The sequence below is a fragment of the Hemitrygon akajei genome, chromosome 8 (assembly GCF_048418815.1).
Source record: "Hemitrygon akajei chromosome 8, sHemAka1.3, whole genome shotgun sequence".
In the NCBI taxonomy this organism is placed as follows: Eukaryota; Metazoa; Chordata; class Chondrichthyes; order Myliobatiformes; family Dasyatidae; genus Hemitrygon; species Hemitrygon akajei.
In genome coordinates, this window is record NC_133131.1 from 172,725,292 (window position 1) to 173,302,007 (window position 576,716).

Here is a 576,716-nt window from a genome sequence, read left to right on the forward strand (position 1 = left end):
TAGTGTCATGTAACACCGTGGTCCTGAAAAACGTCGTCTCATTTTTACTGTGTATTGTACCAGCAGTTATGGTCGAAATGACAATAAAAAGTGACTTGGCTTGACTTGACTTCTTTTTGGAGAGGAGGAGGATGTGAAGTGACTTGATAGAGGTGTACCAGATGATAAGAGATGTAGATACAGTGAACGACCAGAGACTTTTTCACAGGGCAGAAATATCTAATATGGGCATTATTTTAAGGTGATTGGAGGAAAGTATAGGGGAAGTCAGAGGTAGGTTCTTTACAGAGAAGGTGGTAGATGCATAAAATGTCCTACCAGGGGTGTTGATAGAGACGCATTAGGGATATTTTAGATACTCTTAGACAGGCACATGGATGACAGAAGAATGGAGGGCTATGTGGGAGGGAAGGGTTAGATTGATCTTGGAGTGGGTTAGAAGTTTGGCACAGTATCATGGGCCGTAGGGCCTGGACTGTTATATGTTCTAAAATGGCACAATAGTCTGCTTCTTGCTGCTGATTGAGGGTGATATTCTGCATTGATTTATTAACCTAACAATATTGAGAATGAATTTCTTTCTCCTTGTTTCACAAAAGATCGTGCCGGTGCACCTGCCCACATTGCCAGGGAAACCTTCTCTCTCCAGGCCAGGGACGTACCGGATATCAGTCCTCAGCCCATTCCAGACACCACTGTTGGTGAGTTTCTAGAAGGAATCAGAATCCGGTTTATTATCAGTGAAATTTGTTGTGCAGCATCAGTACTGTGCAAAGGCATGACAATATTATAAAGTCAGAAGAATCGGGGCAGGGGAAAATCTCCTTGAAACCCACTGAATATTGAAATTCCTAGATAGAGTGAATGTGGAGATGATGTGCCCTGTAGTGGGGGAGCCTAGGACCAGAGGGCACATATCCAGGATAGAGTGACGTCCATTTAGAATGGATATGAAGAGGAGTTTATGTTGAAGGGTAGGGCTGTACCAGTTATGGAGCTGGCTGAGTCTACAGCCCCTTGTGAGCTCCACGTTGGAGCTTCGATCCCAGGCAGGGGTGCAGCCAGTCAGAACCCTCTCCACGTTGGAGCTTCGATCCCAGGCAGGGGTGCAGCCAGTCAGAACCCTCTCCACGTTGGAGCTTCGATCCCAGGCAGGGGTGCAGCCAGTCAGAACCCTCTCCACGTTGGAGCTTCGATCCCAGGCAGGGGTGCAGCCAGTCAGAACCCTCTCCACGTTGGAGCTTCGATCCCAGGCAGGGGTGCAGCCAGTCAGAACCCTCTCCACATTGGAGCTTCGATCCCAGGCAGGGGTGCAGCCAGTCAGAACACTTTCCACCATGCATCTCCAAGAAATTTGTAAGAGTCTTCTGGAAACAGACCAAAGACATCCATTTCAAGAAGACCAGAATAGAAAAACAAGGATTTATATTGCATTGGTCAGACCACATTGGAGAGTCGCAAGCAGTTTTGGGCCCCTTATCTAAGAAAGGATGCAGCACCAATCCATTTAGGACAGAGATGAGGAGGAATTTCTTCAGCCGGAGGGTGGTGAACCTGTGGAATGCTCTGCCAGAGATGGTTGTGGAGGCCAAGTCTTTGGGTATATTTAAAGTAGAGGTTATTAAGGAGTGAAAGGATCCTGCCCCGGAGTAGGCAAGTGATGCACCATCAATAACTCTGAGACGTGGGTTAAGGTAGGCTTTTATTGGCTGGAAGAAAGCACAAGCAGCAAGTGACCATCACACGACATCTCGGAGACTGAGGGAGGGTCTGTGGCTCCAATCGCCTTTATACCGGGGTCTGTGGGAGGAGCCACAGGAGCAGTCAGCGGGGGGGGGGGGGGGCGTGACCAGACAGGTATATGTAGTTCACCACAGCAAGAAAATGGGTTTGAGAAGGGTCATAAATCAGCCAATAAATCAAATAGTGGGGCATACTCAGTGGGTCAGCTCCTATGTCCTACAGTTTTACAGTATCATTTATGAAGCACTGGAAAGTTACACGCAAGGGAGTGCTCTGGACGAATATAGGTACAACTCAGGAAATTAGGACTAGCTATGACGAGCGATGGTGATTGGCAGCATGGGCTAGTTGTGCTTTCTGTCAGGTTCTTCCCTCAGCATCCTCAACTCTGAGGAAATCAAACACTCCAGTCTCTCCTCAGAGCTGAAACCCTTCATCCCAGATAACGTCCTGGTGAGTCTTATCAGCACCTTTTTAGCTTTTCAGTTACAGAGAGAGATTTTACATGTACGGTGCATGTAAAAAGTATTCATACCCCCCCCCAACCTTGCCTTAGAAATTTTCATGTTTTATTGTTCTACAACATTGAATCACAGTGGATTTAAATTTGGCTTTATTTGAAATTAATTAACAGAAAAGACTCTTTCGTGTCAAAGTGAAAACAAATTTCTACAAATTGGTCTAAATGTATTACAATTGTTAAAACACAAAGTAATTGATTGCACAATTGATTACATCACCCCTTCAAGTCAGTATTTAGTAGATGCACTTTTGGCAGCAATTACAGCTTTGAGTCTGTGTGGATAGGTCTCTTATCAGCTTTGCACATCTGGACACTGCAATTTTTCGCCATTCTTTACAAAACTGCTCAAGCTCTGTCAGATTGCATGGGGATCGTAGGTGAACAGCCCTTTTCAAGTCCAGCCACAAATTCTCAATTGGATTGAGGTCTGGACTCTGACTTGGCCACTCCAGGACTTTAACTGTCATGTTTTTAAGCCACTCCTGTGTAGCTTTAGCTTTACGCTTGGGGTCATTGTCTTGCTGAAAAACAAACCTCCCAAGTCGCAGTTCTCTTGCAGACGGCATCAGGTTTTCCTCCAGGATTTCCCTGTATTTTGCAGCATTCATTTTACCCTCTACCTTCACAAACCTTCCAGGGCCTGCTGCAGTGAAGCATCCCCACAGAATGATGCAGCCACCACCATGCTTCACCGTAGAGATGGTGTGTTTTTGATGATGTGCAGTGTTTGGCTTACAGCAAACAAAGCGTTTAGTATGATGGCCAAAAAGCTCAATTTTGGTTTCATCAGACCATGGAACCTTCTTCCAGCTGACTTCAGAGTCTGCCGTAAGCCTTCTAGCAAACTCTAGTCAAAATTTCATGTGAGTTTTTTTTTCAACAGTGACTTTCTCTTTGCCAATCACCCATAAACTTGCAACTGGTGAAGCACCCAAGGCGACAGTTGTTGTATGCACAGTTTCACCCATCTCAGCCACTGAAGCTTGTAACTCCTTTAGAGTTGTCAGAAGTTCCTTGGTGGCCTCCCTCACTTAGAGTCCCCTTCTTGCATGGTCACTCAATTTTTAAGGACGGTCTGTTCTAGGCAGATTTACAGCTGCGCCAAATTGTTTCCATTTCGTTTCAATCACCTTTTCATGGAGTTGCTTGGAGTGTTCTTTTGTCTTCAATGTGTAGTTTTTGCCGGGATACTGACTCACCAACAGATACAGGGGTATTTTTACGACGGTCAATTGAAACACCTTGACTGCGCACAGGTGATCTCCATATAGCTAATTATGTGACTTCTAAAGCCAGTTGGCTGCACCAATGATGATTTGGTGTGTCATATTAAAGGGGGTGAATACTTATGCATATCAATTATTTTGTGTTTTATATTTGTAATTAATTTAGATCACTTTCTAGAAATCTATTTGCACTTGGTCATTAAAGAGTATTTTTGAACAATGTTAAAAATGCTGAATTAAATCTACCATGATTCAATATTATAAAACAATAAAACATGAACATTTCCAAGGGGGGTGAATACTTTTTACAGGCACTGTACAGTGTTTAGAGTACAGTGTCAAAAGCAGGATTCTTAGTTGTATGGAGGTACAGAGGAGTATTGGAATCCATGTGTGTAGATCCCTCATAGTTGCCGAGCAAGTTGATAGGGTGGTCAAGAGCGGCCTATGGCGTGTTCATCTTCATTAGTGGGGGATTGAGTTCAACTTCAAGTTCAAGGTCAAGTCCAAGTTTATTGACATTGAACCATACGCAGGTATACAGCTAACCGAAATATCATTCTTTTGGGGCAAATATTGGAGTATTGTGTTCAGTTCTGGTCTCCTCAGTGTAGAAACGATGTAGAAGCTTTAGACGGGGTGTAAAGGAGATTTACCAGGATACTGCCTGGATTAGAGAGAATGTCTTGTGAGGAAAGTTTGACTGAGTTAGGGCTTATCTCTTTGAAGCCAAGCATGATGCACAATAACTTGATAGCGTGTACAAGAGCATCAGATCCATAGATTGAGTGGACAGCTAGAGACGTTTTTACAGTATGGAAATGACTAAAACAAGGGGTTATAATTTTAAAGTGATTGGAGGAAAGTGTAGCAGGGATGTCAAAGGCAGGTTTTTCACACAGGGAGTGGTGTGTACATGCAACATGCTGTCAGGCACGGTGGTAGACACAGATACATTAGAGACATTTAAGAGACTTTTAGATAGGCACATGGATGACAGAAAACTGGAAGGCTATGTGAGAGGGAAGGGTTAGTTTGATCTTAGAGGAGGTTAAAGTATCACCACAAGAATAGGAGTCAAAGGGCCATAACTGTACTGCACTCTATGTACTGTACACCTTCCACAATTACAAACCCCATTTCCAGAAAAGTTGAGATATTTTCCAAAATGCAATAAAAACAAAAATCTGTGATATGTTAATTCACGTGAACCTTTATTTAACTGACAAAAGTACAAAGAAAAGATTTTCAATAGTTTTACTGACTAACTTAATTGTATTTTGTAAATATACACAAATTTAGAATTTGATGGCTGCAACACACTCAACAAAAGTTGGGACAGAGGCATGTTTACCATTGTGTTACATCACCTTTCCTTTTAATAACACTTCTTAATCGTTTTGGAACTGAGGATACTAATTGTAGTAGATTTGCAATTGGAAATTTTGTCTATTCTTGCTTGATATAAGACTTCAGCTGCCCAACAGTCCGTGGTCTCCGTTGTCTGATTCTCCTCTTCATGATGCGCCATACATTTTCATTAGGAGATAGATCTGGACTGGCAGCAGGCCAGACAAGCACATGCACTCTGTGTCTACAAAGCCACGCTGTTGTAGCCCGTGCAATGTGGTCTGGCATTGTCCTGCTGAAATAAGCATGGACGTCCCGGGAAGAGACGTCACCTTGATGGCAACATATGTCTCTCTAAAATCCTAATACACACCTCAGAGTCAATGGTACCTTCACATACATGCAACTCACCCATGCCATGGGCACTGATGCACCCCCATACCATCACAGATGCTGGCTTTTGCACCTTTTGCTGATAACAATCAGGATGGTCATTTTCATCTTTGGCATGGAGAACTCAACACCCGTTTTTTCCGAAAACTAGCTGAAATGTGGACTCATCTGACCACAGCACACGGTTCCACAGTCTTTTGGTCCATCTGAGATGAGCTCGGGCCCAGAGAACTCACCGGTGTTTCTGCATAGAGTTGATGTATGGCTTCCTCCTTGCGTAATACAGTTTCAAGTTGCATTTCTGGATGCAGCGACAGACTGTGTAAAGTGACAATGGTTTTCCGAAGTACTCCCGAGCCCAGGTGGCTATAATTGTCACAGTAGCATGATGGTTTCTTAGGCAGTGCCGCCTGAGGATTCGAAGATCACGTGCATTCAACAGTGGTTTCCAACCTTGCCCTTTACGCACTGAGATGTCTCTGAATTCTCTGAATCTTTTCACAATATTATGTACTGTAGATGTTGAAAGACCTAAATTCTCTGCAATCTTGCATTGGGAAATGTTCCTTTTGAACTGACTAACAATTCTCTCAGGAATTTTGGCACAAAGGGGTGAGCCACGACCCATCCTTGCTTGCAAAGACTGGGCCTTTGATGGACGCTACTTTTATACCCAGTCATGATACCTCACCTGCTACCAATTAGCCTGCTTAATGTGGAGTCTTCCAAACTGGTGCTACTTGAATATTCTGTGCACTTTTCAATCTTATTTTAACTCTGTCCCAAGTTTGGTTGAATGTGTTGCAGCCATCAAATTCTAAATTTGTGTATATTTACAAAATACAATTAAGTTGGTCAGTAAAACTATTGAAAATCTTTTCTTTGTACTTTTGTCAGTTAAATAAGGGTTCACGTGAATTAACATATCACAGATTTTTGTTTTTATTGCATTTTGGAAAATATCCCAACTTTTCTGGAAATGAGGTTTGTAGCTTTAGGATGACTCACTGCACTATGTCACTGCCAGAATGAAAGGGTAGTGCAATTTCCAGTGACTAATGTACCATGGTAGCATTGACTTTGAAACAATGCTATTGCAGTTTGGGGCATCGGAGTTCAGAGTTCAATTCCATCATACTCTGTAAGCAATTTTGTTTGTTCCTTCCCGTGTGTGCGTGGGATTCTGCCAAAGTGTTCTGGTTTTCTCTCACAGTCCGAAGATGTGCTGGTTGGTAGATGAATTGGTCATTGTAAATTGTTCCATGATTATGCTCGGATTAAATTGGGGATTGTTGGGTGGTGCAGCTCATTGGGCTGTTCCATGCTGTATCTCAAAATAAATAAATAATAATAATTTTAAATCTTGACTTTAATGCAGATTATGGCAGAGTGTACACAGATGTTCATGAGATACTGAGAGGATCGGAGAGACGAAGAAAAAGGAAACTCCCTGTCCCAGCCAGTGTACAGCACGAGTCAAGCATTGTGAACAGAGGTGAGGTGGCTCAGTTGTACAAGGCAGCAGTGAGACCCCACTTGAAGTACTGAGGATAGCTTTGGTCACCCTGTTCTAGGAAAGGCATCATTGAACTGGAGAGAGTGCAGAGAAGATTTACAAGAATGATGCCAGGACTGGACAGACTGAGTTACAGGGAGAGATTAGGGAGATTAGGACTTTAGTCCATGGAACGAGGGAGACTGAGGGGTAACCTTAGAGAGGTGTGTGTATAGACAGGTGAACACACAGTCTTTTACCCAGAGAAGGGGAACTAAAAATGAGGGGGCAAAGGTCTAAGGTAAGAGAGGAAAGATTTCAAAGGGATCAGAAAGGTCACTCTTCAAGTGAGTATATGGAACGAGCTGCCAGAGGGAATAGTTGAGGAAGGACATTAACAACATTTAAAAGCATTTGGACAGGTAGATTGGCAAATTCTTGTACCTGACATTAGCTTCCTGTGACATTACACCACCCCTCCACAGTTACCCATTGCATCAGACTCCTGCCTCATCGCCCTTGTCTCTAGACTTTACAACGGCAACCTCCCTCTCTCCTCTTGATCCTGATGCAGGGTTTGGACCTGAAACAACAACAGTTCCTTTCCCAGTTCCTCAGTGGGTCAGATGCAGCCCAACCCATAGAGTCCCCGCAGATGATTCTCTGATGTTCCACATCCCTATTCCCTCTGGTGGTGGGGTGTGAGGAACCTGTGATGAATGGGTGAAAGATCTACGCAGGGGACTTCTACCCACAATGTTGTGCCAACCATGTAACCTACTCGAGAAACTGCCTAGAATTTCCCTACTGCATAGCCCTCTATTTTTCTAAGCTCCATGTACCTACCCAAGAGTCTCTTCAAAGACCCTATTGTATCCACCTCTACCACTGTCATTGGCAGTGTGTTCCACGTACCCACCTCTCTCTGTGAAAAACTTAGCTCTGACATCCCCCTTGTACCTACTTCCAAACACCTTAAAACTATGCCCCCTCGTGTTAGCCATTTCAGCCCTGGGAAAAAGCCTCTGACTATCCACATGATAAATGCCTCTCATCATCTTACACACCTCTATCAGGTCACCTCTCATCTTCAGCACCTCTAAGGAGAAAAAGCTGAGTTCACTCAACCCATTCTCATAAGGCATGCTCCCCAATCCAGGCAACATCCTTGTAAATCTCCTCTGCACCCTTTCTATGGCTTCCACATCCTTCCTGTAGTGAGGTGACCAGAACTGAACATAGTGGGGTCTAACTAAGGTCTTATATAGCTGTAATATTACCTCACAGCTCTTGAACTCAGTCCCACGGTTGATGAAGGCCAACACATCATATGCTTTCTTAACCACACAGTCAACCTGCGCAGCTGCTTTGAGCATCCTATGGACACAGACCCCAAGATCTCTCTGATCCTCCACACTGCCAAGAGTCTTACCATTAATACTACATTCTGTCTTCAAATTTGTCCTACTGAAATGAACCACTTCACACTTGTCTGGGCTGAACTCCATCTGCCACTTCACAGCCCATTTCTGCATCCTATCAATGTCCCTCTGAAACCTCTGACAACTCACCAGACTATCCACAACACCCCCAACCTTTGTGTAATCAGCAAAATTACTAACCCACCCTTCTACTTCCTCATCCAGATCATTTATAAAAATCACAAAGAGGAGGGGTCGCAGAACAGATCCCTGAGGCACTCCACTGGTTACTGACCTCCATGCAGAATATGAACCAGCTACAGCTACCCCTTGCCTTCTGTGGAAAAGCCAGTTCTGGATCCACAAAGCAATGTCTCCTTGGATCCCATGCCTCCTCACTTTCTGAATGAGCCTTGCTTGGGGAGCCTTGTCAAATGGCTTTCTTGAAATCCAGATACACTACATCCACTGCTCTACCTTCCTCAATGTGTTTTGTTACATCCTCAAAGCATTCAATCAGGCTCCTTAGGCACGACCTGCCCTTGACAAAGCCATGCTGGCTATCCCTAATCAGAATATGTCTCTCCAAATCCTGCTCATAAATCCTGCTTCTCAAGATCTTCTCCAACAACTTGCCTACCACTGAAATAAGACTCAATGGTCTGTAATTTCCTGGGTATCTCTATCCCTTTCTTGAACAGGGGAAGGAGTACAAGCTAACAGGTGATAGGTGAGACCAGGTGAGGGGTGAAGGTGGATAGGTGGGGATTGGGGAATGAAATGGGAAGCTGGAGGTGAAAGGTGAGACTAGGTGAGGGGGAGAGGGGGATATTGGATGGGTGGGGATGGGAGAATGAATTAAGAAGCTGGGAGATGATGGGTGGAAGAGATAAAGAGCAGAAGAAGGAATCTGATTGGAGAGGAGAGTGGACCATAGAATGAAGGAAGGAGGAGGGGCACCAGAGGGAAGTGATGGCCAGGTTGTTGTTTCATAGATAGATAGATAGATAGATACTTTATTCATCCCCATGGGGAAATTCAACATTTTTTCCAGTGTCCCATACACTTATTGTAGCAAAACTAATTACATACAATACTTAACTCAGTATAAATATGATATGCATCTAAAATCACCCTCTCAAAAAACATTAATAAATAGCTTTTAAAAAGTTCTTAAATAGTTCACTAAAATACATTGAATGGTAACTTAAGCTCAGTCCTAACCCCGGCACTTTAACATATCTTGCCCCTGGCGGTTGAATTGTAAAGCCGAATGGCATTGGGGAGTAATGATCTCTTCATCCTGTCTGAGGAGCATTGCATCGATAGTAACCTGCCGCTGAAGCTGCTTCTCTGTCTCTGGATGGTGCTATGCAGAGGATGTTCAGGGTTTTCCATAATTGACCGTAGCCTTCTCAGCGCCCTTCGCTCTGCTACCGATGTTATACTCTCCAGTACTTTGCCCACGACAGAGCCCGCCTTCCTTACCAGCTTATTAAGACGTGAGGCGTCCCTCTTCTTAATGCTGCCTCCCCAACACGCCACCACAAAGAAGAGGGCGCTCTCCACAACTGACCTATAGAACATCTTCAGCATCTCACTACAGACATTGAATGACGCCAACCTTCTAAGGAAGTACAGTTGACTCTGTGCCTTCCTGCACAAGGCATCTGTGTTGGCAGTCCAGTCTAGCTTCTCGTCTAACTGCACTCCCAGATACTTGTAGGTCTTAACCTGCTCCACACATTCTCCATTAATGATCACTGGCTCCATATGAGGCCTAGATCTCCTAAAGTCCACCACCATCTCCTTGGTCTTGGTGATATTGAGACGCAGGTAGTTTGAGTTGCACCATATCACAAAGTCCTGTATCAGTTTCCTATACTCTTCCTCCTGTCCATTCCTGACACACCCCACTATGGCTGTGTCATCAGCGAACTTCTGCACATGGCAGGACTCCGAGTTATATTGGAAGTCTGATGTGTACAGAGTGAACAGGACCGGAGAGAGCACGGTCCCCTGCGGCGCTCCTGTGCTGCTGACCACCGTGTCAGACCTACAGTCTCCCAACCGCACATACTGAGGTCTATCTGTCAAGTAGTCCACTATCCAAGCCACCATGTGAGAGTCTACTCCCATCTCCGTTAGTTTGTGCCTTAAGATCCTGGGCTGGATGGTGTTAAAGGCACTAGAGAAGTCCAGGAATGTAATCCTCACAGCACCACTGACCCCATCCAGGTGAGAGAGGGATTTGTGCAGCAAATACGTGATAGCATCCTCCACTTCCACCTTCTCCTGATACGCAAACTGAAGAGGATCCCGGGCGTGCCTGGTTTGTGACCTCAGATTCTGTATTATCAGCCGCTCCATGGTCTTCATCACGTGTGACGTCAAGGCAACAGGTCTGAAGTCATTCAACTCCTTTGGTTGTGGTTTCTTCGGTACCGGGACAATACAGGATGTTTTCCACTGTCTGAGTACTCTTCTCTGCTCCAGGCTCATGTTGAAGATGCGCTGTAGGGGTTCTCCCAGCTCAGTCGCACAGGCCCTCAGTAATCGTGGGGATACTCCATCCGGTCCCGCCGCCTTGCTGGTACAGATCTTCCTCAGTTTGGTAGCTAGGATTGGATCGATCTTCGTCTGGCATCTCATCCACAGCCATTCCAATGTGGTGGCCCTGAGTTGGCATCACCTGATGGAGTTCTTGAAGCACGCAAGCCTCCACACAACATCAGTGATAGCCAGGTAAGGAGAAGAGAAAAGATGAGAGAAGAATCAGAATGGCGAATAGAAAAAGAGAGAAGAGCATGTGGGGAGAAATTACCACAGATGTTAGAGAAATCGATGTTCATGACATCAAGTTCGACTCCACGCAGACAGAATATGGGGTATTGCTCTTCCAACCTGAGAGCTGCTAGAATATACAGAACTCAAAAGCATTTTTTTCCTGAAAAGACATTTATTTACTTCATGAGACTGCACCTATTCTTGTTGGCATCAGTGTTCTGTCTTTGACTGATCAGGGTGGTGAATCTGTGGATTTCATTGCTACTGACCCCATGGAGAGCAAATTATTGAGAATATTTAAAGCTGAGATTGAGAGGTTCTTGATTAGTCATGGCACCAAAGGTTATGGGCAGAAGGCAGGAGAATGGGGTTGAGAGGAAAATAAATCAGACATGGTAGACTCAATGGGCCAAAGTAACAGGTATGATGGGTCGGATAGTTTGAAGGGTGTATATTTTTTGCTAGGGTCCATTTGAGTAGAACTCAGGGGTAGGAAGGATGGAATCACACTGATGGGACTGTACTATAGACCACCCCCCCCCCTCCAGTAGTCACCAGGACATTGAGGGACAGATACATTATCAGATTAAAGAAATGTATGAACATAATAGGGTCTTTGTCATGGAGGATTTCAACTTTCCTAACATAAACTGGGACCTTCTAAGTGCAAGGGGTTTAGATGGGATAGAATTTGTTAAATATATCCAGGAAGATTTCTTAAATCAATAAGTGGGCGGTCCAACAAGAGGAAGAGCCACTGGACCTGGTGTTGGGTAATAAGTCTGGCCAGGTGACTGACCTTTCAGTGGGTGAACAGTTTAAGGAACAGTGACCACAATTTCTTAACTTTCAGGATAGCTAGGTTAGGTTAGGTATGGTCCTTGTGGGAGAGTTTTAAATTGGAGTATTGGAGTAGGGCAAATTCCAGGGCATTGGGCTGGAACTAAGAAGCATTAATTGTGAACACCTTTTCTCAATGCAGGTTACATCAGACATATGGAGGGTGTTTAAATATCAAATACACAGAGTACAGGAAAGTCATGTTGCCGTTAGATGGAAGGACAGGGATGGAAAGATAAGAGAACCTCAGATGCCTAGAGAGGTGATGGATCTAGTCAAGGAGAGTAAGGAGAAGTATGTAAAGCTTCAGAAGTGAGGATCAGATGAAGCACATGAGGAGTATAAAGAACCTGGAAAAGAACTAAAGAAGGGAATTAGGAAAGCCAGGAGAGGTCATGAAAAGACCTTGGGAAGTTGGATTAATGTGAATCCCAAGGCATTCTATACATACAACAAGAGTTAGAGGATAACTAGAGGACCACTCAAGGATGAAGGGGGGAATGATTGCTTGGGTCCAGAGAATGAGATGTGTATAAATGACCTGGATGAAAATGTCGATGGATGGGTTAGTAAGTTTGCAGATGAAACCAAGATTGGTGGAATTGTGGATAGCATAGAAGACTGGTGAAGAATACAGCATAATATAGATCAACACACACAAAATGCTGGTGGAACGCAGCAGGCCAGGCAGCATCTATAAGGAGAAGCACTGTCGACGTTTCGGGCCGAGTCCCTTCGTCAGGACTAACTGAAAGGAAAGATAGTAAGAGATTTGAAAGTAGTGGGGGGGAGGGGAAAATACGAAATGATAGGAGAAGACCGGAGGGGGTGGGATGAAGCTAAGAGTTGGAAAGGTGATTGGCGAAAGTGATACAGAGCTGGAGAAGGGAAAGGATCATGGGACGGGAGGCCTCAGGAGAAAGAAAGGGGGGAGGGGGAAGCACCAGAGGGAGATGGAGAACAGGCAAACAACTAAATATGTCAGGGATGGGGTAAGAAGGGGAGGAGGGGCATTAACGGAAGTTAGAGAAGTCAATGTTCATGCCATCAGGTTGGAGGCTACCCAGCCAGTATATAAGGTGTTGTTCCTCCAACCTGAGTGTGGCTTCATCTTGACAGTAGAGGAGGCCATGGATAGACATATCAGAATGGGAATGGGACGTGGAATTAAAATGTGTGGCCACTGGGAGATCCTGCTTTCTCTGGTGGACCAAGCATAGGTGTACAGCGAAACGGTCTCCCAGTCTGCGTCGGGTCTCACCAATATATAAAAGGCCACACTGGGAGCACCGGACGCAGTATACCACACCAGCTGACTCACAGGTGAAGTGTCGCCTCACCTGGAAGGACTGTCTGGGGCCCTGAATGGTGGTGAGGGAGGAAGTGTAAGGGCAGATGTAGCACTTGTTCCGCTTACAAGGATAAGTGCCAGGAGGGAGATCGGTGGGAAGGGATGGGGGTACGAGTGGACAAGGGAGTCGCTTAGGGAGCGATCCCTGTGGAAAGCAGAAAGGGGGGGAGGGAAAGATGTGCTTGGTAGTGGGATCCCGTTGGAGGTGGCAGAAGTTACGGAGAATTATACGTTGGACCTAGAGGCTGGTAGGTGAGGACAAGGGGAACCCTATCCCGAGTAGGGTGGATGGGGTGAGGGTAGATGTGCGAGAAATGGGAGAGATGCGTTTGAGAGCAGAGTTGAAGCCCCTTTGTTTAAAAAAAGAAGACATCTCCTTCGTCCTGGAATGAAAAGCCTCATCCTGAGAGCAAATGCAGCGGAGATGGAGGAATTGTGAGAAGGAGATAGCATTTTTGCAAGAGACAGGGTGGGAAGAGGAATAGTCCAGGTAGCTATGAGAGTCTGTAGGCTTATAGTAGATATCAGTAGATAAACCGTCTCCAGAGATGGAGACAGAAAGATCAAGAAAGGGGAGGGAGGTGTGGGAAATGGACCAGGTAATATAGATCAGTTGCAGATGGAGTTTAACCCAGATAAATATGAGGTATTGCACCTCGGTAGGGCAAATCCCAGGAGACAGGACACTGTTAAGGGAAAAATCCTTAACATTGTTGCTGAGCGGAGAGATCTTGGGATCCAAGTTCATAGCTCTTTGAAGGTGGCTGCACAGGTCAATAGGGTGGTTAAGAAGGCTTATGGAATGCTTCAATTATCAAGGCATTGAGTTCAAAAGTCAAGAGGTTATGTTGAAACTTTATAAAGCTCTGGTTTGGCCATATCTGGAGTATTACATACAGTTCTGGTTGCCTCACTATAGGAAGGATGTTGAGGCTTTGGAGAGGGTGCAGAAGAGGTTTACAGGATGCTGCCTGGTTTAGAGGGCATGTGCTATCACTAGAGGCTGAATAAACTTGGGTTGTTTTCTCTGGAGTGCTGGAGGCTGAGGGGAGATCTGATAGAAGTTTACAAGATTAACGGAGGCGGAGATAGAGTGGATGGAGAGTGTCTGTTTCCCAGGGTGGAAATGTCTAATACCAGAACGCATGCATTGAAGATGAGAGGGGGTAGGTTCAAAGGGGATGTGAGGGGTAAGTATTTTTTTACTTAAAGAGTTATGGATGCCTAGATTGTGCTGCCTGGTATGGTGGTAGTGATTTGGATAGGCACATGGATATGAGGAGGGTGGAGGGATATGGACAGGAGGTGAGTAGCTGGGTGACCGTCAGGAGAAATGGAAATAGGCATTTAAAGCAGAGCACCCCATTGGCTATTCCCCTCAAAGCAAGTATACCACTTTAGATTCTTTCATGGGGGATGAACTCCCGGGAGAATGTACAGCGACCGGGTTACATGCATTGAGCATGGGTCCATGGTGTAGAAAGGAAAGAGAGAGAAGAAGGGAGCAGTAGTGAAAGGGATCTCAGTAGTGAGGGAACAGACAGGTGATTCTGTGGACGTGAATGGGACACCCAAATGGTTTGTTGCCTCCCAAGTGCCAGGGTCAGGGACGTCTCAGATCATATCCACAACATTTTGAAGAGGGAGGGGGAGCAACCGGATGTCTTGATACATACTGGTACCAATGACATAGGAAGGAAAAACAATGAGGTCCTGAAAAGAGAATTTAAAGAGCTAGGCAGGACCTCCAGGCTAGGAATTTCTGGATTGCTGCATGTGCAATGCACCAGTGAGGGTAGAAACAGGATGATTTGGCAGATAACTGCATGGCTGAGAAGCTGGTGCAGAGGACAAGGCTTCAGATTCTTGGATCATTGGGATCTCACTTGAGGGAAGTATGACCTGTTTAAAAGTGACGGGTTGCACCTGAACCCGAGGGGGACCAATATTCTCACGGGCAGGTTTGTTAGAGCTGTTGGGATGGTTTAAACTAACTTGGCAGGTGGGCGGCAACTGGCGTGAAGGAACTCAGGTTAAGACAGATGGTAAAAACTAAAGAAAGCATGCAGTCAGATTGTCAGGAAGGGCAGGGAGGTGTGGGTCTTAGTTGCAGCCAACAGGCTGAGTTTCAAATCATTAGGGATGCAAAATCAGAAAGGACTGCAAATATGGTACTCAAGGTGTTCTCTCTCGGTGTGCATGGTATAAGTAATAAGGTGGATGATCTTGTTGCAATATTACAGATTGCTAGGTATGATGTTGTGGCGATCACTGAATTGTGGCTGAAGGATGGTTGTTAGGAGCTGAATGTTCAAAGTTACACATTCTAGTAATGTGATAGCAGGGGATTTTAATTTTCCTCATTTTGATTAGGACTCCCATACTGTTAAAGGTCTAGATGGGTTAGAGTTTGTAAAATGTGTTCAGGAAAGTTTTCTAAATCAATATATAGAGGTACCAACTAGAGAGGATGTAATATTAGATCTCCTATTAGGAAACGAGTTAGGACAGGTGACGGAAGTGTGTGTAGGGGAACACTTTGGTTCCAGTGATCATAACACCATTAGTTTCAACTTGATCATGGATAAAGATAGATCTGGTCCTCGGGTTGAGGTTCTAAACTGGAAAAAGGTCAAATTTGAAGAGATGAGAAAGGAACTAAAAAGCGTGGATTGGGACAGGTTGTTCTCTGGCAAGAATGTGATTGGTAAGTGGGAGGCCTTCAAAGGAGAAATTTTGAGAGTGCAGAGTTTGTATGTTCCTGTCAGGATTGAAGGCAAAGTGAATAAGAATAAGGAACCTTGGTTCTCAAGGGATATTGGAACTCTGATAAAGAAGAAGAGAGAGATGTATGACATGTATAGGAAACAGGGAGCAAATAAGGTGCTTGAGGAGTATAAAAAGTGCAAAAAATACTTAAGAAAGAAATCAGGAGGGCTAAAAGAAGTCATGAGGTTGCTTTGGCAGTCAAGGTGAAGGATAATCCAAAGAGCTTCTACAGGTATATTAATAGCAAAAGGATAGTAAGGGATAAAATTGGTCCTTTTGAAGATCAGAGTGGTCAGCTATGTATGGAACCAAAAGAAATGGGGGAGATCTTAAATGGGTTTTTTGTGTCTGTATTTACTAAGGAAACTAGCATGGAGTCAATGGAAATAAAGGCAAACAGGTAGTGAGGTCATGGAACCTATACAAATTGAAGAGGAGGAGGTGCTTGCTATCTTGAGGCAAATTTGAGTAGATAAATCCCCAGGACCTGACGGTATTCCCTTGGACCTTGAAGGAGACTAGTGTTGAAATTGCAGGGGCCCTGGCAGAAATATTTAAAATGTCGGTATCTATGGGTGAAGTGCTGGAGGACTGGAGGATAGCTCATGTTGTTCCATTGTTTAAAAAAGGCTCTAAAAGTAATCCGGAAAATTATAAGCTGGTAAATTTGACATTGGTAGTAGGTAAATTATTGGAAGGAGTACTAAGAGATAGGATCTACAAGTATTTGAATAGACAGGGACTTATTAGGCAGAGTCAACATGGCTTAACAAATCTATTACAGTTTTTTGAGGATGACGGGAAGGCAGTGGATGTTGTCTACATGGACTTCAGTAAGGCCTTTGACAAGGGCCCGCATGTGAGGTTAGTTAGGAAAATTCAGTCGCTAGGTATACATGGTGAGGTAGTAAATTGGATTAGACATTGACTCAATGGGAGAAGCTAGAGAGTGGTTGTGGAGGATTGCTTCTCTGAGTGGAGGCCTGTGACTAGTGGTGTCCCTCAGGGATCATGCTGGGTCCATTGTTATTTGTCATCTATATCAATGATCTGGATGATAATGTGGTAAATTGGATCAGCAAATTTGCTGCTGATACAAAGATTGGAGGTGTAGTGGACAGTGAGGAAGGTTTTCAAGGCTTGCAGAGGGATTTGGACCAGCTGGAAAAATGGACTGAAAAATGGCAGATGGAGTTTAATACAGACAAGTGTGAGGTATTGCACTTTGGAAGGACGAACCAAGGTAGAACATACAAGGTAAATGGTGGGGCACTGAGGAGTGTGGTAGAACAGAGGTATCTGGGAATACAGATACATAATTCCCTAAAAGTGGCATCACAGGTAGATAGGGTAGTAAAGAGAGCTTTTGGTACATTGGCCTTTATAAATCAAAGTATTGAGTGTAAGAGTTGGAATGTTACGGTGAGGTTGTATAAGGCATTGGTGAGGCCGAATTTGGAGTATTGTGTGCAGTTTTGGTCACCGACTTGCAGGAAGGATATTAATCAGGTTGAAAGAGTGCAGAAAAAGTTTACAAGGTTGTTGCCAGGACTTGAGAAACTGAGTTACAGAGAAAGGTTGAATAGGTTAGGACTTTATTCCCTGGAGCGTAGAAGAATGAGGGGAGATTTGATAGAGGTATATAAAATTATGATGGGTATAGATAGAGTGAATGCAAGCAGGCTTTTTCCACTGTGGCTAGGGGAGAAAAAAACCAGAGGACATGGGTTAAAGGTGAAGGGAGAAAAGTTTAAAGGGAACATGGGGGGGGGGGTGTTCACACAGAAAGTAACGGGAGTGTAGAATGAGCTGCCAGATGAAGTGGTAAATGCGGGCTCACTTTAAACATTTAAGAAAAACTTGGACAGGTACGTGCATGAGAGGTGTATGGAGGGATATGGTCCAGATGCAGGTCAGTGGGACTAGGCAGAAAAATGGTTTGGCACAGCCAGGAAGGGCCAAAAGGCCCATTTCTGTGCTGCTGTAATGTTCTATGTTCTATCAGAGGGCTAGGAAGGTAGGCAGAGGGTGTGGTTTGGCTCTACTGGTAAAGAATGGCATCAAATCAGTAGAAAAATGTTACAAAGGATCGGAAGATGTTGAATCCTGTGCGCTGAGTTAAGAAACTGCAAGGGTAAAAGGACCTGGATGGCAGTTATATACAGGCCTCCCAACAGTGGCTGGGAGGTGGACCACAGGTTAAAATAGGAAATAGAAAAGGCAAGTCAAAAGGGCAATGTTATGGTCATCATGGGAGATTTTAACAGGCCGGTTGACTGGGAAAATCAGGTTGATAATGGATCTCAAGAGAGTGAGTTTGTTGAATGCCCAAGAGATAACTTTTTAGAACAGTTTGTCATTGAGCCTACTAGGGGATCAGCTATACTGGATTGTGGGTTATGTAATGAACCAGAGGTGATTAAGGAGCTTAAGGTAAAAGAACCCTTAGGAACCAGTGATCACAATATGATAGAGTTCAACTTGAAAATCAATAGAGAGAAATTAAAGTCTGATTAGCAGTATTTCAGTGGAGTAAGGGAAATTACAGTGATATGAGAGAGGAGATGGCCAAAGTAAATTCTAAAGAGCTGCTGGCAGGGATGTCAGCAGAGGAGCAATGGCATACATTTCTGGGAAAAAATGAAGAAATACGCAAATGGAAAAATAGTACGACTGTGGCTGACAAGAGAAGTCAATAGACAATAGGTGCAGAAGTAGACCCTTCGAGCCTGCACCGCCATTCTAAGATCATGGCTGATCAACTACTATCAATACCCGGTTCCTGCCTTGTCCACATATCCCTTGATTCCCCTATCCATAAGATACCTATCTAGCTCCTTCTTGAAAGCATCCAGAGAATTGGCCTCCACTGCCTTCTGAGGCAGTGCATTCCACACCCCCACAACTCTCTGGGAGAAGAAGTTTTTCCTTAACTCTGTCCTAAATGACCTACCCCTTTTTCTTAAACCATGCCCTCTGGTACTGGACTCACCCAGCATCTGGAACATATTTCCTGCCTCTATCTTGTCCAATCCCTTAATAATCTTATATGTTGCAATCAGATCCCCTCTCAACCTCCTTAATTCCAGCGTGTACAAGCCCAGTCTCTCTAACCTCTCTGTGTAAGACAGTCCGGACATCCCAGGAATTAACCTCGTGAATCTACGCTGCACTTCCTCTACAGCCAGGATGTCCTTCCTTAACCCTGGAGACCAAAACTGTAACAATACTCCAGGTGTGGTCTCACCAGGGCCCTGTACAAATGCAAAAGGATTTCCTTGCTCTTGTACTCAATTCCCTTTGTAATAAAGGCCAACATTCCATTAGCCTTCTTCACTGCCTGCTGCACTTGCTCATTCACCTTCAGTGACTGATGAACAAGGACTCCTAGATCTCTTTGTATTTCTCCCTTACCTAACTCTACACTGTTCAGATAATAATCTGCCTTCCTGTTCTTACTCCCAAAGTGGATAACCTCATATGGAGCCAGTGATCATTAATGGAGAATGTGTGGAGCAGGTTAAGACCTACAAGTCCTACAAGGGAGTACAGTTAGACGAGAAGCTAGACTGGACTGCCAACACAGATGCCTTGTGCAGGAAGGCACAGAGTCGACTGTACTTCCTTAGAAGGTTGGCGTCATTCAATGTCTGTAGTGAGATGCTGAAGATGTTCTATAGGTCAGTTGTGGAGAGCGCCCTCTTCTTCGTGGTGGCGTGTTGGGGAGGAAGCATTAAGTAGAGGGACGCCTCACGTCTTAATAAGCTGGTAAGGAAGGCGGGCTCTGTCGTGGGCAAAGTACTGGAGAGTTTAACATCGGTAGCTGAGCGAAGGGCGCTGAGTAGGCTACGGTCAATTATGGAAAACTCTGAATATCCTCTACATAGCACCATCCAGAGACAGAGAAGCAGTTTCAGCGACAGGTTACTATCGATGCAATGCTCCTCAGACAGGATGAAGAGGTCAATACTCCCCAATGCCATTAGGCTTTACAATTCAACCGCCTGGACTTAAGAACTTTTTAAAAGCTATTATTAATGCTTTTTGAGATAGTGATTTAGATGCATATCATATTTTTTACTGAGTTAAGTATTGTATGTAATTAGTTTTGTTACAACAAGTGTATGGGACATTGGAAAAAAAGTTGAATTTCCCCATGGGGATGAATAAAGTATCTATCTATCTATCTATCTATCTATCTATCTATCTATCTATCTACTTATTCACATTAAACGTCATCTGCCAAGTATCTGCCCACTCACCCAGCCTATCCAAGTCACCCTGAATTCTCCTAACATCCTCATCACATGTCACACTGCCACCCAGCTTAGTATCATCAGCAAACTTGCTGATGTTATTCTCAATGCTATTCTCATTCTCAAGTCAAAGCTATTGTAAAAGCAAAAGAAAGGGCATACAACAAAGCAAAAATTAGTGGGAAGAAAGAAGATTGGTAAGTTTTTAAAAACCTACAGAGAGCAACTAGAAATCATTAAAAGGGAAAAGGAATATGAAAGCAAGCTAGCAAATAATATCGAAGAGCATGCCTTATGAGAATAGGTTGACTGAACTCAGCCTTTTCTCGTTAGAGTGACGGAGGATGAGGTGACCTGATAGAATTCTACAAGATAATGAGAGGCATTGATCATGTGGATAGTCAGAGGCTTTTTCCCAGGGCTGAAATGGCTAGCACGAGAGGGCATATTTTTAAGGTGCTTGGAAGTAGGTAGAGAGGGTAACAGTCAGGGGTAAGTTGTTGTTGCTGTTAAGAGAGTGGTGAGTGCATGAAATGGGCTGCTGGCGGCGGTGGTGGAGGCGGAAACAATAGGGTTTTTTAAGAGACTCCTAGATGGATACATGGAGCTTAGAAAAATAGAGGACTATGGGTAAGCCTAGGTAGTTCTAAGTTAAGAACATGTTCGGCACAGCTTTGTGGGCCAAAGGGCCTGTGTTGTGCTGTAGGTTTTCTATGTTTAGATAGTAAAAATTTTTTTCAAGTATGTTAGAAATGAGAGGATATAGGTCTGCTATAAAATGAGTTAGGAGAAATAATAATGGGGGATAAGGAGATGTCTGATGAACTAAATGAGTATTTTACGTCATTCTTCACTGTGAAAGACACTAGCAGTATGTCTGATGTTGTAGTGTGTAAAGGAAGAGAAGTGGGTGCAGTTACTGTTACAAGAGAGAAGGTGCTAAAAAGCTGAAAGACGTAAAGGTATTGAGGAACTGCACCTTTGGGTTCTGAAAGAGGTAATGTTGGAGATTGTGATGGCATTAGAAATGATCTTTCAAAAATCATTGGACTCTGGCATGATGCCAGAGGATTGTAAAATTGAAAATGTTACTCCACTCTTTAAGAAAGGAGAAAGGCAGCAGAAAGGAAATTATAGACCAGTTAGCCTGACCTCAGTGGTTGGGAAGAAGTTAGAGTCGATTGTTAAGGATGAGGTGAAGGAGTACTTGGTGGCACAGGACAAGATAATACAGTCAGTATGGTTTCCTTCAAGGAAAATCATGCCTGATGAACCTGTTGGAATTCTTTGAGGAGATTACAAGTAGGATAGATAAAGGGGATGCTGTGGATGTTCTATATCTGGACTTTCAGAAGGCCTTTGATAAAGTGCTTTTACCAAGTTACAGGTATTACAGGACAGTTACTAATATGGTTAAAGCATTGGATGATTGGTAGGAGGCAGCGAGTGGGTATAAAAGGATCCTTTTCTGGTTGGCTGCCAGTGACTAGTGGTGTTCCACAGGGGTTGATGTTGGGATCACTTCTTTTTCTGCTGTATATAAATGAATTAGATGATGGAACAGATGGTCTTGGTGCCAAGTTTGCAGACGATTTGAAGACTGGTGGAGGGGCAGGTAGTGTTGAGGAAATAAATAGGATGCAGAAGGACTTAGAAAAATTAGGAGACTGGGCAAGAAAGTGGCAAATGAAATACAGTGTTGGAAAATGCATGGTTATACACTTTGGTAATAGAAATAAATGTGTGGACTATTTTCTAAACAAGGAGAAAATCCAGGAATCTTGGGAGTCCTTGTACAGAACACTCTGAAGGTTAATTTGCAGGTTGAGTTGGTGGTGAGGAAGGCAAATGCTATATTAGCATTCACCTCAAGAGATCTAGAATACAAGAGCAAGGATGTGATGCTGAGGCTTTATAAAGCACTGGTGAGGTCTCACCTTGAGTATTGTGAACAGTTTTGGTCCCCTCATCTTAGAAAAGATGTGCTGGCATTGGAAAGGGTCCAGAGGAGATTCACAAGGATGATTCCAGGAATGAAAGGGTTATCATACGAGGAATATTTGATGGCTGTGGGTCTTTACTCACTGAAATTGAGAAGGATGAGGGGGGATCTCATTGAAACCTTTTGAATGTTGAAAGGCCTAGCCCTAGACAGAATAGATGTGAAAGGATGTTTCCCCTGGTGGGAGAGTCTAAGACAAGAGGTCATAGCCTCAGGATAAGAGGGGTGCCCTTTCAAAACAGAGATTCAGTGAAATTTCTTTAGCCAAAGTGTGGTGAATTTCTGAAATTTGTTGCCACATGCAGCTGTGGAGGCCAGGCCATTGGGTGTATTTAAGGCAGATATTGATAGGTTCTTAATTGGACGTGGCATCAAAGGTTACGGGGAGAAGGCCGGGAACTGGGGTTGAGGAGGAGAAAAAAAAGGATCATCCATGATTGAATGGTGGAGCAGACTCAATGGGCCAGATGGCCTAATTCTGCTCCTATGTCTTATGGTCTTATGGTGTAGGTAGGAGGGATTAGTGCTTGAGTGTTTTTAATTTGCTTTTTAGCTGGTTCAGCACAGCACTGAGGGCCAAATGGCCTATCCTGTAGTGTTGTACCATTTTTTAAAACTTGTCGAATTCTGCTCCTATGTCTTACAGTCTTATGGTATAATTTAAGAAGCCTGGATAGGTACACGGAAGGGTGTGAGCCGGACGGAGTGGGAAAACTCAAAAAATTGGGACTAGCTTTGAGTGGCGCTGGTCAACATGGGCTGGATGGGCCGAAGAGCCTGTAGTCAGGTTGTAGTGGTCTATGACTCTATGGGTCTATCTCCCTAAACCTTTTATATCTTTCCTTAAGTATTTGCCTGCTGATTTATTCAGCCCTGACATTGAAGAAAGGTTTGTTAAGATATATTTTACCTGAGTTTCCTATTTTGTGTTTTCTGTCAGGTCCTTCCCTCAGCCTCCTCGACTCCGAGGAAATCAAACCCAGCCTCTCCTCAGAGCTGAAACTCTTCATCCCAGGTAACGTCCTGGTGAATCTCATCTGCACCTTTTATACCATCTCCAATGGGATCCCACCACCAAGCACATCTTTCCCAATCCCCACCCCAGCTTTCTGCAGGGATTGCTCCCTCCCCAACTTCTTTGTCCATTTGTCCCTTCCCACTGATCTCCCCCCTGTTACTTATCCTTGCAAGCAGAACAAGTGTGACACCTGCCCCTACATCTCCTCCCTCACTACCATTCAGGGCCTAAACAGTCCTTCCAGCTGAGGTGACACTTCACCTCTGAGACTGTTGGGCTCATCTACTGTGTCCGGTGCTTGCGGTATATCGGTGAGACCCGACATAGATTAGGACGCTGCTTCGCCGAGCATCAAAGCTCCATCTGCCAGAAAACAACTGGATCTCTCAGTAGCCACCCATTTCAATTCTACTTCCCAATCCCATTCCGACTCGTCGGTCTTTGGCCTCCTCTACTGCTGCGATGAGGCCGCACTCCAGTTGGAGGAGCTACGCCTTATACTCTGTCTGGGTGGCCGCAAACCTGCTGGTATGAACTTCTCGAACTTCTGGTAATTGCCTCCCCCCCTTCACCATTCCCCATTCTTGTTTCCCTCTCTCACATTATCTCCTTACCTGCCCTTCACCTCCTTCTGGTTCTCCTCCTCCTTCCCTTTCTTCCATAGTCTTCTGTCCTTTCCTTCAGATTGTTTGAGGAAGGTACATTAACAACATTTAAAAGGCACGGACAGGTAGATTAGTAAATTCTTGTACCTGGCACCATCCCTCCTCAGTCTACCCATCACCTCAGACTCCTGCCTCTCCAGTTTCTCTCCCCACCTTACACCAGCCCTCTCGTTTCTCCACTGTCGGCCCCGATGGGTCTGGACCTGAAACAATACAGCTCCTCCACCCCCCCACACACAGATGCTGAGTCCCCCCAGATGACTCTCTGATGTTCCACATCCTTATTCCTCTGACGGTGGGGAGTGAGGAACCTGTGATGGATGGGTGGTGGATCTAAGCAGGGGACTTCTGTCAGGAAGCTTCATAAATCCTCAACACAAGAGATTCTGCAACACACACGTTAATGATGGACTCTGATTTCTTGATGCACCACCACATGAGGATTGTGTCTTTGATGGAGCTGAGTGAGTCTGCAACACTCTGCAGCCTCATGCAATGCAGAGCAACGCACATGAAATGCTGGAGGAACAAACCAGGTCCGGCAGCATCTATAAGGGGGATTAAACAGTTTATGTTTCGGATCAAGACCCCCCCCCCTCCATCAGAACAGGCAGGGAAGGGGGGAGAAGCCAGGATCAGAAGATGGGGCAGGGAAAAGAGTACCCGGTGGCCGGTGATAGGGGAGAGCAGGTGAGAGGAGAGGGTGGGTGTGTGGGGATGGGGGAACAAAGTGAGAAGCTGGCAGGTGACGGGTGGAAGAGGTAAAGGGATAAAGAAGAAACCTAAAACAAGAGGAGAGTGGACCTTAGAATAAGAGGACAAAGGAGGGGCATCAGAGGGAGAAGATGGGCAGGTAAGGACTAGAGAAAGGGTGAGAGGGGAACCAGAATAGGGAATGGAAAAAGCGAAGGAGGGGTGGAGACATTTCTGGGTGTTAGAGAAATCGATGTTCATGACATCAGTTTTGAGGCTACATAGACAGAATATGAGGTGTTGCTGCTCCAGCTAGAGAGTGGTTAGCATATACAGAATCTAAAAACATTTTTTTTTACTGCAAAGACATTTATTTACTTCACGAGACTGAATCAGTTCTTGTTGTCATCAGTGTGCTGTCTTTGACTGGTGAGGGTGGAGAATCTGCGGAATTCATTGCTACAGCTCTGTGCAGAAGAAGTCATTGGGTATATTTAATGCGGAGGTTGATCAGTTCTTATTAGTAAAGGGATCAAAGGTTATGGGGGAAATGCAGGAGAATGGGGTTGAGAGGGATAATAGATCAGTCATGATGGAATATTGGAGCAGACTGAATGAACTGAATTACCTAATTCTGCTCATATGAGTGTTATGGTATCATTTAAGAAGCACTAGATAAGTACACAGAAGAGAATGGTCCTGATGGATATGGGAAAATTCAGGAAATTGGGACCAGCATTGACTAATGATGGTCAGCATGGGGTGGATGGGCTGAAGGGCCTTTCCCAATGTTGTATTACACTAAGGTTCTATGAGTCTGTCTCCCTAAACTGCTTATACCTTACCTTAAGTATTTGCCTCTAGATTTATTCACCTCTGATATTGAAGGAAAGTTTTGTTAAGACATATTTTATCTGAGTTTCATATTTTTTTGTTTTCCGTCAGGTCCTTCAATTGGCCAATTCAAATCCGAGGAAATCAAACCCAGCCCCTCCAGTCTCTCCTCAGAGCCGAAACTCTTCATCCCAGGTAACGTCCTGGTGAATCTCATCTGCACCTTTTTTACCTTTTCAATTATAAAGAGAGATTTTACACGTACAGTGTAAATGGCAAGATTCTTGGTAGTATGGAGGTACAGAGGGAGTGGAATCCATGTGCGTAGATCTCTCAGAGTTGCCGGGCAAGTTGATAGCGTGATCAGAAAGGCCTATGATGTGTTTGCTTTCATTAGTAGGAGGACTGAGTTCAAGAGCCACAAGGCTGCAGCTCTATAAAGCTCTGGTTAGACCACACTTCAAGTTCAAGGTCAAGTCCAAGTTTGTAGTCATTCCATCGTACACATTATATAGCTAAATGAAACATCCTTCCTCTGGGGCCAGGTATAGGAGTCTCCTCAGTATGGGAAGGATGTGAAAGCTATAGGGAAGGTGTAAAGGAGACTTGCCGGGATGCTGCCTGGATTAGAGACCTCATCTGGTGAGGACAGAGTGAGCGAGCTAGGGCTTTTCTCTTTGGAGCGAAGGAGGATGTGAAATGACTTGATAGAGGTGTATAAGATTATAAGAGGTTTAGATAGAATGCACAGCCAGACATTTTTCCCCAGTATGGAAATAGCTAATATGTGGCACATAATTTTAAGCTGATTGGTGGAATGTAAAGGGGAGATGTCAGAGGTTAAGTATTTTACATGGAGAGTGGCAGATGTGTGGCACTGATGTTAGTTACAGCAGGTAGTGAAGAAAGCTAATGGCATGCTGGCCTTTATAACAAGAGGAATTGAGTATAGGAGTAAAGAGAGCTGTACAGGGCCCTGGTGAGACCCCACCTGAAGTATTGTGTGCAGTTCTGGTCTCCAAATTTGAGGAAGGACATTCTTGCTATTGAGGGAGTGCAGCGTAGGATCACAAGGTTAATTCCCGGAATGGTGGGACTGTCATATATTGAAAGATTGGAGCGACTGGGCTTGTATACACTGGAATTTAGAAGGATGAGAGGGGATCTGATTGAAACATATAAGATTATTAAGGGATTGGACATGCTGGAGGCAGGAAGCATGTTCCCGCTGATGGGTGAGTCCAGAACTAGAGGCCACAGTTTAAGAATAAGGGGTAGGCCATTTAGAACTGAGATGCGGAAAAACTTTTTCACCCAGAGAGTGGTGGATATGTGGAATGCTCTGCCCCAGAAGGCAGTGGAGGCCAAGTCTCTGGATGCATTCAAGAGAGAGTTAGATAGACCTCTTGTAGATAGCGGGGTCAAGGGATATGGGGAGAGGGCAGGAACGGGGTACTGATTGTGTATGATCAGCCATGATCACAGTGAATGGCGGTGCTGGCTAGAAGGGCCGAATGGCCTACTCCTGCACCTATTGTCTATTGTCTACTGCTGCCAGTGGCAGTGGTAGAGGCAGATCCTATAGGGACATTTAAGAGACATTTAGATGATAGAAAAATGGAAGGCTATGTAGGCGGGAAGGGTTAGATTGATCATGGATGAGGTTAAAGTGTCAGCACGAGATTGTGGGCAAAAGGACTTGTACTGTGCTGTGCTGTTCTCTGTTGTAGATACAGTACTGTGCATATATCTTAGGAATATGTATCCTCGGTGCCTAAGACTTTTGCACAGTGCTGTAGTAATTTTATGTATTGCACTGTATTGCTACCGCAAAAAAAAAATTCATGACATGTGAGTGATGATAAACCTGATTCTTATATGGGACTCTATTGTGGACTGAGAGAGGGGAGGGGAAGGAGCAAGAAACACCAGAGAGACATTCTGTGATGATCAATAAACCAACTGTTTGGAATCAAATGAGCTTGATTGGTGTCTTAGGGTTGGGTGCACCTCCACTGGCCCTGACACTTCTCTGTCACCTGTCCCACACCCCTCCCGTGGTGCTCTGCCCTCACCATTCCAAACGTTCTTTAATCCCGCTAAATTCACAAACTCATTCTCTGCTCCACATTGGCAAATACAATTCTGTGCAAAAGCCTTATGCGCCCTGGCTATATATACGTGACACCCCTAAGACTTTTAGGCAGAACTGTACACCTGTCACAGTTAGCTTTGGGATGTCTCACTGCCAGAAATGATGGAGTGATTTCTAGTGACCACTAGGCCACGGTAGCATTGAGATTAGAAATCTCTATAATAGCTCGGAGCCTTGGAGTTCTGTGTTCATTTCCATCGTTCTTTGTAAGCAGATTAATACATTCCATCCCATGTGCATATGGGATTCCTCCAGCTCTTCTGGTTTCCTCCCATAGTCCAAAGGCGTGCTGGTTAGTAGATTTATTGGTCATTGTAAATTGTCCTGTGATTAGCCCAGTGTTAAATATGTCGTTTGCTGGGCAGCGCGGTTCGTTGGGCCAGAAGGACATGTTCTACACAGTATCTCCAAATAAATGAATTATATTTACTTCTTTGAATTTTGAATTCCATGCAGATCATGGCAGAACATACACAGACAGTGATGAAGCACTGAGAGGATCAGAGAGACGAACAGAAAGGAAACCCCCTGTCCCAGCCAGTGTACAGTACGAGTCAAGCATTGTAAACAGAGATGAGGTGGCTCAGTTGAACAAGGTAGCAGTGAGACTCCACTTGAAGTACTGAGGATAGTTTTGGTCACCCTGTTCTAGGAAAGGCATCATTGAACTGGAGAGAGTGCAGAGAAGATTTACAGGAATGATGCCAGGACTTGAAAGCCAGAAAAAGAAGGCAGGGCAGGGGAAAGAGTACAAGCTGGTATGTGATAGGTGAGGGGTGAAGGTGGGTGTTTGGGGATCGAAGAATGAAGTGAGAAGCTGGGAGGTGATGGGTGGAAGAGGTAAAGGGTGAAGAAGAAGGGAGGAGAGGAGAGTGGACCATAGAATGAAGGGAAGGAGGAGGGACATCAGAAGGTGTTTGGGAAATTGAAAAGTCTGAAGTTAGATAAATACCTGGACCAGATGGTCTACACTCCAGGGTTCTGAAAAAGGTGGCTGAAGAGATTTTGGAAGAATTGGTGATGATTTAAAAAAAAAACTAGATTCTGGCATAGTTCTGGAGAATTGGCAAGTTGCAAATGTCACTCCACTCTTCAAGAGAGGAAAGAAGCAGGAGAAGGGAAACTATAGGCCAGTTAGTCTGACCTCAGTGGTTGGGAAGATGTTGGAAGTGATTGTTAAGGATGTGGTTTCGGGGTACTTGGAGGCACATATAAATGAATTGGCTAATAGAATTGTTTCCTTTGCGACCATGTTTTCAGGCAATACAAAGACAGGTGGAGTTGAGGAAGCAGAGAGGCTACAGAAGGACGACAGATTGGGAGAATGGACAAAGAAGTGGCAGATGGATTACAGTGTTGGGAAGTGTATGGTCATGCACTTTGGTAGAAGAAATAAAAGCATAGAATATTTTCTAAATGGAGAGAAAATTCAAACAACTGAGGTGCAAAGGGTCTTAGGAGTCCTTGTGCAGGATTCCCTAATTTGCAGGCTGAGTTGGTGGTGAGGAAGGCAAATGCAATGATAGCATTCATATCGGGAGAACTAGAATACAAAAGTAAGGATATAAAGTTGAGGCTTCCTAAGGCACTGGTGAGGTCTTACTTGGAGTATTGTGAGTAATTTTGAGCTCCTTTTCTAAGAAATTATGTGAGCGAATTCAAAAGTGGTTCGTGAAATGATTCCGGCATTGATAGGCTTATCATATTAGGAGCGTATGATGGTTCTGGGCACACATTCACTGGAATTCAGAAGAATGAAGGGGGATCTCATTGGAACCTATTGGATGTTGATAGAGTGGATTTGGAGAGGATGTTTCCTGTGGTGGGGGAGTTTAGGACCAGAGGGCACGGCCTCTGAATAGAGTGACATCCATTTAGAGTGGAGATGAGGATGAATCTCTTTAGCCAGAGGGTGTTGAACCTGTGGAATTCATTGCCACAGGTGGCTATGGAGGCCAGGTCATTGGGCATATTTAAGACAGAGCTTGATAGGTTCTTGATTAGTCAGGGTGTGAAAACCTTTGGGGAAAAGGCAGAAGAAAAGTGTTAAGAATCATTCTGTCCTCTCCTCTCCTATCAGATTCCCCCTTCTCCAGCCCTTTATCTCTTTCACCAGTCGACTTTCCAAATCTTTACTTCACCCCTCCTCCTCTCCCGTTTTCACCTATCACCTACCTCCTTGTACTTCTTCTTTCCTCCCCCACCTTCTTCTTACAATGAATTCTCATCTCTTTTCTCCTGTTGAAGGGTTGACTGTTTACTCCTTTCCATAGATGCAGTCTGACCTGCTAAGTTCCTCCAGCATTTTGTGTGTGTTCCCTGATTTCCAGCATCTGCAGATTTTCTCTTGTCAGCCATGATGAAATAGCAGAGCAGATCAAATGGCCTAATTCTGCTTCCATCTCTTATAGTCTTATGATCTAAATTACAAATTAAGTAAACAGTGCCAAAGGAAGGAATAATGAGAGGCTCCTAGAGAGGAAGAAGCTTTTCCTGAATCATTGGATGTGGGTTTTCATGCTCCTGTACCTCCTCCCTGGTGATAGTAATGAGAAGAGGGCATGTTCTGGATGGTGAGGGTCCCAATAATGGATACTGATTTCTTGATGCACCATCTCTTGAAGATGACCTCGAAGGTGGGTTGGGTCAGATCAGTGATAGAAACTGCTGAGTCTACAGCCCTCTGCAACCTCTTGCAATCCTGCACATCGGAGCTTTGATACCAGGCAGGGATGCAACCGGTCAACCTCTCCACCTTGCTTCCCTAGAAATTTGTAAGAGTCTTTGGAGACGGACCAAAGACATTCATTTTGAGTGGACTGGAATATAAAAGCGAGGATGTAATGATGAGGCTTTTATGAGGCACTGGTCAGACCGCATTTGGAGTATTGTGATCAGAAAGGATGTGCTGGCATTGGATAGGGTCCAGAGGAAGTTTATGACCCAGGAATGAAAGGGTTAATATACGAAGACTATGATGGTTCACGGTCTGTACTCGCTGGAGTTTGGAGGAATAAGTGGGAGGGGGATCTCTGAATCCTACCAAATACTGAAAGGCCTAGATAGAGTGGATGTCGAGAGGTTGTGTACAATAGTGGCAGAGTCTTGGACCAGAGGGTACACCCTCAGAATACAAGGATGTTATTTACGCAAGGGGGTCAAAGTTTATCTGGAGAAGGCAGGAAAATGGTGTTGAGAAGTATAATAACCAGTCACGGTGTAATGGTGGAACCTACGATGGGCAATTCTGTTCTGCTCCTATAGTTTCTGGTCTCCAGGTATCATTTTAGGAATGACTGGATAGGTATACGGAAGGGAGTGGTCTTGGCACGGATGGTCAAAGCTCTGGAAATCGGGACTAGCTATGTCTAATGATGGTCAGCATCGACTGGTTGGGCTGCAGAGCCTACATCCATGCTGTATTGCTCTATGAGTCTGTCTCCCTGAAGTCTCTGCCTCTAGATTTATTCACCTCTGATATTGAAGGAAAGGTTTGTTAAGATATATTTTATCTGAGTTTCCTAATTTGTGTTTTCTGTCAGGTTCTTCCCTCGGCCTCCTCGACTCCGAGGAAATCAAACCCAGGCCCTCCAGTTTCTCCTCAGAGCTGAAACTCTTCATCCCAGGTATCGTCCTGGTGAATCTCATCTGCACCTTTGAGCTTTTCAATTACAAAGAGGGGTTTTGCATGTACAGTGTTTAGAGTACAGTGTCAATGGCAGGATTCTTGGTAGTATGGAGGTACAGAGGGATAGTGGAATCCACGTGCATAGGTCCCTCAAAGTTGCCGAGCAAGGTGATAGTGTGATCTGGAAGGCCTATGCTATGTTGCTCTTCATTAGTTGGGAATTGAGGAGAGCCAGAAAGTTGCAGCTTTAGAAAACTGGTTAGACCTTCAAATTCAAGGTCAAGTCCAAGTTTATTGCAGTTCAACCATACACCTGTATACAGCTAAATGAAACATCATTCCTCAGGGGACAAGTGTTCGTTTCTGGTCTCCTCAGTATAGGAAGGATGTGGAAGCTTTTAGAGAGGGAGTAAAGGAGATTTACGAGGATGCTGCCGGAACTTGATAGAGGTATACAAAACTATGAGGAGTCTAGATCAGTTAAATGCAAGCAGGCTCTTTCCACTGAAGGTGGTGGGACTACCCATGGATTAAGGGTGGTAGGTGAAAAGTTTAAGGGCAACATGAGGCAAACCTTCTTCATTCAGTGGGTCATGAGAGTGTGGAATGTGCTGCCAGTGCAAGGGGTGCATGCGAGTGCAATCTTGATGCTTAAGAGAAATTTGGCTAGGTACATGGATAGCAGGGATGTGGAGGGATGGCTATGGTCCATTAGTAGGTCAATGGGAGTAGGCAGTTTAAATGGTTTGGCATGGATGAAATGGGCCGAAGGTGACATGATTGAGGTGTAGAAGATGATAAGGGATTTAGATAGAGTGGACAGTCAGAGACTGTTTCCCAGGGCAGAAATAGTTAATACGAGGGGACATAATCTTAAAATGATTGGAGGAAAGTAAAGGGAAGACTGTCCGAGGCAGGTTTTTTACACAGACAGTGGTGGGTGCATGCAATATGCTGCCAGGTGTGCTAGCAGAGGCAGATACATTCGGGACACATAAGGGACTGAGATACTCAGGCACGTGAATGATAGAAAAATGGAGGGCTATGTGGGAGGGAAGGGTTAGATTGACCTTGGAGATTGATCATGACAACTACGACCGCGAGAAGTGCATCCAGTTGCAGCTTCTAGCAAACCACGTTAAGGAGTTGGAGCTGGAACTGGATGAACTTTGGATCATTCGGGAGGCTGAGGGAATGATAGATAGGACAGATAGAGAGATAGTTACACCCAAGGTGCAGGACACAGGAGACTGGGTGACAGGAATTTGAAAGAGGTTAAACAGCCAGTGCAGAGTATCTCTATGTCTATCTCCCTCAACAACAGGTATATCACTTTGGATACTGTTGGGGGGGGAATGACCTGACTGAGAAAAATCTTTGGTACTGAGTCTGCCTCTGTGACTCAGAAGGGAAAGGGGAAGAAGAGGTGCACTGTGGTAATAGGGGAATGGACATGACGTCTGTGGTCAAGATCGAGATTCCCAGATGGTATGTTGCCTCCCGGGTGCCAGGGTCCAGGATACCTCAGGTCGAGTCCTCAGCATTCTTAAGTGAGAGGGTGAACAGCCAGAAGCTGTGGTTCGTGTAGGTACCAATGATATAGGTAGGATGGATGAGGAGATTCTGCATAGAGAATTCGGGAAGTTTGGGTGCTGAGTTAAAGGGCAGGACCTCCAGGGTTGTGATCTCAGGATTGCTATCCGTGCCACGTGCTAGTGAGGCCAGAACTAGGAAGATTATACAGTTTAATATGTGGCTAAGGAGGGAGGGCATAAGATTTTTGGAACATTGGGCTCTCTTCCAGGGAAGGTGGGACCTGTACAGATGGGACGGTTTGCACCTGAACTGGAGGGGGAGCAATATCCTAACAGGAAGACTTGTTCATACTCCATGATGAGGTTTAAACACGAGTTGCAGGGGGATGGGAACCAGAGTGCCAGAACAGTTAGTGGAGAGTTTGTGGAGGCAGATGTTGATAAGACCTCTGACAAAGTTAGTGCAAACCCTGATGGGAGTTGTATACAGACCCTCCAAGCAGTAGTAAGAATGTGACCCACAGATTACAACAGGAGATAGAAAATGCATGTCAAAAGAGCCATGTTACAATAGTCATGGAGGAACTCGGTGTGCAGGTAGATTGGGAAAATCAGGTTGGTGCTGGATTCCAGGAGGGGGGAATTTCTAGTGTCCCTATGAGATGGCTTTTTAGAGCAGCTTGTGGTTGAGCACACTAGGGGATCAGATATTCTGGGTTGGGTTTTGTGCAATGAACCAGAATTGATTAGAGAGCTAAAGGTAAAAGAACTATTGGGGGAAAGTGATCATAATATGATCGAATTCACCCTGAAATTTGAGAAGGAGAAGCTAAAGTCTTATGTATCAGTATTACAGTGGAGTAAAGGGAATTACAGAGGCATGAGAGAGGAGTTGGCCAGAATTGATTGGAAAAGAACACTGGCAGGGTGATGTTAGAGCTGCAATGGCTGGAATTTCTGGAAGCAATTTGGAAGGTGCAGGATACATACATCCCAAAGAGGAAGAAGTATTCTAAAGAAAGATGACATAACCATGGCTAACAAGAGAAGTCAAAGCCAATTTAAAAGCCAGAGGGCATGTAATAGAGCAAATTCTAGTGGGAAGTTAGAAGAATGTGAAGCTTTTAAAACCAACAGAAGGCAATAAAAGGTTGTTTAGAAAGTGAAGATGGAATGTAAAAGTAAAGCTACCCAATAGTATTAAATGGGATACCAAAAGTTCCTTCAGATACATAAAGTGTAATAAAGAGGCAAGAATGGATATCAGACCATGCTGGAGAGGTAGAAATTGGAGACAACGAAATAGTGGATGAACTGAATAAGTATTTTGTATCAGTCTCCACTGTGGAAGGCACTAGCAGTATGGTGAAAGTTCCAGGTGTCAGGGGTCATGAAGTGTGTGAAGTTACCGTTACTAGAGAGAAACTTCTTCGGAAACAGAAAGGTCTGAAGACCATAAGACATAGGAACAGAATTAGGCGTTTTGGTCCATTGAGTCTGCTCCACCAGTCAGTCATGGCTGATCCTTTTTTCCCCTCCTCAGTCCCACTCCCCGGCCTTCTCCCCATATTCTTTGATGCCATGCCCAATTAAGAACTTATCAAGCTCTGTCTTAAGTACACCCAATGACCTGGCCTCCGCAGCTGTCTGTGGTAATAAATTCCACAAATTCACCACCCACTGGCTAAAGGTACACAAGTCAACTGGAGCAGATGGTGCACACCCCAGGGTTCTGAATGAGGTGGCTGAAGAGACAGTGGAGGCATTATTAATGGTATTCTAGAGTACCGGTAACTAGATTCTGCAATGGTTCCGGAAAACTGGAAAATTGAAAATGGTTCTCCACTCAAGGGAGACAGGCAAAAGAAAGGAGACCACAGGCCAGTTTGTGTGACCTCAGAGGTTGGGAAGATATTGAAGTTGAGGTATCAGGATACTTGGAGGCACATGATAAAATAAGCCACAGTCAGCATGGTTTCCTCGAGGGAAAATCTTGTCTGACAAATCTGTTGGAATTCTTTGAATAAACAAGAAGCAGGATAGACAAAGGAGAATCAGTTGATGTTGTGTACTTGGATTTTCAAAAAGCGTTTGTCAAAGTGACATACATGAGGCTGCTTCACAAGCTATGAGCCCATGGTATTACAGAAACGATGCTAACATGGATAAAGCAGTGGCTGATTGGCAGGAGTGTTGTGAGCAAAGGGAGCCTTTCCTGGTTGGCTGTTAGTGACTAGTGTGTTCCACAGGGGACTGTGTTAGAACCGATTCTTTTGACGTTATATGTCAATGATTTGGATGATAGAATTGATAGCTTTATTACAAAGTTTACAGATGATATGAAGATAGTTGGAGGGACAGGTAGTTTTGAGGAAATAGAGAAGCTACAGAGGACTTAGACTGATTAGGAGAATGAACAAGAAAATGACAGATGGAATATAGTGTTGGGAAGAGTATGGTCATGCACTTTGGTAGAAGAAATGAAAAGTTTTACAATTTTCTAAATGCAGAGAAAATACAAAAAACTAAGATGCAAAGGGAGTTGGGAGTCCTTGTGCAGGATTCCATAAAGGGTAATTTGCAGGTTGAGTCTGTGGTGAAGAAGGCAAGTGCAATGGTAGCATTCATTTCAAGAGGATTAGAGGATAAAACTAAGGAAGTAATGTTGAGAATTTATAACAGACAGACAGACAGACATACTTTATTGATCCCGAGGGAAATTGGGTTTCGTTACAGTCACACCAGCCAAGAATAGTGTAGAAATATAGCAATGTAAAACCATAAATAATTAAATAATAATAAGTAAATTATTCCAAGTGGAAATAAGTCGAGGACCAGCCTATTGGCTCAGGGTGTCTGACACTCCAAGGGAGGGGTTGTAAAGTTTGATGGCCACAGGCAGGAATGACTTCCTATGACACTCAGTGTTGCATCTCGGTGGAATGAGTCTCTGGCTGAACGTACTCCTGTGCCTAACCAGTACATTATGGAGTGGATGGGAGACATTGTCCAAGATGGCATGCAACTTGGACAGCATCCTCTTTTCAGACACCACTGTCAGAGAGTCCAGTTCCACCCCCACAACGTCTCTGGCCTTACGAATGAGTTTGTTGATTCTGTTGGTGTCTGCTACCCTCAGCCTGCTGCCCCAGCACACAACAGCAAACATGATAGCACTGGCCACCACAGACTCATAGAACATCCTCAGCATCGTCCGGCAGATGTTAAAGGACCTCAGTCTCCTCAGGAAGTAGAGACGGCTCTGACCCTTCTTGTAGACAGCCTCAGTGTTCTTTGACCAGTCCGGTTTGTTGTCCATTCGTATCCCCAGGTATTTGTAATCCTCCACCATGTCCACACTGACCCCTTGGTTGAAAACGGGTCACCGGTGCCTTAGCCCTCCTCAGGTCCACCACCAGCTCCTTAGTCTTTTTCACATTAAGCTGCAGATGATTCTGCTCGCACCATGTGACAAAGTTTCCCACTGTAGCCCTGTACTCCGCCTCATCTCCCTTGCTGATGCATCCAACTATGGCAGAGTCATCAGAAAACTTCTGAAGATGGCAAGACTCTGTGCAGTAGTTGAAGTCCGAGGTGTTGATGGTGAAGAGAAAGGGAGACAGGACAGTCCCCTGTAGAGCCCCAGTGCTGCTAACCACTCTGTCTGGCACACAGTGTTGCAAGCTCATGTACTGTGGTCTGCCAGTCAGGTAATCAATAATCCATGACACCAGGGAAGCATCCACCTGCATCACTGTCAGCTTCTCACCCAGCAGAGCAGGGTGGATGGTGTTGAACGCACTGGAGAAGTCAAAAAACATGACCCTCACAGTGCTCGTCGGTTTGTCCAGGTGGGCGTAGACACAGTTCAGCAGGTAGACGATGGCATCCTCAACTCCTAGTCGGGGCTGATAGGCGAACTGGAGGGGGTCTAAGTGTGGCCTAACCATAGGCCGAAGCTGCTCTAGAACAAGTCTCTCCAGGGTCTTCATGATGTGGGAGGTCAATGCCACCGGTCTGTAGTCATTGGAGCCACTGGGGCTTCGGTACAGGGAAAAGGCAGGATGTCTTCCACAGCACAGGAACCCTCTGGAGACTCAGGCTCAGGTTGAAGACATGGTGAAGTACTCCACATAGCTGGGGGGCACAGGCTTTGAGCACCCTGGGGCTGACACCATCTGGGCCTGCAGACTTGCTTCGGTGGAAATGTTTCAGCTATCTTCTCCCCTTTTCAGCTGTGAAGCCCACCGTGGTGGTTTCAGTTGGGGGGGGTGTATTCATGAGAGCAGGGTGGGGGGCTGTGAGGAGGGGTAGGAGGGGAGAGTGGAGTATGTGTTGGTTGGGGCCCGACAACAGATGAATCATGTGGGGGTATGGGCAGGGGCCATAGTGTCAAATCTGTTGAACAGGTTTAAGTTCGTTGACCCTGTCCACACTGCCTTCAGCTCCTCTGTTGCTAGTTTGCCGGAACCCAGTGATGGTCCTCATACCACTCCAGACCTCTCTCATGTTGTTCTACTGGAGTAGATAGATAGATAGATAGATAGATACTTTATTCATCCCCATGAGGAAATTCAACTTTTTTCCAATGTCCCATACACTTGTTGTAGCAAAACTAATTACATACAATACTTAACTCAGTAAAAAATATGATATGCATCTACATCACTATCTCAAAAAGCATTAATAATAGCTTTTAAAAAGTTCTTAAGTCCTGGCGGTAGAATTGTAAAGCCTAATGGCATTGGGGAGTATTGACCTCTTCATCCTGTCTGAGGAGCATTGTATCGATAGTAACCTGTCGCTGAAACTGCTTCTCTGTCTCTGGATGGTGCTATGTAGAGGATGTTCAGAGTTATCCATAATTGACCGTAGCCTACTCAGCGCCCTTCGCTCAGCTACCAATGTTAAACTCTCCAGTACTTTGCCCACGACAGAGCCCGCCTTCCTTACCAGCTTATTAAGACGTGAGGCGTCCCTCTTCTTAATGCTTCCTCCCCAACACGCCACCACAAAGAAGAGGGCGCTCTCCACAACTGACCTATAGAACATCTTCAGTATCTCACTACAGACATTACCCACTCAAGCTTCCTCCTATACCTGTCTTTAGGTTCCCTGACCTTGGCTTTCAGGTCCCTCTGTATTGTCCTCAGCTCCTCCCTATTTCCATCACTAAACGCCCTCTTTTTAGCATTCAGGATGTCCTTAATGTCCTTTGTTACCCATGGCTTGTTATTTGAATAACAAAGGACAGTTCTTGCTGGAACATTGCAGTCCACACAGATGTTAATGTAGCCAGTGATGCACTCTGTGAGCCCATCAATATCCTCTCCATGTGGCTCACAGAGGGCCTGCCAGTCTGTTGCCTCAAAACAATCCTGGAGTGCCTCATAAGCCTCCCCCGACCATTTCCTCACTGTCCTCGAGGTTGCAGGTTTACTCTTCACCAGAGGCACATAGTAGGGTTTGAGATGCACCAGGTTGTGATCTGACCTTCCCAGTGAGGGGAGGAGAGAGGAGCTGTATGCATCCTTAACGTTAGCATACATCCAGTCCAGGGTCCTCTCCCCTCTGGTTGTACAGCTCACATACTGCGTGAAGTTGGGCAGTGTTCTAGCCATGGTAACATGGTTGAAGTCACCCGAAATGGTAATGAGGGCACTCGGGTGCTGGGTTTGTAGTCTGGCTATGACGGTATGAATGATGTTACACGCCGACGTCGGGTTGGCAGAGGGAGGGATGTACACAACAACCACGATTGCATGTGAGATTTCCCTTAGCAAATAATATGGCCGGAGTCCAACAGCAAAAAGTTCATTATCTGGGCTACAAACACATTCCCTGATCGTAATATGACCAGGATTGCACCAACTGTTGTTAACCAGAACAGCAAGCCCCCCCTCCTTTACGCTTACCGCTCTCAGTGCAATTCCAATCAGCCCGAACGGTCTGGAATCCCTCAATGGAAACGTTTTGGTCGGGTATGTCCTCCTGCAGCCACGTTTCAGTAAAACACATAACACTGCTCACCCGAAAAGTCCTCTGACTCCTGACTAGCGCTGTCAACTCATCCATTTTATTACCCAGCGATCTCACATTGCCCATAATGAGAGAGGGGAGACACGGCTTATAACTCCTCTTCTCCATGAGTCTCTGTTGTCTCGACCCGGTCCTCCTCCCTCACCTTTTTGACCCCCCTCTGCATCCTCTGTGTGTTTTCCTCCAGATTTCAGCAGGGGTATCCGCCGCTCTGTTCGCTAAACTGGTCGGCTTAAGGGTGATCAGCTGGTCCCTGGAATAAACAATGCCACCATACTGCTGCTCCGCTAATGAGACATGTCCGAATGTAAATATTTCCAGTGCTAAAAACCAGAATAAAACTCTCTCCACCAGAATGTAAGGGACTGGTGAGGCCTCTCTTGGAGTAATATGAGCAGTTTTGGGCCCTTTATCTCAGAAAGAATGTGCTGAAACTGGAGAGGGTTCAAAGCAAGTTCACGAAAATGGTTCCATAGAACCATAGAACATTACAGCACAGAAACAGGCCTTTTGGCCCTTCTTGGCTGTGCTGAACCATTTTTCTGCCTGGTCCCACTGACCTGCACCTAGACCATATCCCTCCATACACCTCTCATCCATGTACCTGTCCAAGTTTTTCTTAAATGTTACAAGTGAGCCCACATTTACCACTTCATCTGGCAGCTCATTCCACACTCCCACCACTCTCTGCGTGAAGAAGCCCCCCTCAATATTCCCTTTAAACTTTTCCCCCTTCACCCTTAGCCCATGTCCTCTGGTTTTTTTCTCCCCTAGCCTCAGTGGAAAAAGCCTACTTGCATTCACTCTGTCTATACCATCATAATTTTATACACCTCTATCAAATCTCCCCTCATTCTTCTACGCTCCAGGGAATAAAGTCCTAACCTATTCAACCTTTCTCTGTAACTCAGTTTTTCAAGTCCCGGCAGCATCTTTGTAAACCTTCTCTGCACTCTTTCAACCTTATTAATATCCTTCCTGTAATTAGGTGACCAAAACTGCACAAAATACTCCAGGATTGAATGGTTGTCAGATGAAGAACGTTTGATGGCTCTGGGCCTATATTTGCTGGAATTCAAAAGAATGAGGGGTGACCTCATTGAAATCTATTGAATGGTGATAGGCCTTGATTGAGTGGATGTGGAGAGGATGTTTCCTATGGTGGGAGAGTCTAAGACCAGAGGACACGGCCTCAGAATAGAGGGGCGTCCTTTTAGAACGGAGATGAGAAGGAATTTCTTTAGCCGGAGAGTGGTGAACCTGTGGAATTTTTACCACAGGCAGCTGTGGAGGCCAAATGTTTATGTATATATGAGGCAGTGGTTGATAGATTCATTGTTTGGTCAGAGCATGAAGGGATATGGGGAGAAGGTAGGAGATTCAGGCTGAGAAGGAAAATTTGCATCAGACATGATGAAATGGTGGATGAGAGTCGATGGACCAAATGGCTTAATTCTGCTCCTATATCTTATGGTCTTATGTCACTGTCAAAACGAAAGGGCAGAGTGATTTTGAGTGACTGTACAACAGACCCATTGCAGTTAACACTACTAGAGCTCAGTTCATAGTTCAGAGTTCAATTCCATCAAGCTCTGTAAGCAAGTTTATTCTTTCCTCTCTGTGTGCACACGAGTTTCTTCCGGGTGTTCTGATTTCCTCCCACAGTCCAAAGATGTACCAGTTAGTAGATTAATCAGTCATTGTAAATTGTCCCTTGCCATTCCATCATACATCTGTATACAGCTAAATGAAACATCGTTCCTCTGGGGCAAATATTACAGTACGGTGTTCACTTTTGGTCTCCGTATAGGAAGGATGTGGCGGCTTTAAAGAAGGTGTAAAAGAGATTTGCCAGGATACCGCCTGGATTAGAGAGCATTTCTTATGAGGACAGAGTGAGCGAGCTAGGGCTTTTCTCTTTGGAGAGAAGCAGGATGAGCGATAACTTGAGAGGGGTATACATGAGCCATAGATTGAGTGGACAGCCAGTGACATTTTCCCAGTGTGGAAATGGCTAAAACAAAGGGTTGTAATTACAAGAGGTCCTGACGAAGGGTCTCGGCCCGAATCGTCGACTGTACTTTTTCCTATAGATGTTGCCTGGCCTGCTGCGTTCCAACAGCATTTTGTGTGTGTTGCTTGAATTTCCAGCGTCTACAGATTTCCTGGTAGTGGGTTATAATTTTAAAGTGATTGGAGGGAAGTGTAGCGGGGAAGTCAGAGGCAGGTTTTTTTACACAGGGAGCCAGGCGTGGTGGGAGATGCCGATACATTAGGGACATTTAAGAGACTTTTGGATAGGCACATGGATGACAGAAGACTGGAAGGCTATGTGAGAGGGAAGGGTTAGATTGATCTTGGAGGAGGTTATAATGTCAGCACAAGAATCGGAGTCAAAGGGACATAACTGTACTGCACTCTATGTACTGTACACCTTCCACAATTAGCTTTAGGATGACTCACTGCACTATGTGACTGCCAGGACGAAAACAAATTTGTTTTACTTTCCCGTGTGCCCTTGGGATTCCTCACACAGTCCAAAGACACACCGATTAGTAGGTGGTTTGGTCTGTTGATTATGCTGAGATTAAACTGGGGGTTGCTGGACGGTGCAGTTGAATGGGTTGTTCCACACTGTATCTCAAAATAAGTAAATTTTATTAACGTCTTTGAATTTTGACTTTAATGCAGATCATGGCAGAGTATACACAGACGATAATGAGACACTGAGAGGATCGGAGAGACGAAGAGAAAGGAAACCCTCTGTCCCAGCCAGTGTACAGTACGAGTCAAGCATTGTGAACAGAGGTGAGGTGGCTCAGTTGTACAAGGCAGCAGTGAGACCCCAGTTGAAGTACTGAGGATAGTTTTGGTCACCCTGTTCTAGGAAAGGCATCATTGAACTGGAGAGAGTGCAGAGAAGATTTACAAGAATGATGCCAGGACTGGACAGACTGAGTTGTAGGGGAAGATTAGGGAGACTATTCCACAGAATGTTGGAGATTGAGGGGTGACCTTAGAGAGGTGTATATAATCATGTGGGGTATAGACAGGATGAACACACAGTCTTTTACCCAGAGAAGGGGAACTAAAAATGAGGGGGCAAAAGTCTAATGTAAGAGAGGAAAGATTTCAAAGGGATCAGAAAGGTCACTCTTCATGCAGAAGGTGGTGAGTATATGGAACGAGCTGCCAGAGGAAATGGTTGAGGAAGGACATTAACAACACTTGGACAGGTAGATTGTTAATTTCTTGTACTGGCACCACCTTCCTGTCACCTCACACCATCCCTCTTCAATCTGCCCATCACATTTCACCATCCCCCTCTCTACACCTCACACCAGCAATCTCCCCTCTCCCCTCTCGACCCTGGTGCAAGGTCTGGACCTAAAAGAACAACAGTTCCTTTCCCAATTCCTCAGCGGGTCAGATGCAGCCTGACCCACTGAGTCCCCCCCACATCTCTGATGTTCCACATCCCTATTCCCTCTGGCGGTGGGGAGCGAGGAAGGAACCTGTGATGGATGGGTGATGGGGCTAAGCAAGGGTCTTCCAGCAGGAAGCTTCTTAAATCCTTCACACAAGGATTCTGCAAATGCTGGAAATCCAGAACGACACACACAAAATGCTGGAGGAATTCAGCAGGTCAAAGGGCATCTACAGAGGGTTTAAACAGTCACTTTTTCAGATCAAGACCCTTCATGTCTACAGGAAAGGAGGAGGGAAGAAGCCGGGATTAGGAGGTGAAGCAGAGAAAATGACACAAGCTAGCAGGTGGTAGGTGAGACCATGTGGTGGCGGTGGGTGGGGATGGGGGAATGAAGTGAAGCCTGGAGGTGACGGGTGGAAGAGGTAAAGGTCTGAAGGAGGAATCTGATAGGAGAGGAGAGTCGACCATAGAATGAGGGGAAAGAGGAACACCAGAGGGAGGTGATAACCAGGTAAGGAAAAGAGCAAGGGTGAGCGGGGAACCAGAATAGGGAAGAGAAAAAAATAGAAACGAGATGGGGGAGAAATTGCCAGAAGTTAGAAACACTGATGTTCATGACATCAGTTTTGAGGCTATGCAGAGGAATATGAGGCATTGCTCCTCCGACCCGAGAGTGGTCAGAATATACTGAATCCAAAAGCAGTTTTTACTGAAAAGGCATTTATTTACTCCACGGGACTGCATCTGTTCTTGTTGGTATCAGTGTCTGTCTTTGACTGGTGAAGGTGGTGAATCTGTGGAATCCATTGCTACTGCTCTGTGGAGAACAAATCATTGGGTATATTTAATGCAGAATTTGATAGGCTCTTAATTAGTAAGGGCATCAAAGATTATAGGAAAAGTGCAGGAGAATGGGTTTGAGAGGGATAATAGATCAGCCACAATCGAATGGTGGAACAGACTCAATGGGCTGAATGGCCCAATTCTGCTCAGGTCTTACAGTGTCATGGTATCATTTAAGAAGCACTGGATTGGTACACAGAAGGGAGTGATCTGGATGGATATGGGAAAATTCAGGAAATTGGGACTAGCTGTGACTAGCGATGGTCAGCATGGGCTTGATGGGCCAAACTCTCCCCAAGTTGTATTACACTATGACTCTATGAGTCTGTCTCTCTAAACTTCTTATACTTTACCACCTTAGTAATTGCCTCTAGATTTATTCACTTCTGATAATGAAGGAATGGTTTGTTAAGAAATATTTTATCTGAGTTTCATATTTTTTGTTTTCCGTCAGGTCCTTCTGTTGGCCAATCCAACTCCAAGGAAATCAAACCCAGCCCCTCCAGTCTCTCCTCAGAGCTGAAATTCTTCATCCCAGGTAACGTCCTGGTGAATCTCATCTGTACTTTTTTTAGCTTTTCAACCACAAAGAGGGATTTTACACGTACAGTGCAAACAGCAGGATTCTTGGTTATATACAGATACAGAGGGATCTTGGCGTCCATGTACGTAGGTTCCTCAAAGTTGCCGAGCAAGTAGATAGCGTGGTCAAGAAGGCCTATGGTGTGTTAGTCTTCATAAATTGGGGGATTGAATTCAAGAGCTGCAAGGTTACAGCTCTTAAGCTCTGGTTGGACCACACTTCAAGTTCAAGGTCAAGTCAAAGTTTATTGCTATTCTACCATACACCTGTATAAAGTTAAATGAAACATCGTTCCTCTGGGGCAAATATTACAGTACGGTGTTCAATTCTGGTCACCGTATAGGAGGGATGTGGCGGCTTTAGAGAAGATGTAAGAGAGATTGGCCAGGATACTGTCTGGATTAGAGAGCATTTCTTATGAGGACAGAGTGAGCGAGCTAGGGCTTTTCTCTTTGGAGAGAAGCAGGATGAGCGATAACTTGAGAGGGGTATACATGAGCCATAGATTGAGTGAACAGCCAGTGACATTTTCCCAGGCTGGAAATGGCTAAAAGAAGGGGTTGTAACTTTAAAGTGATTGGAGCAAAGTGTAGCGGGGATGTCAGAGGCAGGTTTTTCACACAGGGAGTGGTGTGTACGTGCAACATGCTGCCAGCACGGTGGTAGATGCAGATACATTAGGGACATTTAAGAGACTTTTGGATAGGCACATGGATGACAGAAGACTGGAAGGCTATGTGAGAGGGAAGGGTTAGATTGATCTTGGAGGAGGTTATAATGTCAGCTCAAGAATAGGAGTCAAAGGGACATAACTGTACTGCACTCTATGTACTGTACACCTTCCACAATTAGCTTTAGGATGACTCACTGCACTATGTCACTGCCAGGACGAAAGCAAATTTGTTTTACTTTCCCGTGTGCCCTTAGGATTCCTCCCACTGTCCAAAGACACACCGATTAGTAGGTGATTTGGTCCGTTGATTATGCTGAGATTAAACTGGGGATTGCTGGACGGTGCAGTTGAATGGGTTGTTCCACAATGTATCTCAAAATAAGTAAATTTTATTAACGTCTTTGAATTTTGACTTTAATGCAGATCATGGCAGAGTACACACAGACGATGATGAGACACTGAGAGGATCGGAGAGACGAAGAGAAAGGAAACCCTCTGTCCCAGCCAGTGTACAGTACGAGTCAAGCATTGTGAACAGAGGTGAGGTGGCTCAGTTGTACAAGGCAGCAGTGAGACCCCAGATGAAGTACTGAGGATAGTTTTGGTCACCCTGTTCTAGGAAAGGCATCATTGAACTGGAGAGAGTGCAGAGAAGATTTACAAGAATGATGCCAGGACTGGACAGACTGAGTTACAGGGAGAGATTAGGGAGATTAAGACTTTATTCCATGGAATGTAGGAGATTGAGGGGTGACCTTAGAGAGGTGTAGATAATCATGTGGGGTATAGACAGGTGAACACACAGAGTCTTTTTCCCAGAGAAGGGGAACTAAAAACTAGGGAGCAATGGTAAGAGAAGAAAGATTTCAAAGGGATCTGAAAGGTAACTCTTCATGCAGAGGGTGGTGAGTGTATGGAACGAGCTGCTAGAGGAAATGTTCGAGGAAGGTGCATTAACAACATTTAAAAACACTTGGACAGGTAGATGGAAGAGGTAAAGGTCTGAAGAAGGAATTTTATTGGAGAGGAATGTGATATTTTAGAGACTGTTAGATAGGAGATAAATGACAGGAAAATGGAGGACTATATGGGAGGGAATGATTAGATTGTTCTTCCAGGAGGATAAAGTGTCAGCATAAGATCATGGACCAAGGGGCTTGTATTGTGCAGAAATCTTAGGCACATACTGTATATATACCTAGGTTGCCGATGACTTTTGCACAGAACTGTAGTAGTTTTATGTATTACACTGTACTGCTGCTGCAAAAACCTGATTGGTAAATTCTTGTACTGGCACCACTTTCCTGTCACCTTACACCACCCCTCCTCAATCTACCCATCACCTTAGACTCCTGCCTCTCCAGTTCCTCTCCCCACCTTACACCAACACTCTCCCCTCTCTACTCCCGGCCCTGATACAGGGTCTGGAGCTGAAGCAACAACAGTTCCTTTCCCCCACAGATGCTGCTCCACCCACTGGGTCCCCCCAGATGATTCTCTGATGTTACACATCAACATTCCCTCTGGCGGTGGAGATAGAGGAACCTGCGGTGGATCTAAGCAGGGGTCCTCCGTCAGGAAGCTTCATAAATCCTTAACACAAGGGCTTCTGCAAATACTGGAAATCCAGAGCAACACCCACATTAATGATGGATAGTTTATTGTCTTGATGCACCATCACTTGAAGATGTCCTCCGTGTTAGTAAGGATTGTGTCTGTGATGGAGTTGACTGAGTCTGCAGCCCCCTGCACCTCGTGCAATCCTGCGAGTTGGAGCTTTGATACCAGGCAGGGATGCAGCCAGTCAGAAAGCTCTCCACCTTGCTTCCCTCGAAATTTGTAAGAGTCTTTGGAGACGGACCAAAGACATTCATTTTTAGTGGACTAGAATATAAAAGCGAGGATGTAATGCTAAGACTTCACAATGCATTTGGTCAGACCACATTTGGAGTATAGTGAGCAGTTTTGGGCTTCTTAACTAAGAAAGGATGTGCTGGCATTGGAGATGAACCCAGAGAATGATCCAGGGAATGAAAGGGTTAGTCTATGTGGACTTTGATGTCTCTACGCCCATAGTCATGGGAATTTAGAAGAAAGAGTTTGGGGGCGGATGGAATCTCTGAAGCCTACCAAATATTGAAAGGCCTTGTTAGAGTGGATAGAAACATAGAAAACCTACAGCACAATACAGGCCCTTCGGCCCACAAAGCTGTGCCGAAAATGTCCCTACCTTAGAAATTACCTCGGTTTACCCATAGCCCTCTGTTTTTCTGAGCTCCATGTACCTGTCCAGGAGTCTCTTAAAAGACCCTATCGTATCCACCTCCACCACCGTCACCGGCAACCAATTCCGTGCACTCACCACTCTCTGTGTAAAAAAAACTTACCCCTGACATCTCCTCTGTACCTACTTCCAAGCACCTTAAAACTGCCCTCTCGTGTTAGCCATTTCAGTCCTGGGAAAAAGCCTCTGACTATCCACATGATCAATGCCTCTCATTATCTTGTACACCTCTATCAGGTCACCGCACATCCTCCATCACTCCAAGGAAAAAAGGCCCCATTCACTCAACCTATTCTCATAAGGCATGCTCCCCAATCCAGGCAACATCCTTGTAAATCTCCTCTGCACCCTTTCTATGTTTTCCACATCCTTCCTATAGTGAGGCGACCAGAACTGAGTATTCCAAGTGGGGTCTGACCAGGGTCCTATATAGCTGCAACATTACCTCTCGGCTTCTAAACTCAATTCCACAATGGGTGAAGGCCAATGCACCATATGCTTTCTTAACCACAGAGACAACCTGCACAGCAGCTTTGAGTGTCCTATAGACTCGGACCCCAAGATCCCTCTGATCCTCCACACTGCCAAGAGTCTTACCATTAATATTATATTCTGCCATCATATTTGACCTACCAAAATCACCCACCTCACACTTACTGTATCTGTATTGAACTCCATCTGCCACTTCTCAGCCCAGTTTTGCATCCTATAAATGTACAGCTGTAACCTCTGACAGCCCTCCACACTATCCACAACACCTCCAACCTTTGTGTCATCAGCAAATTTACTAACCCATCCCTCCACTTCCTCATCCAGGTCATTTATAAAAATCACGAAGTGTAGGGGTCCCAGAACAGATCCCTGAGGCACTGGTCACTGACCTCCATGCAGAATATGACCTGTCTACAATCTCTCTTTGTCTTCTGTGGGCAAGCCAGTCCTGGATCCACAAAGCAATGTCCCCTTGGTTCCCATACCTCCTTACTTTCTCAATAAGCCTTGCATGGTGTATCATGTCAAATGCCTTGCTGAAGGATGTCAGAAGGATCTTTCCTAAGGCTAGAGGGTACTGCCTGAGAATACAACAACATCCCTTTAGAACAGAGAAGAAAAGGAGTTACTTCAGCCAGAGGGTGGTGAATCTGTAGAATTCATTGCCACAGACAGCTGTGGAGATGAAGTCATTGGGTATATTTAAAATGGAGGTTATTATGTACCCAGATTACCCAGATATGAGAAGACTCAGGAATTTAGGACTAGCTATCACTAATGGTGGTCAGTGTGGGCTGATTGGGTAAAGGGCCTGTTGCCATGTTTAGTGCTCTATAACTCCGAGTCTATCCCCCTCAACCTTTTATATCTTTCCTTAGATTTTAGATTAGATTAGATTGTGAGGACACTCAGTCCTCGTTTATTGTCATTTAGTAATGCATGCAATAAGAAATGATACAATGTTCCTCCAGTATGATATCACAAAAACACAAGACAGACCAAGACTAACTTACAAAAATCACATAATTATAACATATAGTTACAACAGTGCAAAGCAATGCCGTAATTTGATTATGACAGACCGTTGACATGGTAAAAAAAAAGTCTCAAAGTCCTAGACAGCCCATCATCTCACGTAGACAGTAGAAGGAAGAAAAACCCTTCCTGTCATGAACCTCCAGGGCCGCAAGGCTTCCCGATGCAGCCTCTGGAAGTATCCGAGCACTGAGCACCATCTCTGCTGAGTGCTTCGACCCCAGCCGCCAAGCAACAGGCAAAGCCCAGGATTCGGGGCCTTCCTCTCCGGAGATTTTTCGATCGCACAGTAGCAGCGGCAGTGAAACAGGCATGTCAGAAGTTTCACCAGATGTTCCTCACGTCCGTCTCCATCAAATCAGGATTGTGCACGGTCCCTACTTACAGATAACAGATATTCATTTCCGGAGTGGCCGCGCGCGCTGCCGTCACACGGCCATTTTCACCCCTAAGTCTTTGACTCTAGATTTATTCACTTCTGATATTGAAGGAAAGGTTTATTAAGATATATTTTATCTAAGTTTTATATTTTGTGTTTTCTGTCAGGTCCTTCCCTCAACCTCCTCAGCTCCAAGGAAATCAAACCCAGGCCCTCCAGTCTCTCCTCAAAGCTGAAACTCTTCATCCCAGGTAACGTCCTGGTGAATCTCATCTGCACCTTTGAGCTTTTCGACTACAAAGTGTGATTTTACACATACGATGTTAAAGGCAGGATTCTTGGTTGTATGGAGGTACAGAGGGATATTGGAATCCACGTGCGTAGATCCCTCAAAGTTGCTGAGCAAGATGATAGTGTGATCAGGAAGGCCTATGGTGTGTTTGCCTTCGTTAATTGGGAGATTGAGTTCAAGAGCCGCAAGTTGTAGCTCTATAAAGCTCTGGTTAGACCACACCAAGTTCAAGGTCAAGTCCAAGTTTATTGTCATTCCACCACCCACAGGTATACAGTTAAATGAAACTTCATTCGTCTGGGGTGTGGTGTTCACTTCTGGTCTCCTCCGTATAGGAAGGATGTGGAGGCTTTAGTGAGAGTGTAAAGGAGATTTACCAGGATGCTGCCTGGATTTAATAAGGTATACAAAATTATGAGGGGTATTGATAGGGCAAATGCAAGCAGGTTTTTTCAGTGAGGTTGGGTGTGACTACCCAGAGGTTAAAGGAGAAAGGTGAAAACTGTAAGGGTTAAACGAGGTGAAACTACTTCACTCAGAGGGTTGTGAGTGTGTGGTATTTGCTGCGAGCTCAATTTCGACATTTAAGAGAAGTTTGGATAGTTGAGGTATGGAGGGTCAATGGGAGAAGGAAATTTAAGTGGTTTGGCATACACTAGATGTCTGAAGGGCCTGTTTCTTTGCTGTATTTTTCTGTGACTATTAGAGAGACATGAAGAAAGCTTGAGCAGGCTAGGGCTTTTATCTTGGAGCGAAGGAGGATGAGAGGTGACTCGATGCAAATAAAAGGCATAGATAGAGAGGGCAGCCAGATAATAGCTGATGCAAAGAGACATAATTGTAATGCTCATAATTTAGTGTATTTCTCCTGCTATGCTGCTAGGTATTTTATTTTAGCAGTTTTCTGCAAACGCAGTGTGCCCTGTTAACTAAGCTTCATAGACTTACGTTTTGGCTTTGTCTAAGATAAGGAGCCATGACTCAACTTAGGAATCTTGTGTCGGCCAATGTGCCCTGTTAGTTAAGCTTCATAGACTAACATTTTGGATAAGGAGCCATTACTCAACTTAGGAATCTTGTGTCGGCCAGTCAGGGTTTGTCTTGGTATTGTGCTGTAACATTCTGTCCAGTGGGCTGCCGTGGAACATTCAAGGGAGCTGGTGGGACCAGATTTCTGAAGGACAGTAGTCTGGTTTGGGAGGTATTGGAAGAGAAGGAGGTGCGGAGAAGAACACAAGGGAAGTCACTTGGAGAATCTCACCCGAAGGGAGGGCTTTATTACAAGAAGTGCTTTGTGCTTACAAATGGTTCCAAGGAGGAAATTTGTTCAAAACTTTCTTTGAGGGAAGTTCAAACTATGGCTGATGATTTGGGTTCAGTGCTGTGAATAAAGCAAAACACCCAACTACTTCAGAAACGAACTCCAACGTTCAAGTGCACATTTAGACTGGTTGAGCTGTAATAGGCCTTTTTTCTTTTTCTATTAACTGTTTGTTAAAGTTGAAATATTGGTGAATATACTTTTACTTTAATTTTATACTGGTGTAAGGTCTGTTAGTTCCTGGCGAATGGTAATTTTGTATGGGGCAGCATTTATACAACATTCACCATTATAACCATTCCCACATCAGAACATTCCAACTTTCCTGGTTGGGTGAATCCAAATTATACCGACCCTGGATTTGTGTTCCTTACTGAAGGTGGCCTTCTCACCGTTAGCTTCGTGATCTGAGTTACATGGGTGTTAGCAAGAATTAGCTAGCGAGCCTGAATTATTAGGAGCCAAGGTGAGAAGGTTACATAATTTTAAGGTAAATGGAGGAATTGATGCACCATCAATAACTCTTCGAGACGTGAGGCGAGATATCGGCTTTTATTGACTGGAAGAAAGAACAAGCAGCAATTGACCACCATGCTACATCCTGGAGACTGAGGGCAGGGCTCAGGTCTCAATCACCTTTATACCGGGGTCTGTGGGAGGAGCCACAGGAGCAGTCAGCGGGGGCGCGTGTCCAGACAGGTATATGTAGTTCACCACATTCGCCCCCCTTTGTTTTAAAAGAGAGTCCCCATGGGGCGAAGTTTCTTACAAGTATATTTACAGGTTAAGTCTATCAGGTGGTTGAATCTGTCGCTGCGATCTACGTAGCACCGGCTGTGATTGCACAGGTGCCGGTGGTGATTGCACCAGAGACGGTGGTTGTGCTGGTTCCGGCCTAACTGGAGGTGTCAGCCCACTAGGCGTCAGTGATCCCTCATGCGTGTGCGAGGCGCCTGGTATATGCACGTGCGAGACGCCCGGTATAGAAGTGTCGTGAGGAGTCTGTGTAGGACTCAGTGTGCGCGGTGTCACCTTGGGTACAGGGTTTATAGTTACCGTGGAGTGTTCGGGGTAGTGGTCTGTTGCTCCTGCAGGCGCCAGGTCGCGGACAGAGACCGTGTCCTCCCGCCCATCAGGTAAAACCACGTAAGCATACTGGGGGTTCGCATGTAGAAGGTGAACCCTCTCAACCAGCGGGGAGTATTTATTGCTCCTCACATGTTTCCGGAGCAGCACTGGCCCTGGGGACGTCAGCCAAGCCGGTAGGGTGGTCCCAAAGGCAGACTTCCTGGGAAAAGAGAATAGGCACTCGTGAGGGGTGGCATTGGTGGACGTACATAACAGAGAGCGGATCGAGTGGAGTGCCTCGGGGAGGACCTCCTGCCATTGAGAGACCGGCAACCCTTTTGACTTAAGGGCTAAAAGTGTGGCCTTCCACACTGTGGCATTCTCCCTCTACCTGTCCATTTCCCCGGGGATTATAGCTCGTGGTCCTACTAGTACAGCAGCACAGGAGCGCCGCAGGGAACTGTACTCTCTCCGGTCCTGTTCACCCTGTACACATCAGACTTCCAATATAACTCGGGAGTCCTGCCATGTGCAGAAGTTCGCTGATGACACGGCCATAGTGGGGTGTGTCAGGAATGGACAGGAGGAGGAGTATAGGAAACTGATACAGGACTTTGTGATATGGTGCAACTCAAACTACCTGCAGCTCAATATCACCAAGACCAAGGAGATGGTGGTGGACTTTAGGAGATCTAGGCCTCATATGGAGCCAGTGATCATTAATGGAGAATGTGTGGAGCAGGTTAAGACCTACAAGTATCTGGGAGTACAGTTAGACGAGAAGCTAGACTGGACTGCCAACACAGATGCCTTGTGCAGGAAGGCACAGAGTCGACTGTACTTCCTTAGAAGGTTGGCGTCATTCAATGTCTGTAGTGAGATGCTGAAGATGTTCTATAGGTCAGTTGTGGAGAGCGCCCTCTTCTTTGTGGTGGCGTGTTGGGAAGGAAGCATTAAGAAGAGGGACGCCTCACGTCTTAATAAGCTGGTAAGGAAGGCGGGCTCTGTCGTGGGCAAAGTACTGGAGAGTTTAACATCGGTAGCTGAGCGAAGGGCGCTGAGTAGGCTACGGTCAATTATGGATAACTCTGAACATCCTCTACATAGCACCATCCAGAGACAGAGAAGCAGTTTCAGCGACAGGTTACTATCGATGCAATGCTCCTCAGACAGGATGAAGAGGTCAATACTCCCCAATGCCATTAGGCTTTACAATTCTACCACCAGGACTTAAGAACTTTTTAAAAGCTATTATTAATGCTTTTTGAGATAGTAATTTAGATGCATATCATATTTTTTACTGAGTTAAGTATTGTATGTAATTAGTTTTGCTACAACAAGTGTATGGGACATTGGGAAAAAAGTTGAATTTCCCCATGGGGATGAATAAAGTATCTATCTATCTATCTATCTATCTAGCAGCAATGCCCCTAGCCAGCAGGTACTGGCGCAGCTCATCACTCATAAATGAGGACCCTCTATCACTGTGGATATAGCAGGGATATCCGAACAGAGTGAAGAGCTGGCGCAGGGCTTTTATGACAGACATGGCAGTGGTGTCGGGGCAGGGGATGGCAAAGGGGAACTGCGAGTACTCGTCGATGATGTTGAGAAAGTAGACATTGTGGTCGGTGGAGGGAAGGGGGCCCTTAAAGTCAACACTCAGTCGTTCAAAGGGGCGGGTGGCCTTGATAAATTGTGCCTTTTCAGGACGGTAGAAGTGCGGTTTGCACTCAGCACAGACTTGGCAGTCCCTGGTCATCGTCCTGATGTCCTCAAGGGAGTAAGGCAGGTTCCGGGGTTTCACGAAATGGTAAAATCGGGTGACCCCCGGGTGGCAAAAATGTGCATGGAGGGCGTATAGCTGGTCGAGCTGTGCGCTGGCACACGCTCCCCGGGATAGGGCATCAGGGGGCTCATTGAGCCTTCCAGGCCGGTACAGGATATCATAGTTGTAGGTGGAGAGTTCTATTCTCCACCGCAAAATTTTATCATTTTTGATTTTGCCCCGCTGTTGGTTGCTGAACATGAACGCAACTGAGTAGCAGCCAGCGTGAAATTGGAGGCGTCACTCTCTACTTGGAAGGGAATGGTCTCGTCCACCGCATGCATCGTTGCTTTGGCAATGTCCCCTTTAATGCAGCTGAAGGCCGCGCGGGCCTCGGCAGAGAGGGGAAATGTGGTAGACTTGAACAGGGGGCGGGCCTTGTCTGCGTAGTGGGGGACCCATTGGGCGTAATAGGAAAAGAAGCCCAGGCACCGTCTGAGGGCTCTGAGGGTGGTGGGAAGAGGGAGTTCCAACAGGGGGTGCATACGGTCGGGATCAGGGCCAATGACCCTGTTCTCCACGACATACCCAAGGATAGCAAGCCGGCTGGTTCCAAACACACACTTGTCCCTGTTATAAGTAAGGTTCAGGGCTTTGGCCACTTGGAAAAATCGTTGGAGGTTGGCGTTGTGATCCGACCAGTCGTGACCACAGATGGTGATATTATCCAGATAGGGAAATGTGGCCTTCAGTTGGCACTGGTCCACCATCCGGTCCATTTCCCTCTGGAAGACAGAGACACCATTTGTGACACCGAAGGAGATGCGCAGGAAATGATAGAGCCTGCTGCCCGCCTCGAAGGCGGTGTAGGGGCAGATGGGGAGCTGGTGATAAGCGAATTTCAGATCTATTGTCGAGTACACCTTGTACTGAGCTATCTGGTTGACCATATCCGCGATGCGGGGTAGGGGGTACGCGTCAAGCTGCGTGAACCTATTGATGGTCTGGCTATAGTCCACGACCATCCTATTTTTCTGCCTGGTCCGAACAACAACCACCTGGGCCCTCCAAGGACTTGTGCTTGGCTCAATGATCCCCTCCCTGAGCAGCCGCTGCACCTCTTTCTTTTTAAATCTTTTTATTAATTTTAAAGCAAACATAAATGAAACATGAATACAAAGAGTTTGAGAGTACATAGTTAATAGTTTAAGTAGACATTCAAATATATAATAATCAATATATATATATATATATATATATATACAACCTCCCAAACTCATAGTATTTATGAACAAAAGAAATAAAAAGAAAAAAAAAACCCTAACCAACATGGGCCATTGCATAATGTCAGATATATACAGTAGTGCCAATAAAACTCCGAACCTCCATCCAAATAATTAAGGATAATAAAAGTGAGGTTTAGGAAAAGACAATTTAACTCATATGAAAATGTTGAATAAATGGTCTCCAAGTTTCTTCAAATTTAACTGAAGGATCAAAAACAACACTTCTAATTTTTTCTAAGCTCAAACAAGAGATAGTTTGAGAAAACCACTGAAATATAGTTGGAGGATTAATTTCTTTCCAATTCAATAAAATGGATCTTCTAGCCATTAGTGTAACAAATGCAGTTATTCATTGAGATGAGGAGGATAAACGACTATTATCCACCATTGGTAAACCGAAAATTGCAGTAATAGGATGCGGTTGGAAATTGATATTCAGAACTATTGAAATAATACTGAAAATATCTTTCCAAGAACTTTGCAAACAAGGGCAAGACCAAAACATGTGGGTCAATGATGCAACATCAGAATGACATCTGTCACAGGTTGGATTAACATAAGAATAAAATCGGGGGGACGTCACGTGATGACGTAGGATCGAGACGCTGGAACCCAGCTCTCCTGTAAAAAGTTAATAAATTAATGTTTAAGTGAAGAAAAGTTAGTCAATACTTTCTAAAAGTTACTTATAAACTACTCCGGATTGTTTCAAGCTATGTCTCAAAAACAGAAGATGAAGAAAACTAATACCGGGAAGACAACGCAAGTTGGAGCAGAAGCAAGGCCCACATCTACCAAAGAACCGCGGTCTCAGGTACATTATACCACTGGCGATACGGAACAGGAAACTGCGGCAACATCGGCCATTTCTAAAGGAAAAGACCAACGAGAACTGCGCAAACGCGAAGGAAGGAGCATGCGCAAATGGGAGCAACCAGAACTACAAAGCCCAGTTACGACTGCAACCGAAAGTGATAGTGAATCTGAGGGAGAGTCAGATTCTCTGGAAAGATCAGACGAAGAGGGAGATAAAAGTTCTTCTGGAAATATAGAAAAGACTTTGAGGCAAATAATGCGTAAATTAGACGCATTAAAAGTAATCAAAAAGTACTCCAAAAAATGACAAATATGGAGATTATGCTTGATAAAATGACAAAGAGACAGGAAAAAATGGAAAAGAGAATTATGGACTTGGAAACTAAAACGGAAGACATGGTTGAAAGAATGGACAAAATGGAAAATGAAAATACTGCTTGGACATCAGAAAGAAAACAATTTATGGAAAAAATTGATAAGCTTGAAAATTTTAGTAGATGAAATAATATTAAAATTGTTGGACTTAAAGAAGATATAGAAGGAGAAGATCCAATAAAAAAATTTCAAAAATGGATCCCTGAAAAATTGGAAATGGAAAGAGAAACTCCAATTGACATTGAAAGGGCTCATAGATCCTTAAGGTCAAGACCTCAAGCTGATCAAAATCCACGATCAATTTTGATAAAATGCTTAAGATACCAAGATAAAGAAAAGATCCTGAAGGCGGCTGTCCAAAGTGCCAAAAATAGAAACGGGCCATTGATGATAGAAGGGAAACCAGTTCTTTTTTATCCTGATATAAGTTACAACCTTTTGAAGAGAAAGAAGGAATTTAACCCAGTGAAAAAAGCCTTATGGGAAAAGGGTTATAAATTTATAATGCATCACCCAGCAACACTGATAATTTTTTTGGAGGAGGGAAAAAGATTTTTTTCCGATTATCGAAAAGCGGAGGAGTTTGCACAAAAACTTTCATCTATTGACTAATTACACATAGAGGCTTCCAAACGTAATGGATTAAAGATGAAGATAGAGTCAGCGAACAGAAGTGATGGACATTTATGGATATTATAGAGGAGAAAAGCAAAATTTTAGAAATACTAATTGAGAATAGTATTTTTTTCTTCTTATATATATACTTTTTTATGTTGCGGGAGGGCTGGGGAGCTTTGGATCGGTTACTACGGGATCCACGTGTGTAATCATGGCGATTGCCATGACCCGTACAACAGAGGGGGGTAATGTTGTGTTTTTTTTCACAACATTAGTAGGGGGGGTATTTTGTTTTTTTCTTTATATTCTATTTTTCTTCAATTTTTTGCCTGGATGATTGGTGGGGACACACATAGCAACATGGAGATTTTTATAAAGATTTCCCAGGATACCACGAAAGTTGAAAGATTAGGTATTATTATAGATTGGAGTAATATAATTTTAAAAAATAATGACTAATCTACTGAATTTTTTAAGTTTTAATGTTAATGGGCTTAATGGGCTGGTAAAAAGAAAAAGAATTTTAACATACATTAAAAAAATGAAAACAGATATAGCTTTTTTACAAGAAACTCATTTAACAGACATAGAACATCAGAAATTAAAAAGAGACTGGGTTGGAAATGTTATTGCAGCTTCATTTAATTCAAAGGCGAGAGGAGTTGCAATTTTGGTTAACAAAAATTTGCCAATTAAAATACAAAACGTATTAATTGATTCGGCGGGGAGATATCTAATTATACATTGTCAAATTTTTTCAGAACTATGGACCCTTATGAACATTTATGCACCAAATGAAAATGATGTAAAATTTATACAGGAGGTCTTTTTGAATTTGGCTAACGCACATGATAAAAAATATTAATAGGTGGAGATTTTAACTTATGTCTAGATCCAGTTTTAGATAGATCAACAAAGGTTGTCACAAAATCAAAAGCAGTAAAATTAACTCTATCATTGATGAAAGACTTAAATTTGATTGATATATGGAGAAGAATTAATCCAAAAGAAAGAGATTATTCATTTTATTCAAATAGACATAAAACATATTCAAGGTTAGATTTTTTCCTATTATCAACGAATATTCAAGATAGAGTGAAAAACGTGGAATATAAAGCAAGAATATTGTCAGATCATTCTCCTTTAATAATGACAATGATAATGATAGATAAAGAGGAATCAATTTATAGGTGGAGATTTAATTCAATATTATTAAAACGTCAAGATTTTTGTGATTTTATGAGAAAACAGATTCAGTTCTTTTTAGATATAAATTCACATTCAGTTGATGATAAATTTATAGTGTGGGAAGCAATGAAGGCATATTTGAGAGGTCAGATAATAAGTTATACTTCTAAAATTAAGAAGGAATATATGATAGAAATAGATCAATTGGAAAAAGAGATTACAAAATTAGAAAAAGAATCCCAAAGAAATATGACAGAAGAAAAACGAAGACAACTTATTAATAAGAAGTTACAATATAATACACTCCAAACATATCGAACAGAAAAAGCAATTATGAGAACTAATCAGAGATATTATGAACTAGGTGAAAGATCACATAAGGTTCTTGCATGACAGTTAAAAACAGACCAGACTTCTAAAACAATAAATGCAATTCGAACAAAAGTAAATAAAATTACTTATAAACCTTTAGAAATTAATGAAGCTTTTAAGGATTTTTATTCTGAGTTGTATAAATCAGAATCACAAAATGACAATGTCAAGATAGAAAGGTTTTTATCACAAATAACTCTTCCAAAATTAAATACGGAAGAACAGAAGGAGTTAGATATGCCTTTTACATTGAAAGAGGTCGAAGAAGCCCTAGGATCATTTCAAAGTAATAAATCTCCAGGAGAAGATGGTTTTCTGCCTGAATTCTATAAAAAGTTTAAAGATTTATTAATTCCTCCTTTTATGGAGTTAATACACCAAGCGGAAAGAACGCATAAACTTCCAGAATCTTTTTCAACAGCTATTTTAATAGTATTGACAAAAAAAGATAGAGATCTTTTAAAGCCAACATCATATAGACCTATTTCTTTATTAAACACTGATTATAAAATAATAGTAAAAATCTTATCTAATAGGTTATCTAAATGCTTACCAAAATTAGTACATATGGATCAAACAGGATTTATTAAAAATAGACAATCGGCAGATAATGTAACTCGGTTATTTAGTATAATTCATTTAGCACAGAAGAGGGAGGAAATGAGTGTGGCAGTTGCTTTAGATGCAGAAAAAGCATTTGATAGATTGGAATGGGATTTTTTATTTAAGGTATTGGAAAAATATGGATTAGGAGTATCTTTTATAAAATGGATTAAAACCTTAAATACTAATCCCAAAGCTAAAGTAGTGACAAATGGTCAAATTTCAACACCATTTCAGTTAACAAGGTCAACTAGGCAAGGTTGTCCATTATCACCTGCTTTATTTGTGTTGGCGATAGAGCCATTAGCTGAATTGATTAGAATGGACCCAGACATTAAGGGTTTCAGCATTAATCAGGAAGAATACAAGATTAACTTATTTGCTGATGATGTTCTGCTTTATCTAACAAACCCATTGCACTCGTTGCGTAAATTATCCTATAGATTAGAAGAATATGGGAAAATATCAGGTTATAAAATAAATTGGGATAAAAGTGAAATTTTACTTCTTACTAAAGGAGATTATAGTCAATGTCGATTAATAACCCAATTTAGATGGCCGGCAAATGGTATAAAATATTTAGGTATAAAAGTTGATAATGACATAAAGAACTTATACAAATTAAATTATTTACCACTATTGAAAAAAATTCAAGAAGATTTTGATAAATGGATGGTATTACCAATAACATTAGTAGGTAGAGTAAATACCATAAAAATGAATATATTCCCTAGATTACAATACTTATTTCAATCACTACCAATACAATTACCCCAGAAGTTTTTTCAAGAGCTAAATAAATATGTGAGGAAGTTTCTTTGGAAAGGTAAGATGTCAAGAATATCGTTAGAAAAATTGACATGGAAATTTGAGCTAGGAGGGTTACAACTTCCAAATTTTAAGAATTATTATAAAGCAAATCAACTTAGATTTATTGCATCTTTTTTTGAGAAAGATAAACCGGCATGAATTAGAATAGAAGTAGATAAAATAGGAGAAAACACACCAGAAGATTTTATATATAAATGGGAATCTAAATGGATACGGGAAAAGAAAGAATCTCCTATATTAAAACATTTGATTGACTTATGGAATAAGATAAATGTTGACAATGAGACAAAGAAATCCTTATTAGCAAAGAGATCTTTAATTCAAAATAGACTTATTCCTTTTACAATGGATAATCAACTTTTATATAATTGGTTTCAAAAAGGGATTAGATATATAGGAGATTGTTTTGAAGGAGGTATATTAATGTCATTCGATCAATTAAAGAATAAATATAAAGTATCAAACAACACTCTTTTTTGTTACTTTCAACTAAGGGCTTATTTAAGAGAAAAATTAGGTCAAACAATGTTATTACCGAAATCCAATGAAATAGAAACTTTAATTCAAAAAGGAAAGATTAAAAAATTTATCACTTGTATGTATAATTTGATTCAACAACAGGCAATTAAACAAGGAGTCCATAAGTCAAGACAAAAATGGAAAAGTGACTTGAATATTAAAATTGAAGAAAAAAATTGGTCAAGACTATGTCTTGAGAGTATGACAAATACAATAAATGTCCGATTAAGATTAGTGCAATACAATTTTTATATATTACACCACAAAAAATAAATAAATTAAACTCAAATTTATCTGATCAGTGTTTCCGATGTAACCAAGAAATTGGTACTTTTTTACATTCTACTTGGTCTTGTTCTCAAATTCAACCTTTTTGGACAAACTTAAGAGTTTTATTGGAACAAATTATTGGAATACAACTTCCACAAAATCCAATATTACTTTTACTAGGTGATATTGAAGGGATAAAACCGATATCCAAATTGAATAAATATCAGAAAGAATTTATAAAAATTGCATTGGCAGTAGCCAAAAAGGTTATTGCAGTTACTTGGAAATCGCATACATATTTAAGTATAGATCGTTGGAAGAAAGAAATTTATGGCTGTATTCCACTTGAAAAAATTACTTATAATTTAAGAGATAAATATGAAACATTTTTGAAAATTTGGCGCCCTTATTTACAAAAGATAGGATTAAATATATAGGTGCTCCGAAGATGAAATAATTGGTTACTTGGGGAAAGAAATAAATATATATACTAAAGTTATTACGAACTCCTTGGAGCATGTGGGGATCTTCCGATATCCAGGCATTCCTTTTTTTTTTCTTTCTTCCTTTCTTCTTTTTTTTCTATAGGGATGTTAGGGGGAGGGGTTAAGGGGAGGGGGGACGGGTAACATACATTTTCTTTTTCATACACTTTTATTCTGTAACTACTTGAAAACACAATAAAAAAGTTTTTAAAAAAACAAAACATAAGAATAAAATCGAGCAAGTTTATCCTTAGACATGTGAGCCCTATGTACAACCTTAAATTGTATTAGGGCATGTTTAGCACAAATAGAAGCCGAATTGACTAATTGTAAAATTTTCTCCCACTGCTCAGTGGATATAAGACAATGAAGTTCTTTTTCCCATTCCTTCTTAATTTTTTCTGATACTTCTGGCTGTATTTTCATGATCATATTATAAATGACAGCTACTAAACCCTTTTGACAAGGATTCAGAGCTAAAATTCTTTCTGTAATGTCCAATGGACATAGTTTCGGAAAAGACTGTAACTCATTATACAAAAAATTTCTAACTTGCAAATATCTAAAAAAATGAGTTTTAGGTAAATTATATTTATTAGATAGCTGTTCAAAGGACATAAAGCTATCATCCAGAAACAAATCACGAAAACATGTTATACCTTTTGTTTTCCATAAAAGAAAAGCTTGATCCATAAAAAAGGGCCAAAAAAAAAAGTTAGATATTATAGGGCATGATAAAATGAACTTATTCAAACCAAAAAATTTGCTGCACCTCTGACTGAATGAAGGCCCTGTCCCCCACGCTGTACCTCCTGCTTTTAGTTGCCACAGGTTTACAGTCGGGGGTCAGTTTGGCGAACAGCGGTGGGGGAGGGATCTTGAGGGTGGAGAGGCTGTAAGTGGTGTCAGTAGCGCAGCTGTCGACATGGTGCTGGGTGGGATGTTTGGGTCGGTGTGTGTGTGTGGTCAGTAGTGGGGTATATGACTAAGTCCCACAAAACTGAGGATTCCTGACAGTGAGTGGTGGGAGGGGCCCGTCATATGCCATAGTCACACTTTCGAGGTGGCTCTGGAAGTCCAGCCCCAATAGCACAGGCACGCACAGTTGAGGCATGACCAGCAGCGCAAAGTTCCGATATTCTGTGCCCTGCACCACCAATGTCGCTACACAACCCCCCCAGATGTCTGTGGAATGCGACCCAGAAGCCATGGTGACCCCTGGCTTATCGGCCTTGTCAGGAGTCCGCAGCGTTGCACCGCGTCCGGGTCAATAAAACTCTCAGTGCTGCCCGTGTCAAACAGGCAGCTAGTCCTGTGCCCCTCCACCAGGATGTCCATCATTGACCTTGCAAGCTGGTGTGGGGCGCTTTGGTCGAGGGTTACAGAGGCCAGAGTTGAACTGCCGTCTTGGTGCCTGGTAAGCACCGGTGGGTTGGGGGTGGGGCGATGTGGCGCCGACAAAGATAGCCGCCCCCATCCAGGCAGGCAAGATGGCGGCCCCCATGCCTCGCACGAGGCGGGCAGGCAAGATGGCGGCGACCAAGATGGCGGCCCCCATGCCTCACACACGGCGCTGCCCGACCCCGCTCGTGGTTTAGACTTACAGACCTTGGCGAAATGGCCCTACTTCCCGCAGCTGGAACAGGTCGCTTCTTGGGCCGGGCAGCGTTTCGGGGGTGCTTTTCGAGTCCGCAGAAGTAACACTGTGCGGACTTGCGACTGGCAGCAGCTGTGGTTGGGTTCAGGGAGTTCATGGACTCGCGACTGGCAGCGGCGGTGGTGAATTCGCTTGCGGGAACCAGCGGCGGCGGGGTCTGAGGTGTCCACGGAACCGGCGGGGGATAGCGCGGCTGGACAGTGTCAGCGTTGTGCAGAGTAGCCTCCAGCGTGTCGGCCGTCTCGATTGCCAAGCGTAAGGTAAGATCGGCATTTTCCAGCAGCCACTGACGCACGTACACTGACCTGATCCCCGTAATGAAGGCGTCTCGTACTAGCAGCTCCGAATGCTGCTCCGCTGTCAGACTTTTGCAGTCGCAAGTTCGGACGAGTGTCTGTAGGGCTCGGAGAAACCCAGCGCTCGTCTCGTCGGGTCGCTGCTGCCGTGTTGCTAAGCGATGTCTTGCGTAGACGGTGTTCACTAGCCACAGGTACTGTCTTTTGAGGGCGTCCAGTGCCCCTTGGTAGGTCGGTAGGTCCCTGATAAGGGAGAATACTTTCGGACTTACTCTAGATAGTAATATTTTGTACTTCGTGGCAGGCTCAGTCACTGGAATCTGTTCCAAGTATGATTGGAAGCATGCAAGCCAGAGTTCAAAGGCAAGAGCTGCTTCGGAGTCTTGCGGATCAAGGTCTAATTTTTCTGGACGTAAAATGCTGTCCATGGTTTAAACTTCCAGTCAATAAAATTGATGCACCATCAATAACTCTCTGAGACGTGAGGCGAGATATCGGCTTTTATTGACTGGAAGAAAGAACAAGCAGCAATTGACCACCATGCTACATCCTGGAGACTGAGGGCAGGGCTCAGGCCTCAATCGCCTTTATACCGGGGTCCGTGGGAGGAGCCACAGGAGCAGTCAGCGGGGGGGGGGGGGGGGGGGACGTGTCCAGACAGGTATGTGTAGTTCACCACAGGAATATATAGGGGGATGTCAGAAGCAGATTTTTTCCACAGAGAGTAGAGGGTATGTACACAAAATTGTGGGCCAAACTGCCTGTACTGTGCAATAATATTCTATGGGCTAGGTATAGTACTTGTTTCATAATTAGATTTAGGATGACTGACAATGCTAATTCACAGCCAGAACTAAAGGTCAGAGCAAGTACCATAAAACCATAAGACATAGGAGCAGAATTAGGCCACCTCACCCATCAAGTCTGCTCGCCATTCAATCACAGCTGATCCTTTTTTTCTATCTCCTCCTCAACCCCAGTTCCCGGCCTTCTCCCTGTAACTTTTGATGCCATGTCCAATCAGAAACCTATCAATCTCTGCCTTAAATAAGCCCAATGACGTGGCCTCCACAGCTGCCTGTGGCAACAAATTCCACAGATTCACCACCCTCTGGCTAAGTAAATGTCTCCGCATCTCTGTTTTGAAAGGGATCCCCTCTATCCTGAGGCTGTGCCCTCTTGTCCTAGACTCCCCCACCATGGGAAACATCCTTTCCACATCTACTCTGTCTAGACCTTTCAACATTTGAAAGGTTTCACTGAGATCCCCTCTCATCCTTCTGAATTCCAGTGAGTACAGACCCAGAGCCATCAAACGTTCCTCTTATGATAAACATTTCATTCCTGGAATCATCCTTGTGAATCTCCTCTGGACCCTCTCCAATGCCAGCTCGTCTTTTCTAAGATGAGGGGCACAAAACTGTTAACAATACTCGAGGTGAGGCCTCATCAGTGTCTTATAAAACCTCAGCATCACATCCTTGCTCTTGTATTCTAGACCTCTTGAAATGAATGCAAAGGAAGGACTCCCACACCCCTCTGAATGTCAGATTTCTGGATTTTCTCCCCATTTAGACAATAGTCCATGCATTTATTTCTACTACCAAAGTGCATGACCGTGCTTTTTCCAACGAGTGACAACTAGTGATGCCACTAGAGCTCTTAGCATGAGAGTTCAGAGTTCAATTCTGTCAGACTCTAACAAGTTTGTACATTCCTTCCTGTGTATACATGGGTTTCCCCCGGGCATTCTCATTTCCTCCCACAATCCAAAGAAAATCTGGTTAGTAGATTAATTGTTCATTGCAGATTGTTCTGTGATTATGCTCGGGTTAAATCGGGGGTTGCTGGCCGGTGTAGCTCATTGGGCTGTTCCACACTGTATCTCCAAATAAATAAATAATATTAACTTTAAATTTTGACCTTAATGCAGATCATGGCAGAGTATACACAGACGATAATGAGACACTGAGAGGATCGGAGAGACGAAGAGAAAGGAAACCCTCTGTCCCAGCCAGTGTACAGTACGAGTCAAGCATTGTGAACAGAGGTGAGGTGGCTCAGTTGTACAAGGCAGCAGTGAGACCCCACTTGAAGTACTGAGGATAGTTTTGGTCACCCTGTTCTAGGAAAGGCATCATTGAACTGGAGAGAGTGCAGAGAAGATTTAAAAGAATGATGCCAGGACTGGACAGACTGAGTTACGGGGAGAGATTAGGGAGATTAGGACTTTATTCCATGGAACGTAGGCAATTGAGACGTGACCTTAGAGAGGTGTATATAATCGTGTGGGGTATAGACAGGTGAACACACGCAGTCTTTTTCCCAGAGAAGGGGGACTAAAAACTAGGAAGCAAAGGTTTAAGGTAAGAGAAGAAAGATTTCAAAGGAATCTGAAAGGTAACTCTTCATGCAGACGGTGGTGAGTATATGGAAAGAGCTGCCAGAGGAATTGTTTGAGGAAGGTAGATTAACAACATTTAAAAGGCACTTGGGCAGGTAGATTGGTAAATTCTCATGCCTACTACACCTTCCTGTCAGTTTACACCACCCCTCCTCAGACTACCCATCATGTCAGACTCCTGCCTCTTCAAACCCTCTTACACTACCCATCTCCCCCACCCACAGATGCTGCTCAGCTAACTCAGTCTCCCCAGATGATTGTCTTATGTTCCCTCTGATGGTGAGGATGGATGGGTGACGGATCTAAGCAGGGCCCTTCCATCAGGAAGCTTCTTAAATCCTTAACACAAGGATTCTGCAAATGCTGGAAATCCTGAGCAACACACACAAAATGCTGGAGGAGCTCAGCAGATCAGGCAAAATCTACATCCGGGATTAAACAGTTGATATTTCAGGTCAGCACTGGAAAGGAAAGGGAAAAGCTTGAATAGGGAAAGTTACTGGCATGGTTAGAGAGAGCATTGGCTGATTGGTAGGGGGCAGTGAGTGGGAATAAAAGTCTGGTTGGCTACTAGTGACTAGTGGTGTTGCACAGGGGTCAGTGTTGGGACCGTTTCTGTTTATGCTGTTTATCAATGACTTAGATGATGGAATAGATGGCTTTGTTACCAAATTTGCAAATTATATGAAGATTAGTGGAGGGGCAGTAGTGTTGAGGAAACAGGTAGGCTGCAGAGGGATTTGGACAGATTAGGAGAATGAGCAATTCAAATACCATGTTGGAAAATGCATGGTCCTGCACTTTGATAGAAGAAATAAATGTGCAGACTATTTTCTAAACAGAGAGAAAATCCAAAAATCTGAGATGCAAAGGGAATTGGAAGTCCTTGTACAGATCACCCTAAAGGTTAACTTGCAGACAGAGTCAGTGGTGAGAAGAAAAATGGAATGTTGGCATTCCTTTCAAGAAGTCTAGAGTACAAGAGCAGGGATGAGATGCTGAAGCTTTATAAAGCACTGTTGAAGCCTCACCTTGAGTATTGTGAACAGTTTTGGGCTCCTCATCTAAGAAAAGATGTGCTGGCATTGGAGAGGGGTCATAGGAGGTACCGGGAGTGAAAGGGTTATCATACAAGGAACATCTGATGGTTCTGGGTCTGTACTTGCTGGAAATTAGAAAGATGAGGGGGTATCTCATTGAAACCTTTTGAATGTTGAAAGGCCTAGACAGAGAAGATGTAGAAAGGATGTTTCCCATGGTGGGGGAGTCTAGGACAAGAGGGCACAGCCTCAGGATAGAGGGGCGCCCTTTCAAAGCAGAGATGCAGAGAAATTTCTTTAGCCAGAGGGTGGTGAATTTGTGGAATTTATTACCACAGGCAGCTGTGGAGGCCAGGTCATTTTGTGTATTTAAGGCAGAGATTGATAGGTTCTTTATTGGACACAGCATCAAAGGTTACAGGGAGAAGGCTGGGAGTGGGGTTGAGGAGGCGAGAAAAGGATCAGCCATGACTGAATGATGGAGCAGACTCGATGGGCCAAATGGCCTAATTCTGCTCCTTTGCCTTATGGTCTTGTGGTCTAATAAGAAGGTGAAAGGAGTATGAGCTGGTTGGTGATAGGTGAGGCCAGGTAAGGGGTGAAGGTGTGTGATTGGGAAATGAAGTAAGAAGCTGGGAGGTGATGGGTAAGACCAGGTGAGGGGTGAAGGTGGATGGGGGACTGAATCGTGAAGCTGGGAGGTGATAGGTGAGAACAGGTGAGGGGTGAAGGTGGATGGGGGACTGAATCGTGAAGCTGGGAGGTGATAGGTGAGAACAGAAAGGGTGAGGAGGAATAGAAGAAGAGGGAAGAAGGAGAGGGAGAAATTGCTAGAAGTTAGAGAAATCAATGTTCACGACATCAGGCATGAGTCTATGCAGACAGAATATGAGATGTTGCTCCTTCAACCTGAGAGTGGTCAGCATATACAGAATCCAAAAGCACTTTTTACTGAAAAGGCATTTATTTATTCCACAAGACTGAATCTGTTCTTGTTGGTATCAGTGTCTGTCTTTGACCGGTGAGGGTGGTGAACCTGTGGAATTCATTGCTACGGCTCTGTGGAGAATGAGTCACTGGGTATATTTAAAGTGGAGGTTGATAGGTTCTTGATTAGTAAAGTAATCAAAGGTTATGGGGAGAAGGCAGGAGGATGGAGTTGAGAAGGATAGTAAATCAGCCATGATGGAAGGGCACAAGAGACGTGATGGACTGAAGGGCCTAAATCTGCTCCAATGTCTTACAACTGACTGACCTGAACAAAAGTGTATATAATTGTTTTCCTCTCTTTTGTTACACCAAATAATTTTGGCCAGGTTGTTGTTAGCTGCTGATTGGAATGTTCCAGAAGCCAGGGTGCCCTTCATTCCCCAGGCCATGATTATATTGGACATTGTTCGCCTGCCCATTCCTGGAACCACTGCCAGGATTATTCCGATCTGTTTCCAGCACTTGCAGAATTTCTTCTGTTTACGAAATTCCGGATGTAGTCTCACCAGATGCAATGAAAAACGGCAGCCTCACAGGCACACCGCATCAGGAAAGCAGAATTCACAAGAATAATATTCACTAAAGATTAATCTTGTGCAGCATTACCAGAAAGAACATGACTAGAACAAAACAACACAGAAAACGCTGGAGAAACTCAGCAGGTCAGCCAGCATCTATGGAGAAGAGTAAACAGTCAACATTTGGGGCCAAGTTGCTTCTTCAGGTCCTGTTTACTGTTCTGTCTTCTCCACTGACCTGCTGAATTCCTCCAGCATTTTGTGCGTTGCTTTGGATTTCCAGCATCTACAGATTTTCTTGTGTATGTAATACTCAAACAAAACAAGTCCATTTAGTGCAAAGTGATCAAGGTGTTCGGAGTGTTGGTTCAAGAACCGAATGATTGAAGGGACGAATCTGTCCTTGAACCCAGTGGTGTGGGACTTCAGGCTCCTGTACCTCCTGCCCAATGGTAACTACGAGAAACCAACATGGCCTGGGTGGTGGGGAACTTTGATGATAGATGTTGTATTAAGGCAGCGTCTCCTGTAGATACTGCAGGGGGATTCTCATGGTTATAGCTCCATCAGTTTTAAATTAGTGATGCAAAAATACAGATCTGGTCCACATGCCCAGCTTCTCAGTTGGGCAAAACAAATTTTGATGGTTTCAGACAGGAAATTGCAAAAGTTGATTGAAATATGTTGTTATAAACAAAAGAGATTCTGCAGATGCTGGAAATCCAAAGCCACACACACAAAATGCTGGAGGAACTCAATGTGGGAGTGTTGCGTTCAGTTCTGGACACCTCATTACAGGAAGGATGTAGAAGCTTTAGAGAAAGTGCAAAGGAGATTTAAGAATAAGATGAGGAGTACTTGGTGACACAGGACAAGATAAGACAAAGTCAGCATGCTTTCCTTCAGGGAAAATCTTGCCTGACGAACCTGTTGGAATTCTTTGAGGAGATTACAAGTAGGATAGATAAAGGGATACAGTGGATGTTGTATATTTGGACTTCCAAAAGGCCTTTGACAAGGTGCCACACATGAGGCTGCTTACCAAGTTAAGAGCCCATGGTATTACAGGAAAGTTACTAACATGGCTAGAGCATTGGCTGATTGGTAGGAGGCAGTGAGTGGGAATAAAAGGATCCTTTTCTGGTTGACTGCCAGTGACAAGTGGTGTTCTGCAGGGGTTGGTGTTGGGACCACTTGTTTCTGTGTTGTATATAAATGATTTTGAGGATGGATAGATAGCTCTGTTGCCAAGTTTACAGATGATACAAAGATTGGTGGAGGGGCAGGTAGTGTTGAGGAAACAGGTAGGATGCAGAAAGACTTAGACAGATTAGGAGAATGGTGACAAATGAAATGCAATGTTGGAAAATGCACGGTCATGCACCTCGGTAGTAGAAATAAATGTGCGGTCTATTTTCTAAACGGGGAGAAAATCCAGAAATCTGAGATGCAGAGGGACTTGAGGCAAATGCCATGTTAGCATTCATTTCAAGAGGTCAAGAATACAAGAGCAAGGATGTGATGCTGAGACTTTATAAGGCACTGGTGACGCCTCACCTTGAGTGTTGTGAACAGTTTTCTGTCCCTCATCTTAGAAAAGATGTGCTGGCATTAGAGAGGGTCCAGAGGAGGTTCACAAGGATGATTCCAGGAATGAAAGGGTTATCATACAAGGAACATTTGATGGCTCCGGGTCTGTACTCACTTGAACTCAGAAAGATGAGGGCGGATATCATTGAAACCTTTCAAGTGTTGAAAGGCCTAGACAGAGTAGATGAGGAAAGGATGTTTCCCATGGTGGGAGAGTCTAGGACAAGAGGGCACAGCCTCAGGATAGAGGGGCGCCCCTTTCAAAACAGAGTTGCAGAGTATTTCTTTAGCCAAAGGGTGGTGAACTTGTGGAATTTGTTGCCACGTTCAGCTGTGGAGGCCAGGTCATTGGGTGTATTTAAGGCAGAGATTGATAGGTGCTTGATTGGATGTGGCATCAAAGTTTATAGGGTGAAGGCCGAGAACTGGGGTTGAGGAGGAGATAGAAAAATTGATCGGCCTTGATTGAATGGTGGAGGAGACTCGATGGACCAGATGGCCTAATTATTTTCCTATGTCTTATTGTCTACCTATCACCTCCCAACCTTATACATCTTCCCCTCTCCCGCACCCACCTGCCTTCACCTATCACCTTCTAGTTTGTCCTCCTTTACCTTCTTATTCTGAATTCTTCCCCTTCCTTTTCAGTCCTGTTGAAGAGTCTCAGTTTGAAACGTAGATTGTTTACTCCTCTCTATAGATGCTGCCTATTCTGCTGAGCTTCACAAGCATATTGTGTGTGGAGCAGGATGTTTGTGAACAAAGGGACATTTAGCTAGTGGGAGACATTTAAAGGTGAGATCTACACGTTAGAGTGAAGGGCAAGCCTGGCAGCAGCGGGGAGCCCTCGATAACGAGGTTCAGGTCATGAAAATGAAGGAGAGATGGGTTGGACCCTGGCAGCTGGGATTGAGTGAATCCCTGATCAGTAGAGGAGATGTGGGAGCGGACTGGAGAAGGAATTCAGAAGGGCAAGAAAAGGGAATGAAGCAGCTTTGGCAGAGAGGATTAAGGAGAATCCAAGGAGATTTTATAGGTACATTAAGGAAAAAGTAACATCTTCCCACCATCTTAACAGTGATAGAATTCATCTTGTCCTCACCTACCTCCCCATGAGCCTCTGCATTAAACGCATGATTCTCCCTAACTTCCGCCATCTCCAAAAGGATCCTATCACCAAACACATCTTTACCTCCCCTCACTCTCCACTTTCCACAGGGATCACTCCATCTGTGGTTCCCTTAATCCCTTAATCATTCGTCAGTAATCTCCCTCCTGGCATTTATCCCTGCAAGAGGCCAAATTGCTGCACCAGCCGATTCCCCCCGCCTTCCTTAACCTCCATTCAAAGCCCCAAACAGTCCTATCAGGTGAGGCAACACTTCATAGCAAATCTATTGGGTTTGCCTATTGTGTCTGGTGTGCCCAATGCACTCTCCTCTACATCACTGAGACCCGTCATAAATTGGGGAATGGCTTTGTCAAGCTTCTCTTCTCCATCCGCCAAAAGCAGTATTACCCAGTGGCAAACCAGTTTAATTCCAACAATGATTCCCATTCTGACTTATCAGTCCATGACCTCCTCTTCTGCCAGGATGAGGCCACTTTCAGGGTGGAGGAGCTACACCTCATTTCTCATTTTCCATCTGGATAGCCTCCAACCTGATGGCATGAACATCAATTTCTCCTTCCAATAAAATTAAAAATGCCCTTTCCATTTCCATTTGTATGTTGCAGAGAAATAGTGTGCTCTCATTGGAGAGGATCCAGAGGAGGTTCACGTGAATGATTCCAGGAATTACAGGCTTATTGCATGAGGAAGGTTTGATACCTCTGCATCTGTACTCACTGGAGTTTAGAAGAATGACGGGAATCTCATTGAAACTGATCATATATTGAACCTCCTAGATAGAGTGGATGTGAAGAGGATGTTTCCTATAGTAGGGGTGTCCAGGAGCAGTGGGCACAGCCTCAGAATAGAAGGATATCCCTCTAGAACAGAGACAAGTAGGAATTTCTTTAGCTAGAGGGTGGTGAATCTGTAGAATTCATTGCCACTGACGGCTGTGGAGGTTAAGTCATTGAGTATATCTAAAGTAGAGGTTGACAGGTTTAACATTAATCAAAAGATATGGGGAGAAGGCATGAGAATGGGGTTGGGAAGGAAATTAAATCAGCCGTGATTGAATGCCAAATGGCCTAATTCTGCTCCAATGCCTTACGAATGACTGACCTGAACAACATTTTATATGATTGTTTTTCTCTCTTTTGTCACAATAAATGATTTTGGCCGGATTGTCGTTAGCCGCTGTTTGGAATGTTCCAGAAGCCAGGGTGCCCTTCATTCCCCATGCAGTGAATATACTGGATATTGTTCCTGTGCCCATTCCTGGAACCACTGCCGGTGAGTCTGCCGAAGGAACGGTTTTGAATGGGATTATTCCGATCTGTTTCCAGCTGTGTGAAACACATGAACATCGAAAAGTTTCCACATTTCCAGCTGAACAAACTACATTGAAATCAAAGTCAAAGTCGAGTTCATTGTCATATACACAAGTACATCGACATACATAGAACACTACAGCACAGTCCTGGCCCTTTGTCCCACAAAGTTGTGCTGAGCGCTTCACCTTCTCTAAAATCAATCTAACTCTTCCCTCCTACAGAACCCTCAATTTTCCAATCATCCATGTGCCTATCTATGAGTTTCCTAAATGCTTCTAATGTACCCATCTCTACCCTGACAGGGTGTTGCCTGTATCCACCACTCTCAGTGTGAAAATAAACCTATGAGATCCCTTCTATACTTTTTTTTCCAATCACCTTAAAATCATGACTCCTATTAGTCATTTTCACCCTTGGAAAATGTCTCTGGCTGACCACTCAATCATCTTGTACACCTCAATCAGGTCAGCTCTCATCCTTCTTTGTTCCAAAGAGAAAAACCCGAGCTCACTCAGTCTATCCTCATAAGGCATGCTCTTCAATCCAGGCAGCATCTGCTAAATCTCCTCCATGCCCTCTCTAAAGCTATTTACTGTAATGAGGTGCCCAGAACTGAACACAGTACTCCATGTTGAGTTCCTCCATTATGTTGTGTGTGGTGCTTTGGTCCAATGGTTCAGTGTAATATCTGCACTTCCCTCCATTGATCTGGTCTCAGGAGGTCCAGGCGAGATCTCAAGATTCCTGTTCATGAACACCATTGCAGGTGCTTGATTTGTTGTCGCAGGACCAGAATTCCGATACGCAAAAAAGGAAGTTGTCCACCTTGTGCTGTAGAGAAATGTCCTCCCAGTCCATAGCTTTAATGGACTTCTTGAAGGTTTGGATAAACCTTTCAGCTAACCCATTCGTTGCTGGGTGGTGAGGAGCTGACTTGAAATTATCTGATGCCATTTTCCTTCATGAACAGTCAGAATCCTTCTGATGTGCACTGTGGTCCATTATCTCTCTCAATTTGTTCTGGTAAACCATTTCTGGTGAAGATAGTTTTCAGAGTGGAGATAGTCTTTTCTGAAGTGGTCCACTTCATTGGTATAACCTCTGCTTACAGCAATCAGAAACACGGTGTCCATGATTGGCACTGCAAAGTCAATATGTACTCTTTGCCATGGTGATGATGGCCACTCCCACGGGTGTAACGGTACCTCTGGGAGTGCATTTTGAACTTTTTGGCATTCCAAACAGGTTTTGGCCAAGTCTTCAGTCTACAGTAATTATCTAATCCCAGTCGCTTCAGATAGCTCCAGGCGAGAGTGTTCATTTTGAATGTACCCAGGTGTCCTCCTTACAGATTTTCTAATACTCTGGTGTGCAGTTTAGAGGGAACCATTGTTTTTGTACTTAAGGCAGAGATAGATAGGTTCTTATTAGCCAGGGCATCAAAGAGTATGGGGTAAAAGTAGGGGAGTGAGGATGACTGGAAGAATTGGATTAGCCCATGATTGAATGGCGGAGCAGACTTAACGGGCCAATGGCCTTTTTATGCTTCTATGTCTTCTGGTCTTATATATATACCTAGGGCGCTAAGACTTTTGCACAGTACTGCAATAATTTTATGTATTGCACTGTACTTCTGTTGCAAAAAAGAAGAAATATGACATGTGAGTGATGATAAACCTGATTCTGATATGGGTTTCTGTTGTGGACTGAGAGTGGGAAGGGGGCAGGGAGAGGGGAATCATGGTTGGGAAAAGAGGAAAGGAGAGGGGATGGAGCGGGAAGCACCAGAGAGACATTCTGTAATAATTGATAAACAATTTGTTTGGAATCAAATGACCTTGCCTACTGTCACAGAGCTGGGCATTTCTACACTTGCACCAGCCTCTGCCCCGGCACTCCTCCTCTGCTACCTGACCCACACCCCTCCTCTGGCGCTTTACCCTCACCATTCCCAACATGCTTTGCTCCCACCAAATTTACAAACTCACTCTCCGCTCCACATTGACAAATGCAGTTCTGTGCAAAAGTCTTAGGCCCCATAGCTGTATATATGTGCCTGCCCTAAGACTTCTGCACAATACAGTACACAACTCACAATTAGCTTCAGGGTGTCACTCACCGACAGAACGAAATGGCAGAGTGAATTTTAGTGACCACTTTGCCACGATAGCATTGAGGTTGGCACCAAGCTCGGGTTTCAGATTTCCAAGTTCACTTTTGTCATTCTCTGTCAGCAGGTTTGTACGTTCCTTCCTACAAACACGTTACTCCAGGTGCTCCAGTTTCCTCCCACAATCCAAAGATGTATTGGTTAGCAGGTTAATTGGTCATTGTAAATCAGCTGCTGGTTAAATAGGTGGGTTGTTGGTCAGTGAGGCTCATTAGGCCGGAAAGACCTGTTCCACACTGTATCTCCAAATAAATAAATTATATTAAATTTGAAATGTGAGTTTAATGCAGATCATGGCAAAATATACACAGATGATTATAAGACACTCAGAGGTGTCTTAGAGACAGGTGAACACACACAGTCTTTTTCCCAGAGAAGGGGAATTAAAAATGAGGGGGCAAATGTTTAAGGTACGAGGGAAAGGATTTCAAAGGGGTATGAAATGTAACTCTTCATGGTGGTGAGTATATGGAATGAGCTGCCGGAGGAAATGGTTGAGGGAGGTACATTGGCAACATTTAAAAGGCACTTGGACAGGTAGATTGGTAAACTCTTATACCTGCTACACCTTCCTGTCACCTTACATCACCACTCCTCAGTCTCCCCATCACGTCAGACTCCTGCCTCTCCAATCCCTCTCCCTATCTTACACCGTCCATCTCCCCTCTTCACTCTCAGACTCAACGTAGGGTCTGGACCTGAAACAACAGCAATGCAGTTATCCCCCACAGATGCTGCTCGACCCTCTGAGTCTCCCCAGATGATTCTCTAATGTTCCACATCCTTATTCCCTCTGGCGATGGGGAGTGAGGAACCTGTGATGAATGGGTGGTGGATCTAAGCAGGAAGCTTCTTAAGCCTTTAACCCGTGGGATTCTGCAAATGCTGGAACTCTAGAGCAACATGCACACAAAATGCTGAAGGAACTCAGCGGGTCAGGCAGCATCTATAGACAGGATTTAACAGTCGATATTTCAGGTCAGCATTGGAGAGGAAGAAAGAAAAGGTAGAAAAAGAATTAGGAAAGGAAACAAGCTGGCAGGTGAGGGGTGAAGGTGGGTGGATGGGAAGCAGAAATAAAGTGGGAAGCTGGAAGGTAATGGGTGTTGCTCCTCCGACTAGACAGTGGTCAGCATATACTGAATCTAAAAGCATTTTTTACTGCAAAGACATTTACTTACCTCACCAGACTGCATCTGTTCTTGTTGGCCTCAGAGTTCTGTCTTTGACTGGTGAGGGTGGTGAATCTGTGGAATTCATTGCTACGGCTCTGTGAAGAATGAGTCTTTGGGTATTTTTGAAGCAGATATTGATAAATCAGCTGTGGCGGAATGGTGCAACAGACTCGATGACTGAATGAATGAATTCTGCTCCTATGTTTTACACTCTTATGCTATTATTTAAGAAGAAATGGATATGGTCTGGAAGGATATGGGTAAAACTCAGGAAATTGGGACCATCATTGACTGGTGATGGTTAGCATGGGCTGGTTGGGCCGAAGGGCCTATACCCCTGCTGTATTACACTATGACTTTGTCTCTCTGAACCACTTGTACCTTACCTTAAGTATTTGCCTGCAGGTTTATTCATTTCTGATATTGAAGGAAAGGTTTATTAAGATATATTTTATCTGAGTTTCATATTTTGTGTTTTCTGTCAGGTCCTTCCCTCGGCCTCCTCGACTCCGAGGAACTCAAACCCAGCCTTGCCAGTCACTCCTCGGAGCTGAAACTCTTTGTCCCAGGTAATGTCCTGGCGAATCTCATCTGCATCTTTTTTTAGCTTTTCAATTACAACGAGAGATTTTACATGTACAATGTTACGAGTATAGACGTTTAAGAGGCTTTTAGATAGGCAGGTGGATGATAGAAAAATGGAGGGCAACGTGAGAGCAAATTGTTAGTTTGATCTTGGGGGAGGTTAAAATGTTAGCCCAAGATTGTGGGCGGAAGGACATGTGCTGTGTTGTACTGTTCTGTATACAACACACCTTTCACAATTAGCTTTGGGATTCCTCACAGCACTATGTCAGAGCTAGAACAAAAGGGCAGAGTAAATACAAGTGACAACTGTGCCACAGTGCCATTGTGGTTAACATGATGGTTAACATGTGGTTAACAAGCTCTGGGTTTGGAATTCAGAGTTCTTCCCCTCTCCCTCAACCACCTGCCTTCACCTATCACCTTCTAGTTTGTCCTCCTTTAACTTCTTATTCTGATTTCCTCCCCCTTCCATTCCAGTCCGGATGAAGTATCTCAGCCAGAAATATCGACTGTTTATTCCTCTCTATAGTTGCTGCCTGGTCTGCTAAGTTCCCACAGCATGTTGTGTGTGGAGGAAGTTGTTTGTAGGCAAAGGGATATCTAGCTGGTGAGAGGCATTTAAAGGTGAGATATTGAGAGTTGAAGATCTGCATGTTAGAGTGAAGGGCAAGGCTGGCAGGAGTGGGAACCCTTGATGATGAGGGATATTGAAGGTCTGGTCAGGAAAATGAATGAAGAATGGGTCAGATCCTGGCAGCTGGGGTTGAGTGAATCCCTGGAGAAGCAGAGGAGACGCAGGAGTGGACTCGAGAAGGAATTCAGAAAGGCAAAAAGAGAGCATGAGAGGATTAAGGAGAATCCAAAGAGATTTTATAGGTACATTAAGGAAAAATAATAACATCTTCCCACCATCTTAACATCATTCTCCACAATGTCTGCCATCTCCAAAGGGATCCTACCACCAAATACCTCTTTACCTCCCCTTACTCTCTACTTTCCACAGGGATCGCTCCCTCTGTGGTTCCCTTAATTGTTCATCCCTCCCCAGTAATTTCCCTCCTGGCATTTATCCCTGTAAGCAGCCAAGTTGCTGCACCAGCCCATTCCCTTCCTCCATCACCTCCATTCAAGGCCCCAAACAGTCCTACCAGGTAAAACAACACTTCACAGCAAATCTGTTGGGTCTGTCTATTGTGTCTGGTGCTCCCGATACAGCCTTCTCTTTATCAGTGAGACCTGTCATAAATTGGGGAACGGCTTTGTCAAGCACCTCTGCTCCATCCACCAAAAGCAGTATTCCCCGGTGGCAAACCATTTTAATTCCAACAATGATTCCCGTTCTGACATATCGGTCCATGACCTCCTCTTCTGCCAGGATAAGGCCACTTTCAGGGTGGAGGAGCCACTCCACATTTTCCGTCTGGGTAGCCGCCAACCTGATGGCATGAATATTGATATTTCCTTCCACTGAAAAAAATCCCACCCCTTTCCACTTCTTCTATTGCCCACTCTGATCTCTTGCCTCTTCTTACCTGCCAGTCACTTTCCCCTGGTGCCCTCCTTTCTTTTCTCCAGTGTTCACTCTCTTTACTATCAAATTCTTTCTTCTCCAACCCTTTACCTTTCCCACCCGCCTGGCTTCACCTTTCACCTTCTAGCTATCCTCCTTCCCCTCTACCCACCTTTTTATTCTGGCATCATTCTCCTTCCTTTCCAGTGTTGATGAAGGGTGTCAGCTCAAAACATTGACCATTTATTCATATCCATAGCTGCTGCTTGACCTGCTGAGTTTCTCCAGCAGTTTGGGTGGGTTGCAGAGAAATGATGTGCTGCTATTGGAGAGGATCTAGAGGAGGTTCAAGTGAATGATTCTAGGAATGAAAGGGTTAATGTATGAGGAACAATTGATACCACTGCATCTGTACTCACTGGAGTTTAGAAGAATGAGGGGAACCTCATCGAAACCGATCAAATATTGAACCTCCTAGATAGAGTGAATGTGAAGAGGATTTTCCTATAGTGGGGGAGTCCAGGAGTGGAGGGCACAGCATCGGAATAGAAGGGCATCCCTTTAGAACAGAGATAAGTAGGAATTTCTTTAGCCAGAGGATGGTGCATCTGTAGAATTCATTGACACTGCTGGCTGTGGAGGTCAAGTCATTGGATATATCTAAAGTGGAGGTTGATAGGTTTAACATTAATCAAAAGATACTGGGAGAAGGCAAGAGAACGGGATTGAGAGGGATAATAAATCAGCTATGATGGAATGGAGCAACAGACTTAATGGACCGAAGGGCCTAATTCTGCTTCTATACCTTATGGACTGACTGACCCGAACAAGGTTGTATATGCCGTAATTGTTTTTCTCTCTTTTGTCACAATAAATGATTTTGGCCGGATTGTTGTCAACTGCCGATTGGAATGTTCCAGAAGCCAGGGTGCCCTTCATTCCCCAGGCCGTGACTACACTGGATATTGTTCGTCTGCCCATTCCTGGAACCACTGCCGGTGAGTCTGCCGAAGGAACGGTTTTATTCCAATCTGTTTCCAGCTGTGTGAAGCACATGAACATCGAAAAGTTTCCACAGTTCTGGCTGAACAAACTACATCGAAATCAAAGTCAAAGTCGAGTTCATTGTCATATACACAAGTACATCGACATACATAGAACACTACAGCACAGTCCTGGCCCTTTGTCCCACAAAGTTGTGCTGAGCGCTTCACCTTCTCTAAAATCAACCTAATTGTTCCCTCCTTCAGAAACGTCCATTTTTCTATTATCCATGTGTCTATCTCTGAGTTTTGTAAATGTCCTTAAGGTATCCAGCTGTACCACCACCTCTAACTGGGTGTTCCCCATATCTACCACACTCTGTGTGAAAATATACCTCTCAGATCAGTTGACTATATTTTTTTCCAATCATCTTAAATTTATGCCCCCTCGTATTACTCATGAACACCCTGGGAAAAGTCTCTGGCTGACAACTCAATCTATAAACTCTTATCATTTTGTACATCTCTATTAAGTCACTTCTCATCCTTCTTTGTTCCAAAGAGAAAATCTTTGTTCATTCAATCTATTCTCATAAGACTTGCTCTCTAATCCAGGCAGCACCGTGGTAAATCTCCTCTGCACCCTCTCGAAAGCTTCTACATTCTTCCGATAATAATGGGCCCAGAACGGAATGCAATATTCCATGTTGAGTTCCTCCAGTATGTTGTGTGTGGTGCTTTGGTCCAATGGTTCAGTTTAATACCTGCACTTCCCTCCATTGATCTGGTCTCAGGAGGTCTATGCCTCCTGTTCATGAGCAGCATTGCAGTTGCCTGATTTGTCGTCCCAGGAGTTCCAATTCACAAAAAGGAAGTTGTCCACCTGTTGGTGTAGAGAAATGTCCTCCCAGTCCATAGCTTTCATGGATTTCTTGAAGGTTTGGATAAACCTTTCAGCTAACCGATTTGTCGCTGGGTGGTGAGGAGATGACTTGAAATATCTGATGCCATTTTCCTTCATGAACAGTCAGAATCCTTCTGATGTGCACTGTGGTCCATTATCTCTCTCAATTTGTTCTGGTAAGCCATTTCTGGAGAAGATAGTCCTCAGTCCCGAGACAGTCTTTGCTGAGGTGGTTGACTTCATTGGTATAACCTCCAGCCACTTTGAATGAGTATCCACAACAGTCAGGAACATGGAGTCCACGAATGGCCCAGAAAAGTCAATATGTACTCTTTGCCACGGTGTTGATGGCCATTCCCATGGGTGTAACAGTATCTGTGGGGCTGCATTTTGAACTTTTTGGCAATCTGAACAGCTTTTGGCAAGTCTTCAATCTGATTATCTATTCCTAGCTGCTACATGTAGCTCTGAACGAGCCTCTTCATCTGGAACGTACCCAGGCGTCCTTTTTGGAGATTTTCTAACACTGGTGCGCAGTTTAGAGGCAACCACAACACGAGATCTTTGACATACCGACAGTAGGTCTTACCTTGCTGAGAAATCTGGAGACGTAGGGTTGCCATGAGCTGAGCCATCCTTGCATGATGAATTCATAGATTTTTGACAATATCAGGTAATTCCTTGTTTCCCTTTGTATTTCAGAATTTGTAACCAGCAACTGGTCCTCCAGTGCTGTGTGGAACACTCTGCTAGGTCATGGTATAAAGACTTTTCTCTTTCAGTTGGCAGCAGTGGAAGATGTGACAGGCCATCAGCATTGGTACCCTTGATCTCTGTGTCATGAGAGAGGGCTCCTAGTAATGGTGCCCAACATTGTAACTGGGTAGCAGCCATTTCTGGAATTCCGTTCTTGGAATTGAAAACAGACACAAGGGGACTAGACCCAGGCGACATAGCCTCAAGTTTCAGGGGAGTAGATTAAGGACAGAGATGAGCAGGAACTGCTTCTCCCAGAGAGTGGTGAAGCTGTGGAATTCTCTACCCAATGAAGCAGTGGAGCCTACCTCAGTAAATTTAAGACAAGGTTGCTTAGATTTTTGCGTAGTAGGAGAATTAAGGGTTATGGGGAAAAGGCAGGTAGGTGGTGATGAGTCCATGGCCAGATCATTCTTACTGAATGGCGGGGCAGGCTCGGCGGGCCAGGTGGCCTACTCCTGCTCCTATTTCTTATGTTATCTTTATGTTTTATGTGAATGTGTGACAAACCAGCTCCAATGCCATAAAGGGACACATCACACCTCTGTCTGATGGGCAGAGATGGGTCATAATGGGTGAGCAGTTCATCTGATGTTATTAGTCTCTTTGTTTCCTTGAATGCTGTGTCACATCTTCTGACCATTCCCACTTTGATCCTGTCTATAACAGTGTGTTCAATGGATGAAGCGCTGTAGCAATGTTCAGGTAAAACCGCTGTTACTAGTTTACAAGGCCCAAGGACGACTTGAGTTGTGACATATTTTCTGGATTGGTTGCCTGTAGAACTGCATTAATCTTCTTGTGTGATTTTTGTAAGCCATGCTTTTTAATGGCATGTCAACAATATAAGATTTCATTCTTGAAAAGCTCCATTTCTCTCTCTTTGCGTGCACACCATACTCACTCAGCCTGGTAAGCACTTTACCAAGCTTCTGGAGGTGCTCTTCATTTTTGTCAGTCATGATGATGTCATCAAGGTAGCATGGTGTACCTGGGGTATCTTGGATTACTTGATCCATTGCTCTTTGCCAAATTGCAGGAGCTAATGCGAAGCCAAAGATGAGATGATTATACTGGAACAGTCCCTTGTGAGTGTTGATTGTGAGGAACTTCCTGAATGACTGCTCAGTCTCCATTTGTAAATGGACCGTGACAAGTCAATCTTTGAAACACTCTCCCCATCTACCAGAGATACCAAAATATCTTCTATCCTGGGCAGGGGATACTGCACAGTACACAGCACTGGGTTGATGCTCACCTTGAAATCCCCACATATGCAAATGGCTCCGGACTTGCCATTCTTGACCATCCACTCAACCTTAGAGAGAAGTCCATATGCCTCCAAGCTCTGCATTTCAGCATCCACTTTAGGACCTAGTACGTAAGGCACTGGATGCATTTTATGGAATCTTAGTGTTGCTGCTTCATCCACTTCATTTCTGGCCTTCATGCCTTTGAGTTGACCAATCCCTTTCTCATTAGCATTGAGCAGCTGTGCCAGTCTCCGGTCAGTGCTACCATTTGGGCTGCTGTTGCCTGTTGATGTGACACTGAGAGCTTTGATTGAGTTTTAGTCCAGTTGGATTTTTCTCAACCACTCACGTACGAAAAGTTCCGACCCTCCACTTTTCAGTACCTTAAGCTCTAACTGTTGTGTTTGGCCTCCATATGTCACATTTACTTTCAGCTTGCCTTTGGGAGACACTTTTTCACCAATGTAAGTCTTTAGAATCACTAATGATATCTTAGAAAACTGTCTGTTGTCATCCTCTAGAATTATAGACAAAGCTGACCTTGTATCCAGCTCCACTTTCAGTTTTACACTGCACACATCTATTGTGATCCAGATGATTTTGTGATCTGCTTCAGTAATACTATGCAGTTCTAGGCATGACAATTCACCTTTGTCAGACTCTTTGTTGTCTGATTCTGTTTTACATTCGATAACTTTATGCATTTGCTTAGATTTGTATTTGAGACTTTTCATACGATTGTGCTTTTTGTCTGCTTTCCACCTGACCTTGTCTGTGACACTTTCTACAGACTTTTTCTTTGAACATGGGAGGATCTGCCACATCAATAATATCTTTGGCTTTTTTCACCATTCAGGGACATTCAGTGCATTTCACTTTCTGAACTCTTTTGCTGCAGTCTCTAATGATTTTGCAATGGTCAATGCCCATTCTAAAGTTAGGTCTGATTTGGACAGTAACCTGTTCTGAGTGCTTTGACTATGCATGCCCTATAGAAGCCTTTCCCTTAATGCATCAGAAAGTCCATCTCTAAAGTCACAGTACTAGGCAGGTTTGTGAAGTTCTGCAGTGTATTCAGAAATGTTTTCATCTTTTGACGGGTTCCTTTTGTAAAATCTAAATTTCTCAGCTATTACCAGTAGCTTAGGGCTGAAATGATTTTTTTTTTTAGAAGGGTAGCAATTTTGTCAAAGGTCTTGCTTGCTGGCTTTTCAGGGCTTACTAGGCTGCGTATGAGATTGTACGTTCTTGGGCTCATTAAGCTAAGGAGTGTTTTCTTTTGCCTCTCCTCGTTGTTTGCATTACAATACAGTTCAACCCTTTCGATATACGAATCCCAGCCTTCATTAGTGATATCAAATTCTTCAGCTTTCCTGGCTTAAGCCGTCACCATGAAATTTCACTTTAAATTCAGTGTGCCTTTCACTTTTAGTAACACGTTCCTTTGTTAGCATCTCTGACAACCTTCTCATGTTGTTCAACTCAGCTGTTTCAAACTGTAACTGTTGGTGCAGTTTGTGATATGTTCTGACATTCTGGTTTGTACTCATTGCTAATGTGTTGTGCCTGTGTACAACTACATACATATATTAGATAAAAACATGCACACAACAGTTTAGCTGGTGTATTCACATTGCAGCGAGAGAGAGAGAGAGAGAGAGTGAGTGAAAGAGAGAGCAACGCACGTGCATAGGCAACAGATTGTTAGATAGTGTTAAGTGGGTGGTGGGGGTCATTGCTCTAAAAGAAATAGATCCATACATTACAAAAAAGGGCAAAGTAATAATAGTCATGGGGGATTTAAATTTGCAGGTAGATTGGGAAAATAATGTTTTGCTGGATTCCAGCAGGGGAATTTGTAGTGCATCCAAGTTGGCATTTTAGAGCAGCTAAAGGAGAATTGGTGGATATTGTGTATTTGTATTTTCAGAAGGCCTTTAACAAGCTGTCACACATGAGGTTGCTTAACAAGCTAAGAGCCATGGGTATTACAGGAAAGATACTAGCATGGATAGAGTGTAGGCTGATTGGCAGGAGGCAATGAATGGGAATGAGGTGAGCCTTTTCTGGTTGGCAGCCAGTAACTAGTGATGTTCCACAGGAGTTTGTGTTGGGACCACTTGTGTTTACATTATATGCCAATGATTTAGATGACGGAAATGGTTGCTTGTGGACAAGTTTGGGGGCGATATGAACAAGGGGCAGGTAGCATTAAGGAAGCAGGAAGGCTGTAGAAGGACTTAGACAGATTAGGAGAATGGGTAAATAAGTGCCATATGGAAGACAGTATCGGGAAGTGTATGGTCATGCACTTTGGTAGAAGAAATGAAAGTGTAGACTATTTTCTAAATGGAGAGAAAATTCAAAACTCTGAAGTACAAATGGACTTGAGAGACCTCGTGCAGGATTCCCAAAAGGTTAATTTGCAGGTGGAGTCTGTGGTGAGGAAGACAAATGTAATGTTAGCATTTGTTTTGAGAGGATTAGAATATTAAAGCAAGGATGTAATACTGTGATTTTATAAAACACTGGTGAGGCCTCACTTGGAATATTGTGAACAATTTTGGGCCACGTATCTAAGAACGGACGTGCTGATATTGGAGAGGGTCCTGGGGAGGCTCACGAGAATGATTCCATCGATTAAAGGGTTGCCATCTGAGGTCTGATTGACGGCTCTGGGACTATGTTCACTGGAATTTAGAAGAATGAGAGGGGATCTCTTTGAAACCTATTGGATGTCGAAAAGTCTCGACAGAGTGGATGTGGAGAGGATGTTTCATTTGGTGAGGAAGTCTGGGACCAGAGGGCACAGCCTCAAAATAGAAGACATCCTTTTCAAACAGAGTTGAGGTAGAATATATTTGGCCTAAGGATGATTAGTTCAGGGAATTTGTTACCAGAGGAGGTTGTGCAGGCCAAGTCATTTTGTGTATTTAAGTGAGAGTTTGATGTGTTCTTGATTAGTCAGGGCATGAAGGGAATCGGGGAGAAGGCAGGAGACCGAGGCTAAATGGATCAGCCATTATGAAATGGCGGCGCAGACTCAATGGTGTAATTTTGCTCCTATGTCTTTTGATATTATGTATATACCTAGGGCGCTAAGACTTTTGCACAGTACTGCAGAAATTTAATGTATTGCAGTGTTGTCGCGAAAAAAAAAACAAATTTCATGACCTATCTGAGTGGTGATAAACTTGATTCTGATATGGGTCTCCATTGTGGACTGAGAGTGGGAAGGGGACAGGGAGAGGGGGATCATGGTTAGGGAAAGGGGGAGAAAGCAGGAAGCACCAGAGACATTCTGTAATGATCAATAAACCAATTGTTTGGAATCAATTACCTTGCCTGCTGTCTCAGAGCTGTGTGTGTTTACACCTGCACCACCCTCTGCCTCTGGCACTCCTTCTCTGCAACCTGACCCACACCCCTCCCGTGGCGCTCCACCCTCACCATTCCCAACATTTTTTACTCCCACCAGATTCACAAACTCACTCTCCGTTCCATGTTGACAAAATCAATTCTGTGCAAAGTCTAAGGCACCCTATCTTTGTACATGTGCCTGCCCTAAGACCTTAGCACAGTACTGTACGCAACTCACAATTAGCTTTGGGTTGAGTCAGCACTACTTCACTGGCAGAACGAAAAGATGGAGCAGTTTTTAGTGACACTTTGTCTTGGCCGCATTGCAGTTGGCACCAAGCTGTTACAGCTCGTATCTGTGGAGTTCTCAGTTCACTTCCATTGTCCTCTGTCATGTCGGTTCCTACGAACACATTTAGTTTACTCCAGGCACCCCTGTTTCCTTCCACAGTCCAAAGATGTACTGGTTAGCTGGTTAATTGGTCATTGTAAATTGTCCTTTATTAAGTGTTGGTTAAATAGGTAGCTTGTTGGTCAGTGAGGCTCAATAGGCCAGGAGGACCTGTTCTACGCTGTATCTCTAAATAGAAAAATAAATAATATTATTGTCCTTGAATTTTGACTTTAATGCAGATTATGGCAGAGTATACAGAGACAATAATGAGACACTGAGAGGATCGGAGAGACGAACAGAAAGGAAACCCCCTGTCCCAGCCAGTGTACAGTATGAGTCAAGCATTGTGAACAGAGGTGAGGTGGCTCAGTTGTACAAGGCAGCAGTGAGACCCCACTTGAAGTACTGAGGATAGTTTTGGTCACCCTGTTCTAGGAAAGGCATCATTGAACTGGAGAGAGTGCAGAGAAGATTTACAGGAATGATGCCAGGACTGGACAGACTGAGTTACGGGGACAGATTAGGGAGACTATTCCACGGAATGTTAGAGGTTGAGGGGTGACCTTAGAGAGGTGTATATAATCATGTGGGGTATAGACAGGATGAACACACACAGTCTTTTTTCCCAGAGAAGGGAACTAAAAATGAGGGGGCAAAGGTTTAAAGTAAGAGAGAGAGGAAAGATTTCAAAGGGATCTGAAAGGTAACTCTTCATGCAGAAGGTGGTGAGTATATAGAACATAAAACAATACAGCATAGTACAGGCCCTTCGGCCCACAATGTTGTGCCGACCCTTAAACCTTGCCTCCCAAATAACCCCACACCTTAAATTCCTCCATATACCTGTCTAGTAGTCTCTTAAATTTCACTAGTGTATCTGCCTCTACCACTGACTCAGGCAGTGCATTCCACACACCAACCACTCTCTGAGTAAAAAACCTTCCTCTAATATCCCCCTTGAACTTTCCACCCCTTACCTTAAAGCCATGTCGTCTTGTATTGAGCTGCCAGAGGAACTGTTCGAGGGAGGACATTAACAACATATATGGCACTTGGACAGGTAGATTGGTGAATTCTTCTACCTGGCACCACCTTCCTGTTACCTTATACCATCCCTCTGCAGTCTACCCATCACCTCGGACCCCTGCCTCTCCAATCCTTCTCCCCACCTTCCACCAACTCTTTCCTCTCTCCCCTTTCGGCCCCAATGCAAGGTCTGGACCTAAAAAAACAGCAATTCATTTACCCCCCACAAAAGCTATTTGGCTAACTGAGGCCCCCCCCAATTATTCCCCAGTGTTCCACATCCTTATTCCCTCTGGCGATAGGGAGTGAGGAACCTGTGATGAATGGGTTGTGGATCTAAGCTTGAAGCTTCTTAAATCCTTAACCCTCGGGATTCTGCAAATGCTGGAACTCTAGAGCAACATACACACAAAATGCTGAAGGAACTCAGCGGGTCAGGCAGCATCTATAGACGGGATTACACAGTCGATATTTCAGGTCAGCATTGGAGATGAAGAGAGAAAAGGTAGAAAAAGAATTAGGAAAGGAAACAAGCTGGCAGGTGATAGGGGAGACCAGGTGAGGGGTGAAGGTGGGTGGATGGGAAGCAGAAATAAAGTGAGAAGCTGGAAGGTAATGGGTGTTGCTCCTCCACTGGACAGTGGTCAGCATATACTGGATCTAAAAGCAATTTTTGCTGCAAAGACTTTTCACCAGACTGCATCTGTTCTTGTTGGCATCAGTGTTCTGTCTTTGACTGGTGAGGGTGGTGAATCTGTGGAATTCATTGCTACGGCTCTGTGGAGAACAAGTCATTGGGTATATTTAATGCAGAATTTGATAGGCTCTTAATTAGTAAAGGCATCAAAGATGGGGAGAAGCTGGGAGGTGACAGGTGAGACCAGGTGAGAGGTGAAGGTGGATGGGGGACTGAAGTGAGAAGCTGGGAGGTAACAGGTGAGACCAAGTGAGAGGTGAAGGTGGATGGGGGAATGAAGTGAGAAGCTGGGAGGTGACAGGTGAGACCAGGTGAGAGGTGAAGGTGGATGGGGGACTGAAGTGAGAAGCTGGGAGGTGACAGGTGAGACCAGGTGAGAGGTGAAGGTGGATGGGGGAATGAAGTGAGAAGCTGGGAGGTAACAGGTGAGACCAAGTGAGAGGTGAAGGTGGATGAGGGAATGAAGTGAGAAGCTGGGAGGTGACAGGTGAGACCAGGTGAGAGGTGAAGGTGGATGGGGGACTGAAGTGAGAAGCTGGGAGGTGACAGGTGAGACCAGGTGAGGGGTGAAGGTGGATGGGGGAATGTAGTGAGAAGCTGGGAGGTGACAGGTGAGACCAGGTGAGGGGTGAAGGTGGATGGGGGACTGAAGTGAGAAGCTGGGAGGTGACAGGTGAGACCAGGTGAGGGGTGAAGGTGGATGGGGGAATGAAGTGAGAAGCTGAGAGGTGACAGGTGAGACCAGGTGAGGGGTGAAGGTGGATGGGGGAATGAAGTGAGAAGCTGGGAGGTGGTGGGTGGAAGAAGTAAAGGGCTGAAGAAGGAATCTGATAGGAGAGGAGAGTGGACCATAGAATGAAGGGAAGGGGGGGGGGGTGGAATCTCCAGAGGAAGGTGGTGACCAGGTAAGGAGAAGAGTAAGGGTGAGAGGGGAACTAGAGTGGGGAATGGAAAACAAGAGAAGCAAGAGGATGGAGAAATGACCCTCTGTAAAATCAATCTAACCCTTCCCTCCTACAGAACCCTCCATTTTTCAATCATCCATGTGCCTATATCTGAGTTTCTGAAATGTCTCCAATGTATCCAGCTCTACTACCAGCCATGACTGGGTGTTCCACGTATCTGACACTCTCTGTGTAAAAATCTACCTCTGAGATCCCTTCTATACATTTTTTTTCCAGTCACCTTAAAATTATCTCTCCTCGTATTAGTCATTTGCACCCTGGGAAAAAGTTTGTGGCTGACCATTCAATCTATAAACTTTACTCATCACATACATGTCAATTAGGTCACCTCTCATCCTTCTTTGTTCCAAAGAGAAAAGTCCAAGCTCGCTCAATCTATCCTCGTAAGACATGCTCTCAAATCCAGGCAGCATCCTGGTATATCTCCTCCGCACTATCTCTAAAGTGTCTACATCCCTCCTGTAATGAGGTGCCCAGAACTGAATACAATACTCCACATTGAGTTCCGACAGTATGTTGTGTGTAGTGCTTTGATTCAATGTTTCAATTTAATATCAGAGAATCTATGCAACCTGAAATTCTTATTCTTCACAGACATCCATGAAACAGAAAAAAAAAGAATGACAGAAGCATTAGAACCTCAAAGCCACCTCCTCTTCCCATACACAAGCAACAGCAGAAGTATCAACCTTCCTTCTCCCCTTCCCCCACTTGCTTCATCAAAAGCAAAGACCCCCCCCCACCACCCCACCTTGCAACCAATAACAAAGCCCACCAAAGAGACCATGATCTAGAGTCCATCAAAAAACCACTGTCCATCCCAACACTTCGACACCTCAACCAGGCTCTGTCTCTCACAAGTGAGGGAGAGAGAGATATCGCTTCTGCAGCGATTGAGACCAGCAGCTGGCTTTTCGATGGATTGCAGAATTTCTCGTGTTTACAATACTACGTGCATGAACAGGAGCAATGAAAAGCTTAATTAATGGTTAATTATGCACAATTTTTCCAGACAGAACACGACTAGAGCATTTTCACACTAAGTGATCAGGGTGGTCATAGTGATATTAAATTTGTAGTGATTAGGTTTACGTTAATTGGTTCAAGAATTGAATAGTCGAAGGAAAGTAGCTCTTCTTGACCTGGTGGTGTGGAACTTTAGGTTCTGTAGCTCCTGCCTGGTGGTAGCTGGGAGAAATGGGTGGTTGGGTCTTTGATGATGGATATTGCATTGAGACACAGCCTCCTGTTCTACCAGCTGTTCTACCGCAGTTGGCATGAGAGAGATACCACAGGGAATTCTAATGACATATATATATATATAGGTCAGTTGTGGAGAGCGCCCTCTTCTTTGTGGTGGCGTGTTGGGGAGGAAGCATTAAGAAGAGGGACGCCTCACGTCTTAATAAGCTGGTAAGGAAGGCGGGCTCTGTCATGGGCAAAGTACTGGAGAGTTTAACATCGGTAGCTGAGCGAAGGGCGCTGAGTAGGCTACGGTCAATTATGGAAAACTCTGAACATCCTCTACATAGCACCATCCAGAGACAGAGAAGCAGTTTCAGCGACAGGTTACTATCGATGCAATGCTCCTCAGACAGGATGAAGAGGTCAATACTCCCCAATGCCATTAGGCTTTACAATTCAACCGCCAGGACTTAAGAACTTTTTAAAAGCTATTATTAATGCTTTTTGAGATAGTGATTTAGATGCATATCATATTTTTTACTGAGTTAAGTATTGTATGTAATTAGTTTTGCTACAACAAGTGTATGGGACATTGGAAAAAAAAGTTGAATTTCCCCATGGGGATGAATAAAGTATCTATCTATCTATCTATCTATCTATCTATCTATCAATAGTTCTGTTAGTTTTCAATTAGATATGGAAAGGGTCAGATCTGGTCCACATGCTCAACTTCTCAACTGGGGCAAGGAAAATTTTGACGGTTTTAGACAGGAAATTGCAAATGTTGATTGGAGAAATTTATAAACACAAAAGACTCTGCAGATTCTAGAAATCCAGAGCAACACACACAAAATGCTGGGAGGTCAGGCAGCATCTATAGAGGGGATTAAATAGCTGATGTTTTTGATCAAAACTCTTTATCAGCACTGGAAAGGAAGAGGGAAGAAGCCTGAATAATAAAGTGGGGTAGGGGAAGGAGTACATTCTGACAAAAGATGGGTGAGACCAGGTAGGGGGGAAGTGGATGGCTGGGGATGGGTGAATGGGAAGCTGGAAGGTGATGGGTGCAAAAGGGCTGAAGAAGAAATCTGATAGGGGAGGAGAGTGGACCAGAGAATGAGGGGAAATGGGAGGGGCACAGAGGGAAGTGTTGGGCAGGTAAGGAGAGGAGAAAGTGTGAGAGGGGAACTAGAGTGGGGAATGGAAAAAGGGAGAAATTACCAGAGGTTAGGGAAATTATTGTTCATGACATCAGTTTCAAGGCTACGCAGGCTCCTCCAGCCTGAGAGTGGTTAGCATATATAGAATCCAAAAGCATTTATTTATTTCACGAGGATGAATCAGTTCTTATTGGCATCAGTGTCCTGTCTTTGACTGGTGAGGGTGGTGAACCTGTGGAATTCATTGCTACCGATGATGTGGAGGCCAAGTCATTGGGTATATTTAAAGTGGAGGTTGATAGGTTCTTGATGAATAAAGATGTCAATGGTTATGGGGAGAAGGCAGGAGGTTGGGGTTCAGAGGGAAAGTAAATCAGCCGTGATGGAATGGAGGAACAGACTCGATGAGCAAAATAGCCAAATTCTGCTCCTATGTCTTATGGACTGACTGACACGAACAAAATTGTGTATAATTGTTTTTCTCTCTTTTGTCACACCAAATGATTTTGGCCGGATTGTCGTTAGCTGCTGATTGGAATGTTCCAGAAGCCAGGGTGCCCTTCATTCCCCATGCAGTGAATATACTGGATATTGTTCCTGTGCCCATTCCTGGAACCACTGCCGGTGAGTCTGCCGAAGGAACGGTTTTGAACAGGATTATTCCGATCTGTTTCCAGCTGTGTGAAACACATGAACATTGAAAAGTTTCCACAGTTCTGGCTGAACAAACTACATTGAAATCAAAGTCAAAGTCGAGTTCATTGTCATATACACAAGTACATCGACATACATAGAACACTACAGCACAGTCCTGGCCCTTTGTCCCACAAAGTTGTGCTGAGCACTTAACTACACTAAGATCAATCTAACCCTTCCCTTCTATGGAACCCTCCATTTTTCTATCATCCATGTGCCTATCTATGAGTATTGTAAACGTCCTGAAAGTATCTGGCTCTACCACCACCCCTGACAGGTATCCACCACTCTCAGAGTGAAAATACACCTCTCGGATCCTTTCTGTATAATTTTTCCCAGTCACTTTAAAATTATTCCCCTTTATATTAGCCACTTCTGTCCTGGGAAAAAGGTCTGTGGCTGACCACTCTGTCCATAAACTCTTAAAGCTCTTATAGATAGCGGAGTCAAGGGATATGGGGAGAAGGCAGGAACAGGGTACTTACTGATTGTGGATGATCAGCCATGATCACATTGAATGGCAGTGCTGGCTCGAAGGGCCGAATGGCCTACTCCTGCACCTATTGTCTATTAAACTCTTATCTTGTACATTTCCATCAAGTCACCTCTCGTCCTCTTTTGTTCCTGAGTTTACACAATCTATGCTCATGAGACATGCTCTCTAATCCAGGTAGTGCTGAGTTCCTCCAGCATTTTGTGCGTGTGGCTTTGGATTTCCAGCATTTGCAGAATTTCTTGTGTTTACAATACTCCAAATCTAGTCTAACCAGAATGTATGCACAGATGCAGTGAAAAACTTACTTGCAGCAGCCTCACTGGCGTACCGCATCAGGAAAGCACATTCACAAGAATAACATTCATTAAAGGGTCTCAGCCCGAAACGTCGACTGTTTGCTCTTTTCCGTAGATGCTGCCTGACCTGCTGAGTTCCTCCAGCATTTTGTGTGTGTTGATTGGATTTCCAGAATCTGCAGATTTTCTTGTGTTTGTAACATTAATTAAAGATTAATGCACAATTATACCAGAAAGAATATGACTAGAACAAAAGAAGTTTATTTTAGCGCAAAATGATCAACGTGTTTGAAGTGTTGCTAAGCTGTAGTGACTAGGGTTGTGCCAGTTGGTCCAAGAACTCAATGGCTGAAGGGAACTACTTGATTTTGAACCTGGCTGTGTGGGACTTAAGGCCTTCTGTTCCTCCTGCCCAATGGTAACTACAAGAAGCTGGCATTTGCCAGGTGGTGGAGAACTTTGATGATAGATGTTGTATTCAGGCAGTGTCTCCTGTAGATACTCTAGGGGGATTCTCCATTAGTGATGATATTTCCATTAGTTTTAAATTAGTGATACAAAGGTACAGATCTGGTTCACATGCTCAACTTCTCATTTGGGGAAGGCAAATTTTGATGGTTTCAGACACGAAATTGCAAAAGTTGATTGGAGTATGTTGTTATAAACGTGAGATTCTGCAGATGCTGGAAATCCAAACCCATGCACACAAAATGCTGGAGGAGCTCGGCAGGTCAGGCAGTGAGGTCTGCCAGCAAAGTTTAAATCTTCTCTTCAAGATGAGTTCAATGAGACTCACTGCTCCCCTTCTGTGGTCTCTGCTGCCCTCCGAATCTTCAACCATGTACTCAGCTAGACTCACTACCACAGCCACATATCCTTCCTGGGAACTTGCTTTCTCTGCCATTGTGTTCTCTCTCTTATCAGATTCCTTCTCCAGCCCTTTACCTCTTCCATCTATCACCTCCCAACTTCTAACTTCAACCCCCTCTGCCACCTACCTGGCTTTACCTGTCACCTTCTAGTTAGTCCTCCTCCCTTGTTCCTTCACCTTTTTATTCTGGCATCTTCCCCTTCCTTTCCAGTCCTGATGAAGGGTCTCAGCCTGAAATGTCAACTGTTTATTCATTTCCATAGATGCTGCCTCACCTGCTGAGTTCCTCCAGCATTTTGTGGTTGCTTGTAGGCAAAGGGACATCCAGCTATTGAGAGGCATTTAAAAGTGAGATATTAAGAGTTGAAGATCTGCATGTTAGAGTGAAGGGCAAGGCTAGCAGGAGTGGGGAACCCTCAATAATAAGGGTCAGGTCAGGAAAATGAAGGAGGGACAGGCCAGATCCTGGCAGCTGGGATTGAGTGAATCCTATAGAAATATAGGACATGCAGGGGTGGTCTCAAGCAGGAGTTCAGAATGACAAAAAGAGGGCACGAGACAGCTTTAGCAGAGAGGATTAAGGAGAATCCAAAGAGATTTTATAGGTACATTAAGAAAAATAAGTAGCATTTTCCCACTGCCTTAACAACGATAGAGTTCCTTTTGTCCTCACATACCACCCCATAAGCCTCCGCATCCAACACATCATTTTCCACAACTTCTGCCATCTCTAAAGGGATCCTACCGTGAAACACATCTTTACCTCCCCTCACTCTCCACTTTCCACAAGGATCACTCCGCCGGTGAATCCCTCATCCTCTCTCCCTCTCCCCTTCCCCTCCCCCTCTCCCCCTCCCTCCTTCTCCCCTCTGACCCCTCCCTCCCTCTCTATCTCTGTCTTCCTCTCTCTCTCTCTCCCTGCTGCCAGACTCTTGGGTCTAGGGCAAGGTTTAATCGCCACGGTTTGTTAATTGGACTCTAGATCGTGTGTTTCTATTTACTCTTTTATGCAATTTTGATCAGGGCGGTCTGGCTCTGCAGCCTGCAGTCAACAAATGACACAATGCTAACTTGAAAAGAACTGAATTAAACTGAACGTTCTAGTCAAAGACTCTGTGGTTTAATGTTTTGTATTCTGTGTGTTTTTCATGCTTGCTCAATTTGTCTTTTTTTGTGCGCTGGGTGTTTGATCTTTTCTTTGAATGGGTTCCATGGTGTGTCTTTGCTTCATGACTGTCCGTGGGAAGGTGAATCTCAAGGTTGTATACTGCATATACACTTTGATAATGAATGTACTTTGAACTTTGAACACTGTGGGAAGTTAGAGAAGAAATTATGGGAGCCATGGCTGAGATTGTTAGTCTTGCATAAAGTGTTGGAAGACTGGAGGTTAGCAAATCCATTTATTTAAGAAGGGCTGCAAGGAAAAACCTGGGAACAATAGACCAATGGGATTAACATCTGTGTTGGTAAGTTACTAGAGTGGGGTTTTTTAATAAATTTTTTAAATTGAATTTTCAAATGGTTACAGAAGGAAAAAAATTATCAACCCTTCCCCCCTCCCCTTAACCCCTCCCCCCAACATATCCCTGTAGAAAGAGAGAAAAAAAGAAAGAAAAAAGAATGCCTGGATATCAGAAGATCCCGACATGCTCTCTGGAGTTCATAATAGCTTTAGTATATATTTATTTATTTATTTCCCCAAATAACCAATAATTTTATCTTCAGAGCACCTATATATTTAATCCTATCTTTTGTAAATAAGGGTGCCAAATTTTCAGAAATATTTCATATTTATCTCTTAAATTATAAGTAATTTTTTCAAGTGGAATACAGCTAAAAGCTATATCTATTTTCATTTTCTTAATGTATGCTAAAATTCTTTTCACCGGTCCATTAAGCCCATTAACATTAAAACTTTAAAAATTCAGTAAATTTGTCATTATTTTTAACAGGGTTACTCCAGTCTGTAGTAATACCTAACTTTTCAACTTTCATAGTACCTTGGGGAATCTTTTTAAAATTCTCCATGTTGCTATGTGTCTCCCCCCCCCCCCCCCCGATTGTCCAGGCAAAGAAAAAAAGATTAAAGAAAAATAGATTATAAAGAAAAAAATAACAAAATACCCCCCTACCAATGTTGTGAATAAAAAAAAACACAACATTACCCCCCTCCGTTGTGTGGGTCATGGCAATCGCCATGATTACACACGTGAATCCCGTAGCAATCGATGTGAAGTTCCCCCAGCTGCCCCGTAACATAAAAAAGTATATATAAGAGAAGAAAAAATAATATCACTACTCTCGATTAATATTTCTCAAATTTTTACCTTTCTCCCCCTGTATCATATAATTAAGAATATATTTAAATATTCTTCTGTCCTTAAACATCCATCAACTCCATTCACTGTCCCTGTCTTCATCTTTAATCCGTTTCACTTTTAAATCTTTGGCTGTGGTTAGCGAATATTTGGGAGTTCTTGTGCAAATTCTTCCGCATCCCGATAATCAGTAAAAGATCTTCTTTTTCCATCATCCAAAAAAATTATCTTGGTTGTCGGGTGGCGCAATATAAATTTATAACCCTTTTCCCATAAAACTTTTTTCGCTGGGTTAAATTCCTTCTTTCTCTTCAAAAGGTCATAACTTACATCAGGATAGAAAAGAACTGTTTTCCCTTCTATCATCAATGGCCTGTTTCTCTTTCTGGCACATTGGGCAGCCACCTTCAGGATCTTTTCTTTATCTTGATATCTTAAGCATTTTATCAAGATTGATCATGGGTTTTGATCAATTTAAGGTCTTGATATTTAGGCTCTGTGAGCCCTTTCAATTTCAATTAACTGGGTTCCATTTCCAAAATTTTCAGAATCCATTTTTGAAAAAAATTTATTGGATCCTCTCCCTCTATACCTTCCTTAAGTCCAACAATCTTAATATTATTTCGTCTGCTAAAATTTTCAAGTACATCCACTTTTTTCAACAACCGTTTTCTTTCTGATGTCCAGGCAGAAATATTATCTTCCATTTTATTCACTCTATCAATGGTGTCTCCAGTTGTTTCTTCCAAGTTTTTAATTTTCTTGTCCATTTTGTCCTGTCTTTTCATCATTTTATCAAACATAATCTTCATATTTTAATATCTTTTTTTATTACTTTTAATGCTTTTAATTCATGCATTATTTACACCAAAGATTTTTTTATGTCTCCAATATCACCTCCAACCTCTTCCTGTTGCTCTTCTTTGTTTGTCTCTTCATCTTTGTCTGATTTATCCACAGAATCTGATTCCACCTCATATTCACTTTCACTTTCAGTTCCGATCATAGCTGGGATTTGTAGTTTGGGTTGCTCGTGTTTGCGCATGCCCCTTCCTTCACGCATGCGCAATTCCTGTTGCTCTTTTTTTTTGGAAACAGGATGTTGCCGCAGTTTCCTATTCTGTATCGCCGAAGGTAAAATGCACTTGAGCCCGAGGCTCTTTCATGGCGGCCGGCCTTGATTCTTTTCCAACTTGTGTTATCTTCAAAGTAGTAGTTTTCTTCTGCTTCTGTTTAGGAGACATATCTTAAGACAACCCTGAGTAGTTTATGTAATTTTTAAAAAGTATTTACTAGCTTTTCTTCACTTAAACATTATTTTACTGGTTTTTTATGGGAGAGCTGGATTTCCACGTCTCGATCCTACGTCATCACGTGATGTCCCCCACTAGAGCGGGTTCTGAGGGATAAGATGTACAAGTATTTGAAAAGAGGGTGTTGATTTGGGATAGTCAGCATGGCTTAGTGCATGGGAGATCACACCTCAGGAATTTGATTGAGATTTATGAAGAAGTAGCCAAGAATCTCAATGAATGGCTCCTTGAAAATGGCTACAAAGGCCGATGGGGTGGCTGAGCAGGCTTATGGAATGCTTGCTGTTAATAGTCGAGGCATTGAGTTCAAAAGCCAGTAGGTTATGTTGCAACTTTATAAAACTCTGGTTAGGCCACTTCTGGAGTATTGCATACAGTTCTGGTTGCCCCACTATAGGAAAGATGTTGAGGCTTTGGAGAGGGTGCAGAAGAGGTTTACAAGGATGCTGCCTGGTTTAGAGGGCTTGTGCTATCATGAGGGGCTGGATAAACTTGGGTTGTTTTCTCTGGAGTGCCTGAGGCTGAGGGGAGATCTGATAGAGGTTTACAAGAATATGAGAGGCATAGAGTGGACGGAGAGTGTCTGTTTCTCAGGGTTGCAATGTCTAATACCAGAAGGCATGCATTGAAGATGAGAGGAGGTAGGTTCAAAGGGGATGTGAGGGGTAAATCTTTACTAAGAGGATGGTGGATGCCTGGAATGTGCTGCCTGATATGGTGGTGGAGGCAAATACATTAGAGGCTTTTAAGAGATGTTTGGATAGGCACACGGGTGTAAGAAAGATGGGGGGATATAGACATTGTGTAAGTAGGAGCGGTTAATGTTGGGTGGTTTTGATTTGCTTTTGAGCTGGTTCGACACAACATTGTGGGTCGAATGACCTGTTCCAGTGCTGTACTCTTCAATATTCTATGTTTTAGGGCAGGTTGGTAAATGTGGTCTATATAGGCTTTGCTAAGACCTTTGGTAAGGTTCCACATGGTAAACTGTTCTTGTATGTTAGATTGTCTGGGATCCAGGGAAAACTGGATAACTGGAGACACAGTTATCTTCATGCCTGGAAGGAAATGGTGTTGGTGAAAGGTTATTTCTTGGATGGGAGGACTGTGACTAGTGCTCCACAGGGATTGGTTCTAGGACCATTGTTGTTTATCATCTGTATCTACAAATTGGATGAGAATGTACAAGGCATGGTTAATAAGTTAGTAGATGATACTGAAATATGGGCTGTCATAGACAGTGAGGACTGTAGTCAGGTATTACCGTCAGTTAGTCCTGATGAAGGGTCTCGGCCCAAAACGTCGACTGTACTTCTTCCTATAGATGCTGTTCCACCAGCATTTTGTGTGTGTTACTTGAATTTCCAGCATCTACAGATTGTCTCGTGTTTGGGATCTTGGTTATCTGGGTATGTGGGCCAGATAACTCCAAATGGAGTTTAATTCAGTTAACTCTGAGGTGTTGCATTTTGGGAAGATAAGTGAGGGCAGGAATACCAAAGCGAATGGCCAGGCCCCCCTGGAAGTGTTGTAGAACCGAGGCACCTCAGAGTACAAGTACATACTTATCACCCCTACTGGAGCACATGCCACCGACAGCAGCTCGCCAGAGTCCGATGTCCCGGCCAGTCTTTCATGTTGTCCCCAAGTGTAATCCATCTTCTATATAGATAGAAACAGAGAGTGAATTTGTAAATCTGGTGGGAACAAAGGATGTTGGGAATGGCGAGAGTGGAGTGCTATGGGAGGGGTGTAGGAGGGGATAGGTGGCACAGAAGAAGTGCCAGGGGTGGGTGAGGGTACAGACACTCCCAGCCCTGCAACACCAGCAAGGCCTTCCTATTGATCATTGCTGGGGAAGGGATCTCTGAGCTGTCTTTCGTTGTGTGGTTCACTGTGGCAGGTGGGTAGGCCTCTCTGCCTGACGTGACGTCCCTCTTTTTCGATGAATGTCGGTGATATTGCAGGATGGTATCATGAACCTGCGTCTATGGATTGGACTACTGGGTTTATGGACTGTGGACTTTTTCAGACTTATGGTTTTTATATTCTGTGTTCTTTGACACCTGTTCCTTTTCCATTTTGTTTTGCAAGGGGAGGGTGCTTGAGGGTTGATCTTCTGTTGTGTTCCGTTAACTTTTTTGTGTGGAGGAGATGTTGTTTTTTGGGAGTTGATGTTCCTGTTCTGTTTTGTGTGGGAGAGGGTGGTTTTGGGGGCTGATGATGGGATGCTGTTTCTTTTTGTATGGGGGAGGGGTTTTAATGTTTCCCTCTGAATGACTTGCATGCTCTTTCATTGTTTTGTGGCTATCTGGAGAGGACAAATGTCAGAGTTGTATATAGATACATGCTTTGATAAGAAATGAACCTTTGATCCAAACAGTTAGTTTATAGATCATTACAGAGTGTCTCTCTGATGCTTTCAACTCCCTCCCCTCTCCCTGCTCCTTTTCCCAACCATGATTCCCCTCTCCCAGCACCCTTCCCAGTCTCAATTCACAATAAAGACCCTTATCAGAATCCGGTTTATCACTCCCTCACATGTGTCATGAAATTTGTTTTTTAGTGGCAGCTGTAGACAAATGCATGCTGGCCAAACCTGAGGATTACATAAGGAAATATTGAATAGGTTAGGACTTTATTCTTGGAATGTGGAAGATTGAGGGGAGATTTGATAGCGGTATACAAAATTACGAGGAATATAGATAGGGTAAATGCAAGCAGGTTTTTTCCACTGAGGTTTGGAGAGACTACAACTAGGAGTCATGGGTTAAGGGTGAAAGATGAAAAGTTTAAGGGGAACATGACAGGAAACTTCCTCTCTCAGAGGGTGGTGAGTGTGTGGAATGGTCTGTCAATGCAAGTGGTGCATACAAGCTCAATTTCAATGTTTGAGGAAAGTTTGGACAGGTACGTGGATGGTGGTGGTATGGAGGTCTATGGTTCTGGCGCAGGTCTGCAGGAGTAGGCAGTTTAAATGGTTTGGCATGGACTAGATAGGCTGAATGGCCTGTTTCTGTGCTGTATTTTTCTATGTCTCGACTGTGCAAAAATTGCAGATAGTCAAGATGGTAAAGAAGGCTTTTGACGCACTGGTCTTCATCAGCCAGGGCACTGTGTGTAAAATCTAGAATGTTATGGTGCAATTGTACAAGATGTTGATGCGTCCACATTTGGAATATTTTGTTCAGTTTTGGTCGCCCTGCTATACGAAAGATACAACTAAACTGAAAATATTGCAGAGGAGATTTAAAAGGATGGTGCAGGACTTGAGATACAGAGCTGTGGAGAGAGGTTCAGTCAGCAGGGATATTTTTCATTGGAGTGTCGGGTACTGAGGAATGATCTTATAGAGATGTATAAAATTATGAGGGGCATGGACAGGGTGAATGTACACAGTCTTTTACCCACGGATGGGGGATCAAGAACCATAGGTTGAAGTTGAGAGGGGGTGAATTAATAGCAACATTAGGAGCAACTTTTTCACCCAGAGTGTGGTGAATATATGGAACAAGATGCCAGAGGAAGAGGTTATAAAAACCTATCTTTCAAATTTTGCTTTTAATACTAGATCACGGCAGAAAATACACAGAAGATTCTAAGTTGGTCAGCAGATGGGAGAGTCCTCAGAAGAAAAGAAGACTTGCTGTCTCGGCCAGTACAAGTAACAAGGCCAGACCAGGGAGGAGTGGTGAGATGTCGGGGTTTCTGATTGAATTTGGGGTTGAAATGCTTTTTAGCCAACAGTAGGGTATAACAGCCTGTTGGGCAGGCAGGCTGCATGGAAAGAGCTCGTGGGAGTGAGGGAGGCGCAGTGTAATATATTAATGAACTCATTGACAGATGAAGGGCCGTTTCATCCACATTGATGGCTGTTTCTCAAAAGCTGCTAAATTAAATAGGTAGATAGGTTTTCTTGTAAACTATTTTATTATTATCGCATAAACTTGTCGTTCTCCACCATTACAGACCATTACATCACATCAGAGCATTGAGGTGGTACAAGGGGAAACTAACAGAACACAGAGTAAAACGTTACCGTTACTGAGGATGTGCAGTGCAGGTGGACAATAAGATGCCAGGTCACAAAGAGGTAGATAGTGAGGTCACGAGTTTATCTTAGGGAAACGGTTGAAGTGTCTGATAACAGTAGGGTAGAAGCCAGGTGGTACGTGCTTTCAGGCTGTAGCATCTTCTATTTGTTGGAGAGAGGGGTGGTGGAGTAGGAAAAGATCTCTGGCGTGGGTGGGGTCTTTGATTACAGTGCTTTTCAAGTCTTAAGCCCAAATATATTGCTAGGGTGCCCAAGCCTTTTTGTTCAGTTCTGTTTTTGTCAATGTGGGGCGGGGAGCGAGTTTGTACATCTGGTGGGAACAAGGATGTTGGGAATGGTGAGGGTGGAGGGCTGCGGGAGGGATGTGGGACAGAGGGGGCAGAGAGGGAGTGCCAGGGGCAGGGTGTGGTGCAGGTGCAGACACACCCAGCCCTGAGATTCCAAGCAAGATAATTTGTTTCCTAACAATTGGTTTATTGATCATTACAGAATGTTTCTCTGGTGCTTCCCGCTCCCTCCCCTCTCCCTTCCCCTTTTCCCAACCATGATTCCCCTCTCCCTGCCCCCTTCCCACTCTCAGTCCACCACAGAGACCCATATCAGAATCAGGTTTACCATCACTCACACAGGTCATGAATTTTGAATATCAGAACAAGGATTCTGACTTATCACACGTACATTGAAACATACAGTGAAATGCAAGTATCATCCCACATTCCAGCGCCAACATAGTACGCCCAGCACAATCAGCAGATCAACACAAGCAACAAGAACAAAACCAAAAAAAATGACAACAGCAAAACAAGCCCCTTTCCCACCCACACACAGTCAGGTGTCCAGCCTCAGGACTGGTCTATGTTATTAAAACTCTCTCCTTCTCCAGCACGAGCAGCCATCCACTTGAACATGGTGCAGATTGACCCATTGGACACCACAGTGGATCTGACATGGCAGTTTGCATACTCAAATCCGGCGGGTGAGTCGCTGATGGGGATGGTTCAGGATGGGCGGTGGTTTCTGACGGATGTGCCAGGATACTCTGACACCGCAATGTGCCGACAGACCCTTTTACACATCGGTTGCTTGTCATTTTTTATAGATTCTATTGCATTTCTTTGTTCTACTGTGAATGCCTGCAAGTAAATGAATCTCAGGGTTGTATATGGTGACATAAAGGTACTTCAGTAATAAAATTTACCTTCAACTCTGCACTTTGAACTTTTTACAACTCAAGCCCTCAGTATTATTTTTCATTTGCACAACTTCTCTTCTTTTGCACTTTAGTTGTTTATCAGTCTTTGTTTATATATACAGTAGTTTTTCATAAATTCTAGAGCATAAAACATCGAACATTACAGCACAATACAGGCCCCTCCGCCCACAAAGTTGTGCCAACCTTTCAAACAACCCCAGGATCAATCTAATCCTTCCCTTCCACACAGTCTGCCATTTTCCTTCATTCATGTCTCTTAAATGTCCCTAACGTACCTGCCCTGACCACCAGTCCTGGTAACACATTCCATGCACCCACCACTCTTTGAGTAAAAAAGGTTTAGTTCTAACATCTTCCCCACCAATTCCCCCCCCCCCCCCCACCCCAATACTTTCCTCCAAATTGTAAAATTACGCCCCCTTGTGTTAGTCTTTCTCACCCTGAGAAGAATTCTCTGGCTATCTGTTCCACCTTGCTAACTTGTACACCTCTATCAAGTCACTTCTCATCCTGTCCTCATCAGACATGCTCTCAAATCCAGGCAGCATCTGGTAAATCTCCTCTGCACCCTCTCTGAAACCTCCACCTCCTTCCTATAATGAGACCAGAACTGAACACAATCCTCCAAGTGTTGTCCCACTGACTTCCTCCAGTATCTTTGTGTGTTTCTCTGGGCTAATAGGAAAGGCCCTTCAGCCCACAATGTTGTACTGACCTTTTAACCTAATCCAAGATCGATCTAACCCTTCCCTCCTACATAGCCCTCCGCAAACCAGGATTGTGTTCAGTTCTGGTCGCCTCATTATAGGAAGGATGTGGAAGCTTTAGAGAGGGTGCAGAGGAGATTTACCAGGATGCTGTCTGAATTGGAGGGCATGTCTTACAAAGATAGGTTGAGTGAGCTTAGGCCTTTTCTCCTTGGAGTGAAGGAGGATGAGAGGTGACTTGATAAAAGTGTACAAGATGATAAGAGGTAGAGATAGAATGGACAGCCAGAGACATTTTGCCAGGGCAAAAAAGAAAAAGAAGGCAAAATTTTAAGGTGATTGGAGGAAAGTATAGGGCATATGTCAGAGGTAGTTTTTTTACAAAGAGCGGTGGGTGTATGGAACGTGCTGCTAGAGGTAATGGTAGAGAAAATACATTATGGATTTAAGATTTGGATACATTGGGGAAGGAGTACAAGCTGGCAGGTGATAGGTGAAACCAGATGAGGAAATGGTGGATAAGTAGGAAAGGGGAAATGAAGTAAGAAGCTGGGAGGGGATAGGTGGAAGAGGTAAAGGGATGAAGAAGAAGGAATCTGATAGGAGAGGAGAGTAGCCCAATGAAGACAGGGAAGGAGGAGGGGTGCCAGAGGAAGGTGTTGGGCAGGGGAGGAGAAGAGGAGAAGGGGTAAGACGGGAGCCAGAATGGCGAATGGGAAAAGAGACAAGGCGGAGGAGGGAAAAATTATTGGAAGTTTGAGAAATTGACGTTCATGCAGTTGGGATGAAGACTACCCAAAAGGAATATGAGCCGTTCCTCCTTCAACCTGAGAGTGGCCTCACAGTGGCATGAGGGGAGGGAGGGAGGGAGGGGTTAGATTGATCTAACAGTAGGTTAAAAGACATAACATCATGGCCAAAGGGCCTGTACTGTTCTAAACCAGAGCATTTTTTTTACAAAATTATAAAAGTTTATTCACTGACAAGATACATAAAGTACAAATATCAGGGGTTTACAAGACTGTAAACAATTCCACATTAAAATATGGTTACTACCATCTACAAAACAATGGGGGTGGGGGGGAGCTGTTCCCAAAAATCCCCCACTGTACCCATAACGACCACATGCTTCCTCTCTAAAGACTGTAACCCTGGAAGAAGGGCAGGCAGTCATCTCGAGCAGAACATTTGACTGCCTGCTGTCTGGACCAGTAAATGACCATGATGGCCAGGCCCAGCAGCAGGGTAACCAGGATCCGCCCTCATGGTGAAAACCGCATCACTTGGCACAAGCATTTCTGTTTGATGACGATATGTGTGGTAGACAGATTTATCACCAGGAGCTGTTGACTGAAGGCTCCTCGCTCTGTTTTGCAGCACGAGTCACCAAGGGCTTGAATGTGATCTGCATTGATCCAAATTACCTCTTGGTGGACCTGCCACAGCTGCCTCCTGTCCAGTTACCACCCATGAGCCCAGAACATGATGCATAAATCAATAACGTGCAGGCACTGCCAATCTGCACGGGAGCATGGTCTGCAGGTTGGCATAAGGCTATTCTAGCACCAGCAAACCGGTTCGATTCCCGTTACTGTCTGTAGGGAGTGTGTACACTCTCCCCATGACCCTCCAGGTTTCCTCCAGGTGCTCTGATTTCCTCCTGCATTCCAAAGACATACGAGTTAATGGATTAATAAAGGGTGAAAAACAGTGGGATAGTGTTTAGTTTAACACTATAACAGCACCAACAACCCACTTTCTAAGGAGGTTGAGGCAACCAAGGTCACTCCCCTCCATCTTAAATGAATTTTACAGGAGTAGCATTGAGAGTATCTTGACAAGTTGCTTTTCCATCTGGTGTGGGAGCAGCTGAGCATCAGACCAGAAGCCCCTACAAAGAATTGAGAGAATGGCTGCAAGGATCATAGGGGTCACCCTACTATTCATTGGGGACATTTATCAGGAGTGCTGCATGCATAGAGCCCTTATTGGGACCACTGCTTTTCACATTGTCAGTGATTTAGATAATGGAATTGATGGCTTTGTGGCAAAGTTTGCAGATGATACAAAGATAGGTGGAGGGGTAGGTAGTGCTGAGGAAGCAATGCGTTTGCAGCAGGACTTAGACAAATTGGAAGAATGGGCAAAAGAGTGGCAGATGGAATACAGTGTTGGGAAATGTATGATAATGCATTTTGGTAAAAGGAACAATAGTGCAGACAATTATCTAAATTGGGAGAAAACCCAAACATCAGAGGTGCAGAGGGACTTAGGAATCCTCGTGCAAGACACCCAGAAGGTTAATTTACAGGTTGAGTCTGTGGGAAAGGAGGCAAATGCAATGTTGGCACTTATTTCAAGGGGAATAGAATATAAAAGCAAGGAGATAATGCTGAGCCTTTATAAGACACTAGTCAGACTGCACTTGGAGTATTGTCAACAGTTTTGGGCCCCATATCTCATAAAAGGATGTGTTGTCATTGGAGAGAGTCCAGAGGAGGTTCATGAGGATGATTCCAGGAATGAAGGGGTTAACATATGAGGAGCATTTGGCATCTTTGGGCCTGTATTCAGTGGAACTTAGAAGAATGCATGGGAATTTCATTGAAGCTTACCGAATGTTGAAAGGAGTAGATAGGGTGGATGTGGGGAGGATGTTTCCTCTGGTGGGGATATCCAGAACTAGGCGGCACAGCTTGAAAATTGAGGGGTGACCCTTTAGAACAGAGGTAAGGAGGAATTTTTTTTAGCCAGAGAGTGGTAAATCTGTGGAATGCTCTGCCACAAGCTGTGGTGGAGGCCAAGTCCATGCATATATTTAAGGCAGAAGTTGATAATTCCCTGATCAGTCAGGGCATCAAAGGATATGGTGAGAAGGCAGGTATGAGGTTGAGTGGGATCTGGGATCAGCCATGATGGAATGACAGAGCAGACTTGATGGGCTGAATGGCCTAATTCTGCTCCTATGTCTTATGGTCTTATCGTCTTAGTATAAAGAATCCCACCCTTTCATCTAGCATCCTCTTTGACTTTCTACCATCAGGGATGAGACAGGTGCATAAAAACAAGAATGGGCAGGAACAGAAAACATTTCTTCCCTCAAGCCATTAGGCTTCTGAACTACCTGCTGCATCGCATTCAAAGTGCCATCTGTTAATCTGTTCTGTACCTGACAATATTGAATTTATGCACTTCAGTTTGTTTATTTATGCATAATTCGTCTGTAAATGTTATCCTCACTTTCCTAACTTATTGCATGTTATATGTGTGTTATGAATCCTACTGTGCTTTACACTCTGGTTTGGAGAAATGTTGTTGAGTTTGGCGGTATGCATGTATATAGTTAAATGACAATAAACTTGACTTGATCCAGGCTCAGTTCCTGCTGCGGTCTGTAAGGAGTTTCTATGTTCTCTCCATGACCATGTGAATTTCTTGTGCTCCAGTTTCCTCACACATTCTGAAGATGTATGGGTTATTAGGTCACATCATGGACATTTACACCACACGCTGCATCCGCAAAGGAAACAGCATTATGAAGGACCCCACGCACCCCTCATACAATCTCTTCTCCCTCCTGCCATCTGGGAAAAGGCTCCGAAGCATTTGGGCTCTCACGACCAGACTATGTAACAGTTTCTTCCCCCAAGCTATCAGACTCCTCAATACCCGAAGCCTGGACTGACACCTTGCCGTACTGTCCTGTTTATTATTTATTGTAATGCCTGCACTGTTTTTGTGCACTTTACGCAGTCCTGTGTAGGTCTGTAGTCTAGTGTAGCTTTCTCTGTGTTGTTTTTTTTTGATTACGTAGTTCAGTCTAGTTTTTGTACTGTGTCATGTAACACCACGGTCCTGAAAAACGTTGTCTCATTTTTACTGTGTACTGTACCAGCAGTTATGGTCGAAATGACAATAAAAGTGACTTGACTTGATTTGACTTGACATCGGTGCAATTAGGGCTCTTTGGGTCAGAAAGGCCTGTTACTATGCTGTATCTCTAGCTGACTATAAAACAGAAAAGGCCAGAAGCACTCAGCAGATTAGGCAGCATCTGTGGATAGCAGAAGAGATTAATATTTCAGATGTAAAACCTATGTGCTCTCAATATAACCTGCTTAGTACTTCCAGCAACTTCTGTTCTGTCTCAGCAACGTCACTCATAAGTGACTGAATGTGTCAAATTCCCCAGTGTTTTGTACTATTGGAGTCCCTTGTTGATATTCCTGACCATCCAATGCAATTATTCTTATTTGCGTGAATAGTTCTCACTTCCGCACATTGGGTGTTTGACTGTCTTAGTTGAGGAGTGTTTTGAATGGATTCTTTGTTTTAGTGACTGCCTGCAAGAAGGTGAACCTCAGGGTTTAAATGATATACATACTTTGACAATAAATGTACTGTGAACGAACACAGCAACAACAGGCAGTGTAAGGTAGGATCTGGCAAGATTCAGAAGTGCAGGCCACATGTCTGATTGTCCCTATACTCATTTATTTTGAAAGGACAGAGGCAGAAGTGTCTGATAGACCCTCTTCTGCACTGTTTGTCTTCTTTAGCTCATAGGTTGTCTATTTCTTCACTGATCCTGTTATATCGCTTTGCCCTACTATGAATGCCTGCAAGCACAGGAATCTCAGGGTTGTGTATGGTGATGTAGGTGTATTTGATAATAAATTTATTTTGAACTTTAAACCTTTGAACCTCTATCTTTTCATAGGAGATTGAGGGGAGATTTGATAGAGAGATAGCGTGTGGATAGGATAAATGCAAGCAGGCTTTTTCCACTGAGGTCATAGATTAAGTGTGAAAGGTGAAATACTTGAGGGGCAATTTCTTCTGTCAGAGATTTGTGAGAGTGTTGAAAGAACTGTTCCCAGAAGTGGAGGATATAGTTTCCATTGCAATATTTAGACCATAAGACGTAGGAGCAGAATTAGGCCACTCGGCCCATCAAGTCTGATCCACCATTCCATCATGGCTGATTTATTATCCCTTTCAACCACATCCTTCTGTCTTCTTCCTGTAACCTTTGACTAACCAAAAATCTATCAACTTCTGCTTTAATAATACCCAATGGCTTGGCCTCCGCAGTCATCTGTAGCAATGAATTCCAGATTCACCACCCACTAAAAAAATTCCACCTGTTTCCAACAGAATTCTCTGTTCTAAATGGATCTCCTTCTATCTTGAGGCTGTGCCCTCTGGTCCTGGACTCACCCAGTATAGAAAACATTGCCTCCACATCCACCCTGTCTAGGCTTTTCAATATTCGATAGATTTCAGTGAGTTCCCTTCCCTCCCCCCACCCCCCCCCCAGTTCTTCTGAAGTCCAGTGAGTACAGGCCCAGAGCCATCACACCCTCCTCACGTGTTAACCCTTTAATTCCTGGTTCATTCTCATGAACCTCCTCTGAAACCTCTTAAGTGTCAGCATATCTTTCAGTTGATAAGGGGCCCAAAACTGCTCACAATTCTCCAAGTGTAGTCTGACCAATGCCTTAGAAACCTCAGCATCACATCCTTGCTTTTATATTCTAGTCCTCTTGAAGTGAATGCTAACAGTGCATTTGCCTTCCTCACCACTAACTCAGCGTGCAAGGTAACCTTCAGGGAATCCTGCACAAGGACTCCCAAATCCCTTTGCACCTCTGATTTTTGAATATTCTCCCCATTTAGAAATAGTCTACGCCTTTATTCTTTCTACCAAAGTTCATGACTATACACTTCCCTGCACTATATTCTATCTGCCATTCCTTTGCCCTTTCTCCAATCTGTCCTAGTCCTTCTGCAGCCTTCTCGTTTCCTTAACACTACTGCCCCTTGTTCATACCACCCCAAACCAGAAACATGAAATTGCTCACTCTCTCCATTTCTGATCACCTCTATGAGGACTGGCATGTGTTCCTCCGTCTTACCCTTTCTGAAGTCGGCAATCAGTTCTTTGGTCTTACTGACGCTGAATGCAAGATTGCTTCTGTGACACCACTCAACCAGCTGCATATCTTGCCCTCATTACCACCTCTCCAGTGACATTTTCCAGTGGTCTAATATCCACTCTTGCCTCTCTTTTATTCTTCTTTCTCTTATAACTGAAAGCATCCCAAAGGAGGATTTGGTATCCTCCTTGTTATTGGCTAGCTTCATATTTAATCTTTTCTCTCCTTATGGCTTTTTAGTTGCCTTCTGTTGGTTTTTAGAAGTTTCCCAATCTTCTAACTTTGCACTAATGTTTACCGTATTAGATGCCCTCTCTTTGGCTTTTACACTGTCTTTGGCTTCCCTTGTCAACCATGGTTGCCTCATCCTCTCTTTAGAATATTTCTTCATCTTTGGGATGTATCAACCCTGAAACTTCTGAATTGCCCCAGAAACTTCTGCCATTGCTGTTCTGCCATCATCCCTAATAGTCTCCTCTTTCAATTAACTTTGGCCAGCTCCTCTCTCTTGCCTCTGTAATCCCTTTACTCCACTGTAGTACTGAGGCATCTGACTTTATCTTCTCCCTCAAAAACTGCAGGGTGAATTCTAACATATTTTGATCACTGTCTCACAAAGGCTCCTTTACCTTAAGCTCTCTAATTAATTGTGGTTCATTACCAATCCAGAATTGCCTTTCTCCTAGTGGACTCAACCACAAGCTGCTCTAAAAAGCTATCTCATAGGCATTCTACAAATTCCCTCTCTTGAGATCCTGCACCAACTGGATTTTTCCATATTGAAATCCCTCATAGCATTGTTGTTATTCCATGCCTTTTCTATTTCCCATTGCAATTTATATCCCACATCCTGGATGCTGTTCAAGGGCCTGTATATAACTCCCATCAGTGGCTTTTTACCCCTGTAGATACTTAACTCTACCCACAATAATTCTACTCTTCTGATCCTATGACATCTCTTTCCAAGGATTCAATTTCATTTTTTACCAACAGAGCCACCCCACACCCTCTGCCTTCCTGCCTGTTCTTTCACACAAGGTGTATTCTTGGATGTTAAATTCCCAATGATGATCTTCTTTCAGCCAAGATTCAACAATGCTCACAATGTCATATCTTCCAATCTCTAACTGTGCTACAAGAGCATTTACCTTACTCCATATACTGCATGCATTCAAACATAACACCTTCAGTCCTGTATTCATCACAATATTTGATTTTTCCTCCACGTTACAGTTCACCCCATCCCACTCACTGCAATTTTGCCCCATCATCTGCCTGTCATTCCTCACAGTTTCACTGTGCACTGCATCAATTTTTATACCAACTGCCCCATCCTCAGCCCTATCACATTGGTTCCCATCCCTCTGTCAACTTAGTTTAAACCCTCCCCAAAAACTCTTAACAAACTTTTCTGCAAGAATATTGGTCCCCCTCGGATTCAGGTGTAAACTGTCCTTTTTGTACTGGCCATACCTTTCCTAGAAGAGATGCCATTGATCCAGAAATATGAAGCCCCGCCCCCTGCACCACTTCCTCAGCCACTCATTCATCTGTATGATCATCCTATTCCTGCTCCAACTAGCACATGGTACTGGGAATAATACAGAGATTACATCCTTGGAGAGAAGTTTGGAGAAGTATATGGATGGGAGGGATATGAGGGCTATGATCCAAATGTGGGTCGATGGGACTAGGCAGAGTAACAGTGCTGTGTGGATTAGATGGGCTGAATGGCCTGTTTCTGTGCTGTAGTGTTCAATGACTCTATAGGAGGTGGTTGCCCATTCCCAGAAGATCAGTCCAACTCTGTTATATTCATTTACAGGATGTGGACATCACTAGCTAGATCAAATGTATTATTTAACTGTGATTGCTCCCTTAGAATATGGAACATAGTACACTGCTGCCCTTCGGCCCATGATGTTGTGCTGACCTTTTAACCTACTTTGTGATCAATCTAACCCTTGTCTTTTACATAACCCATAATTCTCCATTTTGCTATCGTCCATATGCCTATCTAAGAGTCTCTCAAATGTCCCGAATGTATCTACATCTACCACCATCTCTTGGCCAGGCGTGCCATCTAACTTACCACTCTGTGTAAAAATAAAACTACCTCTGACTTCCTCCTCTCACCTTAAAAGGATGTCCTCTGGTATTAGCCATTGCTGCCCTGAGAGAAAGATGTTGGCTGTCTTGTCCATCTATGACTTCATAATCTTATTAACCTTTATCAAGACGATAAGGTGCAAGTCCATAATGAAGTAGATTGTGAGGTCAAGAGTCTGTCTTATCATACTAGGGATCCATTAAGCCATCTTATAACAGCAGGGTAGAAGGTCCAAAGTTGGAGACTGGAGGTTGGTGAACAGTGGTGTACCCCAGACCTCACTGTACCTGTGTAAAGATATAATTGTGCAGATGACAATAACCTCAACTCATTAAATCCATGACATTTCATTTCGTTAGCGTTGTGTTTGCCTCTGGTTGATAAGATATGAAATGTGCACAATTGCCTGATTTTTAACAGTAATGACACCCACATCTTGTTCCTTTTTACAGTGCACACAAGCGTGGGCTCGGGTGTGGCAGCTTCATCGCATCCCACGGACGACGATCCATTCAGTGAGTTGGCAAAGTATTCATTTCTCCACAGGATATTTCAAAGGGTCAGAAACAGGCCTTTCAGCCCACAACCTTCCTGCTGTTCACTATATTGACATCCATCAGTCCCATTGGGACCAATCCTGTCTGGAACATGTCCTCTTCTCATTGCTACCATCAGGGAAGAGGTACAGGAGCCTGAAGGTACAAACTCAACATTTTGGGAACAGCTTCTCCCCCTTCACCGTCAGATTTCTGAATGAACACTACCTCACATTTTTGTTCTCTTTTTGCACTACGTACTTATTTATATATTCAAGATTGTTTCCAGTATACAAGTAATAATTGTTACTCCAGATCTGATGCAGCACAAAAAATGCATAAAGATAAAGAACATTACAATAAAAAAAACACAATAACTATAAAGACATAAGATCACTAATATAGATTGATTGTGTGTCCATAAAGTGATGCTCATGACAGGAGTGTCTGTACATAAGGTGACTGACAGGAAATGATAAAGTAGTGGTGGTTGGGGGTGTGGAGGGGTGAGTTAGTGGGTGGAGGTGTTGATCAGCCTTACTGCTGGGGGAAAGTAACTGTTTTTGAGTCTGGTGGTCCTGGTGTGGATGCTACGTAGCCTTTTCCCTGATGGGAGTGGGACAAACAGTCATGAGCAGGGTGGGTAGAATCCTTTGCAATGTTACTGACCCTTTTCCAGCACCTTTCTGTATATATGACCTTGATCATAGGCTGATGCCGGCAGTGAATTATAAATGGTATAGTATACAGTATATACAAAAATACAGTATCTTAGTACTGACGAAGGATCTCAGCCTGAAACGTCGACAGTGCTTCTCCCTATAGATACTGCCTGGCCTGCTGTGTTCCACCAGCATTTTGTGTGTGTATCTTTCTCAATTCTGCATTATAGTATTTTTTTACGGATTGCACTGTACTTCTGCTACAAAGAACAAATTTCATTACATTTACCAGTAATAATAAACCTGATTCTGATTCATGTGTTCATCTGGATGCATCTAACTGTGGTGAGAGTCTCTGCCTCCAGCACCTCCTCAAACAGTGCACACCAGAGTTTAACACCCTCTGTAAGGAACATTCCCCCCCCCCCCCCCAAATTACCTCTAAGCTTCCCACCTTCCACATTAACGCGATGCCCACTTGTCTTTGGCACTCCCTCACTGTGGGAGAAAGATTTTCACCTTCTATCCTATCTATGTTTCATAACTTATGGGGGTGCCTCTGTCAGAAATCATCACCAGCATATGTTATGAAATCTGTTGTTTTGTGGCAGCAGTACATTGCAGTAGATAATAATTTAAGAAACTATTAAGTACGACAAGAAAAAAAAATATATATATATATAATTAAATAATTAGTGCTAAAAGAGAGGAATAGCGTAGTGTGGTAGTGTTCATGGGTTGATTGTTGATTCAGAAACGCCTCAGCCTCTGCTCCCTGGAAAACAAGACCGATGTAGATATGGAACAGTACAGCTCAGTACAGGCCTTTCAGCCCACAATGTACTGCTAACCTTTTTATCAGAATCAGGTTTACTTTCACTGGCATTAGTTGTGAAGTTTGTTGTTTTGTAGCAACAGGTAAAGAATTTGACGGTGTGGTATTGTAGCGGTTAGCATAACGCTATTACAGTGCTATTAACCCAGCAACCCAGGTTCCGTTCTGCCGCTGTCTGTAAGAAGTTTGTACGTTCTCACTCTGACCGGGTGGGTTTCCTCCAGGTGCTCCTGTCTCCTCCCACATTCCAAAGCCGTGCCGATTAGTAGGCTAATTGGTCACATGGGGGTAATTGGGTGGCGTGGAAAAGCCTGTTACCGTAACTGAAAGCAGGACTGCCTCCAGCACACTCGGCACGTCAGCGTAGCTTTAATCAGCGATCAGGGTTCAATTCCTGCAGTTGGCGGTAAGGAGTTTGTACCACATGCGTGCTCTGAAGCGGTAAGGAGTTTGTACCACATGGGTGCTCTGAAGCGGTAAGGAGTTTGGCGGTAAGGAGTTTGTACTACATGGGTGCTCTGAAGCGGTAAGGAGTTTGTACCACATGGGTGCTCTGAAGCGGTAAGGAGTTTGTACCACATGGGTGCTCTGAAGCGGTAAGGAGTTTGTACTACATGGGTGCTCTGAAGCGGTAAGGAGTTTGTACTACATGGGTGCTCTGAAGCGGTAAGGAGTTTGGCGGTAAGGAGTTTGTACTACATGGGTGCTCTGAAGCGGTAAGGAGTTTGTACCACATGGGTGCTCTGAAGCGGTAAGGAGTTTGTACCACATGGGTGCTCTGAAGCGGTAAGGAGTTTGGCGGTAAGGAGTTTGTACTACATGGGTGCTCTGAAGCGGTAAGGAGTTTGTACCACATGGGTGCTCTGAAGCGGTAAGGAGTTTGGCGGTAAGGAGTTTGTACCACATGCGTGCTCTGAAGCGGTAAGGAGTTTGGCGGTAAGGAGTTAGTACCACATGCGTGCTCTGAAGCGGTAAGGAGTTTGTACCACATGCGTGCTCTGAAGCGGTAAGGAGTTTGTACCACATGGGTGCTCTGAAGCGGTAAGGAGTTTGGCGGTAAGGAGTTTGTACCACATGGGTGCTCTGAAGCGGTAAGGAGTTTGGCGGTAAGGAGTTTGTACTACATGGGTGCTCTGAAGCGGTAAGGAGTTTGTACCACATGGGTGCTCTGAAGCGGTAAGGAGTTTGGCGGTAAGGAGTTTGTACCACATGCGTGCTCTGAAGCGGTAAGGAGTTTGGCGGTAAGGAGTTTGTACCACATGCGTGCTCTGAAGCGGTAAGGAGTTTGTACCACATGGGTGCTCTGAAGCGGTAAGGAGTTTGGCGGTAAGGAGTTTGTACTACATGGGTGCTCTGAAGCGGTAAGGAGTTTGGCGGTAAGGAGTTTGTACCACATGGGTGCTCTGAAGCGGTAAGGAGTTTGGCGGTAAGGAGTTTGGCGGTAAGGAGTTTGTACTACATGGGTGCTCTGAAGCGGTAAGGAGTTTGTACCACATGCGTGCTCTGAAGCGGTAAGGAGTTTGTACCACATGGGTGCTCTGAAGCGGTAAGGAGTTTGGCGGTAAGGAGTTTGTACCACATGCGTGCTCTGAAGCGGTAAGGAGTTTGGCGGTAAGGAGTTTGTACTACATGGGTGCTCTGAAGCGGTAAGGAGTTTGTACTACATGGGTGCTCTGAAGCGGTAAGGAGTTTGGCGGTAAGGAGTTTGTACCACATGGGTGCTCTGAAGCGGTAAGGAGTTTGTACTACATGGGTGCTCTGAAGCGGTAAGGAGTTTGGCGGTAAGGAGTTTGTACTACATGGGTGCTCTGAAGCGGTAAGGAGTTTGTACCACATGGGTGCTCTGAAGCGGTAAGGAGTTTGGCGGTAAGGAGTTTGTACCACATGCGTGCTCTGAAGCGGTAAGGAGTTTGGCGGTAAGGAGTTTGTACCACATGCGTGCTCTGAAGCGGTAAGGAGTTTGGCGGTAAGGAGTTTGTACCACATGGGTGCTCTGAAGCGGTAAGGAGTTTGTACTACATGGGTGCTCTGAAGCGGTAAGGAGTTTGGCGGTAAGGAGTTTGTACTACATGGGTGCTCTGAAGCGGTAAGGAGTTTGTACCACATGGGTGCTCTGAAGCGGTAAGGAGTTTGGCGGTAAGGAGTTTGTACCACATGCGTGCTCTGAAGCGGTAAGGAGTTTGGCGGTAAGGAGTTTGTACCACATGCGTGCTCTGAAGCGGTAAGGAGTTTGTACCACATGGGTGCTCTGAAGCGGTAAGGAGTTTGGCGGTAAGGAGTTTGTACTACATGGGTGCTCTGAAGCGGTAAGGAGTTTGTACTACATGGGTGCTCTGAAGCGGTAAGGAGTTTGGCGGTAAGGAGTTTGTACTACATGGGTGCTCTGAAGCGGTAAGGAGTTTGGCGGTAAGGAGTTTGTACTACATGCGTGCTCTGAAGCGGTAAGGAGTTTGGCGGTAAGGAGTTTGTACCACATGGGTGCTCTGAAGCGGTAAGGAGTTTGTACTACATGGGTGCTCTGAAGCGGTAAGGAGTTTGTACTACATGGGTGCTCTGAAGCGGTAAGGAGTTTGGCGGTAAGGAGTTTGTACTACATGGGTGCTCTGAAGCGGTAAGGAGTTTGTACCACATGGGTGCTCTGAAGCGGTAAGGAGTTTGGCGGTAAGGAGTTTGTACTACATGCGTGCTCTGAAGCGGTAAGGAGTTTGGCGGTAAGGAGTTTGTACCACATGCGTGCTCTGAAGCGGTAAGGAGTTTGTACCACATGCGTGCTCTGAAGCGGTAAGGAGTTTGTACCACATGGGTGCTCTGAAGCGGTAAGGAGTTTGGCGGTAAGGAGTTTGTACCACATGGGTGCTCTGAAGCGGTAAGGAGTTTGGCGGTAAGGAGTTTGTACTACATGGGTGCTCTGAAGCGGTAAGGAGTTTGTACCACATGGGTGCTCTGAAGCGGTAAGGAGTTTGGCGGTAAGGAGTTTGTACCACATGCGTGCTCTGAAGCGGTAAGGAGTTTGGCGGTAAGGAGTTTGTACCACATGCGTGCTCTGAAGCGGTAAGGAGTTTGTACCACATGGGTGCTCTGAAGCGGTAAGGAGTTTGGCGGTAAGGAGTTTGTACTACATGGGTGCTCTGAAGCGGTAAGGAGTTTGTACTACATGGGTGCTCTGAAGCGGTAAGGAGTTTGGCGGTAAGGAGTTTGTACCACATGGGTGCTCTGAAGCGGTAAGGAGTTTGGCGGTAAGGAGTTTGTACTACATGGGTGCTCTGAAGCGGTAAGGAGTTTGTACCACATGGGTGCTCTGAAGCGGTAAGGAGTTTGGCGGTAAGGAGTTTGTACCACATGCGTGCTCTGAAGCGGTAAGGAGTTTGGCGGTAAGGAGTTTGTACCACATGCGTGCTCTGAAGCGGTAAGGAGTTTGTACCACATGGGTGCTCTGAAGCGGTAAGGAGTTTGGCGGTAAGGAGTTTGTACTACATGGGTGCTCTGAAGCGGTAAGGAGTTTGTACTACATGGGTGCTCTGAAGCGGTAAGGAGTTTGGCGGTAAGGAGTTTGTACCACATGGGTGCTCTGAAGCGGTAAGGAGTTTGGCGGTAAGGAGTTTGTACTACATGGGTGCTCTGAAGCGGTAAGGAGTTTGTACCACATGGGTGCTCTGAAGCGGTAAGGAGTTTGGGGGTAAGGAGTTTGTACCACATGCGTGCTCTGAAGCGGTAAGGAGTTTGGCGGTAAGGAGTTTGTACCACATGCGTGCTCTGAAGCGGTAAGGAGTTTGTACCACATGGGTGCTCTGAAGCGGTAAGGAGTTTGGCGGTAAGGAGTTTGTACCACATGGGTGCTCTGAAGCGGTAAGGAGTTTGGCGGTAAGGAGTTTGTACTACATGGGTGCTCTGAAGCGGTAAGGAGTTTGTACCACATGGGTGCTCTGAAGCGGTAAGGAGTTTGGCGGTAAGGAGTTTGTACCAAATGCGTGCTCTGAAGCGGTAAGGAGTTTGGCGGTAAGGAGTTTGTACCACATGCGTGCTCTGAAGCGGTAAGGAGTTTGTACCACATGGGTGCTCTGAAGCGGTAAGGAGTTTGGCGGTAAGGAGTTTGTACCACATGGGTGCTCTGAAGCGGTAAGGAGTTTGTACCACATGGGTGCTCTGAAGCGGTAAGGAGTTTGTACTACATGGGTGCTCTGAAGCGGTAAGGAGTTTGGCGGTAAGGAGTTTGGCGGTAAGGAGTTTGTACTACATGGGTGCTCTGAAGCGGTAAGGAGTTTGTACTACATGGGTGCTCTGAAGCGGTAAGGAGTTTGGCGGTAAGGAGTTTGTACTACATGGGTGCTCTGAAGCGGTAAGGAGTTTGTACTACATGGGTGCTCTGAAGCGGTAAGGAGTTTGGCGGTAAGGAGTTTGTACTACATGGGTGCTCTGAAGCGGTAAGGAGTTTGTACTACATGGGTGCTCTGAAGCGGTAAGGAGTTTGTACTACATGCGTGCTCTGAAGCGGTAAGGAGTTTGGCGGTAAGGAGTTTGTACTACATGGGTGCTCTGAAGCGGTAAGGAGTTTGGCGGTAAGGAGTTTGTACTACATGGGTGCTCTGAAGCGGTAAGGAGTTTGTACCACATGGGTGCTCTGAAGCGGTAAGGAGTTTGTACTACATGGGTGCTCTGAAGCGGTAAGGAGTTTGGCGGTAAGGAGTTTGTACCACATGGGTGCTCTGAAGCGGTAAGGAGTTTGTACTACATGGGTGCTCTGAAGCGGTAAGGAGTTTGTACTACATGGGTGCTCTGAAGCGGTAAGGAGTTTGGCGGTAAGGAGTTTGTACCACATGGGTGCTCTGAAGCGGTAAGGAGTTTGTACTACATGGGTGCTCTGAAGCGGTAAGGAGTTTGTACTACATGGGTGCTCTGAAGCGGTAAGGAGTTTGGCGGTAAGGAGTTTGTACTACATGGGTGCTCTGAAGCGGTAAGGAGTTTGTACTACATGGGTGCTCTGAAGCGGTAAGGAGTTTGGCGGTAAGGAGTTTGTACCACATGGGTGCTCTGAAGCGGTAAGGAGTTTGTACTACATGGGTGCTCTGAAGCGGTAAGGAGTTTGTACTACATGGGTGCTCTGAAGCGGTAAGGAGTTTGGCGGTAAGGAGTTTGTACTACATGGGTGCTCTGAAGCGGTAAGGAGTTTGGCGGTAAGGAGTTTGTACCACATGGGTGCTCTGAAGCGGTAAGGAGTTTGTACTATATGGGTGCTCTGAAGCGGTAAGGAGTTTGGCGGTAAGGAGTTTGTACCACATGGGTGCTCTGAAGCGGTAAGGAGTTTGGCGGTAAGGAGTTTGTACCACATGCGTGCTCTGAAGCGGTAAGGAGTTTGTACCACATGGGTGCTCTGAAGCGGTAAGGAGTTTGGCGGTAAGGAGTTTGTACTACATGGGTGCTCTGAAGCGGTAAGGAGTTTGTACTACATGGGTGCTCTGAAGCGGTAAGGAGTTTGGCGGTAAGGAGTTTGTACTACATGGGTGCTCTGAAGCGGTAAGGAGTTTGTACCACATGCGTGCTCTGAAGCGGTAAGGAGTTTGGCGGTAAGGAGTTTGTACTACATGGGTGCTCTGAAGCGGTAAGGAGTTTGTACTACATGGGTGCTCTGAAGCGGTAAGGAGTTTGTACTACATGGGTGCTCTGAAGCGGTAAGGAGTTTGTACTACATGGGTGCTCTGAAGCGGTAAGGAGTTTGGCGGTAAGGAGTTTGTACTACATGGGTGCTCTGAAGCGGTAAGGAGTTTGTACCACATGGGTGCTCTGAAGCGGTAAGGAGTTTGGCGGTAAGGAGTTTGTACTACATGGGTGCTCTGAAGCGGTAAGGAGTTTGTACCACATGGGTGCTCTGAAGCGGTAAGGAGTTTGGCGGTAAGGAGTTTGTACCACATGCGTGCTCTGAAGCGGTAAGGAGTTTGGCGGTAAGGAGTTAGTACCACATGCGTGCTCTGAAGCGGTAAGGAGTTTGTACCACATGCGTGCTCTGAAGCGGTAAGGAGTTTGTACCACATGGGTGCTCTGAAGCGGTAAGGAGTTTGGCGGTAAGGAGTTTGTACCACATGGGTGCTCTGAAGCGGTAAGGAGTTTGGCGGTAAGGAGTTTGTACTACATGGGTGCTCTGAAGCGGTAAGGAGTTTGTACCACATGGGTGCTCTGAAGCGGTAAGGAGTTTGGCGGTAAGGAGTTTGTACCACATGCGTGCTCTGAAGCGGTAAGGAGTTTGGCGGTAAGGAGTTTGTACCACATGCGTGCTCTGAAGCGGTAAGGAGTTTGTACCACATGGGTGCTCTGAAGCGGTAAGGAGTTTGGCGGTAAGGAGTTTGTACTACATGGGTGCTCTGAAGCGGTAAGGAGTTTGGCGGTAAGGAGTTTGTACCACATGGGTGCTCTGAAGCGGTAAGGAGTTTGGCGGTAAGGAGTTTGGCGGTAAGGAGTTTGTACTACATGGGTGCTCTGAAGCGGTAAGGAGTTTGTACCACATGCGTGCTCTGAAGCGGTAAGGAGTTTGTACCACATGGGTGCTCTGAAGCGGTAAGGAGTTTGGCGGTAAGGAGTTTGTACCACATGCGTGCTCTGAAGCGGTAAGGAGTTTGGCGGTAAGGAGTTTGTACTACATGGGTGCTCTGAAGCGGTAAGGAGTTTGTACTACATGGGTGCTCTGAAGCGGTAAGGAGTTTGGCGGTAAGGAGTTTGTACCACATGGGTGCTCTGAAGCGGTAAGGAGTTTGGCGGTAAGGAGTTTGTACTACATGGGTGCTCTGAAGCGGTAAGGAGTTTGTACCACATGGGTGCTCTGAAGCGGTAAGGAGTTTGGCGGTAAGGAGTTTGTACTACATGCGTGCTCTGAAGCGGTAAGGAGTTTGGCGGTAAGGAGTTTGTACCACATGCGTGCTCTGAAGCGGTAAGGAGTTTGTACCACATGCGTGCTCTGAAGCGGTAAGGAGTTTGTACCACATGGGTGCTCTGAAGCGGTAAGGAGTTTGGCGGTAAGGAGTTTGTACCACATGGGTGCTCTGAAGCGGTAAGGAGTTTGGCGGTAAGGAGTTTGTACTACATGGGTGCTCTGAAGCGGTAAGGAGTTTGTACCACATGGGTGCTCTGAAGCGGTAAGGAGTTTGGCGGTAAGGAGTTTGTACCACATGCGTGCTCTGAAGCGGTAAGGAGTTTGGCGGTAAGGAGTTTGTACCACATGCGTGCTCTGAAGCGGTAAGGAGTTTGTACCACATGGGTGCTCTGAAGCGGTAAGGAGTTTGGCGGTAAGGAGTTTGTACTACATGGGTGCTCTGAAGCGGTAAGGAGTTTGTACTACATGGGTGCTCTGAAGCGGTAAGGAGTTTGTACCACATGGGTGCTCTGAAGCGGTAAGGAGTTTGTACTACATGGGTGCTCTGAAGCGGTAAGGAGTTTGTACTACATGGGTGCTCTGAAGCGGTAAGGAGTTTGGCGGTAAGGAGTTTGTACTACATGGGTGCTCTGAAGCGGTAAGGAGTTTGTACTACATGGGTGCTCTGAAGCGGTAAGGAGTTTGGCGGTAAGGAGTTTGTACTACATGGGTGCTCTGAAGCGGTAAGGAGTTTGTACCACATGGGTGCTCTGAAGCGGTAAGGAGTTTGGCGGTAAGGAGTTTGTACTACATGGGTGCTCTGAAGCGGTAAGGAGTTTGTACTACATGGGTGCTCTGAAGCGGTAAGGAGTTTGTACTACATGGGTGCTCTGAAGCGGTAAGGAGTTTGGCGGTAAGGAGTTTGTACTACATGGGTGCTCTGAAGCGGTAAGGAGTTTGTACTACATGGGTGCTCTGAAGCGGTAAGGAGTTTGGCGGTAAGGAGTTTGTACCACATGGGTGCTCTGAAGCGGTAAGGAGTTTGTACTACATGGGTGCTCTGAAGCGGTAAGGAGTTTGGCGGTAAGGAGTTTGTACTACATGGGTGCTCTGAAGCGGTAAGGAGTTTGGCGGTAAGGAGTTTGTACTACATGGGTGCTCTGAAGCGGTAAGGAGTTTGTACTACATGGGTGCTCTGAAGCGGTAAGGAGTTTGGCGGTAAGGAGTTTGTACTACATGGGTGCTCTGAAGCGGTAAGGAGTTTGTACCACATGGGTGCTCTGAAGCGGTAAGGAGTTTGGCGGTAAGGAGTTTGTACTACATGGGTGCTCTGAAGCGGTAAGGAGTTTGTACTACATGGGTGCTCTGAAGCGGTAAGGAGTTTGGCGGTAAGGAGTTTGTACTACATGGGTGCTCTGAAGCGGTAAGGAGTTTGGCGGTAAGGAGTTTGTACTACATGGGTGCTCTGAAGCGGTAAGGAGTTTGTACTACATGGGTGCTCTGAAGCGGTAAGGAGTTTGGCGGTAAGGAGTTTGTACTACATGGGTGCTCTGAAGCGGTAAGGAGTTTGTACCACATGGGTGCTCTGAAGCGGTAAGGAGTTTGTACCACATGGGTGCTCTGAAGCGGTAAGGAGTTTGGCGGTAAGGAGTTTGTACTACATGGGTGCTCTGAAGCGGTAAGGAGTTTGTACCACATGGGTGCTCTGAAGCGGTAAGGAGTTTGTACCACATGGGTGCTCTGAAGCGGTAAGGAGTTTGTACCACATGGGTGCTCTGAAGCGGTAAGGAGTTTGTACTACATGGGTGCTCTGAAGCGGTAAGGAGTTTGGCGGTAAGGAGTTTGTACTACATGGGTGCTCTGAAGCGGTAAGGAGTTTGTACCACATGGGTGCTCTGAAGCGGTAAGGAGTTTGTACCACATGGGTGCTCTGAAGCGGTAAGGAGTTTGGCGGTAAGGAGTTTGTACTACATGGGTGCTCTGAAGCGGTAAGGAGTTTGTACCACATGGGTGCTCTGAAGCGGTAAGGAGTTTGTACCACATGGGTGCTCTGAAGCGGTAAGGAGTTTGGCGGTAAGGAGTTTGTACCACATGGGTGCTCTGAAGCGGTAAGGAGTTTGTACCACATGGGTGCTCTGAAGCGGTAAGGAGTTTGTACTACATGGGTGCTCTGAAGCGGTAAGGAGTTTGGCGGTAAGGAGTTTGTACTACATGGGTGCTCTGAAGCGGTAAGGAGTTTGTACCACATGGGTGCTCTGAAGACGTACGGGTCAGCAGGTTAATTAGTCACATGGGTGTAATTGGGCAGTGTGAGCTCAATGTGCCCTGTTACTGTGCTCCAAATCGAAATAAAACAACATCCACACAGCAATGCATTAAACAGTCACATAAACCATCTCAAACAGTACAATATGGCGCTGGCAGGTACTTCAAAGGTCCAAAATCAAAGTTCAAAGCAGATTTATTATCATAGTATGTATATGTCACCATATACAGCCCCGAGATTCATTTTCTTGTGCCCATTTACAGTAAAATGTGTAAAACTATACATTAACAACAACTGACTGAAAAGCAACTAAATGCAAATAAGATAAATAAAACAAGTAGTGTAAAAGAGGAATGGTGTGATAACATCCTTTGTTTCTGTGACTAAACAGGTTTGCATTAATTGTGTCTCTCACAGAAGTCCCATGCAGACGGAAGAGAGTACCGAGGCTCGATAGCTCTGGCAGAATGAGACAGAGATCCGGGTCACGAATCCGAAGACCAGGTATAGCAGATAACACCAGCACATGTAGATGGTGCTTCAGACACATGGCGCACCTTTCTGTGACCTGTGTCTGTGCCTGGTGCCATCTCTGGGGAGTGGTGGCTGCGTCATCCAGTGCACAGCCATTCACATAGGATGGCGGTAAGGTTTGGAGTGAAGATATAGACAACTGCCTGATTCTTGCCCACCCCCATAGACTGAGGAGTCAAAGTGAAAGGAAATTTATTATCAAGTTACAATAAAGAGGCCACTTTATTAGGTACACCTACTGGTTAATGCACATGGCTAATCATTTGGCATCAACTCAATGCATAGAAGCGTGCAGATGTGGTCAAAAGGTTCAGTTGTTGTTCAGACCAAACATCAGAATGGGGAACAAATGTGATCTAAGTGACTTCGACTATGGAATGTTTGTTGGTGCCAGACAGGGTGGCTTGAGTATCTCAGAAACCTCTGATCTCCTAGCATTTTCACTCACAACAGTCTCTCGAGCAGGGGTCCCCAACCCGGGGTGCATGGACCCCTCAGTTAACGTAGGGATCTATGGCATAAAAAAAATTGGTAACCGCTGCTTGAGTTTACAGAGAATGGTGTGAAAAACAAAAAAAAGTCCCATAAGCAGCAGATCTGTGGGGGTAAAATCACTTTGTTAATGAGAGAGATCAGAGGAGAATGGCCAGACTAGTTCATGAGCTTCAGTTGTCACATGTACATCGAAACAGTCAGTGAAATGCATCATTTGTGTCAATGACCAACATAGTTTGAGGAAGTGGTGGGGATAGCTCACGTGTCGCAGTGCTGACGTAGCTTACTAACCCTTACCAGAATAGAACAAAGCACAGTGCAGACCCTTTGGACAATGATATTGTGCTGATCTTTTAATCTACATCAAGATGAATTTAACCCTTCATAGCTCTCCATTTTTCTATCATCCATCTGCCTATCCAAGGGTCTCTTAAATGTCCCTATTGTATCTGCCTTTACCACATCCCTGGCAGCAGTTCCACACACCTACTGCTCTCTATGTAAAAAGAACTACCTCTGACACCACCACCCCTCCTCACCATACTTTCCTCAACCACCTTAAAATTATGCCCCATTGTAATAGCCATTTCCCATAGTATGTGGAGTATGTCATGTCCAGCCCTGGAGACTTAACTATCCTAAAGTTTTTCAAAGGCTCCAGCACTTCCTGTTTCTTAACGTTGACATGTTCTAACATATTAGCCTTTCTACGTTGACCTGTACGTCTTTGAATGTGGGAGGAGACCACAGCATCCAGAGGAAACGCACGTGATCACAAGGAGAACGTTCAAACTCCTTACAAACGGCAGTGGGAATTCAACCCCAATCTTACAGCTGACTCTATAAATTGTTCCGCTCACCACTATTCTACTGTGTTACCCCAAGAATGGCATTTCAAAAACTCCAGTGTCAAAAAAGAGGCAACTGACCCAACAGGTTGCTTCCTCTCCAGGCCTTTATCTTTCCTACCCACCTATCATATTCTAGCTACCTTCCTGAAGAAGGGTCCGGCCTGAAATGTCGACTGTCTATTCATTTCCATAGATGTCGCCTGACCTGCTGAGTTCCTCCAGCATCTTGTGTGTGTTGCAAACAGGCTATTTCAATAGCCAAAATTGTTCAGTTCAAGATTCAAGATTATTTAATGTCATTTCCAGGACACAAGTGTAAAAGAGAATGAAATAATTGTTACTTTGGATTCAATGCAGCATAAAAAATACAATAAGATAAAGGACAGAATGATAATTTAAACAACACAATAAATATAAATACATAAGATAGCTTATTTACATAGATTGATCGTTTGTCCATAAAGTAACACTAGGCACAGGAGTGTCTGTACATAAGGTGACTGATAGGAAATGATAAAGTAGTGGTGGTGGAATTTGGAGGGGTGAGTTTCTGGGTGGAGATATTGATCAGCCTTACTGCTTGGGGAAAGTAACTGTTTTTGAGTCTGGTGGTCCTGGTGTGGATGCTAGGTAGCCTCCTCCCTGATGGGAGTGGGACAAACACTGGGATGGGATCCTTCAAGATGTTGCTGGTCCTTTTCAAGCACCTTTCTGTATATATGACCTTCAAAGTTCAAAGTAAAATTGATTATCAGAGTACATATACATCACTACATACAACCCTGAGATTCTTTTTCCTGTGGGTGTACTTTGCAAATCTATAGAACAGTGACTGTAAACAGGATCAAAGATCAATAAACTGTGCAATTGCAAATATAAATGAATAGCAATAAAGAACAAGCACGAAATAACAAGATAAAGAGTCCTTAAAGTGAGACCGTTGGTTGTGGGAACACCAGCAATGAGTGTAGTTATGTCCTTTTGTTCAAGAGCCTAATGGTTGAGGGGTAGTAACTGTTCTTGAATGTGGTAATGCGAGTCCTGAGGCTCCTGTACCTTCTACCTGATGGCAGCAGTGAGTAGAGCATGGTCTGGGTGGTGAGGGTCTCTGATGATAGATGCTGCTTTTCTACAGCAATATTTCATGTAGATGTTCTTAATGGTTGGGAGGGTTTTACCTGTGATGTACTGGGCCGAATTCACTACCTTTTGTAGGATTTTCCGCTCAAAGGAAATGTAATGCAGCCAGTCAGCACACTTTCCACCACACATCTATAGAGTTTTGGCAAGGTTTTTGATGACATGTCGAAACTCCATGGTGTCATGAGCTTTCTTTGCAATAATATGTATATGATGGGTCCAGGATGGGTTCTCTGAGATAGTAACACCCAGGAACTGAAAGTTACTGACCCTCTACAACTCTTATCCTCGGGTGGTTACTGACTCTTGGACCTCTGGTTTTCCTGTCCTGACCTCTACAATCAGTTCCTTGGACTTATTGACATTGAGTCCTTGATGGTGGGTAGGCTGCTGCTGGTGATGGTCTGGCCAGTTTTCACCACCTGTTGTGGAGCCTTCCTGTTTACCACGGTGCAGTTTCTGTACCGTGTGGATTAAAAGACCAGTTCGTTCAAGTGTGAGCCGGGGCATGAGGAACTAAAGAGGGAACAGGTACTGTGAGCACAGTAAGGTAATGGTTTGTTATTGTCAGAGGCACTGTGAGTAGAGTAAGGTAATGGTTTGTTATTGTCAGAGGCACTGTGAGCACAGTAAGGTAATGGTTTGTTATTGTCAGAGGCACTGTGAGCAGAGGAAGGTAATGGTTTGTTATTGTCAGAGGCACTGTGAGCAGAGGAAGGTAATGGTTTGTTATTGTCAGAGGCACTGTGAGCACAGTAAGGTAATGGTTTGTTATTGTCAGAGGCACTGTGAGCAGAGGAAGGTAATGGTTCGTTATTGTCAGAGGCACTGTGAGCACAGTAAGGTAATGGTTCAATATTGTCAGAGGCACTGTGAGCACAGTAAGGTAATGGTTCAATATTGTCAGAGGCACTGTGAGCACAGTAAGGTAATGGTTCAATATTGTCAGAGGCACTGTGAGCAGAGTAAGGTAATGGTTCATTATTGTCAGAGACACTGTGAGCGGAGTAAGGTAATGGTTCATTATTGTCAGAGGTACTGTGCTGCAGTGTAAAGATTTTGTTTGTATGATTGCATAATTGTGGGGGCTGCTTCTCATCTTCTAGCTGTGTTTTATCCCCATCCTCTTCGTATTTGGTCATCCATTAAAGAGAGAGATGGGGTGTCTGCTTTGTCCAGGGAGGGTAATGCCTCTGGTGAAAGGGCTTGTTATGTCTATTCTGCGGCAGCTCACTCACCGGACACTCAGCTCTCACCCGAGGCTCCAAGTAGCTGTTTGCATGCAACAGCGGCCACACCCCGTAACACCAGTTTGATAGGCCATCTCAAGCAGGTGGGGATAGCCAGTGGGCATCATTTCCCAGTGAAATACAGTCATTCCTGTTACGCTTTGTAAATTCAAAACATTAAACTAATTCAAAGGAAAACATGGGAGTCCGGGAATGCAGGTCTAGCTTCGTCTTTACGTTGCGAGGCACGCACGTATCATGTGGTACTGTGATGACGTATGCAATTAATGCATTTTTACATATAACCCATAATTAAGCAAACAAGAATGCTTAAAGTTACTCACACCCTTTGGAAGTTTTCATGTTTTATTCTTTTACAATATTGAATCACAGTGGATTTAATTTGGCTTTTTTTGACACTGATTGACAGAAAAGACTCTTTTGTGTCAAAGTGAAAACACATTTCTACAAATTGGTCTAAATTAATTACAAAAAATAAAATACAAAATATTTGATTGCAACGCAGACGGGGAAAATGACCACTGTTGGACAGGTCCGGTTGGAACTGGGATGGGGAATTAAAGTGGCAAGATCTAATGCCAGGTCACGTCTGGACTAAGTGCTAGACCTTCACGAAACGATCACGTTTGGTTTGTCCGATCTGTATTTTTATTTAGTGAAACAGCACACACACAGGCACCTCTGGCCCATCGAGCTCACGTCACCAATTACAGCTAAATAACCAATTAACCTACTAACCGGTATGAGTTTGCACTGTGGGAGGACACCAGAGCACCCTGGGGAAACCCATGTGGTCACGGGGACAACTTGCTAACTCCTGACAGGCAGCAGCAAGAATTGAACTCACTGGTGCTATAATAACGTTACACTAACTGCCACGCGATCGTGTCTCACCAAATAGGAGGCCACACTGTGAGTACTGAATCTAGGCTGGATGAAGTGAACCCCATTTCACCTGGACAGAGCCTTAGGACACTTGGAAGGTAGGGAGCGGAGAAAGGAAAGGTGTCATACCTCCTCCTTTTGCAGGGGGAAATGCTGTAAGAAGGGTGTGGTTGAGGGGTTACAGGAGTGGGCTAGGTATGAGTCCAGAAATCAGGCCCGAAGGTTAAACCCATGGCCAGCGTCCTGGGGTGGTCTGAAACTAGAGGCCGGATGTCATTCCTGCCAATCTCTAACTGTGCTACAATATCATCTACATATACTGCCTGTATTCAGATATAGCACCTTCAGTCCTGTATTCATCACCCTTTTCAATTTTGCCCCCATGTTTCACTTCAACTCATCCCAGCAACTCATTATAGTCACTATTGATGAATACATCATTGGAAATCAATGTGATGGACTCCCACAATGTACTCTCTGAAGTCCAGTGCACCAAGTGTGTTCACCTGCCTGAGTACTGAGTGACAAACCTTTGCTGGATTATTGAATGAGTAATTTCAGAATCAAAATCAGAATTGGGTTTATTATGTAACGAGTCCTTTATCCTGTGCTGTGTGCTGGAGTGCTTTCAGCTCCGAGGTTTTTAGAACACCCAAATTGGTTAATTGTTGTTTAACAACAGTGTTAATCGTTTAAGAGTTCCCTGTGTTTTTCTCAAGCAATTCGTCTTTGTAATACGGTTTCCTGGTGCTTTCTGTTTAAACTTGTTAAGCTTGGGGATTTGTGTTACTTCTGTTGTTTAAGTGGATGACTGATTAGTGGATCCTAGTTTTGAGAATGTTACTTCTCACGGAGTTGCCCGGCTGAGCCACCAGTGTGCTTTTGGAATTATTATGAATAAACCCTCATCGCCATCTCTACATCGGACTCTGTTGTTCCTCTGCACTTGGATGCTGATATTACCAGCAGACATTATGACAAATTGTCACTGATATAAACCGTGAAATTTGTTGTTTTGCAGTAACAGGGCACAATTTTTTTAAAAGGGGTGGCACAGTAGCATGGTGGTTAGTGGAATGCTTTACAATGTCAGCAACCCAGGTTCAATTCTTGCCACTGTCTGTAAGGAGTTTCTGAGTTCTCCCTGTGACCACGTTCATTTCCTGTGGGGGCTCCAGTTTCCACCCAAGGTCCAAAGGCGTACCCGTTGGTAGGTTCATTGGTCACATGGGTGTAAGGGGGGGCTCGCTGGGCTGGAAGGGCCTGTACCTCTAAATAAAAATAAGTACAGTGCAATACTTAAAAATGTACAAATTACTATAACAAAATATAAATTAGTGCAAAAATAGTGAGGTAGTGTGCATGGGTTCATTGTTCAGAAATCTGATAGCGGAGGGGAAGAAGCTGTTCTTAAACACTGAGTGTGTGTCTTCAGGTTCCTGTACCTCCCCCCAATGGTAGCCATGAGAAGAGGACATGTCCCAGATGGTGAGGGTCCTTAGTGATGGATTGTTAAAATATTGGATGGTAATATTCAAGTCTCTTTGTGGTTGGCTGCCAAGTGTTCTAAGCCCTTTTCTCTCTTCCTCCTTCATTTCATCAGGTCTGAGGGATCAAAGACAAGGCTTTGGTAGAAGAGGTCAACCCACCCCACCTCGGCCAGGATTGCGTGAGTTAGGAGTGGAACCACTGTCAGGTATGGCTGTTCATTCAGTTCACTTTCAGTTCATGGCTTCAGAGCCTTAGACAAGATCACAGCTTCACAGTCAGAAGCACTACAGGTCAGAAACAAGCTCTTTGACCCATCTAGTCCGTGCTGAACGGTTTTTCTGCCTCGTCCTACTGACACACACCTTCACCATAGACCTCAATGCCGCCCCCATCCTTCACTTTTCCAATCAAACCCCCATCTACTGGCAGTTCATTCCACACTCATACCAGCCTCTGAGTGAAGAAGTTCCCCCTCAGGTTGCCATTAAATGTTTCACCTTTCACCCTTAACCCATGACCTGTAGTTGTAGTCCCACCTAACCTCAGCAGAAACAGCTCTTACATTTACCCTGTCTATACATAGAACATAGAACATTACAGCACATTACAGGCCCTTCGGCCCACAATGTTGTGCCGACCCTCAAACCCTGCCTCCCATATAACCCCCCCCCCCCACCTTAAATTCCTCCATATACCTGTCTAGTAGTCTCTTAAACTTCACTAGTGTATCTGCCCCCACCACTGACTCAGGCAGTGCATTCCACACACCAACCACTCTCTGAGTAAAAAACCTTCCTCTAATATCCCCCTTGAACTTCCCTCCCCTTACCTTAAAGCCATGTCCTCTTATACTGAACAGTGGTGCCCTGGGGAAGAGGCACTGGCTGTCCACTCTGTCTATTCCTCTTAATATCTTGTACACCTCTATCATGTCTCCTCTCATCCTCCTTCTCTCCAAAGAGTAAAGCCCTAGCTGCCTTAATCTCTGATTATAATCCATACTCTCTAAACCAGGCAGCATCCTGGTAAATCTCCTCTGTACCCTTTCCAATGCTTCTACATCCTTCCTATAGTGAGGCGACCAGAACTGGACACAGTACTCCAAGTGTGGCCTAACCAGAGATTAGGCCACAGAGATTACCACTGATTATTTTGTATGCCTCTGTCGGATCTCCCTTCATTCTCCTGTGCTCCAGCAGGAGTAGGCAGTCCTGAGGTAACAGTACAATAACAAACACAAAAGGTTGATTTGCAGGTGCAGCAGGTTATCATAAGGCAAATGGGATATTGGCCTTCATTGCCAGAGGGTTTTGAATTTAAGAGCAGGGAGGTTATGCTGCAACCGTACAGGGTACTGGTGAGGCCGCACCTGGAGTACTGCGTGTAGTTTTGGTCTCCTTGCTTGAGGAAGGATATACTGGCTTTGAAGGCAGTGCAGAGGATGATCACCAGTTGATTACAGAGATGAGGGGCTAGATTATGAGGAGAGGTTAAGTCATCTGGGATTGTACTCACTGGAATTCAGAAGAATGAGAGAAGATCTTATAGAAACGTAACATTATGAAAGGATAGATAAGATAGATGCAGGAAAGTTGTTTCCACTGATGGCTGAGACTAGAATTAGGGGACATAGTCTCAAGATTCAGGGGAGTAGATTTATGACGGAGATTAAGAGGAGCTGCTTTTCCCAGAGAGTGGTGAATCTGTGGAATTTGCTGCCCAATGAAGTAGTGGAGGTGTGGTAAACTATGTATACCTGTCTGGACATGCCCCTCTGCTGACTGCTCCTGTGGCTCCTCCCACAGACCCCTGTATAAAGGCAATTGGGGCACTGCTCCTCCCTCAGTCTTCAACATGGTCGTGCTCCCCTTTTCGCTGTTAATGAAAGCCTATCGTTCACTTCCAGTCTCCTAGAGTTATTGATGGTGCATCAGGAGGCTACCTCAGTAAATGTATCTAAGATAAGGTTTGATAGATTTTTGCATAGTTATGAGGAAAAGGCAGGTAGGTGGAGAGGAGTTCATGGCGAGATCAACCATGATCTTCTTTAATGGCAGAACAGGCTCGACAGGCCAGATGGCCCAATGTGGCTCCTTTGTCTTATGTCTTTATGTTCTTATGTAAGCCTCCAGGTCATGACAAAGTCGGGGTCCTTTTGGAGGCATTAGTCACAATTTAAACTAGTGGGCTGCCAATATTGTAACAAATTAGGACAGACACTTGAAAAACAGCCTAGATCCATTGTCAGGTCACTCAGTTAACAATTTGTTCACTCAGTGGAGATTGGTCACATCACAGCCTGGTTTGGAAACACCAATGCCCAGGAATGGAAAGTGGTGGCTACAGCCCAGCCTATCACAGGCAAATCCTTCTCCACTATTAGCACATCCGTAAGGAGCTGTGCCACAAGGAAGCAGCATCCGTCACCAAGGACCCCCATTACCCAGGCCATGCTCTCTTCTCACTACTTCCATCAGGTAGCAGGTGGAGTCTTAGGACCCACACCGTACAGGTTCAGGAACAGTTATTGCTCTACAGCCATCTGCTCCTGAACCGGTGTGAATAACTTCACTCACCTTGACTCTCCCACAACCTGCAGACTCACTTTCAACTCATGTTCTCAGTGCTGTTTCTGTACTTGCAGTTTGTCTTCTTTTGCCCATTGGTTGTTTGTCAGTCTTTATTTAGTTCGAAGTTCAAAGTAGGTTTATTATCAAAGCCATATACAAGCCTGAGATTCATTTTCTTCTAGGCATACACAATAAATCCAAGAAACATAATGTAATTAGCGAAAGACTGCACCGAACAGGACAGACAAACAACCAATGTGCAAAGGGCAACAAGCTGTGTAAATACAAGCAAAAATAAACATAAATAAATAAGCAATAAACATCAAGGCACAGAGTCGACTGTACTTCCTAAGAAGGTTGGCGTCATTCAATGTCTGTAGTGAAATGCTGAAGATGTTCTATAGGTCAGTTGTGGAGAGCGCCCTCTTCTTTGTGGTGGCGTGTTGGGGAGGAAGCATTAAGAAGAGGGACGCCTCACGTCTTAATAAGCTGGTAAGGAAGGCGGGCTCTGTCGTGGGCAAAGTACTGGAGAGTTTAACATCGGTAGCTGAGCGAAGGGCGCTGAGTAGGCTACGGTCAATTATGGAAAACTCTGAACATCCTCTTCATAGCACCATCCAGAGACAGAGAAGCACTTTCAGCGACAGGTTACTATCGATGCAATGCTCCTCAGACAGGATGAAGAGGTCAATACTCCCCAATGCCATTAGGCTTTACAATTCAACCGCCAGGACTTAAGAACTTTTTAAAAGCTAATATTAATGCTTTTTGAGGTAGTGATTTAGATGCATATCATATTTTTTTTTACTGAGTTAAGTATTGTATGTAATTAGTTTTGCTACAACAAGTGTATGGGACATTGGAAAAAAAGTTGAATTTCCCCATGGGAATGAATAAAGTATCTATCTATCTATCTATCTAAGAAACATGAGACAAAGAGTCTTTGAAATTGAGTGCATTGATGATGGGAACATTTCAGTGATGGGGCAAGTGAAGTTGAGTGAAGTTATCCCCATTGGTTCAAAAGCCTGATGGTTGAGGGGTAATAATTGTTCCTGAACCTGGTGGTGTGAGTCCTGAGGTCCCTGTACCTTCTTCCTGATGGCAGCAGTGAGAAGAGAGCATGATCTTAGTGGTGGGTGTCCTTGATGATGAATGGATGCTGCTTTCCTGCTACAGCGCCCTGTATTGATGTCCTCAGTGGTGAGGAGAGCTATACCCATGATAGACTGGGCTGCATCCACTACTTTTTGTACGATTTTCCATTTAAGGGCATTGGTGGTTTATGTATAGGTTTTCATAAAAGTCTATTGTATTTCTTTATTTTCTGTAAATGCCTGCAAGAAAATGTATCTCAAAGTAGTAAATGGTGACATACTGTGCACGTACTTTGATAATAAGTTTACTTTGACTTCGACTTTAATTCTGTCAACATTGTGAACTGTCAAACTTGCTCCTTTGTGGTGAAGTGGACTGTTGTGAGCTCGCTGAGAGGCTCTCTCACTTGTTCAGAATCAGAATCTCTTTATTGCCAGTCTGTGAAACAGACCAGAATTGATTGTGCCAAGCATAAAACACAGGACAATACCGGCACAGACAACACAATAGCAACCAACAATGGTGCAAACAGACATGAGCAATCAACGGTTAGCAGAACAGTCAAGTGTGCAAATGTCAATAATCAAACTGAAATAAATGTGAACATATGAACACATTAACTAATTATCAACAGAACACAGACAGCAGGAAAGACCATTTAATGGATATTGTGAGGGACAGTTAGGGTGTTACACCTGAGAGTCATGTTGAGTTCTTTCTTGGACAGAGTGTGAGATGGTCATGATGTGGTTCTCAAAGCTAGCACCAATGGAACCTCTTCTCCAGGGACATTGGTATCAACCTGTGGGGACCTTGGCCCAAAATATCAATAGTTTCTCCATCACTTTCTGTGTGTTGAGTCAGTATCAGTCACCTGCCAACTGATATGTACATTTACCTTTCAGACGATGAACCCCACAGGAAGGTGATTGGAGAAATTGCCTTCCAGTTAGATCGCAGGATCCTGTCATATGTCTTCAATTCCAAGATCCAGATGTACGGATTCAGAGTGTTGAACATCCCTGATAAAATCAGTGAGGTCTGTAAGCCGACTGCCCCATGTGTTCACCAAGGTGCCTCGGGGACTGTGTCATATGTAGTCATCAGACCCTCCGGCCCAACTAGTCTATGATGCCCAAGATGCCCATCTAAGTCTGTCCCATTTGCCTGTATTTGGCCCGTATCCCTCTAAACCAGGGGTTCCCAACCATTTATATGACATGGACCCCAGGTTAGGAACACCTGTTCTAAGCCTTTCCTATCCATGTATTTGTCTAAGTACCTTTTAAACACTGTTAGTGTACCTGCCTCAACCATTTCCTCTGGCAGCTTGTTCCATATACTGCCCTTTGTCCGGGTGAACACATTGCCCCTCAGATTCCTTTTAAACCTTCCCCTCCCACCATAAACCTGTGCCCTCTGGTTCTTGATTCCCCATCTCTGGGAAAACGATTCATGATTTTATGCACCTCTAGATGGGACACTATGGTAACGTAGCAGGTCGTGTGACACAATTACAGTTTGTGGTGTTCTGGAGTTCAGAGTTCAGTTCCAGTGTCCTCTTTAAGCATGTTTGTACATCCTCCCTGTATGTGTGTGGGTTTCCTCAGGGTGCTCCAGTATCCAAAGACATACATAGGTTAATTTGGCCCCATTATGTGCCATGTCGTATCAGGATCAGAATAAGGTTTATTATAACTGACATGTGTCATAAAATTTCTTAACTTAGAAGCAGCAGTTCAATGCAATGCATAATAGAGAAGAAAAAAATTATAATAAATAAATCAAATACAGTAAATGTATATTGAATAGATTAAAAATCATGCAAAAAACAGAAATAATATATATTTAAAAAGTGAGATAGTGTTCAAAGGTTCAATGTCCATTTAGGAATCAGATGTCAGAGGGGAAGAAGCTGTTCCTAAATTGCTGAGTGTGTGCCTTCAGGCTTCTGTACCTCCTACCTGATGGTAACAGTGAGAAAAGGGCATGGGTGCTGGAGGTCCTTAATAATGGATGCTGACTCTCTGAAGCACCACTCCTTGAAGATGTCCTGGGTATTTTGTAGGCTAGTACCCAAGATGGAGCCGACTAAATTTACAACCCTCTGCAGCTTCTTTCGGTCCTGTGCGGTAGCCCCCCTCCATACCAGACAGTGATGCAGCCTGTCAGAATCCTCTCCACGGTACATCTGTAGAAGTTTTTGAGTGTATTTGTTGACATACCAAATCTCTTCAATCTCCTAATGAAGAATAGCCATTGTCCTGCCTTCTTTATAACCACATCAATATGTTGGGACTAGGTTAGATCCTCAGAGATCTTGACATCCAGGAACTTGAAACTGCTCACTCCCTCCACTTCTGATCCCTCTTTGAGGATTGGTATGTGTTCCTTCATCTTACCCTTCCTAAAGTCCACAGTGAGCTCTTTCGTCTTATTGACATTGAGTATGACATGGGTGATCATGGTCTTTCCATGACCGTGGTTGTTCTTAGCAAAAATAAGTTGATTGGTCATTGTAAATTGTCCCATGATTAGGCTAGGATTAAATTGGTAGGTTGCTGGGCGGCCTTTGCCGTGCTGTAACTCGAAACAAAAATAAATAAGGGCCCCCCCCCTCATTCTCCTACACCCTAATGAGAATAGTCCCAATTAGTTCAACCTCTCCCCATAACTCTATCCTTTGACTCCTGGCATCATCCTTACAATTCTTCTCTGCATTCTTTCTAGCTTAATGGCACTTTCCTATAGTAGGGTGATTACAACTATACACAATATTCCAAATATACCTCAACAATGTCTTTACAACTGCAATGTGACATCACATTTCTATACTTCATGCCCTGACCGAAGAAGGCCAGTGTACCAAGTGCGTTCTTCATCATCCTGCATACCAGTGATGCCACTTACAGTGACCATCTTTCTGTACACCTCTGGTTTAGCACATTCCCCAGGGAACTGCCATTCACTGTGAAAGTCCTACCCTGGTGCGTCACGTCCATTGAAATCCAAGTGAATTTTTTGGAAATCTACAACAAACACAGGTTGAAAGGGAGGGATTAAATACTTGGGAGCAGCAGAAAGCAAACACCAGAGAAAGGAGAGAGAAAAGGAAGAGAACGTTAGGGCAATTGCTTGAGTAATTAGGGTGGTATGGTAGTGTAGTGGCTAGCACAGCACTTTACAGCACCAGCGATCCCAGTTCAACTCCCACTGCTGTCTGTAAGGAGCTTGTATAATCTCCCTATGACTGCGTGGGTTTGCTCACATATTCCACAGATGTAGAGGTTAGGATTCATAAGTGTGGGAAAAATAGATCCCATATTAGTTGGAGTTCAGAATGAAAAGTGACTTTATTGAATAATATCCTGTGGGTGCATGATGTTGATATCAAACTCAAAGTCGAGGTGATTGTCATATGCACAATACCTGCATGGACAGGTGCAATCCTTTGTTAATAGGAGATGTTTCCTGACAAACCTGTTGGAATTCTTTGAGGAGGTAACTAGCAGGCTTGACAAAGAAGAGTTGGTCAACATTATTTGTTTATTTACTTTTGACAGGATGCCGTACACGAGGCTCCTAAACAAAATAAGAGCCATTGGGTTTAGTGGCAAGGTACCAGCAAGGATAAGAGACTGGCTGACTGGCAGAAGATAGAGAGTTGGGATAACCAGGACCCTCATACTGTAAAGGACTAGATGAGATAGAATTAGCCAAATGTGTTCAGGAAAGTTTCCTTTATCAATATGTAGAGTCCCAATGAGAGAAAATGAGAGAGTGTGCCATACTTGATCTGCTATTAGGGAATGAGACAGGACAGATGACAGAGGTTTGTGTAGGGGAACATTTTGCATCCAGTGACCACAATGCCATTAGTTTCAAAGTAAATATGCAAAAATATAGGTCTGGAGAAGTTGGAGAAAGGCTAATTTTGATGGTATCAGAAATGATCTGGCAAGTGTTATTGGGGCAGGCTGCTTTCTGGCAGAGGTGTACTTGGACAGTGGGAGGCCTTCAAAATTGAAATCTTGAGAGTACAAAGCTCGTATGGGCCTGTCAGAATAAGAGGTAAAAATAACGGGTAAGGAACCTTGGTTTTCAAGAGATGTTGAGCCCCTGGTTAAGAGAAAAAATAGAGGTGCATAACAGGTATAGGCAGGTAGGACCAAATGAGGTACTTTTGGAGTGTAAGACATACAAGGAAATCAGGAGGGGTAAAAGAATGCATGAGGTTGCCCTAGCAGACATGGCAATTCTACAGATATGTTAAGATCAAAAGGATTACAAGGGACAAAATTGGTCCTCTGGAAGATCAGAATGGTCATCTGTGCATGGAGCCAAAAGAGGTGAGGGAGATCTTAATGCATTTTGCATCTGTGCTTACTCAGGAGATAAACACAGAGTCTGTAGAAGTGAGGCAAAGCAACATCAACTTCATGGACCCCATACAGATTACAGAGGAGGAAGTGTTTGCTGTTATGGAGCAGATTAGGATGAATAAATCCTCAGGGCCTACAAGGTCTTCCCTTAGACCAGTGGGAGGCAAGCACAGAAATTGCTGGGGACCTTGCAGAGATATTTAAATCATCCTTAGCGACAGGTGAAGGACCAGAGGATTGGAGGATAGCCATCAGCTGATTAAGAAAGGCTCTAATAATAAACCAGGAAATTATAGGCTGGTGTGCCTGACATTAGTAGTGGGAAAGTTACTGGAAGATATTCTAAGGGACCGGATATATATGAGTATTCGGACAGATGTGGATTGATTAAGGATAGTCGGCATGGCTTTGTGCATAGTAGGTTTTTTCTCACCAATGTTACAGAGTTTTTTGAGGAAGTTGCCAGGAAAGTGGATGAAGGCAAGGCAGTGGATGTTGTTTACATGGACTTTAGCAAGATATTTGACAAGTTCCCACATGGGAGGTTGGTCAAGAAGGTTCAGTCACTTGGCAATCATGATGAGATGGTAAATTGGATTAGGTATTGGCTTTGTTGGAGAGTAGTAGTAGATGGAGGACCCGCGCTAAAAGGAAAGATTGAGTAGCTTAAGACTTTATTCCTTGGAGCATAGAAGATTGAGGGGAGATTTGATGGAGGTTTACAAAATTATAAGGGGTATTGATAGGGTAAATACAAGTAGGCATTTTCCACTGAGGTTGTGTGAGATTACAACTAGAGGTCATGGGTTAAAGGTGAAAGGTGAATGTTTAAGGGGAACATGCTGCCAGTGCAAGTGGTACATGCAAGCTCGATTTCAACATTTAAATGAAGTTTGGATAGGTACATAGATGGTAGGGGTATATAGGGCTATGGTCCCAGTGCAGATCAGTAGGAGTGGGCAGTTTAAATAGTTCAGCATGGACTAAACGCCGCCGAAGAGCCTGGTTCTCTGCTCTACCTTCCTATGACTCTATAAACGGGGTCTTTTCAGGATGGCCGTCAGTGACTAGCGTTGTTCCACAGGCATCAGAGTTGGGACTGCTGCTTTTCATGTTACAAGTTAATCTGATTAAAGATATTGATGGCTTTGTGGCCATGTTTTCGGACAATAAAAAGATATTTGGAGTGACAGGTAATGTTGCAGAGGTGGGAAGTCTGCAGAAGGACTTGGATAGGTTAGGAGGGGAGGCAAAGTGGGAGATGGAATACAGTGTTGGGGAGTGTACGGTCATGCAATTTGGTAGAAGTATTGAAGGCCTGGGCTTTTTCTAAGTGAGGAGAGAATTCAGAGATGGAAAGGGACGTGGAAACCCTCGTGCAGGATGCCCTACTGGTGAACTTGCAGGTTGAGTCAGTGGTGAGGAAGGCAAATGCAGTGACAGCATTGATTTCGAGAGGACCAGAATATAAAACAAAGATGCAATGCTGAGGCTTTAAATGGAATTGGTCAGATGAATTTGGAATATTGTGAGCAGTTTTGGGCCCTATATCTAAGGAATGGTTTAACATATGAAAAGCGTTAGATGGCATCGAATCTGTACCTAATGGTGTTCAGACAGATGAGGGGGAAATCTCATTAAAACCTACAGGATAATGAAAGACCTCGATAGTGTGTGCAGAGAATATTTCCTATAGTGGGGGAGTCTCGGACCAGAGAGCACAGCCTCAGAATAGACTGACATCCCATTAGAGCAGAGGTGAGGAGGAGTTTCTTTATCCAGACTGTGGTCAACCTGTGGAATTTGTTGCCATGGGCAGCTGTGGAGGCCAGGTCACAGGGTGTATTTAAGGGAGAGATTGATAGAGATTGGTATGTGTTACATGGAGAAAAGGATGGGGGAGGGGGATAGAAAGGTGTTGAAAAAAGAGCAGCCATGATTGAATGGTGGAGCAAACTTACCGTAGATTCCGGACTACAGAGCGCACCTGATTAAAAGCCGCTGGCTCTAATTTTAGAAATAAAATCAATTTTTTAATTGTAAAGGCCGCACCGGATTTTCGGCCGCAGGTGTCCCACGTTGTAATATGAGATATTTACACAGAAAGATATTACACGTGAGGATTTTTTAACTTTTAATTAAATCCATATGGTAACAAAAACAAATACATATTGCAAATGCTTTTTTTCGAACCGTGCCCGTAACGCGGCTACTTTTAAATATACGTTGCGTATACTTCTTTACTGAACAACATTCCAATATCTCCTAACGACTGGTAAAAAATATATATACTGCAGCCTACCAGGAAAAGTTATTGATCGCCTTTAACTTAAAAGCAGCGTTTCGCTCCGCCGCTCGACCCCCGCCTTTCCGTTTATCGCAAACGGCATTTTTCCCACAAGACACCGCGAAACCGGGTGTGACGTCATAGCATCCCGCGATGTAGTACAGAAAACAAATATAGTTAAAACTCTTCTAACTTTAACTAGAAAATGAATTACTAAGCGAAAATATTATAAACTAAATAACTGCCATAAGGCAGCACAATGCTTCGAGTGTTTTCCATGTTGATGAGGGTGAGTACAAATGACTGATTTACAATAATTTAATTGTGAAAGTGCGCTTGATTTATCGTACAATTTCATTGGACCTCTGTGAACTACTCATCAATTTTATTGGTCTACTGTTATGAGGCAAAATGTTTACGAGGCGGCATGAAAAAAATCATGTATTAGCTGCTCCGTATTAAAGGCCGCAAAGTTCAAAGCTGTTCAAAATGTGGGAAAAAAGTAGCGGCTTAAAATCCGGAATCTACGGTACAGTGTTACAGTTACAGAGAAAGTGCAGTACAGACACAAAATAAGGTGCAAGGGCCATGATGAGGTAGATCGTGAGGTCAAGAGTCCTTATTGTTGTACAAGAATCTGATAAACCCTGGGTAGAAGCTGTCCTTGAGCCTGGTGGTTCTGCGTGATGGGAGGGGGGGAAAACGAGTACGTCTGGGGGTTGATGGGGTCTTTGCTGAGACCATGGAGGGGAGGCTGGTTTCCGTGATTACAAAATGCCGTCTCATGCAAGTGTTTCTTCTCCAGATTTGTGCAAGTGCTGAGGAGAAGAATGAAATGAACGATAACTACAGAGACATAATGCTGCAACTCAGAAACTTGGGCTACTGCCTGCAGAAACATCCCAGGTTTACAGAGAGCACAGTGAACACCCTTGGAATCATCAAGGAGAAACCACAATGCCCGATAACACTAGCAAACTACAATAACCCAGACTACCTGAAGAAAATAATCCACGAGAACGCTCCGCTCAATTTTGTTCTTGACCTCATGGTGTTGCTCAATTGTCTGTCATACATGTCGGCCAACGACGGGAAGCCACTGTTCATCTGGTAGAGGGTTCCAGCTGAGCAGAACAAACGGTTCACAACTTAATATCATTTATTCAGTAAAACTGGGACACACATCGCAACTTTCACCGAAGTGCCAAGCCAGTAATCACTTTTAAGTTTTATCCACAGCCGAAGTAGTTTATTTTGGTTGATGTTCACCATTGGGAATTGACATGATGATAATGCTAGTAAACAAACCCACCCTCGTGACAGATGTCCTCTCCTCGCCTACTCTGAAGAGCCACTCAGTCTTCTGGGGATCTGCCTCCACTGCCTTCCTACAAGGGTCCTCGCCCTTTACCAGCACGTGCAATGAGCCAGGAATTAGTTGCCATTTCCATGAGATCCAAGCCAAGGAAAATGCCACAGGAGTGGCCAAGGTTTCCATGAAGTACTGCGAGGTGACATCACCGCCAAAGGACCAGGAACTGGGAGCAAGGAATATTTTTAACTTCCCCCAGAAGGGACAGTGTGCCCGGCAAGTAGCACCATTTTCAGACTTCTCCTCACCTCTACTCAGTAAGACTGAGCTGGAGAGGAACGTGGCAAGGTGTCCAGGATGCCCTGAGTTTATGGAGGTGGTGATGAGGAAGGAAAGATGATGGGCAGATGAAGTCTGTGAAGGAAAGTTGTGCCAGCTGGAACTGAATTGCCCAAGAAATTGGGCATCAGGATACAACACTTAGACGTTGGTCAAAGCTGTGAGGGCTCCTGCGCCTCTCAGCTGAATCAGAAGCAGAGAAGCAGCAGCTCCTGAATGGGTCACCACCTGTGCAGAAGAAAGGATTAAATGTACAGGTCACTAAAGCTGATAACCATGCAGTGAGCTAACAGATCCAAGCAGCATGTTAGAGGACACTTCACTGAGCAGTTTTCAGTGCTACAAGAGCTTAGAAACAGCATAACTTCTAAAGGTGGAAAACTAACCTGGGGTCATTATACCCTAAAGCATTCTTCCCATCATGTGTTGAATGGAAATCTTGTACCTCAGATGTCCATTAAAGCAACTTTCCTCCTTCTGCCTCCCTGACATGGGACACTTTCTCTTCTGCCTCCCCGACGTGGGACACTCTGCCTCTTCTAGTGTGAATTCAGTTGTCAGTTTAATTTCACCGTTGCCTGCCGGTGGGGCAGAACCATCTTCCAGCTGTTCCTGTCACCTCCTTCCCCAGAATCAGAACCAGCTCCCCCATTCACAACACCACTCCACTGACCAAGGTTGGGATCGGACCAATCCTCAGACTTTCCCCCGTCCCGTCCCTGGAAGATTGACAGCACCCTGAACCTTCCGTTAATCCGCAGCCTCCACCTGGATATCTCCGCCGTGCTTCTCCCGAGATCCCCAACACCCAGTGGAGCAAGCATTCTAACCTAGGCAGGAAATGGAACTCCCGAACATAGCAGAGGACACAGACTCTGGAAACTTGGACAGACTAGGAATATGTTCCTCTGGCTCCCTCCCTACCAAGCCAACCCCAGCGTTGAGGCTGCTGACCTGAGACTAACTGGATGTGACTCTCTCACCACTCACAACATATTGGTGACACTTGACTTCAATGACATCTCTCCATCCCTCTCCCTCCCTCTCGCTCTCTGTCCACTCTTTTCCCCCTCCTGCCCACTCACAGTCACTCCCTCTCCTCTCACTCGCTCCCTCTCCCCTCTCCTCCTCCAACACCCTCTCCCCTCCTCCTCCAATACCCTATCCCTCCCCCTCCTTTTCCATTACCCTCTCCCTCTCCCACTCCTTCTCCCTCTCTCCTTCTCTCTCTATCCCTTTCTCTCTCTCTCACAGTGCACAGACATTATTTCACACCTTGTTTGCACACCTGATCAAGCACGAACCTTGGGCAAATACTGAGGCAGGGAGAAGGGGGAGGGAAGGCAGAGGCAGGCAAAGGGTCTGCAGACAGGGTAGGCGAGGAGCAGCTAAATACTGAGGCAGGACTGAAGGACTGACAGAATGACAAGGAGTGAAAGGCAGGTCTGGACAAGAATCTTCACCAACATTGACAGTTCAAAACCAACAAAACCTGTGTCAAGAATCTGGAATTGTTCAAGGTTTCCCTCCTTACTTTTAACATCACAATAAATTAAAGTGTGCCTGGTGAGAAACGGTCTCCTAATTCATTGTCAACCCACTTCACATCACCGGTGAACAATTAGAATGAGGCAAGCTCTCTAAACGGGATGCACTTTGGTGGAAGCCATAGACTAGTTTCTAACCGGTGCAGAAATTCAGAAATCAGAGGTGCAAAAGGGCTTGGGAGCGCTCATGCAGAATTCCCTAAAGAATTCCCTAAAGAATTCCCTAAAGAATTCCCTTGCAGGTTGAGTCGGTAGTGAGAAAAGCAAATGCAATGTCAGTGTCCATTTCGAGAGGATTAGAATATAGAAGCAAGGATGTAATGCTGAGGCTCCTTAAGGCAATAGTGAGGCCACATTCGTAGCATTTTAATTAGTTTTGTACCTGATATCTGTTAACAGATACGCTGGCATTGGGGAGGGTCCAGAGGAGGCTCATGAGAAAAATCCTAGGAATGAACGGGTTAATGTATGAAGAGCATTTGATGGCTTTGGGCCTGGAGTTCAGAAGAATGGGGTGACCTGGTGAATATTGAAGGGCCTGGATAGAGTGGAACTGGAGAGGATGTTTCCTATCATGGGGGAGTCTAGGACCAGAGGGTAGAGCCTCAGAATAGAGGGAAGTTCATTTAGAACAGAGATGAGGAGGAATTTCTTTCAACAGAGGGAGGTGAATTTGTAGAATTCATTGCCACAGACGGCTGTGGAGGCCAAGTCATTGGATATAGTCTAAGCCGAGGTTGATAGGTTCTTAATTAGTCAGGGTGTCAAAGGTTACAGGGAGAAGGCAAAAGAATGGGGTTGAAAGGGATAATAAATCAGCCATGATGGAATGGTGGAGCAGACCCAATGGATGAATGCCATATGGACTCTCAAGCACAAGATGGGAAAATCAAAGTGGAAGAGTAGGGCTGTCAGTGTGCTTAAATCTGCTCACCGAATTTAGCACCTGCATCAGTCAACTACAACATTAAATTCCCAAATCCAACATCACCTCTGTGCTTAATGGCTACGACTTTAAGCGCAGCAGCTTTGAAAACACAGGAGTTTTTCCCAGAGCAGAAGTGGTCCAGAGGTTTAAGTTTCCCCCTCCCGCCAGCTCCCATCTGGCTCCAAGTGGGCTGATGAAGAGTCTCGGCCCAAAACATCAACTATTTATTCCTCTCCATAAATGTTGCCTGACCAGCACACTGTGGGTGTTGTTCCACATATCGAGCACCTGCAGATCTGTTTTACCATTATCTCCTCTCAAGGCTGTAGACTGAGTTGTCCTTTCAAAAATCTGATAGTGGAGGGGAAGAAGTTGGCCCTGAAACATTGAGTGTGTGCCTTCAGGCTCCTGTACCTCCTCCCTGATGGTAACAATGAGAAGAGGTCATGTCCTGGGTGATGTGGTTTCTTAATGATGGATGCTGCTGTTTTGAGGCGTCACCGTTTGATGGCGTCCTTGATGCTGGGGAGGCTCATGCCCATGATGGAGCTGGCTGAGTTCATAACTTTCTTCAGCTTTTCCCAATCCTGTGCAGTAGCTGCTCAACACTAGGCAGTGATGCAACCAGTTAGAATGCTCAGCACAGTACAGAAACTTGAACGGTTCTTCGGTGACATACCAAATTTCCTCAAACTCCTAATAAAGTGTAGCTTCTGCCAGGCCTTCTTTGTAATTGCTTCAGTATGTTGGGCTCAGGATGGATCTTCAGAGATGTAGACACCCAGGAACCTGAAACTGCTCACCCTTTCCACTGCTGACCCCTCAAGGGAGTAATCTACCACCATTAGACTTCAGGGATTCTCCAGAGAACAGTCTTCCTGCCTATCTTCTGCATTCTATCTATCTTTAGTCTTTTTTCACAAAATGTATCACTTCACATTTTTCCATCTTAAGTTTCATTTATCACTTTCCACCCATTATAAGAAGGATGTGTAAGCTTTAATGGGTGCAGAGGAGATCGACCAGGATGCTGCCTGGATTAGAGAGCATCTCTTATGAGGAAAGGTCAAGAGAGCTGGGGCTTTTCTCTTTGGAACAAAGGACAGAGGTGTATAAGATGATAAAAGGCACAGATTGAGTAGACAGCCAGTGACGTTTTCCCAGGGTGGAAATTGCTAATATGAGAGGGCATAATTTTAAGGTGATTGGAGCTCAGCATAGGGGGATGTTAGACGTAGTCTTTTTTTTACACAGAAAGTGGTAGGTACATAGAACATGCTGCCAAGGATGGTGGTAAAGTCAGGTACGTTGGAGACATTTATGAGACTCTTGGATAGGTACATAGAGGATAGAAGAATGGAGGCTTATGTGGGAGGGAAGGGTCAGATTGAGTTAGAAAGGTTAGGGTTAAAAGGTTGGCACAACATCATGGGTAAATTGTCTGTACTATGCTGTACTGTTCTATGTGTTTTGTTCTCTATGGTCTACATCTGCTCTATATTCTATGTTCTACATACCCATTGATGTCTCTTCCTGCTCCTTATCGAAAGATGTTTCTGTATCCCCACATTTGTATACAATAACCCTATCTGATTAGAACAGGACTCAGTTTTTAGAGACTGAGATACTTACTGGAAGATAGTTCAACTCAACACACAGTTAAACAAAATGAAAAGGGGATTCTTCCATGGTTTATGGATTGAAAATTGTTTGGGCAGAAACTCTCCTGTACTGGAGGAAACTCTCAGGGTTACCCAGTTGTACAGTGCTGATATTTGTAGGTGAGGCGACACATAACCTGTGAGGCAGCCACCTAACAGAGCTCTACCAAGAGGTATTTCTTGCAGGTCATCGGTGGTTATTTGGAAAGGGAACTTCGCAGGCGTTTGTCCATTGTACGTGGCCTGTCAGCAGCATGAACAGAGCTCTTCTAGAGGGATTTCTCGCAGGTCGGTGGTGGTTTTTTGAAAAGAAAGCTTCGCAGGCGTTTGTCCATTGTACGTGGCCTGTCAGCAGCATCAACAGAGCTCTTCTAGAGGGATTTCTCGCAGGTCGGTGGTGGTTCGACTAGGAAGAGGTGTCGGCTCTGTGTAAATTGTCTGTTAAGGTTTCCTTTTTGTTTTTTATCCCCTCTCTTACTGTACCATTTAAATGGCTGTGGTGTGCTCTCCATGTCAGATGTTGGAGACCCAGAGTCTCCTGGGGAACTACATCTGGGTGAAGTGCATCCGGCTGCAGCTCCTTGAAGACCGTGTTAGGGATCTAGTGCAGCATCTGGATGACCTTCAGCTTGTATGGGAGAGCAAGGATATAACTGATCAAAGTTACAGGGAACTAGTCACCCCAAAGTTGCAGGAGGCAAGTAGCTGGGTGACCGTCAGAAATGCACATGGACAGTTAGCGCAGAGCATCCCTGTGACCATTCCCCTCAAAAACAAGTATACTGCTTTGGGTACTTCTGTGGGGAATGACCTCCTGGGACAATGCCACGGTGACCAGGTTACGGGCCCAGAGCATGGGTCCATGATGCAGAACAGAAAGAGAGAGAAGAAGCGAGCGGTAGTGATAGGGGACTCGATAGTGAGGGAACAGACAGGAGATTCTGTGGACGCGAATGGGACACCCAGGCGGTATGTTGCTTCCCAGGTGCCAGGGTCAGGGATGTCTCAGATCATGTCCACACATTTTGGAGAGGGAGGGGGAACAGCCAGATGTCTTGGTACATATTGGTACCAATGACCAAAGAGGTCCTGAAAAGAGAATTTAGAGAGCTAAGTAGAAAGCTGAGAAGCAGGACCTCCAGGGTTATAATTTCTGGATTGCTGCCTGTGCCACATGCCAGTGAGGGTAGAAAAAGGATGATTTGGCAGATAAATGATAGGCTGAGAGGCTAGTGCACAGGGCAGGACTTCAGGTTCTCGGATCATTGGGATCTCTCCTGGGGGGAGGTATGACCTGTACAAAAGTGACGGGTTGCACCTGAACCCGAGGGGGACCAAGATTCTTGTGGGCAGGTTTGTTAGAGCTGTTGGGGAGGGTTCAAACTAACTTGGCAGGGGGTGTGGTAACCGGAGTGAAGGGACTCAGGATAGGACGGATGGCAAAAAAAGTAAAGATAGTGTACAGACTGTCAGGAAGGGCAGGCAGGTGATGGGACTTAGTTGCAGCCAACAGCCTGAGTATCAAAACACTAGGGATGCAGAATCAGAAAGGAGAGCAAATATGGTACTCAAGGTGTTGTATCTAAATGAACGTGGGAAAAGAAATAAGATAGATGATCTTGTTGCAATATTACAGATTGTCAGGTATGATGTTGTGGCCATCACTGAATCACAGCTGAAGGATTGTTGTAGCTGGGAGCTGAATGTCCATTATTACACATTATATTGGAGGGATAGGAAGGTAAGCAGAGGGGGTGGTGTGACTCTACTGGTAAAGAATGGCATCAAATCAGTAGAAAGATGTTACATAGGATCAGAAGATGTTGAATCCTTGTGGGTTGAGTTAAGAAACTGCAAGGGTAAAAGGACTCTGATGGCAGTTATATACAGGCCTCCCAACAATGGCTGGGAGGTGGACCACAGGTTACAACAGGAAATAGAAAAGGTGAGTCAAAAGGGCAATGTTATGGCAGTCATGAGATTTTAACATGAGGTTAATAAAGGAAAATCAGGCTGGTAATAGATCTCAAGAGAGTGAGTTTGTTGAATGCCTAAGAGATAGCTTTTTAGAGCAGTTTGTCGTTGAGCTTACTAGGGGATCAGCTATACTGGATTGGGTGCTATGTAATGAACCAGAGGCGATTAAGGAGCTTCAAGTAAAAGAACCCTTAGGAACCAGTGATCACAATATGATAGAGTTCAACTTAAATTTGAGAGAAAGAAAGTCTGATGTAGCAGTATTTCAGTGGAGTAAGGGAAATGACAGTGGTATGAAAGAGGAGTTGGCCAAAGTAAGTTGGAAGGAGATGCTGGCACAGATGATAGCAGAGCAGCAATGGCATGAATTTCTGGGAAAAATCAGGACATGTGTATTCCAAAAATGAAGAAATACTCAAATGGCAAAATAATACAACTATGGCTGACAAGGGAAGTCAAAACTATTGTAAAAGCAAAAGAGAGGGCATACAACAAAGCAAAAATTAGTGGGAAAATAGAGGATTGGAAAGTTTTTAAAAACCCACAGAGCAACTTAAAAAATCATTAGAAGGGAAAAGGTGAAATGTGAAAGCAAGCTAGCAAATAATATCAAAGTGGTTAGTAAAGTTTTTCAAGTATGATAAAAATAAAAGAGAAGCGTAGTACATATGAATTTCAGCAAGGTACTTGAGTAGTGTAAATGGATTTTGGCAAAGCATTTGAAGGCATTTGACTAGGTACCCCTTTGTCCTTACTTGACAAAGTAAGGAGGTATGGATCCAAGGGGACATTGCTTTGTGGATCCAGGACTGGCTTGCCCACAGAAGGCAAAGAATGGTTGTAGATGGGTCAAATTCTGCATGGAGGTCGGTGACCAGTGGTGTGCCTCAGGGATCGATTCTGGGACCCCTACTCTTTGTGACAGGTACATGGAGTTCAGAAAAATAGAGGGCTTTGGGTAACCCTACATAATTTCTAAGGCAAGGACATGTTCGGCACAGCTTTATGGGCCAAAGGGCCTATATTCCTGTAGGTTTTCTATGATTCTATGTGTCTATGTTTCTAGAAACGAGAGTGGATATAGGAACACTAGAAAATGAAGCAGGAGAAATAATAACCGGGGACAAGGAGATGGCAGATGAACTAAATGAGTATTTTGCATCAGTCTTCACTGTGGAAGATACCAGCAGTGTGCCTGATGTTGTAGTGTACGAAGGAAGAGAAGTGGGTGCAGTTACAAGAGAGAAGGTGCTCAAAAAGCCGGAAGACCTAAAGGTACATAAGTTACCTGGACCAGAGGAACTGCACTCTAGGGTTCTGAAAGAGGTAGCATTAGAGATTGTGGCGGCATTAGCAATGATCTTTCAAAAATCATTGGACTCTAGTATGGTGCCAGAGGACTGGAAAATTGCAAATGTCACTCCACTCTTTCAGAAAGGAGGAAGGCAGCAGAAAGGAAATTATAGACCAGTTAGCTGACCTCAGTGGCCGGGAAGATGTTAGAGACAATTGTTAAGGATGAGGTGATGGAGTACTCGGTGACACAGGAGAAGATAGGACAAAGTCAGCATGGTTTCCTTCAGGGAAAATCCTACCTGACAAACCTGTTGGAACTCTTTGAGAAGATTACAAGTAGGATGAATAAAGGGAATGTAGTGGATGTTGTGTATTTGGAATTTCAGAAGGCCTTTGACAATGTGCCATGCATGAGGTTGCTAAACAAGTTAAGAGCCATGATATTACAGGAAAGTTACTAACACAGTTAGAGCATTGGCTGATTGGTAGGAAGCAGTGAGTGGGAATAAAAGGATCCTTTCTGGTTGGCTGCCAGTGACGAGTGGTGTTCTGCAGGGGCAGTGTTGGGACCACTTTTTTTATGCTGTATATAAACGATTCAGATGATGGAATAGATGGCTTTGTTGCCAAGTTTGCAGATGATATGAAGATTGGTGGAGGGGCAGGTAGTGTTGAGGAATCAGGTAGGATTTAGAAGGACTTTGACAGATTAGGAGAATGGGCAAGAAATACAATGTTGGAAAATGCATGGTCATACATTTTGGTAGTGTGGACTATTTTTTAAATGGGGAGAAAATCCAGGAATCTGAGATGCAGAGGGACTTGAGAGTCCTTGTGCAGAACACCCTGAAGGTTAACTTACAGGTTGAGTCAGTGGTGAGGAAGGCAAATGCCATGTTAGCATTCATATCAAGAGGTCTAGAATACAAGAGCAGGGATGTGATGCTGAGGCTTTATAAGGCACTGGTGAGGCCTCACCTTGAGTATTGTGAACAGTTTTGGGCCCCTCATCTTAGAAAAGATGTGCTGGCATTAGAGAGGGTCTGGAGGAGTTTCACAAGGAGGATTTCAGGAATGAAAGGGTTATCATACGAGGAACGTTTGATGGCTCTGGGTCTGTACTCACTGGAATTTAGAAGGATGAAGGGGATCTCATTGAAACCTTTCGAATGCTGAAGTGCCTAGACAAAGTCAATGTGGAAAGGATGTTTCCCATGGTTGGGGAGTCTACGACAAGAGGGCACAGCCTCAGGATAGAGGGGAGCTCTTTCTAAACACAGATGTGGAGAAATTTCTTTAGCCAAAGGGTGGTGATGTGGAATTTGTTGCCACATGCAGCTGTATTTAAGTCAGAGATTGATAGGTTCTTTGTTTGGACATGGCATCAAAGGTTGCGGGGAGAAGACCGGCAACTGGGGTTGAGGAGGAGATTTTTAAAAAAGGATCAGCCATGATTGAATAGTGGAGCCAGATGGCCTAAGTCTGCTCCTATGTCTTATGGAAACTGTTGAGGTCATCTACTGTATCTGGTGCTCCCACTATGGCTTCCTCTACACTGGTGAGATCTGGCATAGATTCGGGAACCGGTTTTTAAAGCACTTTCACTCCATCTGTAAAAAGCAGGATTTCCCAACAGCCAACCATTTTAACTCCAATCTCCATTCCCATGTCGGTTCATAGACTCCTGCCACGATGTGGCCACTCTGTGTTGGAAGAGAAACACATTATATTCAGTCTAGGTAACCTTTAATCTGATGTCATGATCATGGATTTCTTCAACTTACAGTAATTTCTTTTCCGTTTGTCCCTCCCATCTTTTTGATTATGGAGCAAAGTGAAATGGAGGGCTAGAGGTAAGCCTAGCAATTTCTAGGGTAGGGACAAGTTCAGCACAATCTTGTGGGCCGAAGGGCCTGTATTGTGCTGTAGGTTTTCTATGTTTCTATTTCCCCACTCTGGCCTCCTACCTCTTCTCCTCACCTATCACTAATCCTCGTGCGCCTCCTCCTTCCCTCCCTCCACTCTCCTATCAGAATCCTTTTCCAGCCCTTTACTTTTCACCTATCACCTCCCAGCTTCTTACTTCATTCCCCCTCCCCCACCCACTTGGCTTCACCTATCACCTTCTAGCTATACTTCCTCCCCCTCCCTCCCCACCCTTCTTATTCCAGCCCCCTTCCATTCCAGTCCCAAAGAAGGATCTTGGCTCAAAACTTCAACTGTTTATTCATTTCCACAGATGCTGTTTTAACTGTGGCCCCACTGTTTCATGTGTGTTACTGTTATAGGCCACTGTGCCCAACTTATTCATGCTGACAAACATGTCTTGCCAAGCTGGTCCCTATTGTCTTTTTGTTGAGGCATTTCTGAGAGAGCTCACCACATCCCCAAGGTTTGTTTAAAAACCATCCTCGTTACATTTATAAATCACTAACATTATTGTGCACTGGGGTCATTGTTTGAAGAATACCTGCAAACAGGCAACCAGATCATAACACTAGTTCCTCAGTTATCGTTTGAACTAATGAATTCTTTCAAAGTGTAAGGATCCTGACATTGACACAGTATTCAGTTTGAACCATCTGAGTGCTCTTCACCCTTTGCTCTAAGATAGATTTACTTTCAAAATTCAAAGTAAGTTTATTATCAAAGTACATATATGTCACCATATACAACCCTGAGATTTGATTTCTTATGGGCACACACAGTGTAATGCCTTGGTTCATTTTTAACTGTTATGGATTTGATTCTGTGCAAGTTGCTTGTTTGGGTTACTGTTGAAAGTAAGAGATAGGAGAATCGTGTACCATCCAATTAGGATGGTCGGATTAAGGGGAGGTTTCTCTGCTGAGGGACACTAAGGTTGGGCTTGGGTCTTTTGTTAAGGAGATGACAAAGAGAAGATGGCATTTATATGTCCGCTGGGATTATTCCAGTTTGAAAGGATGCCCCAGGGCATATTGGGAGCCCCTGCGACCTTCCAGCGTGTCACGGAGAAAACAGTCGGGGACATGAATTTCCTTGAGGTATTGGTGTATCTGGATGACCTCATAGTGTTTGGGTCCACCTTAGAGGAACATGAAGTGAGGCTATTGAAGGTGCTGGGCTCAATGAAGCCCGGGGGAGATCGAAGGAGGAGCGGTGAGTCTGTTTCATTAAAATGGGCCCTCTTCTTTTTTTGTTCTTTCTTTACTAATCCTTTAGTCAAATTAAGAATTATAAAGCTAAATCTTTTAATTGTATGCAGTGTACTGTCTGTTACTTCATGGCACTTGTTTGTAAAAAATAATGAATCACGCAGCATCCACACAAACAGGGTGTTTTGGGGTGGGCTCGCACCTCGATCTCCCATGTTTGGTGGAGCCGAAGATTTCTTCCCTGAACTTATGCAGCTGACGGAACCAGAGTATTTCAATAATAAATACAAGAAACTGTCAATGTACTCTGCAGCTCTGTTTGCAGCCCATTTTTGATAAACCTCTTTCAGATGAGTTGGTAACCTAATTCTAATGTTTTAGCAGTATTTTACTTTTGTCTATTTTTCTAAATTCTGCTAAATCTAATTGAATTATCGCTACCACACAATAACCTCTCCTGTTGATTCTTCATTCCCCTGTTCAACTTCACTTCCAGAGTAACACATACTGCTGGAGCACTTGCCTGACCTGCTGCGTTCCTCCAGGATTTTGTATGTGTTTTTCTGCCCTGATATTGTAGTGCTTATTAGAAATTTGACTGTAGATTTTCTGTAGAAGAGCTTGGGTAAATTCATGCATTGCTGTGGAGAATTATTAGAGGACCAGAGATGAAATTAAGAGGGTTATTGTACAATCGACCTATGAATATGGTCACAGTCAAAGTAATTCAGAGGCTGGCTTATGGACACTCTGAGCATCCTTGCAAAATCATAAGAAAAACCGTTAGCTCCTTTTAAAGATTTTTATTTGCTTCTTTGGACCAGGATTCTTGCCTCCATCAGCTTTCTTGTCCCAATGATGTCATTAGGATGAAATTATGTTTGCTGTTGTATCACTGATGTAGGAAATTGTATCACAGCTGAGTTCGTCCAAGGTTAAATGAATGGCTGAGAATGTTCATTTATTGAGAAATGTCTGTAACATGGGTCAGAGTTAAAAGTTAGCTTTACACTTTCAATATTTTCTCAGTTTTAATTAATAAAAGCAAACATTGTGAATACAATTTCTCTGTAAAGCTACATAGATCATTATACCATATCCAAATTTCAAAATGTCTTTGAATATTTTGCCCGCTGGCCATTCCTTATTAAACACTCAGTGACCACTTTATTAAGAACCTCCTGTACCTATTAAAGTGGCCACTGTGTGTATGTCCATGGTCTTCTGTGAAACACCCATCCACTTCAAGGTTCAACATGTTGTGCATTCAGAGATGCTCTTCTGCACACCACTGATGTAACGTGTATTTATTTGAGTTACTGTTGCCTTCCTGTCAGCTTGAACCAGTCTGGCCTTTCTCCTCTGACCCCTCTCATTAATCAGGCATTTCACTCACAGAACATACAAAAAAGCTGGATGAACTCAGCAGGTCGGGCAGCATCCGTTGAAAGAAGCAGTCAACGTCTCGACTGCTTCTTTCAACGGATGCTGCCCGACCTGCTGAGTTCATCCAGCTTTTTTGTACAAAAACACACACAAAATGCTGGTGGAACACAGCAGGCCAGGCAGCATCTATAAGGAGAAGCACTGTTGATGTTTCGGCCAGAAACGTCGACAGTGCTTCTCCTTATAGATGCTGCCTGGCCTGCTGTGTTCCACCAGCATTTTGTGTGTGTTGTTGTTTGAATTTCCAGCATCTGCAGATTTCCTTGTGTCAGCTTTTTTGTACGTCTTGATTTGACCACAGCATCTGCAGTGTACTTTGTATTTACCCACAGAACTGATGCTCATTAGATTTTTGTTTTGTTTATGAACATATCTCCAGTACTTAAAATGTGCAAATGTAAAATGTCGATTGAAACGGATATTTAAATAGTCTCAGCAGGTCAGGTAGCATCTATTGAGAGGAATAAACAAAATGTCAGGCTGAAATCCTGACGAAGGGTCTCAGCCCAAATATCAGCTGTTTATTCCTCTCCATAAATGCTACCTGACCTGTTGAGATCCTCCAACATTTTGTACGCGTGTTGCTTCAGATTTTCAGAATCTCTTGTGCTTATAATAGACTTGCTAGTGTTTTTTTTATCAGTGTAAAGTAGTTTTGGCACCAAACAAGTTCTGTCCTCTTCAACATTTAATTATTTAATTATTATTTAAAAAATTAAAATATTCAAATAATTGGCTTTATTTTTAAAATTCATTTACCTCTCTCAATCCCAATGTTTTATCTTTTTAGAAATACATTATAAAGTAAGCCCTTCTGACCCTTTGAGTGAACTGCCCAGGAACCCTGACAATCCCCATTTAACCTTAACCAAATCATAGGACAACTTACAATAGTCAATTAACCTATACTTATTCAGTTCATCCGCCATTTTGTTTTACCCCATTACTACAGCACCAGCATAGTTTTCCAGCGGTCCAATATCCACTCTCACCACTCTTTTACACTTTATGTATCTTAAGAAATTTTTGGCATCTTCTTTAATATTATGGGCTAGTTTACTTTGGCATTCCATCTTTACCTTCTTAATGACTTTTTTTAGTTGTTTTCTGTTGGTTTTTAAAAGCTCTCCAGTCCTCTAACTTCCCACTAATTTTTGTTCAATTATATGCCCTCTCCTTGGCTTTTATGTTGGCTTTGACTTTTCTTGTTAGCCACAGTTGTGTCATCTTGCCTTTAGAATACTTCTTCCTCTTTGGGATGCATATATCCTGTTCCTTCCAAATTGCTTCCAGAAATTCCAGCCATTGCAGCTCTAACATCACCCTGCCAGTGTTCTTTTCCAATCAATTCTGGCCAACTCCTCTCTCATGCCTCTGTAATTCCCTTTACTCCACTGTAATACTGATACATCCGACCTTAGCTTCTACTTCTCAAGTTTCAAGGTGAACTTGATCATATTATGATCAGTTTCCCCAAAGGGTTCATTTACCTTAAGCTCCGAATCAATTAATTGGTTCATTGCACAACACCCAATCCAGAGTTGCAGATTCTCTTCTAGTGGGCCTAACCACAAGCTGCTCTAAAAAGCCATCTCATAGGCACTGTAGAAATCCCCCTCCTGTAATTCAGCACCAAAATAATTTTCTCAACCCACCTGCATATTGAAGTCCTCCCATGACTATCGGAACGTTGCCCTTTTTATCTCCCATTGTAATCTGTAGACCACATCCTTACTATTATTTGGGGGTCTGTATACAACTCCCGTCAGAGTATTCTTGCTGTAGTTCACCACGAGAAAGAAGCCCAGGCCATAGTGGAAGCTATTAGGCACTGGAGGCACTATCTCCCCGGCAAAAGGTTCACCTTGCTGACCAACCAGCTCTCAGTTGCGTTCATGTTCAGCAACCAACAGTGGGGCAAAATCAAAAATGATAAAATTTTGCGGTGGAGAATAGAACTCTCCACCTACAACTATGATATCCTGTACCGGCCTGGAAGGCTCAATGAGCCCCCTGATGCCCTATCCCGGGGAGCGTGTGCCAGCGCACAGCTTAACCAGCTATACGCCCTCCATGCAGATCTTTGCCACCCGGGGATCACCCGATTTTACCATTTTATGAAAGCCCGGAACCTGCCGTACTCCCTTGAGGACATCAGGACGATGACCAGGGACTGCCAAGTCTGCGCTGAGTGCAAACCGCACTTCTACCATCCTGAAAAGGCGCAACTTATCAAGGCCACCGCCCCTTTGAGCGACTGAGTGTTGACTTTAAGGGCCCCCTTCCCTCCACCGATCGCAATGTCTACTTTCTCAACATTATCGACGAGTACTCGCAGTTCCCCTTTGCCATCCCCTGCCCCGACACCACTGCCACGTCCGTCATAAAAGCCCTGCGCCAGCTCTTCACTCTGTTCAGATATCCCTGCTATATCCACAGTGATAGAGGGTCCTCCTTTATGAGTGACGAGCTGCGCCAGTACCTGCTGGCTAGGGGCATTGCCACTAGTAGGACCACGAGCTATAATCCCCGGGGGAATGGACAGGTGGAGAGGGAGAATGCCACGGTGTGGAAGGCCACACTTTTAGCCCTTAAGTCAAAGGGGTTGCCGGTCTCTCAATGGCAGGAGGTCCTCCCCAAGGCACTCCACTCTATCTGCTCCCTGTTATGTACGTCCACCATTGCCACCCCTCACGAGCGCCTATTTTCTTTTCCCAGGAAGTCTGTCACTGGGACCACCCTACCGGCTTGGCTGACGTCCCCAGGGCCAGTGCTGCTCCGGAAACATGTGCGGAGCAATAAATACTCCCCGCTGGTCGAGAGGGTTCACTTTCTACATGCGAACCCCCAGTATGCCTATGTGGTCTTACCTGATGGGTGGGAGGACACGGTCTCTGTCCGTGACCTGGCGCCCACAGGAGCAGCAGACCACTACCCCGAACACTCCACGGTAACTATGAACCCTGTACCCGAGGTGACACCGCGCACACCGAGCCCTACACAGACTCCTCACGACACTCCTATACCAGGCGTCTCGCACGCGCATATACCAGGCGCCTCGCACACGCATGAGGGATCACTGACGCCTAGTGGGCTGACACCTCCAGTTAGGCCGGAACCAGCACAACCACCGGCACCTGTGCAATCACAGCCCGTGCTACGTAGATCGCAGCGACAGATTCAACCACCTGATAGACTTAACCTGTAAATATACTTGTCAGAAACTTCGCCCCATGGGGACTCTCTTTTAAAACAAAATGTGGTGAACTACATATACCTGTCTGGACACACCCCCCCCCCCGCTGACTGCTCCTGTGGCTCCTCCCACAGACCCCGGTATAAAGGCGATTGGAGACTCAGCCCCGGCCTCAGTCTCCAGGATGTGGCATGGTGGTCAATTGCTACTTGTTCTTTCTTCCAGCCAATAAAAGCCTATATCTCGCCTCTCGTCTCCGAGAGTTATTGATGGTGCATCACTTGCCTTTGCAGTTCCTTAGCTCTATCCACAAGGATTCAACACCTTCCAACCCTATGTCACCTCCTTCTAATGATTTGATTTCATTTTTTACCAACAGAGCAAGACTGCCCCCTCTGCCTTCCTGCATGCCCTTTCGATACAATGTGTATCCTTGGACATTAAGCTCCCAGCTATAATCTTTCAGCCATGATTTAGTGATGCCTACAACATCATACATGCCAATCAGCAATTTCATCTACTTGATTCCTTATACTGTACGCGTTCATATACAACACCTTCAGAGACCCTGTTCAGTTTTGTCTCCCTTTTACATTGCAACTCATCCTGTTGACTGCAATTTTGCCTCTCCTCACTACACATTGCCTCTGCTACTTCATCTTCAGTAATGTTATCCACCTTTTCTATGATACTTATTGACACTAGTCACACCATGCTCAACCTTTTGATTCCTAATTTTGTCTGAGGTCTTACCAACATCTGCCTCTACAACCTCTTACTAACTGTTCCGGCAGTCTGATTCCCATCCCCTGTAAACCTCACCGTGCAGCATTAACAAACCTTCCTACTAGGATATTAGTCTCCCTCCAGTTCGGGTGTAAACCGTCCATTCTGTACAGGTCCCACCTTCCCTGGAAAAGAGCTCTGCCCTGCCTCCTACACCAACTCCTTAGCCACATAGTAAACGGTATAATCTTCCTAGTTCTGGCCTCACTAGCACGTGGCATGGGTAGCAGGGTCACAACCCTGGAAGTCCTGCTCTTTAACTCAGTACCTGAACTCTCTATGTAGAATTTTGACACCCGTCCTACCCATGTCATTAGTACCTACACAGACCACGACTTCTGGCTGTTCACACTCCCACATAAGAATGCTGAGGAGTCAATCTGAGATATCCTGGACATTCTTGCCTACAGAGCCTACTGCCCATTCCCCTAACTAATGAATCCCTGTCACCACAGCGTTCCTTTCTTCCCTACCCTCCTGAGTCGCAGAAGCAGACTCAGTGCCAGAGACCCAACCACTGTGACTTTCTTATGCTAGGTCATCTCTCCCGACAGTACCCAAAGTGTTGTTGTAGGGATTGGTAGCCTTTGACGCCCTGACTAATCAAGAGCCTATCAGTCTCTGCTTTAAATATACCCAATACAATTGCATTGAATTCTATGGATTTGCCAACTTCTGGCTAAAGAAATTCCTCCTCATCTCTGTTCTAAATGGACATCCCTCTATTCTGAGGATGTGTCCTCTGGTCCTAGATTCTTCCACTATAGGAAACATCCTGTCCATGTCCACTCTAGCTAGGCCTTCCAACATTTGAAAGGTTTTAATGACATCCCTCCCATCCCTATTCTTCTAAACTCCAGTGATGACAGGCTATCAACTGCACCTCAGACATTAACCCTTTCATTCCTGGGATCATTCTCATTAATCTCCTGGATAGGTACGTGGAACTAGGAAAAATAGAGGGCGAAGGGTAACCTTAGGTAATTTCTAATGTAGGGACATGTTCGGCACAGCTTTGAGGGCTGAAGGGCCTGTATTGTGCTGTAGGTTGTCTATGTTTCTATGTTTTAATCTCCTTGCACACAAAACGCTGGAGGAACTCAGCATGTCAGACAGCATCTATGGAGAGGATTAAACACTCAACATTTTGGGCTGAGATCCTTCATCAGACATAGAAGCAGAACTAGGGCATTTGGCCCCTCAAGACTGTGCCAGCATTCCATCATGGGTGATTTATTACCCCTCTCAAGACCATAATGCCATGAGACATTGGAGCAAAACTAGGTTGATCAGTTTTAATGAGATTCCCCCTCCCTCAATTTCTAAATTCCGGCAAGTACAGGCTTGACGCCATAAAACGCTCCTCATATGTCAAATAAACCAGAATAAGAACCAGAGGGGGGAGTGGAAGGAGCGATACAAATTGGTAAATGATAGGTTAATGTTGTTATTCTGGCATCTCCCCCCTTCCTTTCCAGACTTGAGGAAGGTGTTCAGCCTGAAATGTTGACTGTTTAATCCCCTCTATAGATGTTGCCTGACTTACTGAGTTCCTCCAGCATTTTGTGTATGTTTCTCTAGCTTTCCAATATCTACAGAGTCTCTTGTGTTTATGATTAGGTCAGACTAAGTCAGAAAGCTAGATTAGTCGGGAGAGATGACCTGAAGGGAATTAGTAAATCAGATGTGTTTAGACAAGAATCCAGCGATTTCACCATTCTCACTTTGCACAGAAGGCATTTTGTCCACACAGTCCAACAATTAGCTGCCATAGATAGAATAATTTCAACTTATGACCTTGGTTCAATGATCCAGAAATCTATTTTCTATTCTCTAAACATACAATACATATTTCAGCATTTCTGACAGGTAAAACTATTCTGATATTCCAAAGAACTTATAGTTTAATGTCACATTAACAGGTGCATTTGGATTGAAGGGTGAGAACTGTAATTCTAAAAACAGAATGTGAACAGTTATATACCAAGAGATGAAATGAATAATTAAAAACTTAAATCTATAACCTATTAGAAAATGCAAGGTATGTAGCATAGTGGTAATGTAATGCTTCACTCATCCAGAAGGCATGTTTATGAGGGTAGATCGGGTGAAGTAGGGCTTATCCCTTTGGAACGAGGAGGATGAGAGGTGACTTGATAGAGACATATAAGAGGCAAAGATTAAATGGATACCCAGAGACGTTTTCCCAGGGTGGAATGGCTAACATGAGGGGGCATAACTTTAAGGTATTTGTAGAAAAGTAAAGGAAGGCAGGTTTTTTTACCTAAGTGCTGGGTGCATGGAATGCTCTGTCAGGGTGGTGGTAGAGGCAGATACACTGGGGACACTTCAGAGATTCTTTGATAAGCATATGGATGAAAGAAAAATGGAGGGTTGTGTGGGAGGAAATGGTTGGATTGATCTTAGAGTAGGTTGGGGTTCAGAAAGACATGGTGTGCCAAAGGGCTTGTAGTGTGTTGTATTGTTTGATGTTCTAGGTTGGATGAATAGGCTGATGACTTCTGGCAGGGGTTGGTGTACAGAGTATGAAGTAATCTACGGAAACTGGTGAAACAGATTCCACAAGTGGAAGAAGTTACGAACTGTTTATCACTAACTTGCATTCGACCGTTTTCTTCCTTGTGGTGCAGCTTGAAGGACAAATCCTTTCGGGGGGAGGTCATCACCGAGCCTGGTGGTGTCGGGTCTTAAACCTGTCATTAAATAGATCATCAAAGATTATCTGGTGTCCCAAGAAACAAAACCAAATTGTAAACAACAAACACAATACACTGGAGCAACTCAGCAGGTCTGACAGCATCAGTGGAGGGGAATAAACAGTTGATATTTCAAGCTGAGACCAAAATAGTGATGAAAGATAAGGAAGGGAAGAGAACCTAGTCTAGAGAGCCTGTTTCATGAGGGTAAGTTAAGTGAGCTGGGGCTTTTCTCTTTGGAGAGGAGGAGGATGAGAGGTGGACATCCACTCTGTCTAGGCCTTTCAATATTCAAAGGCCCCTCTCAGTCTTACAAACTCCAATGAGTACAGGCACAGAAACATCAAACGCTCCTCATACGTTAACCCTTTCATTCCTATAATCATTCTCGTGAACCTCCTCTGGACCTTCTCCAATGCTAGCACATTGTTTCCTTAGACAAGGGGCCCCAAAACTGCTCACAGTAATCCAAGTATGGTCTAACCAATGCCTTATAAAGCCTCACATCCTTTCTCTTCTAGTCTAGTCCTCTGAAAATGAATGTTAACATTGTATTTGCCATTCTTACAACTGACAACCTGAAAGTTAACCTTTAGGGAATCCTGAATTAGACTCTGAGGTCCTTTTGCACCTCTCATTTTTGAGTTTCTTCCCATCTAGAAAATAGTTTACACCTTTATTTCTCATATGAAATTCCCCTGACACTGTATTCCATCTGCCATTTTTTTGCCCATTCTCCTAATCTGTCTGAGTCCTCCAATAGCCTCTCTGCTTCCTCAACACCACCTGCCCCTCCACCTATCTGTGCATCATTCGAAAGCCATCAATTCCATCATCCAATCATTGATGAGAGTCAATGCTCAAGCATACCTTGCTGAGGTGGAGTTTCTTTCTTCTGGCTCATTTGAAGCTTCGTCAACTTTTCCTGAGTCTGTGTCAGACGGAGTCTGTTTTTCTCGTGATCCCTCTGCATGATCGCCAGAACTCTTGCCATCCCCTTCCGCTCATCAGGTGAAAGATCTGGGCACTGCATCTTCTCCTCATATTTCATCAACTTCTCGGCCTCCTCGGCGAGGTCATCTTCCAGCCAGAATTTGGCTTTCTTGGTTTTAGTTATTTCATCCAAAAGTCTCCTTTGCTCTTCTTCCCTTCGGTTAATTTCATCCCACAGTACCTTCACTTGCTCCGGCGTTTGGTAATCAGTAAAGTCAAAAAACAGAGGCTGTGAATCTGTTAACAGAGACAAGTGACAGAGCTCTCAACAATATTGAGTACAGGAAGGGCTGAATACAGATAATTTGTCACCAAAAACACTCTAAGCTAACAGTATTAATAACTCAGAAGATGGCCAGCTGCCTTCAGTTCAGGTCGCCTCATTGCAGGAAGGATATGGCAGCTCTAGAGAAGATGCAGGGCAGATTAACTAGCATGCTGCCTGGATTAGAGAGCATGCTTTAAGAGGATAGGTTTAATGAGCTTTCCCCTTTAGAGTGAAGGAGGATGGGTATATATCCAAATCATTTGGTATATTTAAACTGGAGGTTGATAGAGTTTTAATTAGTAAGGGCATAAAAGATTATGAGGAGAAGGCATGAGAATAGGGTTGAGGGGGATAATAAATCAGCCATGATGGAATGGCAGAGCAGACTTGATGGGCCAAATGGCCTAATTCTGCCCCTATATCTTATTGTCGTGTAATGAGAGGTGACATGGTAGAGATGTACAAGATAATCAATTTACTTATCTTGGAATTACAGTCACAAGGAAGTTTAAAGATCTCTTTCGTGAAAACTTTGTCAATCTTTCATATGCTATAAAACAGAGTCTGGTTCAATGGTCACCTCTATCTATGTCTTTGGTAGGTTGTATTAATGTTGTTAAAATGTATGTTCTCCCCAAATTTTTATACTTATTTCAATCTATCCCAATTTTTATTCCTAAATCTTTTTTTGATTCCTTAGACTCTATTATTTTGTCATATCTGTGGCAGAATAAGCACTCTAGAATTAATAAAATCCACCTCCAAAAATCTAAAAAAGAGGGTGGCATGGCTTTACCTAACTTTCGCTTATATTACTGAGCAGCTAATATACGCCGTGCTGCCTTCTGGTCTTTCTTCCACGGTCAACCCGAGTGCCCTAACTGGGTGGCAATGGAGTTGAGCTCCACTAAAGAATTATCTATATCTGCACTCCCTAGCAGTCTGCCCAGATCAATAGCTAATCCTCTTGTTAGACACACTTTGCAAATATGGGCTCAGTTCAGGAAATGCAATGGTTTCCAGGGGTTTTCTGTTTCTAGCCCTGTCGCACATAATCACCTTTTTTTACCTACTACGTACGATTCAGCATTCCATGTTTGGTACAGGAAGGGCATTAGACATTTTGAAGATCTCTTCATTGATAATCGCTTCGCTTCTTTTCAGCAGCTCTCTGTTAAGTTCAACCTGCCTAATGCTCACTTTTTCAGATATCTCCAAATCCGACACTTTACTGCTCCTTTAATTCCTAACTTTCCTGAAATGCCTGCGAAAAATGCTATGGACCTATTTCTTTCCATTAATCCACTAGGTAAAGGTTTAATGTCAATTATCCGAGATAAACTAGCAGCCTTACGACAGGCCCCTGTGGATAAAATTAAAATGGCCTGGGAGCAGGATTTAAATATCTCCTTATCCGAGGAGAGCTGGGACTCAGTTCTCAAATCGGTTAACTCAACCTCCCTTTGTGCTCGCCATTGCCTTTTACAGTTTAAGATTGTTCCTAGAGCGCACATGTCTAAATCTAAACTATCTCGATTCTACCCTAGCATTAGTCCGCTCTGTGATAAATGCAAGAGGGGCGTGGCCTCTCATCCATATGTACTGGTTCTGTCCTAGCTTGGAGAAATTCTGGAAAGATGTCTTCACTACTTTATCGGGTATTCTGAATCAGCACCTAGAACCTAACCCCTTAATTGCTCTGTTCGGTTTTTGGGGCGAGACAGATTTATGTCTGGGCCCGACCAAATGCCGAATACTATCCTTTGCCTCTCTCCTGGTGAGACGCTTGATCCTCCTTAGATGGAGAGATGTTGCCCCGCCCACTCATGCACAATGGCTTAACGACATTATGGCCTGCTTGGACCTCGAAAAAATTCATTATTCAGTTCTTAATTCGGATCTAAAGTTCCATAAGGTCTGGGGACCTTTTATCGAGTACTTTCATAACCTTCCTCTTGACTAGGGTTTTTTTTTCTTTTTTTTTCTCTTCTTTTCAGTCCCTTGCTTTCAGCTCCCTTTTTTTTTCTGGTAGTAGGCATTATTATCCTCTGTTGCTAAGTGTATTCACAGTCTGGGAGTTTGACTGTCCGGACTTATACTCTTTATATTGTGTGGTGGTTGGTCTGGAGTTGTTGTTGTTTTTTTTTCTTGTGTTGTGGGGATTGGGGAGGACACTAAGCTCACTTGTCTTTAATTTAGGTGTTTTTTTGTTAAATTCTCTACCTTTGTAGCATATTGTTATTGTATGCTTAATTTTGCACTGTATTAATGCTCCTCATTGGGATTTGGGGTTCTTAATTTTGTAAAATGTTTTGAAAACTAATAAAAAAAATTTTAAAAATATGTACAAGATGGTTCAAGTCTATAGCCAGAGACATGGCTAATAAGAGGGGGCATAATTTTAAGGTGATTGAAGGGATGTATAGGAGGGATATCAGCGGTAGGTTTTTTTAACACGAGTGGTGTATGCCCTGCCATGTGTGATGGTAGAAGCAGCTACATTAAGGATATTTTAAAAACTCTTAGATAAGTACATGGATGATAGAAAAATGGAAGGTTATGTGGGAGGGAAGGGTTAGATTGATTTTAGAGTAGGTAAAAAGGTTGGCATAACATCATGGTCTGAAGGGCCTGCCCTATGCCATACTGTTCTAAAACAAGGTCTGAACTTATTATCAGAAGCAACACACACAAAATGCTGGAGGAACTCAGCAGGCCAGGCAGCATCTATTCAGGCTGAGATCCTTCATCAGGCCCTACTCTTGCTTTTGAACCGATTATCGTCTGATTTATGGGCATCAGTACCAATATTTGAACTAAGCTCTATGGTTTATGGCTCTATGTGCCATTCTTTGATATACTCCGTAAAATTACATTTTATTTTCTACTGTTTCCTTTAAGTAATTATCTTTACATTTCTGAACTTACCCAGCAGTTTATTATACCTGTCCCTTTCTTCATCTGCAAAGAGAGAACAGAACATCTGTCAAGTAAACTGTACCATAAATACTTTTACTTATTTATTTCCTGCATCTATGTCATAGATCTATGGCAAGCAGATGACTTGAAAATCCATACAAACAGATTCTGTACCAGTGGGAGGAACAAACTGGTGATGTCACTTCAAACAAAGATTAAAGAATAAAGATCTTTAATCTTTATAAGAATTTATAATTCATTCTTGACTTAAGGCCAAGTCACTGGGTATACTTAAAGTGGAGATCAATAGTTCTTGATCATTAAGGGCCTCAATTTTCGTGGTGAGAAGGCAGGAGAATGGGGTTAAGAGGGATAGTAAACCAGCTATGAAGGAATGGTGAGACTCAATGGGCCAAATGGCCTAATTCTGCTCTTTTGTTTTATGGTCTTTAAAGTGACATCACCAGTTTAGATAATATCTTTGTGATCTTGAACCCTTATTGTGATAAGGAATTGGAACTCCCATTTTACTGAGAGAGTGCTGAGCTCAACTGTAGTGTGCTGACTTCCACCAAAAAACCACAAGATTTTACAGGTTGAGATCTTCTGTGCTGATCATTGCACAAAATTTTTAAAAAACTACATTAAATATACATATACCAGTGAGCATTCGTGATAGGGGAAGCTTCCTTGACTTAATTTAAAAGATTAGATAACAACAGAGGGAAAAAAAGCAACACTAAAGGCTGAAAATTACAAACAAGAGAACATCTGCAGATGATGGAAGTCGAAGCAACACACACAAAATGCTGAAGGAACTCAGCAGGTTAGGCAGCATCGATGGAAAAAAGGGCAGTTGACATTTTGGGCCAAAACCCTTTGGCAGGACCCTTCAGAAGAGTCTTGGCCCAAAATGTTGACTGTACTTTCTTCCATAGATGCTGCCTGGCCTGCTGGGTTCCTCGAGCATTCTGTGTGTGTTATTTGGCTGAAAATTATATTTGCCCACGAGAACCAAATCAAGTTTATTGTCATTTAACTATATACATGTATACTGTCAAATGAGATCATGTTTCTCTAGACCAGGACGTAAAGCACAGCAATACACATTACACACATATAGCACGCAATAACTTGGGAAAGCAAGGATAAAATCTACAGATGAATTACACATAAACAAAGTAAAGTGCACAAGTTAAATATTGTCAGGTACAATACAATTTATCTAGTGATGCTTTGAATATAATGTGGCAGAATACTAAAGGCCTGAGGGGAGAAACTGTTCCCCATCCTGACCGTTCTTGTTTTTATGCATCGAGTCTCCTGCCTGAAGGTAGAAAGTCAAAGAGGATGCTGGATGGAGGGGTGGGATTCTTGATAATACTAAGAGCCCTGCGTATGCAGCGCTCCTGATAAATGTCACTGATGGTTGGTAGAGGGACCCCTATGATCCTTTCAGCCATTCTCACTATTCTTTGTAAGGACTTCCAATACGATGCTCAGCTGCTCCCACTCCAGATGGAGATGCAGCTTGTCAGGATGATCTCAATGGTGCTCCTGTAAAATCCAGTTAAGATGGAGGGGAGCCATGCTTACCTTAATCTCCTTAGATTGAGAAACAAGGTCACGAGTAAAACACACAAAATGCTGGAGGGTCTCAGCAGGTCAGAATCAGATTCACAATCACTTTAATTGTCAGGTTGTGAAACATATAAGGGGGATGCCAGAGGTAAGGTTTTTTTTGCATACTGAGGTTTGATATTTGTGTGGAATGACCTGCCAGGGATGGAGGTAAAGGCAGATACAATTATATGATCTTGGAAAGGAGCTAAAGGTGGTGCCAGAGGTCAACTTCTCCCAATTCATCTGTGAAACAGTTTTAATTCTTCTATCTAATGCCTCTTCTTTCCTTTTCAAGGTAGCTGGAGTCCTGTCAGAGTCCATGATCTACAGCTGCACTCAAACTACAATTCTTCACAGTGGTGGGTTCCCACTATCAGTGCTCACCAAGTGGCCATCTTCGATATCTCCAGGTTAGGTCTGGAAAACATGCATCTTCGGGGTGCGGCCTTATGCGGCCCTGTGGACCCAATTACTTGCTGGTGTCACCAACTAAAGCATTGCGAGAGACCGGAACATCGAGACAGCAGTGTACACCGTCAGAGGTTTCTGCACTCGAGCGATTACTCTCTTTCTCTGTGGTGAGAGAGAATTTGCTGCCAATTTTGGAGTCAGGGAACTCGAAATAAAAGCAATGCTACAGACTAACATCAAAACAGCAAGCTGTTGGTCTCCCCTCTTGCTGTTGCAGAAATGACACCTCTTTCCCAGGCGAGAGAGAGAGCTTGTGCTATGCTGAACTCTCGGGTGAACAGTGGCTTTGATGGTGGTCTCTTTGGGGGCTTCGCTGTTGCTTGCATGGCGGGTTGTGCGGGGGGGCTGATGGTTTTGCTGAGGAGGGTTGATGCTTTGTTGCTGCTTGTGCATGGGGGTGAGAGGGCACTTTGGGGTTATAACGTTTTCCCGCAGTTCATTCTTTGGGATTTTTCTTCTGTTTTGAGGCTGTCTGCAGAAAGTAAGAATTTCAGGATGTATGCTGCATACATTCTCTGATATTAAATGGAACCACTGAACCATTGAATTATTAACATTTATGAGACTCTTAGATAGGCAGATTGATAGACAATAGACAGTAGGTGCAGGAGTGGACCATTCAGCCCTTCTAGCCAGCACCACCATTCACTGTGATCATGGCTGATCATACACAATCAGTACCCCGTTCCTGCCCTCTCCCCATATCCCTTGACCCCGCTATCTATAAGAGCTCTATCCAATTCTCTCTTGAAAGCATCCAGAGACTTGGCCTCCACTGCCTTCCGGGGCAGAGCATTCCACATATCCACCACTCTGGGTGAAAAAGTTCTTCGCATCTCTGTTCTAAATTGCCTACCCCTTATTCTTAAACTGTGGCCTCTAGTTCTGGACTCACCCATCAGCAGGAACATGCTTCCTGCCTCCAGCGTGTCCAATCCCTTAATAATCGTATATGCTTCAATCAGATCCCCTCTCATCCTTCTAAATTGATGAAAGAAAAATGGAGGGCTATATGGGAGGGTAGGGTTAGATTGATCTTAGAGTAGGTTAAAGGGTCAGAACAACATTGTGGGTTGAAGGGCCTGTACCGTGCTGCAATATTCTTTGTTGTATGTTCAAATGGGAATTTTGCTAAAACAGCACCAACTTGCTTTGCTACAGGTTACTGAATAATTTGTATTCCCCTTGTTTAGTACTGTGAAACAATGCAAACTATTTATCAAAGTTGGTTATCTAAACCAGCAAATGTTAACTTGAGTTACTAGGTCTACCAGACTCCTGGATAACCTGCCTCTAACTGGCTATAAAATAACTCATAAATTTATAAATCCATTCTCTTTGCAGAGAATACCAAAGCCTCAGAATAGAGGGACATCCATTTAGAACAGAAATGTGGTGGAATTTCTTTAACCAGAGAGTACTGAATCTGTGGAATTAATTGCCACAGAAGGTTGGAGAGGCCAAGTCAATGAGTATATTTAAAGAGGAGGTTGATGGGTTCTTGATTAGTCAGGGCATCAAAGGTTTCAGGGAGAAGGCAGGAGAAAGGGAGGGGCAATAAATCAGCCATGATGGAATGGCAGAGCAAACCAATGGACTAATTGGCCTAATTCTGCTCCTAAGTCTCATGGTCTTAGGTAATCTAAATATTTCTTATTTCAGAAAGAAAGCTGTCCAGGACTTACGTGACAAATATGGCTTTTGGAAATATTGTGGATGATTTGCTGGATCTTCTTTCTCTGTTCATGAAACAAAAATAGAACATGTAAGCGTGTACAAAATGGTCATTGCTAGACAAAACAAAATCTGTATTTTTATACTGCTTTTATGCACTGCATTGCTGCCACGTGATTGGCTGATTAGATATTTGCATTAACAAACAGTCATACCTAATAAAATGACCATTTTACCCACACTTTCAAATCTCAGACCTCAGATTTCTCCAATTTTACCTTTTTAACTTAAAGCAGCTAATTGTTGCTTGTCTTTCAGACCCCTCTGAATTACCAATCCCATGAATTATTGTGGCATTTAGTAATGTTACAAGTTACCTTCCTTGGTAAAGGGAAACGGACATTTTCCTTTTTTGAATCCTCTTTTTATTGGTGACCACTCTGAAGGCACTGAACAGGAACAGAAAAAGATGAATCTGTTATATTAATTGTATTAACATACGCTTTATAACACTATATACACCTACATTGTACACGTATGCATATGTGTCTTTCCCACCCACCTGGCTTCACCTATCTCCTTCCACCCCACCACCCTCAACACCTTTATATTTTGCCCCTTGCCCCTCCCTTTCCGAATAAGTTTACCAACAGCTGACTTTTTATAGGAGCACCTTCGAAAGTGTCCTGTCTGGCTGCATCATTGTGTGGTACAGAAGCTGCAGCATGTTGGAGCACAAGAGCCCACAGAGGAGAGTAAAATCTGCCAAGAGGATCTCCCTCCCTCTGATTTGTGACATTTTCTGGGACCGTTATATACGAAGGGCCTGAAGCATTGTTGAGGATCCCCACCACCCATCCCACAATCTCTTTGACCCTCTACCTTCAGGAAGGAGGTTCAGGAGCATCAGGACTAGGACGGCCAGACTGGGTATCAGCTCCTTGCCTCAGGCTGTGAGACTAATGAATACCCTGCCACCACCGAGGTCTCATCACTAGGGCAGTTTACCTGTGCTGAATCTACATGCATATTGCATTATATTTTATTAACTTATTTATCTTGATATTTTGTTTCATATGCTGTGTGTGATATGTGTTTGTGGGTGCTCCATGGTCCAGAGAAATGTTGTTTGTTTGGTTGTATATGTACAGCCAGATGTACAGTTGTTTCCTAACGGGGCGGGGGGGGGGGGGAGAGGAGGAAGGGGTTGGTAGCGGGGTTAAATTTCCACAATTAAATGCTCCCAGTGGTGTTTGTCTCAAATAGCCTCTGACAACCAGGTCCAGCTCCTGGCCTTCACATGTGGCTCAGCTGCTGAGCCCAGCGGAACCATTTCTACTGACAGGAGAAAGGGCAAGGGTGAGTTACTGGTGCCTTAAAACCAGTTGCAGTCAGTTCAGAGGGGGAACCTGCTACATGGGCAACAGTTTGCTCTCCACATTGTACTGCCCTGGCTTGCATACTGGTTTGTGTATAACAGCCAGGATGCAACATCAGTGGCTGACCCCCACCAACAAAGGGTGCTCTAATGTACAGTCAGATGACAATAAACTTGAACTTGACACAAGCTTACAAACATTTTGATACATACCATTGGGGAAAGGTATGTCGTAAACATATTCGTCGCGAAGTGAACGGAGATGCATAGGATGCCCAACGCTTGGCTTAATGTCAGCGTGTTTCTCAACTGTCAACAGAATCAGAATCAGGTTTAATATCAACAGGATATGTTGTAAAATTTGTTAACTTTGCATCAGTAGAACAATGCAATACATAATACAATGCAATTCATATTATTTTGTTATTTTTATGTTTTCTTGTGTGTCATTCTGGATTATTGTGCGCCAGGACCATTTGTGATGGCTACCTTGTGTTTGGACTGAAGGTTGAGCGAAGTTTGTGTTTTTTCCATAGACTGGTTGATTGACCTACGCAAACCGAGGCTACTGCCGGAGTGTGGCCCAAGATCCCACAGGAGCTTAGGAGGGGCGACGCCGAGGCTGTGGGGCTGGAACGAAGGTTAAGGCTAAGAGGAGGAAATATAGACCTTCTATCCCCGTGATCATCATGGCAAACATGAGGTCCTTGGGAAATAAGTTGGACGAGCCTGGTGCACTGATTAAGACCCAGAGGGAATACCAAGAGTGCAGTGTTTTTGTGCTTAACTGAGACCTGGCTGCACATGTATTTCCCAGAATATAGTGCTACCATACCCAGCATCAAGACTGTCCCAGTGGACAGAGATATTATTCTATACCTTATATTTAGTTAAGTCTGCACACTACTAAATGTATTTTTAAATATTGCCACTGTAATGAAACATTTTCCCTCTCAGGATCAATAAAGACATTATTATTATTATAAATATAATAAGAACTGAATTTAAGTATATATGTGTGTTAAATAGAGCAAAAAACAGAAATAAATTTAAAAAGTTGTGAGGTATTGTTCATAGGTTCAATGTCCATTTAGAAATTGGATGGTAGAGGGGAAGAAGCTCTTCCTGAATCACCGAGTATATGACTTCATGCATTTGTACCTCCCTCCTGATGGTAACAAAGTAAAGAGGGCATACACTGGGTGGTGGGGGTCCTTAATGATGGACGCTGCCTTCTTGAGACACCACTCCTTGAAGATGTCTTGGATAGTTCCCTTGATGGAGCTGACTAATTTTCTGTAACTTCAATCTTGCGCAGAAGCCTCCCATAGCAGAGGATGATGCACTCAGTCAGAATGCTCTCCATAGAAGTGTTTTAGGTGACAAAACAAATCTCCTTAAGCTCCTAATGAAATATAGCTGCTGCCTTGCCTTCTTTATAGCTGCATTGATATGTTGCGACCAAGTTAGATCCTCAGAGATCTTGACACCCAGGAACTTGAAATTGCTCCCTCTCTCCACTTCTGGTCCCTCTATGAGGATTGGTTTGTGTCCCTTTGTTCTACCTTTTCTGAAGTCCACAATCAGCTCTTTGGTCTTACTAACAAAGAGTGCAAGGTTGTTGCTGCGACACCACTCAACTAGCTGGTATATCTCACTCCTGCACGCCTTCTCATCACCATCTGAGACTCTGTCAACAATGGTTATATCATTGGCAAATTTATAGATAGCATTTGAGCCATGCCTATCGACACAGCCATGGGTGTAGAGAGAGTAGAGCAGTGGGCTAAGCACACACCCCTGAGGTGCGCCAGTGTTCGTCAGCAAGGTAGAGATGTTGTTACCAATCCGCACAGATTGTGGTCTTCCAGTTACAAAGTCGAGATCCAGTTGCAGGGGGAGGTCCAGAGGTCCAGGTTCTGTAGTTTTTTGATGAGGACTGTAGGAATTATGGTGATGAGTGCTGAACTATAGTCAATAAACAGCATCTTGACATGGGTATTTGTACTATCCAGGTGATCCAATGCTACACAGAGAGCCAATGAGATCGCATCTACTGTAAACCTATTGTGTTGATAGGCAAATTGCAGAGGGTCCAGGTCCTCCCTGAGACAGGTGTTGATTCTAGTCATGACCAACCTCTCAAAGCATTTCATCACTGTACTGGGTGATAGTCATTAAGGCAGCTCACACTGTTTTTCTTGGGCACTGGTATAATTGTTGCCCTTTTGAAGCTGGAGGGAACTTCTGACTGTAACAATGAGAGAGTGAAAATTTCTTTGAATACTCCCAGCAGTTGGGTTGGCAGAAGTTTTCAGAGCCTTACCAAGTACTCCATCGGGGCCTTCTGCCTTGTGAGGGTTCACCCTCCTGAAAGACACCCTCCAAAACAGAGAGCACAGGGTCAGCAGATACTGCAAGGATCATCACACTTGTAGTTTTATTCTCCCTTTCAAAGTGAGCATAAAAGGCATTGAGCTCATCTGGAAGAGAAGCATTACTGTCATTTGGGTTTGGTCTGCAAACCTTGCCAGAGTTGACGTGTTTTTTTTTGTACAGACCAGGGTCACCAGACTTAAATGCCATGGATCTAGCCCTCAGCAGACTACAAACCTCCTGGTTCATCCACGGTTTTTGGTTTGGGTGTGTACAGTAAGTTTTCATAGGCACACACTCATCCACACAGGTTTTAATAAAGATAGTGACAACTGTGGCATTCTCATCCAGGCTCGAAGATGAATCCCTGAATACAGTCCAGTTCACTGATTCTAAGCAGTCCTGTAGGTGCTCTTGTGCTTCCCTTCCTCACCATTGGTGCCGCAGTCTTCAGTTTCTGCCTATACTCAGGGAATAGAAGTACAGCCAGGTGATCAGACTTTCCAAAGTGAGGACATGGAATAACAGAGTAGGCATTCTTGGTGATGGTGTTACAGTAGTCCAATGTGGTGTTTCCTCTGGTGCTACAAGTGATTTGCTGATAATAATTATTTAGTGACTTTATCAAGCTGGTAGTCAAACAGATTGTGAAAGTTACCTGAATATCAGAATAGACTCAATACCAAATACTTAGAAAAAAACCAATGTTGAAATCCCATTGTCTTCAGACTATTGAACCTAGTATGATAAGATGGAATCTTCACCTCACAATCAAATCTACAAGGATATTGTTGGAACTTCAGGTCCTAAGTAATAGGAAAGGTTGAAAGGTTAGGACATTATTCCTCAGAGCGTAGATGAATGAGTGGATATTTGATAGAGGTGTACAAAATTATGAGGGTATAGATAGGGTAAATTGCAAGAAGGCTTTTTCCATTAGAAAAATGGATGTGGGGTAGGAGGGCCTGTTTCCCCATAACCCAGGAGTTCAATCCTGACAACATCATTGTAAATTTTCGCTGTACTTTTGGACCATAAGACATAGATGAAGAATTAGGCCATTAAGCCCATTGTTTGCTCTACCATTCCATCAAGGCTGATTTACTATCCCACTCAACCCTAATCTACAGGCCTGTAACCTTTGATGCCCTGACTAATCAAGAACCTTACACCTCTGCTTTAAATATACCAATGACTTGACCTCCACAGCCATCTGTAACAATGAATTCCACAGATTCACCACCATCTGGGTAAAGAAACTCCTCCTCATCTCTGTTTTAAATGGATGTCCCTCTATTCTAAAGCTGTTCCTTCTGGTCCTGCACCAATCTTTCAATCTTATTGATTATGTCCTTTTCCTTCTCATTTACAAAAGCTAACACAAGTGACCCTCAAATTGACATTCTTCAACTTACGGGCTTCTTCCCATTTTTTCTTTAATTCTTCTTGGGCATTTACAAGTTTCAGTAGGCTTTTGATTATCTGTTTCAGAAGTACCTTTGCTTCCTCATGTCCTCCTTGCAGTGTGTGTAGCTCATCCATCAATGCTGCTGTCTCTTCTGATGACAGATTTGGGCACGTTAAGCTCTCTAGAAGTTTGTTCAGCTTTACCTCCTGGTCAGCAAGTAGCTCCTCACAATGAGCTTGCACTTGCTTCATTTCAATAATCTTTTGATTTTGTTCACTTTCTTCGGTACTGATTCTGAATTCTTCCCATAGTTCAACTAGTTGGTCTGTAGCGTAGCCCATATTGTCAGCTAACAAAGAAAAATAACACCTTCAGTGGAACGGTGTCCAAGGAAAACCCAAGGACAGGGAAGGCTGAACAGAGATACTGTGTCAAAAATATATCTGCCTAGTAACATTAATGAAATAACCCTGGAGGTTGCCAACTTCCAGCCGTCCTGAGACCCAGGTCATCTTCGACCCACATCAGCTGGGATTTGAGCCTCCCTATGAATGTGGAGCAGTGTGCTCAAGTCAAAATCAAATCAAGCTTAATTATCATTCAAACCATACATGGAGATAGTTGAAAGAGACAGTGTTCCTCTGGGGCCAAGGTGCATAACATACATTCAAAATAGTGTGTGAGAGAAAACAGCAACACACATTGTTACGTAAGAAAACACACATATAGTTCAAGTCCCTGTGCAACATGGAAGTTGATGGTCCTGCCCCTGGCAATCCAGCCTATCATTCACTGATCAAAGGCAGCACTGACAGGGCAGGCCAGATCCCAACCAAGTACGGACTCCACGCTACACTGCCTCCAGCATTGCCTCACCTGAACTGAAGCAGCAGGCCAGCCCATTTGAGGCCTGGTCCTCACTATAACTGAGGCCACACTGCAGCCTTGTCGCCTGTCTCACCACCAAACAAGGGAAGCAGTCCTACAGCATCTTACATTATCAACGTTCAACAAGGTCTTGCAACAAAAAAAAACATCCAAGACAGTCACTCAAGGTTACATTGCACGCTGCTTTCATGCACCAACTTCAATGCATTCGAGTAACAGGCAGCAGCACGGCCTGCTGTCAGGAGCACAGGAGTTTATCTGTTTGGGCTACCTGGAAAAGTTGGCAATAGCAGAATATTGCATATGCAATAACCACAGTATTGACTTTGACTGCACAGAACTACTTTTGGGAATGCCTGGTGAAGAAAGCCATTGAAATAAGACTAGAAAATAAGAACTTAAACAAGTCTCGCTCTAAGTAAGAACTGGAATACAATTTTAAGCAAGGTGGAACCAAGAAAACCAGATTGGTTAAGGACTAACCAATCAGGAGGGACAGACAATGGGAATTGAGTATATACACCACAGGAATAGATATGCCTAAGCATCATCCCTAATGAAGATGGTGGAGTTTCTCATCAAAACATTGGCTAACGTCGACACCTGGACTCAGCTGGAAGCCTGAGAAGAGTTTTTGCATCATATACGCTGGGAAAGCACAAGATCCTTTTAGTCTAGGGGAGGTTCAAGAGAAAGATCCCAGGAAAGAGTTACCATAGAGACTGATGATCTAGGCCTGTACTCGTTGGAGTTTAGAAGAATGAGGGGGATCTCATTGAAATCTATCAAATGTTGAAAGGCCCAGATAGAGTGGACGTGCAGAGAATTACTCCTATAGGGGAGAGTCTAGGACTAAAGGGTACAACCTCAGAATAGAGAGATGTACATTTAGAACAGAAGTGAGAAGGAGGGTTTGGAATCTGTGGAATTCATTGCTACAGATGGCTGTGGAGGCCAAGTCATTGAGTGTGTTTAAAGAGCAAACACAAGGAAATCTGCAGATGCTGAAAATTCAAACAACACACACAAAATGGTTGGCAGATAGAAAGCAAAGGGTAACGGTGAATGGGTTTTTCTCGGAATTGCAGGTGGTGACTAGTGGGGTGCCACAGGGCTCAGTATTGGGACCACAGCTGTTTACGATTTACATCAATGATTTAGATGAAGGCATTGAGAATAACATCAAGTTTGCTGATGATACTAAGCTGTGTGACAGTGTGACATGTGATGAGGATGTTAGGAGATTTCAGGGTGACTTGGATAGGCTGAGTGAGTGGGCAGATACTTGGCAGATGACGTTTAATGTGAATAAGTGTGAGGTTATCCACTTTGGGAGTAAGAACAGGAAGGCAGATTATTATCTGAACAGTGTAGAGTTAGTTAAGGGAGAAATACAAAGAGATCTCGGAGTCCTTGTTCATCAGTCACTGAAGGTGAATGAGCAAGTGCAGCAGGCAGTGAAGAAGGCTAATGGAATGTTGGCCTTTAGATAGATAGATAGATAGATACTTTATTCATCCCCATGGGGAAATTCAACTTTTTTTTCCAATGTCCCATACACTTGTTGTAGCAAAACTAATTACATACAATACTTAACTCAGTAAAAAATATGATATGCATCTAAATCACTATCTCAAAAAGCATTAATAATAGCTTTTAAAAAGTTCTTAAGTCCTGGCGGTTGAATTGTAAAGCCTAATGGCATTGGGGAGTATTGACCTCTTCATCCTGTCTGAGGAGCATTGCATCGATAGTAACCTGTCGCTGAAACTGCTTCTCTGTCTCTGGATGGTGCTATGTAGAGGATGTTCAGAGTTTATTACAAAGGGAATTGAGTACAAGAGCAAGGGAATCATTTTGCATTTGTACAGGGCCCTGGTGAGACCACACCTGGAGTATTGTGTACAGTTTTGGTCTCCAGGGTTAAGGAAGGACATCCTGGCTATAGAGGAAGTGCAGCGTAGATTCACGAGGTTAATTCCTGGGATATCCGGACTGTCTTACAAAGAGAGGTTAGAGAGACTGGGCTTGTACACGCTGGAATTAAGGAGATTGAGAGGGGATCTGATTGCAACTTACAAGATTATTAAGTGATTGGACAAGATAGAGGCAGGAAATATGTTCCAGATGCTGGGAGAGTCCAGTACCAGAGGGCATGGTTTGAGAATAAGGGGTAGGTCATTTAGGACAGAGTTAAGGAAAAACTTCTTCTCCCAGAGAGTTGTGGGGGTCTGAGATGCACTGCCTCGGAAGGCAGTGGAGGCCAATTCTCTGGATGCTTTCAAGAAGGAGCTAGATAGGTATCTTATGGATAGGGGAATCAAGGGATATGGGGACAAGGCAGGAACCGGGTATTGATAGTAGATGATCAGCCATGATCTCAGAATGGTGGTCCAAGCTCGAAGGGCCGAATGGTCTACTTCTGCACCTATTGTCTATTGTCTAAAATGCTGGTGGAACACAGCAAGTCAGGCAGCATCTATAGGGAGAAGCGCTGTTGATGTTTCGGGCCGAGACCCTTCGTCTTGAGACCCCAGCCCGAAACGTTGACAGCGCTTCTCCCTATAGATGCTGCCTGGCCTGCTGTGTTCTACCAGCACTTTGTGTGTGTTGAGTGTATTTAAAGCAGAGGTTGATGGGCTTTTGATTAGTAAGGACAGCAAAGATTACGGGGAAAAGGCAGGAGAATGGAGTTGAGAGAGATAATAAATCAACCATATTGGAATGGTGGAGCAGACTTAAAGGACCGAATAGTCTAATTCTGATCCCATGACTCGTGTTTTACTTTGCTAATACTGGTCCATTAAACAATTTCTGGGGTTACTGAACTTACAAGTTTCAGCAGGTACCGGATACGATTCGTATTTAGGTTGTACGATAGGCAGTGGTCTTAATGCTAGTGGCTGCCATGTGCCAAAGGGATCATTGTCTTCCTCCACTGTAAACAAATAAAACCACACACCTCACTCAAAACCAGAACATAACTAATTTCATAGTTATATATCGATCAGATTCAAGATTCAAAATTGTTTAATGTCATTTCCAGTACACGAGTGTGAAGGAGAATAAAATAATTGTTACTCCAAATCTAATGCAGCACAAAAGATTCACAATAAGATAAAGATCACAAAAAAACACAATAAATATAAATACATCAAATAACTTACATAGATTGGTCTATGTCCATGAAACAATGTAGGCACAGAAAGGTCTGTACATAAGGTGACTGACAGGAAATGGTGATTTGGTTGGGGATGTGGAGGGGTGGGTTAGTGGATGGAGGTGTTAATTGGCCTTACTGCTTGGGGAAAGTAACTGCTTTTGACTCTGGTAATCTTGGCATGGATGCTTTGTAGCCTCCTCCCTGATGGAAGTGGGACAAACAGTCCATGAACCGGGTAAGTCAGATCTTTCATGATGTACTGGCCTTTTACCGGCACCTTTCTGTATATACGTCCTTGATGGTGGGTGGGCTGGTGCCGGTGATGCATTGGGCAGTTTTGACTACCTGTTGTAGAGCCTTTCCATCTGCCCCAGTGCAGTTTCCGTACCGTGCAGTGATGCAGCACGTTAGGATGCCTCCAACTGCACATTCAGAAAAACTATTAATCAACGCACAATTATATTTTGGAGATATCATAACGGCAAAATATCTATAATGAATGGTTGGGCCCCAGAAGGTATTGAGGAATGAAGGGACCTTGGTGTACAAGTCCAGCGCTCCTCAAGAATGGTAGGACAGGTGGATAAGACAGTGAAGAAGGTATATGGGTAATGGCAAACACAAGGGGGATTTCTTTAAGCTAATTGGAGGAAAGTGCTGGGTGATGTCAGAGGTAATTTCTTTACACAGAGTGGCAGGTGTATGGAATGCCCTGCCTTAGTAGAGGCAAATACATTAGGAACCTCTTAGATAAGCACATGGATGAAAGAAAAATGGAGGGCTAAGTGAGAGGAAATGACTAGATTGATCTTTGAGTAGGTTAAAAGGTTGGCACAATATCATGGGCCAAAGGGTCTGCACTGTGTTGCAATGTTCTGTTCTATGGGATGGTTGGCGTTGGGGCAGAATGGAAGCGTAGCAGTTAACATAATGCTTTACAGTGCTACTGATCCAGGTTCAATTCCCGCCGCTGTCTGTAGGAGTTTGAATGTTCTCCCTGTGACTGCATGGGTTTCCTCTGGGTACTTTGGTTTCCTCCCACCTTTCAAAGATGTACAGGACAGGATTAGTACTTTGAGGGCAAGCTATCTCGACACCGGAAGCCTGGACACACTCCTGGGCTGCCCCCAGCATATTCTTGGACTGTGTTGGTCATTGACACTAATGTGCATTTCACTGTATGTTTCAAGGTTTCAATGTACCTATGATAAATAAAGCCAATCTTTAATCTTTAAACATCTTTAAATCTTTGCCTTCATTATGTGTGGCTCCAAGTATAAGAACATTGAGGTCTTGGTACAAATTTATGAAATGATTTGCTGTTGGTGCTTATTCAGTTTTTGCTTTCAGTGTTGTTCTACTGAACATTGTGACCACGCCACGCTGGTGCCGGGCTGTGTGGTGACACTTGCAGTCTTCAGCAGCACCTCCTTAGTTGTTTAATGCAACCAAAACAAACCAACCTGGGCCCAACACATCAATGCAACTACAAAGAAGACACAGTAGCAGCTATATCTCATTAGAAGTTTGAGATCTGGTACCATACGTCACAAAAGACACTTGCAAATTTCTACAGATGTACCGTGGAGAGCGTTCTAACTGACCGCATCATCATCTAGTGTAGGGGGGAGCGGCACTGCACAGCATCAAAATAAGCTGCAGGAAGTTGTAAATTCAGCCAGCTACACCATGGGCGCTGGCCTCCCCAGCATCCAGGACTTCTAAAAGTGAAGCCTCAGAAAGGGAGCATTCATCGGTAAGGACATGCCCTCTTCTCATTCCTGCTATCGGGCAGGAGGGACGGGAGTCTGAAGACCCACACTCAATGATTCTTCCCCTCTGCCATCAGATTTTTTTATTGAGTTACAGCGCAGAATTGGCCCTTTTGGTCTCCGAGCCACCCCACACAGCAATCCCCTGATTTAATCCTCACCTAATCATGGGACAATTTACATACCAACCGGTAAGTCTTTGGTCAGTGGAAGGAAATTGGAGCATCCAGAGGAAACCCACACAGTCACTGAGAGAACGTACAACCTCCTTTACAGACAGCGAGGGGAATTGAACCTGGGTCGCTAGTAATGTAAAGTGTTGTGCTAACCACCATGCTACTGTGCTGCCCGTGAGCACTCGCTCACTATTTATTTGGACGAATTATTTAACATTTTTATATATATATAATTTATTTATATATTTATTGTAAGTCACTGTTTTTTTATTATGTATTGCAAATGTACTGCTGCCACATAACAACTTTCTGTTTCTGAATCTGAATCTGAACAGCTGGAGTAACACATGTAGCTTTAGTCACATACATACCCGGCCACATGCACTTTTATATGCGTCAGAGGAACAACAGTAACCAGAGAGAGAATATGGCCTCTCAAAGACAGAGGTGAACATCTTTCTTTGGAAACAATTTGCTTTACTGTTTTTACTGCCCGAGGCACCCCGTGGGGAAGGTGTTAGGGGTTGTCCACACCACCGCACAGAAGGTATTGGATATCTTAGAGCATATGAAGATGGATAGATCTCCAAGGTCTGATCAGATATATTCCAGAACACTGAATTTGTAGGGTGGTGGGAGGTGCTCTAGATGAAATAATGCCTAACATTCAGCAATGAACATTTACCCGTGCATACACAAAGGACACAAGCCAGTTGCATGGATTGCAATCTGAATCCTAAATTTCTACCAAATCTTTCCAACTTACTATCCCGTGACTTTTTGGGACCAGGAGGAGGCCGTAATGATGGTTTGAAATACTTTTCCATTTCTTTGTCAGTTACTTCGCCTGCAAGAGGAAACGTAAGACGATGAGAATCAGGAGTGGGGATACAACATACTGTCTCAGTGCCCAGGAGCCAGTTCCAGAATTCACCAACTGTCAGTCTCACTTCATCCTCCATTTACTCATGTTTTAAACAAAATATGGCCAGGTTCACTGGGGTAGAGGATTCCAAAACTTCCAGCACATTGAGTAAAGAGATTTCTCCACATTTTAGTCTTTAAATGAAGTAATGTCTTCCAGTTGCTGAGTTAGCTATCAGTGGAAATGTCCTCACAGAGTTAGGCCGTTTGTTCCATTGACACAGCTCTGCTGTTCCATTATAGCTGATTTATTATCCCTCTCAACCCCATTCTCCTGTCTTCTCCTGTAACCTTTAACACTCTGGCTAATCAAGAACCTATCAAACTCTGTTTTAAATATACCCAGTGACTTGGCCTCCACAGCCATTTGTGGCAATGAATTCCACAGATTCACTACTCTCTGGCTAAAAGAGTTCCTCCTCATTTCTGTTCTAAATAGAGCTCTCTCTAGTTTGAGGCTGTGCCCTCTGGTCCAAAACTTCCACCCCACTCCACCCCCACCACTATAAGAAACATCTCCATGTCCACTCTATGTAGGTCTTTCAATATTCGATAGATTTCAATAAGATCCACCTCCCCCCCATTCTTCTAAACTCCAGCGAGAACAGGCTCAGAGCTATCAAGCACTTCAGATACATGAATCCCTTCATTCCCAGGATCGTTCTTGTGAACCTGCTCTAGACCTTCACCAATGGTCCACCATTTGCTATCCTCGATTCTATCTGCCTGTGTGGAGGCCACCTTCCTTTGTTCCAGGAATCCCTAAAGCCTCTATGACAGTGATACCAAGTCTCTACCAATGCAGAGACAATCCAACAAGGACACATGAGGTGTCATGAAGTTCCTTCATGGTATGCGAATTGGTAGCAATTGGTAGTTATAAGATCATAAGATATAGGAGCAGAATTAAACCATTGGGTCCATCGAATCTGCTCTGCCATTTCACCTTGGCTGATCCATTTTTATTTCACCCCAGTCTGCTGTCTTTTCCTCACATCCCTTCATGCCCTGACCAATCAAGAACTTATCAGCCTCTGCCTTAAATATACATAAAGTCAGCTTCCGCAGATTCACCACCCTCTGACTAAAGAAATTTCTCATCATCTCCATTCTGAAATGACAGCCCTCTATTCTGAGGCTGTGTCCTCTGGTCTTAGACTCTCCCACCATAGAAAACATCCTCTCAACATCCACCCTATCAAGGCCTTTCACCATTTGATAGGTTTCAATAAGGTCACCCCTCATTCTTCTGAATTGTAATGAATAGCGGCCCTGAGCCATCAAACACTCTTCATATGACATCTAACAAATAATGCAGTAACTCCAATTTAGTATATTCCTTCACCTCAGGGGAAAGTGAAAAATATACACAATTTTTAAGGCCCCTGAGAAATAGATTCCTGCAAAATGGACTTTAAATGTCCCGATTCCAAGGAAATTGAGGTAGTTAGAACAAATTTTTATGAATTAGCATCAGGTTTATCTTCCACGTCCTTTCTATTATGAAATAACCATAAGACCTAGGAATATAATTAGGCCTTTCAACTTATCAAGTCTGTCCATCACTCCCCAGATTCACCACTGTCAATTCCAAGCGGACTTACCTATATTCTGAGACTGTGCTCCCTGGTCCAAGATTTACCCATTATTGGAAACAACCTCTCTACACCAACTCCATTTAGGTCTTTCAATTTTTGAGAGAATAAAGAATCATGGGCAAACAATACCATTGGCATCTTTGACTCACACACAATAATATTGGGGAACAGACCCTATTTGATTTTAAATTCACGCTGTCCCTGCGAATACTATTCTTACCTCTTTGTGGCCGAGTTCTACGTGTTACTGGAGCAAAATAAGATAAAGATACAGTTAAAATTAAGTCATCTATAAAGTAATTGCAAATGCAAAATTACAAAAAATCTATACAATAAACACAAGAGATTTTGCAGATGCTGGAATTCGAGAGCAAGACACACAAAACACTGGTGGAACTCAGTAGGTCAAGCAGCACCTAGGGAGGAGAAAAAACATCTGAAGTTTAGGACTGAGTCCCTTCATCAGGACCGGATAAAGGTCTCCGCCCAAAACATTGACTGTTTTCTCTCCTCCACAGATGTTACCTGACCTGGTGAAAGACTTTATACTTACACCTTCTCTCTAACTCTACGTACAGAAATCAAACTAACATTGAGGTTCATAAAGTCAGAACAGTACAGCATAGTAACAGACCCTTTGGCCCATCTAGTCATTACCAAACTCTTATTCTGCCTAGTCCCATCAACCCAGACCATAGCCCTCCCTTCCCTTCCCATCCATGTACTTGTCCAAACTTCCCTTAAGGACAGCACTTCATATCAACAAACCATGTAGTAACAACTTTGGTGCTGAGTGTGAATATCATTCCAGAGTTTAAACAAATTCTTCTTCATGACCTCCACAGTGAGGATACATTCATAAAGTTGTACAACATAGAAAACACAGGCGTGTGTGGAGACAAGGTCATTGGATGTGCTTAAGGCAGAGATTGATAGGTTCTTAAGTCAGGTGTGAAAGGATATGGGGAGAAGGTGGGAGAATGGAATTGAGGGGAAATGGATTGGCCATGATGAAATGGTGGGAAAGACTCGGACCAAATGGTCTAATTTTCTCCTATGTTTTATGGTCTTATGCTAGTTAGAAGCTTTTTGCAACAGTCTGCTGTCCTAATTAAGTGACAAGCTGTCCCAAATGAATGAAGGGAATACCAGCTATTTCCTTAAGTCGTTTTTGTTCTTTAAGAATTGTCCCAAATCAGTGGCTGCCCGACTGACTAACTGATAGTCCAGTTACCGTAACTGGAATCCACTGTGTCTGTTAAAAGCCGCTTAAAGGTCTCCACACAAATTATTTTATATGGATAAGTTGGTGTACAGCAGGTAGTTGAAATTGATGGGGCAAGATCTTGGTCAAATTGCATGTAGATGTCTGAGACAATTGCTCTCTCTCTCTTTCTGACACTCATATGTACGCACACACATAAACACACACACACGTGCACACACCCAGTACATTGATCATGGTGCTTCTTTGTGTCCCATCTTTTTCTTGTTTACCCAGCTGTTCCACCTCTTTCCCATTCACTCACCGTGTCCCTGAACCTGCTCTCCTTTAGTGAATCCCCTCAACCCCAGCTCATTAAGCTCCTCACCCTGAGGCTTGTCTCTGGTTCTGGACTCCTCCATTATTGGAAACATCCTCTCCACTCCCACTCTATCTAGGCCTTTCAATATTTGAGAGAATAGAGAGAGTATCATGGGCCAGCAATACCACTGGCATCTTTGACTCACACACAATAATATTGATTTTTAATTTACACTGTCCCTGCAAATACTATTCTTACCTCTTTGCGGCTGAGTTCTCTGTGATATTGGAGCTAAATAAGACAAAGATACAGTTAAAATTAATTCATTTGTAAAGTAATTGTAAATGCAAAACTATGAAGAATTTATGCAAGAAATACAAGAGATTCTGCAAATGCTGGAAATCTTGAGGAATACACACCAAATGTTGGTGGAACTCAGCTGGTCAGGCAACACCTAGGGAGGGTAAAAAACACCTTATGCTTTGGAGTGAGGCCCTTCACCAGGACCGGATAAAGGTCTCAACCAAAACATTGACTGTTTATTCATCTCCATAGATGTTGCGTGACCCGCCGAAAGACTTTAATTACACCTTCTAATTAAAGCTATTTAACATCTGCTTGTTCTAAGCACGGTGTAGGCTACACAAGTTCATGTGAAACCTATTGAATATTGAAAAGCTTAGATAGAGTGGATGTGGAAAGGAAGTTTCCAATAGTGGGGTAGTGTAAGACCAGGGGGCACAGCCTTAGAGCAGAGGGAAGTCCATTTAGAACAAAGATGAGGAGGAATTTCTTTAGCCAGAGGGTGGTGAATCTGTGGAATTCATTGCCCCAGAAGCCTGTGCAGGCCAAGTCATTGGGTGTATTAAGGTGGAGGTTTATATGTTCATATTAGTCAGGGCATGAAAGGATATGGGGAGAAGGCGGGAGAATGGGGTTGAGGGGGAAATGAATCAGCCATGATGAAATGGCAGAGTGGAGTCAATGGGCCAAATGGCCTAATTCTGCTCCAATGCCATATGGTCTAATGGGCTGATGCTAATCAGAAACTGTCTGCTGAACGAATTAAACAACATGGTGTCCCAAATGAACGAAGAGTATCCCAGCTGTTTTCTCAATTAGCTTTTGCTCTTTAAGAGTTGTCCCAAATCAGTGGCTACCCGACTAACTGATGGTCCAATTAACCGGAATCCACTGAATCTGTCAAATGCATTTAAAGGTCTCCATACAAATTATTTTGGTATGGATAAACCAGTGTACAGCAGGTAGCCCCTAGCTTTGACAGGACAAGATCTTAGTCAAATAGCAAGTAGATGTCTGAGACAATTGTATACACACACACACACACACACACACATGTACACGCACGTGGGGCACGCACACTGTGGATTGTGACATGGTGTTTCTTTGTGTCCCACCTTTTTCTCATTTACCCACTCCTCCCATCTCTTTCCCCTTCACTCAGTGTCCCTGAACCTGCTCTCCTTTAGTGAACGCCCCCGACCTCAACTTATTCAACTCCTCACCCTCCCTCTGTCAATCCCGCTCTATCCATCCATTACTTTCCACGCTTTTCCAGATGCTCAGCACAACCTCTTCTGACCCTGTTCTAGGTGCCACTGCTCCCCTTCCTCTGGCTGTCTGCTTTCCCCCTCACAACCCTCCCCCCCCTACATTTACTCTCAAATCTAATAGGAACGGCCACAGGGTTTCTCTGCAGTGTCTTTCTATTCCTTTTTGCCTCTTCTGACAGTCCTCCTGCAACTTTGGTGTGACTGCCTCCCTGTATCACCTATCTGTTACCTCCTCATTGTCCTGAATAAACTGTGGATCATCCAGTTCCAGCTCCAGTTCTCTACTATGGTCTGTAAGAGACTGCATCCAGATGCACTTACACAGCAAAATAGAAAACATACAGCACAATACAGGCCCTTTGGCCCACAAAGCTGTGCCTACTTTAGAACAACCTAGGCTTTACCCATAGCCCTCTAATTTTCTAGGTTCCATGTAGCCACCCAGGAGTCTCTTAAAAGACCCTATCGTTTCTGCCTCCACCACCGCTGCTGGCAGCCCATTCCACGCACTCACCACTCTCTGAGTAAAAAACTTATCCCTGGCATCTTCTCTGTACCTACTTCCAAGTACCTTAAAACTGTGCCCTCTCGTGTTAGCCATTTCAGCCCTGGGGAAAAGCCTCTTGACTATCCATACGATCAGTGCCTCTCATCATCTTGTACGCCTCTATCAGGTCACCTCTCATCCTCTGTCGCGCCAAGGAGAAAGGCCAAGTTCACTCAACTTATTCTCATAAGGCATGCTCCCCAATCCAGGCAACATCCTTGTAAATCTCCTCTGCACCCTTTCTATAGTTTGCACGTCCTTCCTACAGTGAGGCGACCAGAATTGAGCACAGTACTCCAGATGGGGTCTGACCAGGATGCTATATAGCTGCAACATTACCTCTCGGCTCTTAAACTCAATCCCACGATTGATGAAGGTCAATACACCGTATGCCTTCTTAACCAGAGTCAACCTGCGTAGCAGCTTTGAGTGTCCTATGGACTCGGACCCCAAGATCCCTCTGATCCTCCACACTGCCAAGAGTCTTACCATTAATGCTGCCATCATAATTGACCTACCAAAATAAACCACCTAACACTTATCTGGGTTGAACTCCATCTGCCACTTCTCAGCCCAGTTTTGCATCCTATCAAGGTCCTGTTGTAACCTCTGACAGCCCTCCACACTATCCACAACACCTCCAACCTTTGTGTCATCAGCAAACTTACTAACCCATCCCTCCACTTCTTCATCCAGGTATACTTCTCACAGATGTAGCTGTCAGGGAGACGGAACAGGTGACCAGGCTCTCTGCTCCACACTATATTGACGCTATTTAATTAAAATATTTCCTGCAACTCTGGACTGCACGAGGGTTAAACCACTGCAATATTTCGAGAAGACAGCTTTCCTTCCTGCCTCACCTGTGAAGTGCCAACAGTAATCTTTAACACAAGATTCTGCAGAAGCTGAAAATCCAGAGCAATGCACACAAACTGCTGGTGGAACTCAATAGCTGACCTGCTGAGTTCTGCCGGGGGTGGGGGGGTTTGTGTGTGTGTGTGTGTGTGTGTGTGTGTGTGTGTGTGTGTGTGTGTGTGTGTGTGTGTGTGTGTGTGTGTGTGTGTGTGTGTGTGTGTGTGTGTGTGTGTGTGTGTGTGTGTGTGTGTGTGTGTGTTGCACCTGTAATCTTTGTTTTCTAATTTTTTTGTTTCCAACCAGCAATTTTTGTATGATTTTCAGCAATCTTCCTGGATTGATTGATTTATTCATTTATCGAGATACAGTGTGGGACAGGCCCTTCCAGCCCTCCAAGCCACACCGCCCAGCAAGCCACATGTTTATCCCGAGCCTAGTCACAAGACAATTTAAAAACGAACGATGAACCTACTAACCAGTACAACTTCGGAATGTGGGAGTAAACCGGAGCATGTGGAGGAAAGCCACGTATTCCACAGGGAGGACGTATAGACTCCTTACAGATGATGCTGGAACTGATCTCTGTACTCTGTCACCCAAGCTGTAATAGTGTCACACTAACCACTACACCGGTGATCGGAGTTTCTGGAGTCACTTTACTGCTTGGGCAATGAAAGCAAATCTCTTTGTGATCTTTTCACTATCTACTGATATGGCAGATTGATACATAGCTTCATCAGAAAATGCTACAGCTCACACCCAGTCACACAGCTATTCAGTGTCCAGAGCTACCTGAAAGAAATTGGTAGCCCTCACTTCCAGTAGTAAGTTACCTTCTTCACTCCATACAGGAAGAACGTAAAGACCATAACACCTAGCAGCAGCATTTGATTATTCAGCCCATCAAACCTACTCTGCCATCCCAACTTCTCCCTGTAACCATTGATGCCCTGACTAATTAACCTTTGCTTTAAACATACCCAATGACATGGCCTCCACAGCCATCTCTGGCAATGAATTCCACTGATTCAACAGCTTCTGGCTATATAAAAAAAACTTCCTCATCTCAGTTCTAAATGGGTGTTCCTGTATTCTGAGACTGTGCCTTCTGGTCCTTGACTCCCCCCATCATTGGAAACATCCTCTCCACATCCACTCCATATAGGACTTTCAGTATTTGAGAGAATAAAGAGTGTATCGTGGGCAAGCAGGTCTACTGGAATCTTACACACACACACATTCACTCACTTTTGGCAAACAGAGACATTTTGATTTTAAATTCACACTGCCCCTGCAAATACTATTCTTACCTCTTTGTGCCTGAGTCCTCTGTGATATTGGAGCTAAATAAGACAAAGGTACAGTTAAAATTAATTTATCTGTAAAATAATTGTAAATGCAAGATGTTGCAATTCGAGAGCAAGGCAAACAAAATGCTGGTGGAAATCAGCAGGTCAGGCAGCATCTACGAGGGGAACAAACAGTCAAAGTTGAAACCTTTCATCAGGACTGGCCAAAGGTCTCGACCTAAAACATGAAATGTTGATTCTCCTCCACAGATGCTGCCTGGCCTGCTGAAAGACTTCATACTTACAACTTCTAACTCCACATACAGAAAGCAAACTAACATTTAGATTCATAGAGTCATAGAACAGTACAGCACAGAAACAGGCCCTTTGGCCCATCTGATCAGTGCTGAACTGTTACTCTTCTGATTCTCATCGACCCGGACCAGAGCCCTCACTCCCCTTCCCATCCATGTACTTGTCAAAACTTCTCTGAAAGATTGCAGTTCAGTAACAACAAACCATGTAGTAACAACATTGGTGCTGATTCTGAATATCATTCCAGAGTTTAAACAATTTCTTCCTCATGACCTCCACAGTGAAGATACATTCATAGTGTTGCAGCCGTGATGCCAATACTGACCATTTTGACCACCCCCCACCCCCTGACACTAATCTCGTCCGTCCATATTAGGACATTCTGTAAACACAAGGTGGAAATGGTAATTCTCTGCTTTGCCTATTTAAGTACAGTGGATTCCGGTGAATTGGGACACATCAGGACCAGGTTATTTTGGCACCATTTATCTGAAGTTTAATGGAAATAGTTAAAAGGTATAAAGACAAACTACCTTTCAAATGAGTAACAAATTATGTATTTAAATGGAATACAGAGCAAATTAGAACACTACCAATCGTACTGCAGTACTAAAAGAACATGTATTATTTCCTAATAGTTATGGACGGAGCAATTGATCCAGTGAATGGTGCAGTGTATGGGGTGTATAGGGAAGGATACCATCCCTGGTGAAGGGGCATTTGGTGTCCATTCTGGGGTCGCTCGCTATCCTTTGCATCGCACTGGAAACTCAGCTCTAACCTGTGGCTCCAAGTAGCTGCTTTCAAGTGGCAGAGGCCACACCCCAGTACTCTATTTCGACAGGCAGGCTAAACCAGGTGAGGGTAGCCAGTGGCCCTCATACTCTGGTGAGATAGGGATATGTGTACATACCAGTCCTGGTACGTTAAATCAGCTCCGATGGATTGGGCTGAAGATATCAACAATGAGATTGAACGGCCAAGAAGGCTGTTCTGCGACGCTTCATGGACAGCGAGGGACATGACGAGGCTGAGAAGGAGTCATAGTCATCCACTGCAACCGAGGAAGATCCCTGCTTGTGACGACTACTCGTAAAACCAGACCAAGACTTCTGAGGTTGAGAGAGTGGAACTAGCCAATGCAACAGCTTTACCACTTTAAAAACTCTCCCACACAGGGTTCAGTGTTATTGTTGGATAGGACCCACCACCAACACTCTGTCATGCTTTTTTAATTGACAGTAAATCAATAAAATCAGTGCAGATAATGGACTGCCCTCATACAATGCTTTCGATGATTACATCCTCCAAATCGTTGTAATATTCAAGATGAATTTCAACAGCGTCAAGTTCTTCATAGTTCCTGACTTAGTGAAGTACTGAAATTGTTTCATTGTCACTCCCGGCCATTTCTGGCATCTCCAAGCCAGAATGTTTGAAACTGCAGTGAGCAAAACAGTTCTGAACTGTCTTATGGCTTACATCTCGCCAACTATCAGTGACAAAAATCACAGTCTTTTGAAAACAAACTCAATGCAACTGATGTTAGTTAAAATCAGAATCACAATCAGAATCAGGTTTATTATCACCGGCATGTGACATGAAATTTGTTAACTTAGTAGCAGCAGTTCAATGCAATGCATAATCTAGCAGAGGGAGAAAAAAATAATAATAAATAAAATAAAACATAATAATAAATAAACAAGTAAATCAATTATGTATATTGAACAGATTTTAAAAATGCGCAAAAACAGAAATACTGTGTATTTTAAAAAAGTGAGGTGGTGTCCAAAGCTTCAATGTCCATTTAGGAATCGGATGGCAGAGGGGAAGAAGCTGTTCCTGAATTGCTGAGTGTGTGCCTTCAGGCTTCTGTACCTCCTACCTGATGGTAACAGTGAGAAAAGGGCATGTCCTGGGTGCTGGAGGTCCTTAATAATGGAAGCTGCCTTTCTGAGACACTGCTCCCTAAAGATGTCCTGGGTACTTTGTAGTGTTACGTACCCGTGACACGTGACAGTGGTACCCTTGTCACGTGACTGGGGTTGAAGTTATACTGGACTTGAGGTTATGGTCTTGTGATGGTGGAGTGACGTCATTTTCCCGCCAGTAGAGGTCATGTGACAGGTTTTTTTTACAGGGTATAAAAGGAAGACCCACCCTGTCAGGTGGGGCAGTTCGTGGCTGGATTTGCCAAGCTGACTTCATGTCACTGCGTGATTTAATGTGATGACACAGTTTAGTTGAAAAATGCAGTTTTATATAATGCCTAAAGTTTGAAAGGTCATTGCCAGCAGTTTCTTTGCTGGTGGAGAGTGAAGATAAGAATTTGGAAGATAAAGATCGAGGAGAATCGATTTTCGACGGTGGATTGGTTTCGACCTTATTTGATCCTCATTCGGAAGGATTTCGTTGACTGTTCTCATGTTAATCTCCGCTGGGATAGCGGGAGATTGAGGACAGAGTGTGGAAGAAGAGGTTAGTGCCATTAAACCATTACGTTTCATAAAAATTCGACGTGGGAAGAGTTCGACGCCGGGGATAGAAGGACAACGACGTGGAAGAGAATTTAAATCACCTTAAAAAGTCTCTCCTTTTAAATGGACTGTGAGCTTTTGAACTTTCGGCATACCACTTTAAAGAACTGTTTTTTTTTCAATACCGCTTTAAGAACTGTTTGAACTGCAACGCTATTAAGAACTGTGAATCTGCCGCACAGCAGCTGATTACCGGTTACGCTAGTGTTTGTTTACTTTTGGGGGGTTTGTTTTCAGTGTTTAATAAACGTGTTATTTGTTATAAAAACCCTTGCCTAACTCATATATATTTATTGTTGCCTGAATACGTAACAGTAGGCTAGAGCCCAAGATGGAGCTGACTAGATTTACAACCTTCTGCAGCTTCTTTAGGTCCTGTGCAGTAGCCCCTCCATACCAGACAGTGAAGCAGCCTGTCAGAATGCTCTCCACAGTACATCTATAGAAGTTTTTGAGTGTATTTGTTGACATGCCAAATTTCTTCAAACTCCTAGTTTGTGTCCTAGGAGTGTCCTATAGACACTGCCTTGCCTTCTTTATAACTACATCAATATGTTGGGACCAGGTTAGATCCTCGGAGATCTTGACCATGAGGAACTTGAAGCTGCTCACTCTCCACTTCTGATCCCTCTATGAGGATTGGTACGTGTTCCTTCGTCTTACCCTTCCTGAAGTCCACAATCAGCTCTCTCAGCTTACTGACGTTGAGTGCAAGGTTGTTGCTGCGGTACCATTCCACTAGTTGGCATATCTCACTCCTGTACACCCTCTCGTCACCACCTGAGATTCTACCAACAATGGTTGTATCGTCAGCAAATTTGTAGATGATATTTGAGCTATACCTAGCCACACAGTCATGTGTATATAGAGAGTAGAGCAGTGGGCTAAGCACACACCCCTGAGGTGCACCAGTGTTGATGGTCAGCGAGGAGGATATGTTATCACCAATCCGCACAGACCGTGGTTTTCTGGTTAGGAAGTCGAGGATCCAATTACAGAGGAAGGTACAGAGGCCCAGGTTTTGTAACTTCTCAATCAGGATTGTGGGAATGATGGTATTAAATGCTGAGCTAAAGTCAATGAACAGCATTCTGACGTAGGCATTTGTGTTATCTAGGTGGTCTAAAGTTGTGTGGAGAGCCATTGAGATTGCGTCTGCCATTGACGTATTGTGGCGATAGGCAAACTGCAATGGGTCCAGGTCCTTGCTGAGGTAGGAGTTCAGTCTAGTCATGACCAACCTCTCAAAGCATTTCATCACTGTCGATGTGAGTGCTACCGGGCGATAGTTATTAAGGCAGCCCACATTATTCTTCTTAGGCACTGGTATAATCGATGCCTTTTTGAAGCAAGTGGGAACTTCTGCCCGTAGCAGTGAGAGGTTGAAAATGTCCTTGAATACTCCCACTAGTTGGTTGACACAGGTTTTCAGAGCCTTACCAGGTACTCCATCGGGACCTTCCACCGTTCAAGGGTTCACTCTCTTTAAAGACAGTCTAACCTCGGCCTCTGAGACAGAGATCACAGGGTCATCAGGTGCGGCAGGGATCTTCACAGCTGTAGTTGTGTTCTCCCTTTCAAAGAGGGCATCAAAGGATTTGAGTTCATCTGGTAGTGAAGCAGCACAGCCATTCATATTATTGGGTTTCACTCTGTAGAAAGTAATGTCTTGCAGACCCTGCCAGAGTTTGCGTGCATCTGATATCGCCTCCAACCTCCTTCAAAATCTGTTTGTTCTAAGCATGGGGTAGGGTCTAATGGCCACACGTTCATGCAAAATGTCGAAAAGCCTCGATAGAGTGGATGTGGAGAGGATGCTTCCTGGAGTGGAGGAGTGCACAGCCTTACAACAGAGGGAATTCCATTTAGAACGGGCATGATACTGAATTTCTTTAGCTAGAGAGTGGTATATCTGTGGAATTCATTGCCACAGGCAGCAGTGGAGGCCAAATCATTGAGGTGTATTTAAGGCAGAGGTTAATAGGTTCTTGATTAGTCAGGACATGAAAGGATATGGAGAGAAGGCAGTAGAATGGGGTTGAGGGGGAAATGGATAAGCCATGATGAAATGGAGGAGAGGTTTTGATGGGCTGACTGGCCTAATTCTGTCCCTATGTCTTATGATTTTATGGACTGATGCTTGTTAGAAACTTTTAACACCAGGCTCCTGTCCTGATTGACATAGTGTCCCAAATAAACAAAGGGAATCCTGGCAAGTTTTTGTTCTTTAAGAGTTGTCCCAAATCACTGGCTGCCCAATTAACTGATGGTCTAATAAACTGGAATCCACTGTATCTGTTAAATGCTGCTTAAAAGTCTCCACACAAGTTATTTTGAAATGGATTAACCAGTGTACAGCAGGTAGCCCTTAGCTTTGACAGGACAAGATCTTAGTCAAATAGCAAGTAGATGTCTGAGACAATTGTATACACACACACACACACACACACACACACACACACACACATGTACACGCACGTGGGGCACGCACACTGTGGATTGTGACATGGTGTTTCTTTGTGTCCCACCTTTTTCTCATTTACCCACTCCTCCCATCTCTTTCCCCTTCACTCAGTGTCCCTGAACCTGCTCTCCTTTAGTGAACGCCCCCGACCTCAACTTATTCAACTCCTCACCCTCCCTCTGTCAATCCCGCTCTATCCATCCATTACTTTCCACGCTTTTCCAGATGCTCAGCACAACCTCTTCTGACCCTGTTCTAGGTGCCACTGCTCCCCTTCCTCTGGCTGTCTGCTTTCCCCCTCACAACCCTCCCCCCCCTACATTTACTCTCAAATCTAATAGGAACGGCCACAGGGTTTCTCTGCAGTGTCTTTCTATTCCTTTTTGCCTCTTCTGACAGTCCTCCTGCAACTTTGGTGTGACTGCCTCCCTGTATCACCTATCTGTTACCTCCTCATTGTCCTGAATAAACTGTGGATCATCCAGTTCCAGCTCCAGTTCTCTACTATGGTCTGTAAGAGACTGCATCCAGATGCACTTACACAGCAAAATAGAAAACATACAGCACAATACAGGCCCTTTGGCCCACAAAGCTGTGCCTACTTTAGAACAACCTAGGCTTTACCCATAGCCCTCTAATTTTCTAGGTTCCATGTAGCCACCCAGGAGTCTCTTAAAAGACCCTATCGTTTCTGCCTCCACCACCGCTGCTGGCAGCCCATTCCACGCACTCACCACTCTCTGAGTAAAAAACTTATCCCTGGCATCTTCTCTGTACCTACTTCCAAGTACCTTAAAACTGTGCCCTCTCGTGTTAGCCATTTCAGCCCTGGGGAAAAGCCTCTTGACTATCCATACGATCAGTGCCTCTCATCATCTTGTACGCCTCTATCAGGTCACCTCTCATCCTCTGTCGCGCCAAGGAGAAAGGCCAAGTTCACTCAACTTATTCTCATAAGGCATGCTCCCCAATCCAGGCAACATCCTTGTAAATCTCCTCTGCACCCTTTCTATAGTTTGCACGTCCTTCCTACAGTGAGGCGACCAGAATTGAGCACAGTACTCCAGATGGGGTCTGACCAGGATGCTATATAGCTGCAACATTACCTCTCGGCTCTTAAACTCAATCCCACGATTGATGAAGGTCAATACACCGTATGCCTTCTTAACCAGAGTCAACCTGCGTAGCAGCTTTGAGTGTCCTATGGACTCGGACCCCAAGATCCCTCTGATCCTCCACACTGCCAAGAGTCTTACCATTAATGCTGCCATCATAATTGACCTACCAAAATAAACCACCTAACACTTATCTGGGTTGAACTCCATCTGCCACTTCTCAGCCCAGTTTTGCATCCTATCAAGGTCCTGTTGTAACCTCTGACAGCCCTCCACACTATCCACAACACCTCCAACCTTTGTGTCATCAGCAAACTTACTAACCCATCCCTCCACTTCTTCATCCAGGTATACTTCTCACAGATGTAGCTGTCAGGGAGACGGAACAGGTGACCAGGCTCTCTGCTCCACACTATATTGACGCTATTTAATTAAAATATTTCCTGCAACTCTGGACTGCACGAGGGTTAAACCACTGCAATATTTCGAGAAGACAGCTTTCCTTCCTGCCTCACCTGTGAAGTGCCAACAGTAATCTTTAACACAAGATTCTGCAGAAGCTGAAAATCCAGAGCAATGCACACAAACTGCTGGTGGAACTCAATAGCTGACCTGCTGAGTTCTGCCGGGGGTGGGGGGGTTTGTGTGTGTGTGTGTGTGTGTGTGTGTGTGTGTGTGTGTGTGTGTGTGTGTGTGTGTGTGTGTGTGTGTGTGTGTGTGTGTGTGTGTGTGTGTGTGTGTGTGTGTGTGTGTGTGTGTGTGTGTGTGTGTGTGTTGCACCTGTAATCTTTGTTTTCTAATTTTTTTGTTTCCAACCAGCAATTTTTGTATGATTTTCAGCAATCTTCCTGGATTGATTGATTTATTCATTTATCGAGATACAGTGTGGGACAGGCCCTTCCAGCCCTCCAAGCCACACCGCCCAGCAAGCCACATGTTTATCCCGAGCCTAGTCACAAGACAATTTAAAAACGAACGATGAACCTACTAACCAGTACAACTTCGGAATGTGGGAGTAAACCGGAGCATGTGGAGGAAAGCCACGTATTCCACAGGGAGGACGTATAGACTCCTTACAGATGATGCTGGAACTGATCTCTGTACTCTGTCACCCAAGCTGTAATAGTGTCACACTAACCACTACACCGGTGATCGGAGTTTCTGGAGTCACTTTACTGCTTGGGCAATGAAAGCAAATCTCTTTGTGATCTTTTCACTATCTACTGATATGGCAGATTGATACATAGCTTCATCAGAAAATGCTACAGCTCACACCCAGTCACACAGCTATTCAGTGTCCAGAGCTACCTGAAAGAAATTGGTAGCCCTCACTTCCAGTAGTAAGTTACCTTCTTCACTCCATACAGGAAGAACGTAAAGACCATAACACCTAGCAGCAGCATTTGATTATTCAGCCCATCAAACCTACTCTGCCATCCCAACTTCTCCCTGTAACCATTGATGCCCTGACTAATTAACCTTTGCTTTAAACATACCCAATGACATGGCCTCCACAGCCATCTCTGGCAATGAATTCCACTGATTCAACAGCTTCTGGCTATATAAAAAAAACTTCCTCATCTCAGTTCTAAATGGGTGTTCCTGTATTCTGAGACTGTGCCTTCTGGTCCTTGACTCCCCCCATCATTGGAAACATCCTCTCCACATCCACTCCATATAGGACTTTCAGTATTTGAGAGAATAAAGAGTGTATCGTGGGCAAGCAGGTCTACTGGAATCTTACACACACACACATTCACTCACTTTTGGCAAACAGAGACATTTTGATTTTAAATTCACACTGCCCCTGCAAATACTATTCTTACCTCTTTGTGCCTGAGTCCTCTGTGATATTGGAGCTAAATAAGACAAAGGTACAGTTAAAATTAATTTATCTGTAAAATAATTGTAAAAGCAAGATGTTGCAATTCGAGAGCAAGGCAAACAAAATGCTGGTGGAAATCAGCAGGTCAGGCAGCATCTACGAGGGGAACAAACAGTCAAAGTTGAAACCTTTCATCAGGACTGGCCAAAGGTCTCGACCTAAAACATGAAATGTTGATTCTCCTCCACAGATGCTGCCTGGCCTGCTGAAAGACTTCATACTTACAACTTCTAACTCCACATACAGAAAGCAAACTAACATTTAGATTCATAGAGTCATAGAACAGTACAGCACAGAAACAGGCCCTTTGGCCCATCTGATCAGTGCTGAACTGTTACTCTTCTGATTCTCATCGACCCGGACCAGAGCCCTCACTCCCCTTCCCATCCATGTACTTGTCAAAACTTCTCTGAAAGATTGCACTTCAGTAACAACAAACCATGTAGTAACAACATTGGTGCTGATTCTGAATATCATTCCAGAGTTTAAACAATTTCTTCCTCATGACCTCCACAGTGAAGATACATTCATAGTGTTGCAGCCGTGATGCCAATACTGACCATTTTGACCACCCCCCACCCCCTGACACTAATCTCGTCCGTCCATATTAGGACATTCTGTAAACACAAGGTGGAAATGGTAATTCTCTGCTTTGCCTATTTAAGTACAGTGGATTCCGGTGAATTGGGACACATCAGGACCAGGTTATTTTGGCACCATTTATCTGAAGTTTAATGGAAATAGTTAAAAGGTATAAAGACAAACTACCTTTCAAATGAGTAACAAATTATGTATTTAAATGGAATACAGAGCAAATTAGAACACTACCAATCGTACTGCAGTACTAAAAGAACATGTATTATTTCCTAATAGTTATGGACGGAGCAATTGATCCAGTGAATGGTGCAGTGTATGGGGTGTATAGGGAAGGATACCATCCCTGGTGAAGGGGCATTTGGTGTCCATTCTGGGGTCGCTCGCTATCCTTTGCATCGCACTGGAAACTCAGCTCTAACCTGTGGCTCCAAGTAGCTGCTTTCAAGTGGCAGAGGCCACACCCCAGTACTCTATTTCGACAGGCAGGCTAAACCAGGTGAGGGTAGCCAGTGGCCCTCATACTCTGGTGAGATAGGGATATGTGTACATACCAGTCCTGGTACGTTAAATCAGCTCCGATGGATTGAGCTGAAGATATCAACAATGAGATTGAACGGCCAAGAAGGCTGTTCTGCGACGCTTCATGGACAGCGAGGGACATGACGAGGCTGAGAAGGAGTCATAGTCATCCACTGCAACCGAGGAAGATCCCTGCTTGTGACGACTACTCGTAAAACCAGACCAAGACTTCTGAGGTTGAGAGAGTGGAACTAGCCAATGCAACAGCTTTACCACTTTAAAAACTCTCCCACACAGGGTTCAGTGTTATTGTTGGATAGGACCCACCACCAACACTCTGTCATGCTTTTTTAATTGACAGTAAATCAATAAAATCAGTGCAGATAATGGACTGCCCTCATACAATGCTTTCGATGATTACATCCTCCAAATCGTTGTAATATTCAAGATGAATTTCAACAGCGTCAAGTTCTTCATAGTTCCTGACTTAGTGAAGTACTGAAATTGTTTCATTGTCACTCCCGGCCATTTCTGGCATCTCCAAGCCAGAATGTTTGAAACTGCAGTGAGCAAAACAGTTCTGAACTGTCTTATGGCTTACATCTCGCCAACTATCAGTGACAAAAATCACAGTCTTTTGAAAACAAACTCAATGCAACTGATGTTAGTTAAAATCAGAATCACAATCAGAATCAGGTTTATTATCACCGGCATGTGACATGAAATTTGTTAACTTAGTAGCAGCAGTTCAATGCAATACATAATCTAGCATAGAAAGAAAAAAAAGATAATAAATAAAATAAAACATAATAATAAATAAACAAGTAAATCAATTATGTATATTGAACAGATTTTAAAAATGCGCAAAAACAGAAATACTGTGTATTTTAAAAAAGTGAGGTGGTGTCCAAAGCTTCAATGTCCATTTAGGAATCGGATGGCAGAGGGGAAGAAGCTGTTCCTGAATTGCTGAGTGTGTGCCTTCAGGCTTCTGTACCTCCTACCTGATGGTAACAGTGAGAAAAGGGCATGTCCTGGGTGCTGGAGGTCCTTAATAATGGAAGCTGCCTTTCTGAGACACTGCTCCCTAAAGATGTCCTGGGTACTTTGTAGTGTTACGTACCCGTGACACGTGACAGTGGTACCCTTGTCACGTGACTGGGGTTGAAGTTATACTGGACTTGAGGTTATGGTCTTGTGATGGTGGAGTGACGTCATTTTCCCGCCAGTAGAGGTCATGTGACAGGTTTTTTTTACAGGGTATAAAAGGAAGACCCACCCTGTCAGGTGGGGCAGTTCGTGGCTGGATTTGCCAAGCTGACTTCATGTCACTGCGTGATTTAATGTGATGACACAGTTTAGTTGAAAAATGCAGTTTTATATAATGCCTAAAGTTTGAAAGGTCATTGCCAGCAGTTTCTTTGCTGGTGGAGAGTGAAGATAAGAATTTGGAAGATAAAGATCGAGGAGAATCGATTTTCGACGGTGGATTGGTTTCGACCTTATTTGATCCTCATTCGGAAGGATTTCGTTGACTGTTCTCATGTTAATCTCCGCTGGGATAGCGGGAGATTGAGGACAGAGTGTGGAAGAAGAGGTTAGTGCCATTAAACCATTACGTTTCATAAAAATTCGACGTGGGAAGAGTTCGACGCCGGGGATAGAAGGACAACGACGTGGAAGAGAATTTAAATCACCTTAAAAAGTCTCTCCTTTTAAAAGGACTGTGAGCTTTTGAACTTTCGGCATACCACTTTAAAGAACTGTTTTTTTTTCAATACCGCTTTAAGAACTGTTTGAACTGCAACGCTATTAAGAACTGTGAATCTGCCGCACAGCAGCTGATTACCGGTTACGCTAGTGTTTGTTTACTTTTGGGGGGTTTGTTTTCAGTGTTTAATAAACGTGTTATTTGTTATAAAAACCCTTGCCTAACTCATATATATTTATTGTTGCCTGAATACGTAACAGTAGGCTAGAGCCCAAGATGGAGCTGACTAGATTTACAACCTTCTGCAGCTTCTTTAGGTCCTGTGCAGTAGCCCCTCCATACCAGACAGTGAAGCAGCCTGTCAGAATGCTCTCCACAGTACATCTATAGAAGTTTTTGAGTGTATTTGTTGACATGCCAAATTTCTTCAAACTCCTAGTAAAGTATAGTCACTGTCTTGCCTTCTTTATAACTACATCAATATGTTGGGACCAGGTTAGATCCTCGGAGATCTTGACCATGAGGAACTTGAAGCTGCTCACTCTCCACTTCTGATCCCTCTATGAGGATTGGTACGTGTTCCTTCGTCTTACCCTTCCTGAAGTCCACAATCAGCTCTCTCAGCTTACTGACGTTGAGTGCCAGGTTGTTGCTGCGGTACCATTCCACTAGTTGGCATATCTCACTCCTGTACACCCTCTCGTCACCACCTGAGATTCTACCAACAATGGTTGTATCGTCAGCAAATTTGTAGATGATATTTGAGCTATACCTAGCCACACAGTCATGTGTATATAGAGAGTAGAGCAGTGGGCTAAGCACACACCCCTGAGGTGCACCAGTGTTGATGGTCAGCGAGGAGGATATGTTATCACCAATCCGCACAGACCGTGGTTTTCTGGTTAGGAAGTCGAGGATCCAATTACAGAGGAAGGTACAGAGGCCCAGGTTTTGTAACTTCTCAATCAGGATTGTGGGAATGATGGTATTAAATGCTGAGCTAAAGTCAATGAACAGCATTCTGACGTAGGCATTTGTGTTATCTAGGTGGTCTAAAGTTGTGTGGAGAGCCATTGAGATTGCGTCTGCCATTGACGTATTGTGGCGATAGGCAAACTGCAATGGGTCCAGGTCCTTGCTGAGGTAGGAGTTCAGTCTAGTCATGACCAACCTCTCAAAGCATTTCATCACTGTCGATGTGAGTGCTACCGGGCGATAGTCATTAAGGCAGCCCACATTATTCTTCTTAGGCACTGGTATAATCGATGCCTTTTTGAAGCAAGTGGGAACTTCTGCCCATAGCAGTGAGAGGTTGAAAATGTCCTTGAATACTCCCACTAGTTGGTTGACACAGGTTTTCAGAGCCTTACCAGGTACTCCATCGGGACCTTCCACCGTTCAAGGGTTCACTCTCTTTAAAGACAGTCTAACCTCGGCCTCTGAGACAGAGATCACAGGGTCATCAGGTGCGGCAGGGATCTTCACAGCTGTAGTTGTGTTCTCCCTTTCAAAGAGGGCATCAAAGGATTTGAGTTCATCTGGTAGTGAAGCAGCACAGCCATTCATATTATTGGGTTTCACTCTGTAGAAAGTAATGTCTTGCAGACCCTGCCAGAGTTTGCGTGCATCTGATATCGCCTCCAACCTCCTTCAAAATCTGTTTGTTCTAAGCATGGGGTAGGGTCTAATGGCCACACGTTCATGCAAAATGTCGAAAAGCCTCGATAGAGTGGATGTGGAGAGGATGCTTCCTGGAGTGGAGGAGTGCACAGCCTTACAACAGAGGGAATTCCATTTAGAACGGGCATGATACTGAATTTCTTTAGCTAGAGAGTGGTATATCTGTGGAATTCATTGCCACAGGCAGCAGTGGAGGCCAAATCATTGAGGTGTATTTAAGGCAGAGGTTAATAGGTTCTTGATTAGTCAGGACATGAAAGGATATGGAGAGAAGGCAGTAGAATGGGGTTGAGGGGGAAATGGATAAGCCATGATGAAATGGAGGAGAGGTTTTGATGGGCTGACTGGCCTAATTCTGTTCCTATGTCTTATGATTTTATGGACTGATGCTTGTTAGAAACTTTTAACACCAGGCTCCTGTCCTGATTGACATAGTGTCCCAAATAAACAAAGGGAATCCTGGCAAGTTTTTGTTCTTTAAGAGTTGTCCCAAATCACTGGCTGCCCAATTAACTGATGGTCTAATAAACTGGAATCCACTGTATCTGTTAAATGCTGCTTAAAAGTCTCCACACAAGTTATTTTGAAATGGATTAACCAGTGTACAGCAGGTAGCCCTTAGCTTTGACAGGGCAAGATCTTGGTCAAGTAGCAAGTAGATGTCACAGAGTGGGTGTGGCATGGTTTGTCTTTGTGTTCCACCTCTTTTTTGCTTTCCCACCACTCCCGCCTCTTTCCCCTTCACTCACTGTGTCCCTGAACCTGCTCTTCTTTAGTGAATACCCCCACACCAGCTCATTCAACGCCTCACCCTCCCTCTGTTAATCCCTCTCTATTCATCCATTACTTTCCACGTTTTTCCAGATGCTCAGCACCACCTCTTCTGACCCTGTTTTAGGTGCCACTGCTCCCCTTCCTCTGGCTGCCTGCTTTCCCCCTCACATCTCTCCTTCCCCAACTTTTACTCTCCAAATCTGTGGAACATCACGGGCATTCACTGTACTGCCTTCCTATTTCTTTTCCTTCTCCTGACGGTCACCCAGCTACCTGCCTCCTACAACTTTGGTGTGACTGCCTCCTTGCATTTCCTATCTGTCACCTCCTTGTTGTCCTGAATGAATCATCCAGTTCCAGCTCCCTAACACGATCTGTGAGGAACTGCATCTGGATGCACTTCCAGCATTCCACTGGGGAAATGTACAGATTTCCTACAGATGATGCGGGAACTGATCTCTACTCTTGACACCGGAGCTGTAATGGAGTTGCACAAGCCACTACATCTGTAATCGGAGTTTCTGGAGTCACTTCACCATCATACTGTTCTGGCAATGAAAGCAATTCCCTTTGTGATCTTTTCACTATCTACTGGGCTGGCTGGTGGCACAATGGCATCAGTGCCGGACTCCGGAGCGAAGGCTCAAGAGTTCGAATCCAAGTCAGGCCACCCCCGAGCACGCTTCCCATCTGTGCCGGGTTGAGCGTCGAGCTAGCCACTCGGCCTCGTAAAAAAAACAAGGGTCGAGTCAGGAACGTTCGTATCGTAACCTGCAAATCTGAAAGGAGACCAATCCTGACACCACACGCCAGACAAGAATGGTTGACTGTCTGGTGTGACACGCTAAAAAAAAACCAAACTAACTATCTACTGATACTTTTTTTCAATCGAAGCAAGAGGCTGAGACTGGAAGACTGAAGCATCGCAGAGGGAAGCTCGTTTTTCTTTTCTTTAACTGATCGGGGAAAAGAGGCTAGACTGCGCAGGCGTGTGACGTAGCGCGCCGATGTTTAAAAGAAAGACCGCCATATACAGCAGCCATCATCGGAGTGGGACGGCTTTGGCTCAGTCAGACTTCAGCGAGAACAGGCAGAGGCGAGGGTAGGTTCTGGTGAGTTTTTTTTTCTTCTTTTTTTTTGGTTCAGACTAGAGAATATGCCAGGCAGGATGTTGGAATGCTCCTCTTGCAGGATGTGGGAAGTCAGGGAGACCTCTGGTGTCCCTGACAACGATACCTGCAAGAAGTGCATCCAGCTGCAGCTCCTAAAAAACCACGCTAGGGAACTGGAGCAGGAGCTGGATGACCTCCGGATCATTCGGGAGGCTGAGCTGTTTATAGATTGTAGCTTCCGGGAGGTAGTTACACCTAAGGAACAGGGCACAGGTAATTGGGTTATCGTCAGGCGAGGGAAGAGAAAAGGGCAGGTAGTGCAGGGTTCCCCTGTGGCCATTCCCCTCCAAAACAGGTATACCAGTTTGGACACTGTTGGGGGGGATGGCTTACCTGGGACAAGCTGCAGCAGCCGGATCTCTGGCACTGAGTCTGGTTCTGCAGTGCAGAAGGGAGGGAGGAAAAAGAGGAGAGTGGTAGTGATAGGGGACTCCATAGTCAGGGGTACAGACAGGAGATTCTGTGGTCGTGACAGAAACTCCCGAGTGCCAGGGTCAAGGATGTCTCTGATCGCATGCACAGCATTCTGAAATGGGAGCCAGATGTCGTGGTACACATCGGTACCAATGACATAGGTAGAAAGAGTCAGGAGGTCCGGAAGAGTGAGTACAGGGAGCTTGGTAGGAAGTTGAAAAACAGGACCTTGAGGGTAGTAATCTCCGGATTGCTGCCTGTGCCACGTGCCAATGAGGGTAAGAGTAGGATGCTCTGGCAGACGAACACGTGGCTGAGAAACTGGTGTAGGGGGCAGAGTTTCAGATTTCTAGATCATTGGGACCTCTTCTGGGGCAGGTGGGAACCTGTACAAGAGAGACGGGTTACACCTGAGCTACAAAGGGACCAATATACTTGCAGGGAGGTTTGCTAGTGTTATAGGGGAGGGTTTAAACTAGATTTGCAGGGGGATGGGAACCAGAATGCCAGAGTAGATAGTGGAATGGGGGTAAAAATAAATGATGTTAGTAGTTCATGCAAAGTCACAAATAGTAAGGTTGTGTGTGGTGGTAATAATCTTCTGAGGTGTGTCTATTTCAATGCAAGGAGTATTGTGGGAAAGGCAGAAGAGCTGAGGGCTTGGATTGACACGTGGAATTATGATCTCATAGCCATTACTGAAACTTGGCTACAGGAGGGGCAGGACTGGCATCTCAATGTTCCAGGGTTCCGATGTTTCCGACGTGATAGAGGCAGAGGAATGAAGGGTGGGGGGGTGGCTTTGCTAGTCAGGGAAAATATTACAGCAGTGCTCAGGCAGGACAGATTCGAGGGCTTGTCTACTGAGGCCATATGGGTGGAGCTGAGAAACAGGAAAGGTATGACCACATTAATGGGGTTGTATTATAGACCACCCAATAGTCAGCGCGAATTGGAGGAGCAAATCTGCAGAGAGATAACAGACAACTGCAGGACACAGAAAGTTGTGATTGTAGGGGATTTTAATTTTCCACACATTGATTGGGACTCCCATATTGTTAAAGGTCTAGATGGGTTAGAGTTTGTGAAATGTGTTCAGGAAAGTTTTCTAAATCAGTACATAGATGTATCAACTAGGGAGGATGCAATATTAGATCTCCTATTAGGAAATGAGTTAGGACAGGTGACGGAAGTGCGTATAGGGGAACAATTTGGTTCTAGTGATCATAACGTCATTGGTTTCAACTTGATCATGGATAAAGATAGATCTGGTCCTCAGGCTGAAGTTCTAAACTGGAAAAAGGCCAAATTTGAAGAAATGAGAAAGGATCTAAAAAGTGTAGATTGGGACAGGTTGTTCTCTGGCAAGGATGTGATTGGTAAGTGGGAGGCCTTCAAAGGAGAAATTTTGAGAGAGCAGAGTTTGTATGTTCCTGTCAGGGTTAAAGGCAAAATGAAAAAGAATAAGGAACCTTGGTTCTCGAGGGATATTGGAACTCTGATATAGAAGAAGAGAGAGATGTATAACATGTATAGGAAACAGGGAGAAAATAAGATGCTTGAGGAGTATAAATAGAGTAAGAAAATACTTCAGAAAGAAATCAGGAGGGTTAAAAGAAGACATGAGGTTGCTTTGACAATCAGGATGAAGGATAATTCTAAGAGCTTCTACAGGTATGTTAAGAGCAAAAGGATAGTAAGGGATAAAATTGATCCTCTTGAAGATCAGAGTAGTCGGCTATGTATGGAACCAAAAGAAATGGGAGAGATATTAAATGGGTTTTTTGCATCTGTATTTACTAAGGAAACTGGAATGGAGTCTATGGAAACAAGGCAAACAAGTAGGGAGGTCATGGAACATATACAGATCAAAGAGGAGGAGGTGCTTGCTGTCTTGAGGCAAATCAGAGTAGATAAATCCCCAGAACCTGACAGGGTATTCCCTCGGACCTTGAAGGAGACTAGTGTTGAAGTTGCAGGGGCCCAGGCAGAAATACTTAAAATGTCGATATCCACGGGTCAGGTGCCGGAGGATTGGAGGATAGCTCATGTAGTTCCGTTGTTTAAAAAAGGCTCAAAAAGTAAGCTGGGAAATTATAGGCCAGTAAGTTTGACTTCGGTAGTAGGTAAATTATGGGAAGGAATACTAAGAGATAGGATCTACAAGTATTTGGATAGACAGGGACTTATTAGAAAAAGTCAGCATGGCTTTGTGCATGGTAGGTCATGCTTAACCAATCTATTAGAGTTTTTCAAAGAGGTTACCAGGAAAGTGGATGAAGGGAAGTCAGTGGATGTTGTATACATGGACTTCAGTAAGGCCTTTGACAAGGTCCCGCATGGGAGGTTAGTTAGGAAGATTCAGTCACTAGGTATACATGGAGAGATAGTAGATTGGATTAGTCATTGGCTCAATGGAAGAAGACAGAGAGTGGTAGTGGAGGATTGCTACTCTGAGTGGAGGCCTGTGACTAGTGGTGTGCCACAGGGATCAGTGCTGGGTCCATTGTTATTTGTCATCTACATCAATGATCTGGATGATAATGTGGCAAATTGGATCAGCAAATTTGCTGATGATACAAAGATTGGAGGTGTAGTGGACAGTGAGGAAGGTTTTCAAAGCTTGCAGAGGGATTTGGGCCAGTTGGAGGAATGGGCTAAAAAATAGCAGATGGAGTTTAATGTGGACAAGTGTGAGGTATTGCACTTCAGAAGGTCAAACCAAGGTAGAACATACAAGGTAAATGGTAGGACACTGAGGAGTGCAGTAGAACAGAGGGATCTGGGAGTACAAGTACATAATTCCCTAAAAGTGGCATCACAAGTAGATAGGGTCGTAAAGAGAGCTTTTGGTACTTCGACCTTTATAAATCAAAGTATTGAGTATAAGAGTTGGAATGTAATGGTGAGGTTGTATAAGACATTGGTGAGGCCGAATTTGGAGTATTGTGTGCAGCTTTGGTCACCTAATTACAGGAAGGATATTAATAAGGTTGAAAGAGTGCAGAGAAGGTTTACAAGGATGTTGCCGGGACTTGAGAAACTGAGTTACAAAGAAAGGTTGAATAGGTTAAGACTTTATTCCCTGGAGCGTAGGAGAATGAGGAGAGATTTGATAGAGGTGTATAAAATTATGATGGTATAGATAGAGTGAATGCAAGCAGGCTTTTTCCACTGAGGCCATGGGAGAAAAAAAACAGAGGTCATGGGTTAAGGGTGAAGGAGGAAAAGTTTAAAGGGAACATTGGTTGGGCTTCTTCACATTGAGAGTGGTGGGAGTGTGGAATGAGCTGCCAGATGAAGTGGTGAATGCGGGCTCACTTTTGACATTTAAGAAAAACTTGGACAGGTATATGGATGAGAGAGGTTTGGAGGGATATGGCCCAGGTGCAGGTCAGTGGGACTAGGCAGAAAAATGGTTCAGCACAGCCAAGAAGGGCCAAAAGGCCTGTTTCTGTGCTGTAATATTCTATGGTTCTATGATATGGAAGATCGGTACATAGCTTCATTACAAAATGCCACAATTCACACCCACTCACACAAACATTCAGTGTCCAGAGCCTCCTGAAAGAAATTGGTAGCCCAAATTTCCAGTAGTAAGTTACCTTTTTCACTTCACGAGAAGAAACAGAAAGACCATTAGACCATAAGACAGAAGCAGAATTTGGCCATTCAGCCCATTGAGTCTGCTCCGCTGTTCCATCATGGCTGATTTATCATCCCCCCGAAACCACATTCACCTGCCTTCTCCCCATACCTTTGACACCCTGACTAGTTATGAACCTGCCAAACTCTGCTTTAAATATACCCAATCACTTCACCTCCAAAGCCGTCTGTGGCTAAAGAAATTCCACCACATCCCAGTTCTAAATGGACATCCCTGTATTCTAAGGCTCTGCCCTCTGGTCCTAGACTCCCCCATTATTGGAAATGTCCTTTTGACATCCATTCTGTCTAGGCCTTTCAATATTTGAGAGAATGAAGAGAGTTTAATGGGCAAGCAATACCACTGGAATCTTGCACTCACACACAATACTATTGGTCAAACAGAGGCTGATTGACTTAAAATTAATACTGTACCTGCAAATACTATTCTTACCTCTTTGTGCTGGAGTTCTGTGTGATACTGGAGCTAAATAAGACAAAGATACAGTTAAAATTAATTTATTTGTGAAGTAATTGTAGATGCAAAATTACAAAGAATATATACTATAAACACAAGAGATTCTGTAGATGCTGGAAATCCAGAGCAAGACACACAAAATGCTGGAGACACTCAACAAGTCAGACAGCATCGATGGAGGAGAGTAAACAGCCTTTCTTCAGGACAGGCCAAAAGTCTTGGCCCAAAATTTCGACTGTTTATTCCCCTCCATAGATGCTGCCTGACAACATCCATATCCCTCCATTTTTCTCCATTCATGTGCCTATCTAATGTTCCTAAGGTATATAATGGTAACATGGTGGGCCAAATGGCGTACTCATGCTGTACTGTTCTATTTCTTGTTGAAGCCATACATGGTCTGGTGTCCTTGCCTTCATAAAGAGGGACTGCAGCAAACCTTCCATCTCTCCTGGTCTCACCTATCTCCTTCCATCTCTCCTGGTCTCACCTATCTCCTTCCATCTCACCTGGTCTCACCTATCTCCTTCCATCTCACCTGGTCTCAGCTATCTCCTTCCATCTCACCTGGTCTCAGCTATCTCCTTCCATCTCACCTGGTCTCAGCTATCTCCTTCCATCTCACCTGGTCTCAGCTATCTCCTTCCATCTCACCTGGTCTCAGCTATCTCCTTCCAGCTTGATTTCCTCCCCTGCCTCTGCCATCTTATTCTGGTTCCTGTCCCCTTCCTTCCCAGTCCTGGTAAAGCCTGAAACATAGACTGTTTATCCCCGTCCATAGATGCCGCCTGACCTGCTGAGTTCCTCCAGCATTTTGTGTGTGTTACTCTGGGAAAGGAGCTGCGTCGCCCAGTCGACCTTGATCTCTGTTCCACCACACAGATTCTCTTTGTTCTCTCCCTCCTTCGTTTATACTCTCACATTTTCAATTCTTGTGAAGGATCTGACACACCACCAAAAAATAGCAAGCAGACCAACATTCCAATAGCAACAGGCACAAAATGCTGGAGGAACTCAGCAGGCCAGGCAGCGTCTAAGGATATGAACAAACAGCCAATGTTTCAGACTGAGACCCTAACTGGAAGATGTCAGAATAAAAGGTGGGGGAGAGGGGAAGGAGGACTAACTAGTAGGTAATAGGTGAAGCCAGTTGAGTGGAAGGGATTAAGGGCTGGGGAAGAAGCAATCTGATAGAAGAGGAGTGTGGACCATAGGAGAAAAGGAAGATGGAAGGGCACCGGGGGAAGTGATAGGCAGGTGAGAAGAGCTAAGGGCCAGAGTTCAGGATAGAAGAGTGAAAGAGGAGGAGGAAAGGAAAAAAAAACAGAGAAAAGAATTACAGGAGGGGAAATCAATATTTGTGGCATCAGGCTGCAGGCTATTTAGATGGAATATGAGATATTGCTCCTCTGTGCTGAGGGTAGCCTGATTGCGGCAGAAGAGGAAGCCATGGACCAACATGTCAGAACGGGAATGGGGAGAGGAATTTCCAGTACCTTTCCATTGTTCTTTCTTCCTCGTTGATGGAGCCTGGGGTGTTGTTCCTGCAAGGGGATGACGGGTGTCTTGATTCTTGTCTGTTATTAAATAGTTAATCAAAATTACTTAGATGTTAGATTGATCTTAGAATAGATTAAAAGATTGGCGCAACATCTTGGGCAGTAAGATCAGTACTGTGCTGTAATATTCTATGTTCTATGGAGAGGGGAGATCTCAGGAAACATTTCTCCTCAGAAATGTAAAAGACTAGAGGCTAAGGAGTTTAGAGGGATTCTGAGGGGGCGGGGGAGGAGCGTTTTTCAACAGGGGTGTGGTAAGTACCAGGAATAGACTTCTGAGGGTCTTGGTCTGAAATGTCGACAGTTTAATTCCTTGTAAGCTCAGTCAGCTCCTCAATGGGCACTAGTGTCCCCTGCTGAGCTAGGATTTGAGTTATCTGGAGAAATCAGCAGTAGTAGAACATTGCATTCGTAATGACCACAGGCTTGACTTCAATGGCACAGAACTACTGTGCCACACCAGTGGCTTTTGGGACCGCCTGGTGAAGGAAGCCCATGAAGAGTTGATGCATATTTCTTTGGCAACTTTGGCAAATTTGGGCAAATTAATTGGGCCAAAATGTACTGGTCCCGATGTGTCCCAATTAACTGAATCTATTGTAGCTGAAATTCTATTGAACTGGTAGCCAAAGGTCTGTGAATCTTTATGGTCACCGTCTCCAACTTTGCATCTGTATTTGCTGGAGTTTATTGTGGTACAGTTGGTCTCACTCAGCGGGGGAGTGAGAGGAAATTAATTTGGGATCTCTCAGGTTCCAAGGACTGGTAACCTCATAAACAAGAATTACTGCTAACACAGTATCTGAGTACCTCTAAAGCACATTGAAACATTTGTGACTCACATGTGGCCTGCTGGTGTCTTCCCTGGTCTTCTCCGAGTTTCAGGCTTTCTACTATCTGCATCAGATTCATTCTGGTTTCCTCGTGTGCCTGTATCACTGTGTTGAATTCATCTATCAACTGTTGTTGTACTTTTGGGCTAATATTCGGGTTTTCAAGTTTCTCCACAATGCTTTGCAGCTTCTCCTCCTGTTGTGCGAGCAGGTCATCAAACTCTTGATATACTTGCTTCATATCAACCATCTGTCCGCCTTGGTCAGCTGCTGCTGCCCCTTGATTGAGTGCGGCCCAGAGATCTTGCACGTGTTGCTCACTAAAGTCAAAACTTTGGGTCTGTGCTTCTGTTAGCAAAGAACAACAGCACGTTAAGCAAAACCAGATACAATAAAAAATGCACACTGAGTATAGGAGATAACTGTGCCATGGAAGTTCCCAAGCCCAGATGCAAAAGAACCTCAGAGGGCCAGCAACCCCATCCCATAAAAACCTAGAGCTACAGAAACACCAGCAGAAGCTTTGCAGACCTCATCCCTGGGAGAGGAAGGATCTTCTGAGATGAGCTATACCTGGGACAACTTCAAAGACTGGCACCGGATAGAAGACTCTGGCAGTCTGTACCCCAACAGGAATGATGGGCTTAAGGAAATAAGTAAGGAAGGATTTGGGATGTTATGTTAAAGCTGTATAATGCATTAGTGAGGCCAAATTTGGGGTATTTTGCACAGTTCGGTCACTTACGTCCAAGAAAAATGTCAATAAGATTGAAATAATAGAGGAAATTCACAAGGATGCTGCCAGAACTTACAGGGAAATGTGTCGTAAGTGTCAAATCAAATCTGCGAGGATTGTGTAGTCTGCAAAAGCCGTCACACTTTCAGTGTCAACAGAGCATGCCCACAACTTACCAACACTAACCATATATACTTGGAATGTGGGAGGAAACCAAAGCATGCTCTTGACAGAGTTGTTGTGGGGAACTTACTGGGGAAGCAAGGTAACGATCCACAGTTCTTCACATCCACAAACTGACTGTCCTTAAGATCAACTAACAGTCCTTGGGCACACAGGAAATCTGCACCGAGCAGGGGTCTAGCCACTTTAGCCATGACAAAATCCTATGTGTAACATCGCCCCCTGAAAGACAATGTCACCCATTGTGTCCGGTGGGTCTAGATCCTGCTGCCATTGGTGGCATCCAGTGAGGTTTCATCATTCTTTGCCTTGCACCACCACATATGAGTTTACCCGGCTGCTGGGCGAATCCCCACACCTCACCAAGCCCGCATTCTCCACTACAGACACAAAACATGGGTTGAGCACCACGTTTCCACAACTGGCCCACCAGTCCATGCCCGTGCTGTAGACTGGACCCAGAAAAGCGGGCGACCATGAAGGCTGAGTTCAGACAAATGGAAAGACTGATCGACATTGTACGTTGGTCAATTAGTCACTTGGCTTTCCCCCTCCATATAATCCCTAAGTCCATGTCTATGTGGAAATTATCGATGCCTTAACAAGGTCACCACCCGGTCCCACGCATCCAAGATTGTTTATCACGTTTAGCTGTAAGGTTATTTTTTCCCAAAATAGATTTAGTTAGTGTTTACCATCAGGTACCTGTGAGCTCAAAGGACATTCCCAAAACAGCTGTGGTGACTTCATTTGGTCTCTTTGAGTTTCTGTGCATGCCTTTTGGGCGGAAAACTGCAGCACAGATTTCCCAACAACTGATGGACTCTGTATTAACAGGCTTAGATTTTCTTTTTGTTTACCTGTGTGACATACTTGTCGCCAGTGCATCCAAATCCAAAAACATACCTCACCTGCGCACACCTCTCGAGCGCTTCAGCCAACACGGGTTAATTATTAACGGTGCTAAGTGCCGGTTTGGGTGGTCAACCACTGACTATCTCAACCATTGCATCTCCACAGACGGTGCTGTTACGCCTGCGCCCCAACTCTGAGGGGCCGAAGGGTAGAAAGTAGCCCCCTCCTTTGTGAGAATCGCAAGATCGCTATTAATTCAGGTCAGGAGACCCAGGAAGTGAGAGAGAGAGACGCAGAATCCACAGGGGGTTTGGAATGTCCTGGTCCTCAGCGATATCAAAGCCATGGGAACCGGCCATTGTCTCTTGGAGACGGAATTGTGTATTGAGCGCTGTGCTATTCATCGATGCCCTCAAGGAATGAGCAACGTGGGCTGGTTGGGGGGATGGCATCCTCCCCAACCTGATTGACATCTGAGACCGCGTGAGTAAGGATAAAAGAAGGTCTGGGGAACAACCCCTTGACACACACACCAGGAGAAATGCTAGAAGCCCCGTGACAGCGGTTAAGAGCGACAGCCGGTGGAGGGTCCACGTGTGTCCTTTCCCGTTGCCCCGGGATTGAGGCCCTACCACGGAAGGCGGCTTAGCTAAGGAAGAGATCACCACCGATGCCATTTCGAAGGATCGGCATCATAAAACGGAAAACGGGCAAGTTCCAAACCTCCGCCTCTCTCTCCAACCAAAAGCTGCCGCCTGAATGAACTTGAGTGACTTTTATATTTCCATCGGACAATACATTCTCCCCTAGACAACGATAGAGCTATTTCTTATTGATTATTATTATACCCGCACTTTTAGAGTTAGTATTGACGACTTATGTTATCTATATGTTTGCATTGATATTATTTTTGTGTATTTTTATCAATAAATACTGTTAAAAATAGTACCATCAGACTTCAACGGACCTCTCTATCTTTGCTGGTAAGTGACCCAGTTACAGGGTACGTAACAGTGCAAAAACCCCTCCCATCAAAAGTAGCCACTCTGATGGATTTCCCACCACCCGCACTACTAAAAGAGCTACGGGTGTTTTTAAGCATGGTGAATTTCTATCACTGCTTCATTCAGGGAGCTGCTGAACTTATGTTCCCTCCGAATAGTGCACTTAAAGACAATATACCTAATCAAGTGCTTGACTGGTCTGTGGACATGACCAGGGCATTTGATGACACCAAACAAGCTCTTTCTAATTCGACTCTACTGGCACACCCGCTCCCCGGTGCACCCATAGTCATTACTACTGATGCTTCAGACCATGCTGTGGGTGCTGGTCGGTGGCATGAGGCAGCTGCTCTCTTGCTTCAGCCACTGACTCCGTCCCCCCCGAAAGAAAGTACAGCATGTCTGACCGTGAGCTTCCTGGTCTCTATCTGGCTGTCCGCCATTTTTGTTTTCTTCTAGAGGGTCGCCATTTCACAGTGCTCATTGATCACGAACCCCCCTTGTGCGCACGATGGCCAAAAGATCAGACTGTTGGTCTGCATGGCAGCAACGCTACCTGGCCTACATATCTGAATTCGCAACTGATATACAACGTATCAAGGGGCAAAATAATGCTGTGGCTGATTGCCTCTCATGGCCAGTTGTTGAGGCTGTACACACAGGGGTTGAGTATGCCAGTATGGCAGCTGAACAAGCTACTGACCCAGATATCCAGGCTTGTGGTTGGGCCTGTGGTTGGCCGACATTAAGTTCAGGGAAGCTGGGGTCACCCTCTCGCCCCATCATGCCACAAACTGCAGATGGACTGTTTTCAGCTTCCATACATGGCCTCTGGCATCGGGCCAGAAACTGGTTGCACTGAAGTCTGTTTGGCACGGCCCCAGAAAGGATGTACATGATTGGATTGCAGCCAGTGTGGAGTGCCAGTGGGCAAAAATTAACCATCATGTTCAGGAGCCACTGGCACCTTTTGAGGTCCCTGAGCTGGTGTAGACCTGGCTGGTCCTCTTCCCCCCTCCCATGGTTTCATCACTTTCTTACCATGGCTGTCCATACCACCAGGTTGCCAGATGTTCCTCCCCTACCATCGATGACAGGCGTTTAACAGTTGCTCGGTTTGGAACCCCATCTGATATTTCCTCTGACTGCAGTCCCCAATTCATATCAAACCCCTAGGCTGCAATGGTCCAGGACCTCAGTCTTGGGCGACATCACACCATGGCATGTCACCTGCAGTCCAATGGCCTCTGCGAGCAGTTTCACTGCTCCTTAAAGGCTGCTCTGAGGGCTTCCCTAACCAATGAGTGCTGGCATGATCATCTCCCGTGGGTCCTTCTGGGGCTCAGAACAGCTCCAAAATAGGACCTGCAGACATCTACCACTGAGTTGGTATATGGACAGCTGCTAGGACCATAAGACCATAAGATATAGGAGCAGAAGTAGGCCATTCGGTCCATCGAGTCTGCTCTGCCATTCAATCATGGCTGATCCAGTTCTTCCAGTTATCCCCACTCCCCTGCTTTCACCTCATACCCTTTGGTGCCCTGGCTAATCAAGAACCTGTCTATCTCTGCCTTAAATACACCCAATCACTTGGCCTCCACAGACACTCGTGGCAACAAATTCCACAGATTTACCACCCTCTGATTAAAGTAATTTCTCCAAATCTCAGTTCTAAATGGACATCCTTCAATCCTGAAGTGCCCTCTTGTCCTAGAATCCCCTACCATGGGAAATAACTTTCCAATATCTAATTTATTCGGGCCTTTTAACATTAGGAATGCTTCTATGAGTTCCCCCCTCATTCCCCTGAACTCCAGGGAATACAGACCAAGAGCTGCCAGACATTCCTCATACAGTAACTCTTTCATTCCTGGAATCATTCTCATGAATATTCTCAGAACCCTTTCCAATGTCAGTATATCCTTTCTAAAATAAGGAGCCCAAAACTGCACACAATACTCGAAGTCTGGTCTCACGAGTGCATTATAGAGCCTCAACATCACATCCCTGCTCTTATATTCTATACCTCTAGAAGTGAATGCCAATATTGCATTCAGCTTCTTTACCACCGACTCAACCTGGAAATACCAGGTTGATTTCATTCCTGACACCATTACTGCCTGGGCAGCCTCTCAACACCCTCCTCAATAAATTCAATTCCTTTTCATTTATTCCTACCTCCCATCATGGCGTAAAGCACTCTTGGGTTCCCGTTGGCCTACATTCTGCCTCGTTTGTTTACATCCCCCGTGATGCACACCTTCATCCCCTTAGGCCCCCTTATGATGGCTTGTTCCACATTTTGGAATGAGGAGAAAAGACTTCTATCATAGATCAGAGTAAACCTAAACGTATTTCAGTAGATCACCTTAAACCGGCTCACCAAGATTTGGAGGATTCCACAACCTGTGCCGGTGATATTAAACCCGATTCTGACTCTGAAACGATTTTACTACTTCAACAAAGAATTTGGAGAATGCAATCATTGAAAGCATTGTATGAAGGCATTCCATTATCTGTACCAGGTGTCTGCTATGATTATGTTTATTTACAGTCAATTGAAAGAATATGGCAGTGTACACTACTCCGTTGATAACTATGAGGGACTAAAACAGTTTTATAGAACTGTTGTAGTATTGGTAGTATTCTAATTGGTTCTGTATTTCATTTGAATACATAATTTGCTACTCAGTTAAACAGTAGCTTGTCTATTTTTCATGAAACTTCAGCTAATTGGAGCAGCTAGTTAATTGGGCCAAAATGCACTCATCCCGATGTGTCCCAGTTAACCAGAATCCACTGTATTTGAAAATCTATTGAACTAGAACCCAAAGGTCTGTGACTCTTGATTGTCATCATCTCCAGCTTTACATCTGTATGGAATGGCAGAGCAGACTCGATGGGCTGGATGGCCTAATTCTGCTCCTATGTCTTATAGTTTTATGGTCTCATTTGCTGTAGTACAGTTGAGCCCACTCTGCAGGGAGGAGATTGGGAATTAACCAGAGACATCTTGGATTTGTAAGGATTGGCAGCCTCATGAACAAGAATTATCACCAAGAGAGCATACAAGTAACTCTAAAGCACATTGAAACATTCATGACTCACTTGTGGCCTGCTGTTCTCTTTCCTGGGCTTCTCCAAGTTGCAGAAGTCTTTCCACTATCTGCATCAGATTCAGTCTGGTTTCTTCATGTGCCATTAGCACTGTGTTGAGCTCATTTGTCATTTGTTCTCGTTTTACTGGGCAAATATTTGGACCTTCAAGTCTCTCCACACTGCTTTGAAGCTTCTCCTCCTGTTGACTGAGCAGTTCCTCAAAATCCAGATATAATTTCTTCATTTCAGCTATCTCTCTGCTTCGGTCACCTGGTGCTGCCCCTTGATTGAATGTGGCCCAGAGATCTTGCACCTGGTCCTCACTGAAGTCAAAACTCGGGATCTGTGCCCCTGTTGACAAATAACAACAGCATGTTCAGCAAAACCATATAAATAAAAAATGCACACTGAGTACAGGAGTTAATTCCACCATGAAGGACATCAAAGGGTTGGGAATTGGTCTTGTAGACCTATCCCGTAAAAACCTATCCCAGGAAGAACTCATCCCTGGGGGAGAAAAGATCTTAAGAGGTGAGCTGCACCTGGGAATAACTTGAAAGACTGGCTCAGGACAGAGGACCCTAGTGAGCTGCTTTTGCTGTCTATACCCCAACCGCGGTCATGGCCTTAAGAAGCAAGTAAGAAAGGTGTTAGGATGTTACGTTGAAGCTCTATAAGACATTCGTGAGGCCAGATTTGGAGTATTGTGTGCCCTTCTGGTCATCTTTCAATAAGATTGAAATAGTGCAGAGAAAATTTACAAGGATGCTGTTGGTATTTGAAGGCCTTAGTTATAGGGAAAGGTTGAATAGGTTAGGACTTTATTCCCTGGAGTCTAGGACCATTATACTATTGTACTGACTTAAGTACTCGCTTTCAATCCTAGCCATTTCTGGCATCTCCAAGCCTGAATGCTTGAAACTGCAGTGGGCAAGATAGTTCTGAATTGTCCTACTGCTTATTTCTAGCCAACTATCAGTGAAAAAAATCGCTGCTTTTTGAATAGAAACACACATAACTGACACTATTTTAAAACTGTTTGGTCTAAGCATGTGTAGTGTCTAAAGGCCAAGCAAGTTCACGCAATTAACGGTAGTTAGAAACTGTTCGGCAACAGTCTCCTGCCCCAATTAGGCGACATAGTGTCCCTTTTACAACAAAACATACGGTGAAATGTGTCATTTGAATCAAATTAGTGAGGACTGTGCTGGGCAGTCTCAAGTATCGCCTCACTTCCAGCGTCAGCAGAGCAGTCCCAAAAATCACTAACCTTAACTGTACATCTTTGGGAGGTGGGAGGAAACTGGAGCGCCCAGGGGAAACCCAGACAGTCACAAACTTCTTACAGACAATGGTGAGAATTGAACTCTGATCACTGGCATTATAAAGTGTTACGTTAACTGCCACCCTACCATGCTGCCCCTACAGGGACAGGTAAAGAGGCATAATTTTAAGGTGAATGGAGGTAAGCATAGGAGGTGTCAGAAGTAAGTTTTTTTTATGCAGTGGAGGGTATCTGGAACACCCTGATAGTACTTATTGCCCATTATGCTGGCTGGAGTTTAGGGCAACAACGAAGAGCCTCCATCGTTGTATGGGTTGTAAGGCAAGTATTGGGTAGGTCATGGCAGCTGAGATCGGCCCTGTAGTTTGTTCATCCTGCAGCATGTGGGAAATCAGGGATACTTCCAGTGTGTGCAGGAAGTGTGTCCAACTGCAGCTTCTGGCAGACCGCATTGAGCGTCTGGAGCTGCGATTGGATTCATACTGGAGCATCCGCGATGCTGAGAAAGTCGTGAATAGCACGTTCAGTGAGTTGGCCACACCACAGGTAAAGGCTACACAGGCAGAAAGGGAAGGGGTGGCCACTAGACAGCGTAGCAGTAGGCAGGTAGTGCAGGAGTCCCCTGAGGTCATCTCCCTCCTAAACAGATATACTGTTTTGGATACTGTTGGGGGAGATCTCTCATCAGGGGAAGGCAGCAGCAGCCAAGTTCATTGCACCATGGGTGGCTCTGCGGCACAGGAGGGAAGGAAAAGGAGTGGGAGAGCTATAGTGATAGGGGATTCGATTGTAAGGGGAATAGATAGGCGTTTCTGCGGCCGCAAACGAGACTCCAGGATGGTGTGTTGCCTCCCTGGTGCAAGGGTCAAGGATGTCTCTGAGCGGCTGCAGGACATTCTGGAATGGGAGGGTGAACAGCCAGTGGTCGTGGTGCACATAGGTACCAACGATATAGGTAAAAAACGGGATGAGGTCCTACAAGGTGAATTTAGGGAGTTAGGAGATAAACTAAAAAGTAGGACCACAAAGGTAATAATCTCTGGATTACTACCAGTGCCACGTGCTAGTCAGAGTAGAAATAGGAGGATATTTCAGATGAATACGTGGCTTGAAAAATGGTGCAAAGGGGAGGGATTCAAATTTCTGGGGCATTGGAACCAGTTCTGGGGGAGGTGGGACTGGTATAAACAGGATGGTCTGCACCTGGGCTGGACTGGAACCATTGTCCTAGGGGGAGCGTTTGCTACTGCTGTTCAGGAGGCTTTAAACTAATGTGGCAGGGGGATGGGAACAAGTGCAGAGAGACAGAGGGGTGTAAAATGAGGGTAGAAGCAAAAAGTAGTAAGGTGAAAAGTAAAAGTGGCAGGCAGGCAAATCCAGGGCAAAAAGCAAAAAGAGCCACTTTTCAACATAATTGTATAAGGGCTTTGTGTGCCAATGCGAGGAACATTCGTAACAAGGTGGATGAATTGAATGTGCAGATAGTAATTAATGAATATGATATAGTTGGGATCACAGAAACATGGCTCCAGGGTGACCAAGGATGGGAGCTCAACATCCAGGGATAGTCAATATTCAGGAGGGATAGACAGGAAAGAAAAGGAGGTGGGGTAGCATTGCTGGTTAGAGAAGAGATTAATGCAATAGAAAGGAAGGACATTAGCCTGGAGGATGTGGAATCAATATGGGTAGAGCTGCATAACACTAAGGGGCAGAAAATGCTGGTGGGAGTTGTGTACAGGCCACCTAACAGTAGTAGTGAGGTTGGGGATGGCATTAAACAGAAAATTAGAAATGCGTACAATAAAGGAACAGTAGTTATAGTGGGTGACTTCAATCTACATACAGATTGGGTGAACCAAATTAGTAAGGGTGCTGAGGAAGAGGATTTCTTGGAATGTATGCGGGATGGTTTTCTGAACCAACATGTCGAGGAACCAACTAGAGAGCAGGCCATTCTAGATTGGGTATTGAGCAATGAGGAAGGGTTAGTTAGCAATCTTGTCGTGCGAGGCCCCTTGGGTAAGAGTGACCATAATATGGTGGAATTCTTCATTAAGATGGAGAGTGACATAGTTAATTCAGAAACAAAGGTTCTGAACTTAAAGAAGGGTAACTTTGAAGGTATGAGACGTGAATTAGCTAAGATAGACTAGCAAATGATACTTAAAGGGTTGACGATGGATATGCAATGGCAAGCATTTAAAGATCGCATGGATGAACTACAACAATTGTTCATCCCAGTTTGGCAAAAGAATAAACCAGGGAAGGTAGTGCACCCGTGGCTGACAAGGGAGATTAGGGATAGTATGAAGTCCAAAGAAGAAACATATAAATTAGCAAAAAAAAGTGGTACAGCTGAGGACTGGGAGAAATTCAGAGACCAGCAGAGGAGGACAAAGGGCTTAATTAGGAAAGGGAAAAAGGATTATGAGAGAAAGCTGGCAGGGAACATAAAAACTGACTGTAAAAGCTTTTATAGATATGTGGAAAGAAAAAGATTGGTCAAGACAAATGTAGGTCCTTTACAGTCAGAATCAGGTGAATTGATCATAGGGAACAAAGACATGGCAGACCAATTGAATAACTACTTTGGTTCTGTCTTCACTAAGGAGGACATAAATAATCTTCCGGAAATAGTAAGGGACCGAGGGTCTAGTGAAATGGAGGAACTGAGGGAAATACATGTTAGTAGGGAAGTGGTGTTAGGTAAATTGAAGGGATTAAAGGCAGATAAATCCCCAGGGCTAGATGGTCTGCATCCCAGAGTGCTTAAGGAAGTAGCTCAAGAAATAGTGGATGCATTAGTGATAATTTTTCAAAACTCCTTAGATTCTGGATTAGTTCCTGAGGATTAGAGGATGGCTAATGTAACCCCACTTTTTAAAAAAGGAGGGAGAGAGAAACCAGGGAATTATAGACCGGTTAGTCTGACATCGGTGGTGGGGAAAATGCTAGAGTCGGTTATCAAAATGTGATAACAGCACATTTGGAAAGAGGTGAAATCATCGGACAAAGTCAGCATGGATTTGTGAAAGGAAAATCATGTCTGATGAATCTTACAGAATTTTTTGAAGATGTAACTAGTAGAGTGGATAGGGGAGAGCCAGTTGATGTGGTATATTTAGATTTTCAAAAGGCTTTTGACAAGGTCCCACACAGGAGATTAGTGTGCAAACTTAAAGCACACGGTATTGGGGGTATGGTATTGATGTGGATAGAGAATTGGTTGGCAGACAGGAAGCAAAGAGTGGGAGTAAACAGGACCTTTTCAGAATGGCAGGCAGTGACTAGTGGGGTACTGCAAGGCTCAGTGCTGGGACCCCAGTTGTTTACAATATATATTAATGATTTAGACGAGGGAATTAAATGCAGCATCTCCAAGTTTGCGGATGACACAAAGCTGGGCAGCCGTGTTAGCTGTGAGGAGGATGCTAAGAGGATGCAGGGTGACTTGGATAGGTTAGGTGAGTGGGCAAATTCATGGCAGATGCAATTTAATGTGGATAAATGTGAGGTTATCCACTTTGGTTGCAAGAACAGGAAAACAGATTATTATCTGAACGGTGGCCGATTAGGAAAAGGGTAGATGCAATGAGACCTGGGTGTCATTGTACACCAGTCATTGAAGGTGGGCATGCAGGTACAGCAGGCGGTGAAAAAGGCAAATGGTATGTTGGTATTCATAGCAAAAGGATTTGAGTACAGGAGCAGGGAGGTTCTACTGCAGTTGTACAAGGCCTTGGTGAGACCGCACCTAGAATATTGTGTGCAGTTTTGGTCCACTAATCTGAGGAAAGACATTCTTGCCATAGAGGGAGTACAGAGAAGGTTCACCAGATTGATTCCTGGGATGGCAGGACTTTCATATGAAGAAAGACTGGATCGACTAGTCTTATACTCTCTGGAATTTAGAAGATTGAGGGGGGATCTTATTGAAATGTATAAAATTCTAAAGGGATTGGACAGGCTAGATGCAGTAAGATTGTTCCCGATGTTGGGGAAGTCCAAAACGAGAGGTCACAGTTTAAGGATAAAGGGGAAGCCTTTTAGGACCGAGATGAGGAAAAACTTCTTCACACAGAGAGTGGTGAATCTGTGGAATTCTCTGCCACAGGAAACAGTTGAGGCCGGTTCATTGGCTATATTTAAGAGGGAGTTAGATATGGCTTTTGTGGCTAAAGGGATCAGGGGGTATGGAGAGAAGGCAGGTACAGGGTTCTAAGTTGGATGATCAGCCATGATCATACTGAATGGCGGTGCAGGCTCAAAGGGCTGAATGGCCTACTCCTGCACCTATGTTTCTATGTTTCTATCTCTATCTGCCCTTGGTCATCTATCATGCCAGTAGCTTCGTCTGGGTTCTCACTGCCGTTGGCCATGCTAGTCCTGGGTGGAGACTCAGGAATACCACTGCACACTGATGTAGAAGGATTCCTCATTGCTGTTTCTGTAGCAGTTTTGTTTGACCAGTCAGGGTTGTTAGCCTGGAGCTGAGCCCCCAAACCTGGAGGACCAGTTCACCACTCTTAGTCTGGCCTCTACCCTTTAACCTATTTGGCATAAGTGATCCTATTTTGAAGCAAAGCAGAAAGCCCTGATCTCAGCCAGCATAGCTCTCCGGTCCTCTTGGAGGAGGGTGGTGGTAGAACAGAAGCATTAGTTTCATTTAAGAGACACTTAGATAGGCACATAGATGATAGAAAACTAGAGGGCTATGGGTTAGATTGATCTTAGAGTAGATTAAAGGCTTGGCAAAACATCATGAGCTGAAGAGCCTGTACTGTGCTGCAGTGTTCTATGTTAACTCACTACCACACGTAGCAATGAAAACAGATTGAACTGTGTTCAAATGGGAGCAGGGAAATGATATGAAATGTGAATTGATAAAGAATGGGGAGATTATGGTCATTGGAACAAATGGGATGTTTGCTCATACACAGTAGCACCAGTACAATCACTTGCTTCCTTTCTTGCTGTTATCAATTTAGGTTTCTGTCAGACTTTTAAGAATATACACACAGTAGCCATTTTATTAGGTGTCCCTGTACACCTGCACATTAATGCAAATATTCCTGTTGCTGCCTGTAAGGAGGTTGTACATTCTCCCCATAACCGTGTCGGTTTCCACCGTGTGCTCCGGTTCCCTCCCACATTCCAAAGACATACTAGTTGGTAGGTCAATTGGACATTGTAAATTGTCCTATGATGAGGCTCAGATTAAATCGGGGGATTGCTGGGCGGAGTGTGAAAAACTTAGCCCTGACATCCTCTCTATACCTAACTCCAAGCACCTTAAAACTATGTCCCTCATGTTAGCCATTTCAGCCCTGGGAAAGAGCCTCTGGCTATCCACACAATCAATGCCTCTCATCATCTTATACACCTCTATCAGGTCACCTCTCATCCTCCGTCACTCCAAGGAAAAAAGGCCAAGTTCACTCAACCTATTTTCATAAGGCACACGCTCCAATCCAGGAAACATCCTTGTAAATCTCCTCTGCACTCTTTCTACACCTTCCTGTAGTGAGGTGACCAGAGCTGAACACAGTAACTCCAAGTGGGGTCTAACCAAGGTGTTATAAAACTGTAACATTTTCTCACAGCTCTTGAACTCAATCCCATGGTTGATGAAGGACAATACACCATACAGCCTCTTATCAACACTGTCAACCTGCACTGCAGCTTTGAGTATCCTATGGGCATGGACCCCAAGATCCCTCTCATCCTCCACATTGCCAAGAGTCTTACCATTAATATTATATTCTGCCTTCAAATTTGACTGTCCAAAAAGAACCACTTCACACTTATCTGGGTTGAAGTCCATCTGTCACTTCTCAGTCCATTTCTGCATCCTATCAATGTCCCACTGTAACCTCTGACAGCCCTCCAGACTATCCACAACACCTCCAACCTTTGTGCCATCAGCAAATTTACTAACCCACCCTTCTACTTCTTCATCCAGGTCATTTATGAAAATCACAAAGAGGAGTCCCAGAACAGATCCCTGAGGAACATCACTGGTCACCGAATTCCATACAGAATATGAACCATCTATAACCACCGTTTGCCTTCTGTAGGCAAACCAGTTCTGGATCCACAAAGCAAGCTCTCCTTGGATCCCATGCGTCATTACTTTCTGAATGAGCCTGGCATGGGGAACCTTATCAAATGCCTTACTAAAATCCACGTACTCTACATCCACTGCTCTACCTTCATCAATGTGTTTTGTTACATCCTCAATGAATTCAATTAGGTTTGTAAGGCATGACCTGCCCTTGACAAAGCTATGCTGACTATCCCTAAACCAGATTGTCTCTCCAAATGTTCATAAATCCTGCCTCTCAGGATCTACTCCAACAACTTGCCCACCACTGAAGTAAGACTCACTGGTCTATAATTTCCTTGTTATCTCTACTCACTTTCTTGAAGAAGGGAACAACACTTGCAACCCTCCAATCTTTCAGTACTTCTCCTGTTGCTATTGATGATGCAAAGATCATTGCCAGAGGCTCAGCAATCTCCTCCCTCACTTCCCACAGTAGCCTGGGATATACCCCGTCTGGTCCCTGTGACATCTAACTTAATGCTTTTCAAAAGCTCCAGTACATCCTCTTTCTTAATGTCTATATGCTCAAGCGTTTCAGTCCACTGTAAGTCATCCCTACAGTTACCGAGGTCTGTTGATTCACACACAACAGTCTCTGGAGTTTACAGAGAATTGTGTGAGAAACAAAAAAACATCCAGTGAGGGGCAGTTCTGTGATGAAAACGCCTTGTACTGAGAGAAGTTGGAGGGGAATGACCAGACTGCAAGGCGACAGTAACTCAAATAAGACGTATTATGACAGTGGTGTGTGGAATAACATCTTAATGTAAAACTTATTAAACCTTGAAGTTAATGGGCTACATGGCAGATGACCACACCAGGACCGCTCTTGTGGCCACTTTATTAGAAATACTCCTGTACCTAATAAAGTAGCCACTGAACATAGAGAGAATTTTTTTGGACCATTAGGCATAGGAGTAGGATTAGATCATTCAGCCCATCAAGCTCATTCTGCTATTCCATCATGGCTGATTTATTATCCCTCTCAACCCCACTTTCCTGCCTTATCCCCGTAACGATAGACAATAGGTGCAGAAGTAGACCATTCGGCCCTTCGAGCCTGCTCTGACCAGCCAAGGACCTATCTACATCCACTTTAAATATACCCAATATATACACAGCCGTCTGTGGCAATGAATTTCACAGATTATCACCCTCTGGCTAAAAGAAATTTCTTCTCATCTCTGTTCTATGGGGACATTCATCTATTCAGTATGCTCTTTTAATCTGAGAATCTGGCTCTGAAAACTATACTACATCTGTGGCAGCATGGCTGTGTAGTGGTTAGCACAATGCTTTACAGTATCAGCAACCCAGGCTCAATTTCTGCTTCTGCCTAGTGAGTTTGTACGCTCCCTCCGTGACCATGGGGGTTTTGTCTGATGCTCTGGTTTTCTCCCACAGTCCAAAGACATACCAGTTAGTTAGTAGGTTAATTGGTCATTGTAAATTGTCCTGTGGATTAAATTGGGGGATATAGCTGGGTAGCGTGGCTCAAAGGGCTGGAACGTCCTATTCCACACTGTATTTCAATACATACACAAATAAACAAACTAGATAAACAAGCAGTTAGATAGATAGACTGATACATCTAAAGAAAATTAGGCCCCTTCGAAAGATAAAATAACAATTAGTACACAGAAGTGAATTACTAACCATGTTGTGAGCTGTTGAGTGGCCAAGAACCTTTGATACTTGTTGGAGAGATAGCTTCGTAGGTTTTCCTTAATCTGCGTTCCATGTCAAACTTTCTCCGTTCTGCTTCCAATTTCTCGTTGAAGTAATCATCATCCTTGTTGGCCATTTTCCCCTGCTCCTCCCCTGGTCAGTCCGCTTGTTGTAAATCTTGATTGTAGGTGCCTGCCAGTGCTGGCATAACGTGTAAACTTCAGAGCTTTGTGACATAGGATTAAATCAGTGACAAAATCACAATGGTTATGATCTCATCAATTATAAATTAACTTGGTTTGAGGTCCCAAGTTTGAAAAAACAGATGCAGAAATTTCACTGAAGTAACTCTAGGGATAGAGGCACTCTATTTCAGCAATAGAGGCACAGAGCAGAAGCAGGTATTTTGGTCTGTCTAGACTATGCTGAACTGGTCCTTTGCCTTGTCCCATTGACAAGCACCCAGACCATATTTCTCCAAACTCCTACCACCCTTGTACCTATCCAAGCTTCTCTTAAATGTTACAACTGAACCTGCACCCAGCACTTCTGCTGGACGCTTGTTCAACCCACTGAATAAAGAAGTTTCCCCCTGAGATACTCACTGCTGCCTTGCCAGAAGTTCTCAGGATCTCTCTGCTCCAGCACACATCAGAGCCATGGTTCAGAGATGGGTCAAAAGCTGACTGCTAAAGATGGGATTGACTCCCCTTGACATCAAGTCCTTGTTTGACGGAACGTAGCAGCAAGGTACCATGGTAAAAGTCAATCTACAGAGAATAAGCAATCCAATGACTCAGATAAGTAAAAATGATTACAGTTGTTAGAGATCAATAATCCTAGCCTGGATTCTATTCAGGCCAGTGCCTAGCTCAACCATTCTCTGCTGCTTGTGCATCTTGTGCCAAGTTGAGGCTACCCTCAGGGTGGAGGAGCAATTCTGTCTGGGTACCCTCCAGCCTGATGGCATAAGTAACTATTTCTCCTTCTGATGAACAAACTATCCCTCCCCCTCGTCTTCCTCTGCAGACAGACATACTTTATTGATCCCGAGGGAAATTGGGTTTCGTTACAGCCGCGCCAACCAAGAATAGTGTAGAAATATAGCAATATAAAACCATAAATAATTAAATAATAATAAGTTAATCATGCCAAGTGGAAATAAGTCGAGGACCAGCCTATTGGCTCAGGGTGTCTGACACTCCGAGGGAGGAGTTGTAAAGTTTGATGGCCACAGGCAGGAATGACTTCCTATGACACTCAGTGTTACATCTCGGTGGAATGAGTCTCTGGCTGAATGTACTCCTGTACCTAACCAGTACATTATGGAGTGGATGGGAGTCATTGTCCAAGATGGCATGCAACTTGGACAGCATCCTCTTTTCAGACACCACCGTCAGAGGGTCCAGTTCCACCCCCACAACATCACTGGCCTTACGAATGAGTTTGTTGATTCTGTTTGTGTCTGCTACCCTCAGCCTGCTGTCCCAGCACACAACAGCAAACATGATAGCACTGGCCATCGCAGCCTCATAGAACATCCTCAGCATCATCTGGCAGATGTTAAAGGACCTCAGTCTCCTCAGGAAATAGAGATGGCTCTGACCCTTCTTGTAGACAGCCTCAGTGTTCTTTGACCAGTCCAGTTTATTGTCAATTCGTATCCCTAGGTATTTGTAATCCTCCACCATGTCCACACTGACCCCTTGGATGGAAACAGGGGTCACCAGTGCCTTAGCCCTCCTCAGGTCCACCACCAGCTCCTTAATCTTTCACGTTAAGCTGCAGATGATTCTGCTCACACCATGTGACAAAGTTTCCCACCGTAGCCCTGTACTCAGCCTCAACTCCCTTGCTGATGCATCCAACTATGGCAGAGTCATCAGAAAACTTCTGAAGATGGCAAGACTCTGTGCAGTAGTTGAAGTCCGAGGTGTTGATGGTGAAGAGAAAGGGAGACAGGACAGTCCCCTGTAGAGCCCCAGTGCTGCTGACCACTCTGTCTGGCACACAGTGTTGCAAGCTCATGAACTGTGGTCTGCCAGTCAGGTAATCAATAATCCATGACACCAGGGAAGCATCCACCTGCATCACTGTCAGCTTCTCACCCAGCAGAGTAGGGCGGATGGTGTTGAACGCACTGGAGAAGTCAAACAACATGACCCTCACAATGCTCGGCGGTTTGTCCAGGTGGGCGTAGACACAGTTCAGCAGGTAGACGATGGCATCCTCAACTCCTAGTCAGGGCTGATAGGTGAACTGGAGGGGATCTAAGTGTGGCCTAACCATAGGCCGGAGCTGCTCTAGAACAAGTCTCTCCAGGGTCTTCATGATGTGGGAGCTCTATTCCCCATTCTGACCTTTCACTTCTTCTCATCTGCCTATTACTTCCCCCAGAGCCCCCCCCCCCCACCCCTTCCCTTTCACTTATGGTCCACTCTATCTTCTATCAGATTCTTTTTCTTCCAGTTTCAACATTTCCCACCCACCTGGCTTCACATCAGCTTCCATCTAGCCTCTTCCCCCTCCCCCCATCTTCTTATTCTGGCATCTTCCCCTTTCCTTTACAGTCCTGAAGAAGGGTCATGGCCCAAAATGTCGACTCTCTATTCGTTTCCATAGATGCTGCCTGACTTGCCGAGCTCCCCCAGCACTTTGTGTGCGATTCTCATCTGATCTCTTCTTCTCTGGACAGCATGGTAGCACAGCAGTTAGCGCATCGCTTTGCAATGCCAGCAATCACTAATTCCCGCCGCTGAGTTTGTACGTTCTCCCCATGACTGCGTTGTGGGTTTCCTCCGTGTGCTCTGGTTTCCTCCCACATTCCAAAGACATATGGTCAGGGTTAGTAAGTTGCTGGCATACTATGTTGACACCGGAAGTCTGGCGACCTTAACAGGCTATCCCCATCACAACCTTGCTGACTTGATTTTGTGCAAATGATGCATTTCCCTATTTCTTTCAACATACATGTGACAACTTAAGCTAATCTTTAAACCTTTCTTGTCTTCATTCTTCCTCTACTATAAGTTTGGAAATAGGGGTGTTTGCTTGTTACACAATATCCAAATCTAATGTTCTATTGCTCACAAGGCACACACACCACACTCAGGGACCACCTTATTAGCTACACTTGCTTATTAATGCAAATATCTACTCAGCCAATCTTGTGGCAGCAACTCAATGCATAAAAACATTCAGACATGGTCAAGAGGTTCAGCTGTTGTTCAGACCAAGCATCAGAATAGGGGAGAAATATAATCTAAGTGACTTTGACCATGGAACGATTGTTGGTGCCAGATGGGGTGGTTTGAGTATCTCAGAAACTGCTGATCTCCTGGGATATTTATGCACAACAGTCTATAGAGTTTACAGAGAATGGTGCAAAAAAAAAAAAAAAAAAAAAAAAGAACCAGTGACGGGATGTTAATGAGAGAAGTCAGAGAAGAATGGCCCGACTGGTTTAAGTTGACAGGAAGATGGCTGCAACTCAAATACAACAGTAGTGTGCAGAAGAATATCTTTGAACCTCGAAGTGGATGGGGGCCACACTACGTTCCACTCCTGTATCTAATAAAGTGGCTACTGAATGTACATTGAAATGTGTTCTCATCAGCACAATAAGCAGAATACAGAATGAGAAGGTTGTATGGTGTGTTTGCCTTAATTAGTCAGGGAGTGGAGTTCAAGTGCCATGAGGAAATGTTGCAGCTATATAAAACCCTGGTAAGACCACACTTGGAATATTGTGTTCAGGTCTGATCACTTCATTATAGGAAGGAGGTGGAAGCTTTAAAGAGGGTACAGAAGGGATTTACCAGGATGCCGCCTGAATTGGAGAGTATCTTATGAGGAATGGCTGAGCGAGCTAGGGCTTTTCTGTTTGGAGTGAAGGAGGATGAGAGTTAACGAGAGGTGTACAAGGTGATGAGAAGCATAGATCAAGTGGACAGCCAGAGAATTTTCCCAGGGCAGAAATGACTAATGTGAGGGGACATACTTTTAAGCTGCTTGGTGGAAAGTATAGGGGGATGTCAGAGGTAATGTTATTACACTGAGAATGAACACCTTGCCAGGGATGGAGGTAGAGGCAGATATATTCAAAGTTCAAAATTGAAACTAAGTCTTCATCCAGGGACACATATCTCATTATATACAACCCTGAGTTTCATTTTCTTTTGGGCATTCACAGTTAATTAAAGAACCATAATAGAATCAATGAAAGACTGCACCCAACAGGGTGGACAAACAACCAATGTGCAAAAAACAACAAACTGCAATACAGAAGAAAAAAAACTCAACAATAATAATTAAGCATGAATACACTGGACAACAAAGATTTTGTTTTCCAGAATACTTTTGGGTGTTCGTCTAAATTTTGGGCTGTTGAACATGAATATCACTACAAAATTTCCATATTGTGCACCATTTTTTTAAAATATCATCTGCATTTGTTATTTTAATTCATATTTCAAGTCAGAATAATTGATGCCAAAATCAAGGAAGGCATTTTTGTTGGTTCACAAATCAAACAGGTCATCAATGATAGGCAATTCAAAGAACTTCTAGTGGGACTGGAGAAAATTGCATGGAAGGTATTCAAGGATGTTGTTGAAAATTTCTTGGCAGCTACAGAGCACCAAACTACATGCAGCTGGTTGACAATGTGTTTCAAGCATACAAAAGCATAAAGTGCAATATGTCACTGAAGATTCATGTTCTGCATTCCCATTTAGACTTCTTCCCTGCAAATCTTTGCACTGTCAGTGACGAGAAAGGTTTCACCAGACGTTGCAGTCATGGAGAAATAGTATCAGAGCAACTGGCTGATTATTGTTGGACACAAGTGAGAACCCTCAGACACTGAATACAAATGAAATCATCAACAAAACATTTTTAACTTAGTTAAACTATTGCAAAGTGTCAGTCCCAGTATGCAGTTAAATGCATTATATTTAATAAAAGTTAATTGTTTCTCCAAATTCCAAGTTGTCTTAAATTATATTTGAGTCCAGTTTCAAGCTGTCTATCATAAACAAAAGAAATTTCTGAGGAAGCAACACTTCCGAAAAATTTGTTGTCCAGTGATATTGAGAACATGAGAGTCCTTGAAAGTGATACCATTGGCTGTGTTAACATTCAGTGATGAGGCTTGAAGTTATCCCCACAGATTCAGTTATTAACCCCTGATGGTTGTGGGGTAATAACTGTTCCTGAACCTGGTGGTGTGAGTCCTGAGGCTCCTGTACCTTCTTCCTGATGGCAGCAGCAAGATGAACTGGGTGGTGGGGGGTCCTTGATGATGGATGTTGCTTTCCTGTGACTAAGCATAATGGTTGCCCCAGACAGACTGAGCTGTATCCATTACTTCTTGTAGAATTTTCTGTTCAAGGGCATTGCTCTTTTCATACCAGGCCATAATGCAACCAGTTAATATACTCTACATCACATACCTATAGAAGTTTGTCAAAGTTTTAGATGCCACGCCGAATCTGTGCAAATTTCCAGGGAAGTAGAGGCGCTGCTGTGTGCTTTCTTTGTAATTGCACTTATGTGCTGGACCCAGGACAGTTCCTCTGAAATAACACTGAGGAATTTAACAAAAACTTGGTAACAAAAGTATGGTCTCATAGAGGAAAGATAGTATGTAGAAGTGAGACAGAGAGGAGGGGTATATCTCGATCCAGAACATCAAACATTCCTTTGCCTCCACGGATGCTGCTTCATCTGCTGAGTTCCTCCAGCATTTGTACCTTTTGGGAAAGGATGTTACTACATAGTTCTTTAGGTTTCAGCCTGCAGAGAAACTATGAGAGGTATCTGACCTCTATGAGCTCTCAAAGCAGCATGTAATCAACAAATTCAGAACATCCAGTAGGAAGATTAGGAACAGAGCATTGTTTAACTGAGATATTTTGTTCACAAGTGCTCATCGGGGTCTCTCTTCCCGCCATTACAGATATTTACACCACACGCTGCATCCGCAAAGCAAACAGCATTATGAAGGACCTCACACACCCCTCATACAAACTCTTCTCCCTCCTGCCATCTGGGAAAAGGCACTGAAGCATTCGGGCTCTCACGACCAGACTATGTAACAGTTTCTTCCCCCAAGCCAACAGACTCCTCAATACCCAGAATCTGGACTGACACCAACTTACTGCCCTCTGCTGTGCCTATTGTCTTGTTTATTATTTATTGTAATGCCTGCACTGTTTTGTGCACTTTATGCAGTCCTGGGTAGGTCTGTAGTCTAGTATAGTTTTTTGTATTGTTTTACGTAGTTCAGTGTAGTTTTTGTATTGTTTCATGTAGCACCATGGTCCTGAAAAACATTGTCTCATTTTTACTGTGTACTGTACCAGCAGTTATGGTTGAAATGACAGTAAAAAAGTGACTTGACAAAAAGCTTTGAAAGAAAGCAAAGCAATTACACAAAAGTTATCAAGCAAAATAATAGTGCAATAGATGGCCCTGACTTCTTTCCAGATCCCTGGAATGGCCTAGAATTCAACAGGTCATAGGTTAAGGTAAGAGTGAAAGGAGAAATGTTTAAGGGGAACCTGAGGGGGACTTTTTCATTCAGAGGGTGGTGCGAGTGTGGAACGAACTGCTAGCAGAAGTAAAGGATGCAGGTTTGATTCCAACATATAAGAGAAGTTTGGATAAGTATATAGATGGCAGGGGTATAGAAGGCAATAGTCCAGTTGTGGGTTGTAGGGACTCAGCAGAATTAGAGATCAGCAGGGACTAGATGGGTTGAAGGGCCTGTTTCTGTGCTGTAGCACTCTATGACTTTATCACTGAGGGGCTGAAGGTATCGTTATCGCTCAGAAGTTAAATATCTGAGACCCTCCATTGTTCGAGTCAACTGTGGGTATTGCATGCTAGCTGTAAGTATGTAAGCCAAGGCTGTATGACATGGAGAGCACACAGCAGGCTTCCCCTCTCCACTCAGCATGGCAGAGTCCAATACAGTTTGGCACTAGCGGCATCACAGGAGTAGCCCATCAGTGTTGAACTCAGTTTAGGGACTCCTGAAGTCTTCCCCATCAGGGGGTGTAGCTGCAAGGCAGCAGAGGTTTTCTGCTCCTAGATGAGCTGCCAACCACGGCTGACAAACCCCTTCTGCGCAAAGCTACTGGTTCTAAGGAGCCAATAACCCGCTGTGCAGTTCCGCTGGGCTTAGTAGTCAGTCACACAGGAGCTGAACTTGGTTGTCAGAGGCTATTTGAGATGCACACCATTGGGATTGTTTAATAGGTAGTGGGAGTTTATCCCAACTATCTTTCCCTCCTATGACAACCTTAAGGAACTAGTTAAAGATCTAAGCATTCATAAATTAAAGAATTTCTAGCCACCCTTAATTGAAAGACCTTTTATTGCCACTGCTAATCAAACATAGCCCAATTAATGAAGGTGTTAGATTGTGATGACATTGTCTCAGTTTGTTGAATTATGTGCCCTTTTATCACCATGGGGAAACTCCACAAGTAATGTTGGCATGTTGAACTTCTCATAACATTATTGCGCAGAGTTCAGAGTAATTCCAGGATTCTCTGCCAAAGAGGGTGTCCAGTTCTCCATGATCTTCAGGTGTTCTCTTCCTCCATGTAGCATGTATGACTTTCAACCTTCTAAACCCTGTAGAAGAAAGTGATAAGCCCATCAGAATTATTCTATGAAAGATCATCAAAAAGATCATCTTCCTCTACAGTTTTGCCAAACCTGCTGAGTACTTTCAATATTTACTGTTATTATTTCAAGACTGCACCATTTGCATTTCAAAATTCAAAGTTCCTAATAAATTTATTATCAAAGTACGTGAATGTTATTATATAATAGATTGAGATTCATTTTCGTGTAGGCATTTTCAGAGAGAAAAAACTAATACAATGAAATCTACAAAAATCTAAATACTGTTTAAACAAAGACTGACAAACAACCAATGTGCAAAAGAAGACAAATTGTGCAAATGAAAAATAATACTGTGTAGAGACTTTGAACATGAGTCTGTAGGTTGCAGAATCAAACTAGAATGCATATAACTAAATTCATCCATACCAGTTCAGGAGCCTGATAACTGAGGGCTAATAACTGTTCCTGAACCTGCTAGTGTGAGACTCCTGTCTAATGGTAGTAGTGAGAAGGGAGCATGGCCTGGACAGTTGAGTCTTTGATGATGGACGCTGCTTTATTGTGGTAGTGCTCCTTGTAAATACGCTTAGTGGTGGACAGGGCTTTTCCTGTGATGATTTGGGGTGTATCCACCACTTTCTATCTCATTTTCTGTTCCTTTTGCAACTCTAACATTTTCTTTTCCCATGATGTTGCAAAATTTAACTGAGTTATAGAACAGATAAAAGAGTACAACGTGGGAACAGGCCCTTCAGCTCATGACATCCAGGCTGGCCATGATACCGATTTAAACTGTACATTTGCCTGAAAATGGCCTATATTCTACAATTCTGTGTCTATTTTAAATGCTGTTATCATATCTCCCTTCATCAGATTCCTGGCATCTCAGGTAACATAGTGGTCAGTGTAATTGTATAACAACGTCAGTGATCAAAGACTGGGGTTAAATTGCCGCTGCTGACTGTAAGGAGTTTGTACTTTCTCTGGATGCCCTGGTTGCCTCCCACATTCTGAAGATGTACAGGTTAGAGTTAGTGAGTTGTGGGCATGCTATGCAGGTGACCAAAGAGGAGCAACACTGTGGGCTGCCACCACAATCTTTGCTGATTTGATTTGATGTGAAGGGTGCTGTATGTTTTGATGTTTCAATGTACATGTGACAAATAAACCTAATTTAATCTGCTATTTCTCTGCCAACGTTTCCAACTGATCTGTTATGATCTGATCAACCATTCTTGTTTACCTCTCTAATCCACCTCTATCTTTCAGTTCATCAATGTACTGTATTGTAAACACTACCAACCATTTTTATAATGCTGTTTACATTGCAAATACATGCTGAAAATTATGTATTTATGCACATCCTTGATAAGTCCTCTCACTCTGTTATCACTTTCTCCTGGCTCTTGAATATTTCTTAACATTGACAAGAGTTGTGCAAACACGAGGAAATCTGCAGATGCTGGAAATTCAAGCAACACACACAAAATGCTGGTAGAACGCAGCAGGTCAGGTAGCATCTATAGGAAAAAGTTCAGTCGACTTTTCGGGCCAAGACCCTTCATCAGGACTAACTGAAAGAAGAGATAGTAAGAGATTTGAAAGGGGGAGGGGGAGGGGGAAATCCTAATGATAGGAGAAGATAGGAGGGGGAGGAATGAAGCTAAGAAAGTTGATTGGCAAAAGGGATATTCAGCTGGAGAAAGGAGAGGATCATGGGATGGGAGGCCTAGGGAGAAAGAAAGGGGCAGGGGAGCAGCAGAGGAAGATGGAGAGCAGGCAAGGAGTGATTGTGAGAAGGACAGAGAGAGGAAAAAAGGGGGAAATAATTAATTAATAGATAAATAAGGGGTGGGGTAAGAAGAGGAGGAGGGGCATTAACAGAAGTTAGAGGAATCAATGTTCATGCCATCAGGTTGGAGGCTACCCAGACAGAATATCAGGTGTTGTTCCTCCAACCTGAGTGTGGTTTCATCTTGACAGTAGAGGAAGCCATGGATTCACATATCAGAATGGGAGTGGGACGTGGAATTAAAATGTGTGACCACTGGGAGATACTGCTTTCTCTGGCGGACAGAGTGGAGGCGTTCAGCGAAACGGGCTCCCAGTCTGCGTCGGGTCTCACCAATATATAGAAGGCCGCACCAGGAGCACCGGATGCAGTATACCACACCAGCCGACTCACAGGTGAAGTGTCGCCTCACCTGGAAGGACTGTCTGGGGCCCTGAATGGTGGTGAGGGAGGAAGGTTCCTTAAGGTTGTCATGGCCGGCGGGGCAGGGGTGGTGGGGGGAGCGGTAGTGGTGATAAGCTCCCACTACCTACTGAATGCTCCCAATGGTGTGCATCTCAAAAAGCCTCTGACAATCAAGTCCATCTCTTGGCATTCACCTGTGGCTTAGCTAATAAGCCTGGCAGAACTGTTTCTACTGACAGGAGAAAGGTCAAAGGTGGGCTACTGGCACCTTAAAATCAGTCACTTCAGGCAGATGAGGCTCGTCAGCCGTGGCTGGCAGTTCATTCATGAGAAAGAAAACTCTGATCTCAAACCTCCACTGCCTTGCGGCCATGGAGGAGGCTTCTGGAGTAAACCCTAAGGAAAATTTTGGAGCTGGAGTTCTCAAGGTAGCCTTATGTTGAGTTCAATGCTAACTGGCAACTCCTACGATGCTGCTGGTGCCAAACTGTATTGGTCTCTCCCATTCCTTTGGATTCATCAGATGCATGGAGAGTGGAGCCTGCTGCACAGGCAACAGCTTGCCTCCATATCACACTGCCCAGACTTGTGTATCACGTGGACAGCTGGGACACAGCACCCATGGTCGACCTCAACCAATGGACAGCCTCACAACATTTTGGTTCTTTTTCTTAAACTTTCATCTATTTCTGCACCTGCCTATGACATTTTAATAAATCTTGAATATGGACCACCCCAGGTCTCTTTGGGCCTTTTCTGTTCCCACTTTAAGAGTCCAAAGTGACTGACCGTATGAAAAGTTTATCACGTTTTGGCCATTCAATTAATCTTTGTAATTTAATGGTGGCTTTTGTACAGGAAGCTGTTAATCTTTGTGCTATCAGCAAACTTTAGTTCGCAAACTGGCACAGTAGCATAGTGTAGTTTAACGCTTTACAGAGCCAGTGGTGGGAAGAACATGGTTCCTGCCACTGTCTATAAGGAATTTCTACGTTTGCATCGTGACAACGTGGGTTTCCTCCAGGTGCTCCAGTTTCAAAGATGAACAGTTTAGGGTTAGTAAGTTGTGGGCATGCTATGCTGGAATAGCGACACTTGCAGGCTGTCCTCAGCACACCCTCAGACTGTGATTGTCATTAAAGCAAATGACATATTTTACTGTATGTTTCATGAAAGATGTGTTTAGAGTGGACTGGCTTTCGCTTAAAAGGCTTTGGCAAGAATAGGCAGAGGCTAAGGGTGCTGAGTCATTTAAAATCGTTTAGTTGAATGGAGAACTTAAGCTTAAGAAATTAGAACCAAAGGTATAACAAGTGTAGCAAGATGGTAGTTAAGCAATAGAATGTTCTTCCTGTAAAATGTGTCATTGTGGATACCTAATAGTCTTCCTGATGATACATCTGCAGGAAATGCATCTAGCTTCAGGTCCTGACTAACAGGTTCGGGACAATCTGGGAGGACAAAAAGCTCAGAAATGCGAATTTCATTGAGGTGGTCACACTCGGGGTGACACTTTAGATAGTAGATGGGTCACCACCAGGAAAAGTAAGGAGAAAAGGCAGCTAGTGTAGGGTTCCCCTGTGGCCAATCTCCTCAACAACAAGTATACCCCTCTGGATACTGCTGGGGGAGAGATACCTACCAGGGCACAGCAGAAGGCAGCCAGGCCAGTGACACTGAGGTCAGGTAGATTGATAGTGACAGGAGACTTGATAGAGATATTGTCGGGAGATTCTGTGGCTGTGAAAGAGATGCAAGGATGGAGTGCTGCTTCCCAGATGCAAGGGTTAAAATGTCTCAGAGAGTCTGCAGAATATTCTCAAGAAGGATGGTGAACAGTTAGAGATCATGGTGCACATTTGCACCAATAGCATATATAGAAAAGGGTAAGAGGTCCTATGCAGTGACTATAGGGAGTTAAGGAAGAGGCCAAAGAGCGGGATCTCCAAGGTAATAATCTCTGGATTACTTCCAGTACCATTTGCGAGTCAGGGCAGGAATAGGGTGATATACAGTTGAACGAGTGCTTGAAGAACTGGTGCAGGGGGCAGGGTTTCAGATTTATGGATCATTGGAATCTCTGCTGAGGAAGGTATGACCTGTACAAAAAGGATGGGTTACATCTGAACCCAAGGGAGACAAATATCCTTGCCAGTGAGATGATGGGGCTGTTGGCATAAGATGATAAGATCACCCTGATTAAACAAGAACGTATCTACCTTCACCTTAAATATACCCATTGGCTTGACCTGCTCAGCCATCTGTGGCAATGAATTCTACTGATGTATCACACTCTGACTAAAGAAATTTTTCTTCATCACTGTTCTAAATAGATTTCTCTCTATTGTGGGGCTGTGCTCTCTTGTCCTAGCCTCTTACACTACAGGAAACATCCTCTCCACATCCACTTTATCCAGACCTTTCAATATTCAATAAGTTTCAATGAGCCTCACCCACATTCTTCCAAACTCCAGTGGGTGCAGGCCCAGAGCCATCAAATGTTCCTCATATGTTAACACTTTCATTCCTGGGATAATTCTCATGAACCTCCTCCGGACTCTCCAATGCCAGCACATCTCTTTTTCGGTAAGGGTTCCAAAACTGCTCAGAATACCTTGTGTGCTGTCCGAACTATTCCTTATAAAACCTCAGCATTACATTGTTGCTCTTATGTTCTAACATTCTCTAAATGAATGCTAATATTGAATCTGCCTTCCTTACCACCGACTCAACCTGCAAATTAAACTTTAGGGAATCCTGCACAAGTCCCTCCACACCACTGATTTTTAAGTTTTCTCTCCATTTACAAAATAATCCATACCTTTATTCTTTCTGCTCAGGTGAATGACCATGCATTTCTCTACATGATATTCTATCTGCCACTTCTTTGTCCATTCTGCGGATCTGTCTCAGTCCTTCTGCAGATGCCCAGCTTCCTCAACACATCCTGCCCTTCCACCTACCTTCCTACCAAATTTCTAAATTTGGTCACAAAGCCAACAATTCCTTCATCCAAATCATTTACGTACAACGTGAGAAGTTGTCTTCACCTCTGGCCCCTGTGGTACACCACTGGTCATTGGAGGCAAACCAGAAAAGGTCCCCTTTATTGCTACCCTTTGCCTTCTGCCAAAATGGGACATTGTTGTGACTGTGAAAGCCAAATCTAATTTTACTCATTCATATTTTACTTACTTACTTAATTCACTGTAACAGTGGCGGTCTTTGTATCTGTGGTAAGGGTTTGCTGTTAACAAGAGAACATCATCATCATCATTATGTGCTGTGTCGTATGATGTAGGCAATCATGGTCTCATGACCATGATTGCTCTTGGTAAATTTATCGACAGAAGTGGTTTGTTGTTGCCTTCTTCTAGACAGTGTCTTTACAAGACAGGTGAGCCCAGCCATCTTCAGAGATTGGCTACTTGGCGTCAGTGGTTGCATAACCAGGACTTGTGATCTGCACTAGCTGCTCATACAACTATCCACCAGCTGCACCCCTGGCTTCACGTGACCCTGATCAGGGGGCTAAGCAGGTGCTGCACCTTGCCCAAGGGTGACCTGCAGGCTAGCGCAGGGCAGTAGCCCCTTACACCTCTATTGGTAGAGGCATATCTCCACCCTGCCACCACAATAAATCATAACCAATAAAATCACTACTGCAGGTGAGCATGAAGAGAGTATGAGGATGAAAGAGGTAGAAATTAGGTTAAAATGGATGAGATAGTGAGGTGAGCGGGTGGAGAAAAGTTTAAAGTGATGCTCATAAAGATGTTTAATATAGAAAACAATACAACAGGCATAATTTTTAAAACTACAGATAAGTAAAGAGTAACACACACAAAATGCTGGAGGAACTCAGCAGGTCAGGCAGCATCTATGGAAATGAATAGACAGTTGATGTTTTGGGCCGAGACCCTTCATGAGGACTGGAAAGAAAGGGGGAAGAGACCAGAATAAGAAAGTGGGGCAGGAAAAGGAGTACAAGCTGGCAGGTGATAGGTGAGACCAAGTGAGGGTGAAGGTGTGTGGGTGGGGGATGAAATGAGAAGGTGGGAGGTGATAGGTGTAAGAAGTAAAGGGCTGAAGAAGGAATCTAATAGGTGAGGAGAGTGGACCATGGAAGAATGGAAAGGAGGAAGGGCACCAGAGGGAGGTGACAGGCAGGTGAGGAGAAGAGAAGGGGTGAAAAAGGACAAGCCAATGATTGGGTACAAATGCAGACAGAATAAAGAGTTAAATTTCACCATAGAATCAAAATTCAAAAAAAAGTGAAGAATGTAGGACTGAAGGGGTTGTATTTAAATGCACAGAGTATTTGGAATAAGGTGGACAAACTTGTGGCGCAATTAGATTGGTCGGTATGACGTTGTGTGGCTGAAAGAAGGCCATAGTTGGGAGCTTAACATCAAAGGAGATATTTTGTATCGAAAGGACAGGCAGGAAGGCATAGGCAGCGTGTGGCTCTGTTGGTAAGAGATGGAATTACATCTTTAGAAAGAGGTGATATAGGGTCAGAGAATTTTGAATCTTTGTGGGTGGAGTTAAGAAATTGCAAGGGTAAAAAAACACTATGGGAATCATATATAGGCCTCCAAATAGTGGCCAAGATGTGGGGTTAAGATTGAAAAGGGTGCTGAAAAAAAGCATGTAATAATGGTAATAACACAATTATAATAGGGGACTTCAATATGCAAGCAGATTGGGAAAATCAGGCTGTTATCAGATTGCAAGACAGGGAATTTGTTGAATGCCGGGAAGATAACTTTTTAGGGCAGCTTGTGCTTGAGCCTACTTGGGGAAAGGCTATCTTAGACTGGGTGTTGTGTAATAACCCAGAACTTATTAGTGAACTTAACGTAAAGGAACCCCTAAGTAGGTAGTGATCATAATATGATTGAATTCATACTGCAATTTGAGAAGGAGAAACCAGATGTATCAATATCGCAATGGAATAAAGGGAATTACAGAAGCATGAGAGAGGAGTTTGCCCAGTGAATTGGAGAAGGATACAGGCAGGGATGACAACAGAGCAGAGATGGCTGAAGTTTCGGGAAATAGTCCACAAGGCGCAGGATAGATACGTCCCACAAAGGAAGAAGTTCTCAAATGGTAGGACTAGGCAACCGTGGCTGACAAAGGAAGTTAAGGACTGCACAAAAGCCAAGGAAAGGGCATATAGGTGAGTAAAAGTGAGTGGGAAGTTGCATAATTGGGAAGCTTTTAAAATCCAACAAAAGGCTACTAAAAAAGCTATAAGAAGGGAAAATGTGAAATATGAAGGCAGACTGGTGAGGTAGCAATGGGGAACAAAGAAACAGTAGATGAACTAAAGAAGTACTTTGCATCTGTCTTCACTCTGGAAGACACTAGCACTGTGCCAGAGGTCTGTGGGTGTCAGGGAGAAGGAGTAAGTGCCATTGCTATTATGAAGGGAGAAGTGCTAGGCAAACTCAAAGATCTTAAGGAGGATAAGTCACCTGGACCAGATGGATTACATCCCAGGTCCTGAGAGAGGCTGCTGAAGAGATAACAGATGCATTTGTCATGATCTTTCAAGAATCACTTGATTCTGGCATGGTCCCGAAGGACTGGAAGATTGCAAATGTCACTCCACTCTTTAAGAAGGAAGGAAGGCAAAAGAAAGGAAATTATAGACCAGTTAGTTTAACCTCAGTGGTTGGGAAAGTGTTGGAGTCCATTATTAAGGATGAGGTTTCGAGGTACTTGGAGACTAAGTCAAAGTCAGCAAGGTTCCTGTAAAGGGAAATCTTGCCTGGTAATCGGTTAGAGTTCTTCAAGGAAGTAACAAGCAGGATGGACAAAGGAGAGGCAGTGGATATCATTTACTTGGATTTTCAGAAGGCATTTGATAAGGTGCCACACGAGGCTACTTAGCAAGATAAAATCATATGGTGTTACAGGAAAGATACTGACATAGAGGAATGGCTGACAGGCAGGAGGCAGCAAGTGAAATGATTGGGGCCTTTTCTGGTCGGCTGCTGCTGTTTCTCAGGGGTCATTATTGGGACCGCTGCTTCTCACATTGTTTGTCAATGATTTAGATAATGGAAGTGATGGCTTTGTGGCAAAGTTCGTGGATGGTACAACGATAGATGGAAGGGTAGGTGGTGCTGAGGAAGCAATGCAATTGCAGCAGGACTTAGACAAATTGGAAGAATGAGCAAGATAGTGGCAGATGGAATATAGTGTTGGGAAATGTATAATAGTGTATTATGGGGTTGGGTGGGATCAGGGATCAGCAATGATGGAATGGCAGAGAAGACTCAATGGGCTGAATGGCCTCATTCTGCTCCTATGTCTTATGTTCTTATTTGTGCAGACAGGAAATGAAGAAATATAGAGGATGTGCAGGCAAATAGAATTAATTTAATTTGACATTATGGTTGACACAGACAGTGAGGGCCACAGGGCCTGTTCATGTGCTACATTGTTCTGTGTTCTGTGTGCGGTGCTGGAGGACTGGAGGGTAGCTCATGTTGTTCCGTTGTTTAAAAAAGGCTCCAAAAGTAAACCAGGTAATTACAGGCTGGTGAGCCTGACGTCAGTAGTAGGTAGATTATTGGAAAGTGTTCTGAGAGATCGGATATACAAGTATCTGGACAGCCAAGGGCTGATTAAGAATAGTCAGCATGGCTTTGTGCATGGTAGATCGTGTTTAACGAATCTTGCAGAGTTTTTCAAGGAAATTACCAAGAAAGTAGATGAAGGAAAAGCTGTGGATGTTGTCTACATGGACTTTAGTACGGCCTTTGACAAGGTCCCACATGGGAGGTTAGTTCAGAAGGTTCAGACACTAGGTATCCATAGAGAGGTTGTAAACTGGATTTGAAATTGCCTGTGTGGGAGAAAACAGAGAGAGTGGTAGTGGATGATTGCTTCTCAGACTGGAGGCCTGTGACTAGTGGTGTGCCTCAGGGATCTGTGCTGGGACCATTGTTGTTTGTTGTCTATATCAATGATCTAGATGATAATGTGGTAAATTGGATCAGCAAGTTTGCTGATGACATTAAGATTGGAGGCGTTGTGGACAGTGAGGAAGGCTTTCAAAGCTTGCAGAGGGATCTGGACCAACTGGAAAAATGGGCCAGAAAATGGAGATGGAATTTAATGCAGACAAACGCGAAGTGTTGCATTTTGGAAGGACGAATCAAGGTAGGACATACACAGTAAATGGTAGAGCACTGAGGAATGCGGAGGAACAAAGGGATGTGGGAGTTCAGATACATAATTACCTTAAAGTAGCATCACAGGTAGACAGGGTTGTAAAGAAGGCTTTTGGTATCCTGGCATTCGTAAATCAAAGTATTGAGTATAGGAGTTGGGATGTTATGGTGAGATTGTATAAGACATTGGTGAGGCCAAATTTGGAGTATTGTGTGCAGTCCTGGTCACATAACTATAGGAAATATATCAGTAAGATTGAAAGAGTGCGGAGAAGATTTACTAGGATGTTGCCGGGTCTTCAGGAGAGAGGACATGGCTTTAGGGTGAAAAGGGGAAAGGTTTAGCGGGAACTTCTTCACTCAGAGAGTGGTGGGAGTGTGGAACAAGCTGCCACCTGACATGGTAAATGCAGGCTCACTCTTAAGTTTAAAAAAAAATTGGTTAGATACACGGATGAGAGAGGTCTGGAAGGTTATGGACTGGGTGCAGGTCAATGGCACTAGCGGAATAAAGTTTCAGTACAGATTAGAAGGGCTGAATGGCCTGTTTGCTGTGCTGTAGTGTTCTATGGTTCTAAAAGCAAACTTGTTAGTTCCATGCACCTGTCTTACAAACAAATGAATGAATATATAAATTTGTAGCAGACTTTGGCAACTAAGTCCCTTGAGCAGATCTTGCCATTGAATAAGGTCATTCCAGATCTGACTGCAACATCAAGTCCACTTTCTTGTCTATTTACAGCAACTGTTCCCCCCCCCACCCCCATTGCTTATTAATCTGCCTGCATTTCCCATAAAAATGGTTAAAGACTTTATTCACAGGAGAATGAAGGGAGATTTTATAGAGGTATGCAATATTATGAAAGGTATATATGGGGTAAATACAAGCAGGCTTTTTCCACTGAAGCTAGGTGAGACTAGAACTAGAGGTCGTAGGTTAAGGGTGAAAGGTGAAATATTTAAAAGGAACCTATGGGGTACTTCTTCACTCAGAAGAAGTGGAACGAGCTGCCAGCGCAAGTAGTGGATATGAGTCAATTAAAACATTTAAGAGAAGTTTGGATAAGTACACGGATGAGAGAGGTACGGAGAGCTATGGTCTGGGTGGAGGTAGATGGAACTAGTGAGACCAGGCTAGCAGAGACTAGATGGGCTGAATGGCCTGTTTCTGCATTGTAGTGTTCTATGACTCTGCTTCCTGTCCAGGAGAAGGGAGATCCAATGACTTTCTGAAGGCAAAAAAGCATACCTAAATTCTTCCTGAAATAGACAATCTTTGTTTTTTAATGGTGATCACTATTTCAAGATTATCTCATGATAGAAAATATCCGAATTCCCGTTGATACAAGCAAAGCATGTTCCACCCTTCATCGTGAGTTACTCCATCTATTCTAGATGTTAACGTAGTAACTGTGAACTTCCACATATTACATTCGCCTGGATCCAAGTCCATCTGCAAGCACTCTGCCCAACTTTCTAGGTGATCTATGTCCTACTGTATCCTTAGAGAATCTTCTTCAATATCTATGAGTCTTCCAATTTTCACACACCAGTTTACTAATATACATATTTCAGTTTAATTCCTTTTATATTCCTGAACATACCTCATCGCCATGGAGGTTTTTGGTTGATATCGATTTTCTGTTTTCTGCCTGTAATGGGACACAGAAAATAGTACTTAATTTAAGGATTTATATTATTATTTGGTTATAGTTACAGTTATAAATGTTACATTTTCCTCACATTCATATGTTTATCTAAATGTCTCTTAAAATTATTTAATGTATCTGCCTTTAACACCATCCCAGGGGGTGTATTCCAGGCTCCCACCACTCTTTGTGTAAAAAAAAAACCTTCACATCATCTTTACAATCTAACATATTCCTTCTTCTCAGCCCTCTGCCTCTTCTATCACTACCCCCCCCCCCCCCAGCTCCTGGCTTCATCCCCTTCTCCCTTACCTGGTCTCTATCACTTGACAGTTTGTACCCCTCTCCTTTTACCCACCTTTTTTTGAACTCCCTTCTTTTCTAGTCTTGATGAAGGGTCTTGGCCCAAAACATCCACTGTTTATTCACTTCCATAAGTGCTGCCTGACCTGCTGTGTTCCTCCAGCACTTTGTGTATGGCCAGTTACAAAAGCAGAAGGGAGGTGGGGTGGGTATTCTGTGGGGAAGTACTCACCTCCTCCCCTACACATTCTATTCACCATCTACAAGGCACAAATCCAGAGAGTGATGGACTTAACTGAACAACTGCAGCATTGACATCTTTCAGGATCTTTGATATCTTTCTATGAGTTTGAGAGTCCAGGGCCACAGACAGGAAGCCTTGGAGGTGGCCTTCTCTGGGTGGGTGGGTGGGTGGGTGTGTGTGTGTGTGTGTGTGTGTGTGTGTGTGTGTGTGTGTGTGTGTGTGTGTGTGTGTGTGTGTGTGTGTGTGTGTGTGTGTGTGTGTGTGTGTGTGTGTGTGTGTGTGTGTGTGTGTGTGTGTGTGTGTGTGTGTGTGTGTGCGCGCGCACACATGTGAGAGAGAGAGGGAGGAAGGGGCTTGTTTTGGTATTGTTGCTTGTGTTGTGCCCCTTCCAGCCTAAAGAGCCACATGGTCCAGCAACCCTAGAAAATTTACAATGATCAATTAACCTACTAACTAGTACATCTTTGGACTGCGGGAGGAAACCGGAGCACTGGGAGGAAACCCATGTGCTTACAGGAAGGATGTACAAACTTCTTACAAACAATAAAATGAACACCGAACTCTGACATTCTGAGCTGTATTAGTATCACACTGACTGCTACATTACCGTGGTGCCAATAGCTCTGCTGGACTACCTGCATCAGAAGGTTGCAGGTTCAAAGAGGAGCCTCGCTAACATCTTCTTAAAGGCATTTGGATGAATAACAAGATAACCTTGAGACAGTTAGCATAAGCCATCACAGCACCAGCGACACGGGTTCAACTCCTGCTGCTGTCTGTAAGGAGTTTGCAAATTCTCCTCAAGACTGCATGGTTTTCTTCCCAAGGCTCCAGTTTCCTCCGACATTCCAAGGATGTATGGGTTAGGGTTAGCAAGCTGCAAGCTGTTTTTGTTGACAGCAGAAGCATGGCAACGCTTGTGGGCTGCCCCCAGAACGTTCTCAGACTGTGATGGTCGTTGTCACAAAAACAATGCCTTTTAATGTATATGACAGATAAAGCTAGACTTTGAAAAGATATCAAAAACATTCATAAGATCATTGTATATATAAATACTAGTGGATTCTGGTTAATTGGAACCAGTACATTTTGGCCCAACTAAGCAGCTGCCCCAATTATCCAAATTTTCATGGAAATAGTTTAAAAAGTATAAAACAGGCAAACTACCATTTAACTGAGTAATAAATTATGTAGTTAAATGAAACACAGAACCAATTAGAGCACCACTAATACTACTGCAGTACTATAAAACTGCGTATTAGTTCCTAATAGTTATTAACAGAGGAACTTATCCATTGTACACTGCTGTTCTTTTGATTGACTAAATGAACAAAATCAGCACAGGCTCTTAACGTAGATAATGGACTGCTTTCATACAATGCTTTCTCCAAATTTTAAATTTTCATTGTAACATTCAAGGTGAATGCTGATACCTTCAAATTCTTCATAGTACCTCACTTGTTGAAGCAGTGAAATCATTTTATTTTCATTCCCTGTCACTTCTAGCATTTCCAAGCCTGAATGCTTGAAACCATAGAGTGCACAACAGTTCTGAATTATTTATTTCTGGCCAACTATCAGTGACAAAAATCACTGCTTTTTGAACACAAACACATGCAAATGATGCCATTTAAAAACTGCTCACTCTGAGCATGACATAGTGTCTAATAGCACATAACTAACGCTAGTTAGATACTATTCAGTAACAGTCTCCTGTCCCAATTAAGCAGCACAGTTTCAAATCAATACAGGTAATCCCAGCTATTTTCTCGATGAGGTTTTGCTCTTTAAGAGTTGTCCTAAATAAGCAGCTATCCCAATTAACTGATGACCCAGTTAAGCAGAATCCACTGTATGTCCTCCTTCAGCATTTAAGATTATCGGTACCTCTGCACTTTATATCAGTAATACCAGGAGGTCGGCCTTAATTAGCTACATCATCTCTTTGAAAGGTAACTTACATGGTGCGCATGGCATCAGTTGTAGCTTTGATGCAGATAGAGGAGTGGTCGGCTTAAAGTTTCTGGCCTGAGGAAGGCCGCACGTTGTTGGAGCTAGAGAAGAGATTAAAGAATAATTGGCAACACCTATGAAACTGCAAAATGTGGACACATTTTTTCTCTCTAGCAAAGGAAGTATATACTTGTAATTAAGGAACACAATGTTCACCAGACTGACCCCGGAGATGGTGAATTTGTCCTACCAGACAAGGTTACCATTTCTTTATCCAGTGGATAACCAGAGACATTTTCTCAGGGTGAAAATGGCTAATACAAGGGGGCATAATTGTAAGGTGATTGGAGGAAAGTATAGGGGGGATGTCAGAGGTAATTTTTTTACACAGAGAGAGGTGGGTGCATGGAATGTCATGCCAGGGTGGTGGTAGCAACAGATACATAAGGGACATCTAAGAAACTCTTCGATAAGTATCTAGATGAGAGAAAAATGAGGGCAATCTTATGTCGATCTTAGAGGAGTAAAAAGGATGGTTCAACATTGGAGGCCAAAAAGCTATACAGTGCTGTAGTGTTCTATGTTCTATATTCTAAGGAATAGTTGAACACCATCTCCAAGCCCAGAAAAGGCTTGAACTTCAACTGAAAATAAGCATTAATTGCACTTACTACTTGCAGAAGCTTGGAGTGGTGAAGCAGGGGTACCTGGACGTACAGCTGAAAAGGAAGGATACATTTCAATGGCAAATTACGCATCAAGAAAGTGCTATACCAGGTTCATGAGTATAAGGAGTTTATATTGAATGAATAAATGAATGAATGAAATTAATTTATTTCGGTCAGTACAAACATAACTAAAAGCATCATTTACAATGACGATATCATAACGATTTCATAGGACAAAATTACAACAAAAAACATTCTTTAAAACAGACTGAAAGGGAGTAGGCTGTAGCTACGACTTATTACGCCTACCCCTCTTACTTATACAACAACATATTTGGCATCAATCATCATGTCAAAAACAAAAAATTTCATAATCTTTTAACACAAAATCCAATTTCAAATATCATTTATTTACATTACTCCCATTCATTTTAAATCATGTATTTTATATTTGTTCATTATATAATTTTTAAATATTTTTTAAAACTTGTTAAGTGTAGTGCATGTTTTTAAATTCTTTTACTGCAACTGTTCCATAGATTCACCCCTGACTGAAATACAATGATTTTCTACATTTGCTCTTATCCTTTATTTTTGAAATCTACATGTTCCTCTCAAATTATGTTCATTAGGTAAAGAATCACACTCTAATAGAGCTCAAATACATAATGCTCTCAGGAAGACCACTGGAAATACAAAAAGGTATATACCATTTAGAACCCAAGACATACTTCACCCTTCAATAAGAATAATTGTTCCTTTACCATGTTCTCAGATGGATTTTCCAAGGGACAATCAAAATCACTTTTAAAAATCCTTCAGGATGTTAGAGTTTAAACATAGTAAACAGCATAGTGTATTGGCCTTCATCAATCTTGGAACTGAATTTAGGAGTTAAGAGGTAATGTTGCAGCTATATAGGACCCTGGTCAGACCCCACTTGGAGTACTGTGCTCAGTTCTGGTCGCCTCACTACAGGAAGGATGTGGAAGCCATAGAAAGAGTATAGAGGAGATTTACAAGGATGTTGCCTGGTTTGGGAAGCGTGCCTTATGAAAACAGGTTGAACGACGGAGGATGACAAGTGACCTGATAGAGGTGTATAAGATGATGAGAGGCATTGATTGTGTGGATAGTCAGAGGCTTTTTCCCAGGGCTGAAATGGCTGCCACAAGAGAGCACAAGTTTAAGGTGCTTGGGAGCAGGTACAGAGGAGATGTCAGGGGTAAGTTTTTTTTACGCAGAGAGTGGTGAGTGCATGGAATGGGCTGCTGGCAACGGTGATGGAGGCGGATACGATAGGGTCTTTTAAGATACTTTTGGATAGGTACCTGGAGCTTAGTGAAATAGAGGGCTATGGAGTTGGAGGAGGTAGCAGAGGTTCTTGATGAATACTTTGCTTCTGTATTTACTATGGAAAAGGACCTTGGTAATTGTGGGGATGACTTACAGCAGACTGAAACACTTGAGCATATAGACATTAAGAAAGAGGATGTGCTGAAACTTTCAAAAAGCATTAGGTTAGATAAGTCACCAGGACCAGATGAGATGTACCCCAGGCAACCATGGGAAGCGAGGGAGGAGATTGCTGAGCCTCCTGCAGTGATCTTTGCATCATCAATTGGGACAGGAGAAGCATCAGAGGATTGGAGAGTTGCAAATATTGTTTCCTTGTTCAAGAAAGGGAGTAGAGATTACCCAGGAAATTATAAACCAGTTAGTCTGACCTCAGTGGTGGGCAAGTTGTTGGAGAAGATCCTGAAAGGCGGGATTTATGAGCATTTGGAGACATAATCTGATTAGGAACAGTCACCATGGCTTTGTCAAGGGCAGGTCATGCCTTACAAGCCTGATTGAATTATTTGAGGATGTAACAAAACACACATTGATGAAAGTAAAGCAGTGGATGTGGTGTATATGGATTTCAGTAAGACATTTGATAAGGATCCCCATGTAAGGCTCCTTCAGAAAGTAAGGACACATGGGATCCAAGGAGACCTTGCTTTGTAGATCCAGAATTGGCTTGCCACAGAAGGCAAAGGGTGGTTGTAGATGATTTGTATTCTACATGGAGGTTGGTGGCCAGTTGTGTTCAGCAGGGATCTGTTCTGGGACCTCCTCCTCTTTGTGATTTTTATAAATGACCTGGATGAAGAAGTAGAAGGGTGGGTTAGTAAGTTTGCTGATGACACAAAGGTTGGGGGTATTGTGGATAGTCTGGAGGGCTGTCAGAGATTACAGTGGGACATCGATTGGATGCAGAACTGAGCTGAGAAGTGGCAGATGGACTTCAACCCAGTTGAGTGTGAAGTGATTCATTTTGGTAGGTCAAATTTGAAGACATAATATATTAATGGTAAGACTCTTGGCAGCATGGAGAATCTGAGAGATCTTGGGGTCAGTGTCGATAGGACACTCAAAACTGCTGCACAGTTTGACAGTGTGGGAATGAGTTCAAGAGCCATGAGGTAATGCTACAACTAATATAAGCCTTTGGTGAGACCCCACTTGAAATTCAGTTTTCAGTTCTGGTCACCTCACTAAGGAAGGATGTGTATACTATAGAAAGAGCACAGAGGAGATTTTTAAGAATGTTGCCTGGATTGGAGGGTGTACCTTTATGACAATAGGTTGAGTGAATGGTCTTTTCTCCTTGGAGCGACAAAGGATGAGAGGTGACCTGATAGAGGTGTATAATACGATGAGGGGCATTGATCGTGTGGATAGCCAGAGGCTTTTTCCCAGGGTTGAAATCACTAACATGAGGAGGCATAGTTTTAAGGTGCTTAGAATAGGTACTGAGGGGATGTCAGGGGTAAGTTTTTCACACAGAGAGTGGTGGGTGTTTGGAATGCACTGCAAGCAGCTGCAATGGAAGTGGTACAATAGGGCCTTTTAAGAGCATCTTAGATAGGTATATGGAGCTTTGAAAATCAGAGGGCTATACACTAGAGAAATACCAGGCAGTTTCTAGAATAGATTACATGATCACCACACCATCGTGGGCCGAAGGACCTGTAATGTGCTGTAGATTTCTATATTCTATGAGATTACATTTGGGTAGATGGAGCTCGTCAGCCTGGGAAGGCAGTCCATCTAGGAGAGGGAAAACTCTGATTTCAAACCTCCGCTGCCTTGCGGCCATACCCACTCATGGGAAAAGCTTTGGGAGTAAACCCTGAGGACAAATACGGAGCTGGAATCCCTAAGGCAGTCCGACGTTACCCTTCAACCTCGTTCTGTCAACTCCTGCGACGACACTGGTGCCAAACTGTATCGGCCCTTGCCCTTCCCTTGGACAACATCGGTGTCGTGGAGAGGGGAGACTTGCTGCTTGGGCAACTGCTGGTCTTCCATACAACCTTGCCCATGCCTGTGCCGTGGAAACCATTCCAGGTGCAGATCCATGGTCTCGCAAAACTAACGGATGCCACCATGAAATTACAAATAGGATTGATAAAGGGGATGCAGTGGAAATTGTACATTTGGATTTTCAGAAGGATTTTGACAAGGTGCCACACGAGACTGCAGGTTAAAAGCCCATAGTATTACAGGAAAGTTACCAGCATGGTTAGAACATTGGTTGATTGGTGGGAGACAGTGAGTGGGAATAAAGAAATCCTTTGCTGGTTGCTTTCCAGTGACTAGGGGTGTTTCACAGGCATTGGTGTTGGGACCACTTCTTTTTATGCTGTATGTTAATGATTTAGAGGATTGTATAGATGGTTTGTTGCCAAGTTTGCAGATGATAAAGATTGATGGAGGGGAAGGTAGTATTGAGGAAACAGAAAGGCTACAGAAGGACTTAGACAGATCAGGAGAATGAGTAAGAAAGTGGCAAATGAAATCCAATGTTGGAAAATACATCATCATGGTAGTAGAAATAAATGTGCAGACTATTTTCTAAAGAACATAAAACATAAGAAAAAGGAGCAGGAGTAGGCCATCTGGTCGGTCAAGCCTGCTCCACCATTCAGTAAGATCATAGCTGATCTGGCCATGGACTCATCTTCACCTACCCGCTGTTTCCCCATGACCCTTAATTCCCCTACTATGCAAAAATCTATCCAACTTTGTTTTAAATATATTTACTGCAGGAGCCTCCGATGCTTCATAGGCCAGGGAATTCGACAGATTCACCACTCTCTGGGAAAAGTAGTTCCTCCCCATCTCCATCCTAAATCTTGAGGCTATATCCCCTACCAGTTCTAGTCTCACCTACCAGTGGAAACAACTTTTCTGCCTCTACCTTATCTATTCCTTTCATAATTTTAAATGTTTCTATAAGATCTCCTCTCATTCTTCTGAATTCTTCTAAACAGGGAGAATATCCAAAAAATCTGTGATGCAAAGGAACTTGGGAGTCCTATGCAAAATACCCTAAAGGTTAACCTGCAGGTAGGGTCGATGGTAAGGAAGGCAAATGCAATGTTAGCATTCATTTCAAGAGGTGTAGAATACAAGACCAGGGATGTGATGCTGAAGCTTTATAAGGCACTGATGATGCCTCACCTTGAGTATTGTGAACATTTCTGGGCTCTTCATCTAAGATGTGTTGGCATTGGAGAGAGTTCAGAGGAGGTTCACAAGGATGATTCCAGGAAAGGAACGCTTTATGGCTCTGGGTCTGTACTCACTGGAATTTAGAAGGATAAGTGGGGAATGTCATTGAAACCTTTCGAATGTTGAAAGGCCTAGACAGAGTAGATGTGGAAAGGATGTTACCCATGGTGGGGAGTCTAGGACAAGAGGGCTCAGCCTCAGGATAGAGGGGCATCCATTTGAAACAGAGATGTGAAGAAATTTCTTTAGTCATAGGGTGAAGATCTTTGGAATTTGTTACCATAGGCAGCTGTGGAGGCCAGGCTGTTTGGAGTATTTAAGATAGAGACTGATAGGTTCTTGATTGGTCATGGCATTAAAGGTTACAGGGAGATGGCTGCAGAGTGGGGCTGAGGAGAGGAAAAATTGGATCAGCCATAATTGAATGGTGGAGCATACTCAATGGGCAAAATGGCCTAATTCTGCTCCTATGTCTTATGGTCTTATATCAGAGATGGTTGACATAAGAAAGTCCTACCAATGACTGGAAATGTCAGAGCTGAGGGACAGCACAGAGGTGCTACTCATGGCTGTACAAGAACAGGCGCTGAGCACAACAGCACTAGAGGTGGGAGTTTGTCACAGCAGACAAGACCCAAGATGCAGACTGTGCAAAGAATCCACTGAAACCATCCAGCACATAGCAGCAGGGTGCAAGATGCAGGCAGGGACAGCATACACTGAACAGCACAACCAAGTTGCAGGAATTGTGTACAGAAACATCTGCGCTGAGTATGGATTGGACATTGCCAGGTCTAAATGGGAAGGTAGACCTGAGAAGGTAGTAGAGAACAATCCTATGGAGCTAAGATCCTGTGGGACTTCTAAATACAGACTGATAAGCAGATGCTGGCCAACCAACCAGACATAGTAATGCCTCCTTAATCTCCTCAAAGAATTCTAACAGATTTGCCAAGCAAGATTTTCCCTGAAGGAAACCATGCTGACTTTGTCCTATGTTGTCCTGTGTCACCAATGCAGGGGTCTCAGATTATTTCCTGTAATGTTAACTGTTAACTGCATATATAAAATGGCTTCTCTGTAGTGTTATAATGAAATGGCTCCTTTGTAGGAAACTTTGAGGTAATGCTCTGTTTAGTTGAAATGTTTGGATTATAATTATTGATAACGGAGGAACTAACCAATGGAAGGGATGTTGTTCTATCTGTATGTGTGGGAACCTGGAGTGAATGGCAGGATTTTTCGGGAGGAGAACCAAAGAGGAAGGACGTGCTGGACGTGCTCTGGTCGACCACCGAGGTTGGTCCCAGGCGGCAGGACGAGGAAGTCGGAGAAGATCGAATGGTGGACGGAAGGCTTCAATAATTGAGTTCTAACGGTTGTGCACGAATTGATTGAAGTCTGATAAGTTTTTGTGCCTTTTTATTTTCTTTTTATATTGTATTACTATTAATTGCCTAGTTCCAAAGATTTATAAAGTGTACTCTGTAAAACGTATATTGTGTGCTGTCTGATATTGTGTGTGCGAGTTTGTATCAGTGTGCATTACACAGCATCTACTCAAACGGGAGACATGGTTTGGCGGGTGGATAGATTTTTCCCGAGACATACACAAGCTGATAGCCCTAGGTGTTACACCAAGTACTCCATAACTTCATCCTTAGCAATTGACTCCAACATCTTCCCAACCACTAAGGTCGGGCTAACCGCTCTATAATTTCCTTTCTGCCGCCTCCCTTTTTTCTTAAAGAGTGGATTGACATTTGCAATCTTCCCGTCCTCAGGAACCATGCCAGATGGATGTTGCGTACCAGCGACAATGTCATGTGTAGATGTGCTCAGTGGTGGGGAGGGCTTTACCCATGATGGACTGGATGAAGATCAAAGGACAAAGATTCAAAAGGGAACTGAATAATAGAAAGAATATGAAAGGCTATGTTGAAGATACAAAATTGTAATTAGCTAGACTGGAAATCAAAGAACTGCAGACACAAGAAATGAATGAAAGATCAGATAGTTCTGACGACGGGTTCTTGAAGGTTAACCTTGAAAGAAGTGTTTACAATGCTAACTTTCCATAAATGCTGTCTGATTTTGCTGAGGGCTTCCCACATTTTCACAGAATTGGTACAGATTTAGCAAGCCTGATAATCTTCTTATCATTTTGTGCACCTCTATCAAGTCACCTCTCATCCTTCTTCACTCCAAAGAAAAAAGCCCTAGCTCTCTCAACCTTTCCTCATAAGGCACACTTTCTAATCCAGGCAGCATCCTGTGAATCTGCTCTGCACCCGCTCTAAAAAAAAGCACGTAGCCTTCCTATGATAAGGTGACCAGAACTGAACACCACATGATGGTTCACTGCTTTCTTGAATTCTGCAGTTCCTCCGGTGCAGGCACTCATCAACCTACTGCAACGCACACCAAATACTAGAGGAACTCAGCAGCTCAGTGAGCATCTATGGAAATGAATAAACAATGGATGTTTCTGGCACGACCCTTCTTCAGGACTGAAAAGGAAGGGGGAAGGTGGGGGTATGCATTGAATGATAAGACTAATTGACATGCAAACAAAACCTTTTCATTATACCTCAATACATGGGACAATTATAAACCAATTACTAATGACTCCCAGTGCTGATGGTTTGAGGATGTATACCTAATCTTGATGGAAGGACAGCATTATAGTTCCAAAGACAAATATGCTGCTTCTAGCAAGAAGCAGTACCAAGAGTTATAGTGTAGACAAATTCATCTGCAGCATACAAAAGGGAACTAGACAAGCTTCAGAATGGAAAGAATTTGCAGGACGAGGTTAGGAACTGGGATGAACTGGCTTTGTTTTACACAGAACTGGTACAGATTCAATAGACAGAATGACTTCACTCTATGAGAGAACTAGTGGTGTGATTCTGTGAAGACTAGATTTATTTTTACTTACTCTTTCTTGATGTTGGTATTTTCTGAGGTGGAGCAGGAGTTCTTGGACGTACAGATGCTAAACAAAAGAGAAGGTTTTAATGTTCATGTTATATATCAATGAAAGTGCAGAAATATCTTTAAGTGGTACTCACTATAAATGTACATTATAATGTTGATAAGCAGAGCGCAGAGCTGTGATTCTCTCTGCATTCTATTCTACTTCACCTTTTTAGTTTGTTCTATGACAGATGTATAAGCTCTTGATGAACAATTAATTATATAACTAATATACAATTTAATTACTAATATTTGACAGGCATAGTCTTGATCTGTTATTCACTAACCATTCCACATTTTGGGGATTTTATATGGAACACTTGTAAGGTATTCATGAGGAGTTAGTTACATAACTAAACTTTGGCAGAGAACTCTCTCAGTAAGTAGAACAGTCGGCATTTAATTATTAGATGTTCCAGGTTGGGAGAACAAGGGTCTGACAAGAATGCTATGTCAGAGCACCATAAAGAGTTAATCATGAAGCACAGCCCCACACCTTGCCTTTTTCGAATTGGCAGTTTTGTCCAAACTATGGATGAAGAACCACACGGCTGAAGCACCATGTCCATGTGAACCATATTTCTGAGTAACAGAGAACCCAGCAATTCCCCATTTTCCTTTGATGCAGTAATTTTTGCCTTACATCGATCTTGTTCTCCAATGACTGTACATTTACTAATAGAATGCTGGAGAGAGGTAGCTTCATAGCCCGATGCTTTACAGTGGCTTGAAGCCCACCTTACCACCCACTTCCATCGATGGTTGACCTTCATCCTCTTCAAGGAGCCATACCTGCACTCTTGAGAGAAAAGTTCACTGAGTTCTTCAGGAGTTCATAAAATTACTAGATTGTTTAAGGGGGTTCAAGAGTACGTTACTGAAAGGGAAATTACAAATTGCAGATTGCAGCGATAATAGTTCAGTAAAAGTATATCCAGAAGTTTTGTGAGCTGCCCACAAAACATCGCAGTGTATCACCAGTGCCATCTTGATTTTGTAGGTCCAAAAATCTACAAAAAATAACCTACTTCATTCACCCCATCACTGAAACGTTCCCACAACCTATGGACTCACTTCCAAGGATTCTACAACTCATGTTCTCTATATTATTTATTATTTATTTATTTATCATCATTATTATTTGCTCTTTTTGTATTTATATAGTTTGTCTTTTTTGTACATTGGCTGTTTGTCTGTCTGTGTGTGTGTTTCTTTGTATTCACTGTAAATTTGTGCAAGAATATGAACCTCAGGGTAGTATATGGTGACAGATAAGTACTTTGATAATTAATTTACTTTGAACTTTAAACTTTTAACATATAACTCACCAATATTACAGACCTCCACTTCATAAACTTCATAGAAGAGGAACAGACCATTCGGCCAAACAGTGTTGTGCCAAACCATCTAAAAAGTAAATTATAAACACCCAAATACTAATGCCTCCTCCCTACACCATATCCTATCCATCCATCTTCCTTACACCCATGTGCCTATCCAAACGTGTCTTAAAAGCCTCTAATGTATTTGTTTCTACCACCATACCAAGCAGCGCAATTCAGTCATCCATTGCTCTCTGGGAGTAAAAAAAAACTCACCCCTCACATCCCTATGGAACCTACCCCCTCTCACCTGCAATGCATGCCCCCTGGTATCTGACATTTCAACTCTGGTAAACAGACACTCTCTGTCCACTCTTTCTGGGTATCTCATAATCTTGTAAACCTCTATCAGATCTCTCCTCAGCCTCTGGCGCTCCAGAGAAAACAACCCGAGTTTATCCACCCTCTTGTGATAGCACATGCTCTCTAAACCAGGCAACATCCTGGTGAACCTCTTCTGCACCTCCTCCAAAACTTCAACATCCTTCCTATAGTGGGCAACAAGAATTGTATGCAATACTCCAGATGTGGCCAAACCAGAGTTTTATAAATTTGCAACATAACATCCTGACCTTTGAACTCAGTGCTTCCACTAACAAAAGCAAGCATTCCATAAGCCTTCTTAATCACTTTGTATAGCTAGAGAACTTGGATCCCAAGATCTCTTTGCTCAGCAACACTGTTAAGGATCTTGCCTTTATCAGTGTACTGTCTCCTTGCATTTAGCCTACCGAGGTGCAACACCTCAGATTTCACTGTTAAACTCCATCCACATACTGATTTAAGAAATCTTTCTGGACACACTTAATGAATACAGTCCTATCTAAACCCCTTACATGAAGAAAGTTCCAGTTTCCCACTGGGCACTTTTGACACTGATGATTGTCAGAATTATGCTTTAATGCAGAAACTCTTGAGAATCCTGAAATAGAATCTTCTCCACTAAATTCCCTATCTCTGGTGTAAGGCTCACCACCCTATAATTTCCTTGTTTGTCTCTATTGCCCTTCTTACAATAAGGAACCAGGGATGGTGAAGAAGGTTTTGGGCACACTGATTTTCATCAGTCAGGGCACTGAGAATAGCAGTTGGTATGATAGGTTGCTGATGTACATTATATTGGTAAGGCAGCATTTGAAATATTGTTTTCCATTTTAGTCACCTTGTTATAGGAAAGATGCCAGAAAACTGGAAAGATTGCAGAACAGATTTACTAGGATGTTGCAAAGATTCAAGGGACATAGTTGTGGCAAGAGATGGAACAAGTCAGGACTTCTTTTATTGGAGCACTAGCCTTCCCAGCATCCAGAGTACCTTCAAGGAGTGATGCCTCAGAAAAGGCAGCATCCATCATTAAGGACCCCCACCACCCAGGACATGCCCTCTTCTTGTTGCTACCATCAAGGAGCAGGTATAAGAGCCTGAAGACACACAACCAGTGTTTCAGAAACTGCTTCTTCCACTTTGCAATCTGATTTCTGAATGTACAATGAACCCATGAATGTGACCTCAGGTGTTTAGGGCAGCAGTTGAAGGTCTCCATCTCCGGCAGTGTTCAGGGCTTCCTTCATCATGTGAGTACGTAGTTTCTTCTCAGTTTTTACTACTGTCAGCCATGCAAGACTTGGATAGGGACTCAGAAATAGTATTGCACTCAGATGTAGGATTCTTTATTGCTTCTTCCATAACTATTTTGTTTTACCAGTCAGAGTTGTTGGCTCTGAGCTCAACCACTGAACCTGAAGAACTGGTAGACTTCTGGCCTCTATTGCTACCCATGCCATGTGCTAGTGAGGCTAACCTAGGAAGATTAGACAGTTTAATAAGTGGCTAAGGAGTTGATGTAGGAGGCGGGGCATAAGACTTTTGGATCATTGGTCCCACACCAGAAGGTGGGACCTGTGCAGAAGGAATGATTTGCACCTGAGCTGTAGGAAGGCTAATATCCTAGCAGGAAGGTTTATTAATACCGCATGGTGAGGTTTAAACTAGAGTTGAGGCAGGGTATGAACCGGCGTGCCAGAACAGTTGGTGGAGAGGTTATGGGGCAGATGTTGGTAAGACCTCAGACAAAGTTAGGAATCAAAAGGTTAAGCATGGTGCGACAAAATTGAGAAGGGTGAATACAGGACTGAAGGTGTTGTATCTGAATGAGCGCAGTATACAGAGTAAGGTAGACGAACTTGCAGCATGGTTGCTGATTGGCAGGTATGATGTGTCAGGCATTACAAAATCATGGCTGAAAGATTATAGCTGGGAGCTTAATGTCCAAGTATACACCTTGTATTGAAAGGATAGACAGGAAGGCAGAGGGGGCGCTATTGCTCTGTTGGTAAAAAAAATGATATCAAATCATTCAAAAGAGGTGACATAATATCCTTGTGGATAGAGCTAAGGAACTGCAGTAAGTATGTTGCCCACAAATTACAACGGGAGATAGAAAATGCATGCCAAAAGGGCAATATCACAATAGGCATGGGGGCTTCAATATGCAGATAGATTGGGAAACTCAGGTTGGTGCTGGATTCAAGGAGGGGGGCATTTTGAGAGTGTCTACAAGATGGCTTTTTAGAGCAGATCGTGATTGAGTCCACTAGAGGATCAGGTCTGGATTGGGAGTTGTGTAATGAACCAGAATTGATTAGAGAATCTAAGGTAAAAGAATGCTGAAGGGCAAGTGATCATAATATGATCAAATTAACCCTTAAATTTGAGAAGGGGAAGATAAGTCAGATGCATCAGTATTACAGTGGAGTAAGGGGAATTACAGAGGCATGAGATAAGAGTTAACCAGAATTGATGAGAAAAGAACACTGGCAAAAAAACTGCAATGCAAAGGGAATTGGAGTCCTAGTGCAAGATTCCCTAAAGGTTTATTTGCAGGTAAAGACTATGGTGAGGAAGGCAAATGCAATGTTAGCATTCATTACAAGAGAACTAGTATAAAAACAAGGATGCAATGTTGAGAGTTTATAATGCACCGGTGAGGTCTCACTTGGAGTATTGTGAGCAGGTTTGGGCCCCTTATCTTAGAGAGAGTGCCATAAGAAAGTGGCTTCCATCACTAAGGACCTTCACCATCCACGACATGCCCTGTCTTGTCACTACAATCAGAGATGAGGTACTAGAGCCTGAAGACCCACACTCGGTGATTAGGAAACAGCTTCCTTCCTCCGCTGTCAGATTTATGAAAGGTCTATGACCCATGAACACTACTTCATTAATCCTTTTCTGTGCAATATTTACTAATTTTTTGTACTTTTAAGTAATTTAATGTCCTTGCACTGTACTGCTGCCAGAAAACAATGTTAACAATGTGATTACGAATCCTTTCTCCACCCTTTCCAGCTTAGGGTGGCACCGTAGCATAGAGTTCAGTACAATACTTCAAAGTGGTTCAATTCCCACTGCTGGCTGTAAGGAATTGATATTGGTATGTCCTCCCCATGACTGCATGGGTTTCCTCCAGGTGCTCCAGTTTCCTCCTACAGTCCAAAGCCATACCAGTTGGTAGGTTAATTGTAAATTTCCCTGTACTTAAGCTAAAGTTAAATCAGGGGTTGTTGTGTGGCGTGGCTCTCAATAAAACAAATAAAATAAATATTAATAACACCTTGTGCTGCTCACAACAGCCCAAATCTGGTCTGACCAATGCCTTACAAAGCCTCAGCATGACATTTTTCTATTATATTCTAGCCCTCTCAAAATGAATGCTAACATTACATTTGCCTTCCATACTACTGACTCAAGCTTCAAGGCAACCTTTAGGGAATCCGGCACTGGGACTCACGGTTCAGGCAGCATCTCTAGAGGGAAACAGACAGTTTTGGGTCAAGGCCCTTCAACTAGAATAAGAGTAAAGGAGAAGTAGCCAGAAACTTCTCCAAGGATGATCATCTTGTCGAGCTTGTGAGTTCCTGAGAACCCAAGAGCAATGCCATAAGGGCAACCCGAACTGCACACAATTTACTTGTGCTTGCTGCAGCTCTGATATTTGCTGGCTTCTGACGTGGAGCAGGAGTCCTTTGACATACAGTTGCTGAACAAGAGAAAAGATCGGAACTTTCACAGAAGTGCTAAACTATTTTTATGATATCAACTGCAGATGTGTCTGTTAATATTGACAGACAAATCCAGGTCCATGATTTACTCTCCATTCTATACAATTCCAGTTTTTCAAGTTTAATATGGTGCACATATGAAGTTTTCATGAAGAGTTAGCTATGTAACTAACATAACTAGATGACAACTACTAACTATAAACATAACAGACTGCTGATGCTTCAAATCTTGAACAACACAAATATAGTGCTGGAGAAACTCAGCAGGTCAGGCAGGGGAATAAACAATTGACATTTCAGGCCGAGATCCGATGAAAAGTCAACAGTTTATTCCCCTCCATAGATGCTGCCTGACCTGGTGAGCTCCTCAGCACATTGTTTAAGTAACTAATAACTTCCTCAGAATGTTCACTGACTTCCAGCTGAATAGTTTTGATACTGACACGAGTTAGATCTAGGCCTTATATGTAAAAAATCCCAAGATAATCCATTTTATCTTATATTTTTGGGTGACAAAACTGGCTTTCTAAAATGTGCTAGTTTACCTGTCTTTTTGAACTGCTACGGTCAATGTACCCTCTAATTATTTTTACAGCTGTGTAGGCCAACCATTGCTCCAAGCAGGAAATTTTTACATGACCTGGAAACTATGCAGCATTTTAAGTGCTTGTTTTTTGCAATATGCACATCAAACAAACACAAACCACAACTCACATCACTAGTAAACGATGTTGGGCACTCAAAATTAACTGACAGGTATGATGGCGAAAATAAAATGTTCTGACTAGACACGTCAGGGTTGAGTGGGCAGCTAGTTTATTAACAATGAGCTTCCAACTTCCATTCTGTTTCTTGTTACAATTTCTTATAGTGCTGTAACTTGAAACACTGACACCATAAATAAGTTGAAGCTCTAAAATATTTCAAAGTAAAGGTTATAGTATGTATATTATTTAGAAAATGTATGGATTATATTCATTAACACAATTAATTGCAAGTTATATTAATAGAGATTTCAAAATTATAATAATGTTATCTAAAATAAAATTTCAGCTGTGCAGCAGCAAAGGTTATGCACATGGGAGAGTTAATTGTCGGCTGTACACTCATGCAGTGTAAAGGGGACAGTGGCTACTGTACTGTTATTTGGATGTATGACATAGACCCTGTGGAGATAAAAGAACAGCAAATATATAATGACCTATTCCCACAGGCTATTCTTATACCACAACGTCATCAGATTTGTGAGTCGACTTACATGGGCCACCTGCTTTTACATTCCTTTTCGCCATACTTCGACTGATGGCATACTTTGCAGTGCCTGCCCGACGAGGGCTACGAGCTGTCAGCGCTTTTTGTCCTGAATAAAAAAGTAAACAATGACACACACATCAGAATCAGGTTTAATATCACTCCACAGTACATCTGTAGAAATTTGTGAGCATCTTTGGTGATATACCAAGTCTTCTCAAACTCCTAAAGAAATATAACTGCTGTCATACCTTCTTTGTAATTGCATCAATATGTTGAGTATATGTCATGAAATTTGTTGTTTGGTGGCAGAATGCATTGCAATGCAAAGTAATTAAAAAAACTTTCAATCTCAATAAGAAATAAATATAAAAAGTAATTTCAATAGATAGTGCAAAAAGAGCAAAAAAAAAAGAGTTAGTGTCCATGGGTTCATTGACTGTTCAGAAAGCTAATGACGGAGGGGAAGGAAACACTTTTATTTTTCCATATAGGACTGAAAAAAAGCAATCAAAAAAAATTTTACCAGGAGAATTTGGGGTCCAAGGGAAATTACATTTTGCTATAATTCTCACATTAAGGGATTGGAAAAGGAAGCAAATATATTGAGTTATATCTGGTCAATGAGCACACCTCAGGGGTGTGTGCTTAGCCCACTGTTCTACTCTCTGTACGTATACACATGACTGTGTGGCTAGGCATAGCTCAAACACCATCTACAAATTTGCTGATGATACAACCATTGTTGGTAGAGTCTCAGGTGGTGACAAGAGGGTGTACAGGAGTGAGATATGCCAACTAGTGGAATGGTGCCACAGAAACAACCTGCTACTCAACACCAGTAAGACAAAAGAGCTGACTGTGGACTTCAGGAAGGGTAAGATGAAGGAACACATACCAATCCGCATAGAGGGATCAGAAGTGGAGAGAGTGAGCAGCTTCAAGTTCCTGGGCGTGAAGATCTCTGAGGATCTAACCTGGTCCCAATATATTGATGTAGTCATAAAGAAGGCAAAACTGCAGCCATACTTTATTAGGAGCTTGAAGCGATTTGGCATGTCAAAAAATACGCTCAAAAACTTCTATAGTTGCACCATGTAGAACATTCTGGCATTCTGACAGGCTGCATCACTGTCTGGTATAGAGGGGCTACAACACAGGACTGAAAGAAGCTGCAGAAGGTTGTAAATCTAGTCAGCTTCTTCTTGGGCACTAGCCTACAAAGTACCCAGGATATCTTTAGGAAGCAGTGTCTCAGAAAGGCAGCGTCCATTATTAAAGACCTCCAGCACCCAAGGCATGCACTTTTCTCACTGTTACCATCAAGTAGGAAATACAGAAGCCTGAAGGCACACACTCAGCGACTCAGGAACAGCTTCTTCCCCTCTGCCATCCAATTCCTAAATGGACTATGTTGTCCTTCCTACTAGAAACTGCACGGTGTATTATATTGCAGGAGCTAATTCAGCTCATGTCCATTCTCCACATATCTACCTCTTGAAACACCTAAAATAATACTCACAATCTTTGATCTACGAGGGGTGATTAATAAGTTCGTGGCCTAAGGTAGAAGGAGTCTATTTTAGAAAACCTAGCGCATTTATTTTTCCTGCATTTACACAATTAGTCCAGCAGTCATGGAGCATACGGATCCCTTCTTTGTAGAAGTTGGCATCTTGAACCTCCAGAAGTGGTCCACAGCAGGGGTGATTGATATGTTTGTGTCCTATGGTAAAAGGAGATGAGTTATTAACTTCAAACTTTCTACATTTTCACTCAAAGAGTTGAAACTGCACGTGGATGTAATGACAGCTGTATAACTCATCTCCTTCCACCTTAGGCCACAAACTTATCAATCACCCCTGCTGTGGCCCACCTGGAGGTCAAGACGCTCTTGTTACACGCACGTGCAGCTCAACTCTTTGAGTGGTAATGCAGAAAGTTTGAAGATAATAACTCATCTCCTTCTACCTTAGGCCACGAACTTATCAATCACCTCTACTGTGGACCACTTCTACAAAGAAGGGATCCCTATGTTCCACACCCGCTGGACATGTATACATGTAGGAGGGGACTGTGTAGAAAAATAAATGTGCTAGGTTTTCTAAAATTGACTCCTTCTACCTTAGGCCACAAATTTATCAATCACCCCTCGTATAATGGAGTTGTCTCCTTGCCTGACTAAGATTCACCTATACCTATACAAAGATATTCCCTCTTTCTCCCACATTCTCAAATAGTTCAGGGGTTCATATACTAATCATGAACATATGAGAAACAGAATCCAAAACCAACCTCAGCTTCTTCTGGTTTCCACACTTTAAAAATTAACAGAGTATGACATAACCTGACCTCTGTTTACTTCAATCAGACAAACAGAGGGTGTACCATGGAGAACATTCCAACTGGTTGCATCACCGTCTGATATGGAGGGGTCATTGCACAGGATTAGAACAAGCTGCAGAAAGTTGTAAACTCAGCCAGTTCCATCATGGGCACTAGCCTCAAGGACACTTTCAAATGGCAATGCCTCAAAAAAGCAGCATTCATCAATAAGGATCCCCATCACACAGGACATGCCCTCTTCTCATTGCTACCATCAAGGAGGAGTTACAGGAGCCTAAAGACACACACTCAATGTATTAGGAACATCCGCAATCAGATTTCTGATAGGACAATGAACCCATGAACACCAACTCAGTCATATTTGCTTTCATTTTGCACTACTTATTTAACTTTTATTTATTATTATTTATTTTTAAAATTTATTTATTATTATAATTCATAGTCTTTTTATTATTATGCATTGCTGCCACAAAACAACAAATTTCATGACATAAGCCAGTGATATTGAATGTGATTCTGATAACAGAGGTGAAAAGAGCAATATGTCCTGAATTGTTGAAATGAACCTTGATTTCAGTTTCACACTGGATGCCAAATATTCAAAATGCTGCCAAAGACTTTCTATCTGAAACAGAACTCAGTTTCCATCAACTAAAGGTTATCTCTAATCCGACTTACGTCTTGCAGAAGCTGGTGCATGTGGCGGTGCAACAGGTGGAGGAAATACAACTATGCAAGAAGAGAGAAGGTTTCAATGTCCATGTTATACATCAACAAAATATTGAGAGCAGCTAAATGTTAATAATAGCAAATGTGTCTCACATAATTAACAACTCTGATCTCTGATTCATATCTATTATGCAACATCATGACACTCTCTGCATCTGAACATGTGTAAGATCTTCAATACATGTTAGTATTCGATCAGAATTCTCCCACATACAATAAATTTACTATTTATTGACTTTGAGGCAAATGTTTGCTGTCTAGTTTTGGACTCGCTTTCTCTGAGACAAAGACTGAGACCATTCACAGATGTATCTTTGATAAAGATGTTTATTAAAACTACTTATAGTGTTATAAATCTTGGTCAAGTCACCCCCAGCCTCTTTCACTCCAGCAGAAACAGTTCCAACCTATCTAATCATAGAAGAGTTGTAGAGACATTGAAAAGTACAGCACAAAAACAAGCCCTTCAGCTCATCTAGTCTGTGCCAAACTACTTAAAGTGCCTACTCCCATCAATCTGCACCCGGACCGTAATACCCCCGCCATACCCCTACTCTCCGTGTACCTAGCCAAACTTCTCTTAAATGGCTGAAAGTGAGTTCGCATGCACCACTTGAACTGGCAGCTCATTCCACACACTAACGACCTTCTGAGGGAAGGTGTTTCCTCTCATGCTCCCCTTAAACTCTTCAGTCTTTCCTTATAATACAAGCTCTCCAGCCCCAACTAGCATCTTTATGGATCTTTTCAGAACCTTTACCAGTTTAAATGCATTTTCCCTATAGTAAGCTGACCAGAACTGTGCACAATAATCCAAGTGCAGTCTCACCAACACCTTATACAATTGAACGTGATGCCCCAACTCAGCACCCTTTGCCATGGCCGGTAACGGCAAGCATCTGCTTTGCCTTCTCTTCACCACCTTGTCAACCTGGGTCTCCATTTCTGGGAACTCTGCACTATACCCGCATGTCTTTCTGTCCCACAACACCGCCCAGGCCTATTGTTTGTGATGTAAGTGCTGCCCTGATTTAACTTTCTGAAATGCACCACTTCATACTTGCTCACTGGTCCAATAGAAACATAGAAAACCTACAGCACAATACAGGCTCTTTGATCTACAAAGCTATGCTGAACATGTCCTTACCTTAGAAATTACCCAGGGTTACCCATAGCCTTCTATTTTTCTAAGCTCCATGTACCTGTCCAGCAGTCTCTTAAAAGACCCTATCGTATCCGTCTCCACCACCATCGCCGGCAACTAATTCCATGCACTCACCACTCTCTGCGGAAAAAATTTACCCCTGACATCTCCTCTGTACCTACTTCCAAGCACCTTAAAACTGTGCCCTCTTGTGCTAACCATTCCAGTCCTGGGAAAAAGCCTCTGACTATCCATACGATCAATGCCTCTCATCATCTTATACACCTCTATCAGGTCACCTCTCATCCTCCGTCGCTCCAAGGAGAAAAGGCCAAGTTCACTCAACCTATTCTCATCAAGCATGCTCCACGATCCAGGCAACATCCTTGTAAACCTGCTTTGCACACATTCTATGGTTTCCACATCCTTCCTATAACAGAGCACAGCACTCCAAGTGGGGTCAGACTAGGGTCCTATATAGCTGCAACATTACCTCTCGGCTCTTAAACTCAATCCCACATTTAATGAAGACCAATATACCGTATGCTTTCTTTACCACAGAGCCAACCTGCGCAGCAGCTTTGAGCGTCCTATGGACTTGGGCCCCAAGATCCCTCTGATCCTCCACACTGCCAAGAGTCTTACTATAAATACTGCATTCTGCCATCATATTTGAATTACCAAAATGAACCACCTCACACTTATCTGGGTTGAACTCCATCTGCCACTTTTCAGCCCAGTTTTGCATCCTTTCAATGTCCCACTGTAACCTCTGACAGCCCTCCACACTATCCACAACACCCCCAACCTTTGTGTTATCAGCAAATTTACTAACCCATCCTTCCACTTCTTTATCCAGGTCATTTATAAAACTCATGAAGAGCAGGGGTTCCAATCAGATCCCTGAGGCTCTCCACTGGTCACCGGCCTGAATGCAGAATATGACCCGTCTACACTACTCTTTGCCTTCTGTGGGCAAGCCAGTTCTGGATCCACAAAGCAATGTCCCCTTGGATCCCATGCCTCCTTATTTTCTCAATATGCCTTGGATGGGGTACCTTGTCAAATGCCTTGCTGAAATCCATATACACAACATCTACTGCTCTACCTTCATCTGTATGTTTAGTCACATCCTCAAAAATTCAATCAGGTTTGTAAGGCATGACCTGCCCTTGACAAAGCCATGCTGACCATTCCTAATCATATTATGCCTCTCCAAATGTTCACAAATCCTTCCTCTCAGGATCTTCTCCATCAATTTACTAAACACTGAAGTAAGACTCACTGGTCTACAATTTCCTGGACTACCTTTCTTGAATAATGGAACAACATCCGCAACCCTCCAGTCCTCTGGAACCTCTCCCGTCCCCACTGATGATTGTCAGAGGCTTAGCAATCTCTTCCCTCGCCTTCCACAGTAGCCTGGGGTACATCTCATCCGGTCCTGGTTGCTTATCCAACTTGATGCTTTCCAAAAGCTCCAGCACATCCTCTTTCTTAATATCTACATTCTCAAGCATTTCAATCCACTGTAAGTCATCCCTACAATCACCAAGATACTTTTCCATAGTGAATACTGAAGCAAAGTAGTCACTAAGAATCTCTGCTATCTCCTCCGGTTCCATACTCACTTTTCCACTGTCACACTCGATTGGTCCTATTCTTTCACATCTTATCCTCTTGCTCTTCACATACTTGTAGAATGCCTTGGCATTTTCCTTAATCGTGTCTGCCAAGGCCTTCTCATGGCCCCTTCTGGCTCTCTTAATTTCTTGCTCTTTCCTGCTAGCCTTATAATCTTCTAGATCGCTATCATTATCTAGTTTCTTGTGTTACGAATGTGCCACAACTCTGAGGGGCCGAAGGGTACAAAGTAGCCCCCTCCTTTTTGAGAATCGCAAGATCGCTATTAATTTGGGTCTGGGACCCAGGAAATGAGAGAGAATCCTCAAGGGTTTGGAATGTGTGTCCTGCCCTCAGCGAGACAAAGCCATGGATACTGGCCATTGTCTCTTGGAGACGGAATTGTGTATTGAGTACTGAACTATTCATTGAAGCCCTCAGGGAATGACCAGAGTGGGCTGGTTGAGGGATTGCATCATCCCAACCTGACTGACGTCTGAGACCCTGTGAGTAAGGATAAAAGAGGGTCTGGGGAACAACCCCTTTAGACACACCAGGAGAAACGCTAGAAATCCTGTGACAGCGTTTAATAGCGACAGCCGGTGGGGGCCCGCATGCGTCCTTTCCCTTTGCCGGGATTGGGGCCTTACCACGGAAGAACGGCTTTAGCTAAAGGAGAAATCAACACCAACAGAACTCTGGAAGGATCGACATCATAAAAAGGAAAAGCTGGCAAGTTTCAAAAAATCCCTCTCTTGACTCCAACCAAAGGCTGCAGCCTGCATGAGCTGAATGACTTTTATATTTCCATCGGACAATACATTATCCCCTAGACAACGATAGAGCTTATTTCTTATTGATTATTATTATACCCGCACTTTCAGAGTTAGTATTGACGACTTATGTTATCTATATGTTTGCATTGATATTATTTTTGTGTATTTTTACCAATAAATACTGTTAAAAATAGTACCATCAGACTTCAACGGACCTCTCTATCTTTGCTGGTAAGTGACCCAGTTATGGGGTTCGTAACACTTGAACCTTGTACCCTATCATCCTTTCCCTGTCTCATTGGAATGTACCTATGCAGAACTCCACACAAATATCCCCTGAATATTTGCCACATTTCTTCCATACATTTCCCTGAGAACATCTGTTCTAATTTATGCTTCCAAGTTCCTGCCTGATAGCCTCATATTTCCTCTTACTCCAATTAAACACTTTCCTAACTTGTCTGTTCCTATCCCTCTCCAATGCTATGGTAAAGGAGACAGAACTGTGATCACTATTGTTAGGGTTAATGTTAGGGTTAATTCGAGACTGCCATTACAGGTCAGGAGTGGCTCACGTAATGAGAGGGAGGGGGGAGCGAAACTGGGGACCCCGCTACACCGAAACTAGTGTCACGCGATTCAGTAAACAAAAGAAACAGGTAACTCGTAAGCATATGGCTGCGGGCCAATAAGATGGACACAAGTGCCCGATATTACCTAATATGTAGCGGGGGTTGTGCTGGGGGGAAAAGGGATATAAATAAGAGGAGATTGTAAGGGGAAGTCGGAACGCGCCTTCTCCAGCGACTCCGTCGATTCGCTGTGCCAGTTACGAATTCTGCAATAAACCAAAGTTTTGTAATATTCCGGTGTTGGTTGTCTCTCTTCCTAAACGAACACAGGGCAGAATTTCAAGCCCAGCACTATCTCCAAAATACTCTCACACTGAGAGATCCGACTCCTGACGAGGTTCATTTCCCAATACCAGATCAAGTGCAGTCTTTCCTCTTGTAGGTTTATCTATTGTGTCAAGAAACCTTCCTGAACACATCTAACAAACTCCATCTCATCTAAACCCTTCACTCTAGGGAGATGCCAATCAATATTTGGGAAATTAAAATCTCCCATCACGACAACCTGTTATTATTACACCTTTCCCAAATCTGTCTCCCTATCTGCTTCTCAGTGTCCCTGTTACTATTTAGTGGTCTATAAAAAACACCCAGTAGAGTTATTGACCCTTTCCTGTCCCTAACTTCCACCCACAGAGACTCTGTAGACAATCCCTCCACGTCTTCCTCCTTTTCTGCAGCCATGACACTATCTCTGATCAGCAGTGCCACACCCCCACCTCTTTTGCCTCCCTCCCTGTCCTTTCTGAAACACCTAAAGCCTGGCACTCAAAGTAACCATTCCTGCACCTGAGCCATGCAAGTCTCTGTAATGGCCACAACATCATAGCTCCAAGTGCTGTTCCATGCTCTAAGCTCATCTGTTTTGTTCATAATGCTCCTTGCATTAAATATACACATCTCAAGGATAGATGAAGTTTGAATTGAACATGCTGAAGTCATAAGTGAACATCAACATTTCTGACCTTTCTGACATCATGAAGGATTCCACCCACCCTGCTCATGGACAGTTCCATTCACTCCCATTAGGGAGGAGGCTACATAGCATCCATATCAGGACCACCAGACTCGAAAACAGTTACTTACCTCATGTAGTAAAGTTGACTAACACCTCCACCCACTAACCCACCTTTCCGCACCTCAACCACTTCAACTTTATCATTTCCTGTCAGCGTCATCTTATGTACAGACACTCCTGTGCTTAGCGTCACTTTATGGACAGTTTACTTGCACAGTTTGTTTCTTTTGCCCAGCGGTTGTCTGCCCTGTTATGTGCAGTCTTTCATCGATCCTATTATGGTTAGTGGATTTACTGAGTATGCCCGTAGGAAAACAATTCCCAGTGTTATATATGGTGACATATATGAACTTTGATAATAAATTTACTTTAATCTTTGAACTACAATCAATGTATATAAGCTATCTTATACATTTATATTTATTGTGTTTTGTTAATTATTGTGTTCTTTATCTTATTGAGTTTTTTTTGGTGCTGCATCAGATCCGGAGTAATCATTATTTAATTCTCCTTTACACTTGTGTAATGGAAATGACATTAAACAATCTTGAATCTTATAATGGAGGCAACTTTCAGGAGTGTTGGTGGCTTGGCAAGTAACAACTAATTCCACAAGTCTGCCTCCATTCTGACTTGAGGCAATGGGAAGTAGAAGCATTTACAAATGATTCAAAGGCTATTTTGTCAGCTGAGTAGCACCATTACAGCCCTCAGCAGCCAACATTCAATTGGTCAATTTTAGATAATCAGCCTTTGCTGAAAATCTCAGCTGATCAGGCACCATCCGTGGAAGGAGAAACAATAAAAGTCTTGGTTCTTTCTGTAACCCTTCACTGGAATGGAAATTGTCAAAAATTAATCCACCAGGCAACGGTGATATATACACAGACTGACCGAACATACATAAAATGATGCTAGGTAATGTGTACGTAGTGGTGGTGGGATGGGTTAATGGGTGGAGGTGTTGATCAGACTAACTGCTTGTGGAAAATAACTTTTTTGAGTCTGGTGGTCCTGGTGTCTTTGCTATGTAACCTTGTCCTTGATGGGAATGGGACAAATAGTCCATGAGCAGGGTGTGTGGACTCTACATTGCTGGCCTTTATCTGGCACCTTTTTGTACGTATGTCTTTGATGGTGAGTAGGCTGGTGCTGGTGATGCATTGGGTAGTTTTAACTACCTGTTGTACACATTTTAAAAAGGCATCTATGATTTTTCCTAATCTTTTTTCTTGTACTAGGAGCTCGTTTATATTGTGGACTTCAGGAGGCACAGGTCAACCACTCTCAATAGCACATCAATGGCTCTGCTATGGAGAGAGTGAAGGGCATGAAGTTTCTTGATGTGCGCATAATGGATGATATAACCTGGACCTATAACACCTCCTCACTGGTCAAGAAGACACTTTCTGAGGAAATTGAGGTGTCTAAAAACTTTATGCAGGAGTACCATCGAGAGTGTCCTTTATAACCAGATAACCATATAACAATTACAGCACGGAAACAGGCCATCTCAGCCCTTCTAGTCCATGCCAAACGCTTACACTCACCTAGTCCCATTGACCCACACTCAGCCCAAAACCCTCCATTCCTTTCCTGTCCATATTCCTATCCAATTTTACTTTAAATGACAATACCGAACCTGCCTCTACCACTTCTACTGGAAGCTCGTTCCACACAGCTACCATGCTCTGAGTAAAGAAATTCCCCCTCATGCTACCCTTAAACTTTTGCCCCCTAAGTCTCAACTCATGTCCTCTTGTTTGAATCTCCCCTACTCTCAATGGAAAAAGCCTATCCACGTCAACTCTATCTATCCCCCTCATAATTTTAAATACCTCTATCAAGTCCCCCCTCAACCTTCTACGCTCCAAAGAATAAAGGCCTAACTTGTTCAACCTTTCCCTGTAACTTAGGTGCCGAAATAATACATCCTTTCTGGATGTATTATTGTGTGCTGCGGAAGATGCAAGGCATCAGACTGCAAGACCCTACAGAGCATAATAAAAACCATGAGAGGATCACCAGGGTCTCCCTCCCCCCTATTTGTGACATTTTCTGGGACCGTTGTATACGAAGGGCCCCAAGCATTGTTGAGGATCCCCACCACCCATCTCACAATCTCTTTGACCCACTTCCATCATGAAGAAGGTACTGGAGCATCAGGACCAGGATTGTCAGTCTGGGTAACAGCTTCTTCCCTCAGGTTGGGAGACTAATGAATACCCTGCCACCACCAAGGTCTCATCACTAGGACAGCGAGCTGCTTACTGTTTAGCTGTGCTGTGCACTACATGTATTTTGAATTATGTTTTAACATATTTGTGGTAATATTTTGTTTTATGTGCTGTGTGTGATACTGGCATTGTGGTCCGGAGGAACATTGTTTCATTTGGTTGTATATATGTACACTCAGGAGACAATAAACTTGAATTTAAATTTGTTTTTGATTCAGTAAAGTTCACTATTTAAATAAATGGTTTTGACAGTCAAATCTATACCGATAGTATATTTTATAATAGAATGAGCCCAGATCACTGAATGGATCTCATGCCTACAAGCATTTTCTGCTGATTCTATTACAGTAAATATATGAAAGTCCAAAAAAAAGGTGCAAATGCTGGAAATCTCAAACAAAAACAGAAAATGCTGGAAATTTTCTGACAAAGAGTTCACAAACTGAAACATTATGTTTTTCTTCCCACGGATGCAGCTGACCTGCTATTTCCAACATTTAGATTCACACAAAACACACACACAATGCTGGAGTGCTCAGCAGGCCAGGCAGCATCTATGGAAAAGAATAAACAGTCACCTTTTGCAGCCGAGACCCTTCATCAGGACTGATGCAGGGTCTAGGCTCGAAACCTTGATTGAAACTCTTTTCCATAGATGCAGCCTGGCCTGCTGAGTTCCTCCAGCATTGTGAATGTGTTGCTTGGATTTCCAGCATCTGCAGATTTTCTCTTGCTTGTGGTTTAGATTCACGTACCCAATTGAACAAAACTAAAGCTGTACTTACACTCATGAGCAGGCCTTTCTGGTGATTCTACATCCATGTCACTTGCTGCCATTGAAGGACAAAAAGAATATGAGTACTCATACTAAACATTGGTCAAAAGGTTAACAATAATATATGCACACAATATAGTGTTCACCTGTGACTTAGCTACTAAGTCCAACAGGACCATTTATATTGACATTGAAGACATTTATATTGAAGGGGCAAAGACGGGTTACTGCCGTCTTAAACCAGTTTTTTTGGGCAGATGGGGCTCGTCATCCATGGTTGGCAGCTTACGGGTGTATTTGCATGTATTTAAGACAGAGTTTGATAGGTTCTTAGTAGGACACAGGGGAGAAGGCCGGGAAGTGGAAAAAAGGATCAGCAATGATTGAACAGCAGAGCAGACTCAATGGGCCAAATAGTCTAATTCTACTCCTATGCCTTATGGTCTTATGTAGGAAAAGGAAAACTCTGATCTGGGTCCTGACGAAGGGTCTCAGCCCAAAACGTCGACAGCGCTTCTCCCTATAGATGCTGCCTAGCCTGCTGTGTTCTACCAGCATTTTGTGTGTGTTGTTACTCTGATCTGGGGCTTTTTTTAAGCAAAGGAGAATGAGAAGTGACTTGATAGAGATGTACACAAATAACAAGAGGCTTAGATAGAGAGGACAACCTGAGATGTTTTCCCAGGGGAGAAAAGGCTGATACGAGAGGTCTTAATTTTAAGGTGACTGGAGGAACATTTAGTTGGGAGGGGGGAATCAGAGGTAGATTTTTTACACAGATAGTGGGGAGTATGTGAAATGCTCTGCCACGGGTGGTAGTAGAGGCAGATATAAGAGATTTAACAGAATATTAAATAGGCACATGGCTGAAAAACAATGGAGGGCTATGTGGGAGGGAAGGGTTCAATTGATCTTATAGTATGTTAAAAGGTCAACACAATATCAGTCTGTACTGTACTGTTGCTGTTCGATGTTCCATGTTAGGGATATTTACAATAGGTACATGGATGAACCCAGCTGGTGGCGCAGTGACATCAGTGCCGGACTCCGGAGCGAAGGTTCCCGAGTTTGAATCCAGTCGGGCTGCTCCCAGACACGCTTTCCGTCTGTGCCAGGTTGAGTGTCGAGCTCGCAACTCGGCCTCGTAAAAAAAAACACTGCGCTGTGAGAAGTACGTGGGGGCCACTCACAGAATCTTTCATCCATGAAAGAAAAATGGATGGCTATGTAGGAAGGAAGAGTTAGACTGATCTTAGGTTAAAAGGTTGGAACTTTATGGCTAACACGAGAGGGCACAGTTTTAAGGTGCTTGGAAGTAGGTACAGAGGAGATGTCAGGGTAAGTTTTTTTACACAGAGAGTGGTGAATGCATGGAATTGGCTGCCAGTGATGGTAGTGGAGGCAGATATGATAGGGTCTTTCAAGAGACTCATGGATAAGTACATGGAGCTTAGAAAAATTGAGGGCTATGGGTAACCCTAGGTAATTTCAAAAGTACATATTTGGCACAGGATTTTGGGCTGAAGGGCCTGTATTATGCTGTAGGGTTTCTATGTTTCTATCATGGGCCAAAGATTGTGTTTAATATTCTATATTCAATGTAATGCTGAGACATTGCGGATTCCTGGTCAAACTGAAGTCAGTGGGAACTTAGGGTAAAATATTCCAAAGTTTCATGTTGTGTCTTGCTGTGGTTATTGGAACTCAATCATCCCAGCTCCAGGACATCACTCCTAAGCCCAATGACTGCCAGCCACTTCATCAACAGCATGGTAGTACAGTGGTTAATGACACTGCTTTACATTGCCAGCAATCACCAATCAGAGTTCAATTCCCACTGCTCTCTGTAAGGCATTTGTATGCTCACCCCATTACTGTGTGGGTTTCCTCTGGGTGCTCTAGTCTCCTCCCACATTCAAACAATGTACAGGTTAGTGTTAGTGAGTTGTGGGCATGCTATGTTGGCACCAGAAGTATGGCAATATTTGAGGGCTGTCCCCAGCATATCCTCAGACGGTAGTGATCATTATGCAAAATCATGGCATTTCATTGTGTTTCAATACTTCAAAGCACATGTGACAAATTAAGCTAATCAATCAGCCTAATCAATGGTTGTACATTGCTGCCACATCTGGTCACTAACAAAGTTGAACAATTGAACAGCAACTGAAGCTTCAGAAGTGTCTTTGTCCTCAGTGATACCAGTGAGGCTGTATGGGTGGAATTTCAAAATCAGAAGGAGATGATCACTTTGATGGGATTCGCCATGAGTCAGCTGGAATTAGTGGAACAAATATGAAGGCAGATAACCGTAACTATAAGAATAATAGGGATTGTCACAATAGGTGACTTTGACGCCTCATATTGACGACATGGGCTGAAATGCCTGCTCTCATGCTTTGTGACTAGAACTGCCATGGTACAAGGGTTTGAATGGGGCAGTTGTTAAATGTGTCCAGAGAAGTTTTCACAAACAATATTAGAGGGGAATGTGGGGACACACATGACATCTTGTTGGTAAATGATCCATAAGCCCATAGGGCACAGGACCAGAATTAGGCTATTTGGCCCATTGAGTCTGCTCCACCATTCTGTCATGCTGCTTTATTATTCCTCTCAACCCCATTCTCCTATTTTCTCCCCATAAACTTTGACAGAGGTTGGTATTGGGTCAGCTTCTTTTCACGTTCTATGTCAATGATTTGCATGATGCAACTGACGGCCTTGCAGACAATACAAAGATAGGTAGAGGGGCAAGTAGTGTTGAGGAAGCAGGCAGAAATTGAACCCACACTGGTGATTACAGACACTGCAAAGTGCTTGCGCCAGTCACTATGGTACTGTGCTGCCCTCAGTCCTATGAATCCCTGGATCTGTGAATCCCAGCACATTCTCACTGATTTGATTTGACTCACATGATGCATTTCACTGTATTTTCAATCATTCCACATTCAAATGACAAGTAAAGTTTAATCTCTTCAATTATTTCTCCTTAAAATTAAATCTCAAATCTTTTTGTTTTCTATGCATTAACATTGTCTTAAATTAACTTCAAACTTAACCAGGCTTTTTCTTTAAGTTCTTCAGGATATTGGCTTACAAATGCCTGAATTCATTTTTTAAAAGAAACCAAATGTCAATCATACTTACGGGGTGTGAAGTCTGGCAATGTCAGTGCAGCTGCATTATATGTAAATTCTGCCATGAAAGAAAGGAAAAGATGTCAATGCTTACTTTATGCATCAATTTACAGAAGAGGTCAGTTACTCCATAACTCCACCATGGACAATCCCAAACCCAGCGGCAAAAGGAGGAAGATTGTTCATGGGGCTAGAAACCCCATACTGTAAAAAAAACACCAATAGAAGCTCTGAAGAACTCATCCCTGGGAGAGGAAGAATACACTAAGAAGATGGACTACACCTGGACAACTCGAAAGACTGGCCAGGGACAGGGGACTCTGGTGAGCTGTCAGTTGTTCAATACAAACAATGCTTCGTGGTGTTGAGAGATTAAATGAATGAGAGGACCTTACACAGAGATTGTTTGAACAAGTTTTGAGCCTCTAGGAACTGATAGCTCATGCAGTGCTAATGGCCAGAAAAATATCCCCAATATCCTCTTTATGAATAGGTTTTGAGATAATAGCCCATATTGTCATTTACATATGTGCTGATCTTCACCCCCTGCACCAAATAAATTTGTAGCATAAACTGAAAGAATTATATATTCACAAAATAAAGCCATTTCATGTGATCAGGTTTTAAAGAATACTTACCTCTTCACTTCTGATTTGGTGCTAATTCTTTAACTCTTGCTATCTACATCAATCAAACTTTCTAGCACCAGTAGAATCTTCTTATTAAAGGGAAGTGTTAAAGTATTGGAAGCAGATCCAAGAATTACTATGCTAATATCTGATTAGCGCAAGTTACTTTAGTGAAGGTTGAACAGCCTAGGCTTGTCGTCATCAACGTTCCCTCTACTTTTTTTTACAGCTGCACAGATCAACCATTGTTCTCAGCAGGAAATTTTACATGACATGAAAACTACACAGCAAATTAAATACTTATTTTATAATATGCATATTACCATGTCATCATTCAGTGTGTTAGCTGTTTATTAATGAGCTACTAACTTCCATTCTGTGTTTATTATTACAATTTGCATCAGTGTTGTAACTTAAAACACTAACAATGTAAAAATGTTGAAACTCTAAAATGTTTCAAAGTAAAGGTTGTGGTACGTTTGGTATTTAGAAAATTTATGGATTATATTCATCAATACATAATTAATTACAGGGTATATCACAATTAATTTAACACAGTTCTCAAAATTATATTAACATACATTAAAAAATTGCAGCTGTGAGGCAACAAAGGCTATGTGCATGGCAGTATTTCAGTTACTGTGTGGTCATGCACCCACACAACTTAGAGGGAAGAGTGATCACCATCAATGCTTCAAAGAGTACAAGATGATTTGATTAGAATGTATGAAATGGATGGGATCTTGAGCAATCTTGAGGACTGATTGCAAAACACGTTTCCTCTTGAGGGAAAATCTAAAACTGTAGGTCACTATTTAAATTAAGAGTTCAGTCATTTAAAACAGAGATGTGGCCTTTCTTTCCTGAGTTACATGTGAGCTCTTCCTCAAAGGAGGATAGAAGCATAGTCATTGAATATTTTTAAAGGTGAGCTAGATAGCTTCTTGATAAGGAATGGAGTGTAAAGCTACTAAATGTAACTATGAATGCAGAGATGAGGTTACAATAAGATTAACCATGATCTTATTAAGTAGTGGTGCATGCTTTAATGGGTGGCAGGGTGCAGATACATCTCTACCAAAGAAGATGTGGGGTGCTCCTTCCCTCCACTAGTTTGCAGGTTACCTTTGAACAAGGTGTAGCACTTGCTTAGCCCCTAATCAGGGTCACATGAGTCATGGGAGCAGGTGGTGGATGGTCGTATGAGCAGCTGGTGCATTTCACAAGTCCTGGTTATGTGACCACTGACACCAGGCAGTCTCTGAAGAGTACTGATAATGGTTTAAGGTCACCATCTTGTAAAGATACTGCTCAGAAGAACGTAATGGGAAACCACTTCTGTAAGAAAATTTGCCAAGAACAAGGGTCAAAACCATGATCGCCCATGTCATTCGACATGGCACATAATGAACGAGCATGCTTTAATATTGCAAGGCTTGCTGCTGCCTCTAATTCATAAGTTCAGTATCAAGGTATAATTACCTTCACTGAGGTGAATGTCATCTAGTGAATCTGCACTGAATATGGAAGAGAGCTCGCCAAAGTCTAATAATCAGAAATGGAAAAAGTAATTAGTAAATGACATGACTTCTTTAAAACAATAACAATATGTGAATTTCACAACATGAAGCAAATTCATACTTTTCACTACTTATGGACAAAGACAGTTTGGTTTGAAGCATCTCAGTGAATTGGGATTCTTCAATTGAATTGAATTGAATTGAATTTCAGTTTATTGTCATTTAGAAACCACAACTGCAATGCAGTTAAAAAATGAAACAATGTTCCTCTAGAATGATATTACAAAAACACATGACAAAACAGACTACACCAGAAAATCCACATAACGTTTGGCAATCCCCAAATCCAGATTCCGGAGAGGCTGCTGCGCATTAATATTGCGCTACCATCTTAGCGCGTTCCCCGGAAAGGAGCTCCAAATCCACCAGACAAAACAAGACTACCCAGACACACCAAGTCAGAAGACCAACTCTACCACCCAACAAACCAAAAACTGAAGCTACAAGACCTACACAAAACCACATAGTTATAGTTAACATATAGTTACAACAGTGCAAACAATACCATAATTGATAAAAAAAAAAGACCATGGGCACAATAAAAATAGTCCAAAGATGTTTAAAGACTACAAGTTCGAAAGAAACCACCACACAATTTCCACAAGTCCTCAGGGTCCCAATAGACTCATCATCCCATGCAGACAGCAGAAGGGAATACCCCCGCTATGGATTTCCATGGCGCTGCCGGACCCAGCCTCACAGACACAGCACACAGTGAAAGCGCCCCGATCGCAGCGGACTCCGAGTCTGTCGAACCTCCGAGCCTCCAACCATCACCTCTGGCACAGCCTCTCCGAGAACCATCCTCTGCCGAGCGCACTACGACGCCCCCGCCACCGGCAATGCGACCCCGAGGACTGGGGGCCTGTTCTTCCCAGCAGAGACCCGGACCTCATAACAGCAGCAGCAATGAAGAAGGCCTTCTGGAGATTTCCAGATGTTCCTCCGTGCTCCCACGTCCATTTTTCATCAGATTAGGATTGTGCACAGCACCCCGTTTGACAAATAATAGGTATCAACTCCAGAGAGGCCACTGCAAACTGCGTCACGCTGCCATCTTGAAGATTCTTGAAGGATGTAAAAGTGTTGCTTCCCCGTTGTATATTTAAAATACAGTATCAGGTATACTGGAAATCCAAAATACTGCAAAAGACGGTGGAAAAGTGTCATGTGATATCAGTGGACAGAGAGAAGGTTGCCATTTGAGATCAGTCAAATGTATCATCAGAAACATTACTGCAGATTATAGCCATTTCAGCTCATGATGTTGTATCAACATTTTAACCAACTCTTAAGATTAATCCAACCCTTCCATCCTACATAAGTTTCCATTTTTCTATCATCCGTGTGCCTAAGAGTTTCTTAAATGTCCCAAATATATCTGCCTCTACCATTACTCTTGGCAGAATGGTCCACGCACCCACCACTCTCTACATAAACAAAACCTACCTCTGACATTACCTACTGTATATACATACTTCCAATCACCTTAAAATCATGCCCCATGGTATTAGCTATTACCACTCTGGTAGATCTATGCATCTTGTACATCTCTATCAAGTCACCTCTCATCCTCCTTCACTCCAAAGAGGAAAACCCTGGCTCTCTCAACCTGCTCTCTACTCCAGTCAGCATCTTGGTAAATCTTCTACACCTTCCCTAAAGCTTCCCCATTCTTCCTATAATAAGTCAAGTAGAACTGATCACAATACTCTAATCCCCAACTGTGAAGGCCAACAAACCATGGGCTTTCTTAACAACCCTATCAACTTGCATGGCAACTTTGAGGGATTAAATGAGAAAAACTTGGACAATTCAATCGTTTCAAATTCTTTCCCCAAAGCATTTTTTTCCTTTGAGTTATAAACCTATCCCATTTGTAAATTTTTGTTTGACAGTGCAGTCCAGGCAATAACTACGGTATTTTAGCAATCAGTGTCTCTGTGTCCATTACTTAACAGCCCTATTTAGTGAAAATAATTTCTCCTTAGCATATTAATTTGTTAATAATTTATTAATTTATTCACATTATTAAGATGGTCTCATTAAGGTCAAATTACCTTGCTGCAGGTGGCCAGTTCGGTCTGCAGTAGCTTCAATCAGAGTGGAGTTTAAATTTGGCAAATCTAGTATTGAGAAGAAATACTATATGAAGTACTTTCATATTTGCCACTTCAACTAAACTATACTATCAAATTTATGGATGCAGTTACATAAAGGAATTTATCATAACTCTTGGAAAAAAATCTCACAGAATATCACAAAAAAACAGAATGGAAATTAAACACTCAAGATTAAGTCTGCATCTGTTCTGTGGCTCTATTTATCTGGATATACTTGCATTCCTTTCTTAACTTATCCTCTTTCTCTTAGATGCATCCACAATGCTTTCCTCAGGCACTCTGCTTGATCGAGAGCATGGCCCCAAGAGCCGGAGAGCATCTTTCAATTAAGTTAAAACATTTTTCAATAACAATTGGAAAGCAGCATTCTGTCTCTTCCTCATAAATTAATTCATTGTTTTAGAATTGTTATGGAGACAATTCCAGGTCTTTCCCGACTCACTCTATTTTGAAGAACTGCAAGGGAGATGACACATTGGCACATTTGGCTTGAGGTTGACAATGAAGCTTGAAACCTGAGGTCGATTAGAAGACTGAAATTTAAAGCCTGATGGCTGAAGCTCTGGGTCTCTGAGTCTGAAGTCCACCAGGGAAGTCTCCAGCCAGCTCAAGTCTGCTGGAGGTCTGGAGGCCTGTCCTAGTGTTGGAAGATTGTCTCTGTGGGTGGGTAGGAGGGAGGAAAGGGGCTTGTTTTGTTGTTGTTTTTTTACTTGCTATGGACAACAAAATGCTGAGCATTGTGGGTATGCTATGTTGGCTTCGTAATGTGTGATAACACTTGTGGGCAGTACATCATTAGGATGTGCTGGTTGTTAACGCAGGCGACATATTTCAAAGTATGTTTCAATGTACACGTGATAAATAAACTTGAATCTGAAATCTAAATTTCAAAATCTGAATTAAAGCAGCTCTCTATGAGAGGTCTCAGGCAAGGGTCAGGAATCCATACATAAACGTTTCCTTTCCTACCTCTGCCTCAATGTCGTTGATGCCCTCAAATCCCACCAAACTCTCTGATCAATCCTGGAAACACTGAATTCCTGATTGGTACTCAAGACCTCAGCCCCAGCTCTGATAGTTGACAGACTCACTTAGTCTCCTGGGTCCAGACTGATCCCAGAGCTACCCATCATTTACCTTTGCTCATTCCACAATGGCACAGCAGAAACAAAAGAGGGCCCTTATGCAACAATTGACAACTACGCCTTCCAGTTTTGTTGAATTTTGCTATGGTAAGCTCAAACCCAGAACAGTAATTGACATGATACGAGACTGCTCCTTTGGTGTATCTCAACACATTGGAGTATTGTGTGCAATTTTGGGCCTCATATCTAAGATATAATTTGCTGGCATTGTAGGGGTTCCAGAGGAGGTTCAAAAGAATTATCCCAGGAATGGAAGGGTTAACCTATGAGACACATTTGACAGCTCTGGGCCTGTACTTGCTGTTGTTTAGAAGAATGAGGGGTTGATAATACTGAAACCTAGCAAATGCTGAAAGGCATAGATAGAATGGACATGGAGAGGATGTTTCCTATAGTGAGGGAATCTAGGACCAGAACAGAAGGATGTCCCTTAAGAACAAAAATGAGGAAGAATTTCTTTAGCCAAAGGGTGGTGAATCTGTGGAATTCATTGCCACATACGGTCGTGGAAGACAAATCATTGGGTATATATAAAGTGGAGGTTGATAGGATGTTGATTAGTCAAGGCATCAAATGTTATAGGGAGAAGGCAGGAGAATGGGGTTGAAAGAGTTAATAAACCTCCCATCACTGAATGGCAGAGCAGACTCAATGGGCTGAATGGCCTAATTCTGCTCCTATGTCTTAAGGTCTTAGATTGAAGATTTTTTAGACTCTTGTTCCTTCAGCATGTCTCCAAGTCACAGATCATCTGACAGTGTTAACCTTGTCTTGTCAACTCTGATTGCAAGGTTTCTGCAGTTACCATTACCAAGCAGTAGCCTGGCATCTACTCATCTTGAAAGGTTGACCTGGTTGTGAAATATTCTTTGCTGAACTTGAAGCAAAATTCAGAACCATGCTGTTCAGTTTCACAGAGTTGTTTCAGTAAGACTCGGACTTCTTCCACTAGTTCTCCCGTAACTTAAATGCCTTTCAGTTAATGTTTCTCAAAACTGTACTTACTGCACGTGTTTGAACTGGAAGACAAATCGAAGTCTGTCAAGAAAGAAGAGGTCACAATTGAATTTAGTTACTGGTAACACAGTTAAATTGCCAATAGCAAACGTATTTCATCTTGTGGACAGAAATCTCAGACCTTCAATAAGGAGAAATGGAAATGTGGCCATGATCCCACTGAGGAGCACAATGGGCACAAGGTCCTCCTCTGTCTCATTTAGTTTCCTGATCCTACCTTGGGGGTTTAGATTATTATATCATGCATACATTGCAACACACACACACACACACACACACACACACACACACACACACACACACACACACACACACACACACACACACACACACACACACACACACACACACACACACACACACACACACAAAATTCTGCAGGAACTCAGCGAGTCAGGCAGCATCTATGGAAATAAACGAACAGTAAACGGTTTGCGCCGAGACCCTTCAAGGAGACTGGAAAGAAAGGGGGAAGACGCCAGAATAAAAAAAGTGATGGGAGGGAAAGGAGGACTAGCTAGGAGGTTATTAGCAAAACCAAGCAGGTGGGAAAGGTAAAGGGCTGGAGGGAAAGGGCTCTGACAGGAGAGATGGGCCATGAGAGAGAGGGAAGGAGGAGGGGCACCAGGGGAAGGCGATAGATGTAAGAGGCCAGAGGGGGGATTAGAAGAAAAGGGGAGGAAAGGGATTTTTTTGATACATACATTGGTTTTCAGTGAACATATAACACTACAGCACAGTACAGACCCTTCAGCCCACAATGTTGTGCTAACCTATGATGTAACAAACCATCCCCACCCACATAGCCCTCCATTTTTCTTTCATCTATGTGCCCATCTGAGAATCTGTTAAATTTCCCTAATGTATCTACCTCTATCACCAATCCCAGCAGCACATTTCATGCAGTTACCACTCTCTGTGTATAAAACCTACCTCTGATACCCCCACTCCAATCACCTTAAAATTATGTCTCCCTGTGTTAGCCATTACCATCCTTGGAAAAATTCTCTGTCTGTCCACTCAATCTATGCCTCTTATCATCTCAGCAACACCATCTGGTGAGATCTGACTGGGGGATCCTTTGTCCAGCACCTTTGCTCCATCTGCAAAAAGTATAATTCCTGGTGGCCAAGCATTTTCATTCCTAACCCCATGTCAGTCTGTGGCCTCCTTTTCTGCCACAATGAGGCCACCCTCAGTGTGGGGGAGCAACACCTCATGTTCCATCTAGGAGCCTCCAACCTGATGGCACGAACATCAATTTCTCCTTCTGCTATTTTTTCTGGTTTTCTTTTCCCCTGTCCCTTCCCTTTTTTCAGTTCCTCACTCTAGCCTCTTACCTTTTCTCCTCACCTGCCTATCTCCTTCCCTTTCTTCCATGGCCCACGCTCCTCTCCCATTAGCTTTCTTCTTCTTCAGCCCTTTACTTTTTCCACCTATCACCACCCAGCATCTTATCTCAATCCCCCCTCCTCCTCCCACCTGGCTTCACCTACCCCCTTCCACCTCCCCACCCTCTTATTCTGGCATTTCCCCCCTTTCTTTCCAGTCCCCATTGATGGGTCTCAATCCAAAACTTCAACTGTTTATTCATTTCCATAGATGCTGCCTGACCTACAGAGTTCCTCCAGCACTTTGTGCTCTGGATTTCCAGCATCTGAAGAATCTTGTGTTTGTGTTAGACTTACTGGTCTTCAGTCCTCAAACACCATTGTTGTTTCTTATATATGTATATATACATATAAAAGTATATATATATATATATTTATAGGACCTTTCTGTGTAAAATGGCTCACCTACTGTATTTCCCACATTATGTAGTAACAATGACAAAAACCTCCAAAACATAAAGCACTTTGGCATTTCCTGACACACCATATAAAGCAAGTGCTTCCTTTCTGTCACACCACAGTTAAAGGCAAAACAGCCAACTTCAGAAAATACTTCAATTTGAAAACATAGAACAGTGCAGTAAAGGAACAGGCTCTTCAGTCCAGAACATTGTGCAGAATCAAGTAAATTAGTCATCAAATGGTCAACTATGTAAATCTATTTTGCCTGCACAACGTTCATATCTTTGCAATTCCCTCATATTCGTGTTTTTATCTAAACCTCTTAAAAATCCCTAATGTATCTGCCTCTACCACCAACCCTGGCAGCACATTGCAGACATCCACCACTCTCTGTGTAAAAAAATCTTGCCTTTCACATCTCCTTTTAATTTATCTCCTCTCATCTTAAATGCCCACCCTCTGGTAGTAAACACTTCAATCCTTCGAAAAAGATAGTGTCTGTCTACTCTATCTATGCTTCTTATAATCTTATAAATCTCTATCAGATCTCCCCCCAGCCTACGCTGCGCCAGAAAAAACATTCCAAAGTTGTCCAACCTCTTGATATAGCACATGCCTTCTAATCCAGGCAGCATCCTGGTAAACCTCTTCTGCTCTCTCTCAAAAGCCTTAACATCCTTCCTATAATGGGGTGACCAGAACCGTATACAATACTCCAGATGTGGCCTAACTGGAGTTTTATAAAGCTGAAACATAACTTCCTGGTTTTTGAACTCAATGTCTTGACTAATAAAAGCAAGTATCACATATGCCCTTAACCACCCTATCAACCTGAGTAGCCACTCCCAGGGAGCTAGAAACTTAGACCCTAAGTTCCCACTGTTAAGTGCTGTTAAGGGTCTTGCCTTTAGCAGGTTTTTTTCTACTTACCCTTTCTAGAAGTATTTGCACTTGAGCTTAGGGGATATGTCAAATAGTCTGTATGTGACCTTCTCGGAGCTGACAGTTTGCCATGCAACAAAATAAAACAAAGAAAATGTTACCGCTACATTAAAAACACAAATGCCAAAATTAGATCGCTGTTTGCAGTATCAATCAACTTACTTTGACAAGTCGATAAATAAGTTTTAACTTTATTAATTACATCAAAAATGAATCTGTTATGAAGAAACTTCAAAGTAAACAGCTTCAAATGTTATAATGATTATAGGTATCACAGTGATTTGTCATGGTCTAGGGAAGGGTTTTCCAACCATTTTTATGTCATGAATCAATGAAGCAAGGAGTCTGTGGACCCAAGCTGGGAACACCTAGTCTATGCTATCTCGATTCACTCCTGCTTCAGAAATCAGTTCTCATGTGGATTCCACCTTGTTTAGACTACATGACTGATGGCTAGGTCACTCCTTCACTGAGTTGTTCACCTAACAGGCTAAGCAAAGAAAGAGCAAGAAGATTTATAAACAGCTCTCTCAAAGCACAAGCTTGTGGATCTGCAACAATCTTCTCATAGTGTCTCCAAATCTCTTGCTAAACAAAATTAGCATAGAAACACAGATCAACATTGCTTAATGTTGTTCTGCCAAAACAAAATCTACATTGAAGACACTACTGCATAGAAGCCAAATATTGTTCTTGAGACACTTTTCATCAGAACATACTCACGCAATGCCACGGGCTTCATCCTCCTGGGCAAAGGAGCTGAATACCTAGTGGGTGTCTGGAAATTTGCTGGTGTTGAAGATGATATGTTTGCTAAATCTGTCGGAAAAGAAAACAAATGCTCAATCCAGATTCGACATATCAATAAGTGTAAACATGGACTTTGTTGAATATTTCATTAATGGATTAACTTGATTCTATTCTACCCCTCCTGGTTCAGTCCCTTCCCACCTACATTCATGACACTTCTCATGCCCTCCATCTTCTCAGTAACTTTCAGTTCCCTGGCCCTAACCACCTATTCTTCACCATGGATGTTCAGTCCCTATACACTTCTATCCCCCACCCAGAATGCCTCAAACCCGTCCACTTCTTTTTTGACAAAAGAACCAACCACTCCACCTCCACCACCACCCTCCTCCATCTGGCAAAACTGGTTCTCACCCTGAACAATTTTTCCTTCGGCTCCTCCCACCTTCTCCAAACCTGAGGGGTAGCCATGGACACTCACATGGACCCAAGCTGTGCTTGCCTATTTGTCTGAAGCCTTCCCTGGTTATAATCCCCAACTCTTCCTCCACTACATTGACAACTGCATTGGCGCTGCTTCACGTACCCATGCTGAGTTTGTCAATTTTGCCTCTAACTTCCACCCTGCCCTTAGATTCACTTGGTCCATCTCTGACAACTCCCTCCCCTTTCTTGAAGTCTCTGTCCATCTCTGGAGACAAACTGTCAACCAACATCTTTTAAAAACCTACTGATCCCCATGGTTATCTTGAGTATACCTCTTCCCACCCTATCATATAAAAACACTATTCCCTTTTCTCAGTTTTAGGTTAGTGGAGGGGCAGGTAGTGTTGAGGAAACAGGAAGGCTGCAGCAGAACTTTGACAGATTCGGAGAATGGGTAAGAAAGGGGCAAATAAAATGCAATGTTGGAAAATGTGTGGTCATGTACTTTGGTACAAAAAATAAACGTGCAGACTATTTTCTAAATAGTGAAAAAATTCAAAAATCTGAGATGCAAAGGCACTTGGGAGTCCATGTTCGGAACACCCTAAAAGTTAACTTGCTGGTTGAATCTGTGTTGAGGAAGGCAAATGCAATATTAGCATTGATTTCAAGAAGTCTAGAATATAAGGGCAGGGATGTGATGTCAAGGCTTTCTAAGGCACTAGTGAGGCCTCTCCTCGAGTATTGTGAACAGATTTGGACTCCTCATCTAAGAAAAAAATCTGCTGACATTGGAGAGAGTTCAAAGAAGATTCACAAGGATGATTCTTCGAATAAAAGGTTGTCATATGAGGAACATTTGATGGCTCTGGGCCTGTACTCACTGGAATTTAGAAGGATGAGGAGGGATCTCATTAAAACCTTTCGATGTTGAAAGGCCTAGACAGAGTAGATGTGGAAAGGATGTTTCGCATGGTTTTGGGGGGGGGGGGGAGGGTCTAGGACAAGAGGGCACAGCCTCAGGATAGAGAGGTATCCATTTAAAACAGAGATGTGGAGAAATTTCTTTAGCCAGAGGGTGGTGAATTTGTGGAATTTATTACCACAGGCAGCTGTGGAGGTCAGGTTGTTGGGTGTATTTAAGGCGGAGATTGATGGGTTCTTGATTGTCCATGGCATCAAAGGTTACAGGGGGGTGGGGGAGGTAGGCTGAGGAGTGGGGTGAGGAGGGGAAAAAAAATCAGCCATGATTGAATGGCAGAGCAGACTCGATGGGCCAAATGGCCTCATTTTGCTCCTATGTCTTATGGTAATTCTCTGACTCCATGTCCCTTTCCAGTAGTGCATTCCCAATTCCAAATATCATCTTTGGCATGAATAAATTCTCAATCAAATTCCCTCTAAACCACCCAACCCCTTACCTAAAACAACACACACAAAATGCTGGAGGAACTCAGTAGGTCAGACGGCATCAAGGGGAAGACGCTAGAATAAAAAGGTGGGGGAGGGGGAGGAAACTAACTGGAAGGCGATAGGTGAAGCCAGGTGGGTGGGAAAGGTCAAGGACTGGAGAAGAAGGAATCTGATAGGAGAGGAGAGTAAACCACAGGAGAAAGGGAAGGAGGAGAGGGGGAAGTAAAGGGAAGGTGAGAAGAGGTAGAAAGTCAGAGTGGGACAAGAGGCAGGGGGAAATTTTGTTTATCAGAAGGAGAAATTGATCTTAAACCTATGGTCTCTTATTTTATATCCAAATAATTTGCTTCTACCTCCGCTAGAAAAGTCTCTACAAAAAAAATCTTGCCTCATCTTTTAAATTAATAACCATACTGTTCTGTTGGAAAACCCCCTGACTAATTTTAAGAAAAAGAAGCTGAATTCTCCTCGGGTTCTATGTTTATCACTCTGGTACTTCATTAAAACAACTTCATTGTTAGTAGTGAAATGATGAGTGCAACAATGATCAGTGTCCAATTCCGTCACTGTCTGCAGGGAGTTTGTACATTCTCCCCCGACTGTGTGGATTTGCTCTGGGTGCTCTGGTTTCCTCTCACATACAGAAAAGTCGTGTGCATCCTATGTTGGCACCAGAAGCATAGTGACACTTTCAGGCTGCCCCCAGCACATATTCGGACAGTGCTGTTTGCTGCTGCAAATGATGCCTTTCACTATATGTTTCAATGTTTCAAACTAATCTTTAATCTTTATCTTTGATATATCTCTCAGGATCCTTTGTGGCAACTTGTTTGCACAAATTGGTATTATCAAAATTTTCTATTAAGTTGCAAGTACTTAATTAACTGTGAAGCACAGGAGAAAGGTGTATCGCATAAAGGTAATCTTTTTCTTTCAACATCCATTTCCAAAGCTACACTATAATCTGCCTTCAATTTTTTTTGAAGTTATTTTCTCTTTTTGTCTACTTACCCCAAGTCCCAGAGTATCTGGTCAAAGGCCTGGAACATGTATCATCATATGATGAAGGTGAGAGATTTGACGAATCTGTTATAACCAAATAAGTTGTGCAAAGTATAAGTCCATTACAGTATTCTTAAGCGCCTCGTAAATCACAAATCAGCAATTAATGACAAATGCTGCTCTTAATTCTCTCAAGATTTTTATGGCTTTATTCAGAGTAAAGCAGTAAAAGCCAAGCCAAGACAATCCCTTGTACATTATTTGAAGGGAAACCCAATTTCTCCAAGTTTAGATTCATGGAAATAATTCATTGTAACAGCACAGAAGGTACCCAATCTAACCATTAAGTCCCACATTTGATAAGGTCCCACATAGGAGATTGGTGGGTAAAATCAAAGCTCAGGGCATCGGGGGGAAGACATTGACATGGATAGAAAACTGGTTGGCAGATAGAAAGCAAAGGGTAGCGGTGAATGGGTGTTTCTCGGAATGGCAGGTGGTGACTAGTGGGGTGCCACAGGGCTCGGTATTGGGACCACAGCTGTTTATAATTTACGTCAACGATTTGGATGAAGGCATTGAAAATAACATCAGCAAATTTGCTTATGATACTAAGCTGGGTGGCAGTGTGACATGTGATGAGGGTGTTAGGAGAATTCAGGGTGACTTGGATAGGCTGGGTGAGTGGGCAGATACTTGGCAGATGACGTTTAATGTGAATAAGTGTGAGGTTATCCACATTGGGAGTAAGAACAGGAAGGCAGATTATTATCTGAACAGTGTAGAGTTAGGTAAGGGAGAAATACAAAGAGATCTATGAGTCCTTGTTCATCAGTCACTGAAGGTGAATGAGCAAGTGCAGCAGGCAGTGAAGAAGGCTAATGGAATATTGGCCTTTATTACAAAGGGAATTGAGTACAAGAGCAAGGAAATCCTTTTACATTTGTACAGAGCCCTGGTGAGACCACGCCTGGAGTACTGTATACAGTTTTGGTCTCCAGGGTTAAGGAAGGACATCCTGACTGTACAGGAAGTGCAGCGTAGGTTTACGAGGTTAATTCCTGGGATGTCTGGACTGTCTTACACAGAGAGGTTAGAGAGACTGGGCTTGTACACACTGGAATTAAGGAGATTGAGAGGGGATCTGATTGAAACATATAAGATTATTAAGGGATTGGACAAGATAGAGGCAGGAAATATGTTCCAGATGCTGGGAGAGTCCAGTACCAGAGGGCATGGTTTGAGAATAAGGGGTAGGTCATTTAGGACAGAATTAAGGAAAAACTTCTTCTCCCAGAGAGTTGTGGGGGTCTGGAATGCACTGCCTCAGAAGGTAGTGGAGGCCAATTCTCTGGATGCTTTCAAGAAGGAGCTAGATAGGTATCTTATGGATAGGGGAGTCAAGGGATATGGGGACAAGGCAGGAACCGGGTATTAACAGTAGTTGATCAGCCATGATCTCAAAATGGCGGTGCAGGCTCGAAGAGCCGAATGGTCTACTTCTGCACCTATTGTCTATTGTAAATGCCTCCTCCCTACATGACAAACAATTCAGCTCAAAACAGTACAGAGCAATCTGTTAGAAGAAAAAGGAGAAACAAAAAGCAGGAAGCCATATCCCCTAAGGACCTCTATTAGCACTATGTTATGTGCCAAACATCTTTCGTCACCTGTAAGAGTTACTAAGGTGATGGTGTCTTAAAGCCTTAACATCCTTCCTATAATGGGGTGACCAGAACCGTATACAATACTCCAGATGTGGCCTAACTGGAGTTTTATAAAGCTGAAACATAACTTCCTGGTTTTTGAACTCAATGTCTTGACTAATAAAAACAAGCATTCCATTAGCCTTCTTAACCACCCTATCAACCTGAGTAGCCACTCCCAGGGAGCTAGAAACTTAGACCCTAAGTTCCCACTGTTCTGTGCTGTTAAGGGTCTTGCCTTTAGCAGGTTTTTTTCTACTTACCCTTTCTAGAAGTATTTGCACTTGAGCTTAGGGGATATGTCAAATAGTCTGTATGTGACCTTCTCGGGGCTGACAGTTTGCCATGCAACAAAATAAAACAAAGAAAATGTTACTGCTACATTAAAAACACAAATGCCAAAATTAGATCGCTGTTTGCAGTCTCAATCAACTTACTTTGACAAGTCGATAAATAAGTTTTAACTTTATTAATTACATCAAAAATGAATCTGTTATGAAGAAACTTCAAAGTAAACAGCTTCAAATGTTATAATGATTATAGGTATCACAGTGATTGGTCATGGTCTAGGGAAGGGTTTTCCAACCATTTTTATGTCATGAATCAATGAAGCACGGAGACTGTGGACCAAAGCTGGGAACCCCTAGTCTATGCTATCTCGATTCACTCTTGCTTCAGAAATCAGTTCTCATGTGGATTCCACCTTGTTTAGACTACATGACTGATGGCTAGGTCACTCCTTCACTGAGTTGTTCACCTAACAGGCTAAGCAGAGAAAGAGCAAGAAGATTTATAAACAGCTCTCTCAAAGCACAAGCTTGTGGATCTGCAACAATCTTCTCATAGTGCCTCCAAATCTCTTGCTAAACAAAATTAGCATAGAAACACAGATCAACATTGCTTAATGTTGTTCTGCCAAAACAAAATCTACATTGAAGACACTACTGCATAGAAGCCAAATATTGTTCTTGAGACACTTTTCATCAGAACATACTCACGTAATGCCATGGGCTTCATCCTCCTGGGCAAAGGAGCTGAATACCTAGTGGGTGTCTGGAAATTTGCTGGTGTTGAAGATGATATGTTTGCTAAATCTGTCGGAAAAGAAAACAAATGCTCAATCCAGATTCTACATGTCAATAAGTGTAAACATGGACTTTGTTGAATATTTCATTAATGGATTAACTTGATTCTATTCTACCCCTCCTGGTTCAGTCCCTTCCCACCTACATTCATGACACTTCTCATGCCCTCCATCTTCTCAGTAACTTTCAGTTCCCTGGCCCTAACCACCTATTCTTCACCATGGATGTTCAGTCCCTATACACTTCTATCCCCCACCCAGAATGCCTCAAACCTGTCCACTTATTTTTTGACAAAAGAACCAACCACTCCACCTCCACCACCACCCTCCTCGATCTGGCAAAACTGGTTCTCACCCTGAACAATTTTTCCTTCGGCTCCTCCCACCTTCTCCAAACCTGAGGGGTAGCCATGGACACTCACATGGACCCAAGCTGTGCTTGCCTATTTGTCTGAAGCCTTCCCTGGTTATAATCCCCAACTCTTCCTCCACTACATTGACAACTGCATTGGCGCTGCTTCACGTACCCATGCTGAGTTTGTCAATTTTGCCTCTAACTTCCACCCTGCCCTTAGATTCACTTGGTCCATCTCTGACAACTCCCTCCCCTTTCTTGAAGTCTCTGTCCATCTCTGGAGACAAACTGTCAACCAACATCTTTTAAAAACCTACTGATCCCCATGGTTATCTTGAGTATACCTCTTCCCACCCTATCATATAAAAACACTATTCCCTTTTCTCAGTTTTAGGTTAGTGGAGGGGCAGGTAGTGTTGAGGAAACAGGAAGGCTGCAGCAGAACTTTGACAGATTAGGAGAATGGGTAAGAAAGGGGCAAATAAAATGCAATGTTGGAAAATGCGTGGTCATGTACTTTGGTACAAAAAAAATGTGCAGACTATTTTCTAAATAGTGAAAAAATTCAAAAATCTGAGATGCAAAGGCACTTGGGAGTCCATGTTCGGAACACCCTAAAAGTTAACTTGCTGGTTGAATCTGTGTTGAGGAAGGCAAATGCAATATTAGCATTGATTTCAAGAAGTCTAGAATATAAGGGCAGGGATGTGATGTCAAGGCTTTCTAAGGCACTGGTGAGGCCTCTCCTCGAGTATTGTGAACAGATTTGGACTCCTCATCTAAGAAAAAAATCTGCTGACATTGGAGAGAGTTCAAAGAAGATTCACAAGGATGATTCTTCAAATAAAAGGTTGTCATATGAGGAACATTTGATGGTTCTGAACCTGTACTCACTGGAATTTAGAAGGATGAGGAGGGATCTCATTGAAACCTTTCGATGTTGAAAGGCCTAGACAGAGTAGATGTGGAAAGGATGTTTCGCATGGTTGGGGGGTGGGGAAGGATCTAGGACAAGAGGGCACAGCCTCAGGATAGAGAGGTATCCATTTAAAACAGAGATGTGGAGAAATTTCTTTAGCCAGAGGGTGGTGAATTTGTGGAATTTATTACCACAGGCAGCTGTGGAGGTCAGGTTGTTGGGTGTATTTAAGGCGGAGATTGATGGGTTCTTGATTGTCCATGGCATCAAAGGTTATGGGGGGGTGGGGGAGGTAGGCTGGGGAGTGGGGTGAGGAGGGGAAAAAAAATCAGCCATGATTGAATGGCAGAGCAGACTCGATGGGCCAAATGGCCTCATTTTGCTCCTATGTCTTATGGTAATTCTCTGACTCCATGTCCCTTTCCAGTAGTGCATTCCCAATTCCAAATATCATCTTTGGCATGAATAAATTCTCAATCAAATTCCCTCTAAACCACCCAACCCCTTATCTAAAACAATACACACAAAATGCTGGAGGAACTCAGCAGGTCAGACGTCATCAAGGGGAAGATGCTAGAATAAAAAGGTGGGGGAGGGGGAGGAAATTAACTGGAAGGTGATAGGTGAAGCCAGGTGGGTGTGAAAGGTCAAGGACTGGAGAAGAAGGAATCTGATAGGAGAGGAGAGTAAACCACAGGAGAAAGGGAAGGAGGAGAGGGGGAAGTAAAGGGAAGGTGAGAAGAGGTAGAAAGTCAGAGTGGGACAAGAGGCAGGGGGAAATTTTGTTTATCAGAAGGAGAAATTGACCTTAAACCTATGGTCTCTTATTTTATATCCAAATAATTTGCTTCTACCTCCACTAGAAAAGTCTCTACAAAAAAAAATCTTGCCTCATCTTTTAAATTAATAACCATACTGTTTTGTTGGAAAACCCCCTGACTAATTTTAAGAAAAAGAAGCTGAATTCTCCTCGGGTTCTATGTTTATCACTCTGGTACTTCATTAAAACAACTTCATTGTTAGTAGTGAAATGATGAGTGCAACAATGATCAGTGTCCAATTCCGTCACTGTCTGCAGGGAGTTTGTACATTCTCCCCCGACTGTGTGGATTTGCTCTGGGTGCTCTGGTTCCTCTCACATACAGAAAAGTCGTGTGCATCCTATGTTGGCACCAGAAGCATAGTGACACTTGCAGGCTGCCCCCAGCACATATTCGGACAGTGCTGTTTGCTGCTGCAAATGATGCCTTTCACTATATGTTTCAATGTTTCAAACTAATCTTTAATCTTTATCTTTGATATATCTCTCAGGATCCTTTGTGGCAACTTGTTTGCACAAATTGGTATTATCAAAATTTTCTATTACAGTTGCAAGTACTTAATTAACTGTGAAGCACAGGAGAAAGGTGTATCGCATAAAGGTAATCTTTTTCTTTCAACATCCATTTCCAAAGCTACACTATAATCTGCCTTCAATTTTTTTTGAAGTTATTTTCTCTTTTTGTCTACTTACCCCAAGTCCCAGAGTATCTGGTCAAAGGCCTGGAATATGTTTCATCATATGATGAAGATGAGAGATTTGACGGATCTGTTATAACCAAATAAGTTGTGCAAAGTATAAGTCCATTACAGTATTCTTAAGCGCCTCGTAAATCACAAATCAGCAATTAATGACAAATGCTGCTCTTAATTCTCTCAAGATTTTTATGGCTTTATTCAGAGTAAAGCAGTAAAAGCCAAGCCAAGACAACCCTTGTACATTATTTGAAGGGAAACCCAATTTCTCCAAGTTTAGATTCATGGAAATAACTCATTGTAACAGCACAGAAGGTACCCAATCTAACCACTAAGTAAATGCCTCCTCCCTACATGACTGTGGTGAACTACATATACCTGTCTGGACTGCTCCTGTGGCTCCTCCCACAGACCCCTGCTGACTGCTCCTGTGGCTCCTCCCACAGACCCCTGCTGACTGCTCCTGTGGCCCCTCCCACAGACCCCTGTATAAAGGCGACTGAGGCCTGTTGCCCAGCCTCATTCCCCAGGATGTAGTGTTGTTCATTCTTCCAGTCAATAAAAGCCGATACCTCACTTCCTACGTCTCAGCGTGAGTTATTGATGGTGCATCAATGACAAACAATTCAGTTCAAAACAGTACAGAGCAATCTGTTAGAAGAAAAAGGAGAAACAAAAAGCAGGAAGCCATATCCCCTAAGGACCTCTATTAGCACTATGTTATGTGCCAAACATCTTTTGTCACCTGTAAGAGTTACTAAGGTGATGGTGTCCATCAACTTCCATCTGCCATGTATCATTTAGGCTGTTACTGGAAATACTGCATCTGCAACATATCCAATTTTACAATGTTGTGGGAGAGACTGCACAAGCTTAGTGATATTGCTGACCAGGTAAAGGTTGCTGTAGGTTACTGAGAGGATGCAATGCTGGACTGAGAAGTTCGATCAGGAAAAGTGTAAAAGTGATTCAATCTGGATGGTCAGATTTGAAGGCAAAACACAGGGTTAATGGCAGGATTCTTAATGGTGTGGAGGAATAGAGGGATCCCTCAGGGTTACTACACGGGCTGATAGATTGGTTTGGAAGGTGTATGGTATGTGGTCCTTCATTAATCGGGGATTGAGTTCAGGAACTGCGAAGTAACATTGCAAATTTATAAAAATCTGGTCAGACCACAGTTGGAGTATTGCATTCAGTTCTGGTCACCACGTTACAGAAGGGTGTGGAAGCTTTAGAGAGGGTGCAAAGTTGATTTACCAGGATGCTATCTGGATTAGACAGCATGTCTTAAGATAGGTTGACTGAGCTACAGTTTTTCTCTATGGAGAGAAGGAGGGTGAGAGACAACTTGATAGATGGGTATAAGATGATAAGAGGTAATAATAAAGTGGCTATACAGAGACATTTTCCCAGTGTAAAAATGGTTAATACAAGGCAACATAACTTTCAAGTGTTTGGAGGAAAATATGGTGGGAGAAATGTAGAGATAGGTTTTGACACAGGCAGTTGTAGGTGTGTGGAATGCGTTGTGCCGGGGTGATGGTAAAGGCAGGTACACTAGGGACATTTAAGAGTCTCTTAGATATGCTCATAGATGAAAATAAAATGGATGGCAATGTGGGAGGGAAGGGTTAGATTATTAGAGTATGTTAAAAAGTTCACACAACATCAGTCTGTACAGTGCTGCTACTCTTCTAGCAAAGCTGAGTGATGATTATCCTGGCATGCTATTGCATTCATTGCAGCTCCTGAATTTATCAGTCCACACTGTATCTTATTCTTCTGCCCCCTGACCTTGCTACAAATCCCAGAGGTCTCTTTTCTCCAAACATTGTGAAGTATGTGAAAGTCGTTTTTTGTCATGAAAAGCTTGTTCAAAATCACACAACACCTTGAAGTTCTATGTTTGTAATACCAACCATATGTGGCATTATTTGGGAGGAACACAGAATCATCTCCATAAGACACATCCTTTAAGTAATCTCCCAAGTAGTCATCATCATACGAAATGGTTTGATCTGTTATTAAAAATTAGAAAAATCAGGTTTTTAATAACCAACTTTTCAAACTGAAAGACTTTCCATTATCAAAAGATTAAACCTATTGTTTCTTATGAAGTAAGAATATGACTATATGAAGTACTTTCATATTTGCCACTTCAACTAAACTATACTATCAAATTTATGGATGCAGTTACATAAAGGAATTTATCATAACATTATTGGAAAAAATCTCACAGAATATCACAAAAAAACAGAATGGAAATTAAACACTCAAGATTAAGTCTGCATCCGTTCTGTGGCTCTATTTATCTGGATATACTTGCATTCCTTTCTTAACTTATCCTCTTTCTCTTAGATGCATCCACAATGCTTTCCTCAGACACTCTACTTGATCGAGAGCATGGCCCCAAGAGCCGGAGAGCATCTTTCAATTAAGTTAAAACATTTTTCAATAACAATTGGAAAGCAGCATTCTGTCTCTTCCTCATAAATTAATTCATTGTTTTAGAATTGTTATGCAGACAGTTCCAGGTCTTTCCCAACTCACTCTATTTTGAAGAACTGTAAGGGAGATGACACATTGGCACATTTGGCTTGAGGTTGACAATGAAGCTTGAAACCTGTGGTCGATTAGAAGACTGAAATTTAAAGCCTGATGGCTGAAGCTCTGGGTCTCTGAGTCTGAAGTCCACCAGGGAAGTCTCCAGTCAGCTCAAGTCTGCTGGAGGTCTGGAAGCCTGTCCTAGTGTTGGAAGATTGTCTCTGTGGGTGGGTAGGAGGGAGGAAAGGGGCTTGTTTTGTTGTTTTTTTTTACTTGCTGTGGACAACAAAATGCTGAGCATTGTGGGTATGCTATGTTGGCTACGGAATGTGTGATAACACTTGTGGGCAGTACATCATTAGGATGTGCTGGTTGTTAACGCAGGCGACATATTTCAAAGTATGTTTCAATGTACACGTGATAAATAAACTTGAATCTGAAATCTTTGAATCTGAAATCTAAATTTCAAAATCTGAATTAAAGCAGCTCTCTATGAGAGGTCTCAGGCAAGGGTCAGGAATCCCATACATAAACGTTTCCTTTCCTACCTCTGCCTCAATGTCGTTGATGCCCTCAAATCCCACCAAACTCTCTGATCAATCCTGGAAACATTGAATTCCTGATGGGTACTCAAGGCCTCAGCCCCAGCTCTGACAGTTGACAGACTCCCTTAGCCTCCTGGGTCCAGACTGATCCCAGAGCTACCCATCATCTACCTTTGCTCATTCCACAATGGCACAGCAGAAACAAAAGAGGGCCCTTTTGCAACAATTGACAACTACGCCTTCCAGTTTTGTTGAATTTTGCTATGGTAAGCTCAAACCCAGAACAGTAATTGGCATGATACGAGACTGCTCCTTTGGTGTATCTCAACACATTGGAGTATTGTGTGCAATTTTGGGCCTCTTATCTAAGATATAATTTGCTGGCATTGTAGGGGTTCCAGAGGAGGTTCAAAAGAATTATCCCAGGATTGAAAGGGTTAACCTATGAGACACATTTGACAGCTCTGGGCCTGTACTTGCTGTTGTTTATAAGAATGAGGGGTTGATAATACTGAAACCTAGCAAATGCTGAAAGGCATAGATAGAATGGACATGGAGAGGATGTTTCCTATAGTGAGGGAATCTAGGACCAGAACAGAAGGATGTCCCTTAAGAACAAAAATGAGGAAGAATTTCTTTAGCCAAAGGGTGGTGAATCTGTGGAATTCATTGCCACATACGGTCGTGGAAGACAAATCATTGGGTATATTTAAAGTGGAGGTTGATAGGATGTTGATTAGTCAAGGCATCAAATGTTATAGGGAGAAGGCAGGAGAATGGGGTTGAAAGAGTTAATAAATCTCCCATCACTGAATGGCAGAGCAGACTCAATGGGCTGTATGGCCTAATTCTGCTCCTATGTCTTAAGGTCTTAGATTGAAGAATTTTTAGACTCTTGTTCCTTCAGCATGTCTCCAAGTCACAGATCATCTGACAGTGTTAACCTTGTCTTGTCAACTCTGATTGCAAGGTTTCTGCAGTTACCATTACCAAGCAGTAGCCTGGCATCTACTCATCTTGAAGGGTTGACCTGGTTGTGAAATATTCTTTGCTGAACTTGAAGCAAAATTCAGAACCATGCTGTTCAGTTTCACAGTGTTGTTTCAGTAAGACTCGGACTTCTTCCACTAGTTCTCCCGTAACTTAAATGCCTTTCAGTTAATGTTTCTCAAAACTGTACTTACTGCACGTGTTTGAACTGGAAGACAAATCGAAGTCTGTCAAGAAAGAAGAGGTCACAATTGAATTTAGTTACTGGTAACACAGTTAAATTGCCAATAGCAAACATATTTCATCTTGTGGACAGAAATCTCAGACCTTCAATAAGGAGAAATGGAAATGTGGCCATGATCCCACTGAGGAGCACAATGGGCACAAGGTCCTCCTCTGTCTCATTTAGTTTCCTGATCCTACCTTGGGGGTTTAGATTATTATATCATGCATACATTGCAACACACACACACACACACACACACACACACACACACACACACACACACACACACACACACACACACACACACACACACACACACACACACACACACACACACACACACACACACACACACACACACACACACACACACACACACAAAATTCTGCAGGAACTCAGCGAGTCAGGCAGCATCTATGGAAATAAACGAACAGTAAACGGTTTGCGCCGAGACCCTTCAAGGAGACTGGAAAGAAAGGGGGAAGACGCCAGAATAAAAAAAGTGATGGGAGGGAAAGGAGGACTAGCTAGGAGGTTATTAGCAAAACCAAGCAGGTGGGAAAGGTAAAGGGCTGGAGGGAAAGGGCTCTGACAGGAGAGATGGGCCATGAGAGAGAGGGAAGGAGGAGGGGCACCAGGGGAAGGCGATAGATGTAAGAGGCCAGAGGGGGGATTAGAAGAAAAGGGGAGGAAAGGGATTTTTTTGATACATACATTGGTTTTCAGTGAACATATAACACTACAGCACAGTACAGACCCTTCAGCCCACAATGTTGTGCTAACCTATGATGTAACAAACCATCCCCACCCACATAGCCCTCCATTTTTCTTTCATCTATGTGCCCATCTGAGAATCTGTTAAATTTCCCTAATGTATCTACCTCTATCACCAATCCCAGCAGCACATTTCATGCAGTTACCACTCTCTGTGTATAAAACCTACCTCTGATACCCCCACTCCAATCACCTTAAAATTATGTCTCCCTGTGTTAGCCATTACCATCCTTGGAAAAATTCTCTGTCTGTCCACTCAATCTATGCCTCTTATCATCTCAGCAACACCATCTGGTGAGATCTGACTGGGGGATCCTTTGTCCAGCACCTTTGCTCCATCTGCAAAAAGTATAATTCCTGGTGGCCAAGCATTTTCATTCCTAACCCCATGTCAGTCTGTGGCCTCCTTTTCTGCCACAATGAGGCCACCCTCAGTGTGGGGGAGCAACACCTCATGTTCCATCTAGGAGCCTCCAACCTGATGGCACGAACATCAATTTCTCCTTCTGCTATTTTTTCTGGTTTTCTTTTCCCCTGTCCCTTCCCTTTTTTCAGTTCCTCACTCTAGCCTCTTACCTTTTCTCCTCACCTGCCTATCTCCTTCCCTTTCTTCCATGGCCCACGCTCCTCTCCTATTAGCTTTCTTCTTCTTCAGCCCTTTACTTTTTCCACCTATCACCACCCAGCATCTTATCTCAATCCCCCCTCCTCCTCCCACCTGGCTTCACCTACCCCCTTCCACCTCCCCACCCTCTTATTCTGGCATTTCCCCCCTTTCTTTCCAGTCCCCATTGATGGGTCTCAATCCAAAACTTCAACTGTTTATTCATTTCCATAGATGCTGCCTGACCTACAGAGTTCCTCCAGCACTTTGTGCTCTGGATTTCCAGCATCTGAAGAATCTTGTGTTTGTGTTAGACTTACTGGTCTTCAGTCCTCAAACACCATTGTTGTTTCTTATATATGTATATATACATATAAAAGTACATATATATATATTTATAGGACCTTTCTGTGTAAAATGGCTCAGCTACTGTATTTCCCACATTATGTAGTAACAATGACAAAAACCTCCAAAACATAAAGCACTTTGGCATTTCCTGACACACCATATAAAGCAAGTGCTTCCTTTCTGTCACACCACAGTTAAAGGCAAAACAGCCAACTTCAGAAAATCCTTCAATTTGAAAACATAGAACAGTGCAGTAAAGGAACAGGCTCTTCAGTCCAGAACATTGTGCAGAATCAAGTAAATTAGTCATCAAATGGTCAACTATGTAAATCTATTTTGCCTGCACAACGTTCATATCTTTGCAATTCCCTCATATTCGTGTTTTTATCTAAACCTCTTAAAAATCCCTAATGTATCTGCCTCTACCACCAACCCTGGCAGCACATTGCAGGCACCCACCACTCACTGTGTAAAAAAATCTTGCCTTTCACATCTCCTTTTAATTTATCTCCTCTCATCTTAAATGCCCACCCTCTGGTAGTAAACACTTCAATCCTTCGAAAAAGATAGTGTCTGTCTACTCTATCTATGCTTCTTATAATCTTATAAATCTCTATCAGATCTCCCCCCAGCCTACGCTGCGCCAGAAAAAACATTCCAAAGTTGTCCAACCTCTTGATATAGCACATGCCTTCTAATCCAGGCAGCATCCTGGTAAACCTCTTCTGCTCTCTCTCAAAAGCCTTAACATCCTTCCTATAATGGGGTGACCAAAACCGTATACAATACTCCAGATGTGGCCTAACTGGAGTTTTATAAAACTGAAACATAATTTCCTGGTTTTTGAACTCAATGTCTTGACTAATAAAAGCAAGCATTCCATATGCCTTTAACCACCCTATCAACCTGAGTAGCCACTCCCAGGGAGCTAGAAACTTAGACCCTAAGTTCCCACTGTTCTGTGCTGTTAAGGGTCTTGCCTTTAGCAGGTTTTTTTCTACTTACCCTTTCTAGAAGTATTTGCACCTGAGCTTAGGGGATATGTCAAATAGTCTGTATGTGACCTTCTCGGAGCTGACAGTTTGCCATGCAACAAAATAAAACAAAGAAAATGTTACCGCTACATTAAAAACACAAATGCCAAAATTAGATCGCTGTTTGCAGTATCAATCAACTTACTTTGACAAGTCGATAAATAAGTTTTAACTTTATTAATTACATCAAAAATGAATCTGTTATGAAGAAACTTCAAAGTAAACAGCTTCAAATGTTATAATGATTATAGGTATCACAGTGATTTGTCATGGTCTAGGGAAGGGTTTTCCAACCATTTTTATGTCATGAATCAATGAAGCAAGGAGTCTGTGGACCCAAGCTGGGAACACCTAGTCTATGCTATCTCGATTCACTCCTGCTTCAGAAATCAGTTCTCATGTGGATTCCACCTTGTTTAGACTACATGACTGATGGCTAGGTCACTCCTTCACTGAGTTGTTCACCTAACAGGCTAAGCAGAGAAAGAGCAAGAAGATTTATAAATAGCTCTCTCAAAGCACAAGCTTGTGGATCTGCAACAATCTTCTCATAGTGTCTCCAAATCTCTTGCTAAACAAAATTAGCATAGAAACACAGATCAATATTGCTTAATGTTGTTCTGCCAAAACAAAATCTACATTGAAGACACTACTGCATAGAAGCCAAATATTGTTCTTGAGACACTTTTCATCAGACCATACTCACGTAATGCCACGGGCTTCATCCTCCTGGGCAAAGGAGCTGAATACCTAGTGGGTGTCTGGAAATTTGCTGGTGTTGAAGATGATATGTTTGCTAAATCTGTCGGAAAAGAAAACAAATGCTCAATCCAGATTCTACATGTCAATAAGTGTAAACATGGACTTTGTTGAATATTTCATTAATGGATTAACTTGATTCTATTCTACCCCTCCTGGTTCAGTCCCTTCCCACCTACATTCATGACACTTCTCATGCCCTCCATCTTCTCAGTAACTTTCAGTTCCCTGGCCCTAACCACCTATTCTTCACCATGGATGTTCAGTCCCTATACACTTCTATCCCCCACCCAGAATGCCTCAAACCCGTCCACTTCTTTTTTGACAAAAGAACCAACCACTCCACCTCTACCACCACCCTCCTCCATCTGGCAAAACTGGTTCTCACCCTGAACAATTTTTCCTTCGGCTCCTCCCACCTTCTCCAAACCTGAGGGGTAGCCATGGACACTCACATGGACCCAAGCTGTGCTTGCCTATTTGTCTGAAGCCTTCCCTGGTTATAATCCCCAACTCTTCCTCCACTACATTGACAACTGCATTGGCGCTGCTTCACGTACCCATGCTGAGTTTGTCAATTTTGCCTCTAACTTCCACCCTGCCCTTAGATTCACTTGGTCCATCTCTGACAACTCCCTCCCCTTTCTTGAAGTCTCTGTCCATCTCTGGAGACAAACTGTCAACCAACATCTTTTAAAAACCTACTGATCCCCATGGTTATCTTGAGTATACCTCTTCCCACCCTATCATATAAAAACATTATTCCCTTTTCTCAGTTTTAGATTAGTGGAGGGGCAGGTAGTGTTGAGGAAACAGGAAGGCTGCAGCAGGACTTTGACAGATTAGGAGAATGAGTAAGAAAGGGGCAAATAAAATGCAATGTTGGAAAATGCGTGGTCATGTACTTTGGTACAAAAAAAATGTGCAGACTATTTTCTAAATAGTGAAAAAATTCAAAAATCTGAGATGCAAAGGCACTTGGGAGTCCATGTTCGGAACACCCTAAAAGTTAACTTGCTGGTTGAATCTGTGTTGAGGAAGGCAAATGCAATATTAGCATTGATTTCAAGAAGTCTAGAATATAAGGGCAGGGATGTGATGTCAAGGCTTTCTAAGGCACTGGTGAGGCCTCTCCTCGAGTATTGTGAACAGATTTGGACTCCTCATCTAAGAAAAGATCTGCTGACTTTGGAGAGAGTTCAAAGAAGATTCACAAGGATGATTCTTCAAATAAAAGATTATCATATGAGGAACATTTGATGGCTCTGGGCCTGTACTCATTGGAATTTAGAAGGATGAGGAGGGATCTCATTGAAACCTTTCGATGTTGAAAGGCCTAGACAGAGTAGATGTGGAAAGGATGTTTCGCATGGTTTTGGGGGGGGGGGGAGGGTCTAGGACAAGAGGGCACAGCCTCAGGATAGAGAGGTATCCATTTAAAACAGAGATGTGGAGAAATTTCTTTAGCCAGAGGGTGGTGAATTTGTGGAATTTATTACCACAGGCAGCTGTGGAGGTCAGGTTGTTGGGTGTATTTAAGGCGGAGATTGATGGGTTCTTGATTGTCCATGGCATCAAAGGTTATGGGGGGGTGGGGGAGGTAGGCTGGGGAGTGGGGTGAGGAGGGGAAAAAAAATCAGCCATGATTGAATGGCAGAGCAGACTCGATGGGCCAAATGGCCTCATTTTGCTCCTATGTCTTATGGTAATTCTCTGACTCCATGTCCCTTTCCAGTAGTGCATTCCCAATTCCAAATATCATCTTTGGCATGAATAAATTCTCAATCAAATTCCCTCTAAACCACCCAACCCCTTATCTAAAACAACACACACAAAATGCTGGAGGAACTCAGCAGGTCAGACGGCATCAAGGGGAAGATGCTAGAATAAAAAGGTGGGGGAGGGGGAGGAAACTAACTAGAAGGTGATAGGTGAAGCCAGGTGGGAGTGAAAGGTCAAGGACTGGAGAAGAAGGAATCTGATAGGAGAGGAGAGTAAACCACAGGAGAAAGGGAAGGAGGAGAGGGGGAAGTAAAGGGAAGGTGAGAAGAGGTAGAAAGTCAGAGTGGGACAAGAGGCAGGGGGAAATTTTGTTTATCAGAAGGAGAAATTGACCTTAAACCTATGGTCTCTTATTTTATATCCAAATAATTTGCTTCTACCTCCGCTAGAAAAGTCTCTACAAAAAAAAATCTTGCCTCATCTTTTAAATTAATAACCATACTGTTTTGTTGGAAAACCCCCTGACTAATTTTAAGAAAAAGAAGCTGAATTCTCCTCGGGTTCTATGTTTATCACTCTGGTACTTCATTAAAACAACTTCATTGTTAGTAGTGAAATGATGAGTGCAACAATGATCAGTGTCCAATTCCGTCACTGTCTGCAGGGAGTTTGTACATTCTCCCCCGACTGTGTGGATTTGCTCTGGGTGCTCTGGTTTCCTCTCATATACAGGAAAGTCGTGTGCATCCTATGTTGGCACCAGAAGCATAGTGACACTTTCAGGCTGCCCCCAGCACATATTCGGACAGTGCTGTTTGCTGCTGCAAATGATGCCTTTCACTATATGTTTCAATGTTTCAAACTAATCTTTAATCTTTATCTTTGATATATCTCTCAGGATCCTTTGTGGCAACTTGTTTGCACAAATTGGTATTATCAAAATTTTCTATTACAGTTGCAAGTACTTAATTAACTGTGAAGCACAGGAGAAAGGTGTATCGCATAAAGGTAATCTTTTTCTTTCAACATCCATTTCCAAAGCTACACTATAATCTGCCTTCAGTTTTTTTGAAGTTATTTTCTCTTTTTGTCTACTTACCCCAAGTCCCAGAGTATTTGGTCAAAGGCCTGGAATATGTATCATCATATGATGAAGGTGAGAGATTTGACGAATCTGTTATAACCAAATAAGTTGTGCAAAGTATAAGTGCATTACAGTATTCTTAAGGGCCTCGTAAATCACAAATCAACAATTAATGACAAATGCTGCTCTTAATTCTCTCAAGATTTTTATGAGAATAAAAATATTTTATTCAGAGTAAAGCATTAAAAGCCAAGCCAAGACAATCCCTTGTACATTATTTGAAGGGAAACTCAATTTCTCCCAAGTTTCTTCTTCTGAAAACAAGATCACTCACTACTGGCACCAGAAATCAAAGTTCAAAGTATTTATTTATTCTTAAATACCTATATGTCACCATATCAGAAACATTATCTGCATCAGATTTAATATCACCAGCGTATGTCATGAAATTTGTTCAATTTATGGCGGCAGTACAATGAAATACATGATAAATAAATACAGAGAAAAAAATCTGAATTACAGTAAGTGTACATTTGTCTATTAAATAGTTAAGTTAAAATAACTAGTGCAAAAAGTAAAAAGGTGGTGAAGTAGTGTTCATAGGTTCAATATCCATTCAGAAATTGATAACAGAGGGGAAGATGCTATTTCTGAATCGCTAAGTCTGTGCCTTCCGGTGTCTGTACCTCCTTCCCGATGGTAATAATGAGAAGAGAGCATGTTCTGGGTGATGGGGGTCCTTAATGATGGATGCCACCTTGAGATTCATTTTCTTGCAGACACAAAAGAAGAAAAGAAAAAAAAGAAACACAACAGAAGCAACGAGAGTCCACACAGAACTGTACGGACAAACAACTGATGTGCAAAAGATAACAAACTGTGTCAGTACAAAAAGGCAATAAAAGAAATAATAATAATCATAATAACTGAACAAGGAATAATTACCAGGAACATGAGATGAATAGTACATGAAAGTGAGTCCGTAAGTTGTCAAACAGCTCCTGTACCTTCTTCCTGATGGTAGGAGTGGGAAGAGAGCATGACCTGGATGGTGAGGTCCTTGATGATGGATGCTGCTTTCAATTATCAGCAGTAAGGAACCATATTAAAACTGAACACATGAACCAGGTCCATGAGCCAAGACTCATCAGGAGATCAGAGATGCAGAGGATCAGCAACTTTAAATTCATTAGTGTTATCATTTCAGATACAGTGCCAATAAAAAGTATTCACCCCCTTGGAAGTCTTCATGTTATATTGTTTTACAACATTGAATCACAGTGGATTTAATTTGCCTTTTTTGACGCTGATCAACAGGAAAAGATTCTTTTGTGTCAAAGTGAAAACAGATCTCTACAAAGTGATCTAAATTAATTACAAATATAAAACACAAAATAGTTGATTGCATAAGTATTCACCCCCACCCCAACTTTAATATGACACACCAAATCATCACTGGAGCAACCAATTGGTTTTAGAAGTCACATAATTAGTTAAATTGAGATCACTGTGTGCAATCATGGTGTTTTGATTGATTGTAGTAGAAATACACCTGCATATTGGAAGGTCCAACTGCTGGTGAGTCAGTATCCTGGCAAAATCTACACCATGAAGACAAAAGAACACTCCAAGCAACTCTATGAAAAGGTTATTGAAAAGCACAAGTCAGGAGATGGATACAAGAAAATTTCCAAGTCACTGAATATCCCTTGGAGTACAGTTAAGTCAATCATCAAGAAATGGAAAGAATATGGCACAGCCATAAGTCTGCCTAGAGTAGGCTGTCCTCAAAAACTAAGTGACTGTGCAAGAAGGGGACTAGTGAGGGAGGCCACCAAAGATCTATGACAACTCTAGTGGAGTTACAAGCTTCAGTGGCTGAGATGAAAGAGACTATGCATACAAGTCCTATTGCCTGTTGCTTCACCAGTCACAGCTTAATGGGAGTGTGGCAAAGAGAAAGCCACTGTTGAAACAAGCTTACATGAAATCTTGGCTAGAGTTTGCCAGAAGGCATGTGGGAGATTCTGAAGTCAGCTGGAAGAAGGTTCCATGGTCTGATGAAACCAAAATAGAGCTTTTTGACCATCAGACTAAATGCCATGTTTGGTATAAGCCAAACACTGCACAACATCAAAAACACACCACCTCTACTGTGAAGCATGGTGGTGGCTGCATCATGCTGTGGGGATGCTTCACTGTAGCAGGCCCTGTAAGGCTTATGAAGGTAGAGAATAAAATAAACACAGCAAAATATGGGGAAATCCTGGAGGAAAACCTGATGCAGTCTGCAAGAGAACTGCAAATTGGAAGATGTTTTCCAGCAAGACAATGACCTCGAGCATAAAGCCAAAGCTACACAAGAATGGCTTAAAAACAACAAAGTTAATGTCCTGGAGTGGCCAAGTTAGAGTCCAGACCTCAATCCAACTGAGAATTTGTGGCTGGACTTGAAAAGGGCATGCAATCTGACAGAGCTTGAGCAGTTTTGTAAAGAAGAATGGGGAAAAATTGCAGTGTCCAGATGTGCAAAGCTGATAGAGTCCTATCCATACAGACTCAAGGCTGTAATTGCTGCCAAAGTTGCATCTACCGAATACTGACTTGATGGGGGTGAATACTTGTGCAATCAATTATTTTGTGTTTTATATTTGCAATTAATTTAGATCACTTTGCAGAGTCTTTTTCTGTTGATCAGTGTCAAAAAAGGTAAATTAAATCCGCTGTCATTCAATGTTGTAAAACAACAAACATGAAGACTTGCAAGGGGGTGTGAATGCTTTTAGTAGGCACTTTAATCTGCCCAGGGTACAACATGTAACTGCTATTACAAAGCCACAGCAGCTCCTCTACACTCTTAGAAATTTGCACTGATTCAGCATGTCAATTAACACTTTGACAAACTTCTATAGATGGGTGGTGGACAATATACTGAAGGGTTGCAACACAGCCTGGTATGGAAACTCCAATGCCTTTGAATGGATAAAAATTCAAAAAGTAGTGGATACAGCCCAGTCCATCACAGGCAAAGCCCTCGCCATCAGTCCACATTTACAATGAGTGTTGATGCAGGAAAGCAACATCCGTCATCAAGAACACCCCATCCATGTCCTCTTCTCCTGCTGCCATCAGGAAGGAGGTACAAGTGCCTCAAGCCTCACAACCTACGTACTCATTTTTAAGGACCCTATAACGTATTCCTGATATTTTTTGCTTATTCTTATTATTTTCTTTTTGCTTTTGGACAGCTTGTTGGCTTGGTTGTTTGTCTCACTCTGTTCTTTGCAGTTTTTCATTGAATCTGTTATGTTTCTTTCTATCTACTGTGAACGACAGCAAGAAAATGAATCTAAGGATAGTATATGATAACATATGTATTTTGATACTAAATTACTTTGAACTTTTGAAGATAATTAAAGCAAACCTCTGTGTTTCACTATTACAAGGGAGCAGGTATTTGGAGGAAAATACAGGAGGGATTTCGGGGTAGATTTTTTTTTACATACAGAGTGGTAGGTGTGTGGAATATACTGTCAGGGGTGGTAGTAGAAGCAGACATTAGGGACATTTCAGAGACTCTCCGATAAACATATGGATGAGAAAATGAAGGGCTACGTAGGAAAGAAGGGTTAGATTGATCTTTGAGTAGGCTAATAGGTTGGCACAACATCAGTCTGTACTGTGCTGTTACTGTTTTATGTTCTACATTAAACTGTGTGAACATTACCATGGCATCCTACCGCTTTCATTACAGACCCTCAGTTCATTAGTCTGCACGAGCTCTTACTCTTCTGGTCCCTGACATGGCCACATATCCCAGGGCTTTCTTTTCTACAACCCTCCAAACATTAGAGCATGTGAAAGATGTTTTCCTCATGAAAAGCTTGTTCAATAGCACACAACACTTTGAAGTTTTATGTTTGCAATACTAACCATCCATGGCAGTGTTTGGTAGGAACACAGAATCATCTCCATAAGACACATCCTTTAAGTAATCTCCCAAGTAGTCATCATCATACGAAATGGTTTGATCTGTTATTAAAAATTAGAAAAATCAGGTTTTTAATAACCAACTTTTCAAACTGAAAGACTTTCCATTATCAAAAGATTAAACCTATTGTTTCTTATGAAGTAAGAATATGACTATATGAAGTACTTTCATATTTGCCACTTCAACTAAACTATACTATCAAATTTATGGATGCAGTTACATAAAGGAATTTATCATAACATTATTGGAAAAAATCTCACAGAATATCACAAAAAAACAGAATGGAAATTAAACACTCAAGATTAAGTCTGCATCCGTTCTGTGGCTCTATTTATCTGGATATACTTGCATTCCTTTCTTAACTTATCCTCTTTCTCTTAGATGCATCCACAATGCTTTCCTCAGACACTCTACTTGATCGAGAGCATGGCCCCAAGAGCCGGAGAGCATCTTTCAATTAAGTTAAAACATTTTTCAATAACAATTGGAAAGCAGCATTCTGTCTCTTCCTCATAAATTAATTCATTGTTTTAGAATTGTTATGCAGACAGTTCCAGGTCTTTCCCAACTCACTCTATTTTGAAGAACTGTAAGGGAGATGACACATTGGCACATTTGGCTTGAGGTTGACAATGAAGCTTGAAACCTGTGGTCGATTAGAAGACTGAAATTTAAAGCCTGATGGCTGAAGCTCTGGGTCTCTGAGTCTGAAGTCCACCAGGGAAGTCTCCAGTCAGCTCAAGTCTGCTGGAGGTCTGGAAGCCTGTCCTAGTGTTGGAAGATTGTCTCTGTGGGTGGGTAGGAGGGAGGAAAGGGGCTTGTTTTGTTGTTTTTTTTTACTTGCTGTGGACAACAAAATGCTGAGCATTGTGGGTATGCTATGTTGGCTACGGAATGTGTGATAACACTTGTGGGCAGTACATCATTAGGATGTGCTGGTTGTTAACGCAGGCGACATATTTCAAAGTATGTTTCAATGTACACGTGATAAATAAACTTGAATCTGAAATCTTTGAATCTGAAATCTAAATTTCAAAATCTGAATTAAAGCAGCTCTCTATGAGAGGTCTCAGGCAAGGGTCAGGAATCCCATACATAAACGTTTCCTTTCCTACCTCTGCCTCAATGTCGTTGATGCCCTCAAATCCCACCAAACTCTCTGATCAATCCTGGAAACATTGAATTCCTGATGGGTACTCAAGGCCTCAGCCCCAGCTCTGACAGTTGACAGACTCCCTTAGCCTCCTGGGTCCAGACTGATCCCAGAGCTACCCATCATCTACCTTTGCTCATTCCACAATGGCACAGCAGAAACAAAAGAGGGCCCTTTTGCAACAATTGACAACTACGCCTTCCAGTTTTGTTGAATTTTGCTATGGTAAGCTCAAACCCAGAACAGTAATTGGCATGATACGAGACTGCTCCTTTGGTGTATCTCAACACATTGGAGTATTGTGTGCAATTTTGGGCCTCTTATCTAAGATATAATTTGCTGGCATTGTAGGGGTTCCAGAGGAGGTTCAAAAGAATTATCCCAGGATTGAAAGGGTTAACCTATGAGACACATTTGACAGCTCTGGGCCTGTACTTGCTGTTGTTTATAAGAATGAGGGGTTGATAATACTGAAACCTAGCAAATGCTGAAAGGCATAGATAGAATGGACATGGAGAGGATGTTTCCTATAGTGAGGGAATCTAGGACCAGAACAGAAGGATGTCCCTTAAGAACAAAAATGAGGAAGAATTTCTTTAGCCAAAGGGTGGTGAATCTGTGGAATTCATTGCCACATACGGTCGTGGAAGACAAATCATTGGGTATATTTAAAGTGGAGGTTGATAGGATGTTGATTAGTCAAGGCATCAAATGTTATAGGGAGAAGGCAGGAGAATGGGGTTGAAAGAGTTAATAAATCTCCCATCACTGAATGGCAGAGCAGACTCAATGGGCTGTATGGCCTAATTCTGCTCCTATGTCTTAAGGTCTTAGATTGAAGAATTTTTAGACTCTTGTTCCTTCAGCATGTCTCCAAGTCACAGATCATCTGACAGTGTTAACCTTGTCTTGTCAACTCTGATTGCAAGGTTTCTGCAGTTACCATTACCAAGCAGTAGCCTGGCATCTACTCATCTTGAAGGGTTGACCTGGTTGTGAAATATTCTTTGCTGAACTTGAAGCAAAATTCAGAACCATGCTGTTCAGTTTCACAGTGTTGTTTCAGTAAGACTCGGACTTCTTCCACTAGTTCTCCCGTAACTTAAATGCCTTTCAGTTAATGTTTCTCAAAACTGTACTTACTGCACGTGTTTGAACTGGAAGACAAATCGAAGTCTGTCAAGAAAGAAGAGGTCACAATTGAATTTAGTTACTGGTAACACAGTTAAATTGCCAATAGCAAACATATTTCATCTTGTGGACAGAAATCTCAGACCTTCAATAAGGAGAAATGGAAATGTGGCCATGATCCCACTGAGGAGCACAATGGGCACAAGGTCCTCCTCTGTCTCATTTAGTTTCCTGATCCTACCTTGGGGGTTTAGATTATTATATCATGCATACATTGCAACACACACACACACACACACACACACACACACACACACACACACACACACACACACACACACACACACACACACACACACACACACACACACAAATTCTGCAGGAACTCAGCGAGTCAGGCAGCATCTATGGAAATAAACGAACAGTAAACGGTTTGCGCCGAGACCCTTCAAGGAGACTGGAAAGAAAGGGGGAAGACGCCAGAATAAAAAAAGTGATGGGAGGGAAAGGAGGACTAGCTAGGAGGTTATTAGCAAAACCAAGCAGGTGGGAAAGGTAAAGGGCTGGAGGGAAAGGGCTCTGACAGGAGAGATGGGCCATGAGAGAGAGGGAAGGAGGAGGGGCACCAGGGGAAGGCGATAGATGTAAGAGGCCAGAGGGGGGATTAGAAGAAAAGGGGAGGAAAGGGATTTTTTTGATACATACATTGGTTTTCAGTGAACATATAACACTACAGCACAGTACAGACCCTTCAGCCCACAATGTTGTGCTAACCTATGATGTAACAAACCATCCCCACCCACATAGCCCTCCATTTTTCTTTCATCTATGTGCCCATCTGAGAATCTGTTAAATTTCCCTAATGTATCTACCTCTATCACCAATCCCAGCAGCACATTTCATGCAGTTACCACTCTCTGTGTATAAAACCTACCTCTGATACCCCCACTCCAATCACCTTAAAATTATGTCTCCCTGTGTTAGCCATTACCATCCTTGGAAAAATTCTCTGTCTGTCCACTCAATCTATGCCTCTTATCATCTCAGCAACACCATCTGGTGAGATCTGACTGGGGGATCCTTTGTCCAGCACCTTTGCTCCATCTGCAAAAAGTATAATTCCTGGTGGCCAAGCATTTTCATTCCTAACCCCATGTCAGTCTGTGGCCTCCTTTTCTGCCACAATGAGGCCACCCTCAGTGTGGGGGAGCAACACCTCATGTTCCATCTAGGAGCCTCCAACCTGATGGCACGAACATCAATTTCTCCTTCTGCTATTTTTTCTGGTTTTCTTTTCCCCTGTCCCTTCCCTTTTTTCAGTTCCTCACTCTAGCCTCTTACCTTTTCTCCTCACCTGCCTATCTCCTTCCCTTTCTTCCATGGCCCACGCTCCTCTCCTATTAGCTTTCTTCTTCTTCAGCCCTTTACTTTTTCCACCTATCACCACCCAGCATCTTATCTCAATCCCCCCTCCTCCTCCCACCTGGCTTCACCTACCCCCTTCCACCTCCCCACCCTCTTATTCTGGCATTTCCCCCCTTTCTTTCCAGTCCCCATTGATGGGTCTCAATCCAAAACTTCAACTGTTTATTCATTTCCATAGATGCTGCCTGACCTACAGAGTTCCTCCAGCACTTTGTGCTCTGGATTTCCAGCATCTGAAGAATCTTGTGTTTGTGTTAGACTTACTGGTCTTCAGTCCTCAAACACCATTGTTGTTTCTTATATATGTATATATACATATAAAAGTACATATATATATATTTATAGGACCTTTCTGTGTAAAATGGCTCAGCTACTGTATTTCCCACATTATGTAGTAACAATGACAAAAACCTCCAAAACATAAAGCACTTTGGCATTTCCTGACACACCATATAAAGCAAGTGCTTCCTTTCTGTCACACCACAGTTAAAGGCAAAACAGCCAACTTCAGAAAATCCTTCAATTTGAAAACATAGAACAGTGCAGTAAAGGAACAGGCTCTTCAGTCCAGAACATTGTGCAGAATCAAGTAAATTAGTCATCAAATGGTCAACTATGTAAATCTATTTTGCCTGCACAACGTTCATATCTTTGCAATTCCCTCATATTCGTGTTTTTATCTAAACCTCTTAAAAATCCCTAATGTATCTGCCTCTACCACCAACCCTGGCAGCACATTGCAGGCACCCACCACTCACTGTGTAAAAAAATCTTGCCTTTCACATCTCCTTTTAATTTATCTCCTCTCATCTTAAATGCCCACCCTCTGGTAGTAAACACTTCAATCCTTCGAAAAAGATAGTGTCTGTCTACTCTATCTATGCTTCTTATAATCTTATAAATCTCTATCAGATCTCCCCCCAGCCTACGCTGCGCCAGAAAAAACATTCCAAAGTTGTCCAACCTCTTGATATAGCACATGCCTTCTAATCCAGGCAGCATCCTGGTAAACCTCTTCTGCTCTCTCTCAAAAGCCTTAACATCCTTCCTATAATGGGGTGACCAAAACCGTATACAATACTCCAGATGTGGCCTAACTGGAGTTTTATAAAACTGAAACATAATTTCCTGGTTTTTGAACTCAATGTCTTGACTAATAAAAGCAAGCATTCCATATGCCTTTAACCACCCTATCAACCTGAGTAGCCACTCCCAGGGAGCTAGAAACTTAGACCCTAAGTTCCCACTGTTCTGTGCTGTTAAGGGTCTTGCCTTTAGCAGGTTTTTTTCTACTTACCCTTTCTAGAAGTATTTGCACCTGAGCTTAGGGGATATGTCAAATAGTCTGTATGTGACCTTCTCGGAGCTGACAGTTTGCCATGCAACAAAATAAAACAAAGAAAATGTTACCGCTACATTAAAAACACAAATGCCAAAATTAGATCGCTGTTTGCAGTATCAATCAACTTACTTTGACAAGTCGATAAATAAGTTTTAACTTTATTAATTACATCAAAAATGAATCTGTTATGAAGAAACTTCAAAGTAAACAGCTTCAAATGTTATAATGATTATAGGTATCACAGTGATTTGTCATGGTCTAGGGAAGGGTTTTCCAACCATTTTTATGTCATGAATCAATGAAGCAAGGAGTCTGTGGACCCAAGCTGGGAACACCTAGTCTATGCTATCTCGATTCACTCCTGCTTCAGAAATCAGTTCTCATGTGGATTCCACCTTGTTTAGACTACATGACTGATGGCTAGGTCACTCCTTCACTGAGTTGTTCACCTAACAGGCTAAGCAGAGAAAGAGCAAGAAGATTTATAAATAGCTCTCTCAAAGCACAAGCTTGTGGATCTGCAACAATCTTCTCATAGTGTCTCCAAATCTCTTGCTAAACAAAATTAGCATAGAAACACAGATCAATATTGCTTAATGTTGTTCTGCCAAAACAAAATCTACATTGAAGACACTACTGCATAGAAGCCAAATATTGTTCTTGAGACACTTTTCATCAGACCATACTCACGTAATGCCACGGGCTTCATCCTCCTGGGCAAAGGAGCTGAATACCTAGTGGGTGTCTGGAAATTTGCTGGTGTTGAAGATGATATGTTTGCTAAATCTGTCGGAAAAGAAAACAAATGCTCAATCCAGATTCTACATGTCAATAAGTGTAAACATGGACTTTGTTGAATATTTCATTAATGGATTAACTTGATTCTATTCTACCCCTCCTGGTTCAGTCCCTTCCCACCTACATTCATGACACTTCTCATGCCCTCCATCTTCTCAGTAACTTTCAGTTCCCTGGCCCTAACCACCTATTCTTCACCATGGATGTTCAGTCCCTATACACTTCTATCCCCCACCCAGAATGCCTCAAACCCGTCCACTTCTTTTTTGACAAAAGAACCAACCACTCCACCTCTACCACCACCCTCCTCCATCTGGCAAAACTGGTTCTCACCCTGAACAATTTTTCCTTCGGCTCCTCCCACCTTCTCCAAACCTGAGGGGTAGCCATGGACACTCACATGGACCCAAGCTGTGCTTGCCTATTTGTCTGAAGCCTTCCCTGGTTATAATCCCCAACTCTTCCTCCACTACATTGACAACTGCATTGGCGCTGCTTCACGTACCCATGCTGAGTTTGTCAATTTTGCCTCTAACTTCCACCCTGCCCTTAGATTCACTTGGTCCATCTCTGACAACTCCCTCCCCTTTCTTGAAGTCTCTGTCCATCTCTGGAGACAAACTGTCAACCAACATCTTTTAAAAACCTACTGATCCCCATGGTTATCTTGAGTATACCTCTTCCCACCCTATCATATAAAAACATTATTCCCTTTTCTCAGTTTTAGATTAGTGGAGGGGCAGGTAGTGTTGAGGAAACAGGAAGGCTGCAGCAGGACTTTGACAGATTAGGAGAATGAGTAAGAAAGGGGCAAATAAAATGCAATGTTGGAAAATGCGTGGTCATGTACTTTGGTACAAAAAAAATGTGCAGACTATTTTCTAAATAGTGAAAAAATTCAAAAATCTGAGATGCAAAGGCACTTGGGAGTCCATGTTCGGAACACCCTAAAAGTTAACTTGCTGGTTGAATCTGTGTTGAGGAAGGCAAATGCAATATTAGCATTGATTTCAAGAAGTCTAGAATATAAGGGCAGGGATGTGATGTCAAGGCTTTCTAAGGCACTGGTGAGGCCTCTCCTCGAGTATTGTGAACAGATTTGGACTCCTCATCTAAGAAAAGATCTGCTGACTTTGGAGAGAGTTCAAAGAAGATTCACAAGGATGATTCTTCAAATAAAAGATTATCATATGAGGAACATTTGATGGCTCTGGGCCTGTACTCATTGGAATTTAGAAGGATGAGGAGGGATCTCATTGAAACCTTTCGATGTTGAAAGGCCTAGACAGAGTAGATGTGGAAAGGATGTTTCGCATGGTTTTGGGGGGGGGGGGGAGGGTCTAGGACAAGAGGGCACAGCCTCAGGATAGAGAGGTATCCATTTAAAACAGAGATGTGGAGAAATTTCTTTAGCCAGAGGGTGGTGAATTTGTGGAATTTATTACCACAGGCAGCTGTGGAGGTCAGGTTGTTGGGTGTATTTAAGGCGGAGATTGATGGGTTCTTGATTGTCCATGGCATCAAAGGTTATGGGGGGGTGGGGGAGGTAGGCTGGGGAGTGGGGTGAGGAGGGGAAAAAAAATCAGCCATGATTGAATGGCAGAGCAGACTCGATGGGCCAAATGGCCTCATTTTGCTCCTATGTCTTATGGTAATTCTCTGACTCCATGTCCCTTTCCAGTAGTGCATTCCCAATTCCAAATATCATCTTTGGCATGAATAAATTCTCAATCAAATTCCCTCTAAACCACCCAACCCCTTATCTAAAACAACACACACAAAATGCTGGAGGAACTCAGCAGGTCAGACGGCATCAAGGGGAAGATGCTAGAATAAAAAGGTGGGGGAGGGGGAGGAAACTAACTAGAAGGTGATAGGTGAAGCCAGGTGGGAGTGAAAGGTCAAGGACTGGAGAAGAAGGAATCTGATAGGAGAGGAGAGTAAACCACAGGAGAAAGGGAAGGAGGAGAGGGGGAAGTAAAGGGAAGGTGAGAAGAGGTAGAAAGTCAGAGTGGGACAAGAGGCAGGGGGAAATTTTGTTTATCAGAAGGAGAAATTGACCTTAAACCTATGGTCTCTTATTTTATATCCAAATAATTTGCTTCTACCTCCGCTAGAAAAGTCTCTACAAAAAAAAATCTTGCCTCATCTTTTAAATTAATAACCATACTGTTTTGTTGGAAAACCCCCTGACTAATTTTAAGAAAAAGAAGCTGAATTCTCCTCGGGTTCTATGTTTATCACTCTGGTACTTCATTAAAACAACTTCATTGTTAGTAGTGAAATGATGAGTGCAACAATGATCAGTGTCCAATTCCGTCACTGTCTGCAGGGAGTTTGTACATTCTCCCCCGACTGTGTGGATTTGCTCTGGGTGCTCTGGTTTCCTCTCATATACAGGAAAGTCGTGTGCATCCTATGTTGGCACCAGAAGCATAGTGACACTTTCAGGCTGCCCCCAGCACATATTCGGACAGTGCTGTTTGCTGCTGCAAATGATGCCTTTCACTATATGTTTCAATGTTTCAAACTAATCTTTAATCTTTATCTTTGATATATCTCTCAGGATCCTTTGTGGCAACTTGTTTGCACAAATTGGTATTATCAAAATTTTCTATTACAGTTGCAAGTACTTAATTAACTGTGAAGCACAGGAGAAAGGTGTATCGCATAAAGGTAATCTTTTTCTTTCAACATCCATTTCCAAAGCTACACTATAATCTGCCTTCAGTTTTTTTGAAGTTATTTTCTCTTTTTGTCTACTTACCCCAAGTCCCAGAGTATTTGGTCAAAGGCCTGGAATATGTATCATCATATGATGAAGGTGAGAGATTTGACGAATCTGTTATAACCAAATAAGTTGTGCAAAGTATAAGTGCATTACAGTATTCTTAAGGGCCTCGTAAATCACAAATCAACAATTAATGACAAATGCTGCTCTTAATTCTCTCAAGATTTTTATGAGAATAAAAATATTTTATTCAGAGTAAAGCATTAAAAGCCAAGCCAAGACAATCCCTTGTACATTATTTGAAGGGAAACTCAATTTCTCCCAAGTTTCTTCTTCTGAAAACAAGATCACTCACTACTGGCACCAGAAATCAAAGTTCAAAGTATTTATTTATTCTTAAATACCTATATGTCACCATATCAGAAACATTATCTGCATCAGATTTAATATCACCAGCGTATGTCATGAAATTTGTTCAATTTATGGCGGCAGTACAATGAAATACATGATAAATAAATACAGAGAAAAAAATCTGAATTACAGTAAGTGTACATTTGTCTATTAAATAGTTAAGTTAAAATAACTAGTGCAAAAAGTAAAAAGGTGGTGAAGTAGTGTTCATAGGTTCAATATCCATTCAGAAATTGATAACAGAGGGGAAGATGCTATTTCTGAATCGCTAAGTCTGTGCCTTCCGGTGTCTGTACCTCCTTCCCGATGGTAATAATGAGAAGAGAGCATGTTCTGGGTGATGGGGGTCCTTAATGATGGATGCCACCTTGAGATTCATTTTCTTGCAGACACAAAAGAAGAAAAGAAAAAAAAGAAACACAACAGAAGCAACGAGAGTCCACACAGAACTGTACGGACAAACAACTGATGTGCAAAAGATAACAAACTGTGTCAGTACAAAAAGGCAATAAAAGAAATAATAATAATCATAATAACTGAACAAGGAATAATTACCAGGAACATGAGATGAATAGTACATGAAAGTGAGTCCGTAAGTTGTCAAACAGCTCCTGTACCTTCTTCCTGATGGTAGGAGTGGGAAGAGAGCATGACCTGGATGGTGAGGTCCTTGATGATGGATGCTGCTTTCAATTATCAGCAGTAAGGAACCATATTAAAACTGAACACATGAACCAGGTCCATGAGCCAAGACTCATCAGGAGATCAGAGATGCAGAGGATCAGCAACTTTAAATTCATTAGTGTTATCATTTCAGATACAGTGCCAATAAAAAGTATTCACCCCCTTGGAAGTCTTCATGTTATATTGTTTTACAACATTGAATCACAGTGGATTTAATTTGCCTTTTTTGACGCTGATCAACAGGAAAAGATTCTTTTGTGTCAAAGTGAAAACAGATCTCTACAAAGTGATCTAAATTAATTACAAATATAAAACACAAAATAGTTGATTGCATAAGTATTCACCCCCACCCCAACTTTAATATGACACACCAAATCATCACTGGAGCAACCAATTGGTTTTAGAAGTCACATAATTAGTTAAATTGAGATCACTGTGTGCAATCATGGTGTTTTGATTGATTGTAGTAGAAATACACCTGCATATTGGAAGGTCCAACTGCTGGTGAGTCAGTATCCTGGCAAAATCTACACCATGAAGACAAAAGAACACTCCAAGCAACTCTATGAAAAGGTTATTGAAAAGCACAAGTCAGGAGATGGATACAAGAAAATTTCCAAGTCACTGAATATCCCTTGGAGTACAGTTAAGTCAATCATCAAGAAATGGAAAGAATATGGCACAGCCATAAGTCTGCCTAGAGTAGGCTGTCCTCAAAAACTAAGTGACTGTGCAAGAAGGGGACTAGTGAGGGAGGCCACCAAAGATCTATGACAACTCTAGTGGAGTTACAAGCTTCAGTGGCTGAGATGAAAGAGACTATGCATACAAGTCCTATTGCCTGTTGCTTCACCAGTCACAGCTTAATGGGAGTGTGGCAAAGAGAAAGCCACTGTTGAAACAAGCTTACATGAAATCTTGGCTAGAGTTTGCCAGAAGGCATGTGGGAGATTCTGAAGTCAGCTGGAAGAAGGTTCCATGGTCTGATGAAACCAAAATAGAGCTTTTTGACCATCAGACTAAATGCCATGTTTGGTATAAGCCAAACACTGCACAACATCAAAAACACACCACCTCTACTGTGAAGCATGGTGGTGGCTGCATCATGCTGTGGGGATGCTTCACTGTAGCAGGCCCTGTAAGGCTTATGAAGGTAGAGAATAAAATAAACACAGCAAAATATGGGGAAATCCTGGAGGAAAACCTGATGCAGTCTGCAAGAGAACTGCAAATTGGAAGATGTTTTCCAGCAAGACAATGACCTCGAGCATAAAGCCAAAGCTACACAAGAATGGCTTAAAAACAACAAAGTTAATGTCCTGGAGTGGCCAAGTTAGAGTCCAGACCTCAATCCAACTGAGAATTTGTGGCTGGACTTGAAAAGGGCATGCAATCTGACAGAGCTTGAGCAGTTTTGTAAAGAAGAATGGGGAAAAATTGCAGTGTCCAGATGTGCAAAGCTGATAGAGTCCTATCCATACAGACTCAAGGCTGTAATTGCTGCCAAAGTTGCATCTACCGAATACTGACTTGATGGGGGTGAATACTTGTGCAATCAATTATTTTGTGTTTTATATTTGCAATTAATTTAGATCACTTTGCAGAGTCTTTTTCTGTTGATCAGTGTCAAAAAAGGTAAATTAAATCCGCTGTCATTCAATGTTGTAAAACAACAAACATGAAGACTTGCAAGGGGGTGTGAATGCTTTTAGTAGGCACTTTAATCTGCCCAGGGTACAACATGTAACTGCTATTACAAAGCCACAGCAGCTCCTCTACACTCTTAGAAATTTGCACTGATTCAGCATGTCAATTAACACTTTGACAAACTTCTATAGATGGGTGGTGGACAATATACTGAAGGGTTGCAACACAGCCTGGTATGGAAACTCCAATGCCTTTGAATGGATAAAAATTCAAAAAGTAGTGGATACAGCCCAGTCCATCACAGGCAAAGCCCTCGCCATCAGTCCACATTTACAATGAGTGTTGATGCAGGAAAGCAACATCCGTCATCAAGAACACCCCATCCATGTCCTCTTCTCCTGCTGCCATCAGGAAGGAGGTACAAGTGCCTCAAGCCTCACAACCTACGTACTCATTTTTAAGGACCCTATAACGTATTCCTGATATTTTTTGCTTATTCTTATTATTTTCTTTTTGCTTTTGGACAGCTTGTTGGCTTGGTTGTTTGTCTCACTCTGTTCTTTGCAGTTTTTCATTGAATCTGTTATGTTTCTTTCTATCTACTGTGAACGACAGCAAGAAAATGAATCTAAGGATAGTATATGATAACATATGTATTTTGATACTAAATTACTTTGAACTTTTGAAGATAATTAAAGCAAACCTCTGTGTTTCACTATTACAAGGGAGCAGGTATTTGGAGGAAAATACAGGAGGGATTTCGGGGTAGATTTTTTTTTACATACAGAGTGGTAGGTGTGTGGAATATACTGTCAGGGGTGGTAGTAGAAGCAGACATTAGGGACATTTCAGAGACTCTCCGATAAACATATGGATGAGAAAATGAAGGGCTACGTAGGAAAGAAGGGTTAGATTGATCTTTGAGTAGGCTAATAGGTTGGCACAACATCAGTCTGTACTGTGCTGTTACTGTTTTATGTTCTACATTAAACTGTGTGAACATTACCATGGCATCCTACCGCTTTCATTACAGACCCTCAGTTCATTAGTCTGCACGAGCTCTTACTCTTCTGGTCCCTGACATGGCCACATATCCCAGGGCTTTCTTTTCTACAACCCTCCAAACATTAGAGCATGTGAAAGATGTTTTCCTCATGAAAAGCTTGTTCAATAGCACACAACACTTTGAAGTTTTATGTTTGCAATACTAACCATCCATGGCAGTGTTTGGTAGGAACACAGAATCATCTCCATAAGACACATCCTTTAAGTAATCTTCCAAATAGTCATCCTGGTATGAAATGGTTCGATCTGCTGCTAAAAATGAGAAAGATTTGTTATTTCAATTTAAAGCCTTTCATTGGAAAAAGTTAAAAATCTATTGTCTCTTCAGCACAACTGTGAGGATCACAATGGCATCAGAAATCAAAATTCTAAGTAAATTTATTCTCAAATGCATATTATTTGTCAGGATGTATGGGATGTCCAGTGAGGGGTAGTACCTCTGATGAAGAGACTTGTTGTGTCCATTCTGGGGCAGCTCACTCACCTTTGGTCCCCAAAAGACACTCAGTTCTCACCCGTGGCTCCAAGTGTTAGTTAGCAATCCTCTCCAAGGAAGGGTTAGTTAGCAATCTTGTCGTTCGAGGCCCCTTGGGTAAGAGTAACTATAATATGGTGGAATTCTTCATTAAGATGGAGAGTGACATAGTTAATTCAGAAACAAAGATTCTGAACTTAAAGGGTAACTTTGAAGGTATGAGACATGAATTAGCTAGATAGACTGGCAAATTATACTTAAAGGGTTGACGGTGGATATGCAATGGCAAGCATTTAAAGATCGCATGGATGAACTACAACAATTGTTCATCCCAGTTTGGCAAAAGAATAAACCAGGGAAGGTAGTGCACCTGTGGCTGACAAGGGAGATTAGGGATAGTATCAATTCCAAGGAAGAAACATATAAATTAGCCTGAAAAAGCGGCAACCTGAGGACTGGGAGAAATTCAGAGACCAGCAGAGGAGGACAAAGGGCTTAATTAGGAAAGGGAAAAAAGATTATGAGAAAGCTGGCAGGGAACATAAAAACTGACTGTAAAAGCTTTTATAGATATGTGAAAAGAAAAAGATTGGTTAAGACAAATGTAGGTCCCTTACAGTCAGAAACAGGTGAATTGATCATGGGGAACAAGGACATGGCAGACCAATTGAATAACTACTTTGGTTCTGTCTTCACTAAGGAGGACATAAATAATCTTCTGGAAATAGTCGGGGACCGAAGGTCTAGTGAGATGGAGGAACTGAGGGAAATACATGTCAGTAGGGAAGTGGTGTTAGGTAAATTGATAAATCCCCAGGGCCAGATGGTCTACCTCCCAGAGTGTTTAAGGAAGTAGCTCAAGAAATAGTGGATGCATTAGTGATAATTTTTCAAAACTCCTTAGATTCTGGATTAGTTCCTGAGGACTGGAGGGTGGCTAATGTAACCCCACTTTTTAAAAAAGGAGGGAGAGAGAAACCGGGGAATTATAGACCAGTTAGTCTGACATCGGTGGTGGGGAAAATGCTAGTCCGTTATCAAAGATGAGATAACAGCACATTTGGAAGGAGATGAAATCATCGGACAAAGTCAGCATGGATTTGTGAAAGGAAAATCATGTCTGACGAATCTTATAGAATTTTTTTGAGGATGTAACTAGTAGAGTGGTTAGGGGAGAACCAGTGGAAGTGGTATATTTGGATTTTCAAAAGGCTTTTGACAAGGTCCCACACAGGAGATTAGTGTGCAAACTTAAAGCACACGGTATTGGGGGTATGGTATTGATGCCTCCCTCTGGTGCTCCTCCCCCATCCTTTTCTTTCTTCCATGCCTTCTATCCCCACCTATCAGATTCCCCCCTTCTCCAGCCCAGTATCTCCCCCTCCCCCTCCTGGTTTCACGTATGATCTCCCCTCCCCCTCCTTTAAAATCTAGTCCTCATCTTTTTTTCTTGAGTCCTGCTGAAGGGCCCGAAATGTTGACTGTACTTTTTTCCATAGATGCTGCCTGGCCTGCTGAGTACCTCCAGCATTTTCTGTGGGTTGGTGGGAGGGAAGAGTTCAATTGATCTTAAAGAGTAGATTAAAAGGCCAGCAGAACATCAGTCTGTACTGTGTTGTTACTGTTCTATGTTCTACATTAAACTGTGTGATCATTACCCTGACATCCTACAGCATTCATTACAGACCCTCAGTTTATCAGTCCACACCAGCCCTTACTCCTCTGGTCCCTGACCTTGCCACATATCCCAGGATTTCTTTTCTGCAACCCTCCAAACATTAAAGCATGTGAAAGGCATTTTCCTCATGAAAATTTTGTTCAATAGCACACAACACCTTGGAGTTCTATGTCTGCAATACTAACCATGGGTGGCAGAATTTGGTAGGAACACAGAATCATCTTCATAAGACACGTCATTTAAGTAATCTTCCAAGTAGTCATCATCATATGAAATGGTTTGATTGGCTGCTAAAAATTAGAAAAATCTGTTATTTCTTTTATTGACTACCATCTCTTCAAACTGAAACTCAAAATTTGTCAAAAATTGAAACTTATTGTTTCTTCTGAAAACAAGCTCACCACAACAGTGAAGATCAGAAATTAATTTGCAACAATAAATAACCATAATAAAACTGAAATCTAGATAACTTAAGCAAAGCTTTGCATTTCACCAATACAAGGCAGCCGGTGTTGGAGGGAAGTATAGGCATTTCAGAGAGTTTTTTTTATACACAGAGTGTTGGGAGAGGCAGATACATTAGGGATATTTAAGAAACCCTTGGGCACATGGATGCAAAAAAATTGAGAGAGGGGCTAGATTGATCTTAGAATAGGTTAAAGTTCAGCACATCAGTCTGTACTCTGCTGTTGCTGTTCTATATTCTACGTTAAACGGAGTGATCATTACCTTGGCATCCTACCGCATTCATTACAGACTCTCAATTTATCATCCTGCGCTAGCTCTTACTCTTCTGATCCCTGACTTTGTCACATATCCCAGGGCTCTTTTTTCTGCATCCCTCCAAACACTTGGAGCTTTTGAAAGAGGTTTTTCTAATTAAAAAGCTTTTCGGAAAAGTTACTTCCTCTCTGCCTTCCACTTCTGAATGGAACATGAACCCATGAACACAACCTATTTTTGCTCTTTTTTTGCACAATGTATTTATTTTTTACATATTCCACATTGTGCCTTCTACAGATGTACGTGGAGAGCAATCTGACTGGCTGCATTGCTGTCTGGTATGGAGGGGTGGTGGGGTCTACTGCACAGGATCAAAATAAGTAGCAGAAAGTTGTAAAATTAATCAGCTCCATCAGAGGTACTAGCCTCCGTAATATCCAAGCCATTTTCAAGGAGAGGTGCCTTTAGAAGGTGGCGTATATCATTAAGGACATCTCCCCATCCCACCCAGGACATGCCCTCTTCTCACTGTCACCGTCAGGAAGGAGGTACAGAAGCCTGAAGGCACACACTCAATGATTCAGGAACAGCTTCTTCCCCTTTGTCATCCGATTCCTAAACGTATGTTGACCTCACTATCTCATTGCATCTTCTTATTTATTTCTGTTTTAGCACTACTTATTTTAACTTCACTATTTAACATATATATCTGTCTGTGGCCTCCATCAGTCACAGATGACCATGGATATTGCATCCTAGCTGTCTAGATACTCAAGCCTGGGCAGTACGATATGGAGAGCAAGCTGTTGCCCATGTAGCAAGCTCCCTCTCTCCATACATCTGATGAACCCAAAGGCAAATGAAATACAATGTTGGAAGTGTATGGTCATGCACGTTGGTAGTAGAAGTAAATGTGCAGACTGTTTTCTGAACGGGGAGAAAATCCAAAAATTAGAGATAAAAAAGGGGTTGGGAGTCCTTGTGCAGAACAAGCATAAAAGTTAACGCAGGTTGTGTTGGTGGTGGGGAAGGCAAATGCAATGTTAGCATTCATTTCAAGAGATCTAGAATACAAGAGCAGGGATGTGATGCTGAGGCTTTATAAGGCACTAGTGAGGCCTCACCTTGAGTATTGTGAACAGTTTTGGGCTTCTCATCTAAGAAAAGATGTGCTGACATTGGAGAGGGGTCAGAGAAGGTTCACAAGGATGATTCCGGAAATTAAAGGGTTATCTTATGAGGAACGTTTGATAGCTCTTGGTGTGCACTTGCTGGAATTTAGAAGGATGAAGGGTGGAATCTCATTGAAACCTTTCGAATGTTGAAAGGCCTAGACAGAGTAGATGTGGAAAAGATGTTTCCCATGGTGGGGGAGTCTGAGACAAGAGGGCAGAGCCTCAGGATAAAAGGGCATCTCTCATCTCTCCAAACAGAGATGTGGAGAAATTTCTTCAGCCGGGGGTGGTGAATTTGTGGAATTTGTTGCCACAGGAAGCTATGGAAGCAAGGTTATTGGGTGTATTTAAGACAGATCTTGATAGGTTTTTGATTGGACACAGCATCAAAGATTACGGGGAGAAGGCCAGTGAGTGGGGTTGAGGAGGGGGAAAAGGATTAGCCATGATTGAATGGCAGAGCAGTCTCAATGTGCCAAATGTCCTAATTCTGCTCCTATGTCTTATGATCTCATGGAACGGCAGAAACCATAGTTTGGTACCAGCAGCATTGCAACAGTTGCCAGTCAACATTGAACTCAATGTAGGATTGCCTTAGGGACTCCAGCTCTGGATACTTCCCTTGGGACTTACTTCCGAAGCCTTCCCCGTGACTGGGTACAGCTGCAAGGCAACGGAGGTTTCAGATCAGAGATTTCCTTCTCCTAGATGAACTGCCAACCACAGTTGATAAGCCCCATCTGCCCGAAGCAACTGGTTTTAAGACGCCAGTAACCCCTTCCCGTCAGTAGAAACGGTTCCGTCAGGATGGAATCGGTTATCAGAGGCTCTTTGAAGTGCATGCCATTGAGAGCGTTTAATAGGTAGTGGGAGCTTGTCTCCATTAACACCCATGGCTATAATAGCCTTAAGGAACATACGTATACTTACTGTAATTCAGGTTTTTTTCCTATCTGTATCATGTATTGCATTGTACTGCTGCCAAAAAGTCAATAAATTTCAGGACGTATGCCAGCATTATTAAACCCGATTCTGAATCTGATTATGGACATTTTCAATTATTGCAATTCACTGCGGCTGCAAAACGAATTTCATGACATACGTGTGACAGTGATAATAAACCTGATTGTGATTCCGAATGTACTGGCTGAGGAGATGGTGGAAGAAGGCAATCTCACAACATTTAAGAATCAACTGGACAAACCTTGAATCAGGGCATTAAAGGCTCAATGTGGAGGGAAAGGGAATAATGCAGATATATATATAATGGTACATGTAACAGGTGGTAATATTACTTTTTCATAACAAATATGCTTCTTGGAGATAGAGGTAGAGATTCATGAGCATTGAAATTAACAATCTCTTATGAGAAGCAAAAGTAGCAAACATTATGCATCCATTTACAGTGAGTACACCTTGGCTTAATCATGTAGCTGTCTCAATTAGCCAAAGTTTTATGGAAATAGTGAAAAGGCTTAACAAAAACAAACCACAGTTTAACTGAGTCATAAATTATGCATTTAAGTGAAATACAGATTAGAACACTATCAATACTACTACAGTACTATAAAACTGTGTATTAGTCCTTAATATTTATTGACAGAAGAATTCATCCAGTGCACATTGTCATTTTAATTGACCATAAATAAACAAAATGTTTTCTCTGGGTGCTCAGGTTTCCTCTCACAGTCCAAAGATGCACCAGTTAGTAGGTTAATTGGTCATTGTAAATTGTCTGTGATTAAGTCCAACCATACGATATTGGAGCAGAATTAGGCCATTTGGCCCATCAGGTCTAACCCACCATTTCATTAATTTTCCTCTCAGCCCCAGTCTACAGCCTTGTCCCCATATCCCTTCCTATCTTGATCAAACGAGAATCTATCAACCTCTGCCTTAAATATTCATAAGATTTGACCTCCACAGCTGCCTATGGCAATGAATTCCACAGATATATAACTTTCTTGCAAAAGAAATTCCTCCTCATTTCCATTCTAAAAGGATGCCCCTCTACTCAAAGGGTGTGTCCTCTGGTCCTAGACTCTCCCACCACACGAAACATCCTTTCCACTTCCACTCTATCAGACCTTTCACCTTTTGATAATTTCAATGAGATAGTGCCTCATTCTTCTGAATTCCAATGAATACAAGCTCAGAGCCATCAAACACCCTTCATATGTCATTTAAAAAAAATTGGATAGGTATATGGACAGGAAAGGAATGGAGAGTTATGGGCTGAGTGCAGGTAGGTGGGACTAGGCGAGAGTAAGCGTTTGGCACGGACTAGAAGGGCCAAGATGGCCTGTTTCTGTGCTGTAATTGTTATATGGTTATATGACAAGCCATTCAATCCTGGAATCATTTTTGTGAACCGCCTTTGAACCCACTCCAGTGGCAGCACATCCTTTCTAAGAAAAGGGACCCAAAGTTGCTCACAATACTCCAAGTGTGGCCTCACCATTGCTTTATAAAGCCTGAACATTATATCCTTGCTTTTATATTCTACTCCTCTTATAATGAATGCTAACATAGCATCTGCTTTCCTCACCACAAACTCAACCTGCAAATTAACCATTAGGGAACCCTGCACAAGAACTCAGTCCCTTTGCACCTCAGATCTTTGAATTCTCTCTCCATTCATAAAAATTGTCCATCCTTTTATTTCTTCCACTAAAGTGCATGACCATACAGTTCCTTACACTGTATTCCATCTGCCTCTTCTCTGCCCATTCTCCGAATTTGTCTTTGTCCTTCTGTAGCTTCTCTACTTCCTCAAAACTACCTACCCCTCCACCTATTTTCATATCATCTGGTTAACTTTGCAACAAAGCCATTAATTCCATCATCTAAGTCAACCAGAAAAGGCTCCCTTTGTTCCCATTCTTTGCCTCCTACCAATCAGCCACTGCTTTATCAATCCTAGTATCTTTCCTTTAATACCATGGGCTCATAGTTTGTTACCAGCCTCATGCATTGCACCTTGTCAAAGTCCTTCTGTAAATCCAAGAAATAACATCAAACGATTCTCCTTTGTCTATCCTGCTTGTTATTTCTTCAAAGAATTCCAATAGATTTGTCAGGAAAGATTTTCTCTTGAGGAACCTATGCTGACTATGGCCTATTTATCATGTTCTTCCAAGTACCCTGAAACCACATCCTTAATAATCGATTCCAACACCTTCCCAACTACTGAGGTCAGACTAACCTGCCTATAATTTCCTTTCTCCCTTCTTGAAGAGTGGAGTGACATTTGCTATTTTCCAGTCCACCAGAACCATTCCAGGATCTAGTGATTCTTGAAAGATCATTACTGATGCCTCCACAATATTTTCAGCCACCTCTTTCAGAGTCGTGGAGTGTACACCATCTAGTCCTGATGATATATCTACCTTCAGATTCTGGAACTTCCACCATACTGCTGGTTTCTTCTACAGTGAAGGCTGATGCAAAATTCTTAGTCAGTTCATCTTCCATTTCCTTCTCCCCCATTACTACCTCTCCTGCATCATTTTCCAGCTGTCCAATATCCACTCTTACCTCTTTTTTACACTTCATGTATCTGAAGAAACTTCTGGTATCCTCTTCAATATTATTGGCTAGCTTACTTTCATATTCCATCTTTTCTTTCCTAATGACATTTTTAGTTGCCTTCTGTTGTTTTTTAAAAACTTCCCAATCCTCTAACTTCCCACAAATATTTGCTCTATTATATCGTCTGTAATTCCCTTAACTCCACTGTAATACTGATAACATTTGACTTTAGCTGCTCTTTCTCAAATTTCCAGGTGAATTCAAACATATTATGTTTTGTTAAGTGTTTGTTAAGTGTGTCCAGGATGGATTCCTGTCACAGTATGTTGACAGACCGACTAGGGGGAATGCCATACTAGATCTAGAATTAGGTAACGAACCGGGTCAGGTCACAGATCTGACAGCGGGTGAGCATCTGGGGGACAGTGATCGCTCCCTGATCTTTAGCATTATCATGGAAAAAGATAGAATCAGAGAGGACAGGAAAATTTTTAATTGGGGAAGGGCAAATTATGAGGCTGTAAGACTAGAACTTGCGGGTGTGAACTGGGATGATGTTTTTTCAGGGAAATGTATTATGGACATGTGGTCGATGTTTAAGGATCTCTTGCAGGATGTTAGGGATAAATTTGTCCCGGTGAGGAAGATAAAGAATGGTAGGGTGAAGGAACCATGGGTGACAAGTGAAGTGGAAAATCTAGTCAGGTGGAAGAAGGCAGCATACATGAGGTTTAGGAAGCAAGGATCAGATGGGTCTATTGAGGAATATAGGGTAGCAAGAAAGGAGCTTAAGAAGGGGCTGAGAAGAGCAAGAAGGGGGCATGAGAAGGCCTTGGCGAGTAGGGTAAAGGAAAACCCCAAGGCATTCTTCAATTATGTGAAGAACAAAAGGATGACAGGAGTGAAGCTAGGACCGATTAGAGATAAAAGTGGGAAGATGTGCCTGGAGGCTGTGGAAGTGAGCGAGGTCCTCAATGAATACTTCTCTTCGGTATTCACCACTGAGAGGGAACTTGATGACGGTGAGGACAATATGAGTGAGGTTGATGTTCTGGAGCATGTTGATATTAAGGGAGAGGAGATGTTGGAGTTGTTAAAATACATTAGGACGGATAAGTCCCCGGGGCCTGACGGAATATTCCCCAGGCTGTTCCACAAGGCAAGGGAAGAGATTGCTGAACCTCTGGCTAGGATCTTTATGTCCTCGTTGTCCACGGGAATAGTACCGGAGGATTGGAGGGAGGCGAATGTTGTCCCCTTGTTCAAAAAAGGTAGTAGGGATAGTCCAGGTAATTACAGACCAGTGAGCCTTACGTCTGTGGTGGTAAAGCTGTTGGAAAAGATTCTTAGAGATAGGATCTGTGGGCATTTAGAGAATCATGGTCTGATCAGGGACAGTCAACATGGATTTGTGAAGGGCACCACTGCTCAGTACAAGAGGACATGGCTTTAAGGTAAGGGGAGGGAAGTTCAAGGGGGATATTAGAGGAAGGTTTTTCACTCAGAGAGTGGTTGGTGCGTGGAATGCACTGCCTGAGTCAGTGGTGGAGGCAGATACAGTAGTGAAATTTAAGAGACTACTTGACAGGTATATGGAGGAATTTAAGGTGGGGGGTTATATGGAAGGCAGGGTTTGAGGGTCGGCACAACATTGTGGGCCGAAGGGCCCGTAATGTGCAGTACTATTCTATGTTCTATTATTATCACTTTCCCCTAAGGGTTCTTTTACCTTAAGCTCTTTGATCAATTCAAGTTCATTACAGAGCTTCCAATCCAGAATAGCTGGTCTCCTAGTGGGCTCAACAATGAGCTTCTCTAAAAAGCTATCTCGTAGGCATTCTAGAAATTCTACCTGCATTTTGAAATTCCCCATGACTATCCTAACATTGCCCTTTTGGCATGCATTTTCTATCTCTCATTATAACTTGTAGACCACATCCTTACTACAGTTTGGGGGGGTGGGGGGTGTCTGTATATAACTCCAATCAGGGTCTTTTTACCCTTGTAGTTCCTTAGCTCTACCCAAAATGATTCAACACCTTCCAACCCTATATCACTTCTTTCAAATGATTTTGACTAAGCTAGGGTCAGATAGGTGGATTGCTGGTTGTTATGGCTCAGTGGGCCACAAGGGCCTGTTCCATACTGTATCTTTGAATTAAATAAATATTATTTTTTTTAAATATGAAATTGATAAGCTTGTTCATTGCCTTGGAGTTCTATGTTTTCATTACTAACCACATGTGGCAGAATTGCATAGCATTTAAAAAAAGGAAGTATGACGGAGCTAAGGTGAGTGGGAGGACAGATGATTGGGAAGTTTTTAAGGAACAACAGAACTTAACTAAAAAGACAATACGGGGAGAAAAAATGAGGTACGAACGCAAGCTAGCCAGGAATATAAAGGAAGATAGCAAAAGCTTTTTTAGGTATGTGAAGAGAAAGAAGATAGTTAAGAACAATGTTGGGCCCTTGAAGAATGAATCGGGTGAAATTGTTATGGGAAACAGAGAAATGGCAGAAGAATTTAATGAGTACTTTAGATCTGTTTTCACTAAGGAAGACACAAGCAATCTCCCAGATGTATGGATGGGCCAAGAACATAGGGTAATAGAGGAAATGAAACAGATTGACATTAGGAAGGAAACGGTGATGAGAAGACTGATGAGACTGAAGGCTGACAAATCCCCAGGTCCAGATGGTCTGCATCCTAGGGTACTAAAGGAGGTGGCCCTGGAAATTGTGGATGCATTGGTAATCATTTTCCAATGTTCCTTAGATTCAGGATCAGTTCCTGAGGATTGGAGAATGGCTAATGTTATCCCACTTTTTAAGAAAGGAGGGAGGGAGAAAACAGAGAACTATTGACCTGTCAGCCTGACATCGGTGGTGGGGAAGATACTAGAGTCCATTATTAAGGATGAAATAGTGGCATATCTGGATAGCAGTGATAGGATTGGGCCAAGCCAGCATGGATTTACCAAGGGTAAATCATGCTTGACTAATCTATTGGAGTTTTTCGAGGATGTAACCAGGAAGTTAGACAAGGGAGATCCAGTAGATGTAGTGTACCTCGATTTTCAGAAGGCATTTGATAAGGTCCCACATAGGAGATTGGTGGGTAAAATCAAAGCTCAGGGCATCGGGGGGAAGACATTGACATGGATAGAAAACTGGTTGGCAGATAGAATGCAAAGGGTAGCGGTGAATGGGTGTTTCTCGGAATGGCAGGTGGTGACTAGTGGGGTGCCACAGGGCTCGGTATTGGGACCACAGCTGTTTACGATTTACATCAACGATTTAGATGAAGGCATTGAAAATAACATCAGCAAATTTGCTGATGATACTAAGCTGGGTGGCAGTGTGACATGTGATGAGGATGTTAGGAGAATTCAGGGTGACTTGGATAGGCTGGGTGAGTGGGCAGATACTTGGCAGATGACGTTTAATGTGAATAAGTGTGAGGTTATCCACTTTGGGAGTAAGAACAGGAAGGCAGATTATTATCTGAACGGTGTAGAGTTAGGTAAGGGAGAAATACAAAGAGATCTAGGAGTCCTTGTTCATCAGTCACTGAAGGTGAATGAGCAAGTGCAGCAGGCAGTGAAGAAGGCTAATGGAATGTTGGCCTTTATTACAAAGGGAATTGAGTACAAGAGCAAGGAAATCCTCGTGCATTTGTACAGGGCCCTGGTGAGACCACACCTGGAGTATTGTGTACAGTTTTGGTCTCCAGGGTTAAGGACATCCTGGCTGTAGAGGGAGTGCAGCGTAGATTCACAAGGTTAATTCCTGGGATGTCTGGACTGTCTTACGCAGAGAGGTTAGAGAGACTGGGCTTGTACACGCTGGAATTAAGGAGATTGAGAGGGGATTTGATTGAAACATATAACATTATTAAGGGATTGGACAAGATAGAGGCAGGAAATATGTTCCAGATGCTGGGAGAGTCCAATACCAGAGGGCATGGTTTGAGAATAAGGGGTAGGTCATTTAGGACAGAGTTAAGGAAAAACTTCTTCTCCCAGAGAGTTGTGGGGGTCTGGAATGCACTGCCTCGGAAGGTAGTGGAGGCCAATTCTCTGGATGCTTTCAAGAAGGAGCTAGATAGGTATCTTATGGATAGGGGAATCAAGGGGGTATTGATAGTAGTTGATCAGCCATGATCTCAAAATGGTGGTGCAGGCTCGAGGGGCCAAATGGTCTACTTCTGCACCTATTGTCTATTGTCTATAATTCGGTAGGAACACAGAATCATCTCCATAAGACACGTCCTTTAAGTAATCTTCCAAGTAGTCATCGTCATATGAAATGGTTTGATTGGCTGCTAAAAATTAGAAAAATCTGTTATTTCTTTTATTCATTACTAACTCTTCAAACTGAAACCCTTTCATTGACAAAAGCTAAAAGCTATTGTTTCTTCTGAAACCAAGATCACTCACCACAACAGTGAAGATCACACTGGCATCAGGAATCTATTAGCAACCGTAAGGAACTATAATAAAAATGAACTCAAGATAATCTCAGCAAAGCCCTGCACTTCACAAATACAAGGCAGCAGGTATTTGGAAGAAAGTACAGAGACAATATTCAGAGGTAGGTTTTTTACACAGAGAGTGATGGGTGCTGATGGTAGAGGCAGATACATTGACGACATTTAAGAAACTCTTGGATGGGCACATGGATGAAAGCAAAATAAAGGGCTATGTAGGAGGGAAGGGTTCAATTGATTTTCAGGAAGGTTAACAGGTTGGCACAACATTGTCTGCACTGTGCTGTTACTGTAAGTGATCATTATCCAAGACAGGCATAACTACAAAGAGTTATGCCTGTCTTGGGTTTCTATGCTTTGCGGCTGCCTGTGAGGAGACGAAACTCAACATTATACATACTTAAATACTAAATGTACTTTGAACTTTAAGGGCAAGTCCTTTAAAAATGTTGATGAACAGAGGGATCTTAGGGTCCAAGTTTATATCTCCCTGAAAATGGCTACACAAGTTGATAGGGCGGTTAAGAATGCATATGGCATGCTTGCCTTTATTAATTGAGGTATTGAAGTTAAAAGTCAGGAAGTTATGTTGCAGCTTTATAAAGCTCTGGAGTATCGCATACAGTTCTGGTCACCCCATTATAGGAAGAATGTCGAGGCTTCGGAGAGGATATATACAAGGTTTACCAGGATGTGTGGGTTTCCTGTGTTACGCCCGTGGCCCCCCCCTCCTTTTTGAGAATGGCAGGATCGCTATTGATTCGAGTCAGGAGACCCAGGAAATGAGAGAAAGACATGCAGAATCCACAAAGAGTTTGGAATGTGTCCTGGCCTCCAAAAGGCGGAACCATTGATAACGGCTATTGTCTCTTGGAGACGGACTTGTGTATTGAATCCTGTACGATGCATCGAAGCCCCCAGGCAATGAACCGAGGGGGGGGGTTGGTGGAGGGATTGCATCATCCCACCCTGATTGACATCTGAGACCCTGTGAGTCAGGATAAAAGAGGGTCTGAGGAACAGCCCCTTCAGACGCACCAGAAGAAACGCTAGCAATCCCGTAATAGCAAAAACCGGTGGGAAGGCCACGTGCGTCCTTTTCCATTTGCCCCGGAATCGGTGGCCTTTACCACGGGAGAACGGTTTTTAGCTAACAACGGGGAAATCAACTCCCAATGACTCTCGAAGGATTGACATCATAAAAGGAATGGGCAAGTTTTAACCCGTCTTTCTCTCCAACCAAAAAGCTGCAGCTTGAATGAACTAAAGTGACTTTTATATTTCCATCGGACGATACATTATCCCTTAGACAACGATAGAGCTATTCCTTATTGATTATTATTATACCCACGCTTTTAGATTTAGTATTGATGACGTACATTATCTGTATGTTTGCATTGATATTATTTTTGTGTATTTTTATCAATATTGTTAAAAATAGTACCATCAGACTTCAACGGACCTCTCTATCTTTGCTGGTAAGTGACCCAGTTACGGGGTACGTAACAATTGGGGTTCTCGTCTCAGGATTTGACACCAAATTGGGAGGCCAGTGAATTGGGCTTGTAAGTCCAAACTTGGATCTGGTTACGCGGGTAGCCAGACGGGAAACCAGCAAAGATGGACGTGGGTGAATTTATAGAAAACCCGACTCTGGAAGCGCTAGAGGCGGCCACCAAATCAGACTTGATAAATTTGGCGAAGGGGTTAAACCTCACAGAGGTGAGGTTGTCAATGAAAAAGCGGGAGGTGCGAAGGGCAATAACTCAGTATTATATTGGGAAGAATGTGTTTGCAGCTGAGGTATTGGAAAATATCCCTGAAAAGGTACCAGCTAGTGGGACGGCTCAGTTAGAGTTGGAGAAATTAAGGTTGGAACATGCAATTAAGTTAAAGCAGCTGGAAGCAGCTGAGAAGGAGAAAGAAAGAGCCGAGAGAGAGAGAGAGAGAGAGAGAGAAAGAGAGGGAAAGAGCTGAGAAGGAGAAAGAAAGAGCCGAGAGAGAGAAAGAAAGGGCCGACAAACAAAGGGAGCATGAGCTCCAGCTAAAGGAGTTAGAGCGGGACCGGGCTGAGAAAGAAAGGGAGCATGTGCTCCAGCTAAAGGAGTTAGAGCAGGACAGAGCTGAGAAGCAAAGAGAGCATGAACTTCAGTTAAAACAGCTGGAAGCAGCTGAAAAGGAGAAGGAAAGGGCCGAGAAGGAGAGGGAGGCAGAGAAACAGAGGAAACATGACTTGGAGATGGAGAAGTTAAGGCAAGAGCAACGAGTTCAGGGGTCAGACCGTGAGGAGCGGTTTAATGTTAGTCGGGAGTTGAGGTTAGTACCTCCATTCGAGGAGACAGATGTTGATAGTTATTTCTTGCTTTTTGAAAAGGTGGCAGTGAATCAGAAGTGGCCCAAAGAGCAGTGGGTGGCGCTGTTACAAAGTGTGTTAAAAGGGAAGGCACAACGGGCATATACGGCGTTGTCCATGGAGGAGGAAGAGGAGGAGAGTTATGACAAAGTAAAGGCGGCCATTCTCCGGAGTTATGAGTTAGTACCTGAAGCGTATAGACAAAAGTTCAGGAATTTAAAGAAAGGGTGGAATCAGACGTATACCGAGTTTGCCTATGAGAAGGGTGTGCTCTTGGACCGTTGGTGCACCGCAGAGATAGTGGAAGAGGATTTTTGGCGTCTCAGGGAGCTAATTCTGATTGAGGAATTTAAAAGTGGTGCTTCGGAGGATATCCGGATGTATTTGAATGAGAAGCCGAATAAGTCCATCTCAGAATTTGCTAGGTTCGCAGATGAATATGCCCTAACCCACAAGACAAAGATTTCCTCGAATAAAAGTTCCCAGAGAGACCGTGGGAATGATAGAGAAAGCCCGCCGGCTGAGGCAAAGGTCCCGCCGGGAGCTAGTGGTAAGGTTGGGGAGGAGAGGCAAGACGGCCAGAGATTTCCGGGCTTGACCTGTTTTAATTGTGGAAAGGGGGGACATATTGCATCTAGGTGCTTTGCTCCGAGGAAGGAGACAGGACGAGGGAAAGCAGTGGTCCCTATCGGATGTGCCGTGGTAATCAGTACATCGACAAGGAATCCCCGGGTAGACAGAGTACGGGAAGGGTCTGAGACTTGTATGTCAAACGGAACCGTGTCTGTGAGGGAGGGAGGTACACCAGTTCCAGTACGGATCTGGAGAGACACGGGCGCTGAACTGTCATTGATTAGCAGTAAGGTACTAGATTTTGGTCGCAAGACGGGAGTGGTAGCTGTGAAAGGAATAGGAAAAGGGACGGAAATGGTGCCCTTGCATAAGATCATTATGAATTGCAAGCTAGTCTCTGGACCAGTTGAAATGGGGGTGCGATCAGAATTCCCGAGAACTGACGCGGACGTCTTTCTGGGTAACGATTTAGCCGGTGGTAAGGTTTGGTCAGCAATGACGCTGACGAGCCAGCCGGTGGGCGTCGCGGCCCCGCCCCTAGAGTCCAAGATCTATCCCGCATGCGCGGTCACTCGCAGCATGTCGAGAAAGGCAGCTGAGTACGAGAGCAGTTTAAATCTGGCCAGTATCGATTTGGCCGAGACGTTTTTACCTACCCTGTACCATGAGGGTTTGGAGGGTGGTAAAACCAAGAGTAGTAAAGTGAAAGAGAGTAAGGGAGAGGAGGTAGCCCTGCCCTTAGCGAGGAGTGAAGTGCTAGAGGCATGAAATGAAGATGAGAAACAGGTAAAGCTGTTAAAAGGTCCAGGGTTGGACATGGATGATCTGTCTGGCTTGGCAGAACTGTTTGAAGAAGTGGAAAGTTCTAAAGGTGTTCCCGATAATGAAATGAGGGCAGTCCTAGATGAAAAGGATGCCAATACCTTGAAGAAGTCTGCTGGGTTGGCAGATGAGGTTGTTTCAGCCCGCGGGGTTGAGTTTACTCTGGAAGGGAGTTGCCCTGAGAGCAGCTGGGAGAATCAAGGGAATTTAGAATTTGGACCGGGTACGGGTATTGAAAGCCTGGAAGACGCAAATGTCCCGTTTGAGTGTGTCCAAGATGTGGATGCACTTGGTACTGAACCTAGTAATGGAGCTCAGAAAAAGTCTGAGGTATTTGATTCAGTTGAAAAGGAATGCAGTCCCTGTGGGTCAGATAGACTTGGTTCAGTGAAGAAAGGGTTAACCTCGGTAATAGTGGGAAGTGAGAGTTCCCAGGTGTTTGTGCTCGAAGAGGTGTTAAAGGTTAGCGAGGAGATCACGGGTGGTGAAGTGACCATTATTATTGCAGGAAAAGGGAAAAGTGTGGTTTCCAATTCGAATGAAGAAAGTTTAAAGTCTGAATTGATATTAGAAGCAGCCACCAGGCTACAGGGACAAAGGCTTGGTACCGCGGCACCTGTGGATCCATTACAGATTGAGTTGGATGGTAAAGGGGCCCCACACACTATTGTTATTCCAGAGTGTGGTGTGAAACCGCAGAATTCGAAATGCTGTTTGAACAAAGAGGGATCGCTGGTATCGAGATCCAATAGCCTCAGGGGTCCTGAAGAGAAAACTAGCAACTTGAGTAAAATTAAGGAATTGGGTGGAAATTCGGGAAATGGGCTAAGTATGGAACACATTGTTGATAAAATCACTCCTATGGAAGGAGCGGACGAAAGCCTATTTCGCCAGGGTGCGCCAGCTCCCCACGTGGGAAGTAACCGGAAAAGAGATGAGGGTTAATGGGGATGCCATTTTTAAATAGCAGAAACCGGTTTCAAGGGATTTCGACAAAGCCTGTGAATAATAAAAGACAACCCCCATGGAAGCCTGCCTGTTAAGTTTGAAAGCAACATAAAGATTAGTATTTGCATGAACTTTTGTAGTATACACGTAAGCTTAAGATCACAACTCTTTAGCTTTGTTTGCTGAAGGAAAGAAAAAAATATATAGGTGGTTACTAAATTGGAGTCTGATGCTACAAGACTTTAGTAGGGTACAAGATGTTAAGATATTAAAGGAAGTGACAATGTAATCGGTAACCATCTAGATACTGAATTGAATGTATAACTGTATTACTCTGTAGTGAAAGGAAAAGCTTTTGTATTGTGTCAGATTCTAAAATCCTGCAAGTCTCTGTATTACTCCGTTTTTACCAATGGTAAAAACACGTTGAAGAAAGGGGGTGTTACGCCCATGGCCCCCCTCCTTTTTGAGAACGGTAGGATCGCTATTGATTCGAGTCAGGAGACCCAGGAAATGAGAGAAAGACATGCAGAATCCACAAAGAGTTTGGAATGTGTCCTGGCTTCCGAAAGGCGGAACCATTGATAACGGCTATTGTCTCTTGGAGACGGACTTGTGTATTGAATCCTGTACGATGCATCGAAACCCCCAGGCAATGAACTGAGGGGGGGTTGGTGGAGGGATTGCATCATCCCACCCTGATTGACATCTGAGACCCTGTGAGTCAGGATAAAAGAGGGTCTGAGGAACAGCCCCTTCAGACGCACCAGAAGAAACGCTAGCGATCCCATAATAGCAAAAACCGGTGGGAAGGCCACGTGCGTCCGTTTCCATTTGCCCCGTGTTATGATACCAGCCCCCTCCTTTGTGAGAATCGCAAGAGCCCTAGTGAAGGGGGGGGGTCAATGACCCAAGAGAAGAGAGAGACGTGCTGAATAGACACAGGAAATGGGAGAGAGAGAGACGTGCTAAATACCGCGTTCCACCGGGATGCAGAATAAGGCGACCTTGACTATTGTCTCATGAAGACCACATGTAAAGCCCTCGGGCAAAGTGGGCTGGTTGAGAGAGAGATTGACACCTGCAATCCCGTGAGGAAGTATAAAGGAGGGTCTGGGGGGGGGGACCCCTTCAGACGCACCAAGGAGACACGATAGCGATCCCGTCGTAGCGGGAAGCCATTTTGAAGGAAGCCACGTGCGTTAGATTCTGAATCGGGAGTCTGTGGCTGGAATCACGGAAAACCGCTTTTAACTAACAACAGGGAAGCCTGCTCCCCTGATTCCACAGCTTTGCTTCGTAAGGACCCGGGCAAGTGTTCCTTTTCTCACCAATCTCTCTCTCTCTCTCCAACACGGGAAACCCAGCGGTTCCCAAAAGGCTGAAGCCTGCAGACTTTTGAATGACTGTTATATTTCCAAATGGACAATATATTATCCCCTAGACAACGATAGAGCTTATTTCTGATTGATTATTACTATACCTGCGCTTTAGATTGAGTATTGACGACGTATGTTATCAAAATGTTTGTATTAACCTTCCTTTTGTGCCCCTTTATAAATAAAAACGTTTAAAAATGGTACCATCAGACTTCAGCAGACCTCTCTATCTTTGCTGGTAAGTGATCCAGTTACGGGATACGTAACACCCGGAATCGGTGGGCCTTTACCACGGGAGAACGGTTTTTAGCTAACAACGGGGAAATCAACTCCCAATGACTCTCGAAGGATTGACATCATAAAAGGAATGGGTAAGTTTTAACCCGTCTTTCTCTCCAACCAAAAAGCTGCAGCTTGAATTAACTAAAGTGACTTTTATATTTCCATCGGACGATACATTATCCCCTAGACAACGATAGAGCTATTCCTTATTGATTATTATTATTCCCGCACTTTTAGATTTAGTATTGATGACGTACATTATCTGTATGTTTGCATTGATATTATTTTTGTGTATTTTTATCAATAAATATTGTTAAAAATAGTACCATCAGACTTCAACGGACCTCTCTATCTTTGCTGGTAAGTGACCCAGTTACGGGGTACGTAACACCTGCGGGTGCTCCAGTTTCCTCTTACAGTCCAAAGATGTACCAGTTAGTAGATTAATTGGTCATTGTAAATTACCTTGTGATTAGGTTAGAGTTGCTGGCTGGCGTAGCTCATTGGGACAGAAGGGCCTGTTCCACACTGCATCTCTAAATCAATGAACACTTGTTCAATAGTAGGCAATAGTTTAGAGTTCTATGTTTTCAGTACTAACCATGTGTGTCAGAATTTGGTAGGAAGACATCATCATCTCCATAAGACTCGTCCTCTAAGTAATTTGCCAAATCGGAATCCGGGTATGAAAAGGTTTGGTCTGTTATTAAAAATTCAAAAGATATGTTATTTCTTTTTGATAACCAAATATTCAAACTGAAAGCCTTCCATTGTCAAAAGTTAAAACCTATTGTTTCTTATGAAAACAAGATCACTTAGCACGACAGTGAAGATCACATTGACATCAAAAATCAATTAGAAACAGCAAGGGACTTGCCTACGGGAGGCAAGTGCAGAGATACTTAAATCATCCTTAGCAACAGGAGAGGTACCAGAGGATCGGAGGATAATCAATGTAGTTCTATTGTTTAAAAAAGGCTCTAAACATAAACCAGGAAATGATAGGCTGGTGAGTCTGACATCAGTTGTGGGAAAGTTATTGGAAGGTATTCTAAGGGACCGAATATATGAGTATTTGGATAGACACGGACCGATTCGGTAGAGTTAACATGGCTTTATGCATGGTAAGTCACCAGGAAAGTTGATGAAGGCAACCTTCAATGGATATTGTCTACATGGACTTTAGCGAGGCACTTGACAAGGTTCCACACGGGTGGCTGGTCAAGAAGGTTCAGCTATTCTGCATTCAGGATGAGGTAGTAATTTAGATTAGACAGTGGCTTTGTGAAAGAAGCCAGAGAGTGGTAGTAGAGTGTTGCCTCTCTGACTAATGGAGTGCCCATGTTGTTTGTCATCTATGTCAATGATCTGGATGATAATGTGGTTAAATAGATCAGCAAATTTGTGGATGACACCTAGATTAGGGAAGTAGTGGACAGTGAGGAAGGCTATCATGGCTTGCAGCAGAATCTGTATCAGCTGGAAAAATAGCAAATGCAATTTAATGCAGATAAGTACAATGTTTTGCACTTCAGTAGGACCAACCAGGGTAGGCCTTACACAGTGAATGGTTGGGCTGTAGAACAAAGGGATCTGGGTCCATAATTCATTGAAAGTGGCATCACAGGTAGATAGGGTTGTAAAGAAAGCTTTTAGTGCATTGGCCTTCATAAATCAAGATTTTTAGTACAGGAGGAGGGATATTATGTTGAAGTATAAGAAGTTGGTGAGGCCTAATTTGGAGCATTGTGTGCAGTTTGGGTCACCTACCTATATGAAAGATATAAACAAGCTTGAAAGAGTACAGAGAAAATTTACAAAGACACTTTCAGGTCTGGAGGTCCTGAGTTATAAGGAAAGATTGAATAGGTTAGTACTGTATTCCTTAGGACATAGAACATTGAGAGGAGATTTGATAAATTATGATGGGTATAGTTAGAGTAAATACAAGCAGGCTTTTTCCATTGACATTGGGAGGGACTACAACCAGAGGTCATGAGTGTGGAATGAGCTGCCAGCACAAGTGGTGTTTGCACGTTCAATCTCATCATTCAAGAGAAGTTTAGAGAGGTACATGGATAGTAGGGGTATGAAGGGCTATGTTGCCAGTGCAGGTTGATGGGAGTAGGCTGTTTAATGGTTTCAGCATGGACTAGATGGGCCAAATGACCCGTTTCTACACTGTACTTCTCTATGACTCTATAATAAAACTAAGATATTCTCAGCAGAGCTTTGCACTGGTCGAAGCCATGCCTAGCACAAAGGACAATCACCTTCTTCTCAACCTCGTCTTCACTGCAAAATCACCTTCCAAATCATTTTTTCAAAATCAGAATCCAAGTCACTTTCATTTGTCCTGGCACTTACCACCTATTGAAGATTCTGCACTTTGGTATCTTGAAATGTCTGAACTGTCATCAAATCCTGAAACAGTACGGAATAAGACAGATCAGATTTACCAAACGTTCTGATCAGAATAAAAGTCTAAAAAAATTTCTAATCATGTAGCTTTAAGTGACAAGAAATAGAACTTATACTGAATTTATAATATGGAAACAAATTATTCTGCCCAAGTAGAACAGAAGGGAGGATTGAGAGTTTCAAGATCTGAGGAGTGAACATCACCAAAAGCCTATCCTGGTCCGTCTATGTAGATGCCATGGCCAAGAAAGCTTATCAATGCCTCTACTTCCTCAGTAGACTCAAGAAATATGGCATATCCCTTTTGCCCCCTTTTATCAATACACCATGGACCGTATCAGATAGGATCTGGCAAATGCAGATTGGAACAGATTGTTTTCTGGCAAAGTTGGCAAGTGGGAGGCCTTCAAAAGTGAAACTTTGAGAGTACAGAGTTTTATGTTCCTGTCAGAAAAAAAGGCAAGGATAACAGGTTTCAGGAACCTTGATTATTAAGAGATTTTCAGGCCCTGGTAATGAAAAAGAAGGAAATGCTTAACAGGTATAGGCAGGCAGAAACAAATGAGGTACTTGAGTAGAATGAGAAATGTAAAAGAACGCTTAAGAAGGAAATCAGGAGGGCTAAAAGAAGGCATTAAAGTGCTTGTGCAGACAAGTTGAAGGAGAATCCCAAGGGCTTCTACAGATATATTAAAAACAATAGAATAGTAAGGGACAAAATTGGTCCTCTGGAAGATCGAAATAGTAGTCTATGTATGGAGCCGAAATATATGGGAGGGAGATCTTAAGTGTTTTTATTTGCATTACTCGGGAGACCAACACAGAGCCTGTAGAAATGAGGCAAAGCAGCAGTGAGGTCATGGACAGATTACAGAGGAGGAGATGTTTGCTGTCTTAAGGCAAATCAAGGTGCACAAATCTCCAAGGCCTGACAGTTGTTCTGTTGTTTAAGAAAGGTTCTAAGAATGTCAGGAAATTATTGGCTGGTGAGCCTGATATCAGTAGTGGGAAAGTTATTGGCAGGTAGTCTAAGGGATCAGATTTATAAGCATTTGGATAGATGGACACTGATTAGGGATAGTCAATAAGGCTTTATGTATGGTAGGTCATGTCTAACCAATCTTATAGAGTTTTTCAAGAAAGTTACCAGGAAAGTTGATGAAGGCAAGGCAGTGGATAGTATCTACGTAGACTTTAGCAAGGCTTTTGACAAGGTCCAGCATGATAGGTTGGTCAGGAAGGTTCAGTCGCTTGGTGTTTAAGATTAGATAGTAAATTGGATTAGACATAGGCTTTGTGGAAGACACCAGAGAATGGTAGTAGAGGGTTGCCTCCCTCTGACTGGAGCCCTGTGACTAGTGGTGTACTGCAGGGATTGGTGCTGGGTCCATTGTTGTTTGTCATCTATATCAATGATCTAGATGATAACGTGGTAAACAGGAGCAGCAAATACTTGTAAATGACACCAAGATTGAAGGTATAGGAAGACTATCAAAGGGGAGACTATCAAAGTGAGGAGGACTATCAAAGCTTGCAGTGGGATATGGAGCAGCTGGATAAATGGGCTGAAAAGTGGCAGATGGAATTTAATGCAGACAAGTGTGTGGTGTTGCACTTTTGGAGAACAGACCAGGGTCGGACTTACATGGTGAACGGTAGGGCACTTACCTAAGACTACAATAGAACATGGAGATCTGGGAATACAGGTCCATAATTCCTTGAAACTGTTGTCATAGGAGGATAGGGTCATAAAGAAAGCTTTTAGCACATTGGCCTTCATAAATCAAAGTATTGTGTACAGGAGTCGTGATATTATTTTGAAGTTGTCTAAATTGTTTTGGCTAGTGAAGCTGAATTTGGAGCATTGTGTGCAGTTTTGGTTACCTACCTACAGGAATTATATCAATAAGATTGAAAGAGTGCAGAGAAAATTTACAAGGATGTTGCCAGGACTTGAGGACCTGAATTATAAAGAAAGGGTAAAAAGATTAGGACTTTATTCCCTAGAGTGTAGAAGAATGAGGATAGATTTTATAGAGCTATACAAGATTAGAAGGGGCATAGATAGGGTAAATGTAAGCAGGGTTTATCCATTGAAACTGGGTGAGACTAAAACTAGAGGTCATGATTTAAGGGTGAAAGGTGAAATGTTTAAAAAGAACATGAGTGTGAACCTCTTCACTCAGAGAGTGGTGTGTGGAATGAACTAACACTGGAAGTGGTGGATGCAGGTTTGATTTCAACATTTAATAGAAATTTGGAAAGGTACATGGGATGGGAGGGTTATGTAGAACTACAGTTCAGGTGCAGATCAATGGAACTAGGCAGAATAGATGGGTTTAAGGACCTTTTTCTGGTGCAGAAGTGTCCTAAGACTATGACTATATATTTTAGAACTGTACTCTTTGCTTATTTCAAAGGTATTGTTGTAGTGCGTTACTTTTTCATAATGTTTAAATATGCATGTCACACACATTCACAAATGACCAAGTTTTTAATAGCCATTTTGGCTTCTTCCTCTATTTTCCAGTGCTGATGAAGGGTCTCAGGTCAAACCATCGACCATTTATTCTTCTCCATAGAAGCTGACTGACCTGCTGAGTTTCTCCATCATTTTGTGTGTGTTTCATAGCCTTGACAGTCAGGGAAGGATCTAGGCATTGTCCTTAAAGAATTCCTCATCAGAGGACCAACAAAAAGTAAGAATAGGTTTAACAAGTGGGCAAACATTGAGTGCAGGTAGCATTCAAGGCCATAATATTCCAGTCTTGAAGGAATAAACACTTATTTATGTACCTTTGAGCATCATTTCCATTTTCATCTGAGCATAATCCCAAAGATAAAGCAAATAGCTTTCAAAGCACCTTAATGTCATAGGTGTTAGGAAACTTGAAAATCACCTTTCAAGTCATGTTATCAAAAATAGAATGCAAGTCACTTTCATTGGTCCTGGCACTTACCACCTAATGAAGATAGCGCACTTTGGTATCTTGAACTAGTTGGACTATCATCAAATCCTGAAACAGTAAGAAATAAGACAGATCAGATTTATCAAACATTCTGGTCAGAATAAAAGTAAAAAAAATACAGTTCTAATCATGTAATTTTCCACACTGTGGATCATGCAGTGACATCTACACTGGACTTCAAGGCGAGTGGTCCCAGGTTCGAATCTGGCCAGCTCCCTGCACACTTTCCATCCATGTTGGGTTGAGCGTCGATCTAGCAACTCGGCCTTGTAAAAATCAGACAAAAATGCTAAAGAAACGCCAATTGCTGCCCGGTGCGCCTCAAGTTGCGGAAATGAACAATGACTATAATTTTAAGTAACATGAAATCAAAGTTCAAAGTAAATTTATTATCAAAATACATGTTTGTCACCATATACAATACTGAGATTTGTTTTCTTGTGGACATACGCAGTAAATCAAAGAAACACAATAGAATCAATGAAAGGCCACATTCAACAGGAAGGACAAACAACCAATGTGCAAAAGACAACAAACTGTGCAAACATAAAATTTTAAAAAATAATAAATATATAAGCAATAAATATTGAGAACATGAGATGAAAAGTCATTCACGGTGAATCCATGGGTTCTGGGGACAGTTCAGCGATAGAGCGGATGCTGTTGAGTGACATTATGCCTTCTGGTTCAAGAGCCTGATGGTTGAGGGGTATCAACTGTTCCTGAATCTGCTGGTATGAGTCCTAAGGCTCCTGTACATTATTCCTCATGGCAACAATGAGAAAAGAACATGTCCTGGGTGGTAGGGGTCCCTGATGATGAATGCTGCTTTCCTGCAACAATGGTTCATATACATAGGCTCAATGGTGAGGAGGGCTTTACCCATGATGGACTGGACCGTATCCACTACATTTTGTAGGGTTTTCCGTTCAAGGGCTTTGCTGTTTCCAAACCAGGCTGTGATGCAGCCAGTCAATGTACTCCCCACTACATAACTAATGAAGTTTGTCAAAATTTTAGATGCCATGCCGAATCTTCGCCAACTCCTAAGGAAGTAGAGGCTGATTAAAAATACAATGGGATTAGTATCAGGAGGTATCTCATTTGGTATTAATGGGTGAGACTGAAGGGTCTGCTTCTATGCTGTAAGATGCTAAGTATATATGGTAGCTGGAAAACATTGCTGTTATTCTTTTGAATGAGGTTTTCGAAACCTGAAACAAGATCTCTAAATTGTTTCTCCAGGAGAGTCCTATCCACCTGAAGAATTATGTCCCCTGTGTCAGAATGCTGTTTATTCACTTCAGCTCAGTGTACAATATGATTATTCCTCAGAAGCAAATGAGTAAACTGTCCTTGTTGGTGGTTCTCAACTGGATCTTGGACTTAATGACGGAGAGACCGCAGGCAGTCTGTTTGGGCAGCAACATCGCTATTGGCCTTCATCAATCGTGGAATTGAATTTAGGAGCCGAGAAGTAATGTTGCAGCTATATAGGACACTGGTCAGACCCTACTTGGAGTACTGTGCTCAGTTCTGTTCACCTCACTACAGGAAGGATGTGGAAGCCATAGAAAGGGTGCAGAGGACATTTACAAGGACGTTGCCTGGATTGGGGAGCATGCATTATGAGAATAGGTTCAGTGAACTTGGCCTTTTCTCCTTGCAGCGATGCAGGATGAGAGGTGACCTGATAGAGGTGTACAAGATGAAGAGAGGCATTGATCGTGTGGATAGTCAGAGGCTTTTTCCCAGGGCTGAAATGGTTGCCACAAGAGGACACAGGTTTAAGGTGCTGGGGAATAGGTACAGAGGAGATGTCAGGGGTAAGTTTTTTTACTCAGAGAGTGGTGAGTGTGTGGAATGGGCTGCCAGCAATGGTGGTGGAGGCGGATACGATAGGGTCTTTTAAGAGACTGCTGGACAGGTACATGGAGCTTAGAAAAATAGAAGGCTATGGGTAACCCTGGGTAATTTCTAAGGTAAGGACTTGTTTAGCCCAGCATTGTAGATCAAAGAGCCTGTATTGTGCTGTAGGTTTTCTATGTTTCTATGTAACTCCATCATGCTGAACACTGCAATGCACACAGCTCCCCCCCCCCACCCCCACCCCACCAACTTCCTCATGCCCGGGCTGCATGCTCAGCCACCGTTGTTCACTGTGCAGCTAGATCCAGCTCAAACCACATCATTAAGTTGTCTAATGACAGAACAGTGATCAGCAACAATGATGAGTCGGCATAAAGAGAGGCGAAGAGGTAGAGTGACTGATAGAACGGTGTGAGCACGATAACGTGAGTCTCAATGTTGACCAGACTAAAGAAATGATTCTGGACTTCAGGAAGATGCAGGTTGACCACTTCCTGTTGCTCATCAATGCCTCCTCCGTGGAGAGAGTGGGGAACACCAAGTTTTGAGGTGTGCACATCACAGATGATATAACATGGTCCCTCAAAGCCACCTTTTTAGTCAAGAAAGCACAGCAGCACGACCACTTCCTGAGGAGATTGAGGTGAGTGAGGCTCCTCACCCTCATTCTAACCAAACTGGAGTGCCATAAAGAGTGTCCTAGCCAAGGAAGGGGAAGAGTCAAGTAGTAGAGAGTACCCCTGTGGCTGTACCCCTTGACAATAAGTACTCCTGTTTGAGTACTGTTGGGGGAGACAGCCTACCTGGGGGAAGCAATAGTGGCCGTCCCTCTGGCACAGAGTCCAGCCCTGTGGCTCAGAAGGGTAGGGAAAGGATGAAGAAGGCAGTAGTGATAGGGGACTCTATAGTTAGGGGGTCAGACAGGCGATTCTGTGGACGCAGGAAAGAAATGCAGATGGTAGTTTGCCTCCTTGGTGCCAGGGTCTGGGATGTTTCAGATCGCGTCCAAGATATTCTGCAGTGGGAGGGAGAACAGCCAGAGGTCGTGGTACATATTGGTACCAATGACATAGGTAGGAAAAGGGAAAAGGTCCTGAAAAGAGATTACAGGGAGTTAGGAAGGAAGTTGAGAAGCAGGACCGCAAAGGTAGTAAACTTGGGATTATTGCCTGTGCCACATGACAGTGAGTATAGGAATAGAACGAGGTGGAGGATAAATGAGTGGCTGAGGGATTGAAGCAAGGGGCAGGGATTCAGATTTCTGGATCATTGGGACCTTTTTTGGAGCAGGTGTGACCTGTACAAAAAGGATAGGTTGCACTTGAATCCCAGGGGGACCAATATCCTGGCGGGGATGTTTGCTAATGCTACTGGGGAGAGTTTAAACTAGAATTGTTCGGGGGTGGGAACCAAACTGAAGAGACTGGGGAAGAGGTGGTTGGCTCGCAAATAAAGAAAGCTTGGAGACAGTGTGTGAGGTTGGATAGGCAGGTGAAAGAGAAGGTTTCGTGCTCAGACGGACTGTTTGAGATGTGTCTATTTTAATGCAAGGAGTATTGTGAACCTTAGCGTGGATCAGTATTTGGAGCTATGACGTAGTGGCCATTACAGAGACTTGGATGGCTCAGGGACAGAAATGGTTACTTTAAGTGCCGGGTTTTAGATGTTTCAAAAAGGACAGGGAGGGAGGCAAAAGAGGTGGGGATCAGAGATAGTGTCACGGCTGCAGAAAATGTGGACGTCATGGAGGGATTGTCTACGGAGTCTCTGTGTGTGGAGGTTAGGAACAGGAAGGGGTCAATAACTTTACTGGGTGTTTTTTTATAGGCCACCCAATAGTAACAGGGATATCAAGGAACAGATAGGGAAACAGATCCTGGAAAGATGAAATAATAACACAGTTGTCATGATGGAAAATTTTAATTTCCCAAATATCGACTGGCATCTCCCTAGAGCCAGGGGTTTAGATGAGGTGGAGTTTGTTAGGTGTGTTCAGGAAGGTTTCTTGACGCAATATGTAGATAAGCCTACAAGAGGAGAGGCTGTACTTGATTTGATATTGGGAAATGAACCTGGTCAGGTGTCAGATCTCTCAGTGGGAGAACATTTTGGAGATAGTTATCACAATTCTATCTCCTTTACAATAGCATTGGAGAGAGATAGGAACAGACAAATCAGAAAAGCTTTTAATTGGAGTAAGGGGAATTATGAGGCTATCAGGCAGGAAATTGGAAGCTTAAATTGGGAACAGATGTTCTCAGGGAAAAGTGCAGAAGAAATGTGGCAAATGTTCAGGGGATATTTGTGTGGAGTTCAGCATAGGTATGTTCCAATGAGACAGGGAAGTTATGGTAGGGTACAGGAACTGTGGGGTACAAGGGCTGTAATAAATCTAGTCAAGAAGAAAATCTTATGAAAGGTTCAGAGAGCTAGGTAATATTAGAGATTTAGAAGATTATAAAGCTAACAGGAAGGAGCCTAAGAAGGAAATTAGGAGAGCCAGAAGGGGCCAAGAGAAAGCCTTGGCGGGCAGGATTAAGGAAAACCCCAAGGCATTCTACAAGTTTTTTGAAAAGCAAGAGGATAAGACATGAAAGAATAGGACCTATCAAGTATGACAGTGGAAAAGTATGTATGGAACCAGAGGAAATAGCAGAGGTACTTAATGAATACTTTACTTCAGTATTCACTATGGAAAAGGATCTTGGTGATTGTAGTGATGACTTGCAGCAGACTGAAAAGCATGTAGATATTAAGAAAGAGGATGTGCTGGAGCTTTTGGAAAGCATCAAGTTGGATAAGTCACCGGGACCGGATGAGATGTACTCCAGGCTACTGTGGGAGGTGAGGGAGGAGATTACTGAGCCTCAGGCAATGATCTTTGTATCATCAATGGGGACGGGACAGGTTCTGGAGGATTGGAGGGTTGCGGATGTTGTTCCCTTATTCAAGAAAGGGAGTAGAGATAGCCCAGGAAATTATAGACCAGTGAGTCTTACTTCAGTAGTTGGTAAGTTGATGGAGAAGATCCTGAGAGGCAGGATATATGAACATTTGGAGAGGTATAATATGATTAGGAATTGTCAGCATGGCTTTGTCAAGGGCAGGTCATGCCTTATGAGCCTGATTGAATTTTTGAGGATGTGACTAAACATATTGATGAAGGAAGAGTAGCAGATGTAGTGTATATGGCATGGGATCCAAGGGGACATTGCTTTGTGGATCCAGAACTGGCATGCTCACAGAAGGGAAAGGGTGGTTGTAAATGGGTCATATTCTGCATGGAGGTCGGTGGCCAGTGGTATGCCTCAGGGATCTGTTCTGGGACCCTTATTCTTCGTGATTTTTATAAATAACCTGATGAGGAAGCGGAGGGATGTGTTAGTAAATTTGCCGATGATACAAAGATTGGAGGTGTTGTGGATAGTGTGGAAGGCTGTCAGAGGTTACAGCGGGACATTGATAGGATGCAAAACTGGGCTGAGAAGTGGCAGATGGAGTTCAACCCAGGTAAGTGTGAAGTGGTTCATGTTGGTAGGTCAAATATGATGGCAGAATATAGCATTAATGGTAAGACTCTTGGCAATGTGAAGGATCAGAGGGACCTTGGGGTCTGAGTCAATAGGACATTCAAAGCTGCTGCGCAAGTTGACTCTGTGGTTAAGAAAGCATACTGTGCATTGGCCTTCATCAATCGTAGGACTGAGTTTAGGAGCTGAGAGGTAATGTTGCAGCTATATAGGACCCTGGTCAGACCCCACTTGGGATACTGTGCTCAGTTCTGGTCGCCTCACTATAGTAAGGATGTGGAAACCATAGAAAGGGTGCAGAGGACATTTACAAGGATGTTGCCTGGATTAGGGAGCATGCATTATGAGAATAGGTTGAGTGAACTCGGCCTTTTCTCTTTGGAGCGACGGAGGATGAGAGGTGACTTGATAGAGGTGTACAAGATGATGAGAGGCATTGATCGTGTGGATAGTCAGAGGATTTTTCCCAGGACTGAAATGGTTGCCACAAGAGGACACAGGTTTAAGGTGCTGGGGAGTAGGTACAGAGAAGATGTGAGGGGTAAGTTTTTTACACAGAGAGTGGTGAGTGCGTGGAATGGGCTGCCGGCAACGGTGGTGGAGGTGGATATGATAGGGTCTTTTAAGAGACTTTTGGATAGGTACATGGAGCTTAGAAAAATAGAGGGCTATGGGTAAGCCATGTAATTTCTAAGGTAGGGACATGCTCAGCACAACTTTATGGGCAGAAGGACCTGTATTATGCTGTAGGTTTTCTATGTTTCTATATTTATGACAGATCAACAGAAAAAGGCACTTTCATGCCAAAGTGAAAATAGATCTGTACAAAGTGAGATGTAAAACCAATTGGCTACACCAGTGATGATATGGTGTGCGAATACTTAATACAATAAATTATTTTCTTTTATATTTGTAATTAATTTAGATCACTTTGTAGAGATCTATTTTCACTTTGACATGAAAGAGTCTTTTTCTGTTGATCCATGTCAAAAAAAGGTAAATTAAATCCACTATGATTCGATGCTGTAAAACAATAAAGCATGAAAACTTCCAGGGGGGGGGTGAATACTTTTTATTGGCACTGTATATAATTATCTGAATAATACTATGGGTGTCATGGTAGCATCATCAACTGTTCCAGTTCGGGGAAAAAAGCAGTTTTTATACAGAATTGACCAGCAGATACATATATTGACCATGTGTATGTTCAAGTTCCTTACTTGCAAGATTAATTTGTATTTACAATCCAGATGTTAAAAGTCAATAGAAACTACAAGCTAGAAACCAATATTACTTTGAAGTTAGTAAAGTAATTGTCCCTTTCTGGAGTACTTCCGTACCAACTGCCACAAGTGGGGCTTTCCAGTCCCATTCTGAGGTGTCAATCCATGGCATCCTCTTGTGCCAAGATGAGGCCACCCTTAGTGTGGAAGGGCAACACTATTTTCCATCTGATGGCATGAATATTTCTTTCCGGTGAACAAATTCCATCACCCACCTCCCAACCTTTCACTTTCTTTCATTTCCCCCAGGCCCCCTCCTCCTTCCCTTTCCCTATTGTCCCCTTACTTCTTTTCTCCTCCAACCATTTACTTTTCCCAGCCACTGGCTTCACCTATCACCTTCCAGCTAGCCTCTTTCCCCTCTCCCCACCTTTTTATTCAAGCATCTTATTCTTTCCTTCTGAGTCCTAAAGAAGGGTCTCAACCCAAAATGTTGACACTGTTCCACAGATGCTGCCTGATCTGCTGGGTTCCTCCAGCATTTTGTATGTGTTATTTTGTCCCTTGGTTGGTGTGCATCTTGATCCCTCAATTACATCTTGTCTTGGTATGCTAAATGGTCCCAGTCCCCTGATGTGCAAAGGGAAGGTACGTTCTTCAAAGATTTCTCTTCAAAGGCCTCTCTTGCCCATGTTGACTGCATGTTACCTGTAAACAATCCTTGCCAGGACATTGTCTTAACCTTTGCCTTCCTGCAACTTCTACATTTGGATCTAGAAATGGCTCACTAAAAATAACCTACCAAAAGCTGCTAAAATTTACACAGACTAACCAGAATATGGATCAGATGGACATCTTCCTTCAGTTGGTGATTCCATAACTTCCTCCTCCTCCTCCTCCTGCTCCTGCTCCTCCTCTCCCCTGGTTTCTATTTACTTAGCATAAGAATTTGAAAAAGACACAATGGACAACTGTCTCGGGTCATCAATTCGAAAGCTTTGTGACATAGGAAGAGATGAGTGATGTAAGCGGAGAGGTGATGTAAGTGAAGAGATGATGTAAGTGTGCTGTTTCTGCCATCAATACATTTTGGTTCACTAGTACCTACATTTAGTAGGTAGGAGGAGTGTCAAAAATGGAAGAAGTCCCATTGGTAGTTTTGTTCAACTATCAAGACAAACTTCATTCTGTTCTTATTTCAGTTAGAGGTTGATTAAAATCTCACTTTTTTTTTAATGCAGCTTGATCCTTTTTTTGATTTTGCAACATTACCAGTCACCTATTCTGAATGGTTATTTGTTTATTGAATATTGCTTTCCTTCTGTGATCTGAACATTCTCTGTTCTTCCAATTAATTATCCCATAATTTATAGGAAGGGCCAGTTCCTCCAGAGTTTACAAGGAATTTTTAAGGTGGACTTGGATTGAATGTAAGGTGAAATAAAACCATAAGACTATAAGGCATGGGAGCAGAATTAGGCCATACAGCCTATTGAGACTTCTCCACCACTCCATCATGGCTGTTTATTATCCCTCTCAACTCCATTCTCCTGCCTCCTCCCCATAACCTTACTACCGTAATCAAGAGCTCATCAACCTCTATTTATTCAACCAAATACTTTAAAATTCAGAGATTTTGTAGATTTTAAAATAATACAAATTATGTATAAAGTAAAAAATGACAGCTACCACAAAGTATCCAAAGGTTGTTTAAGATGAGAGAAAGTCAACATGATTTGAGAGGAACATTGATAATTCAAAAACAAAGGATAAGAACAAATGTAAAAAATCATTGTATTTCAGTCAGAGGGGTGAATCTATGGAACAGTTGTAATAAGAATTTAAAAACATGCACTACACTTAACAAGTTTAAAAAATTATTTAAATATTATTTAATGAACAAATATAAAATACATGATTTAAAATGAATGGGAGTAATGTAAATAAATGATATTTGGAATTGGATTTTGTGTTAAAAGATTATGAATTTTTTTGTTTTTGATGTGATGACTGACACCAAATATGTTATTGTATAAGTAAGGGGGTTAGGCGTAATAAGCTGTAGCTTCAGCCTACACCTTTTCGGTCTGTTTTAAAGAATATCTATATATTTTGTTGTAATTTTGTCCTATGAAATCATCGTTGTAAATGATGCTTTTTGTTATGTTTGTACTGACCGAAATAAATTAATTTCATTCATTCAGTTTTAAATATACCCAATATACACAAATTATTGAAAATGTAAGTCTAGTTTGCATTGGAATAACCCATCCCAACCTTAACAAATGCAGTAGTAGAGGTAAGTGACCCACTTTCCCACGAGTAAAGATTAATGACAATACACACTTAGCATTTTATCCTTCCTTCAGGCTTCACACATGTCAGCCAAGTGACAAGGGTTCAGAAAGTCCTTAGATACACTAATTGTGAGCCAGGAGGAATGGGAGTGCTCAACCCAGGAATGACTGAGTATCAATACAAACATCAATCTTTATATTCCACTCACCACAATCACTAAGGACCCTATACCTCAATGAGGAAGGACTCATAGGTATATTATATTTGGCTACAGATCTAGAACAATCCCATGTATCCTACTGCAAGTTGAGTACCACTTATGCAGTGGATGTTGTATATTTGAACTTTCAGAAGGCCTTTGACAAGGTGCCACACATGAGGCTGCTTCCCAAGTTAAGAGCCCATGGTATTGCAGGAAAGTTACTAACATGGTTAGAGCATTGGCTGATTGGTAGGAGGCAGCGAGTGAGAATAAAAGGATCCTTTTCTGGTTGGCTGCCAGTGATGAGTGGTGTTCCATAGGGGTTGGTGTTGGGACTGTTACGAATGTGCCACAACTCTGAGGGGCCGAAGGGTACAAAGTAGCCCCCTCCTTTTTGAGAATTGCAAGATCGCTATTAATTCGGGTCTGGGACCCAGGAAATGAGTGAGAGACGTCCAGAATACACAGGGTTTGGAATGTGTCCTGGCCTCCGCAAGGCAGAACCATTGATAACGGCTATTGTCTCTTGGAGACGGAATTGTGTATTGAGTACTGTACTATTCATTGAAGCCCTCAGGGGATGACCAGAGTGGGCTGGTTGAGGGATTGCATCATCCCAACCTGATTGACATCTGAGACCCCATGAGTAAGGATAAAAGAGGGTCTGGGGAACAACCCCTTCAGACGCACCAGAAGAAATGCTAGAAATCCCGTGACAGCGTTTAATAGCGACAGCTGGTGGGGCTCGCATGCGTCCTTTTCCCTTTGCCTAGGAATTGGCGGGCTTACCATGGAAGAATGGCTTAGCTAAAGAAGAGACCACACCAACAAAATTTCGAAGGATCGACATCATAAAAAGGAAAAGCTGGCAAGTTTCTAAAATCTCTCTCTTGACTCCAACCAAAGGCTGCAGCCTGAATGAACTGAGTGACTTTTATATTTCCATCGGACAATACATTATCCCCTAGACAACGATAGAGCTATTTCTTATTGATTATTATTATACCCGCACTTTTAGATTTAGTATTGACGATGTATATTATCTGTATGTTTGCATTGATATTATTTTTGTGTATTTTTACTAATAAATACTGTTAAAAATAGTACCATCAGACTTCAACGGACCTCTCTATCTTTGCTGGTAAGTGACCCAGTTACGGGGTTTGTAACAGGACCACTTCTTTTTATGCTGTATATAAATGATTTAGATGATGGAATAGATGGCTTTGTTGCCATGTTTGCAGATGATACAAAGATTGATGGAGGGGCAAGTAGTGTTGTGGAAACAGATAGGATGCAAAAGGACTTAGACAGATTAGGAGAATGGGCAAGTAAGTGACAAATGAAATACAATGTTGGAAAATGCATGACCATGCACTTCGGTAGTAGAAATAAATATGCAGACTATTATCTAAACAGGGAGAAAATCCAGGAATCTGAGATGCAGAGGGACTTGGGAGTCCTTGTGCAGAACACCCTGAAGGTTAACTTGCAGCTTGAGTCAGCAGTGAGGAAGGCAAAGGCCATGTTGGAATTCATTTCAAGAGGTCAAGAATATAAGAGCAAGAATGTGATGCTGAGGCTTTATAAAGCACTGGTGAGGCCTCACCTTGAATATTGTGAACAGTTTTGGGCCCCTCATCTAAGAAAAGATGTGCTGGTATTGGAGAGGGTCCAGAGGAGCTACACAAGGATGATTCCGGGAATGAAAGGGTTATCATATGAGGAACGTTTGATGGCTCTGGGTCTGTACTCACTGGAATTCAGAAGGATGAGGGGGGATCTCATACTAACCTTTTGAATGTTGAAAGGCCTAGACAGAGTAGATGTGGAAAGGATGTTTCCCATGGTGAGAGAATCTAGGACAAGAGGGTATAACCTCAGTATAGAGGGGCGCACTTTCAAAACAGAGATGTGGAGAAATTTCTTTTGCAAAGGATGGTGAATTTGTGGGATTTGTTGCCACATGCAGCTGTGGAGGCCAGGTCGTTGTTGTGTTGAAGGCAGAGATTGATAGGTTCTTGATTGAATATAGCATCAAAGGTTACAGGGAGAAGGCCAGGAACTGGGGTTGAGGAGGAGGTAGAAAAAAAGGATCAGCCATGATTGAATGGCAGAGCAGACTCGATGGGCCAGATGGTCTAGTTCTGCTCCTATGGTCTTATGGTCTATCCAAAATTCCAAACCCCAAAAAACTCCAAAATCCACAAATTTTTTTGAGTGCTGTCGTCACATCACAAATGGAAAATTCCACAAGTAACTGGGAAGGTTCCAGTGTAACAAACAGAAGTTAATGAAAAATAGAAAAAAAAACACTGCATAAAGTGAAAAATGAAGACCTTAATCGTGAATTGAAAGAGTGGATTCATCAGTGTCAGTGTGAATAAGTTACGTAATGGTACGCTGATCATGAAACAGGCAAAGATCTATCATGACAAACTGAAATTTGCAGGTAATTTTGAATATTCAGTAGGCTGGTTGCAAAATTTTTAAAGATATGCTGATCAGAAAGCAGCAGAGGTGAATTTGCAAAGATAGTCACTGATGAAAATCTAACACTGGAACAAGTCTGCAATGCTGAATGTTTTTATACCTTGCATTAACTTTCTTAAAAATTATATTACAAATCCAGTGTACTGTAACCTTTCCAACAAAACACAACATCGTAGGTGGAGACCGAAAGCTTGTGTTTGTTTGTTGTTGTGCTGCTATTGTTACCCTACACAAATTATAGTTTAATTACATTAATAGTATATAATAATTTTTATTGTTGTCTATATATGTATGATGAGTAAATATAAGGCAAACGACATATACAAAATGCTGGAGGAACTCAGCAGGCCAGGCGGCACCTATGGTAAAGAGTAAACTGTCAATGTTTGAGGCCAAGACCCTTCATCAGGACCTGCATTTTGTGTGTTTGCTTGGATTTCAAGCATCTGTAGGTTTTCTCTCAAGCGTAAGGCAAAGACTGCTTACCGGTAGCATATAAATTCAGTGTCGGAAATTATGGCAATTTCAAGCTATATAATTATATATTACAAAATATATAGGTAGAGTAAAATATGGTAGAGGCAGATTCGGTATTGTCATTTAAAGTAAAATTGGATAGGTATATGGACAGGAAAGGAATGGAGGGTTATGGGCTGAGTGCGGGTCAGTGGGACTAGGTGAGAGCAAGTGTTCGGCACTAGAAGGGTCGAGATGGCCTGTTTCCGTGCTGTAATAGTTATATGGTTATAAAATCTGAAATCTGAAACACTTACAGCCACAAGCATATCAGGTAAGGGGTACTCAACCTGTAATTATTTCCTTCATATACTTATTCAATTCAAGAGGGACCAATTCAGCTGTGAAACTGGTCCGAGGAATGGCAAATTGTGTTTAATTTGGATAAGTGTGAGGTGCTGCATTTGGAATGTCAAATCCAGGTAGGACTTCACAGGTAACAGCAGGCACCTGAGGAGTGCTGTAGAATAGAGGGACCATGGAGTACAGATGAAAAGAGAATTTTTGGCACATTGGGCTTCATAAATCAGAGGACTGAGTACGGGAGTTACACTGAAGTTGAATAAAATTTTGGTGAGGTCGAATTTGAAGTATTGTGTACTACCTACAGGAAAGCCATCAATAAGATTGGAAGAGTGCAGAGAAAATTTACAAAGAAGTTTCTGGGACTTAAGGACCTGAGTTCTAGGGAAAGGGTGAATAGGTTAATACTTTATTCCCTAGAGAATGAGTGGAAATATGATAGAGTTATACAAAATTAGGAGGGGTATAGATAGGGTAAATGCTAGAAGGCATTTTATACTGAGGTTGATTGATATTAGAACTAGAGGTCCTGCACCGGGACCATAGCCCTTCATACCACTGTCATCCATTCTACGTATGTAGGTTTGATCGCAACATTTAAAAGAAATTTGGATAAGTACATGGATAGGAGGCTATAGTCCAGGTGTGGGTCGATGGGACTAAGTAAAATAACAGGTCAGCAAAGGGCCAGTTTCTGTGCTGTAGCTTAACTGCAAATTGGGCAAAAGATGTTGAACTGACACATTTGAATTTATTTGTTACTTTAAAAATCTGATTGCAAGTGAAGACTGCACTCTGGGCTTTGGTTGCATAACAAAGAATGAAGTGTCAATGAAGGAGAGAAAATAAACTTCTAACAAAATAAGTACTGAAGAAAGGACTGTAAAGACAGTGAACTTTTCCATAGTTCCTGAATGAAATGAGATAAAATGTATATTTTTCTTCCCAAATGTAAAGTTTCCGAAACCATCTTGATATAGAGTTAAAGAGCACTACAGCAGCTCATTCCACTCTCATACTACCATCCCAGTGATGAATTTCCCCCTTAAGTTTCTCTTAAACATTTAACCTTTCACCCTTAACCTATGACATCTAGTTCTAGTCTCACTCAACCTCAATATAAAAAGCCTGCTAACATTTATCCTATCCATACACCTCATAACAAATTTGGTCTCCAAATTTGAGGAAGGACATTCTTGCTGTTCAGGGAATGCGCGTAGGTTCACGAGGTTAATTCCCGGGATGGCGGGACTGTCATATGTTGAAAGACTGGAGCGACTGGGCTTGTATATACTGGAATTTAGAAGGATGAGAGGGGATCTGATTGAAACATATAAGATTATTAAGGGATTGGACACGCTAGAGGCAGGAAGCATGTTCCCAATGTTGGGGAGTCCAGAACCAGAGGCCACAGTTTAAGAATAAGGGGTAGGCCATTTAGAACGGAGTTGAGGAAAAACTTCCTCACCCAGAGTTGTGGATCTGTGGAATGCTCTGCCTCAGAAGGTAGTGGAGGCCAATTCTCTGGATGCTTTCAAGAAAGAGTTAGATAGAGCTCTTAAAGATAGCGGAGTCAAGCGATATAGGGAGAAGGCAGGAATGGGGTACTGATTGCAAATGATCAACCATGGTCACAGTGAATGGCGGTGCTGGCTCGAAGGGCTGAATGGCCTACTCCTGCACCTATTGTTTATTGTCTATAACAGGCTATCTCCAAGGAATAAAGTTCTAACCTATAATATTTCAACCTTGCTCTATAACTCAGGCTCTTGAGTCCTGGTAAAATCCCTGTAATCTTTCTCTGTACTCTTTCAATCTTATTGATATCCTTCCTGTAGGTAGGTGACTAGACCTGCACACAATAATTACCTGGGTATAAATCTCTAACATGTAGTTTGATCTTGACATTAAAGTTAATGAATTACTCTCCTCAGGATGTCTCTATTCTTGTCTATGAACATTTTGAGAGGACAGCATTAGAAAACCTGACCAGTACTTGAGACATGAAATCAGAATCAGATTTATTATCACCGGCGTGTATCATGAAATTTGTTAACTTAGCAGCAGCAGTTCAATGCAATACATAATACAGTAGGAAAAATAAATAAATAACAGTATATGTATATTGAATAGATTAAAAATCATCCAAAAACAGAAATAATATATACTTAAAAAGTGAGGTAGTGTTCATGGGTTCAATGTCCATTTAGAAATCGGCAGAGGGGATGAAGCTGTTCCTGAATTGCTGAGTGTGTGCCTTCAGGCTTCTGTACCCCCTACCTGATGGTAACGATGAGAAAAGGGCATGCCCTGGGTGCTGGGGTCCTTAATAATGGACACTGCCTTTCTGAGTCACTACTCCTTGAAGATGAAGCCAACTAAATTTACAACCCTCTGCAGCTTTCTTTGGTCCTGTGCAGTATTCCCTCCATACCAGACAGTGATGCAGCCTCTCAGAATGCTCTCCATGGTACATCTACATAAATTTTTGAAAGTTTTTGTTGATATACTAAATCTCTTCAAACTCCTAATTAAGTATATTCACTGTCTTGCCTTCTTTATAGCTGCATCTATATATTGTGACCAGGTTAAGTCCTCCGGGAGCTTGATACGCAGGAACTTGAAACTGCTCACTCTCTCCACTTCTGATCCCTCTATGAGGATTGATATGTGTTCCTTTGTCTTACCCTTCCTAAAGTCCACAATCAACTTTCATCTTATTGACATTGAGTGCTGCAACAGCACTCCACTAGTTGGTATATCTCGCTCCTGTACGCTATCTCTAAGGCCATGTGAAGAGCCATTGAGATTGCATCTGCTGTTAACCTATTGTGGCGATAAGCAAATTGCAATGGGTCCAGGTCCTTGCTGGGGCAGGAGTTCAGTCTAGTCATGACCAACCTCTCAAAGCATTTCATCACTGTCGATGTGAGTGCTACTAGGCAATAGTCCTTAAGGTAGCTCACATTATTCTTCTTAGGCACTGGTATAATTGTTGCCTTTTTGAAGCAAGTGGGAACTTCTGCCCATAGCAGTGAGATGTTGAAAATGTCCTTGAATACTCCCGCCAGTTGATTGGCACAGGTTTTCAGAGCCTCACCAGTTACTCCGCTGGGGCCTTCCGCCTGGTGAGGGTTCGCCCTCTTTAAAGACAGCCTAACATCGGCCTCTGAGATAGAGATCACTGGGTCATCAGGTGCAGCAGGGATCTTCACAGTTGCAGTTATATTCTCCCTTTCAAAGGAGGCATAGGAGATGTTGCGTTCATCTAGTAGTGGAGCATCGCCATCATTCATGCTATTGGGTTTCTCTTTGTAGGAAGCAATGTCTTGTAAACCCTGCCACACTTGCCGTGCATCCGATGTTGCCTCCAAACTCATTCAAAATTGTCTCTTTGCCCTTGAAATAACCCTCCACAAGTCAAACCTAGCTTTCTGGTACAGACCTGGGTTGCCATACTTGAATGCCACAGATTGGAGGGCAGAGCAAAGCTAAGGTGACGCTAAAAGGCAACTCCTTTGCTTGCATCTTCGAAAACAGTTCTATTTCTACCTTTGATATCTTTTTTTTCTCTTTTCAAGGTTCTTTTGAAGACCCTGACCTGACTTCTGTCCTTTGCGGGAATGGGACTCAATCTCAGGGTCTCACGACCAGCCGCTTTTTGATTTGCCAAGGACATGGCCTGGAAGACTAGCACGCCTTCAGGGTGCCAGATTTTCATGGCTCTGGAGGTGGGCTGTATCAAGGTTTGTGCCCCCAACTGAGACGTTGTGGGAGAACAATGAACATCGGGAGCTGTGTGTCCAGAGCCAATTCTCTGGGCACAGAGCTCAGAAAAAGCAATGCAACAGACTTCCAACACCATAAATCAGTGTGTTCTTTGTTAAGTCTCCCCTCTCGCTGTGAAAAGTGAACACCTCTTTTTCCCTTATTAGGCAAAGACAGAGTCTGTGGTATGCTGAATTACCGGGTGAACGAGTAGTTTTTGGGGTACTGCAAGTCTGTGTCTTAATTGATGCTTTGCTGCACGCTTGAGTGCCCAGTAGAGCGCACTGGGGCTTTTTTGCTGGTGGGAAGGCGGGGGGGGGGGGGGGGGGTCATTGCCTTGCTGCTGCTTGTGCATGGGAGGGGGAAGCTTTGCGAAGAAGAATTTCAGAATGTGTATTGTATACATTTCTCTGACATTAAAAGTACCTATTGAATCTAACCTTCAGCAGGTGATGCACCTCCTGGTTCATCCATAGTTTTTTGTTTGGGAATGTACATGGAGAATACTTATTTCTCCAAATTCTTTTCATTAGTTCAGGAAATCATTAATGGATACACAAGATCAAACAAAAAGAATATTTTTTAAAGCCACGCACTAGCAAGAGGATGGACAATCAGAACAGTATAGAACTTTATTGTTATTGCTCGAGACAATCAGATCACAATGCTAATCCAGTCTATGCAAAACAGATATTTGCAATACATGCGGTGTGGCTTAATTTTTAAAAATTCCCATATTTACATGCACCAAGTGACTTTGATAGTCCATAACACTCATAGGCCACTGGCAAGCTGGGGTGTAGCGTTATTCAGCTGCACAATGGCCCTCGGGAAGAAGCTGTTTTTCAGTCTTACTGTCTTGGCTAAGATATTTCTGTATCTCCTACCTGATGGCAGGAGATTGACCTTACAAGCGCATCATAGGCATCGAGGGTTGTAGATTGTCTCCAGGTCTGGTAGTTGAGTCCCAATGATGTGCTGAGGTATCTTAATCACCCATTGGAGTGCTTTGTGATCTGTCTTGCTGCAGCTAGATTACCACACTGTCATTCCACATGTCAGTATGCTCTCTATTGCACATCAATAAAAGTTGGCCAGCAAAAAGCAGGAAGAGAACATGCAGTCAACAGGACATAAGATATAAAAAGAGGAACATTAATTCATGGATGTGCCACCAACATTTCAAGGAACAGACTGTAACTGTTGTTTTTGTTAAGCATTGCTTGGATGCATTGGATACAACTTATTTAATAAATCTGTTGTATATATGCCAATATATTGACATCCATAATGCTTTGTTCTAATCTCTGAAAGAGCCTAAATTAAAACTTGAAAATAAAACAAAATTGCAGAGTGAAAAATCTTAAACTGGAGAACAAGTAGAAGAGTTTTACAAAGATACTGCTCAGACTGGAAAATTATATTAATGAGAAAAGGGTTGGATAAGTTCAGATTTTTGAAACAACTTTGGATAAAATTTATGGATAAAAGTTGGGGAGTGGTACTGGAAAAAAGTACTGTTCCACATAGCAAACGAAAAGACGGATTTAGCTGGGGCCCACGTAAGTGTCTGAGGGTACACCTTTGATTTGTAGGAAGTGAGAGGAATCAAAGGAGAAGCTGATCATGTTAAGAAGAAGTTCTACCATGCAGATGTCAGTGTGGCAAATGGGAATTAGTTGCAAACCATGCACTGGGACACCAAGCTCCCTCTACATGTCAGAGATGTGAACCTCTCATCGTTCAGCTAATAAGCTTTTTTTTAAACTTTTTCTGCCAAATTGGACAATTTCTCACTTTCTCATGTTATACTGCATATACCAGATCTTTGCCCAGAGTTAATCTTTGTCGCTTTATAGTGTCCCCTACACAACTTAATTTCCCATCTAAAGGAATTCAGCACGTCACCATCAACTCTTACCAATTTTATTGATGTACCATAGAAAGCATTCTTTCTGGATGCACAATGGCCTGGGCTCCCCTCTACACTTCTCACTGACTCAAAACAGCAGTCAACATAATTAAAGAAAATCCCACCCAGACATTCTCACTTCCACCCTTTTCCACTGGGCAGAAGATACAAAATCCAGAAAGCACGTGCCACCAGGCTCAAGGACAACTTTTATACTGTTGTTATTAGACTCCTGAGTCTAAACTAGACTCTTGGCACCACAATCTACCTCGTTATGATCTTGCACCTTGCTGTTTACCTGCACTGCATTTTTTCTATAGCTGTTATACTCTCTATTTTGCATTCTGTTATTGTTTTATCTTGTACAACCCCAATGCATTGTGTAACGATTTGATTAGTATGAACAGTATAAAAGACAAGCTTTTCACTGTATCTTGGTACATGTGACCATAATAAACCAATTCCAATAAAATCAAACTCTCATTTTCTGCAATAACTTTCAATGCTGCATCATATCAAACGTTACTGCTGATATCTTTCAGCATCTTGACCAGTTTCTCTCTACTGGTTCCTGGCGGCTTCCACTGCCTTTTTAGGATGAGAGTTGTTCCAATCCATCCACACCAACCAAGATGCCTAACTGAACTAATTCCATTTGCATGTGTTTGGCCCACAGCCCTCAAAACATTTTCTTTCTGTCTACTTATCCAAACGTCTCTTAAAAGCTGTAATTGTACCTGCCATAACCATTTCCTCTGGTAGCTCAGTCAATATATCCACAACTCTGAAGAACTTATCCTCAAATCCACTTTAAATCTTTTCCCTCTCTCAAATCAAATCAAGTTTAATTATAATTCAAACCATACATAGATACAGCTGAATGAGACAGTGTTCCTCTAGGGCCAAGGTGCAAAACATTCAAAATAGCAAGCAAACATTCAAAAATCCAGGATTCTCCCACTGCAATAAAAAGACTTTTATATACGGACAAATAAAAATATATTTTACCTTCAATTTTCTTATATGCGATAGACTTGTCGCAGTCCTTAAGAGCAACACACACTCAGCGGTCAGGCAGCATCTACAGAGGGAAATGGACAGTCAGCATTTTGGGTCAAAACCAATGTTCCCTCTAATTATTTTCCAGCTATGCAGATCAAAGGTGTGGGATGGGACGAAGATCATCACCGGATGCGGTGCAAAGCGGGGGGCAAACATAAGTGGAGATGTGGAGAAAGCGAACCAGCTGAACAACTTCTTCAACAGGTTCAACAGCTCAATCTCATCCTCACCGCAGAAATCCACACCAGGCTTACTTCCCTCACAGGAAAATAGCCACGCACAGGAGACCTTCCCAGGATTACGGCTGCACAGGTGGAAGGTCAACTGAGGAAGATCTGTACCAGCAAGGCGGCGGGACCGGGTGGAGTTTCCCCACGATTACTGAGGGCCTGTGCGACTGAGCTGGGAGAACCACTACAGCGCATCTTCAACATGAGCCTGGAGCAGAGAAGAGTACCCAGACAGTGGAAAACATCCTGTATTGTCCCGGTACCGAAGAAACCACAACCAAAGGAGTTGAATGACTTCAGACCTGTTGCCTTGACGTCGCACGTGATGAAGACCATGGAGCGGCTGATAATACAGAATCTGAGGCCACAAACCAGGCACGCCCAGGATCCTCTTCAGTTTGCGTATAAGGAGAAGGTGGGAGTGGAGGATGCTATCACGTATTTGCTGCACAAATCCCTCTCTCACCTAGATGGGGTCAGTGGTGCTGTGAGGATTACATTCCTGGACTTCTCTAGTGCCTTTAACACCATCCAGCCCAAGATCTTAAGGCACAAACTAACGGAGATGGGAGTAGACTCTCACATGGTGGATTGGATAGTGGACTACTTGACAGATAGACCTCAGTATGTGCGGTTGGGAGACTGTAGGTCTGACACGGTGGTCAGCAGCACAGAAGCGCCGCAGGGGACCGTGCTCTCTCCGGTCCTGTTCACCCTGTACACATCAGACTTTCAATATAACTCAGAGTCCTGCCATGTGCAGAAGTTCGCTGACGACACGGCCATAGTGGGGTGTGTCAGGAATGGACAGGAGGAGGAGTATAGGAAACTGATACAGGACTTCATGATATGGTGCAACTCAAACTACCTGCGTCTCAATATCACCAAGACCAAGGAGATGGTGGTGGACTTTAGGAGATCTAGGCCTCATATGGAGCCAATGATCATCAATGGAGAATGTGTGGAGCAGGTTAAGACCTACAAGTATCTGGGAGTACAGTTAGACGAGAAGCTAGACTGGACTGCCAACACAGATGCCTTGTGCAGGAAGGCACAGAGTCGACTGTACTTCCTTAGAAGGTTGGCGTCATTCAATGTCTGTAGTGAGATGCTGAAGATGTTCTACAGGTCAGTTGTGGAGAGCGCCCTCTTCTTTGTGGTGGCGTGTTGGGGAGGCAGCATTAAGAAGAGGGACGCCTCACGTCTTAATAAGCTGGTAAGGAAGGCGGGCTCTGTCGTGGGCAAAGTACTGGAGAGTATAACATCGGTAGCTGAGCGAAGGGCGCTGAGTAGGCTACGGTCAATTATGGAAAACCCTGAACATCCTCTACATAGCACCATCCAGAGACAGAGAAGCAGTTTCAGCGACAGGTTGCTATCGATGCAATGCTCCTCAGACAGGATGAAGAGGTCAATACTCCCCAATGCCATTAGGCTTTACAATTCAACCGCCAGGAGTAAGATATGTTAAAGTGCCGGGGTTGATTGTATTTAATGTATTTAAGTAAACTACTTAAGAACTTTTTAAAAGCTATTATTAATGCTTTTTGAGAGAGTGATTTAGATGCATATCATATTTTTACTGAGTTAAGTATTGTATGTAATTAGTTTTGCTACAACAAGTGTATGGGACATTGGAAAAAATGTTGAATTTCCCCATGGGGATGAATAAAGTATCTATCTATCTATCTATCAATGCTCTGTGCAGGAAATTTTTATGCTGCCTGAAAACTGCATGGCACTTTAAAAAGTTTTGTTTTGTAATATGTGTATTATTAATTCAAAATGAAAAATCACATACTTCTGATTTTATGTATTAATTGAACAATATAATGAAAGGCAGAAAAGCAAAGGAAATCTTTCATGTTTTGTAAACTCATTGACATCTGTCTTTTTTCCAGTTACATGGCAACAGAGGCTACGTGTGGGGGGGGGGGCACATCCACGCAGCTTAGAGGGAACAGTGGCAAAGAACCTTCATCTGTTCAGACCATGGTCATAACATGATCTGTCCAGATGAATGGTCGCAACCCAAAATATCAACTGTGCATCTATCTCCACTGATGCTGGACCACTGAGCTTCTCCAGTTCTTTGAGTATTGCTGTAGTGTCATGTCTTAATCCATAGACCTGCTTTAATGTTTTCAAGTTGTTTTTTCTATCAACATATTTTCTTCCCTTTCCCTTGTGATTTCTTTGCCATTATAACCATATAACAATTACAGCACGGAAACAGGCCATCTCGGCCCTTCTAGTCAGTGCCGATGCTTACACTCACCTAGTCCCACTGGCCCGCACTCAGCCCATAACCCTCCATTCCTTTCCTGTCCATATACCTATCCAATTTTACTTTAAATGACAATACCGAACCTGCCTCTACCACTTCTATTGGAAGCTCATTCCACACAGCTACCACTCTCTGAGTAAAGAAATTCCCCCTCATGTTATCCTTAAACTTTTGCCCCCTAACTCTCAAACCATGTCCTCTTGTTTGAACCTCCCCTACTCTCAATGGAAAAAGCCTGTCCACATCAACTCGATCTATCCCCCTCATTATTTTAAATATCTCTATCAAGTCCCCCCTCGACCTTCTACGCTCCAAATAAAGACCTAACTTGTTCAACCTTTCCCTGTAACTTAGGTGCTGAAACCCAGGTAACATTCTAGTAAATCTTCTCTGTAATCTTCATTAGAGTCAAACAGCATTAAAGCAGATGAACAGGTCCTTCCTTTGGTCCATCTAATCTGTTATTCTGCCTACCTGGACCATAGCCCTCCATGCCCTTCCCATCATGAACTTATCCAAACTTCTCTGAAATGTTGAAACCAATCCAGCATCCACCACGTCCACTGGTAACTAGTTCCACACTCTCACCATCCTCAAAGTAAAGAAGCTTCCCCTCATCTTCCCCTTTCATCATTAATCTATGATCTCTAGATTAGTCTCACCCAACCCCAGTGGAAAAAAATTCATTTGCACTTACCATCAAGATGCTGGAGGAACTCAGAAGGCCAGTCAGCATCTATGGAAAAGAGTATAGTCGATGTTTCTGGCCAACACCCTTCATCGGGACTGGAGAAAAAATGATGAGGAGGCAGAGTTAGATGGTGCGGGAGGGGAGGAAGAAACACAAGACGATAGGTGAAACGGGGGAGAGCGGTGTAGTGAAGAGATGAGAAGTTGATTGGTGAAAGAGATAAAGGGCTGGAGAAAGGGGAATCTGATAGGAGATGACAAAAGGCCATGGAAGAAAGAAAAGGGGGAGGAGCACCAGAGAGAGATGTTAGGGAGGTAGGGAGATAAGGTGAGAGAGGGAAAAGGAAATGGGGAATGGTGAAGGGGACGGTGGGGGATTACTGGAAGTTCAAGAAATCTATGTTTTAGCCATCAGGTTGAAGGCTACCCAGATGGAAAATAAGGTGTTGCTCCTCCAACCTGAGCGTGGCCTCATCACGACAGTAGAGGAAGGCATGAACTGACATGTCAGAAAGGGGATTGGGAAGTGGAATTAAAATGGGTGGCCACTGGGAGATCCTGCTTTTTCTAGCAGATGGAGTGTAGGTGCTCAGCGAAGCGGTCTCCCAATCTATGTTGGGTCTCACCAATATACAGGAGGCCACACCTGGAGCACTCATCTGGAAGGACTGCTTGGGATCCTGAATGGTAGTGAGGGAGGAGGTATAGGGACAGGTGTATCACATGTTCCACTTGCAAGGATAAGTGCCAGGAGGGAGATCAGTGGGGAGGGATAAACGGGGAGGAAGTTATGGTGAATTATGTGCTGGATGTGGAGGCTGGTGAGGTGGTAGTGAGAACAAAAGGATTCTTATCCCCAAAGGATGAGGGTAGACGTGTGCGAAATGGAAGAGAAACGGTTGAGGGCAGCATTGATGATGGAGTAAGGGAAGCCCCTTACTTTGAAGGACATCTCCTTTGTTCTGGAATGAAAAATCTCACCCTGACAGTAGACGTGGCAGAGATGGAGGAATTGAGAGAACGGGATGACGTTTTTACAAGTAACAGGGTGAGAGAAAGTACAGTCCGGGTAGCTGTGAAAGTCCGTGGGTTTATAATAGACATCTGTAGATGAACTCTCTCCAGAAATGGAGACAGAAAGATCAAAAAAGGGGAGGGAAGTGTCAGAAATGGACCAGGTAAATTTGAGGACAGGATGAAAGTTGGAGGCAAAGTTGAAGAAGTCAATAAGCTCCGATGGGTGCGGGAAGCAGCACCAATGCAGTCTTCAATGTAGCAACAGAAAAGCCGGTGTTATGTACCCCGTAACTAGGTGTCTTACCAGCAAAGATAGAAGTGTCCGTTGGAGTCTGGTGGTACTATTTTCAACAGTGTTTATTAGTAAAATATACAAAACAATATCATTGCAAATATACAAATAATGCACGTTAGCAATACTAAACCTAAAAGTGTGGGTATAATAATAATCAATAATAAACAAGCTCTATCGTTGTCTAGGGGATAATGAATTGTCACAAGGAAATATAAAGTTCAGTTCAGTTCATGCAGGCTGAGGTAGTTGTTGGTCGATGTGTTATAACTGTTGGAGAGAGAGAGAGAGAGAGAGAGGACGATCAAACAGTGACAGCTATTGTCTTACAAACCCTCCTTTATGATCTTGATCTGTCGATGTGTTTTTGTGGCCATTCAAGCATGACCCCTCTGTCCTTTAGCTAGACCTTTCTTCCGTGGTGGACTCGTCACCCAGGCAAAGGTGGATACACACACAAGCCCCCACCAGCCTTGCTATAACCACTGCGAGTGAAATTGACCGATCCGTCCGGTCTCCGATGCCCCACACTTTCTCATGGGTTTCTGATGCTCACTAGTGTGTCTCCTGGTGTGTCTGAGGGGTGTCACCCCAGTCCTCACTTCTATCCCCACTCACGGGGTCTCAGGTGTCAATCAGGCTTGAATGACTTAACCCATCAAACCAGCCCACTCTGGCTGTCCACTGAGGAATTTTAATGAGCAGGATGGTACCACATAAACAGCCCTCTCCGCAGCCATAAGTCTTTCGGGAGTCATAACGTGGTGGATAAACTTAACTCTCTCTCAGGCTGTTATCAGTAACAGATGTCCTGGCCTGTTTTCTTTTGTCTCTCTTACTCTCTCGTTAGCAGCATCGAAATAGTAACAGTTTGCGATTCTCCAAAAAGGGGGGGGGGCCATGGGCAACTCTGCACCCTTCTGCCCATCAGAGTTGTTCATCCTTTGTAACACCGGAAAGTGACACCAGTGTAGGCTTGGAACAAAGATTGTTCCACATAGCAGACATAAAGTACAGTCCCCACTTTTGTTTGAAGGAAGTGGGAGGAGCCAAAGGAGAAATTATTGAGAGTGAGGACAAGTTCCACTAGACAGAGGAGAGTGGAGAGGAACTAATTGGGTCTGGTGCCCAGAAAGAATCTGAGAACTTTGAGGCCTTCCTGGTGGGGGATGGAAGTGTGCATTTCTCTCTCTCACTTTAACTCCTTACCTGCCCATCACCTCCATGTGGTACTCCTCCTCCTTTTCTTTCTTCCATGGCTTTCTTTCCTCTCCTATCAGATTCCCCTTCTCCAGCCGTTTTTCTTTAACCAATCAACATCCCGGCACTTTACTTCACCTTCTTACCCCCCTACCCCGCTCACCTATCATCTCGTGTTTCTTCCTCCCCTCTCCCCACCTAACTTTTTTTCTCCAGTCCTGCTGAAGTGTCTCGGCCCGAAACGTCGATGCACTCTTTTCCATAGATGATACCTAGCCTGCTGTGTTCCTCCAGCATTTTCAGTGTGTTGCTTGGATTTCCAGCGTCTGCAGTTTTTAACTCGTTTGCATTTATTCTGTCGGTACCCTTTATAATTTCGTAGACTTCCATTAGATCTCCCGCCATTCGCCTAAACTGCAGGGAATAAAGCCTTTAACCGATTCAACCTTTCCCTGTACCTCAGTCCCACCAACATCTTTGTAAATGCTTTGCTAAATTCTGCAGTTTCTCCTCATCCTCAGGTTTAATTTTGACAATGTTATTTTTTTTTCTCTCCTTTTGCCTAATTTTCTGGTTAGCCACGAAAGGATGGATGAACCGCTCAGACGACGCGACTCTGCCTCGATCCCGCCCACCGGTACGTTCGCGCCGATCCGAGGCCGCACCTGCCTGTGGGCGGGGCTACGTCGAGTGTGCGCGATGACGTCAGACAGGTGGCGCTCTTAGGGGTTGTGGAGGGGACAGCGCGAGACCAGGTGACAGGCAGGTTTGCGGCGGCGGCGGCGGCGGCGGCGGCGGGGTGGGTTGTCATTGTGGCGGCCTGCGGGCTGAACGAGGGTGTGGGAAGGGAGCTACTGCTACTGGTTTGCCGGTCGCATGGTTCCGGGTTCGGGTTCGGGTTCGGGTTCGGGTTCGCCCCGTGAGAAATGCGGCTCCAGGTGAGTTGTTTTACTGGTCGATTGGTAGGAGCTGAGGGCGGTGAGTGGTGTGGAGGCGGAGTGTGGGCTGAGGGAGGTGTGTGGAAGTTGTGGGTGGGGGGGTGTGTAGGGTTATTGCTGCAGGTGGGAAGTGGAGATGCAGGGTGAGGGTTGAGGAAGGTATATGGAGGTTGTGGGTGGGGGGAGTTATGGAGGCCAAGTGAGGGCTGGGAGGTGGGTAGGATTAGAGCTGAGAGGTATCTGGAAGGTGGGTAGGGGGAGAGAAGGGTGTGGAGATAGGATGAGTGTGAGGGGTGTCTGAGAATTGTAGGGTTTGGAGGTGAGGTGGGAGCTGAGACAGGTGTGAGTTTATGTGTCGGAGGATGGGGAGATGAGAGCTGAGGGGTTTGTGGGGGTTTGAGGGGATGGGGTTGTGGCTGAGAGGAATATGTGAGGCATGTAGGTATGGAAGGAGAGGTGATGAGGGTCCAGACTCCCAGTCTGACCTCCCCTGGCTGATTCAGATCACATCGATCCTTTTGTTGTGTTTTCTGGTTTAAGTACTAATTTGAATATCCTATTTAAGTGTGTGATTGATATGTAAATAGATTTTGCCTAACCTGTTCAGGAATCCATGGCCATCCTGTGAGTCAGCCTAACAGGTGGCTGAGGATGGTTAGTCTGGTATGTACTAGCAGATAGTGCTCAATCCTTCACTGAGGAATATTCACTAGCCATTGATTGGTTATTGCACAGAAAGATGCCAGCTGTCCCAAACTTGGATTTTTTTTCTCTAGAATGTTAGAGGCTAATAGAGATTTTGAAAATTGTGAGAGGCACATCCTGCAGAGATTTTTTTAAAAAACACTGATTTACTAGGAGTGTTGTATACAAAACTTACAAAGCATTGTTGAAGATCCCTGCCACCCATCCCATTATCTCTTTGACCCACTACTGTCCAGGAAGGAGGTATAGGAGCATCAGTACTAGGACTGCCAGACTGGGGAACAGCTTCTTCCCTCAGGCTGTGAGACTTTGACTAACCTGCCACTAGCGAGGTCACATCACTAGGACAGTGAGCTGATTACTGTACCTTTGCTGCATACTACATGCATTTTGAATTGTATTCTATTAAGTCCATGGTAATATTTTGGTTTATATGCTGTTTGTGCACTGTGGTCTGGAGGAAGGTTGTTTTGTTGTTTCCATGTACAATCGGATGACAAACTTGAACTTGCATAGACAGTATCTGTCTATCTTGTGGGAACACAATCTTTTCCCCAGGGTAGAAATATCAAAGTTGAGGATGTGCATTTCATGAGAGGGCTAAAGTTTAACGGAGATCTGTGGAAGGTTCTGCTAGGGCTGGTAGTAGAGACAGGTGTATTCGGGACATAGAACATAGGAATCTACAGCACATTACAGGCCCTTTGGCCCACAAAGTTGTGCCAGCCATGTAACCTACTCTAGAAACTGCCTCGAATTCCCCAAGCCCTCTATTTTTCTAATCTCCATGTACCTATCGTAATAGACCCTATTGTACCTGCCTCCACCACCGTCACTGGCAGTGCATTCCATGCACCCACCACTCTCTGTGTGGAAAAACTTACCCCTGACATCCCCTCGGTACCTATTTCCAAGCACCTTAAAACTATGCCCCCTCGAGTTAGCCATTTCAGCCCCGGGAAAAAGCCCCTGGCTATCCACACGATCAATGCCTCTCATCATCTTATACACCTCTATCAGGTCACCTCTCATCCTCTGTCACTCCAAGGACATTTAGGAAAATCTTATGTATATTTAAGAAGAATGGAAGGTTCTGTAGGAGGGAAGGGTTAGTTTAATTTAGAGTAGGTTAAAAGGGCCTGTACTGTGCTGTAGTGTTTTATGTTTTGGGGGCTGTTCCATTGTAGTGCTCACTAACTCTCCAGATCCATGATGAGCAATTGCTAATTCCAGACTGTGGCCTATTTCAGGATCCTCCCTACAGCTTACACAAATTCATGCAAATGTACTTAATGAATCAGTAGGTCTGATGTTATACATTAATTCAGGAATTTTATAAACAGTGGTCACACCCTGTGGTTACATTATTGCCTATACTTAGTGCCATTAATTTTTCAGGATCCAGTTATTACTGGTGAGGCCAGCATCTGTTGCAGATCTCTTATTGCTCTTAAGGCAGTGATGACTCATTTCTGCTTGTGAAGGCACAACTGCAGTGCTGTTGATGAGGAAATTCCAGGAATTATTCCTAGTAACGTTTAAGGACAGGGATCAGGATGCTATTTACCTTGAAGGAGAACCTGTTGATGTGCTCTCATGCAATTTCTTCCCTTTGTCTCGCCAGTGATTTTTTTTTTACAGTCATAGAGCACAACAGCACAGAAACAGGCCCTTCAGTCCATCTTGCCCATGCTGACCTTGTATTCTAGCTAGTCCCATTGACCCATGCCCCTCCCGTCCATGTTTTTATCCAAACTAATCTTAAATGTTCCAATCATCCACTTCCACTGGCAGCTTGTTCACCACCCTCTGAGTGAAGAATTTCCCCTTAAACATTTCACCTTTCAGCCTTAACCTATGATCTCTAGTTCAAGTCTCACTCAACCTCAATGGAAAAAGCCTTCTTGCATTTACCATATCTATACTCATAATTTTGGAAACCTCTATCAAATCTCCCCTCATTCTCTTGCACTTGACAAAATAAAGTTCTAACCTATTAAACCTTGCCCTATAACTCAGGTCCTCAAGTCCTGGCAATATCCTTGTAAATTTTCTCTGCACTCTTTCAATCTTATTGATATCTTTCCTATAGGTATGTGACCAGAACTACACAATATTTGAAATTAGGCCCCACCAACTTGATATCCCAACTCCTGTACTCAGTAGATTGACTTATGGTGTCCTCTTGGAGTGGGACTTTGATCTAACACCCTAATTATTCCTTCAAGTGGATTTAATCCGTGATCTAATTTCAAAACAAAATGGGAGTTGCATCTGGTGTACTATCCAACAGTTAATTTTTCTCAGAACATCTGATCATTCTGAGAATGCTATACATCAACTGGAAGATTCAAGATTATTTAATATAATTTCCAGTATACAACTGTAAAGGAGAACAAAATAATTGTTACTCTGGATCTGATGCAGCATAAAAACATGTAAGATAAAGAATACAATAATGAAGAAAACACAATAAATATAAATAGATAAGATACCTTCTGTATACAAGGTGATTGAAAGGAAATGATCAAGTAGTGGTGGTTGGGATGTAGAGGAGTGGGTTAGAGGGCAGAGGTACTGATCAGCCTTGCTGCTTGTTGTTTCCAGTATTGTGTTTGGAATAGTTGTGTAATGTGTGGATTTCTTAAAATTAAATAAGAGCTCACATCTGAAAGGGATGACTTTCACTCAACTTCTCTCACCCCATTCACTGAACTTATCCCACATCAATGGACTCACCTCCAAGGATTCCAATACATGTTCTCAATATTTATTGCTTATTTATTATTATTACTTTTTTTGTATTTGCACAGTTTGTTATTGTCAAAGAATTTACCCTGTTTTACCTTATTTACTATAAGAGAATTTACCCTATTATCAAACCAAAATAAAGACACAGACCTCAATATATGGTTAACCCTTTAATACGTGATCACGGGTATCCATTGCAGGGAGTGCAGCGTAGGTTCACGAGGTTAATTCCCGGGATGGCGGGACTGTCATATGTTGAAAGATTGGAGCAACTGGGCTTGTATACACTGGAATTTAGAAGGATGAGAGGGGATCTGATTGAGACATATAAGATTATTAAGGGATTGGACACGCTGGAGGCAGGAAGCATGTTCCCGCTAATGTGTGAGTCCAGAACTAGAGGCCACAGTTTAAGAATAAGGGGTAGGCCATTTAGAACTGAGATGCGGAAGAACTTTTTCACCCAGAGAGTGGTGGATATGTGGAATGCTCTGCCCCAGAAGGCAGTGGAGGCCAAGTCTCTGGATGCATTCGAGAGAGAGTTAGATAGAGCTCTTGTAGATAGCGGGGTCAAGGGATATAGGGAGAGGGCAGGAACGGGGTACTGATTGAGTATGATCAGCCATGATCACAGTAAATGGCAGTGCTGGCTAGAAGAGCTGAATGGCCTACTCCTGCACCTATTGTCTATTGCATTACAACTCCACCAGTGTCAGATTACATCTCAAATTTATACAGTAAATTTTGGGCAAAGGCCAACAGCTAAATATATTTAGTCAGTGATTTCAAGAAGCACTCGTTAGATATTGCCAGTTCACAAATGTTTCTACACAGTACATTGGATTAGAAAGATTAGAACTGCACATCCATATTCAGTTCCTCTATTAGCCAAACAGTCTTGGACAAAGGTTAGCAGTATCTCATTATTGGCATGACCATGACCCAAATCTTGGGCAATACTTAGCTAGTCAAGCTTGACAACAAAATTTATTTATTTTTTCCACCATTATCTTTTGCAAATCAGTTGTTTGTCTATCCTGTTGGGTGAGGTCTTTCATTGATTCTATTATGTTTCTTGGATTTATTGACTATGCCTGCAAGAAAATGAATCTATGTGTTCTTTGATAATAAATTCACTTTGAACTTTGGTTTTGTTCCAGGTTACAAGAAGGCACGCAAAGAATTCGTTGCACAGTGACCGGTCTCCTCCAATTGAAGATGTCACAAAACGTAAATGACTGGCAGACTGGACCCAGTCAAAGTTACTTATTCAGACTATAGCACTAATTGAGAAGGTTAAATGTAAATTTGTAAATATGGCTTTACGCGAGTCTCCTTTCCCGAATGCCTGTGTTCATGGCCTGCATTCTGCAGCTTGGGCCTTGATCTTCCCTTGTTTTTGGTCCCTGGATCATATGATTGCTATCTGTGTGCCAACTACTCCTGAGAAACGTCTGAAGCAGGAACAGGAATGCTATCTCTGGCCAGTGAAGACTTTCTTTAGTTTCCTTCTATGCCTGACTCTGCTGGTAATCTGCATGCCTCTGGCACTAATTGGGTTCATTGTTTGGGCTCCTCTACAGACAGTCAGAAGGCCATTCAGTTATTCTTACGTGAAGAAACCAGTGGGCAGTGCTGAGAAACAATGGTCCGGTTATGGAGAGGGAAGGGGGTTCAGTTTTCTTGAAGCAAACCTGTGCTTTCTGCCCAATAGTCTAGCCCGATTTAACAATCTGGCTAGGACCCAAAGGAGAGCTACTCAGATCGCCACTCACATCTGTGAATCTGTAGGTCGGCCAAGGATTAAAGTGTGCGTGGATTCTCCAACGAGCATGACTGCCAGCTCTCAGAGCAGGAGGAGCTCTTTGAGCCCAGTCAGAGATGTGCCTAATTCACACAGTGTCAACAGCACACAGGGGCCTGGGGAACTGCTTCCAGTCTTGAACAGCCTGCACTACATTGATAGCTCAGAGGAGAGCAGCGAAGTTGAGAATATGAGTCCAAGTCAAATCAATGTGCATACTTCAGCAGTGGAAGCAAGCAGCCCGTCAGAAACCGTAGAAGAGCTGACAGGCGACCAACCCAGCAAGCAACCTGCTCCATCTCCTGCCTTTGCAACATGGCACAGCAGACCTCGAAAGAAGCAGAATAGGAAAGAAGACCTGGTGGCAGAAATATCTCCACTGTTTCCTGCTGATATAGCCTTCGTCTGCCTACTGGAAGTCTTTGAGAAACGGGCAGCAGCCAAGTTAAAGCAGCTTCTTCAGCCGGCATTTGCACACGTTCTCTATGATGTCGGCGTGTACGGCTTCCGTGGCTGTTGTGAGTTCAAATTCCTCAACAGTGGGATCTTCTTTGCTAGCCGCTATCCCATCCTTCATGCAGAGTATTACTGCTTTCCCAGGTCACGAGGAGAAGATGCCCTGGCTGCTAAAGGTCTCTTGTGTGTTAAGGTAAGGAAGCATTAATTGTCTCATGCGTGTTAACATCTGGTTATCAGGGGCCTGTCTTAGCTCAGCAGAGTGCTCTCTTACATTAGAGTCAGGGGATTGGTGACAGATGGGCAGTAACTTTAAATTCCTTAGTGTTATCATATCAGAAAATCTGTCTTGGGACCAGCTTATAAGTGCCATCACAAGCAATGCACGACAGTACCTCTTTGTGTAGATTCAACATGTCTTCTATCCTGACTGGTTGCATCATGACCTGTTATGGAACACCAATGCCCAGGAATGGGAAAAATCTACAGAAAGGGTGGATACAGCCCAGTCCATCACAGGCAAAGCCCTCCCCACCATTGAGCACATTTACAAGGAGCGCTGTCGCAGGAAAGCGGCATCCATTGTCAAGGACCTCATCACCCATACCATGCTCTCTTCTCGCTGCTACATTTGGGCAGGAGGTACAGGAGCCTTAGGTTTCACACCGAGCAGTTATCAGGCTCCTGAACCAGCATGGATAACTTCACTGACCTCCACACTGAACTGATTCCACAACATATGGACTCACTTTCAAGGACTCTACATCTCATGTTCTCAGTATTTATTATTTCCACAATTTATTTTATTTTGTACATTAGTTTGTCAGACTTTGTATAGATTTTTTCATAAATTCTATTGTTTTTCTTTATTTTCCTGTAAGTGCCTGCAAGCAAATGAATCATGTTGTAGTATATTGTGGCGTGTACATACTTTCGTAATAAATTTACTTTGACTTTGGATGATGTCAGTTTATGCCCCAATCCAGACACTTGAGTGTAAGTGTTCCTATGTCCATTTGGCTGAAGAACCCAGCAATTAAATCGTAGCTGACTTCCTTTTATGCTAAAGTGCCCTCAGTGTTTTGTATCCTTTTGGATATTTCTGCTTCTTTATGCTGGAAGGACATGTTGGATATCAAGTCTTTAAGGAATCTTTAGTTTTTTCCTTCTCTTTCAATATTTTTATTAATGTATACAGGAATATATAACAAATACAGAGTGTATATATATAAAAAAAATTACTAACAATACAGACAATAGAAAAATTGAACTGTATAGGACTGAGTAACATACATGTATATAGTACTCTGGTAATGATTATTAATACTGCAAATTTATAAAGACTATACATTAGGAATTTTTTATATATATAAAAAAAAATCTAGCCCCTACCAAGAAAGCCAATGGGTAAGAACAAGGAAAAAAAAAAAATTTTTAAAGTGTTGCTAAGTTGTTAACAACTTAGAACATAATTAATAACATCTACGTAAAAAAAACCTCAAGTTAGAGTAGTAGTTCATAAGAGGACCCCATTTCGTATAAAAGTACAGTACTGAATTAGAAATAGAACACCAAAACTTCTCCAACCTAAGATGAGTCATAATGTCTTCTAACCACTGTATACGAGTAGGAGAGACTGCTTCTTTCCATTTAAGCAAAATCTATCTTCTCGCCATAAGTGAGATAAAAGCTAGAACATACAAGTCTGAGGGAGTTAAAGTTATATCTTGAGTTCCGAGAATACCAAAGAGAGCAGTAAGAGGATTAGGTTCAAAGTTAGTGTTTAAAAAGTTGAGGAAAAAGTAGAAAATACATCTTTCCAAAATTTTTCTAAGTTGGGACATAACCAGAACATATGAATTAACGAAGCATTGACTGAATTACATTTGTCACAAGTTGGAGAAATATCAGAACAAAAATGGGATAATTTCTCTTTAGACAAATAGGCTCTATGTACCACTTTAAATTGTACCAAAGAATGACGAGTGCAAAAAGATGACTTATTCACTAATTTCAAAATGGCATTCCAATCTTCATCAGAGATGTGCATATTCAGATCATGCTCCCAAGCTTGCCTAATATTATGTAAAGAAAGCTGTTTAAACATAAGCGTTTATTATATATATTAGAGATTGATCCATCAAAAAAGGTTTCAGATTTAAAATATCTAAGAGAGTCTTATCTGAACTTGAAGGAAAGGTAGCCAATTGAGAACGCAGAAAATCTCTAATTTGGAGGTAACCATAAAAATGAGTTTGGGGTAAACCAAATTTGATGGACTACTGCTCAAATGATGCTAAGTTCCCATCAACAAATAAATCCAAAAATTGTCGAATACCCAATCTATTCCATTCTATAAAAACTTTATCAGTAGTAGAGGGTAGAAAAAAATAATTACAAAGAATGGGACTAGAAAGGGAAAAATGAGACACACCAAAAAACTTCCTAAATTGCGACCAGATTCTCAAAGTATGTTTAAGAACTGGGTGATCAGTAATTTTACTGAAGGGTAAAGGAAGAGAAGATCCAAGAAGAGAAATAATTGAGGCATTTTTAACCGATTGAGCTTCTAGTGAAGTCCATGGTGGACAGTCGTCCCCCTTGATATAATATGACCAGAATGTGATATTCCTTATATTAGTTGCCCAGTAATAGAATCTAAAATTAGGTGAAGCTAGACCACCATCTTTATTTTTCCTTTGAAGAAAGACTTTGTTTAGTCGGGGTTGTTTATTATTCCATATGTAAGAAGAGAGAATTGAGTCCAAAGAGTCGAAAAAACTCTTCGGAATAAAAATAGGCAATGCTTGGAAAAGATAAAAGAATTCAGGTAACACATTCATTTTAATAGAATTAATACGGCCTAACGAGGATAAAGAAAGAGGAGACCATTTACTAAATAGCCTTTTAAGGTAACTCAGTAGTGGAATAAAATTAGCTTTATACAAATGTTTAAAATTTTTAGTAATAGTTATTCCAAGATAAGTAAACTGATTAGTCATAATTTTAAATAGAAGATTGGTGTTTATTGGTATCAGGTTGTTTCAAGGAAATAATTCGCTTTTATATAAATTGAACTTATAACCTGAGAATCGACTAAATTGAGAGAATAAAGAAAGAGTGGAAGCTAGGGAGTCATTCACATTGGAAATAAAAAGTAAAATATTGTCTGCATATAATGAAAATTTATGAATAGTATTACCTTGGGTGATACCTGTAATATCCTTGGAATCACGGAGTGCTATGGCTAGAGGTTCTAGAGCCAAAGCAAACAACAGAGGACTAAGGGGGACAGCCTTGTCTAGTACCTCGATATAGGTTAAATGGTTTAGAGAGTTGAGAATTAGTAAGAACCTGAGCTGTAGGTGAGAGATATAATAGTTTAATAGATATAATAGTTCCTTCTATTTCAAGCTCTTTTGTTGGAATATGAATTGCTTATATTTTCTCCTCCAATTTGGAATTTAATAACTCAGACTTGGTAGTGTGGTGTTCACAATATAATAAATTAAAAAATGAAGACTGAAAAGGTGTTTGATTCATTGTACCATTTAGTCCCAACACTGTCTTTACCTTCAGGAACTTGAAGACAGAGTACAGGGCTAAAGGCAGGATTCTTGGTTGTGGGGAGGAACAGGAGGGATCTTAGGGTTCACGTCCATAGATCTTTCAAAGTTGCTGTACATATTGATAGGTCAGTCAAGAAGGTGCATGGTGTATTGGCCCTCATTGGTAAGGGGATTGAGTTCAAAAGCCATGCAGTAATGTTCTATAAAACTCTGGTTAGACCAAACTTGGAATATTGTGTTCAGTTTTGGTTGGCTCATTATAGGAAGGATTGCTTTGTGGAAGTAATGTCTTGCAAACCCTGCCAGAGATGACGAGCGTCCGATGTTGCCTCCAACCTCACTCGGAATTGTTCCTCAACTCTCAAAGTAGCCCTACGCAAGTCAATTGTGTTTTTTTTTGTATAGACCTGGATCTCCAGACATCTATGCCACAATTCTTGTCCCCAGCAGACTACAAACCTTTTGGTTAATCCACAGCTTTTGATTTGGGAATGTATAGTAAGTTTTCATAGGCACACACTCATCCACACAGGTTTTAATGAAGTCAGCAACAGCTGTGGCATACTCCCTGAGAGTCCAAGATGAATCCCTGAATACAGTTCAGTCCACCATTTCAAAGCAGTACTATAAGTGCTCCTGCACCTCCCTTGTCCATACCTCCTTGGTCCTCACTACTGGTACTGCAGGCTTCAGTCTCCGCCTATACTCGGGGAGTAGAAGTTCAGCCAGGTGATAAGACTTGTCAAAGTGTGGGTGTGGGATAGGACAATAAGCATTCCTGATGGTGGTGTAACAGTGGTCCAGTGTGCTGTTTTCTCTGGGTACTACAAGTCTTTTGTTGGTAATAATTATTCAGAGATTCTTTTTTCAAGTTGCCTGGATACTTTCTTGCATTGAGTTGCTGCCACATGATTGCCTGACTGGATATTTGCATTACCGAGCAGATGTACTTAATAAAGAGGGCCCATGAACAGCTGGTGCATATCACAGCCACTGACACCAAGCAAACTATCTTTGAAGAGAATTGATAACGATGGGATCACCCATCTTGTAAAGACACTGCCCAGAAGAAGGCAATAGCAAACCACTTAAGTAGAAAAATTCGCTAAGGACAATCATGGTCATGAATAAGACCACGATCTCCCATGTCAATATGACACGGCACATGATGATGATAACCGAATAAAGTGGCCACTAAGTATACTTCATTAATAAGTGGGGTGTGGGAAGTCAGGAAGATCCCCAGCATCCCTGCTGACTACAAGAATTGCGTAAAGTGCATCCAGCTGCAACTTCTAACAATCCGTGTTGAGGAGTTTCAAAGGTACATTTAATGTCAGAGAAGCGTATACAGTATACATTCTGAAATACTTTTTCTTCACAACCATCCATGAAAACAGAGGAGTGCCCCAAAGAATGAATGAGAATCAAATGTTGGAACCCCAAAGCCCCGTCCCACACATAAGTAGCAGCAAAGCAATGATTTTCCCCCCTTCCCCCTCCAGCAATAAAAGCTTTGGTACCTCCCAATGAGCAGCAAATCATCAATGAAGACAGTCTTGCAGTACCCCAAAGACTACTCAGAAAAGAGGTGTCTCCCTATCAGTGAGGGGGAGGCATAACCAACAACTCATTGATTTACGATGTTACATGTCCATTGTGCTGCTTTTTCAGAGCTCTCTGCCCAAAGAACTTGGGTCTCCAGGTGCACTGCCAGCAGCCAGCTTGCTGCTTTCAATCTTCTGTCTCCCATGACACACTGATTTCCTACAGAGACACCTACCTCTAGACCACCTGCCTCCAGAGCCACAAAATCCTGAAACTCGGAAGGTGCGCTAATCTTCTAGGCCACGTCCTTGGTATATCAAATAACAGGCAATCGTGAGACCCCGAGAGCGGGTCCCATTCCCACAAAGAATCGAAGTCAGCGTGTAACTTCAGGTTAGGGTCTTCAAAAGAACCCTGAAAGGGAAAAATAGAGAGATAGAGTTGGAGCTGGAACTGGATGAACTGATCATTCAGGAATCTGAAGGGGTGATAGATAGAACATACTGTATAGGGAGGTAGTTACACTCAAGGTGCGTGACACAGGAAACTGGGTGACAGTCAGGAAGGAGAAAGGGTTTAAAGAGCCAGTGTGGAGTATTTCAGTGACCATCCCCCTCAACAATAGAAATACCACTTTGGATAATGTTAGGGTGATCGACCTAACAGAGGAAAGTCACAGCGGTCGGGTCTCTGACACTGAGTCTGCCCCTGTGGCTCAGAAGGGAAGGGAGCAGAAGAGGTGTGCAATGGTGACAGGGGATTTGTTAGTTGGGGGAACAGACACAAAGTTCTGTGGGAGAGAGAGGCTCTTGGATGGTATGTTGCCTCCCAGGTGCCAGGGTCCCAGTTATCTTGGATTGAGCCCTCATCATTAAGTGAGAGGGTGAACAGCCAGAGTTTGTGATCCATGTAGCTACCAACATGGGTAGGACGAGTGATGAGGTTCTGCATAGGGAGTTCGGTGAGTTAGGTGCTAAGTTAAAGGGCAGGATCTCCAGGGTTGTGATCACCAGATTGCTATCCATGCCACGTACTGTACTAGAAATAGAAAGATCATACAGTTTAACATGTGGCTAAGAAGTTGGTGTAGGAGGGAGGGCATAAGATATCTGGATCATTGGAATCTCTTCCAAGGAAGGTAGGACCTGCACAAAAGGGACTTTTGCATCTGAACTGGAGGGGGACTAGTATCCTAGCAGGAATGTTTGCTAATGATGCGCGGTGAGGTTTAAACTAGAGTTGCCAGGGGATGGGAACCAGGGTGTTAGAACAGTTGGTAGAGAGGTTGTGGAGGCAGATGTTGCCTCCCTAAAAAGTCAGGAATCAAAAAGGTTCAGGGCATGGATCAACATCTGGAATTATGATGTTGTTGCCATTAGTGAGACTTTGCAGGAGGGGCAGGACTGGCAGCTCAGTATTCTGAGGTTCCATTGTTTTAGACATGACAGAGTCGGAGGGATTAAAGGAGGAGGGGTGGTGTTCCCAGTCAGGGAAAATGTTACAGCAGTACTCTGTCAGGTCAGACTGGAGAACCCAACTAGTGAGGTGTTATGGATACAGCTGACAAATAAAGGTATGATGACATTAATGGAGCCATATTACAGACCACCCAACAGTCAGGGGTTTAGGTAGTTAGAGTAGATGATTTTTAATTTTCCATGTATTAACTGGACGTACTGTACTGTTAAAGGACCAGATGGAAAGTTACCTTCTTCAGTACTTAGAAGTCCCAATGAGAGAGGGTGCAAAACTGGATCTAATATTAGGGAATGAGACAGGGCAGGTGTCAGAAATTTGTGTAGGTGAATACTTTGCATCCAGTAACCACAATGCCATTAATTTCAACGTAAATATGCAAAAAGACATTTCTGGTCTGCAGGTTGAGATTCTAATTTGGAGAAAGGCCAATTTTGATGGTTTCAGAAATGATCTGGCAGGTGTGGATTGGGACATGTTGTTTTCTGGCAAAGGTGTAGTTGATAAGTGGGAGGCCTTCAAAAACACTTGAGAGTACAAAGCTTTTATGTGCCTGTCAGAATAAAAGATAAAGATAACTGGTGTAGGGAACCTTGGTTTTCAAGAGATATTGAGATTCTAGTTAAGAAAACAAAAAACTGCATTGCAGGTATACCCAGTAGGAACAAAATAGGTGCTTTTGAAATACAAGAAATGCAAGGGAACACTTAAGAATGAAATCAGGAAAGCTAAGAAGGTTTGAAATTGCCCTAACAGACAAGGTAGAGGAGAATCCCAAAGGATTTTACAGAGTGTTAAGAGCAAAAGGATTGCAAGGGACAAAATTCTTCCTCTGGAAGATCAGTATGGTAATCCATATATGGAGCCATGACAGATGGGGGAGATCTTGGCATCTGTATTTACTCAGGAGACAGACACAGTCTATAGAAGTGAGGCAAAGTGGCAGCAACTTCATGGACCCTTTATAGTTTACAAAGGAGGAGTTGTTTGCTACTCTAATGCAGATCAGGGTGGATAAATCCCCAGGGCCTGACAAGGTGTCCCACTTCGGACTCTACAGGAGGATAGTGCAGAAATTGCTTAACAGAGAACTTTAAATCATACTTAGTGACATATGAGATATCAGTAGATTGGATGATAACCAATGTTTTTCCACTGTTTAAAAAAAGCTGTAAACAAACTAGAAAATTATAGGCCGGTGAGTTGACATCAGTTGCAGGAAGGTGATTGGAAGGTATTCTAAGCGATCAAATATATGTGCTTGGATAGATATGGACTGATTAAGGGTAGTCAGCATGGCTTCATGCATTGTAGGTCATGTCTAACCAATCTATTTTATGAAGTTTTTCGAGGAAGTTACCATGAAAGTGGATGAAGGCAAGGCAGTAGATGTTATCTACATGGACTTTAGTAAGGCATTTGGTAAGGTCCCACGTGGAAGGCCTGTCAGGAAGGTTCAGTCACTCAGCAATCAGAATGGGTCGTAAATTGGATTAGTCTTTGGCTTTGTGGGAGAAGCCAAAGAGTGATGGTAGAGGGGTACCTCTAACTGATGGTCCATGACTAGTATGCTGCAGGGATCAGTGCTGGGTCCTTTGTTGTTTGTCATCCAGATCATTGATATAGATGACAATGTAGTTAACTGAATCAGCAAATGTGCAGATGACACCAAGATTGGAGGTGTAGTGTACAGTGAGGAAGGCTGTCATGGCTTGCAGATGGATCTGCATCAGCTGGAAAAATGGGCTGAAAAGTAGCAGATGGAATTTAACACAGAGAAGTGGGAGGTTTTGCACTTCAGTAGGACCAGTCAGGGTAGGCTTTGCACAGCGAATGGTAGGGCACAGAGTGTGGTACAACAAGGGGATCTTGGAATACAGAGACATAATTCATTGAAAGTGGCATCACAGGTAGAGTTGTAAAGCTTTTGGCACGTTGGCCTTCATAAGTCAACATGGAGTACAGGAAATGGAATGTTATGGTGAGGCCTAATTTGGGGCGTTGTGTGCAGTTTAACCTATGGGAAGGATGCAAACAAAATTGAAAGAGTACAGAGAAACTTTACAAGGATGCTGCTGTGTCTGGAGGACCTGTGTTATAAGGAAAGATTGAATAGGTTAGGACTTTATTCTGTAGAACATAAAAGATTGAGAGGTGATTTGATAGAAGTATACAAAATTGAGAAGTATAGAGAGGGTAAATGCAAGCAGGCTTTTTCCACTGAAGTTGGGTGGGACTGCAACCAGAGGCCATAGGTTAAGGGTGAAAGTGAGAAATTTAAGGGGGACATGAGGGGAAACATCTTCACTTGAAGGGTCATGAGAGTGTAGAATGAGCTGTCAACATGAGTGGTGCATGCAAGCTCGATTTCAGCGAAGTTTGGATAGGTACATGAATAGTAGGGCTATAGTCTCAGTACAGGTCAATGGGAGTAAGCAGTTTAAATATTTTTGACATGGACTAGATGGTCCAAAGGGCCTGTTTCTGTGACTCTAAGCTTGCCCAGCTATAGCTACCCTCTTTCTTCCATCTTTTTTGAATAAGAAAACAATAGTATAGGAACGGCACAGTAGCATAGCGATTAGCATAACTATGACAGTGCCATCAACATAGATTTGATTCTCATCACCATCAGTAAAGAGTTTGTATGTTCTCCTCATGACCTCGTTCTCTTTGGTTGCTTCAGTTTCCCCCCAAAGACATACGAGTTGGTAGGTTGTAATTGGGAGGTGCGGGCTTTTTGAGCCAGAAGGGCCTGTTACCACACTGTATCAGTAGGTAATATTTTTTAAAAGATCACTTGATTGATGGAGACACAAGAAATGTGGCGTACTCATCTCCATGCTGAACTGAGGTTGTGGCCTGCAACTAATGAGCTCCTGAATCAGCAGCAGTGATGACTGGCTTTGTGCCTGCAGACTCACTTTTGTGAATTTCAGTTTGCTTGCTTTTTGCTGCTTGCAGGATTTGTTTTATTTTCTGCACATTTTTTAATGGGTTCTATTGAGTTTCTTCATTTTGTGACTGCCTGTAAGGAGACAAATCTCAAGCTTGTATACATTCTTTGATCATGTATTTTGACATTGTATCAACACTGGAGGAACTCTGATTATGGGACCTTCAGACTTTCAAGGACTCTTCACAGCTCCTTTTCTCAGTATTTTTTATTTGCACAGTTTGTCTTTTGCACGTTGTTTGTTTTTTGTAAATTTTGTTGCATTTTTCCCTGTAAGTGCCTGCAAGAAAGTAATCACCAGGTAGTATAATGTAATACATACGTACTTTGATAATAAGTTTACTCTGAACTTAGAACTTGGCAGGTTGGGCAACATCCTTGGAGGGAACTGGACAGCCGACGTTTCAGGCTAAGACCCTTCATCAGGACTGCAGAGGGGGCACAAGCCAGAATGAAAGGGGAGGGGAGGGCCCTGAGCTGGTGGTGAAGGGGGAAGGTAGGAACGTCATGGGGGAGGAAATAATCTGATAGGTGGAAGGGGTAAAAGACTGAATACGGAATCTGGAGAGGAGGGTTGACTGTAGAATAAAGAGAAGGTATATGATAGCAACACATACACAAAATGCTGGTGGAACGCAGCAGGCCAGGCAGCATCTATAGGGAGAAGCACTGTCAATGTTTCGGGCTGAGACCCTTCGTCAGTCCCTGCGTTCCACCAGCATTTTGTGTGTGTTACTTGAATTTCCAGCATCTGCAGATTTCCTCGTGAAGGTATATGATAAGCAGGTGTGTGGAGTGAGATGGGATTAAGGAACCAGAGATGAGGGAAAACAAAGTGGAGGTGGGGCAGAACTGAGGAGAGTGGCTACTGGAAGTTAGAGAAATTGATTTTTGCTCTTTTCTACAAGTTGGCATTGTTTAGGCCATTGTTGGTCAACTATGGTGTGAGCACGCTGAATTTCTTCTGCCATTGAATGCTATGCACATTGCATTCATTCTTGCTCCCCTTCCCCACCCCAACATCTACATTTGGCCAAATTCCTGTGCATAGCACATCCCTGAATCACCCTTTCCTGACCTCTATTCCTGTTCTTTTTTTTTTAATTTTCCAAACCTCTGTTCCCACTCTCTGCTTTCTAAACTTGTATAAGACCAAAAGATATAGGAGTAGAATTAGACTATTTGGCCCATCGAGTCTGCTCCACCATTTCATCATGACTGATCCATTTCCCTCTCGGCCACAACCCCCTGCCCTCTCCCTGTATCCCTTCATGCTCTGACTCATCAATAATCTATCAACCTCTGCATTAACTATACCCAATGGGTTGGAAATATGAATGATAGATAGATACTTTATTCATCCCCATGGGGAAATTCAACTTTTTTTCCAATGTCCCATACACTTGTTGTAGCAAAACTAATTACATACAATACTTAACTCAGTAAAAAATATGATATGCATCTAAATCACTATCTCAAAAAGCATTAATAATAGCTTTTAAAAAGTTCTTAAGTCCTGGCGGTAGAATTGTAAAGCCTAATGGCATTGGGGAGTATTGACCTCTTCATCCTGTCTGAGGAGCATTGCATCGATAGTAACCTGTCGCTGAAACTGCTTCTCTGTCTCTGGATGGTGCTATGTAGAGGATGTTCAGAGTTATCCATAATTGACCGTAGCCTACTCAGCGCCCTTCGCTCAGCTACCGATGTTAAACTCTCCAGTACTTTGCCCACGACAGAGCCCGCCTTCCTTACCAGCTTATTAAGACGTGAGGCGTCCCTCTTCTTAATGCTTCCTCCCCAACACGCCACCACAAAGAAGAGGGCGCTCTCCACAACTGACCTGTAGAACATCTTCAGCATCTCACTACAGACATTGAATGACGCCAACCTTCTAAGGAAGTACAGTCGACTCTGTGCCTTCCTGCACAAGGCATCTGTGTTGGCAGTCCAGTCTAGCTTCTCGTCTAACTGTACTCCCAGATACTTGTAGGTCTTAACCTGCTCCACGCATTCTCCATTAATGATCACTGGCTCCATATGAGGCCTAGATCCACCACCATCTCCTTGGTCTTGGTGATATTGAGACGCAGGTAGTTTGAGTTGCACCATATCACAAAGTCCTGTATCAGTTTCCTATACCCCTCCTCCTGTCCATTCCTGACACACCCCACTATGGCCGTGTCATCAGCGAACTTCTGCACATGGCAGGACTCCGAGTTATATTGGAAGTCTGATGTGTACAGGGTGAACAGGACCGGAGAGAGTACGGTCCCCTGCGGCGCTCCTGTGCTGCTGACCACCGTGTCAGACCTACAGTCTCCCAACCGCACATACTGAGGTCTATCTGTCAAGTAGATATACAGTATGTATGAATGAACATGTGTTTTCCTAAATCCCTTATTGTAACTGTTCCTGAATCTCCAGTGAAGAGGGTTTCCTTTAACCAGAAGGTAGTGAGTCTGTGGAATTCATTGCTGTGGGGGCCAAATCATTGGGTATATTTAAAACAGAAGTTGACATATTCCTGATTGATCTGGGCATCAGATTCTGGGGGGGGGGGGGAAGAAAAGGAAAATGGGGTTGAAAGGGATAATAAATCAGGTTGAAAGGAAGGTAGAGAAGACACTCAATGAGCCAAATGGCCTAATTCTACTCCTATGTTTAATGCTCTCATTTTAGTTGGAGGTGAATAAGAATAAACAACTCTCCAAAACTGTTTCTCTCAGGTTGAAGTTGGATTGACCCAAAAAGGCCATCGGATTGTGGGGTATGTCAGTTGCACCCACCTACATGCCACAGCAGGTAACGTGTATAGTGCGTGGGATTAGTGCAGGTGGACATGATGGACCAAAGAGCTTGTTCTGTACAGTATAACTGGCTGCAAAAGGGTTCATAATCAAGACAGATGTGGCTACTTACCTGATGGGATTATCTGATGATAAGCTTGGAGAATGCTCATGCAGAACATAAAATATGGTGTAATCTACGTAATGTCATGTAATCAGTCATAGAGAACTGCAGTACAGAAACAGGCTCTTTGGTCCATCTCATCCATGACAAACATATTCTGCCTGGTCCCATCAACCCACACCTGGGCCATCACCCTCCCATCCATCTACTTAGCCAAATTTCTCTTGGAAGTCTCAATCGAACCCACATCCACCATTTCCACTAGAAGCTTGTTCCACCCACTTTGACCCTTATTGTTGTTTTTCTTGTAGGAGTCTACATAATCAAGGACAGTGTTCATTATTTTGGAGAGTAGGGAAGCATTGTTTTGCTCATCAGACTCAAAATAAATGCTGTCCATGAAAAGAATGACATTCCTAATCCAGTTTGTTGCTATTGCCCATACAATCTTCACCCAATCAGGGGCAAAGCAGTGAAGAATATTGTTAACAGTGCTGTCAAGTTATAATTGCTCTACAATAATCCATACAGCAAAGTACAGATCCTTCAGCCCATAATGTTGTATCAAACTTTTAACCTACTCCATGATCAATCTAACCCTTCTCTCCTAAACAGCCCAAAACCTTTCATCTAAGAGTCCCCTAAATATCCTAATGTATCTGTCTTTGCTGCCACAACTGGCAGTGCATTCCAGGCACTTAACTCTGTGGCTCCGTATGCAGTATGTGGGAGGTCAGGGTCAACACATATGTCCCTGATGATCACACCTGCAATAGGTGCATCCAGCTGCAGCTCCTATCAGACCGAGTTAGGGAATTGGAGCAGGAGCTGGATGAACTACGGATCATTCGGGAGGCAGAGGCAGAGATAGATAAGAGTTATCGGGAGGTAGTCACACCGAAAAGACAGGAGGTAGGCAAATGGGTGACAGTCAAGAGAGGCGGGGGAGCAGACAGAGAGAGCAGAGTACCCCTGTGGCCGTTCCCATCAAAAATAGGTATACCGTTTTGGATACTGTTGGTGGGGATGACCTACCAGGAACAAGTTGCAGTGGTCCTGTCTCTGGCACTGAGGTTGGACCCTCGACTAGGAAGGGGAGGAGGGAAGAGAAGAGAGCGGTAGTGATAGGGGATTCTGTAGTCAGGGGGGCGGATAGGAGATTTTGTGGGGAAGATCGGGAGTCTCGGATGGTATGTTGCTTCCCTGGTGCCGGGGTCCGAGACATCTCAGATCGGGTGCAGGTTATTCTCGAGAGGGAGGGCAAGAATCCAGATGTTGTGGTCATTGTAGGGACCAATGACGTGGGTAAGATGAGTGTGGGGGTCCTGCGTAGGGAGTTAGGTGCGAAGGTGAAGAGCAGGACCTCGAGGGTAACAATCTCAGGATTGCTACCTGTGCCACGTGCGAGTGAGGCAAGGAACAGAAAGATTATACAGATTAATACTTGGCTGAGAGGATGGTGCAGCAGGGAGGGCTTCAGGTTTTTAGATAATCGGGCTTTGTTCCAGGGAAGGTGGGATCTGTTCCGAAGGGACGGTTTACACCTGAACTGGAGCCGTACTAACATTCTTGCAGGGAAGTTTGCTAGTGCTTCTTGGGGGGGGTTTAAACTAAATTTGCAGGGGGCGGGGATCCAGACTGTGAGACAGGATAGTGAGAGGAAGAATAAAGGACAGGTGGGGACTACATGGTTCTGGAATATTAAGTGTGTAGTAGAGAAAGGTGAGGCAGAACAAGTGATGAGGAGGACATATGTACAGAGGGATGGTCTGACGGAACATGGAGTTAAATGTGCAGAAAGAATAAGTAAATTTAGGAAGGACAACAAAATTCCAGGGGCGTATAGCCCGATGGAAGTTCGAGGAGCTGGGTTAAGCACAATAGGCAGTGATTCAAACAGAGAGAGGAGAAATGGGCTAAAAATTCTATATCTGAATGCACAAAGTGTCAGAAATAAGGCAGATGAGCTTGAAGCTCAGGTGCGAATGGGTAACTATTGATGTTGTTGGTATAACGGAGACATGGCTGCAGGGAGATCAGACCTGGGAAATGAATGTACAAGGGTATACGTGCTATCGTAGGGACAGAAATGTGGGCAGAGGGGGTGGGGTGGCCCTGTGGTGAGGAATGAGATTCAGTCCTTTGCAAGGGGGGACATAGGATCAGGAGAAGTAGAGTCTGTGTGGATAGAATTGAGGAACAGTAAGGGCAAAAGGACCCTAATGGGTGTTGGCTACAGGCCACCAAACAGTAGCATGGATATTGGGTGCAAGTTGAATAGGGAGTTAACATTGGCATGTGGCAAAGGTAATGTCGCAGTAGTTATGGAGGATTTCAACATGCAGGTGAACTGGGAGAATCAAGTTGGTGCTGGACCCCAGGATAGGGAGTTTGTAGAGTGCCTACGGGATGCATTCTTGGAACAGCTTGTACGAGAGCCGACCAGGGACAAGGCTATTCTGGATTTAGTGTTATGTAATGAACAGGATTTGATAAGCGATCTCGCAGTAAAGGAGCCATTAGGAGGTAGTGATCACAATATGATAAGCTTTTATCTGCAATTTGAGAAGGATAAGGGCAGCTCGGAGGTGTCAGTGTTGCAGATGAACAGGGGAAACTATGGAGCCATGAGGGAGGAGCTGGCCAAAGTTGACTGGACGGATAGCCTAGCAGAAAAGACAGTGGAACAGCAATGGCAGGTATTCTTGGGAATAATGCACAAGGTGCAAAATCAGTTCATCCCCCGGAGAAGGAAGGATTCAAAGGGGGGAAAGGGGCCAGAGTGGTTGACAAAGGAAGTCGGAGATTGCATAGCATTAAAAAAAAAAGGAACTATGACAGAGCTAAGGTGAGTGGGAGGCCAGATGATTGGGAAGTTTTTAAGGAACAACAGAACTTAACTAAAAGGCAATACGGGGAGAAAAAATGAGGTGCAAATGCAAGCTAGCCAGGAATATAAAGGAGGATAGCAAAAGCTTTTTTAGGTATGTGAAGAGAAAGAAGATAGTTAGGAACAATATTGGGCCCTTGAAGAATGAATTGGGTGAAATTGTTATGAGAAACAGAGAAATGGCAGAAGAATTTAATAAGTACTTTAGATCTGTCTTCACTAAGGAAGACACAAGCAATCTCCCAGATGTATGGATGGGCCAAGGACATAGGGTTACAGAGGAAATGAAACAGATTGACATTAGGAAGGAAACGGTGATGAGTAGACTGATGAGACTGAAGGCTGACAAATCCCCAGGTCCAGATGGTCTGCATCCTAGGGTACTAAAGGAGATGGCCCTGGAAATTGCGGATGCATTGGTAATCATTTTCCAATGTTCCTTAGATTCAGGATCAGTTCCTGAGGATTGGAGAATGGCTAATGTTATCCCACTTTTTAAGAAAGGAGGGAGGGAGAAAACAGAGAACTATCGACCTGTCAGCCTGACATCGGTGGTGGGGAAGATGCTAGAGTCCATTATTAAAGATGAAATAGTGGCATATCTAGATAGCAGTGATAGGATTGGGCCGAGCCAGCATGGATTTACCAAGGGTGAAACAGGCTTGACTAATCTGTTGGAGTTTTTCGAGGATGTAACCAGGAAGTTAGACGGGGGAGATCCAGTGGATGTAGTGTACCTCGATTTTCAGAAGGCATTTGATAAGGTCCCACATAGGAGATTGGTGGGTAAAATCAAAGCTCAGGGCATTGGGGGGAAGACATTGACATGGATAGAAAACTGGTTGGCAGATAGAAAGCAAAGGGTAGCGGTGAATGGGTGTTTCTCGGATTGGCAGGTGGTGACTAGTGGGGTGCCACAGGGTTCGGTATTGGGACCACAGCTGTTTACGATTTATGTCAACGATTTAGATGAAGCCATTGAGAATAACATCAGCAGATTTGCTGATGATAATAAGCTGGGTGGCAGTGTGACATGTGATGAGGACGTTAGGAGAATTCAGGGTGACTTGGATAGGCTGGGTGAGTGGGCAGATACTTGGCAGATGACATTTAAAGTGAATAAGTGTGAGGTTATCCACTTTGGGAGTAAGAACAGGAAGGCAGATTATTATCTGAACGGTGTAGAGTTAGGTAAGGGAGAAATACAAAGAGATCTAGGAGTCCTTGTTCATCAGTCACTGAAGGTGAATAAACAAGTGCAGCAGGTAGTGAAGAAGGCTAATGGAATGTTGGCCTTTATTACAAAGGGAATTGAGTACAAGAGCAAGGAAATCCTCTTGCATTTGTACAGAGCCCTGGTGAGACCACACCTGGAGTATTGTGTACAGTTTTGGTCTCCAGGGTTAAGGAAGGACATCTTGGCTGTAGAGGAAGTGCAGAGTAGATTCACGAGGTTAATTCCTGGGATGTCTGGACTGTCTTATGCAGAGAGGTTAGAGAGACTGGGCTTGTACACACTGGAATTAAGGAGATTGAGAGGGGAATCTGATTGAAACATATAAGATTATTAAGGGATTGGACAAGATAGAGGCAGGAAATATGTTCCAGATGCTGGGAGAGTCCAGTACCAGAGGACATGGTTTGAGAATAAGGGGTAGGTCATTTAGGACAGAGTTAAGGAAAAACTTCTTCTCCCAGAGAGTTGTGGGGGTCTGGAATGCACTGCCTCGGAAGGTAGTGGAGGCCAATTCTCTGGATGCTTTCAAGAAGGAGCTAGATAGGTATCTTATGGATAGGGGAATCAAGGGATATGGGGACAAGGCAGGAACCGGGTATTGATAGTAGATGATCAGCCATGATCTCAGAATGGCGGTGCAGGCTCGAAGGGCCGAATGGTCTACTTCTGCGCCTATTGTCTATTATCCTAATCAACCTCATACACCTGCCTTCTTGCCATATCCTTTGATGCCCTGACTGATCAGGGAACTATCAACTTCTGCCTTAAATGTACCCACGGTCTTGGCCTCCGCCGCAGTCTGTAGCAGAGCATTCCATAGATTCACCACACTAGCTAAAAAAATTCCTCTTGCCCCCATTCTAAAGGGTCGCCCTTCAATTTTGAGACTGTGCCCTTTAGTTCCGGATACCCCACCATAGGAACTGTCCTTTCAACATTCACCCTGTCTAGTCCTTTCAATATTCAGTAGGTTTTAATGAGAACCCCCTGCATTCTTTTAAATTCCAGTGAGTACAGGCCCAAAGCTGCCAAATGCCATAATTTAACCTCTTCATGCCTGGAATCATCCTTGCGAACCTCCTGTGGACTCTCTCCAATGGCAACATGTCCTTTCTAAGAAATGGACCCACGACTCTTGACGGTGCTCCAAGTGTGGTCTGAGTAGTGTCTTATAAAGCCACGGCATTATCTCTGTGCTTTTATATTCTATTCCCCTTGAAATAAATACCAGTATTGCATTTGCCTCCTTTACCACAGACTCAACTTGTAAATTAAATTACTGGGGTCTTGCATGAGAACACCCAAGTCCCTTTGCACCTCTGATGTTTGAACCTTTTCCCCATTTAGATAATAGTCCACACTGTTGTTCCTTTTATCAAAATTCGTTATCATATCAAAACCCAATACTGTATTCCATCCGCCACTTTTTTGCCCATTCTTCCAACTTGTCTATGTCCTGCTGCAATCGCATTTCTTCCTCAGCACTATCTACCATTCCGCCTATCTTCATATCATCCACAAACTTTGCACAAAGCCATCAATTCAATTATCCAAATCACTGATAGACAATGTGAAAAGTGGTTAAGGTGTTGGTCTAGTGATCTGAAGGTCGCTAGTTCGAGCCTCAGCTACGGCAGCATGTTGTGTCCTTGAGCAAGGCACTTAACCACGCATTGCTGTGCCATGACACCGGTGCCAAGCTGTATCGGCCCTTGCCCTTCCCTTGGATAACATCGGTGGTGTGGAGAGTGGAGACTTGCAGCATGGGGATCTGCCGGTCTCCCATTCAAGCCTGCACCCTGGAAACTTTCCAAGGTGCAAATCCATGGTCTCTCAAAACTAACGGATGCCCATTACAATGTGAGAAGTAGCTGCCTCAATACTGACCCCTGAAAAACACTACTACAAAAACTACTAGCCACTGGCAACCAACCAGAAAAGGCCCCCTTTATTCCCACCTGTCAGCCTATTCTCTGTCCATACCAGAATCTTTCCTGTAACATCATAGGATTGTTAAAATAATCCGATAAATCTTCTCTGTACCCTCTCTAAACATAGGGAAATGGTAGCATGTAACATAGGAAAGTGGTTGCATGAATGTTTGTCAGGTTTCAAGTCCATGTCTCTTTATTTCAGAGGACAGCCACATCCGTCAGAACCAACTCAGTCATATCGCAGATTGGATCAGCGAGTTCATGAGTGCAACAGAGTGTGAGGATGAGAAGGTTGTGTTCGATGTTCTTTGTGGCGATTTCAATTTTGATAACTGCTCGCTGGGTGAGTGTCAGACTCTGCAGACATCCCAAATGATTGTGACCTCTCTGCCCCTGGAGGAGACACACTGATCTCACCTGTATTGTCATTTAGTTCAGATTGGATACTCAAGCTTTCCTATACGCAAGCGAGTTTTCATTTGGAGCTAAGTGATATGGTTGTGTGTAATACTGTAATTATATGGTAATTGTTTGCTATATTGAGCCACACAACCAACGCAACAGGAAATGTTATTTAACCATGGCTTTCAGGAGAAATTAGCTAGTGTTATCAATCCAAGGTAAAGGTGTATAAAGTTGCCAAAATGAGAGGTAAGCCTGCGAATTTGGAAAATTTCAGAATTCAGCAAAGAAGCACAGAGATGCTCATAACATAAGGATCAAGTATGTAAGGAACATGAACATCAAGTATGTAAGGAAAAGATGAGAGTAGGTATAGGACCTAGAAAATGAGGCAGGAGAAGTAATAATAGGGGACAAGGAGATGGCAGATGAACTAAATGAGTATTTTGCATCAGTCTGCACTGTGGAAGACACTGACGGCTAGGGCTAGGGTTCTGCCAGAGGTCAGAAGAGAAGTAGGTACAGTTACTATTACAAGAGAGAAGGTGATCAGAAAGCTAAAAGACCTAAAAGTGTATAAGTCACCTGGACCAGATGAACTGCACCTTAGGGTTCTGAAAGGCATCGCGTTAGTGATTGTGAGGAAATTAGCAATGATTTTTCAAAAATCATTGGACTCTGGCGAGGTGCCGGAGGACTGGAAAATTGCAAATGTCACTCCACTCTTTAAGAAAGGAGGAAGGTAGCATACAGGAAATTATAGACCAGTTAAGTTAGCCTGACTTCAGTGACTGGGAAGACATTAGAGTCAATTGTTAAGGACGAAGTGGTGGGTACTTTGTGACACAGGCCAAGGTCAGCATGGTTTCCTTAAGGGAAAATCCTGTTTGACGTACCTGTTAGAATTCTTTGAGGAGACTACAGATAAAGGGAATGCAGTGGATTTTGTATATTTGGACTTTCAGAAGGCCTTTGACAAGGTGCCACACATGAGGCTGCTTACCAAATTAAGAGCCTGTGGTATTACAGGGAAGTTATTAAGATGGTTAGAGCATTGGCTGATTGGAAGAAGGCAGTGAGTGGGAATAAAGGGATCCTTGTCTGGTTGACTGCATATGACTAGTGGTGTTCTGCAGCGGTTGGTGTTGGGACAACTTTTTATGCTGTATGTAAATGATTTAGATGATGAAATAGGTGGCTTTGTTCCCAAGTTTGCAGATGATACAAAGATTGGTGGAGGGGAAGGTAGTGTTGAGGAAACAGGTAGGATGCAGAAGGACTCAAGACAGATTAGGAGAATGGGCAAGAAAGTGGCAAATAAATTGTTGGAAAATGCATGGTCATGTACTTTGGTAGTAGAAATAAATGTGCAAACTATTTTCTAAACAGGGAGACAATCCAAAAATCTGAGATGCAGAGGGACTTGGGAGTCCTTGTGCAGAACACCCTAAACACTAACTTGCAGGTGGCATCAGCAGTGAGGAAGGCAAATGCCATGTTGGCATTAATTTCAAGATGTCTAGAATACAAGAACAAGGATGTGATAAGGCACTGGTGAGGCCTCACCTTGAGTATTGTGAGCAGTTTTGGACCCCTCATCTTAGAAAAGATGTGCTGCCATTGGAGAGGCTCCAGAGAGGTTCACAAGGATGATTCCAGGAATAAAAAGGTTATCATACGAGGAACGTTTGATGGCTCTGGGTCTGTACTCACTGGAATTCAGAAGGATGGGGGGGGGGGGGGGGATCTCACTGAAACCTTTCGAATGTTGAAAGACTTAGAGTAGATGTGGAAAGGATGTTTCCCATGGTGGGAGAGTCTAGGAACAGAGGGCACGACCTCAGGATAGAGGTGCGCCCTTTCAAAACAGGGCTACAGAGAAATTTTTTTCACCAGAGGGTGGTGAATTTGTGGAATTTGTTGCCACGTGCAGCTGTGGAGGCCAGATCACTGGGTGTATTTAAGGCAGAGATTGATAGGTACTTGATTGGACATGGCATCAAAGGTTATGGGGAGAAGGCTGGAAAATGGGGTTGAGGGCGAGGATATAAAAGAATCAGCCATGATTGAGTGGTGGAGCAGACTTGATGGGCCAAATGGCCTAATTCTGCTCCTATGTCTTATGGTCTTACGATTAAGTCTTTAGGGCCTAATGATCTATATCCTTGCTTATAAAAGAGATGACCACAAAAATGGTGGATACACTAGCCCTCATCTTCCAGTATTCCATAGATTCTGCAACAGTCGCCACAGATTCGGAGCTGGAAACATCCCGAAGTGCCAACCACAAACTCGGATATGTTGCACTTGTGATCTGGATTACTCTGTGCGTTATCCAGTTTCCACATCACTGCATTAACCAAGTTTAAATGAGTCCTGATGAAGGTCTCAGCCTGAAAACATCATCTACTCATTTCCCTCCAATGATGCTGCCTGGCCAGCTGAGTTCCTCCAGAATTTTGTAGGGTTGAACAAGATCTTCATGGATAGTAGTGATCTGCAGGGCATCCTAATGAGCTATAGACAGACAGACATACTTTATTGATCCTGAGGGAAATTGGGTTTCGTTACAGTCGCACCAACCAAAAATAGTGTAGACAATATAGCAAAATAAATCATAAATAATTAAATAATAATAAGTTAATTGTGCCAAATGGAAATAAGTCCAGGACCAGCCTATTGGCTCAGGGTGTCTGACACTCCTAGGAAGGAGTTGTAAAGTTTGATGGCCACAGGCAGGAATGACTTCCTATAACGCTCAGTGTTACATCTCGGTGGAATGAGTCTCTGGCTGAATGTACTCCTGTGCCTAACCAGTACATTATGGAGTGGATGGGAGTCATTGTCCAAGATGGCATGCAACTTGGACAGCATCCTCTTTTCAGACACCACCGTCAGAGAGTCAGTTCCACCCCCACAACATCACTGGCCTTACGAATGAGTTTATTGATTCTGTTGGTGTCTGCTACCCTCAGCCTGCTGCCCCAGCACACAACAGCAAACATGATAGCACTGGCCACCACATCCTCAGCAATGTCCGGCAGATGTTAAAGGACCTCAATCTCCTCAGGAAGTAGAGACTGCCTCTGATCCTTCTTGTAGACAGCCTCAGTGTTCTTTGACCAGTCTAGTTTATTGTCAATTTTTATCCCCAGGTATTTGTAATCCTCCACCATGTCCACACTGACCCCTTGGATGGAAACAGGGGTCACCGGTGCCTTAGCCCTCCTCAAGTCCACCACCAGCTCCTTAGTTTTTTTCACATTAAGCTGTAGATGATTCTGCTCACACCATGTGACAAAGTTTCCCACCGTAGCCCTGTACTCAGCCTCATCTCCCTTGCTGATGCATCCAACTATGGCAGAGTCATCAGAAAACTTCTGAAGATGGCAAGACTCTGTGCAGTAGTTGAAGTCCGAGGTGTAGATAGTGAAGAGAAAGGGAGACAGGACAGTCCCCTGTGGAGCCCCAGTGCTGCTGACCACTCTGTCTGGCACACAGTGTTGCAAGCGCATGTACTGTGGTCTGCCAGTCAGGTAATCAGAGCAGCATGTCTCCCTGCTATTCCCACATCCAGGAGTGTTATCTCCATATAGTTTAATATGGCAGTAACATGTCCATCAGGTTTCACATCACAGATGTTCCTATTTAATGATAAGGTAAGATTAGCTTTATTTCAAAGTACAAAAATTCAAGTAAGTTTATTAAAGTACAGATGTCACCCTATACTATCCCAAGATTCATTTTCTTGGAGCATTCACAGTAAGTACAAAGAGACATCAATGAAAAACACATACAGGAAGGGCAAACAGGCAGTGTACAAGTGGCAACAAACTGTGCAAATACCAAAGAAAGAAATAATAAATGGGCAATAAATACTGAGAATGTGAGATGAAGAGTTCTTGAAAGTGAGTCCATAGGTTGTGGGAAGAGTTCAGTGTTGGGGTGAGTGAAGTTATCCTCTCTGGTTTGAGAGCCTGATGGTTGAAGGGTAATAACTGTCATTTCATTTCATTTTTCAATCTTTTTTATTGATTTTCAAATAAAGAATATACAAATCGAAAGAGGAGTTTAACAAGTAGATAATATAAAAGACATATAAACAGCAATAGTAAAACCAGAAAGTATATAATGTCAAAATCAAATAGGTAATATATTATGCTGTATATATACAATGGTCAAAAAGAAACTACAACTCCTCATAGCAATCATAAAAAAAGATTGGCAATTTTATTGATAAAGAAAAAAACTCACTAACTAAACTGAAACAAAAAAAGGAGAAAGAAAAAAAGGAAAGAAAAAGAAAGATTGGGCAGTCCAATTGAGGATAAAATTTTTAAAAAGAGAGCAAAAAAAAACACATCCTTCCAGTCATCTCCAACCCTTCATGGATAAGGATTTTCCCCAAAGAGAATAAAGAAAAATAAATAAATAAAGATAAATTAAATCATGTGAAAATTTTGAATAAAGGGTCGCCAGACTTGTTCAAAATTAAAGGATGTATCAAATGTCCGGCTTCTAATTTTCTCCAAACTTAGACATGACATAATGGAGGAGAGCCAATAGAAAACAGTAGGTGGATTAGATTCTTTCCAGTGTAGTAAAATAGCTCTCCTAGCCAGTAAAGTTGAAAAAGCTATCACATGTTGGGCGGAAGCAGACACTTTTCTTGCTTTCTCTGGAAAAATCCCAAAAATTGCTGTAAGTGGATTAGGTTGAACATCCATATCTATAACTTTGGATAATATTCCAAACACATCCCTCCAAAAATTATTTAAACTTACACATGACCAAAACATATGGGTTAGAGTAGCCACTTCTGTGTTACATCTGTCACAATAACTGTCACATGTACACGGAAACATACAGTGAAATGCGTCCTTTCTGAAAAATTAAGTCAGTGAGGATTGTGCTGGGAAACCAGCAAGTGTCATTACATTTCCAGCACCAACACAGCATGCCCACAATTCATTAACCCTAACCAGTACATCTTTGAAATGTGGGAGGTAACGAGCATCTAGAGGAAATCCATGCAGTCACGGGGAAAATGTAAAGCTCCTTATAGATAGCAGTGGGAATTGAATCCGGACCTATAGTTGGCACAATATAAGCATATGCTTACTGCTGTACTAGAATGGAAATGGTCTAGTTGCTGAATAACTAAACACTTATTTTTTTGTTTTAGAGGATCATTTGGAGCAGCAGCATCAGATCCTCAAAATGTATAAAGATCCTTGTTGCATTGCACCGGGTAAAGAGAAGCCTGGGGTCATAGGTTTGTACTCTTTATTCTCTGAAATAAGTTAGCTTTGAGCCCTCACCCACCTCATCCTGTTTTACTGCTATCTGCTGTGGGCTTTCTTGGAATTTGCTGATAACAGAGCTAAAAACTACTTAACAGGTTAAAGGTGCTGGGGAGTAGGTACAGTGGAGATGTCAGGGGTAAGTTTTTTACTCAGAGAGTGGTGAGTGTGTGGAATGGGCTGCCAGCAATGGTGGTGGATGCGGATACAATGGTGTCTTTTAAGAGACTTTTGGATAGGTACGTGGAGCTTAAAAATATAGAGGGCTATGGGTAAGCCTAGTAATTTCTAAGGTAGGGACATGTAGTGTGCTGTAGGTTTTCTATGTTTCTATGTTTATCTCCTTCAGGATCTTAAGTATCTCTATATGGCCCTTCCCAGCCTCCGCTATTCCTAGGAAAATAGTCCCGGATTTTCTGTTGGAAGCATCTTGGTCCACGTCCTTCAAATCTTTCCTATAATTTCGAGCCCAGACTGTTGACAGTACGCCATCTGTGGTCAGGCCGGTTTGTTTTTATAATGATAGCAATTGGCTTGTCCCATCTGTCTCCTAGGTACACTGTTAGAACAAAGAACGATGTATGAGGAGCCAGTAATCAGTCCAGAGAATTTGCAGCGGTGAGTATTGGCAAAAGTGGGAGGAAAGCCAGTCTATCGCTCCAGTGTGACCTCTGGTACAATGTGTTCACCCTGTCAGAAGGCTATCGGTTCAGGGCCAGCTGTAAGCTGGTGCTGCTAATGTGGTAGTAAATGTGTTGTCCCTCAAATGAAATGTCAGTCCCAGTTCCCATCTGTCCTTTCAAAGGGGTGTTATTTATTTAGACGTACACTTGGCACGTAGCCAAGTGGTTAAGGAATTCGTCCAGTGATCTGAAGGTCACTAGTTCGAGCCTTGGCTGAGGCTGCGTGTGTGTCCTTGAGCAAGGCACTTAACCACACATTGCTCTGCGATGACGCCAGTGCCAAGCTGTATGGGTCCTAACGTCCTTCCCTTGGACAACATCAGTGGCGTGGAGAGGGAAACTTGCAGCTTGGGCAACTGCCAGTCTTCCATTTTTTTAAAAACCATTGCCCAGGCTTACACCCTGGAAACTTTCCAAGTTTCTACGCTACTATGGCAGAGACTAGTTAAGAACCAACCACATAAGGTGGGATTTTAAAGCTTAGCTTTGTTTGTCACGTACATTGAAGCAGCATACAATGAAATTTGTCATTTATTTCAATGACCAACACTGTGTGAGGATGTGCTGGGGGCAGCCCACAAGTGTTGCCCTGCTTCCAGAGCCAACATAGCATGCCCAAAACTTAGAGATGCAGTGTGTTAATAGGCCTTTCTGGCCCAGTGAACCTGCACCACCCAATTACACGCATGTAACCAATTAACCTACTAACCCCAATGTCTTTTGAATGTGGAGAGCACCGTCTGTAAGGAGTTTGTACATTCTGTCCATGAAACTGCAAGGGTTTCTTCCGGGTGCTCTGGTTTCCTTCCACATTCCAGTGATGTACTGGTTAGTAGGTAAATGGTCTTTGTAAATTGTCCTATGATTAGGCTTGGGGTTCAGTAGGTGGGTTGCTGGGTGATGTGGTTTATTGGGCCAGAAGGGCCTTTTCTATGCGGTATCATTAAATAAATCATTGGCAAGGCTAGTGGGGAAGCCAGGTTGTCAAGTTGTTACGAGGAGAAGGCCCTCGTGCTTCGGAGTTGCTTGACACAACTGCCGGGGAGGAAGATGCCAGAGCTGGTTGGGAGCTATTGGATTTCATACCTGGTTGGAGCCTGGCCCCTTCCATCAGTGCTGCCCTCCAGTGTTCACTCGGTGGGACACCAGCTGGGTTGCAATAGTCTGTCGTGCATTTGCACAGGATGAGAACTACTGCGGGCTGTTTTTGCAAAGGCGTGTCTCCAGGCCAACATCCATGCACCACCAATCTACAGGCCATGATGCTCAGGGGCTTGGGCTGTACTTTATATATGTTCTTGTAACTGTATGTTTTTCCACTACTATAACTATGTGCTGTGTGACTTGGTGCTGTGTTTTGCACCTTAGCCCCAGAAGAAGGCTGTATTCGTGTTAATTATTGAATGACCAATAATTATACGAATTATTGGTATAATATGCAGGCAGCCTGGTAGCATAGTGGCTAGCACAATACAGAACAGGTGACTCAGGTTCATTTCCTGCTGCTGCCTGTAAGGAGTTTAAACATTCTGCCCATGACTGTGAGTTTCCGCTGGATGCTCCAGTTTCCTCCCACAGTCCAAAGATATACTGGGTTGATAGGTTAATTGTTCATTGCAAATTGTCCCGTGGTTGGGCTCGGATTCAACTGGGTGATTACTGGGCACTGTGGCTTGAAGGAACTGAAAGGCCTGTTCTGCAGTATATGTCAATAAATAAAATAAACTTGAATTTGAAAATAAAATTAACGTGATTGCACTGTAGCAAGTGCAGAGGTGATTCATTAGGGTGTTGCCTGGCATGAAATATTTCAGTTATGAGGAGAGACTGGTCAAGCTGGGTTTGGTTTCCTTGAAACAGAGGGAGCCTGGGGTAGCTCTGACAGAGGTATCGGGCACAGAGAGTGGATGGTGGGAAGCTTCTTCTTAAGACATCTTAAACCAATGGTGGTAGGGGAGATCGGAGGAAGACTTTCCATTTAGGGTGGTTGCAATTTGGAATGCACTGCCTGAGAGGGTGAATCAGGCAGAGACTTTAAGATCATTTATAATCAGAATCAGGTTTAACATCACTGGGATATGTTGTGAAATGTTTTTCAGGAGCAGTACATTACAATATACAATAAAACTATACATTACAATAAGAAATATAAAAAATGAAGTACAAAAAGGGAACAAAAAAGAAGAAAATATTGAGGTAGAGTTCGTAGGTTCATTGTCCATTCAGAAATCTGATGCTGTTGCAGAAGAAGGTCTTCCAGAAAGGTGTGAGTCTGCAGACTCCTGTATGTCCTCACTGATGGGAGTAATGTGAAGAGAGCATGTCAACAGTCAAAGTTAAACAGCATGGAAAAGAGGCCATCAGCCCAACCCCATGCCCACCAAGTTGCCCAACTGAACTAGTCCCATTTACCTGCATTTGGTCCATAAACCTTTCCTATCCATGTACTTTGTACCTAACTAAATGTCTTTTAAACATCAATATTGTATAGCTGCCTCTGTCATTTCCTTGGGCAGCTCGTTCCACATATGCACCACCTCTGTGAAAATATTGCCCCTCAGCTACCTTTTAAATCTTACCCCTCTCACCCAAAGTTTTTTATGCCATGGACCAATGCCATTAAGCAAGGGATCCATGGACCCCTGGTTGGGAACCCCTGATCTAAATCTTTCCCCTGTCACTTTAAGCCTACACCCTCTAATTTTAGATTTACCTGAGAAAAAGACTGACCATCCACTTTATTTGTGCCCTTTGTGTTTTTTTTAATTGTATCTGATCGCCTTCAGTCTCTGTTGTTCTGGGGAAGATAAAAGGTCCAGTCTTTCTATCCTCTTTGTAACTCATGCCTTCTAGTCCTGGTAGCATTCTAAAATGCTTTTTGCACAGTTTTAATTTACTTAAGAAATATGTAGATGAACTCTTGTCCCCAAGGCGTAGCAGACTGCAACCAAATGCTGCAAGATATGATCAGTATAGGTAGGAACTTGATCAGCTGGACATGGTGGACCTTTTTCTGTACAATAATAACTCCAAAACACCCAAATTTGTTCCTTTTCAGGGCCTTGGAAATCGATGAGTTGAGGAAACAATACCTGGCATTCCCTGTTAACTGTGTTATTGACACCTCCGAAAGTCCAGAGTCTTCAACTGTTGGAGGTGGACGCAGGATTGATTACTTGCTGTATCGGGAAGATACCGTTGCAAAGGAAGTGACGACTGTGAGTATGGGGCCCATAGAGCAGCCTACCAAATCATATCACCATAACTTCAGCTCATGTTCAAAGACTTTAAAATTTCTCACCCTTGTGTGCCGATCTATTTGTCTTAACTGGTCCTGTATGCTGTCCAGTCACTGACTTCAATGATTGCAATGGCAGAACAGTGCAAAGACACAAGGACTATAAATTACACAAATCATGCAAAATAAAAGGAGTAACAAAGTTTTTGGAAATCTGACAGAGGGGTAGCTGTTAGAGTTGTATATAGAGTTCTACAGCATAGAACCAGGTCCTTTTGGCCATCTAGTCCATGCTGAAGTTATTCCGCTTAATCCCATCAATCTGGACCCATAGCCCTCCTTACCACTCCCATGTTCTTCCCCAAGCCACTCTTAAATGTTCAGTTGAACCTGCATCCACCACTTCTGCTGGTAGCTTCTTCCACTCTCGGACCAGCCACTGAGGGAAGAAGTTGCCCTCTTAAATTTCACCTTTCACACTTAACCAATGACCTCTAGTTCTAGTCTCTTACAACCTTAGTGAAATAAGCCTGTTTGCATTTACCCTATCTATGCCCCTCAAAATTTTACATATTTCTATCAAATCTCCCCTTGTTCCCCTGCACTCCAGGGAATAAAGTCCTGACCTATTCAACTTTTCCCTATATCTCAGTCCCTCAATTCACGGCACCATCATGTTCCTGAACCTTTTAATGAGGGTACTCAGGCTTTTGTGTGATTTCCCTGTTGTTAGTAACAAGATGAAGACCCAGATGGTAAAAGTCTTTAGTACTGGATGCCACCTCAATGAATGGACAATGAACACTACCTCACTATCTTGTCCTCTCTTTTTGCATGACTGACTCAATTTTTATAGTATATTTTATATTACGTATAAATTTCATACACATGCCAGTGATATGAAACCTGATTCTGAACCCTATTACATTCTATGTCTACATGAAGAACAGGAGGACAACTAGTGAGGATAGGACTGATCAGGGATGGAAGAGGAAATGTGACTGAAGTTGAATGTGGGAGAAGAAATTCTTAATGAATACTTTGTTTCATATACGTGCGATGCTAAAGAAAATGTTTAGCATGTAGGCCTTCATCAGTCAAGGCATCAAGTATAATAGGAGGGACATTACGTTACAGTTAAATAAGTCATTCATGATACCGCACCTGGAGTAAGGCCATGAGGTGTAGCAGCAGAATTAGGCCATTCAGCCCATCGAGTCCACTCTGCTATTTATTATCCCTCTCAACCCCATTCTCGAGCTGCTCCCTGTAACCTTTAACAGTTTAACTAATCAAGAACCATTCAGCCTTCGCTTTAAATATATCCAAATGACTTGGCCTCCACAGCTGTCTGTGGCAGCGAACTCCAGATTCACCACCCTCTGGCTAAAGAAATTTTTCCTCATCTCTGTACTAAATGGACGTTCCTCATTTCTGAGGCTGTGCCCTCTGGTCCTACATTTCCTCACTGAAGGAAGCATCATCTCCACATCCACTCTGGCTAGGCCTTTCAATATTTGATAAGATTCAATGAGATCCCCCCCCTCCCCCTTATTCTTCTAAACACTAGTGAGTACAGCCCCAGAGCCATTAAATGCTCCTCGTATGTTAATCTTTTCAATCCAGGGATCATTCTCGTGAACCTCCTTTGGACCCTCTCCAGTGCCAGCACATCTTTTTTTTTAGATAATGGGCCCAAAACTGATCTCAGTATTCCAAGCAGCACACACAAAATGCTGGAGGAATTCAGAGTGAAGGGTCTCTGCTGGAAACATCAACTGTTTACTCTTTTCCGTAGATACAACCTGGCTTGCTGAGTTCCTCCAGAATTCCAGCATCTGCAGATTTTCTCCTCTTTCTCAATATTCTAAGTGCAATGTGACCGATTCCTTACAAAGCCTCAGCATGACATCCTTGTTTTTGTATTCTAGTCCTCTCGAAATGAATGCTAACCTCGCTTTTGCCTTCCTCACCACCAACTCAACCTGTGAGTTGACCTTCAGGGACTCCTGTGACTCCTCATACAGGTCCCTTTGCACCTCTGATTTTGAATTTTCTCCCTGTTTAGAAAAGTCCATGCCTTTATTCCTTATGCCAAAGTGCATGAGCATACACTTCCTTGCACTATACGAGGGGTGATTGATAAGTTTGTAGCCTACGGTAGAGGGAGATGAGTAATACAGCTCTCATTACATGCGCATGCAGTTCCACTGTTTCAGTGATTATGCAGAATGTTTGAAGTGAATAACTCATCTCCTTCTACCTTAGGCCACAAACTTATCAATCACCCCGATGAGTTATTAACTTCAAACTTACTGCATAATCATTCAAAGAGTTGAACTGCATGTGCACGTAACGAGAGCAGTATAACTCATCTCCTTCTACCTTAGGCCACGAACTTATCAATCACCCCTGCTGTGGACACTTTCTGGAGGTCCAAGATCCGTATGCTCCGTGACCACTGGACTAAGTGTGTAAATGTAGGAGGGGACTATGTTGAAAAATAAATGTGCTAGGTTTCTAAAATTGACTCCTTCTACCTTAGGCCACAAACTTATCAATCACCCACGTATTTCATCTGCCACTTCTTTGCCCAATTTCCTAGTCAGTCCTTCTGCAGACACCCTGCTCCTTCCACACTACCAGCCTCTCCACCTATTATCTGCAAAATTCCAGCCACAAAGGCTTTAATTCCGTCATCCAAATTATTGACATACAACGTAAAAAGAAATGGTCCCAACACTGACCCCTGTGGCACACTGTCACCCCCAGCATTCAACCAGAAAAGGCCCCCTTTATTCCCACTCTTTGCTCTTGTTAATCAGCCACTTTTATCCATGTTAGAATCTTTCCTGTAATACCATGGGCTCTTATTTTATTAAGAGTCAAAGGCCTTCTGAAAATCCAAATACACAACATCCACTGACTCTCTTTTGTCTATCCTGCCTGTTATTTCCAGGCAAGATTTCCCCTTTTAAAAACAATGCTAATTTTGCTTATTTTATCATGTCTAAAAGTACACTGAAACCTCATTCTTCTAATAGACTCCAGCACCTTTCCAAGCACTGAAGTCAGAGTAACTGGCCTAATATTTCTTTATTGCTGCCTCCCATCCTTCAAAAAAAAAAATGGTGTGACATTTACAAAATTACAGACCTTCAGAACCATTCCCAAATCTGATGGTTTTTGGAAGATCATTACGAATGCCTCCACAATCTCTTCAGCTACCTCTTTCAGAACCCTGATGTGCAGTCCATCTAGTCCAAGTGACTTATCTATTTTCAGACTTTTCAGCTTCCCAAGCACCTTCTTGGTAATAACAATGACACTCACTTCTGCCCCTGACACTTGAATTTTCGCATTCTGCTAGAATCTTCCACAGTAAAAACTGACACAAAATAACTAAGTGTGTGTGTGTGTGTGTATATGTATGTATATACACGCACAAGCACATACATATACATAATATGACTTGGGTTTTAAAATCTTCTCACTAATTTGTCAAAGGCTTTATGAAAATCCAAATAAACAACATCCAGAAAAGGGAGGAGGTCCTGAAAACAGACTACAGGGAATAAGGAGCAAACACGCAGAAATCTGCAGATGCTGGAAATTCAAGCAACACACATAAAATGCTGGTGGAACTCAGCAGGCCAGACAGCATCTATATGGAGAAGCACTGTTGACGTTTCAGACTGAGACCCTTCGTCAGGACTAACTGAAAGACATTTCAGGCCAAGAAAGCAGGATCTCCCAGTGACTACACGTTTTAATTCCACGTCCCATTCCCATTCTGATATGTCTATCCATGGCTGCCTCTACTGTCAAGATGAAGCACACTCAGGTTGGAGGAACAACACCTTATATACCGGCTGGGTAGCCTCCAACCTGATGGCATGAACATTGACTTCTCTAACTTCTGTTAATGCCCCTCCTCCCCTTCTTACCCCATCTCTGATATATTTAGTTTTTCTCCCCCTCCTCTTTTTTTCTCTCTGCCCATCTCCCTCTGGTACTCCCCTCCCCCTTTCTTTCTCCCTGGGCCTCCCATCCCATGATCCTTTCCCTTCTCCAGCTCTGTATCCCTTTTGCCAATCACCTTTCCGGCTCTCAGCTTCACCCCACCCCCTCCGGTCTTCTATCATTTTGCATTTCCCCCTTCCCCCCTCCTACTTTCAAATCTCTTACTATCTTTCTTTTCAGTTAGTCCTGATGAAGGGTCTCGGCCCAAAATGGTGACAGTGCTTCTCCCTATTGATGCTGCCTGGCCTACTGTGTTCCACCAGCATTTTGTGTGTGTTACAGGGAGTAAGGAAGGAAGTTGAGAAGCAGGACCTAAAAGGTAGTAATCTCGGGATTACTGCCAGTGCCACGTGACAGTGAGTATAGGAATAGAGTGAGGTGGAGGATAAATGTGTGGCTGTGGGATTGGAGCAGGGGCAGGAATTCAGATTTCTGGATCACTGGGACCACTTTCAGGGCAGGAGTGACCTGAACAGAAAGGATGGGTTGCCCTTGAATCCAAGGGGGACCAATATCCTGGCAGGGAGGTTTGCTAAGGCTATTGGGGAGAGTTTAAACTAGAATTGTTGGGGGGGTAGGAACCAGACTGAAGAGATGGAGGAAGCGGTGGTTGGCTCACAATAGAGAAAGCTTGTAGACAGTGTGAGAGGGAGGATAGGTAGGTGATAGAGAAGGGATACACTCAGACTGATGGTTTGAGATGTGTATATTTTAAAGCAAGGAGTATCATGAACAAGGTGGATGAGCTTAGAGCATGATCAGTACTTGGAGCTATGATGTTGTGGCCATTACAGAGACTTGGATGGCTTGGGAGTAGGAATGGTTACTTAGAGTGCCAGGACTTAGATGTTTCAGAAAGGACAAAGGGAGGCAAAAGAGGTGGGGGTGTGGCACTGCTGATCAGAGATAGTGTCACAGCTGCAGAAAAGGGGAAAGTCATGGAGGGATTGTCTACAGAGTCTCTTTGAGTGGAAGTTGGGAACAGGAAGGGGTCAATAACTCTACTAGAGTAGAATAGTACAGCACATTACAGGCCCTTCGGCCCACAATGTTGTGCCGACCTTCAAACCCTGCCTCCCATATAACCCCCCACCTTAAATTCCTCCATATACCTGTCTAGTAGTCTCTTAAACTTCACTAGTGTATCTGCCTCCACCACTGACTCAGGCAGTACATTCCACGCACCAACCACTCTCTGAGTGAAAAACCTTCCTCTAATATCCTCCTTGAACTTCCCACCCCTTACCTTAAAGCCATGTCCTCTTGTACTGAGCAGTGGTGCCCTGGGGAAGTGGCGCTGGCTGTCCACTCTATCTATTCCTCTTAATATCTTGTACATCTCTATCATGTCTCTTCTCATCCTCCTTCTCTCCAAAGAGTAAAGCCCTAGCTCCCTTAATCTCTGATTATAATCCTTACTCTAAACCAGGCAGCATCCTGGTAAATCTCCTCTGTACCCTTTCCAATGCTTCCACATCCTTCCTATACTGAGGCGACCAGAACTGGACACAGTACTCCAAGTGTGGCCTAACTAGAGTTTTATACAGCTGCATCATTACATCGCGACTCTTAAACTCTATCCCTCGACTTATGAAAGCTAACACCCCATAAGCTTTCTTAACTACCCTATCTACCTGTGAGGCAACTTTCAGGGATCTGTGGAAATGTACCCCCAGATCCCTCTGCTCCTCCACAGTACCAAGTATCCTGCCATTTACTTTGTACTCTGCCTTGGAGTTTGTTCTTCTAAAGTGTACCACCTCACACTTCTCTGGGTTGAACTCCATCTGCCACTTCTCAGCCCACTTCTGCATCCTATCAATGTCTCTCTGCAATCTTCGACAATCCTCTACACTATCTACAACACCACCAACCTTTGTGTCGTCTGCAAACTTGCCAACCCACCCTTCTAACCCCACATCCAGGTTGTTAATAAAAATCACAAAAAGTAGAGGTCCCAGAACAGATCCTTGTGGGACACCTCTAGTCACAACCCTCCAATCTGAATGTACTCCCTCCACCATGACCCTCTGCCTTCTGCAGGCAAGCCAATTCTGAATCCACCTGGCCAAACTTCCCTGGATCCCATGCCTTCTGACTTTCTGAATAAGCCTACCATGTAGAACCTTGTCAAATGCCTTACTAAAATCCATGTAGATCACATCCACTGCACTACCCTCATCTAGGTGGGGTTTTTTTTGTAGACCACCCAATAGGGAGACAGACTCTGGAAAGCTGCAAAAATAACGGGGTTGTCATGATGGGAGATTTTATTTGCCTCAATATTGATTGGCATCTCCCTAGAGCCAGGGGTTTAGATGAGGTGGAGTTTGTTAGGTGCGTTCAGAAAGGTTTCCTGGATGAAGAAGTGGAGGGATGGGTTAGTAAATTTGCTGATAACACAAATGTTGGTGGTGTTGTGGATAGTGTTGAGGGCTGGCAGAGGTTACAGCGGGACATTGATAGGATGCAAAAGTGGGTTGAGATGTGGCATATGGAGTTCAACCCTGATAAGTGTGAGGTGGTTCATTATGGTAGGTCAAATATGATGGCAGAATATAGCATTAATTGTAAAATTCTTTGCAGTGTGGAGGATCAGAGGGATCTTGGGGTTGGAGTCCATAGAACATTCAAAGCTGCTGCGCAGGTTGGCTCTGTGGTTAAGAAAGCATACGGTACATTGGTCTTGGTCAAACATGGGATTGAGTTTAGGAGCTGAGAGGTAATGTTGCAGCTGTATAGATCCCTGGTCTGACCTCGCTTGGAGTGCTGTGCTCTGTTATAGGAAGGATGTGGAAACCATAGAAAGTGTGCAGAGGAGGTTTACAAGGATGTTGCCTGGATTGGGGAGCATGCCTTATGAGAATAGGTTGAGTGAACTTGGCCTTTTTTCCTTGGAGTGACGGAGGATGAGAGGTGACCTGATAGAGATGTACAAGATGATGTGAGGCATTGATAGTGTGGATAGTCAGATGCTTTTTCCCAGGACTGGAATGTTTTGCACAAGAGGGCACAGTTTTAAGGTGCTTGAAAGTAAGTACAGAGGAGATGTCAGGGGTAAGATTTTTTCCGCAGAGAGTGGTGAGTGCATGGAATTGGTTGCTGGCGATGGTGGTGGAGGCGGATACGATAGGGTCTTTTAAGAGACTGCTGGACAGGTACATGGAGCTTAGAAAAATAGAAGGCTATGGGTAACCCTGGGTAATTTCTAAGGTAAGGACATGTTCAGCATAGCTTTGTAGGCCTACAGCACAATACAGGCTCTGTTTTCTATGTTTCTATTGGACCAGTGAGCAAGTATGAAGTGGTGCATTTCAGAAAGTTAAATCAGGGCAGCACTTACATCACAAACAATAGGCCTGGGCGGTGTTGTGGGACAGAAAGACATGCGGGTATAGTGCAGAGTTCCCAGAAATGGAGACCCAGGTTGACAAGGTGGTGAAGAGAAGGCAAAGCAGATGCTTGCCGTTACCGGCCATGGCAAAGGGTGCTGAGTTGGGGCATCACGTTCAATTGTATAAGGTGTTGGTGAGACTGCACTTGGATTATTGTGCACAGTTCTGGTCAGCTTACTATAGGGAAAATGCATTTAAACTGGTAAAGGTATTGAAAAGATCCATAAAGATGCTAGTTGGGGCTGGAGAGCTTGTATCGTAAGGAAAGACTGAAGAGTTTAAGGGGAGCATGAGAGGAAACACCTTCCCTCAGAAGGTCGTTAGTGTGTGGAATGAGCTGCCAGTGCAAGTGGTGCATGCCAACTCACTTTCAACCATTTAAGAGAAGTTTAGCTAGGTACACGGACAGTAGGGGTATGGAGGGTGTTACGGTCCAGGTGTAGATTGATGGGAGTAGGCACTTTAAGTGGTTCAGCACAGACTAGATGAGCTGAAGGGCTTGTTTTTGTGCTGTACTTTTCAATGTCTCTACAACTCTTCTATGACTGGATAGGTTGGAACTGTTTCTGCTGGAGTGAAAGAGGCTGGGGGTGACTTGACCAAGATTTATAACACTATAAGTAGTTTTAATAAACATCTTTATCAAAGATACATCTGTGGATGGTCTCAGTCTTTGTCTCAGAGAAAGCGAGTCTAAAACTAGACAGCAAACACTTGCTAGAATCAGAATCAGACTTTAATCGCCAAGTACCTGTGCACATACAAGGAATTTACTTCCGGCAGATGTTATCTCTCTACTCATAACAATAATAATGATAAATATAAATGAAAATATAGATTATACATACAGGTAGTGCAATCCAAGTAATAGTTAGCCAACAGTTAACCGGCAGTTAACTGTTCAGCAAAGTGACCGCAGTAGGGAAGAAACTTCTCCAGTGCCTATTAGTCTTAGTCTGGAGGGATCTGAAGTTCCTACCAGACGGAAGCAGATCAAACAGTCCGTGTGCAGGATGGGAGGAGTCCTTTATGATGTTCCCCGCCCTCTTCTTCAACCTGGAAGAGTACAGGTCCACAATAGAGGGCAGGGAGGCTCCAATGATGCGCTCGGCAGTCCTCACTGTGCGCTGTAGTCTGGTTCTATCCTGCTTGGTGGCGGCTCCAAACCACACAATGATGGAGGTGCACAGGACAGACTCAATGACTGCAGTGTAGAACTGCAGCAGCAATTCCTGAGGCAGACCGTATTTCCTCAAGAGCCGCAGGAAATACATCCGCTGCTTCTTCAGGATGGAGCTGATGTTCTGCTCCCACTTCAGATCCTGAGAGATGGTGGTTCCCAGGAACCTGAACACAGGGCTGCTGAGGACTGTGAGGGGAGACATAGCGGGGGGATGTCTCCTGAAATCCACTATCATCTCCTTTGTCTTGAGTGTGCTCCAGATTGTTCCGACTGCACCAGAGCGCCAGTTCGTCCACCTGCTATAGAAAACTATAAGGCTAGCTGGAGGGAGCTTAAGAATGAAATTAGGAGAGCCAGAAAGGGCCATGAGAAGGCCTTAGCGAGCAGGATTAAGGAAAACCCCAAGGCATTCTACAAGTATGTGAAAAGCAAAAGGATAAGACATGAGAGAATATGACCAATCAGTGGAAAAGTGTACGGAACTGGAGGAGGTAGCAGAGGTACTTAATGAATAACTTGCTTCAGTATGCACTATGGAGAAGGACCTTGGCGATTGTAGGGTTGACTTGCAGCGGACTGAAAAGCGTGAGCATGTAGACATTAAGAAAGAGGATGTGCTGGAGCTTTTAGAAAGCATCAAGTTGGTTAAGTCACCTGGACCAGATGTGATATACCCCAGGCCACTGTGGGAGGCGAGGGAGGAAATTGCTACTCCTCTGGAAATGATCTTTGCATCATCAATGGGGACGGGAGAGGTTCCGAAGGATTGGAGGGTTGCAGATGTTGTTCCCTTATTCAAGAAAGGGAGTAGACATAGCCCAGGAAATTATAGATCAGTGAGTCTTACAGCAGTGGTTGGTAAGTGGATGGAGAAGATCCTGAGAGGCAGGATTCATGAGCATTTGGAGAGATATAATCTGATTAGGGATAGTCAGCATGGCTTTGTCAAAGGTAGCCGTGCCATATGAGCCTGAATGAAGTTTTTTTGAGGATGTGACTAAACACATTGATGAAGAAAGAGCATTAGATGTAGTGTATATGGATTTCAGCCAGGCATTTGACAAGATACCCCTTGCTAAGCTTATTGAGAAAGTAAGGGGGCATGGGATCCAAGAGGACCTTGCTTTGTGGATCCAGAATGGCTTCCCCACAGAAGGCAAAGAGTGGTGTAGACGGGTCATATTCTGCATGGAGGTCGGTCACCAGTGGAGTGCCTCAGGGATCTGTTCTGGGATCCCTGTTCTTCATGAGTTTTATAAATGACCTGGATGAGGAAGTGGAGGTATGAGTTAATAAATTTGCTGATGACACAAAGGTTGGAGGTGTTGTGGATAGTATGGAGGGCTGTCAGAGGTTCCAGCAGGACACTGATAGGATGCAAAACTGGGCTGAGAAGTGGCAGATTGGGTTCAACCCAGGTAAGTGTGAGGTGGTCCATTTTGGTAGGTTAAATATGATGGCAGAATATAGCATTAGTGGTAAGACTCTAGACGGTGTGGAGGATCAGCGGGATCTTGTGGTATGAGTCCATAGAGCATTCAATGCAGCTGCGCAGGTTGACTCTGTGGTTAAGAAGACATACAGCATATTGGCCTTCATCAACCGTGGGATTGAGTTCAAGAGCCAAGAAGTAACGTTGCAGCTATATAGGACCCTGGTCAGACCCCGCTTGGAGTACTGTGCTCAGTTCTGGTCACCTCACTACAGGAAGGTTGTGGAAACCATAAATAGCGTGTAGAGGATGTTGCCTGGATTGGGGTGCATGCCTTATGAGAATAGGTTGAGTGAACTTGACCTTTACTCCTTGGAGCGACTGAGGATGAGAGATAGATAGATAGATACTTTATTCATCCCCATGGGGAAATTCAACTTTTTTCCAATGTCCCATACACTTGTTGTAGCAAAACTAATTACATACAATACTTAACTCAGTAAAAAATATGATATGCATCTAAATCACTATCTCAAAAAGCATTAATAATAGCTTTTAAAAAGTTCTTAAGTCCTGGCGGTAGAATTGTAAAGCCTAATGGCATTGGGGAGTATTGACCTCTTCATCCTGTCTGAGGAGCATTGCATCGATAGTAACCTGTCGCTGAAACTGCTTCTCTGTCTCTGGATGGTGCTATGTAGAGGATGTTCAGAGTTATCCATAATTGACCATAGCCTACTCAGCACCCTTCGCTCAGCTACCGATGTTAAACTCTCCAGTACTTTGCCCACGACAGAGCCCACCTTCCTTACCAGCTTATTAAGACGTGAGGCGTCCCTCTTCTTAATGCTTCCTCCCCAACACGCCACCACAAAGAAGAGGGCGCTCTCCACAACTGACCTATAGAACATCTTCAGCATCTCACTACAGACATTGAATGACGCCAACCTTCTTAGGAAGTACAGTCGACTCTGTGCCTTCCTGCACAAGGCATCTGTGTTGGCAGTCCAGTCTAGCTTCTCGTCTAACTGTACTCCCAGATACTTGTAGGTCTTAACCTGCTCCACACATTCTCCATTAATGATCACTGGCTCCATATGAGGCCTAGATCTCCTAAAGTCCACCACCATCTCCTTGGTCTTGGTGATATTGAGACGCAGGTAGTTTGAGTTGCACCATATCACAAAGTCCTGTATCAGTTTCCTATACTCCTCCTCCTGTCCATTCCTGACACACCCCACTATGGCCGTGTCATCAGCGAACTTCTGCACATGGCAGGACTCCGAGTTATATTGGAAGTCTGATGTGTACAGGGTGAACAGGACCGGAGAGAGTACGGTTCCCTGCGGCGCCCCTGTGCTGCTGACCACCGTGTCAGACCTACAGTCTCCCAACCGCACATACTGAGGTCTATCTGTCAAGTAGTCCACTATCCAATCCACCATGTGAGAGTCTACTCCCATCTCCGTTAGTTTGTGCCTTAAGATCTTGGGCTGGATGGTGTTAAAGGCACTAGAGAAGTCAAGGAATGTAATCCTCACAGCACAACTGACCCCCTCTAGGTGAGAGAGTGATTTGTGCAGCAAATACGTGATAGCATCCTCCACTCCCACCTTCTCCTTATACGCAAACTGAAGAGGATCCTGGGCGTGCTTGGTTTGTGGCCTCAGATTCTGTATTATCAGCCGCTCCATGGTCTTCATCACGTGCGACGTCAAGGCAACAGGTCTGAAGTCATTCAACTCCTTTGGTTGTGGTTTCTTCGGTACCGGGACAAAACAGGATGTTTTCCACTGTCTGGGTACTCTTCTCTGCTCCAGGCTCATGTTGAAGATGCGCTGTAGTGGTTCTCCCAGCTCAGTCGCACAGGCCCTCAGTAATCGTGAGGAAACTCCATCCGGTCCAGCCGCCTTGCTGGTACAGATCTTCCTCAGTTGACCTTCCACCTGTGCAGCCGTAATCCTGGGCGTGGGCAAGGTCTCCTGTGAGTGGCTATTTTCCTGTGAGGGAAGTAAGCCTGGTGTGGATTTCTGCGGTGAGGATGAGATTGAGCTGTTGAACCTGTTGAAGAAGTTGTTCAGCTGGTTCGCTTTCTCCACATCTCCACTTATGTTCGCCCCCCGCTTTGCACCGCATCCGGTGATGATCTTCATCCCATCCCACACCTCCTTCATGCTTTTTTTCTGCAGCTTTTGTTCTAGCTTCCTCCTATACTGCTCCTTTGCCCCCCTTATCTGTACTCTGAGTTCCTTCTGAACTCTTTTAAGCTCCAACCGATCACCATCTTTAAAGGCCCTCTTCTTCTGGTTTAGGAGGCCTTTGATGTGACTAGTGATCCAGGGCTTATTATTGGGATAGCAGCGAACAGTTCTAACAGGGACAACTGCATCCACACAAAAGTTAATATAGTCCGTTGTGCATTCAGTGACCTCCTCAACGCCCCCACAGAGCCCCCCTTGCAGTACATCCCAGTTAGTAGTACCGAAGCAGTCTCTCAGGGCCTGTTCAGCTTCAGGAGTCCACTTCCTAAAAGAGCGTGTGGTAGTGGGATGCCTCATCACAATTGATTTATATCTGGGCTGTAACAAAACCAGGTTGTGATCAGCTTTCCCCAATGAAGGCAGTGGGGATGCACTATATGCCTCCTCTACGTTTGCATACAGTAGGTCAATAGTCCTATTACCCCTGGTGTAGCAATCCACGTACTGGGAGAAAGCAGGTAGTGTCTTGTCCAAAGTCACATGGTTGAAGTCCCCTGTAATTATCACCAGTGCCTCAGGGTGCTGTGTCTGATAGACCTGATAGAGTTTATAAGTTTATGAGAGGCATTGATCGTGTGTAGTCAGAGGCTTTTTCCCCAGGGCTGAAATGGATAACATGAGAAGGCACAGTTTTAAGGTGCTTGGAATTAGGTGCAGAGGGGATATCAGGGTAGGTTTTTTTACGCAGAGAGTGGTGAGTGCATGGAATAGGCTGCCGGCAACGGTGGTGGAGGTGGATACAATAGGGCCTTTTAAGAGACTCCTGGATAGGTACAGTACATGGAGCTTGGGAAAATAGAGGGCAATGGGTAACCCTAGGTAATTTCTAAAGTAAATGTTCAGCAGAGCATTGTGGGCCGAAGGGCCTGTATTGTAGGTTTTCTATGTTTCTATTTTTGCAGTTTGATGATTTTGCTTCAGTGCTGTCTTTGACTTCCCTTGTTAGTCTCAGGTCTAACACAGGCAGGGAGGATGCTATGTAAAGGCCTTTTTCCATTCTGTACTAATGTGACTCTATGACAGCTACAGAGTAAGTACAGTACTGGTAGTCTACAAGGTACAAGATCATAACAAGGTAGATTGTGAGGTCAAGGGTCCATCTTGATATATTGGGGACCATTCAATGACTATTGTCTTAATTATCCTAAGTAATGAAATCTGTTTCTTTATTATTGAGACATTGATTCTGACTTATGGTGATTGGTAATTGAGTTAATTTATTTCTTGTGACAGGAAGTGGAGGAATTTACTTTTATTACCCAGCTAGCTGGGTTGACGGACCACCTTCCAATCGGAATGAGACTCTTTATTTCCATGACAGCAGAGGATGGCAACGAGAATTGCGATGAACTTTGACCCTCCTAAACTTCCCCACCATCCAATAAGTGCCAAAAGCTTCAAGAGGTATAGAAAACTATCTCTTAAATGGTATTTTTAAATATTTAAATTATAAATACTAATTATGACACTTTGATTCTGACCACACCAGAGATGTATGTTTACATGATATTGAGATATTGATTCTGGAGTATGAGCACTTTGAACATTTGGACCAGAGACCTGAAAATTGGGTCCATCATTAACTCCCCTCCTCTCTCCCAAATCGAGACTTTAACTCGAAATCCAGTACTGTCTTTTGCTTTTCCAACAGTTCCATGCAGTGATTACAAATCTATTGCCAAACAAGTCAGGTCTGTGCTGCTGGCTGTCCAGTTCCTTCAGTGTAAGATTTCACAGTTGGATCCATTTTACATTTGCAAGCAAAAGAACCTGACATTCGGCCCACATTTGAACTGCCTCCAAGGAATCTTGCTGATCTGGGGATACATTTTGGGTTCCATTATATTGGACTTACCAGTCATCACACCCCTCATCAATGTTTTCATAATGAATAAATGAAAGTTGAGGGAAATTGTAGAAATGTATTCCAATTGGTCTGACACACTCACTCCCAGCACTGAGATAGATTGTTTCTTTTATATATACACGCAATAAATTCCCTTCCTCTGGTGCACCTCCTTTTCCTTTTCTCCAATGGTCCACTCTTCTCTCCTATTCAATTCCTTCCTTCAGCCCTTTACCTCTTCCACCTGTCACCTCCCTCCTTACTTCATCCCCCTCCCCACACAGTTACCTGGACTTGCCTATCACCTGTCAGCTTGTATTCATTCCCCACTTTCTGGCTTCTACCCCTTCCTTTCCAGTCTTGATGGATGGTCTCAGCCTGAACTGTTGGCTGTTGTATTCCCCTCCAGAAATGCTCTCTGGCCTGCTTGAATTCCTCCAGCATTGTTTTGTGTTGCTCTAGATAAAAGTGTAGATGGGTGGGTGAGTTATTTTACAGACAACACAAAGATTGGAGCAGTGGATAGTGTAGTATTTTGTTGAAAGGATACAGTAGAAGATAGATCTGTTACAGATATGAGTGGAGAAATGGCAGGTGGAACTTAATCTGGGCAAATGTGGAAGATCAAATGTAAGGGGCAAGTGTATAGTTATCACCAGGACCCTTAATAGCATTGATACACAGAGGGACCTTTGGTCCAAACGCAAAACTCCCTGTAAGTGATCATGCAAGTAGATAGGATGGTAAAGATGTTTGCTTTCACTAGTTGGGACCCTGAGTATAAGGGGAAATCATGGTTCAGTTGTACAAGGTCATCACTTTAAAACAGATGAAGAGGAATTTCTTTTGCCACTGCCACAGACGTGAAGATTGATAGGTTCTTGATTAGTTAGTGTCAAAGGTTATGGGGAGAAGACAGGAGAATGGGGTTGAGAGGGATAATAAATCAGCCATAATAGAATGGCAGAGCTGAGTCAATGGAATGGCCTAATTCTGCTCCTATGTCTTCTGGTCTAAAAGTTTGATTAGTATTGTGCAATTCTGATTGCCTCATTACAGGATGGAAAGAAGAGCTTTGGAAAGAAAGGGTGTGGAAGAAGCTTACTAGGATGCTGTGTGTACTGGAGAGTGAGAGGTTTGACAAACATGGGTTGTTTCCTCTGGAGTGTCAGAGGCTAAGGGGTGACCTGATGCAAGTTTATAAAATTAAAAAACATGGAGTAGATAGAATCTTTTACTCATGGAAGAAATGTTAAGTACTAGAGGAAATGTGTTTGAGTTGAAATGGGGGAGAAACTTAAGATGTTTGGGGCAAGTTTTTTTTAAAACAAAAATTGGTGGGTACTGGGGTTGTGGTGTTGAGACTGTTAACAAAACATGCAGGAAATGGAGGGATATGATTTGTGCACAGGTAGAAGAGATTTAGTTTAATTAGTTTTGCTACAACAAGTGTATGGGACATTGGAAAAAATGTTGAATTTCCCCATGGGGATGAATAAAGTATCTATCTATCTATCTAATTTGGCTTCAGGGTCTGTTCCTGTGCTGTTTTGTGATTTCTGTTCTAAAGTTTGCCACCTAGTGGTGAGAGACTGCCATTTCTGTTCAAACAACACACACAAAATGCTGGTGGAACACAGCAGGCCAGGCAGCATCTATAAGGAGAAGCACTGTCAATGTTTCGGGCCGAGACCCTTCGTCAGGTACTTTGGATCTGTTTTCACTAGGGAAGACACAAACAATTTCCCAGATGTAATAGTGGCCAAAGGAACTAGGGTAAAGGATGGACTGAAGGAAATTTATATTAGGCAAGAAACAGTGTTGGATAGACTGTTGAGTCTGAAGGCTGATAAGTCCCCGGGACCTGATGGTCTGCATCCCAGGGTACTTAAAAAGGTGGATCTAGAAATCGTGGACGCATTGGTAATCATTTTCCAATGTTCTATAGATTCAGGAACAGTTCCTGCTGATTGGAGGGTGGCTAATGTTGTCCCACTTTTCAAGAAAGGAGGGAGAGAGAAAACAGGGAATTATAGACTGGTTAGCCTGACGTCAGTGGTGGGAAAGGTGCTGGAGTCAATTATAAAAGAGGAATTACGACACATTTGGATAGCAGTAGAAGGATCAGTCCGAGTCAGCATGGATTTATGAAGGGAAAATCATGCTTGACTAATGTTCTGGAGTTTTTTGAGGATGTAACTATGAAAATGGACAAGGAAGAGCCAGTGGGTGTAGTGTACCTGGACTTCCAGAAAGCTTTTGATAAAGTCCCACATAGGAGATTAGTGGGCAAAATTAGGGCACATGGTATTGGGGGCAGAGTACTGACATGGATTGAAAATTGGCTGGCTGACAGGAAACGAGTAGTGATTAACGGGTCCCTTTTGGAATGGCAGGCTGTGACCAGTGGGGTACCGCAAGGTTCGGTGCTGGGACCGCAGCTGTTTACAATATACATTAATGATTTAGATGAAGGGATTAAAAGTAACATTAGCAAATTTGCCAATGACACAAAGCTGGGTGGCAGTGTGAAATGTCAGGAGGATGTTATGAGAATGTAGGGTGACTTGGACAGGTTGGGTGAGTGGGCAAATGTATGGCAGATGCAGTTTAATGTGGATAAATGTGAGGTTATCCACTTTGGTGGCAAGAACAGGAAGGCAGATTACTATCTAAATGGAGTCAAGTTAGGAAAAGGGGAAGTACAACGAGATCTAGGTGTTCTTGTACATCAGTCAATGAAAGCAAGCATGCAGGTACAGCAGGCGGTGAAGAAAGCTAATGGCATGCTGGCCTTTATAACAAGAGGAATTGAGTTATAGGAGTAAAGAGGTCCTTCTGCAGCTGTGCAGGGCCCTGGTGAGACCCCACCTGGAGTGTTGTGTGCAGTTTTGGTCTCCAAATTTGAGGAAGGACATTCTTGCTATTGAGGGAATGCAGCGTAGGTTCACAAGGTTAATTCCCGGAATGGCGGGACTGTCATATGTTGAAAGATTAGAGGAATTTAGAAGGATGAGAGGGGATCTGATTTGAAACATATAAGATTATTAAGGGATTGGACAGACTGGAGGCAGGAAGCATGTTCTCGCTGATGGGTGAGTCCAGAACTAGAGGCCACAGTTTAAGAATAAGGGGTAGGCCATTTAGAACAGAAATGCGGAAAAACCTTTTCACCCAGAGAGTGATGGATATGTGGAATGCACTGCTCCAGAAGGCAGTGGAGGCCAAGTCTCTGGATGCATTCAAGAGAGAGTTAGATAGAGCTCTTATAGATAGCGGGGTCAAGGGATATGGGGAGAGGGCAGGAACGGGGTACTGATTATGGTATGATCACAGTGAATGGCGGTGCTGGCTAGAAGGGCCGAATGGCACCTACTGTCTATTCAGGACTAACTGAAAGGAAAGATAGTAAGAGATTTGAAAGTAGTGTGGGGAGTGGGAAATGCGAAATGATAGGAGAAGGCCGGAGGGGGTGGGATGAAGCTAAGAGCTGGAAAGGTGATTGGTGAAAGTGATACTGAGCTGGAGAAGGGAAAGGATCATGGGACGGGAGGCCTTGGGAGAAAGAAAGGAGGGGGGTAAAGCACCAGAGGGAGATGGAGAACAGGCAAACAACTAAATATGTCAGGGATGGAGTAAGAAGGGGAGGAGGGGCATTAACGGAAGTTAGAGAAGTCAATGTTCATGCCATCAGGTTGGAGGCTACCCAGCCGGTATTAAGGTGTTGTTCCTCCAACCTGAGTGTGGCTTCATCTTGACAGTAGAGGAGGCCATGGATAGACATATCAGAATGGGAATGGGATGTGGAATTAAAATGTGTGACTACTGGGAGATCCTGCTTTCTCTGGCGGACTTAGCGTAGGTGTTCAGCGAAACGGTCTTCCAGTCTCCCATTTCTGTTTGTTGCTTTAATGTGCTTTAATTTCACATTCACTGATCAAATCAAAATAGATACACTGGAAACTTGGGTGGACAGCTATGATGGTTAACCTTTACCATAATAGAACATAACAGCACTGTTACAGGCCCTTCAGCCCACAATGTTGTGCTGACCCTTTAATCTACTCTTAACATCAATTGTTATGTTTCTAAGTTTTCTGATGAGACAAATCGACATGTCATTTTAAGTGGAGAGGAGAACGCAAGAGGACATCATGGGGATGTGGAACTAACTGAACCGGGGTATCACAGCAAAATCAACCATCCAGGAGGTGCAGCAGCCTTGGCTCCCTCACCACCAGGTTCAGAAACACTTACTACCTACACCAGTGTGGATAACTTCATTCATCACAGCTCTGAATTGATTCCTCAACTGACACTCATTTTTCAAGGATTTTTTAACACGTGTTTTTATTTGCAGTTTGTCTTTTGTACAAGGGTTGTCTGTTTACAGTGCCTATAAAATTTGGGGTAATTAATTTAGATCACTTTGTAGTGCTGTTTTCACTTTGACATGAAAGTAGTTTTTCTGTTGATCAGTATCAAAAAAGCCAAATTAAACCCATGAGTCAATGTTGTAAAACAATAAAACCTGAGAACTTTGCGGGGGGGGGGGGGGGGGGGGGTGGTGCAAACACCTTTTGTAGGCAATGTATGTATTTTTTGTAAATTCTATTGTTCCTATATTTTCCCTTATATGCTTACAAGAGAATGAATCTCAAGGTAGTAAATGCTAACGTATACATTGATGATAATATACTTTGAGAATATGTCAGCTGCAATAAAATACTTTGGTGCACAAAACTGAAAAGCAGTGTATTTATTAAACAGGCTGGAATATCCAAGGACCCTGAGTAGCTTGAAACAAAAAATCTCAGAGCTAACAGGTGCATGAATGTTGCAATGAGGAAGGCAAAGGGTATGATGGCCTTTGTTAGGAGCGTAATGAAGAATGGTGGCACCTAGTTATATGCCAAGTTGTACAGGTATGTGCCGTTAAAGGAACAGCAGAGGCCAATGCAGTTTGGCACCAGTGGTGTTGCAGGAGTTGCTGGTCAGCGGTGAACTCAGCATAAAACTCCCTAGAGACTCCAGCTCTGTGTTTACTCCTGAAGCTTGAGGTTTGAGATCAGTGTTTTCCTTTTAGATCGGTATCAACCACAGCTGACAAGTCCCATCTGCCTGAAGTGATTGGTTTTAAGGCACCAGTAACTTGCCTTTGCTCTTCCTCCTGTCAGTAGAAGCAGCTAAGCTATGCATGAAGGCCAGGAGCTGGATTTGGATGTCAGAGGCTATTTGAGACATACTCATTGGGAGCATCCCCACCAGCTATGACAATCTTAAGGATCCATCGTCATAAACAAACTGGCATCACACAAATTTGTTCTTAAATCTTTTATAATTTCATTTATTGTCTGTTAAAATTATAAATCACAATACTCATTTGCAACAGCAAAAAGAATAAACATTGGCTTTAACAAATATTTTATTGCATGTCCACACTTGCATATAGCAGTAGTTTATGACCACTATCAATAAGAGTCCAAAAACATTTTCATAAAATAAAAGCATTTGCCAGCTTGTTAAAGCACCAGGCACTGGTTTATCAGTTGCTGATGAGTTGTTGCTTCCTGTGACACCCCCCACCACCAGAGTAGAAAACTACTTGCTGGGATTACACCTCCTGCTATTAAACACTGACCAGTAGAACACACCCACCAAGTAAAGGAGTTTGCTCACTGGGTTGCTAGACCAGGAGTGGGAAGAGCTTCAGCTGGACTCATCCTCCCTTCAATAGAAGGCTGGGTCACAGAGATCAGTGGAAAGACCCACGTGTCTGACTTGGCCAAGCTCAGCAGCTGCAGTGAGAATCCAACTTATCCCCATGCGGAGGCTGTGGCCCAGCTGAGAAAAGGCACCTTTTCCTGAGACCGAAAGCTGGCAAAAGCCCTCAAATGTTTCATCACAATAGTTAAAAATTCACATTTTTTTGTAATAAACCATGATTTAAGCACCACAGCAAAGGGCAATGCTTTCCCTTTCACAACATAGAAAGGCAGTCATTAGTTTCTCAATATGTACTCATCAAAAAGGTAGGAGCTCCTGATTAAAGCAGGTCTCTGGCCCAGACCAGGTGACTAGTTGCACCTGTGGAGGACGGTACTTATGACAGTACCTATACAGTGCACGGGGGTAGAGGCTGAATGGTGCAGGGCCTGAAGAGTCTTGAATGAGCAGAACAAATGCAAGTTACCTGCTCCCCACCCTATGGACTGAACAAAATGCACTGCCTCTGTAGTGGGACCTTGGGTAGGTTGACCTTCAACTGATTACTGTGACTGCACTTTACAACCACTCCATGCAATAACAGGGTTAAAAAAAACAAGAGCATTTTACAAGGTTATTAGTAATAGCCCTGAGTCAGAAAACCAAAGAGCTCATACCAGTGTGCAGGAATAGCACATTTCACAATGCACATCCCTGCTTCAGGTATACAAGCGAGATCATTGTATGCACTTCCAGCTTCTATTAGAGTAATTCAGCACGGAACCAGGCCCTTCAATCCAACACATCTATGCCCACACCAAGCTAGTTCCATTTGCCGATGTTTAGCCCACATCCTTCTAAACCAGGAGTTCCCAACTGTTATTATGCTATGGAACCCCTACCCATTAACTGAGGGGTCCATGGACCCTAAGGATGGGTACACTTGCTCTAAACAATTCCAATCCAAATGTTAATATACCTGCTTCCTCTGGCACCTCATTCCATATACTTACCAACCCCAGTGAAGAAGTCACCTCGCAGGTCACTTTTAAAATCTTTCCCCTCACCTTAAACCTTTCCCTCTAGATTTTGGGAAAGATGGTTACATGGAAACTGCCTATGTTCTGAATGAGCAGGTGCAATGAGCTGACATTGACTCAGTTACAGTGACGATTACCATGGTTTTAAAATAGGCTTTGGAATCCAGGCCTGAGCAACACTAAGTGTGTTTCTGGACCCTTGATGTTAGCTGATGAAAAGTCCCTGCCGTGTATGCAAAGAGCCCCAGAATATGCAGGATTCTGGCTGGTGCCATTTTCCAAGGTTTTCTGCTGGGCTTGGGCCATTAGCCATGGATATCAAAGATTTCCAATAATGTAATTTTGGAGAGGGAAGTTCAATCCAGAAAAGTGTGAAGTGGTTCACTTTGGAAAGTCGAACGTGAAGGCAGCGTGCAGGATTAATGGTAAGATTCTTAGCAACAGGGATCTTGTGGTCCATATCCGTAGATCCCTCGAAGTTGCCACACAAGTTGATAGGGTTGAATTAGAAGGCATATGGTGTGTTGGCCTTTATTAAGTTGGAGGATTGAGTTCAAGTGTTGCAATGTAATGTGGCAGCTCTATAAAATCCTGCTTATTGTGTATTGTGCTCAGTTCTGGTTGCCTGAAAAGGATGTGGAGTTTTTAGATAGAAAACAGAAGAGATGCTGCCTGGATCAGACAGCATGTCTAATGAGGATAGGTTGAGTGAGGTAGGGCTTTTCTCTTTGGTGTGAGGGAGGATGAAAAGTGACTTGCTGGAGGTGTACAGGATGCTAAAGGCATTGAGAGAAAGGACAGGTAGAAATGGCTATTATAAGGGGGCTTAATTTTAAGGTGACTGGAGGAAAGTATAGAGGGATGTCAGATTGTTTGCTTGTTTGTGCTTTTTTAAAACAGAGTGGTAGGTTCATGGAATGCCCTATCAGGGTTGGTGGAAGAGGCAGATACATTAGAGACCCTTTAAGAGACCCTTAAATAAGCACAGGGATGATAGAAAAAAAAGGGCTATGTAGGAGCGAAAGGAGTAGGTTGATAGGTTGTGGGCTGAAGGGCCTGAAATGTGCTGTGCTTTTCTATGTTATTTCCACGCAGCAGTTCACTGAACATTAATATTGTATCCCAATACTCAACGATTAGGACAATTGGAACCAGTTCCTTTGACTAGGTCCTTAATCAGTACATCAATGAGAAGACTGAGGCAAGTTCTACACGACGTCAGGAAGTAAGAAACTGCATCATGTGGCACCACACAGTCCATCTTAAAATACAAACACCAAAAAGTGAGCGATTACAGGCATGCTCCAAGAAAAAGAGCAACCAAGGAGTTCCTTACAAGGAAGTAAAATTAAAAGACCCGCCCAGCTAAGGCACAATCTGGAAAACCATCAGAGTACCTTGGAGAGTGGACTGCAACACTTATGATGCTGGGGTCGGGGGGAATGTAAAGGAAATGGAAAAACCTTAAGGCAATAGATTTTTTATCTCCTCTAGTGCCTAGTCCAAACTGTTTAACTATATACAGATGGCTACTCTCCACAGTCAAGGCTTAATTTACATTCAGTGACTGACGGAGTGTGAACCAGTTCCCTGGTCTAAGAGTGGGAGCTCGTCTCTCACTGTCACACTGCAGTTCATGATCACATCTTGCCTGAGAAAACCCTCAACTGCCCAAACCTGTTCCCCTTAACATCCGACTTGCCCAAGCTTCCTTTATGAGTGCATCTGCCTTGCAACGTCTGCCCAGCCCCCTCACAAGGCAGCTTCAAACTGCAGGCTCAGAGCACGTCATATGGACTGCTCAAGATGCAAATCAGGAATCAGTAATTCTTTTGAGTGTTTTGCAGCAAATTGACTTCAGCCCAGGCTCAGTTTGAAACAATAAATGCTGCAGACCGCAGCCCAGGTTGACTCCAACCTGTACGGTGTCTTAGCTAATCTAGAATACATCTCGGCAGTCCCAGGCCCCGGCACGGTGCAGTTGGTATATTTTTTTGCTTTATTTATTGATTGTGCTTTGAACTTTAAGGAAGGAGCCGGACATAAGAGCTTTACAAAGGCAAGCCTATTACACCACCCTTTGTTTCTACCATTGGACTGCGGCTGTTCCTGATGTCTCATGAGCAGAGCCTTTAGCTGTCGGCCTCCCCCTGCGACCTGCGGTCCCCAGCGGGCTGCTGCTCCCCCACGCTGCCATTCAGCAAGCGGTTGATGAACTGGCTGATCTCATCCTGGCCTCGGTAGATGCGCTTTAGGCCCCGGGGCAGACAGCGACAAGATGTAAGGTTCAGGTAGCTGAGTTGCGAGCAGCCACTCACCACCACCCTGGAGAACAGAGAAAGAAAAATTAAACCTCTCTTCACAGACCAAAAGCAACAAACAGAAAAATTTCCGGAGAGAACTGTGGTAATGAGCAGCTACTAAAGGCAGGCTCTGCTTGCAGGGGCTCTAAATGGAAAGGAAGATTTAATTAGACTGAATGCTTTTGTGATTTCAGGATGTATATTGTATACATTTATCTGACATTAAATTTGACCTTTGAACTGAGTTAAGAAAAGGTTAACTTTGTCACATGTATAGTGAAATATCCATAAAGAAGACAAATGCAATGTTAACATTCATTAGGAGAGGACTAGAATATAAAAAGCAAGGATGTAATGCTGAGGTTTCTAAGGCATTGGTCAGACTGCACTTGGAGTATTGTGAGCAGTTTTAGGCCCCTTATCTAAGAAAGAATGTGATGGCGTTTGAGAGGGTCAAGAGGAGGTTCATGAGAATGATCCTGGAAATGAAAGGGTTATTGTATTGGGAGTATTTGATGGCTGTACTAGCTGGAGTTTAGAAGAATGAGAGGAGATCTCATTAAAAGTAGTACGTAAATGCCTTTACATAGAAAGCATGGCAGTACCTCCACTTGGAAGTTTGCGAACATTTGGCATAGATGTGCAGTGGAGAGTATGTTCACTGGCTGCATCACAGGCTGATATAGAACACCCTTGCGTGGAAAATCCTACAAAAAGTAGTGAATATGGTCCAGTCCATCACGGGTATGGCCCTCCCAACCACTGAGCACATCTACACAGAGCATGGTTGCAGGAAAGCAGCACCTTCAAGGACTGCCGCCACCCAGGCCATGCTCTGTTCTCGCTGCTGCCATCAGGGACCCCACACCACCCAGGCCATGCTCTGTTCTCACTGCTGCCATCAGGGACCCCACACCACCCAGGCCATGCTCTGTTCTCGCTGCTGCCATCAGGGACCCCACACCACCCAGGCCATGCTCTGTTCTCGCTGCTGCCATCAGGGACCCCACACCACCCAGGCCATGCTCTGTTCTCGCTGCTGCCATCAGGGACCCCACGCCACCCAGGCCATGCTCTGTTCTCGCTGCTGCCATCAGGGACCCCACGCCACCCAGGCCATGCTCTGTTCTCGCTGCTGCCATCAGGGACCCCACACCACCCAGGCCATGCTCTGTTCTCGCTGCTGCCATCAGGGACCCCACACCACCCAGGCCATGCTCTGTTCTCGCTGCTGCCATCAGGGACCCCACACCACCCAGGCCATGCTCTGTTCTCGCTGCTGCCATCAGGGACCCCACACCACCCAGGCCATGCTCTGTTCTCGCTGCTGCCATCAGGGACCCCACACCACCCAGGCCATGCTCTGTTCTCGCTGCTGCCATCAGGGACCCCACACCACCCAGGCCATGCTCTGTTCTCGCTGCTGCCATCAGGGACCCCACACCACCCAGGCCATGCTCTGTTCTCGCTGCTGCCATCAGGGACCCCACACCACCCAGGCCATGCTCTGTTCTCGCTGCTGCCATCAGGGACCCCACACCACCCAGGCCATGCTCTGTTCTCGCTGCTGCCATCAGGGACCCCACACCACCCAGGCCATGCTCTGTTCTCGCTGCTGCCATCAGGGACCCCACACCACCCAGGCCATGCTCTGTTCTCGCTGCTGCCATCAGGGACCCCACACCACCCAGGCCATGCTCTGTTCTCGCTGCTGCCATCAGGGACCCCACACCACCCAGGCCATGCTCTGTTCTCGCTGCTGCCATCAGGGACCCCACACCACCCAGGCCATGCTCTGTTCTCGCTGCTGCCATCAGGAAGGTGTACAGGAGTCTCAGGACAAACTCCATCGGGTTGAGGAACAGTTATTGCTCCTCAACCATCAGGCTCTAGAACCAGAGGAGATAACTTCACTCACCCTAACACTGAACTGTTCCCATAACTTATGGACTCACTTTCAAAAACTCTTCATCTCATGTTCTCGATATTCATTATTTATATATTTATTATTTCCAGGGGTTTTTTTGTATTTGCCTTTTAAACACTGTTTGTCCGTCCTGTTAGTGTGGTCTTTCATTGATTCTATTATGGTTATTGGATTTACTGAGTATGCCCACAAGAGAATGAATCTCAGAGTTGTATATGTTGATAAATATGTACTTTGATAATAAATTTACTTTGAACTTTGATTAGACCACACTTGGGAGTATTGTGTTCGGTTCTGGGTGCCTCAGTATAGGGAGCTTTAAAGAGGGTGCAGAGGAGATTACCAGGATATGCCTAGATTAGAGAGCATGACACATGAGGCAAGGTTCAGAGAGCTAGGGCTTTTCACTTTGGAGCAAATGAGGATGAGAAGTGACCTGATAAAAGTGTACAGGATGATATGAGACATAGATCGAGTGGACAACCAGAGACACTTTCCTAGGTGGAAATGGCTAATTTGCTAGGATCCAGGACATATCAGAGCACCTGCAGGATATTCTCAGTAGGGAGGGTGGCAGCAATTACATTAGCAGAAAGGGGGAAGAGGTCCTATACAGAGAGAATATAGAATTAAGCTACACAGCTTGATTAAGGTGTCTTATGGAATGCTTGCTTTTATTAGTCAAGGCACTGAGTTCAAAAGTCAAGAGGTTATGTTGTAACTTTATAAAACTCTGGTTAGGCCACATCTGGAGTATTGCGTGCAATTCTGTTCGCCCCACTATAGGAAGGATGTCGAGGCTTTGGAAAGGGTGTAGAAGATGTTTACCAGGATTCTGCCTAGTTTAGAGGGCATGTGCTATCATGACAGGCTAGATAAACATGTTGTTTTCTCTGGAGCAGCAGAGGCTGAGAGGAGATCTGATAGAAGTTTTTAAAATTATAAGAGACTTAGATAGAGAAGACAGAGAGCATCTGTTTCTCAGAATTGAAATGTCTAATACTAGAGGAGGTGCCTTGAAAGTGAGGGGGGTAGATTCAAATTGGATGTGAGGGGTAAGATTTTTTACTGGTGTAGGTAGGAGGGATTAGTGTTTGGGCATTTTTGATTTGTTCTTTAGCTGGTTCGGCAAAACATTGTGGGCTGAAGTGCCTGTTCCTATGTTGTACACTTCTCTGTTCTATGTTTAAAAATGGAGGGCTATGTGGAAGAGAAGGATTAGACTGATCTTAAAAAGCACATTAAAAAGTCGCACCACATCATGGGCTGAAGGGCCTGGACTGTGTTGTGGTGTTCTGTAGTCAATGCAGAAGTGGGCTGAGAAGTGGCAGATGGAGTTCAACCCGGAGAAGTGTGAGGTGGTACACTTTGGAAGGACAAACTCCAAGGCAGAGTACAAAGTAAATAGCAGGATACCTGGAAGTGTGGAGGAGCAGATGGATCTGGGGGTACATGTCCACAGATCTCTGAAAGTTCCCTCACAGTTGGATAGAGTAGTTAAGGAAGATTATGAAGTGGTAGCTTTCATAAGTCGAGGGATAGAGTTTAAGAGTCGCGGGGTAATGATGCAGCTCTGTAAAACTCTGGTTAGGCCACACTTGGAGTACTGTGTCCAGTTCTGGTTACCTCACTATAGGAAGGACGTGGAAGCATTGGAAAGGGTACAGAGGAGATTTACCAGGATGCTGCCTGGTTTAGAGAGTATGGATTATGATCAGAGATTAAGGGAGCTAGGGCTTTACTCTTTGGAGAGAAGGAGGATGAGAGGAGACATGATAGAGGTATACAAGTGGCCCCCGTTTTTCGAACGTTCACTTTACGACAGCTCACTGTTACAAAAGATCTATATTAGTACCTGATTTCGCTAACCAAAGAGGATTTTCGCTTTTACGAAGAAGACGCCTACTTTATACACGTGTTTACCCCGAGAAAGACTACCATGACCGTGATGCCTTGTGTGGGCAGTTGTGCGTGCATGCGTGTACGTGCCGATTTTTTTCTCCAAATCAATTTCAGCTCGCTGTCTTCCCACTTTTGATAAGTGAAACTACACTGTACATAAAATATTTCTACTTTATATATTTATCATACCATTCCTGCTTTTACTATATGTTCGTGTTATTTTAGGTTTTATGTGTTATTTGGTAGGTTATTTTTTGGGTCTGGGAACGCTCAAAAAATTTTCCCATATAAATTAAAGGTAATTGCTTCTTCGCTTTACGACATTTCGGCTTACAAATGGTTTCATAGGAATGCTCTACCCTCGGATAGCGGGGAAAACCTGTACAAGATATTAAGAGGAATAGACAGAGTGGACAGCCAGCACCTCTTCCCCAGGGCACCACTGCTCAGTACAAGAGGACATGGCTTTAAGGTAAGGGGTGGGAAGTTCAAGGCGGATATTAGAGGAAGGTTTTTTACTCAGAGAGTGGTTGGTGCGTGGAATGCACTGCCTGAGTCAGTGATGGAGGCAGATACACTAGTGAAATTAAGAGACTACTAGACAGGTATATGGAGGAACTTAAGGTGGGGGGATATATGGGAGGCAGGGTTTAAGGGTCAGCACAATATTGTGGGCTGAAGGGCCTGTACTGTGCTGTACTATTCTATGTTCTATGTGATATTAATTGGTCTTTTCACACTTCAGATCTACAATATAGCAAAGGTGAGTATTTCACTGATGAGTACCTGATAGCATCCAGGGTGACTTTTGTCCCAGCCAGGTTGAGGGAGCGTAGGATGACATTGCCCTCAGTCCCCGCCAGGATCCCCACGGCTAACTCTAGGTCCTTCTCTTTGTAGCACTGACCAGTGATATCGAGCTCCTCCAAAGAGTGTCTCCACTTCAGAGCTATTTGCTCTGAGCCCTGCTTAGCCAGCAGTAGTGTGGTGGTGCTGCAGTATAGTCCCAGGAATAACCGCGAGAGGTCTGGTGATGGAACAAGTAGAGAACTTCGTAAGAACCCAAGAGATTCTATAGATCCTGGATACCCAGAGCAACAAACACAATATGCTGGAGGAACTCAGCAGATCAAGCAGCATCTAAGGAGAGGAATAGTCAACATTTTGGGAAGGGTCTCGGCCCAAACCATTGACTGTTGACTCCTTTCCATACGTGCTGCCTGACCTGCTGAGCTTCATAAGAAATCACTTTGGCTTGTTGGCCTCAGATACTGTAAGATTGTCAGGGGTAGGCCATTTGGTCCTTCAAGTCTGTTCCATCATTCAGTAAGATCCAACTTTCCTTATGTTCCCCCCACCTGTACTGGTATTGTACTGGAATTCGTTTATTAGATAGATAGATAGATAGATAGATACTTTATTCATCCCCATGGGGAAATTCAACTTTTTTCCAATGTCCCATACACTTGTTGTAGCAAAACTAATAACATACAATACTTAACTCAGTAAAAAAAAAATATGATATGCATCTAAATCACTATCTCAAAAAGCATTAATAATAGCTTTTAAAAAGTTCTAAGTCCTGGCGGTAGAATTGTAAAGCCTAATGGCATTGGGGAGTATTGACCTCTTCATCCTGTCTGAGGAGCATTGCATCGATAGTAATCTGTCGCTGAAACTGCTTCTCTGTCTCTGGATGGTGCTATGTAGAGGATGTTCAGAGTTATCCATAATTGACCGTAGCCTACTCAGCGCCCTTCGCTCAGCTACCGATGTTAAACTCTCCAGTACTTTGCCCACGACAGAGCCCGCCTTCCTTACCAGCTTATTAAGACGTGAGGCGTCCCTCTTCTTAATGCTTCCTCCCCAACATGCCACCACAAAGAAGAGGGCGCTCTCTACAACTGACCTATAGAACATCTTCAGCATCTCACTACAGACATTGAATGACGCCAACCTTCTAAGGAAGTACAGTCGACTCTGTGCCTTCCTGCACAAGGCATTATTGTCACATGTACTGAGGTGCAGTGAAAGCTTGTCTTCTGTTCATGCAGAACATTTAATTACACAGTGCATTGAGGTAGAACAATGGAAAACAATAACAGAATGCAGAATTAGAGGAGGTGCAGTGCAGCTAGACAATAAGGTGCAAGACCACAACGAAACAGATTGTGAGGTCAAGAGTTCTATCGTACTACGCAACCATTTATTAGTCGTAATACTGCAGGGTAGAAGCTGTCTTGAGCTCATGGCTGCAGAGAGTTGTGGATACAGCTCAGCATATCATGGAAACCAGCCTCCCTTCCATGACTCAGTAAACCAGCTAGCATAATCAGACACCACCCGCTCCAGGCATTCTCTCTTCTCCCCTCTCCCATTAGCCTGAAAGCACATACTAACAGGCTCAAGGACAGCTTCTATCCCACTGTTATCAAAGTCTTGAATGGACTTCCTTGTACAATAAGATAGACAATTGACTCACAATCTACCTCATTGTGATCTCTTGACTTTATTGTTTACTTGCTTTTCTCTGTAGCTTTTCAAGATTCCAGATTGTTTAATGTCAATTCCATTACACACATAAAAAACTAAAGAACACAATAATAAAAAAAACACAATAAATATAAATACATAAATAGTTTTGATACATAGATTAAATGCATGCCCATAAAATGATGCCAAACACAGGAGCGTCTGTACATAAGGTGAGGATATGATAAATTAGTGGTGGTTGGGGGTGTGGAGAGGTGGGTTAGTGGGTGGAGGTGTTGAACAGCCTTACTGCTTGGGGAAAGTAACTGTTTCCGAGTCTGATGGTCCTGGTGTGGATGCTACGTAGCCTCCTCCCTGATGGGAGTGGGACAGACAGCCCACGAGCAGGGGGGGTGGGAGCCTTCATGATATTACTAACGCTTTCTATATACATGTCCTTGATGGTGCCAGTGATGTGCTGGGCAGTTTTGACTACCGGTTGTAGAACCCTTCTGTCTGCAGCAGTACAGTTTCCATACCATGCATCTGGAGAATGATGTGAGTATAGATGTGCGTACTGCAGCTCTCGTCAACCTCCTCAGAAAATCGGTGGGCTTTGCTGATCGTGTGGAATCTGTTCTGGAACCATGACTCTTTATTCTGAACTGTTATTATTTTACCTCGGTGCACACAGTGACGATTTGACATATTTGAGACCGAATAATTGTTTCTTACATTTTTATAAAAGTCTCTCATGACACACAAATCCTCAGAGAGGAATCAAACAGAGGATGAGGAGAGAGAGAGACAGCTCTCCCTACCTTGGCAGGGCAGAAGCTGCAGTGACGCCGATGTGATCCGATAACAACCTCGGAGGTCCAAGGTCCGCAGCTTGGTCGACAGGTGCAGCAGCTTTACCAGAACCTCATCTGTGACCAGCGAGAAGGACGAGGTGGCCAAGCACAGCTCCTCTAGCTCAGAGAAGCCGACCTCAGGGGAAACGATCATTGTGCAAGCCCTTGGGAACCAGGTCAGATTCAGCAGTCTTAGAACCTGCACCAAATGACACGATTGATTAAAGGCTGGCAGTGGCAAGCACTGCAGAGAGGCAAGTTAACACAGACTTCTACATAACAAATGATTTGAGCACCTGAGTCACACTAGCATAGAAAACCACAAGCCAAGTGCTGCAAAATGGCACTAACACAATGGGTGCTCTCCTGATCAGTACGTGGGCCGAAAGGCCTGCTTCAACGGAAAGTGATTTGATGCTTTTCTGCAACACAGAACGCAGCATGGGCACAAACCCTTTAGCCATCATGGCTATGATAACCACAATACCAAATTAAACTAAACATAATTGAGACTGCTGAACAAAAGGAGAGCCAGTGTTACAGGAAGGATACTAGCACGATAGGAGGCAAAGAGTGGGAATAAAGGGGAACTTTTCCGGTTGGCTGCCATTGACTTGTGTTCCACAGAGGTCTGTGTGGGAACTGCTTCCTTTCGTATTGTATGTTAACCTGTATGACAGAATTTATCACATTGTGGACGGTACCAAGGTAGGCAGAGGGGCAAGTAGGGCAGAATAAATGATCAACGTTTCACCAGATGAGGGATCTCAGCCAAAATGTTATCTTTGTATTCCCCTCCATAGATGCTGCCTGACCTGCTGAGTTCCTCCAGCATATTCTTTGTATTGCTCAAGATTTCTAGCATTTGCAGAATCTTTTGTTTCTATAATCTTCCATAGGTCTCCCCTCAGCCTTTGTAGGTGGAATGTGAATGGACAGGCAAGGGTGTTCTTTATGAATGAGGGGTCATTGAAAGAGAGTTCAATAGACAGGCAGTAATTTTATTTTCATTTAGAAATAAAAGCACCTTAACACAAACCCACACTACCCAATTACACTCCTGTGACTAATTAACCCACTAACCCATATGTCTTTAGAATATGGGAGGAAACCAGAGCACCCAGAGGAAATCCACACTGCTACAGAAACTCCGGACAGCGATGGGAATTGAACACAAGTCACTAGCATTGTAATTACATTACACTAACCGCTACGTTACAGTGCCATCACCCTCAACACCCCGTGTACCTGTAGTTTGGGGCAGCCAGCCTGTAGCATCTCAATGCAAAACTGGAAATAGGGGTTAGTCTGCTTGATCTCGGTGTTGACCTCCAGTAGCCTGAGTTCAGTGCAGCAGCCAGCCTAGGAGGCAGGAGCACACAGATTAGGTGAATAAAACTGTTAGCAAACTAGACCAAATACCAACCAGCTGCATAAAGACATCAAATAGAACATGGTGACTGTCAGTGAATTGGAAGCTTGGATCTCACCTATATCAAAACGCCTCTCGAGTAACTCTACAGAGACAGTCCATCATGGGTAAAGCCCTCCCCACCATTGAGCACATCTACACACGACATTGTCGTTGGAATGCAGCGTCCATTTGGCATGGTTCCAGAGGACGGGAAAATTGCAAATGTCAATCCACTCTTTAAGAGAAAAAGGGAGGTGGCAGAAAGGAAATAATAGAGCAGTTAGCCCGACCTTAGTGGTTGGGAAGATGCTGGAGTCAATTGTTAAGGATGAAGGTTTCCTAAAATGGGTGAGTCTAGGACTTAAGGGCACAACCTCAATACAGAGGGACATCTACTTAGTACAGAGGTGAGAAGGAATTCCTTTAGTCAGAAGGTAATGAATCTGTGGAATTCATTGCCACAGATGGCTGCAGAGGCCTAATAATTGGGTATATTTAAAGGATAAGTGAACTCCACCACGACTGTCCCAAGCCGACCACAAGAGGAGGAGGGTTGGGCATGGGGCCAGCAACCCCATCCTGTGGGGGGGAAAGCAGAGCTACTGAAACACCAACAGAAGCTCTAAAGACATCATCCCTGGAACAGGAAGGATAAACCAAGAGGCAGGACAGAGGACTCTGGCGAGCCTTTGCCCCAGTTGGTGGACTCTTGATGCCTTGACTCAGAGGTTATGGGGAGAACGTAGGAGAATGGGGTTGAGAGGAATAATAAATCAGCCATGATGGAATGACAGAGCACTTGTGATGGGCCAAATGGCCTAATTCTGCTCCTGTCTTATATATGAAATGAAATTTGTTGGTTTGCAACAATAGTAGTGTAAAAACATTTAAAAATATAAATAACAAAAATAAATAAATACTGCAAACAATAAAAGGAACGAGCTCTTATATATTGGCGATACTCAAACTTGTACATATGTTTTTGGGATTGCTTTTACATTTATATCTATGTTTTATGCTTTTTTTTAAAATATGCTGCATCGGATCTGGAGTAACAATCATTTTATTCTCCTTTGCACTCACGTAATGAAAAATTACAATAAACGATCTTGGAATTGTGCTGGGTTGGGGGCTGGCCCCTCCTGTCAGTGCCGTCCTCCAGTGTTGGCTCAGTGGAAGGCAGGCTGATTTGCATTCATCTGCAGCTGCACTGCGTGACATGTGGAACTGCTGCGGGCTGTTCTTGCAGAAACGTGGCTCCAGGACAACATCCCATGCACCATCATTCTACAGGCCATGACACCCAGGGGCGTGGGCTATATATGTTTTTGTGTAACTGTATGTTTTACTAATAATGTAATTATATGTGCAATATGTGCATTGTGCTGTGTGACTATAGGTACTATGCTTTGCATCTAGGTCCCAGAGAAAGTGTTTTGTTTGGCTATATACGTGTATGGTTGAATTACAATTAAACTTGAACTTGAGTCTTGAAGGGATGTGGACTTCACAGGTTGAGCCAGCATTTAATTACCTGACCCTAGTTGCCTTCAAGGAGGTGAGCGGCCTTCTTAAATCGTTGCAGTCCCTGAGGTGTGAATACACCCACAGTGCTGTTAGGGAGGGAGTTCCAGGACTCTGACCCAGTGACACTGAAGGAATGGTAATGTATCTCCAGATCAGGATGGAGTGTGGCTTGGAGGTCACTACTGAACATTCACAAATTTCCCAACTGCAGGTGACCAGAGTTGGATACAGTATTCTAGAATCGGATTTATTCGCACTGACACATGTGAAATTTGTTTTGTGGTAGCAGTACAGTGCAATACTGTATACTATAAATTATAATAAGAATATTTATAGGTAATGTTGAGGTAGTGTTCATGGACTGTTCAGAAATCTGATAGTGGAAGAAGCTGACCCTAAAACATTGAGTGTGTTTCTTCATGCTCCAGTACCTCCTCTCTGATGATAGTAATGAGAAGCGGTCTTTAATGATGAATGCCACCTTTTTGAGGCATTGCCTTTTGAAGATGCCCTTAATGCTGGGAAGGATAGTGTTGAGGATGTTTCCTATGGAGGATCCCTCCATATCAGATGGTGATGCAACTAGTCAGAATGCTCTATCGAAATTTGCTGGAGTTGGAGATAACGCAGAAAATGTGTAGCTCGGGTGGTTGATGGTAGGGCTGCTAGAGTCTTTGGTGACATACCAGATCTCTTCAAATGTCTAATGAAATATAACTGCAGGCATGACTTCTTCATAACTGCACAAATATGTTGGGACCAGGATAGATCTTTAGAGATGTTGAGACCCAGGAATTTGAAGCTGTTCACCCTTTCCAAAGCTGATCCCTTGTACAACCCAACAAAATAACGTTTCTTGAGACCACGGTGAACTCACAAAACATATCACACACACACAGCATACAAAATATTACCATAAATAAGTGAAAATATAATTTTAAAATGACTGTAGTATGCAGCACAAATAAACAGTAATCAGCTCTCTGTCCTAGTGCCAAAAGCTCAGTGGTGGCAGGGTATTCAGTAGTCTTACAGCCTGAGGAAAGAAGCAGTTACCTAGTCTGGCAGCCCTAATCCTCATGTTCCTGTACGTCCTTCCTGACCATGGTGGGTCAAAGAGATTGTGGAATGGGTGGTGGAGAACCTCAACAATTCTTTGGGTCCTTCAACTGCAACACCCCTGGTAAATGTCACAAAAGGGGGGGGGGGGGGGGGGGAAGAGGTGGGAGACTCCGATGTCCTCTCAGGTCATCCCTTCCCATGCCACAACCCAATTATAATAGGATCCTGCATCTCCAACCCGTTGCCCACCCCAAAAGTGACTTGACTTGAGGTAACCTTACCATAATGGCATTGAAGATGTTGTGCAGGCGACTGCTGTACGTCACACAGAGCTGTCTGAGGTTCGACCCTGCTGCCTCCAGAAAACTGACTACCGCTGCTGTGTCAACCTGCAAAGAAAGGTCAGAGATAATCAAGTCAACAATCAATCGGGACCCTTCAACCCCTCTTTACGTTTGTAAGGCCCAGGATCAGAAGATCAATTAAATCATGGCTAATTGTACTTCAATTTTAGTTCATGACTTGGTTTCCACATCCCTCAGAACATGCCCTTCCAGCCCTTTGAGCCAGTGCCCAGCAACCCCCAATTTAACTCTGTCCTCTTCATAGCACAATTTACATAACACCATAAGATATAGGAACAGAATTAGGCCATTTGGCCCATAAAATCTGCTCCACCATTTCATCATGGCTGATCCATTTTTCCTTTCAACATCAATCTCCTGCTTCTTGTATCCCTTCATGCATTGACCAATCAAGAATCAATCAGACTCTGCTTCAAATATACATAAGGACTCGGCCTCCAGAGCTACCTGTGGCAAAGAGTTCTACAGAATCACCACTCTGTCTGAAGAAATTCTTCCTCATCTCCGTTCTAAACAGATGCCCTTCTATTCTGAGGCCGTGTCCTCTGGTCTTAGAATCTCCCACCATCGGAAATATCCTTAACACATTCACTCTATCAAGGCTTTTCACCATTCGATAGATTTTAATTAGGTTACCCCCATTCTTTTGAATTCTAGTGAATACAGGCCCAGAGCCATCAAACACTCTTCATATGACAAGCTGTTCAATCCTGAATCACTATCATGAACCTCCTTTGAACCCTCTGTAGTTTCAGCACATCTTTTCTAAGGGGCTCAAAACTACTCATAATACTCCAAGTGAGGCCTTACCAGTGCTTAATAAAGCCTCAGCATTATATCCTTGCTTTTATATTCTAGTCCTCTTGAAATGAATGCTAACATTGCATTTGCCTTCCTCAGCACAGATTCAACCTGCAAATTAACCTTTAGGGAATCCCGCACTTGGACTCCCAAGTCCCTTTGCACCTCAGATTTCCGTATTTTCTCTCCATTTAGAAAATAATCAGCCTTTGCAATTCTTCTACCAATGTGCATGACTATACAGTTTCCAACATCGTGTTCCATCTGCTATTTCTTTGCACATTCCCCTAATCTGTCTAAGTCCTTCTGTGCTCTCTCTTCTTCCTCAAAACTACCTACCCATCCACCTATCTTCAAATCCTCTGCAAACTTTGCAACAAAGCCATCAATTCCATCATCCAAATCATTGACACATAACATAAAAAGAATCGGTCCCAACACAGATCCCTTTGGAACACCACTATTCACCAACAGCCAACCAGAAAAGGCTCCCTTCATTCCCACTCTTTGCCTCCTGCCTATCAGCCACTATCTTGTCAATGCTAGAATCTTTCCTGTAGTACCACGGGTTTGTATCTAGTTAAGCAGCCTCGTGTGTGGCACCTTGTTAAAGGCCTTCTGAAATTCCAGGTGCACCACATCAATCGATTCCCCATTGTCTATTCTGCTTATTAGTTCTTCAAAGAATTCAACAGATTTGTCAGGCAAGGTTTTCCCTTGAAGAAACCACGCTGACTACAGCTTATTATCATATGCTCCAAGTACCCCAAAACCACAGCCTTAACAATCGATTCCAACATTTTCCCAACTACTGAGGTCAGACTAACTGGCCTATCATTTCCTTTCTTCTGCCTCCCTCCCTTCTTGAAGAGTGGAATGACGCTGCAATTTTCCAGTCATCCGAAACCATTCCAGAATCTAGTGATTCTTTAAAGAACATCACTAATTCCTCCACAATCACTTCAGCCAACTCTTTCAGAATCCTTGATGTATACCATCTGAACCAAGTGACTTAGGCTACATCCACACTAGACTGGATAATTTTGAAAACGCCGGTTTCGCGTAAAAACGATAGGCGTCCACACTAGGCATTTTAAAAAATATCTCTGTCCACACTAAAACAGATATTTGGGCGAATCTCCTCCTCCTGGGCACGCGCAGGACACATCTACAGAAAACAACCGAAGAGGAAGCGGTTTACTATTTCCGTTTCCGCTGCAGCGTTGCTCTATTGAAAGCAGTGAGATTCCGCGCTGCCACCACCATCTGTCCCAGCACGTCAAGGCAGCATTTTCAGATTTCTCCAGTTACCCCGTCCACATTGCTCTGCCCAAGCGACGTTTTCAAAATTACATACTCTGGACAGCGTTGCTGAAAATCTCAGTTTTCGGGGGAAGAAAATGCCATTTTATAGACAATAGGTGCAGAAGTAGACCATTCGGCCCTTCGAGCCTGCACCGCCATTTTGAGATCATGGCTGATCAACTATTATCAATACCCGGTTCCTGCCTTGTCCCCATATCCCTTGATTCCCCTATCCATAAGATACCTATCTAGCTCCTTCTTGAAAGCATCCAGAGAATTGGCCTCCACTACCTTCTGAGGCAGTGCATTCCAGACCCCCACAACTCTCTGGGAGAAGAAGTTTTTCCTTAACTCTGTCCTAAATGACCTACCCCTTATTCTCAAACCATGCCCTCTGGTACTGGACTCTCCCAGCATCTGGAACATATTTCCTGCCTCTATCTTGTCCAATCCCTTAATAATCTTATATGTTGCAATCAGATCCCCTCTCAATCTCCTTAATTCCAGCGTGTACAAGCCCAGTCTCTCTAACCTCTCTGCGTAAGACAGTCCAGATATCCCAGGAATTAACCTCGTGAATCTACGCTGCACTTCCTCTACAGCCAGGATGTCCTTCCTTAACCCTGGAGACCAAAACTGTACACAATACTCCAGGTGTGGTCTCACCAGGGCTCTGTACAAATGCAAGAGGATTTCCTTGCTCTTGTACTCAATTCCCTTTGTAATAAAGGCCAACATTCCATTAGCCTTCTTCACTGCCTGCTGCACTTGCTCATTCACCTTCAGTGTGGACGGAGGGTAAAAACTAAGAGAAAAGGCTTAACTGGTGTAGTGTGGACATAGCCTGAATCTACCTTCAGACCTTTCCGTTTCCCAAGAACCTTCTCTCTAGTTATGGTAACTTCACATACTTTATGAACCCTGACTCCTGGAATTTCTACCACACTGCTAGTGTCTTCCACAGTGAAGACGGATGGAAAATAATTATTCAGTTTATCCGCCATTTCTTTGTCCCCCATTACTACCTCTCCAGCATCGTTATTCCAGTGCTCTGATATCCACTCTCCCCTCCCTTTTACACTTTATGTATCTGAAAAATCTTTTGGTATCCTCTTTAATAATATTGGCTAGCGTACTTTCTGATTCCTGATTCCATTTTTACCTTTTTAATGGCCTTTTGTTGGTTTTTAAAAGCTTCCCAATCCTCTAACTTCCCACTAACTTCTGTTCTATTATATGCCCTCTCTTTGGCTTTTATGTTGGCTTTGACTTCTCTTGTTAACCACGGTTGTGTCATTTTTCCTTTAGAATATTTCTTTCTCTTTGGGATGTACATATCCTGTGCCTTGTGAATTGCTTTCAGAAATTCCAGCCATTGCTGCTCTGCCATCATCTCTGCCAGTGTTGTTTTCCAATCAATTCTGGCACACTCCTATTTCATGCCTCTGTAAATCCCCTTACTCCACTGTCATACTGATACATCTGACTTTAGCTTCTCATTCTCAAATTTCAGCATGAATTCTATTATATTATGATCACTTTCCCCTCACAGTCCTTTTACCTTAAGCTCTCTGATCACTACTGGTTAACTGCACAACACCTAGTCCAGGCTAGCAACCACAAATTGCTCAAAAAAGCCATCTTCTCATAGGCATTCTAGAAATTCCCCCTCTTGGGATCTAGCACCAGCCTGATTTTCCCAATCTACCTGCATATTGAAATCCCCCATTCCTACTGTAACGTTGCCCTTGGCATTCATTTTCTATCTCCATTTATAAATTGTAGACCACATCCTTACTTCTGTTTGAGGTCTGCGTACAACTCCCATCACAGTCTTTTTACCCTTGCAGTTCCTTAGTTCTATCCACAAAGATTTTACACCTTCTGACCCTATGTCACCTCTTTCAAATGCTTTGATTTCATTTTTTACCAAGAAGTAATGACCTCCCCCTGGTAGGTCATCCCCCTCAATAATATCTAAAGTTATATACTTATTATTGAGGGGAATGGCTACAAGTGTATTCTGCGCTGGCTGCGTATTTCCCCTCCTTCTCCTGACTTTCACCCAGTTACCTGACTCCTGCAATCTAGGGGTGACTACCTCCCTGTAGGCTCCTGTCTATCACCTCCTCATTCTCTCATATGAGTTGAAGGTCACTGAGATGCAGCTCCGGTTTCTTAACACGTTCTCTCAGGAGCTGCGACTTGGTGCACCTGGTGCAGATGTGTTTAGCTGGGAGACTAGAGGTCTCCCAGACTTCCCAGATCCCACACACAGGACAAAACACTGCCTTGGAGCCATTTTCACTAAACTACTGTGCCCAAATAGATGAGGAATGAACAAATAAGAACAGTAAGAGTGAAACCAACCAGAGCCTTTACCTCGCCCAAGCCTGACGAGCCAAAGCCACTCCGCTTGCTCGCAGATATTGAACGGTAGCCCTTTTATGTACTGCCTCTTGCTGATCAGTCGCTCAACTCAGAGAAACTGCCATAAAGCAGTTACAATGGCCAATTAACCTACTAATGGATACATCTTTTTACTGTAGGAGGAAACACACACACTCCACAGGGAGAATGTATATGCTCCTCCCAGAGGACATGTATTGAACTCCAAAGTCCAACACCCTGGGCTGGTATAGTGTCATGCTAATGGCTACATTACCATGGCACCCAATTATATCAGTTCAATTAGATTAGATAAATTCAATTAGACGTGACTAATCGTACTTTAATTATCTCATTACTTTGCTTGCATGTCCCTTTCTTATCTTCTCAATAACATGTTGTTCAAAAGGCAAAGAAAACTATAAATCATAAACACAAGAGATTCTGCAGATGCTGGAAATTCAGAGCAACACATCCAAAATGGTGGCTGGCTGGTGGCGCAGTGGCATCAGCGCCAGACTCCAGAGCGAAGGCTCCCGAATTCGAATCCAAGTCGGGCCACCCCCGACGATGCGCACTGGGGTTGAGCGTCGAGTTAGCCACTCAGCCTCGTGGAAAAAACAAGGGTCGAGTCAGGAACGTTCAGATCGTGACCCGGTTAATCCGAAAGGAGACCAATCCTGACACCAAGCACCAGAGAAGAATGGCTGGTGCAACACGCTAACTAACTAACTAACTAATAAATAAATAAATAATCAATCAATCAATCAATCAATCAATCCAAAATGTTGGAGAAACTCTGCAGGTCACATAGTATTTATGGAGAGGAGATAAACAATCAATGTTTTGTGATGAGATCCTTCATCAAGATAGGAAAGGAAGGGGGCAGAAGCCAGAATGGGAAGGTGTACAAGTTGGCAGGTGGTAAGTGAGACCTGGTGAGATGAAGATGGCTGGGTGAGGAAGGGGGGTGTTAAAGTAAGAAGCTAGGATATGACAGGTGGAAAAGATAAAGAGCTAAAGAAGATGGGATTTGTCAGCTGTGGTTGAGTGTGGTAGATCTGTGGAATTTGTTGCCAAGAGAGGCTGTGGAGGCCAAGTATTTAAGGTAGAGATAGATAGGTTCTTGATTAGCCAGGGCATCAAAGGGTATGGGGAGGAAGGCAGTGGAGTGGGGATGACTGGAAGAATTGGATCAGCCCATGATTGAATGGCAGAGCAGACTCAATGGACCAAATGGCCTACTTCTGCTCCTATATCTAGTGGTCTATAGCTTGCTGGGTGGCACGGCTCATTTGGTGGAAGGACCTGTTTCACACTATCTCTAAATAAATAACAGGGAAATTCATTCACAACTCAGCTGCAAAAACTTACGAACACCTTACCACTGAATGCTGGAGATTCAGATTTTCCAGCTTCTGGGAATGGGTGGCCAGTGCTTCAAAGACATCAGATGAGATACCATTACAGTTGGTTAGTCGCAAGGAGGTTAAGTGAGGACAGGACTTCGTGACAGTCTGGAGAGAGATGGTGACATTGTAAGAACAGTGGGATAGTCTCTACATCTTAAGTTGGACTAAACAATTCATGTTATCAGCAATGCTTATTTACTTATTGATTTATTATTAGTATTTGCACTTTGTCTTCTTTTGTGCACTAGTTGTTTGTCTGCCTTTGTGTGTAATTTTTCATTGATTCGAGTATATTTTCAGATTCAAAATGTTTAATGTCATTTCCAGTTCACAAATGTAAAAAAGAATGAAGAAATTGTTACTCTGGATCTGATACAGAACAAAAATAACTCAATAGCATAAAAAAAACAATAAATACAAATACATAACATGTCTTATATAAATAGATTGATTGTATTCTTTGTTCTACTGTGAATGCCTGCAAGAAAATGAATCTCAAGGTAGCACAAGTACCTTGAAAATAAATTTACACTGAACTTGACACTCTGCTCCTAAATCAAACGGAATTAGAGTGCATAAAACAGATTTACTGGAACCTCCATAGATGAGGGATTTCAGTGACAACATTAGACTGGAGAAGCTGGGCCTGTCCCCTTGGAGCAAAAAGAATGGAAGGAAATTTAAATTGGTAACTTGGTTTATTATTGTCACATGTTCCAAGGTAAGGTACATATAACCATATAACAATTACACCACAGAAACAGGCCATCTCAGGAGTCAGCAGGAGATGCTCATGGAGTGAGCACTGTTTCAGATTCGCTCCATAACCTTTACTTTTTTTAACCTATGATCACCCTTATTTAACTTATTTTTACCTACACCAAAAGATTCTTACTACTTTTTTGGACTTATCTTTAAGAGTTTATTGTGAATTTTTGAAGAAATGGCTCTTAGATCTAAAGGGCGAGAAACTGGGAAAAATCCTAACGGAAACGGAAAAAAGCAGATTGATCCTAAACGTACTGAATTGACTTATGAAATGTTATTGGAGGTTTTAAATGAAAGATTTGAAGGACAACGACAAATTTTTAAACAAGATATAAAGGCTTTTCAAGATTATATGGATAAGACGGATTCAGTAGTTAACCAGCAGCAAGTCCTAATCGCAACTCTGCAAGAAGACGCTCGGAAGCGAGATTTGATAATTGAAAAACTGGAGCAGAACTTACTTTCGGCAATTAAACAAGTGGAAACACTTAAAGCCAAGAGTGTCGACTTTGAGAATCGGTCCAGAAGACAGAACCTACGCATACTTGGTCTCCCGGAAGGTATTGAACAAGGGGACCCCTCGAAGTACTTTGCTCAACTTTTAAAGGATGCGTTCCCTTCTGTATTTCCAGACAGTCCTCCGTTACTCGATCGCACTCACAGAATTATGCGTCGATCAAGTGCTTCAGCTAAACCACTGGTTGTAATTGTCCGATTTCACTATGTGCATGTTAAAGAGCAACTTATTCGTGTGGCTCGGCATGTAGGGATGGTCAAATTTCAAGATCACAACTTCCGTTTAGTAGAAGATTTTAGTCCAGAAGTAATGAAGGCAAGGCTTCTTTTTAAACCTCTGATGTCTGAAAGTTAAGAGAAAAATCTAAAACCTGCGCTCTTATACCCTGCGAAGCTCAGAATATCGCCTCCGAATGCTCCACGGCAGGTCTTTCTTTCTACATCTGAAGCGAGAAGATTTCTGAATGAGAACTTCCCTACTGCTACGGATTCTCATTCCTAATAAATGAGTGATTTTGATCGTGCAAGATGGTTTTTATTTCCAAAACCAGATTTTGTTCTTGGCTATTGATGTAGGTTTACTTTATATTTTATACTCTAGTTAAAGTTTTTTTTTACTTACTAATTTTGTTATTTTACTTACTTCAACCACTGTACTTTATCTTTGGTTATTATTATTAATCCTTTGAAGGTGAATTTTTTTTACTAAGATGGCGGTTCCTTCTCTAAAATATTTTTGTTTTTTTTTATTTCGCCATTTTTTTATCTCTCGTCTTCTTCCTATAATGCATCTCTCATCAGAGTTTAAATTTTTTTTGGTGTTTGGGTTTTTAACCCGATTTATAAGTTACTAGTGATTATATTCTTTTTGTTTTTTTTACGATTAATTATATTAAGAAGTTTGGTTTTAGTATAGTGATTATTATTTCATTAGAGTTTGGGTGGATCTTTTTTTTATCCTTTATATACGGAGTTGCCTTCTGCTGATGATATGGGGGTTTTTCCCCCTGGCTGGGATGGTCTTTTTTCTTCTTGGGTGGGGGGTGGGAGGTCTTTTTCTAAATCTTATGGTTCTTATACTAGTTTTTTTTTAGTTTTTTCATTTGGGCCGATTTTAAACTACAAAAATGTCCGCTATGTCGTCACTTCCGGGTCCGCCCCTTATTTTTGTTCCTCTTCCGGGTGCATGAGTTCATAATTTGGTTAACCCTTTATATACCAAAGGGTTGATTTCAGAAATATGGCTCAGACTATTAATTTTGTCTCTTGGAATACTAATGGCTTAAACCATCCGATTAAACGGAAAAAGATTTTCAAAGTATTCCAAAGACTTAATGCTCATATTATTTTTGTACAAGAAACTCATGTGAGGAAAGAGGATAATTATCGCTTTTTTAGGTTTTGGAGGGGTCAACAGTATCATTTGAATTCGAATGCCAAAGTAAAGGGAGTTTCAATTTTTATTGACTCCTCTATTGCATTTGTCCAACATGATATCTTCTCAGATCCGAATGGTAGATTTTTGTTAATTACTGGCTTACTTTTTAACAAAAAGGTTGCTATGGTTAATGTTTATGCTCCAAATGTGGATTGTCCCGATTTTTTAAAGTCCTTATTTACTTCTTTACCTAATCTAAATGAATATAAGTTAATAATGGGTGCTGACTTTAATTGTTGTTTAAATCCTTTGATGGACAAATCTATATCTACTCAGACTTTACCTAATAAGTCGGCCACTTGTATTAACTCTTTTTTGACTGATAATGGAATTTTTGATATTTGGAGATTTCGGCATTCTAAGGACAAAGAGTTTTCATTTTTCTCACATGTTTATCATTCCTACTCGAGAATTTATTATTTTTTTATTGACTCTTGTTTTATTCCATCAGTAATTGGTTGTAATTATGATATTATAGCCATCTCTGACCAGGCTCCATTAAAACTTTCTATTAAATTTACGGATACAGCTTCTAGTGCTAGACAATGGCGATTTGATTCTACCTTATTGCAAGATCCAGATTTTATTAAATTTATGAAGGAACAGATTGATTTCTTCTTTTCAACTAATTCCACGGATGATATTTCTTGCGGAACACTTTGGGCCACTTTTAAAGCATATATACGTGGACAGATTATCTCCTATTCTGTTGGTCTGAGAAAACGCATTAAGATGGAAACTCTTATATTGGTTGATAAAATTAAAGAGATTGACAAGAAATATTCGATTACTCCTAGCAAGGAGCTTTACAAACAAAGGGTTGAACTTCAAACGGAACATAGTTTATTACTTACATCTTCGATTGAAAATCAATTAATGAAAACCAGATCCGATTTTTATATACATAGTGATAAATCGGGTAAACTGTTAGCTAGTCAATTGAAGAATGCTTTGGTTAAACGTCAAATTACTAAGATCCGTCAGCAGAATGGGGATCTGACAGTTAACCATGATGAGATAAATAAATCATTTCAAGATTTTTATACCTCCCTGTATCATTCCAAATTCCCTAATGATCATAATACCATGTGTGATTTTCTTGGGAAATTGAATTTTCCAAAATTATCATCAGATGATCATTCAATATTAGAAACTCCTATTACGGATGCAGAAATTAAAGGGGTTATGTCCTCTATGAATTCCGGGAAAGCACCAGGTCCAGATGGGTATACAGTAGAATTTTTTAAATGTTTTTCCGCTACTCTTTCTCCTTGGTTATGCAGGGTTTTTGAAGAAGCAATCAGATTGGGCAATCTGCCACAATCTTTTTATAGAGCTTCCATTTCTTTAATACTGAAGAAAGATAAAGACCCTACTGACTGTGCATCCTATAGACCAATATCTTTATTGAATGTAGATTCCAAGATCTTTTCCAAGTTACTGGCATCCAGGCTGGAGAAGGTATTACCCCAAATTATTTCGGAAGATCAAACCGGTTTTATTAAAAATCGCTATTCTTTTTTCAATGTTAGGAGATTATTGAATATTGTTTATACTCCTTCACATAGCACTTCAGAATGTGTTATTTCATTAGATGCGGAGAAAGCATTTGATAGAGTTGAATGGCCATACTTATTTTATGTGCTTGAGAAGTTTAATTTTAGTCCGACATTCATTTCCTGGATTAAACTGATATATCATACTCCAGTAGCCTCGGTGCTTACTAACAATCTAAGATCTCCCTTTTTTCGTTTATTTCGGGGTACTAGACAAGGCTGTCCTCTTAGTCCATTATTATTTGATATTGCTTTAGAACCCTTGGCAATTGCTATCAGAGAATCACAGAACATTTTTGGCATTAATCGTGGGACAGATATACATAAGTTATCATTATATGCAGATGATTTATTATTATTTATTTCTGATCCTGAGAAATCCATTCCTACAGTTTTATCATTGTTGGTTCAATTTAGTGATTTTTTTGGGTATAAATTAAATCTTAATAAGAGTGAATTGTTTCCTTTAAATAGACAGGTTCCAATTTATGGAAATTTACCTTTTAAATTAGTTAATGACTCTTGTATTTACAGGGATTAAAATCACAAAAAACTATAAAGACTTATTTAAGGTTAATTTTTTACCCAATTGATCAAATTAAATGTTTGTTTACTAAATGGTCACCACTATCTTTATCTCTGATAGGTTGGATTAATGCTATTAAGATGGTTATTTTACCCAAGTTTTTATATATATTTCAAGCGGTACCAATTTTTATTCCGCAATCTTTTTTTGCTAATGTTGACTCAAAAATTTCCTCATATATATGGCAGAATAAAAATCCTAGGTTAGGTAAAATATATTTACAGAAGGCAAAGAAGGAAAGTGGATTGGCATTGCCTAATTTTAGATTTTATTATTGGGCAGTTAATATCCGATATTTGATATGTTGGTTAAAGGATTGGGATATATCTTTTAGCCCTCATTGGGTGAACTTGGAAATTAAATCTGTACAAGGATTTGCATTGGGTTCTATTTTAGGGACTTCTCTTCCCTTTGCTCTTTCTAAATTGCCGAAACGAGTTGACAACCCGATAGTTAAACATACTTTACGTATATGGTTTCAATTTCAGAAATTTTTTGGGTTAACTCAGTTTGTTTTAAATATTCCTATTGTATCCAATTGCTTTTTTTAATCCTTCTATTATAGACCAAGCTTATTCAGCTTGGAAGACTAAAGGATTATTACGATTTTCCGATTTATTTTTGGATAATTGTTTTATGTCTTTTGAGCAATTATCTAATAAATATAATTTGCCTAGATTTCATTTTTTAAGATATTTACAGATTAGGAATTTCTTAAATACTGTACTTCCTACTTTTCCAAATTTTGTGTCTTCAGGTATTTTGGAGAATTTGTTTGAACTAAATCCTTTTCAGAAAGGGCTAATATCAAAACTTTACAATATAATTATGAAGATACGTTCAGAGCCCTTATTTTAATTTTTTTTTTTTAATTTTTTATTAGTTTTTCAAAACATTTTACAAAATTAAAAACCCCAAATCCCAATAAGAGCCCTTTTATAAGACTAAAAATGATTGGGAAAGAGAACTTAACCTTATTATCCCTTTTGAGAATTGGGATAAAATTCTTCAATTAGTTAATACATCATCTATATGTGCTAAACATTCATTAATACAGTTTAAAGTTGTGCACAGGGCTCATATGTCCAAGGATAAATTGGCTCGTTTTTATTCCTATATAAATCCTATTTGTGACAGATGTCATTCTGAGATAGCGTCTTTAACTCATATGTTTTGATCGTGTCCGCTTTTGAAAAAATATTGGAAAGATATTTTTGATATTATCTCTGCGGTATTGAACATTGATTTACAACCTCATCCTATTACTGCAATTTTTGGTTTAACAATGATGGACTCACTCCATTTATCCTCTTTCGCTTGTCGAATGATTGCATTTCTTACATTAATGGCTAGAAGATCTATTTTGTAGAATTGGAAAGAAATTAATCCTCCTACCGTATTTCATTGGTTTTCTCAAACTATGTTATGTTTAAATTTAGAAAAAATTAGAAGTGTTGTATTTGATACTTCTATTAAATTTGAAAAGATATGAAGACCATTTATTCAATATTTTCATATGATGTAATATGACCCTGTTCCAAGTCTATTTGTTTTTCCAGTTTTGATTGTACATATGTTGAGAGGATTGGAGTTGACGACACTGATGATTTTCTATTGTTGTGAAATATTATAAACAGCCCTTTTTTTCTATTTTTTCTTTTTCTCTTTTCTTTTTTGTTTTTTTTTCTCTATTAGTTATTAGATTATTAGATTAGTTTTTTTGCATAATTTTTTTTCTTTCTTCTGTTTTTAAAAAAATGTATATTATGATATACCTAGGTTTGACTTGTTTATTTGTATATTGTATCGTTCATGATTTGGGAATACTCATTTATACTGTAATCATTGCTTATGTATTCTCTCATGTTTAGTTGGAAAGCATATGTTTGTAATCCCATTATCTATGTATCATTTTATTTTGTTGATATTAATAACAATAATAAAAAGATTGAAAAAGAAAAGAAACAGGCCATCTCGGCCCTTCTAGTCCATGCCGACGCTTACACTCACCTAGTCCCATTGACCCGCACTCAGCCCATAACTCTCCATTCCTTTCCTGTTCATATACCTATCCAATTTTACTTTAAATGACAATACTGAACCTGCCTCTACCACTTCTACTGGAAGCTTGTTCCATACAGCTACCACTCTCTGAGTAAAGAAATTCCCTCTCGTGTTACCCTTAAACTTTTGCCCCTTAACTCTCATGTCCTCTTGTTTCAATCTCCCCTACTCTCAATGGAAAAAGCCCATCCATGCCAACTCTATCTATCCCCCTCATAATTTTAAATACCTCTATCAAGTCCCCCCTCAACCTTCTACGCTCCAAAGAATAAAGACCCAACTTGTTCAACCTTTCTCTGTAACTTAGGTGCTGAAACCCAGGTAACATCCTAATAAATCTCCTCTGTACTCTCTCTATTTTGCTGACATCTTTCCTATAATTTGGTGACCAGAACTGTACACAATACTCCAAATTTGGCCTCACCAATGCCTTGTACAATTTTAACATTACATCCCAACTCCTATACTCAATGCTCTAATTTATAAAGGCCAGCTTACCAAAAGCTTTCTTCACCACCCTATCCACATGAGATTCCACCTTCACCTGTACAGTAAAAAATGTGTCCTGCGTACTGTTCATACAGATCAATTCATTTAACAATGTATTGAGGTACAACAAGGGAAAACTTCAAATGTAGAAAAAGCGTAAATCAAGACTTTTTCCTAGGACAGAAATGGGGCCATAATTTTAAGGTATAGAATGGATGTCAGAGGTAGGTATTTTTTACACAGAGTGCTGGAGGAACTCAGCAGGCCAGGCAGCATCTAAGGAAAAGAGTGAACAGTCAACCACTTGGCTGAGACCCTTCATATTCTTGGCCTGAAACAGCGACTGTTCACTCTTTTCCATAGATGCTGCCTGTCCCTGCTGAGTTCCTCCAGCATTACGTGTGTATTACTTCGGATTTCCAGCATCTTCAAATTTCCTGTTGTTTGTGGTTACAGAGCGGTGGGTGCGTGGAACACACCGCTGGGGTGTTGGCAGAGGCAGGTACATTGGGTACATTTAAGAGTACAAACATAAGACACAGATGAAGAATTAGGCCAATTGGCCCATCGAATCTGCTCTGGCAGTCTATAATGGCTGATTTATTATCCCTCTCAATCTCATTCTGCTGCCTTTTGCCCATAACCTTTGGCACCCTGACTAATCAAAAACCTATCAACCTCTGCTTTAAATATACCTAATTAACTGGCCTACCCAGCTGTCAGTGGCAACAAATTCCAAAGATTCATCACTCTTTAGCTAAAGAAATTTTTTCTCATCTCCTTTCTAAAAGGATATCCCTCTATTCTGAGGCTGTGTCCTCTGTTCCTGGACTTGCCCGCTGCAGGAAACATCCTCTCCACATCCACTCCCTCAGCATTCGATAGGTTTCAATGAGATTCCCCCCTCATTCCAGCAAGTACAAGCCCAAAGCCATCAAATGTTCCTCATATGTTAACTCCTTCATTCCTGGGATCATTCTTACGAGCTTCTCCAAAGCCAGCTAATCTTTTATTAGGTGAAATGGAGCACTGTGTGGGAGAGAAGAATTAAACTGATCTTAAGAGTAGGTTAAAAGGTTGGTACAACATCGTGGGCTGAAGGGCCCATACTGTGCTGCAATGTTCAATGCTCTAAGACAACATAAGAATGCAAAATAATGTGCTAATAAAAGGACATCATATTAAACTGATGGGCAAAAGATGTTGGATGAGATTAAATTTTGTTTTCAGTAACCAGTCTAACCACAACTGCTCAAGTGCACCCTCATGAATTTCCCATAACCAGTAACAGGATCCTTCTGTCTTGAATTACAACTACCACATATATATAGCAGTACAACACAGTACAGGCCCTTCAGCCCACTATGTTGTACCAAACTTTTAATATACTCTAAGTTTAATCTAACCCTTCCCTTCCTCAAACCTCTCTATTTTCCTATCATCCATGTGTCTATCTAAGAGTGTCTTAAATGTCAATAATGTATCTGCCTCTAGCACCACCTCTGACAGGGCATTCCACAACCTAGCTCTGACATCCCTGCTATACTTCCCTCAAATCATCCTTCCTCGCCCTAGGAAAAAGTCTCTGGCTATCCACTCAATCTATGCCTCTAATCATCTTGTACACCTGTATAAAGTCACCTGTCATCCTTTTTTTTTAATCAAAACAGAAAAGTCCTTTCTCAGTCAATCTACCTTCATAAGACGAGCTGTCTAATCCAGACAGAATTCTGGTGAATCTCTTCTGCACCCTCTCTAAAGCTTCCACATCCTTCCTATGATGAAGTGACTAGAACTGAACACAAACTGTTATGTATACGTGGGTTTTGACTATAGAAGAGATGGCTTAGCACTTTTGTGCCAGGGTGTTTACTTAGTGTGTCAAAAAACAAAAATCGAACTTATAAAAAAACCATGAAAAGAAATCAGTTCAGTTCAGTTTATTGTCATTTAGAAACCACAAATGCAATGCAGTTAAAAAATGAGACAACGTTCTCCAGAATTATATCACAAAAGCAAACGATAAAACAGACTACACCAGAAAATCCACATAACGTTTGGTAATCCCCAGTCCAGAGTCCGGAGAGGCTGCTGCGTATTAATATCGCGCTACCATCTTAGCGCGATCCCCGGAAAGGAGCTCCAAACCCACCAGACGAAACAAGACTAACCAGACACACCAAGTCATGAGACCAACTCTACCACCCAACAATCCAAAAACTAAAGCTACAAGACCTACACAAAACCACATAGTTACATATAGTTATAGTTAACATATAGTTACAACAGTGCAGACAATACCATAATTGATAAAAAAACAGACCATGGGCACAGTAAAAATAGTCCAAAGATGTTAAAAGACTAAGTTCAAAAGAAACCACCACACAGCTTCCGCAAGTCCTCAGGGTCCCGATAGACTCGTCATCCCCCGCTATGGACTTCCACGGCGCCGGACTCAGCCTCGCAGACGCAGCACACAGTGAAAGCTCCATCAGACCTGACCTCACAGACGCAGCACACAGTGAAAGCTCCATCAGACCTGACCTCACAGACGCAGCACACAGTGAAAGCTCCATCAGACCTGACCTCGCAGACGCAGCACACAGTGAAAGCTCCATCAGACCTGACCTCACAGACGCAGCACACAATAAAAGCGCCCCGACCGCAGCGGACTCCAAGTCCATCAAACCTCCAAGCATCTGACCATCCCCTCCGGCACAGCCTCTTTGAGCACCATCCTCTGCTGAGCGCACTACGACGCCCCCGCCAACGGCCACCGGCAACGCGACCCCGAGGACTGGGGGCCTGTCCTTCTCAGCAGAGACCCAGACCTCACAACAGCAGCAGCAACGAAGAAGGCCTTCCTGGAGATTTCCAGATGTTCCTCTGTGCTCCCACACCTGTTTTCCATCAGATTAGGATTGTGCACGGCACCCCGCTTAACAAATAACAGATATCAACTCCGGAGCGGTCACTGCAAACTGCATCGTGCCGCCATCTGCCAATATTTACAAAAGATATCCACCAGAATAGTTCCCTACTACTTCCAGTGTGAACTCCTGGCAGCTCGATCTCTTCCAGTTACTGAGAGCAATCAGCTCTGTTATTTTTTTTCCAGACACGAGGACATACCATCTTTAATTCAGCAGAAAATCCTACAAAAGGTAGTGGATTCAGCCTGGTACATCATGGGTAAAACCCTCCCAACATCAACATGAAACGTTGCTGTAGAAAGGCAGCATCAATCAAAGATCCCCACCATCCATGTCATGCTCTTTCTCACTACTGCCATCAGGTAGAAGGTAGAAGTACCTCAGGACCCGCAAGGGAATAACTACACTCAGTTACCATTCTACAGATTTGCTAAGTATGCCCGCAGAAAAAGAATCTCAGGATTGTATGTTCTCTGAGATAAATTTTACTTTGAACTTTGAATTAAAATATGATGCTCCCACAATGTAGTTACAATCATATTACAAAATAAACAGAAGTAGCTACCTTAAATACAGTATACAAACAACATATACATATTTTCACATCCCCGTTACTAAAGAGATGAATTATTCCACAGTGTACGGTGGGAAGGGCACCATAAAGCCAACCCTTTACAAGAATATACTGGGGGGTGAAGACACTGAGGTGCACACTCTCAGCACCTTAACAACAGAATGAAAGTAATGTTTGTATGTTTATAAATGCGCATGTGTACAGAGTGCATTTACCAAGTGCTCTCCATTACACAAACCTTTCCCGTAGGTTCAAGAACAGCTACTTCCCTTAAACCATTTGGTCCTTGAACATCTAGCCTAATCATTACAACACTGACCACTTTGCAATAGAAAGGACTTCTTTTTCTTTGTTCTAATTGAAATGAATGAATGAATGAAATTAATTTATTTCAGTCAGTACAAACATAACAGACCCAGAGCCATCAAACTTTTCTCGGAATCATCCTTGTGAACCTCCTCTGAACCCTCTCCAATGCCAGCACATCATTTCTTAGATGAGGAGCCCAAAACTGTTCACAATACTCAAAGTGAGTCCTCAGCACCACATCCTGCTCTTGTAATCTAGACCTCTCAAAATGTATACTAACTTTGCATTTGCCTTCCCCACCACCAACTCAAACCTGCAAGTTAACCTTTAGGGTGTTCTGCACAAAGACTCCCAAGTCTCTTTGCATCTCAGGTTTTTGAATTTTCTAGCTTGATTTTATGTTTCAACTTTTCCCTCCTAATGATTCTTTTTGTTTCACTCTGTAGGTTTTTAAAAAGCTAATTTTTGCTTTGCTGTATGCCCTCTCTTTTGCTTTTACATTAGCTTTGACCTCCCTTGTCCGCCACAGTTGTACTATATTGGCATTTGAGTATTTATGTTTTTGAAATACATCTATCCTGCACCTTCTTCACTTTTCCCCAAAAACTCACGCCGACGTTGCTCTGCTGACATCCCTGCCAGCAGCTCCTTCCAATTTACTTCGACCAACTCCTCTTTCATTGCATTGTAATTTTCTTTACTCCACTGAAATACTGCTACGTCAGACTTCACTTTCTCCCTACCAAATTTCAAGTTGAACTCAACCATATTGTGATCACTGTTGCTTCAGGGTTCTTTTACCTTAAGCTCCCTAATCACCTCCGGTCAATTACATAACACCCAATCTAGTATAGCTGATCTCCCAGTAGGCTCAATGACAAACTGCTCTAAAAAGCCATCTCTTAAGACATTCAACAAACTCACTCTCGAGATCCATTACCAACCTGATTCTTCCAATCGACCTGCATGTTGAAATTTCCCATGACTATCATAACAATGCCCTTTTGACATGCCTTTTCTATTTAACTGTTGTAATCTGTGGTCCACCTCCCAGCTACTGTTGGGAGGCCTGTATATAACTACCATCGGGGTCATTTTACAGTAGAAGTTTCATAACTCAACCCACAAGGATTCAACATCTTCCGATCCTACGTCATATCTTTCTACTGATTTGATGCCATTCTTTACCAGCAGAGCCATGCCATCCCCTCTGCCTCCCTTCCTGTCCCTCCAATACAACGTGTAACTTTGGCTATTCTGCTCCCAGCTACAACCATCCTTTAACCACAATTCAGCGATGACCACAACATCATACCTGATAATCCATCCACTTCAATTCCTATACTCTGTGCATTGAGATACAACACTTTGAGTACTGTATTTGCTACCCTTCTTGATTCTGCATCCCAAGATGGCGGTGCGACACAGCTTGCAGCGGCCACTCCGGAGCTGATTATCTGTTATTTGTGAAGCAGGGTGCCGTGCGCAATCATAATCGATTGAAAACGGATGTGGGAGCACGGAGGAACATCGGGAAATCTCCAGGAAGACCTTCGTTGCTGCTGTTGTGAGGTCCGGGACTCTGCTGGGAAGAACAGGTCCCCAGTCCTCGGGGTCGCGTTGCTGATGGCTGTTGGTGGGCCCGTCTTAATACGCTCGGCAGAGGATGGTGCTCGGAGAAGCTGTGCCGGAGGGGATGGTTGTCGGCTCGGAGGTTCGACGGATTCGGAGTCCGCTGAGGTCAGGTCGCTGTCGGTGTGTGCTGCGTCTGCGAGGCTGAGTCGGGCAGCGCCGTGGAAGTCCATAGCGGGGGTATTCCCTTCTGCTGCCAGCGTGGGATGGCGAGTCTGTAAGGACCCTGGGGACTTGTGGAAACTGTCTGGTGATTCCTTTTGAACTTACAGTCCTTCAACATCTTTGGACTATTTTTACTGTGCCCATAGTCTGTTTTTTATCAATTATGCTAATGTTTGCACTGTTGTAACTATATGTTGTAATTATGTGGTTTTGTGCAGGTCTTGTAGCTTTAGTTTTTGGTCTTGTTTGTCTGGTGGATTTGGAGCTCCTTTCCGGGGAACGCGCTAGGACGGTAGCGCGATATTAATACGCAGCAGCCTCTCCGGACTCTGGATTGGGGATTGCCAAACGTTATGTGGACTTTCTAGTGTAGTCTGTTTTGTCATATCATTTTGTGATATCATTCTGGAGGAACGTTGTCTCATTTTTTAAACTGCATTGCATTTGTGGTTTCTAAATGACAATAAACTGAATCTGAATCTGAATACACTGGTACTCACTCTGCTAGCTGCAATTTTGTCCTATCATCTGCCTGCCCTATCTAAAGTCTGACAGCATGCAATCTTTGCTTTTTTACCATCCTTCTTATCCTGAGTCCCTTCACTCCAGTTCCACCCCCTTGCCAGATTAGATAAAAAAAACCTCCCCAAAAGCTCTAACACATCTGCCTGCGAGAGTATTGGTTCTCCCTTGGGTTCAAGTGCAACCCATCACATTTGTACAAGTCATACCTCCCCCAGGAGATCCTAATGATCCAAGAAACTGAAGCCCTGCCCCACTGCCCCAGCATCTCAGCCACACCTTAATCTGCCAAACCATCCTTTTTCTACCCTTATTGGCACATGACGCTGGCTAGCTTTCTGCCTGGCTCTCTAAATTCTCTTTTCAAGACCTCTTTGCTTTTTCTTCCTATATCATTGTCGAATGAGCTTCCTGTAGAAGTAGTAGAGGCCAGTTCAGTTGTGTCATTTAAGGTAAAATTGGATAGGTATATGGACAGGAAAGGAGTGGAGGGTTATGGGCTGAGTGCGGGTAGGTGGGACTAGGTGAGATTAAGAGTTCGGCACGGACTAGGAGGGCCGGAATGGCCTGTTTCCGTGCTGTGATTGTTATATGGTTATCATTGGTACGAGTGTGTACCGAGACATCTGGCTGCTCTCCCTCCCCCTCCAAAATGTTATGGACACGATCTGAAACATCCCTGACCCTGCACCTGGGAGGCAACATACCATTCGGGTGTCTCATTCACATCCACAGAATCTCCTGCCTGTTCCACTGACTATCGACTCCCCGATCACTACCGCACCCTTTTCTCCCCTTTTCCCTTCTGCATCACAGACCCATGCTCAGTACCAGTAACCTGCTGTGGCATTCCCCTAGGAGGTCATACCGCACAACAGTATCCAAAACAGTATACTTACTTTTGAGGGGAATGGCCACAAGGGCGCTCTGCACTAAATGCCTATTTCCATTTCTCCTGACAATCACCCAGCTACTCACCTCCTGCAACTACTTCCCTGTAACTCTGATCAATTATCTCTCCACTCTCCTGTACAAGCTGAAGGACATCCAGCTGCTGCTCCAGATCCTAAACGTAGTCTCACGTTGCTGTAGTTACACGCATTTCACGCAGATTTAGTTCCCTGGGAGATTCTGGGCCTCCCAGGACTCCAATATCTGGTATAGAGAACACACAACAGCCATTTACTACACTAGGTACAGCAAGAGAGAAAAAAGGGAACCTTAACAGAAGCTTACCCTGAGCCAAAGCCTGACATTTCTACTCTCACCACTAGCCTATTCTGCCCCAACAATGGCCATCCCTTTTGTACTTTTAAACTGCGAGAAACCATGTTGCTGTGGCCTGCTCCTGCCGCTGATTATGCCATCAGAATGACCCTGAATGCCACAAAGCTCTCCTTTTAAACAAGCGTTGCTGCCCTGTGACAAACCGTGTTGCTGTGGCCTGCTCCTGCTGCTGAATGGGCCGCCGGAATACAACCTGAGATTTTTTTCTGTGAGCATACTTAGCAAATCTATAGAACAGTAACTGTAAACAGGGTCAATCGACAACAAACTGCGCAAATGCAGATATGAATAAATAACAATAAATAATAAGCATGAAATAACAAGATAAAAGAGTCTTTAAATGATTATAGTTATCTCCTTTTATTCAAAAGCCTGATGGTTGAGGGATAGTAGCTGTTCCTGAACCCGATGGTATAACAGCTTCTTCTCCTCTGTCGTCCGATTTCTGAATGGACATTGAACCCATGAACACTACCGCACTACTTCTTAAAATTTCTGTTTTTGCATTACTTATTTAATTTAACTATTTAATATACATACAGTACCTATAAAAACTATTCACCCCCCCTTGGAAGTTTTCATGTTTTAGTTTTACAACACTGAATAACAGTGAATTTAATTTGGCTTTCTTGACACTGATCAACAGAGAAAGACACTTTTGGGTCAAAGTGAAAGCAGATTTCTACAAAGTGATCTAAATTAATTACAAATATAAAATGCATAATAATTGATTGCACCAGTATTCACCCCCTTCAAGTCATTATGTAATAGATGCACCTTTGGCAGCAATAACAGCCTTCAGTATGCGTAGATAGGTCTCTATCAGCTTTGCACATCTGGACACTGCAATTTTTTCCCATTCTTCTTTATAAAACTGCACAAGCTCTGTCAGATTTCATGGGATTCGTGAGTGAACAGCCCTTTTCAAGTTCAGCCACAAATTTTCAATTGGATTGAGGTCTGGACTCTGACTTGGCCACTCCAGGACATTAACTTTGTTGCTTTTAAGCCATTCCTGTGTAGCTTTGGCTTTATGCTTGGGGTTGTTGTCTTGCTGGAAAACAAATCTTCTCCCAAGTCGCAGTTCTCTTGCGGACTGCATCAGGCTTTCCTCCAGGATTTCCCTGTGTTTTGCTGCATTCATTTTATCCTCTACCTTCACAAGCCTTCCAGATCTTGCAGCAGTGAAGCATCCCCACAGCATGATGCAACCACCACCACGCTTTACGTTAGGGATGGTATGTGTTTGGCTTACGCCATATATAGAAACATAAAAAATCAATAGCGCATTACAGCCCTTCGGCCCACAATGTTGTGCCGACCATGTAACCTACTCTAGAAACTGCCTAGAACGTCCCTACTGCATAGCCCTCTTTTTTTTTTAAGTTCCATGTACCTTTCTAAGAGTCCCTTAAAAGGCTTTTATATTCTATTCCCTTTCAACTGTGTGTTATTGCCCTTAAGTGTGTTAAGTACTTTACACCCTGGTTCAAAGAAATGTTGTCTCATTTCTACATACATTATATATGTTATATACATTTATGTAGTTAAATGACACTTGATTTGAATTGAAAAGAACTCTAGCAGAGATGACAGCAGAGCAGCACCCCGGAAAGCATAGGGTATATACATTCCAAAGAAGAAGTATTCTAAAAGAAATATGACACAACTGTGTCTAACAAGAAAAGTCATAGCCAGCATAAAAGCCAAAGAGAGGGCACATAATAAAGGAAAAATTAGTGGAAAATTAGAGGATTGGGAAGTTTTTAAAAACTAATAGAAGGCAACTAAAAAAGTCATTCAGAAGGTAAAGATGGAATATAAAAGTAAGCCAGCCATTAATATTAAAGAGGATACTAAATATTTCTTCAGATACATAAAGTGTAAAAGAGAGGTGAGAGTGGATATTGGACAGCTGGAAAACGATGTTGAAGAGGTAGTAATAGGGGATGAACTGAATAAATGTTTTGCTTGTCTTCATTGTTTACGTTGTGTAGTTGGATGTTCAGAAGGCCTCTGACAAGGTGCCACACAGAGGCTGTTTAACAAGCTACAAGCACATGTATGTCAGGAATGATTCTAGCATGAACAAGAACATAGATATCTACTGCACATTACAGGCCCTTCGGCCCATAATGTGTGCCGACCATGTACCTACTCTTGAAACTGCCTAAAATTTCCCTACTGCATAGCCCTCTATTTTTCTAAACTCCATTTATCTATCCAAGAGTCTCTCAAAAGACCCTACCGTATCCACCTCTACAACCGCTGATGAAGGCCAACACACCATATACCTTCTTAACAACACTGTCAACCTGCGCAGCATCTTTTGAGTGTCCTATGGACACGGACCACAAGATCTCGCTGATCCTCCACACTGCCAAGAATCTTACTATTAAAATGTTAAGTTTGATGACCATAAAGCTCAAATTTGGTTTAATCAGATCACAGAACTTTCTTCCAGCTGACCTCAGAGACTCCCACATGCCTTCTGGCAAACTTTAGCTGAGATTTCATGTGAGTTTCTTTCAGCAGTAGCTTTCTGTTTGCCACTCTCCCATAAAGCTGCGATTGGATGAGCACATGGCAGACTCTCCCACCTCAACCACAGAAGCTTGTAACTCCTCCAGAGTTGTCATAGATCTCTTGGTGGCCTCCCTCACTAGTCCCCTTCTTGCATGGTCACTCAGTTTTTGAGGATGGCCTGCTCTAGGCAGATTTACAGCTGCGCCATATTCTTTCCATTTCTTGATAACAGACTTAACTGTACTCCAAGGGATATTCAGTGACTTGGAAATTTTCTTGTATCAATTTCCTGACTTGTGCTTTTTTATAACCTTTTTGCCGAGTTGCTTCAAGTGTTCTTTTGTCTTCGTGGTATAGTTTTTGTTAGGATACTGACTCACCAGCAGTTGGATCTTCCAGATACCAGTGTATTTTTACTACAATCAATTGAAACACCTTGATTGCACACGGTGATCTCCATTTAATTAATTATGTGACTTCTAAAACCAATTTGCTGCACCAGTGATGATTTGGTGTGGCATACTAAATACTAAATGCAATCAATTATTTTGTGTTTTATATTTGTAGTTAATTTAAATCACTTTGTAGAGATCTGTTTTCTCTCTGAAATGCAAGTGTCTTTTTTCTGCTGATCAGTGTCAAAAAAGCCAAACTAAATCCACTGTGATTCAATGTTCTAAAACAATAAAATATGAAGACTTCTAAGGGGATGAATAGTTTTTATAGGCACTGTATATATACTTACTGTAATTCAGTTTTTTTTGCAATATTTATCACATATTGCACTGTATTGCTGCCACAAGGTTAACAAATTTCATGACGTATGCCTCTGATATTAAAACTGATTCTGATTCTGAGGTCATGATCTGTTCTTGCTGCTACCATCAGGAAGAAGGTACAGGAGCCTTAGAACCCACACCACCCCAGGTTCAGAAACAGTTATTACCCCTTAACCACCAGGCTCTTGAACCAGAGGGGATAACTTCAACTCAATTTCACTTATCCCAACATTGAACTTTTACTGCAACACATGAACTCACTTTTAAGGACTATACAACTTAAATTCTTAATATTTATTACTAATTTTTTTTCTTTCATTTCATATTTGCACAACATATTGTGTTTTGCACATCGGTTGGTTGTCCATTTCTGTCATGTGCGGGTTTTCAATGAAGGGACTCTTCCATGTTGTATCTCAATAAGAAAATTATGATGACATATAGGTACTTTAATAGTAAGTTCTGAGGAGCCAAAATGAAACAAAGTGATGCTGCTGATATGACAGGAGAGGAAGTTACTGGCTTACCTTCAATGTGTAACTCACTAGGTTGTTCCAGTGGCAGAGAGAGAACTCGCGAAGTTGTGAAAACCTGTGAGTAAAAAAGCACATCAACGCAGGTCAATCAGCTGCCAACTTCTCTCTCTGTTCCCTACCTCTACAGCAGGAAAGGAGCCTGAATTCGGAGAACCAATAGCTATCTGCACATTTCTTATTAACTTGGGTAGCACAGCAAACTATCACTCCACCAGACATAACAGCAGACTTAGGCCAGTCTGCCATTTATTTCCCCTTTCAATCCTGCTTTCTCCCTGTAACCTTTGATGCCTTTACCCATGAACCTCTGCTTTAAATATACCCAATAAATTGACTTCCACAGCTTATAATAGTGGGATAGAAGCTGTCCTTGAGCTTGGTGTTTCCAGGTTTTTGAATCTTCTGCCCAATAGGAAGGGAAGAAGAGAGAATGTCCGATTTTTGGTCCTTGATTATGCTGGCCGCTTTTTCAAATCAGCAAGTCCATGGAGGGAGGCTGGTTTCCATGATGTGCTGGGCTACATGGAGGTTGGTGGGGTGATTGGCCGATGTATGTAGGCGAGTGGTGGAATCCTGGGCAGCTGGAATCAAAAAATGGATTGGCAAGGACTCAGTGGGCCAAACGACCTTTGCTATTGTGTCTCTAACAGAGGTAGAATCCAGGTAAGAGGGTTGATAGGAATAAAGGGAGAATAAAACAGGATTAGTACTAGGATTAATATGAAAATAGGTGCATACTCAGTGGGCCATAGGATTATGTTTAAATACTGTATGAATGTTTGATGGCTCCGGGTCTGTACTCACTGGAGTTTAGAAAAATGAGGGGCGATCTAACTAACCAAACATTGAAAGCCCTACATAGAGTGGATGTGAGAGGATGTTTCCTATAGTGGGGGAGTCTAGACGTCAGAATAGAAGGATGTCCATTTAGAACAGAGATGAGGAGGAATTTCTTTAGCCAGAGGGTGGTGAATCTGTGGAATTCATTTCCATTGACAGCTGCTGAAGCCAAGTCATTGCATAGAGTATATTGAAAGCAGAGGCTGACAGGTTCTTGATTAGTAAGGATGTCAAAGGTTAAGGTGAGAAGGCAGGGGAGAAGAGTTGAGAGGGATAATAAATCAGCCACGATGGAACGGCAGACCAGACTGGATGGGCTCAATGGCCTAATTCTGCTCCCATATCTTAAGGCCTTCAGAATCAGGTTTAGTATAACTGGCATAGGTTGTGAAATATGTTGTTTTGCGACAGCAGCACAATGCAATACATAATAATTACAATATGAAATATATACTGTACAAATTAACAAATTGAATTACCGGTAAGTAAGTAATGCAAAAAGGGAGCAAAGAAAAAATAGTGAGTTTGCATTCACTGTCCATTCAGAAACTGGATGGCAGAGAAGAAGCTGTTCCTGAAATATTGAATATGTGTCTTTAGGCTCCTGTACCTCCTCCTCAATGGTAGGGATGAGAAGAGGGCATGTCCTTGGTGACGGGATCCTAACTGACTGATGCCGCATTGCTTTTTAAAAACATCCTCAATGCCCTTGTGGGGTATGACTCGATTACTCTGCAGACTTGCAGTTCTTATCCTCAAGTTTAAGTCCATTCAGAGACAGACCATTTTTATCTCTGTTCATGGTACATCACAGCCCTCATTTATGCCCCTCGGCTGACCTACCCCAGCTGAAAATACATCAGCTCTGACAACCCCAACCAATTATGTTGAACCCACTAATGACAACACTGGATCCTTTCGCCTTAACAAACCTGTTCTCTGTCAGCCAGCTTAAGGTGTTCTGGATTTTTTTCTGAACCAGAGGCTGCAGTTTCTTTCCAGGACTGCCCCAGCACTGAGAGATGGTAACCCTGCGCCACAGTCTGGGGTTTTCAGCTGCTCCATTCCATAGCTGACACACTCGAGCCATTCTGTTTAAAAAAATGCAGGATGAAAGATCAGATCAAACGAACACCTCAGCCAAAAGATAGAGATTAGCTTCAACTGTCACATGTAAATCGAAACGCATTGAAACAGCCAACAGAGTCTGAGAAAAATGTGTGGCCTACAAATGTCACACACTTCCAGTGCCAAATGAGCATGCCCACAATTTACTAACTCTAACCCGTACGTCTTTGGAATGTGGAAGGGAAGTGGAACACCCAGAGGAACACACAGTCACATGGAGAATGTACAAGCTCCTTGCAGACAGTGGTGGGAATCGAATCCCGACTGCTGGCGCTGTAAAAAACTGCGCTAACCATGCTACCATGCCGCGTATATCCAGTCTGTAACTCTCAGACTGTAGCAGAGGCATTCTCGTTCTATCCAACTGTATAAAACAGAAATTTAGACCTTTGGGGTAATCACCATCCTACCTCCAACCTTGAGTTCTCTCACAATCCTCTCATCTCCCAAATCCAGAGTACTCCCAAGTTCAATGACAGAACACCCAAAGGGTTAATCAACTGATATAAACCTGGAGTAAACACATACCAAATGCTGGAGGAACTCAGCAGGTCAGGAATCATCTACGGAAATGAACATATTTGGCGTTTTGGGCTAAGACCCTTCATCAGGACTGAAAAGGAAGGGGGAAGACGCCAGAATAAAAAGGTGGCAGAGAGAGAAAGTAGGACAAGATAGAAGCCAGGTGGGTGGGAAAGGTGAAGGACTGGAGAAGAAGGAATCTGATAGGAGAGGACAGTGGACCATAGGAGAAAGGGAAGGAGGAGATGATAGGTAGGTGAGAAGAGGTAAGGGGCCAGAGTTGGGTATTGAAGAGGGAAGGGAGAGGGGATAAGAAAAAAGATGTGGGAAAAAAATTACCGGAAGGAGAAATTGACGTTCATGCCATCAGGTTGGAAGCTCCTAGACCTCCTCCACTCTGAGAGGGGCCTCATTGTGCAACATGTCAGAACAGGAATAGGGATAGGAATTAAAATGGTTGGTCACCAGGAATTTCCTCTTTTGGCGAATGGAGTGAAGTCCTCAATGTATACTGTAGGTGAGTGGTGGAATCAAAGGGGAGATAATAGGAGTGCAGGGAGAATGAAATAGGAATGGTTGTGGGATTGGCATCAACGGGTGTTTAATGATTAACACAGACATTGGGACAAAATTCCTGTCCCCGTCTAAATTCTGCACTCATCATCATCCACCTCCCATGGGAATCAGTTGCCACTCTACCCTCCATTCCTGTGTCCATCCATCTCCAAATCCCACTTTCATCAGCCCTACACTAACATGCCACCAGTCACCACACATTTACATCAATACCTCAACATAGAACAGTATACCACAGTACAGACCCTTTGGCCCACAATGTTGTGCTAAACTTTTAACCCACTAAGATCAATCTAACCCTTCCCTTCCACATAGTCCTCCATTTTTCTGTCATCCACGCGCCTAAGAGTTGAGAGTCAGGAGTCATATAATATTACAGCATGGAAATAGGCCATTCAGCCCATCTAGTCCATGCCAAACTAATCTACCTAGTCCATCGACCTGCACCTGGACCATAACCTGCGTAGGTACGTTCCAATGATACAGGGAAGTTATGGTAGGGTGCAGGAACCATGGTGTACAAAGGCTGTAATAAATCTAGTCAAGAAGAAAAGAAAAGCTTACAAAAGGTTCAGAGAGCTAGGTAATGTTAGAGATCTAGAAGATTATAAGGCTAACAGGAAGGAGCTTAAGAAGGAAATTAGGAGAGTCAGAAGGGGCCATGAGAAGCCCTTGGCGGGCAGGATTAAGGAAAACGCCAAGGCATTCTACAAGTATGTGAAGAGCAAGAGGATAAGAAGTGAAAGAATAGGACCTATCAAGTGTGACAGTGGGAAAGTGTGCATGGAACTGGAGGAAACAGCAGAGGTACTTAATGAGTACTTTACTATAGTATTCACTATGGAAAAGGATCTTGGTGATAATAGTGACGACTTGCAGCAGATTGAAAAGCTTAAGCGTGTAGATATTAAGAAAGAGGATGTGCTGGAGCTTTTGGAAAGCATCAAGTTGGATAAGTCACTGGGACCAGACGAGATGTACCCCAGGCTACTGTGGGAAGCGAGGGATGAGATTGCTGAGCCTCTGGCAATGATCTTTGCATCATCAATAGGGATGGAAGAAGTTCCAGAGGATTGGAGGGTTGCAAATGTTGTTCCTTTATTCAAGAAAGGGAGTAGAGATAGCCCAGGAAATTATAGACCAGTGAGTCTTACCTCAATGGTTGGTAAGTTGATGGAGAAGATCCTGAGAGGCAGGATTTATGAACATTTGGAGACATATGATTAGGAATAGTCAGCATGGCTTTGTCAAGCGCAGGTCGTGCCTTACGAGCCTGACTGAATTTTTTGAGGATGTGACTAAACACATTGATGAAGGAAGAGCAGCAGATGTAGTGTATATGGATTTCAGCAAGGCATTTGATAAGGTACCCCATACAAGGCTTATTGAGAAAGTAAAGAGACATGGGATCCAAGGGGACATTGCTTTGTGGATCTAGAACTGGCTTGCCCACAGAGGGCTAAGAGTGGTTGTAGATGGGTCATATTCTGCATGGAGGCCGGTCACCAGTGGTGTGCCTCAGGGATCTGTTCTGGGACCCCTACTCTTTGTGATTTTTATAAATAACCTGGATGAGGAAGTGAATGAATGGGTTAGTATGTTTTCTGATGACACAAAGGTTGGGGTGTTGTGGATAGTGTGGACGGTTGTCAGAGGTTACAGTGGGACATTGATAGGATGCAAAACTGGGCTGAGAAGTGGCAGATGGAGTTCAACCCAGATAAGTGTGAAGTGGTTCATTTTGGTAGGTCAAATATGATGGCAGAATATAGTATTAATGGTAAGACTCTTGGCAGTGCGGAGGATCAGAGGGATCTTGGGGTCCAAGTTCATAGGACACTCAAAACAGCTGCGCAGGTTGACTCTGTGCTTAAGATGCTGTACAATTTATTGGCCTTTATCAATCATGGAATTGAATTTAGGAGCCGAGAGGTAAGATTGTAGTGATATAGGACCTGGTCAGACCCCACTTGGAGTACTGTGCTCAGTTCTGGTCGCCTCACTACAGAAAGGATGTGGAAGCCATAGAAAGGGTGCAGAGGAGATTTACAAGGATGTTGCCTGGATTGGGGAGCATGTCTTATGAGGATAGGTTGAGTGAACTTGGCCTTTTCTCCTTGGAGCGATGGAGGATGAGAAGTGTATAAGTTGTTGACAGGGTAATTTGATTTTTAAGGGGGGCAATTCGAGAATGAGTTATTAACAGTGAATTTTTTCTAGTAAGTCTGTGTGAGTATGAATGTGTGTGCGAGTTAATACATATGTGTATATACAGTATGCATACATAAAAATACTTGTGTGTATGTACATGTGTAATTGCATATGTACTGTATATATAGTGTATCACCATCATTACAGCCATCAAATGGCTTTCATAATTAAATTAATGAATTGACTGATGTAGGAAGGAACGAATGAACAAGTCCAAACGCGTAAGAAACTCGTACGAGGTCGCGCCAATGCTGCTTTTTGCAGTAGCTTTCGGTTCTTGGTGGTGTGAAGGTGTGTACATTGCGTCATCTCTTTTAAACGGTGTATCTGTCTTTGTATGCTGTAGAAACGAATCGGTATTGTTTTATTTATTTATTATTATTATTATTTTAATATCACTTAATGTTCCTTTTTTTACAATTTCTTAGTCATTTCTTCCTCAGAACTTTAACAGTCCTTTGGTTCTTTTATTTTTCTCTTTTATGAATGCCATGTTCTTTGGAAGCTTGTTTAAACCAAGTTAATGGTCTTTTAGGCTTCCTCCAGGTGAATAGGAGTTCACTTTTTGAATAATAAGAATTATATATCACCACAGGGGGCATCAGGATTTTAGAGGTGATTAGGTGGTGCATGGCCAAAAAAAGGTTGGGAACCACTGGTGTAGATAGTCAGAGGCTTTTTCTCAGGGCTGAAATGGTTGCCACAAGAGGACACAGGTTTAAGGGCTGGGGAGTAGGTACAGAGGAGATGTCAGGGGTAAGTTTTTTACTCAGGGAGTGGTGAGTGCATGGAATGGGCTGCCGGCAAAGGTGGTGGAGGCAGATACGATAGGGTCTTTTAAGAGAGTTTTGGATGGGCACATGGAGCTTAGTAAAATAGAGGGCTATAGTAAGCCTAGTAATTTCTAATGTAGGGACATGTTCAGCACAACCTTGTGGGCTGAAGGGCCTGTATTGTGCTGTAGGTTTTCTATATTTCTAAAACCATCGATACCCCTCCCATCCATGTACCTATCCAAATTTTACTTAGTGCTGAATTTGAACCCACATCTACCACTTGCACTGGCAGTTTGTTCCACACTTTCACCACCTTTTGTGTGAAGTTCCTCCTCACGTTCCCCTTAAACATTTCACCTTTCACCCTTAACCTCTAGTGCAAGTCTCACCCAACCTCAGTGCAAAGAGCCTGCTTACAAATTACCCCATCTGTACCACTCATAATTTTGTATACCTCTATCAAATCTCCCCTCATTCTCCCATGCTCTAGAAAATACAGTCCTAACCTGTTCAACCTTTCCCCATAACTCAGGTCCTCAAGTCCTGGCAACATCCATGCAAATTTTCTCTACACTCTAAATATTTCTAATGTATCTGCCTCTACCACCACTCACACATCCATGCATCTACCACTCTCCAAGTAAAAAGCCTACCTCTGAAATACCCCTATACTTCCTTCCAATCACTTTAAAACTATGCCATTTCATATTCACCATTTTGGCCCTGAAAAAAAGTCTCTGGTTGTCCACTTAATTTACGCCTCTTACCATCTTATACACCTCTATCAAGTCACCTTTCATCCTCCTTCACTCCAAGAGAAAAGCCCTAGTTCACTCAGCCTATCCTGATAAGACATGCTCTCTAATCTAAGCAGCAAACTAGTAAATCTCCTCTGTACCCTCTCCCACCTTGGCCCCTTACCTGCAGAGAAATGGTACAGCTCCATTTGATGAGACCACGTAATGGAAGATATGAACCAACACTTCAATCGGAAGCTGTTGACCCCACCGGTCGACCTCCTCTTCTTTCCGGCCCTTTGCTTCTGGATCTGTTGCTTTGTGCTGACCTTCAGCACGTTCAGAGCTGGTGCCCCTCATCTTTGTTTTGGGCAGAGAGAGTTTCACCGCATGAGCATTAGACTTCTTGTTGAGCCGGCAGTTGTTTCTCTTGCCCTTTGACTTTTTGGGCCTGGGCCTCCTCTGCACCCTGCCCTCATTGGAAATGATCAGGAGCATGTCACTGTCCGTCTCGTGGACCGTATAGTTAGTGGTATTCCACTGCATTGTCCGCCGCATCCTCTTCGCTGGTTTGGTTGCCACCCGGCTGCGTGATCCACCCCGACTTTCCACACTCCCTTCCCGTTTGCGAGATGCCTGCCTGGAGGTGTGGGGAGATGAAGAGCCTTCCATCAGGATGTCCCTCTCAGTCCTCCTCATGAAATACTTTGGCTGGACAAGTCCTTATCCAACAGTAAAAGCACGAAGAGGAACGTCACAGCGTCACTAAAGAAAGAAAAAAAATCATTTCATCGTTTGCTGACTGAAATCTCACCCGTGGCAGTGAGGTAAAATAATATATAGAACAAGCCCTTCGGCCCACTGTATCTGTGCCAACTACAATGCTGTTGCAGTGAGTGTCCATGTCACCTGATCATCGAAAGCCAATCCCCCATGGTAGCTAGCAATTGGCCCGTTTAAGAACCATTACAGCCCATCTCACCAGCTGCTGTTTAGCTGATGACGCCACGGCATCATCAGAGTTTAAATCTAGCACACTGAAAGCAACCGCTCTCCTTTTGCCCTTTGGCTCACTGTGAGCCAAATCACAAATGGTGCCATGGAAAGTGGAAGTCTGCTGCAGGAAAAGAGGGCCTTGCACACAAGCAGTAGTAACAGAGTATAACATGAAGGGTTTATTGAATGTTTAGTGTGTCTTGCCCGGCAAATGGCCAGACTGCTTCAAGCCAACAGGAATACAACAGTAACTGAAATAACCACGCGTGGTGTGCTGAAGAGTGTCTCCGAACACACAACTCATTGATGTATCAAAGTGGATGTACTATAGCAACAGAAGACCACAAACATACAGAAACACACTTGGATGCCACAGTAGCGTAACGGTTAGTGCAAAGCAGCTTAGGGTGTCAGAGCTCAAAGTTCAAATCCAGCATCATCCATACGCAGTCTCTGAACATCCCACACGTGGAATGTGTGGGTTTTCCCCAAGTGTCCTTCCTCAGTCTAAAGACATACTGGGTAGGTTAAATGGTCATTGTAAATTGTCAAGTGATTAGTTTAGGGTTAAATTGGAGGTTACTGAGGCAGTCAGCTTGAAGGGCCGATTCCATACCATCAGCAAAAGAGCTCCCAACCACTAAAGAATTTACTGGATACAGAAGAAACAACGGGTGCAGGAATCTGGAGCAACAATCTGCTGGAGGAACTTGACAGGTCAAGCAGCATCCCAGTGGGGGTGTGGGGGAGAGGTGGTAAGGAATTGGTGATGTCTCGACCCAGTTTCTCACCAATCCCCTAAGCCACAGATACCGTTCAACCAGCTGAACTTCTCCAGCAGATTGCTGCACACCACTGTGGTAACACATGGTTATTTGAGTCGAGTTACTATTGCCTCACAGTCAGTTTGAACCAGTCTGCCATTCTCCTCTGACCTCTATCATTAACAAGGCATTTTCACTCCAGAACTGCCGTTCACTGTATGTTTTCTGGTTTTTCACACCATTCTCTGTAAACTCTAGAGAATGCTGTATGTGAAAATCACAGGGGATCAACAGTTTCTAAGATACTCAAACCACCCCATCTGACAAGAACAATCATTCCACTGTCAGAGTCACTTAGATCACATTTCTTCCCCACTCTGATGTTTGGTCTGAACAACAACTGAACCTCTTGACCATGTCTGCGCACTTTCATTCATTGAGTTGTTGTCACATGATTGGCCGATTAGATATTAGCACTGACATGCAGGTGTACAGGTGTACCTAATAAAGTGGCCACTAGAGTGTCATAATAGACTCTCATAATAGAGTGTCATAAAGAGAACAAAAGAGATAAGATGTTGGTGAGGCCTAATTTGGAGTATTGTGTGCAGTTCTGGTCACCTACCCACAGGAAAGATATCAACAGGATTGAAAGAATCAGGGAAAATTTACAAGGATGTTGCTAGTACTTGAGGACCTGAGTTATAAGGAAAGACTGAATAGGTTACAGCTTTATTTCCTACAGTGTAAGAGAATGAAAGGAAATTTGACAGAAGTATACAAAATTATGAGGGATATAGATAGGGTATAAGCATGCAAGCTTTTTCCAAGTTTAGATGAGACTACAACTAGAGGTCATGGGTTAAGAGTGAAAGGTGAAATGTTTAAAGGAAACAAGAGGGGGAACTAATTCACTTAGAGGATAGAGTGTGGAACTAGCTGCCAGTGTAAGTGGTTGATGCAGTTTCAATTGCAACATTTAAGAAAAGTTTGGATAGGTACATGGATGGGAGGGGTATGGGGGTCTATATTCTGGGTGCATGTCAATAAAACAAGGCAGATTAAGTTTGGCAGACTAGATGGACCAAAAGGCCTGTTTCTGGTCTGTAGTTTTCTCTGACTCTATGACATGTGCTAGCAATGGAGAGGATCCAGATGAGGTTTACGACAATGATTCCAGGAATGAAAGGGCGAAGATATGAGCTTTAGATGACTTTGCATCCGCACTCATTGGAGTTTAGAAGAATGAGGGGGATCTCACAGAAACCTATTGAATATTGAAAGGCCTAATCAGAGAACCACCAACCTTTCGGTTAACAACTGAATGCACTCACCAATTGCGCCACAGAGACAAGCTGGCTCCCAAGGTTGTCATAGCTGGAGTGGTATTGCAGATAAGCTCCCATTACCTATAAAGTGCTCCCAATAGCATGCGTCTCTAACAGCCTCTGACAACCAAGTCCAACTCTTGGCCTTCACATGTGGCTTAGCTACTAGGCCCAGTGGAATTGTTTCTACTGACAAGAGAAGGGGCAAAGACAGACCACTAGTGCCTCAAAACCAGTTGCTTTGGGCAAGTGGGGCTTATCAGCGTCAGCTGGCAGCCTGCCTAGGAGAAGAAAAACTCTGATTTTAAACCTCCAGTGCCTTGTGGCCATACCCATTTTTCTGCCATGGGAAAGGCTTCAGGAGTAAACCCAGAGGAAGAAATCTGGAGCTGGGGTCCCTAAGGCAGTTTAATGATGTTTACAACTTCACTCTGGCAACATCTGTGACGATGCTGGTGCCAAGCTATAGCAGCGCTTGCCCTTCCCTTGGACTACATCAGTGACATGGAGAGGGGGAACCTGCTGGTTGGGCAACAGCCAGTTCTTCCAATCTTCCTGCCCAGGCTTGCGCCCTGGAGAGGACACAGTCCACCAGAGGCGCAAACCCACAATCTCCTGGGATCAACGGCTGCCTACTACTGCTACTAGTTAGAGTGGATGTGGAAAGAATGTTTCCTATAGTGGGGGAGTCTAAGACCAGAAGGCAGAGCCTCAGAATAGAGGGATGTCCATTTAGAACAGAGATGAAGAGGAATTTCTTTAGCCAGAGGGTGGTGAATCTGTGAAATTCATTGCCACAAATAGCTGTATATTGGATATATTTAAAGGAGGTAGATTAGGTTCTTCAGTAGTCAGGATGTCAAAGGTTACAGAGAGAAGGCAGGAGAATAAGGTTGAGAGGGTAATAAATCATCCATGATGAAATGGCAGAGCAGATTTGATGGACCTAATGGCCTAATCCAGCTGTTGTCTTATGGTCTTACGGACTTCATTGCACCCTCTATTTGTATGAGTAGTTTTATCATACTGTGATCAGTCTTTCCAAAATGATCCCTAACTACAAGGTTATTCATTTTACCTTCTCATTGCACAGTATTAAAAACTGTGAAGAAAGCTTCTGACTCGGGTGATTTTTGAGGTGTTCAACTCCCAGCCCAACTTTGCATACCTGGCACTGTGAGGGCAGTAGGGTGAAAATATAACACATCTTCAAAGCCAATGCCACAGACTGGAGATGTGCCTGAAAGCCGTATGCTACAATGTCAGCTTCCAACCCCAGCAACGTCAATCACCGAGCACTGGAACAGGTTAGAATGCAGCACATCTATCGTGTCTTCGCAACACTCAGACAAAATCACAATTAGCATAGCTGCTGCACAAGCTGGAACCAGCAAGAATGAGAGCAGCTCATGCTAAGTGTGAAGTTGAAATGCTGATAGGAAAAGCTCGCGTAGGAGCTACATTGAGTGTGTTCAAGGAGGAATGTGAAGTTGAGACTGCCTTAGCAGAGGCAAAGATGTATGAAGCAGCTGCTGACTTAGATAGTAACAGTCGTCTCTCTGGGAAGGTGCTTGAAGAACTGACCATTGGTGCAAGCCCTCTGATAAGACATGGTTTCTCAATAGAGGGTAAAATCAAAGCAGCAGACGATGATAGGAATTCACTTTCTGTCGTGTTTCATGCCAGATTTTTACCTGGTCTTCCTTCTGAACTTGCATCCCCTGCTACAGATGTGAACACTAAGAAAGATGAACACTCATTTAAGGTAGAAAGTGAGAAGTGCCCAAGACACACAACTTAGAAACGTATGGGTGTTCACCACTTAAGAGCACACAAGGGCTGAACAGTGTGCCAAGTGCTTCCAATGGTTCCGTTTCTTATCACAGAATGTATACAGTATACAACCTGAAATACTTACCTTTGCAGACATCCACGAAAAACAGAAGAACCTCAAAAGAATGAATGACAGAAACATGTTAGAACCACAAAGCCCCCCTTCCTCGCACAAGCAGCAGCAAGCATCAACGCGTTAATCTACCCCCCCCGCCATTTCACCAAAAAGTGTCAGCGCACACCAGCCCCCAAGCAATAGCAAAGCACCCAAAGAGACCATGATCTGCAGTCATCAAAACCTATTGTTTACCCAACGGTCCGACATGCCACAGGCTTACTTTTCAAAAGGCTACTAAAGACCAACTGCAACGTCCTCACTGCTGCACCAGGCTGTGGTGATAAATCACCATTAGACAATAGTTTGAGTGAGATACCGAGTCTGACCAGAGAAACCCAGAGGCAAAGTCATTCCAAACATGGACAAGACAATCATCCAGACAGAGGTGGAGAATCTGTGGAAAGTAGCAAGGAGAACTGGAGAAGTAGTAACAATATATTGCAGAACACAGATGGACCCTCAGTGCAGCAAGTGGTCCCCAGCAAACTGAGTCAAGAACCTACTGACACGCAGAAGAATTAGACCCAGATACAGCTGTAAATTCAGGACCAGCACCTTGTGCTACTGGTTTCAGCATCCACAGCAGAGCATGGCAGGAAGCCAGCTGAGCATCCTTCAGATGTAGCTACTTCTGACGACGTGTTCTGCTACATCAGAAGTTACTAAAAGCAGAACCAGTGGATTTGTTGCACAGTCAATAGGAGGGAAGGCCTGCTTACCCCTGCCGAAAAAGCTTGTACAGACATGGAAAAAGCTCACGTAGAAACTACATCAGGTGTGCTCAAGGAGGAACGGGAAGCTGAGGCTGCCTTAGCAGAGGCAAAAGTGACAGAGACAGCGGTGAGTCTACATATAACCAGAATCAGTCATGCTTTGTCATCACAACAGCCAATGCAGCTTATGAAAGAATATCTCCAAATTCACTTTGGTTATGAAAGAGTCAGTGCTCCAGCTCTACAGGTAGAAGCTGTTCACACCATTCAGCCAACATGCCTTTCACTTAGTCCAGGGATTGACAGTCATGTTCGAAACCCACAACACCCCCTTCTACAGTTTCATCACAGCAAACAGTTGCTACTGATGCTAATCCCATCTGCACAGGCATGGACAGGCTGAGGTTCAATCCATCCGAGGACACACATTTAGCAAATCAGTCTCCACAATATCCTCATTTAGGAGCTGCAGGTGTATTAGATTTGTATCTGGCTTGTTGAGACCTAGTCATGGCAGGACTAAAAGTGAAAAGGGATCTAGCCTGGAGAAATTATCAGCAGCAGAACATTGCATTCACAATGGCCAGAGGATTGGCTTCAACAGCACAGAACTACTGTGCCGCGCAAACAGCTTTGGGGGCCACCTGGTGAAGGAAGCCATTGAAGCAGAACGAGAGAAAAAGAATTTTAACAAAGATGAAGGTCTTGCTCTAAGTAAGAACTGGAATTTGATTGTAAACAAGGTGGGACAGCAGAAACCTGATTGGATGAGGACTAACCAATCAGGAGGGATGGATGGCAGGGTTATAAATACCACTGGAGTAGACATGCCCAGGTGTCGTCCTTGATTAAGATGGCAGAGATTGTCATCAAAACATCAGTTAAAATGGACACCTGTACCTGGCTGGAAGCCCGAGAAGAGTTTATTTCTGCCAGCTATCTATCCTGGAAGTCAAGCTTTTGCAATGCTGTAGAAGGACTAAGTCTTAAACTTAGTGAAGAGCTAGACCTTCTCTGTAAGTGGCTTGGCTTCCAAGATGCCACAAGGGTTAAGGCAGTGTACACTGTTAATGCAGCTATGGGTTTTAAAATGCTGTGGCAGAGGCTGGTCAATCGAAGAAGCTCTCTTCAGCAGTCTTGACAACTTTCCAAAGTTCTCACACAAAGAACCGTGGGAGCTACCGGAACTTGCAGATCTGTTGTTGGAACAACAACCCGCAAAAATCGAGGGTTACGTACCGGGACTGGATTTCTCAGATGCAGCAAGAGGAACAAACCCTATAGTGGAGAAGCTATACAACATCACGCAGGAACGGTGGTTAACTGAAAGGTCTGAGTATAAAACAATACATCATGCCCCCTATTCACCACCTCTGTTCTTTATGAAATTAATCTGTCGATACACAAACTTTGAAATGACCCTAGTTTTATCCTTTCAACTTCTGGCAACACCTCATTCAAAGAGAGGCCATCAGCAGAAACACAGAAAACCAAAACCCCTATCACGATCAACAAAACAGAAATAGAAAACTCTGCCACAAATCCCGACAGACAATTACCTGTCCATAAGAAACTTCACTAATGCAGCGGTTTCAGAGAAAAACTGCCGGCAGTCTGGCGGCACTTTCTAAAACAGCACTCAGTATGTTTTAAATGTTGTGCTTCAATAGGCTATCATACACTGCACTGAGAGCAACAGTGACCAGGACATATCAGCGCTACGTTCAGGGCCAGCACCTTGGCTACTACAGGTTCCAGCACGCCCACAGCAGAGTACAGAGAGCAGCCAGATGTAGCTACTTGCCATGCAGAGACATATGTGGGAAAGGGTTCCAAGGCAACCAGAGAAGATAACTTCACTTGCCCCATCACTGAACCCATGGACTCACCTTCAAGGATTCTTCATCTGTTCTTGATATTTATTGCTTTCTTATTTATTATTATGATTATTTCTTATCTGTTTTTTTTTGCTTATTGGCCATTGTCCGTCTTTCATTGATTCTATTATGCTTCTTGCATTTACTGGCATTGCCCACAAGGAAATGAATCTCAGGGTTGTATATGGTGATAAATATGTACTTTGTTAATAAATTTACTTTGAACTTTTTTCCCCCCAGGCCCTTAAACAGCAGTGTGACAAACACACTAAATGTGTTATCCACCACATTCTCAGCATCGCAGAAGCTCCCAACCTGGGTGTACAGACCCCTCAGTTAACGTTTGGAGCCTGTGGCATAAAAAGAGTTGGAAACACCGATCTAAAGTGAATCCATGCACAGATCCAGTGCCGTCACGTGGACTGTCAGGAGCTACTAGTAGCCTCCCTGAGTCTCCAGATTGTGCAGGAGAAGCATGATACAGAACTGAGCTCATCTGCAATAACTAAAAAGCTTTTGAGGGTAGAAAGAAAGAAAGACAAAAAGAATGAACCTACCCTCACCTTAATGTTACTCACCCTCCTCACCAAAGTCCACACTATGACAGCCATCAGGACTCTGACTAGAAATCAGCCATCTCCAAAGGGCCACTCTGCCTGACCCTACTTGTTTTATTGGCTGCTAGTACTTAGCCAATCATCTATTAATTGACAGGCAACATGGTAGCGTAGCAGTTAGTACAAAGTTAATTCAGCTCAGGGCATTGGAGTTCAGAGTTCAATTCTGGTGCCGTCGGTAAGGAATTTGCATTCACCTCGTGAACTGTGGGGGGTGGGGGGGGGGTTCCTCCCACAGTCCAAAGACATACCGGTTAGTAGGTTAACTGGTCATTGTAAATTGTCCTGTGATTAAGTTAGGGTTAAATAGGTGGGTTGCTGGGTGGTGCAGCATATTGGGCCGGAAGGGCCTGTTATGCACTGTAGCTTTAAATAATTAAAATTAACAATTAGCTGACTTGCCTCTTTTCCTGCAAGTGAAATTCTCGCACAAGCAACGAGTATCACTTCTTTTCAATTTTCCCGTTCTTGCTCCGTCCCGAGTCTTGCAAATGAAACTTGAAAGAAATTCACCTTAGCCTTGGCCTCGGAGCCAAAGCCTCAGCTCCCCCCTCTAACTCTGTCCACTCAGACTGCAGCTGCTCCCAAAATGGCTGTGCCACTTAATCCCAACTTTTTATTGGCCCTGATGAAACACACAACCAAGGAGGCTTGCTCTTTTCAATGGCAACATCTATGGGACGAGAAACAGAGATAAAGGTTCAGGTCCAAGAACCTCTACCACAACAAGGAAAGAGAAATAAAAAAGAAAGTTATGATGCAGAGAAGGCAGCAGGACGAATGAGAAGGACAAAGGTGAAGCCAAGCTAAACTGGTTAATGTTATCTGCCACAAACAGTCATAGAGCTCTACCACACACAGAAGATGGACATGCCAAACTTATTCTGCTTGGTCTTATCAACCCACACCTGGACCATCCATCCATGTACTTATCCGAACTTCTCTTAAGTGTTAAAATCAAATAGCACTCACACCACCCACTAAGTGAAGAGATTCTCCTTAAATATTTCACCCTTCACCCTTAACCAATGACTAGAGCTCAAGTCTCACCCAACTTCAGTGGAAGGAGCCTACTTGCATATACCCTCTCTAAACCCCTCAAAATTTTGTATACCTATATCAAGTCTCCCATCATTCTCCACATGAACCTGAGAATTCCTAGTATATTCTTACCATGTGGAGAAAGATATCAAGCTGACTTCATTTGAGATCATTAAGCTGAGTATTGTACTGTGGTGCAGGATATGAACAAGACTGAATATCGTGACCGTCTTCAGAAAAAGGGGCAATGGGGGGGCAGTAAATCATAAATACAAGAGACTTTGCAGATGCTAGAAATCGAGATCACACATACAAAATGGTGGAAGAACTCAGCAGGTCAGGCAGCATCTATGTAAATCAATAAACAGTTGACATTTCGACCCGAGACCTTTCATCAGGTCTGGAAAGGAAAGGCAAGAAAAAAGTGGAGGGAAGGGAATGAGCACAAGCCAGGAGGTAATAAGTGAAGCCAAGTGGGTGGGGGAGGGGGTGAAATTCGAAGCTGGGAGGTTATAGATGGGAAAGGCAAAGCTCCAGAGAAGTAATCTGATAGGAGAGATTGGATCATGGGAGAAAAAGAATGAGGAAGGGCCTGGGGGTAGGTGACAGGCAGACTTCAATTGAATTGACCTTATTTCGTACATCCTTCACATACGAGTAGTAAAGATCTTTACATTACGTCTCTGTCTGAATGTGCAAATTATAGTAATTTGTAATAAGTAGTATGATTTACAACACAACAGTAAGATATACAACAGACAGTCAATATAGCTAAGAAATACGATTGTGTCAGTATGAATTAGTCAGTCTGATGGCATCGTGGAAGAAGCTGTCCCAGAGCCTGTTGGTCCTGGCTTTAACGCTGTGGTACCGTTTCCTGGATGGCAGCAGCTGGACCAGTTTGTGGTTGGGGTGACTCGGGTCCCCAATGATTCTTTGGAACCTTCTTACGCACCTGTCACTGTAAATATCCTGAATAGAGGGAAGTTCACATTCACAGATGAGCTGGGCTGTCCACACCACTCTGCAGAGTCCTGTGATTGAGGGAAGAACAGTTCCTACACCAGGCAGTGATGCAGCCAGTCAGGATGCTCTCAATTGTGCCCTTGTAGAAAGTTCTTAGGATTTGGTGACTCAGGCCGAACTTCTTCAACCGTCTGAGGTGAAAGAGGCACTGTTGAACTTTTCCTACCACACAGCAGGTATGTACAGACCAAGTGAGGTCCTTAGTTACGTGCATACTGAGGAAACATACGAACATAGAACACCTACAGCACAATACAGGCCCTTCGGCCCACAATGCTGTGCCAAACATGTACTTACTTTAGAAATTACCTAGGGTTACCCTTAGCCCTCTATCTTTCTAAGCTCCATCTACCTATCCAGGAGTCTCTTAAAATACACTATTATATTCACCTCCACCACTGTCGCCGGCAGAACATTCCATTCACCACTCTCTGCGTAAAAAAAACTTACCCCTGACATCACCTCTGTACCTACTTCCAGGCACCTTAAAACTGTGCCCTCTTGTGCTAGCCATTTCAGCCCTGGGAAAAAGCCTCTGACTATCCATGCAATCAATACCTATCACCATCTTATACACCTCTATCAGGTCACCTCTCCTCCTCCATTGCTCCAAGGAGAAAGGCCAAGTTTACTCAACCTATGTGGCAAATGTTCAGGGAATATTTGTGTTGAGTTCTGCATAGGTACGTTCCAATGTGACAGGGAAGTTATGGTACGGTACAGGAATGGTGGTGTACAAAGGCTGTAATAAATCTAGACAAGAAGACAAGAAAAGCTTACAAAAGGTTCAGAGAGCGAGGTAATGTTAGAGATCTAAAAGATCTAACAGGAAGGAGCTTAAGAAGGAAATTAGGAGAGCCAGAAGGGGCCATGAGAAGGCCTTGGCGGGCAGGGTTAAGGAAAACCCCAAGGCATTCTACAAGTATGTGAAGAGCAAGAGGATAAGACGTGAAAGAATAGGACTTATCAAGAGTGACAGTAGGAAAGTGTGTATGGAACCGGAGGAAATAGCAGAGGTACTTAGTGAATACTGAAGCGAAGTATTCATTATGGAAAAGGATCTTGGTGATTGTAGTGATGACTTGCAGCAGACTGAAAAGCTTGAGCATGTAGATATTAAGAAAGAGGATATGCTGGAGCTTTTGGAAAGCATCAAGTTGGGTAAATCACCAGGACCGAATGAGATGTACCCCAGGCTACTGTGGGAGGCGAGGAAGGAGATTGCTGAGCCTCTGGCGATTATCTTTGCATCATCAATGGGGATGGGAGAGTATCATGCCCACTGTTGAACTTGAACGCACACGAGGTCATCAGTCGGTCATTAACCTACAACTACTCGATGAGTAAAAAACAAACGTCTTGTGAGTTTCTTTGGAAGAGGTGGTAGGGGACATAAAAGGCCTAACAATGATGATAATGCAGAGACAGCTGTGGCCGAGACTGCAAAAAAAAAAGCTCCCTTCAACAGTAAATATGACAAGTCGTACATAAAATACGGCTTTAATGCAACCGGTGACTCGCATGCTCCAAGCCCCCTGTGTGTGATTTGTGGAGTCAAGCTGTCTAATAAGGCAATGAAACCCTCAAAGGTGCTTTGGCACCTTGAGTCCAAGCACCCTGCACTTAAAGACAAACCCGTTGAGTTTTTTGAGCGGAAAAAAACATGAGCAAGCAGGACAGAAGCAAGTGCTGAGAGCCACCGTCTCCACAGATGCTGCTGCTCTGAGAGCGTCGTACTTAGTGGCTAGCCGTATTGCTAAGGCTAAGAAGCCTTTCATTGTTGGTGAAGAATTGCTTCTGCCTGCTGCCAAGCACATGTGCCATGAACTGTTGGGAGAAGCTGCATCTAACAACATGGCACAGGTTGCTCTTTCAGCTACCACAGCTTCAAGGAGAATCGATGACATAGCGAGGAACACAGCTGTTGGAACAGCTTAATGAATCACCATGGTATGCTATCCAGGTCAACCAGTCTACCAATGTCGACAACAAGGCAATACCACTGGTTTATGTGCGATATATATTTCAAGACGATGTGCACGAGGATATGTTGTGTGCACTGCTGCTGCCAACTAACACAACTGGGGCAGAACTATTCACGTCTTTGAATGACTATGTCAGGCAAACTGAACTGGTCATTCTGTGTTGAAATATGCACAGATGGGGCTGCAGCTATGACTGAACGGCTGTCTGGTTTCACTACCCGAGTCAAAGAGGTTGCTCTTGAATGCCAGTCTACACACTGCGTCATACACAGGGAAATACTGGCTAGCCGAAAAATGTCATCTGATCTTAACAGTGTATTGAGTGATGCTGTTGAAGTTATAAATCACGATAAAGCAAAAGCCCTTAACTCACATCTGTTTGAGCAGCTTTGCGAGGAAATGGATGCAGAGCACAAACGCCTTCTCTTTCATAATAAAGTCAGGTGGCTATCGAGGGGGAGAGCCCTGGCCAGGGTTTTTGAGTTAAGAGAGCCGGTACAGAGATTTCTTTCAGGAAAAAAGTCACCATTGGCAGCACGAAGAATGGATAGCAAAGCTCAATTATCGGTATGACATCTTCAACCTGCTCAATGAACTCAATTTGTCACTTCAGGGGAAAATGACAACTGTCTGCAAGTTGGCAGATAAAGTGTCTGCTTTCAAAGCCAAACTAGAACTGTAGGGACGGCGACTGGACAGGGGCATATTTGACGTGTTTCCAACATTAGCTAGGATTTTGGGAGAGACTGAGGCTGCACCGTCCTCCTCACAGCTGGTGAACAAATCACCTATCTTTGCCTTCAACAGAATTTGAGCGTTACTTCCCAACCGCAAATGACCCAAGACGTGCAAAAGAATGGGTCTGTGACACATTTGTGAATATTCCTGGTGAACCATCCATGTCAGCGCGGGAAAAAGATCAACTCCTTGAGCTTGCACATGACGTGGGCTGAAAAGTATGTTTGACATAACATCTCTGTCGGCATTGTGGATCAAAGTCAAGACTGAATATCCTGAGATAGACACGAAAGCACTGAAAACATTACTTCCATTTCCAACATCATATCTCTGCAAAGCGGGGTTTTCTGCAATGAATGCAACGAAAACTAAATTGCGGAATAGACTGGACATAAGGAACCCCCTTTGAGTATCACTGTCTCCCATCACCCCTCGATGGGACCATCTTGTTGCAGGGAAACAAGCCCAGGGCTCCCACTGATTCAGCGATATTGGTGAGTTGCAATAATTTTATATGTTCGAACAAGGGAAAATATGCGGTGTTTAATATCCAAACCTTCCTTAAAACGTTATGATGTTATTGACTTATAAGTGACTTATAATTGACTTATCACTATATTCGCTATATGCGCGGTTTTTAATATTAAATTCGTTAGATAAACCCTTTTAGAAATGAAATTGAGTGTATTAGCCACTTATAAGTGACTTATAACCTATATTCTGGTCGTGATTAACAACCCCCCCCCCCCCCCCATCGGCAGGTCCCCGCAAGAATATTGTCAGTATTAAACCTGTCTGTGGTGCAAAAAAGGTTGGTGACCCCTTGCCCTAGGGAGATGCTAATCAATTTTGGGGAAACTAAAATCTCCCATCACACCAACCCTGTTATTACTGTACCATTCCAGAATGGTCTCCCTATCTGCTCCTTGATGTCCCTCTCAAAGCTGTTCACCTTCTCAACCCCAGATCCATTGATGTCAATAGGGGTGAGCCTGTCTCCATTTCTCCTGTAGTCCACAACTAGCTTCTTTGTTTTTGCAACATTGAAGGAGAGGTTGTTTTCTTGACACCACTGTGTCAGGGTGATGACCTCTTCTCTGTAGGCTGCCTCATTATTATTTGAGATAAGGCCAATCAATGTAGTACCATCTGCAAATTTAATTAGCAGGTTGGAGCTGTGGACAGCAACACAGTCATGGGTGTACAGGGAGTAAAGGAAGGGGCTTAGGACACAGCCCTGGGTGGCTCCTGTGTTGAGGGTCAGAGGGGCAGAGGTGAGGGAGCCCACTCTTACCACTTGCCAGCAATCTGACAGGAAGTCCAGGATCCAGCTGCACCAGGCAGGGTGAAGGCCGAGGTCTCTGAGCTTCTTGTCAAGCCTAGAAGGAATTATGGTGTTGAATACTGAACTATAGTCCAAGAACAGCTTTCTCACATAAGCATCCCTCTTCTCCAGGAGTGTAAGGATGGTGCGTAGAGCTGTGGCTATTGCGTCATCTGTCGATCGGTTGCGTTGGTAGGCAAATTGTAGGGGATCCAGTGTGGGTGGTAGCATGCTGCAGATGTAGTCCTTGACCAGCCTCTCAAAGAGATAAGGGACCAGACTGGGGAATGGAAGAGGGAAGTGAGAAGGAAAAACATAAAAATACCGTAAGGAGAAATCGATGCTCATGCCATCAGATTGGAGGATACCTAGACAGAATCTGAGGTATTGCCTCTCCACCGAGGGTGGCCTCATTGTGGCCATGGACTGACGTGTCAGAATGGAATCAGGGATAGGAATTCCAAAGGACAAGTGTGAGCTACTGATTAAGATTAAACAAAGTAAGAGAGAAAATACTGATGGTGTTTGAAGGCCGATAAATCACTGGGCCTGCATGAAATCTAACCCAGACTGCTGAAAGAAGTAAGGGTGGACAGCAGAGGGGCACGTTCCATTGGAGCAGAAGGACATCATGGGGTAAAGAGGGTGAGGATGGTCACAAGTTCAAGTTTATTGTCTTTCAACTGTAAGTATGTATACCGCCAAACAATGCAATGTCTGTGTAACATAATACATATAACTCACACACCTAACACTTCAAGTAACATTACCACAAATAAATTAACAAATAATAAGGTGAATATATGATACAAGTTAAAAAGTAGACAGTATAATGCTGCTGGCACTTCTTATGTGACGAAACCTGGGTGGTGGCAGGGAGTTCAGTAGTCCTACGGGTTAGGGGAAGGAGATGTTCCCATCTTAAGAGTTCTTTAAAATGTAATTAAAAATTTAAGGGTAACACGAGGGGGAATTTCTTTTCTCAGAGAGCGGTAGCCGTGTGGAATGCGCTTCCAGTAGAAGTGGTAGAGGCAGGTTTGGTATTGTCATTTAAAGCAAAATTGGATAGGTATATGGACAGGAAAGGAATGGAGGGTTATTCACTGAGTGCGGGTCAATGGGATTAGGTGAGAGTAAGCGTTCAGCACGGACTAGAAGGGCCAAGATGGCCTGTTTCTGTGCTGTAATTGTTATTAATCAGAAGCGCTGTGTGCGCAGGGCCCTTAGCATTGCCATTGATCTCTCCTATCTGTCCGACAATCTCTTCGACCTACCATCAGGCAGGAGGTATCATAGCATTAGGACAAGAACTCTTAAGATGGGAACATCTCCTTCCCCTAACTCGTAGGACTACTGATGTCAACTCTCAACTCATGTCCTCTTGTTTGAATCTCCCCTACTCTCAATGGAAAAATCCCATCCACATCAACTCTATCTATCCACCTCAAAATTTAAATACCTCTATCAAGTCCCCCCTCAACCTTCTACGCTCCAAAGAATAAAGACCTAACTTGTTCAATCTTTCCCTGTAACTTAGGTGCTGAAACCCAGGTAACATTCTAGTAAATCTTCTCTGTACTCTCTCTATTTTGTTGACATCTTTCCTATAATTCAGTGACCAGAACTGTTCACAAAACTCCAAATTTGGCCTTACCAATGCCTTGTACAATTTTAACATTACTTCCCAACTCCTATACTCAATGCTCTGATTTATAAAGGCCAGCATACCAAAAGCTTTCTTCACCACCCTATCCACATGAGATTCCACCTTCAGGGAACTATGCACCATTATTCCTAGATCACTCTGTTCTTCTGCATTCTTCAATGCCCTACCATTTACCATGTATGTTCTATTTGGATTATTCCTACAAAAATGTAGCACCTCACACTTATCAGCAATAAACTCCATCTGCCATCGTTCAGCCCACTCTTCTAACTGGTCTAAATCTCTCTGCAAACATTGAAAACCTACTTCATTATCCACAACGCCACCTACCTTAGTATCATCTGCATACTTACTAATCCAATTTACCACCTCATTATCCAGATCATTAATGTATATATGACAAACAACACTGGAACCAGTACAGATCCCTGAGGCACACCACTAGTCACCGGCCTCCAACCTGACAAACAGTTATCCACCACTACTCTCTGGCATCTCCCATCCAGCCACTGTTGAATCCATTTTACTACTTCAATATTAATACCTAACGACTGAACCTTCCGTGTGGAACCTCGTCATATCTCTGATGGGTGTCAGAAAGACCCTGATGGTCTTTGGATGACAGGGTGAAGTAGAGGAAAGGATGCCACAGGGCAAAGGGTGAGTTACTGAATGATGAGGTGGAGGTACATAGAGGGGGTATCATAGTATGGGAGGGTCACAGATTGGAGGAGGGTAGCCACAAGGTGGAAGATTAACAGAGAGGCCATTGCATAAGATTGGAAAAGGCTGTAGAAAGTGGTAAACTCAGCCAGCTCTATCAAGGATACCACCTCACTACTACTTACTTTATTTCTGTTTTTGCACTACTTATTTTAAATATTTAATATACATATGTACTTACTGTAATTGTTTGTTATATTTATCATGTATAACATTGTACTACTGCCCTAAAATTAATAAATTTCACGACATGTGCTGGTGATATTAAACCTGATTCTGAATTCTGATTCAAAAGGTGATGCCTGAAGGCAGCATCCATCACTAAGGACCCCCAGCACCCAAGACATGCCCTCTTCCCCAATGCCATCGTACTTCTGAATAGGCAATGAACTACCTCACTACTTTTCTTTCTTTCTTTGCAATATATTGCAATGCACTGCTGCAGTAAGACAACGTATGCCAGTGATATTAAACCTGATTCAAGAGGAAGTGGATGAGGTTACTCATGGGGGGGAGAGGGTCACGGGTGAATGAAGTGATATCAGTGGGTGCAAGGGTCGCGGGGCGACGACTCCCAGCTGGGCCGAAGTCGGAAGCAGTCACCATGGCAACACAGACTTGACTTTATAGGCACCGCCCACTTCTCTAAGACTACCGCCGCCGCGCTCCTCCTCCTCTGCTGCCGTCCAAAGCTCACCCTCCGACCGCCGTCCCTCTGATCCCGCACTCACTCGGCTCAATCCCTCAGGCGCCGCCATACTTCCCGCCGCACGCCGCCTCTCACACTAACCTGATAGCTGGCTCTAGGTTCCGCCCACACCTCGAACCAATTGGCTCTGTCACCACAGCTCCACGAACCACGGTCCTGCACATCTATTCGTCCAACACTCCCGTCAATCACGGCGGCCGCTCGCGATCAAGCGGGGTTAACACCTGCAACGCCTCTTCTTACTGTGATCTTTGAAAGGGGAGGGGACAAGCGACTTTATTTTTGAACTGACAGATTTTTAATTTTTAAGGTATTTAAAAAAAAAGTCATTTTTGAATTTGCGTTACATGCGTGACACAAAGCAAAAACGCTGACGTTTATTTTCATTGCACTGCTCATTTGCATAAACAGCCACTGCTAGAGGCATTTTTTAATCATCTCTGCTGTAAAGTATTAATCTGTACCATTTTATTTACTGTTTCATTTTACTTAATTGCTGTTTAGAAGTTTGGTAAACGGATTCTTAGCTGTTCTAAATTTGTAATAGCAACATCAAGTTCTCATTACGGGGGTGGGGGGGGGGGGGGGTGGCGGAGAAATTAACTTGAGAAGCTCCCAGTCGTTTATTGTCATAAACACACGTACCCAAGGTATAAATATCATGACAAATGGCTTTTTGCAGCAGCAGGACGCTAGATTACAAACATAAATTAACATAAATGTTGCATGAAATTATGGAATCCCTCCAACAGTCTTTTTGAACCCCTACCATCAGGCCAGGAGGTACAGTAGCATTGGACACGGACTGTTAGGATGGGAAACAGCTTCTTCCACCAAGCTATGAGACTACTGAACTCTCTGCCACGTCATATATAAATAAAGCACAAGTAGTACTGTTCACTTTTTAAATTGCATGTACATGCGCCTTATTATTTGTTTATTTATTTGTGGTTATAGAACTTTATGTGTGAATGATATGTATGGTGTTGTACAGTTTGGTCTGGAGGAATGTTGTTTTGTTTGTCGGTATACATGTTTACAGTTGAATAACAATAAACTGAAATTTAACTTAAATTTGAATTATGAAATTAGGGATCTGGTGCTCTCAACATATTGATGCAATTATAGAAAGAAACATAGAAACCCTACAGCACAATTCAGGCCCTTCATCCTACAAAGCTGTGCCACACATGTCCTTACCTTGGAATTTACCTAGGCTTACACATAGCCCTCTATTTTTCTAAGCTCCATGTACCTACCCAGAAGTCTCTTGATCGTATCTGCCTCCACCACCGTCGCCAGCAGCCCATTCCATGCATTCACCACTCTGTGTAAAAAACTTACCCCTGACATCTCCTCTATACCTACTCCCCAGCACCTTAAACCTGTGTCCTCTCATGTTAGACATTTCAGCCCTGGAAAAAAACTTCTGACTCTCCACACAATCAATGCCTCTCATCATCTTATACACCTCTATCAGGTCACCTCTCATCCTCTGTCACTCCAAAGAGAAAAGGCCAAATTCACTCAACCTATTCTCATTAGGCATGCTCCCCAATCCAGGCAACATCCTTGTAATTCTCCTCTGCACCCTTTCTATGGTTTCCACATCCTTCCTATAGTGAGGCAACTAGAACTGAGCACAGTACTCCAAGTGGGATCTGACCAGGGTCCTATATAGCTGCAACATTAACTCTTGGCTCCAAAACTCAATCCCATGATTGATGAAGGCCAATGTACCGTATGCCTTCTTAAGCACAGAGTCAACCTGCATATCAGCTTTGAGTGTCCTATGGTCTCAGACCCCAAGATCCCTCTGATCCTCCACACTGCCAAGAGTCTTACCATTAATACTATAATCTGCCATCATATTTGACCTACCAAAATGAACCACCTCACACTGATCTGGGTTTTAAATCCATCTTCCCTTTTTCAGCCCAGTTTTGCATCCTGTTAATGTCCCACCGTAACCTCTGACAGCCCTCCACACTATCCACAACACCCCCAACCTTTGTGTCATCAGCAAACTTACTAACCCATCCCTCCACTTCCACATCCTGGTCATTTATAAAAATCACGAAGAGACGGGGCCCCAGAACAGATCCCTGAGGCACACCACTGGTCATCGGCCTCCATGCAGAATATGACCCATCTACGACACTCTTTGGGCAAGCCAATCCTGGATCCACAAAGCAATGTCCCCTTGGATCCCATGCCTCCTTACTTTCTCAATAAGCCTTGCATGGGGTACCTTATCAAATGCCTTGCTGAAATCTATGTACACTACAGCTACTGCCCTACCTTCATCAACGTGTTTAGTCACATCCTCAAAAATTTCTATCAGGTTCATAAAGCACGACCTGCCTTTGACATAGCCATGCTGACTATTCCTAATCATATTATATGTCTCCAAATGTTCATAAATCCTGCCTCTCAGGATCTTTTCCATCAACTTGCCAACCACTGAAGTAAGACTCACTGGTCTATAATTTCCTGGGCTATCTCTACTCCCTTTCTGGAATAAGGGAACAACATCCACAACTCTCCAATCTTCCAGAACCTCTCCCGTCCCCGTTGATGATGCAAAAATGTCATGACATCAACGTTCCTGATGTGCTCTAGTTCCCATGGCCTTCAAATTAAAGTTGCTCAGGGCTCATCCTGAAGGTGAATCCACAAGGAATCTGTGGGTATTCTGCCTCTTCACCAGGAGAGTGCAGTTGTGAGGCAGTGTTATTCTGAGTGGAGCTATCTGAACACTAGTGTTCTGTGCTGGGTCCTCTGTAGCTTGTGATTATGAATGATTTGGACAAAAATGTCGGTGTAAGTTTGCAGACAACAAAGATTGTCAGGTGCAGATAATGAAGGTTGATAAAGAAAACAGCAGGCTATAGCTGAGCTGGAATGTGGTGATTAGTTTATTATTCTAACAAGTACTGACGTGCAGTGAAAATCTTCGTTTTGCATGACATCTCATTGCCGTTAGTGCCATGAGGTAGAACAAGGGAGAGTGATTAAAAAATGCAAATTAAAGTGTCACTGTTACAGAGAAATCACAGTGCAGACAAGGTGCATGGCCAAAATGGAGAATTTGAAGAAAAGTATCAAACTAGAGCAACACAGATTACAGATATTACGCAGGTACTAAGGGAGAATTAATTGGAAACAGCTGTTTTTGGGTACGTTTCATCAGCATATAGAGGTTGTTAAAAGACTAACTGCAGAGTGTAGGACATGTCTTCAATTGAATTTACAAGGATGGTAAGCTAAGAGAACATTGGATGTTGAAAGTGGTGGTGATTTTAGTCAATCGTATACACAAGGTTCTGGAAACTAAAAATCAATCTATCCCTTGAGGACTATAAAAAAGCCAGGAAAGAACTTAAGGAGAGAATTAGGAAAGCCAGGGGGGCATAAGAAGTCCTTGACAAGTGTGATTAAAGAGAATTCCACAGCATTATGTACATATATCCAAGATCGGGGATAACTAGTGAGAGGGAAGAACCTCACAAGGATAAAAGAGGAGGGGGGAGGATGTTAGTGAGGTCCTAAATAAGTGCTTTGCTTAGGTATTTACCAAGGTTAGTGAAGGACAGCAAGCAAAAGAGATCAATGTAGAACATGCTAATATGTCAAGGCGTATTGAGTTAAAGAAAGGTACAGTGTTGAGTCTTTTAAAAAATAAGCGGATGTCCCCACAGCCTAAGGGGATAGATCTATCTCTCATTGTTGAGAGACAAGTTAGAATGCTGGAGCCTTGACCAAATTCTTCGCGCCACATCCAGCTACAAGCAAAGTCTCGAGTAACTAATGTTGTTCTATTGGTCAAGGAGGAAAATAGCGATAATCCTAGAAACTAGAGACGGCTGAGTCTCACATCAGTTATAGGAAAGGATTCTTAGGGATGGGTTTGATGAGCATTTGGAGAACCATGGCCTATTTAGGTAGAGCTGTGAATGCTGGCTACATAAATATTAGAAAGGCATTTGACAAGGTCCCTGATGAGAGGCTCATCAGAAGATTAAGACACACAGTGAGTTGGGAGTTACCATTTTGGATTTAGAATTGGATTGCCCATAGATGACAAAGGGTAGTAATTGGAAGAACTCATTCTGGTTGGAGGTCAATAACAAGTGGTGTTCCACTGGGGTCTGTACTGAGACTTCGGCTGTTTGGGATACAAATATATTGATAAACAAAAATGACCTGGATGAAAATGTGGATGGGTGAGAGAGTTAGGTTCGCAGACGATACAAATATCAAAGGATGAAGAAGAGTTGCAGGGGAATGGGAACCAGAGTGCCAGAACAGATAGTGGAGAAGTTGGGGAGACAGCTGTTGAGAATACATCAGACTAAGTCAGGAATCAAGGTTGAGTGTGGTGCGACTACAGTCCTAAGCTGTGTATATTTCAATGCAAGAAGTACTGTAGGAAAGGCAAGTGAGCTCAGTGCATGGATCAACACCTAGAATTATGATATTGTAACCATTTGTGAGACTTTGTTGTAAGAAGGGCAGGACTGGTGGCTCAATATTCTGGGGTCTAGTTGTTTCAGATGCGACAGAGCAGAAGGGATTAAAGGGGGAGTGGTAGCAGTACTAGCCAGGGGAAATGTCACGGCAGTGCTCAGTCAGGACAGACTGGAGAACTCGTCCAGTGAGGTGTTAAGGGTGGAAATGAGAAATAAGACAAGTATGACCAGGTTAATGGGCTATATTACAGACCAACCAACAGTCTGAGGGATTTAGAAGAACAAATTTGTAAAGAGACTGCAGACTGTTGCAAGAATCATAAGGTTGGTGTCTGTTGCTTGAATTTCCAGCATCTGCAGATTTCCTTGTGCCTGAGGTTGTTATACTAGGTGATTTTAACTTTCCACATATTGACAGGATCTCCAATACTGTAAAAGCACAAATTGGGATAGAGCTTGTTGTATGTGTTCAGGAACGTTTCCTTCATCAGTACGTAGAAGTCCCATTGACAGTGTGCAATACTTAATCTGCTATTAGGGAATGACAGGGAGTTTGTGTAGGGGAACGCTTTGCTTCTGTTGATCACAATGCCATTAGTTTCAAAACAAATATGGAAAAAAATAAGTCTGGTCCGCAGTTGAGATTCTAACTTGGACAAAGGGCAATTTTGATGATATCAGGAAATATCTGGCAAATGTGGATTGGGACAGGCTTTTTTCTGGCAAAGGTGAGAGGGAGGCCTTCAAAAGTGAAAATTTAAGACCACAAAACTTGTATGCACCTGTCAGAATAAAATAGGTGAAGGGAACCTTGATTTTCAAAAGGTATTGAGGCCCTGGTTATGAGAAAAAAAGGGAGGTGCATTGCAGGTATAGGCAAGTAGGAACAAATGAGGTGCTTATGGAGTACAAGAAATACAAGAGAACACTTAAGAAAGAAATCAGGAAACTAATTCCTGATGAGGTTTCCCCCAGCAGACAAGGTGAAGGAGAATCCAAAGGCTTCTACAGTTATGTTAAGAGCAAAAGGATTGCAAAGGACAAAATTGGTCCTCTGGAAGACCAGAATGATAATCCATGCGTGGAGCCCAAAGAGATGGGGAGATCTTAAATGAGTTATTTTGCATCTGTATCTACTCAGGAGTTGGACACCCAAGTGAGGCAAAGCGGCACCAGCAGCATGGAGTCTATAGAGGAGGAAGTGTTTACAGGCAAATTAGGGTGGATAAATCCCCAGGGCCTGACAAGGTGTTCCCTCAGATCCTACGGGAGGCAAGTGCAGAAATTGCCAGGACCCTAGAAGAGATATTTAAATCATCCTTAGCGACAGGTGTGGATGTCAGAGGATTGGAGGATAGCCAATAGCTTAAGAAAAACTTTTCCATAGTTTAAGAAAAGCTCTACAAATGAACCAGGAAATTATAGGCCAGTGAGTTTGACATCAGTTGTGAGAAAGTTACTGGAAGGCATTCTAGGGGACAAGATATATGAGTATTTTGATAGATGTGGACTGATTAAGGATAGTCAGCATGGCTTCGTGCATGGTAGGTCGTATCTAACCAATCTTACAGAGTTTTTCAAGGAAGTTACCAGAAAACTGGATGACAGCAAGGCAGTGGATGTTGTCTACGTGGACTTGACAAGTTCCCGCATGGGAGGTTGGTCAAGAAGGTTCAGTCACATGGCATTCAAGATGAGTTAGTAAATTGGATTAGACACAGGCTTTGTGGGAGAAGCCAGAGAGTGGTAGTAGATGGTTGCCTCTCTGATTGGAGGCCTGTCACTGCTGGAGTGCTACAGGGATCGGTGCTGGGTTCATTGGTGTTTATTGTCTGTGCCAATCATCTGAATGATAATGTGGTTAACTGGATCAGTAGATGTGGTGTACTTCAATTTTCAGAGGGCCTTTGACAAGGTGCCGCACATGAGGCTGCTTAGCAAGATAAGAGCCCATGGAATTACAAGCATGGGTGGAGCATTGGCTGGTCGGCAGAAAACAGAGAGTGGGAACAAAGGGATCCTATTCTGGCTGGCTGCCAGTTGCTAGTGGAGTTCCACAGGGGTCGGTAACGGGATCGCTGCTTTTTACAATGTATGTCAATGATTCGGATTATGGGATTAATAGATTTGTAGATAAATTTGCCAATGACACAAAGATAGGTGGAAGAGCGGGTAGTGTTCAAGAAACAGAGAGCCTACAGAGAGACTTAGATATTTTAGAGGAATGGGCAAAGAAGTGGCAAATGAAATACAATGTTGGAAAATGTATGTTCATGCACTTTGGTGGGAGAAATAAACAGGCAGACTATTATTTAGATGGGGAAAGAATTCAAAATACAGAGATGCAAAGGGACTTGGGAGTCCTCGTGCAGGATACTCTAAAGGTTAACCTCCAGGTTGAGTTGGTGGTGAAGAAGGTGAATGCAATGTTGGCATTCATTTCTAGAGATATAGAATATAAGAGCAGGGGATATGATGTTGAGGCTCTGTAAGGCACTTGGAGTATTGTGTGCAGTTTTGGGTTCCTTATTTTAGAAAGGATATACTGACATTGGAGAGGGTTCAGAGAAGATTCACGAGAATGATTCCAGGAATGAAAAGTATACCGTATGATGAAAGTCTGGCAGCTCTTGGGCTGTATTCCCTGGAGTTCAAGAGAAAGAGGAGGGGTCTCATAGAAACATTCTGAATGTTAAAAGGCCTGAACAGATTAGATATGGCAAAGTTATTTCCCATGGTAAGGAATTCTAGGACAAGAGGGTATGACTTCAGGATTGAAGGACAACCATTTAGAACAGAGATGCGGAGAAATTACTTTAGTCAGAGGGTAGTAAATCTGTGGAATTTGTTGCCATTGGGTGTACTTAAGGCAGAGATAGGTAGGTTCTTGATTAGCCAGGGCATCAAAGGGTATGGGGAGAAGGCATGGGAGTGGGGATGACTGGAAGAATTTGATCAGCCCATGATTGAATGGTGGAATAGACTCGATGGGCCAAATGGCCTACTTCTGCTCCTATATCTTATGGTCTTATGTCTTGTATATGTATGTTTTTTTAAATAGTTAAGTTAAAATAAGTAGTGAAAAACTAACACAATTAGTAAGTAGGGAAATAGTGCTCAAGGGTTCAATGTAAATTTAGAAATCGATGGCAGAGGAGAGAAGCTATTCCTGAATCAGAGCTGTTCCGGGATATCAGAGATGTCCTCCTCCTCCTCCTTCAATGGGCACAGTTTCCCTTCCTCCATCACTGATGTTGTCCTCACCTGCACCTCCTATATTTCTCATCATCTGTTCTCACCTCATCTTTCCGCCCCCTTAACAGTAATAGAGTTCCTCTTCACCTTACCTACCATCCCATGAGTCTCTGTATCCAACACTTTCCACAACTTCCCCCATTTCCAAAGGGATCCTACCACCAAGTACATCTTTACCTCCCTCCCACTTCCTGCTTTCCACAGGTATTGCCCCCCTGTGATTCCCTTGTCCATTTGTCCCTCCCCACTAATCTCACATTTGGCACATATCCCTGCAAGCAACAGGAATTCTACATCTGCCTATCCATCTCCTCCCTCACATCCAATCAGGGTTAAAGCTGTCCTCTAGATGAGGCAACACTTCAGCTGGGAATCTGTTGTGGATCACCGATAGTATCCACTGTTCCCAATGCGGTCTCCTCTACACCGGAGAAACCCAATGTAAATTTGAGGACTGCTATGTCGAGCACGTCCACTCCATCTGCCATAAGCGGAATATCCCAGTGGCCATCCATTACAGTTCCTATCCCTATTCCCATTCCAACATGTCGGTACATAGCATGCTCGTTTGTCATGATGAGGCTGCTCTCAAGGTGGAGGAGCAACATCTAGTATATTCCATCCAGGTAGCCTCCAGCCTGGTGGCATGAACATTGATTCCTCCTTCCTGAATTTTCCCTCCTTTCCCTCTTCTTCTATTCCCAAATCTGGACTCTTATCTCTCCTCCTCACCTGCCTATAACCTCCCCGTTCTTCCCTTTCTCCACTCTCCTCTCCTACCAGATTCCTTCTTCTCCAGCCCTTTACCTTCCTCCTTCTCCTCCCCCCAAATTTCTGGCATCTTCCCCCTTCCTTTCCAGCCCTGATGAAGGGTCTCAGCCCGAAACATCAACTGTTTATTCTTTTCCATTGATGCCGTCTGACCCGCTGAGCTCCTCCAGCATTTTATATAACCATATAACAATCACAGCACGGAAACAGGCCATTCCGGCCCTCCTAGTCCGTGCCGAACTCTTAATCTCACCTAGTCCCACCTACCCGCACTCAGCCCATAACCCTCCACTCCTTTCCTATCCATATACCTATCCAATTTTACCTTAAATGACACAACTGAACTGGCCTCTACTACTTCTACAGGAAGCTCATTCCACACAGCTATCACTCTCTGAGTAAAGAAATACCCCCTCGTGTTTCCCTTAAACTTTTGCCCCCTAACTCTCAAATCATGTCCTCTCGTTTGAATCTCCCCTACTCTCAATGGAAACAGCCTATTCACGTCAACTCTATCTATCCCTCTCAACATTTTAAATACCTCGATCAAATCCCCCCTCAACCTTCTACGCTCCAATGAATAGAGACCTAACTTGTTCAACCTTCCTCTGTAACTTAAGTGCTGAAACCCAGGTAACATCCTAGTAAATCGTCTCTGCACTCTCTCTAATTTATTGATATCTTTCCTATAATTCGGTGACCAGAACTGTACACAATAAATGTACACAATACACACTATAATTCGGTGACCAGAACTGTACACAATAATACACAGTAAATGGTAGGGCACTGAGGAGTGCAGAGGAACAAAGGGATCTGGGAGTTCAGATACATAATTCCCTGAAAGTGGCGTCACAGGTAGACTGGGTTGTAAAGAAGGCTTTTGGCATCCTGGCATTCATAAATCAAAGTATTGAGTATAGGAGTTGGGATGTTATGGTGAGGTTGTATAAGACATTGGTGAGACCAGATTTGGAGTATTGTGTACAGTCCTGGTCAACTAACTATAAGAAGGATATCAGTAAGATTGAAAGAGTGCAGAGAAGATTTACTAGGATGTTGCCGGGTCTTCAGGAGTTGAGTCACAGGGAAAGATTGAACAGGTTAGGACTTCATTCTTTGGCATGTAGAAGAATAAGGGGAGATTTGATAGAGGTTTACAAAATTATGAGGGGTATAGACAGAGTAAATGCAAATTGGCTCTTTTGACTTAGATTGGGAGTAATCAATACGCGAGGACATGGCTTTAGGGTGAAAGGGGAAAGTTTTAGGGGGAACTTTAGGGGAAACCTCTTCACCCAGGGAATGGTGGGAGTGTGGAATGGGCTGCCATCTGACGTGGTAAATGCGGGCTCACTCTTGAGTTTTAAGAATAAGTTGGATAGATACATGGATGGAAGAGGTCTGGAGGGTTATGGACTGGGTGCAGGTCAATGGGACTAGTGGTATAAAGTTTAGGCACAGACTAGAAGAGCCGAATGGCCTATTTTCTGTGCTGTAGTGTTCTATGGTTCTGTTGTGTGGGGTTCTGCATAGGTACATTCCAATGACACAGGGAAAGGATGGTAGGGTACAGGAACCATGGTGTAAAAGGTTGTTGTAAATCTAGTCAAGAAGAAGAGTTTACGAAAGGTTCTAGGAAATGATAGTGATCTAGAAGATTATAAGGTTAGCAGGAAGGAGTTTAAGAATGAAATTAGGAGAGCCAGAAGGGGCCATGAGAAGGCCTTGGTGGACAGGATTAAGGAAAACCCCAAGGCATTCTACAAGTATGTGAAGAGCAAGAAGATAAGACGTCAGAGAATAGGACTAATCAAATGTGACAGTGGAAAAGTGTGCATGGAACCGGAGGAGATAGCAGAGGTACTTAATGAATAATTTGCTTCAGTATTCACTACGGAAAAGGATCTTGGTGATTGAGCATGTAGATATTAAGGAAGAGGATGTACTGGAGCTTTTGAAAAGCATCAAGTTGGATAAGTCATCGGGACCTGAAAAGATGTACCCCAGGCTACTGTGGGAAGTGAGGGAGGAGATTGCTGAGCCTCTGGTGATGATCTTTGCATTATCAATGGGGACGGGAGAGGCTCCGGAGGATTGGAGGGTTGCGGATGTTGTTCCCTTATTCAAGAAAGGGTGTAGAGATAGCCCAGGAAATTACAGACCAGTGAGTCTTACTTCAGTGGTTGGTAAGTTGATGGAAAAGATCCTGAGAGGCAGGATTTATGAAGATTTGGAGAGGCATAATATGATTAGGGATATTCAGCATGGCTTTGTCAAAGTCAGGTCGTGCCTTACGAGTCTGATGTGACTAAACACATTGATGAAGTTAGAGCATTAGATATAGCATATATGGATTTCAGCAAGGCATTTGATAAAGTACTCTATGCAAGGCTTATTGAGAAAATAAGGAGGTATGGGATCCAAGCGGACAGAAGGCAAAGAGTGGGTGTAGACAGGTCATATTCTGCATGGAGTTTGGTCACTAGTGGTGTGCCTCAGGGATCTGTTCTGGGACCCCTTCTCTTCGTGAGGTATTTAAAATTATGAGGGGGATAGATAGATTTGACATGGATAGGCTTTTTCCGTTGAGAGTAGGGGAGATTCAAACAAGAGGACATGAGTTGAGAGTTAGGGGGCAAAAGTTTAGGGGTAACACGAGGGGGAACTTCTTTACTCAGAGAGTGGTAGCTGTGTGGAACGAGCTTCCAGTAGAAGTTGTAGAGGCAGGTTCGATATTGTCATTTAAAAAAAATTGGATAGGTATATGTACAGGAAAGGAATGGAGGGTTATGGGCTGAGTGCATGTAGGTGGGACTAGGTGAGAGTAAGTGGTCGGCATGGACTAGAAGGGCTGAGATGGCCAGTTTCCATGCTGTAATTGTTATATGGTTATAGGATGAGGAAGTGGGGGGATGGGTTAGTAAATTTGATGATGACACTAAGGTTGGGGGTGTTGTGGATAGTGTGGAGGGCTGTCAGATGTTACAGTAGGACAGTGATGGGATGCAAAACTGGGCTGAGAAATGGGAAATGGAATTCAACCCAGATAAGTGTGAGATGGTTCATGATGGCAGAATATGGTATTAATGGTAAGACTCTTGGCAGTGTGGAGGATCAGAGGGATCTTGGGGGTCCAAGCCCATAGGACTTTCAAAGCTGTTGCGCAGGTTGACTCTGTGGCTATGAAAGCATATGGTGCATTGGCCTTCATCAACCCTGGGATTGCGTTTAAGAGCCGAGAGGTAATGTTACAGCTTCATTGGACCCCGGTCAGACCCCACTTGGAGTACTGTGCTCAGTTCTGGTTGCCTCACTACAGGAAGGATGTGGGAACCACAGAAAGGATGCAGAGATTTACAAGGATGTTGCCTGGATTGGGGAGCATGCCTTATGAGAATAGGTTGAGTGAACTCGGCCTTTTCTCCTTGGAGCGACGGAGGATGAGAGGTGACCTGATAAAGAGGTGTACAAGATGATGACAGGCATTGATCGTGTGGATAGTCAGAGGCTTTTTCCCAGGGCTGAAATGGCTAGCATGAGAGGGCCTAGTTTTATGGTGCTTGGAAGTAGGTACAGAGGAGATATCAGGGGTAAGTTTTTTACGCAGAGAGTGGTGAGTGCTTGGAATGGGATGCAGGCGGCTGTGGTGGTGGAAGCAGAAATGATAGGGTCTTTTTAGAGACTCCTGGATAGGTACATGGAGCTTAGGAGAAAGAGGCTATGGGTAACCCTAGGTAATTTCTAAGGTAAGGACAGGAAAGGGCCTGTATTGTGCTGTAGGTTTTCTATGTTTCTATTTCTTCCTCTTTCACACTCACAGTCATGGAGCTCCAAAATTATCCGCCTTCCCTCCCACCCCCAATACCACCCTAATCCTTAAACATTAAGTGTGTGCCTCCTCCTTGAAGGTCACAAAACAGAATAAGGCATGTCCAGGGTGATGAGACTCCTTATTGATGGAAGCTGACTTTTTGAGGCATCGCTGTTTGAAGGTGTCCTTGAAGCTGGGAGGCCAGTGCCAATGATGTAGCCGACTAAGTTTCTGCAGCTTTTTCCAATCCTGTGCAGAGGACCCTCCACATCCAACAATGATGCAACCAGTTAGAATGCCCTCAATGGTTCATCTGAACTAATCTGCGAGAGTCCTTGGTGAAATATCAATTCTCTGATATAAACACGTGGAAATTAATTTTATTTTCTGATTGTCATCTATATTTGCATTCTTCCTGACAACATCTAAATCTAACAACTGAACTGTAGTTTAAAGATCAAAGATTAGCTTTATATCAAAACACAGTGAAATGCATCATTTGTGTCAATAGCCAACACAGTCCGAGGATGTGCTGGGGGCAGCCTGCAACTGGCGCTATGCTTCTGGTGCCAACATAAGATGTCCACAATTTACTAACACATATGTCTTTGGAATGTGGGAGGAAACCCTGGCACCCAGAGGAAACACACACAATCGTGGCGAGAACATACGAACTCCTTACAGATAGTGGTGGGAATTGAACCAAGATTGCTGGCATTACAGTAAAAGTATTGCTCTGGGTGTTCTGCTCTCATATTCTTCTTCTCCTTATCAAAATATCCTAAGTATCTTGTCTTTCTGGCAAGGCCAGCCAGTGATTATTGCCTGTCACTAACTGTCAGTTAGGAAAAGGGGAAGTACAACGAGATCTAGGTGTCCTTGTTCATCAGTCACTGAAAGTAAGCATGCAGGTACAGCAGGCAGGGAAGAAAGCTAATGGCATGTTGGCCTTCATAACAAGGGGAGTTGAGTATAGGAGCAAAGAGGTCCTTCTGCAGTTGTACAGGGCCCTGGTGAGACCACACCTGGAGTATTGTGTTCAGTTTTCGTCTCCAAATTTGAGGAAGCACATTCTTGTTATTGAAGGAGTTCAGCATAGGTTAATTCCTGAAATGGCGGGACAGTCATATGTTGAAAAATTGGAGCGACTGTGCTTGTATACACTGGAATTTAGAAGGATGAGAGGGGATCTGATTGAAACATACAAGATTATTAAGGGATTGGACACAGTAGAGGCAGGAAAAATGTTCCCGATGTTGGGGGAGTCCAGAACCAGTGACCACAGTTTAAGAATAAGGGGGTAGGCCATTTAGAACAGAGTTGAGGAAAAACTTTTTCACCCAGAATGTTCCCTATGGAATGCTCTGCCTCAGAAGGCAGTGGAGGCCAATTCTCTGGAAGCTTTCAAGAAAGAGTTAGATAGAGCTCTTAAAGATAGCGGATATGGGGAGAAGGCAGGAATGGGGTACTGATTGTGGATGATCAGCCGTGATCACATTGAATGGCGGAGCTGGCTCGAAGGGCCGGATGGCCTACTCCTCCACCTATTGTCTATTGTCTTGACCAAGTCACTTTGAAGGTTCACATTAATCAATTAGATTGCCACTGTACAGACTCAGGTGGGCAGTGGCAGATTTTCTTCCTTGAAGAACATGAGTAAAATAAATTGATTTTATGAAAATTCAATAGTTTTGTGATCATGACAGGATCATATGTAAGGATGTGAAAGCTTCAGAGAGAGTGCAGAGGAGATATACCAGGAATGTGAGCATGGCTTTTGAGCAAGCTAGGACTTTCCCCTTCAGAGCAAAAGAAGATGAGATGTGACTTGATGAAAGTGTACAAGATAATAAGAGGCATAGATCAACTGGACAGCCACAGACTTTTTTCCCCAGGGTGGAAATGGCTAATACAAGGAGGCATTACTTTCAGTGTTTGGAGGAAAGTAAGATGGGATATCAGAGGCAGGTATTTTACTCAGAGGGTGATGGGTGAGGGGAACATGCTGCTGAGGTGGTGGTAGAGGAAAATACATTAAGGACCACACTTGGAATAGTATGTACTCCAGATTACAGGAAAAATATGATAGTGCTGGAGAAAATTCATAGCAGATTCATCAGAATGAATTGGAGGACTTTAGTTTTGGGGAGAGATTGGATTATTGTAAATGGACAAAAAGATCAACATGAAGGGGCAACATGGTAGCTCAGTGGTTTGCATAATGCTTCATAGCACCAGTGATTGGAAGATCGGGTTTCAATTCCTGCCACTGTATTTAAGGAGTTTGTATGTTCTCCCTGTGAGTGCGTGCTCCAGTTTGTGCATTCTCAGGGTGCTCCGGTTTCCTTCCACATACCAAAAGTGTACAAGTTAAGGCTAGTCAGTTGTGGGCATGCTATGTTGGTGGCAGAAGGATGGTGACACTTGCAGCTTGCCTCCAGCAGATCTCCATACTGTGGTGGTTGTTGACACAAACAACATATTTCACTGTATGTGTCGATGATTCAATGTGCCTATGACCAACAAAGGTCATCTTCAGTTCAAGGATCTTTAGGGTGCTGCTGTATAGCTACTCATGAACTTCCTTTGAGGACTGCACATTTCTCACTATTCCTGTCTCTCCTGATCTTTGTAGCCTTTTCTAAAGATGTTCCCAAATGTTTCATGTACATCAAAGTTATCCAGTGTTGTAGAAACGTAAGTCACTGTCCTAGAACAAAAGGGCAATCTAGGTCTTAATGTCTGCTCTTCTATTCACTATGAACGTGGCTGACATTGACTTCATTACCTTATTCCCACCTTCTCACTTACCCCTGTCCCTCTTTAACATCTGCTTTCTTCTGGAATATACATATGTAATAACTTGACCTCAAATAACTTCTTTGAGAGAGTATACTAGTAATTTCAGAGAGCAGTACTCAGTGCTATTGGTCAACTTTAGGCATGAAAACCAGCTTTTCTTTCATTGGAAGCTATAAATAATTAAGAAATTAAAGTTGCAATCATATTATTATCAACAGTTTCCACATTGATACAGCATCTGTGAATAAAAGGGGACAATGAATAATGAAAAAGACAAATTAGTTAAAGGATTTTGCAGGGTTCTTCTTATCATCTCCATAGTAACACTCTACCCAACCACCCCCCCATCCCCACTTAATCTTACCTCAAATACTTCCTCCTACCCCTCCCCATCCCAAAGGAAGGGAAAAAAAAGAATTCCAAATGCTCTGGAAGTTGCAGTTTAAACCTTAATCTTCACTTCTTCAGATCCCTGATGAGTGAAAATCAAATTTCACAAGTAGCTGTTTAAAAATGTAATATCAATGGTCATTTGGAACTCGGGAAAGCTCACCAACACCTCTATTTTCTGAGAAGGCTGGAGGGGAGCTGGATTATGCACATCTATAAGCAGGTCCTTCTACAGATGTGCAGTTGAGAGCATCCTAACATGTTGCATCACCTCATGATATGGAAACTGCACTGCAATGGACAGGAAGATGCTATAATAGGTAGTCAAAACTGCCTGACACATTACTGGCACCAGCCTACCCACCATTAAGTACATACAGTATATACAGAAAGGTGCCAGAAAAAGGCCAGTAACATCATGAAGGATCCTTCCCACTCTGCTCATGGTCTGTTTATCCTACTTCCATCAGGGAGAGAATCCATTCCAGGACCACCAGTCTCAAAATCAGTTATTTTTCCCAAGCCGTATGGCTGAACAACACCTCCACCCACTAACCCACCCTTCCAAATTCCACCACCAGTACTTCATCATTTAACGTCAGTCACCTTGTGTACAGACATTTCTGTGGCTAGCATCATTTTGCGAACATAAATCAATCTATGTATACAAGATTTCATATGTATTTATATTTACTGTGTTATTTTAGTATTATGTTCTTTATCTCATTATGTTATTATGCAGCATCAGATCCAGAATAACAATTATTTTGTTTTCCTTTACACTTGTGTACTAGAAATGACATTAAGCAATCTTGAATTTTCAATTATCAATCTTGAAATGTTGTATCTTTAATTTCTGCTTTTATTTTCACTGCCTGCAAGAAATACCTTCTGAATTACTGGAAATTGTGCGTATTGTTCTGGATTCCAGCACCCCTTGTGTTCACAGTAATATTATTTTAACTTGTATTAGGAGTGATATTGTTGTACACCACCAGGAGTTTTGCCAAGCCCTTTACTTCGGAAGGACTGACGTCAACTATATGTCTTCTGAAAGGTGGAGGAAATGGAGACTAAAATCTGCACAAAATCTGCAGGAGAAACTCAGAACTCAGCAGGTCAGGCATTATCTATGGAATGCCTCAAAAAGGCGGCATCTGTCATTAAGGACCCCCATCACCCAGGACCTTGCTACCATCAGGGGCCTGAAGACACACACTCAGGAAGTTCCTTCTGCTCCACCATCAGATTTCTGAATGGACAAGGAGCCCCTGAACATTACCTCGCCATTTTTGTTCTTTTTTGCTCTCTTTAAGTAGTACTTATTTTATTATATATTTCTTATTGTTATTGATAGTTTCATTTAATTATCTATTTTTATTGTTATTTATAGGATTGTTTAATTATCTATTTGCAATGCATTGCTGTCGCAAAACAACATATTTCACGACGTATGCCAGTGATATTAAATTTGATCCTGTTCTGATTCTGGGATAAACAGTCGACGTTTTGGGCTAAGAAATACATTCTGTTCCCTCTGGCCCCTTGGACCGGCTGGCTTGGCATTCCTGTCGGCAGAAAAAAAGAAGGGCTCGCCCCTTTAAGGAGAGAGGTTCCCTGACGGAACCGGAGGCTGGCCATCATTGGAAGGAGAGCGACCAATGGAGGGGCTGCTTCTTGCGGGGTGCTGTGGCCTGGAGGGTATAAAGGGCTGAGCCGAGCGTGGGGTTATATTTTTTAGAGGCGATGACTCGGCCGGGTGAAGGTAAGGGGTAAGGGGGAGTGTTTTAAAGAAAGACATGAGAGATTATACAAATTCCCGAAATCTTGAGCCTCTCAGCTTCTTACTTTATTCCCGCCCACCTGTCATGTGCCAGTTTGTACTCCTTCCCCTCTTCCCACTTTATTCTGGATTCTTCCCTCTTCCTGACCTGAGTTCCGCCAGCATCTTGTGTGTCTCACCTCCCGCCTTCCAACTTCTTACACGCGCCCCCTAACTACTCATCTTCCCCTCTCCTTCCCCCGCTCACCAGTCACCTGCCGGATTGTACACCATTCTTCCCCACCACCCCCACCTTATTCTGGCTTCTCTCCCCCCCCCCCTTCCTTTCCAGTCCTGGTGATGGGTTTCGGCCCAAAACGTCGACTGTTTGACGTTATCTGATCTGCTGAGTTATTCCAGTATTTTGCGTGTATTGCTCTGGATTTCCAGCACTTGCAGATTTTTTTTTTGTGGAGGAGATAAAATGAGCTAGCTACAGAGGCAGTGCTTGAGGCAAAGATGTGAGATACATTTAAGAATTATATGAACAGGTCAGGAATTGAGACGGATGTGGACTGAGTGGTGAGGAATGGATTTGGCTTGAATGTATCTCATGGTTGACATGAACAACTCAATGCAACAAAGACTTTTATTCATATAAGACAGATATTTCATTCTTACTTGTAATTTGTCATAGCCCCTTCCTACAGCATGCTAGCCACAGTACTGTAGTTATTATTTTAACTTTTGCTCACAGTGATCTAGTTCTACACCACCAGGAGTTTTGCCAAGCCCTGTGCTTTGGAAAGACTGAAGTCAAAAGGCCTGAAATGTTCTCTGTCCATAGAGGTTGGCATGGTAGCGTAACATTTAGTGCATCTCTGAACAATTCCAATCAGTATTCAATTCCCACCACTGTTAGTCAGGAGTTTGTATGTTCCCTCTCATGACTGCATGGCTTTCTTCCAGGCTCCAGTTTCCTCCCATATTTTTAAAAAGATGTTTTGGTTATAAGTTGTGGGCAGACAATGTTGGTGCCAGAAGCATGATGACACTTGTAGGCTGCCCCAGCAAATCCTTAGACTGTTGGTCAGGACTCCCTTGACCTCCAACACTCGGAGGAAATAATCCAAGTTTGTCCAGCCTCTCCGAAGCCTCAACATTCTTTCTGTAATGGGGACGACCAGACCTGCACACAATACTTCAAATGCAACCCAACCAAAACTTGTACACCTGTACCGTGTCTGACTAGCTCTTGCCCCTGTCAGAGATGTCACAGAAGCAGACCCTTTGGCTCATCTGGTCCGTGCTGAACTGTTATCCTGCCTCATCCCATTACCAGCAGCTGGACTCATCCACGTATGTATCCAAATTTCTCTTAAATGTTGCAATTAAACCCATGTCCACCACTTCAGTTGGCAGCACGTTCCATACATGTACCAGCCTCTGAGTTCCCTCAGTTCCCTTTAAATGTTTCACCTTTAATCTAGTTATTAGTTTTTTCCTCTATCTATACCCTTCATAATTTTGGATAACTAATTAAATCTCCCCTCATTTTCCTATCCTATGGTTCAGGGAATAAAGTACTAACCTATTCAACTTTTCCCATTGGTTTAGGTCTTCATGTCTTAGCAACATCCTTGTAAATTTCTGTTTCAATTTTATTGAAATCTTTTCTGTAGGTAGGTGACCAGAATTATACACAATACACCAAATTTGTCCTCAAACATCTTAGACCCTAAGAATTCAGTCATTTGGTCCATTCAGTCTGCTCTGCCATTTCGTGGCTGATCCATTTCCCTCTCCACCCCAATCAGTCTCTCTGTAGAGAGAATCTACAGAGATTATAGACAATAGGTGCAGAAGTAGACTATTCAGCCCTTCGAGCCAGCACCGCCATTCTGAGATCATGGCTGATCATCTACTATCAATACCCGGTTCCTGCCTTGTCCCCATATCCCTTGATTCCCCTATCCATAAGATACCTATCTAGCTCCTTCTTGAAAGCATCCAGAGAATTGGCCTCCACAACGTTCTGAGGCAGTGCATTCCAAACCCCCACAACTCTCTGGGAGAAGAAGTTTTTCCTTAACTCTGTCCGAAATGACCTACCCCTTATTCTCAAACCATGGCCTCTGGTACTGGACTCTCCCAACATCTGGAACATATTTCCTGCCTCTATCTTGTCCAATCCCTTAATAATCTTACATGTTGCAATCAGATCCCCTCTCAATCTCCTTAATTCCAGTGTGTACAAGCCCAGTCTCTCTAACCTCTCTGCGTAAGACAGTCCAGACATCCCAGGAATTAACCTTGTGAATCTACGCTGCACTTCCTCTACAGCCAGGATGTCCTTCCTTAACCCTGGAGACCAAAACTGTACACAATACTCAAGGTGTGGTCTCACCAGGGCCCTGTACAAATGTAAAAGGATTTCCTTGCTCTTGTACTCAATTCCCTTTGTAATAAAGGCCAACATGCCATTAGCCTTCTTTATTGCCTGCTGCACTTGCTCATTCACCTTCAGTGACTGATGAACAAGGACTCCAAGATCTCACACAAAATGCTGGTAGAACACAGCAGGCTAGGCAGCATCTTTAGGGAGAAGCGATGTCAACGTTTCGGGCCGAGACCCTTCGTCAGGACTAACCGAAAGGAAAGATAGAGATTTGAAAGTAGAGGGGGGAGGGGGAAATGCGAAATGATAGGAGTAGACCAGAGGGGGTGGGATGAAGCTAAGAGCTGGAAAGGTGATTGGCGAAAGGGATACAGAGCTGGAGAAGGGAAAGGATCATGGGACGGGAGGCCTCAGGAGAAAGAAAGGGGGGGGGAGCACCAGAGGGAGATGGAGAACAGGCAAACAACTAAATATGTCAGGGATGGGGTAAGAAGGGGAGGAGGGGCATTAACGGAAGTTGGAGGTCAATGTTCATGCCATCAGGTTGGAGGCTATCCAGCCGGTATTAAGGTGTTGTTCCTCCAACCTGAGTGTGGCTTCATCTTGACAGTAGAGGAGGCCATGGATAGACATCAAAATGGGAATGGGATGTGAAATTAAAATGTGTGGCCACTGGGAGATCCTGCTTTCTCTGGCGGACCGAGCGTAGGTGTTCCATGAAACGGTCTCCCAGTCTGTGTTGGGTCTTGCCAATATATAAAAGGCCACACCGGGAGCACCGGATGCAGTATACCACACCAGCTGACTCACAGGTGAAGTGTTGCCTCACCTGGAAGGACTGTCTGGGGCCCTGAATGGTGGTGAGGGAGGATGTGTAATGGCAGGTGTAGCACTTGTTCCGCTTACAAGGATAAGTGCCAGGAGGGAGATCGGTGGGAAGGGATGGGGGGGACGAATGGACAAGGAAGTCGCGTAGGGAGCGATCCCTGCGAAAAGCAGAAAGGGGGGGAGGGAAAGATGTGCTTGGTAGTGGGATCCCGTTGGAGGTGGCAGAAGTTACGGAGAATTATATGTTGGACCTGGAGGCTGGTGGGGCGGTAGGTAAGGACAAGGGGAACCCTATCCCGAGTGGGGTGGCGGGTGGATGGGGTGAGGGCAGATGTGCGGGAAATGGGAGAGATGCGTTTGAGAGCAGAGTTGATGGTGGATGAAGGGAAGTCCCTTTGCTTAAAAAAGGAAGACATCTCCTTCGTCCTGGAAAGAAAAGCCTCATCCTGAGAGCAGATGCGGTGGAGACGGAGGAATTGTGAGAAGGGGACAGCATTTTTGCAAGAGACAGGGTGGGAAGAGGAATAGTCCAGGTAGCTGTGAGAGTCTGTAGGCTTATAGTAGATATCAGTAGATAGGCTGTGTCCAGAGATGGAGACAGAAAGATCAAGAAAGGGGAGGGAGGTGTCGGAAATGGACCAGGTAAATTTGAGGGCAGGGTGAAAGTTGGAGGCAAAGTTAATAAAGTCGACGAGCTCAGCACGCATGCAAGAGGCAGCGCCAATGCAGTCGTCGATGTAGCGAAGGAAAAGAGGGGGATGGACTGTTCCACAAAGCCAACAAAAAGGCAGGCATAACTGGGACCCATACGGGTGCCCATGGCTACACCCTTGGTTTGGAGGAAGTGGGAGGAGCCAAAGGAGAAATTATTGAGAGTAATAACTAATTCCGCTAGACGGAGGAGAGTGGTTGTAGAGGGGATTTGGTTAGGTCTGGAATCCAAAAAAAACCGAAGAGCTTCGAGTCCATCTCGGTGGGGGATGGAGGTATATAGGGACTGGACGTCCATGGTGAAAATAAGATGTTGGGGGCCAGGGAACTTAAAATCATTGAAAAAATTCAAAGCATGAGAAGTGTCACGAACATAGGTGGGAAGAGATTGAATAAGGGGGGATAAGACAGTGTCAAGGTATGCAGAAATGAGTTCAGTGGGACAGGAGCAAGCTGAGACAATAGGTCTACCTGGACAGGCAGGTTTGTGAATCTTGGGTAGGAGGTAGAAACGGGAAGTGCGGGTGTGGGAACTATGAGGTTTGTGGCAGTGGATGGGAGATCCACTGCCACAAAAAAGGAGATGTCTTCCTTTTTTAAGCAAAGGGGCTTCCCTTCGTCCACCATCAACTCTGCTCTCAAACGCATCTCTCCCATTTCCCGCACATCTGCCCTCACCCCATCCACCCGCCACCCCACTCGGGATAGGGTTCCCCTTGTCCTTACCTACCACCCCACCAGCCTCCAGGTCCAACATATAATTCTCCGTAACTTCTGCCACCTCCAATGGGATCCCACTACCAAACACATTTTTCCCTCCCCCCCCTTCTGCTTTTCGCAGGGATCGCTCCCTACGCGACTCCCTTGTCCACTTGTCCCCCCCATCCTTTACCACCTGTTGGGGTTGAAATTCTGCCCTGTGTTCGTTTAGGAAGAGAGACAACCAACACCGGAATATTACAAAACTTGGGTTTATTGCAGAATCCGTAACTGGCACAGCGAATCGACGGAGTCGCTGGAGAAGGCGCGTTCCGACTTCCCCTTACAATCTGCTCTTATTTATATCCCTTTTCCCCCCAGCACAACCCCCCGCTACATATTAGGTAATATCGGGCACTTGTGTCCATCTTATTGGCCCGCTGCCATACACTCACGAGTTACCTGTTTCTTTTGTTTACTGAATCGCGTGACACTGGTAGTTTCGGTGTAGCGGAATCCCCAGTTTCGCTTCCCCCCTCCCTCGCATTACGTGAGCCACTCCTGACCTGTAATGGCAGTCTCGAATTAACCCTAACATTAACCCAAACACACCACTTATCCTTCTGGCACTTATCCTTGTAAGCGGAACAAGTGCTACACCTGCTATTACACTTCCTCCCTCACCACCATTCAGGGCCCCAGACAGTCCTTCCAGGTGAGGTGACACTTCACCTGTGAGTCGGCTGGTGTGGTATACTGTGTCCGGTGCTCCCAGTCTGGCCTTTTATATATTGGCAAGACCCAACGCAGACTGGGAGACCGTTTCGCTGAACACCTACGCTTGGTCCGCCAGAAAAAGCAGGATCTCCCAGTGGCCACACATTTTAATACCACGTCCCATTCCCATTTTGGTATGTCTATCCATGGCCTCCTCTATTGTCAAAATGAATCCAAACTCAGGCTGGAGGAACAACACCTTACATACCAGCTGGGTAGCCTCCAACCTGATGGCATGAACATTGACTTCTCTAACTTCCGTTAATGCCCCTCCTCCCCTTCTTACCCCATCCCTGACATATTTAGTTGTTTGCCTGTTCTCCATCTCCCTCTGGTGCTTCCCCCCCCCCCCCCCTTCTTTCTCCTGAGGCCTCCCGTCCCATGATCCTTTCCCTTTTCCAGCTCTGTATCCCTTTCGCCAATCACCTTTCCAGCTCTTAGCTTCATCCCACCCCCTCCGGTCTTTTATCATTTCGCATTTCCCCCTCCCCCCTCTACTTTCAAATCTCTTACTATCTTTCCTTTCAGTAAGTCCTGACGAAGGGTCTCGGCCCAAAACGTCGACATCGCTTCTCCCTATAGATGCTGCCTAGCCTGCTGTGTTCTACAAGCATTTTGTGTGTGTTGTTGTTTGAATTTCCAGCATCTGCAGATTTCCTCGTGTTGACTCCTAGATCTCTGTATTTCTCCCTTACCTAACCCTACACCGTTCAGATAATAATCTGCCTTCCTGTTCTTCCTCCCAAAGTGGATAACCTCACACTTATTCACATTAAACATCATCTGCCTACTCACTCAGCCTATCCAAGTCACCCTGAATTCTAACATCCTCATCACATGTCATACTGCCACCAGCTTAGTATCATCAGCAAACGTGCTGATGTTATTCTCAATGCCTTCATCTAAATCGTTGATGTAAATTGTAAACAGCTGTGGTCCCAATACCGAGCCCTGTGGCACCCCACTAGTCACCACCTGCCATTCCGAGAAACACCCATTCACCATTACCCTTTGCTTTCTATCTGCCAACCAGTTTTCTATCCATGTCAATATCTTCCCCCCCAATGCCATGAGCTCTGATTTTACCCACCAATCTCCTATGTGGGACCTTATCAAATGCCTTCTGAAAATCGAGGTACACTACATCCACTGGATCTCCCTTGTCTAACTTCCTGGTTACATCCTCGAAAAACTCCAATAGATTAGTCAACAATGATTTGTCCTTGGTAAATCCATGCTGGCTCGGCCCAATCCTATCACTGCTATCTAGATATGCCACTATTTCATCTTTAATAATGGACTCTAGCATCTTCCCCACTACTGATGTTAGGCTGACAGGACGATAGTTCTCTGTTTTCTTCCTCCCTCCTTTCTTAAAAAGTGGGATAACATTAGCCATTCTCCAATCCTCAGGAACTGATCCTGAATCTAAGGAACATTGGAAAATGATTACCAATGCATCCCCAATTTCCAGAGCCACCTCCTTTAGTACCCTAGGATGCAGACCATCTGGACCTGGGGATTTGTTAGCCTTCAGTCCCATCAGTCTGCTCATCACTGTTTCCTTCCTAATGTCAATCTGTTTCATTTCCTCTGTTACCCTATGTCCTTGGCCCATCCATACATCTGGGAGATTGCTTGTGTCTTCCCTAGTGAAGACAGATCTAAAGTACTTATTAAATTCTTCTGCCATTTCTCTTGTTTCCCATAACAATTTCACCCAATTCATTCTTCAAGGGCCCAACATTGCTCTTAACTACCGTATCTTCTTTCTCTTCACATACCTAAAAAAGCTTTTGCTATCCTCCTTTATAGCTAGCTTGCGTTCGTACCTCATTTTTTCTCCCTGTATTGCCTTTTTAGTTTCCCAATCATCTGTCCTCCCACTCACTGTAGCTCTGTCATACTTCCTTTTTTTTAATGCTATGCAATCTCTGACTTCCTTTGTCAACCACTGTGACCCCTTTCCGCCCTTTGAATCCTTCCTTCTCCGGGGGATGAACTGATTTTGCACCTTGTGCATTATTCCCAAGAATACCTGCCATTGCTGTTCCACTGTCTTTTCTGCTAGGATATCCATCCAGTTAACTTTGGCCAGCTCCTCCCTCATGGCTCCATAGTCTCCTTTGTTCAACTGCAACACTGACACTTCCAAGCTGCCCTTATCCTTCTCAAATTGCAGATAAAAACTTATCATATTATGGTCACTACCTCCTAATGGCTCCTTTACTTCAAGATCGCTTACCAAATCCTGTTGATTACACAACACTAAATCCAGAATAGCCTTGTCCCTGGTCGGCTCTCATACAAGCTGTTCCAAGAATGCATCCCGTAGGCACTCTACAAACTCCCTATCCTGGGGTCCAGCACCAACCTGATTCTCCCAGTTCACCTGCATGTTGAAATCCCCCATAACTACTGCGACATTACCTTTGCCACATGCCGATGTTAACTCCCTATTCAACTTGTACCCAATATCCATGCTACTGTTTGGGGGCCTGTAGACAACACCCATTAGGGTCTTTTTGCGCTTACTGTTCCTCAGTTCTATCCACACAGACTCTACTTCTCCTGATCCTATGTCCCCCCTTGCAAAGGATTGAATCTCATTCCTCACCAACAGGGCCACCCCACCCCCTCTGCCCACATTTCTGTCCCTACGATAGCACGTGTACCCTTGTACATTCATTTCCCAGGTCTGATCTCCCTGCAGCCATGTCTCCGTTATCCCAACAACATCATAGTTACCCATTCACACCTGAGCTTCAAGCTCATCTGCCTTATTTCTGACACTTCGTGCATTCAGATATAGAATTTTTAGCCCATTTCTCCTCTCTATGTTTAAATCGCTGCCTATTGTGCTTAACCCAGCTCCCCGAACTCCCAACGGGCTACACGCCCCTTGAATTTTGTTGTCCTTCCTAAATTTACTTATTCTTTCTGCACATTTAGCTCCATGTTCCGTCAGACCATCCCTCTGTACATGAGTCCTCCTTATCACTTGTTCCGCCTCACCTTTCTCTACTACACACTTAATATTCCAGAACCGTGTAGTCCCCACCTGTCCTTTATTCTTCATTTCGCTATCCTCTCTCACATTCTGAATCCCTGCCCCCTGCAGGGATTCTCTGACTAATCACGAATCTGTCAACCTCTGCATTAAATATACCCAGTGACTTGGGTATAGAAATTCTCTGGCTAAAGGAATTCCTCTTCATCTCCATTCTAAATAGACGTCCCTCTTTTCTGAGGCTGTTCTCTTGTGTTAGACTCCAGCACCACTGGAAACGTCCTTAACATGAGAAAATCTAACAATGCTGGAAATCCAAAGGAATACACACAAAATGCTGGAGGAACTCAGCGGATCAGGTAGAATCTATGGAAATGAATAAACAGTCGATGTTTCAGGCCCTGACCCTCCTTCAGGACTGGAATGGAAGACACCAGAATATAAGGTGGAGGGAGGGGAAGGCGACAAGCTAGAAGATGATAGGTGAAGTCAAGTGGGTAGGAAGGGTAAAAAGCTGGAGAAGGATTCTAATGGGAGAGGAGAGGGGATCATAGGAGAAAGGGAAGGAAAGGACCTGGCAGAAGTGATAGGCAGGTGAAAAGGGATAAAAAGCCAGATTAAGAATCCTCTCTTCTCAATATGGAGAGGAGATTTGATAGAAGTACAGTATACAAAGTTGAGGAATGTAGACACGGTAAATGCAGACACAAGGAAATCTGCAAATGCTGGAAATTGAGGCAACACACAAAATGCTGGTGGAATACAGCAGGCCAGGCAGCATCTATAAGGAGAAGCACTGTCGACGTTTTGGGCCGAGGCCCTTCGTCAGGACTAACTGAAAGGAAAGATAGTAAGAGATTTGAAAGTGGGAGGGGGAAATGTGAAATGATAGGAGAAGACCGGAGGAGGTGGGGTGAAGCTAAGAGCTGGAAAGGTGATTGGGAAAAGAGATACAGAGCTGGAGAAGGGAAAGGATCATGGGACGGGAGGGGAGGCCTAGGGAGAAAGAAAGGGGGAGGGGAGCACCAGAAGGAGATGGAGAACAGGCAGAGAGAGAGGGAAAAAAGAGAGGAGGGAGGAAAAAAACTAAATATATCAGGGATGGGGTAAGAAGGGGAGGGGGGCATTAACAGAATTTAGAGAAGTCAATCTTCACGCCATCAGGTTGGAGGCTACCCAGCCGGTATATAAGGTGTTGTTCCTCCTCTGCAGGCAAGCTTTTTCCACTGAGGTTGGATGGGCCTACATAGACGTCATTGGTTAAGGGTGAAAAGTTTGAAGGAAACTTCTTCTCTGAGGGTCATGAGAGTGAAACGAACTTCCAGAGCAAGTAGTGCATGTGAGCTCGATTTCATCGTTTGAGAGGTACATGGATGGTAGAGGTGTAGAGAGCTACGGTCATTGTGCAGGTCATTCAGAGTAGGTAGATTAAATGGTTTGGTATGGACTAGGTGGGCCAAAGGGCCTGTTTCTGCACTGTACTTTTTTGATGACTGTATTCCTCTGTTCTACCACATTGCTCGGTACCCAGTCATTCATTAAGACCTACACTGGTTTGTCCTCCCAAAGTGCAACATCACACATGTCTGCGTTAAATTCCATCTGCTAATTTTTAACCCACTTTTCCAGCTGGTCCAGGTCCCACTGCAAGCTTTGGCACACAATATTCAAAATATTCACAGTATTCTCACCAACATTTATTTTTTAAAAAACTTCAATGCAAGATCCCAACACGATACTCAATATTGCTCTTAAAATGTTTGCCAGGTTTTTTTCAATGATGTTGAGCAATAGAGGCAGCTGGCTGGCTTCCTGTTGTGTCACATAAGTTATGGACAATGTGATGCAAACGAGGACATTTTGTGTGCCCACAAGTTGGAAGTAGTTGATTACTAAACTTCTAGGGTGAGGATTTTAAGGAAATGAAATATTTAAAATGATAGTTTATTAGGATGGGAAACAGCTCCTTTCCCAGGCTGTAAGACGACTGAACTCCCTGCCACCACCCAGGTCTCATCTCACATGAAGCACCAGTAGTGTTACATTGCCTACATTACAGAGGATTGGAGGGAGGTGAATGTTGTCCCCTTGTTCAAAAAAGGTAGTAGGGATAGTCCAGGTAATTATAGACCAGTGAGCCTTACGTCTGTGGTGGGAAAGCTGTTGGAAAAGATTCTTAGAGATAGGATCTATGGGCATTTAGAGAATCATGGTCTGATCAGGGACAGTCAGCATGGCTTTGTGAGGGGCAGATCGTGCCTAACAAGCCTGATAGAGTTCTGAGGAGGTGACCAGGCATATAGATGAGGGTAGTGCAGTGGATGTGATCTACATGGAGTTTAGTAAGGCATTTGACAAGGTTCCACATGGTAGGCTTATTCAGAAAGTCAGAAGGCATGGGATCCAGGGAAGTTTGGCCAGGTGAATTCAGAATTGGCTTGCCTGCAGAAGGCAGAGGGTCATGGTGGAGGGAGTACATTCAGATTGGAGGGTTGTGACTAGTGTCCCACAAGGATCTGTTCTGGGACCTCTACTTTAAGTGATTTTTTATTAATGACCTGGATGTGGGTTTAGAAGGGTGGGTTGGCAAGTTTGCAGACGACACAAAGGTTGGTGGTGTTGTAGATAGTGTAGAGGATTGTCGAAGATTGCGGAGAGACATTGATAGGATGCAGAAGTGGGCTGAGAAGTAGCAGATGGAGTTCAACCCGGAGAAGTGTGAGGCGATACACTTTGGAAGGACAAACTGCAAGGCAGAGTACAAAGTAAATGGCAGGATACTTGGTAGTGTGGAGGAGCAGAGGGATCAGGGGGTACATGTCCACAGATCCTTGAAAGTTGCCTCATAGGTAGATGGGGTAGTTAAGAAAGCTTATGGGGTGTTAGCTTTCATAAGTCGAGGGATAGAGTTTAAGAGACATGTTGTAATGATGTAGCTCTATAAAATTCTAGTTAGGCCACACTTGGAGTACTGTGTCCAGTTCTGGTCACCTCAGTATAGGAAGGATGTGGAAGCATTGGAAAGGGTACAGAGGAGATTTACCAGGATGCTGCCTGGTTTAGAGAGTATGGATTATGATCAGAAATTAAGGGAGCTAGGGCTTTACTCTTTGGAGAGAAGGAGGATGAGAGGAGACATGATAGAGGTGTACAAGATATTAAGAGGAATAGACAGAGTGGACAGCCAGCGCCTCTTCCCCAGGGCACCACTGCTCAGTAAAAGAGGACATGGCTTTAAGGTAAGGGGAGGGAAGTTCAAGGAGGATATTAGAGGAAGGTTTTTCACTCAGAGTGGTTGGTGCGTGGAATGCACTGCCTGAGTCAGTGGTGGAGGAAGACACACTAGTGAAGTTTAAGAGACTACTAGACAGGTATATGGAGGAATTTAAGGTGGGGGGTTATATGGGAGACAGGGTTTCAGGGTCGGCTCAATGTTGTGGGCCGAAGGGCCTGTAATGTGCTGTACTGTTCTATGTTCTTACTTTTTAACGTGTCATAAATGCTCCGTATAGGAGCTACAGGGAGTTTAGTTACCCCGAGGCTGCAGGATTTAGACAAGTGGGTGATTGTCAGGGAAGGGAAGAGCTCAGATAGTAGAGAGCACCCCTGTGGCCACCCTCCTCAGTAATCGTTAACTCATTTTGGATACTGTTGTGGGGGGGGGGGGGGGTGACCTGACACAGGACTGCCACGGTGATCAGGTCTCTGGCACTGAGCCTGGTTCCATGGTGCAGAAGGGAGAGAAGAGGAATGCAGTAGTCACAGGGGACTCCATAATGAGAACAGACAGGAGGTTCTGTCAGCCTGATAGAGATACCTGCATGGTGTGTTGCCTCCCAGGTGCCAGGGTACGGGATGTCTCGGATTGGGTGCAGATTATTCTGAAGGGAGGGGGTGAACAGCCAGAAGTCTTGGTACACGTTAGTACCAATGAGATGGGTAGAAAAAGGGAGGAGGTCTTGAAGAGAGAATTCAGGTGGTTGGGTAGGAAGCTGAAAATCTGGTCCTCCAGTATAGTAATCTCAGGATTGTTACCTGTGCCACGTGCTTACGAGTGCAAGAATAGCATGATCAGACATATTAATGCGTGGCTGAGAGACTGGTGTAGGGGGCAGGGCTTCAGGTTCCTGGATGATTGGGGCCTCTTCTGGGGGAGGTACGACCTGTACAAAAAGGACGGGCTACACCTGAACCCAAAGGGGTCCAATATCCTAGCAGGCAGGTTTAATAGAGCTGTTAGGGAGGGTTTAAACTAATTTGGCAGGGGGATCGGAACTGGAGTGATAGGGCTGAGGAAGGGGAAAGCAGAAATAAATCAAAGATGGCTTGCAACAGATCATAGGAAGGACAGGCAGAAGATGAGGCATAATCACAGCAGGTGGAATAATTTACAACAGAAAGCAACAAATACTGGACTGAAAGTGTTATATTTGTGTCAAAGTGTTATATTTGACACTAATAAAATCGACGATCTTGAAATTCAGCTACAGGTTGGCAAGTATGACTTTGTGGCCATCTCTGAAACTTGGCTAAAGGATGGCTGCCATTGGGAGCTGAATGTCCAAGGATATACAGTGTATCAGAAAGATAGGTTAGTAGGCAGAGGGGGTGGTGTGGCTGTGTATAAGAAGTAATATTAAATCATTAGACAGGGATGATACAGGATTGGAAGGTGTAAAGTCATTAGTGGTTGAGTTAAGAAATGGCAAGGGTAAAAGGACCCTAATGGCAGTTATATACAGGCCTCCCAACAGCAGTCAGGACATAGATTACAAATGACAGCAGGAGATAGAAAAGGTGTGTCAGAAGGGCAATGTCATGACAATCGTTGGGGATTTTAATATGAAAGTGGATTGGCAGTGGCATATACACTGTATATCCTTGGACATTCAGCTCCCGATGGCAGCCATCCTTTAGCCAAGTTTCAGAGATGGCCAAAGTCATACTTGTCAACCTGCAGCTGAATTTCAAGATTGTCTATTTTATTAGTGTCAAATATAACACTTTGACACAAATATAACACTTTCAGTCCAGTATTTGTTGCTTTCTGTTGTAAATTATTCCACCTGCTGTGAAAGCCAGTACTGGACTTCAAGTCAGAATTTGTAGAATGTCTAAGGGATGGTTTTTTAGAACAGCTTGTTGTTGAGCCCACTAGGGGATCAGCTGTGCTGAATTGGGTGTTGTGCAATGATCCGGAGGTGATAAGAGAGCTTCAGGTGAAGGAACCCATAGGGAACAGTGATCACAATATGATCTAGTTCACTTTGAAATTTCAGAAAGAGAAACTAAATGCCAATGTGTCACAGCAGAATTATTCAGTAGAATAATTCAGTAGAGTTATTCAGTAGAATAAAGGAAATTACGATGGCATGAGAGGGGAACTGGCCCTCTCTTGACTGGAAAGGGACATTAGCAGGAAGGACAGCAGAGCAGCAATGGCTGGAGTTTCTGCAAAAAAATGAGGGAAGTCTAAGACAGATATATTCCAAATAAGAAACTTTCGAGTGGAAGAAGGACACTACCGTGGGTAACAAGTGAAGTCAAAGTCAAAACAAGAGAGGGCATACAAGGAAGCCGAAAATAGAGGATTGGGAAGCTTTTTAAAAACTTTCAGAAGGAAACGAAGACGTCATTTTGGAAGGAAAAGATAAATTATGAAAGGAAGCTGGTGACTAACATCAAAGAAGATACTAAAAGCCTTTAGTATATAAAGGGTAAAAGAGTTGAGGGTAGATATAGGACCCATAGAAAATGATGCTGGAGATATTGTAATGAGAGACGCAGAGGAACTGAATGTGTATTTTGCTTCAGTCTTCATAGTGAAAGACATTTGCAGTATACTGGACATTCAAGAGTGTCAGGGAAGTGAAGTTTGTGCAGTGAAAATTACGACTGATAAGGAGCTCAGGAAGCTTAATGGTCTGAGGGTGGATAAATCTCCTGGACCTGATGGAATGCACCCTCGGGTTCTGAAGAAAGTAGCTGGAGAGATTGCGGAGGTATTAACAATGATCTTTCAAGAATCGATAGATTTTGGCATTGTACCGGATCACTGGAAAATTGCAAATGTTAATCAGAATCAAGTTTATTATCACCAGCATGTGAAGTGAAATTTGTTAATTTAGCAGCAGCAATTCAATATAATACATAATCTAGCGGAGAAAAAAATAAATAAAATAATAATAAATAGACAAGTAAATCAATTGCGTATATTGAATAGATTACCAAAAAACCTGCAGAAACAAAAATACTGTATATTTAAAAAAAGGTGAGGTAGTGTCCATGAGTTCAATGCCCATTTAGAAATCGGATGACAGAGGGAAAGAAGCTGTTCCTGAATCGCTGAGTGTGTGCCTTCTGGCTTCTGTACCTCCATTCTGATGGTAACAGTGAGAAAAGGGCATGCCCTGGGTGCTGGAGGTCCTTAATAATGGACGCTGCCTTTCTTCAGGGAGCAGTGTCTCAGATGTCCTGGGTACTTTGTAGGCTAGTACCCAAGAGATAGCTGACTAGATTTACAACCTTCTGCAGCTTCTTTCGGTCCTGTGCAGTAGCCCCTCCATACCAGACAGTAATGCAGCCTGTCAGAATGCTCCCCACAGTACAACTATAGAAGTTTTTGAGTGTATATGTTGGCATGCCAAATCTCTTCAAGGCTCTAATAAAGCATAGCTGTTGTCTTCCCTCCTTTATAACTACATCGATATGTTGGGACCAGGTCAGATCCTCAGAGATCTTGACACCCAGGAACTTGAAACTGCTCACTCTCTCCACTTCTGATCCCTCTGAGGATTGGTATGTGTTCCTTCGTCTTACCCTTCCTGAAGTCCGTAAACAGCTCTTTCATCTGACGTTGAGTGCCAGGTTGTTGCTGTGACACCACTCCACTAGTTGGCATATCTCACTCCTGTACACCCTCTCATCACCACATGAGATTCTACCAACAATGGTTGTATTGTCAGCAAATTTTTAGATGGTATTTGAGCTATACCTAGCCACACAGTCATGGGTATACAGAGAGTAGAGCAGTGGGCTCACACACCCCTGAGGTGCACCAGTGTTGATTGTCTTCAAGGAGGAGTTGTTATCACCAATCTGCACAGACTGTGGTCATCCAGTTAGGAAGCTGAGGATCCAATTACAGAGGGAGGTACAGAGGCCCAGGTTCTGCAACTTCTCAATCAGTGGTATTCCCAATTGTGGGAATGGTGGTATTAAATGCTGAGCTATAGTTGACAAACAGCATCCTGAAGTAGGTATTTGTGTTGTCCAGGTGTTCTAAAGCCATGTGGAGAACCATTGAGATTACATCTGCCATTGCCTATCACCACAATAGGTCAAATTGCAATGGGTCCAGGTCCTTCCTGAGGGAGGAGTTCAGTCTAATCATGACCAACCTCTCAAGGCACTTCATCACTGTCGATGTGAGTGCTACTGGGCGATAATCATTAAGGCAGCCCATATTAGTCTTCTTAGGTACTGGTATAACTGTTGCCTTTTTAAAAAATTTTTTATTAGTTTTTCAAAACATTTTACAAAATTAAAAACCCCAAATCCCAATGAGGAGCATTAATACAGAGCAAGGTTAAGCATACAATAACAATATGCTACAGAGGAAGAGAATTTAACAAAAAAGCACCTAAATTAAAGACAAGTGAGCTTAGTGTCCTCCCCAAACCACACAACACAAGAAAAAAAAAACAATTCCAGACCAACCACCACACAATATAGAGAGTATAAGTCCGGACAGTCAAACTCCCAGACTGTGAATACACTTAGCAACAGAGGATAATAATGCCTACTACCAGAAAAAAAAGGGAGCTGAAAGCAAGGGACCGAAAAGAAAAAAAAACCCTAGTCAAGAGGAAGGTTATGAAAGTACTCGATAAAAGGCCCCCAGATCTTATGGAACTTTAAATCCGAATTGAGAACTGAATAATGAATTTTTTCGAGGTCCAAGCAGGCCATAATGTCATTAAGCCATTGCGCATGAGTGGGCGGGGCAACATCTCTCCATCTAAGGAGGATCAAGCGTCTCGCCAGGAGAGAGGCAAAGGATAGTATTCAGCATTTGGTCGGACCCAGACATAAATCTGTCTCGCCCCAAAAACCGAACAGAGCAATTAAAGGGTTAGGTTCTAGGTGCTGATTCAGGATACCCGATAGTGTAGTGAAGACATCTTTCCAGAATTTCTCCAAGCTAGGACAGAGCCAGTACATATGGATGAGAGAGGCCACGCCCCTCTTGCATTTATCACAGAGCGGACTAATGCCAGGGTAGAATCGAGATAGTTTAGATTTAGACATATGGGCTCTATGAACAATCTTAAACTGTAAGAGACAATGGCGAGCACAAAGAGAGGTTGAGTTAACCGATTTGAGAACTGAGTCCCAGCTCTCCTCGGATAAGGAGATATTTAAATCCTGCTCCCAGGCCATTTTAATTTTATCCACAGGGGCCCGTCGTCAGGCTGCTAGTTTATCTTGGATAATTGAAATTAAACCTTTACCTAGTGGATTAATGGAGAGAAATAGGTCCATAGCATTTTTCGCAGGCATTTCAGGAAAGTTAGGAATTAAAGGAGCAGTAAAGTGTCGGATTTGGAGATATCTGAAAAAGTGAGCGTTAGGCAGGTTGAACTTAACAGAGAGCTGTTGAAAAGAAGCGAAGCGGTTATCAATGAAGAGATCTTCAAAATGTCTAATGCCCTTCCTGTACCAAACATGGAATGCTGAATCGAACGTGGTAGGTAAAAAAAGATGATTATGTGCGACAGGGCTAGAAATGGAAAACCCCTGGAAACCATAGCATTCCCTGAACTGAGCCCATATACGCAAAGTGTGTCTAACCAGAGGATTAGCTATTGATCTGGGCAGACTGCTAGGGAGTGCAGAGCCAAGAAGTGCAGATATAGATAATTCTTTAGTGGAGCTCAACTCCATTGCCACCCAGTTAGGGCACTCAGGTTGACCGTGGAAGAAAGACCAGAAGGCAGCACAACGTATATTAGCTGCCCAATAATATAAGCGAAAGTTAGGTAAAGCCATGCCACCCTCTTTTTTTAGATTTTTGGAGGTGGATTTTATTAATTCTAGAGCGCTTATTCTGCCACAGATATGACAAAATAATAGAATCTAAGGAATCAAAAAAAGATTTAGGAATAAAAATTGGGATAGATTGAAATAAGTATAAGAATTTGGGGAGAACATACATTTTAACAACATTGATACGACCTACCAAGGACATAGATAGAGGTGACCATTGTACCAGACTGTGTTTTGTAGCATATGAAAGATTGACAAAGTTTTCACGAAAGAGATCTTTAAACTTCCTTGTGACTGTAATTCCAAGATAAGTAAATTGATTATGGACTACTTTAAAAGGGAGATCACGAAATATTAGTTCTTGTGCTTTATTAATTGGGAAAAGTTCACTCTTATGTAAGTTGAGTTTATAGCCAGAGATCTGGCTAAACTGGTCAAGAAGTGAAAACATTAGAGGTAAAGATGTAGATGGATATGAGAGAAAGAGTAGTAGGTCATCAGCATAGAGAGAGACTTTATGCTCAACACCCCCTCTCCAAATCCCGGTCAGTTCAGGACATTTTCGAAACGCTATCGCCAGAGGTTCTATAGCCAAATCAAAGAGAAAGGGACTTAAGGGGCATCCCTGACGGGTGCCACGTTTGAGATTGAATACTTGGGATTTCTGAAAGTTAGTTAGAACAGAAGCAGTAGGACACAGGTACAGCAATTGGATCCAAGAGATGAAACTTTGGCCGAGGTCAAATTTTTCTAAGCTGTTGCCTTTTTGAAGCAAGTGGGAACTTCTGCCTGTAGCAGTGAGAGGTTGAAAATGTCCTGAATACTCCCGTTAGTTGGTTGGCACAGGTTTTCAGAGCCTTACCAGGTACTCCATCAGGACCTTTGGCCTTGCGACAGTTCACTCTCTTTAAAGACAGTCTAACATTGGCCTCTGAAACAGAGATCACAGGGTCATCAGCTGCAGTAGGGATCTTCACAGCTGTAGTTGTGTTCTGTCTTTCAAAGCGAAGCATCGCTGCCATTCATGCAATTGGGTTTCACTTTGTAGGAATTAATGTCTTGCAGACCTTGCCAGAGTTTTTGTGCATCTGATGTCACCTCCAACCTTGTTCAAAATTGTCTCTTTGCCCTTTGCAAATCATACCAGGTTTTCTGGTACAGGCCTGGGTTGCTAGACTTGAATGCCACAGATCTAGACTTCAGCAGACGATATACCTCCTGCGTCATCCATGGCTTTTGGTTTGGGAATGTACAGTGAGTCTTTGTGGGCACACACTCATTTTAATGAAGTCAGTAACAACTGCAGGATACTCATCCAGGTGCGAGCAGAATTGGCATGATTAACTTATTATTTATTTATGGCTTTATATTGCTATATTTCTTCACTATTCTTGGTTGTAACAAAACCCAATTTCCCTCGGGATCAATAAAGTATGTCTGTCTGTCTGTTCGAATATGAATCTCTGAATACAGTCCAGTCCACCCAATTCAAAGTAGTCCTGTAGGCGCTCCTGCGCTTCCCTTGTCCATAACCGTCTTCGTCCTCACTGCTGGTGCTACAGTCTTCAGTATCTGCCTATACTCAGAGTAGAAATACAGCCAGGTGATCAGACTTACCGAAGTGAGGGTGTGGAATAGTATGGTAGGCATTCTTGATGGTGGTGTAGCAATGGTCCAGTGTGCTGTTTCCTCTGGTATTGCAAGTGATCTGTTGATGGTAATTGTTTAGTGATTTCCCCCCCCCCCCCCCCCCCCCCCACCCCAGTCTGGCCTGGTTAAAATCTCCTAAAACGATGGTGAAGGCATTAGGTTGTGCTGTTTTGTGCATGTTGATCCCATTACTCAGTTCATCTAAAGCCTGCTTGACTTTGGCCTGAGGTGGAATGTAAACTGCTACCAAAATAACCTCCGAGAACTCCCGTGGTAGGTAAAAAGGACGGCACTTAACTGCTAGATATTCCGTGTCTGGTGAGCAGAATTGGGACAGCATTGATATATTTGTTCAGCAAGGAGAGTCAATCATGAGGCCTACTCCTCCATTTCTGCATTTGAGAGACTCTATAGATCTGTCCTGATGGTGTATAGTAAACCCATCGATCTGAATCGCATCCAGTACAGAAGGGGTTAACCAGGATTCTGTGAAACAAAGGACACATGTGGTCCTAATGTCCCTCTGATTCAACACCCTTACTCTGAGATCATCGATTTTATTCACCAGCAGGATAGCCGTATAGGGGGTTTAAAACCCCTTTTCCTTAAATGTACTTATAACCCTGATCTATGCCCGGGCTTCCTCTGACGTGTCCTCCGTGGGCACTTCTGACCACAGACTGTTGTTTCTACCAGCTTTAAGCAGTGATAGTTCATTTAAACGCATTGACATCTTTATTGACTCTACTGACCTTGGAAGTAGTGCATTTTAGCTGTATTAGGCTGAAACGAGAGTACGTATTTAATCGTATCCATTGAGAGTACTGCTGCTACTTCAGTCGCGCCTAGGTGCCCACTCTATTTAATACGGGTGGGAGGCGGCAGAAAGGAAACTATAGCCTGTTAGCCTGACATCAGTGGTTGAGAAGTTGTTGTTATTGATTGTTAGGGATGAGATTACGAAGTACCTAGAGGCACATAACAAGGTAAGCCAAAGCCAGCATGGTTTCCTGAAAGGAAAATCTTGCCTGACTAAACTACTGCAATTTTTCTGAGGAAATTACAAGCAGGGTAGACAAAGAAGATGCAGTAGATGAGGTGTACTTGTGTAGCCTCCGTGGCCCCCGTTCGCCTCGGGTGAACCGCCATTGCTCCGCCAATAGTGCAATACTTTGGTGTAACTACAGAGTAATGCCCCCCCAGTACACATTTGCAATACAAATACCAGACAATACACCCAAAAGCGAGTAAATAATTGCAACTTTATAGTTATCTCTTAGTGATGGGTTAGTAGAAACAGATAATCTAAAGGTGCCAAATAAATAAGTTTATCAGTTTGTGCACATAATATTTTAATACATTGGAGCTCATGCCTCTGGTTCCATCCCCAATTACCTTCCCAGCCTTCGGCCACCATCTGAACCACCGACATCCAGTATCCGTCGCTCTGGAACCGCTGTCTGCTCCTCACACATCCATCCTCCTCGCTTTCCTCCCGAAAAAAGACCGCGAACTCCCGCTCAGCTTACACATACAAGATAGCATAACAATTCTCCATTGCTTATTTTCCCCCCTTATCGGTAGTCATAACCCAAACATACCAGACACAGAAACCCATTACAGCATTACGGAGAAGCCATTTAGTTAGCCTGAACAGTTAACACCACTGTTACTGGTACTGAGAACCCTACACTTGAATTTTCAGAAGGCCTTTGACAAGGTGCCGCACATGAGGCTGCTTAGCAAGATAAGAGCCCATGGAATTACAGGGAAGTTACCAGCATGGGTGGAGCATTGGCTATTTGGCGGAAAACAGAGTGAGAATAAAGGGATCCTATTCTGGCTGGCTGCTGGTTACCAGTGGAGTTCCCATAGGGGTCAGAGTTGGAACCACTGCTTTTTGCGATGTATGTCAATAATTTAAACTTTGAGATTAATGGTTTTGTGGCTAAATTTTGCCAATTGATACAAAGATAGGTGGAGGAGTGGATAGTGTTGAGGAAACAGAGAGCCTGCAGAGAAACTTAGATAGTTTAGGGAAATGGGCAAAGAAGTGGCAAGTGAAATACAATGTTGAAAAGTGTATAGTTATGCACTTTGGTGGAAGAAATAAATGGTCGGACTATTATTTAGATGGGGAGAGAATGCAAAATGCAGAGATGCAAAGGGACTTGGGAGTCCTCGTGCAGGATACTCTAAAGGTTAACTTCCAGGTTGAGTTGGTAGTGAAGAAGGCTAATACAATGTTGGCATTCATTCCTAGAGGTATAGAATATAAGAGCAGGGATGTGATGTTGAGGCTCTGTAAGGCACTTGTGAGACCACACTTAGAACCATAGAACACTACGGCACAGTACAGGCCCTTCAGCCCTCCATGTTGTGCCGACCCATATAATCCTTAAAAAAAAGTACTAAACCCATACTGCTCCATAACCCTCTATTTTTCTTTCATCCCTGTGCCTGTCTAAGAGGCTCTTAAATACCTCTAATGTTTTAGCCTCCACCACCAACCATCCCTGGCAACTCATTCCAGGTACTCACAACCCTCTGTATAAAAAAACAACTTACCCCTGATTTCTCCCCTAAACCTCCCTCCCTTAATTTTGTACCTATGCCCTCTAGTGTTTGCTATTGGTGCCCTGGGAAACAGGTACTGACTATCCACCCTATCTATGCCTCTCATAATCTTGTAGACCTCTATAAGTCCTCTCTCATTCTTCTACACTCCAAAGAGAAAAGTCCCAGCTCTGCTAACCTTGCTTCATATGACTTGTTCTCCAATCCAGGCAACATCCTGGTAAATTTCCTCTGCACCCTCTCCATAGCTTCCACATCCTTCCTATAATGAGGTGACCAGAATTGAACACAATACTCTAAGTGCGGTCTCACCAGAGATTTGTAGAGTTGCAACATGACCTCTCTATTCTTGAACTCAATCCCCCTGCTAATGAAGCCTAGCAACCCACAGACCTTCTTAACTACCCTATCAACCTGTGCAGCGACCTTGTGGGATGTATGGATTTGAACCCCAAGGTCCCTTTATTTATCCACTCTCTTAAATAACTGACCATTAATCCTGTACTCAGTCTCAGACCTCACACTTGTCTGGATTGAACTCCATCTGCCATTTTTCTGCCCAACTCTGCAGCCTGTCTATATCCCCTTGTAACCTTTGACAACCTACAGCTTCATCCACAGCTCCTCCAATCTTCGTGTCATCCGCAAACTTACCCATCCTTCCACCTCTACATCCAGGTCATTTATAAAAATCACAATTAGCAGGGATCCCAGGACAGATCCCTGCGGCACTCCACTAGTCACCGACCTCCAGGCAGAATACTTTCCTTCCACAACCACCCTCCGTTTTCTCCCTTTCAGCCAATTTTTTATCCAAACAGCCAAGGTTCCACTTATCCCATGCCTCATGACTTTCTGGATGAGTCTCTCATGAGGGACCTTGTCAAATGCTTTGCTAAAGTCCATGTAGACTACATCCCTCATCAATTTCTTTTGTTACCTCTTCAAAAAACTCTATCAAGCTTGTGAGGTACGATCTTCCCTTCACAAAGCCATGTTGACTATCCATGAGTAGACTGTATTTCTCCAAATGCTTGTAGATCCTATCCTTAAGAATCCTTTCCAGTAGTTTGCAGACCACCGACATAAGACTCACCGGTCTATAGTTCCCAGGTTTCTCCCTATTACCTTTTTTAAACAAGGGAACTACACTTGCCATTCTCCAGTTCTCTGGCACTTCCCCTGCAGCCAAAGAAGATTCAAAGATCATAGCTACTGCTCCTGCGATCTCTTCTCAATTCCCACAACAACCTGGGGTGTATCATATCCAGCCCTGGGGATTTATCAATCTTAATATTTTTAAGAAGATCCAGCACTTCTTCCTTAATCTCCACATTGTCCAGCACACAGGCCCGCTCTACTTCGACCTCATCCTGATCAAGATCCTTTTCACTTGTGAATACTGAAGCAAAGTATTCATTTAGGACCTCCCCAACCTCCTCCGCCTCCAGGCACATGTTGCCCTCTTTATCCTTTAGCAGTCCCACCTTCGTTCTCGTCATCCTCCTATTCTTCACATACGCATAGAATGCCTTGGGGTTCTCCTTAATTCTACATACCAAGGCCTTCTCATGCCCCCTTCGAGCTCTCCTAAGTCCTTTCTTTAGCTCCTTCCTGGCTACCCTATATTTCTCATAAACCCCTCCTACTTCCTGCTTCTTATATCTAACATATGCTTCCTTTTTCCTCTTGACGAGTTGCCTCACATGTTTTGTCAGCCACTGTTCCCTTTTCCTACCATTTTTTCCTTGCCTCAGTGGGACAAACCTATCCTGAACCCAGCTCAAGTGGTCCCTAAACTTCTCCCACATTACTTCTGTGCTTTCTCCTTTGAACATCTGTTTCCAATTTACTCTCGCTAGTTCCTGCCTCATCCCTTCAAAGTTAGCCCTTCCCCAGTTAAGCACTTTACCATTTTATCTGATTTTATCCCTTTCCATAGCTATGCTGAAGCTAAGGGAGTTGTGGTCACTCTCACCAAAATGCTCCCCCACCAAGAGGTCTGTCACCTGACTAGGTTCATTACCCAGAACTAGATCCAGTATAGTCTTTCCTCTCGTCGGCCGGTCCACATACTGTCAGAAATCCTTCTTGAACACACCTGACAAATTCAGCCCCATCTATCCCCCTTGCACTCTGACCCAAAAGAGGTCCCAATGATCCAGAAATCTGAATCCCTCCCCCCTGCTCCAATCCCTCAGCTGCGCATTTATCCTCCACCTCATTCTATTCCTATTCACACTGTCGCATGGCACAGGCAGTAATCCCGAGATTACTACCTTTTGAGGTCCTGCTTTTCGACTTCGTTCCTAACTCCCTGTAGTCTTCTTTCAGGACCTCTTCCCTTTTCCTACCTATGTCATTGTGTGGGGTATTGTGGAGTATTACTTGGAGTATTGTGTGCAGTTTTGGGCTCCTTATTTTAGAAAGGATATACTGACATTTGAGAGGGTTCAGAGAAGATTCACGGAGAATGATTCCAGGAATGAAAGGGTTACTGTATGAGGAACATCTAGCTGCTCTTGGGCTGTATTCCTTCGAGTTCAGGAGAATGAGGGGGGATCTCATAGAAACATTCTGAATGTTAAAAGGCCTGAACAGATTAGATATGGCAAAGTTATTTCCCATGGTAGGGGAGTCTAGGACAAGAGAGCATGACTTCAGAATTGAAGGACCTCCCTTTAGAACAGATGTGGAGAAATTACTTTAGAGGGTGGTAATTTGTTGCCATGAGTGGCTGTGGAGGCCAAGTCATTGGGTGCATTTAAGGTAGAGATAGTTAGGTTCTTGATTAGCCAGGGCATCAAAGGGTATTGGGAGAAGGCAGGGGAGTGGGGATGACTGGAAGAATTGGATCAACCAATGATTGAATGGTGGAGCAGACTCTATGGGCTGAATGGCCTACTTCTGCTCCTATATCTTATGGTCTTATACTTGATGTCAATCATCTGGAATACATTTTATTTGTAAATTTGTAGTAATATTACTTTGTGTGTGGTGTGTACATGAACTGTGTTGTGCACCTTGTTCCAGAGTAACGTTGTTTCATTTGGCAGTATACATGTATATGGTTGAATGACAGTAAACTTGAAATTGCTGGCGCTTGGCCAAGTGGCTAAGGCGTTGGTCTAGTGATCTGAAGGTTGCTAGTTTGAGCCTCGGCTGAGGCAGCATGTTGTGTCCTAGAGCAAGGCACTTAACCACACATTGCTCTGCGATGACACCAGTACCAAGCTGTATCGGCCTAGTGCCCTTCCCTTGGACAACATCAGTGGCGTGGAGAGGGGAGACTTGCAGCTTGGGCAACTGCTGGTCAACATCTAAACCTTGCCCAGGCCTCAGTCAACATCAAAAATCGATGGACAGCCGAAGTAAGGAAAGGAAACTTGAAATTAAAAAATTCATGGGATTTGGACAGTAAATCCCCAAAACTGGGTGTCCTGTATCATGTGAAAGTTGTCACTTACACTGGTGCAATGAAAATCTTACAGCTGCAACACAGACATGCAACATCAGATAAGCAGCATTCACAAGAAAAGCATAACTTAAACAAATTAAATGTTTTATAAGAGCACAACTAGAAAAGTAAATCCATTTTGATTCAAAGTGCTCAGTGTTGCTGAAGTGGAGTGATTAGTGTTGAAGAACCAAGTGGTTGAAGGAAAGTAGCAGTTCTTAAACCTGATGGTGTGCTTCGGGCTTCTGCATCTGCCTGTTGGTAGTTGTGGGAAGAGAACTTGGCCCAGATGGTGGGGTTCTTTGATGGATGTTGCTTTCCTGAGACAGCGTCACCTGTAGATACACTCAAAGATGGGAAGGGACAAACCTGTGATGTACTGGGCAGAGTCCATTATTTTCTGTAGCTTCTTGCAATCTTTGGATTCCTGTATTGGACTACAGTGCAATTAGTCGCAGCTCTTTCAACAAGTTATCTGTAGAAGTTTTAGTTTTTGGTGACAAGCAGAAACTCCTCAACCTCTTAAGAAAGCAAAGAAGCTAATGTGCCTTCCTTGTGATTGTATTGGTGTGCTAGACCCAGCATATATGATGTGTTAGCAACATTAAACGTGATAACTCAAAAATTGAACAAAAGCTTGGAAGAAAGGTTCCAGCCTGAAAACGTGACCACGGATGCTGCTTGACCTCTTGCATTTGGTTCTTGTTTATATTTTACACCAACTCAGACCTTCTGCTGATGTGCAGTAGAGAGCATCCTCACATGCTGCATCACATCACAATATGTAAGCTGCTCGCCGACAGACAGGAAGGCTCTACTACAGGTAGTCAAAACTTCCCAACCCATCACCGCCTCCAGCCTACCTGTCATCAGGGACATGTATACAGAAAGGTGCCACTAAGGGTTCAGCTTAACGTTGTGAAGAATCCCATCCACCCTGTTGATAGACTGTTTGTCCCACTCCCGTCAGGGGTGAGACTACGTAGCATCCACGCCAGGACCACCAGACTCAGAGTTACTTTCCCCAAGCAGTAAGGCCGATCAACACCTCCATCCACAAACCCACCCCTCCACACCCCCAACCACCACTACTTTGTCATTTTCTGTCAGAGTCACCTCATGTACAGACATTCCTGTGGCTAGCATCACTTAATGGACATGCAATCAATCTATGTATATTTATTGTATTTTTTATTGAATTATTTATCATATTGTGTTTAATTTTGTGCTGCATCGGGTCTGGCGTAACAATTATTCCATTCTCCTTTACAATTGTGTGCTAGGAATAACATTAGACAGTCTTGAATCTTTTATCTATGGACAGTCAGGGTGGTGAGTATTAAAATAGTGAGCCTTGCAACAGTAGATGTGATATCTAACCGATGGGGTACTTGGATTTTGCTCTGTAGGTTCCTGTTACTTTCTCTCCCCCTCCCACCCCACAAACCAAGGATACAACCTTCATGCTTCCACATTACTGAACCCCCTTACCCCTTGCCAGTGAGTCTCCTCTATGTAGTCTCCACAGGCTTGGATCTCTGGAAAGACCATCATTGGTAGGGCACCAGCAACGGTGCTCCATCCAAGGGCAATTGAGAGCTGACAAATATTGGTCCTGCTAGGGTTAACTTTGCAGAGGAGGTTTACCAGGATGCTGCCTCAATGAATTTGTGAGGATGTCTTGAGTGAGCTAGGGCATCTTGGAGTGAAGGAGGATGACAAGTGACATGATAGGTGTATAAGATAAAATAGATCACGTAGACAGCCAGAAGCTTTATCCCAGGACAAATGGCTAATATGAGGGGATATAATTTTTAGGAAAGTATAGGAGGCTGTCAGAGATAGGTGTGTGAAATGAGCTGCCGGGGTAGTGGTAGAGGCAGAGATGAGGGACTTTAAAAGACTCTTGGGCACATGGATGAAAGAAGAATGAAGGGCTTTGTGGAAGGAAGGGTTAGACTGATGTTGGAATAGGTTAAAAGGTGAGCACAACATCGTGGGCAGAAGTGCCTGTAATGTGCTGTACTGACCTGTGTTCTATAACCACTCCTAATGGATAACACTTGGTTTAATTTCTGAGAATTAATCTTGACAATTGTGGGTAATACACAATCTTGGTAATAATGGAAAATGGGGGCCGATTCTGTCTTGTCACATCCTGACAATAAATGGTCAATTTATTACCTTAAGCTGGGTGTTGTGCAACTTTTCCCCACAAGAGGGTAGTGCATTCATCATTTAAACAATGAGGATTTTTATGTAGAGGCATTAACCTTTAAGTTTTGACCACTTATCAGGCTGGTTATGGAGCTCATCTGATTTATTATTGCTGCTGAGATAGTTCCTTAAGATTGTCATAGCTGGGGGCAGGAGGTGGTAGTGGTGATTAAATGCTCACAGTGGTGTGTGCCTCAAATAGCCTCTGACAAGCAAGTCCAGCTTCTGGTCTTCCTGTGTGGCTTAGCTACTAAACTGGAAGAACCATTTCTACTGACAGGAAAAGGGGCAAAGATGGATTACTGGTACCATAACTCCACTTGCTTTGGGCAGATGGGGCTTGTCAGCTGTGGTTGGCAACTCACCCAGGAGAAGGAATGCTCTGATCTCATACCTGTCTTGTGGCTATAGCCACTCATAGGAAAGGCTTCAGGAGTAAACCCTGAGAGAGAAATCCAGAGCTGGAGTCCCTAAGACAGTTCTACGTTGAGTTCAACACTGGCAAGTCTGACGACACCCTGGTATCAAAGTGTATTGCTCTCTTTTGCTTCTGTGTGGAGAGGGGGAGCCTGCTGTATGGGCAACAGCTTGCTCTCCATATCGTGCTGCCCTAGGCTGGTATCACCTAGACAGCTGGGGCACAACGTCCATGGTTGACCCAACCTACAGAGAACCTCACGGTACTAAAGTACAGTGGAAAAACTGCTTTGCTTACCATCCATATGGATCATTTATCACAGTATATTGAGGCAGTACAAGGGAACACCGTAACAGAATGTAGAGTTACAGAGAAAATCTATGATGATAGACAAAAAGGTGCAAAGTCATAATGTTGTGAGATTGTGTTCATCTTAATGGACAAGGAAGCTATTTAATAGACTTGTAGAACTGTGCTTGAACTTGGTGTGTTGTGTGCTTTGGTATTTTCTGCTCAATGGGAGAGAGAAGAGAGAATGGCCAGGGTAGATGGGGCTTCGGTACTGAAGTAGCAAGAAGGGTAAGTGAGAGTCCATGGAGGAGAGGCTGGTTTCTGAGCCATGTTCACGGCTGCTAGAGCAGCTGTCACACCATCCAGATAAATTTATTTATCATGTGTACATCAGAACATATAGTGAAATGCATTGCTTGTGTTAATAACCAACACACCTAAGAATGTGCTGGGAGCAGCCCATAAGCATCACCACACATCTTGATGGCAACACAGCATGTCCACAATGATGAACAGAAGAGCAAAACAAGCCCCCTTCCCACCCCAGATGCTCTCTATCTCCACAACAACTTTTCGTTTCCTGTCTCTGATTGACTCATTTTCACCACGGTAGAAAGTTTCAGTTTCTTAAGCCTCCCGAGCAGGTGGAGGTGCTGGTAAGCTTTCATGATTGTAGTATCTGTGTAGCTGAAACACTGCTGAGGTGTATTTTAAAAAAATCACGCATGAGAACTGCCTTTTCTTCCCAGATCACAGGATGGCCACGTCTACTGTGAAGGAGTCCGTCCTCACCCACCTACTGGTGGCCATGTTCGGGATGGGGTCATGGCTTGCAGTGAACTCCCTGTGGGTGGAACTTCCAGTGGTGACCAAGAGCCTACCTGAAGGTGAGTGTAGCTGATAGTTCCCCATGTTCCTTCATGGGCTCCCAAGGCTGTTTGCCCTCGGGCTTCCAATTTGCCTTCAGTGCAGGCTGCCATAGATGAAGCAAGAGCAATTTCCCTTGATATCAAAGGGGTACGGTATTGAGTATGGCACAGAGGATCCTTGACTAAATTAGAAACAATGGGAATCAGGATGGGGCTGAATAGAATCAGTCCCATTACGAGGACAGACATTGGTTGTCTGTCACATCCAACAATAAAAGGAGGCCTGTGCTGGACAGGTTTTAAAAGTTAGAAAGCTATTGCACTGGGACAGTTCCACGCTCAACCTTGGATGTCTGGGTCCAGTGGTCATCACAAAGCAGGATCTTCCTGGGTTGCAGTGGATGACCATGACTTGTATGCCTTCTCATGCCCTTTGCTCTTCACAAAGCGTTGCAGAAGCACCTTCCTTGGCTACTGGATTTCACTATAGATCCACCGAAGCGGACTTTACTTGCTCGGACTGGTATGTCCCTATGGGTGTAGTGGTTGGAGAGTCAGTATCTCAGCTATGGGACATACCTGCAACAGTTCTGTGGAGTGGTGGGGGGCTGCTGTCCTGGGCTTAAACACATTCAGAGCTTCATCAGTGACCTTCAATTGAAAGGCCAAGGTAGGATGGTCACTGGTGCAAGGTGTTCGTGAACCCTGGACAGTAAAGCTGTCCGCATTGATCTTGGTCCAGTGGATATTGAAATTTGATATCTGGGCTTGTAGATATTTGCAGCTCTCCAATGGAGAAGTCACCAAAAACTTCCAAAACACTTTCCTGAAACAAAAGCAAATAGTTGGAGGTATTTCATATAGAGTGAGTCTATTTGGCCCATTGAGTCAATACCAGAAATCTCATCCCCTATTCATTTCATAGAACATGACAGCACTATACAGCGACTTCAGCCCATGATGTTGTGCTGACTTTTTAACTACACTAATGTCAATCCGACCCTTCCTTCCCACATAGCCCTCCATTTTTTAACCTTCCATGCGCCTATCCAAGTTTCTTAAATGCCCCTAATGTATCTGCCTCGACCACCACCCCTGGCCATGCAGTCACCACTCTTTTTTTTAAAAAACCTATCTCTGATATCCCCCCATGCATTCTTCCAATCACCTTATAATTATGCCCCTTTGTATTAACCATTTTCTATTGATTGCTTTATTTTCTCTTGTATGAAAATGAATCTCAGGGTTGTATATGGTGACATAAATGTAGTTTGATAATAAATTTGCTTTAACTTTGTATATCGGCCTAACCTGGAAATGAATTGCTATTCCTTTGCTGTCGTTGTCTCAAAGTCATGGGACATTGTGGTCATACCCACACCTCAAGGACTGGACTGCTGCATGGTTGTAAAGCACTGCAGTGCCGAATCAGGCCCTTTGGCCCATTTAGTCCATGCCAAGCTATTCTGCCTACTCCCACTGACTTACACCATAGCCCTCCTTACCTGTCCAAAGCATGTACTTATCCAAACTTAAATGTGCATCCAGCACTTCTGCTGGCAGTACATTGTACATTCACACCACCCTCTGAGTGAAGCTGCCCTTAAATATTTCACCATTCAATCTTAACTCGTCTCCTCTAGTTCTAATGTCAGTGGAAAAAGCCGGCTTGCATTTATTTGGAGATGCAGTGCAGAGCAGGCCTTTCCAGCCCAACAAGCCGCACTGCCCGGCAGCACACCAATTTAACCCTAGTCTAATCAATTAACCCACTAACAGGCACAACTTTGGACTGTGGAATGATACCAGAGCACCTGGAGGAAACTCTCACCCTCAAATGGAGAACTTAGAAAATCGTCACAGATGTTGCTGGAAGTGAGCTCTGAACTCCAGAACACCATGCGCTATACTTGTGTGGTGCTATTATGCTACCGTGGTTCCCTATCTACACCCCTCATAGTTTTATATTCTACTATCAGATCTCCCCTCATTCTCCTGCACTTCAGGAAAAACAAAGTCCTAACCTGCTTATTCTTGTAAGTTTTCTCTGCACTCTTTCAATCTTGTATCTCTCCTGTAGGTAACTGATCAGAACTGCTCAAGCAGATCAAGAAGGCAGCTAATTATTGCCCCCTCAAGGGCAACTAGAAAGTGGGGAACTAAATACTGGCTCAACTTGCGAAGCACTTATCCTTTTGAATGAGAAAGTATTTCCACTGCCTCCCTAAAACCAGATTTTCAACTCTTGTAGTTTACCATCTATAGTCAGTCATAAAAAAACTATAGCACAGAAACAGGCCCATCCAGTCCACGCTGAATCATTGTACGTTGTAGTGAGTGCAGTTGTCCTTGTGGCTTTGTTGTAGGAGCAGGATTGGTGCTGGTGATGCAAAAAAAAACTAAACAAGCTGTTATCCATTGTGGACAATCAGGCACATCCTCTCCATGACCCACTGAATAAACAGCGGAGAACCCTTTCAGCTCTGCTGTCACAAGGATCGTTACAGAAAACCTTTCCTACCAAATGTAATAAGCATATACAACAGTTCATCTGTGCAACAGGAGAACATATCATAGTACAATCGTCTGTTTTATTATTTTGTATATTATCATTGCACATTGGTAAATTGTGTATATTATTCTTCCGTGCTTTATTATTTTTCAACTGAAGGTCATTGCTCTGAATGTGTTTGGGCCAAGGACTGCAGTGTCATGGAACTGATGCAGAGATGTCCCGTAGCTGAGTTACTGACCTTTGACCACCACAACTGGTGGACTGAGTAGATGAGATTTAGTAGCCAGAAAGGTGGCGCTGCAACGCTTTGTAGAGAGTGAAGGGTGTGACGAAGCATACAAGTCATGGTCATCTACTGCAACCGAAGAAGACCATGGCTTGTGGCGCTTGTTCATACCACTGGACTTGGACTTCTGAGATCTAGAGCGTATGGATCTGCCCCAGTGCAACGTCTTTTCAGATTTAAAACTCTTCCACGCAGGTTTCCTGTCATCATCAAACATGACGAACAACCACCATGTGTATGTAATGGGCCTGGTCATACCCTTCGCTCTCCATGGAGCGTTGCAGAACTGCCTTCCTGGCTGTTGGATCTGGCCAGTCCACCGGAACTGACTTTGCCTGCTGGGACAGGCATTTTCCTATCCCTCTGGGGTATAAGATCCGTTGGCTACCCTCACTTGGTTTAGCCCGCCTGTCAAAGCGGTATACCGGACTGTGGCCACTGTCACATGCAAACAACTACTTGGAGCAACAGGTGAGAATTGAGTGCCCACTGCAGAACAAAGATGAGTGAGCTGCCCCAGAATGGACATGACAGGCCCATTCACCAGAGGTGCTACCCCTCTCTGAACACCCCATACACCTCACAGCAGCAGTACAGTGCAATAAATTTAACAACAAGATAAATTAACACAACAGGAAATATTTTTTTTTTAAAAATAGGTGGTTTCATGGACTGTTCAGAAATCTAATGGCAAAGGTTAAGTAGCTGTTTTCAAAAAGTTGAATGTGTGTCTTGAACCTCCTGTATAATGTCCCCTGGTCTTAATAATGAGAAGAGTAGTTGAGAGCTGTGATATGTTGGTGCAACCCATCATATGACGCTCAATGGAAAAACATTGAGGAGCGGGTACTTCCCATCCCAATACAAGCAATTTTGGCTGATAACAACCTGCAAAGGTACATAAATACTATTGATAACCCATGGGTGAAATTGACTCTTAAAATATGGAAAACTACTATAAAAGAATATAATCTAGAGGGAGATATTGCAATTCTTAAATGTTGTGTATATGACTCGGACTTTACACCGAATAAATTGGATGCTAGATTTAAGGACTGGACAGCTAAAGGAATAACAGTTCTTTGCAACATATAACCATATAACAATCACAGCACGGAAACAGGCCATCTCGGCCCTCCTAGTCCGTGCCGAACTCTTAATCTCACCTAGTCCCACCTACCCGCACTCAGCCCATAACCCTCCACTCCTTTCCTGTCCATATACCTATCCAATTTTACCTTAAATGACACAACTGAACTGGCCTCTACTACTTCTACAGGAAGCTCATTCCACACAGCTATCACTCTCTGAGTAAAGAAATACCCCCTCGTGTTTCCCTTAAACTTTTGCCCCCTAATTCTCAAATCATGTCCTCTCGTTTGAATCTCCCCTACTCTCAATGGAAACAGCCTATTCACGTCAACTCTATCTATCCCTCTCAAAATTTTAAATACCTCGATCAAATCCCCCCTCAACCTTCTACGCTCCAATGAATAGAGACCTAACTTGTTCAACCTTTCTCTGTAACTTAAGTGCTGAAACACAGGTAACATCCTAGTAAATCGTCTCTGCACTCTCTCTAATTTATTGATATCTTTCCTATAATTCGGTGACCAGAACTGTACACAATATTCCAAATTTGGCCTTACCAATGCCTTGTACAATTTTAACATTACATCCCAACTTCTGTACTCAATGCTCTGATTTATAAAGGCCAGTGTTCCAAAAGCCTTCTTCACCACCCTATCTATATGAGACTCCACCTTCAGGGAACTATGCACTGTTATTCCTAGAAATGAAAGAAGGAACACTGTTCAGTTTTGAAATGCTTAAAGAGAAACACTTATTAGAAAAACAAGATTTTTAATCAATATTTACAGATGTGACAATGTTAATAAGACGCTTAAAAATGTAACCAAGGCAAGTACGTGCTTGATAGAGCTATTTAGAAAAGCATATAATTCAGATAATGGTAGTAGAATCATTTCAAGCATGTATAAGGGGTTGTCAAATCTTAAAACACATTCGACTTCATACATTAAAACAAAATGGGAGAAGGAAGGAGGGATAATTATATCTGAGGAAGAATGGACAATAATATGGAGGTATCAATGGAAGTGTACCAGTTCACAGAAATGGAGGGAATTTGGATGGAAAAACTTAATAAGGTATTTTATTACACCCTCTCAGAAATCCCATTATGATAGTAACCTCTGTTTGCTGGAGAAATTGTGGAAATCACAATGCAAATCATTATCATATTTTTTTGGGACTGCCCTGTTATCAAAAACTATTGGAGGGGGATGCACAATGCCCTACAAGACATCTTTAAATGTGAAATACCCTTAGAGAGTAAGAACATATATTTTGGATATGTACCTTAAGAATGGTTGAAAAGAGATATATATTTAATGAATATATTGGTGGTGGCTGGTAAAAAGATTCTTACTTAGGAAATGGTTATCACAGGAGATCCCAACTTTAAATACATGGATGGAAATTACAATGGACATTTACAAAATGGAGAAGATGGCAGCATCTGTTAATCATAAGCTGGAACAATTTGATTCATACTGGGAAAAATGGTTTAACTACATAATGCCTCATAGGCCTGATTTTATTCTCACAAATCAATGAATATGTTGTAAAAAAAAAAAAAAAAGATCACTCCCTACTTGTACCTGCACACATGCTGAGCTTGTTGACTTCATTAACTTTGCCTCCAACTTTCACCCTGCCCTCAAATTTACCTGGTCCATTTCAGACACCTCCCTCCCCTTTCTTGATCTTTCTGTCTCCATCTCTGGAGACGGTTTATCTACTGATATCTACTATAAGCCTACAGACTCTCACAGCTACCTGGACTATTCTTCTTCCCACCCTGTCTCTTGCAAAAATGCTATCCCCTTCTCACAATTCCTCCGTCTCCACCGCATCTGCTCTCAGGATGAGGCTTTTCATTTCAGGATGAAGGAGATGTCTTCCTTTTTTTAAACAAAGGGGCTTCTCTTCTTCCACCATCAACTCTGCTCTCAAATGCATCTCTCCCATTTCCCGCACATCTGCCCTCACCCCATCCGCCCACCACCCCACTCGGGATAGGGTTCCCCTTGTCTTCACCTACCACCCCACCAGCCTTCAGGTCCAACGTATAATTCTCCGTAACTTCTGCCACCTCCAACGGGACCCCACTACCAAGCACATCTCCTCCCCCCCCCCACTTTTTGCTTTCTGCAGGGATTGCTCCCTACGCGACTCTCTTGTCCACTCGTCCCCCCCTCCATCTCTTCCCTCCAATCTCCCTCCTACCCTTGTAAGCGGAACAAGTGCTACACCTGCCCTTACACTTCCTCCCTCACCACCATTCAGGGCCCCAGACAGTCCTTCCAGGTGAGGCAACACTTCACCTGTGAGTCGGCTGGTGTGGTATACTGCGTCTGGTGCTCCCGGTGTGGCCTTTTATATATTGGTGAGATCTGACACAGACTGGGAGACCGTTTCACTGAACACCTATGCTCTGTCTGCCAGAGAAAGCGGGATCTCCCAGTGGCCACACATTTTAATTCCACGTCCCATTCCCATTCTGATATGTCTATCCATGGCCTCCTCTACTGTCAAGATGAACGCACACTCAGGTTGGAGGAACAACACCTTATATACCAGCTGGATAGCCTCCAACCTGATGGCATGAACATTAGCTTCTCTAACTTCCGTTAATGCCTTTCCTCCCCTTCTTACCCCATCCCTGACATATTTAGTTGTTTGTTTTTTTCTCTCTCTCTGCCCATCACCCTGCTTGTTCTCCATCTCCCTCTGGTGCTCCCCCGCCCCCCCCTTTCTCCCGAGGCCTCCCGTCCCATGATCCTTTCCCTTCTCCAGCTCTGTATCCTTTTTGCCAATCACCTTTCCAGCTCTTAGCTTCATCCCACCCCCTCCGGTCTTCTATCATTTCGCATTTCCCCCTCCCCCCATTACTTTCAAATCTCTTAGTATCTCTCCTTTCAGTTAGTCCTGATGAAGGGTCTCGGCCCAAAACGTTGACAGCGCTTCTCCCTATAGATGCTTTCTGGCTTGCTGTGTTCCACCAGCATTTTGTGTGTGTTGTTTGTACATGGTTTTTTCCTTTTGCTTGTTTTTTCTTTCCATTCTTTTCTATAAGTGTATACCTCATAAATACTTTGTGGAGATTTGTGATATATATGATTATATGATATATATGTACAATGTCTGAAATACATCTTATGGAAATGTTTGTTTGATGATGAAGTTCAATAAAAAATAAATTACAAAAAAAAAATAATGAGAAGAGTGTGTCCCACATAGTGAGGGTCTTTAATGATAAATAGCACCACCTTTTGAAGATAAAACATGATAGAATTTTGCCATTCAGCCCATCAAGTCTGCTCTACCATTCCAATATGGCTAATTTTTTCTCCCTCTCAAACCCATAATCCTGCCTCCTCCCCATAGTTGTAGGTAATCAAGAACCTGTCAACCTCAGCTTTTAATATATTCAATTACTTGGCAATGAGTTTGACAGATTCACCACCATGTAACTAAGATGTCCTTGATAGTGGGGAGGCTAGTGCCTATGATGAAGCCAGCTGAGGCCAACCCTCTGCAGCTTTTTACAATCCTATGCATTGCGGGCTTGTCTTCACCAAAGGAGGTTTAAGGTGTAGCACTTACTTAGCCCCCAATTGGGGTCATATGAAGTCATGGGAGCAGGTTGTATGAGCAGTTGGTGCTCATCAGAAATCCAGGCTGTGTGACCACTGATGCAAGGTAGATAATCTCTGAAAAGTATTGATAATGGCTGGGGACCCATCTTGTAGAGACACTGCCCAGAAGAAGGCAATGATAAAATACTTCTGTAGAAAAGAATTGCCAAGAGCAATCATGGGCATAGACCATGGTCGTCTTAGTCATATGATGATGCATTAGAGCCTCCATACTTGGCAGTGATGCCAGCAGTCATAACAATCTCCATGCTACATCTGTTGGAATTTGCTAGAGTAGTGAAAACCAATCTCCCAAACTCTAAATAAAATATAGCTACCAAAGTCTGCCTCTACATAATCCAAACCCTTCCGTGGCCCTGCATATTCATGTCTATCTAAAATCCTTTTGATTACCACTGTCCTGTCTATTGGTAGAGGCTGATACATTAGGGGCATTTAAGAAGCTGTCATGTACAGTGGCATGCAAAAGTTTGGGCACCCCTGGTCAAAATTTCTGTTACTGTGAATAGTTAAATGAGTAGAAGATGAACTGATCTCCAAAAGTCATAAAGTTAAAGATGTAACATTCTTTTCAACATTTTAAGCAAGATTAATGTATTTTGTTTTGTGCAATTTTTGAGTAGGGGGAAAAAAGGAAAGCAGCACCATGCAAATGTTTGGGCACCCCAAGAGATTTGAGCTCTCAGATAACTTTTACCAAGTTCTCAGACCTTAAATAGCTTGTTAGGGCTATGGCTTGTTCACAGTCATCATTAGGAAAGGCCATGTGATGCAAATTTCAAAGCTTTATAAATACCCTAACTCCTTAAACCTTGTCCCAACAATCAGCAGCCATGGATTCCTCTAAGCAGCTGCGTGGCACTCTGAAAATTAAAATAAATGATGCTCACAAAGCAGGAGAAGGCTATAAGAAGATAGCAAAGAGTTTTCAGGTAACCGTTTCCTCAGTTCATAATGTAATTAAGAAATGGCAGTTAACAGGAACGGTGGAGGTCAAGTTGAGGTCTGGAAGACCAAGAGAAAACTCCAAGAGAACTGCTTGTAGGATTGCTAGAAAGGCAAATCAAAACCCCGTTTGACTGCCAAAGACCTTCAGGAAGATTTAGCAGACTCTGGAGTGGTGGTGCACTGTTCTACTGTGCAGCGACACCTGCACAAATATGACCTTCATGGAAGAGTCATCAGTAGAAAACCTTTCCTGCATCCTCACTACAAAATTCAACGTCAGAAGTTTGCAAAGGAACATCTAAACAAGCCTGATGCATTTTGGAAACAAGTCCTGTGGGCTGATGAAAGTTAAAATAGAACTTTTTGGCCACAATGAGCAAAGCTATGTTTGGAGAAAAAGAGTGCAAAATTTCATGAAAATAACACCTCTCCAACTGTTAAGCACGGGGGTAAATTGATCATGCTTTGGGTTGTGTTGCAGCCGGTGGTACGGGAAACATTTCACTGGTAGAGGGAAGAATGAATTCAATTAAATACCAGCAAATTCTGGAAGCAAACATCTCACAGTCCGGGGGAAAAAAAAGCTGGAGATGGAAAGAGGATGGCTTCTACAACAGGATAATGATCCTAAACACACCTCAAAATCCACAATGGTCTACCTCAAGAGGCGCAAGCTGAAGGTTTTGCCATGGCCCTCACAGTCCCCGACCTAAACATCATCGAACATCTGTGGATAGACCTCAAAAGAACAGTGCATACAAGACAGCCCAAGAATCTCACAGAACTAGAAGCCTTTTGCAAGGAAGAATGGGCAAAAATCCCCCAAACAAGAACTGAAAGACTCAGCTGGCTACAGAAAGCGTTTACAAGCTGTGATACTTGCCAAAGGGGGTGCTACTAAGTACTGACCATGTAGGGTGCCCAAACTTTTACTTTGGGCCTTTTTCCTTTTTTGTTATTTTGAAACTTGCTTAGCTATTCACAGAAACAGAAATTTTGACTGGGGTGCCCAAACCTTTGCATGCCACTGTACATGGATGAAAGACAAAATGGAGGCTATGTGAGAGGGAAGGGTTAGATTAATCTTGGAGTAGACTAAAGGGTCAACACAACATGTGGTTCGAAGAGGTGATCACTCGGCCTATTGTTCCTGTGCTGTTTATACAGATCCCCTGCTGATAAATTAGCCAAGAGCTCCAAGGCTACCTGCTTGAAGCTGGACTTGTAATGATGCTCTGCTTGTCTCTTCCCCCAGGATGGAGCTTGCCGGCCTATCTGACTGTGCTGATTGCTCTGGCCAATGTGGGTCCCCTCTTCGTCACCCTGGCTCACAAGTTTTTACCAGGTCCATTGGAGGAGCAGTACCTCATCTACGCCATCCAGGCCCTGGGTGTTGTCTCCTCCGGAGCCCTGGCCCTGTCCTGGGACAGAACCATGGAGATTGGTGGGATGCAGAGCAGTGTTGCCTTCCTAATCTTGACCTTTGTCCTGGCCTCTGTCTGCTGCACCTCCAACGTCACCTTCCTGCCTTTCATGTATCACCTGCCTTCCAAATTCATCCGGTCCTTCTTCGTGGGCCAGGGCTTCAGCGCCCTTGTGCCCTGCCTAGCCGCCCTGGTACAGAGTGTCGGCCAACTGGAGTGCCGCAATATTTCAGACGCCAATAGTTCGTATGCCCTTCTGCCCCACTACCTGGAAGAAAACTTCACAGCCAGCTCCTTCTTCTGGCTTCTGGCATTCCTGATGTTGGTCTCCATGCTGTCCTTTGTTATCCTGACCTGCCGGTCTGCCAGGAACAGCCAAGCACAGGAACGTGGACTTGGTGAGGAGTCATGCCATCTGTCTGCAGAGGGTGCGCCAGCTCCCCAGGCGGCCACCCCCTTCTGCATGCCGCATACAATCTACCTGCTTCTGTTATTGGCCTTCTCCAACGCCTTGAGCAATGGGGTGCTGCCTTCCATACAGACCTATTCCTGCTTGCCCTACGGGAGTACCGCCTTCCACCTGGCAGTCGTGCTCGGGAATCTGGCCAATCCATTGGCTTGTTTCGTTGCCATGGTTGCACTTTGGAGGTGAGACTGTTTTAATTTCCTAGAATGTAGGACAGCACAGGAAAGGGGTAGACTTATAGATCAGTACAGGCCCTTCAGCCCACAATGTTGTGTTGATCTTTTAACCTACACTAAGACCAATCTAACACATAGCTCTCCATTTCTCTTTCATCTATTTGCCTATCTCAGAGCTTTTAAATGCTCCTTAACATATTTTACTCCACTACCAACCTTGGCAGGGCATTCCATGCATCCACCACTCTAATATTTTTAAAAAAACTTCACTCAAACAAGATATGATGATCGGTATGAATAGCTTAATTCTGTTCCCATGTCTTGTGGTCTTATAGAATGGTTAAGAGGGAAATGGATCAGCTATGATGAAATGGTGGAGCAGACTTGATGGACTGAATGGCCTGGTTCTGCTCCTGTGTCTTAATCCTCCCCTATTCTTCAGTCATTAGCCATTCCTGCCCATCTACAATCAATGATACTAGAACATAGAACAGTACAAAACAGGAACAGGCCCTTTGGCTCATGATATTGTGCCAATCTAATTAAATTAGTAATTAAACCCCTAATTGAACTCATCACCTCTGCCCACACAACACTTTTTTTTTCAATTCCCTGCATTTCTATATGTCTAAGAGTCTCTTAAACACCCCTGTTGTATCTGCCTCCCCACCACCTCTGACAGTGCATTCCAGGTACCGACCAGGTGCCTATTTTGTGTTCCATCTTTACCTTAATTACTACTTTAGTTGCCTTTTGGATTTTCAGTTTCCCAATCCTCTAACTTCCCACCAATCTTTGCTCTATTATACGCCCTCTCTTAGGCTTTTCTGCTGGCTTTGACTTCTCTTGTTAGCTATGGTCATCTCATCTTGCCTTTAGAATACTTCTCCCTCTTTGGGATGCATATATCCTGTGCCTTCAGCCATTGCTGGTCTGCCATCATCCCTACCAGTGTTCTTTTCCAATCAATTTTGGCCAACTCCTCTGTCATGTCTCTCTAATTCCCTTTTACTCGAGTGTAATACTGATGCCTCTCCTCAAATTTCAGGGTGAATTCGATCTAATTATGATCACTTTCTCCTAAGGGTTCTTTTACCTTAAGCTCTCTAATCAGTTTGGGTTCATTGCACAACACCCTATACGGTATAGCTGATAACCTAGTGGGCTCAACCATGAGCTACTCTCAAAAGCCATCTTATGGGCACTCTAGAAATACCCCTCCTTGAATCTAGCACCAACCTGATTTTCCCAATCTACCTGCATATTGAAGTTCCAATGACTATTGTAACATTGCCCTTTTGGCGTGCATTTTCCATCTCCCGTTGTAATCTGTAGGCCACATCCTAACTACTGTCTGAGGGTCTGTATACAAATCCCTTCAGGGTCTTTTTACATTTGCGGATAGAGCTAAGGAACTGCAAAGATTCAACGCCTCCTGACCCCATGTCACCTCTTTCTAATGATTTGATTTCATTTTTTACCAACAGAGCAATATCCCCTCCACCTTCCTGCCTGTCCTCATGATACAATACCTCCAGCTATAATCTTCTTTCAGCCATGATTCAGTGATGCTTATAGCATCATACCTGCCGATCTGCAACTGTGCAGCAAGTTCATCTACCTTATTCTGTATACTGTGCATATTCAAAGTTAAAACCTTCAGTCCTGTATTCACCTTTATTGATTTTGCCCGCTTTTTCCATTGTTGACTGCAATTTTGCCCTGTTAACAGCCTTTCCTCACTACACATTGCTTCTGTTTGTAAAACATCTTCAGCACTATTGTCTGCCTTTCTTACGATACTTGCAGTGAAATATAGGCAGCTCAGAACACTAGACACACCATGCTCAACCTTTTGATTCCTAACTTTGAGGTCTTACCAACATCTACCTCCACAAACTTGGCACCAACTGTTCTGGCACTCTGGTTTCCATCCTTTTGCAAATCTAGTTTAAATCTCGCTGCAGCATTAACAACCCTCCCACTAGGTTATTAGTCCCCTTCCAGTTCAGGTACAAACCATCTCTTTTGTACAGGAAGAGAGCCCAATGATTCAAAAATCTTATACCCCCCCTCCTACACCAACTCCTTAGCCATGTATTAAACTGCATAATCTTCCTAGTTCTGGTTTTACTAGTACACGTCATAGGTAGCAATCCTGAGATCACAAACCTGGAGGCCCTGCCCTTTAACTTAGCACCCAACTCCCTGACATCTATCAGGTGTTCCCATATCCTCTGCTGCTGCGAAGAAAACAACCTCTCTGTAAGTTTGTCCAAGCTCTCCCTTTAGATGAAGATTAACCAAAGTTAAAGCTCCCTTGGATATACTGAGGTCTGTGCCAACTAAGTTAAGTTTATCATTCAATGATACTCACGAACACAGCCAAATGAAAGTGTTCCTCTGGGTCCAAGGTGCAAAACAAGTTACCAATGGTCACACACAGCACAAGGCACATAGCATGTATAATGTTATTAGCAGTAAAAGCAGCCACAAAATTAAGTAGCCCATCATGGTGCCAGTTCAAAATAATCGTGTCTGCCTGCACATCGTCCATATCCCTCCATGTTCATGTGCCTCTGAGATGCTGCTTCACACACTGTCTGCTTCCTTTGTGACAGTGTGTAGACAAAATAATTGATAGCGGACTTCAGAAAAGGGAAGACAAGGTAACACACCAGTCCCCAGAGGGATCAGAAGTGGAAAGGGTGAGCAATTTAAACTTCTGGGTGTCAACTTCTCTGAGGATCTATCCTTAGCCCAACATATCAATGTGGTTACAAAGAAGGTATGTTAGCAGCTATATTTCATTAGGAGTTTGAGGAGATTTGGTTTATTTCCAAACGCTTGCAAATTTCTACAGATGTACCATGAAGAGCATTCTAACTGGCTGCATGACTGCCTGGTATGGGGGCCTGGGCAAGGTGGGCACAGGATTGAAATAAGCTGCAGAGTTGTAATCTTAGTTAGCTCCATTATGGGCACTAGCCTCTGCAGTATCCAGGACATCTTCAAAGAACAATGCCACAAAAAGCAGGCATTCAGGACCCCCATCACCCAGGACATGCCCAGTTCTCATTGCTACCATCAGGGAGGAGGTACAGGAAACTGAAGGCACACACAACATTTCAGCAAACAGCTTCTTCCCCATTTCTGAATGCACATTGAACCCATGAACACAATATTTTCCTCTTTTTGCACTAATTTAACTTATGTTGTAATTTACAGTTTTATTACGTATTGTAGTGTATCACTGCTGCATACCACAGATTTCATGATCTACACCAATGATATTAAACCTCAGTCTGATTCTGTTACACTGAATCATCAGATTAATTGCTTTCAAACATCCGTTTGATTTGTCTAGGTCGAGAGCTGGAATGAGCGTACTGGTGTTGCTGGGGCTGCTGTTCGGAATATACATTCTAACATTGGCAGCCTTCAGTCCGTGTCCTCCACTGCTGGGAAAGCCAGTAGGTGTGGCTTTAGTGGTAAGTACAGTCTTTGGGGTGTCCAGGGAGAGGTAGCTCTGAGGCTTGGCATGTCCAGTCTAGGGCAGCTCACATCTGTAGCTCCAAGTAGCACGCATACGACAGCAGTCACATCTTGGTACACCACTCGATAGGTGGGCTGAACTAGATGAGGGTAGCCGGTAAGCCTTGTGCCCTGGTAAGATGGGGACTTGCCAGCTGTGAGATCTACAACAGCCAGGAAAGTGGTTCTGCAACACCCTGTGGAGAGCAAAGAGCATGATGAGGTACAAAAGTCATAGTCATCCGTTCAACCAAGGAAGACCCCAGCTGTGATGTCTACTTATCCCACTGGACCCACACTTCCAAGGTCGAGAGAGTGGAACTGCCCCCGTGCAAAGGTTTTCCACACAGGTCTCCCGTCATCACTAGATGTGATGGACAACCACTACACCGTCACCTCCCTGTTGATAGACCGGTGTTTGATCTGTAGATGATGGGTAAGACCAGGTGAGGGGGTGGTGGGAGGAGGATGAAGTAAGAAGCCGGGGGGAGGGGTGCTGATGGGAGGAAGTGGTAAAGAGCTGAAGGAGGATTACAGTAGAGGAGAGTGAACCATGGGATCAAGGGAAAGGAGGGGAATCAGAGTAGGGAAAAAAGGGTGGAGGAAAATTACTGGGTTAGAGAAATCTATGTTCATGCCATCAGGTTAGAGTTTACCCAGACCGAATGAGGTATTGTTCCTCCAGCCTGAGAGTAGGCTCATGGCAATAGGGGAGGCCATGGACTGACATAGTTTCTACTGAACTGCACATACAGTCTATGGAGGGGAGGCTGCTTTCTGGAATGTGCTGAACTGTTTTTGATGGGTGTTGCCTACTTGATTGCCAATGATTGGAATTTTTCCCTGCAGGTGATAGCATGGATGGTGTTTACAGGCCTGTTCTCCTACGTTAAGGTGGTCATCAGCAGTGTCCTCCATGGGGCGGGTCACCGGGCCCTATTATGGTGTGGGGCTGCCATCCAGCTGGGCTCGTTGCTGGGAGCTCTGGTTATGTTTCCACTGGTTAGTGTTTACCAGCTCTTCACCCCTGGGCAGCCATGTGTGGACACCTGCAGCTTGTGAGCTGGCGCTGCAAACTCTGGGCAAATTAAGCAGTTGCCTGGCATTGTGTCGAAGATCAGTTTCAGAGACAACAAGGAACGGGAGCACTACATCGTGGGTAATCTGAGACACTCTACACTCCTGGGAGGAAAACATCCATTGCACTCAATGTTGGAAGAATTGAGCACAGCTGAGTTCCTCCAGCATCCACATCATTTCTTGTATATGAACACTTCAGTCATGCTTTGACCCCAGATTTTTTCCATCATTTTCCCTCATTCCCTTCCCAAATTGTTGTATTATTCCACTCCCTCTTAGGCCAGTATTATCTCCACATTCATTGGTGTCTGTACTAGAGCTGGTACTTGACTGGAAGAGGCCAAGATAGGAAAAATCCTACCATTGGTGATGGGATTTGTGTCCAAATCTTAACCAGTGCTAATGCTTGTTGTTGTGATAAGATCACTTTTCTGCTGGTTGGAAGAAAGTTGATCAATCATCAGAGTGTATGATTCTGGGACGAGCGGGCAAGAGATTGTAATGCTGCTTAAATGTTACTCACAGCACAATGGACAGTGCCGTGGCAAATGTTCTTTCTCGAAGGCCAGATGAGCTGATCCTTGATGTCCTGCTCTCTCCATTTTCCACGACAGTTGTTGCCCGGCACTTAAAAACACTGTCTTCCTCAACTGTACGAACAAGTTGGAGTTGGACAATGCTGCAGTCAACAGTTGATGAAGAATTGGATTCCTTCACAGGAACCTGAAGTAACAGTCTAGGTGTTTGTGCCTTTTTCTCCAGCGGGACAAACACATTTTTAATCTTGAATAAATGCATTTATTTCTCTAATTTATCCTTTTTTGGTTCTGTTCCTTTTATACAAGTTCTCAAGATTGAAGAGAAAAGATTGCCTCTGTTCTCAAATGGCGGAGGAGCTTGGTTATCATATTGTTAGTGCTGCTGGGCAAATTCTTCATGGCAGGAGTGGTGTTCAGGGTGGATTGACAATGCATGGGATTCCTTACTGCATCCTTCCCTGCTCCCTACCCGAGAACAGTACAGCACAGGAGCAGGCCCTTCAGCCCACAATGCTGTGCTGACCAAATAAATTAGTAATTAAATGGCCAACTAATGTCTTCTGCCTGCACAATGTCCATATCTTTCCATTTTTATATTAAAAGTTCAAAGTAAATTTTATTATCAAAGTACATATGTCACCATATTCAACCCTGAGGGTCATTTTCTTGTGGCTATAGTCAATAAATCTATAGAATCATAACCACAACAGAATCGAGAAAGACTGGCCACTAGGTATTCCTAGGCAGTGCATTCCAGGCATCCATCACTGTGCATGTGTAAAACATTCACAATCAAGAGCCTCTTAAACATCTATCATTTGTCTCCATCACCACTCCTCACACTGCATTTCAGGGACTCCGTAGTTTAAAAATTATTGCTGCATATCTCCCTTGTATTTGCTCCTCACCTAGAGTGCATTGGACATTTCAGTCTGGGGGGGAAATGCCAGCTGCCTACTCTGATGCTCCTAATCTTAAAACCTTTTATCATGTCTCGTCTCCCCTCAGCCTCCGCTGCTCCAGAGAAAGTGACCCAAGTTTGTCCAACCTCTCCTTGTAGCTCATGCCCTCAAATCCAGGCTGCATCCTGGTGAATCTCTTCTCGAGAGATTCATGCCCTTCCTGTAATGGGGTAACCAGACTGAACGTCTAGTTTAAAAAAAGAATTCCCAATGTCTGGGGGTTGTCTTCAGAACAACTATACTATTTTCAGTATAAGCTAACGTCAATGGGGAAGTCTCTCATCCCAGTCTGGGGTCCATGGCATAGAGGATGGGACCCCTGTCTTAGACCAAGTGTCTCTGGTCCAAAGTGTTCATTATTCTTACACAATTTCTTGCCTGCTTCTTCTCCCCTCCCCCCACCTAGCTTTCCCTACTTTCTCAACACTGTATAGGTTGTGTACATGTAGTGAGCTAAACTTTTATAGTGTCTTGCTTCCTTCGTTCAGTCTCATCTCTTGCTGCCTCAGTAAATGCTAACTTTATCACAACATGCTTTAGCATAGCAGTATGCTCCACACTGTTCTTGCTATCCTCCATGTCGTTCCTGATAAATACTGATGCAAAGGTATTTGCAAATTTCTTCAAAAGGTGATGGCTGAAAAAGGTGGTATTCACACTAAGGTTCCTCACCCACAACATCTCTGAAGATCTATCCTGGGCCCAACATTGATGCAATCACAAAGAAGGCAGGGCACTGGCTACATTTCATTAGGAGTTTGAAAAGATTTAATATGTCACTGAAGACACTCGCAAAGATGTACTGTGGGGAGCATTCTAACTGGTCACAATGCCACCTAATATGGGGATGGGGCACTGCACAGCATCAAAGTGCACTGTAAACCCGGCCTCCCCAGCATCCAGGACATCTCCGAGCAGTAACAGCTCTAAAAGAGAGCATTATCATTAAGGACCCCCATCTCCCAGGAAGGCCATGATCTCTGCATTACTGCCATTAGGGAGGAAGTACAGGAGCCTAGAGACACATACTCAATAATTCAGAAACAGCTGCTTCTCTGCTATCAGACTTCTGAATGGACAAAAATCCATGAGCACTACCTTATTACATTTTTTCTATTTTTGCACTACTTGTTTAATTTAACTTTTAAAAAATAAATACTACTAGCTGTAATTTGCAGTTTCTATCATGTATTGCAATGTACTGCTGCTGCATGACAGTTAATTTCATGACATATGCCAGTGATGTTAAACCTAATTCTGGTTTAGCACCTCTCACCCATCCTTTACACATGTTCTTTCCTTTATCCTTGTGGTTCTGTCTTTCCCTAGTTAATCTCTGGCTCTTGACAAAAATATAGAGTGCTGTGGAATTCTCTTTAATCCAATTTGCCAAAGATTTTTTCATTGCCTCCACTGGCTCTTGAATTCACTCCTAATTCCTTCCTTAAGGACTCTGATCTTTAGCTCCTAAACCTTGTATTTGTTTCCCTTTTCTTGTTGACTAAGTTCACCACCTATCACCTTCACTTGGATGAAAGCGTTGGCTGATAACTGAAGCCATGTCTTGCCTGTCCCAGCCAATCACACATTAAGCTAGTGCTGATTTCTCAAGCAACAGGTTTCCCAGCATTTGTCAGTGGTGATAAACCTTATGCTGATCTGGAATGTTGTTCCTTGGTCATATTTTCAATTAGCTCCATCCCTCTGCTCCGAATGGATTAATTGCAGAGGACTCTAATAAGCCAACATGAGCTCCAGAAGCTGAATCCATTTAATATCACAGGAAACTAGCTTTTGTGGCAGCAGTACAAAGACTTAAGATTAACACAAATTACAAAAATATATAGTACAAAACCAAAGGAATAATGAGGCAGTGTTCAGGAGACTTAAAGGCCTCACCTGTCCCCAATCAAGTTCAAGATCATAAGACTTAGGTTCAGAATTGAGCCATCTGCCCCATTGAGTCTGCACTGCCATTCCTTTATGGCTGATTTATTATCTCTGTCAATCCCTTGTCTTCACCCTTTAACCTTTGACACCCTGACTAATCAAGAACCAGCCACACTCTAAATAGTCAAGTCAAGTCACTTTTTATTGTCATTTCGACCGTAACTGCTGGTACAGTACACAGTAAAAACGAGACATTTTTCAGGACCTTGGTGCTACATGAAACAGTACAAATACTGCACTAAACTACGTAAAAACAACACAGACAAAAAAAAAAGCTACACTAGACTACAGACCTACCCAGGATTGCATAAAGTGCACAAAACCGTGCAGGCATTACAGTTAATAAGACAATAGGCACAGTAGAGGGCAGTAAGTTGGTGTCAGTCCAGGCTCTGGGTATTGAGGAGTCTGATGGCTTGAGGGAAGAAACTGTTACGTAGTCTGGTCGTGAGAGCCCGAATGCTTTGGTGCCTTTTCCCAGATAGCAAGAGGGAGAAGAGTTTTATACTTAAGACTACAGCGCACAGTGAGGACTGCCGAGCGCATTATTGGAGACTCCCTGCCCTCTATTGTGGACCTGCACTGTTCCAGGTTGAAGAAGAGGGCAGGGAACATTATAAAGGACTCCTCCCATCCTGCGCACGGACTGTTTGATCTGCTTCCGTCTGGTAGGCGCTTCAGATCCCTCCAGACTAAGACTAATAGGCACTGGAGAAGTTTTTTCCCTACTGCGGTCACTTTGCTGAACAGTTAACTGTTGGCTAACTATTACTTGGATTGCACTACCTGTATGTATAATCTATATTTTCATTTATATTTATCATTATTATTGTTATGAGCAGAGAGACAACATCTGCCGGAAGTAAATTCCTTGTATGTGCTTAGGTACTTGGCGATTAAAGTCTGATTCTGATATGAGGGGTGCGTAGGGTCCTTCATAATGCTGTTTGCTTTGCAGATGCAGCGTGTAGTGTAAATGTCTGTAATGGCGGGAAGAGAGACTCCGATGATTTTCTCAGCTGACCTCACTATCCACTGCAGGGTCTTGTGGTCTGAGCTGGTGCAATTTCCTAACCAGGCAGTGATGCAGCTGCTCAGGATGCTCTCAATACAACCTCTGTAGAATGTGATGAGGATGGGGGGTGGGAGATGCACTTTCCTTAGCCTTTGCAGAAAGTAGAGACGCTGCTGGGCTTTCTTTGCTATGGAGCTGGTGTTGAGGGGTCAGGTGAGATTCTCTGCCAGGTAAACACCAAGAAATTTGGTGCTCTTAATGATCCCTACTGAGGAGCCATCGATGTTCAGCGGAGAGTGGTCGCTCTGTGCCCTCCTGAAGTCAACAACCATCTCTTTTGTTCACATTCAGAGACAGGTTGTTGGCTCTGCACCAGTCCGTTAGCCGCTGCACCTCCTCTCTGTACGCTGACTCATCGTTCTTGCTGATAAGACCCACCACAGTCGTGTCATCGGCGAACTTTATGATGTGGTTCGAGCTGTGTGGTGCAGCACAGTTGCTGGTCAGCAGAGACAACAGCAGTGGACTGAGCACGCAGCCCTGGGAAGCCCCCATGACTTGGCCTCCACAGCTACCCCCATGGCAATGAATTACACAGATTCACCACCTCTGCCTAAAGAAATTCCTCCTCATCTCTTCTAAAGGGACGTTCTTGCATTCTGGGGCTGTGCCATCTGGTCCTAGATCCTCCAGCTATAGGAAATATCCTCTCCACATCCACTCAAGGTCTTTTAATATTTGATAAGTTTCAGTGAGATTTTCCCCATCATCCTTCTAAACTGGGGAATACAGGCCCAGAGCCATCAAATGTATCAAGTTCATTGTAATTCTACACGGTTCTCTGGGAAGGGATAGGGGTGGAGGGGTGATTGTGGTGTGGGATAGATGTCTACCCCTGTAACCAAAGCAACAATCTATCTGCTCTGTCTCGTAAAATATGTTGATATTTTATCACTCCTCTTTGATGGTGTTCATGTAATTGAAAAATGGGACAGATCAGCTGGTTTTCCCACATCCCCCCACCCTGTTTATAATTTATTCACAATTGTGGAGCACGTGGTTTCAGTGGCCCTCAGACTTTTGAATGAACACAGTCTCCATTGCTCTTTTTGCCCTCTTATTTATTGATATACTATATTTTGACAAAACAGATTTCCCAACATAAATTGTCACTTTCCCCACCCCCTACCTTTTTTATTCTTGTGACTTCCCCCTTCCTTTCCAGTCTCCACCTGAAACGTCGACTGTTAATTCTGTTCCCTAGATGCTTCCTGTCCTGCTGAGTTCCTCCAGCATTTAGTGTATGTTGCTCTGGATTTCCAGCATCTGAAGAATCTGTCATGTTTATGATTTCTCAAGTGATAATATTCTGATTCTGCTCTGAGGTTAGAAAGAACCACCCCTTTTTGGCTCTGTCAGTGTGCTGTACGAGATTTGCATTATAACTGGTGCCCTCATTTTACAGCAGTGAAACTTACTGTTTTCGTCCAAAAGAGCTGCCAACACAACAAGGTTACCACAAATACTCCAGGAAATACAGATAATCCTTGATTCAGCTGAGAGAATTCTTTGTTGCTTTTCATGGAACCTTGCCAGATTTTTGGAATTAAACAGTTTTTGTTTTGGTCCATCACGGGTAAAGTCCTCCCACTACTGAGCACATCTACATAGAGCATTGTCAAAGGAAAGCAGTATCCAGCATCAGGGATCCCCACCACCCAGACCATGCTCTCTTCTCACTGCTGTTATCAGGAAGGAGGTACAGGAGCCTCAAGACCCACGCCACCAGATTCAGGAACAGTTATTACCCCTCAACCATCAATCACTTGAACCAGACGGGATAACGGCACTCAACCCATCACTGAACTCTTCTTACATCCTATGGACTCACTTTCAAGGATACTCTATCTCATGTTCTTTGTATTTATTGTTTATTTATTTATTATTATTATTTTGCTTGTTTTTATTATTAATTTGTATTTTACCTCCCCCTTCCCTTTCTTTCACGACCTTCTGTCCTCTCCTATCAGATTTCTTCTACAGCCCTTTATTTCTTTCACCAATTGACTTCCCAGCTCTTAGTTCACCCTCCTCCATTTTACCTATCACCTGCTAACTTGTATTTCTCTCCCCCCCCCCCCCAACCTTCTTACTTTGACTTCTCATCTTTTTTCTCCATTTCCGATGAAGGGTTTCGGCCCGAAACGATGCTTCCTGACCTGCTGAGTTCCTCCAGCATTTTGTGTGTGTTAATTGGACTTCCAGCATCTGCAGATTTTTTTCTTGTTTGAAATATATATGTACTTGATATTAAATTTACTTTGAGCTTTGAATACACGTAAAAGTCTGCATTTTTTTAAATTTTAGAGCACCACACACAAAATACTGTAGGAACTCAACAGGTGAGGCAACATCTATGCAGAGTTGAAAGTAAATTTATTATCAAAGTAGGTAAATGTCACCATGTACTACCTTGAGATTCATTTTCTTGTGACATTCACAGTAGCAGAAAGAAAGAAACAGAATCAATGAAAAACTGCACTCAAACTGGACAAATACAAAAATAAATAAATAAATTACATTGAGCACACGAGTTGTAAAGTCATTAAAAGTCCATAGGTTGTAGAATCAATTCAGAGTTGAGATGAGTGACATACACAAAATGCTGTGAAAGAGGAGGGGGGGGGAAGATGTGCTTGGTAGTGGGAACCCGTTGGAGGTGGCGGAAGTTACGGAGAATTATACGTTGGACCTGGAGGCTGGTGGGGTGGTAGGTGAGGACAAGGGGAACCCTATCCCAAGTGGGGTAGTGGGAGGATGGGGTGAGAACAGATGTGCATGAAATGGGAGAGATGCGTTTGAGAGCAGAGTTGATGGTGGAGGAAGCGAAGCCCTGACATCTCCTTTGTCCTGGAATGAAAAGCCTCATCCTGAGAGCAGATGCGGCATCTTTCCCTCCCCCCCTCCCTTTGCTTTCCACAGGGATCGCTCCCTATATGACTCCCTTGTCCATTCGTCCCCCCCAACCCTTCCCACCGATCTCCCTCCTGGCACTTATCCTTGTAAGCGGAACAAGTGCTACACCTGCCCTTGCACGTCCTCCCTCACCACCATTCAGGGCCCAAGACAGTCCTTCCAGGTGAGGCGACACTTCACCTGTGAGTCGGCTGGTGTGGTATACTGCGTCCGGTGCTCCCGGTGTGGCCTTTTATATATTGGTGAGACCTGATGCAGACTGGGAGACCGTTTTGCTGAACACCTACGCTCGGTCCACCAGAAAAAGCAGGATCTCCCAGTGGCCACACATTTTAATTCCACGTCCCATTCCCATTCTGATATGTCTATCCATGGCCTCCTCTACTGTCAAGATGAAGCCACGCTCAGGTTGGAGGAACAACACCTTATATACCGGCTGGGTATCCTCCAACCTGATGGCATGAACATTGATCTCGCTAACTTCCATTAATGCCCCTCCTCCTCTTCTTATCATATCTCTTATTTATTTATCTATCAATCTACCCATCTATTTATTTATTATTTTCCCTTTTCTCTCTCTGTCCCTCTCACAATCACTCTTTGCCTGTTTTCCATCTCCCTCTGGTGCTCCCCTCCCCCTTTCTTTCTCCATAGGCCTCCCGTCCCATGATTCTCCCCCTTCTCCAGTTCTGTATTCCTTTTGCCAATCAGCTTGCCAGCTCTTAGCTTCATCCCACCCCCTCTTCTATCATTTCAGGTCTCCCCCTCCCCTCCCACTTTCAAATCTCTTACTATCTCTTCTTTCAGTTAGTCTTGATGAAGGGTCTCGGCCCGAAACGTCAACTGTACTTCTTCCTATAGATGCTGCCTGGCCTGCTGTGTTCCACCAGCATTTTGTGCGTGTTGCTTGAATTTCCAGCGTCTGCTGTGTTCGAGTTGAGTGAAGTTGGTTCAGGAGCCTGGTGGTTAAAGGGTAATAACTGTTTCCGAACCTGGTGGCGTGAGTCCTGGGGTTCCTGTACCTCCTTCCCGATGGCAGCAGTGAGAAGAGAGCCTGGCCTGGGCGGTGGTAGTCTTGAAGGGTATAATGATATCTCTTACCGTGTGCCTGCGCTGTGTTTTCTCTCTAACTATAACCATATAACAATCACAGCACGGAAACAGGCCATTCCGGCCCTCCTAGTCCGTGCCGAACTCTTAATCTCACCTAGTCCCACCTACCCGCACTCAGCCCATAACCCTCCACTCCTTTCCTGTCCATATACCTATCCAATTTTACCTTAAATGACACAACTGAACTGGCCTCTACTACTTCTACTGGAAGCTCATTCCACACAGCTATCACTCTCTGAGTAAAGAAATACCCCCTTGTGTTTCCCTTAAACTTTTGCCCCCTAACTCTCAAATCATGTCCTCTCGTTTGAATCTCCCCTACTCTCAATGGAAACAGCCTATTCACGTCAACTCTATCTATCCCTCTCAACATTTTAAATACCTCGATCAAATCCCCCCCTCAACGCTCCAATGAATAGAGACCTAACTTGTTCAACCTTTCTCTGTAACTTAAGTGCTGAAACTCAGGTAACATCCTAGTAAATCGTCTCTGCACTCTCTCTAATTTATTGATATCTTTCCTATAATTCGGTGACCAGAACTGTACACAATGTTCCAAATTTGGCCTTACCAATGCCTTGTACAATTTTAACATTATTAACTGTTTAATTATTTAAATAATTAACATTATTTAACTGTCACACTTTATTCTGTTACTGTTTTACCTTGTCCTACCTCAATGCACAGTGTAATAATCTGGTCTCTATGAACAGTTTGCAAGACAAGCTTTTCACTGACAAGAATAAACCAATGCCTTGCCGAATGGCCTGCAGGGACAACGGGCCGAAAGAGCCGACCCAAACACTGACCACAGCCACCACTACTGTTCCCTCTAAGCAAGCGCGGGTGTGTGTCACTGAAATGTTCCTGCGCGCATTGCCTTTGTAGTGCTGTCCTACATTATACCCTTCAATTAACAGAAAGTATGTGATTCTTCAATGTCCATTCTAAATATTCATACTACAGAAAAAAAGCCCCGCACGGTTTCAGGCTGTGTAACAGTTTCCTGCTCTGAGCAATGGCTGGTGTAAAAAGTAGAGGGAACGTTTACCACCACGTACTCTTGCCCACACTGCACCAGAATATGTACGAGTTCAAGCCCAAGTTTATTGTAATCTGACTGTACATATACACAACCAAATGAAACAACGATCCTGCGGACCACGATGTACCCATAATACATATCACTCACAGCACATAAAATAAAATATTACAACAAATTACAATAAAATATACTTCAAAATTCCTGCTGCAATGCTTGACGAGACCTCGATGCTGGCAGGGTATTCATTAGTCTAATGATCGTTATTCGGCGTGTGGATCCCCGGATCTGCCTCTAGATTTTCCCGGGACGTAAACTTCTTACTCAACTTGAGTAATGACATCGAGGAAGCGTGAATCGGCCTGGGTGCAGCTAAAAATACAGCGTGAAAAGTTGCAATGCAGGAATGAGGAAACTGTGCCAGCGATGCCGGTAACCAGTTGTGTGGCAATTCAGGGATTTTTTTTTTTTTGGAAAACTTGTTCCTGCTGTCGCTGAAAATTTATTTAATTGCCTCACAGTGAGTCCGGACAAACGGCGACCACCCCTTAAGTCATTAGCTCACGGTTCAGCGGGGAGAGGGAGCGGCCTGTTTCTTTTAACTGACTTGTTCCAGCGGGTCCATGTGACCAACGTGGAGTGTCCGTGCGAGCCGAGCGTTTGCAAAGTCCAGAGTCGGGGAAGGCGAGCGACGCGTGGATCTGTGATAGACTGAGTGGACGAGAGAGAGAGAGAGAGGTAGGAACAGTGAGTTCGGAATTCAAAGTAAACTTATTATCAAAGTACATTTATGTCACCATATACAACCCTGAGATTCATTTTCCAGCGGGCATAGTCGATAAATCCATAGAGTAATAACCATACTAGATCAATGAAAGACCGCCCAACCTGGGCGTTCAACCAGTGTGCAAATACAAAAAGAAAGAATAATAATGAATAAGCATTAAATGTCGAGAGCGTGAGATGTAGAGTCCTTGAAAGTTGTGGGAACATTTCAATGAGAGGGTGAGTGAAGTTGAGTGAAGTCATCCCCTCTGGTTCAAGAGCCTGATGGTTGGGGGTTATTCACTGTACCTGAGGCTCCTGTACCTTCTTCCTGATGGCAGCAGCGAGAAGAGAGCATGTTCTGGGTGGTGGGTCATTGATGATGGTCGCTGCTGTCCTGCGGCGGTGCTCCGTGTAGAAAGATAAAGAGGAAGAGACGGAGATGGAGAGAGGATGGGAGAGTGAGAAGGAGAGAGAATTGTAAAGAGAGTTACACGAAAAGGTTACTGAAGCACCCCATGAAACACCTTAACAACAAGCGTAACCACGCACCCTGACAACTAACTTGCCAGAAATGTAACAGTTTTCATTTGCTGAGGTATGTGAGGCTCTGAGCCAGTGGGGTTGGTAAATGGGAATGAAAACAGACACATCGACCGTGAGGTGACAACCGAAAGGTCAGTTTCTGTGCAGCGGTCTCTATGACTGTAGAGGAGGCATCCACTGTCAGCAATGATTATTAGAGTCAGTTTATAGCAGGTCTGGGCTGTCTGTATCCTGCACACAAGTACGTGTCTGCACAGGTGTAATGAGAAGCTTCCTTACAGCAGCATCACCCTGAGCAAGAGATAAACAACATTCACGAGAAAAACATGAAACACAAAATAAGTACAGATTTTACAATAAAGGAATTAAACGGAATATAAAGACACCAGAGTACAAAGTGGTCCTAGTGTTGCTGTACTGAAGTGCTTATTAGGCGTTTGCCAGTTGGTTCAAGAACTGAATGGTTGAAGGGAAGTAGCTGTTCCTGAACCTGGTGGTGTAAGACTTAAGGCTTCTGTTCTTCCTGCCCGATGGGAGCTGTCAGAAGAAGGCATGGCCCGGGTGGTGGGATCGTTGATGATGGATGCTGCCTTCTTGAGGCAGTGCCTCCTGTAGTTGCTCCCGACGGTGGGGAGGGATGTGCCCATGATGTATTGAGTTGAGTCTGCTACTCTCTGCAGCTTCTTGCATTCCTGCGCATTCAAATTGCTGCACCAGACCATGATGCAACCAGTCTGGACACTTTCAACAGGACATCTGTAGAAGTTTGCTAGAGTGTTTGGAGATAAGCTGAACCTCACTAATCTTCCAAGAAAGTAAAGTAAAGACATCTTCCTTGTGCTTGGCCCTGGACAGGTCAGCAGGTATGTTAATGCCCAGGAATTTAAAGCTGCCAACATTATCCACTGCTAATCCCCAATGTAGAGTGGTCCATGGTCACCCTCCTGTCATCAGTAAACAGCTCTTTTGTTCTGCTGACACTGAGCAAGAGTTTGAGGCACCACCCAACCAGACGACCTATCTCACTCTGGTAAGCTGACTCATGACCATCTGTGATTCGCCCGTCCACAACAGCGTCATTGGCCAATCTGAAGACGGCATCGGAGCTGAGCTTAGCCACGCAGGGACTAGAGCAATGGGCTAAGCATGGACGGAGCAGATGTTGTTACCAATCCCCACCAACTGAGGTCTGCTGCTCAGGAAGTCAAGGGTCCAGTTACAGAGAGAGGTTCAGAGGCTCATTTTAAGGAGACATTGACAAGGCCACATTTCAAAGTTCAAAGTAAATACATGTCACCATATACAACCATGAAATTCATTTTTTTTTGTGGGCATCCTCAATAAATCCATAATAGAATAATAACCATTTTATAAAATAATAAATACTCGGAATATTGTAAACACAAGAGAGTCTGCAGATGCTGTAAGTCCAGAGTGACACACACAAAATGCTGGAGGGACTCTGCAAGTCAGGCAGCATCTATGGAAATGAATAAACAGTCAACGTTTTGGGCCAAGACCTTTCATTATGTGTATTGCTTTGGAATATTGTGTTCAGTTTTGTTACCCTGTTGTAGGGAAAAGTCACTAAACTGGAAAGGGAGCAGAGGAGATTTAAGACAATGTTGCCAGGACTTGAGAACTGAATTACAGAGATAGGCTGGGCAGGTTGGGACTTCATTCATTGGAGTGTAGGAGAATGAGGGCTGATTGTATAAAACTGTATACTATCATCAAGGGCATAGAATGGGTGAATGTGCACAATTTTCTTTCCCAGAGTTGAAAAATTAGATAACAGAGGGAAAAGGTTTAATGTGAGAGGAATGAGATTGAATAGGGATCTGAGGGGCATCCTTTTTTTCTTCAGAGTGTGGTGAGCACATGGAACAAGCTGCCTGAGGAAAATGGTTGAGGCAGGGCCATTAACAACATTTGGACAGGTACATGGATAGGAAAGATTTTGAAGGGTACGTGGCCAAACGTGGGCACCTTAGAGGGGAACTTTAATCGGCATTGATGAGGTGGGCTGATGGGCCTGTTTCTGTTCTGTAGTGAGCGCAGAAAAAGCTCACATAGAGGGCTGGACAGAGTCCGTGTTGGTGATTTCCAGCATCTGCAGTTGTGTATTTTTCTTGCTTGGAAACTAATTTAGGAATCTTGGTGAATATACTTGCACCTCCCTGTACATATTTTGAAAAGAATCGGTATACCATAAGACATGGGAGCAGAATTAGGCCATTCTGCTCCACCATGCCATCATGGCTAATTTACTATCCCACTCAACCCAATTCTCCTGCCTTCTTACCGTATCTTTTGACACCCTGACTAATCAAGAACCTCTCAACCTCCACTTTAAATATACCCAATGACTTGGCCTCCACAGCCGTCCATGGCAATGAATTCCACAGATTCACCACCTTCTGACTAAAGAAATTCCTCCTCATTTCTGTTCTAAATGGACATCAACATTGGATGCAATCACATACAGGATTCAAGATTGTTTAATGTCAGTTCCAGTACACAAGTGTAAAGGAGAATGAAATGGTTACTCTGGATCTCATGCAGCACAAAAAGCACAATAAGATAAAGAACACAAAAAAAGACAATATATATAAATACATAAGATATATATATATATATAGATTGATTGTCTGTCCACTAGGCACAAGACTGTCTGTAGGTAAGGTGACTCTGACAGGAAATGATAAATTAGTGGTGGTTGAGGGTGTGGAGAGGTGGGTTAGTGGGTGGAGGTGTTGATCAGCCTTACCGCATGGGAAAAGCATCTGCTTTTGAGTCTGGGGGCCTGGTGTGGATGCTAAGTAGTCTCCTCCCCGATGGAAGTGGGACAAACAGTCCGTGAGCAGGGTGGATGGGATCTTTCACGAAGTTACCGGCCGTTTTCTGTATATATGTCATCGATGGCGGGTAGGCTAGTACTGCTGAGGCTCAGCCTACAGGCCATCACACAACAGGTTTATGAACTTTAAAAAGAATGGCCTTTGGGAACAAACAGGGAATAAATAAGACTAGATCCTGATCCGTCACCCGGGCTCTGGGTCTAAAACTTGCGCGGGTCCGCTCCGTATCCATACGTCTGAATGCACACTTTTCCCGAAGTGTCCTCATCGCCAGCTGCCAAGCCGGGGAAGGGGCGGGCGTAGGGATTTGACTGGCAGCTCCGTTCTCCACTCCGCTTGCGCCGTCTGAGAGCCGCCCATGACGGGCCGGTCACCGGCTCACGCGATCGGGAGGGGTAATGTCAAACTGGCGGGGGGTTTCACCCTGAAGTTTCGGACCCGCTGCCCTTCGCAGGTACGTTTAAGCTCCTCGCAGCGCCTCAGAAATACATCGCTGCTGATTTTTAAAAATGTTGTTCTTTAGCAATGACCCGCACTTTCTCACACGCGGTGCTGGAGGAAGTCAGCAGGTCAGGCAACATCCAAGCAGTGGAAAAACCTGTTTATCCCTCTCCATGGACGCTGCCTGACCTGTCGAGTTGAATGGCGGAGAAGATTCGATGGGCCAAATGGCCTAATTCTGCTCCTATATCTTATGGTCCCCAAAATACACTTTCCATTCATCATGCCCTTTAATTCCAAAACAATAACTCGGTTCAATGGAAGAATCCTTCCGGGTTGAATGGAGGATTATCTTCAGTTCCTGGAATCTCCGTGGTAACCCTGGATTTTTGGCTGAGCTGGAGCGCAAAAACCGTATTTACAGACTCGACAAGCGGCGGCTCTGACCTCAGATCGGGATCAGAATGTTTATCATCACCGACATAGTTCGTGAAATTTGTCTTGCGGCAGCAGTCCGTCGCAATACATAAAATACTATAAGTTACAAAAAGAAATGTATTGAAATAAATACGCCGTGCAAAAAGGGCGACCATTCAAAAATATTCGTTCAGTAATGGGAGGGCCAATGAAACCACGTGCAGATTCATTCCCAATTATGAATGAATATGTACGGCTCTGGAGAATGTGGGAAAACCGGCTGATCATCATCAAAGAGGGGAGTGATAAAACTTTATAACGAGACAAAGATCAGATAGATAGCTGCTTTGGTACTGGGGTAGCCATCCATCCCTTAACTCAACCACACACCCCCCCCCCCCCCACACACACCCCCACACACTCCCGCCCCGTATCCTTCCCAGAGAGCTGTGTAGGGTCACAGTGAACTCGATATGTCAATCGTTCGAGTGTTTGACGGCTTCTACTCGCTGGAGTTTAGAAAAGGGGGTGGGGGAGGGGGGAATCTCATTGAAACCTCTTGAATATTGAAAGGCCTAGATAGAGCAGGTGCCTTAAGGTTGTTGTAGTGGTGACAAGCTCCCACTAGCCTCTGACAACCAAGTCCATCTCCTGGCCTTCATGTGTGGCTCAGCTACTAAGCCTGGCATAAAGTTCAACACTGACTGGTAACTCCTGTAATGCCGCTGGTGCCAAACTGAATCGGTCTCTGCCGTTCCTTTGGATTCATCAGCTGTGTGGAGAGGGGTAGCCTATTGCTTGTTCTCCATTTTGTTAATTGTGTATTTAGATAGCTAGGATACAGCACCCATGGTCGACCCTGACCAATGGAGGCCTACTAGACAGAGTGGCTGTAGAGAGGATGTTTCCTATAGTGGGGGAGTCTAGAATCAGAGGGCACAGTCTCAGATTACAAGGTTATCACTTTAGAACAGAGATGAGGAGGGATTTCTTATGGACAAGGCACTGTGTAATGATTTGATATGTATGAACAGTATGCAAAATAAACTTTTCACTGTATGTGATAATATACCAATAGAATCAGAATCAGGTTTATTATCACCGGCTTGTGACGTGAAATTTGTTCACTTAGCAGCAGCAGTACATAGTACATAATACATAATCTAGCAGAGAAAAAATAATAAATAAAATAAAATAATAAATAAACAAGTAAATCAATTATGTACATTGAATAGATTTTTTAAAATGTGCAAAAATAGAAATACTGTATATTAAAAAAGTGAGGTAGTGTCCAAAGCTTCAATGTCCATTTAGGAATCGGATGGCAGAGGGGAAGAAGCTGTTCCTGAATCGCTGAGTGTGTGCTTTCAGGCTTCTGTACCTCCTACCTGATGGTAACAGTGAGAAAAGGGCATGCCCTGGGTGCTGGAGGTCCTTAATAATGGACGCTGCCTTTCTGAAACACCGCTCCCTAAAGATGTCCTGGGTACTTTGTAGGCTAGAGCCCAAGATGGAGCTGACTAGATTTACAACCTTCTGCAGGTTCTTTCGGTCCTGTGCAGTAGCCCCTCCATACCAGACAGTGATGCAGCCTGTCAGAATGCTCTCCACAGTACAATTATAGAAGTTTTTGAGTGTGTTAACATGCCAAATCTCTTCAAACTCCTAATAAAGTATAGCCACCGTCTTGCCTTCTTTATAACTACATCGATATGTTGGGACCAGGTTAGATCCTCAGCGATCTTGACACCCAGGAACTTGAAGCTGCTCACTCTCTCCACTTCTGATCCCTCTATGCAGATTGGTATGTGTTCCTTCGTCTTACCCTTCCTGAAGTCCACAATCAGCTCTTTCATTTCACTGACGTTGAGTGCCAGGTTAGTATCTCACTCCTGTACGCCCTCTCGTCATCACCTGACTTCTGGGTCATCACTAATACCCAGAGGGTGGTGAATCTGTGGAATTCATTGTCACAGAAGGCTGTGGAGGCCAAGTCATTGGGTACAGTATATTTGAAGTAGAAGTGGATAGGTTCTTGATTAGTTAGGATGTCAAAGGTTACAGGGAGAAAGCAGGAGAGGGAAAATAAATCAGCCAATGCAGAGCAGACTTGATGGGCTGAATGGCCTGATTCTGTCCCTCTGTCCTGTGGTGTTCTGCTTAGGGCACAGCTTCCAACACCATGTGTATGGGTGCTTACAAACTTCACAACATATGCCAGTGATATTAAACCTGATTCTGATGCTCTCTAGTGAATATTTGAGATTGGTGAAGAAAGTAAAAGTTCACGGATCAGAGGGAATGTGGGGAGTTGGATTAACAATTTGCTCAGATATAGAAAGTAAAGGGTAATGATTGACAGATGCTTTAGTGACCGGACAGCTATGTGCAGAGGGGCTCAATACATGCTCCTGTGCCTTTCTCTCTGCCTCCACCTCCACCCAAGGCACCCACCACTCTCAGTGTAAAAAAATTGCCCCTCATACCTCCTTTGAAATTCTCGCCTTTCACCTTAAATGCATATCCTCTGGGACTGGACATTTCAACCCTGTGAGAAAGATCCCCCTGCACAGAACATTGAACAGGACAGCAGAGAAATCTGAATCAGGTTTATTATGACTGACATATGTCATAAAATGTGATGTTTTGTGGCAGCAGTGCATTGCAATACATCAAAATAACCATAAGTTACAAAATAAATAAACTGTGTAAAAGACAAAAGAAATCTGAGAACGCATAGGAAAAAGCTCTTCTTAAAACTTTGAGTGTGTGTCTTCAGGCTCCTGTACCTCCTCTCTGATGGTAGCGATGAGAAGAGGGTGTGTCCTGGGTGATGGGGGTTCTTAAAGATGGCTGCCGCCTCCTTGAGGCACTGCTTTTCGAAGGTGTCCTCGATGCTGGGAGGCTGGTGTCCACGATGGAGTTGCCTGAGTTTACAATCCTCTGCAGCTTTTCTGATCCTGTGCATTGGAACCTCCATGCCAGACGGTGATGTAGCCAGTCAGAATGCTCTACGTGCTACGATGGCTGTACTGAACGATGCCATTTTAAATGAACCCCATTTGCCTGCACATCCTTTCCCAACCTGTTCATGTGCCTCTTCGATGATGCTATCATATCTTGATGCTACTTTATTTAGAGATACACCATCGTAACAGCCCTTCTGGCCGAACGAGCCCACACCGCCCAGCTGCACCCACGTGATCAATTAGCCGGTACGCCTTTGGAATATGGAAGGAAACTGGAGCACCCAGAGGAAACCCACACACTCACAAATGTTTTACAGACTCGGCGGAACTGAACCCATGTCCCTGGCGCTGTAAGGCATTGCACTAACCGCTACGCTACCATATTGTCCCTAAATTTCTGCTTCATATTGTATCAACAAGTAAACCCCTCTGCATCCTGTCCAACCCCTCCACGCCTTTCCTGTAATGCGGCAACCAGAATTAACTGCAATACTCCAGCTGTGGCCTAATCAAGGATGCAGCATAATAAAACTGAAAGAGACCCTTCAGCCCACTGGGTCAATGCTATCCCTCATCCATATTTCTATGAATCCTACTTGCCAGCATTAACTCCACATCCTTCTTTTCCTTAAGAAGTTTACCAGGATGCTTCCTGGATGAGAGGGTATGCGTTGAATAAACGCAAGAGGTTGAATAAATGTGCGTTGTTTACTTTGGCCGGAGGAGGCTGAGGGGGGGATCTGATAGAGGTTTATAAGATTATGAGAGGCATAGATAGAGTAGACAGAGAGTACCTTTCTCCCAGGGTTGAAATGTCTAATACCAGAGGGCATGTATTAAAGGTGCAAAGGGGTAATTTCAAAGGAGATGGGAGGGAAGAGTGCTGGGCACTGCCTGGGGTGGTGGTAGAGGCAGATACATTAGGGTCTTCTAAGAGATGTTTAGCTAAGCACACGAATGGGGGAGAAATGGAAGGATATGGATATTGAGTAGGCAAAGTGGACTAGTTTAGTTGGCCATGTGGTTACTAATTTAACTGGTTCGGCACAACTTTGTGGGCTGAAGGGCCTGTTCCTGTGCTGTACTGGTCTGTGTTCTATGTAAATTTATTATCAAAGAAGATATATGTTACCATATACTATTTTGAGATTCATTTTCTTGTGGGCATTTACAGGAAAATAAATGCAATAGAATTTATGAAAAACTACACATAGACGAATACTGACAAACAGTGTGCAGATAAGCAGAGAACGTGAGTTGTGAAGAGTCTTTGAAAGTGATTCTGTAGGTTGTGGAATCGGTTCAGAGTTGAGGTGAGTGTGTTTATCCACACTGGTTTAAGAGCCTGATGGTTGTAGGGTAATAACTGTTCCTGAACCTAGTGGTGTGGGACCTGAGGCTTCTGGACCTCCTGCCTGACGGTAGTAGTGAGAAGAGAGCATGACCTGGACGGTGGGGATCTTTGACGATGGTGGCTGCGCTCCATGTAAATGTACTCAATGGTGGAGAGGGATTTTCCTGTGATGTACAGTGCTGTATCCACCACTTACTGTAGGATTTTCCATTCCTGGGCGTTGGTGTTTCCTTACCAGGCCACGATGCAGCCGGTCAGGATACTCTCCACTGTTTGTCAGAGTTTTCGGTGAAATGCCGGGTCGACGTAAACTTCTAAGGACGTAGTCGTGCTGTGATGGCACCTACATGCTGGTCCCAGAACAGATCCCCTGATGTGGTAACACCGAGAAATATAAAGTTACAGGCCCTCGCCACCTCCATTCCCCTGGCTTCCTCCTCCTGTAGTCAATAATCAGCTCTTGGGTTTTGCTGGAGTTGAGTGAGAGGTTGTTGTTACGGCATCACTCAGTCAGATTTTCAATCTCGCTCCTGTACGCAGTCTAAGGCTGCCGTACTTTTATACATCTCTTAGCCCCCTTTGTTTCAGGGAAAGCAGTCCCAGCCTGTCCAGTCCCTCCTTATAACTCAAGCCCTCTAGTCCAGGCAACCCCCTTGTGACTCTGTTCCCTATCTCCTTGAACTTCATCACATCCTTCGGCTACCAGAACTATTAGAGCAGTCTGACCAAGGATTTGTAACAGCTCTAAGGTGACATCCCAGCTCTGGTACTCAGCATCACACTGATGGAGGCAAACCTGCTATACACTTCCCTCGTCGCCTTGTCAACCTGCGTTGCTGCTTCAGTACAGATTCAAGATTGTTAAATTTCAGTTTCAGTGCGCGAGTGTAAAGGGAAACAAAATAATTGCTACTCTGGATCCGATGCAGCACAAAAAACACAGTAATAAAAAAACACAATGAATGTAAATACACAAGATCGCTTCGATACACAGATTGATCATTTGTCCATAAAGTGATGCTAGCCCCGGGAGTGTCTGTACTTAAGATGACTGGCAGGAAATGATGAAGTCGTGGTGGTTGGGGGTGTGGAGGGGTGGGTTGGTGGGTGGGGGTGTTGATCGGCCTTGCTGCTTGGGGTAAGTAACTGTTTATGAGTCTGGTGGTCCTGGTGTGGATGCTACGTAGCCTCCTCCCTGATGGGAGTGGGACAGACAGTCCGTGAGCAGGGTGGGTGGGATCCTTCATGATGGCCCTGTTCCAGCACCCTTCTGTATATAGGCTGGTGCTGGCGATGCGTTGGGCAGTTTTGACCAGTCTGCCTGCTGCAGTGCAGTTTCTGTACCAAGCAGTGATGCAGTTTGCTAGGATGTTCTCTACTGCACATCTGTAGAACGACTTCAGAGTAGTCATCCGCTGGATTTGGCTGAGAGTACAAATAGAGGCCATGGGTTGAGGGTAAAAGGTTTAAGCAAAAATATTTAATTGGAACCTGAAGAGGAACTTCTTCACTTAGAGGTGGAATGAGCTGCCAGCGGAAGTGGTGGGTGTGGGTTCAATTGTAACGTTTAAGAGACATTTGGATAGGTTGTTGGATGGGAGGGGTATGGTCCGGGTGCAGGTCAGTGGGACAAGGCAGAATAACAGTTTGGCATGGACTAGGTGGGCTGAAGGGCCTGTTTCTATGTTGAAGTGTTCTATAACTCTATGGTAGACACAGATTTGATTGAGATATTTAAGGGAAGTTTGGATAAGTACATGCATTGCTTGAGAAGGGTATGGTGGGCAGGCCAATGGAATCAGGCAGGAGACGGGGTCAGCATGGAATAGATGGACTGCAAGTCCTGTTTCTGCAGGGCTCTGTGACTCTAAACAGTGTGGAAGACAGAACAGTACAGCAAAGGAACAGGCCCTTTGGCTGAAAAAGTAAATCAATAATCAAATGGCCCACTAGACTAATGTCTTCTGCCTGCACAATGTCCATGTCCCCCACTTTCCTCACATTCGTGTGCCTATCTGTATTATTTGAAAAGCCACTAACTTATCGGCCTCCACCACCACCCCGGCAGTGCGTTCAAGGCACCCACTTCTATGTTTACAAAAAACCTTGCCCCCCTCCCACGTCTCCCTCGTGTACTTGTAGCCTGAGGTCTCACAGTTTGACAACGCCCTGCCATTCGTTGTTTGTGCCATGACCTGGTTTAGCTCCCTGAATTGCGTCACTTTGCACCGGTCCGAGTTAAATCAATAATCGAATGGCCGGGTGAGTCAGGTGGGAACACCAGTGTCCTGTCCTTGAGTAACTCTCACTGTTCTGAGAATTACTTATCCTGACGCAGTAATTTCCAGCAATCAGGTTCATATCACTGTTTGAAATCTGTTGTTTTGTGTCAGCAGTACATTGCAATACATAATTTTAAAAAACTATAAATCACAATAAGAAACATAGATATAAATTCAGTAAGTACTGGAGCAGTGGAGGCTGAGGGGAGATTTGACGGGGACTATGAGATGCATAGACAGAGTGGACAGAGAGCATCTGTTTCTCAGGGTTGCAATGTCTAATACCAGAGGGCATGCATTGAAGGGAGAGGGGGTAGGTTCAAAGGGGATGTGAGGGGTAAGATTTTTCACTCAGAGTGGAAAATGAGATGAAGAATCCTTGAAAGTGAGTCCACAAGTTGTGGGAACATTTCAGTAATTGGGTGAGTGAAATTGAGTGAAGTTATCCCCTCTGGTTCTAGAGCCTGATGGTTGAGAGGCGATAACTGTTCCTGAACCTGGTGGTGTGAGTCCTGAACCTTCTTCCGGATGGCCTGGGTGGTGGGGGTCCCTGATGGCAGCAGCTGAAGAGATCGTGGCCTGGGTGGTGGGGGTCCCTGATGGCAGCAGCTGAAGAGATCGTGGCCTGGGTGGTGGGGGTCCCTGATGGCAGCAGCTGAAGAGATCGTGGCCTGGGTGGTGGGGGTCCCTGACGATGGATGGCAGCAGCTGAAGAGATCGTGGCCTGGGTGGTGGGGGTCCCTGATGATGGATGGCAGCAGCTGAAGAGATTGTGGCCTGGGTGGTGGGGGTCCCTGATGACGGATGGCAGCAGCTGAAGAGATCATGGCCTGGGTGGTGGGGGTCCCTGATGATGGATGGCAGCAGCTGAAGAGATCGTGGCCTGGGTGGTGGGGGTCCCTGATGACGGATGGCAGCAGCTGAAGAGATCGTGGCCTGGGTGGTGGGGGTCCCTGACGATGGATGGCAGCAGCTGAAGAGATCGTGGCCTGGGTGGTGGGGGTCCCTGACGATGGATGGCAGCAGCTGAAGAGATCGTGGCCTGGGTGGTGGGGGTCCCTGACGATGGATGGCAGCAGCTGAAGAGATCGTGGCCTGGGTGGTGGGGGTCCCTGACGATGGATGGCAGCAGCTGAAGAGATCGTGGCCTGGGTGGTGGGGGTCCCTGATGATGGATGGCAGCAGCTGAAGAGATCGTGGCCTGGGTGGTGGGGGTCCCTGATGACGGATGCTGCTTTCCTGCATCAAAACTTCATTGCGTGTGTGTCTTCAGGCCCCCGTGCCTCCTCCTTGTCTACCAAAGGCAGTCTTGTTACAGTTTGTAACTTGAAGTCCCCATCTATCTTTGACCTTGAACCTGACAAGGCTAAATCTTGCTGAATTCCGATAGCAGGCGAAATCTGTTACGTTTCATTCCTTTGGACGAGCAGAATCAGGCTTATTATCATGGACTTGTGTGAAATTTACTGTTTTGTGGCCCGGTACAGTGCAAAAAGTAAACATTACTTTAAGTTACGGTATGGTACCATCAGGCATAGAATGAGCAGAATTAGGCCATTCAGCCCATCAAATCTGCTCCGCCATTCTCTCTATCCTGTGTTTCCTCTGGGTGCCTCAGTTAACTCCCACATTCCAAAGACATTTGGGTTAGGGTTACTGGTTTGTGGCCAAATGCTACGTCAGTGTTGAAAGTGTGGTGACACTTGCAAGCTTCTCAGTATTATCTTTGTGACCCCAACAGCCAGGACATGCTCTCTTCTAGCTGCTGCCAATGGGACAGGAGCCTCAAGACTCACACCACCAGGTTTAAGAACAGGTATTACCCCTCAACCATCAGGCTCTTGAACCAGAGGGGATGACTTCACTCAACGTCACTCACCCTCTCATTGAACTGTTCCCACAACCTATGGACTCACTTTCAAGGATTCTTCATCTCGTGTTCTCACTATTTATTGCTTATTTGTTTATTATTATTATTATTTCTTTCTTTTTGTATTTGCACAGTTTGTTGTCTTTTGCACGCTAGCTGTCAAAGTCCAAAGTAAATCTATTATCAAAGTATATATATGTCACTGTATACGACCCTTGTATATCAGTCACCATATTTCAATCCCAGAATGATTCTGGGAATGAAAGGGTTAACACACGAGGAGCGTTTGTTGGCTCTAGGCCTGTACTCACTGGAGTTTAGAAGGATGAGGTTGGTGGTGGGGGGGTGGGGGGCGCGGAATCTCATTGAAACCGATTGAATATCGAAAGACTTAGATAGCGTGGATGTGGAGAGGATGTTCCCTGCAATGGGGGATTCTAGGACCAGAGAGCCCAGCTTCAGAATAGAGGGACATCCATTTAGAACAGAGATGAGGAGGAATTTCTTTAGCCAGAGGGTGGTAAATCTGTTGAATTCATTGCCACGGACGGCTGTGGAGGCCAAGTCATTGAGTATATTTAAAGTGGAGCTAGATAGATTCTTGATTAGTCAGGACGCCAAAGGTTGCGGGAAGAAGGCAGGAGAATGGGGTTGAAAGAGGTAATAAATCAGCCATGATTGAATAGTGGGGTAGATTCAAATGGCCTATTGGTCCTTACATTTCAACCCTGGAAAAAAGATCATCTATCCTATCTTATAGGCATCCGTCAGTCTCATGAGACTATGGATTTGTGCCTTGGAAGGTTTCCAGGGTGCTGGCCTGGGCAGGGTTGTCTGGGAGGCCGGCAGTTGCCCCAGCTCCAAGCCTTCCCCTGTCCACACCACCGATGTTGTCCAAGGGAAGGGCACTAGGACCCAAGCAGCTTGGCACCGGTGTCGTCGCAGAGCAATGTGTTGTCAAGGACACAAACACGCTGCCTCAGCTGAGGCTCGAACCAGTGACCTTCAGGTTACTAGTCTGATGCCTTGTCCACTAGGCCACGCGCCAACACGATCCTTTCGTATCTATGCCTCTCATAATCTTACAAAACTCTATCAGATTGCCCCTTAGCCTTCACCACTCCAGGTTTTTCCAACCTCTCGCTATGGCTCATACCTTCTAATTCATGCAGTATCCTGATGAATCCCTCTCCAAATCCTCTGTATCCTCTGATAACAGCCTCTTCCTTGAGAATGGGAGACTAATGAATACCCTGACACTGCCAAGGTCTCGTCACTAGGACAGCGAGCTGTTTACTGTTTACCTGTGATGTATTTTATTAACTTATTTATGGTAATACTTTGGTTTATGTGCTGTGTGTGACATATGTTTTGTAGGCACACTGTGGTCCGGAGGAACGTTGTTTCATTAGGTTGTATATATGTACAGTCAGATGACAATGAACTTGAACCTGATAACCAGAACAGGCTCAGGGGTTTGAATCGCCTTCTCCTGCCCACTGGAATTTTAATTCTTCTTAAGTCCATTACCCCTACTGGGGCATAGGCTGCTGACACCAGTTCACCAAAGTCCTCAATCCTGGGTCAGTAGAAGGTCGATTGGCCCTGTGGCTTCCAATTTCACCACATGACTTCATACGTCTTCTAGGCGAAGATCCTTCCCCTCCCAGGCGTGAGGTCCTCGGAGCTTCTGTTGGCGTTTCTGTATCTCTGGGTTTTTATGGGGGGGGGGGGGTTTGCTCGCCCCATGCTCGACCCCCCTTTCACAGCCGGGCTTGGGAGCGTCCTTGGCGGAGTTGGAATGTTGATACCTTGAACTTAATACAAGACAGGGATGAATCATACCTGTCCATTAACTTCAAGGTCCAAAGGAAAAGTAAATGAATCACAGGTGTATGAAGCCACTGGGTTTGTCTGTAGGAGCCCGGTGTGCAGAGGGGTCACAATCCACGGCACAGAGCAGGTGACGAGATCCAGTGGCGCTCTCAGGCAAGATGATGTGAAAGGACGTCGTGTGGTGGGATAAGAAATAGGGGTGATCAAGTCTCTCGGGGTACGGAATAAGCACAGGGCAACGGTTCAAGAGGTGTATGTGTGTGTGAGGTGATAGAGGAGGTGCTGGATGTGGGAGGGGGGAGGGTTCCAGTCTCCTCCCCACCTTCTCTCTGCGTGCGCTGCAGCTCTCAAGGCCCGCTCTGTCCTGTATCAGTATGTTATGGGGAACACGATGCCTTCCTATCAACCCACGTCCTTGTTAGCTTATCGCGGTGTTGGGTACAGATCGTACGCCCAGGGCTGGAGTCAGTCATCGGGTAAGTTTGGTTTGCGCTGAGGTTCTTGGCTGGTCAGGCAGACTGGATTCTGAACGTCTGGATTCGATATCTCCCTGGGATTTGAGTCCTGGTGCTGCCGTCTGGTAAGGGGTGTGTGTGTGTGTGTGTGTGTGTGTGTGTGTGTGTGTGTGTGTGTGTGTGTGTGTGTGTGTGTGTGTGTGTGTGTGTGTGTGTGTGTGTGTGTGTGTGTGTGTGTGTGTGTGTGTCTGGCTGGTTAGGCTGTGGTACAGATCCCCTGGGTGAGGCTGAGTTGCCTGGGGAGTGGTTGCCATCGACAGTGCATTAGTGAACACAGGATTTCAGAACTGAGTTTGCAGAAGACAGAGAACCTGTGTTCTGTAACAACAAAAAGAGCAACATACTCCTGTGATGAGAGGAAATTGGCAGGACGCTGAGATTTGTGGTTACACTTTGGGTTAAGGTCTACAGAAAACTGTGTGGAGGTGAAAGGAGTCGCATTTGTGGGTGTGTAGGAAAGGACTCAAATAGAGAGAGAGGGAGAATGAGAGGGACAAAAGAGAGGGAGAATGAGAGAGACGAGAGAGAGAGAGAATGAGAGAGACGAGAGAGAGAGAATGAGAGAGACGAGAGAGGGAGAATGAGAAAGAAAAAGAGGGAGAATGAGAGATAGAGTGAGACTGAGAGAGTGAGTGAGTAAGAGACAGTGTGTGAGAGACAGAAGGAGAGGGAGAAGTAGAGACTGTGAGAGGCAGAGAGAAAGACAGTTAAAGAGACAATGTTAGAGAGAGAGACAGAGGCAGTGAGAGGGAGAGAGAGAGAAAGTGAGCAAGAGACAGAGTATGTGTGTGTGAGAGAGAGACAGTGTTAGGGAGCGAGGCAGTGAGAGGGAGAGAGTGTGTGAAGGAGTCAGTGAGTGAGAGAGACAGAGGAAGAGAGAGAATGGGGGACTATTGGGATGGCTTAGATCTGGAAAATGAACAGGGAGGGGTTTACTAGGTGCTGTTCAGCGTTACAATGGTTACTAGCCTTTCTGTCAAAAGCAATAGGAAAGAGGAAGTGGTGGCCACGGATTGAAGCATCCATAGGTGTACAGGGAGGGATAATTAATCAGCCATGATGGAATGGTGGAGCAGACTCGATGGGCTGAGTGGCCTAATTCTGCTCCTCTGTCTTATGGTCTAGAATGGACAGTGAGAAAGGTTATCAAAGATACACTGGGATTTAGATCAAAGGGGAACTGGGCCAAGGAATGGCAGATGGAGTTTATTTCAGACAATGTGAGGTGTTGCACTTCAGCAAGTTAAACCAGGTCAGGACTTACACAGCGAATGGCAGGGCCCTGGAGGGTGTTGTTGTGCAGAGGGACCCAGAGCTACAAGTACATGGTTCTCTGAACTTAGAAACACAGGTTGACAGTGTTTAGTAACTTGCCTTTTATCAGTCAGTACAGGAATTGAGGTGGCATATTGGAAGACCTGGGAATACAGATACGTAGTTCTTTGAAAGTGGTGTTGCAGGTAGGCAAGGTCGAAAACAAAACTTTTGGCACATTGGCCTTCATAAATCAATGTATTGAGTACAGGAGATGGGATTGTATGTTGAATTTTTTGAGGATGTGACTAAACACATTGATGAAGGAAGAGCAGTAGATGTAGTGTATATGGATTTCAGCAAGGCATTTGACAAGGTACCCCATACAAGGCTTATTGAGAAAGTAAGGAGGCATGGGATCCAAGGGAACATTGCTTTGTGGATCTAGGACTGGCTTGCCCACAGAAGGTAAAGAGTGGTTGTAGACGGGTCATATTCTGCATGGAGGTTGGTCACCAGTGGTGTGCCTCAGGGATCTGTTCTGGGACCCTTACTCTTTGTGAATTTTATAAATGACCCGGATGAGGAAGTGGAGGGATGGGTTAGTAAGTTTGCCAATGACACAAAGGTTGGGGGTGTTGTGGATAGTGTGGAGAGCTGTCAGAGGTTATAATGGGACATTGATAGGATGCAAAACTGGGCTGAGAAGTGGCAGACGGAATTCAACCCAGATAAGTGTGAGGTGGTTCATTTTGGTAATTCAAATATGATGGCAGAATATAGCATTAATGGTGAGACTCTTGGCAGTGTGGAGGATCAGAGGGATCTTGGGGGTCCAAGTCCATGGGACACTCAAGGCTGCTGCACAGGTTGACTCTGTGGTTAAGAAGGCATACGATGTATTGGCCTTCATCAATCGTAGGATTGAGTTTAGGAGCTGTGAGGTGACGTTGCAGCTATCTAGGACCCTGGTCAGGCCCCACTTGGAGTACCATGCTCAGTTCTGGTCGCCTCACTACAGGAAGGATGTGGAAACCATAGAAAGGGTGCAGAGGAGGTTTACAAGGATGTTGCCTGGATTGGGGAGCATGCCTTATGAGAATAGGTTGAGTGAACTCGGCCTTTTTTCCTTGGAGTGACGGAGGATGAGAAGTGACCTGATAGAGGTGTATAAGATGATGAGAGGCATTGAAAAAGTCAGAGTCTTTCCCCAGGGCTGGAATGGCTAGTACGAGAGGGCACAGTTTTGAGGTGCTTGGAAGTAGGTACAGAGGAGATGTCAGGGGTAAGTTTTCTTCCCCACTCTGATGTTTGGTCTGAACAACAACTGAACTTTTGACTGTGGCTGCATGCTTTTATGCTTTTGGCTTGCTGCCATGTGATTGGCTGATATTTGCATTAACGAGCGAGAGTACCTAATAAACTGGCCACTGAGGGTATTTACAAGGATGGGACTGGGAGGCTGGAGTCACAAGATCAGGGTGGGAAGAATGGGACTTGGTTCCCTGGAACGTAAGAGATTGAGGGGTGGACTTACAGAGGTTTATAAAATCATGAGGGCCGTAAGCAAGGTGAATGATTACTATCTTATTTCCAGGGTAGGAGAGTCTAAAACAGTGTTGATGGTAGCAGTGAGCAGAGGGCATGAGCTGGATGATGGGGGTCCTTAATGATAGATGCCACCTTTTTGAGGCACCTCCGTTTGAAAATGTCCTCGATGCTGGGGAGGCCAGTGCCCACGATGGAGCTGGCTGAGTTTACAACTTTCTGCAGCTCTTTCTGATCCTGTGCAATGACCCCTGCATATCAGACGGTGATGCAACCAGCTAGAATGCTCTCCGTGGGACACCAGTAGAAGTTTGTGAGGTCTTTGGTGGCACACCGAGTCTCCTCAAACTCCGAATGAAACGTAGCCGCTGGTGTGCCTCCTTTGTAATTGCAGTGACGTGCTGGGCCCTGGATAGATTGTCAGTGACGTTGTGGGTGGGGACCTTTCTTGAGGCAACACCTTTTGATGACAAGTCTGTGCTGTATCACGGTCTCTACAGGAAAGAAAATTGGAGTACAATTTGAATATGAGAACAGTAATCTAAAATCGTGGGACAAAATAATCTCTTGAAGATTATTCTGTGTTAGGATTTTGATGTCCTCATTGGTGGTTGTCTATTGTATCCAACGATGATGTAGGAGAGTTTTTAAAGTGGAAAAGCCGTTGGGCAGGAGCAAATCTGTTTTCTCGATCATGGATGTCCAGGTCCAGTGGTACAAATGGTCATCACAACTGGGGTCTTCCCTGGATGCAGTGGATGACCATGACTTCTTTTGTGCCTTGTCGTGCCCTTCATCTCCATGGAGAATTTCGGAGCCACCTTCCTGGCAGCTGGGATCTCACCATAGATCTGCCAGAGCTGACTTTGCACGCTAGGACAGGCACGTCCCTAAATCACCGCGGTACGAGGCCGCCAGCTACCCTCGCCTGGTTTAGCCATCTGTCAGAGCAGTGTACCGGGGTGCGGCCGCTGTCGCATGCAAACAGCTACTTGGGGCCACAGGTGAAGCTGAGTCTCCAGTGGGGACCAAAGGTGAGTGAGCTGCCCCAGATTGGACACGACAAGCCCCTTCACTAGAGGTGCCACCCACCTCCCTGAACACCCTATACATCCCTCCCATTACAGTAACATTCACTAAAAGAGATAAGCTACAAAAATATTTGCTCAAAGGGAGGAGAGTGAAAATAGACCTAACGTTTGTCCCAGAGAAAGTAAATTCCATCAGCTTGGCTGTGGTCAGCTGTTTACAGTGGAGACAGAAGATAAAGCCAGAAGCTGTGCAAAATCGAGTCTGTGTGCAAACATCCATGCGGCTGGTCAGACGGCCTAGTCCCAGTCGAAGTCAATTTGTGATCAAGTTTTGTATATGTCGGCAAACACCACCATCCTGGCATCTACAGGAAAATAACAAAGTACAATAGAATTGATGAAAAACTGTACATAAAGACTGACAAACAACCAATGTGCAAAAGAAGACAAATTATGAAAAAAAATACTGAGAACATGAGTTGTAAATGCTGGAAAGAGAGTCTGTAGGTTGTGGAATCAGTTCAGCGTTGAGGTGAATGAAGTTATCCACACTGGTTCAGGAGCCTGATGGTTGAGGGGTAATAACTGTTCCTAAACCTGGTGGTGTGGGGCCTGAGGCTCCTGTACCTCCTTCCTGCTGGTAGTAGCAAGGAGAGAGCATGGCCTGGGTGGTGGGGCTCCTTGACAATGGGTGATGCTTTCTTGTGGCTGTGCCCCCTGTAGATGTGCTCAGTAGTGGGGAGGGCTTTGCCCGTGATGGACTGGGCCGGGAATAGCATTCGCAGACTCATTCTGTTTGATGGCAACATATACAGTACATACGTACTTTGGTAATAAGCGTTAATTTGACTTTGAATGGCAGGGCTGGAGAGAGGAGATTAACAATTTTCTCCCTCTCCTGTTTCTTTGTGGCACCATTTCAAAGGCCAAAGAACAGTCAGTGTCATATAGAACACAAGAAGGCCCTTCGGCCCATCTCATCTACACTGACCAATTTGTCTACTTGAACTAGTCCCATTTATCTGCGTTTGGCCCATATCTCTCTGAACCTTTCTTATCCATGTTGCTGTCGAAGTGACTTTTAAATTCATTAATATACTTAGCTCAAACACTTCCTCTGGCAGCTTGTTTCATATACCCAGCTTCCTCTGCATGGAAACTTTCTCCTGAGGTCCGCTTTAAATCTTTCTCCTCTCACCCTAAACCTCTG

General features: G+C 43.5%; 5 protein-coding genes and 1 long non-coding RNA gene across 19 annotated transcripts in view; 3 read left to right on the plus strand and 3 right to left on the minus strand.

The window, feature by feature from the left end:
• Positions 1-229,273: 229,273 nt before the first annotated feature.
• Positions 229,274-366,630, minus strand: LOC140731489 (uncharacterized). The gene is made up of 37 exons (XM_073052964.1): positions 366,494-366,630; positions 363,983-364,071; positions 360,715-360,787; positions 341,584-341,640; positions 338,570-338,626; positions 336,804-336,902; positions 320,110-320,214; positions 317,919-318,023; positions 314,001-314,075; positions 311,126-311,221; positions 310,391-310,459; positions 307,681-307,713; positions 305,327-305,425; positions 301,409-301,483; positions 298,535-298,630; positions 297,800-297,868; positions 295,037-295,069; positions 292,683-292,781; positions 290,759-290,833; positions 287,886-287,981; positions 287,151-287,219; positions 285,191-285,265; positions 282,314-282,409; positions 281,579-281,647; positions 278,844-278,876; positions 276,631-276,696; positions 274,473-274,535; positions 272,372-272,419; positions 269,232-269,276; positions 260,966-261,016; positions 257,949-258,050; positions 251,210-251,266; positions 243,709-243,756; positions 243,046-243,138; positions 240,493-240,540; positions 234,898-234,945; positions 229,274-229,507 (listed from the first exon to the last, which is right to left on the minus strand). Exons 8-35 carry the CDS (start codon positions 317,923-317,925, stop codon positions 240,494-240,496), a joined length of 1,884 nt encoding a protein of 627 aa, XP_072909065.1. The 5' UTR covers positions 317,926-318,023; positions 320,110-320,214; positions 336,804-336,902; positions 338,570-338,626; positions 341,584-341,640; positions 360,715-360,787; positions 363,983-364,071; positions 366,494-366,630; the 3' UTR covers positions 229,274-229,507; positions 234,898-234,945; position 240,493.
• A 558-nt stretch (positions 366,631-367,188) lies between these two features.
• On the plus strand, positions 367,189-420,177 carry smpd5 (sphingomyelin phosphodiesterase 5). 5 transcript variants are annotated; one of them, XR_012100078.1, is made up of 10 exons: positions 367,374-367,422; positions 372,039-373,331; positions 385,417-385,492; positions 391,864-392,004; positions 397,249-397,338; positions 397,921-397,984; positions 401,108-401,267; positions 414,815-414,985; positions 416,487-416,562; positions 419,521-420,177. XR_012100078.1 is itself a non-coding variant. In XM_073055103.1 (9 exons), the coding sequence occupies exons 2-8, from the start codon at positions 372,195-372,197 to the stop codon at positions 414,935-414,937; spliced, it is 1,791 nt and encodes a 596-aa protein (XP_072911204.1). In that variant the 5' UTR covers positions 367,189-367,239; positions 372,039-372,194; the 3' UTR covers positions 414,938-414,985; positions 416,487-420,177. The 5 variants fall into 5 exon arrangements, 4 of the variants coding, with proteins under 4 accessions (XP_072911204.1, XP_072911203.1, XP_072911205.1 ...); XM_073055103.1 differs by lacking the exon at positions 367,374-367,422 and adding an exon at positions 367,189-367,239 and having other exon boundaries at positions 416,487-420,177; XM_073055102.1 differs by having other exon boundaries at positions 416,487-420,177.
• Positions 420,178-420,746: 569 nt separating this feature from the next.
• Positions 420,747-484,911, minus strand: fbxl6 (F-box and leucine-rich repeat protein 6). Of its 2 annotated transcripts, none has more exons than XM_073055106.1 (10): positions 484,822-484,911; positions 467,560-468,140; positions 462,358-462,516; positions 460,577-460,640; positions 441,879-442,010; positions 435,916-436,023; positions 432,880-432,993; positions 431,599-431,830; positions 429,092-429,332; positions 420,747-424,498 (listed from the first exon to the last, which is right to left on the minus strand). In XM_073055106.1, the coding sequence occupies exons 2-10, from the start codon at positions 468,072-468,074 to the stop codon at positions 424,306-424,308; spliced, it is 1,758 nt and encodes a 585-aa protein (XP_072911207.1). In that variant the 5' UTR covers positions 468,075-468,140; positions 484,822-484,911; the 3' UTR covers positions 420,747-424,305. The 2 variants fall into 2 exon arrangements, with proteins under 2 accessions (XP_072911207.1, XP_072911208.1); XM_073055107.1 differs by having other exon boundaries at positions 484,856-484,904.
• Positions 484,912-501,989: 17,078 nt separating this feature from the next.
• slc52a2 (solute carrier family 52 member 2) lies at positions 501,990-547,030 on the plus strand. Of its 3 annotated transcripts, none has more exons than XM_073055109.1 (5): positions 501,990-502,102; positions 530,930-531,067; positions 540,796-541,612; positions 544,974-545,097; positions 545,990-547,030. In XM_073055109.1, exons 1-5 carry the CDS (start codon positions 502,084-502,086, stop codon positions 546,200-546,202), a joined length of 1,311 nt encoding a protein of 436 aa, XP_072911210.1. In that variant the 5' UTR covers positions 501,990-502,083; the 3' UTR covers positions 546,203-547,030. The 3 variants fall into 3 exon arrangements, with proteins under 3 accessions (XP_072911210.1, XP_072911209.1, XP_072911211.1); XM_073055108.1 differs by lacking the exon at positions 501,990-502,102 and adding an exon at positions 511,759-511,861; XM_073055110.1 differs by lacking the exon at positions 501,990-502,102 and adding an exon at positions 528,536-528,586.
• An 8,832-nt stretch (positions 547,031-555,862) lies between these two features.
• Positions 555,863-560,275, minus strand: LOC140732446 (uncharacterized). Its single transcript, XR_012100079.1, has 2 exons — positions 559,899-560,275; positions 555,863-556,528 (listed from the first exon to the last, which is right to left on the minus strand). It is a non-coding gene; the product is annotated as an uncharacterized lncRNA (long non-coding RNA).
• Positions 556,431-576,716, plus strand: part of slc52a3-2a (solute carrier family 52 member 3-2a) — a 37,096-nt gene continuing 16,810 nt past the window's right edge. The window contains exon 1 of one of the 7 annotated variants that reach the window (XM_073055115.1): positions 556,431-556,555. Coding sequence is in view for 1 of the 7 variants with exons in the window: in XM_073055111.1 (XP_072911212.1) it covers positions 571,445-571,634 (190 nt within the window). In the remaining 6 variants the exon portion in view is untranslated. Of the gene's footprint in view, positions 556,556-560,345; positions 560,444-571,210; positions 571,376-571,432; positions 571,635-576,716 lie in introns of those variants that run through there. The other 6 variants (XM_073055116.1, XM_073055114.1, XM_073055118.1 and 3 more) reach the window with 6 other exon arrangements.

Bases quoted from the DNA above. Each gene is read 5' to 3' on its own strand.
- LOC140731489 (XM_073052964.1), bottom strand. The intron at 278,877-281,578 runs GTAAGTAGAAAA...CTTTCTTGACAG, and splicing joins TGCAAATACTTCTAGAAAGG to ACTTCGATTTGTCTTCCAGT. The intron at 272,420-274,472 runs GTAATTATACCT...CTTTCATGGCAG, and splicing joins TGACATTCACCTCAGTGAAG to AATTTACATATAATGCAGCT.
- smpd5 (XM_073055103.1), top strand. From the start codon at position 372,195: ATGGCTTTACGCGAGTCTCCTTTCCCGAATGCCTGTGTTCATGGCCTG. The intron at 373,332-385,416 runs GTAAGGAAGCAT...TGTTTCTCTCAG, and splicing joins AAGGTCTCTTGTGTGTTAAG to GTTGAAGTTGGATTGACCCA. The intron at 385,493-391,863 runs GTAACGTGTATA...TCTTTATTTCAG, and splicing joins CCACCTACATGCCACAGCAG to AGGACAGCCACATCCGTCAG.
- fbxl6 (XM_073055106.1), bottom strand. From the start codon at position 468,074: ATGAGGAGGACTGAGAGGGACATCCTGATGGAAGGCTCTTCATCTCCC. The intron at 436,024-441,878 runs GTAAGGTGTTCG...CTTTCTTTGCAG, and splicing joins TGAATCTCCAGCATTCAGTG to GTTGACACAGCAGCGGTAGT. The intron at 429,333-431,598 runs GTAGGGAGAGCT...TTCCATCACCAG, and splicing joins GCAGCTTCTGCCCTGCCAAG to ACCTCTCGCGGTTATTCCTG.
- slc52a2 (XM_073055108.1), top strand. From the start codon at position 511,759: ATGGGCCTACATAGACGTCATTGGTTAAGGGTGAAAAGTTTGAAGGAA. The intron at 511,862-530,929 runs GTGAGCTCGATT...TTTTCTTCCCAG, and splicing joins TTCCAGAGCAAGTAGTGCAT to ATCACAGGATGGCCACGTCT. The intron at 531,068-540,795 runs GTGAGTGTAGCT...CTCTTCCCCCAG, and splicing joins GACCAAGAGCCTACCTGAAG to GATGGAGCTTGCCGGCCTAT.